The 576,716-nt window shown below is 40.7% G+C and overlaps 1 protein-coding gene across 2 annotated transcripts; it reads left to right on the forward strand.

The window, feature by feature from the left end:
* Positions 1-129,810: 129,810 nt before the first annotated feature.
* Positions 129,811-457,945, forward strand: NCAM2 (neural cell adhesion molecule 2). 2 transcript variants are annotated; one of them, XM_069946169.1, is made up of 18 exons: positions 129,811-129,891; positions 281,976-282,050; positions 283,401-283,607; positions 289,868-290,011; positions 293,963-294,100; positions 308,056-308,173; positions 312,890-313,050; positions 326,154-326,299; positions 336,087-336,237; positions 338,913-339,100; positions 345,289-345,385; positions 347,126-347,299; positions 349,966-350,085; positions 373,319-373,440; positions 408,203-408,383; positions 434,337-434,541; positions 441,504-441,620; positions 457,714-457,945. In XM_069946169.1, exons 1-18 carry the CDS (start codon positions 129,840-129,842, stop codon positions 457,823-457,825), a joined length of 2,508 nt encoding a protein of 835 aa, XP_069802270.1. In that variant the 5' UTR covers positions 129,811-129,839; the 3' UTR covers positions 457,826-457,945. The 2 variants fall into 2 exon arrangements, with proteins under 2 accessions (XP_069802270.1, XP_069802269.1); XM_069946168.1 differs by lacking the exon at positions 441,504-441,620.
* The last annotated feature ends 118,771 nt before the right edge of the window (positions 457,946-576,716 follow it).

The following is a 576,716-nucleotide window of genomic DNA, read 5'->3' on the forward strand; positions in this document are numbered from 1 at the left end:
TGAAAAACATGGATGCAGCCTATTTTATCCAACTTATTCAGATACCAAGAATCAAATGCCGAGCGTTCGGGTTCAGAGAAGTTGGCGACCCAGCACAGTTTTCTAAAATCCTCATTTCTTCTTTCACTCGCCTTCTATTGTGAAGCCGGGAATGCCCCCAAATGGTTGTCATGGGCACAAGAGTACATTTGGAAATTTCAAAACACTATAAACTTTTTTCCTTTTTTTTTTTTTTTTTTTGTACTAGAGGACTTTGTAAAGCAGATTGTGATTTGGGCAATTCAAATGTCAAATCAGTGAAGGATTAGTTGTGTTTTGTGATTCTAAAGTGCGGATAAGAGAGATTAGAAAGGTAAACTTTCCCTTTTTTTTCTTTTATCCTGGGCATATGATTTTCAACACAAACCTCTGATGAACACTTTATGTGCATTCACAACTAAAAACATATTTGGTTCTGAATGTAAAAGAAGTGTCAAAGAAGGCTTTAAGTTCCGACACCGGCATACAGTATATTGTATTTGTATTGTGAATGTTACAGTCTATTTTCTTAAAGGACAAGTGCCATGAAAAACTTTTTCCCGGTAATTGAAGCACATAACAAAGTTATATAACTCTGTAATGTGCTTCAATCATCTATCTGCCTCCCTTCCCTGTCTTTTCCCCCCTCCACCCCCCACCAGGAAGTGTCCTAACTCACACAGACCTGATTACTGTCGTCACCGTCACCAGGCAGCTCCTTCTTGTGAGGATGAGTGATCAGCAGGAGGGCTGCTCTAGGTCCTGTTACAGCAGCCTCCCCCTCCCCTCCTTGTCAGGTGACTCTGCTTGCTCAGCTTATCTTCTCTAGTGACATGACTCCTTCACTGAGTCCACGGCAGCAGGAGAGAGTGTATGAGGGGAGGGGGGAGCTGCCTATGTGCTGGAGTCAGTTAGAGGGAAGATAAGCAAGTGAAATGTGACAAGTGATGGCTTGCAGTTGTTCAGCCAATGGGAGCTGAGCAAGCCTGTCACCTGACAAGGCAGGGGAGGGGGGAGGCTAGTGTAACAGGAGAAGGAGCTGAGAGAAGAGCTTGGTGACGGTGACGACAGTAATCAGGTCTGTGTGAGTCAGGACACTTCCTGGTGGGGGGTGGAGGGGGGAAAATACAGGGAAGGGAGGCAGATAGGTGATTGAAGCATATTACAGAGTTATATAACTTTGTAATGTGCTTCAATTACTGGGAAAAAGTTTTTCATGGCACTTGTCCTTTAAGCCTTAAAAGAAATGTTGGGGCATGAAACACCCTCTTAAAGTGAACAAAATAGGAGCATGGACAAACTAAGATTTGGTGCCAATTTTGGTTCTCAAAATACCCTGTAGACCTGAGTATAATTAGAAAAAAATATATTAGTTTTGGAGCATCTTTAAGTGTACCAGTGGTTATAACTTTCAAAGTCTAAATCAACAGTAGATGTGACATAAAGCAAGTTTGCAATAGACATTAATTTTTTTTATTACTTTTTTACCATGCTTTAAAACAAAGCTATACTTACCAGAAATCCAGGTCCAGTCTCCTTAAGGCAGCTATATGACAGCTACACTTACCAGAAATCCAGGTCCAGTCTCCTGAACCTTTTTAGTCTTGTTCTGGTTAAAAAAAGAGACTAAAAACTTGAAGTCCAGGCAGTACAAAGAGTTAAGGCTCAATGTGTCCACCAATCACATGACTGCCTTCTCTGTGAGCACTCAGATGACCTGGGAAACACAGGACTTCATGTGTTAAGACTCTTTGGGAAAAAAAGACTCTAAACACAGGAAGTGCCATGTTTTCTATGGAATTAAATAAGTAAAATTAAATAAAGAAAAAAAAAATATAAATGTAAATTGCAAATCTACTGTTGATTTAAAGTTCAAAACTTATAATAACAGATACACTTTAAGGCTATGTTCACACTGCGTATCTTTCCGTCCGCAGTTCTTACGCCACCGTGCATGTGTGGCTGAAACTATGGCTGTGGGAAAAATCGGCATGCGGCCTGATGCGGACGAACCCCGAACATACGCCCGTAGTACAGTTATATATGTAGTGTGAACATAGCCTAAAGGGGTAGTTCACATAAAAAAAAATAATTCTTTCCAATCAACTGGTCCCAGCATGTGTCAGAGATTTGTAAATTACTTTTATTAAAAAATGTCAAGTCTTCCAGTACTTATCAACTGCTGTATGTCACGCATGAAGTCGTGTATTCTTTCCAGTCTGACACAGAGCTCTCTGCTGAAACCTATGACTGTGAAAGAAATTTCATAGAGCTGTAGCAAATTCCATCTCCTGCTCTCCAGACTGGAAAGAACACCCCTTCCTGCAGGACATACAGCAGCTGATAAGTACTGGAAGATTTTTAATAGAAGTTAATTACAAATCTCTGGCACTTTCTTACACCCGTTGTCTCTATTGATGACAGCATGTTAAGCCAAGAATGCACTGGTCTCTGTTATGGCAGGGTCCCAACTATGTGGCATGATCAGAGTCTAGCTTGAGCAAAATTGTAAATTGTAATTCTTAAATTTATTGGATGTAGAATGAACGAACAGGGCAAGAACCATTCCTAAAGCGTAGGAGCGGGAGGAAAAAAACAACCTTTATAAATAATTGCCAACCTTCCAATGTTGGAGCTGGCAGCAATATGGAAGCTCTGTTATGGCTGATGAAGACCTTAGTATGGAATCCCTAAATACATTTTCTGTTGGCTTTATTATTTATTATTAGATTCTTGATGGGTCCTGTTATACAGTTTCTATAATGTAAGGAACTGGGAAGAAGGCTTTTTTCCCTAGTTTCTTCCAGGAGCTTGCCATTTGGCCAAGGATACAATGCAACATTTTGTAGTACTAATAGATTGATTGAGCTACAGCTAAAGTCCTTAGTAACATACTTGGCTCTGCATAGCCTTGTGGACTCCAACTGCCACTCAATAGTGAAAATAAATTTAGGTACAATACAAAATTCACAGTGTAGCTGTGTCCGTGATTTGGTTGCAATGGATGAGCATTGAGTAAGAACATTAAAGGAGTAGTGCGGCGTTATACAACTTTGTAATGTGTGTTATTTAAGTAAATGCCCCCCTTTCCTGTGTTCCCCCCACCCCTGAAGTGTGGTCCATTATACTTAAGTATTCACTGTCGACCCCGGCCACCATCTTGGGTCAACAACGTCATCTTCGGGAGGTCGGCCTGGACCGCTCCAGCTTTCCCTCATGCTGCCCTCCCTCTGTTGCGTCATCAGCTGCTCAGCCGTGATTGGCTGAGCATAACTAAACTAAGTTGTATAACTTTGTAATGTGATTTATTTAGTGAATAAAAGTTAAATGGGACACCAGTGTGCTCTATGGATGGTAAACTACAAGACAGTATAGAGCAACAACAAAGTTTGAAAAAGTTGGGTCAAATATTATGGTCCTTGATTTGTCAAAAAAATTATCATATTTAATTTGTTTTTATTACGGAATGAGTGTTTTTTTTTTTTTTTTGACTCGGTAAAGGATAGGTATGCATGGCTAATTTTTTTGGCAAGCCCTTAATTGTTTGGGGAGAGTTAAAAAAAAATTGGTCCATAGTTCCCTAGATGAACTCCCAGATTCTGTGAAGAAAGTGGCAGGCGGCTGGCTATCAAGCAAGGGAGAAATATGTGAATCAATCATAGGAGAATTTGTGAGGGAAAAACCCCTTGTTACAGGAGAAAAGATGTCTTCCCAGGTGCAGCAGACTCCATTATTTTTCTAACAGTCATGCCCGTAAAGTTACAAGGTACTTGGCTTGGGTCAAGTGGTCTGTTGTGACTATAAAGAACCTCTGTGAGTCTTATTGAGTCCTGTTAGGAGCAGGAACTTGGCATAACTTGAACCTACAGGTCAGCAGCCAAGATCCCTTATCAAAAGGATTTTATGTTTATTCCTAGTGTATTTCATTGTAATATTTATTGTAAACATACAGTGTGGGAACATAGTCTTAAGGTGTATATAAAAAAAACAATATCCTTTATTTGCTATTCCGGTGTACAAAAACAATTTTAAACACTCCAAACAAAATTTTATTCTTCACAGAAACATTCTACCATAGCATGTAACACTGCAGAAGTTGTGGACATTGAGCCAAGCACAAAAGCAGATTCTAGGCACCCTCTAGATTTTTACCCTTCATCCAACTCCAGGATGTGAAGGCTGGACTCTTGCTGCTGGAGAGCAGAACTTGACACCCAAAGCCTTTGTCTAAAACTATAGTATTAAGGGGAAACAAGATAAGTTGGTAAACAAAAATAACTATTGATTTAGTTACAACCATCATGCTGTGACCTGGAAGAAAATAATACATTTCCCCTTTTTGTATATACGGATGAGATCCATGGTGAATCGGCAGCCAAATCGTTATGCAACATGTATCGATTTTGTTGCATGTTTATGGCAGATCTGCCAGAAAAAAATTAAGATGCATGTGAGATTACCAATATGGGGTACATCCAGGCTGAGTGCCTAGGGCAGCAATAGGTCCTGCTGGAGGGTACGAGGGGCCTTTTCAAGGGCAGTGGATGTGGGTAGCCACTGTCACAGTGGACCAGAAGACACTGGTGCAAGGCACTATAAAGTCAGACAAAGCAAGCCAGAGTCCACATGTTGATTGTGGGCAGGTGGCAACATAGTGCAGTTAGGAGTAGACTGATTGATCATGAGATGCGCTAAAGGTTAAAGGTCAATGGTTTGGGTCCAACACAGGAAAGGAAGAAATATTCCCAATATACTTTGAACCTTAAGAACCAATTTAATGCTCTGGCACAGGATGTCGGATTGACCTCCCTTATTGTATTTAAGCAATACCATATTTTCCAGTATATAAGCCGGCTGGGGGTATAAGACGACCCCTGACTTTTCCAGTTAAAATATAGAGTTTCGCATATACTTGCTGTTTAAGACTACCCTTCTTCCAATGCACACCAAATAATAATTAATAAAAACACATTAGACAGCAGCGAGATTTGAGAGGCAGAGAAGGAGGTACAGTAATACCGGTAGGATACAAGGTGGGTCCAGACAGGTGAAAGAGGTGTGTTTTTCTAGGAACAGCGCCACTTTACCGTATCTTTTTTTTTTCCATACCCCGGACTCCTGCAGCTTGCTCTGCCCTTCACACAGTTGCTGCATACGGCAGGGATGTGGCCGATTTTTAGTTCCCCCCACCGTTTGCGCGACTGCAGATTCTCCAGTCCGGTTCTGAAGTTTTTCAGCACCCAGCATATAAGATGACCCCTGACTTTTGAGAATATTTTCATTGGTTAAAAACTAGTCTTACACGCAGGAAAATACTGTACATAAAGTAGGCAGGTGTGCGTAGGATAAGTGATTTGTTGGTCCTTTAAATTACCAAGATTAAGTGCATGTACTGTGGTAGGGGTGGGGGTGGACAGCTACAGAGAATAAAGGGAATTCTTTGTGTATGTCTTTATTCCTAATCTGTGCTTTATTGTGTTGATTTTACAATTTTCCATTTATAAATTTTATCTATTGCAGTGATGTTACAATGGGCCATACTTTATTGGCTGGAATTTATTGCTATTCTATCACAATTGCATGTGTGCCCTTTTTTCCCCATATGATATGCTTTATTATTAGGTTATCAAACAAATGGCAGTCGTCCTCCTTTAGCTGCTTTTGATTTTATGCCATTTACACAGAAGCGATGGTTAGGTTTGGTGTTGACGGTGGAAAAAAAGCCAGTTTATTATTTCCAATGTTGTAATTTATTCAGATGATGTCACAACTTTTCTTTAATAAATTGTTTCCATTGTGATTATGTCACAATAAAGTTTATGTTTATTTCCAGCCTATGTTCTACTTTGATGATATCACAAAGTCCTATGTCTTTTCTAGGCTTCTGTTGTCTCTCACAATAGTGTTTGTCTATATTTGAAGTCTGATTTACAGTTGTTATGTTACAATAATGTTTTGTCTTTCTTGGCTAGGTTATATTGTCGTGATGTCTCAACAACATTTGTTACAATGGGCTCTGTGCTTTTTTAAAGCTGTTTTCTATTTGATTATATCACAATAGAGTCTCGGCTGTTCACCACTGAAATGATTTGATAATAATGTTTTTTTCTATTTCGCTAGGCAAAGACTGTGTTGGATTACAATGATCTTTCAATTTTTTTTTCTGCTCCATTGTGCTCATGTCACAATTGCCTGTGTCCAGTAGCACAATATGTTTTATTTTTATAATATCACAATAGACTACTTTTTATTGGCTGGATTTTATTGTGACTATGCTTATTGTGAAAATACAAGGTTATGCCAATATAACGTTTGAGGAGAGTTGAAAAATGAGTGTGTCGGTAGCACAGGTGGATGGGTCCCAACACCTCTTTTAAATATATGGGATAGGTGGGATAAATTGATGTCAAAGCAATTATACTTCTTAACAGCATCTTTCATACTATCACAGGAAGGACTTGTTCACAGAACTTGATGGGTGTGTGGTGGTTGCCTTGAACACATTTCCCCAAAAAAACAAGAATGCAAAATTGATGGGAAATCAAGGCTGGGGGTAGTTGCAATTAAAGATGAGTAAATCTACAGTACAAAGTGAAATGCTTTGCTTGTCAGCCGCCTACCTTTGAACTCAGCTTCAAGTGCCTGTAAAAGATGGATGCAAAGCCCAGAAAAGTGCTTTTCTAATAAGTATTTTAAGCATGAATGACGACTTTGGATATATGGGGGAAACAGGAAAGTAGTCTAATAGGTAAAGAAAGGTTCAAAGACTGTACATCAGTAAGTTGGAACCCTCAAAAAGGCCACTGTCAGTATTTGAGTAAATACTAGGGATGGTCCGAACAGAGTTCGTTTCGGGTTCGTACGAACCCGAACCCTCGGTAATGATTCCCGCTTTCTGCCCGCTCCGTGCAGCGGGCGGATCCAGCGGGAGGACCGCCTGGAAAACTGGGATACAACCATAGCCATAGGCTGTATCCCAGTTTTTCAGGCGTTCCTTCCGCTGTATCCGCCCGCTCCACGGATCGGGCAGACAGCGGGAATGTGATGCTGAGTGTTCAGGTTCTTACGAACCCGAACCTCGGCAGGTTCGGACCATCCCTAGTAAATACCTTTGCTTAAGGTGGTCTCACAAATTTATAAAAACACCACCACGCCTTATATTAGGTTATGGCAAAAGGAACCTGCCAAACTATTTTTACCAAGCAAGTTGAGGGTCATTCTACCTTTGATCTCAGGGTAGCTGGAAAAACTGGATACAGTCCTGGGAAACTTTTCCCAGAACAAGCCAACAACCAAGCGAAGCAAACTGCTTTTTTCCCCCTAATATCAAAGATTTGCTCTACAATAGTTGCAATATTTGTCTCCATTATATAACTCAGACATGGCTTTTCTTCTATAGTTTTCTGCTCTAAAGATATTTCAGATTTTTTGTTGTCTCTGTGCTTGTGGGTATAGACTAGCAGCTATGATATCTCAGATACACTGCATACACAAAGAACAGTTGATCCTACTTTCCTATCTTTCTATGACACACTGCCAAAAGCAGCAGCATGGTAGGTATTATAGAGTAGTATATAGCATGTGGCATGGTGGTGCTGTAAGAGGCAGTTCTATGCCTCTGGAGTGGGAATTGGAGTTCAGGTGAAGCTCCTGGTCCAGATACTCCACTCCAGCCCTAGAGCTAATGAGGCTCTGAAACCCACCTGGTGGAGCTCTATTAGAGACTCCAGAGCTTCCCAAGTGATGGCTCCCAGGTGAAGACTCCCAGGGTGGGAGAACACAGGCAGCGCTAGGCCTGTGGGAGCTGCAGACAAGTCTGGGTGAGACCAGTGCACCTGATTAAGTGGAGCAGTAGGCTCAGAAAGTCAGCTAGGGAAGCTGCAATGTGTAGTCAGTGGCTAGACAGCCCAGGTTTTATTTTATTGGCAGTGTTGCCTATGTCTTGTGTTATTTGAACGGATAAATAAAGCTGACTGTGGTCAGTATAAAGCATACAGCACTGACTGGACTGCAATTTGTGATGTGCCAACCGTCTCAGGCTCAGGAGATGGCGATCCCAGCAAGTGAGTAACCCCCAGATTGTCACATATGGTGGAGGACGCGGGCAAGAAAATGGCACATGAACTTTGTTGCTGGATTTGAAGGGCCAGAAGCCTTATAAGAGGTTGTGTCTCTGTGGAGCAAGAGATATACAGAGACTGTGTTTCTGCTGGATTTAAAGGGCCAGAAGCCTTGAGAGATTGAGTCTCTGTGGAGAGAGACATACAGAGACTGTGTTGCTGTGGAGAGAGACATACAGAGACTGTCTTGTCTGGATAAGGCCAGTTTTGCTTATGTTTGAAGCTGGTGTTTCTGCTGCTTAAAGAATATTGTTGCCATGGGTCTAGCAGAGGACTATGTCAGATGTATATGGGACATACAGCGCCGTGAAGACATGGCCAAACAGATGGGTGATAACCTTGCGCAGTTTGAAGCAGAGCGGGAGGCTGTTGAGGCCCAACTGCAAAGGACATTGGATAAGCAAGCTCCTGTACAAAGTGCTTGTACTGCTACACAGAGCTGGTGTCCAAATACCTGCACTGCACTGCAGGGGGCTGCTAACCAGAAAGCACAGGTGTCCAAGCCAAGTGGTTGCTGTACCAAGGTCCCAGGTGCATCCTGGTCTGTTTCTCCAGATATAAACCGTGATTTTGCCGTCTCTAAGGGCAACCAGCCAGAGCCAGGCTTGAGATGTATGAGAATGGACTGTTGTGTAATTGGATGTGCTTTTGCCAAGTGCCCAAGTGTTAAAAATTCACTTTTTCAGAGACGCCATGTTGTTGCTAGGAGCAACCAACCAAAACAGCAAGCGGCAGTCACTGAGCAGAGAGCGCCATGTTGGAGGTGCATGGGTGCGGGTGTCTGTGCATCTTATTGTCCTCTGGTCAGGAGATCAGAGAAACTCAAACCAAAAACCTGTGAATTGCTGGTGGGAGGAATCCCACTGCTGGTTCACCTGGATTGTCACCAGGAGGTGTCCAGGGTCCACCCGGATATTATACTGTTCGTGAAGAGTCGACCAGAACCATATGGTAAGACTATTCTAATTGACTTTAAAACATGTTATGGGACAGTAAATCATGTGCTGGAGGTCTGTGCAGAGCTTGAGGTGGAGTTCATACTGGGCAGAGACTTTCCTTATTTCTGGCAGTTGTGGGAGGGAGAATCCCCTGTAAATTGTGCTGTACCACTGCCTAAGGGGGGGGAGCCAGGAGAACCATATCCAAAAGTCCCAGAGTTACCAGTGGGTGGAGCCTCACTATCTGACTGTGTGAACTGTGACCAGAATGAGTCCAAATGTTCAGCGATGGTACCATGTGAGGAGAAGAAGCCTGTGGCTGACAAGACCATCCTGATACCTGATGAGATTATTGCACAGTCTGAACATAGACTTGAAAAGTCAGATGAACTTAAGGATAAAAATGTATTGCATGCAATGTCTGTTGAAAATGTCACCCAGCAGTTATGTGATAGTGGTAATGTCACCTCGCAGTTATGTGATAGTGGTAATGTCACCCAGAAGTTATGGGATAGCAGTAATGTAATGTTAGATTTGCTGCCTAACATGCATGTTGCCCATAACTATGTCACACAACCTGAGCAGGTAAATGATGGGTGTGCTACAGAGTTAGTTCCAGTGAATGCAGAATGTGAACTAACTTCTAAAGAAGACAGAGCAGTAGAGGGGATTAGCTCAAGTGTGCCCCTAGGAGTCATGGTGTGTAATGACCAGAAGATTGCATGTGATGAGGGTGCAGTGCTGCCCCTAGAGGTCATGGTGTATAAGGAACCAGAGTATTGCATGTGATGAATGTGCTGTGGGGGAAAGCAGTATGGAGAGTTTGGTGGCCTTTACAGACTCAAGTGAGGCCAATGTGGTTGCTAGTGGCAACCAGATATCTGCTGTAGATGGTAAGGAGGGTGAGAAGACTGTTCACAAGCGTATCGGTTTGCATAATACCAGGAGAGTCACCTACAAAGTCAAACAGCATGTGAGAAGTGACTGTGGCAGTAAGCGGTGTGTATGCTGGGTTTGTGGGGCACGGTTTTCCCAGCGTGGTGCAGTGAGAATGCATGTGATGCGGAAACATAGTGAAAATGTGTTGTGTATTCTCACACCTACACTGCGTCCTTACAGTGAGCGAGTCAAAAAGTTCTGATATAATAAGGTTTTCCCTCACCGCTGTGCTAGCCTGCTGTCCAGCAAGTATCACAGAAAGAAAAGGGTAAAAAGTGACCAGTGTGAACATGGTTGTAGACAGAAATATTGCATGAAGACAGCCAGGTGTGCTTGGCCTGGTAGGAAGCTGTATGCACATGGCTTGACTGAGAGCGCCCCCTATGTCTATGACAGTAAACCTGGTGTGGGTGACTGTGTTACACTGCAGAGCAGGATAGACCTGAGGGATGCATCCAGTGGGGTTAGTAGTGGTCACACAGAAGTAGCATCCAGTGAGGTTAGTAGTGGTCACACAGTAGTAGCATCCAGTGAGGTTAGAGGTGGTCACACAGTAGTAGAAGAGCCACCAGAAGCTGTTCCTGTGGCTAATGTGAACATGCCTCAAGTAGCAGGTGATGAGATGGTGGCCAGAGAAGGTCAGGTTGAAGAGCTAGTGCCTCTTACAGGGAGTCTTGAAGCTGCTGAGGTTCATATAAATGGTGAAAAGGTAACTTTGGAGGAACTGAGTCTTCAGTACCCAGATGTGCATGAAGGAGCTGATGGGAAGACTTTTCCTTTGGACACTGAAAGTGTCTGAAGTCTGTATGTTGCCCTGTCTGGAGTGAGAGGTAGTGAGGCCTATCAGGCAATGTCTGAGCCGAGTGTCACTTATACAGTCCCGTCCAATGTAGCTGGAAGTGAGAGGTTGCATGTTGCCAAGGGGAACAACCTGGATGTTACCAATAAGGGAAACCAAATTACATATGAGAACAAGGACTGTGTGCCTGCTGAGAGTGGTTCTCAGTACAGCCGTCCAATGCCTGTCTCCACTTATGGACATGTTCATGAAAGAAATGAACGTCAAAGGGAGAAAGAGGACCATGGTGTTCCTGTGTTATGGAAAATGTGGGGGAAACAAAAATCTCATGAAAAGTGTGATGTGTGTCCCCAGAAAAATAAAAAAAGTCATGAATGGTGTCACATCTTACCCCAATGTAGGACCTTTGACCCAGGAGGGGGTGTTAATAAAGTGACAAGTTCTACGGTCTTTGTCAGGGGGGGAGGATATGTGGCATGGTGGGGCTGTAAGAGGCAGTTCTATGCCTCTGGAGTGGGAATTGGAGTTCAGGTGGAGCTCCTGGTCCAGATACTCCACTCCAGCCCTAGAGCTAATGAGGCTCTGAAACCCACCTGGTGGATCTATTAGAGACTCCAGAGCTTCCCAGGTGAGGGCTCCCAGGTGAAGACTCCCAGGGTGGGAGAACACAGGCAGCGCTAGGCCTGTGGGAGCTGCAGACAAGTCTGGGTGAGACCAGTGCACCTGATCAAGTGGAGCAGTAGGCTCAGAAAGTCAGCTAGGGAAGCTGCAATGTGTAGTCAGTGGCTAGACAGCCCAGGTTTTATTTTATTGGCAGTGTTGCCTATGTCTTATGTTATTTGAACAGACAAATAAAGCTGACTGAGGTCAGTATAAAGCATACAGCACTGACTGGACTGCAATTTGTGATGTGCCAACCGTCTCAGGCCCAGGAGATGGCGATCCCAGCAAGTGAGTAACCCCCAGATTGTCACAAGCAGTACAGAGATGTAACATTTACTAGAAGCTGTGCATGTGTTTCATTTTGCCTGTGTTTCTCTCCCTTCCCCTTCTTCCTCCATAGACTTCTATGGGCAACTGTAAAGACTAGTTCAGTGGCCTATTCAGTCTCTAGGTGAATATGGGAAGTGTTTTAAGAGTGAATTACGACTTTGGATGTTTGGGGGGGGGGGGGGGAGACAGGAAAGTAGTCTGACAAGTGAAGAAAGGGACAAATACTGCACATCAGTAAGTTGAAACCCTCGCATAGACTGCTGCCATTGTTTGAGGAAATGGATGCTAGATCCATACCCTAATTAAGGTGTTCTCACAAATTTATAAGAAACTGAGTACTCCTTTTCCTAACACTGCCCCGCCCTATATTAGTATATTATAAAGAAATCCAAGACCACTAATCATTGCAGATGTGCTCATTTATGGAAAATGAAACGCAGCAGCTTTAGCAGGTAGTGAAGACACCAACACCCCCACTGAAAATTATGACAGCTGTTTCACATACTGTATCTAACAGGTTTCTTCTCTAGATACCTGCTAAAGCTGCAAGATGTACTGTATACTGCGTTTCATCTTCAATAAATTAGCACATTTGCAATGGTGAGTGCCCTTGGATTTCTTTACAATATACTTCTTGAAAAAGACTTTTGTTTCATTAAAGTGAGCACCACAATAACCAGATGGAATACACACTCATGTAGAGAAACTCCAGAGGCCTGTAGATACATTTTGCAGTTGTCCATGAGTATTAGTGCTTACTGCTGTGCTTTTAAAGCCACCCTATATCAGGTTATGGGAAAGGGACATCGCCAAACAAGTGAGCTAAAGGTCATTCTGGCCGCCCCACACGCCACTTCAAGATACGTCTACATACTGTACAAGAAAATAGTTACAAAATACTAAGTGGATGATACAGGACCCCTGACAAGTATGCATACTTCTATGCTAATTCCCCAAGTACATCCTGAAAATGCTCTCAAGATGAGGGTGTATATCCTTGCATTTCTGGTGAACCTGTCCCACAATTCAGTCTAGGTTGTTCTTGCTGCCCAACTTCTCATAACTTTTCACTGGCGGTCGCAAAAGATCCCTTTCATATCAGAACGGACTGCAAATGTAGACCACATATACAGGTTGGAGAAGTTATCTCACTGGGAGTCTTGTACTCACTTTAGGTTTATTAACATATGGTCCCCATGGATCTCACACAGAGGTTTTGAGGTCCACACTTGAATACCGCCCCCACCACCAATTCCTTCCAGTTTCTTCTATCAATCTTGTTAGCGTTGATTTGATTTTTAGAAAGAAGCAATGGAAACAGCACATTCAAGTGCATCTGGTTTTCGGCTATACCAAGCCCTTTTCAAGCAGTGATCCTAATAGTGGTACTGCTTGAAAAAAGCTTTGTATAGCCAAAACGTCGCACACTGGTGTGAAATTTAAATGGGATTCACTTGGATGTGATGTCTCCATTGTTTCTTTATGGATATTGATACCAACCCAGGGCTGGTTTGGTGAGATAGGAACCCACCTGTACCACTTTATTCATTTTTCTGTGCTGCTGATAGTCACTTGGACTGCTTCTTTAGTTTAGTTTTAGTTTAGTTTGTACTTACAAAATTTCTTTTTACTGCAGCCGACATGTATGAAAAAGTACAACTTTGCTGGATCTGTACTAAGCAGACCTTGTTTTGTCAGTTAATGTGTTTATTTGTTTTGTTCAATTCAATACAACTTTTTAGGAAAAAAACATTGACACTTTGTAATAGTGTCAATGCTCATGGGCTAAGAGAACAATTGGAATATATAAATAGATAGTACAGAGATCTTTCCACTGATCCTTTTATATCTATTTGTAATCATGACAAAAGGGCCTCCTCTACGCAAGACTATAGAACTCTGCCACACAATAATGTAATAGCTGACTAAAAAAAATAGATGAGTAAGTTCAAGGGAGGCCTGGATGCTTAAAAAAATTTAATACATAAATAATTAAATAAATAAATAAATAAATGGATTTGTTCTGATTGTCATTTTGGAGCTGATGGGCAATTGCCACCTGGAGAGATGGGCAATTTCTACCTGCCTCAAAATGTTTTTTTCTTCTTTCCTCTGGATCAACACAATAGGGGCATACTGTAGGTTAAATATAATAGACTTTTTTCAACCTATGTAGCTATATAATGGTCATATGACCAGAATATAACTAGAAAAGTGATGTTCTTATCAGAATATCCAAACATGTATTTTGGGCCTGAAGGCAATTTTTGATTACATACTGTATTCACCAAATGCTGTTATCTCACCTTTCCAATTTTAACTCAAAGAGGTGATCACCAACACTTCTGGAACATTATTGCCTGACAATGAACTATTGGAAATTAGAGTGTAAATTGTTAGTGATAATTTGAATTTTGTACTATCCAGTACAAAAAATAAGAAGAACCCCCATTCATAAGCTCATTCCTGAGCCTTTGTATAAATCACATCTAAGAGCATTAAGTCCAATAACTTTCTCTAAGAAACAAAAAGTTCACAATAGCGTAAGATTATTATTGAAAAGTACAATGTAGGCTTTCTATAGAGAAGTACAATCTGATTGTATTTTTCTTTGCTTAGCAATAATCCTGAAGACTTTGGCTTACTCTTACTGTGAAGTTGGTTTTATTTCTTTGTTTGACCTCAATCAATGTTAAAAAGTTGTCAGGACTCTATTAAATGAAGCAATCATTTTAGATGTTACCTGTTCTTTAGAATGATTCATTTAGCTTGCCTTTTACGACTACTGTTCCCTGAAATCTTTTTCTTTAAGACCTTCCCTGACTGTGCAATTATACAGCTCATATACTGTAGTGAAGACAAAGGGGCCTTTTTTTTAGGAATTATAGTATTTAATATGTCGATGAATATATTTTATGCCCTGTCAAGATATGTAACATTTTGTCTTTGGCAATATTAGAGATATACTGCTGTAGTTTAGCCTTTAAGATCCCTAATTCACTATGTAACGGGTGACTTGTTCCAACAATTTACTGTACTGTATGAAGCAAGCTCTACTAAAAACTTTCCCTCTTAAAGTATAATCTGCTTTTGGTACGTTAATAGATTTACGTCCCTTAAGAACGTTGCATTTTATTGCCAAATTTTACTTATTACATATGCAAAGTACTGCTCGATATAATTAACAGACAGTTAATGTTTACTTAGTTTCATATGGTTTTTGTATGCTGGTATCTTTGTGTGTCACATCAAGCCCACTTCTCTTTATTTTGTTGCTTGTCCACTTCAATATCAGCAGCCAATTTTACCTTAAAACTTTAAGGCAATGTAGCACACTCACACATTGCTTGGTGGATACATAAGATATACTTATACTTCTAAGCTTTCTGCACCCATCTCCCTTATTGCTGTATTGGGTAAAAGGGGTAATTTATCAGAGTTGCAAAAAAGGGTCACTATTGGTTTTCCAGCCAAGAGTGGAGGTATTTTTGAAACTGTGCACTTTGTGAAGTGTTTGTGTGCTGGTGTGATGAAAGTGTAATGTGAAAAGCACTGTTATGAATAGGCAATGTGAATACTGAGGAGTAGAGATGGGCGAGTAGTGAAATATTCGACTTCGGAAATCAAAATTCGACCACTTGGAGGTCACCAAGTCCTTCATAAAACCCTCCCTAAACGATGCAAACACCTCCGGAAAGACACTGGGACATTAGGAGGAGCATGCCTGGGTGCACCTTACACCCCAAAATTGCAATATAATGCCACTCTCTGCAGTTACGAAGGAAAACTATTTGCGAATGCTTTACAAACATTTATGGCAATGTTCACACATTTCATTCGTATTTCTTGCAGAGTGTTACATACATGATTCCAATGTCCACAGAGCGTCATGTTATTCACGCGTATCACGTGTAATGCTGTACGTACGTTACTGGAACAGAATGTATGACGTGCCTTTTACTGGGCTACTGGAACAATATGTATCACGTGCCTTTTACTGGGCTACTGAAACAGTATATTTCAGGTCCCCTTAGTGGGCTACTGGAACAATATGTATAACGTGCCCTTAGTGGTGTTAAACAGGGACACTATAAGTCACTTGTACACGCAGGGTACTGGAATGAATACACCTGCTGATGCTGATGCTGCTGTTATATCGTCTATTTCTTAGCACTGAGAAGTGCTTTTGATTCAGAGATGACTTTTTCGTTTGATCTTAGCCCTGAAAAGGACTTTTGGGTTCTGTAGTAAGCCTGCCTATCCAAAAAGTTACTAAAACCTATCTCTCCCTGCTGCCAGATCTTTCCCTGACTAGGTTGAAAGCTCATCTGCGGTCGAGAGGCGGGAGCCAAGTATTCAAGGTCATGTGATTCAGCTACCCAATGAGGGTAGACGCCGTTTTCGCACTGCGTGCGTACTCCCAGGGTCCCTCACGGCCTCCCTGCATGGTCTTTGGATTAAAAAAGCGGTAACTGCGATGGGAGGGCTTTCAAATGTTTCCCGCATATTCGCCTCACTATTCGATTGAATTTAAATCTTTTGAATACCGCAATATTCGATCGAATACCTACTCGATAGAATCATATTCGCTCATCTCTACTAAGGAACAACACATGTCATTGTGAGAAACTAACATTGGCTATAGAGGTACACAAGGGCAAGCTGACACCCTACAGTGGAACAGTTCACCCCCAAAAGGGGCTACTAGATAGGTGTCTAACACAACACTACAGGGGACCTTACTGTGTGGGGGGCTCTGAAGCAGATGGGTGGTCATTGCACCTAGGCTAGGGAAGTTCCAGCTGCAGAAAAGGGTTCTATTTTCCCTGCAGTATTAGAATTGGACCTACTGATTAGTAAAGGATTGTCTCCATTAATGAGTCATATTTTCTATGTTTTCTACTTTGTTAAGCAGATAAACATTGGAGTCTGGTGTTTGCAGCATTGTGGTTTGAATGATGTTCTTGTGGGATTTTCTGGCCATTCATCCATGTGGAAGGCACTCTCAATTGATGTGGGTATCATGTAAAATCATACATGCTGAATATCTTACCTGGGGCAGATGGGATATTCCACATGTCATATGACCAGAAATGTCTGACACTTGTGTGAAAAGCAATACTCTACCCACCTAATTCCCCAGACATGACCCAATATAGCATCTTGATCACCATGTTCACTCTATGGATCTTCCCCCACATACCTTCTAGTAGCTGTGGGATGCACTGCAATAAACTTTGCTCCAGATACCTGGGACAACCAACTAGGACCTTAAATGAGTCACTTCCGGCCCATCTAGCCACTGCCCATGCTGCACATAGTGCCTTTGTGTGCTGGATTTAGATTGTCTTCTGATTATTTAATTATCCCCTTGCCAATTGATTTGATTCATCGGTGCCCACTTGGTTTTAATTAACTTGTCTTTTTTTTTTTTTTTTTTGCAGATATCAATTTTACACCCTAATTCTGCCTCAACATTCTGCAGACACAAGCTGGATCCATTTCTGAGTTGCCTTTGTCTAAATTATTTTAATCTCTTATCTAGATAACAATGGACTGGTCAATGGTGGCTTCCCCCACATCTACTGTATACCTAAAGGTGGTCATACATTAACTGACAGCTGAAAGGTCTCTAAAATCAAGCCCTCAGCTAAATGATCTCTTCCGTCCTCTCCTCATTGTCCTCATGCCCAGGAACGTTTAACATCACTAAGCACTCCTGTGTTTTCTATGCGTAAGGTTAAGCCACAGCCAGAGCGATCTTACTGCAGCTTATCTCTGCCAGAACAAAAGGATCAGGCACAAATTTTGCATCGTGTAAAACTCCACTAACTTCATCTTTTGGTGGACTGTCCGGAGAGCTCCATACACCATATAATGCAAGCTAAATCCACCACTAGCAGTGGGTACAGCTGACAAAAGTGTAAAATGTATGAGGACATTTAAAATCCTAAGTGAAAATCAATCAAGGTCATCAGACAAAAAAATAACCTGCTAGGGACTGTGCAATGACTGTGCAATGGTTTCCAACCACAACCGTCTTTGTAATTATGATTCCTCTGAAACGCCTAGAGTGAATCGTATATCAATGTTTCAAACTATACATGATTTGGGTAGTATGAAACTAATGACAAGTTCTTTCAAAATCCTATGCTTAACATGTACAGACACAGAAACCTAATTTGCAAGGTAAGGCTGGGTTTACACTACGTTTTTGCAATAAATTATTTTCATCCGTTTTCTTTGGGGAAAAAATGATGCATTTGTGTGCATCTGTTTTGATTGCCTTCCATCATAAAAAACGGATCAAAAAGAGTCTGTTTTTTTTTTTACAAAAATGGATCCGCTTTGATCCGTTTTTTTTTTTTTTTTTTTTTTTATTCATGGAAGTCAATGGAAAAACAGATCAAAACGGATGTCTACAAATGCATCAGTTTTTTTCATCCATTTTTTTGCAAAAAAAAAAAAAGAAAACGGATTGCAAAAACGTAGTGTGAACCCAACCTATCTCTTTAGAGCTATATCATTTGTGTATAGTGTTTATTTCCTGGGTGCACTTAAATGGGGCTTAGCTTAGTAAAACTAGACATAGCCCATGGGCAAGAGTGGCAGTTTTTATAAAAACAAAATATTATCTAATTTTTGTTTTGAAATCTCACACAACCCCTTTAACATAATACACAATATAATATTTACCTGTATTCCTATGTTAAACCCCAGATTACTTACTGTAGTATCACACTAAATTATACCAAAGCTAAAGCTGTGCTGCATCTGTAACTCTTCATTGTCACACAACATAAATCTGCAAATTTATATGCCTCAAACTGCTAAGTTACATACCCTATTAGCACAGTTATAGTCGCCATTAGTGGTCTGTACCCAGCATCTATTACCCACAGAAGGAATTAGAATAACTCGGAAACAGATGAATAGAAACTTAAAAGTCTTCAAATAAGAGAACAACTCAGGGACTTATATTTCCAGTGATTTTATTGCACTTTAATGTGCCATCTGGTATTACTTTGCCCAGGGATTCTTATTTTCATCAACAATAAAAGCAGCATCTTACAAAGGTGGTATAGGAAATTAAGGATGCAAAACAGGTAACCTAATCAGCAGATACAACTAACAGATTGATAGAAAGGAATATAAAGGTATATCATTGGTTTAGGCTGGGTTCACACTGCGTTTTTGCAATCCATTTTTTTTATCTGTTTTTTGAAAAAAAAAAAAAAAAAAAGAAAAAACGGATGAAAAACGGATTGCAAAAACGGATACATTTGTGTGCATCCGTTTTAATCAGTTTTTCCATTGACTTCCATTATAAAAAAAAAAAAGAATCAAAACGGATCCGTTTTTTTTAATGGACACCTAAACGTTGATGACACTTTTTTTTGTCTGTTAAAAAAAATGGATCCGTTAAACGTATGCTAAAAACGCAGTGTGAACCCAGCCTTAACATATATATATTGTCTCTTTTGGGGAAGGTTGCATTGCACTCATGTCTAATGATAACGATTAGTGTTTATATGTTTAGTGGCATGTCACAATGCTCCAAAGCGCAAGATGCACACATATGTAGCCTTGGCTATCTTAAGTGCATTAACCTGTTTTGGCGTTGGGTTTTGGGTATATCCCATTTCACCAGGGTTAAAGATGAGACTGACTACATCTGTGTATACCTGTGTCTGAAAAGTCGAAGTCTACCTGGTGGGACCACCACTGATCTAGAGAAGTGGGAAACATTTTTTCAGAAATTAATGGTGTTTGTAAGTGGACAGCAATCTATTCATCAACTGTCAGAAGAGACTGGGCTTTTGGCCATGATTTTGCACTTTTGTGTTTATTTATGTCTGAACCTGGTATGAACACTGTCTTATTTCAGCCCTTGCTGGGTGATGATTAGCAGGGTTCCACCACACCCGTGTCCACCTGTTTAGTTCACTGGCAGGTTCAGAGTTAAAGGGGCTATCCAGCGCTACAAAAACATGGCCACTTTTCTCCCTCTCTTGTCTCCAGATTGGGTGGGGTTGTGAAACTCAGTTCCATTGAAGTAAATGGAGCTTAATTGCAAACCGCACCTGAACTGGAGACCAGAGTAGGGGGAAAGTGGCCATGTTTTTGTAGCACTGGATAACCCTTTTAAGCTTTGTTGCTTTGGTTTCTCTGTGACTGAGGGATCTTTCATCCAGTCAGTTTCTTTGTTGTCAGCTGCGTATGCTCTGCTGCAGTCAGAAGGCTGCTCCAATGAAATTCTGCAAAAGGACGCTGGTTGACAACCAAAAAAACGCAGAGACACCATCACATGTCTCGACGTCAGTGTATTCTAGAGCATTGCCCTCTGGGAAATCAAATATGCAAAAAGAACACTGCAGAGACACCATCATATGTCTCGACGTCAGTGAACTAGCCAGACCTTCCTCCGGGAAGGAACAACCAAGCCAAGGAATGTCTCCAATTAAGGAAACCACCCAAGCAAGGTATCCATCCACAGACAGCTGTTTCAGAGTATTTGCCCCTCATCAGTGTGGAGTAGGAATCTGGCTAGTGGGAGAAATGACTAGTAAGTGCATGCAAAAGGACGCTGGTTGACCTCAGGGAGATAAAATAAAACACAGTAGAGACACCATCACATGTCTCGACGTCAGTGTATTCTAGAGCATTGCCCCCTGGGAAATCAAATATGCAAAAAGAACACTGCAGAGACACTGGTGTTTTGGTTGATGTCCCTGAGGTCAACCAGCGTCCTTTTGCATGCACTTACTAGTCATTGCTCCCACTAGCCAGATTCTTACTCCACCTTGATGAGGGGCAAATACCCGGAAACATCTGTCTGTCGATGGATACCTTGCTTGGGTGGTTTCCATGATTGGAGACATTCCTTGGCTTGGTTGTTCCTTCCCAGAGGAAGGTCTGGCTTGTTCACTGACGTCATGACATGTAATAGTGTCTCTGCAGTGTTCTTTTTGCATATTTAATTTCCCAGGGGGCAATGCTCTAGAATACACTGACGTGGAGACATGTGATGGTGTCTTTGCGGTTTTTTGGTTGATCTTCCTGAGGTCAACCAGCGTCCTTTTGCGTGCACTTACTAGTCATTGCTCCCACTAGCCAGATTCCTACTCCACACTGATGAGGGGCAAATACCCTGAAACAGCTGTCTGTGGATGGATACCTTGCTTGGGTGGTTTCCTTGATTGGAGACATTCCTTGGCTTGGTTGTTCCTTCCCGGAGGAAGGTCTGGTTAGTTCAATGACGTTGAGACATGATGGTGTCTCTGCAGTTATCTTTTTGCACCAATGGAATTCTGGACAGGGCTCTGATGCACTATAAGTTGTTCTCAGTATCTCACTTCATTGCTGGTTATTCAGTATAGCTTCCCTGTCCTGCATTCCAGCTTCCCTGCATTTATCAGTGTGTTGCCTCTGGTTTTCTGTCCCTTGCTTTGAATTCTCCCTCCCTGGCTTGCCGCCTGCCCCTGACCTTATTGCATGTTATTTGACTATGCTTTTGGATTTGATTTTGTACTTTTGCTGCCCGACTGTTGTGACACGGATTTCTGACAATTTTTATTGTGTTAGTTTGTATTGTCTTGTCTTTTTTTTTCATGTATCCAGGCCAGGGACCGTTTTCCAGTTGCTCGCTGCAATTTTAGGGCAGATTGTGGCAAGTAGGGAGGTATAGTGGGTGGGGCTAAGCTTAGGGCTCACTGTCTCTGTGTGTTTGGTACGACTGGTCCTGACATTTAACTATAGAGATGTCATACATTGCTGAGCACTAAACTAGGTAATGTTTGGCAGCCTGTCAGTTATTGAGGGGGAATCGCCACCTTCACCGAGCACTTCAGCTGAGCTACCCAATGTTTGATCGAACACTATGCTCAACTGAGCATGCTCGCTCAACACTAATGGTAGTCATCAGGATGAATTGTTATCCATACAAGGATGACTCACATACTGTATGTGAGCTGAACAATTTTCTATTATGGATTATAGAGGTAGCTCCAGCAAAGAGGCCAAGCTGTCTAGGTTCCGCATGGTTTTCCAAACTCCCTAGGGCTGCACCCAACCTCTGCAGCTGTGGACAGTCAAATATGTTCAGCTTCGTAGAAGGTCACCGAATCCGAACAGTTCGGCATCTCTGTTCAACACTAGTCCTGACTGTTAGACAGCCCTCTATGACATGCATATATACCATTAAAGGTCATACAGACATGGGTTGTCTTCCTGAAACAACCCCACTTAAGCAATTTTTGTCAGAACCATTACAGTTACAGTATGACTGGTCTTCTTGATATGTCTGGACTTCTTGATATGTCTCAGATTTCTTTTTTCTAATAAATTCACATACATGTGATCATAGACCAAATATTTCTAAAAATATTGCCTGTGATAGACAACAAGAAGAATAAACAGCATCAGCATGTGCCGCTAGAAAGCACATGGAAATGCAGTTGTAGGATTTTATATGATGCTTGCCAAGTGGTTCATGTCAATGCTGTTTGGTTTTATGTTGTTACGGATGGCCAAGACCTTAGCTGTCATCTACTAAAATATAGCACAGCGCTGTGAGGTAATAATGTTCCTAATCCACAGACTGTTGCAGTCAGGAAAAGGACTGTGCAGCTTATGGTCATTTTTGGGAGAACTGGGGAGTCCCCTCTTGCAGTCTGAAAAGCACTGATATAGCAAACAATTGCAGTGACCCAGGGGGCCTAACTGTTGCTGAGCTGGTTTTTGTAGTACCAAAAGAGGGACTTGTTACGGTGGCCAGGAGGAGTATGTTTGCCCACCCCTGGATACACCAACACACAACTTTTTGTAATATAACTGGTGTAGTGCAGGTGTAGCAGTAAACACTGAGATCCAAGCATGTAAACAGTTTTTTACTGAATACACACATATATATATGCTTCCAATGAACCCTACTCCGTTATATATAAGGCTCTTTAGGAGGAGAATCTAATTAGACAAGGGAAACGGACATCCCCTGTGATAGGTCAACGTAGCAAGCTTAGTGATTGGTCAAGGCAAAGAAACAGCATACAGTCGTATGAGTCTTACAATTAATAAATATATTAGTTAACCCTTTAGTAGCTTACCTTCAGCAGTAAACATAAAGTAAAAATCACAGTGACACCCGGTGGTGGGAGCAACATTCTATGGGCTTAAACCCCCCAGCCTACTGCACATAGTACTAACCTATACTTGCTGCTACAACATCAGTGGATACCTGCTCTGGGACACTGCATAATCACTGGCAAAAAAGCTGACCCAAAGCAGAATTTTCCTTTTTTCCTTTTTTTCATTACTGGTGATGAGTGGATGTGCTTCAGCTTATCAAGAGCTTGGATCTGTCTTTAAAGAGGACAATGACTTTTGGCAGAAGAGGAGGTCAGGTGTTTTTAATATTGATCAGAGAACAATTAATTTTTTTAAAATACAGAGTTGTCTGTGCTTTGTAATTTTTTTCGATCTCAAGCATCTAGAAGAAAGATCCTGTAAAAGACTAGACAGAAAAAGACTTTTGTGTTCTATGAGTGCTTAACATTGGAAACCCAGGTCATGTTCTTGTTTGAGGCTATTTGGGAACAACACATGGCATTGAAATCATAAGATATGATGTTCATTCTTAGCTTCTACAAAAATAAATAATGTGCTACTGTATAAGAATAACCCAACTTCTTGTCACGCACTCTGGGATGTTGATTACAGTTCTCATAGTATGAGCACTATCAGATGCAATATAATAGATCAGGGGACCAGGTGTAAGGGTTACGTTAGTGCTATCATTCTCCCCCTGCCTTCCTGAAAATTTGTAAGGTGAAGAAGCAATAGTTAGGCTATGTTCACACAACATATGTTTTGCATAAATCACGTCCGTTGTTGCAGTTGTCAACAACAGCCGTGATTTATACAAATTATACATTGTGTTGGAATGAATGGAATCCCGACCGGAGCGTATACACACAGTATGAGCTCTGGTCAAGATTCCATCCGGCCGCATGAAAAACTAACATGTCAGTATACACAATGGTGCATGCGGCTCTGACCGCACGCTTCATTGTGTGCAGCGATGAATTGGGATGCGGGCGTAAAGGGGTGCACCCACATCCTAATTCACCACAAATGAAGATCATCCATCCGGTAGTACTGCAGCCTGGATGATCTTCAGTAACAATGGCCGCTCTGTAACCTGGCTTGGGGACAGAACGGACAGTGTTTTACGCAGGGTGAACCTGACCTTATACTGTATAACTAGTGACCCTTAATAAAGTGGTTAATTTCAAAAACTCTTGGACCAAATGGATTAGTGGCCCAGATTTATCAATCTGACTGAAGCCAAAACTGCCTGGTTTTGCATATAGCAAGCAAATACAAACTCTGAGTTATGCCCTATGTGCATACTGCCTCAAATGGGAATACCCATTTGAGATATGAATACAAAGCTGTAATTAGTTGCTGTATAAACTAATCACATGGTGCTCCACTGCTGGACCTCCAATGATAACCTTCTGTAATGAAAGAACCAAGATGCAAGCTCTCAGATACCTTGCAGTGCAGCTATCCGATATGTAGTCATTATGCATCCTACGTGGTTCGGAATGCTGTAATGTCTTATGCTGGTGACATCATCTCCCCAAAGTGGATAAGCGCACTGTCACAAGTTGCATCTATGATGTCACCTTTTTGCCTTGGACTGGCATGCTATCGCCTATCAGGACAGTTACACCATTGGCACAGTATGTGATGCTAATACTCGTTGGACTGATGACATCGGCAAAAATTGTTCCAATCTTCCCGGATGGCTGTCAGAGCAAAAGTCTCTAGTTGTTGCAAAAGAGAAGTTTCACTTATTGGCTTAGTCTATACAGGCATGATGGGAGCTTTACATTTGCAATTGCTCTTGCTCCCATTTAAGCGCTCAGCCTGTTCAGTATTTTGTGCACACGCAGTACGGGATCTCAGCAGAGACAGGCTGGGGAAAGAAAAAGACACTGGGCATTCGTGACCTAGCAAAAGAAGCAATGTCTGCGCTATTTTCAGTAGCATAACAAAACAACCAAAACAGCCACTGGGACATCAGGTATCTAAACATCTACACAAAAGAAAAAGAATTGCATTGGCTAAAATTATTACTACTGTTAGTATGCCCAACAGTTTGTGACACAACCCCTTTAAAATTTCTATTTCGGTGTCATATGTGGGTGAATCTATTCATATATATATATATATATATATATATATATATATATATATATATATTATATAATTTTTTTTTTCATGCTGCAAATAGTTATTAAATGTCATATATATCCGTCTCTTAACATTTCCACAGCTGTATCCACTGATCCATTGCTTGGACTTACTTCACTTAAAGTACACCGGGTACACAGCACGACAGCAATATAAATGTTTTCTATTCCTATTTATTTGCTTTTGCAGGTTGCAATCTGAATAACTTAAAAGGTCATAAATAGCCTTTCTTAAGTAATCTGGTCAATTGCATCCAGTATAAGCCCGAAATCCATTATCAGAAACGCAATGTAAAAATTAATGGAGAAATAAGAAGAGGCAAGTCAAGTGAATCAAACAATTTTGAAAAGGCTAAGTGACTTGTGAATCAGACAATAAGGCATGGCAGGGAGCACAATAAAAAGGAGTATTATGAATGCACCTGAGTGAGAATATTCATTCTTGTCATGCTGCGGTAATGTGTCAATGAACATGCCTCAAGTGAAATGCCTCAAAACACCTACCATGAGGTTGCCTTCATTGGCCACATGTTTTATCATAAATTTTTTTAATCATGTCAGTGGTTATGGCTATAAATAAATTCACTGAGTTTAATGAATCCATTTGAGATGAATACTCACATGACTGTGTTCGTAACCCTTTGCCCATTACCTCTTCTTTCTCGTGTAAGTCTATTTACGTTGACATGTGACATGGAAAGACGGTATAATGGAACGAGATAATGAAAGGCATTTGATTGTAGCTACCACATAATTATTTTCAGTTTTTCACATGGTTACATTTTCTGTTATTCATTAATTCAGCATAATCGGGTTAAGGTGAAGATCCTCTTCTGGATTAAAGAAGTATTTTTTCTCCTCATTTCTCTCCTTTGTAACTGAATGTAAAAACATGTTCTCTATCCATTAATAGCGTTAATCCTCAGACCTTCTGAAGTACAATTTTTTTTTTGAAGATGACGCATTTTGGTGGTGGCCTGGTACCTTCATCAGGTCATGGACATCAACTTAATATGTAAATAGGTACAAACAGGAAAACTTAGTTAAGGGGGTGACTATTATGTCTCTGAGGTTAGGGTATGTCCACACTAAAGATTCCTGGCAGACCATCTGCCACGGATTCCACAGCTGCCTCTGCTCATGGCCGTGTGCAAATCCACTTAATTCTATGGTTTAGGCTTCAGTCTAGGTTTCATTCTATGGTTTAGAAGATTTGACTGTCAACCTGAAGAATGAGCGGGTTCATTCTTCGGGCGGGCGGCGGAATCTGCCAAACCCTAAAATGAAGCCTATGAGACCAGTGGAGATGCAAACGGGGGGACTGGCATGCTATTGCCTATCAGGACAGTTAAACCATTGGCACAGTATATGATGCTAATGCTCGTTGGACTGATGACATCATCGGCAAAAGTTGTTCCAATCTTCCCGGATGGCTGCCAGAGCAAAAGTCTCTAGTTGTTGCAAAAGTGCAGTTTCACTTATTGGCTGAGTCTATACAGGCATGTTGGGAGCTTTACTTTTGCAACATCTCTCCCTCCCATTTAACCCTTTCCCGCACGAGGACGTAACTGTACGTCCTCGCGCGGGTGCGGGCATTTAGAGCAGGGCCGCACGGCGACCCCACTTTGAACCGCCACGGACGGGTGCCTCATGTAGCCCGGGGCCGCGGCTATTAGCGGGCACGGTCCGATCGCCGTGTCCGCTAATAAGGTAATCAGATGCAGCTGTCAAAGATGACAGCTGCATCCGATTACCAGATCCAACTTTTCCCTGGTGTCTAGTGGGTGAGATCGCTCCTTCGGGAAGTTGTCCCGGAGGAGCTATCTCCGTTACTGAAGCCGGCCGGGGACCGCTTCAAGATGGCGCCGCCCCCAGCTCGGCACTCGTTTGTTTTCGGCTGCAGCAGCTGAAAACAAAAGAGTGCCGATCTCATTGATCTTTGCTGTATAACTATACAGCAAAGATCTCAATGAGAGATCAAAGTGTATATACTATAAGTCCCCCAGGGGGAATAACCCTAACCCCAGGGGGGCTTCTAGTATATGTGTAAAAAAATAAATAAAGTGTTGTTGTCAATAAAAAGCCCCCTCCCCTAAAAGTCAGAATCACCCCCCCTTTCCCAGGTTATAAATAAAAATAAATAAATAAATAAACATGTTTGCTATCGCCGCGTGCGTAATCGCCCGAACTATTAATTAATCACATTCCTGATCTCGCACGGTAAACGGCGTTAGTGCAAAAATATCCCAAAGTGCAAAATTGTGCATTTTTGGTCGCATCAAATCAAGAAAATTGTAATAAAAAGCGATCAAAAAGTCGTATATGCGCAATCATGGTACCGATAGAAAGAACACATCATGGCGCAAAAAATGACACCACACACCCCAGCCCCATAGACCAAAGGATAAAAGCACTATAAGTATGGGAATGGAGCCATTTTAAGGAACATATATTTGTTAACAATGGTTTGAATTTTTTATAGGCCATCACATAAAAGAAAAGTTATACATGTTGTATATCGTTGTAATCGTAACAACGGCGTAAAAACGACACCCCCCAAAGAAAAAGAATTGTGTTTTTTTTTTTTTCAATTTCACTGCGCATATAATTTTTTTCTGGTTTCGCAGCATATTTTATGCAAAAGTTCAGCTTGTCATTGCAAAGTACAAATAGTGACAAAAAATAAGGGCTCATGTGGGTCTGTAGGTGTAAAAATGCAAGTGCTATGGCCTTTTAAGTACAAGGAGGAAAAAACGAAAACGCAAAAATGAAAATTAGCCTGGTCCTGAAGGGGTAAAGCGCTCAGACCGTCCAGTATTTTGTGCACACGCAGTACGGGATCTCTGCAGAGACAGGCTGAGGAAAGAAAAAAACACTGGGCATGCATGACCTAGCAAAAGAAGCAACGTGTGGGCTATTTCCAGTAGCAACAGCAGCGCATAACAAAACAACCACTGGGACATCAGGTATCTAAATATCTACAAAAAAGAAAGAGAATGTATTGGCTAAAATCATTACTATCAATCATTACCCACCCTTAGTGGGAGGAAACCCTATCCCCTCTATGACAGGGTTCCATTGAGTCTAATGGAGTCACGTCATGGAGGGGCTGGAGTTTCTTCCCACTAAGGGTGGGTTGGCCCGCCTCCAGTGCTTCAGCCTGGGTCTGTTGGTACAGTCACTTTAATATTTCTATTTTGGTGTAATGTGTGGGTGAACCTATTCACATTGATACGCAAAGCTACATCTCTTCTCAGGACACATCAAGGCATGATGGGAGCCATTGTTTTGCAACAGATGGAGAACCTCTGATGTGAGATTTCTTGAAGTCACAAAAAGAAGCAAAGTCCCTCAGTCATAGCAAAAAAAAAAAAAAAAAAGGAAAAACTTTTTTTATTTTGAGCAAGATGACAAAACAAATATTAATCAGCAGATCGGTGATATAGGGGGAGATTTATCAAACATGGTGTAAAGTGAAACTGGCTTAGTTGCCCCTAGCAACCAATCACATTCCTCAGACTCTTTGGAAACTGAAAGGTGGAATCTGATTGGTTGCTAGGGGCAACTGAGCCAGTTTCACTTTACACCATGTTTGATAAATCTCCCCCATGGTATCAAGCAGCACTCTGCTTTTACAGCTCACATACTGTGAGCCAGACTTTCTCCCAACCTATGGATTCCAGGTGTCTCTATATACACAATTTAACCAAAATGCAGCACTCTTAAAGCAATTTACACCTACACATTTAAAAATAAACTTGTTACAAACCTTTCTTTTTCTTACACAGCATACAATCATAAAACATATTGTCAAAATAAATAGCACAGAAATATACAAAATAAACAGGAACACAAAACACAATATAGATACAGCTCAGCCTCACCTGGCAGCAATCAGGGCAGTGCTCCATATAAACCCAGCACCCCCTCCCCTCTGGTTAACAAGTTGTGATGCTGGTGGGTGTGTGGGTGTGTGGGTGTGTGGGTGTGCGGGTGTGCTGGTGGGGAATGTTGCACTTGTCTGTCTGTAAAAATAACAGTGGATACAGAGAGGTTTTGCTGGCCAGCAGAGAAAGGCGCAAACTAATATTTCATTCAGCCCCCAACATGTTCACTTTATACATCCAAAAAAACCTCTTGAGTTTTTACCATCTCAAAGTGGTTAGAAACCCTATCTAGTATAATAATGGAACCAGTCATTGTTGTGCACTAGATGACAATGCACCTATGGCTGTTAAACCGATTATGTAGTGGCTGGATGTACAAGTGGTACTGTACCTTGGTTTAAGAGTAACTTGTTTTAAGAGTGTTTTTCAAAGTTGTAACTTGGATTATGAGCATTGCTTTGGTTTAAGAGCACCCTGTACTGGGTGGGAGGGCAAGTGGGAGAGGGACATGGTCTGCATAGCAAGATCTACAGCACTGTACTCTGACCTAGGATGTTTCCCTCACCTTCCAAATTATAGCAGATCCAATTCAGGCTGGGGCTTGTATCAGGGGACAGGGCTGTGGAGGTAATCTCTTCATAGCTGTAACCCCTCTCTCCCTGATCAGAAAATGCTGTTATACTGTGACCACATCTGCCCTACTCATTCCTTCATGCTCCCTGCAGGCTCTGTCAGCCCTTGTTTCCCATCCTCTTTATTCCGGCTATGTGTCTGCACTTACACTCAGCTATACACACTGCTGTATAGAAAAGTATCTGTCACTGTTTCTGGTCCATGCTGAACACACTCCCCTGCTGTCATATGACCACACAGACCTCTGACAGCAGCCCTGCTTCTCTATTCTAGCCTGTTGTACTACGCTCCTGCATTATGGTGATCTGCAGCTCCATCCTGTATCTACAAACTGCTGCTGTGTGTTCAGCTTTATGCAGTTACTATACATTATACTCCACATGCTGGATGCTATACTGTATAGTAACTTATAATATGACATATACAGCTGTTTCTCAATGTTTCATCTGTTTTACATTTTGTTTAAAAAAATATAATAATAATAATAATAATAATAATAATAATAATAATAATAATAATAATAATAATAATAATAATAATAATTAATAATAATATAAAATATATATATATATATAATTTTTTTTTTTTTTTGGGTGGAAAACCAATTGTCTGCATTTCAGTGAGATGAAGTGACTTTGTCAGGGGTAATGGTTCCACTGCAATAACTTCCTTTTATATCCATTTGCCTGGAAATTAAACCAATACATGAAAAATAAACTTTAAATAGGTGTCCATTTACCTGTCCGGCTCGGAGGAAAAGCCCGCCCCATACCATTATGACGCTGGCAGCGTTCCTGTCACTCACGGTGCATGACAGGAAGTGCATTCCACATTCAATTATGTTATTACCGGAAGCAGCGCTAGTATGTGCGTTCCAAACCTGATCACATGCTTGCGTCTCACCAACAGGCCTGCCTACTTGTTTATCTAGATCACATGATCGCAATTTATAACTATTAAAACACAGTAAAATAAAACAGACGGACCGTAAATACAATAGGTAAATCTCGTCCTACATAATAGACTTGTGTGGACTTATCTATATAGCATGATCGCATTAAGTAATTATTCCATAATCTACATAGCATGATCGCATTATATAGCTATTCCATAATGTAACCAAAATGAATCAGATAAAATAGTCAAACCCGGTCTTATATATTCAATTCATATGAACCTAAGGGTACTATTACATGGAACGATAATCGGCCAAATCGGCCCGATTTGGCCGATTATCGCTCCATGTAATAAATACAACGATCATCGGCTGATCGTTGACATAGGTTTGGACCTATTTTCGTCGGGCGCCAACCGTGGATATGCCGGCCGATTCTGGAGTATATGCAAATTGCAATTTTAAAAACTAAAGCAGTAGACGTTGTAAAAATTTATATTTGTATAATTCTCAAAACTTTTGGCCATGACTGTACACATAAAAATTAAAATAAACATAAATGTGTTCAGTAAATTCAAAAATCAATAGATTACATAACACTTCTTATTATTTTAACCCTATTATGTAGCTCCTCACAACTTGAGTCCCATATGAGTGAATCTCATAAATACAATCAGCCAAAGTTCATACTCCATATATATTTCACGGAAATACAGCTGTTTACAGTTCATATCCCGTGTCCACCTCATATTCAGATCAACATGTTTATCACATAAGCCTTATCACTCCAGCATTTTGTTACGATCCTTGATTCAATATTTGAACAATTTCTTCTCTGAGTAAGGTGTTATAGCCCAGACACCCATTCTGAGTTTCCATAGGAAGTCATCGACCACCATTTACATTCAAGGGCTCTCAAAGTGTGCATATGGGCATTGGTCATTATGATCCTGTTGTCATTCCTCTAGGTCCCAACTTCTCATTATTCAAAATCATAGCATATATATCAGATCTCACAAATTCCCCCTATAAGAAAAACACATATACATAAACAAAAATTAAGTGAAAAAAAAAATAAAAAAAATTTAAAAACAGAAAACTATATTGCATCTTCAATCCACTGCAAAAATAAAATCTTGGATGGTATATGCTATATTATTTAATGTGTTGTGATTTACAGGGCTTTTTCTATTTATCCGTAATTGGGACTACGGTGGGGAGGACATATATATACATTTTCTTTATGTCCAATGTTGGTTTACCCATATTGGGTTTTTAAGTGTTTTTAATTGTATGTCCATTTGATGTGTATGTATGTGTATGATATATGTACTTTAATAAAATTGAGATAGATTTTTGTTACCTTACATTTTGTGGGTGCGCCATTCATTGTTTCTCTGTCTCTTTAGTGATGATTTGGTTTACAAGCAAAGTCCTGGAACTAATTATGCTCGTACTCCAAGGCACCACTGCATTACCAATTTACTGTTGTAAACCAGTTCATTGTATCAAACATATAACATATTCTGATACACCAGTGAGGTGATAGTGTACTGAGAAAATGCCCCCTGGTGGGATGTCATTCAAGTTGCTACCTTCCCGATCAGTTGGGCTAGTGTTTTTAATCAAGCTGTTTTTGCTATCATTGTAATATGCTCTAACCTGATGAAGAGAATGTTTCGTTCTTAAAATAAATGTGTTGTTCAGTGCAATAAACATTTTTTTTTTTTTTTAATACTGGAACAGGGCCTGGTTCCATATCTTCACTTTCCTTTTGTAAACAGGTGAAGTTCACGAGCAGCAGTAATGTTTTGTTCCATACTTGTTGTACCCATGGTACAACCCCTTTCAGCTGAGCATGTTTCTTTTCTCTACTTCACCTTACCTATACCAGTCTTGGTGTCGGCAAATGAGCGCCTTTATATTCTCTCCTTCAAACGCAGGAAACTGCACAAGCCTAGAGACACAGAAATGGCTGCACATCACACCCATAGTTGATACTAAGGGTACAAATCCACACACCGTATACGCAGCAGATACGCAACAAATACGCAGCAGATTTAATGGTTTAGATTTGATGCTGTGTTCAGTTATTTAGATCTAATCTTCTGCGTATTTATTGCGTATTTGCTGCGTATGGCAGCAATGAATACGCTGCGTATGCGGTGTATGGGTTTATACCCTAAAGCTTGTTTAGCTACATTCAAAACCAACATCAGAAGTTAGTATATAATTTGATCAAACCATATTGCCTTGTACCACGCACAGGTCTTTTGATATAAATGAGTCCCTACTCTAGCCATGGTGCAGCTTGGCTGGCAACCACTACCACTGCAAAGCCAGTACCCCAGGGGGGAGCAGCCCAGCGGTCCAGTGACAGAACCAAGTCCCCAGGGCCAGAGCCACACCAGCCCACAGGCGTGGCAACCACAGGCAATGGCCGGCAGCCAAAATCTAGTGTGAACAGATCTAAAAACCCACTCCATGTGCTTCCAGCTAGACTGGGAAACAGCACCTGTCCCAGATTTGGTATAATGAACAACAGTCATCCAGTTACTTGGTATACTGGACAATGGCTTCACTGCTCCCACAGAAAACTACTAACAATTCACCCTTCTATTCTCTCCTCTTTGTCTCTGTCTCTCTGTATTTCTCTCCCTGCCCTAACTGCCTGCTGCAACCTGCTCTCCACTATACACAGCCGACTGGCCGCCTCCAGAAAGTCAATCACCTTATATAGAGGGGGGGGGGGGGGGTGCTGACGTTACAGTAGGATTTGCAGCTCATTAGATGGGTACAAGGGATTATGGATAATCCCATGCTCTTGCCAAAAGACAGTTCTGTAAGATAACATGTGCGGCTACCATGGCAGCCGCCATGTTTATCGGATTTGCGAAGTGAATCTGGCAAGTTCGCAAATCACTATAAAGCAAATTTAAAAGGGTTATCCAGTGCTACAAAAACATGGCCGCTTTTGCACCACTTTTGTCTCCAGATTAGGTGGGGTTTAAAACTCAGTTAAATTGAAGTAAATGGAGCTTAATTACAAACCGCACCTGAACTGGAGACAAGAGGGGGACAAAAGTGGCCATGTTTTTGTAGCACTGGATAACCCCTTTAGTTCCTGATTCACTGCGAATTTGTGAGATTTGCTTTGCTCATCTCTAATGAAAACTACTGAAGCATAATCATTCAACCTGTGGATTGAGACATGATTACTCAATCCTAGTAGTCTGTATGGGCACTATGGGGGACATTTATTAAAGAGTCTAATGTGTGCAACTATTCTAATAAGGATCGCCAAAAATTGCACAAGCGTATTTACCTGGTACTGACCAAATATAAGCCTATACCTGTTTGTGCGACTTTTTAAAAAGTCGCAAATCATAAATTGGTTTTTAAAAAAAGTTGTATCTAAATAGCATTTGCCTGTCGAATACTTCATAAATAGGACTTACACCAAAAATGGGCGAAAAATCCAATTATTCACTGAAAAATAGGTGCAAATTCCCCCCTATGTTGTCTTCACTTGAGAATTTACATTATTTTTAAGGTGCAGCTTTCTTTAAGAATAACTTTTGACAAGTTACTAATACAAGCTAAATGTTTCTCACTGCTGAGACCCCCACAATAGGATTAGCAGGTGAAGCGATTGGTAGCATTCTTTACTTTCCGACACCCATCAGCATAATGGGCTGTCCAGAGGAACGGGATGGAGAATACAGTATATAGTGTATCTGCAGCCACATAACAATGTTGCATGGTGTACCTGCAGCCATGTAACAGTATATACTGTATGTGCCACCATATAACAGCACATAGTGTCCCTATATAATGGTATACAGTGTACCTGCAGTCATATAATGATATAGTGTGCCTGCAACAATACAACTATATATAGTGTACTTGTTGCTACATAACTGTATATAGTGAACCACCTGCCTTATAACAGTATATAGTGTACCTATAGCCATATAACTGTATATTACAATACCTCCTGCCTCCTTTTAACTGTACTATACCTGCCACTATAGAACGGTATATACTATATGTATCCAGCCACCATACAACTATGTAACTGTATATGGTGTACCTGCAGTCATATACATGTAATACATCTCCATGTGATCCAAATTAGCATCTCCTGCCTCAACCGGCAGAGGGAATGTAACAATCACGCAGTGACTTATCTGCACCTAGGAAAGTTGGGTGCCTGCCTGTGTGAATGAAACTGAAGATCATAAGGGTATATGTTCCTGCACATGCTATCATCACAGCTGGATAATTGTGATCTTATAGCAACATGGAGACAAAAAGAGAGCGATATATACAGAGATAGCAGAAAAAGGAGAGACAGAGAAGGGGGAGGGTGAAGTGAGAGTGAGGTGAAACGAGATAGGTAGAGTATAGACACATGTCTTGATAACATCCACCCAACTTTCCCAGGTGCTGATAAACCAAGCTTAGAAAGTAGTCAGAACAACAGCCACTAGGAAAGCAGGGTGATATACAGTGTGCACTAACACCTCACTCTCTGTCTCTTTCTCTCACAACTCCCCCTTATCTATCTCTATTCCCTGCTGTCTCTGTATATCTCCCCCTTCTCTGTCTCCATTTCCTGCTGTCTCTGTACATCTCACCCTATATACCTCTGCCCCTCACACCCACTCAGAACACATGTTGTTATGAGATCAAATGAAAGCCTGTGCAGGAATAAAATATTAACTTCTGCCCTTCAGTCTGAGACACACAAACAAGCACCCTGCTTTCCCAGGTAGAGTTGTGCAAATAACAGTCAGTAATAGACTGATATATGTTAGGGAATTCAATATAGGAAAGTAGAGGACCTGCCTGTGTGAGACCCCCATATATGAGAGATTCCCTTAGTTCAGCATGAGCATGTGATCAGTATCCCAGACTGCTTGGTTATTGGCCAGCAAGCACCATGTGACTAACAGGCCAATCAGAAGTGACAGGACAACTGATGCAAATTAGCCATGAGGAAGGGGGATGGTTTACAAGCCAGGACAGAGAGTAGCAAGCCCAGAGCAGTGATGCTAAACACATATAAAAGTGGTGTCGGCTCACCTGGTTTGCAGTCTCGGAATTGAATTACATAGGGGGGTGCACGGATCCCGGGTAGCCAGCCCGCTAGTAACAGATTTGAGCAAAGAAGAGGTGGATCCAGCACAGCCAAGAAGTTTCAAAAGAAAAAAACTGTTAAAACATTAAACTTTAATCCATGTTGCGATTAAAACTTAGATCCATGTTGGAATGTAGTGGTGACTAGACGACGCGTTTGGCACATGCGCGCTTAATCATGTCTAAGGTCGTCACTGTGGGTTGTGTTTAACCCATAGCTGCACCAGGACGTTATTTAACGTCCTCGTGCCGCTATGGGAGTTCAGAGGGGGGTCGCGCGGCGACCACCCTCTGAACTGCCGCGATCCCGGGTGCCGCGTGTAGCCCGGGCTCGCGGCTATTAGCGGGCACGGTCCGATCGCCGTGCCCGCTAATTAAGTACTTAGAAGCAGCTGTCAAAGTTGACAGCTGCTTCTAAATACTTGCGGTTACACATCCCTGGTGGTCTAGTGGGGGGATCGCCCCCCTGCGGCGCGATTGCGGGGGGGCGATCCCTGCATCCATACCGGGCCGGGGTCTGCTCCGTAATGGCGCTGATCCCGGCTCGGCATTCTATTGCTTTTGGCTGCAGCAGCCAAAAGTAATAGAACACCGATCTCATGGATTCATGCAGTATAACTATACTGCATGGATCTCTATGAGAGATCAGAGTGCATATACTAGAAGCCCCCCAGGGGGGCTTCTAGTATATGTCTAAAGTAAAAGAAAAAAGTATTTTTAATAACACAAAACCCCCTCCCCTAATAAAAGTCTGAATCACCCCCCTTTCCCCATTTTATAAATAAAAATAAATAAATAAATTAATAAACAAACATGTTTGCTATCGCCGCGTGCGTAATCGCCCGAACTATTAATTAATCACATTCCTGATCTCACACGGTAAACGGCGTCAGCACAAAAAAATCCCAAAGTGCAAAATTGCGCATTTTTGGTCGCATCAAATCCAGAATAATTGTAATAAAAAGCGATCAAAAAGTCATATATGCGCAATCAAGGTACCGATAGAAAGATCACATCATGGCGCAAAAAATGACACCTCACACAGACCCATAGACCAAAGGATAAAAGCGCTATAAGCCCGGGAATGGAGCGATTTTAAGGAACGTATATTGGTTAACAACGGTTTGAATTTTATACAGGCCATCAGATACAATATAAGTTATACATGTTACATATCGTTTTAATCGTAACGACTTGAGGAACATGCATAACAAGTCAGTTTTACCCCAGGGCGAATGGCGTAAAAACACATTTCCCCCAAATAAAAGAAATGCGTTTTTTTTTTCAATTTCACCACACATATAATTTTTTTCTGGTTTCCCGGCACATTTTAGGCAAAAATTACATCTGCCTTAGCAAAGTACAATTAGTTGCGCAAAAAATAAGGGCTCATTTGGGTCTCTAGGTGGAAAAATGCAGGCGCTATGGCCTTATATACACGAGGAGGGAAAAACGAAAACGCAAAAATGAAAACTGGCTGTGTCCCCTAAGGGTTAAAAGACCAGTTTTGGCCAATGGAGAAACAGTAAGGCACGTCACATGATGCAAGGGGAACCTGCCTTGATTGAAACAACTGTGTTTAAGAAACGAACATTTATAACATGTATTGTTAGAATGAAGCTGTGTAACTTAAACGTATTTGCATCGTAAAGTGTCAATACCATTGCTTCCTAAATGGAGCATAATCAAATGCTGCTTAAAGTTCATTGTAGAAGCGCAGTGTGAAAACGCACTTGGTTAATCATCGGGACTAAACGCTATGTCCGAACGAAGTACTAAAAGAAAAGGGCAATACATGCAAGGCAAAACGTAAGTCTGAATATACTCCTATAAGATGGACTATGAAGCAGAAAATAAACGTAAAGTTAATGTTATTTATACATGAATTTTTTTGGTGTACAGATTATTTTCTACCATGCAAATTAGTTCATTGTATACTGTTAATGCCACACATACATCGAACATGTTTTGTGGTTACATTACTTAGACCCAGATATATGTGTGTTGCAAATAGAAAAAATACCCGAAAATTCAATAATCAAATAATAAATCATTTTTAAAATTCAGACCCTTATCCACATACCTGGAAAAACAAATGATACCTCGGGGCTTACGCATATATAAAACACCAGCCTCCACCTTACCGGATGAATACCAACAAGAATGGGACAAAGCACTCACTGAATGTTCCATGAAACTCATAAAAACAATTGTGAGATACGAGGAAAAGAAACTTGAGGAAATAAAAGTACAACTGGAAGAGGTCAAAAGATCTCTACAACCCCTGGCAAACACAAGGGAATACGAGGACTTAAACACAAAAACAACACAAAAAATTAAAGAACTGGAAAATGTCACAATATCCACAAAAAAAAGCAAATTTCAACGTGATAATGAGGATTACTCTTTAAACCAAATCTACACTTGGAAAACCCACAGACCAAATAAACCACGCTCTATATTAAAAGATAAGAACAATAAGCAAAATCAGAGGAAAAACAGTGAAAATCACGTGAGTTTCGATACTACTGACCAGGAAACAACTGAAGCCTCAGATGGAGAACTCACCTCGGACACTAATCAGGAAAACACGGCACAACAAACGTATAAACCCCCCAAAAATAAGTATTATAGGAAACAAGGGGGTGCACGAAGAACAAATAATGTAGATCCAGTATACAAACGACAAACGAGATCTAACACCACAAACAATGGAGATGGAAATCCGGGACCGTCAAAAAACAGGTCAGACGTGGAGGTAGGAAACATAAAAAATCCTCCAAAAAGAACCCAGTATCGGAAAAAATAGATACACAGGAAAATCATCCAACACACACGGAATTCCATCCCCGGGACGAACATGAGAGTGTGGTTAATTTATCCTCTTTTTGTCTAACACCTGATCATCTGAACATTCTTTCCAAAGGACTTAATTTTGTACCGTCTAATAAAAATTTAGATTTATTTGAAACTTTGATGGACGTTAACCGCTTTGCAAGATTGCTTACTTTGAAACGTCATTTTTTTCACACCACCAACATTAACACCACTCTTTTGGATACAGAGATAGAGAACACACTTCTTAATGAATTTAGTGGTCTCCTATTTGATGATCAGGTAAATTTATTACAACTTATGGATCTCTCCCAAGAGACTGCCCCTCTGAGCAGTGAAGCTATACACAGTGTGCCACAACAAAATAAAAATCCAACGTACTATCCAAAAAAATCAAGAGTGGATGCATTGGATCAATTCCAATATTCCATGGAACGCAAGTTATATGAAACAGGAAAAACGACACATAGTAGATCCAACATCTCTTTTAAGGAGAGACAGGCCATATGGGATATTCAACATAATCCAAATATTATTGTAAAAATGGGCGATAAAGGCGGAAAAATAGTCTTGTTGGACAGGAATATGTATTTGGATATGGCATACAATATCTTGAATGATACATCTACTTATAAGAAATTGCATCAGGATCCTACAATTATTATTTTTTTGGAACAGATGCAAAAAATCTTACAGGAGGGTATAGCCTTGGGAATCTTAACCGAAAAACAGGCCGGTCACTTAATGTCCACCTCCCCTATCACACCAACCTTTTATGGCTTGCCCAAAATTCACAAGGGGGTCAACCCCCCACCACTTTGCCCTTAATATCGGGTGTGGGATCATTAAATGAACGTTTGTGTGAATGGGTGGACACACTCTTGCAGCCACTAGTTAAAAGGGTACCGGGCTATCTTAAAGATAGCGGAACAGTCCTTTGGGCCTTTGAGAATTTCAGATGGTCACACAAAAGTATTTGGTTAAGTTGTGATGTTTGTGCTTTGTACTCCTCAATTCCACACGAACTGGCAATACAGGCTTTGGCATTCCACCTCTATAAATATAGTCAGTATAATGTGGAATTGAGAGAGTACATTATTGAAGTAACTAATTATCTTTTGAGACATAATTTTTTCACATTTAATGGTGACTTCTATCTACAGGTACAAGGAGCCCCTATGGGCGCTCGCTTCTCACCCACGTTAGCTGGACTATACATGGCATGGTGGGAGGAGAAGTACATATTCACGTCTAATAATCCTCATCGCCAGTCCATACGGTGGTACTGTCGCTTTATTGATGACATACTCATCGTGTGGACTGATAATGTTGCTGAAATCGGGGATTTTGTACAATACATTAATGATAACAATTTAAACTTAAGTTTCACTCATGACATGCAGAAGTTCCAGATTTCTTTTCTAGACATCCAACTTAGTGCCCCCACATCTCCAGGCTATGTATCTACATCCCTCTACCGTAAACCAACGGCCGGGAATACGATCTTAAACGCCTCCAGTGAACACCCAACCCATACTATACAAGCTATACTGGGGGGCGAGTTCACGAGAATCAAAAGAGCGTGTTCAGATACAGTAACCGAAACACAACATCTCAATGAAGCATTTACACGCCTCCAACAAAGAGGGTATAAGAGAAAAAACCTACAAAGGGCACGTAATATAGTCTCTAGTAAATCCAGATCAGATTTATTAGAGGAAAACCAGAATAATCATGTGGAAACCCAAACAACAAGCAACAATTCCACAAACAGTAAACCAATAACCTTCTCAACACGTTATTCCAGACATTATAACAATATTGTAAAAATTTTACACAAGAACATCAATTTTTTGAGACAGGATAACACATTGTGTCATATTTTGGATGAAGGTTATCGGTGTGTTTCCCGCAGAGGAACAACACTAGGAGACCTAATCTCACCAAGTATGTTAAAAACTGTACCAGCACAAAACACAACGATCAGACATACTGGCTCTCCTAAATGTGGACAAATACGTTGTAGTACTTGTAAATACACAAAATCAACGTACACATACATTAACAGTTCACATACGAACGAACATAGAATCAAGGAATTCATTAATTGTGAATCACATCATATAGTGTATGTTATTGAATGTACCCTTTGTGGGCTAAAGTATGTGGGGTGTACAATTCGCAAACTAAAAAACCGCATAAATGAACACCTAGCAGACATCAGAAAAGGTACTGGGTGTAAATCCTCGGGAGCAGCAAAACACTTCTCCCAAGTACATGCTGGCAATGTCTCTTCCTTCCTCTTTTATGGTATTAAAAAGGTACAGAAACCCATTAGGGGTGGCGATTGGCAGAAAAAACTTCTGCATGTAGAAGCTGAAAACATTTTTCGACTTGACATTAGAGCACCTAAGGGTCTGAATTTTAAAAATGATTTATTATTTGATTATTGAATTCTTGGGTATTTTTTCTATTTGCAACACACACATATCTGGGTCTAAGTAATGTAACCACAAAACATGTTCGATGTATGTGTGGCATTAACAGTATACAATGAACTAATTTGCATGGTAGAAAATAATCTGTACACCAAAAAAATATATGTATAAATAACATTAACTTTACGTTTATTTTCTGCTTCATAGTCCATCTTATAGGAGTATATTCAGACTTACGTTTTGCCTTGCATGTTTTGCCCTTTTCTTTTAGCACTTCGTTCGGACATAGCGTTTAGTCCCGATGATTAACCAAGTGCGTTTTCACACTGCGCTTCTACAATGAACTTTAAGCAGCGTTTGATTATGCTCCATTTAGGAAGCAATGATATTCACACTTTACGATGCAAATACGTTTAAGTTACACAGCTTCATTCTAACAATACATGTTATAAATGTTCGTTTCTTAACAGTGCCTTACTGTTTCTCCATTGGCCAAAACTGGTCTTTTAAACACAACCCACAGTGACGACCTTAGACATGATTAAGCGCGCATGCGCGAAACGCGTCGTCTAGTCACCACTACATTCCAACATGGATCTAAGTTTTAATCGCAACATGGATTAAAGTTTAATGTTTTAACAGTTTTTTTCTTTTGAAACTTCTTGGCCGTACTGGATCCACCTCTTCTTTGCTCAAATCAGTGATGCTAAACACTGACGTGGTGACACAAAATGGTGGCAGCAAGAGATAAAGGGCTAAACAGTAATAGAAAAATTATCAACAACAGAACTTCCTGGGCAGCAGCTGAGAGCATAAAAGTAGCTGAAAAAAGCAGAACAGATTAAACATCCCGATGTGAGTAATGTATATATTGGGGAAAAGAATAGAATTGTAGGTAAATATTTTTTAGTGGAGTACCCCTTTAACTAATGTAGTTATACTAATAGATCTCAACAAGGTACATATTTTTGCAGATAAATTCATCTAGCAAACTCGCCACCATCTCCTAATACACCTCTTTTTGCTCACCTATTGTTGACAGCTTGTTGTCTAGGTTACCAAGCATCACTCTGCTCTAAAAGCAGTGGTCTGGCTGGTATATATAGTTAGGCTATACGTGTACGTCTGAGCGAGTGGCTAAATTGCAGGTTAGCCGCCTAGTAGTAGAAGTTGATTTAGACCCGTCTGAAGCTCTCAATGATTTTTGACCGATGTGGAGGGCTCACCTATTAACGCAGTTGCGTTCAGCTAGGATTTCTCCAACTGTACACAAAACGGAGATCATGTTCCCTTCCTCACCAGAACGTAGAGTCAGGCAATTTCACTCCGGATCTGTGGGGGCTCACTACGGTCTTGTGCAAAGATGCTGCTTCCAGGGTCATCTGTAGCAATAATTCATAACTCAATTGCAGATCATGAAGGCAGAATATTAAACGCGGAGTGATCACTGTTTTCCCATCTCCACTGATCGCTTGATAACAATCTATGAATGAAAGAAAAACAAGTAAGTATATTCATGTTGTGTGAATTAGTGCTCTGGTGTTGCTCTTACACCTCGGTCTAAAGCACCCAGCAAAATGTTATAACTCAGAGAACAACTTATTTACAATATTTAGGCATTATTTTGAATTCAATATTCAAGCCATTCGGCTTCAGTGTATTCATTCGGAAAATCCATTCCAATTCTTTTATTTTGAGGCATGTATGTCTGTCGCCCCCTCTAGGCAATATTGGTACTTGGTCCAGTAAAATGAATTTTAAATCATTTTCATTGTGTCCTGATTCGGTGAAGTGTTTGGAAACGGTTAAATCTAAACGTTGTTTCCTTATAGTGTATCTGTGTTGGTTCAGGCGGGTTTGTTATATATTCAGCCAAGCACCAGCGGATCCTGGTACTTCAGCTGGCACCCAACTGCATGCAACCGAGTGCTGCGAACTATTTGTATACTTACTATATATATATATATATATATATATATATATATATATATATATATATATATAATATGTGTGTATATATATATATATATATATATATATATATATATATATATATATACACACTCACTGGCCAATTTATTAGGTACACCATGCTAGTAACGGGTTGGACCCCCTTTTGCCTTCAGAACTGCCTCAATTCTTCGTGGCATAGATACAACAAGGTGCTGGAAGCTTCCTCAGAGATTTTGGTCCATATTGACATGATGACATCACACAGTTGCCGCAGATTTGTCGGCTGCACATCCATGATGCGAATCTCCCGTTCCACCACATCCCAAAGATGCTCTATTGGATTGAGATCTGGTGACTGTGGAGGCCATTTGAGTACAGTGAACTCATTGTCATGTTCAAGAAACCAGTCTGAGATGATTCTAGCTTTATGACATGGCGCATTATCCTGCTGAAAGTAGCCATCAGATGTTGGGTACATTGTGGTCATAAAGGGATGGACATGGTCAGCAACAATACTCAGGTAGGCTGTGGCGTTGCAACGATGCTCAATTGGTACCAAGGGGCCCAAAGAGTGCCAAGAAAATATTCCCCACACCATGACACCACCACCACCAGCCTGAACCGTTGATACAAGGCAGGATGGATCCATGCTTTCATGTTGTTGACGCCAAATTCTGACCCTACCATCCGAATGTCGCAGCAGAAATCAAGACTCATCAGACCAGGCAACGTTTTTCCAATCTTCTACTGTCCAATTTCGATGAGCTTGTGCAAATTGTAGCCTCAGTTTCCTCTTCTTAGCTGAAAGGAGTGGCACCCGGTGTGGTCTTCTGCTGCTGTAGCCCAAAGTTTGACGTACTGTGCATTCAGAGATGCTCTTCTGCCTACCTTGGTTGTAACGGTTGGCTATTTGAGTCACTGTTGCCTTTCTATCAGCTGGAACAGTCTGCCCATTCTCCTCTGACCTCTGGCATCAACAAGGCATTTCCGCCCACAGAACTGCCGCTCACTGGATGTTTTTTCTTTTTCGGACCATTCTCTGTAAACCCTAGAGATGGTTGTGCGTGAAAATCCCAGTAGATCAGCAGTTTTTGAAATACTCAGACCAGCCCTTCTGGCACCAACAACCATGCCACGTTCAAAGGCACTCAGATCACCTTTCTTCCCCATACTGATGCTCGGTTTGAACTGCAGGAGATTGTCTTGACCATGTCTACATGCCTAAATGCACTAAGTTGCCACCATGTGATTGGCTGATAAGAAATTAAGTGGTAACGTGCAGTTGGACAGGTGTACCTAATAAAGTAGCTGGTGAGTGTATATATATATATATATATATATAAATAATAATAATACTGACCAAAATATTACTTGTAAACTCAGCTTCATAAACTATAAAATAGTGACAGCACTAACTACCATGACAATGAGCACTAATACGCTAATCATCACCTGGGACTAGTGATGAGTTAGCATGCTCGTCCAAGCTTGGTACTCGTTTGAGTATTAGGGTACTCGATGGTTCTCGGTACTCGAGCGAGCATCTCACGATACTCGAGACAATGGCATCTTCCTTTTCCTGCATGTTTGGCAGCTTATTTTCAGCTAATCATCATGCATGAGAGTCTTTATGAGCTTGTAGCATCACGTGGGAAACCTACATGTCGATAGCAGCAGTTACCTGGCAAGATCAGATGATCTGGGCATATAAGAATCAGGTCCTGCAATGCTCGCTGCAGATGCAGGCTGGACTAGCATAGGGAGAGAACAGGGAATTAGTGTGCGGTTAGGCAGGAATCCAACACAAAACAATTTGATTATCAGAACAATAATTGTCCCATGGAATAGGGCCCTTACACACATACTCTATACCCCAAATCTGCTGTCAGTATTTAATTTGTCTTGTTGCTGATGTTACCTTGGCTTGCTGGGATCTGTAGTGCAGCTATTGCATTTCCTAAGCGGGGGAGAGGAGGGGTGGAGCAGGCAACTTGTTAAGCACTGGAAGGGGAACACTCTCCAAGGCCTTTGACAGTTTTCTGTCACCCCAGCAAGACAATGTCTCCCGTCCCCAGTCTAGACAGAGTAGGGGTGAGGGTGTTCAGAAAGATGGTGAGGGATTACCTAGCTGACCATGCCAACTTCCTTTGTGATCACTCTTCTCCATAAAACTACCGGGTTGCAAAGCTGAACACGTGGCCCAAACTGGCGCTATACACCTTGGAGGTGCTGGCCTGCCCTGTCCCTAGCATGTTGTCACAGTGGGTCTTCAGTGCAGCTAATGGCATCATCACTGATAAGCGTACCCGACTGTCAACTGACAGCACTGACAGTCTCACGCTTATTAAAATGAATAAAGCCTGTATTTTACCAGAATTCAACTGTCCAACAGGAGAAAGTAGCTTCACATGAAATTTTTTCATGTATCCCCTCCTCCTCCGGTTTCTATTCTTAACCAAACACTGACCCAACATCCAATTTTTCTAAGGGCCAACGGTGTAAGGCTTAATTTTTGGCACATTTAACTGCTACCTAATCTACCTCGTTCACTGATTTTTTTAACGCTATGCTATGTCAGGCTTAATTTTTGGGAGGTTTAACACCTGCCCTATCTACCTTGTTTACTGAGTTCTCACTGCCAAGCTGTGTGAGACATAATTTTTGGGAGGATCAACTGCTGCCTTATCTACCTTGTTCACTGGGTTCTGACCGCCATACTATTTCAGACATAATTTTTGGGAAGCTCTACTGCTGCCTCATCTACATTGTTCACTGAGTTCTCACCACTAGAGATGAGCAAACTATTCAAAAATTAGTTTCAACCAGACTTCCGGATTTTTTCGGAAAGTCCGGTTCGACCGAATTTCGTATTTCTTCGGATTTCATAGTTTAAAGCATCTATATGATGCGGGGGTAGTGTATTTGGTTGAATTTAGGGCTCTACTCTCAGTAACATCATTATCTTTTCGATATCTCAAAGTCAATTTTTTTTTTAGACTTCAATATTCACCATTACAGGGTCTATGCAGGAAATTCACCATTACAGGGTCTATGCAGGAAAAAGGTCACAAATTCAGTGAAGGAGCAGCAGTAATTATCGGAGGCCAGTGGAGGTCCAGCAATAGTCATTCGAGTCCAGTACCGGAGCAGCAGTAGTCAACATGGAGGACAGGCATCAGCAACAGTAGCCAACATGGAGGCCAGGCAGGAGCAACAGTAGTAAACATGGAGGTCAGGCAGCAGTAGCCAACATGGAGGCCAGGCAGGAGCAGCAGTAGTCAACATGGAGGCCAGGCAGGAGCAGCAGTAGCCAACATAGAGGCCAGTACAGGAGCAGCAGTAGCCAACACGGAGGCCAGTACAGGAGCAGCAGTAGTCAACATGGAGGCAAGGGCAGGCACACCAGTAGTCAACATGGATGCCAGTTAAGGCCCAGCAGTAGCCAACATGGAGCCAAGGGCAGGAGCAACAGTAGTCAACATGGATGCCAGGCAGAAGCCAACAGTAGCCAACATATACACACTATCAGAACGGTCCAATTATAGAAATTGTCTATATGTATAGCACTTTTTTGATTACTTTTATGCTATACACCTGCACCAGGTATTTTTGTCTGTCAGGATAAGACGGATGTGATATACACACTATCAGAAGGGTCCAAGTATAGAAATTGTCTATAAGTATAGCACTTTTTTAAAGACTTTTATGCTATACACCTGCACCTGGTATTTTTGTCTCTCAGGAGAAGACGGATGTGATATACACACTATCAGAAGTATAGGACTTGTATATCTGTACATCTGTTCTGTGCACCCTTTGCTGTCCTATGCCTAATCTATCTATCTTTCGCCCTCTCTATATTTCAATCACTAGATGTTTCTCCTCTCCGCTTTCCTAATCTTTCCTTTCCTACAATATATTCTCAGTAGTCTGTAGTACACAACAGCAGCAGCAGCAGCACCAGCAGCGTTTTGATAGTCACGAGCTGTGTGCACTGCAGCCAGTAACAACCTCCTTCTTCTCTCTGTGCATACTGCGTTGTGCGGTCATGTGACCGATCCTCTTAAAGCAATACCGATGTCACACAGGGGGTGGACTAGTGCAAGATCCCTGCTGATTGGATGTGTTTAGGGCATCATGGGAAAGAACTTTTCCCGCCCGAAACACTTCCTGCTTTCTAGAATGGCGGCTGCCATTTTAAAAAGCAAAAAAAAAATTTCAAAAATCTGAATCTGAAAAATCCGAACCGGATTCCATACCGGCCAAACCAGTTCGCTCATCTCACCATGCTGTGTCAGGCCTAATTTTTGGGAAGTTCCATACCTGTCTCATCTACCTTGTTCACCAAGTTCTCACCGCCATGCTGTGTAAGGCATAATTTCTGGGAGGTTCAACTGCTGCCTCATCTACCTTATTAACTGAGTTCTTACCGCCATACTGTTTCAGGCCTAATTTTTAGGAGGTTGAATGCCTGCCTCATCTACCTTATTAACTGAGTTCTTACCGCCATGCTCTTTCAGGCATAATTTATTATTAGGATCCTTGTGTTGTCCAAATCATATAATTTGTGGATAAAAACGTGCTGTGGGTGTCCTCTACCTTCCTTTTATTTTGTAGCTGTTTCAAAGGCAGAAGCCAGCAGCTCAGTTAAGGCCACTTTATCGGCTGCTTTTTAAATCTTTGATTTCAAATCCAATCGAATTCAATTAAAACTTTTTATATACCTTTTTTTTTCTTTTTTTTTTATTAAATCAAATTAAATTAAATAGGAGTGTTGAAGGGCTCAAAGGCTACAAAATCAATTTTTGCTTTTAGGTGGTAAAAGTCACTGTTTAGCAGGCAGGATCAATCAGGTTGGTAGAGGCAGTAGTAGTGGGTGGTTTTTCCATCAAATTAAATTTAAAATTGCCTTCTCTTAGATACTCTTTAAAGGATTTAAAGGGGGGCGTGGTTTGCCGTTGGAGAGGAAGGACGCACGCAGCCGAGCTCCTACACAACGGCCAGGGAAATAGTGATTCCTACAGCGATTTTTTACTTTTTATTGCATCCTCTGGGTTCGTTAGCCCTCCGGTATCTCTACCCGACATGAAGGAGACATTGCAAAAGGCTTCTGCAGCGGTAAATCTAAAGATCCTGTCATCTCTTCCCACAGCCAGAACGGGGCAAGATGGCGCCAGCTCCACTTTGGGCTGCCAGAAAGACTGTATTTCCTCGGGTAACGGGGCGACATGGCAAACTAACTCACTAGCGGAGTCACATACTTGGTACCGACAGGACATTCAGGGTAAGCAAGTACCCTCTTCCCAACCCAAAAAAAGGAACAGAAAGAGGAGAGGTGCTGGCACTAAAGCGGGTCAACAGTGTTCAGGAGATGCGAGGCAGCAGCAGCAGCAACAGAGGCTGCAACATCATTTGTCCCCTTTTGCTGCTCCCTTCCCGATGCCCCCCTTTTCTCCACTAGCTGACTCTGATAAACAACGATCACTCTCTGACCTCTGCCTGCCAGCGCTATTTTCAGAGGACTCGGGCTCACCTTCTGGCCCTACTGTAAACTCTCCTACTGCCAATTTTTCTCAGAAGGCAAATCACTCTACTTTGACACCTACTGCCCCTCCGAATTTGCGATCCTACATGCCTACCACCCGTGACCCATTAGATGACATTCACTCTGATGATGACTCCTTAACCACGTTCTCATTGAAGAACTTATTACTGGCCCTATGGAATTCCATTAGAGCGGACCTAGATCGGGCTATATCAGCTATTAATGACTCAATGCGCTTAGCAATGTGCAGAATACAGGGCTTGGAAGATACTCTCTCAGCTGTCATAAATGAACATAACACACTGCTTGCCTCGCACCGTCAGCTGGAATTAGAGCTGTTGGCAGTTAAACGATCTGTGGCCGTGGTGGACAATCGCTCAAGGGAACATAATCTTAAACTGCGGGGATTCATCACAAGTTCTGTACCAGATCTTCATCAGAACGACTTATTTATTGATTGGGCACATTGTGTCCCTAAACCCAGACATGTCCCCCCAGATGCTCAACGGGATGTCATTGTACGGATTCGACCACATTCATACCAAGAGACTGTTTCTAGCGGCCACTAGACAGCAAACCAAGATACCACCTAGATATGCACATATTTCGGTTTATCCTGATCTCTCAGCCCACACGTTGGCTGCCCGGAGGCAATTCTCCCCAGTCACCTCTGCTTTGCGACAACATGGGATCCTGTATAGGTGGGGGAAATCGGACGGTCTCATAAGTAACCGTGATTCCAATTCTATCCTGATTTCGGATGTTGACGCAGGCCTCCAATTCTTGAAAGACTGCAAAATTGCTCAGCATAATGATGAATGCATGACCGTACCCTTAGCTGAAGACACAACGTTCTAAAGCCTTTTCAGGCATAAAACTATATACGACCCGGCATATTGTGCAGGACTTAAACCGGCATATTTCAGCTTTGTCAGCATTATACCCCTCCAACTTGAACTGGACTAATACCCCCTCCTTGGAGTAAGCTGCGATGAATACTCCATCGAACTTTCCGCAGCGTTTGACTTTAACACACACACACAATGACAGTTAGCGGTGGGTGCTGTTTGATTTCCCCCTTGATTCTTATCTTTGCTTTTGGACTAATCCACCACTCCTCTCACTCCTCCTGTATCTTCTCTCTGCGTATGCCTTCATTGGCTACAGATTGCCCAATCTTCAACCCCACAAGATCTTCATCTGTGTTCTCTATTTGTCTGCTCCCCACGCAACCATTTCTCTCAAGCTTCATACTCTGAAACTCATTACCCTCCACATCTGGTTTTTCCCAACCATCATAAACTTCAAGAACTTGAAAACCTCTTTAGACTAGGCTACAACCTACAATAAACTTGCTGCCACCTCACAGTGACCAGCTTCTCCCCTCACCTACTATCTTCCTCCCCTCCCCTTTTAGATTATAAGGGTCCTATTCCACTGGGCCCTTAACAAGTTTACTGGGCCTATTGCAAGGCCCGTTAATTGTGTCCAAGGCCAGAGGTAATGAGAGGCAGCTGCCTCTCATTAACCCCTTAAATGCACGATCTATAGTCATTGTGGCGTTCAAGGTACTCAGTGAGAGAACAAGCTTCTGTTACTGAGTGATCGGGACCCCTGCAGCCATGCTGCTGGGGTCCCGATTGCTTGTGCCGACGGGCAGGGGTAAGCCACTTACCTCTGTCCTGTCGGATCGGCAATCTATGAATAGACTGCTCTCAGGCAAGCTCTATGCATACATCGACAATAACACTGATTTATGCTGTGCTATGTCATAGCATAGATCAGTACATGCAACCTACTGATTGCATGTTTTACAGTAAAAAAAAGTGTAATTAAAAAAGTTTTTAAAAGTATTTAAAAAAAAACCTTATAAACCCAATAAAAGTTTAAAATACCTCCTTGACGATTATAAAAATATTAAATAATAATAAATAAACATATTTCATATTGTAGCGTGCAGAATTAAAATATAACTTTATTGTTCCCACCCGATGAACGGCATCAACGGAAAAGAAAAAAAAAAAGACAGACCAGAATTGCTGATTTTAATAAATTATATATCAGAAAAAAATTTATAAAAAGCGATCAAAATTTTTCTGTTACGCAAGTATGATATTTATAAAAACTAGAGATCATGGCACAAAAAAAGACTCCCCAAGCAGCCCTGTAGGTGGAAAAATAAAAGCGCTATGGCTCTTAGAAGGCGACAAGGAACCTTGCATTAATTTGACCCGGTCATCCGTGCATCAAAGGTCTGTCTTGAAGGGGTTAAAAAATATATAATAACCATTGAGTCTGTAATCCCCATTTCACCTCTCCTGAACAAAGTTTAGAATGCATCCCTCTGGCCATGCACTCATATAGATGTCCAATTTTTTATTTTTTTTACCCTATGTGCTAAAAAACTGAATTCTGTAAAGACCTTGATGTGAATACTTAATGTCAACAGAGCTTTCAAGTGAACTTTTTTAATGTATTTTTTCTACTTTGTTAATAGACACAGCCTCACCCTGTACATTTGTGAATATTCTATTGTCTCTAAAACAAAAATCCTCCAAACTTTAGAATTTACAACAGACACAAAGAGTATTAAACCTTTTCACTCAAGTTCCAATAAACAAACTATTATTATTATTTTTTTAATTCTCTAAAGCATAGAACCAAAATAGAATCCAAGGCTTTGCTCAATTAGTCAAAGAAGCTTTTTTTTGAAGGTTACAATGAATCCGTCTTTGGCAATTAGTGTTGTACCATATAATCCCCATGCAATAAAAAGTGTGTCATTGCTTAAAAATAAACATAAAAATAATTAGGTCTCTCTTTGGGTTCTGACTTGGTTACAATGCTGTCTCGCAAAATCAATCCGCTCTCAGCATGCTCATTAGCTTCGTATCCTTTAAGCTCCAAAAATCATATAAGATAATATATTTGATTTTACCTAGATGTTCAGGAATATTACAGTGCTGAGCTGGAGTCATTTCCTGAAATTAATTAAGATGAATTGTTCAAAAGATACATCTAATGTATTGTTAAAAGATTATAAATAATGTCAAGTCAAAATATTACTGTTAGATGGTTCTGCGATAAAGAAAGAAATTAAATCCTGCAAGTCTTGTATTAAAAATTTATGACTGCTAAGATGGTCTTCTGTTTGAGTTGAGACATTTTCGGCAGCGCCTTAGTAAAAGGGAATTTCAAAAGAGAGGTAGCAGGGTTGAATTTGTTAACTATTTATTATGTGCATTGTGATAATGCTCTGAAACACCTCAATAAGGACTTGACTCCAGATTAGCACATACATACAATGTCCATGAAATAACAGTTCTGCATCTTCTATTTTTACAACTCAAGGTTGTGCCGCGCCTCTGTTGGTCTTACTAGAAATGTGTAACTTAATAACCAACTGGGTGTTACCCATAGGGGTTGTGTCCTCACACTATATGAGACCAGTCCAGGGGCGTAACTAGAAATGGCTGGGCCACATAGCAAACTTTTTATTGCCCCCCCCCCCCTTTTCCAACTGACCACTAAGCCATAAAGTCTACCTGCAAGCGCTCATCAGGAGTGTTTGCAGTTAATAGAATATTTTAAATCTGGTTTTAAAGGATTAATCCAGCAAACAAACAAAAAATACAGTGTGGGCAGGGAGTTAGGGGACATTATTAAGTATGTATACTCACCAGTCCCCCCACCCACCCCTCGCACTGAGTCTGACAGTGTGAACACAGTGCTGCAGGGCACAGAAACAGGTAAGTTTACATTCTTTATTATGTTTCTCCTGCCTTTCTCTTTAAATTATAGCAACATCAACATATACAGATAAAATAAAATATCACAGATAGTATAGGCGGTATAACACAAGTGAACCAGCTTCCAACCATATTAAAGGGAACCCATCACCATGAAAATGTTATCTAATCTACTGATTGCTGTTAGTATCGGAAGAGATGAGTGGATTGATATATGTATTTGTGGGGCAAAATTCTGTATAACTTGTAAGTTATTGTTCTGAGTTGAAAAGTCCAGTGGGCAGTGTATGACGTTGAAGTTATACTAAATCGTTACCTACAAATCAATAAAAAAAAATAAAAAAATAAGTAAATATATATATATATATATATATATATTCATTCATATTCCATAAGGTACATCCCTTTTTTTTTTTACATTACCTAGTGAAATTGTTGGCACAGTGTCCTTTTTTTCAAATCGGGTTCCCGCACTCAGCGATGTTCTCTTCTCGTGCACTGACTGGGCTTTATGCACTGGAGGGAGGCCCCGCGCCCCACCATATAACAATATGCCCACCCCTCTGTGGCAAGGCCCTGTTGATGCTAAAAGAGGCACGTCACAAAGGAGAGGGGATACCGTAACACTGGGTGGTGCCAGGCCATCCTCCAGTGCATAGAGCTTGGCCAGTGCACAACCACAGCAGCTGGGCAACGTTTTGAAAAAAGGATTGCGCTACCAGGATCGCTGTGCCCGCTCTGACTGGGTACTGTAAAAAAAGAAAAAAAAGGGAAAAGTGTACAGAACTTGATGGTACATTTGTTTTAATATACTCAATCCTTCATTATATTGAAAGATTAGATGGCACTTTATTGGTGACAGGTTCCCTTTAAGACTGTCATATGCTGATAGAGATTGTGTAGCATATGTTAACTAAGTGGAACTTTTTTATTCTGTATTGCAATGTATAAAAATTTAGTATAGAATGTTTATACAATTGTAAGCCATGTTCTGCGAGGCTGCAATAACAAGCGTTTAACATCATAGAAACAAAGTATTTCAGGCTAAGGTACATTCTGTAGCAGGGGAAATAATAAGCTTTGAAAATGTTTTTGTTCTCTAATTCTGTAATTATCGAAAGACAATTTTCATTAATGAAAACACATCTGCTGCCTATGTTCTGAGATCTTTGATGGTGTTCTTTGTCTAGATGATATTTCATGTACATATTCTATTTGTTTTCATTTGACTTAATGTAAAGGGACATGCTCTTAATTACAGACCTGCACAGATGAAGACTATGAATACTCGCGTTCCAGCTACCAGTTTGGTAGAGGAAGACAATGGAACCCTGCATGCTATTGATCTTTAAATGAATGTCTCAGATTGACTTTGATAAAGGTCAAAACTCAAAAAGGTGATTGATTCATAGATTTAGCTTTTTTCATGATGCTGCCATAGTTTCGTAATTCAATAGGTATTCATAGAACATTTGAAAGGAAACTTAACATGGAGCATATTGCTTTTATCTACAGAAAGTCCTAGAAATAGATAAAGAAAATCAAATCATAAAAATGAGTCACACATACTTGGTTATTAAGCCTGCCTACTGCTCTTTCCCAGAACTCCGGCCAGTTCCCCATCGAAAGATGTTGCAGAACATTTCACTGCAGACTATTACACAATAAGGAAGGTTGCAGCACCTGCTGCCTAATTCACTTATATTATTCTATGTCTCCATGTTTCATCCCAAGGCAGCATCCCAAACTCTTATTTGCAGTGAATCAGGTGTTTAACCCTTTAAGGACATGGCCCATTTTCGTTTTTACGTTTTCGGTTTTTCCTCCTTGTGTTTAAAAGGTCATAGCACTTGCATTTTTCCACCTAGAAACCCACATGAGCCCTTATTTTTTGCGTCACTAATTGTACTCTGCAATTACAGGCTGAATTTTTGCATAAAGTACACTGCGAAACCAGAAAAAAATTCGAAGTGTGGTGAAATTGAAAAAAAAAACGCATTTCTTTTATTTGGGGGAAATGTGTTTTTACGCCATTCACCCTGGGGTAAAACTGACTTGTTATGCATGTTCCTCAAGTCGTTACGATTAAAACGATATATAACATGTATAACTTATATTGTATCTGATGGCCTGTAAAAAATTCAAACCGTTGTTAACCAATATACGTTCCTTAAAATCGCTCCATTCCCAGGCTTATAGCGCTTTTATCCTTTGGTCTATGGGGCTGTGCGAGGTGTCATTTTTTGCGCCATGATTTGATCTTTCTATCGGTACCTTGATTGCCCATATACGTCTTTTTGATCGCTTTTTATTACATTTTTTCTGGATTTGATGCGACCAAAAATGCGCAATTTTGCACTTTGGGATTTTTTTGCGCTGACGCCGTTTACCGTACGAGATCAGGAATGTGATTAATTAATAGTTCGGGCGATTACGCACGCGGCGATACCAAACATGTTTATTTATTTATTTGTTTACTTTTATTTAAAACCTGGGAAAAGGGGGGTGATTCAGACTTTTATTAGGGGAGGGGGCTTTTTACTATTAACAACACTTTTTTTTTTTTTTTTTACACATATACTAGAAGCCCCCCTGGGGGACTTCTAGTATATACACTGTGATCTCTCATTGAGATCTCTGCAGCATAGATATGCTGCAGAGATCCATGAGATCGGCACTCGTTTGCTTTCGGCTGCTGCAGCCGGAAGTAAACGAGTGCCGAGCCGAGGACGGCGCCATCTTGGACGCGTCCCCGGCCGGCATCAGTAACGGAGATCGCTCCTCCGGGACAAGGTCCCGGAGGAGCGATCTCCCCCACTAGACACCAGGGAAACGTTGCCTCCGGTAATCGGAGGCAGCTGTCAACTTTGACAGCTGCCTCCGATTAGCTAATTAGCGGGCACGGCGATCAGACCGTGCCCGCTAATAGCGGCGGTCCCGGGCTACACGCGGCACCCGGGATCGCGGCACTTCAAAGCGGGGCCGCCGCGCGGCCCCGCTTTGAAGTGCAAGTGAGGACATAGGACGTACCGGTACGTCCTATGTCCTTAAGAGGTTAATTCACCTCATTGCAATTTGCGAATTCACTAGATTCGCTTCGCAAATTTGCTAAACATGGCGGCCGCAATAGCGACCGCACATGTTAGCTTATACTTACGCAGTTGCGTCCATTATGCAGTTTCTAACATTACACAGTTGCGAATATTACGCAGTTCCGTCAATCACAAGATAAACGTTGCAAGTTCGAAAATGATTGTTATAACCGTTCCGATCATCGAACAAATTGTTTGAATCGGTGAACACAACAAATAGCGGCATTTTCATACAAACATGCCACTATTTTTAATACAATTCATGTGTATGCATGTATGGATTCGTGCGAATATTCGCAAACTGCGAAATAAATTATCGAGTGATTTGCTCATCTCTAGCTGTAACCACACCTTAGTGTGCCTAAATGCCCAATCCTCCCATGACATGAAAGGATAATACATTGTCTTTGGAGAGAGGAAGGAGCCAGGGAGGTGTAGACAATACACTTTTTGTAGTTTATCGGAATTCTGTTTACTGTCAGTGATAAAGAACGCAAAACCACGCAAGTCATTACTGTAAGTGATAACACCATATAAGAAAGTTATGGCTGGGGATGATGATTTATTTTAAGATGTAAGGTACTGTTTTCTTTGGACCAGAATTTTTTTTCCCCCAACGCATCCCTTAGATAATTGATGAGATTGAGATCTGGCGAAAATTGAAGGACATGTCAACCAGACTTGGAGATTTAGTGTGGTGGCTGAGATTAGGGAAGAATGAATTTACAGCACTAACGAAGCAAACCAGTTCACTAGGCTCAGTTGTCGTCTTAGCAGCCGGCTGCCTTTGAACTCTGTTCCACTTTGGGTGCCTGGAAAAGCTGCATCTAGTTCTAGAAAACTGAGAAAAGTTTCCCAGGACTGGTTTCAGGTTTTCTAGTCACAGAGTTTGAAGGCAGCCAACCACTAAGCCAACCACTGAGCCTAGTGAAGAGATTTGCTTCGCTAGTGCTGTAAATTCGTTCATCCCTGCGATCACTTGTTAAATGTTATAACACTTTAAAGTAAAAACTAAGCATTTATGGGAGCTTAGGAGTGACATATTTGTATGGTAAAGTAACTCAGTACAATTATTTATCAATTGTTTCCTATTGTTCATATAGCCCCAACTTGTTGCACAGTGCTGTACAAAGAACATAGGGGGAGATTTATCAAACACGGTGTAAAGTGAAACTGGATCAGTTGCCCCTAGCAACCAATCAGATTCCACCTTTCATTTTCCAAAGAGTCTGTAAGGAATGAAAAGTGAAATCTGACTGGTTGCTATGGGCAACATAGGCAGTTTCACTTTCCACCATGTTTGATAAATCTTCCCCATAGTCTCTCATATCAGCATATGTTCCCATTACATGACAGCTGACAGCTTTCTAGCTATGCACACTTTTACAGACAATTGTCAATCGCTAGTGTGGGAACCAGAGAAGCAGCTCATGAAAATCATGTACAATAGAGCTCATGCAGTTCCTGCAGATTCCAACGCTCGTTCCCGTTCACGGCGGCGCACCTCTCCGCCCGTGCCATAGACACCATTCTTGTCCGGGCCTTTTGGTGGATGGCTGAATCTGCCCAGCCATAGAATGGTGTCTACAGCACGGGTGGAGAGGTGCGCCGCCGCAAATGGGAACAAGCGATGGAATCCGACAGAACTTATCCGCATGGATTCCGTAGTGTGAACTCACCCTCATGCCTCCCCTCAGAATTAGGGCAGAATTCCACTTAACAGCCAAAAAATAATACTGTGTGAAGGAGCCCTAAAGCGAATCTTTGCAGTAAGTAGTAATTGTGGTAGTTAGTAGAATTGTGGGAAACTAATGACAGATTCGAAAAAATGGCAGTGTGTTTTATTAGGTAAAATATTATGCATTCCATCTAAAGCTGCAGTAAATATGATATGTAAAACCCACAAAAACAGAACATACAATGTAAAACAATTAAAACATGGCTTATTTACAAACTGCAATCTGCGTCGCAAGCAAAACCAACCCGATCACATATGTTCCTCATAAGCTGACAACCACATGATGAATAAACATCATTACATGCATCTGTCAGTCAATTCTATGAGATCGACTTGTAGTTATAGATCAATGCAACCTTTCAGGAGGGAAGAAAATGAAAATTTCAGTTTAGTAAACATTGCCTTCTGTAATTATTTATTTTCTTGCTGGAGGCAAAAGCTTGAAGGGGAAAAACAGAGAGTAAGGAATTCCATTATTTTTCATTTACATTACATACTATTCTCCTGTCATGTCAAGTAATTCATGTGAATAATGAATGGCACCCATTGCTTTGCGACAGCATAAAAAAACCTCTATGTTTGAGAACAATCTTTTCTTGCAAGGACATCATTAAAAAGTGTAGTGCGTTACTATCATACATGAAGTACAACACCAGGAACTGACCAGACATGTTTAAGGGTTCTCTTCAGCAATGGGATGAAACAAAATGGAATGAAGTTGTTATTTTCATATTCTACATGGAATGTAAAGCAAGAAAAACAAAAACCTTACCCACCCAGGGGTTAGATAAAATCGAAACAGCGCCAATCTTGCCCACAGTTAGTATGTGGCATTGCAGCTCAGATACATAGCTGCCTTCCATCCATGGTGCCAGGTCCTGCTGTGGGTTTCTATCTATCTGTATCCTTATGGATTAACCTCCTGATGAACTCCTTGAGATTTAATTGCTGAGGAGGGAAACGCGTAGAGGTATAAGATGGGGTCTGGATAGGATCACATCTGACTGCAATATGGTGATGTGATCCCTGTCTGTATAAGTCCCCATAGGATTTTTTCAATGGCCTTGTGTCTTGGGACAGGGACAGACTAGGGAGAGCCTGGTCTGTATTAAGGGCTGACGAGGGCATTTTCCCAGCTATCAAGGTTCTTTTAATTTTTGAGGTACAGTAATCAATGTGACTCACTTTGGGATTTTTTTGTTTCCCAGACCATCACTGAGTTTGGGGTCGGCTGACCTTGAAAACATCAGAACCGTAAGTGTTACTGTCTTTGTCTCCACTCTGCATTATCAATTAAGTGTGGCCATTGATTGTGATTTGGCAGAGTTTTCTAATTTATGTTTTGTTGTAAGTCCGTAAATTTTAAGAGTAGTATTAAACGTTATGTTTTAGACTGATACACACCACATAATTTTTGTAGCTAATCTTTTCTTGGAATAATAGGTGGTTGAATTTGATCATTTTTGTTTTGCTGTGACTTCAGATCCATTAACCCTTTAAGGATGGAGCCAGTTTTCGTTATTGCTCTCATCATTTTCTCCTCCTTGTGTTTAAAAAGCACCTCCTTGTTTTTTGTGATACTAATTGTACTTTGTAATGACAGACTTCATTTTTCCATAAAATATGCTGCACAACCTGAAAAAAAAATTGTTTGTGCAGTGAAATTGGAAAAAAGGGCATTTTTTTTTTTATTTGGGGGGTTTTGTGTAAAAGTTAAAGTAAAAGTTCTTTAAATTGCTCTATTCTAGTGATGAGCGAATACTGTTTTATCGAATAGATATTTGATCGAATAGTAAGGTATTCGATCGTATGAAATATTATCGAATAGTTCGCCGAAGCAATCTAAAACCGAGCCGGGATAAGCGTCATACAGAGGCTGAGGCCCGACCCGGTAAGCAGAGGGGATCTCCCCTCTGCGATCACATCAGGGGGGGGGGCTGATCTCCCCCCACTAGACACCAGTAATGGGCTGCCTCAGCTGGTTAGATGCAGCTGTTAGCTTTGACAGCTGCATCTAACTAGCTAATTAGCTGTCCACGGCAATCGGCTGGTCACACAATGTGTGACACAGTTTTTGAAAAGCTGCTATGTTTTTCTTTTTTTCTTAATTCTGGGAAACCCCTTTAATTTGGGGAAAACACCTTTCCTCCTGCCTTAACCCCTTAAAGACAGAGCCTGAAATGGCCTTAAGGACAGAGACAAATTTAAATTTGAATTTGAAAATTGAATTTAACCAGTGTCACTTTATTCATTAATAACTTCGGGATGCTTTAACCTATCCGGCCGATTCTGAGATTGTTTTCTCGTAACATATTGTACTTTACATTTCTGGTAAAATGGAGTCAATACTCATAACGAATCTTTATGAAAAACACCAAAATAACGTGAAAAAAATTTAAAAAATTCATTTTTCCAACTTTGAAACCTTTCTGCTTATAGAGAAAATGGTTATGCCACATAAATTATATATTACATAGCATTAGCAACATGTCTACTTTATGTTGGTGGCATTTATTAAACTATATTTCATTTTTTTTAGACAATAAAAAGCTTAAAACATTAGCAGCAATTTTCCAAATTTTCAGTAAAATTTCAAAATCAGATATTTTTAGGGACCTGTTCAGGTTTAAAGTGTATTTCAGGGGACTGTATGTTAGCCCCACAAAGCACCCCATTTTAGAAACTGCAGCCCCCAAACTCTGCAAAAGCACATCCAGAAAGTTTTTTAACCCTTTAGGGGAGTCACAGAAATAAAAGCTAAGTGTGTAAGAAAGTTGAAAATGTTGTTCTAGCCTTCATTTTTAATATTTACAAGGAAATAAAAGGAAAATAAAACACCAAACGTGTAGCACAGTTTCTCCCGAATACGGAAATACCCCACATGTGGACATAAAGTGCCAAGCGGGTGCAGGACGAGCCTCCAAAGGGAAGGAGCGCCAAAAATTTTCATTTTTTCACTTTCACAGCACAAATGTGGCCGTCATCAAGGGGTCCATATCATCACTGCACCCCTTGTTAGATTCCTTGAGGGGTGTAGTTTCCAGAATGGGGTCACTTGTGGGGGGTTTCCAGTGTTTTGGCAGCACAAGGGCTCTGTAAATGCGACATGGCGTTCATCATCCATTCTAGCCACATCCAGCCTCCAAAATCCAAATGACGCTCCTTCCCTTTGGAGGCTTGCTCTGCACCCACATGGCCCTTTATGTCCACATGTGGGGTATTTACGGACTCAGGGGAAATTGCTCTACACATTTTGTGTGTTTTTTTTTCTCTTTTAACCTCTTGTGAAAATGAAAAATTTAAGGTTAGACCAACATTATAGTGTAAAAAATTTAATATTTCATTTTCATGCCATATTGTTCCACATTTGTGCCCGTCACCAGTGGGGTCCATATGCTATGGGGTTTCAACTGTCTTGGCATAACAGGGGTCTTTGAAATGCAGCATGGCCCCTTGAAATCCATTCCAGCCAAATCCAGCCTCAAAAAATCAAATGGAGCTCCTTCCCTTTGCAGGCTTACCCTGCACTCACATGGCGTTTTATGTCCACATGTGGGGTATTTCCGTACTTAGGGGAAATTGCTCTACACATTTAGTGTTTTTTTTATCTTTTAACCCCTTTTGAAAATGAAAATATCAAGACAAGATCAATGATTTAGTGTAAAAATTAAACATTTTTTACACTAAATGTTGGTCTAGCCTTGATTTTTTTCCTTTTCCACAAGGGGTTAAAAAAGAAAGTGAACACAAAATGTGTAGGGTAATTTCCCCTAAGTACGGAAATACCCCACATGTGGACATGTGGACATAAATGTGGACATCCCCGCTGCCCCCCTTGTTAGATTCCTTATGGGGTGTAGTTTCCAGAATGGGGTAACTTGTGGGGGGTTTCTACTGTCCTGGCCGCACAGAGGCTTTGTAATTGCATCATGGCATCCTCTAATGGGAATGGCGGCCATACCTATTTAGCTGGGGAAAAGGGACAATTCTAATTTATTTGGGGGTATTAGGCCAATTATTAGTTTATAAGGTTGAAAATGACAGCTGTCCATCAAATTCAACCTGTGTTGATCCAGAGGAAGGCAAAAAACCCTCGTAAGGCAGATGACAGTAGCCTCATCACAGGGGAAAAATTCCTTCCAGAGTCCATAATGGCAATCAGAATAATCCCCAGAATAAGAATCAGAATAAGGGATAGAATTTAGAAAATATAGAACCCCAATGACGTGATCCAGTATGCAGAGGCCGGGGTGATCAGGACAGGCGTCACACTGGAAAATGGTGTCCTTCCGGATCCCCCTGTTACGCCACACTCTGCACTTCTTCTGGGGTCTCCTGTTTTCCAGTGTGGGGGACGTCACCTGGAAAATGTTTCCCTGGTGCGATACGGGGTCCTTCATATCCAGAAGCGCTGGGTCCGCTTCATGGCTGCTAAATATTAGGGCTTTATTACGGCTTCTGATATTTTCGGATCATGCCGCAAGCTACAGTAGCTCGGGCAGCGAGGGACCGGAAGAGGGGGTGCTGGTATAAGAGTTATCCCCGTACATCTGGTAACCTTTATCCAGCAGTGGGAAGATCAGTTCCCAAACAATCTTCTCACTAACTCGGAGGATGGGGGGGGGGGCATCTGGGGGCTGGAATCGGGTGTCCCTTCCATCATACACTCTAAGTGTATGTGCACACTACGAAATGGAGAAAGATAACCCTTTGTGCATTCCGCAGCTGGCACCCGCTGGAGGCGCGCGTCTCCGCTTGTGTCACACTCCATTCTATGCACGGGTGGATTCTGCCCTATGTCCAAAGAATGAACGTGTTCATTCTTTGGACGGACAACGGAATCCGCCCGTGCATAGAATGGAGTCTGTGACACGGGTGGAGACACACGCCTGCATCAGTCCGCCGGTGGGTGCCAGCTGCGGAATGCACAAAGGGTTATACTTCGCCATTCCGCAGTGTGCACGTACCCTAAATTTGTAAGTGCACCCTGAGGTACTCTCACAGAGTTTGTAGAATTTCACACTATACCGTGATTGGGACGGTACTGGCGGAAAAGACGTGTCTGGGGGGCAGCGTACGCTACGCTACCCCCAGACACGTCACTGGATGATGAGGATGATGAGGATGAATGGAGGAAAGAAGGACCCCCCCCATTCATCCTCACTGGCTGTTTCGGTGTCGGAGGCAATAATAACGTATGCGTCCGACGCCGAAAACACCCTGGGGGCCATCTTTATATGGGGACTAGTATATGGGATATGTAAATGTGTAGTGGTGTAGTGTAAAACTTTATTTCATGTAGTGTGGTGTAGTGTAGTGTTTTTTACGTGTTTTTTTGACAGTAAGAAAAAATATACCTACGCCAAGAAAGGATCTGCTGATAGATTTCCGAACCCGGAAGTGACCCGAAGAAGACGCGAGGACGGCGCGGACCGCAGATCGTTGCTCCGGACCCCCAGATCGGGAGGGGTTAATCACCCCCGTGCCGATGAGCAGAGATGGCCTGCTATACATTATAGCAGGCCAATTTCCCCGACCACTGTGTGTGAACACACAGTGATCGGGGAAACATCGGGCGTACGTATACGCCCGTTTGCGTTAAACCCACCCTGCGGGGGCGTATACTTACGCCCGATGTCGTTAAGGGGTTAATATAGCCTCAAAATGTTTGTAAAAAATATATTTATGCTGTATGGGGGTGGCATACACCAAGGAGAAGGCACGAATTTGCCCCTTCTCCCTGGCGTACGCCTGCTGTGCAACAAGGTATAGCAGTAAATAATTACAATATTTTCACATGATCCTGTACAGTCTCTCAGGAGTATAGTAGCCCATTTGCAGTGTCAATAAGATTCTCTACTGCAAGGTGCTATAATCCAGTTTTCACCACCTGTCTAAACATACAATGTCATGGTACAGTCACTATTGCACTTAAGTGAAACATTCACATTATAAAAAGGTAAACAGAATTTATACAAATGTGGATATGGCAATTATATCCCACATTATTGACTCTAGAGTAAATAGAGACCCCACAATATATAAAGATAAAAGGGAAAAAAACTGAAATGAGAAAAATAGACCCTAGACCACCACCCACACACACACACACATCTAAAATGGGTGTATATCCTTAAAATAACTATGGTCAGGCTCATAAATATAGACCGTGAGCTAATACAGACCTAAGACACCTAACCTAACAGTGTACACTTGCCGATAATTTCCTCTGTAGAGCTTTGCTGCTACTCTAATAGCATAGGACTATATGGACTAGGAAGTCAGTGACTTGTTCCCCTATGTTGACCTTTAAACTAATTTCCTGTTTATAACTCTCTGGGTGGCAAACCTAAGTGACGGTGTCATACCCGTACCTTTCAAGCTCGGCACAATCATAGGCTTGTGGTGTGAGGACAAGACTGCGCCAATAGTCAGTTTTTTTGTGTTTGTATCATGTTTTTGCATTTGTTTGAACACTTTCCTACTCCTTCTACCTCAGTTATTGATTTCCTTACTACACCCATCTGTTCTCTGCATAGTTCTCTCTGGCAACTTCACAGTTAACTTTGTTTTACTTTTGTCGTTTCTGTCATTGGCAGGTTTTGTCATCAGATACCAGTGGTTGTAAATCGGGGCATGGTCCAATCATGTTCTGGACCAGACCCCTGATTTTTTTTTCTAACATCTCCAGTGAATTCACCCATCCCTGACTTTCTGTACCTTACTTACCTTGTCTGGCTTCCCTGACCTTTTGGCTTTTGTGACCTGACCACTGGATTACGTTTTTGTACTTTTGCTGTCCAGTTGTTGTGAACACAGCTTCCTAATCATGCCTTTCTGTTTGTATTGTTTTGTCTGTTTTCCGTGTTCCACCTTTTGTTGCAGGTTAGGGACCTAGTGGGTGGGGAAGTAGGCAGGGACAGTGGGTGGAGAAGAGTTCAAGTGTAGCTCTCTTCCAAACTCCAAGTGAGCAACTGGGTCTGTAAATGATGTTTTAACACTAAGGGTACTTAGAGGGGGCTCAGTCAAACTTGATAGCAGCACTTATTTGGCCAAAGTGATTAACATTTTAGAAATTCAATAGGTAGTCACACTTTAAGAAAATTTTTAAAATAAAACATATGTTATCCAGCACTTCCACTACAGTATTGCTTCTGAGCTACGTTTTGACCAGAAAACACATAAACTATGCATATTTACTTATTATGTATTTCAAAATTTATAATTAGTTATACATTTTTATAAACATATTGCACATAACTTAGCTTATTTTTACCCCTCTATATTTTCATTTTTTCCCACTTAATTTGATCATCATTACTCCCACTAATGGAGCAATAGTATTTTCATGGATACTCAATTCCTGGTAAATTTCCTGATATTTTCTTTGATCCCACACAACTTCTTCCCCCACACCCCATATGTGACAGATGCACTTTAAAAATATACAGAGCTCACAATGAAGTATTTTGAAGGCCAGTACCAGCCACATTATTTTAGTCTTGCAGGCTTTCCTTTGCACAGAGCCAGGGAGCGGAATTGCATAAATTACACGATTGTAGAACCGCTTTGGGGATACAAATGGCAAGAATAGCTTCAATGCAAATGTACAAGAAATCTTAACACATTCAGTTTTTCTTTCTATCGCCTTCATGTTTCTATATATCCAGGAGTTTCATTCTATACAGAATCTAACCTTCTGTCTCTTTTCCACCCTCATTTGCTGATAGCATTGGTAAATTCCCCCATTACTTCCTTTTTTTGACAACAATGCGTTTTAAGATTTATTCCTGCATTTAAAGGTTGCTTTGTAGACTTAACTGCAGTTACCGATTTTAATAGTTATTACTTAGATACTGTAATACCGCTCATTAAATACATTCCACTTAAAATTTTAATGAGCTCATTACCATACTCATTTTTAACAATATGGATTTTTTACTAGGGAAGAATAGCTGCTCTTTTTTTTATTTACTTTTAGTTGAATTGTTGGATTTGATGGCTCGGAGAAAAGCTTTTAACATCAAAGATTCACAAATACTTTTTTCAACATAGTATATTATGTAGAACTTTTTGGGCAGAGCAAGGATTTGGATTTTGCAAGCAAAGCATTGCGTAAGGTTTGAGTGGTTTAAAGGGCAACTAATAGTGCATGTGGGACTGTGTGATACAGAAGAAGAAATGAAAAGAGAATAGGGTTTGACAGATGGAATAATGACATCATGAGAATAACGCAGTGTCTTCTAAGCTATATTTAGATATAAGGCAGGGCAATTTCAACAGAAACGCATAACAGGATTTTTGCCAATTATTTATGGTTTTACATAATAATGCACTTCCATATATACATATATGCAGGTACATTACTCAGTGTACTTACACAAATGTGTCCAGCATTACCTTTTCATAAGTTAAGTGACGGGATGTAAATTTTTATGACATCCTTTCATCAAAATATCCCGAAAGTTATCTAAAGTGTCAAAAGGTCTCACTTAATGAGAGAAGGTCATGAACTTAGGTTGCAGTGAAAGGCTGGTAATCTCATGAGATGCATCACTAAACAGGTGTTTATCAAGGCCGTCATTTTATGTGTCAGTCTGAGAGTGAAATTGTGTGCCTTCTGTCTTACCTGATTTATTAAAAGGTGCACACCACTTAATAAATAAGGAAGTGAAGCAGATATCCATGTGCCATGCTTCTGGAATCTATTCCAGCTCCAAGTTAGGCTCTGCTCACATGTCGGCGATATACCGTCCGTATGGTATGGTATTTATGTATATAGTAGCATTTTACTGTTCCAAAGCTCACTGTATCATAATAAAAAATGATTCGGGAGTCCCATAGAGTTTAGTTCATAATAATCAATGAACATGAGCATATGGACTGTGTTCCATCCATATATTACCGATGTGTGAATGCAGCCTATGGCCATGTTCACACAATGTAAGTTTCCTATAAATTAAATTAATAGGAAATTTATATTATGCTGCTGTCTATTACCAGAACGTGTTGTGTGAATATGTAATATTTGTATAATATATTAGGTGAATGTGGCATCTTTCTCATCTTGACGCAATCTGTAGTTTCTGTTTCCGTGCCTGCAGGCTCTATGTAGAAAAAAAGAAAAGGTTGATATTGAAGCAACATTTTTTTTTTAAACATCTGTGAGGAGTGATATGCTGTGATAGAGAATATGGCGACATCTAATTGGCCAGAGTTCACACTACAGCTTTTAAATTACATAAAGTAAAGATTGTGCTCCCTCACAGTCATAGAGAGAACAGTCAGAGACAGTCAGATATCTCAGGACACCCTTTTATTTCAGAAACAAAAGGGAAAATGTCATATCTGACTACCCTAGCAAATACCAGGCCATGGGAACAATCTTTCAGACTAGAGTTCTCTATCTCCAGTCCTCAAGGCCAAGAAACAGGTCATGTTTTCAGGATTTTTAGCACTTCACAGGTTATATTATTAGTAAGGGCATCATGTATTGCGACAGGTGTTCTTTACATCGAATATCATTAAAACATAAATTTGAGAACTGAAGTTATGGAACACTGTTTTAGGCTTTGTCCGGAACATGGATGGCCACTCTCTTGAAAACTGTCAAATTAGATTAGATATTACCGATGTGTGAAGGCAGCCTATGGCCATGTTCACACAATGTAAGTTTCCTATAAATTAAATTAATAGGAAATTTATATTGTGCTGCTGTCTATGTGGCTCTGGCCACCTACATACCAATTCAGCACAAATGCAGATCATCTGCAGCACAAGCCAGGATAATCTTCACTAACATTGGCCTTTCTGTGACCCTGCCAGGTCACAGAACGGCCGGTGTTTCATATAGTGTGAACCCGGACTAATTGTAGATTTCAGGTACACCATTGTTGTGTAAATTGTAAAAAAAAATAAAAATAAATATCCCGCGAACAATCGAACGTTCGATCGGATATTCGATCCCATTAAAGTCTATAGGAACAAGTATTTGATTAGTGAAAAACATCTATTTGACCATTTAGTGGGTGAAACCGGAAGCTGGGGGATTTGAATGCTTATCGAATGTTTATCGAATATTCTCTGGATATTCGTACGAATATCGAATATTCGAATATCTCACTATTCGATCGAATATCTATTCGATTGAATAGTATTCGCTGTTTGCTCATTGGCTCAGAAGGCTAATTGATGATTAGAAACCCCTTTGCAATCATGTTCACACATCTGAAAACAGTCTAGCTTGTTACAGAAGCTACAAAACTGACCTTCCTTTGCGCAGATTGTGTTTCTGGAGCATCACATTTGTGGGGTCAATTAAACGCTTAAAATGGCCAGAAAAAGAGAACTTTCATCTGAAACTCGACAGTCTATTCTTGTTCTTAGAAATGAAGGCTATTCCATGCGAGAAATTGCTAAGAAATTGAAGATTTCCTACAACGGTGTGTACTACTCCCTTCAGAGGACAGCACAAACAGGCTCTAACCAGAGTAGAAAAGAAGTGGGAGGCCGCGTTGCACAACTAAGCAAGAAGATAAGCACATTAGAGTCTCTAGTTTGAGAAACAGACGCCTCACAGGTCCCCAACTGGCATCTTCATTAAATAGTACCCGCAAAACACCAGTGTCAACATCTACAGTGAAGAGGCGGCTGCGGGATTTTGGGCTTCAGGGCAGAGTGGCAAAAAAAAAAGCCATATCTGAGACTGGCCAATAAAAGAAAAAGATTAAGATGAGCAAAAGAACACAGACATTGGACAGAGGATGACTGGAAAAAAGTGTTGTGGACGGATGAATCCAAGTTTGAGGTGTTTGGATCACAAGAACGTTTGTGAGACGCAGAACAAATGAAAAGATGCTGGAAGAATGCCTGACGCCATCTGTTAAGCATGGTGGAGGTAATGTGATGGTCTTGGGTTGCTTTGGTGCTGGTAAGGTGGGAGATTTGTACAGGGCAAAAGGGATTCTAAATAAGGAAGGCTATCACTCAATTTTGCAACGCCATGCGATACCCAGTGGACAGAGCTTGATTGGAGCCAATTTCATCCTACAACAGGACAATGACCCTAAACACACCCAAATTGTGCAAGAACTATTTACAGCAGAAGCAAGCAGCTGGTATTCTATCGGTAATGGAGTGGCTAGCGTAGTCACCAGATCTGAACCCCATTGAGCTGTTGTGGGAGCAGCTTGACCGTATGGTACGCCAGAAGTGCCCATCCAACCAATCCAACTTGTGGGAGCGGCTTCTAGAAGCGTGGGGTGCAATTTCTCCAGCTTACCTCAACAGATTAATAGCTAGAATGCCAAAGGTGTGCAATGCTGTAATTGCTGCAAAAGGAGGATTCTTTGACAATCGCAAAGTTTGATGTAAAAACAATGTTATTTCAAATACAAATCATTATTTCTAACCTTGTCAATGTCTTGACTCTATTTTCTATTCATTTCACAACTTATGGTGGTGAATAAGTGTGACTTTTCATGGAAAACACAAAATTGTTTGGGTGACCCCAAAGTTTTGAACAGTAGTGTACATCATGAGCAGGGTGTATATCCACAAACCAAAAATCTGCTACTTTTTGTGGATACCAGGAATGAGGTTAAATTTACCCCTTATGCCTTCTTTACACCAAGCTTTGATTATTTGGTGATCATCGTACAAAGTTGAAAAAGTCACAAAAATTTAGTTTTGCTCGTGCCCCCCCCCCTCATTAAGCTTACAAAGGTCAGGTAAACATGGACACATCTGTAATTACATAAGTTTTTGTTACATGTTGTTACATATGGGTATCGTTCATGTCACAAGATTTTTTGACTCCTGTCAGTGCTGTATTGTTGTCAAGTGATTAAATCACGCATACTGTATATATTTTTTATTTTGCTTAAATTACCAGAACGTGTTGTGTGTGAATATGTAATATTTGTATAATATATTAGGTGAATGTGGCATCTTTCTCATCTTGACGCAATCTGTAGTTTCTGTTTCCGTGCCTGCAGGCTCTATGTAGAAAAAAAGAAAAGGTTGATATTGAAGCAACATTTTTTTTTTAAACATCTGTGAGGAGTGATATGCTGTGATAGAGAATATGGCGACATCTAATTGGCCAGAGTTCACACTACAGCTTTTAAATTACATAAAGTAAAGATTGTGCTCCCTCACAGTCATAGAGAGGTCAGAGACAGTCAGATATCTCAGGACACCCTTTTATTTCAGAAACAAAAGGGAAAATGTCATATCTGACTACCCTAGCAAATACCAGGCCATGGGAACAATCTTTCAGACTAGAGTTCTCTATCTCCAGTCCTCAAGGCCAAGAAACAGGTCATGTTTTCAGGATTTTTAGCACTTCACAGGTTATATTATTAGTAAGGGCATCATGTATTGCGACAGGTGTTCTTTACATCGAATATCATTAAAACATAAATTTGAGGACTGAAGTTATGGAACACTGTTTTAGGCTTTGTCCGGAACATGGATGGCCACTCTCTTGAAAGCTATCAAATTAGATAAAGGGCAATTTTTTTCAATGGGAAAGGTGGTCATGTAGCATATCAAAAAGACCAGAATTATTTTTGAAATCTATTTCTGTGATCAGACTTGCATGATATCTCTGGTGCAAAAGTTATCATTACAGAAAGTTAACAATAACCAGGAACATTTCCTGTGATACACAACTATTGGATGTGTTCAATGTGTTGTCCTAAATGCTGAGCACAAAGATGAAGGCATAACAAAAAACAAAAGTTTAAAATTTTCTGTGTTATTTTTTTGAACCACAAGAGAAATTGCAAATTGTATTACTGCAATCGATTTCTGAGACACTTCTGGTCTTCTTTGATATGCTACATGCCCACTTTCCCATTGGAAAAACTTGCCCTTGATCCAATATGGCAGATTTTAAGATGGTGGACATAAATAAATAAATAACCTAAAAGATAGGGCCCCTCACCCATTACTTGTTGGGGAATTTAGATTTGTCATTCTCCATTTCGTCCTGAGACTTTTGACTCACAAAATAATAACTGCAGTAAGAGAAAAAAAATGTTTTCAGCAAACTCTGAGCCAGATACAGAAAGAGTTAAGTTTTCTTGAAAGCTTGCTTCTTTACATGATGTTTTTCTTTTGTTAGTGATTAAAAGGTATCTCATCTGACAGACTGTTATTTTGTTTCTCTTGCTGAGAGTAATAAAACTTGTTCTCATCACAGATCTGCAACATAATGTGGAATCTCACATGAAGCATCAAGGAAACAATAAGGAAATTCCTCTAAATGAAAAACATAAAAAAGGCATACATGCCTTGCACCATATGATGTATTTTATGTGTATTTTGTTATTTTGTGTTTGTACACTTTTATGCTAAATTTAACAAAGGGGTGTGGCTTGGATGAATAAGGGGTGGGGCCTAAACATAAATGGAAATAGCTTCATTGCCATAAGTTAGAACATTTGAATCCTGAATTTGAAGCCAGTTATCAAACTATAGGTTGTCTAAACATAAACTAACAAAACACAGTAATCACTGAACTCAAGGAGAACAGCGAAAAAAATTCCAATGAAGTACTCAATCAAGAGTCTCCACTGATGCCCCCAAAAATTTAAATATGCAAAACAAGAGTCCGTGGAGCCTCAGTTACGAGTCTCAAAACACGGGATAGCCAGATATCTCTAGCCTGTTGCCAACGGGGTGCCTCCATGATGGGGAGAGCACCACACCACCCTGATAAATAACCCCTTAAGTCCCACTCGGTTGCGAGTATTGGAACATAGACAGGGAAACAACAGGGTGGCCCCTTTTGTCAATGTCTAACTCAAGGTGCGAGTATTGCGATCATGACAAGGGCTTACAAAGGCAGGCTTCCACCCACAGACAGCCGTTTCGGGGTTTTTGCCCCTCGTCAGTGTGGGGTAGGATTCTGGCTAGTTGGGGCAATGAAAAATCAACCAACAAAACACAGTAATCACTGAACTCAAGGAGAACAGCGAAAAAAATTCCAATGAAGTACTCAATCAAGAGTCTCCACTGATGCCCCCAAAAATTTAAATATGCAAAACAAGAGTCCGTGGAGCCTCAGTTACGAGTCTCAAAACACGGGATAGCCAGATATCTCTAGCCTGTTGCCAACGGGGTGCCTCCATGATGGGGAGAGCACCACACCACCCTGATAAATAACCCCTTAAGTCCCACTCGGTTGCGAGTATTGGAACATAGACAGGGAAACAACAGGGTGGCCCCTTTTGTCAATGTCTAACTCAAGGTGCGAGTATTGCGATCATGACAAGGGCTTACAAAGGCAGGCTTCCACCCACAGACAGCCGTTTCGGGGTTTTTGCCCCTCGTCAGTGTGGGGTAGGATTCTGGCTAGTTGGGGCAATGAAAAATCAACCAACAAAACACAGTAATCACTGAACTCAAGGAGAACAGCGAAAAAAATTCCAATGAAGTACTCAATCAAGAGTCTCCACTGATGCCCCCAAAAATTTAAATATGCAAAACAAGAGTCCGTGGAGCCTCAGTTACGAGTCTCAAAACACGGGATAGCCAGATATCTCTAGCCTGTTGCCAACGGGGTGCCTCCATGATGGGGAGAGCACCACACCACCCTGATAAATAACCCCTTAAGTCCCACTCGGTTGCGAGTATTGGAACATAGACAGGGAAACAACAGGGTGGCCCCTTTTGTCAATGTCTAACTCAAGGTGCGAGTATTGCGATCATGACAAGGGCTTACAAAGGCAGGCTTCCACCCACAGACAGCCGTTTCGGGGTTTTTGCCCCTCGTCAGTGTGGGGTAGGATTCTGGCTAGTTGGGGCAATGAAAAATCAACCAACAAAACACAGTAATCACTGAACTCAAGGAGAACAGCGAAAAAAATTCCAATGAAGTACTCAATCAAGAGTCTCCACTGATGCCCCCAAAAATTTAAATATGCAAAACAAGAGTCCGTGGAGCCTCAGTTACGAGTCTCAAAACACGGGATAGCCAGATATCTCTAGCCTGTTGCCAACGGGGTGCCTCCATGATGGGGAGAGCACCACACCACCCTGATAAATAACCCCTTAAGTCCCACTCGGTTGCGAGTATTGGAACATAGACAGGGAAACAACAGGGTGGCCCCTTTTGTCAATGTCTAACTCAAGGTGCGAGTATTGCGATCATGACAAGGGCTTACAAAGGCAGGCTTCCACCCACAGACAGCCGTTTCGGGGTTTTTGCCCCTCGTCAGTGTGGGGTAGGATTCTGGCTAGTTGGGGCAATGAAAAATCAACCAACAAAACACAGTAATCACTGAACTCAAGGAGAACAGCGAAAAAAATTCCAATGAAGTACTCAATCAAGAGTCTCCACTGATGCCCCCAAAAATTTAAATATGCAAAACAAGAGTCCGTGGAGCCTCAGTTACGAGTCTCAAAACACGGGATAGCCAGATATCTCTAGCCTGTTGCCAACGGGGTGCCTCCATGATGGGGAGAGCATCTAGTTTAAACATAAACTAGACTGTGATAAATGTTAGATTGTCCAAGTAATAAAGGGAATTTGTCATGAGAAAATATATATATATATTTTTTTTTTCATATTGTCCACTTTATTATCTATATTATAACATAATCCTGAAATCTTGCATTTTTCAATTTAATTACTAAGTTTAAAACTAAGTTGTGCCTTCCTGTTCTATCAGAGCTGGTGAAAGGAGGCTGCTGTAAAGTGATCTGTTCAGCATTACACCAAGTGACACCAATGGATAAATAACACCAATATGAATGTGGCCATACACCTACAATAACAGACCAAAAATTGTGGCTGTGGCTTATCTCCCCCAGAACAAAGGTGTGGCGCAGTGCAGTGATTTTCCATTGGGAGAGCCCCATACACCTTAGGCTATGTTCACACTACGTATCAGACCGGCCGTTCCGGTCCCATAGCGCACAGTGAAGCAAGCGGCCGGAGCCGCTCGCTTCACTGTGTGAACTGACAGGTCTTTCTGCAGCCGGAATTCACTGAATTCCCGCTGCAAAAAACTGACATGTCAGTTGTTTGCGTCCACGTATGGGATCCTGGCCGGAGCGTATACAATGTGTATAGGCTCCGGCCGGGATCCCATAAAGAAAAAGGCATTGTTCCACCGCGCCAGAAGTACGTCCGTTGTTGCCCTCGGCAACAACGGTCGTACTTTTACGTAGTGTGAACATAGCCTTATACTGATGACTGAACCCTCTGAGTGCGAACGTTCCCTTTAACCCCTTAACGACATAGGGCGTATATTTACGCCCTGATGCCGTTAGGGACGTTCAAAGCGGGGCCGCGCTGCGTCCCCGCTCTGAACCGCGGCGGTCCCGGGTGCCGCTTGTAGCCCGGGACCGCAGGTATTAGCGGGCACGGTCCGATCGCCATACCCGCTAATACAGTAATCAGATGCAGCTGTCAAAGTTGACAGCTGCATCCGATTACCGGACGCAGCGTCATCACTGGTGTCTAGTGGGGAGATCGCTCCTCCAGGATGTTATCCCGGAGGAGCGATCTCCGTAACTGAAGCCGGCCGGGGACTGCTCCAAGATGGGGCCGTCCCCGACTCGGCACTCGTTTACTTCCGGCTGCTGCCTATCTCATGGATTTTTGCAGCATATCTATGCTGCAGAGATCTCTATGAGAGATCAGAGCACTTATACTAGAAGTCCCCCAGGGGGGCTTCTAGTATAAGTTTAAAAGTAAAAAAAAAAAAAGTGTTGTTAATAGTAAAAAGCCCCCTCCCCTAATAAAAGTCTGAATCACCCCCCTTTTCCCAGGTTATTAATAAAAGTAAATAAATAAATAAACAAACATGTTTGCTATCGCCACATGCGTAATCGCCTGAACTATTAATTTATCACATTCCTGATCTCGCACGGTAAAGGGCGTCAGCGCAAAAAAAAACAAAGTGCCAAATTGCGCATTTTTGGTCGCATCAAATCCAGAAAAATTGTAATAAAAAGTGATCAAAAAGTCGTATATGTGCAATCAAGGTACCGATAGAAAGAACACATCATGGCGCAAAAAATGACACCTCACACAGCCCCATAGACCAAAGGATAAAAGCGCTATAAGTATGGGAATGGAGCGATTTTAAGTGACGTATATTTGTTGACAATGGTTTGAATTTTTTACAGGCCATCAGATACAATAAAAGTTATACATGTTACATATCGTTGTAATTGTAACGACTTGAGGAACATGCATAACAAGTCAGTTTTACCCCAGGGCGAATGGTGTAAAAACACATTTCCCCCAAATAAACAAAATGCGTTTTTTTTTTTTTCAATTTCACCACACTTTGAATTTTTTTCTGGTTATGCAGGCAAAAATTCAGCCAGTCATTGCAAAGTACAATTAGTGACGCAAAAAATAAGGGCTCAAGTGGGTTTCTAGGTGGAAAAATGCAAGTGCTATGGCCTTTTAAGCACAAGGAGGAAAAAACAAAAACGCAAAAATCGAAATTGGCTCTGTCCTTAAGGGGTTAAAGTAGTAATAATAATATCATCATCCATCATCATCATTATTATTATATATATTTGTAGAGTGCCAACAGATTCTGCAGCATTTTTTATTTTCTTTTTTACACAGACAGTACAGATCTGATCTGAAACAATTGATCATCAATATCTGATTAGTGAGGTGCTAACACATGGCATGACTGCTGATCAGCTATTTGGGGGTGCTACAATGCCCTTAATAAAACTGTGGATTGTCTGAAATTCCCCTACACCACTCACTATTTAGTGGTAGTGCTGGGTAACTGCAGCTCAGCTCCCACTGATGTATTTACAGTTCACCACTTTACAGCGACACCACTTTACAATGAGCAGGATACTACTTCATACCGAACAGCTAAAATGGGGGGAGGGGGGCAGGTGTCGGCACTCTACTGATGAGTAATTGTTGGCCTCTCCTTATTATCTCCTACGTTTACACAAAGCGATAATTTGCCCAATAGATCGTTTAATGATATTGAAGCAACAATTTGTTTTTTATAATGATCAGCATTTAGACAAATAAATTGTTAGAAAAATCATTAGAAAAATTGTTATTGCAATAGTTTTTAAGATCATTTAACCCTTTGAGGACCAGGCCCAAAATGACCCAGTGGACCGCGCAAATTTTGATCTTAGTGTTTCTGTGTTTCCCTCCTCCCCTTCTAAGAGCTCCAGCGCTTTCAGTTTTTTATCTACAGGCCATGTAAGGGCTTATTTGTTACAGGAATAGTTGTACTTTGTAATGGCGTCATTCATTCTACCATAACATGTATGATGGAATTCCAAATATATTATTTATGAAGATATAAATTGGTGAAATGGCAAAAAAGAATGCAAGATGGTAACGTTTGGGGGGTTCCTGTGTCTACGTAATGCACTATATGGTAAAAGCGACATGACACCATTACTCTATAGGTCAGTCCGAACACAACCATATGCAGGTTACACAGATTCTGTAATGTTATATATTTTTTTTTAAATGAAATCCTTTTTTTTGGCAATTAATTATAAATAAAATGGGACTATTGTGACGCTTATAACGGTTTTATTTTTTCACCTACGGGGCTGTATGGGGTGTCATTTTTTCCGCCATGATCTCTAGTTTTTATTAATACCATATTTGTGAAGATCGGACGTTTTGATCACTTTTTATTAATTTTTTTTATATATATAATGTAACATAAAATCGGTAATCCTCGCACTTTTTTCCCTCTTTTCGTGTACGCCCTTTACCGTTCGCAATGACGCTTGTTATATTTTAATAGATCGGACAATTATGCACGCTACGGTATATTATATGTTTATCTATTTATTTATTTTTAGATGTTTTATTTATATAATGGGAAAGGGGGGTGATTTCAACTTTTATTGGGGGAGGGGTTTTGGGGTAGTGTGTTAGTGTTTTTAACTTTTTTTTTTTTACACATTTGAAGTCCCTTTGGGGGACTTTTACATAGATTAGTTTGATTTCTACACTGATGAATGCTATGCCATAGGCATAGCATTGATCAGTGGTATCGGCGATCTGCTCATTGAGCCTGCCTGTGCAGGCTTAGAGTAGCAGATCGCCGATCGGACCGCACAGAGGCAGGTGAGAGACCTCCGGCGGCCCGTTTTACCGATCGGGACCCCCGCAGTCACACTGCGGGGGTCCCGATCGGTAAGTTACAGGGGACTCCCCCTGTCACTTACACTTAAACGCGATCGCGGCGTTTAAGGAGTTAATGACACGCGGCAGCGCGATCGCTGCAGCGTGTCATTACCGGTGAGGTCCCGGCTGCTGATTGCAGCCGGCCCCCACCTGCTATGAAGCTCGCTCCGCTCCGGAGCACGCTTCATAGCGGGAGAAACACCCAGGGCGTACAGTTACGCCCTAGGTCGTCTGGGGACAGACTTCCATGGCGTAACTATACGCCCTGGGTCGTCTAGGGGGTTAAGCCCATCTCACACATAGGGTGAATCTTTGAAAGACTGTTTACTTGAAGCGATCTGCGATTTTTTAGCGAATGACCAATGACAATTTGAGAACATGTTGAAAGGTCACAATGAACGATTTCCCGCTCGTTGCTTAGTTGTTCGCTATGTTTACATGAGCTGATTATTGCTCAAATGCAATCGTTATTGCGAAAAAATTTGAACGATATTCGTTCCATGTAAATGCATCATGAATATATGCAATACCTTGTTTCCATTGAAAACACTTCATTATGGTATTTATTTACCTTTATTTGGCTGATCTATTGGTCTGTTTAGGTGCGTTTACACGGAACGATCATTGTTCGAATTTTCGCAATAATGATCACATTTGAGCGATAATCGGCCAGTGTAAACACAGCGAACGATCAAGCGACGAGCGAGAAATCGTTCATTGTGATCTTTCAACATATTCTCGAATCGTCATGGGTGGTTCTTAAAAATTTGCAGATCGCTTTGTGTAAACAGTCTTTCAAAGATTCACCCTATGTGTGAGATGGGCTTAAGCGATCTTAACCCCTTCGTGCTGCAGCTAGTTTGGGCCTTAATGACCAGGCTAATTTTTCAAAATCTGACCTGTCTCACTTTATGCTCTTATAGCTCAGTGATGCTTTAACGTATGCTAGCGATTCTGAGAATGTTTTTTCGTGACATATGGCACTTTATGTTAGTGGCAAAATTTGGTCACTACTTTGTGTGTTTTTTGTGAAAAACATCAAAATATCATGAAAAATTAAAAAATTTTGCATTTTATGAACTTTGAAATTCTCTGCTTCCAAAAAAAGAAAGTCGTAGCACATAAATTAGTTACTAAGTCACATTACCAATATGTCTTCTTTATTCTGGCATAATTTGGTAAACATATTTTACTTTTTTAGGGTGTTATGGGGCTTAGAAATTTATCAGCAAATTATCACATTTTCGTGAAACTGATTTTTTTAGGGACCAGTTCTTTTTTTAAATGGATTTAGAAGTCTGGTATCCTGAAAACCCCCATAAGTGACCCCATTTTGGAAACTACACACCTTAAAGAATTAATCTAGGGGTATAATGAGCATTTTAACCCTACAGGGGCTGGAGGAAAGTATTCACAATTAGGCAGTAAAAAAATGGAAAATTTTAATTTTCCAATAATATATACGTTTAGATTAAAGTTTCTCATTTTCAAAAGGAATATGAGACAAAAAGCACCCCAAAATTTGTAATGCAGGTTCTCTTGAGTACAACGGTACCCCATATGTGGGCGTAAACCACTGTATGGGCACACAGCAGGGCTCAGAAGGAAGGGAGCGCCAATTAGCTTTTCCAATGCAGATTTTGCTGAAGAAGTTTCTGAGCGCCAGGTGCGTTTGTAGTGCCCCTGTAGTGTTAGCAGAGAGAAAACCCCCCATAAGTCACCCCATTTTGGAAAGTACACCCCTCAAAGAATTCATCTTGGTGTGTGGTGACCATTTTGACCCCACAGGTATTACAGGAAAGTATTCAAAAGAAGACAGTAAAAATGAAAAACTCGAATTCTTCCAATAATATGTTCGTTTAGTTTGAAATTTCTCAATTTCACGAGGAACAAGAGGAAAAAAGTACCCCAAAATTTGTAACGCAGGTTCTCCTGAGTACAATGGTACCCCATATGTGGGCATAAACCACTGCATGGGCACACAGGAGGGCTCAGAAGGGAAGGAGCGCCAATTAGCTTTTTCAATGCAGATTTTGCTGCAGAAGTTTCCGAGCGACAGGTGCGTTTGCAGTGCCCCTGTAGTGCCAGCGGAGTAAAATCTCGCCATAAGTCACTCCATTTTGGAAAGTGCACCCCTCAAAGTATTCATCTTGGTGTGTGGTGACCATTTTGACCCCACAGGTGCTAGAGGAAAGTATTCAAAAGTAGACAGTAAAAATGAAAAACTCAAATTTTTCCAATATTATGTTCTTTTAGTTTGAAATTTCTCAATTTCACGAGGAAAAAGAGGAAAAAAGTACCCCAAAATTTGTAACGCAGGTTCTCCTGAGTACAATGGTACCCGATATGTGGGCGTAAACCACTGTATGGGCACACAGGAGGGCTCAAAAGGGAAGGAGCGCCAATTAGCTTTTTCAATGCAGATTTTGCTGAAGAAGTTTCCGAGTGCCAGGTGCGTTTGCAGAGCCCCTGTAGTGTCCGCAGAGTAAAATCTCCCAATAAATCACTCCATTTTGGAAAGTGCACCCCTCATAGAATTTATTTTGGGGTGTGGTGAGCATTTTGACCCCACAGGTATTTGAGGAAAGTATTCAAAAGTAGACAGTAAAAATGAAAAACTCGAATTTTTCCAATAATATGTTCCTTTAGTTTGAAATTTCTCAATTTCACGAGGAACAGGAGAGAAATGTCACCCCAATATATGTAAAGCAGGTTCTCCTGAGTAGAACGGTACCCCATATGTGGGCATAAACCACTGCATGGGCACACAGCCGGGCTCAGAAGGGAAGGAGCGCCAATTAGCATTTTCAGTGCAGATTTTTCTGAAGAAGTTTCTGAGCGCCAGGTGCGTTTGCTGAGCCCCTGTAGTGACAGCAGAATAGATTCCCCCCAAAAGTCACCACATTTTGGAAAGAGCACCCCTCAAAGAATTAATCTTGGTGTGTGGTGACCATTTTTACCCCACAGGTATTAGAGGAAAGTATTCAAAATTGGCCAGTAAAAATGAAAAACTCGAATTTTTCCAATAATATTTTGGTTTAGTTTGAAATTTCTCAATTTGACGAGGAACAGGAGAGAAAACGTACCCCAAAATCTGTAACGCAGGTTCTCCTGAGTAAAACGGTACCTCATATGTGGGCATAAACCACTGTACGGGCACACAGCAGTGCTCAGAAGGGAAGGAGCGCCAATTTACAGGAGCAAAACCGCAGCTAGTAATGGTTATTAGATTAGCGCAGTTACTAAAATAGAATAAAAAAAATTAGATTACAGGTAATGTGGGGTGGTTACGGGCAACCTGAGGTGGTTACAGGTAATCTGGGGTGGTTACGGACAACATGGGGTGGTCACGGGCAACCTGCTGTGGTTACAGGCAACGTGGGGTGGTTACAGGCAACGCGGGGTGATTACGGGCAACGTGTGGTGGTTATGGGCAACGTGTGGTGGTCACGGGCAACCTGCTGTGGTTACGGCAACGTGGGCTGGTTACAGGCAACGTGGGCTGGTTACAGGCAACGTGGGCTGGTTACAGACAACGTGGGCTGGTAACGGGCAACGTGGGCTGGTTACGGGCAACCTGCTGTGCTTACAGACAATCTGGGATGGTTACGGGAAACGTGGGGTGGTTACGGGCAACCTGCAGTGCTTACAGACAATCTGGGGTGGATACGGGCAACGTGGGGTGGTTACGGGCAACCTGCAATGCTTACAGACAATCTGGGGTGGTTACAGGCAACGTTGGCTGGTTACGGGCAACCTGCAGTGCTTACAGACAATCTGAGGTGGATACGGGCAACGTGGAGTGGTTACGCGCAACCTGCAGTGCTTACTGACAATCTGGGGTGGTTACGGGCAACGTGGGGTGGTTACGGGCAATGTGGGGTGGTTACGGATAAACTGAAGTTCTTATAGGCAATCTGGGGTGGGTACCTGTAATCTGACATGGGCACCGCAATCTGGAGGGGGTCATTGGCAATTTGGGGTGGTCAGAGGCGACGTGTGGTGGTCAGAGGCGACGTGCGGTGGTCAGAGGCGACGTGCGGTGGTCAGAGGCTACGTGCGGTGGTCAGAGGCATTGTGGCGTGGTCAGAGGCATTGTGGCGTGGTCAGAGGCATCGTGGCGTGGTCAGAGGCATCGTGGCGTGGTCAGAGGCATCGTGGCGTGGTCAGAGGCAACGCGCGGTGGTTACGTGCAATCTGGGGGGGTTACATGTAATCTGGCATGATTACGGGGAACCTGGGGGGGGTTATGTGCAACCTGGAAGGGTTACAGACAATCTGGGATTGTTACTGATAAACTGAAGTGCTTATAGGTAATCTGGGGTGGGTACATGTAATTTGGGGTGGTTACGGGCAATCTGGAGGGGGTCACTGGCAATTTGCGGTGGTTACGGGCAACGTGCGGTGGTTACGGGCAACGTGCGGTGGTTACGGACAACGTGCGGTGGTTACGGGCAACGTGCGGTGGTTACGGGCAACGTGCGGTGGTTACGGGTAATCTGGGGAGGGGTTAGGGGTAATTTGGGCGTAAACTGCAATTATTACTATAATAAAAAGTGTGTGTTTTATTTTTTTGTATGTTTGTCACTTTTTGTACTTTACATATTCATTTTCACTGTATTACTATGATTACTGTGATATTTTCTATCACAGTAATCATAGTTCAGTGACAGAGACCAAATTGGTCTCTGTCACTTTAAATTTTCAGAGCTTGGCTGGTTGTGAAGCGCATGCGCACTTCATAACCAGCCAGGACGTCGAGGAGGAAGGAGCTCCGTGGGTTCCGGTGAGTATATGGGGAAGGGGGGGTGACAGGGGGGGTGGGGGGCGACTTGGGGGGTGGGGGGACATCACTTTTTATCCCCTGTCACCAATCATTTATGGTGACAGGGGATAAAAAGTGCCGGGAGCACATGGTACAAGCGATCAGCGGTATATAGTATATACCGCTGATCGCTTGTACCGGGACCCCACAGGGGGGTCCCCGATGACTGCCCCATGCTCTCCGGTGGCGGAGAGCATGGGGCTTTCATTCATATTAACTTTTTAATCGCTGTGAACCGACGTTAGTCGGTTCACAGCGATGGCGGCGGCCATCTTGGAAATGATGGCCGCCGAGGGAGGGGGGTTAGTTATCGGGGCACTAGGGGGGTCTGATCTGGGGTCTGATATACACTTATTTCATCTCCCCCCGCCGTAGATTCACGGCGGGGGGAGATGAAAGGCGGCGGCGGCACCGGTAATCTCCTTTACCGACGGTCGCCGCTATAACGTTAATAGCGGCGATCGTCGGTAAGGGGGGGGGGGGGGCGGGACGGACCCCACACACTGCCCCAACCCCTCAGCTACCTCCGGTAGCCGGGGGGATGGGGTGGGCCCCGCAGCCTTATTCTCTGCCATCGCCGTAAAAAGCTGATGGCAGCAGAATAAGGCCCATTAGTGACCGCCGTAGAAAGCCGTATCGGCGGTCACTAAGGGGTTAAAAACGATCCCAACAAAAAAATTTCTAACGATTTTTCTAACAATTTATTTGTCTAAACGCTGGTCGTTATAAAAACCAAATTGTTGCTTCAAAATTGTTAAGCTATTAATTGGGCGAATTATCGTGTATCGTGTAAACGGACCATCAGAGTCAGGCTACGGGAAGACTCCATGCAAGTGAAAGGTTTTGTGCATATTTTGCGCTCTTTGGATGTATTAGTAATTCTAACCCCTTGGTGTTTGCAGATTCTGGTTTAATGTTCCATTTAGACCATCCTTTTTTTTTACTATTTATGTCTGTCCAATAATCCAGAGTACTATATGTGATAATCTGATACTTTCAGGTCCCATTGATTCCTGATTTATAACCGTGTCGGCCTTCATAGCCGTTACATTAAAAGACAGTGGATTTTGGATTATAATATAAGCAAATGAAAAACATGCTGGGTTTTTAATTAAAATCTGTCACTGCGAACCTCATATGTCTGTAATGATAGTTAGTGAACTGAACCTTCTGCTGTACTTTTTGACTTGTGATTAAAGTGTTACTCATGCATAAAAGACAGTCAACTAAGCCATGCGGTGTGATTACAAGTCAATGGAAAGTTTAACATATGCAGAATGGATCCTATCTAGCTCATTAGATGTACAGGATGTGATCGCTCATTATTTTTACGTTTTAATGCAGAGTTTTAGCAAATAAAGCTTAGGCTTAATGAAAGTGTAGAAAAATTTCCAATAAACATTCTACTATACATCATCACAGGTATCAAGACCTCTACTACAATCATTTAGTTGGAACCCTTATTATTGAGATGGTTGACTGTATGTAATTATTATTAGGATTATCAGTTTATGCATGAGAAAAAAACTAATGGGAAGATCCATCAATATATGTTTTGCAAAATGTTGGCCCTCTTGGCAGATTTTTATCTAAAAGTATTTTGTGTTTTAGATAATTTGTTGACACAATGTTTTTTCAGCTCCGTTTAAAATGAAGTCCATTATTTTGAATTTAAAATAACGGACGTCATTTAGCTGTCTGGCCTCCCCTTAATGCAATAATGGTGTTTGCACATTATTTTAGTTTGGGATTACTAATTGCCCTTTGGATGCAGCTTAATTGAAAAGTCCATTGAATTTAATAGTAAAAACTGAGAAAGAACGGTGCAAAAAAAACGTCCGAAAATAATGATCATGTTCATTATTTTGACGTCCGCGGCAAAAACGTCCGTTATTCAATGCATTGTGTGCATTGGACGTCCGTCTTCCCTTTGACTTCAATGCATTGCCATCGCAGTCAGTGAAATTGTGGCCAAAACGGACATTTTTTTAATGTGGAAATCGGCCGCCTTTTCTTTATTTTTGACGTTGTGTAAACATAGCCTTATGCAGCTCACATAAAAAAGGCTTAAAAAAAGAGAGCTTAAATAAAAAGCTTAAATGGCTTAAATAAAAAGAGGTGTTGTTTAAAAAGTACTTAAATTTATGTTTAAAATTTTTAAACCAACTTAAAGGGATTGTCCGGTGTTAGGCAACTTTTAATATCTTTCTGCTGTCATGTGGCAAGCAGTAAAGAGCCAATGCTTACCTGTCCAGCCTCCCCCCGTGTCCTTCTGTGGTGTTACTGGTGTCCCTGCTAAGAAAAACATGTCTCAGGACTGACAGCCTGCTCAGCCAATGACTAGAACTCTTCTGTCTCAGTCGGTGATTGGCTTAGCAGGCTGTTACTTCTAAGATGAGTTTGTCTAAGAAATGGAGGTGCTGCAGCCAGTGGGGGACACAAGAGACAACACAGGAGGACACTGGGGGAGCACGGACAGTTAAGCATAGGCTTTTTAATGTTTTCTACATAACTGAAGAACGCTGGATAACCCCTTTAAATTTGGCAATTCAGTTTAAAGGTTAGACAAGTGCAAACATGTGAATCATTCCATTAGTTTTTTTTTTTTAACTAATCACATCTAAAGTCAAAAGTCATACTAAAAAGCTTCAGGTATCTTTAAGCTTAAAAACTAGTGATGAGCGAGTACTAAAATGCTTGGGTGCTCGTTACTCGAGACGGGTATTTCCAGATACTCGAGTGCTCGTTTCGAGTAACCAACCCCATTGAAGTCAATGGGAGACTCGAGCATTTTTTGAGGGGACCCACGTTTGGTAGAGAGAAGGTCGTGTGAAAACCTGTCAACCTCAGAAATTGATGGAAACACAATGGAAATGGACAGGAAACAGCAGGGGCAGCATGTATGCATGCCTCTGAGGCTGCCTAATAGCACCATTGTGCCTAATTATGTGCAACAGCCTGGTTAAAACAGAGGTAGGCATAGGGACCACCCAAAAACTCAGCCTGACACAGCATGGCAGTGAGAACACAGGGAACCATTAAAACAGATGTAGCTTATCATGAACCACTAAAAAATTCAGCCTGACACAGCAAAGCGGTGAGGACAGAGTGAACAAGGTAGAAGCGGTAGCCAGTTAGCCTTCCAAAAATTATACCAGACCTAGCATGGCAGTGAGCTCACAGAGAACCATTAAAAGTGAGTGAGGAAGAAAGTGAGCTTCCCCAAAATTAGGCCAAACACTGCATGGCATTGAGCACACAGAGAACTGCCGGGATCAGCAGTAGCCAACATGGAGGCCAGGCAGGAGCAACAGTAACTAACATGGAGGCCAGGCAGGAGCAACAGTAACCAACATGGAGGCCAGGCAGGAGCAACATTAATTAACATGGAGGCCAGGCAGGATTAGCAGTAGCCAACATGGAGGCAAGGGCAGGAACACCAGTAGTCAGCAGTAGTCAACATGGATGCCAGTTAATGCCCAGCAGTAGCCAACATGGAGGCTAGGGCAGGCACCACAGTAGTCAGCAGTAGTCAACATGGATGCCAGTAAAGGCCCAGCAGTAGTCAACATGGATGCCAGTGAAGTCCAAGCAGTTGCCAACATGGAGGCAAGGGCAGGCACAGCAGTAGTCAGCAGTAGTCAACATGGATGCCAGTTAAGGCTCAGCAGTAGCCAAAAACCTCCAGACTTCGGAACATCTAGCCCTGGTCACGGGAGTTTGACTCCGTGCAACAAATGCTGATCTACTCACTCTGCCCCTGCCTCTCCCTCTGCCCACCCCTATTCCTCTTCCAACCGGTCCTGCGGCGGTCCAGCGTGGGCAGACTGCGTTGAAGACTGGGTGGTGGATAAGTTACTGGACACATTATCCACTATCCACGTGATCACCTGTTCACACTGCTGCAGTATCAATAACGGTCTACCTTAAGACCCCGTAAGTTGGTCAAAGAAGCTAGGGAGTGGACGTCTGCGGTGTGCCACTACTACCTCCTCAACAGGTGCTGCTCTGTCACCCTGCCCTGAAACACAGCCTCCAGCAACCACATCACTTGGAACCCCATGCCCTCGACCCTTACCCCTGGGGTTCACCATTTTATGGCCACTTCACAGTATGGAACTGAGGTAGGCCTTGCGTATGAAATACAGATATCTGTAAAAATAGTTGTAGTAACCAATGGTTTGGTGGGGCTGTACAGTGCAATCTGGTATGGGCACCAACTGTACACACTTTGGCAATGTCATATTTGTCCCTTATCCTGTCGATAGGAGACATGTATTTTGAAATCAGAATACCCCTTTAAGGAAAAGAATTTATCATGACTGCTTTCAACTACAATATCCTGATGTGTTTTTTTAGGGACTCGAGAGGACTCTTTTAGATAAAAATGTGTCTCCTATTATAGAAATTCACACCATTTTGTTTAGTGGGAGAACAACATGACATCAAGTTACTGTGAAAAGCTGATAATGACAAAACATACAGTAGATCATTAAATATGTTGAGTCTACAGATGAGAGTGAGAACATCTGTATGTCTTAGAACTCATTAAAAAGTCAGATGTTAGGAAGACTATAATAACCTAATACTAGCCTGTTGCAGAGAATACATTGTTCCCTTCATCTATGTGGTAATAAATTTGAATTTATTTGAATTGCACGATCCTACTTACTTCAAGGTCTAGGTTATTGCTTATTGTATCCTTATGGACTGCACAATGTCAAATAATGATAAACGTTGGAAACTTGTGGGTTTTTTTCCCTTTAATTTTTGTTTTGTAATTCTCTAGAATTTGTAATTCTTTTAGAAAAAGTACTGTGTCTTGGCACCATATATTGTATATTGGGAATTTATAATATGTACTTGTTATTGGTGCCCCTTTATTGTGTAGCCTTAATAAAAGTTACCTTAAAAAAGGTCAGGTGTATTATTAAAAGAATAGACTCACAGCAATGACTTGTCATAAGTACTATAAAAAAATGTATTTCTTTAGGGCACCATTCAGTAACAATGTTTGCTGGAACACTGAGACTGCTGTTTCTTAGCCATGGAGCAAATGTGCCTTTAATGTCAGTCCATTACATGTCACCTCCCCATAGTTAGAGGCTCAGCAGCTGGTAAGTGCTGAAATGAATGGGAATGTTGCATTGTTTAGAAATGGAAGTACATTGAAATTAATTGTAACCCTTCGGAGACACAGACGTTTTTAATTCTTGCTCTGCACGATCTAAGAGCCATAAGAGAGAGGGATTTTTTTTTTGTATTTTCCATATACTGTGTATATACTGTGTGTGTGTGTGTGTATATATATATATATATATATATATATATATATATATATATATATATTTTTTTTTTTTTTTTTTTTTTTTTTTTTTATTTTTTTTTACTTTTGCAGTAAAACATTTATGTTACCTTTATTCCATTGGTCAGTAGGACTTCATGAATAACAACGCTCCCGTTATTGTATCATTTTAATTGACTTCAGTAAAATGCTTTAAAGTCTGTGGAATAACGGATGTCATTTGCACACAGTTTATTAAACTACGGCGATCTTTGGAGGCAAACCATAAATAATGACTTATTTTCAGACGTCTTTTGCAAACAAAGAGAGTGCAAGCTCCCTCAGAAAATAGTAATCAAGAACACAAGAAAAACAAGCCTGAGGAAAAAATGCTCATCACATCCAATATTATATAAAAGAATGAATTTTTTTTGTAATACTACAAGCTAAAACACACAAAAAGGCTGTATACAGTGATAAAACACTAATTCAAGGAGGGAGATCAAAATAGATCAGCCCTCCAACCGGGATACTCCAAATGAATACAATATAAACATAATCCATGAAAAGTACACAAAAAACACAAAATATGCCATAAACATGTAAAAATTATATACAAACCACAATATCAGATTGAAAAGAGGGATGAGAGAGTGACCCTGGTATGGTACATACCGGGGTAACTCTCATTCCTCTTTTCAATCTGTTATTGTGGTTTGTATATAATTTTTACATGTATGTGGCATATTTTGTGTTTTTGTGTATTTTTCATGGACTTTTCATGCTGCGAGTGCACAGCAAGAGAAATTATTATGTGGGGGCACAGCAGTGGGCATTATTACTTTATGGAGGCAATTAGGGGGAATTATTACTATATGGTGGCATGGCAGGGGCATTGTTACTATATGGGGGTACAGCAGAGCAGGAGGCATTACTACTATATGTGGGGGAACAGCAGAGTACTTGCCTTTATTACTGTATAGGAGCACAGATCAAAGAACATGTCACCCGTGAGTTACTGAATTACTTTTTTTGCCTCAAGTTGAAAAAGGTAAGGTAACACTTCTTTATGTAATACTACACCCACTGCTTCTTCCTAGTACCCCCCTCCCCAGAAACTCCCCCTGGGGGGGAGGGGGGTGCAGGCACTTTTATTAAGAATCTACCTGTAATCAAAACTACCTAGAAACGGCCATGGTCATTAGCATAAAAATTCAGTAGTTTTATTTACTGTTGAGAAACAAAGAATATGGGCACATATTTTCTCACCATGCATACATGCTTCCTCCTGTTGGCCACATTTATGTGGTGGTGGTGATAATAATACTACATAGTACTAAACTAATTATAGCAGTAAGCCAGTCCCATCATGGTTCAGATCAACTAAACTTAGAATACTATAGGCAAGGAGTAAGGGTCTTGTGGACATAAAACCGACTCTACAATGTGGTGGTATTATATTGTCATTGATTTTTTGACTCTGTAAGGCTACTTATCATTATAAATACTTTTTCACATATCATCAGGAGTGTCAAAAGTTATTGATTGCAGCAGGTCAGGAAATATAGCTGGAGTTAGAACACTCCCCGGCCACTCCCTAATTCTGACACTTTAGCCCCACCTTATGCCCGATGACATGTCAAAAGCTATTTATACTAAGCTGTGTACAGGTTCTGGTCAATAACTGTCAGGGTACCAATGGTGACGTAATACTGAAGACTTTTTATGTCTTTTAAGTTTTAGGCTATGTTCACACAACATGAGAGACCGGCCGTTCCGTGACCCCAGCTGGGTCACGGAATGGCCAGTCTCTGTCCAGATCATCCCGGCCGGTACTTAAGTATTGGCCAAATGATCTTTTGGCCGCAGGGTTCTGATGTGGGCGCATTAGCGCGCGTCCGCTTCAGAACCTCCTACAGCACACAATGAAGCCACTCGCTTCATTGTGTGAACTGACAGGGTTTCCTACGGTCGCATTTCATTGAATTGCGGGCACAGAAAACTGACATGTCAGTTATTTGCGGCCCCATACGAGATCCCAGCCAGAGCGTATACAATGTGTATACGCTCCGGCCGGGATCCCACAGAAGATAAGGCTATGTCCACACCGCACAAAGTACTTGAACATAGCCTTAAATAGGATTAAAAATAATAATAATAATAATAATAATAATAATAATAATAATAATAATAATAATAATACTCTTCAATATTCTTCTTCAGGCAGAATTTATTCCAGACTGAATGATACAAATTAACATCTTTAAATGGTTTAGTGCTATGGGAAAATTATAAAAGTGACAAGTTCTCTGAAATCACTGCTAGGTAAAAGTAAGTAGAAGAAGAAAAAAAAAAAAAACATGTCCCTAGCAGGGCGTCCAGACAACATTTAACCTGATACCTCATTAATCTGCCAGTCTACCTCGCCTTCCGACTGAAAAAGGGGCAGGAAAGAAGCCTGAAATAATAATTTTCTCTAAAGACGCACACTACAAAAGTTATGTAACGTTTAATGCAGAGACAGTGACCATTTAAACAATACATAATGTTTTAATAATATTAAAAGCGTCCTTCACTTTGTCACAGATACTGTAGCTTCCCAGATAAATCCTTCTAACTAGGGAAACATAGACGCAGTGTTAATACAGTAAGCTCCTAAGCCCTCACTGCAGGCAGCTCAATGTATTAAGAATTTTGGACCTAAAAATTACTTGGTAAAAAAAAGTTGATTCACTGTAGTAATGATGCAGATTTCCATTTACAGTCACATATTATACACATGGATAATCTCTGCTCTTAACTTCTCCTGTGATAAAGCTGTCATCTCCGGACCACTGCACATTGCTGCCTTTGAATATTGTAACACTGTGTTAATTAACATGTGACTTTGTCACTTGTTAATTATCAAAGAACCTTCGTCATGACAATGCAATCTACCTTTACCAAATCATTCTGGATTATGACATCACATCTGTTTTGTTCTCCCTTTTCTTTCTTAATGTTATAATATAGCGCCTCTTATATTATATATGCCTCTCTAGTAATACATTAGACCTCCTTTAGCCCTTACGACTACAACAATATATCATGACATGGATTCCATTACGATGAAATTGTTCTTAAGGATTTTAGCCTATGCAGTCAGACTTGCTTGTTGTAATTGCTACAGATTAGATGGGGGTATTGAAATGTTCTGCACAGACCATTCTACCTTGTCACAGAGATGTGCTAAAAATGTAAGGGATATTCTGACATCAAGTAATAAAACAACACACTGCAGAAGTGTATAGCATTGCTTACCTGTCTGCCCAGTTTCTAAACCGCTAGACATTTATTTGTTTGGGGGGTCTTAGTTATGAGTGTTGTGTACTTGCAGGTTGAGCAGTTGCTCAGTATTACAAGTCTGCATTGCTTTCCCTGAACTGTTCATTACAGTCCTCCCACCCTGCCTACTGCCCTCCTTAACCCCTGTAAGACAGAGCCCTTTAATGCACAAAAGTCCGGGTCAATTTAAGGCAATGTTCCTCCCCGCCTCCTAAGAGCCATAGCGCTTTTATTTTTCCACCTACAGGGCTGGTTGGGGTGTAATTTTTTGCGCTATTATCTCTAGTTTTTATTAATATCATATTGGTGTAACAGAAAAATTTTGATAGCTTTTTATTATTTTTTTTCTGTAATTTTTTTCTCTTTTTATGTAATATGTTTATTTTTTAATATTTTATAATGGGCAAGGGTGTATTTCAAACTTTCTAAGGTTTATAAGGTTTTTTTTTTATACTTTTTAAAAGCTTTTTGTTTTTTACTTTTTTTATTACACTTTTTATCACTGTAAAACATGGACTCAATAGATTGCATGTACTGATCTATGCCTGATCTATGCCAGACTCTTTACATGGATCGTCGATCCGTCAGGGCGGAGAAAAGTGACTTACCCCCGCCTGTCGGCACAAACAATCATGACCCCTGTAGCATGGCTGCGGGGTCCCGATCACTCAGTGACAAAAGCTTGTTCTGTACCTTAAACACCGCAATGACTATAGATCACAACGTTTAAGGGGTTAATGAATCACAGCTGCTTCTCATTACCTCCGGCCACAGGCACACTGATGTGTGTGGGACCGCTCTCACTGCAGCGGTCCCGCACACATCAGAAGCCCCTGAAGTCAGAAACGTATATATACTGTATATATATACATTCCTACTGTACAGGGTATGTGCAGTAGGAACATATATCTATACATATTGCTGTTGGGAAGGGGTTAAGCACTTCTGCCAGTTCTCCATGCAGAGCTGTTTAGTCAGCACTTTCATTGCTGACTATTGCACAATTAGTGAGGTTACAGCACCTGCTGCTTCATTATTCAGCACAAGGCAGCATACTGTAATCACAACTCACTCTCCCTAAATGTCCCAATATTGATATACTGTAAATGTATAAATAACAGGGAAAAGGTGATATAGGTTGGAGGGGTTTGTCATATGGTTATACCACTTGAGGGTGAGGCTAGAGCTCAGAGACAAGCCCCCGCCAAGCCTCCTATGATATCAGTGTATGATGCACTGGAGAGCGGGGAGTGGGATGGGGGTGGAGCAGGGGAAGGGTGCATGATGAAGCCAGGACTATTAGTGTTAACACAATATGACTAGGTTATATGTTCAATTTCTAATATTAGAATACCCCTTTAAGATCTCAGTAGTTCAAAACTGAGGAAATCAAACTTGACATTTTCCTGGAACCAATCCATGGCTATATAACCCTTATGGCACATTGCATTGTCTTGCGGAAAGTCTCCTTCTGTTATAGGTTAAACAGCTGCCATCCAGAGAGGAATATGGTCAGCCACATTACTATAGAAAAAAAAAAAAAAAACCCTTTAGTATCCAAGTGTCTATACACAGGTATCTGAAGACCCAGTGTGTTCCTAGAAAACACTCTCTACACCATTACATCACTTCCAACAGCCAAAACTGTTGACACCTGACAAGTAAGGTTCACTGATTTACGCAACTAGCATGGTGGACAAGACATCTAGCTCGGCAACTGCTGCAATAGCCCATCTATGCTAAGGAATGGTGAAAATGCAAAGATGTCAGTTGTGGCCATTTATTGTGTATAATCCACAATCTTTTTGCACAGAATGTCACATACATTCAGATTTATATCCATTGTTTACTTAGAAATACCTTTTTTATATGGTTCCCTTCGATCCTAGACATTTGTATTTCTGCCCTAATCCATGCTGCAATGGTTAAAGCAATCATACAATAAGCCTACATTCCTCTACATTCACTGTACAAACTAGGGAGCTCAGTATGCTATGTATTGTATTGCAGTGACAGGTAAATCCTGCTGGCTGCTAAGCTTGGGCAGTATTAACTAGCTGGTGGCAGTTTTATTCAAAATCACAGTCTAGCGTCAGCCCCTCTGGCATTCCCATTAACATTTGAGTTGACTGACTGACTTAATGGCACCCTGTCACCTCAGTAGACCAATGTGACAGTCAAATTCAGGCCTAAGCTTGAATATGTAATCTCAAGTGATCTCTGTGCTTCTGTAGGTGACACACTTAAATGTCCTGCCATAACACTGCAACGCTAAACTGGGACTCGATTAGCATGTCTTGTTACAGTCCAGGGTATCACATGTGAAGACATCACAACAATACACCCATTGTAAGAAGGGGATGGGATTAAAAGAGAAGAATTCATCATATATGTATTCTTTTTTGATATAATCAAAAGAAAGGAAGTTTTAAAGGAACAACTTTATGGGATTTTTTTTCTGTGTGTATATATATATATATATATATATATATATATATATATATATATATATATACCCATTTGATGGTCTTCTAACTATAAATTTAAAATTTTTTGAGAAGTATTAGAAGGCACCGGTAAGAGGCTTACTGACTGGAATTCCAGCATTAAAGTGAAAACATAGAAGAGGTTGTACTTCTAAATGAGTGCTGTTGCTCCTCAAAGCGACACTGTACCCACAATCTGACCTCCCCAAACCTCTTTTAATCCAAGATCTGTCCTGGGGTCCATTCAGCAGGTGATGCAGTTATTGTCCTAAAAAACAACTTGGCGTGGCCTAAAGTGTCTGTGCCCTAGACCTGCACCCTCTGTCCCTCCTCCCCGCCCTCTTCATCATTAGGAATGCCCCTAGAACAATTTTTCCTATTCATCACCTCTCTGAACAGTGCACATGTTCTGGATTGTTAAGGGACATGTGCAGTAATCAGACAGGTGATGAATAGTAAAAAGCCTGCCCAGGGGCATTTTTGATGGTGAGGAGGGTGGGAATGACGGATGGAAAGACGACGCAAGCCTAGGACACAGACACTGAAGGCCACACCAATTTAACACAGGGCTGCAAGTTTAACCCCTTAACGACTGCGGGCATATATTTACGCCATGCGGCCGCCTCGGTGAGTTCAGAGCGGGGCCACGGTCCCTGGTGCCTCGTGTAGCCCGGGACCACGGCAATAAGCGGGCACAGTAAGATCGCTGTGCCCGCTAAATAAGGATTCAGATGCAGCTGTCAAAGTTGACAGCTGCATCTGAATCCTTTATGCATCCTCATCCCTGGTGTCTAGTGGGGTGGATCCCCCCCCCACCACCCGGGACATTGTCCCAGAGGAGCGACCCACAAATCCAGCTCGGGCCGTAATGGTACTGATCCCGGATCGGCACTCAATTGCTTCTGGCTGCAGCAGCCGGCAGCAATCCAGTGCCTGTCTCATTAATCTATGCTGTATAACTATACAGCATAGATCCCAATGAGAGATCAGTGTGCTTTTACTAGAGGTCCCCTAGGGGGGCTTCTAGTATATGTGTAAAATAAATAACTAAAGTGTTGTTATTAATTAAAAAAAAAAAACCTCCCCAATTAAAAGTTTAAATCACCCGCTTTCCCCATGTTGTAAATAAATAAATAAACATGTTTGGTATTGCCGCGTCTGTAATCGCCCAAAATATTAATTTATCATATTCTTGATCTCGCACAGCAAACGGCGTAAGCGTTAAAAAGTCCCAAAGTGGAAAATCGCGCATTTTTGGTCGCATCAAATCCAGAAAAATTGTAATAAGAAGAGATCAAAAAGTCACATATGCGCAAAGAAGGTATCGATAGAAAGAACACATCATGGTGCAAAAAATGACACCTCACACAGCCCCATAGATTAAAGAATAAAAGCGCTATAAGCCTGGGAATGGAGGGATTTTAAGGAACATACAGTATATTTGTTAACAATGGTTGGAATTTTTTACAAACCATCACATAATATAAAAGTTTTACATGTTACATATCGTAGTAATCATAAGGACTTGAGGAACATATATAACAAGTCAGTTTCACCCCAAATAAAGCAAATGCATTTTTTTTTTTTTATTAAATTTCACCACACATTTATTTTTTTTTCTGGTTTTGCAGTGTACTTTATGAAACAATTCAGCCTGTCATTGCAAAATACAATTAGTTGCGCAAAAAATAAGGGCTCATTTGGGCTTCTAGGTGAAAAAAATGCAACTGCTATGGCCTTTTAGGCACAAGGAGGAAAAAAACGGAAGTGCAAAAATCAAAGTCTTTAAGGGGTTAAAAGTAGTTTTTTTTTTTTTTTTTTTTTTTTTTTTTAGGACAATAACTGCATCACCTGCCAAATCGACCACAGGACAGATCTTGGATTAAAAGCACAAAAGGTACAAGCTTTTTTTTTTTTTTGTGGGGGTGGGGGGGCGTGCAGATTGTGTGTACAAAGTTGCTTTAAGGGCCCATTCACACTGCAGAAAACAGGAAATTCAGAAGGAAATTGACATGCTTATTCTTACAGTGGAGAGCCTTGGAGAGCAGAGCCACCCTATACTTAACATTAAGGCAGTGAGACAGGCAGAATTTTGAGCAAAGTCCGTAGCGGGGATTCCACTTGGAATTTACGCTTGTTTTCCACAGTGTGAACGGGCCCTTAATCTCACAAAAATTAAATGTACAATAAAAAATTGGAAACCACCCATCAACCGTGGAATTACCTCTTTAAAGTTCACGGAGTATGTCCATTGATGTTTCCTATTCATTTCAATGGGACAGCTTCTACAAAAGACAAATATACAAGCAGGTACAACAACAATATACTAAAGTACTGAAGTACTAAATCTTATGAATATAAAAAAAAAGATAAAACTAGCAAAAAAAAATAAAAAGAATTATCACAGATCATCCCCAATTCAGAAAAGTAGAAGATAAGACAGTATGAAACGATACAGTTGGTTCACCATATGTGGCAATAGTAGCGGGTCAGTAAAAGAGGGGGGGGGACACCCCACACATTCCCATAGCTTCCTCAGGAGTGTCAGTGGTGGTCATAAATATATAGTCATATATATAGGGACAACCAGCAAACATTAAATCAAATCATGTGTTCAGAAGGTGGAGTTACGTTCCTGTATCCATGGTTAAAAAAAAACAAAAAACAGAAACAGTCATTAGTCTTAGGGTAGGAGCCCTAACCCTTGTCCTGTCTGCTGTAGAACCCTTTGACCACCAGACCCAAGTAGAGAATAAATGAAGATCTGCATTTCTCTCCATTCATTTGTATAGAAGTAACATAAAGAGTTCACTGTGTTTTATTTAAACTGAATAAACAACAAATATATATGTTTTCAATAAATAAATAACCCATTTAGGGTCAGCACTAAACACAGTTCAATTTGCTGGGAGAGGTTGCCAAACGGAATCCTTTCCCTGGGTAAATAATCACTTATCTTCACCTCTGGATTTAGATGGGCGGAACAGTTCCACTGCAAATCTGTTGCACATGGGTTTTCCAGGGATTTTACTGTTCACGCTGTATTGGTTAAAACCCACATATATCCTATGAAAATAACACTGTGATTGTTTCCATAGAACTCTGCTCCCTACATACATCATAGGTCTTAAAAGTTCAGTCTCACAGAGAAGAGATTGGCGTTCCTTGGTTTTCAAATAAGTGTGTGGTTTCCTCTTCTAGGGCAGCCATGACAGGCTCCTCCACTCAGGACTAATGTCAAAGATATGTAAATTATTCATGAAACCCTACACTAATAGACAGTGAAGACCCTATTCTGAGCATATCACTGCATGAAAAGTGTAATAGTGTCCAATTAATGATTTATTGAATTGTTTTTTTTCTGATCGGAAAGAACATTGTCATTCTTAAACCAGGGCAAAGCATTCTTGCTCCATCAATGCAACAAGATTTGTCATACAGAGATGAGCAGAGCAGGATTAGTCTCTTAACCCTTTAAGATTGCATTGACTTCTGGTTTACAAAATGTATTTAAAATGCCCTATTAGGGGTTCAGAATTCAGAATTCAGAATTTTTGGAAAGTTTGATCCTATAGAGAACCAAGGTAAATTGGTGCCATACACAATCCAATTGATTTCAATGGCAACTGTGTAATTAAAGGTGTTATCCAGAAATAAATAATAATAATAACAACAACAACAACACACCTGTCCATATTGTGTGTGGTATTACAGTTTAGCTCCATTCACATCAATGGGACTGAGCTGCAAAACCACACCTGGCACCTCTTACAGTTAGCTGTTCCCTCAAGCTTAGGCTGCATTCAAACGTTCCGTGTTCCACATCATTTAAATGATCGTGTCGCAATACATGGTAATTTTTGGTAAAAAAAAAACATGACTTTTTGTATAGTGCATTATGTGAGAATGTTTTATTATATTTCTATTTTGTAAATGTGACAATTATGTTTTAACTTTATTATATTTACATGGGTGAGTTGTATATAAGGGGAAGTATACGTACTGATGTTAGGGCTGTGAGAAAGCACGCTGTGACGTGTGAAACAGCTGTTGCCTGTTCAGTCTTCACATTCATCTCTATTGCCTGACTGCTGAATAAAGACTAAGATTGCTGCGTTAAAGAAGTGCTCCGATTTTCCTTTTCTTCACTTGGAAGCATATTCTACTGTTGGTCCTTAGTATCGTTGAGCACCTTCGGCAGCGTGGATCCTAAGTGGCAGCGCAAGGGTGAAAAATTAGCAAGCGGAGAGTGAGTGGTGCGGGGGCCTTCATCCATATTGCTACATGCGGAACACAGAACATGTGAATGCAGCCTCAGGCTCCAGCACACACAGAGAAACAGAGCTGGAAGCAGATGGCTCCATTCTCTGTGTAGCTTACATTTACTTCAATTGAAGCTGAGCTCCAGTTACTCTGCAAGACCAGTTCATAAAGAACAGAGCTAACAGCTTCATTTACTGCATGTATCCTGAAGATACAACTCAAATAGCTGTTTGGCATGGGTGATCAGCAGGGCCATATTAACAGCTGCTTCTGAAGACACCCCATCTTGGGGAGCGTGGGGGAAAGTGGTTTCAGTCAAATGCTTTTTTCTTCATGAAGAAACATTGTCTGGCTAGTCTGAATGGGAGGTGGGAGACTAAATAAATAACTAAATAATAATAAAAAAAGTTGTTTCCTGTCCACTGCTCCCTGGTGCTTTCTCCCTGCAAGGTGCTGCCCTAGGCACTGGACCAGGAGTGCCTAGTGGTAAATACGGCCCGGGTGATCAGTGTAATCACTCCACCAATATTATATAGGTAGTCTGTTCTGATGATTGAGCATATTTATTTTGGGGACAAAAAACCCTTTTAACTCTAATGAACTCTTCTAACAACATGGGATTACCCAAAGTGACCATATAATGTAAAGCCAGGTTAGCATATGCCTGGCATATAGTTCCTTATAGTTGCACTTAGTTGCTTAGAGGTTACCCTTGGTCCCTTTGTGACCATAATACACCAATTTCCTCCATTTGTATACAACCTGTTTATAATAAGCAACTTATCTAGGGTCCGAAGAAATCTCTTTTCTTCATGCCATGATACACCTCAACAAAAGTGCTATGAAGGTCAGTCCTGATAGATCCATGTTCTTCAACTCCTTCACGTCAGCAATCTGTATATATACATTCCTGCTGCACATAACCAGTGCAGCAGGAACGTATTTACATGTTCCTGACTGTCAGGAGTTTGTTGTGTGCGGGACCGCTCTCATTGCACATCAGTGTCCCAGGAGCCCAGCATAATGACAGGCAGCTGCGATCCCACAGCTACCTGTAATTAACGCCTTAAATGCCACAATGCACAGCGATCGCTGACTGATCGGGACCCCCGCAGCACGGCCCAATCATTTGTAACGACAGGCGGGGGTAAGTGACTTACCTCCGTTCTTTTGGATTAGCGTTATGTGCATAGAGTCTGCTCTCAGGCAGGCTCTATGCACAAATTGCCGATAACACTGATCTATGCTATGCTATGGCATAGCATAGATCAGTATATGCAATCTATTGATTGTATGTTTTACAGTAAAATAAAAGTGTGTTAAACAAAAGTGTAATAAAAAGTATTTAAAAAAAAACGTATAACCCACCCCCAATAAAAGTTTAAAATACCCCCTTGCCCATTATAAAAATATGCAAAATAAATAAACATATTATATATCGTAGCGTTCAGAAATGTCCAATCTATTAAAATATATCATTATTGTTCCCACACACTGAACAACATCAATGGAAAAAAAACACAGCGATTGCTGATTTTTTTAAATTATATATTAGAAGAAAGTTATAAAAAGCAATAACAATTTGTCTCTTACACCAATATGATTCTAATAAAACTAGAGATAATGGTGCAAAAAATGACACTAGCCCTGTAGGTGGAAAAATAAAAGCGCTATGGCTCTTAGAAGGTGGGGAGGAACATTGTATTAATTTGACCCTGATATCCCTGGATTAATGGGCTCAGTCATAAAGCGGTTAAATAAAAAATAAAAAAATAAATAAATAAATTTCAAATTCTTTGCTAATCCTGAAGGTTCACATACTTTTGACATTCACAGTTAAATGATATTGGATATTTTTCCTCAATATATAAATGAACAAGTATAATATTTATAACTAGTGATGAGCGAGTGCTAAAATGCTTGGGTGCTCGTTACTCGAGACGAATATCTCCCGATACTCGAGTGCTTGTTTTGAGTAACGAACTCCATTGAAGTCAATAAGGAGACTCAAGCTTTTTTGCAGGTGACCAAAATTCGGTAGAGGGAAGGTCGTGTGAAAACCTGTCAACCTCAGAAAATGATGGAAACACCACGGAAATGGACAGGAAACAGCAGGGGCAGCATGTATGGATGCCTCTGAGGCTGCCTAATCGCACCATTATGCCTAATTCTGTGCAACAGCCTGGTTAAAATAGAGGGACAGCAATGCATTCTGGAACCTGTAGTACTGAGTACATCTGCTCAACTAGGAAATACAAAAACACAAAACAGAACAAAAAAACACAAAACAAATTAATTTTTGGTAGTTTCAAAACTGGGATAGATAGGTAATAAATAATGCTATATGCTTCTGCAGAAATTTCATTTTTTCTTGCCTCGATCCGGAGTTCCCCTTTAAGAAAAAATAAAATATTAAATTAAGAAAAAAGTATAATATATCTATACATGGTGTCTTAGTAAGGGGTGGTGTGGTTCATCATAGTGCAAATGTTTTTTTTGGGGAAAGCACACATCCTTCTAAACTATCAAAGTGGTAAAAGTGAACACAAACTGTGCAATCAAACAACAACCCGATTTGAGACTTCTTTCCAATCGCATTTAAGCACCAGTGAATATACTGCTTATATTTCTAGACATAAGGAGCACCTTAACCCCTTAAGGTCCAAGTCAATTTTCGTTTTTGCGCTTTTGCTTTTTCCATTTTATGTTTAAAAGTCCATAGCGCTTGCATTTTTTCACCTAGAGACTTATATGAGTGCTTATTTTTTGCGAAACCAATTGTACTTTGCAATTACAGGCATAATTTTTCCATAAAATATGTTGTGAAACCGGAAAAAAATCATTTGCGCTGTCAAATTGAAAAAAAAATGAATTTGTTTTGATTTCGGGGAGATTTGCATTTACGCCGTTCGCCCTATGGTAAAACTGACTTGTTATGCATGTTCCTCAAGTCGTTACGATTACTATGATACATAACATGTATAACTTATATTGTATCGGATGGCCTGTAAAAAATTCAAACCATTGTTAACAAATATATGTCACTTAAAATCGCTCCATTCCCAGGCTTATAGCGCTTTTATCCTTTGGTCTATGGGTCTGTGTGAGGTGTCAGTTTTTGCGCCATGATGCGTTCTTTCTACCGGTACCTTGATTGCGCATATACGACTTTTTGATCGCTTTTTATTACATTTTTTCTGGATTTGATGCGACCAAAAATGCACAATTTTGCACTTTGGAATTTTTTTGCGCTTACGCCGTTTACCGTGCGAGATCAGGAATGTGATTAATTAATAGTTCGGGCGATTACGCGCGCGGCGATACTAAATATGTTTATTTATTTATTTATTTATTTATATTTATAAAATGGGAAAAGGGTGGTGATTTGGACTTTTATTAGGGGAGGGGATTTTTTATTAATAAAAACACTTTTTTACTTTTTTTTTTACATGGACTAGAAGCCCCCCTGGGGGGCTTGTATATACATAGCACTGATCTCTTATAGAGATCAATGCTGTGTATATATACAGCAAAGATCGATTAGATCGGTCATAGATTACTATGGCCTGCTGCAGGCCATAGCAATCTACTGCCGAGCCGGGATCAGCGTCATTCCGACGCTGAGGCCCGGCACGGCCAGAAGAACGGATCTCCCCCCCGCGAACGCATCGTGGGGGGGAGATCCGACCCACTAGATACCAGGGATGTGATGTCTGAAGCCCTTCAATGCAGCTGTCAGGTTTGACAGCTGCATTGAAGTGCTTAATTAGCCGACGCGGCAACGGGACCCGCGCCGGCTAACAGAGGCACTGCCCGGCTGCACGTGTCAGCCGGGATCAGCGCCGTTCAGAGCGGGGTCCCGGCGGGACCCCGCTCTGAACACCCCCCGCGGCGCCATGACGTATTAGATACGTCATGGGTCGCTAAGGGGGAAGTATCGCAGTGACATCGAGGAGACAAAGAAAAGAAAGTGGATGATGAAAGGGACTATACTACAGGGAACCTTTATTCCTGGATGAAAACACTGATCAGCAATAAACGTAAGGACAGACTACAAAGTACAGCTACAGTGGATACACCTACAGGGCCTTTTTTAGATCAGCGCCCCCCAATAGAGGTAGACAGAAAAAACCTACCAGACGAGGGGGCTACAGGAGGAGAAGATACCCCAAGAGCAGGATCATCCAAGGCGTCTCGGACACGCACACAGAACAAGACGGCCTCCAAGCGATAGATCCGGTCTCGGAAAAGGACATAGACGGACTTGATAATGTGGTAAATATTTCCTCAATTTCTTTAACGGACATTCAATTATCTGTATTAAGTAAAGGGTTGTCATATTGTCCAGAAGCTAGCATAAATTGTTTCTATTTGGAATTGGATTTATTTACTTTCTTTAGACGCTTGAAACTAAGGGTGTGGAGTGATACCATTGCTGATAATACGATGCAGTTGAGTCAGGGATCAGAACTAACATTGAAACAGTTTGATTTGTTTGTCAAAAGTGATTTTGTCCCCTCTATTTCCAATCATGCTATAGAGTCTTATATTCATTTGGTTAAACAGGATATTAACAAACTGCATGCTGACACCCCTGATGGTTTCCTAAGACATCCCAATATGACCAGGGCTGAAATGAGGGCCATGAAGGAACTAGCAGAGAACACCAGTATAACTATTAAGCCCGCTGACAAAGGCGGGGCTATTGTTGTTATGGACACCAGGGAATAAATTGAGGAGATCAACCGACACTACTGTGTACCAAACACTGATGGGGGACCCCACACCAACATACAAACTTAGACTCAAGGACATACTAGACACGGCTATACATTCCAAACTAATTGACAAAAAATTGTATGAGTTTCTTTGGGTAGAGCATCCGGTAGTACCTAAACTGTACATTTTACAAAAAATTCTTAAAGATTTACATCACCCATACGGCAGGCCCATCGTGTCTGGAAGAAACTCATTAATGAGCCAGACAGCTATATTTTTGGACGGCATACTTCAACCCAGTGTTATACGAATGAAATCGTATATAAGAGACACTACTGATTTTTTAAACAAAATTGAACCCCTGTCTATCCCCGAAGGTGCCATACTAGCGTCACTTGACTATACAAGTCTATGTGCGATTCAAAGAGTGTTGGGTACACTACCTATGTCCAGCGATTGTCATAAATTTATTTTAGACTTGCTGGGCTTGGTCCTAACTTGTCATTTTTTTACGTTTGAAAAACGTTTTTTTTTCTTCAGTTAATGGGGACAGCGATGGGGTCCAATGTACCCCCATCTTACGCTAATCTGTTTGTACAAGACATTGAGAAGGACATTGTCTATAAATCCCACCATGCCCAGCACTTACTGGGCTGGTGGAGATTCACTGATGATGTCTTCCTGGTGTGGACAGGGACTGATGAAGCCCTTATGACGTTTCTTGACTATCTCAATTCAGCTGACCCTGACATCAAATTTTCTATGACTCACTCTTTCTCACAGGTCACAATTCTTGACACCTCAGTCTACATTAGAGAAAGAAAACTCCACACCAACATCTACACTAAACCAACAGATCGTAACACGCTTCTCAGATACAAATCCAGCTACCCACCTATGATGAAGAGAAATCTCCCCAAGAGCCAGCCATTGCGTGCTAAACGGATCATTGGTGATACTGATATGCTTCATACAGCCCTACACGACATGACAAACAAATTTCTTGACCGTGGTTATCCGAGAAGACTTATTCAATTACACTGTAACACTGTAGAGTCTATGGACAGAACCTCCTTTCTGACTTCGACCTCCAGACCAACAGCACCCAACATGATTCCCTTTGTAACCACATACTAGTCCCCAGATTTCACGCATTTTGAATAGACATTGGCCGGTCATTTCCAACAGTTTTCCAGACATTCAAGAGTTTAAACAGAAACCATTGATGTCATACAAACAGTCTAAAAACCTTAAAGATTATCTTGTTTATTCTGAGGTTAAGAGTACTGTACCTATGCAAATTACTTTTTTGGGACTGAGTAAGGTGGGCTCTTTTCTATGCCTCAACTGCATCAGTTGCAGATACATGGTAAAGGGCAACCAATTCAAACACCCTATTACTGGTAGGACCTATGAAATTAGGAAACATCTCACTTGCAACTCGGACTGGGAGATATACTTGCCTATTTGCCCTTGTCCTATGTTGTATGTGGGAGAGACAACTTATGAGGTGAAAACAAGGCTTGGACAGCACAGATATTCAGTACGTAAGTGTAAAATGAACTTGCCTGTCTCTAAACACTTTGTGGAGTGCAATAATGTAGAGAGTGATCTTAAATTCATGGTTCTTGACCAAGTAGCTCCTTTAACTGGAGGTGGGGATCGCCATTCCACTTTAAAAAGGAAAGAGTTAGAGTGGATACACAGACCAAATACACTCAAACCACATGGCTAAAATGTTGATTTTAAAATTGTTCCCAGATACTGTAAATATAGGTTGGTTTCGGGTGGGCGACATGACTGCCCTCCTGAACAGCCTGTTCTAATACTACATTCGTTGGATTCTATGTTTATACTTACGGTTGTTTTTTCGTTTTTCTTAGATTCAAGCTACCTTTGTGGATGGAGGACCAATCACCCCCTGCGATGCTGTATATGGCTTATACCAAAAGCTATTCATCGTATCCGGAACATATAATTTTATCTGTGCATGCATAATCTATAGTAATCTGAATATATGGCTACAATGCATTTTCTTTATCTTAACATTTTATTTTGTAACATTTTGTTTATTATTTTTCTTTGTTAATGAATGATTCTGTTGCTTAGCTTATGGCATTATTGCTTTACTTCGAACAGTCATTATGCTATATTTCTGTACTTTGGCTCCCATGGACCATTGCGGGGGTTCGCTCAGTGTTCACACGCTGCGGCTTTCCAGCGGCAGTGTGGGTAACTGGGCGAGCACTCTTAATGGGATAATTATGAGACAGCTGATGCCTCTAGTCCCAGGTCCGTGCTAATGGGTTGGCCTGTAGATCTAGTTTCACTTACGAGAGCTTGCTCTGTTGTTTGTATTTAATTCAATGCACTTTATCTGCTGATACATGGTTTCATGGCCATAGACCTATTGTAGATCTCTATGCATATGCAAATTCTAGTGGGCGTACCTGTATGTATCCGGATTGTTTCACAATGCGCGATTGTTATCGCACATGCGCAGCCCGCACATTACACGCAATACGTTGCGTTCCTTTCGGGCTTGCATTCCATTTGCCGACCCCGCTCTGATGGATCAGCTGTGTACATCGGGTGAGCAATCCAATGCCGTCCACATTAGTTAACTTATATTCTTGACAGTATGTGTGATTTTATTTTCACTATGTATCACTGTATATTTATGCGCATATATATGTGTACACCATTACTGGGAGTATCCTCACCCGACTCACCTGATTTCTTTTACACATTGACGTCACGATCAGATGTTATCACTTATTAGATGTGTATATATATATCCTGCATTTGCACGTGTGTTGGCAGAGCTTGAAAAAAGACTGCTGCTGCAGTCAGAAACGTCGCTTTCTTTGCTTGTTTTGGGATGTGAATACATTTTTTTACGCATTTTTCACTAACTACTGGAGTGCCGGCTTTTCTGAAGAAATAGGTAATAAATAATTCTATATGCTTCTGCAGAAGTTTCATTTTTTCTTGCCTCGATCCGGAGTTCCCCTTTATGAAAAAATAAGAAAAAAATAAATTAAGAAAAAAGTATAATATATCTATACATGGTGTCTTAGTAAGGGGTGGTGTGGTACATCATAGTGCAAATGTTTGGGGGGGTAAAGCACACATCCTTCTAAACTATCAAAATGGTAAAAGTGAACACAAACTGTGCAATCAAACAACCAATGAAAAGTGAGATAAGTGCAGAACCTTAAACTTTTACAATGTGAACTATGAACTGAAAACTATGAACCCAAGTGCTAACAAACAAGCATGAGCATAGCTAGATTTCTCTCTCATGCTGTGCAATCTTACAATATGTATATATCCCAACAAATTAAACTGAAGGGTGGAATTGTGGGTGGTGGATAAGTTACTGGACACATTATCCGCTATCCACGTGATCACCTGTTCACATTGCTGCGGTTTCAATATCGGTCTACATTGAGACCCCATAAGTTGGGAAAAGAAGCTAGGGAGTGGACATCTGCGGTGTGCCACTGCTACCTCCTTAACAGGTGCTGCTGTGTCACCCTGCCCTGAACCACGGCCTCCTGGGGTTCACCATTTTATGGACACTGCACAGTATGGAACTTAGATAGGCCTTGCGTATGAAATACAGAAATCAGGAAAAGTACTTGTGCTCCTACAAGTTTTTTTTTTTGTTTTTTTTGTGTGTGTGGGGGGGGGGGGGCTGTACGGTACAATCTGGTAGTGTCTGGACCTAGATACACGCTGTGATACCCCCTTACAATGAGCAGTGAAATTTTATAAAGGTGTACTACAAATCCCAGCAATACAGTGTAGTACCCACTAGTTCGGGGGGGGGGGGGGGAGGGCCGTACGGTACTATCTGATAGTGGCTGGACCTAGATACACGCTGTGATACCACCATCCAATGAGCAGTGAAGTTCTATGCAGGTGTACTACAAATCCCAGCAATCCAATGTAGTACAGCAGGACCACCAGCCCCAAAATAAAAAAAAGAGTACACTGAGCATTTCTTAGGGATCTGTATGCAACACCTAATGTTCCTTTTCTGCCAGCAGCCGATCACCACAGTGTGCTGGTTAAATCGTGGTAGCAGTACTGCAACTCCCAGCCAGCAGTCTGTAGTAATAGTATTAATAAAAGCTTTTAAGCCCTGAAAAGGGCTGTTTGTTTGTATTGCTAGTAGTATTCCCTGCCTACTGGAACGCTAAATCCTACACTGACACTCTCCCTGAGAAGCAGCAGCTCTGTCCCTAATCTCTCACAGCATGCGTCTGAAGCGAGTACTGTTGGCTGCGCGTTTTATATGGCAGGGTCATCTGATCTGGCCAACCAATCACTGCTCTCGACATGTATGGGCCCCACGTGATCGCAGGATGTACCAAAGAGTCTCCTGCATGTTTATTGGCTGAGAAATAGCGCCCAAACTTACAGGGAACGGATGAGGAGATTTTCTCGAGTATCGTGAGATGCTCGTCAGAGTAATGAGTACCATTGTGTACCCTAATACTCAATCGAGTACCAAGCTCGGATGAGCATGCTCCCCCATCCCTATTTATAACTCATTTGTTGTTTTCTCTTTTGATTTTCTTAATCTCTTTTAAGGACCTGATGTAGCTTTTGCTTAAATTAATGCAAAAATATTGAAACTTTTCACAAACTTTCAAGAACCACTATATCCACGGTTTTGTTGATACAATTTTCAATGCAGTCTTTAAAAATGTATAGTCTGTGAGTCTACTTAGAAAATGCACCATTGACCTGTCTTGATGATATTCCTATATGGATCAAATCTGAAAGACCATGAAAGTGTGGTATGGTAGGTTAAGCCACATACTCTATAAGTATATGAGATTCTCTTAACTATGAAACTCTGTATTGATGGAACTGGATAATGTCAAAACAATAAATGTAACTTTAAAGGTTGAAGCAACTACAGATGAAATATTTCTGTTCTGTTAGCACTTTATAGATACAGCAGAGCGGAATTTGTTGTGTACCTTTTGGTTACTTGTAAAGAATAAACTAAAAGGAGATTTTATTTGAACAAGCATTCTGAACCATAGATCAAAGACAAGATTTATCTCTAACCCTTACTGAGAATCAACACCTACTGTATACTACACCGTTGCATGTGGTGTCACTACAGGAGTCCTTACCTCTGTGTAATATTTATACATGTTCCCCCTTGATAACTGAATTTCCATAACACCTGAATTGGTTGTATATGCTTCTAAGATGGAGGTTAGAATTGCTCATCTAGCTTACCATACCCCAAAATATACAGTGGGGAACATAAGCATTTCATACTTTGCAGATTTTGCAAGTTTTCCTACCTACAGTACAAAGAATGGAGAGGTCTTTAATTTATATGGTAGGTACACTTCAACTGTGAGAGACAGAATCTAAAAAAAAATCAAGAAAATCACATTTTATGATTCTTAAAGTAACTCTGTACCCACAATCTGCGCCGCCCCCTCCCCAACCACTTATACCTTTGGATAGCTGCTTTAAATCCAAGATCTGTCCTGGGTTCCGTTTGGCAGGTGATGCAGTTATTGTCCTAAAAACAACTTTTAATTTTGCAGTCCTGTGTCAAATTGGCGTGGCCTTGAGTGAGAGTCTGTGCCCTAGGCCTGCGACGCCCCTCTGTCCTTCCGTCCGGAGATTGTCAGGGAAAATGCACAGGGCAGTATCAAGAAGCAAATTCCTAACTTAACTGTTTGAAGGCCCAAGAAAGCTTAGCAGGGGAAGGTTTTGTGGGGATTCAATTATCACAGCAGAGTAAATAGAAATGTGTTCAGACCAAAAAGCACAAGTTCACAAAAGAACACACTTCCTCTGCTGTACACCATGGCAAGGTGATGGCCCAGAAGTCTGAACTGGTGTTAATGTTACACATACATATCCTGATAACAGGTTTTTTCAAAATGCTGCATAACAACTTTGGTGATCCTGCTTTGTTCAGTAGAGACCTATATGTCTCCACGGTAACAGACTACAAACAAACTGTGTAGTCTGACACTGTAGTACTTCTCCTTCCTTTTTTACTATTGCCTTTTGCTAACCTACTAAATGCACGTTAACAAAATACAGATGCAATAAAATGGGACTGTAGAATAAAAGATGAAGTCACACAGGGTAGATTTGTCAATGACATTTTTGCAACTTTGCAATTGATTCGTTGAGTGAAGCTGATGTTTCATGGCAGAAATGTTTGCAACAAATGTGCCTCGTGCAAATTCCCCTTAGGGGGTTTTCCCAACAATCAAAATCACATAGAAACCAGTGTCTCCACCACCATGTAGGAATGATTTGAAGACAAATGGCATTTTTAATGAGAAAATACTTGCTTTTTACATTTCTCATTGTCCCCATGGAATCCACTGACTTCTGGGTTGTTTCTGTAAAACGTGGGCGGCCTGTGCGTTTCTCCTGATGTCTTGGGAATCTGGGACACTCTCACAGTTCACACTGCTGCAGGCTACAATGTGACAGCTACCGCACATGTACAGGGCTCAGGATCCCCTCTGGATCCAGCTTATTCTTATTGCTGGCTGTCTCCTTCTAACATAAAGCCCATATATAACAGAGACATTATTTACTCTAAGGATCAGGGCTATAATCCATTCTGAATGCATTAGGTTAGGAGAAGACATCCATCAGACAAATGTCACAAAGCAATGCTGACCTGCAAAACATCAATTCCTACCTCTACATCAAAATTCCTCTGTGGCATGATGTAAATCAGGGTCTGGATATATGCCAAATATAGGTAAAGTACTTTGTGACAGAGACGCTACTGTACTGCACATAGCTACTGCAAGGAACATTGCCCAGCCGGGTAATGTCATCAGGGTTTCACACTGCTTCTCTTCTATACATTGGAGATATTAGTTTACAGTATAAATATCACCAATATATGCCTCCCATATATATGCCATTGTATAGCCTATGGCAGATATTGACCACAATGGAAACAACATAATATTGTGCAGTATAAGGCTAGGTTCAGTTCAGCAGCAGAAGATGAAGCCAGCAGGTCCGCTGCAAACTGGACACTAACAGAGCCTGATGGACCCTTTTGACCCTGCTAATGGGGTCAGTTGGGTTTCCATTATGGTATCTATACATTTGACAGAATTTGACTAGACAAAAAGTACTGCATACTACTTTATTTTGTCCATTCTAGATTGGGTGAATTGTGTAACGGAGATCACAAATTGATGCTCCAAATTATTATTATTATTATTATTATTATTATTATTATTATTATTACACACAATGGGGAAGATTTATCAAACATGCTGTAAAGTGAAACTGGCTCAGTTGCCCCTAGAAACCAATCAGATTCCATCTTTCTCTTTCCAAAGTATCTGTGAGGAATAAAAAGTACACTCACCGGCCACTTTATTAGGTACACCATGCTAGTAACGGGTTGGACCCCCTTTTGCCTTCAGAACTGCCTCAATTCTTCGTGGCATAGATACAACAAGGTGCTGGAAGCATTCCTCAGAGATTTTGGTCCATATTGACATGATGGCATCACACAGTTGCCGCAGATTTGTCGGCTGCACATCCATGATGCGAATCTCCCGTTCCACCACATCCCAAAGATGCTCTATTGGATTGAGATCTGGTGACTGTGGAGGCCATTGGAGTACAGTGAACTCATTGTCATGTTCAAGAAACCAGTCTGAGATGATTCTAGCTTTATGACATGGCGCATAATCCTGCTGAAAGTAGTCATCAGATGTTGGGTACATTGTGGTCATAAAGGGATGGACATAGTCAGCAACAATACTCAGGAGGCTGTGGCGTTGCAACGATGCTCAATTGATACCAAGGGGCCCAAAGAGTGCCAAGAAAATATTCCCCACACCATGACACCACCACCACCAGCCTGAACCGTTGATACAAGGCAGGATGGATCCATGCTTTCGTGTTGTTGACGCCAAATTCTGACCCTACCATCCGAATGTCGCAGCAGAAATAGAGACTCATCAGACCAGGCAACGTTTTTCCAATCTTCTACTGTCCAATTTCGATGAGCTTGTGCAAATTGTAGCCTCAGTTTCCTGTTCTTAGCTGAAAGGAGTGGCACCCGGTGTGGTCTTCTGCTGCTGTAGCCCATCTGCCTCAAAGTTCGACGTACTGTGCTTTCAGAGATGCTCTTCTGCCTACCTTGGTTGTAACGGTTGGCTATTTGAGTCACTGTTGCCTTTCTATCAGCTGGAACCAGTCTGGCATCAACAAGGCATTTCCGCCCACAGAACTGCCGCTCACTGGATGTTTTTTCTTTTTCGGACCATTCTCTGTAAACCCTAGAGATGGTTGTGCGTGAAAATCCCAGTAGATCAGCAGTTTCTGAAGTACTCAGACCAGCCCTTCTGGCACCAACAACCATGCCACGTTCAAAGGCACTCAAATCACCTTTCTTCCCCATACTGATGCTCGGTTTGAACTGCAGGAGATTGTCTTGACCATGTCTACATGCCTAAATGCACTGAGTTGCCGCCATGTGATTGGCTGATTAGAAATTAAGTGGTAACGTGCAGTTGGACAGGTGTACCTAATAAAGTGGCCAGTGAGTGTAGAATCTGATTGGTTGCTCTTTATTTGCTCCAGAAGCTTTCCTAGAGTATATGCTAAACATGTGCATTCAAACAATGAGTTTGGGAGAGGAGCTGGCAGTCAAGGAGATACAAAACTGTGCATGTGTTACCAGTGGAAATGGCTCCAAACAAAATTCAGGCGTGGAAGTAATGCAATCATTTCAGAATAATGCATCTTCTAAAAGATTTTTTTTTATCGATCCTCTAGTGACCATCTAGTGATAGACCTAAATTCCTCAACATATACCGTATTGTGTAATCCCTGTCATCATAGCATACAGTATCAGGTACAGTACTTAGCAGAAGTTTCAAGCAGGTATAGAAAAATGCTGCAATATAGAAAAAAAAAAGTTTTGTAAAAAAGTCAAAATCAATATTTCGTGTGACCGCCCTTTACCATCAAAACAACATCAATTCTTCTTTACCTTTGTGAAAAGTCATTGATTTGGTAAAATTATAAGCTGATGTATGAATGACCAATTATTCCATACAGAACAGTGATAATAATCATTATTTTACATGTAAGTTTAAACACAGTCATTAATTGTGTAGTGTCGCAGGTGTGCCACTATGTCCGTATTCCACCTGTTGCAAGGTATTTCTCTTCGGTGTCACACTTTGGGATTAAGGATGACATTTTGCACTTTCACCACTTTGTGTCCCACTCCCCCCTACTTTTACTGCACAGCAGAGGGAATGTAAAGGTTTACTGTGTTCTTGATTCTGTATTTTATAGTCCAATTAGTGACTTGGATGTCTTACAATCCACCACCTGTCAGAAACTTGCACTTCAATTATTCTAGCATTTTTCCCACGAATAGGAGTTTAGTCCCAGACACCCCTATTTAAGTCCCTTAGTTCCTGGTGGGAGGGTTATTCTGTTAGTTGGAGGAAGAGGATTAGTGGATGTTGGAGTTCATATAACCAGTATGTAGTGCTAAACCCAGAGGTGAGGTAGCTCACCTGGGAATAACTTGCCTACGTCTGGGGTAATCATCCTATACCTAGTCAAAACAAGTAAGAAAAATGATTTGTTTGCAGTGGAGTAAAGTTCCTGTAAGCCGACAAACTCCATTGATTTTTGCTCAACCTACTCAGGGAACCTTGAGGGGTTTGTTACACCCTGTTGTTCAACCCTGGGACTCGCAATACCAGACCTTACACTTAGTGGACTCTGCTGGCAAAAGGTTCTTTTTATTATTATTCTTTCTTCTTCTTCTTCCTCCTCCTCCTCCTTACCCTGAGTATGAGATACCTCAACCAATTTACACACACACTACAAGTTACCTCAGCAGAGTTCTGTACTACTAGGCAAGGCCTCAACACAGCCCTTTAATCTTACTTCAACTAAGTAACCCCAACTATCAACACTACAAGCACCAGAGTTAAGCCATCTGTATTGTCCATCAAGGGAAATGACTTTTTTTTTTTTTTTTGGGGGGGGGGGGGTGATTATCTTTTCACAATTTAAACTGTATTGCACAAGTCAAGTGTTATCGTGGTCAAGTGCTGGACTCGGAACTAAGCACCTGCACCCACATCCATACCTGGTTCTACCTTTTCACATAGCCTTGTGTTAGTATACCCCGGGGTGGGCATACTACTCCTGGCCACTGTGACAAGTGCCTAGTCGGTACACCAACACCTAGCCCACTGCTAACAACACCTAGCAACCCCAGGTTACTGCATCGCTTTGCGTAGTGTGCACAAACTGGGTTTTGAACTCATTTTGCTATTGTGAAAACCCTACAACTGTCTCAAGGGATTTCCTGCAATTTTCTGTGTTTTTGCAAGATTTTTGTGAGGTGGATTTTTGGTGTGTTTTGTGGTGCAATACATTCCATTGATTGTGGGAACCCTGTCCCATAATTCATTTTTGCTCAAAAGTGTTTTGGAAGTACAAAACGCAGACCGCTTTACAGATAGCTTGACTCAATAGCAGATTTGAAGGTGGGGGACTGCCTTTATTGTGTGGAGCTGTGCTTTACTATTTCCTTTGTCTATTACAATTTGTCCATTCTGCTGGGGAGTTGTTTCATTGCGGCAGCACAGCTTGCCAAACAGGGTTTAAACAAGTGCGGTAACAGTGCAGAGGCTCCACCTCCCAGTAAAGAAACTGCATGATCGCCACCTGCAGGTGGAACCAAAAGTGCACACTTTGACACTTTAAGCTCAGACTGGGGTTTCAAGACGTGCTGCTCAAGATCTTTTGAAAAAGAATAAAGGGGTAACATCGAAGACCATTGTCACTGTGGTTGACAAAGTAAACTTGATGCGGCAGATGAAAGACACATCACACTTACTTCTGTTAAAATTTAGATGTCCAGCAGTGCCATCAGCTCAGAACTGGCAGAAACCAGTGGGACCTACACCCGGCCATCTAAGGAAGGAAGATAACAGACCATATAAAGTTGTTGGTATGAAAATCCTAGTTGAAAGATAAAGTAATGTATATATAAAATTTCTCTATAAAAAAATGACAGCGATGTTAGCTCTTCTCTCTCTCTCTCTCTACCTGCAAGTTCATACAAAGTGCATTACATACATTAGCGGGGGCATCAGTAAGACCAGGAGAAAGCTGCTTATATAATATAAATGAAGTCTGTGGTCCACCGTAAACCCTGTGGGAATAAGGTTCATAATTTACACTCTTATCCAGGTGAGATAAAAATACCCTTAAAGAGCATTTAAAGAAAAAAAAAATAATAATAATAATAATAATAATAAAGCCATACGTTAAGCCTATAAGTATAAATACAATGTATCATTCATATTAACATAATTGGCTATTGATATTGCCTCTCACAGCGGACTGTCTGTGTTATATTTCTTTTTCATATTCGGGGGACAGAAATTTGTCCCTCTATTAACTCAAGCTGACAGCCACATAAAGGTCTAGTGTTTACTCAATGACTTCATTGAGCAGAGTCATTGATTTCAGTGACTTCATTTTCTCTGCAGGACCAGATGAGCGTTCACATTTCCATTTCTCCAAGCTGACCTCAGACAATTATAGCGGCTGGAACAACCAGCAATGATCAGCGATACGCCAAGTCTCCTTCAATCAGGAAAGGAACTTGTATAGCTATAAAGACCCAGTTTCCTAAAAGCAACCTGTCATGTTTAAATGTAGTCTAATCTGTAAGCATCATGTTACAGAGCAGGAGGAGTTGAGGAGATTGATATACAATATGTAGGAAAAGAGTGAGTATAACTAGTATAAGCTAACCCACTGTAACGTTTTAACTTAGGCGTCCATTGGATGAGCTTAATCAGTGACTGACAACTATGGGTAAATATGTGTATATAAAGAAATCTGTCAATCACTCATTAGGACTGCCCAGTTGACTCATACACCAAGAATGAACAAAATTTGAATTAATAAATTACTAGTTTTACCAAATCTCCTAATCTCTTCATGTTTCTTATCTGTCAGGATTAAAAAAAGAGCAGAAGCTCTTGAAATGTTGTGCTTGCATCATGTACATACTGGGGCTTACCATCTCTCCTTTATGAATGGCGTCCGAAATGGCATCTGAAATCAAAGACATTGTCATCTTCTGCAGGAAACCAGGTATGCCATGGCCTGGTTGGTTAATTCATTGCCTTCTCAGCCAGTCAGTGACTGGGATGGTGTCCCATTTTGGTCACTGATTCACAGGACAGGCATGGAGGGCTGTGACGTTGCAGCTAGTGGAGCTGCAGGACCCGGGCTAATTCGAACAGAACCCGGGAACGGCACGGGGATGGGTGGATTTACTTGTTTGTTATTTTCTCACCCACCTCCTCCTGGCTGCCGTTTTGATAGTTCATGGAACTGCTCATTTAAAGAAGAACTCTGGGCCACAACTAAAAATCCCTTGCAGGCAGGCAGGGGGTGCGGGAACATAATAAAGAATGTATACTTACTCATCCTTGTGGACTCGTAGCTCTGCATCACCACCTTGGACCCCCACTGGCCTCCTTTAGCTCTGGTTACTGCAACTTCAGAACCTGGGCTCAGGAATGCCTGCTCAGCCAGTCAGTGAATGAGGCGGGACACCACATGCCTGCTCAGCCAGTCAGGGAATGAGGCGGGACACCACATGCCTGCTCAGCCAGTCAGGGAATAAGGCGGGACACCACCGCTAGAGGTTTCCTGGGTCGTGATGTACCAGGAAGCCGGGAAAAAATTAAGTCCATCGGTTGTCAGAGAGGTGGTGATGCAGCGCTTCGGGGGCATGGGGAATATACATTCTTTATTATGTTCGTACAATCTACTGCCTGATGTGTATTTTTATTTGCTGCCAAACTTCACCTTAAGACTGATATAAAAATTCAGTTATTTTGATAGTAGCAAATTCCTATAGAAAACCTTTCTGCTCTGCATGGTTCCAGTCACATGTCCTGTTCGTGACAGGAACTGTGCAGAGCAGGAAATTTTTTCTTTGGAGATGTCAGAGATAGAAATGGAGGTGTCAGCAGAGAGAATATCAACTGCTGCATGTCCTGCAGGAAGTGGTGTATTCTTTCTAGTCTTGAGAGAAGGAGAGGTTTTCTATGAGGATTTGCTACTACTCTGAACTGAGGGCAGCAGAGAGCACTGTGTCAAATTAGAAAGAAAACTTCCTGCAGGACATACAGCAGCAGATAAGTACTGGAACACTGGATATTTTTTTAACAGAAGTAAAATGCAAATCTATATAACTTTCTGACACTAGTTGATTTGAAAGATTTTATTTTTTTCTGCTAGAGTTCCCCCTCAATAATAAGTGCATATTGAAAGTTGTGCAATAACCAGATATTGCTGTGTAGACATAACTCTGGTCCTATGCCAATCGCTACAGTCACACTGCAGATTATTTACTGCAGTAAAACCAAGCTGCTTCTCCTCTTTTAAAAACCTTTAATCTGGATCTTTCGCAACAAAATCTATTTTTGGCCGCCATAAAATTCAGTTTACCCTTCAAATTCTAAATCTAAACAGCAAATTTTTTGTCAGTTACATAAAAAGCTTCATCGTCTTGCCTAAGTCTTCTGATATATTTTATTTTTTCCCCCTATTGTTTCTGCTCTTTATACCCTGACTTGCTGCTGTTTGCGATTGCAAGGTACAAAGACGGGAAAAAAAAGGAAAAAAAAAAAAAAAGAGAAGAGAAGCGAGAGGACTGTAAGAGAACGGCGCAGCAAAACTGTCTTCTTTAAATTCTTTCTGGATAATACACAGAAGTGTGAGCTGAATGTGAAGTAGGATGACTGTGACTAACGTGATAGCCTGACAGAAGGCACATTCATCAAAAACCTGCGATCCAAGTCAAAATATTACCTCTCCCTAATGCAATTTCTAAGCTCCAGCTCTCTAATAGGCAACAATCAGGCCATTAAGAAGAGGAAATAATTTGACATTATTTATATTGGTGCCTGGATGATCTTAAGAGCAATCCTATAGTCACAGCTTTGCCCTTGGCTTTGGGTCCTGAGGATTTAGAACTCACTCCAGAGACACCTTGTGATCCGAAGATTGCTCAAGCTACAAAGTACAGCGTGTATTTACTGGTAGGAAGAGGTGACTTTCATGAATAAAGACTGTGCCAGACAGTCCATGCCTTTTATATCAATCATATAAAACAGGATTTATCCAAAAATCTTCAAAGACTTGGCTACCTTTCAGAACCATGCACTGTATATACTTTAATAGTTGTGCCTCATGAATGTGTATATCCTTATTTCAGGTACGGCTGGTGTATGTGTGATAGAGATGTGGGAGAACTGGGACAGAGGCCAAAAGAGTTGTAGTAGCTTTCACTCATATATTACAGTGTATCCATATGCTAATCTTTACCCTACACTCCAGGGGGAAAAAAAATCTTTCAAACTGGTGTCAGAGAGTTGTAATTTATTTCTAATTAAAAATTTCAAGTCTTCCAGTACTTATCAGCTGCTGCATGTCCTACAGGAAGTGCTGTTTTCTTTCCAGTCTGACACAGTGCTCTCTGTTGCTCTCTGTCTGTCACAGGAACCATCGAGAGCAGTAGAAAATTATCATTGGTCTCCAGTATACACCAGTATACATCACTTCTTGCAGGACATATAGCAGCTGATAAGTACTTTAGATTTTTAAATACAAGTAAATTACATAATAAGGCAGCTAAACAGTAGCATCTATTTAGTTGTCCTGCACAGTAGTATTTTCATATATTTGGCCCCACACATAGACAGCAATACAGTAGTGCCCATATACTTCTCTGAATACAAAATGATAACTGCTCAGTGGTACCAGTATAGTTATGTAGGCTCAGTAGTGCCTATATTATGAAATGTATACTACTGTACAGTATATATCAAGAATCAGTCACTGACATCATCATTGTAGGGTAAAATCTGATTTCCAGAACATTCTACCATTTCTATGGGTCTGTTTTGAGGCAGCTGTTCCTAGCAACTAATTAGCAAAATAAGAGCCCGTGGAGCCTCATTGAAGAGTCTCAAAACACATGAATAGCCAGATATCCCCCTGGGTCCTTCCCGGGGAAAATCTGGCTAGTCCTGTGTTTTTGGCTGGTCTCCCTGAGATCAGTGATCTGTTTCTCTTATGGCTCTACTAGACATTGCTCCCACCTAGCCAGAATCCTGCTCCACACTGATAAGGGGCAACACCCCAAAACAGCTGTCTGTGGATGGGTACCTGGCCTTGCTATTTCCCTTGTCATTACACTATCTTATAGGGCCACTTAATATAGTGGTTTCCCTACAGGAGCCATCCCTCTGCTGGGTCCTTCCCGGAGAGATATTTGGCTAGTCCTGTGTTTTAAGACTTTTCAATGAGACTCCACAGGTTCTTCTTTTGCATAATTATGTTTCCCAGGGGGCAATGCACCTAGGATTTCACTGCATTAAATGCTTTCACTAGCAGCCAGCAGTGTTATCGTTTTGGCTGGTCTCCCTGATATCAGTGATCTGTTTCTCTTATGACAACCAATCATCTTTGTGAGGTAAAATTTGATCTTTTACAATTTATTTCTATGGGTCTGTTTTTCCCCCACTATCCCCTTGTGAGCTACCAACAGACCTGGCTGTCATATTTGTCATTGTAATTCTTTGGATCTGCGCATTCATGTCTCTATAGCTCTGGCTGAGGCTAATTCCCTCACCTGTGCATTGCTGGGGTGACACACAGCTCTAATGATGTCACCTGTGTATGCAGTGTGGAGATTCTCCCAGTCATTTCTATAGGGCCGTCTTCCCCATCCCCCTCCTTTACTGTACATCTAGCAAGGATGGGACTTTCGCTCTAACCTTCCTGTGTGCCAAATTTGGGTTCAAACGATTCAGGCATTCGGAATTCATTCAGGACATGGGCAGACCTGCAATTTTTTAAACAGCCACCAGTGGCAGCCCCTTGCTACTGCCACTCATAATATAAATGTATATGTGTATATGTACATTTTTCCCTATAAAGTACTATCATTTTTTCACCTATTTCTTTACATTTTAATACATTTTTTAAATGCAATACAATATAGAAACATGGAAACCCTTATCGGGCTGCAATCTGCACCGTTAGGTGGCCACACATATTAAGGCCAGTGGCGTAGCTACCATAGAGACAGGCCAGGTAGATGCTATGGGGCCCATGCAGCAAGGGGGGCTAGGGAAGATAAGAGCCATCCTATGTATTTCTGCTTAACCCCTTACGTACTGCAGTGTGTAAGTGACCCAAAGTTTACTTACATGTTGCAACACAAAAATGGGTTAAAAAATGAAGACAAGGAGATTCCTGCTTCACTGCTCTGATAACCCCTGACCTATGTCCTCTGGAGCTCCTGCAGAGGTCAGGGGATGTCAATGCACTCAGTAACCCTTTTTTTTTTTTTTTTTTTGCTGCAGCATGTAAGTGACCTTAGGGTCACCTATAATTTGCAGTACATTAGGGGTTAAGTAAAAGGTAGTCTGCTCCTACACCTATTTATTTAACCATAAGGGCTTCTAATGGGCCCTTATATTTAAATACAGTGGACTGACAGAGAAAGCAGCCATTGTCTCCCTGCTCTGTCTGTCATTCTTCTGGCTGCAGGTAAGATTCTTCCTTTGGCCACATATATATATATATATATATATATATATATATATATATATATATATATATATGTATATATATACTACCGTTCAAAAGTTTGGGGTCACCCAAACAATTTTGTGTTTTCCATGAAAAGTCACACTTATTCACCACCATACGTTGTGAAATGAATAGAAAATAGAGTCAAGACATTGACAAGAATAGAAATAATGATTTGTATTTGAAATAACATTGTTTTACATCAAACTTTGCTTTCGTCAAAGAATCCTCCTTTTCCAGCAATTCCAGCATTGCACACCTTTGGCATTCTAGCTGTTAATCTGTTGGGGTAAGCTGGAGAAATTGCACCCCACGCTTCTAGAAGCAGCTCCCACAAGTTGGATTGGTTGGATGGGCACTTCTGGCGTACCATACGGTCAAGCTGCTCCCACAACAGCTCAATGGGGTTCAGATCTGGTGACTGAGCTGGCGACTCCATTACCGATAGAATACCAGCTGCCTGCTTCTGCTGTAAATAGTTCTTGCACAATATGGAGGTGTGTTTAGGGTCATTGTCCTGTTGTAGGATGAAATTGGCTCCAATCAAGCGCTGTCCACTGGGTATGGCATGGCGATGCAAAATTGAGTGATAGCCTTCCCTATTCAGAATCCCTTTTACCCTGTACAAATCTCCCACCTTACCAGCACCAAAGCAACCCCAGACCATCACATTATCTCCACCATGCTTAACAGATGGCGTCAGGCATTCTTCCAGCATCTTTTCATTTGTTCTGCGTCTCACAAACGTTCTTCTTTGTGATCCAAATACCTCAAACTTGGATTCATCCGTCCACAACACTTTTTTCCCGTCGTCCTCTGTCCAATGTCTGTGTTCTTTTGCCCATCTTTATCTTTTTCTTTTATTGGCCAGTCTCAGATATGGCTTTTTCTTTGCCACTCTGCCCTGAAGCCCAAAATCCCGCAGCCGCCTCTTCACTGTAGATGTTGACACTGGTGTTTTGCGGGTACTATTTAATGAAGATGCCAGTTGGGGACCTGTGAGGCGTCTGTTTCTCAAACTAGAGACTCTAATGTGCTTATCTTCTTGCTTAGTTATGCAACGTGGCTTCCCACTTCTTTTTCTCCTCTGGTTAGAGCCTGTTTGTGGGAGTAGTACACACCGTTGTAGGGAATCTTCAATTTCTTAGCAATTTCTCGCATGGAATAGCCTTCATTTCTAAGAACAAGAATAGACTGTCGAGTTTCAGATAAAAGTTTTCTTTTTCTGGCCATTTGAGTGTTTAATTGACCCCACAAATGTGATGCTCCAGAAACACAATCTGCTTAAAGGAAGGTCAGTTTTGTAGCTTCTGTAACGAGCTAGACTGTTTTTAGATGTGTGAACATGATTGCACAAGGGTTTACTAATCATCAATTAGCCTTCTGAGCCAATGAGCAAACACATTGTACCATTAGAACACTGGAGTGATAGTTGCTGGAAATGGGCCTCTATACACCTATGCAGATATTGCACCAAAAACCAGACATTTGCAGCTAGAATAGTCATTTACCACATTAGCAATGTATAGAGTGTATTTGTTTAAAGTTAGGACTATTTTAAAGTTATCTTCATTGAAAAGTACAGTGCTTCTCCTTTAAAAATAAGGCCATTTCAATGTGACCCCAAACTTTTGAACGGTAGTCAAAAAATATTAAAGAGTGAGATTATAATAACCCCTCACTAGCGCTGCACTGTATTGCTGCTCACTGTCAGAAAGCAAACACCCGTGGGTTCACCGGGGGGTAATTTAAGTATAAAATAATTGTGTTGACATATAGCGCAATGTTTTTGCAATCCTATGTATGATGTTGTTAGTACAAAAAAAATGAATAGTGGTTTTTACAAGTAAATAAATGATTGTTTTTACCTTGTAGTTGATTGCTTTGCCGTAGTTCTCGATATGCAAATAGTAGATATTTTGCAGATGTTTAGTGCTTGGTAACGTATATTGGCAATAAGATGTTGGTTGTAACCTCCGCTGGAGGCACCCCGGCCCGCGGCACTACTCCGCGGTGGGTTACACTGACGTTAGCGGTTCAAAAAATTTTCCCGGGAAGGCTGAGTGACGTCACTACTAGTACGGGAGCTCGGAGAAGCCAAAAGAGTAATCAACACGTTTCAGCAACAATAGCGGTTGCCCTCATTAGGATTATGGCGCGGCCCCGTATTCCTTCCTTACTTATAGGTAGTTTGACCGCCCATCTGTCAGGTGTGAGTTGATTAGATGTTGTTATGTTGCCATGTTACCATGCTTGTTCCGAAGCTGTGCAAAGCCGTACACAGCCGTATGCTCTGTAAACATATAGTGTTACACTGTCTCCAAAATGGTTTACACTATATCGATCTCTTCATATTCAAATATAGCTGTAGGGTGTTTGGGGTAGTGTGTCCATTTTATTCGGGGCAGTGCACAGCATATTCGGAACAGTGTATCAGTTCCTGTGTTTTTGAACGGTAGTGTATATATATATATATATATATATATATATAGTGTTACTTTGGTTTAAGAGCGTTTTGGTTTAGGAGCTCACAGTTTTTCAGGACTGTGACTTGTTTTAAGAGCATCGTTTGCTACAAAAACACGGCCACTTTCTTTCAGAGACAACACGACTCTTGTCTCCTGTTCAGGTGTGGTTTGCAATTAAGCTCTATTCACTCTAATAGAACTGAGCAGTGGGGCTATCTCTGGGAAAAAGTGGCCATGTTTTTGTTGTGTTGGATAACCCCTTTAAGAGCTCCCTGTACTATGTGGGAGCACAAGTATAGGAGGGGCATGTTCTGCATAGCGGAGTCTACAGCCTTGTTCTCTGACCCAGGAAGTCTCCATCACCTTCCATATCACACCATATCTACTTCAGGCTGGGGCTTACATCAGGGGACAGGACTGTGGAGGTAATCTCACTCCTTCATGCTCCCTGCATTATGGAGATCTGCAGTTCCATTCTGTATCTACAAACTGATGTTGTGTTATCAGGGTTATGCAGTTACTATACATTATACTCCACATGCTGATTGTTATACTGTACAGTAACTTATAATATCACATATTCCGCTGTTAATAAATGTTTGTTTCATTTGTTTTACGTTATTCAGAATATAAAATCATTATTTTTGGGGTGTGGGACCAATTGTCTGCATTTCAATGATTTCTTATGGGAAAATTGGCCTTGGTTTAAGAGTGGATTTGGATTACAAGCACGGTGTGGGAACGAATTATGCTCGTAATCCAAGCCACCACTGTGTGTATAAATATATATATATATATATATATATATATATATATATATATATATATATATACACACACAGCACTTTGTGTTGTGCATTGGGGTAGGGGGCCCGTGTGCAGTTTTTTTGCTATGGAGCCCCATGAATCCTAGCTACGCCCCTATTAGGGCACAAATAGCGCATACATCTCCTGGAAGAGTATCATAATGATCTATTGACCCACGAGGATGGGAAACATTGGAATGAAGCAATTGAGTTTAACCCTTAGAGGACCGGGACAATTTCAATGTTTACGTTCTTCCCTCCTTGTGCTTAATAGGCCATAGCACTTGCATTTTTTCACCTAGAAACCCACATGAGCCCTTATTTTTTGCGCCACTCATTGTACTTTGCAATGATAGGCTGAATTTTTTCATAAAGTACACTGCGAAACAAAAAATAAAAAAAATTCAATGTGTGGTGAAATTTACGCCGTTCGCCCTGGGGTAAAACTGACTTGTTATAATACATGTATGTTCCTCAATTTGTTACAATTACAAAGATATATAAATTTCATTGTATCTGATCGCCTGTAAAAAATTCAAACCATTGTTTACAAATATATATTCCTTAACCCCTTAGTGACCGCCGTGCTGCCTCTTCACGGCGGCCACTAATGGGCTTTTTTCTGATGCGTACGCCTTTTAACGGCGGACGCATCGGAATAAACTGCCGCTCGACGGCGGCGGCAGTGCGGGGAATCAGTATGACAGCTGACCCCCTCCTGTAACTGCCCGGAGCGGAGGATTCTCCGCTCCAGGCAGTTTAACCTGTTAAATGCCGCAGAAGCAGTACAGTGTATTGTATAAGTGATCAAAGTGTTACACTAGTGTACAGTAATGTAAACTAGTGTAAAAAAGTAAAAAAAGTGCACCAAACACAATCCACCCAGCCCCCCCTCCCCCATAATAAAAATGCATTACATTCCCCATATACAATAAACCATTACATAAAAGTGATCAAAAACAGAAATCCTATACATATTTGGTATCACTACGTCTGTAACGACCCAATCTATAAAACAATATCAATAATTATATCGCACGACACACGCTGTAAAAAAAAAAAAAAAAAAACAGTACCAGAATAGCTGTATTTTATCAATCTGCTTTAGAAAATACGTCATAAAAGAGATGAAAAAGTCATATACATATAAAACTTGGTATCAATAGAAACTACAGATCTTCCCGCAAAAAATAAGCCCAAAACCAGCTCTGTTGCGCAAAAGATAAGAACGCTATGGATCTTGCAATGTGGCAGCAGTTTTTGTGGGTTTTGGCTAGGAAGATAGTATTTATTGAGCCAAAGTGGTAATAGTTAAAAAAAAACCTACACAAATGTGGTATCGCCATAATCGTAGTAACCCAGAGAATACATGTATTATGCTATTAGTGACCGCCGATACAGATTTTTACGGCGATCACTAATGGGCTCTATTCTGCTGCCATCAGCTCTTTATGGCGATGGCGCAGAATAGTGCAGCAGCGCCGGTAAGGCCCGCAGCCCCCTCCTCTCAGCTACCGGAGGTCACTGAGAAGTTGGGGCAGAGTGTGGGCTCAGCCCCGGCCGGTCCCCGCACCGACAATCGCCGTTATTACCAGTGTAACGGCGGCCACTGGTAACGGGCACTGCATGCTTTCATCTCCTCTCACAGTGAATCCACAGTGAGAGGAGATGAATACATGCCCCCCCCCCGTCCCCCCTTAGTGTTCACAGTGATTAATTCCTTAGGGTACAAACACATTTCCGTATCCGCAGCAAGTTTCTGGCTGCGTATTCACAGCGAGACTTGCTGAGGATCCCGGCCCTGTGTACTCAATGGCAGACAAACTCGCAGCAGGGATGTTCATTTTTTCTCCAAATGCTGACCCGTTAACCCCCCCCGGCCGCCAGAGACTATACATCACCTGGTCCCGACTCCGGCTTCCTTCGCTGATTCCCGGTACGTCCCGCTCGGCCAATCAGTGTGCTGCCCCACCCCAGCATTGATTGGCTGAACGGGCCATGAAGACTTCGGGAGCCCCGTAGCCGGGATCAGGTAACGTATAGTCTCCGGCGGCCGGGAAGGTAATGGGGCAAACTGCGGGATGTACATCCCTGCTGCGAGTTTGTCTGCCATTGAGTACACATAGCCGGGATCCTCAGCGAGTCTCGCTGTGGATACGGCGAGTGTGTTTGTACCCTTAAAAAAAAGATCAAACTCTCATTCTCTCCACCACCAGAGGTGGCGGAGAGCATGAGGCAATGATCAGGGACTAGCCGATGTGGTCCTGGTACAAGTGATCAGCGGTATATACCACTGATCACTTGTTCCAAATGCTGACGGCACAAAAATCATTAGTGACGGGATAAAAAGTTAAGTGCCCCGGATTACCTGTAACCACCTCGCATTACCTGTAACCACCCTAGATTACCTGTAACCACCCCAGATTACCTGTAACCACTCCACATTACCTGTAACCACCTTGCATTACCTGTAACCACCCCGCATTACCTGTAACCACCCTAGATTACCTGTAACCACCCTGCATTACCTGTAACCACCTCGCATTACCTGCAACAACCCCAGATTACCTGTAACCAACCCAGATTACCTGTAACCACTGTGCATTACCTGTAACCACCCCACATTACCTGTTACCACCCCAGATTACCTGTAACCACTCCGCATTAACTGTAACCACCCCAGATTACCTGTAACAACCCCAGATTATTCGTAACCACTCCAGTTTACCTTTATCCGCTCAGATTACCCGTAACCACCCCAGATAGCCAGTAAACACCCCCAGATTGCCTGTAACCACCCCAGATTGCCAGTCTACCCATAACCACTACAGATTGCCACAGATTGCCTGTAACCACCCCAGATTGCCCATACCCACCCCAGATTGCCTGTCACTCCTCCCCCAGATTGCCCATCACCACCCCAGTTTGCCTGTGACACCCCCCCAGAGTGCCCGTCACCACCCCATATAGCCAGTAAACACCCCCAGATTGTCCGTTACCACCACATATATCCAGTAAACACCCCCAGATAGCCAGTAAACACCCCTAGATTGCCATTAAACACCCCCAGATACCCAGTAAACACCTCCAGATTGCCAGTAACCACCCCAGATTGCTCGTAACCAACCCAGATAGCCAGTAAACACCCCCAGATTGCCCATAAACACCCCAGATTGCCACAGACTGCTCGTACCACCCCAGATTGCTCGTCACCATCACAGATAGCAAGTAAACACTCCCAGGTTGCCCGTCACCACCCCAGATTACCTGTAATCTCATTTTTTTGCAACTGCGCTATTCTAATAACCGATACTAGCTGTGGTTTTGCACCCCCTGGGGGACTTCTACTATAAGTACACTGATCTATCATTGAGATCTATGCTGCATAGATATGCAGCATAGATCGATGAGATAGGCCAGGGTCGCCTAAGGGTTAAATTTACTAGTTTTTTTTTTTTTTGTCCCAACTATAGGCTATGTTCACACATTGTATGACTCCGACTGTTCCGTGCCCTGGCCGGGTCACGGAACGGCCAGTGTCAGATAAGTTCATCCCGGCTGGTACTGCATTACCAGCTGGATGATCTTTGGCGCTGCTAAGTTCTGATGCAGGCGCATCATTGTGCACCCGCATCAAAACTCCCCACTGCACACAATGGAGCGTGCGGCCAGTGTCGCGCGCTTCATTGTGTGCACTGACAGGTTCTCTGCGGACACTATTCAATAAATAGCGGCTGCAAAAAACTGACAGATCTCAGACGGAGCGTATACTGTTTTTATATGCTCCGTCAGGGATTCCATAGACGGCAACGTTACGTGTATTTTCGTATTAATCCCGTCCGTTGTTGCAATCGGCCAGACTTTTATGAAAATATACGTTGTGTGAAAATAACCATATACTGTATATTAAGACAAAGCTCCCTTTACTGGCAGTAGCGTTTAATGCAATTAGCTGGTTTACCCATCCAACATGTCTAACATATATATTTATCTGGTAGCATCAATACATGAGGCTCCTCAGATCGAAGCAGCACACAGCTGCCAATAACAGAGTTAACTATCCAATATCACACCTATGGTGCCTTATTGGTGACCCTACCTTATTATACCACATCTACTAAAAACCTAGATCTAGATACGCTTCACAATGTCTTTACATCCCATATAACACTGTACACATGCTTCACTGTGGCATCACAAGACTCTTCTGTTCTTCTGCCTCTGGGCTGTTCCTAATGAAAGCTGCAGCTCATCCCGTCTCCCGACAGTCACCAGGTCTGCTCTAGAGCGGGAAAGCAGATAATGTTCACATTGTTGTCTCTTCAGAATATCTGTCAGAAAAAAAAAAATCTCCTTGTTGCATTCCAGCCTCTTGTCAGAGACACAATCTACTGAAATGTTAGGACATATCCTTGTCCTTTTCTGTATTCCAGCCTGGCATTTCTTCAACTAGCCTATTCCTGCTTTTCCCCCCTCCTATATAACCAATTTTATTTAATAATATATTTGGGGACATTTTATTCACTTTCCTGAACATTATGGATATAAAACACATATTTTCTTCTGTAAATGGCAGCAAAATGTCTTGTTCTTAAGTCTGTATTTAAGTTAATAACCAGTGAGATGGAAACTCTGAGTGTCTGAGGGGATTTTGTAGGTATTAGACGTGAAGCTCACATAAAGCTAAAATACAACATACCCAGCCCTAAGCTGTGAAGTGTAAGGACTGATCATTTGTGAGCAGAAGGGAACATTGTAGGGGAGAAGGGAAAATGATCAATATTTCATCATAGACAAACAAGCAGAGATTGACAAACAGGCTGTTAATAATTTATCCATTGCTTGCCTATCTATCTATCTATCTATCTATCTATCTATCCATCTATCTATCTATCTATCTATCTATCTATCTATCTCCTATCTATCTATCTATCTATCTATCTATCTATCTATCTATCTATCTATCTATCTATCTATCATCTATCTATTACCTTTCCAGCAAAACAACCAGTCCTGCAGCACTCCACTTGTCAATATAAATCAATACTCAAGAAGCGGTTGGCACTTGAAGGACCACAAGTGCAAAAATGTACAGTCAGCAAAAAACTGAAGTACTCCAGGAATAAATTCAAAAAGGTGTGGTGTTTATTTCACCCATACTCTGCGACATCTCACCCTCTCATTGAGAGCTTTTCCAAGCAGTGAATACATGTGCTCCTAACAAGGGTATATATGTGTTCACACAGCAATATGATGATTGACAACCAATCAATTAATAAAAAGGCACAAAAAAGTAATACAGTGAAAAGAAATACGTAATACTAAAATACAGTGCATCCATAGGCATACAGTGCTATATATAATAGTATCATGATACCTAGTGAACAAAGTGTAAAAAAAAAAAACATATAGGGGGGAGATTTATCAAACATGGTGTAAAGTGAAACTGTCTCAGTTGCCCCTAGCAACCAATCAGATTCCACCTTTCATTTTCCTGTGTCTGTGAGGGATGAAAGGTGGAATCTGATTGGTTGCTAGGGGCAACTGAGCCAGTTTCACTTTACACCATGTTTGATAAATCTCCCCCATAAAGTATTCATCATTAATAAGCTGTACATATGATTCAGCTAAGCGCACAGCGGGGGTCACTCACCTAAGAGACAATAATCTTGTGGCAGAACATTGTAACAGGGTATCCCAAGATTACAGTATAAGTCGGCTGACGTTTTAAGCAGTGGGCTGCACATGCTAAGAGAGGCGGCCAGTCAAACGCCACCCCGGACGCCAGAGAAATTGCTCACAAGGTGATGCGATGATAACAAGCAAAAGTAACTGGTACTCTGTGCAAACTGTAACTAAATATAAAGAAATAAAGAAATGTAGCAAGTAGAATGTGGAAAGAATCATTCTGTGATCAAATTCAAGTGCACACTCCCCTCTGGCTCTCCAATAATCATGGATTGGTGTGCTCAGCAGGTCCGTGCACCATCAACAGGGCCGATATCGCAATGTACCCGCATAAGCATAAAGACATGCCAGCAGGACAATGCGGCTGAACAGTCACCAGTCAACTGCGTTGCCCACCCACTACCCAATGAGGGCCACAACAGGGAGAAAAGACATTCACTCTGCTGAGTCCACTAGGAACTTGTAGACCCCATGTCACCCACAGAAAAATGCTTGAATATTCAGATCTTTAAATACAAAAAGAGAAAATGTAAATACATAAATGATAAGAGCTTACATGTACATCATATACATCAAACTAGTACTCTTTCATAGGTAGACCTCAGACATCCACACCAGGCATTTAGAAATGCACCTATCTTAGGTTCCTAGGGAGAATTTTAAAATCATCATTAAGTCCATTTGGTTTCAGAGTATTGAGCTCGTAGATCCAATGTAGCTTCTTTTTAACATAGCTACTCTATCTCCTCCTCTACTGGGAGGGGGAATTTGATCAATGATCATAGCTCTGAGGTCACTTTCCTGTTGGTTCATCTCCGTGAAGTTTTAAGGTACAGGTAGATCCATCCATTTCTCCCAGATGGTATACCTGTATTGTATTAACCTTGTTCTAGCATCACATGTTGTCTCCCCTGTGTATATCAAAATACATGGGCACCACAAGGCATAGATGATCCATGTGGATTCACATGTAAGATGGCCCCTAATTCTAAAGGATTTACCTGACATAGGGTGAATGAACATTTCTCCTCTACAAATATACTTACAGTTGACACTTTTTTTTTTGCAAGAGAAGCAGCCCTCTTTCAGGGGCTCTAGTAGTACTTGTGTGGGTTGTCTTTTACAATACACTGCTGCTCGTACCAACTTGGAGACCAAAAAGTCAATCCCCATCTCTGATCTCGATTTAAGAAAACAACAGTGTGATATACTGTACTTACCCGTTTATCGTCTACCATATAGAGTCTATGCTGAGTGGCCATTTCTGGTGGAATTGGGAGTTGTGGAAATGCCAACAGCAGCAGAGAGCGAGTGGCCTGAGAACTAAGAGCTGCAGCAGAGTGGGACAGATACGTATATTGTTATGTCCTCTGCAGTCCTGGCAGCATAGCAGATTATGTGTTTATCCCAGACAAACTTTGTAATACTGCAATATAAGATACCACTGATGGCCATTTTTTTTTTCTTATCCTGAAAAAACGTCAAATACAATGCAGATCACTTTGTAGATGAGGTCAGAGATGTCCGATGTGTATCCTGTATAGTGGCTTGCCATTTGCTTCAAAGAAAATTTACAATCGTTTCCTCTTCCTGAAATTATCCTGGTTGAATACATAGTCGCCCATGTCATGAACTACTCACTCAGATGTTCATTCAACCGGATACAGTTCTATTTTTTAACAGAGCTTTACTATAGTTCACTTGGATCACTCCCCTCACGGTATAGCAGGTGGACTGTATATAAATCTACCTTAGGTGAAACAATAGTAAAGTGAATGTTAAAAAACTATGCACTTGTTGAGCTTCACTGCTCACCATCCAGGAGCAGAGTTCAGCTTCTTAGAGGATTCTCTGCTCCTGTACCTACTGTACTTTGTATGACATACTACTCTGCCTTGCAAACAAAAAGGCATATTGGGAGTGGTTCCAGCTGAAGGCAGTGCAATATCTAGATAAGGAAAAAAATGGCTGTGTTTAAAACAATAATAATGAGCATTATCTATCTATCTATCTATCTATCTATCTATCTATCTATCTATCTATCTATCTTCCCTTACATATATTGCACAGATAGATAGATAGATAGATAGATAGATAGATAGATAGATAGATAGAATATATCTATGTGTGCAATATATGTAAGAAGAGATAGATACTGTGGATAGATAGATAGATAGATAGATAGATAGAATATATTATCTATCTATCTATCTATCTATCATGCATACATGTCATCTATCTATCTATATCACATACATACATATTGTCTGTCTATCTATCTATCTATCTATCTATCTATCTTCCATGCATATATGTTATCTATTTTGTATCTATCTATGTATCTTTCTATCTATCCATCGTCATTGCTTTGATCCCACTGGTCCAGTACTCCCACATGAATGATGTATTGATCTGAGGTGTATACTTGTAGTTTCCCTTGTTAGCTCTTCCCCCTGGGTGTAGCCATAGACCTAGCAGTAGCAGATCCCCCCTCTCCCCACCTTCCAGCCATAACTTTGAGTAACTTTGTCATGTAATAGAGGAGGGCTCATCAGTGGAGGGCGGGGGCAGACACACACACTCTCACACACTCTCACAGCCCTGTAGACAGTCTCCTGCCTGTGCAGTCCATCTACAGCTCTGCAGCCCTCACTGTTCCCTCTCAGCCTCTCCAGCAGTAATAGACAGAAGCTTATTCTCCGGGGGAGGAGGGGGAGACAGCTGCGGGGTCTCTCACCCTCCTGCACTCTCTGCTGCTGCTGCTGTCACAGAATCCATCACCCTCTTACAAGTTGAGCAGAGAAGACTCTTTGCATCTTTTTTTTTGCATTGCCCAAGGCTGCAGCGCGGACGAATCCCTGAGCCAGGAGAAGGTGACGTGTTTCTTGCGGATGAACACCTTAGCCGCCTTGTGGCTGATATAGAGCTGCAGTCGGATTGCTCCTCATCACTTTGCTAGGACTGGTGCTGCGGGCTGTGTGTATCAAGCTGTATCTGGGTTCTGCATTCCCCCCACTGACTCCATCTGTATGCAACAAGAGGAGCAGCTAGCAAGCCTCAGCCACTCCACAGACCCCTCTCATTACCTGTAACTAGCTGGAAACTAAGGAGCTGTCCAGCACTGGAACCTCCTGAACATGAAACTCCCTTATTTCTACCTGCTTGGATTACTTGTCACCAGCGGGCAAGGTAGGAAGCACTGACATTCATCAACTAATCCCAAATCATTCATCATTCTGGTTAACCCCTGCCTAGTATTTGCATTGCCTATTATTGTTTTATTGCATTCTTATTAATGTATACTCCTGGATGAGGAGCAGGTGTCCCCTATATGTCTTGTGCATGGATATTAATGTATATACAACTCCTGCTGTCTGCTATAGTAACCCCAAATAAAATGAATAGCTAACTTCAGTACCGCAGAGCTCTGTGCACTGCCCAGACATGCAATTTCATGCTAATATCAAGCTCTATTTCTTGCCAATATTGTTTTTTACTACTTTTCCCCCCAATATCAATGTGTTGATTTATTGGACTTTTGCGTATAGGGGTATAAATACTTTAAGATCTATCATGAAGGCAAATGCAAGTGATGATAATTCCTATAAAACCCATCTTAAGTTGTTTTCTCCTGTTAAGTGTTGGAAAGCTGAGGTTGTAATTATCAAGTCACCAAAACATCAAGTTCTGCATGTTAATAGGGGAGTACATCAAGGTTGAGGTGTTCTGGTTCAGTGACAGCAGGGGGAGCTAGTGCTCTATGTTTGGAGTTCAGATCCCAGTTTTCCTAGTTGTCTCAACTATGTGTTAGGATAAGCTTTGACACACTCCAGGACTGTCTTCTATCATTCCTTGAAGCACGTCTTGACATTTTGGACATAAATCCTTCATTTCCTCATACAAAAGAGGGCAAGCATTGAAGACTGTGTCATGATCCAGCACAGTATATAATCCCAATCCTAAAAGTCTCAGTCTATAATTGCTTACTATTCACTACTTTATCCTTCATAGGTCATGAATAATTCACAGATAGGTTGCAATGCTACTTTTAAATACACCAATGCAAGTATAAAATACAATAAACCGTTCATTATTAAGACAATAGGAAGCTCAGCTAAGTTTAATCATGTCCAATAATATATTTAGCCAAAGCAAGTCTGCCAAAGTGACCTGTCACCGCCTGCCTACTATGATAGGGGCTCGGGAACCAATTAGTGCTTTGAGGAAGCAGAACTTGCAAGTGTAATGAGATGTTAGAACCCGATACATGAATATTTCAGAGGCGATGTGATATTGAAAACAAACGCTGTGGCCATTTAATGGTCAGTTTTCGGACCTGCGGTCATATCTCAGCTCTTCGGAGATGCATGCCTCCACTACAGGGCTGCCTCTTTATTAGCAGAGCTGTTGATTTCCTGAGAATTAATGCAGGCTCTGGAACCATGAAACGCCTATGTTTACTCAGCCAGGTTGCTGCTCTATACTGTTCCTGCTTCATTAATGTGACAGTAGGGAGTCATGAGGAGCTGGCGTAATATCATCGATTGTGCATGGGGCGTAAAAAAAAGCTTAAGTTGGGGCGATCATGGAGAAAAGTGAGATCACAAAACAATCAGGAGACCTAGTCAGCCGTGGGGAGGTTTAGTTGTATTTGTTTATAAATAATCAATTTGAAAAATACAAATATTACTTTTAAATTACATAAATAAATAAGTAGACAAATAATTAATATTTGGTTGTGGTTTGTAAAGTATTTTTGTTTTTATGTTTTCAAATTGGAGTCAACTTTTTATGCAAATGTAATTAGGGGTTAGATTAATCAAATATTCAGTTTAGATTTTTCATCTTCATCATCATTATCATCACCATCACAATAATAATTACGATCATGATAATAATAATAACATATTAATGTGCTGCTACTTGCATGTTCCCACAATATGTAAATAAATAGCACCAACACATTCCGTAGCATTGCACAGAGATTTGCATCACTTACATTAGCCCATGTAAACACCGGGGCTCACTATCTAAATCTCACATTGACCTATCAGTATGTTTTTGGAGTAAGGGAGCCACCAGAGGAACCCATGCAGACACAATGAAAACATATAAACTACATGTGGATGTTGCCCTTGGGGTCCTAATACTCACCACTGAGCCACCATTATAATCATATAGCAGCCTCACATCATCATCAGTATCATCATCTGCATCATAACCTTCTCCCATTCCTCATCTTTTTAATTTCTTTTTCCCCACTTTTAACCAATATCACCATAAATTATCACTTTCCCATTAAGGGAAATGCATTAAGACCCCTGCCTATATTTTATATAGCGCCAACATGTTCCGTAGTGCAGCACTATCACTCCCATTAGAATCAGTGGGTCTCATAATCTTCATAACACACAAGAGCTGATTTCTTTGGAAGCTTTTCTCTTGGCTTCTCAGGCGTTGACTTTGAGTATGTTTGTAGAGTTTGGAAGGAAACCAGAATAAGCTCATAGAACCAACAATTCATGCAGATGTTGTCTTGTTTGGATTATCACCCATGACTCCAGCTGCAAGTAAATTGAGCCCCCACATTGACATACCTATCAAGTTAATTGCTATTTCATCTTAAATGTCACCCATCTATCATGTAGAATACACGGATCTGACCTGTGCTGTCTGTATTATATGTGTTGATTACTATATTGTTATACTGGAGATTGAAGCAGCTGGGAAATTGCATATTTTCATGAAATATTCCTTAAATACACCTAGTATTTTATTTCTGAATATGTATTCAATCACCTGCATCCTATATATCTTCCTGGTGACTCTGTATTGTTGATTGGTAAGGTTTATGTGAGTCTTGTACAGGTTCATAGCTCTGTGTTTGATCAGTATGTGCAGAACGTAACCATTCTGGTTCATTGCTTCTTACATAAATTTTTTAATTCTGACGGGATTCTAGCAGTGTACATAAATCATCATGAATTAAATCTGTATTATTGCAGCTAGTATCTCTAGAAAGAATCATCCATATCATGAATTCTCATGGAGCTGTATGTCGTGCAAGTTTAATAATATAATAAATGATATTTCTCCAAAGACTATGAAAGACGTCATAAATATCTAATAATAAAAAAGAACATCTGCTATGGACAGGTAAAAGGGTCTCCAGTAATGAACTGATCACAGTATTTCCCACTGCTGGAAAAAATATGCTGTGTTCTATTTACCTGCAGCACCACCACAGGTAAAAATAGGTATTACACAGTCTTACATGAACCATCTGTGTTATACGTGATATTGTTGGGTCCTCCAGGGCAAAAAAAAGATAACGGTCTGGTCTACCTAATAGATTAGAGTCTTAAGTAGTTTATTTATCAACAGGCTTCCAAAATCAGACATTCCCTTTAAGAGCATCCAATTAGAACCAGTGTTGTAGATAGGAGTTATCTACATAAAGGTTTATACATTAGTAAAACTCTTCTTTTGTGTAGCTGCTTTAGATGGAATGACAAGTAATATGCATAGAGAAGAGTGTTAGACAAGGGCTACGTAGTGGCATTCATCATGATATATTGCTTGTGGTTTGGCAATGTGGTGTAGTACATAGAAAGGAGGAATTCAGTGCACAGCAGTTATTGTAACAAGATATAATTGGCTATTATTGTCTGTCACAATGCAATTGGCATCAAATTTCCTTATAAACAATAGCAGTACATGCAATCAAGTGGAAGCATGACTGTCACCTACAAACTGATGTTATTTTCTGTTATAAAGGCAACAATACAACTAAATAGACCAAAAGAGAGAAGACTGAAAGTTGTCTGTGACTGATGAGTAATAAATGCGTTGGCCGTCAGAAGGAAAGTGACAACTAAATTGGCTACATTTCAGTCTCAGACCAACAAATCAATTACCAAAGCTATTTTAATACTAGTTAGTGGAATATCTTGCATATTATAATGAACAATAATGATAATAGTGCACTGTAAACTATAATACAAAACTGGAAATTTGGAGAACTTTTTGGCTGGGAGCGTCTTGTTAATGTATTTCCTTTGCTGTGCATAAAAGGCTCCTGTTCATTACTAAAAAAACATCCTTTGTGTTCCTTTAAATGTGGTAGCCTCTGTGATTCCTAACATTTTTGTAAATCCTATTTATCAGAAATTACTTCTTGCCCCAGAAACAAAGAAAAAAAACTTTGAAAGTATTGGCCACCATGTGTTGCTCTTTTTTGCTCTAACATCCACTGCATCTTGACAGGGGAACTCTGTCTTTAGTAACAGCCTGAGCAAGACAGATAACAGGAAATGAGGGGTGGTTATACAGGTGTCCAAGGCAGGAGAGATGGAGTAAGAAAAAGAGACAATGTATGAGAAAGCCTGGGCTATGTACTCGTAAGATGTGGGCTATGTACCTTATACAGTGTACTGTACAAATCGTCCCCAGCACAGAATGGCTTGTTCAGTGTTAGGGATTGAGTACCTGCTTTGATATTTTTTTTGTTTCATTTCTGGTCTCACAGCACCTTGGAAACCCAGTGCATCAGTAACCCCTTTATCTCCCACATGCCACCTATAGTAGTCTATTTTATACCTCACCAGCTCAGCACATCACAAGCTTGTTCACTGCACCAGCACTATGTCTATGCATAAAAGAGAGTATTATGTAATTTCTTTTGATGCACTTTGGGTAGAGGAGTCTGGAAAGGGAACCTGTGTGAGTACTACTGACAAACAGCCCAGCCCTGGTCTTGCCTCCTGAAATGTATTAAATGTAAAAGCTTTGCACCCTGGACAGGACTCAAGGGAACTCAATAGGGATACAGAGGCTCAATAGCACCAGTATGTGCGCTAAATTACTTTGTCACTATTTAAAGGGTTTATCTAATCAAATCAAACATTTTTTAAACAATAGGCATGTTTTTAACTAGTACTGTGCAATTGGAAGACTTTTAAAGCTGCATGATTGCACAGGTGTTAGCCCTGTCTACTGATATCATACACAGTCCATGGCAGGAGTGTCTATCCACATTTATAATAACACTTTAAGAGCCATGTTAATTGCAAATGTTAACATATTAAAGGAAAACTCCAGTCATGCAAGAAAATTTGGCCAACACTTAATGTTTGTATATGTTCAGAAGATGTTCTTTATAGTCATTATCACAGCATGGCGTCTGCACGCTAGTAATTTGAAGCCGCTATCTCTGTGACTCATAACACATTGAATTTCACGTGCACACTAAATGTGTCTTCTGTATGTAAATTACCCTAACCCCCATGGGACTGTGTTGGCAGGTACATGGTCATGTGATGACTAAGCTACACCCAGAAGAGAAACGGTTGAGCAAATGCAGTTGGAAACTATTCATATTTGAGATATATTTCCCATCTGCAATGCTAAAACTGGTTCATCTATAATATCATATGTGTATCTCAAGAATGAACAATGTGAATACATTGCGAGTCATTTTCTGTCATCATACTGTACATAATGTATTTGTAGCTTGAGGTATATTTAAAACATATAATTTTAGCTACTATATATAGTATTTTTTTACTTCCATATTACAGTAAGATATAAATTTGGGATCAGGAGGGTTAGGTATCTAATATAAATGTTGTTCTTAACTTGTTTTGATACTACTTATTGAGTTCTGTGTGTATAAAATAGATGTACAAGCTTAGAAACTATAAGATAATGGCTTCCTGCCTATAGGGCACAAATGGTATTGCAGCTTAGCTCCACTTAATTGATAATGTTGAGCTGTAATTCCAAATACAGTCCATAGATGGGTAAATTGCTGGTCATGAGAGAAATCAGCCATATCAGCAGATATATAATGTTAATGTCTGATTGCAATGCTCTACCAAACAGTAGTACAAGATACTCACATGTCACCTAGAACAGTAAAGAAGAACACACTATAGTCACTTAACTCAGATGTCTTCTTTTGACTGCAGACAACATTGTCATATCGTAGCAGAAGCAGTTCCATAGTGATAGAACTGTACAGATCTGAAACATAAAGCACATTAGTCTGTTTTTAAGTCATTGTTATTACTGAATCTAGACAAACCCTGTAATATAAACTATTCAGGGATTATAAAAATCTAATAGGTATATAACTGTTAATCATGGGTCACATCGGCTGTAGGAAGACTGCTCTGTTTATCAGAATGAACTTTAAAGAAATCTTTGGGGGAGATTTATGAAAGGGTGTAAAATTTAGGCTGGTGCTAACTGCCCACAGCAACCAATCACAGCTCAGCTTTCAGCTGTGGTGAAAGGAAAGTGGAGCTGTAATTGGTTGCTGTGGGCAGTTTGCACCAATCTAAATTTTACACCCTTTCATAAATATTCCCCTATGTGTTTCCAATTAAGACAACTGTTATTAGATATATGAAAATTATTTTCGGTTATTAGACCTTGACCCCCTGAAGACGCTTATAGGAGCAAAACATGTTGGGGCTAAGTGTTTTATATGTTTTAGTTTTATGGGGAGGGGGTATTAGTGGACCTGAAGTGAGCCATTTAATTTATTTACTTGCATCCAGCATGTATATATGGGTGAAAAAATATAGAAAGAAACCATTTTACCATTTTATGCTGTGTGGGTGTCTGTTTTTTTTATATTTCTGATGTGAGAGAATACAGTATTTTATTATAGGACTTGAAGATACAGTTGAGATTCCAATAGTAATCAGAGTTAAGGTCAAAATGTGAGGAAAACAGAATATCTTATTAGTACTTTTCCTGTCAGTTGTCATCTCTTCTCTGGTTTTACATTACAATGCTTTTCAGCTGTCAGTTTCCCTTTATTACATATCATGTTTACGTGTCATTCATATTATTCAGGCTAATGCAAGTAAATGATCATAATTCTGATCTGCAACTCATTTCACTAATGAATTATTATACTAGAGGTATTAAACGTTTATTACTTATTATAGCAGGATGAGTTTTCAGGTTACATTACTCTCATGATGTTAAAGGGGTATTCCAAGATAAAATAACTTATATCCTATCCACAGGAAAGGGAACAAGTAAGAGATCACGTTGGGTCTGACCTCCGTACCCCCGGTGATCTCTGTATCAGCCCGCTGCACCTTTGTTTTGAATAGACCCATGGGTACTGCACATGACCCGGCTCTATTCATTCCAGTGGAACCGTAGGAAAGAGCCGAGTGCTGTACTTGGCTTTATCCGGCAGCTCCATTCATTCTCTATGGAGGCACCAGAGAAAGCTGTGTACAGCACTCGGCTCTTTCTGACAGCTCTATAGGAATGACTAGAGCTGGGGGTCACAGCTCTATTCAAAACAAAGCAGCAGCGGGCTGATACAGAGATAGCTGGGTGGTACAGAGGCAATTTAAAGAAAACCCCTCGGCTCTTCTAACATTTATGTGTTACATAATAATGCATGAATAAAGTGACAACTAGTTATTATTCTTCCCTTTGTGAATATAATCTATGTCTACACACTCTAACACTGCCAGCAATGCTTGGAAATTGCAGAATATACATGCTTCTTTGATAAGGAAGATGCTCAGTTGTCTACATTTCCAAGGGGTTATCCAGCGCTATAAAAACATGGCCACTTTCTTTCAGAGTCAGCACCGCTCTTGTCTTCAGCTTATGTGGGGTTTGTCACTTAGTTCCATTGAAGTGAATGGAGCTTAATTGCAAACCACAGCTGACCTGGAGACAAGAGTCATGTTGCCTCTGGAAGCAAGTGGCCATGTTTTTGTAGTGCTGGATAAATCATATTTTAGTAGGGAATACAAGTATTCCATTTTCAACACAATCCACAACCAAATTTAAACTTCTTGTTCTGCATGTAATGATAAGGAGGAGCCTGCTGAAGAGTAATATGTACAGACAGACATACAGTGAAATGCCATACTAGTAGATAGAGAAGACATTATATCAAGCTCACAGCTCAGCCTTCCTTTCCCTGTCAAATGACCTCAGACTCATTTCCCTTTTATGCTAATGTCCTATCCATTGTCCTAGGTCCTATCGATTTAGTACATGGGGCTTGCTGTATATTTTAAAATGTTGTTAAAAACAGATCAGGTAATGTGATTTCCCCTATGGTAATGTACAAAACTTAAAAGAAAAAAAAAAATAGGAAAATAAAGTATATGGATTTAATTGGTGCAAATGAATAGCAAGTGTGAATTGTTCTATAGTGTACATGCAATTGATATGGTGATAAGCATGGAAGGCATTTAAGTAGTGGCTGGTGGCAAGATACACCAGGCTGCTGAATTCAGGATATATTACAGAGGTGAAAGTTTGGAGAAAGCAAAACTGATTGGCATAGAGTTACAGTAATCAGAAGAATGGATAGGAACAACAATAGGAGTTCTAGTTGTTTCAACAGTAATAAATCTGTGGATTCTACAAATATTTTGAGGTATCGGTAATATGATCATGCAAGTGACTGAACAGAAGAAAAGTGGGATATATCTGGTGCCAGACATAATGCTTGCAAAATGTTTGTGCTGCCTAGAAATGTTGGCGGTACTACACAGTAAAGTTGCAATATCTGGGGTGGTTAGAGAGGATTAGTAGATAGAAGAAAGAAGTTCAGTTTTATAAATATTCTGTTTCAGAGAGAGAAGAAGACATGAACAAAGGACAGACAATTACGGGTTATAGTTATAGAAAGTAGGGGATATGTCATGGGAGGGAATAAAAAATTGGGTACCATCAGTGTAAAGGGGCTACTGAAAGCACAACCTACTGGTAAATTGTTCAATAAGGACTATGTCGAGAGACGAGTGAGGAAAGGTTGATCCTTGAGGAATCTCAATGGCAGGAGGAAGTAGAAGTAAATGATACACAAAATGAACGAGCGAGAGAGTTGTGTGCTCGAGGCCAATAGAGTGGAACATGCTGAGTCAAAGTTGGTGACCTGCAGGGTCAAATGATGTAGAGAGATCCAGGAGAATCAATGGAGAGTAATTGCTATTATATTTTACTGTCAAGAGGTCTCTTCAGTACTTTAGTAAGGGCAGTTTGGGCTGAGTGTAGAAACTAAATTCTATTGGGTCAAAAAGAGAGTTAGTATAGATAGTGGATTAAGCAAGAGTAGACCTGGCTTTCCAGAGATAAAGGGCAGATTAGAGACCAGTGAGTAGTCAGCCACACAGGACAGATCATGTAATGGCTTTTCCAGTAATTGGCTTATGACAACATATTTAAAAGAAGAAGGTAAGATGATGGAAGGAGGAGAGAGGCTACATTTTTTATTTTGTTGAGTAATGACCGTCAGGGAAAGAGACTCGATAAGGTGTGAGGGAACAGGATAGTAGGGTGAAAAGAAGAGGGGATCCTGGAAACTTCTTCAGGTTTCTTGCTGGAAGTCGTCCATCTTAATTGGCCAGGTCTTTAAGCCCAATGAGGGAAAGTAAAGTATTAAGGGATCATTTTACAATATTAGATTCTTAAGATGGTAAAAGTGGTGTGTTCTGATGAGGAAAAGATTTATAGGCTTTGAGCATTGTGGGCTTTGAAAACCCCATTAGGAAAGGTAATAGAAGACATTGGGCACCACAAAGATTGTGAAGTCTTTATAAGTTGTTGATTGTTAATGGTGTGTAGATACTGTAAGTAGGTTTTTCCTTTTTGCCTTTAAGGGAAAAAGGGTTGTGATCAGAGAACAGGAGAGGGGAGAATTAATACAAACAGAGCCCGAGAATAATCTGAAGAATAACAGGTCAAGTCAACCTCCATTATTGTTTATAGTATAATTATTAAACTAAGAAAGGTCTAGGTTGTCCTCGGACTTATCCATATATAAAATGTGCTAAGGAAGAGATAAGAATATAAAGAAAAGGGAACTAAATTCCAAGGCAGCCCGATCCCGCTGCATGCCACTTCCTGTCTTAACACAAAGTTTCCACTCAGCCAGTCACTGGGGTACCACAACATGAGATCAATCCCATGAGTCTATGGGACTTGTCTTGAATAAGCATATCCCAAAAAATGTGTGTAACAAGATGACTAGTGATAGTCAAATGTGGTAAATAATAAAATATTAAAACAAATCTAGGACTGTTCTACATGTGGATTTTGAAGCCAGAAACCTCATGAATGAAGCCAATAAACAACTGGAGGCTACCAAGGTGTCATATTAGTTATAAATCTTGGTTTCTAACCTCCGGTTTCTATTTTCAGATTATTTATTGATTCAATTATAAATGAATTGGATTTGAGATGGATCACATCATTTTGTCTCCACAATAGAGAACCCGTATTTGTTATACAATATAACATCTATTCACCTAGATTAAGACTAGATAAATAATCCAGCAGGACAATGTACATAACAAAGTGTAAAATCAAATAAAAGAGTAACAAAGCAATCTCATAGTAGAAATGTATTACTGGGAGCATTTTACATAGTGTATTGGATGTGATATATTTCCTTCTACAAATTCAATAAAGGAGCTATTTTCAGCTTTTTAGCACAACATATTGTATAATGGGAAAATATCTGTGTAAGCAAAACCGTATTAATTACTATCAGGATGAATCACTGTGATCTGTCTATTTATAGTGATGAACATCCTGGAACATAGGATGAAGAGAGAAATGTGGGATAATGCATAAATGGCTGAACTCCAAGACTAATCTTTCTGGAAAAAAAAAATTAATAAGATGCAGATGGTTATGGCTTCAATAATCATATTATATTATAAGCTGTATAATGTGACTCAGTAGTTCATATTGTTGCCTTGTAATTCTAATGTTCTGGGTTTGTATCTGACCAAGGACAATAACATTTTGTAATATATGATGTAGGTTTCTTTCTGCATTCCAAAAACTTAATGAAAAGTTTATTTGAATTTTGAGCCCTAATAAGGTTAGGGACTTATAACAATCTCAGATGAGTGAGAAATATGTTGGCATTATACAAATAAATATACATTGTTTCCAAATGTTTCTGTGTAAACAGGGAATGTTCGGCGGATAACAATATATAATGTTTAATCATGCCTTATGAAGACACTGCAATTGAGTGCCGATCTCATTGATCCACGTTTGCTTGTGTTCTTGTACAGCCCCATATTAAGGCATATAAAAGGACCATAAGAGATTGAGGGGTCCAACCACTGGGGTAAGACTTGTACAGATGGGATCACCCCTATAATTGATGCAGCTGAATGCTTGACTTCAAATTTCAGAGACCTATGAAACAAAAAAAAAACACCTGGTCCATCTAGTCTGCCCTTATATTACTTTCTTTATTACTATCTCAGGATAGATATATGTTTATCCTAGGCAGTATCAAGTATCTACTACTCTTTCAATACTTGCTTCTGGTTGGTCTTTATCTCCCATTTGGAGTTGCATAGACATTTTTGTTTTTAGTGTGTATTTCAAGTTTTGTTACACAAAAGCTATAATAAATCATAGGTTGAGTAATGTATAAATAATGCCGTTGACTGCAGGAGCATCACATCCTGTCATAGCCAGGGCAGAAGGAGTCAGCCGCAAACAAGGTAAACTTCAATATGGCTGTCAATCAAAGGGATTTCAGTGTATTAAGCTACAGATGTAGCCATGGGTATATTCAGTGCATTAACTCGACATAGCATTGCATTGTGTTGGAATTAAATCAGTCTGTACCACAGAGCAAATTTGCAATACTTTTGGAAGAAAAATATGCTGATTATTACATGGTTGTTACATGGGCAGAAAATCGCCACCACATCTGCTGGAAGTTTTTTTCAAAACATCTACTACTCTTTCATTTACATAATATTTTACTACAACACTCCCCTTTCTGAACCTTATTTAATCATTTAATATATTTAAAGGTTTCAATTATGCTCTCCCCTTCCCTTCTTTTCTCCAGACTATACCATCCACCATTTTATATCTTTGGCCCATTCTGTTTTTCAATATCTTTATGTAGGTGAGGTCTCTAGAACTGCTCATAGTATTCCAGATGTGGTCTTACTCGAGCTATATACAGTACAGCGGGATCACAATCTCCCTCTTCCTACTGGTTATACCTCTAGGTATACAGCCCAGCATACAATTTGCTTTCCCTTTAGCCTGGTTGCACTAGTGACTCATTTTAAGGCTGTCAGATATCACTACCCCTAATTCCTTCTCTTCTTAAGTCTTTGCTAATGCAGGACTGCCAATATGATACTTAGAGGATTCTATACCCCAAGTGTATTATTTTACATTTGGAAACATTAAACTGCAGTTTCCGTTGTTTCAACCACTTCCATCTAGAAAAGCTAATTTATTTTTCATATTACTGACACCTCCAGGAATATCAACCCTATTGCACACTTTTATGTTATAAACAGACAAACCTTACCTACCAAACCTTCTCTTATGTCACTTAGCCCTGTGGCACACCACTCGTAACCAGTCTCTGCTTAGAATAAACACCATTATAAACCCTCTGATATCTATCCTTCAGCCAATCATAAAAAATCCACTGAATTATCCAGGGATTAAAGACCCTATTACATGAAGCGATTATCAAACATATTTGACCGATTATCAGCCATTAGGGTCGATAATCGCTTTGTTTTAATAGAAGGCCATGATCAGCTTCTATGCATGATATCAGCTGATTGTTGTCTTTTAATGTCTTTCAACATATTAAAAGATAAATGAGGAGCATAGCAGTGATCTGTTGCCATCTATCCATGCAATAGGAGTGGCAGCAGCAGACCATCGCTATCTCTTATGGGCTCCCCAGACTAACTGTACTCACTTGTTGTTAGCGCGTGTAATAGTGCCAGCAGTGAGCGGGGAAAGCATACCTGACAAGTCGTCGCTCCCTTGCTCCTGGCGCTCCCTTGACCCTGTGTAATAGAGGCTTAAGTCTAATTTTTTTCTAACTTCTCTTTCAGCTAATTTTGTGGAAGTGTATCAAAGGCTTTGCAGAAGTCCAGATAGGAAATATCCATAGCACCACCTTCATCAAGCACTATTGTGACTTAGTCAAAGGAATCTAAAGAGATTAATCTGACATAATCTACCGTCAGTAAAGCCATGCTGGTTTGAGTCCATTAAAATGTTCATTCTTATGTGATCCATTATCTTCTTTTTAGAAGCATTTTCATATTTTTTTACCACTACAGATGTTAAGCTAACTGGCCTGTAGTTACTGGTCTCTTCTCTACTACCCTTCTTGTGAATGAGTATAATGTTGTCTGTTCCCGGTCTTCAGGAACGTCTTCTTTTAGGAGGGATTGATTATACTGATTAAATAAAATTACATTGTACTTTATAAAGTTATATAACTTTCTGGTATGTAGACAACTAATTTTCTTTTGCTAAAATACCCATTTAACTGATTTCCTGTAACACAGCAGAGTCAGTTTATTTCCCTGCCTCAGATTAACATAGGAAGTGTTGGGTGCAGATGATGTCGAGCCAACATTATCTTTGTGAATGCAGCTCTGGTGTAAAGTACAGTACATACTGTTATTCACAATCAGCATAGCATATGTAATAAAATAGGTCTACACAAAGAATAAACATTGTATGTAGATAAGTTTCAGTGGATGTGTACACTTTCAGTGGTGACTGGTGAATATATTCTGAAGTTTTGACGTCAATGTGAATTATTCTTTCTCACTGGGAAACTGGTCCACCCATTCGCAATATATGCAATCCCAATTTTTTAAACACACATCCCTTTAATATTCTGCATTCTCTTCTGCCCTTTCTCCAGACTATGGGCTGTTGGCAGATAACAACATATATAAATATTAATAATGATCTTAGAATTTATATCCCTCGTACTCATAAATGCTGCAGTATGCAAATTAAATGGCTTATTCAATACTTTCTGTCAGAGCAATTACCTCTGATTTGCTGTTTCTTTCTATCGGATCAATATTACATTTTAATTTTTAATTGATAAGTATGTATATCTCTCACATTTGTGGCTACACATCACTTTAAAAGAGTGTTTTCTATTAGTCTATATGTGTTTGAATTTATAGGTGAATTGCATGGTACTCCTCCACTTCCATAGCACTATGGGGGGATGTACTAAGACCAGGGTTTCATTTTGCTGGTCTTATTTATAAGACTGCCCATGTCTGCTGTACTTAATTTAATTACAGGCTCATGCCTCTGAATAAATCCAGAGTGTCTGAGGTTACTCAGGTGTCAGCCATAAAAATATTTTCCAGCCTGTAGCATGCTTAGATTTTAGGCATCATTTATTGTATGCCTATTTTTTGGCATTTAATGTTAGAAGACCTATGATTTCTTATCCACTGGTCTTCTCATAGGGACGCAAAGTGTAAAACTGTACTCATATACAGTAAGTGTAAGTACCATTTAGAGTAAAAATAATAAAAGCTTTCCAATAAGATTCCAACATCCATGTCCTAATGTACACTGGACGAATGAAAATTGTAGTGTCCATGGTGACTGGGCATGAATGTTTTATGCCTCACACCCTCCACTATTTTTGTATTCTGTCTTTGGACCTTTACTGTTTTATCAATACTTTTATGTAGGTGAGCTCTCCAGACCTCATTCCAAGTTTGGTCTCACTAGAACTCTATAAAGTGGGATAACATTCTCCCTTTTCCTACTGGTTATACCTCCAGTTATACAGCCCAGCATGATTTGCTTTTCTTACCACCTGGTTGCACCTGTGACTCATTTAAAGCTGTCAGAAACTACTAACCCTAAATCTTTCTCTTCTGAAATCTTTGCTAACACAAAACTGCCAGTATCATACTGGAACAGAGGATGTCTCCTCCCTCAGTGTATTATTTTACATAGGTAAGTTGAGCTAGGTAAATTTTCCTTAATTGTATTTACCAGTTATGCCGGTTAGCTCCAGTTACTTTTACTGAACTGATATGTAAATATGCACACCAGTACAGTCATAGACTATAGGGACATTTTTTTCTTGGTTATGGGGATTCCCATACTGTATGTGATTTGATAAGATAAAGTGCAAAAAGAAAGAAGCGCCTTTTCAGGTGATAACTTCAGACATTAGAGACTTGTGTCAGCTAACAGGTCAAAGCTCACCTGGCCAAGTTGTCACAATGAACCTAAAGGTTGGTTGGTCACAGATTCAGGGTTGACACTGTTTGCCATTTTGTAGTGGGGGACCTGCAATAGTAGAGTTCAATAGAAACAAATTACCCTCTGCACAGACCATGTATGCAAAGAATATTCAATACAGTAGTCCAGTAAGATAACACTTTTTACGGTACAATGATATCTTCCTCAGATAACAAAGACATACAATCTGTACTTGTGATTTGAGGATGAGATCATAACATATCATAGCACCTTGTATTTTCCCATGTGTGGTTTGACTCTGAAGTAGAAGTTTCTTCAAGCAGTCAGCATTTTGGCATCTGTCAACCCTTACTGGAAGGATACTCACCAATTATATTACTCCTCCTCTGATGTGGTAATGTAAGCTCTGTCCTTCCAATATTTATCTTTATTAAAGGCCCTAAATCATATTACCCAGCAACATGATATGTACGTCGGATCAAAACTTCCTTGTCAATGTGCTGTTAAACTGAAACATACCTAAAATTACAAAAAGCTCATACCTAAAGCTCTGTTTTGTCCACAGCCGATCTTATTACTAACTTTATTTACACTGAACAATAAAACATCCAGGCAAGCATGCTAACCACTGAGCCACTGTAACGCCATGAAAAGTTTCCAAAAAAAAAATGTCTGTTTGATTCAGACCATGAAAACAGCAGTGCGGAGTTGGTGCATACATTGGTGATGCAAAAATAAATTAATAAAGACACAAAAAATAAATAAATAAAAGAACACAAGAACATTAACAAATGAACAGCACGGTTCATTTTTAATAACTCCAAGGTTCATTATTGAAAAAAAAAAAAAGAAATAAAAAAACCATCTGAATAAATTCTCTAGATCCTTATAAATATGCAGGATTTCAATTTCTAAAGAGATACATTCTATTCACCTGGATGATAATAAAAGTGAGGTGAGGAAGGTGAAGTAAGGATTAATTATTATACTGGGAAAAAACAATCCCAGAACATATTATTCTGCAGTATTCTGACCAGTTATTAATAGTGAGAGAATAATAACGTACGGAACAAACAGACGGCATTATGGATAATTTGTTTTCATATGCCATATTGCAAATGCTGAAATTCGCATTCATAAAATATGTTTTTTATTCTACATCTCTTTAATGAAATGTGTATTTCCTTTTCCCCTTTGAGCTTTAGTTACTAATTAAAAAAAGAGAATTTCTATAGTAAGCAACATAACAGGCATTCGATAACTAAGTATGATTATTAAAGTCTTTTTATGCCTATGTGCTCTGGTATAACGCTTTTGTATTTTTGTTGTTTACCAGTATTATCCTTATATTCTATTTCATGTACATAAAATTATAGGTATTTAGTTGTTCACTCTGAGTCAAATGTTTGATAAATTTATTCTCCTGTTATATTAGGTTCAATGGTTTAAAGAATTGTGTGGAATAATGTCTTTATCTTTAATATTTAGTTTTAGATATTATATAAACAGGGTATAAGATTTAAGCATGTAAGTGGACATGAAAGGAGCCAGGAGATATTTTAACTAGAGATGAGCAAGCACACTCTATTGAGAATAGTATTTGCTACTCCAAAGTATGCGATTCTCGAGCAACTTCTGCATTCTGCTCAGGTGGTCATTTACAAAGAGGAGACTTCACTCAACCAATCAGCAGCTGCAGTGGTGTCCAACCTCAGCCAGTGACTAAATGAAAGTCAATAGTAAAGATAGATGGAAAACCTGAACGATTAGAATAATTTCCCCGCTCCCTACTAACAAAGCACAGTTTGGCCCTCATGTGGTTACCTTAACACCCTGGGGGCCAGACTGTAACTTTCTGCCGAGTGGGTATTGGAAAATACTTGACTTGAGTAGTAAGCATTCATGTATTTTGGTGTTCTTTCATCTATAAACATAAACTATTACCAGTCTACCACTTTGGACTTTACCATTGGGAAAATGGATGTCATTGCAGACTATAGTTATTTGTGGCTGCCTGTAGACTTTCTGCTAAGACTACAATGGGTGCTGAGACCTTCAAAGTCACCATAAATAAAAACTACTAGCTAAATAAAAATTAGGGAAGTGGATGATGTAGAAGGACTTCTTCCTTAGGGCCCTATAACACCAACAGATTATCTGACAGATTTTTCTTTTTTTTTTTTTTTATCAAAGCCAGAAATGGATTTAATAAGAGGAGAAATCTTAGGGCCCTATTACACTATCTTACAGATTTTTTTTTTTTAGCCAAAGCCTGGAATGGACTATAAACAGGTAATAAAGGGAAGACTGCCCCGCCCACATATACCAATCCACAGGTGATAAAAACGACTTTTTACCAGAACAAGCACCATGAGGTATAATATAAAATAAGTAATGAAAGCTGTAACATTTACACTTTACACCTGTGGAGAGCACTCAAAATGCAAATAGGGGGTGACAGTGTCACTTTAAACCTGCCTGGGATAAACATATATCTATCCTAAGATAATAAGAAAGGAAATACTAAAAGGGCAGACTAGATGGACCCAGTGGTCTTCTTCTGCCGTCAATCTTCTATGTTATTATGAGTCTATGTCTTAATTGCCCCTAGTGACCAATCAGATTTCACCTTTCATTTTTCAAAGAATCTGTGAGGAATAAAAGGTGGAATCTGATTGGTTGCTAGGGGCAACTGAGACAATTCTTCTTTATACCAGCTTGATAAATTTCCCCAATATGCTTTAAGTCCCCATGCACATTAGAGAAAAATCCACTGAATCTGGCAAGTGTAGAAGAGAATGCTGAAAAGTAGTACTATGCATTTTCAGTTGCAAGACCCAATCCTCATGTTCTTTGTAACAATGCATCTCTACCACAGCTGTGTAGCCATGTCTTTTCTTCCATTCCTTATTGGAAATGAAGGCACATTTAGCCAAGTATGTAGGTGTATGGGGGTAATTTGTAAGAACAAATGTTGGCCAGATGCAGTTAAAGTTATATGGAGCTTTCTAGTTTGTATGTGAGATCGCATGGGGCAGACATCTGATTGTATAAAATACTGGTCTGAGATTTCAGCAGGGTCGCCCACTAAACTAACTTGGAAAGAGCAAAGGAACATTGACAGAAATAATCCAGTGAGAAAGAAAATACTCCTAATATGCAAATTAAGTGTAACATTTCTGGTTGCACTGCAGCGATTACTTTTCTACAGAAGTGACTGCTATTTTTGCCTTTTTGAGACTAAACAATTTTCACTATAACAATACACACCTACCTATCCTCTTCTCTCTGTGTGACTACAGGTGAAAGATTTAATCTACAGAACGTATAAACTTATGCTCTCCACCATTATAAATATACAGCCTTGTAAGATGAAGCAACTTGTTGGCTATACTGTACCAATAAATAACCATCAGGATGACGACAATAAAACACTAACAAAAATATAGTATTGCAAGATTGTTCTCTATAAGGGTATGTGCACACTACAGAATCCGGGCGAAACACCCGCCGCTGGCGGCCGCGCACATCTCTGCTGCTTCCATAGGCTTCATTTTATTGTTTGCCAAATTCTGCCGTCTGCCCGAAGAATGAGCGGGTTCATTCTTCGGGCGGACAGCGGAATCTGGCAAACCATAGAATGAAGCCTACGGGAGCAGAGGAGATGAGCGCAGATGCCAGCGCCAGCGAGCAAGGACAAGCTGCGGAATCCGGGGCGGGTGATCCTCCGGGATTCCATAGTGTGCACATACCCAAAGAGTCTTCCATTTAGTTGTCCTCATTCAGTCTTTTGTGCTGTTTATAGAAATTGTTGATGGTAAGCTGATGGAATAAAGGAGTACTCGGAGAGAGAAATAAAGTGCTTTTAAATCAATTGGATCACAGAGTTCCAGTACTTATCAGCTGTTGTATGTCCTTCAGAAAGTGGAGTTTTGTTTACAGTCTAACACAGAGCTCTCTGCTGCCACATCTGTCTATGGCAGGAACTGTCCAGAGCACTAGTAAATTCCCATAGAAAACCTTTCCTGCTCTAGACAGTTCCTGACATGGTCAGAGGTCCATTTGGAGTACCCCTTTGAAACCATTTTTACTAGTTGTTTTTTGTTGTAATCAGTAAAATCTTTCCATCCAGCATCTGTGGATGTGATGCTGCGGTTATGTAAAACAAGCAACTTCAGAAGTAACCAACTTTTTAAAATAACACATACAATACCTTACCGGGAACAGGTGCTGTGTTTGCTGTGAGAAAACAGATTACATATGTATATTGCACTTATCCCATTTCCCTGGAATATCAGCCTGTAAATTGTAGGTGGTATAAAGATGCTTAGTAACCCCACCGCAGCAATCAGTGAACATTTCCTTTTTCTCAGCTCTTACCACCTATCATTTACAAGGTACCATTTAAAAGCATTTACAAGAGTCTATCATTCCAATAAGAAGCCAACTGTGTTGTTACGCTGAGTTTATTTGCTTTCGTTACGGCAATGGCTGCAGGAATGTGTTCTACTTTCGACAAATAACATGAAATCCTGATGTATTTCCTGGGGAGTCTAGGAAGAGACATGAGAAGGTGAATGACTTCAACCTTTTAAGGGTGAATGACTAGTTGACTTACTATCCTTGTTCTCAGTGTGGCACTCAACGGAGACTGAATGGAGGAATAGAGATATTTGCTGGTGGTAGACTCAGAACTGTGAATGATAGGTATCTATTATAGCTCAGCCAGTTTGATATAAGGTCACAGTCTACGGTCCTAGGGACCAAGTTCATGGACCCAGAGTCTCTATGAAAAGCAAATTGATTCCAAACCAACTCAAATTGGCTGACACATATTTGTGGTGAAATTAAAGCCTTACTCAGTTATATTCCCTGGGGTGGGTTAGAATTACTAGACCAGAAAATGGTGCTGCCACTGGCTATGGCTGTATGCATCACTGCCTATTTACATATGCTGTGCCTAGCGAATATTAAATGGATTATCCAATTTTTAACACAAAGTGTTAAATTGGCTCCTAATGCAAACAACAACAAAAAAAATCAGTAACTCACCTCACCAACCCTGTCCAGATCCCCCAGTCAGGCCCCGGTGGGCACCCTCACTTTTCTTTCTGGAGGCAACATCACATGACCACTGTGGCCAATAAGTGGCATTAGAGATCACAGATTGTACTTGTTGCATTACTACTCATTGATGGGGGGCAGAAGTATGACCTGTGACCTCTGTGGCAGTCATGTGAAGTCCAGAAGAAATAAGACAGGGTGCTGATCACAGCCAAAATGGGGCACAGGATTTTTGACACCACTAATTAGGTGCAGTGGTCACATGTCCATTCCAGAAAAAAATGTGGCTGGTGACCAGAGCCTGAATGGGGGGGAGAGGGGAGGTTTCAACACAAGATCAGTGTGGTTGTTTGAGCACATTTTTTAAACACATGAGTAACCCTTTCATCTAAGCTATGAGGCAATGGGTTATCTGCTTTTGTTCTACTTCACAATTCATATTGGATATCGATTCCAAATTGAATCCACCCTGCTCGCCTGCCCCTCCTCATGAACATTGGGTCAGGACTCTGCAGTGAATCTACTCTGTTGTTCATCACTGCAGTGCACTGGATGAGTATTCATGATATGGGGTAGGCTGGCAGGACGGATCGGTGCACTGAGGTTGGTAGTTCTACCCCTAGTACACAACCTGCCTAATTTACATATAAATCAAAGTGAACATTTTGCCAAAATTGCTCTGAGGATGATGGTAAGAGAAATAACCTTCATTCTTAGTATCCTGTACACTATGGGAGCAAAACAGCTGGTTAAAGTTGTCTACACTTTTGTTACTTTCTCTTTAAACACTCATACATCTGAAAAATGTGGCACTTTTAATTGTTTTCCTCCTCATTGTGTCATGGTGTGCAGAAAAACCTCTGGGGGCATATGACTTGAATGTACAGTAATGTACAGGAGTATGGCACTCATAGAGAATTCTATGAATGCCCAATTAAAGATCCACAAAACCAAAAACTTTCATAGAATTAATAGTATTTGTGTGAGCACAAAACCTTATATTGTGTTTACTTATGTAGTGTTTATAGTATGTGGGAAAAAAATCTATTTGCTTTTTTATCTTGTTTTATTGAATTATTATTTGTAAGAAGCTACGAAAAATTATCAGGTGGTAAAGTGCATTTCTAAAGTGGCTGAAGGTTGGCATACGCTTTGTGATTTTAAAGGATAAAATAAATGGCAATATGTGCGCAACTCAAAGTAAAATCCAAAAATAAGAACATAAAAGACACTGCAAAATCAAAGAGAGCAGTCAACTTACAAAATGTTTTACCCAAGGCAGAAGATTTCATTAATGAAAAAAAAAAAGAAAAAGAAAAAACTGTCAGGAGCTGGAACTAGACAAAGGCAAAAAGCAGTAAAGCAAAATAAATAGTAAAAATACATAAAATCACAAAATGTTCTAATTGTACGTCTTTTATGAAGATAAACAGTTTTCGATTTGACCTGTCATCGCAGCCTTAAAGGGATGACTTGTTAGAACTAACTGAAGCTGACTTCTAAGCTTAACATCCATGAATAGTGTTTTCTTAACAGGAATAGCAGAAGTAAAAAACAGTTACATCTACTTACCATTGGGCACATTGCCATTGCTTTTTATTTTACTATACTATTATTTTGAAGTGTCAATACATTTTTCTAGAATTAATTATATTTAATGTTTAAACTAGATAGCATGAAACAAAGTGGTAGAGATGAGCACAACTCGCGCATGCCCGAGTCCACTTGTTGGGCATTTGAATACTGATACCAGTGGCTGAAAAAGTTGGATGCAGCCCTAGGGAGCCCTTGAAAGTATGGATAGTCTTTTTTCCCAGGACTCCCTAACCCGGCTGCATCCAATTTTGTCAGCCACCAGTATTCAAATGTGGAGCAAACAGACTTGAGTCACACTTATCTATCTAGGATAAGTGATAAGCATGTGATTTGCAAAGGATCTAATAGCCCCCAGTTAGGGGAATGGAAATTATTGTTACCTTGTGGGAATGCATGAATGGAGCAAGCATAAGTGCTCAATTTAAAGGGGTTTTTCGGTATCAGAAAATTGTTTTTGAATAAAACTATTTCTAGCCCTACACCCTCCACCGAGTGACGTTGCCTTGAAATGAATGATACTACAGAAAGAGCAGGCAGGAAATAAATGCAGCATGTGCTGTAACCTCACTGATTACTACTGATATTACACAACAGCCATTATGCAAGGAACTAGCAGGAGTGCATTGGGAGGGGAGCCAGGGCAAGAGGACTGTGAGGAAGAGCTCAGGGAAAGCAATGCATTTTGTAAATAGTAGTCACGAGCAGCTGTTCAACCAGGAAGTACAGAACTAAGACCCCCCCCACACACACACACACACAAAAAAAAAAAATACGATTTTGAAGATTTTGGGGGGTTTCAAAACTATAGCAATGCTATATGCCCCTGCAACATGTTTCTTTTTTTTTTTTCTTTTTTCTTTTTTTTACCTATGTCTTAGTAGCCCTTAAAAATAGTTTAGCACTCTACTCGACTTTCTTAGTCAGGTTTATAGACAATGAATGGAGTTTCAGTGAACATGCTCAACTGCCATTCATCTCACAGGTAATGACAAAAACCCTCATTCCCATTACTTGTGGTAGTCCCAGAAGTTTGACCTCAATAATCAGATATTCATAAGATATTATGTGGCTAAGTAATAAGTTTTAAACTTTGGATGAAGGTCCAGAAATACTTCATCCTCTAGGGGGCATGGTATGATTGATGTATGACTGTTATGGCCACTAGATGGCTTGGTATCAATAGCACAAAAAATTTACAGTCACTAGATGGCCTGGTATTTGTGATGCAGATTTCTTACCCAAATACAACCACACAATACTGATTATTAGTAGCAAATAAATCTTTATTATTTAGCATTAAAAATACAATTTATTAAAAAGAAGGAAAACCATGCATTAAAAAGATAGTGGCAATCCCAGAGGGTGTACATAAGTACAAAATACTATACTATTGCTATCTGCCCACCTCGCAAAAGCTGCATAAATTAGGGCATCATATCACACATATCATTACAGGGTCCATATCAAAATAGAATAAAGTGCAAAAAAATATATAGGCTACCTGGGAGTCCCAATGTATAAAGTGCTATATGCAAATAAATACATGCTTCACATCACTTTCCACTGATATAGCTGGACCACATTTTGCCCTTTAATCTACCCCGCAAAGGTTTGGGACAGAATAGACATATTACCTATTAGTCAATGACAATCGCACTCCTCTGGGATGCCATCACCCCGACGCGCGTTTCCTGTCTCGTGTCTTCGTGTGGGGGTCTTGCCCATTAGATGATAATGTATGCCTATATTCCCACAACATTGTTTTTATTTGTCTTCATCAAAAGACATGCGTTTCATGTAAAAAAAAAAAAAAAAAAAAAGTTGTAGTGGCAGCATAGCCGAACACTGACTTTGTCTGGGTTTGTATACTTTCTTCTTAAGGATATTTACAGATTAAGAGTTTGACATACAATAAGTGAAACTTCAAGATGAATGTATAGTGAATGCTACATTTATCGTATACTTTTCGGTACTAAAGAACAGTAAAAAAGAATGATAAAAAAGTGTAAGCAATAACGGAGGTGCTACTTCCTTCTGTCACATGTTAATGCAGTTTTACTGCCTGTTCTGTTTCTATAACATAAAATCAAGCAGTAAGTCATTTTTATTACCTTCTGCGCACCTGCAGATTTTTAAAGGCACCGTAAGGCCGTAAATGTTTTATAAGAAAGAAACAATCATACCCACAGAATGCTTAATTTAAAATGGGCAGCAGGAAAAGAGAGGAAGATTTTCCCGTTATTTAAAGAGTTTGTCAGAATCTAGATTATTTAGTCAACCTCCTATTCTCAAAGTCAATAATTTGCCTATACATGTAAGATTGCTCTTGGCTTAAAGTGACACTGTTGCCCCCTTTTTGCATTCTGACTTCTCTTCACAGGTGTAAAGGGCAAATTTACCAGTTTTCATACCTTATTTTACATCATACGTCATGCTGCTTCTTCAAGTAAACAGTGATCTTTTATCATCTGCAGATTGTGCTAAGTGGGCAGGGCTTCACTGCAACTGCACCACTTACCCCCGCTCACAGTGCCACTGTAGGCCCTGCCCCTCAGTGACACACAGGCCCCCTCGGCGTCCATTGGTATGGTCTGACCTAGAGGGGGTGGGGCCTATACCTTTAGGCCAGCCTTTTCCAATGGTCGGCGAGGGGGTGGGGTCTATGTGACAATGACGTCACAGAGTGGCGGGGCCTACAATGGTGCTGTGGGTGAGGCTAAGTGGCAGCCCTAAGGCTGCATCTTTTCACCAGTTTTGAATGTCTCTCTAGCGAGTCATTTTTTCCTTGTATAATGTGGCCCTATATAGCCACAAAATGCCGACATCAGCAGTTTAAACTACTTATTTGGTGTTCCTCCATTTAGTTATACCTACTGCATATTCAGTATATCTTATTGCACACTATTATTTTTTTTCACACTCAGCATTTCCAGATAATGTAACTATATATAATACTATGTTATAACTGCAAAAGTTTATTAGTAAATAACATTTTGTGGAAAAACTGGACATGACTGGAGGAAACGGATGTTATTTTTTAAATCAGTACTCCAAATATACAGATCACATGTTACCTTGTAGTTAGCAAAATTGATATATACCAGTGTATTGATTATGGCACTTAAAGGGGTACTCAAGCTAAAAGCTTTTTCCCAGTAATTTAAACACATTACAAAGTTATATAACTTTGTAATATTCTTTAATCACCTATCTTCCCCCCTTCCCTATATTTCCCCCCCCCCCTCATCCTCCAACCAGGAAGTGAAGTAAACTCATTCTTACCTAATGACTGTTGACCCCAGGCTGCTCTGTGGAAGCCATTTTGTGACAATGAAATCATCAAGAGGGAGGGGGGGGGGGTCTAAGCCCTGTTAAGCCAGCCTCCCTTTGTCAGATGACTCAGGTTGCTTTGTTCTGATTGGCTGAGCAAGCTGTAATCCTATTTCCACAGTCCACAGCCGCACTGTAGTGCTTAAAGACATCACTTGGAGCGGGTAGATGTGAATTAAAACTGATTTATTAAATATCACTGTATCATATGTGTATCACTTTCTTTTTATAGGTGATATGACCCTTTAAGAGACCATCCCTTTTCTGAAACAAAAATGTGTGTGTTTTTTCATCTGCCAGGTTGTACATTGTGCATTTACTGGGCAGTCACAAGGGGACAACACTAAAAGGTAGAAAAAAAATTGTTAGTCCAAAAGTGAAATAATTCTTGAGCTGTTTCGAGAATGGCATTCAGAAGGCGCAGTAAAAAAAAAAAAACACTTTTAGGTTCCTTTACTATTTGACTTTGAAGTATTTATCAAACTTTAGATGCAAATAGGAATTGTGACACCAACTGCTCTTTAAATATACAGATTTGAACATATTAAGTTCAATGAAAATATAACCTTATCATTTCTACTTGAAGCATCATGGAGTGAGATGTAGCGAAATGTTATTGTCAAAAGACAGTTAGCTGTGTGATATTTTAAGCTTCCTAAATGACATGCCTCTTGGTCAGAATTGGACACTATGTCACTTTTAGATGACAGCTGTCAACTCTTACATGACCTTGGATGTATGTATGAGTGGATCTCAATGCTGAGAAAAAGAGCATTTAAATTTTACTACATAGAACACAGTCAGGTTACCATTAACTTTTTTCTCGAGAATGAGCTGGGATATAAAAAAAAAAAAAACCTCAACTATCCTTAAATGAAAAAACTCACCAATAAATTCAGTCACTTTCGAACCCAGGATGCCTAGATTTTATAATGTAAAGCATAAGAATATTAGGCCAGATTTACTAACAATGTCTAATTCTAATTTTAAGTGCAAACCTGGGATAGACAGTCTTCCTGTGTGCCTGTGACTAGAGATGAGCAAAGCAGCTGTTAATTCATTTTTGCAAGCTTTTCAAATTTTTGGTCAAACTTGTTGAGATTTCTGAATCGGATCTTAACAAATTTTTATCAAAATAGCCAAAACTATAGTAGCTACTGTACTGTGACTATTACAGAAGGGCAAATTTGTTGTAAAAGTGTCAAAAATTGGAAAATCACAATTAAAAAAAATGTCAGCCAGTCAATCATCCAATTTCCGCCATTCCTCTCTATGTCCCTATATCACTCTGTTAGTCTCTCCCTGCTCTGCTCTAACTGCCTGCAGCAATCCTGTCCACACACAGCCGACTTGCCACTTACATTAAGGAACTGCCTGAAATAGAGGGTGAGGGAGAGGTGCTGAAATCGCCCACAATCAGCCCTCCTTTCTCCTCCTCCCTGTACCTAAATTGCTCTGTTAGTCTCTCCCTGCTCTGCTCTAACTGCCTACTGCCATCCTGCTCTCTTCTTTATACACAGCTGACTGGCCACCTCCTTAATGAACCTCCTTAACAAACTGTCTTTTTTTGAAGGTGGGGAGGAGGTGCTGACTAGAGATGAGCGAAGCGGCCGAGGTTCGGGTTCGTATGAATGTGAACTCTCGGCTTCTGATTCCCGCTGTCTGCCCGCTTCGTGGAGAGGGTGGATTCAACCTTGAGGACTGCCTCGAAAACTGGGATACAGCCATAGCCATAGGCTGTATCCCAGTTTTCTAGGCGGTATCCACCCTCTCCACGGAGCGGGCAGCCAGCGGGAATCAGAAGCCGAGAGTTCAGGTTCATACGAACCCGAACCTCGGCCGCTTCGCTCATCCATAGTGCTGACATCACAGAGGGGCCTGCAGCTGATTGGATGGGTGAATATGTAATTTAGGCAACACCCTTTTTTATCCTTGCCATTTTTCCAAAAAGTCCTACGCTCTTGTCAGAAGAAGTGCAGTTTCTATTCACTTTGAGTTCTATGCACCTCAATTCTGATTTATGTGAGGGATACTACAGCCACAATTATGGCCAAAATGTCTGAAAACTCTATGGCCCAGATTTGTTAATGTGTGTTTTAAAACTAAAACTGGTGTCGTTTTCCCAGTTTGGCTTTCAATTTAAAAAAGCTTGTTTAACCCCTTAGCGACCCAAAACGTACCTGGTACGTCATGGTGCCAGGGTCACGGAACAGCCTGTGGTTCTCGTTATTTTAACATAGCCTAAATTTGTGTGGGACCACTCCAAAGGGAACAGTCCCACACACATCAGTGTAGCTGGCTCTAGAGCTAATGACAGGCAGCCATGGTCCCACAGCTGCCTGTCATTAACCGCCTTAATTCTGCAATGCATAGCGATCGCAGTGTTTAATGAAGTCAGTGGCAGGACAAGGATCTGTCACTGACTGATCGGGACCTCCGCAGCAACTTTCCTCTGTCCAGTCGGATTGTCCATCTGTACAGATAGCCAATAACATTTCATAAATATCCCTATGAAAAATGCCCTAAAAAAGATTTTACCTCCTTTCCCATTATACAAATAAAAATATTAACAAAAAAATAAATATATATATATATATATATATATATATATATATATATATAAAACATAACATATTGTAGCATGCAGAATTGTCCTCCGGATCTCTGTCATAAAGGGACAGGCAACCATCATGCTATTAGGATACCTAACATTGTTAATACACTTTGATGAAATCCCACACTGCATGCAAATTTGCCTCGACTACACTTTTGGACATTTCCTGGATTTCAAGTAGTCACTGCCCTGGGGGTGGCCAGTGCTGTAATTACACTTGTGGGTGGGATTCACAGTGGTGTGTCATCCTTGTGTCATACAGAGGTGGGCCTGACATTGTGTTTCCGTCCTGCATTTACGTAAACAATGGCAGTACAGCGTCCTCTCCTAGCAAAACTGTATGTCCAAAATAGCCTAGAACTAATTCTTCTTATCAAAGCATCGCTAGAAGGATTGTTTCAAGCCTGCTGAAGCCACCATGACAGGACAAAACAATTTTCCTTCTTGTAAATATCTAGTTTTGTCCTGCGGTGGTGGCTGCAGCTGGCTTGAAATAATAATTCTAGCAATGCTCTGACAAGGAAAATGAGTTGTCGGGGTAGGTACACAATGCCAGGCCTGCCTCTGTATGATGCCAGGATGACAAGGCACTGTGAATCATGGCTAAAGAGGTGTTATTACAGCTTTGGCCATCCCCAGGAAAGTGACTACTTTGGATCCACAACATACCCAAATCACACTAATTTGCATATAGTGCAGTACTGTATCACAGTACATTTCTGTGACATAGTGATCAGGGACCCAGGCAATGAATGTAGGTTTGAGAAGGGTATGCTTAGGTATAATAGGAATGTTTGGTACCTTAATAGCAATTTGGGGTATGATTTGTTTCATTTAAGGCTAGGGTAACACACACAGTAAAAGCTAAATATGACCATAATTTTAAATGATAATAGCACAAGGTTTGAACAGATAAAAACTAAAATTCTGTGTTGTGCAAAAGCAGGATGTTAATAATGAGTAATGTAAATAGTGGGTACACTGGAAAATTTCACATTTACTTCAATAGAGTCCATTATTATATTGAAAATATGGCCATGTTTTCTCCTCAAAATTATGGCTCTATTTTACCTTTATTTTACAGTGTGTAAACATATCCTCAAGATATAAAATTACACATCTGTACCTGTACGTCCCCTCCCCCAGAAATAATAATAATTTATTCCACTGCCCACTGAGCAAGCACAGCAGATAGGCGTTTAGCATCATTTTCAGCTTGAGCTGTGCACCCTAGGTCTGAATTAGAAGTCATCCCAACAAAAGGTATTACTTCTATTTTAAATCTAGAAGAATATAATACAGGATCACACCATCAACAGCAGGCAACAAAAGAATTAATTGCGTATACTCGACCTATTGTTTGTATGCTCGATTGGTTGCAATTTCTGGTATCTTTTCATTCTGATTTGAAATATTTACCTGTAATCTTTGTACATTTTGTTTACACATCACTTAAAGAGATGAAATATACAAAAATTAGAACAAAAAAATGCATGTTAGGACTTTGGCGGTATGTCGGCTATTGCCGGCACACTGTCGTAGTTCTAATGTGTCTTGCAGAAACTTTTTATATTTTAGTGTTCTAATTTTTGTATATTTCATCCTTTTAATGAATGTGTAAACAAAATATACCAAAATTAGAAAGAAAAATTTTTATATAACTATGGTATAACTCATGGCCGAACAATTATTCAGTTATTAAAAATGTATGGCCTTCTTTAATTGAGCACCCCGATGTTCAATCAAGAGGGCATGCTCACTTTTGAGCCCTTTGTTATCTATGTTCAACTACAATGAGGAAGAGTTTGAAAGGGGTAGAGGGCTTACAAGCACCTTGATGCACCATATAATGTCTATAGGGATAAAAGAAACAGCAGAACATACCCAATTGACATTGAAATGAGTTATAAAAAGGGTACTAGATTCTTTATGTCTGTCATACTTCATTGTTTATGACATACTTCATCTTCATCAACTCTTGAACAGTTAAAATTCATGAGAAAAAAAAAAGGTGCTCTAGACTCCTCTTCTAGTACTCAGTAGGGGTTCCCTAGCTGTAAGGTTCACAGTAATCAGAATTTTCCAACTAAACTATAGATAAGTGAGACATATTTTTGTCTGATAATCCCTTTAAGAAGAAAGTTTAAAGGGATTTGTTGTCATTCAACAGTGACCATCGTTATGATTTATTTTACATAATCATCTAAATTTCTATTTATTAAATATTGAAAATAAAATCCTTTTCTTCAAGCCTTTAATGACACTGTATTTTGAAATTCTCAGCATGCCATCATCCATCCAGCAAGTAAGTCACAGACACAATCAAGCAAATAAGGGGCATTGCAATCACAGCTAATGATAAATACTTCAAAACAGGCTTAATCTGTAAAAAGCCACATTTAAATATTTAGCAGTTGCTGAAACAATTGCAGCTGGAGTGAAGAATAAATATTTTCTAGTGCCTTATCCATTATGTAATTCTTCATTAGCCCAAGCTAGTACAACATGAATCATTGTTATATGGAGTTCAGTGTTGTCTGCCGGATATAGACAGTCCTCGCTAGAAGATGAAGAATGCTTATAATGACTTGATAATGATGTGAGGCATCATGAATATTCTGTTTATTTGCTAGCAAATCTTTAAAAAATGCAAATACAAAACTGAATGAATATGTACGGGGGAAAAAGTGACAATACTAAATGGAAAACAAACAAAAATAATCAGAAGAAAAACCTTAAATTACATTGCAGGACGTTTTAATGAACATAATAAAAATAAAGTAGTGCGAACACATAATACCTTTATATTTAAATTAAATGCATTAAATTTTGCTTTATATATCTTGTTTGGGATATTTTGCAAGATACTTTGAGTGACCTCACCTCTTCCCCTCGGCAGTCTATATTACGAGCTTTACAGGATCAGTAACTCAAGTAAATGTCCAGATTGTATTATAACCGTGAGAAAATTATTGCAAACTTTCCATATTTCTGTCCTCTTAAATATTAAAGTTTGCCGCACTTCAGGAATTTAAAATACCTATACACTGTATAGCTGTACATACTTTTCCAGCTTCCTCCACATTCTGGCAGTTGACTGGACTGTAATGTAAACTTTTATTAATTTTGCAGTCCTGAAAATGTTTGTTAAAAGTCATCACCAAAGCTCCATCCTTTAGACTTAACTTGATATAGCTCAATGGGACATTCATTCTGGAGGTGTCTGTAATGTGAAGAATGATTTTGATTTACTAAATAAGTGGTCAAATGAGCCAAAAATGCAGCTCACTATTTCCAAATGTATCATAATGAACCTGGGGAGAAAAAAAAAAGAATTTATCCATTATCATTAGTATCAGTAATCAGTAATATCAGTAGTTCTGTGTTAGCAAAGACTTCAGAAGAGAAGGATTTAGGCATTGTGATTTCCGTTGCCTCACAATAAGTCAGCAGTTCAGCCAGGAAGTAGGGAACGCTTACTGGACTGCATAGCTTAAGGTATAACCAGTAGGGGGAGACTGTGATCCTGTTGTTTACAGCTCTAGTGAGACCACATCTGAAATATTGTGTCCAGTTTTAGAGACATCATCTACAAAAACATAAATGTATTTGGGGGAGTCCTTCTTTAGGAATCAAAATCTGAATAGTTTGGAGGAAAGAAGAGAAAAGGAGGACATGATTGAAACCTTTAAATATGTTGGTCATGGAGTTCTGCAGCTAATCTTTTATATTTCTAAACATATAAAATATACCAATAAATTGTTTCCTATTACAGGAGTATATTATTATTATTATTATTATTATTATTTATTATTATTACTATTTTTATACAGTTAATAACATCATTATTATCCCCATTGGTTAAGTTGTTAATAATTCACAATCATTTTACCATTATTGTATTGAAAATCAGACATCCACCTGGGTAGTTTGTAGTGTTTCTGACTCCTTGTTTGTATTTTTGCTGCTTCACTGAGTATTTTCCGTATGACAGCGGCTTCAGGAAAGATTTACCTTACCTCAAGTCTTTTCCGTTTAAAGATAGCAGATTTAATTGTAGTTTATATAGTCCCAGAGCCTACAGATGGCCTTGTGCCTCCAGTCTGATCTATTTCTTCAGTAATTTCTTTTGACAGTGGCTTACTATTTATAGTGACTATATCAATTGTGTTAAATGTTTTAAATACTGTATGTAATATGATTTAGAATAAATAATAAAAATAAGAACCACATGGAATTTTTTAAAGGATTTCTGGGTCTCTACCATTTAATAAAGCAACTTGGATGTTGAAATATATATATATATATATATATATATATATATATATATATATATATAGTCAATTAAAGGCAGTAATAGTCAAAGGGGTATTCAAATCATGCCCTCCCTAACCGGATTGTTTAAAAGTCCTCTGGTGTTGCCGTCCGATGATGTACTCTAGGTACAGCTTCTACACAGTGGCTCCATTGTCAGTATGCTGTGCTAGATTTGGGGAGGCTGCCCTGGGGGAAGAGGCTGTGTCTGCTAGAATCTAAGGGTCAGGGAAAGGGACTTCTTCCTCTGTACATCCCAAGATATGGGTTAGCTGTTTCACAACAGAGATGGTGGACACCTGATCCATGATGGGAGAGGGTACAAAGGAAGGAGGTTAATGGAGAGGACTCATCCTACAACTTTTCAGTTTTTTGAGGGGGTGCATTTGATTAAAAAGGTCAGGAATGGTGCAGAGGTTGTGATAATAACATATTTCATATATATATATATATATATATATATATATATATATATATATATATATATAGCTTCCCCTTTCCAATTTAAGGCTGTTAAAGTTTTGAGTGAAATATCCCTATAATGCATATAGATTTGTGTAGTTACTTAGGTTTCTTTGCCTTATATTACTCTTTGATTTACATAGACAACATACCCAAAACAGCAAATCTAGCACCAAACCTTTGTACCTCCGAATTGCAGTATATGTTTGTGCATGTGCTCCCCTACAGAACATTTCTGTTTGAGTATCCCCTATTTCCCTATCAGTAATACCTCTTAAGTATACCCAAAAATCTCTTTAGGATGATTGTTCTAATTATTTAGTCTCACTTTTGGCCCCCATGTTTGTTTTTATTTTTGAAGTGTTACAGCCTTAAAATGGGGTTATCCGGCATGGGAAAATGTTTTTTATATTGTTGCAGCTATATAGAAAATAATAAAGAGCCTATGCTTACTTTTCAGTGCTCCCCGATGTTCTCTTGCCACATCTCCAGATCCCTCCCTGACCACTGCTGCCCCCACTTCTGAGACAAACTCATCCCTGGAGTAACAGCCGACTGAGCGAATCACTGACTGAGACAGGACAGTGCTGTGGCCAGTGGTTGGCTGAGTAGGCTGTGACTGCCGAGATGAGATTATCACAGAAGTGGGACCAGCAGCAGTCATTGGAAACCTGGAGATGCCACAGGAGGATATGGTGGGAGCACGAAGAGGTAAGTGTATGCTCCTTATTAGAAATTTAAAGAATTTAAGAAAATTAAAAAAAAAAAAATACTTTCCACCATTTTATATTCATGCCTTATTGGGGATATACAGTACTTTAATGGCTGTTAATTCCAATATTGTCTGTATATATAATACGTAAAGATGGGTTTCCTTTATATCATCTGTAATAAACGAGAGTTAATTGACATAGAAATGTCATAGATGATTATAGTCTTTAGGAAGCAATGAAGTGCTGTCGCTTCCCCAAGGACAAAAATTATAAAATATACATACAAGATAATCAGTAATTTGACATTCATATTTAAGGTATTCTCTAATAACCCCTATTTAATATTCTTTTTCTGCTTCAAGGCATAGTATTTATTCAGTACAAGCCTCAGTATTAATAGTAATAACTGAAAATAAATATTTGATGCACTTTTCACATCACAAAATGTGCAAAATTCTTCAAAGATATATACATTTCACTACGGATGTTGATTTGATTCATTGTCATTTTGTTTCATAGAAATCTTTAATTTTCCATCTATAAAGATCATGAGTGCTTTCATATTTAATTCAATCGTAATCTTCATTGTTACCATTGCACACAGAGGATGTATTGTTAGTATGGTCTAATCGGATATCCGTAATTGAAATGTGACCAACAGACAATCTAACCTGGTCCTTTAGAATCATGGGATATTATGGGTTTTAAATCATCGTTCTCATGCCGCCTTACCCACAAGTCATCAGACAGTCTCTGGTGGCATCTTCCTGCCCTAAATCCAAAAAAATATTTATCAATCAAGGTTGTTAGTGCAGAGGCTAGCCACCAGTGATGGCCAGATGACGTGTGTCAAGCAGCATTAAAGTAATGATAGTTTCCCTTTAACATTGTCATAGTCTGTAAAAACTCAACTGCTGTTATTTTAAGAGGTTAAACAAAAGGGGTCATCCAGCATTTTGATTTATTTTATAAAAGCAGATAGGCTGGTACTAAGAAATACTCTCTCCCCAATCTTTCACTGCTGCCTTTATGATGGTTGCTGGCCCCCTTTGCTTACCATTTCCTGATCTCTATGAATAAAAAAATTCCCATTCAGTGAACCTCACGATAAAGGCCACCATGTGGTGAGGAAGGGGGGGGGGGGTGGAATTGTGCGAAGCACTTCAAATTTTTCTAGTGTGATCTTGAAATTCAAAGAGTGGACTTTTAAATTCTTTTCTTCTTGATTTTGAAATCATGCTACAATTTTAAGTGTCTTTTTAGGGTGGTTATTAGCATTGAACAAACACTAAAATGCTTAAATGCTTGTTACTCGAGTTGAACATTTTTCAATGCCGGAGTTCTAATGTGTCGAGCAGAAACTTATTATATTTCTTACTCTACTTTTGTATATAGTACCTTCAAGGAACAAAATACACAAACATTAAAACAAAATAATAGGTTACAGCAGCAGTTTGGAGATATAATTGATGGTCCAACAATCGTTCTGCCAATTTAGGTGTATAGCCACCTTTCCCCAAGCTGCCAAGCATGACGTGGTGCTTGGTCAAGCATTCAGCTTGATTGAGCACCCTGGTGCTTGCTCAAGTACCATGCTCGACCGAGCTCGCTCGCTCAACACTTAAGGTAATTCATATTTTTTACTACTAGATGGTCACCCATTGCACTTTTATTGCTGTTAGTAAGTTTTGAGATATTAGATACATATTTATTGCTTCAGGACATAATAAGGATTATGAAATTGTAGAGAGTCCATTTCTGTCTGGAACTGAAGGAGTCCTCAGTCCTTATAACCTGAGCTCTGCCAAGTATATTATTTTGAATTCTAGATTTCAAAGGAAGAGTAGAGTAGATGCCCATCAAGGCCATTATTGAGCCCACACTGATACAGTAAGTCATACACTATTGTTATAAAGGAGCCTGTCTATGTTTCATGCTGTCCATGGTCGAGAGTGCATAAATCCACTGATAAACACCCTGTAAACCTGTGCAATATAGAATGTAACCTTTGTCAGGTTAGCAGGTCCAAATGTAGTATCTGACTGAACTTGTCTTTCTTAATATAATCTTTTCTCACATAAATGCTTTACTTTCTTAATATAATCTTTTCTCACATAAATGCTTTACTTTATTAGATGCTCTTGAAAAAGAAAAGTAAGCAGAAAAAAAGTAAGCAAAAAATAGTAAGCAGTAAACCATGGTAAATACATATTAAATATGAGATACATATTAAAGCTTACTTTTACAAATAGGGTTACCCATTTGATCTCATCTGTGCACTTAACATTACTCACTTTGATCAAATTTTGTTCGGTATTTTAATAATTGTTATCAATGTAGTCTGCAGAAAAATTTACACCACTTTTCCTCACTATTGATTATTTTACTAATGCGTGCCATGTACCCATAGATCAAAGGTTTTAAGTAAAACACACCTGGTGAAAAGTCAGATTTAATACAAAATGAAGTCTATAAAATATATACAGTGGTGTCTTGGATTACGAGCATAATTCATTCCGGGACTGTGCTTGTAATCCAAATCCACTCTTAAACCAGAGCACATTTTCCCATAAGAAATCATAGAAATGCAGACAATTGGTTCCACACCCCAAAATAATGATTTATTATTCTGAATAACATGTAAAATTAATTAAACAAACATTCAGAAACAGCAGAATATGTGATATTAAGTTACTGTACAGTAATGGAGAGGATGGGAAACACAAAGACGGACAGAGACTACAGGGAGCTTGAACAAATGAGCAGGACAGATGTGGGCACCGTATAGCAGCACTCTCTGTCCGGGGAGAGAGCGGTTACAGCTATGGAGAAATTACCTCCACAGTCCTGTCCTCTGATGCAAGCCCCAGCCTGGAGTGGATCTGCTATGATTTGGAAGGTGATGGAGACTTCCTGGGTCAGAGTACAGTGCTGTAGACCCCGCTATGCAGACCATACCCCTCCCCAACTTGCGTCCCCACCCAGTACAGGGAGCTCTTTAACCAAAGCAATGCTCTTAAACCAAGTCACAATTTTGAAAAACTGTGAGCTCTTAAACCAAAACGCTCTAAAACCAAGTTACTCTGGTACCACTGTATTGTAGAAAATGTAAGTTACTGTGCTGATAATTGACACCTCTCCAAAATGTGGCACTACATAGCCTTGCATTACTTGATGGAACTTTAAAGGATACCTGTCATACTGTTTGCTAACTTGATCGATGTGCAGTCGCCCCTGAAGTTCTTGATATCTATGGATACAATCACGCTGGGTTATTTCCATGCACAAGCCCTATTAGATCTGAATGGGAATCTTGCACAGTACAGACCTGGTGTAGTTGTATCCATAGTTACCCGAACTTCCAGCAGCAGGAACAACTGCATGCAAATCAAGCATTGTGACAGGTACCCTTTAAATTATCTTGTACTCATAATGATACAATTCCTGATAAGCACAAGCCATGTGGTGGGAGTAGTATTACTAGTAAATTGTACTAATAATATTATTAAAATTTTATTGGATAACTAATTTTTTTATGTTCATTTCATTGTATGCAGTTTTTCCCTCTGAAATAGTCTGTTGCAATCCCTTTTCAGAATGTGAACTTAATCCATTTGATACAGGCTACATTGGGGTTTGAAATCTCAAGACTGCTCTGGTCTTCACTAGAGATGAGCGAACCTCAATCAAATGTAGCAATTGATTGCCAGTGGCTGGAGACGTTCGATGCAGCCTGAAAGCAGCCTGGAAAACATGGATATAGCCATGGGCTGTATCTATGTTTTCCAGGACTCCCTATGGCTTCATCCAACTTCTTCAACCACCGATAATCAAATGCTACATGTTCGAGCACTGACAAACGCAAGTGTGTTCTCATGGTTCGCTCATTTCTAGTATTTACTTTATGCCTCAACAGGGAGGTATGAACTTTCCTGCAGGAGGACCTCTCAGGTTGCAATCCCCTGAATAGTCACAGATTGTTGGGGGTAGTGCTGTTAAAGTGAGGTGTGTATGGGAAGAGGGTCGCTACCAGGAAAGCAAACAGTAAATAACCAGGCAAGGGATGAGACAGTAGCAGTGTCTTGAGTGGATATGATCTTGGAGTAGCACTACAAGGATGTTGCATTGTATCCAGAGGTCAAGGGAAGAGAATAGTCAGGAATCCACATTTGCATAATGCCTTCCTCTAGCTTTTCCAGCTTCGCAAAGCCATTGTGAGGAAAATGTATTTCACAATTCTTCTAATTTAAAGGAGACACTTTGTTTTATTAGGGCCTTTAAAGTGGAGGTGGTTCTTTTTAATGGCTTTCCTCTCGATTTATATAGGTGTGGGTAATAGGGCATATGAAAAGTGCTGTCCTAATGGAGTATAAATGTATACTTTTTCATTGTTGTTCATTAAAATGATAATATTTCTCCTTAAGGAGAGTGCCATAAAGACTTCCAAGCTATTCTTGCACTACTGGGAATTCTGGGAAGAAATAACGTGCCTAGAAGTTTTCTCACACCACCTTTCCAAGGTACAGTCATGTTGTAAGACTCCAAATTGGAGAAAAACACTAACTTAAAGGGAAAATGACTTTGGAATGGTAGTGTGAGCGCTACTTTGCATACCTATTGATGTAAATAACAAATTCTATAAACAACCTCCAGCAAAGGTGATACAATTATGACACTTAGTAACTGGTTACTAAGTTACTGGTTACTTATTTAAACAAAAGCTACAAATACAACACAGAGCAATGTTTTACAGCTTAATATTCTGACGTCATGAAGAATACCTCAACGTTTGAAAGAAATTTATTTTATTTAATGCCATTTTTTTCTGGACCAATTGGAGGAAAACACGATTGAGTTAAGTTGTGATTTACAGTTCTAAGTTAAGTGCCAATGTAATGCTAAAAATTCCAATTCATCTAAAGTATATTCAAAGAAGAACAAATACTGATTTCACGTAGCAAAATAATCTTTATTAAATACACTTTTTAAAATAATTCATATATATTTATAAAAAAGAGAGATAACCAAACATTAAAAAAGAGAACGGCGGCTGTCCTGGAGGTATTCCTATTGTAAACACATCACATATGCTGGGATCCCTTGACCTACAACTTGCATCACAAACCAGGGGGATATATACTGAAATTTCCTGCGATAGGGTATAATATCACTAGTATAACAGAATAAAGTGCTAGTGCATCCAATCCATATACAGACCTACAGCTAGTTAATTAGTCTCCTATCCGCCCTTCATCTAGATATTACCACCCCATCATAACCAGGGATCCAGCCAATCAATTACCTTTCACAGTGTGTTGTTGTATGTATCCTCCAGGACGCCACCACCCCGACGCGCGTTTCGTTGCCTTCGTCCGGGGGTGATGACGTCCCATCTAATCAGGGTATATATAGTATCATCCCACCAATCGCCCTCCATTATTACTTACTTAACACCTGTGGCTAATGTGGCGCATGTTCCGTCCTCCATCTCCTCACCACAAGTGCGACGCGGCCAAACCGGAAGCAGCGTCATGGCGCCGACCATGTGACCCGGCGTCGCCGGTCACATGATCATTTGGCGTCATGACGTCGCCGCCAGTCACATGGGCCGCCCCGCACTGCAGGAAGAGTAGTCCTTTGGACATGCGCACTTGCCACGGAACATATATTAGAGCAAACGTGCCGATAGGATGTACAATGCCCCTCATACAATATACATTTAATACAGAAAAACTCGGTGGTGATCCTAAAGTGCATTGAGTGTTGGTGTAAACAAAAAAATTTGTATATGACTTATTAAAAATGTGAAATAAATAGTGAATTACTTGCTAAATATCAAATTATGTGTATATATATAAAGATGTGAACATATAATACTGAGTTTATATCACTATATGAAAACGTTCTGTGCCTAAGTATGTGATAGAGATATATATCTTATGTGGCCAGTGTAAAAAGTGCATGTGTGCAATAGATAATAAATGGGATAAAGTGCAAAGTGTATGAATGTATATCATCAAATTATGTACAATGATAAAGTGCAAATCAAGCATTACGAAAAAAGTAAAAAACGCATAAAGTGCAAAGTGTATGAAAGTATTTCATCAAATTATGTACAATGATAAAGTGCAAATCAAACATTACAAGAAAGTAAAAAACGCATCAAGTGCCAAAAAAAACGCATAATGTGAATGAAAAAAAAAAAAAAAAAAAAAAAAGAGGGGGGGGAGAGGCGGAATTAAAATAATGAGAGGAGTTCTTCAATTCATCTTCAGCTCAAATATATGATCACGGCATCCATACTGCAAGTTTTTTGAGGGTGGGGGGGAAAACAGATTCAACACTAAAAAGAAAAAACAAGAAAAAGTAGTTAAGTTAAAAATAATCTCAGCATTAAGAAAAATTAAAAAACAGAATGGGACTTGGAGAAGAAAATCTTAGGATCTAGCACCTTAATTCAGAAATGAAGCGAAGCTCAGAACCTCATTCATACCCAGAGGATATACTGTTTTTAACTTCCAAATCCACTTGGCTTCGCATTGCATTGTGTTCCAATCACCCCCCCTAGTTCCTACGTTCATCTTGTCAATGCCTCTAACTTTTAAGAGGCGGGCATCACAATCGTGGTACTTCTTAAAATGGCGTGCCACCGGTTTCAAATTGGCATATATAGATTCACCACGTGCAGCTTCAATGTCTCTCATGTGCTCTCGGACACGTACCTTCAGAGCCCGGCTTGTGAGTCCAACATAAATTTTTTTGCAAGGACATGTAGCATAATAAATCACGTACCTTGTGTCACATGTAATTGTTTGTCGAATTTCATATGTCCGTTCTCCAGATGAATCAGTAAAGTCCGTTGCTCTTTCAATGTTTGGACATGCCACGCACTTCCCACATGGGGTGCAACCCCATTTAGGACCTTTAGTATTGAAAACGTTTTTTTGCTGTCCAGGGTAGTGACTTTTTGTCAGTATGTCTTTCAGGTTTGCAGATCTTCTAGCAGTTATTGATGGTGTTTTAGGTAAGTATTTCTGTAAGGTTTCATCCGAAAGTAACACATGCCAATATTTTTGCATTATATCCCTCATTTTTTGCCACTGGCCGTGGTAGTTGGTGATGTATCTCACCTGATTTTCTGCCTTCCTGGAGATGGATGTGTGGATTAATTGTTGTCTATCTGATCCTTTTGCCCTTCTATATGCTTTCTTCAATATTCGTTTACTGTACCCTCTGTCCAAAAAGCGTTGTCGCAATTCCTGTGCCTGTCTCTCGAAGTCCGAATCAGAGGAACAGATGCGACGGACTCTCAGGTATTGTCCAATTGGCACCGCTTTGATTGTAGAGGTTGGGTGAGATGATGTGGCATGCAGAATTGCATTCACCGATGTGGATTTTTTTTTTTCATTCACATTATGCGTTTTTTTGGCACTTGATGCGTTTTTTACTTTCTTGTAATGTTTGATTTGCACTTTATCATTGTACATAATTTGATGAAATACTTTCATACACTTTGCACTTTATGCGTTTTTTACTTTTTTCATAATGCTTGATTTGCACTTTATCATTGTACATAATTTGATGATATACATTCATACACTTTGCACTTTATCCCATTTATTATCTATTGCACACATGCACTTTTTACACTGGCCACATAAGATATATATCTCTATCACATACTTAGGCACAGAACGTTTTCATATAGTGATATAAACTCAGTATTATATGTTCACATCTTTATATATATACACATAATTTGATATTTAGCAAGTAATTCACTATTTATTTCACATTTTTAATAAGTCATATACAAATTTTTTTGTTTACACCAACACTCAATGCACTTTAGGATCACCACCGAGTTTTTCTGTATTAAATGTATATTGTATGAGGGGCATTGTACATCCTATCGGCACGTTTGCTCTAATATATGTTCCGTGGCAAGTGCGCATGTCCAAAGGACTACTCTTCCTGCAGTGCGGGGCGGCCCATGTGACTGGCGGCGACGTCATGACGCCAAATGATCATGTGACCGGCGACGCCGGGTCACATGGTCGGCGCCATGACGCTGCTTCCGGTTTGGCCGCGTCGCACTTGTGGTGAGGAGATGGAGGACGGAACATGCGCCACATTAGCCACAGGTGTTAAGTAAGTAATAATGGAGGGCGATTGGTGGGATGATACTATATATACCCTGATTAGATGGGACGTCATCACCCCCGGACGAAGGCAACGAAACGCGCGTCGGGGTGGTGGCGTCCTGGAGGATACATACAACAACACACTGTGATAGGTAATTGATTGGCTGGATCGCTGGTTATGATGGGGTGGTAATATCTAGATGAAGGGCGGATAGGAGACTAATTAACTAGCTGTAGGTCTGTATATGGATTGGATGCACTAGCACTTTATTCTGTTATACTAGTGATATTATACCCTATCGCAGGAAATTTCAGTATATATCCCCCTGGTTTGTGATGCAAGTTGTAGGTCAAGGGATCCCAGCATATGTGATGTGTTTACAATAGGAATACCTCCAGGACAGCCGCCGTTCTCTTTTTTAATGTTTGGTTATCTCTCTTTTTTATAAATATATATGAATTATTTTAAAAAGTGTATTTAATAAAGATTATTTTGCTACGTGAAATCAGTATTTGTTCTTCTTTGAATATAGTTTGCAATAACTGTAGTAGCAGTTCAACGACTTCCTGCATTAAACCCAGATTGACTGGCACAATCATTGTACTTCATTATAGGTATTGCAGATAGACAAAACCGCGAACTCAATTCATCTAAAGGTAAAAAAGGAAAAGGTAAAAAGTGCTTAAAAACTTTACTAAGCTGTGGATGTTGCTAACGGAAATAAAACATGGCTCCGGAGACAAAGCTGTCAATCAGAATAATCGAAAGGATAGTAAAACTCCTTTCAGTTGGCAAAAAATGTCGGTTGTTCCCAGTCAACTCTAAAAATAAATGGTAACTTTATAAAGGAACAACCTATGGGTAAGCCAAGGAAGTTGTCAAAGCTTTAAAATAGAAAATCTTCCATATTTGTTTTTCTTTTTTTTTCTATTTGATTCGGAAAATAATGACTGCAGTTAAAATCTTTTTCTTTCAAATCAACTGATGTCAAAAAGTTAGATAGATTTGTAATTTACTTCTTTTTAAAAATCTTAAGTCTTCCCATAGTTATCAGCTGCTGTATGTCCTACAGGAAGTCGTGTTTTCCTTTCAGTCTGACACAGTGTTCTCTGCTGCCACCTCTGTCCGAGACAGGAACTTTTTAGAGTAGGAGAGGTTTTCTATAAAGATTTGCTACTGCTCTGGAAGGAATCCACCACTTCTTGCAGGACATAAAGCAGCTGATAAGTACTGGAAGACTTGAGACTATAGATTTGAGAAATTACAAATCTATATAACTTTCTTAAAATAGTTGATTTGAAAGAAAAAGATTTTCGCCTGATTACCTCTTTAATTTAATTTCCTTTTTTTTTTTGTGAAGCCAGAATATTCATTGTTTTGTTTCATATCCGTGATTTACATATTTGTAATATATGAAACCATCCTAGAGATTCTAGTGGTTAGGTTCCCGATCTGATATTTCTTGCCTTTTCAAAGGACATTAAAGGACAAAATTATAAAACTCCTAAATGGCGATTGTATCCATAACAAGGTTGTGATGAACTATCATATTTTACAAGAGGATGGTTGTCACCATATAATAGAAGAACGGATGTTACATTACTACAACTTGTTCGAAACACAAAGACATTTTCCAATCAAAGCTAATTGACTGGAGAATAAGATCAATTTATGAGGCGAGCGGTGTAATGATCTCAGTAACATATTATCCATCTCCTTATTGTTCCCCGCCATTTTCTATATACTAATTCTGCCATGGCAGCGGATAGCTTTGGGTCACCAACACATTCTGCTAGAACACGTCTCTCCCTCTCTTTGACCTCTGCAAGATATTGGGACACTTTTAAGAGTAACAAAATAAATCAAGGTTAAAATAAAATGTAATAAATAACAGGATCATATTAAAATGGCAAGGAAGGAAAAAGAATGGCACAATCTTCACCAAGTCTAATTGTAATAAAATACTGTAAGTAAAAGAGTTTTGTAATCAGTTAAAAGAAACCTGTAGGCACCTTAAGGGTAACCAATCCAATTTTCCCCCTATAATGTTTTATCTTTGCAGCTTACATTACATTCTTTTTTGGAATGAAAGTGTTTTTTAAAGATTTAAAATCATTATTTTGTACCTACAGAGTGAAACTTTAAAGCGGCACTATCAGCAGGTTCTTCTCAGAGAACGTGCTGATATGCCGCTGTAGCTGCCTCCCTCGTTAGCAGATTGACGTTAGTTACAGCCCAGTACTCCCCCGCATTGTTTCTAAAAACTCTAAATGCTCTTATGCAAATTAGTAGCATAAGAGCATTCAGGGCGTTGCTCTAGGCCAGAGAGCATCACTGCAGCCCGTCTCCTGCCGTCCCGCCCACTATGCATATTCATAACTGCATAGTAGGCTCTGTACAGGACAGAGAGTCTTCTTCCTGCGCATGTGCGATCCCTCCCGGGTCGCCGCCGATCCTCTTGGTGGTCACTCCAGATGTGAGTATAAGACTTATACTTACGTCTTGAGAGACTTCCTAAGGATTGGCGGGGGCCCGGGGGAATCGTGCATGCGGAGGAAGCAGCCTGCCTCAGACGGGCCTCTTTACCTGCGCAGCCGTCCTGTACAGAGCCCACTATGCAGTTATGAATATGCCTAGTGGGCGGGATGGCAGGGGGCGGGCCGCGGCAATGCTCTCTGGCCCTAAATACTTATGCTACTAATTTGCATAGGAGCATTTAGCGTTTTCAGAAACAATGCTGGGGAGGACAAGGCTGTAACTAACTGCAATCTACTACTGAGGGAGGCATCTACAGCGGCATATCAGCAGGTTCTCTGCAAAGAACCTGCTGATAGTGCCGCTTTAAGGCCATTTTGGAGCTGAAAATGGAGCATGCGGCCAGAGCCGCACTCTCCATTATGTTACTTGTCAGGCTTGTTCAGCTGCTATTTAATGAATAGCGGCCGCACAAAATTCACATGTCAATTATTCGTGCGGTCGCTAGGGATCCTAGCTGGAGTGTTTACTATGGGGAACATTTATTAAGTCTGGCGTTTTCTGCGCTGGACTTAAAAATGTCCCCGCAGCTCCGGCACAAACGAGATTTATGTAGAAGTGGACTGCCTCTACATAAATCCTGTGCACGCCGATGAGCACAGCAGGAAACCTACGCCAGCCGAGAACAATGATGAATCGTGCGGACTCTTAAGTCCGCGCCCCCCCCCCCCGTTCTTCCCCCTTCACACACCCTCCCCGCCCCCCCCCCCCCCAGCATACCCGGCGGAAAGTGCCCATTTGCAAATATTTTATTCACAAATCGGCCATTTGCTAATAAAATCATTCACAAATGGGCACTTTCCGCCGAAAAAGAAACATTTCGCCGCTTGATACATGTCCCCTTATGTGTATACACTTCGGCCGGGATTCCCTCTAACTGCACTGCACGTAAGTTTCGAATAAATCACTGCCGTTGTTGCAATTCATCAACAACGGACGTAATTAAGTCAAAACTTTGTTGTGTGAACAAGGCCTAAGGCTGCATCTTTGAGTATGATCTCTATGGCTGGTGTGTGGCTTTCTTTGTTATTACTTCAGACACAAAGTTCAGTGGGCAACAGGGAATAGGTAAATTGGTGGTTCCATGGAGCACAGTATAAAGCTCGCAGCACTCATCGGCTGCAGCAGCTTTATACCCAAGAAAATGAAGTTTAATCCCCCTGTGTAAGGCAGAGAGAGGCATGACAGGTAGTCATCTGGGTGGCTCCCAGCCTGTGTCTAGACACCACTTTCTGCCTGTCAGCGTGCTCGGCAAGGATGATTGATAGGGAGAGGCACCAGTAATGGGGTCCTCTGCCTTTCATTCATCCCCGCCGAGAGCGCTGAGAGGCAGAGAGACATGGACTAGACATGGACTAGACATGGGCGTGGAGGCGCCCAGATGACTACCTGCTATGTCTCTCTCTGCCCCAAAGGGGGAAATTAAACCTCATTTTCTCAGGTATAAAGCTGCTGTTGCAGACGATACGTGCCATAAGCTGCATAGGGGGGGGATATATATATATATATATAAAAAACGTTGCACTAGCACAATTAAATCTTAGCACTTGTTTGAAGAAGATGCTATCCTCTACCTGTTTTTTTTTTTTTTTTCATGAATTTGGGGTGAAGAGCAAAACCTCTTGAGGACTGTGCATCTATCAGCGTGTTTCTGCAGACCCAACCCTGTTTAGCATATATATATATATATATATATATATATATATATATACACACATATATATATAGTGCCTTGGCAGGGCAGTTTCTAGGCTATTTTGCCAACAGGGCGAATCCTGATAAAAGCACCCCCCCCCCTTCCTGGACCTTACTCAGTTCAGCGCAGGGAAAGGAACGGGGGCTTTTATCAAGATTCAGGTCCCTAGGAAGAAGCAGTGTGTAAACACTGCACTGTCGGTTCTGTGTGACAGGAGCCGACAGTGCTCTAACTGCTCAGCCCTGGCTTGATTTTTTTAAATTAAGGTCCTCTCCTTTTGGTCCCTGATGCCTCCTGCCGTAACCCCTCAACCTGCGTGGCACAGATTGAGAAACCTTGCTGGTCTAGAGCAGGCCTGTATTTAGAGTTCATGTTAGGCTCCTTGCATGCTGAGACATCTGTATCTGTGACAAATCCCATGTGTTTTCAGTCGAACTAAAAGGTGACGTCTTCTCACTCACTCTTTGCTTTCCTCTCCATCTGGCGCAGCCATCATGAAGACTTCTCCGACCACAACTCATTTGCAGAGGGGCAGCTGAGGGTGACTGGGGGAGAAACTGGGGTGACAGGGGACAGGGGAGCAGCTGGGGGTGACAGCGGGAGGGGGAGAAGCTATGGATGCAGGGAAAGGGGGAGCAGCTGGGGGGCAGGGACAAGGGGAGAAGCTAGGGGAGCAGGGGAAACAGCTGGGGTGACTGGGGGAGGGGGAGCAGCTAGGGGGCAGGGACAGGGGGAGCAGCTAGGGTGACAAGGGGAGCAGATGGGGTGAAAGCAGGAGGGGGAGAAGCTATGGGTGCAGGGAAAGGGGGAGCAACTAGGGGGCAGGGACAAGGGGAGCGGCTAGGGGGCAGGGGAAGCAGCTGGGGTGACTGGGGGAGGGGGAGCAGCTAGGGGGCAGGGACAGGGGGAGCAGCTGGGGTTAGAAGTGGAGCAGATGGGGTGACAGCGGGAGGGGCAGAAGCTATGGGAGCAGCTAGGGGGGCAGTGGGAGCAGCTGGGGTGACAGGGGGAGGGCGAGAAGCTGGAGTGACAGGGACAGGGTGCGTAGCTGGGGTGACAGGGACAGGGTGCGCAGCTGGGGTGACAGGGACAGGGCGAGAAGCTGAGGTGACAGGGACAGGGTGTGCAGCTATGGTGAGAGGGGGAGAAGCTGGGGGGGGAGCAAGGGGAGCAGCCAGAGGGCAGGGAGAGGAGAGGGAGCGGCCGGGGGGCAGGGAGAGCAGATGGGCAGGGGGAGCAGATAGGTTGGTAGTGAGGGCCGCTGGGAAGGCAGGGGGGAAGATGGGGGCAGCTGGGGTGGCGGGGGGAAGATGGGCGCAGCTGGGGTGACAGGCAGGGGGGCAGCTAAGGTGGCAGGGGGAGAAGATGGGGGCAGCTGGGGTGACATGCAGAGGGGGGCAGCTGGGGTGACAGGTGGGGGGCAGCTAAGGTGGCAGGGGGAGCTCATCGGAAGCTCACCTCGGCTGACCCATCGCACCCCCGCACCAGCACCCCCCCCCCCGGGGGGCGCATGATATCGGCGGGCGATGCGGTGCAGCTGGGGTGACAGGCAAGGGGGCAGCTAAGGTGGCAGGGGGGCAGCTAAAGTGGCAGGGGGAGAAGATGGGGGCAGCTGGGGTGACATGCAGGGGGGGCAGCTGGGGTGACAGGTGGGGGGCAGCTAAGGTGGCAGGGGGAGTATAGGGAGCAGGAGGGGGCAGTCTGCGGGCAGGGGGAGGGGTCAGGCTGAGCAACAGGGGGGCAGGAGGAGCAGTGGGGGGGGCAGGGGGAGCAGCCCGGGGCGCCTTTCTGATGCTGTTACAAGGCGGGGGTGAGCTGCTTCCGGCACAGACAGCCTCTGTCAGACAACCTGGAAGCTCACAGCTGCAGCCCCGCGGTCCCAGCACAAATGACGTCATCAAGCAGGAGAGAGGTTTGAGGCTGCAGCTGTGAGCTTCCGGCTTGTCTGACAGAGGCTGTCTGTGCCGGAAGCTCACCTCGACGGACCCATCGCACCTCCGCACCAGCACCACCACCCCCGCCCCCCCCCTCCTGGGGGGCGCACGATATCGGCGGGCGATGCTGTGCAGGAGGCCCTGCTGATTTAGTGAGTGCGGGGGGCCGGGCGCTGTCGGAGGCCGCCGGGCGCCCCCTAGCTGTTGGCGCCCCGTGCAGTGGCCCGGCCCGTCCGGCCCTAGAAACGGCCCTGAGTTATTGTACAATATACCAATCAGCATTTGGAGTATAATGTATAGTAAGGGCATAAACCTGAACAAACAGCAGCAGTTTGTAGATACAGAATGGAACTGCAGATCCCCATACTGCAGTAGCGTAGTACAATAGGCTGGAATAGGGAAGCAGGGCTTCTGTCAGAGGTCTATATAGTAACATGACAGCAATGGGAAGGGAGGTGTGTTGAGCATGGACCAATCAGGAAGTAAAAATGACAGAGCTGTGCAGGGGGACAATGACAGCAGTGTGAAAGACTTAGTGTGAGTGCAGGCACATTATAGCATCAGTGTGTATAGCTGATTGTGAGTGCAGGCATATTATAGCAACAATGTGTATAGCTGAGCGTGAGTGCAGGCACATTATAGTAGCAGTGTGTGTTGCTGAGCGTGAGTGCAGGCACATTATAGCAGCAATGCGTATAGCTGAGTGTAAATGCAGGCACATTATAGCAGCAGTGTGTATTGCTGAGTGTAAGTGCAGGCACATTATAGCAGCAGTGTGTATTGCTGAGTGTAAGTGAAGGCACATTATAGCAGGAATAGAGAGGATGGGAAATATAAGAGCATATAGAGATAGCAAGGAGCATAAGGGAATGATCAGGGCATATGTCGGCACATAGACGGGTTACAGCTATAGAGAGATTACCTCCACAGTCGGTCCCCTGTTGTAGGTCCCAGCCTGGAGTGGGTCTGCTAGGACTTGGAAGGTGAGGGAGATTCAACCATGCTCTTTTGTATCCATACATTCTGTTACTTAATCTGGATCATTTGAGTTCTGATGCCATCATGACTTTCAGACCCCAAACTGTACCTTCTCCCTTACAAATCTTCTATCAACCTTTCGATTCATTAGCCCAGCATCACATAGGCAACAAACATCAGTACCATCTTTAGCAGCCGTAGGAAACCCTGTCAGTGCATAATACTTCATAGTGTGCTGTGAGGAGTTCTGATGCGGGCAAGCACGGATGCGCCCGCATCAGAACTCTGCGGCTGTAAAGTTCAGCGAGCTGGTACTACAGTACCGGCCGGGATGATCTTTCCAGAGACCGGACGCTCCGTGACCCGGCCAGGACATGGAACGGCCGTTCTCTTACGCCATGTGAACATGGCCTAATAGTGGGAGTGAGGTCTGCACAACAATCACCTGCAGATTTTTAGGCTGTAACATAGAACATCATTAAAAAAAAAAAAATGACAAGAGACAATAAACTTCTCAAAGTTAAGAATCAAGTTATACTGACATAAACTATTATTACAGGACCAAAGATTAAGTAAATTTTCAACTTCTAGACTTATTTTGCTGCCTTTTCTATGTCAGCCATCAGGTGTAATGTCTAAATTCATTTTTTTCCTGTCACCTCTAAAAGCTCAGAAGGGTCATCCTACGTAAGTGTTTGACCAATTTTCTTTCAACGTGTCAAAACAATGAGAAATGGCTTTTTACACCAAGCTCGGTAATATGACACAAATTGTTGAGTTTTCACCTAAGTTCTTATAAAAAGTTGACTCTTGGTGTCGGCTTTTTGCATGTTTATTTCAGCAGACAGAGAAGTGAGACTGTTAATTAAAGAAACTCTTATCCTGAAGCGGATGACAGTAGGCAGGATTCTCAGGAACCTGTCATACTTAGACTATAAGAAAGTTTCAGTGTATGACAGCAATGCCTATTGAGCATATCAAAGTAGACCATTCTCTAATAACCTATATGGAAAGAAGGATCAAAGTTATAGATAGTTATTTAAAGATATACTTATTCACTGATGTGAATAGAAGATGTACAGTATATGTTTTCAGTTCTGTTCTTATCAAGCATTGTATTGTTTTAAATATATAGATGTGTGCATCCTTCACCTTTCCTGAGTTAAGTTGTACAATCTGTCATCTCAATACAATTCAGTAAAAATGCATATGTTAAACCTTTTTTTTTTTTTTTTTAATGGAAGAGTATAGATGACATCTGTCCAAGACATCTGCCATAAGCATTCAGTAAAAAACTTATATCAATACGTTCCCTTTAATGTTGGAACTTTTGGGTGACAGACTGTAAACCAGGAGACAGAACATTTGCCTAACATAAAACAATACATTTAAAATGGTAATTGCAAGAAATATAGCAAACAGTCTACATCGGGGAGCAAGTTACATCTCAGCCACCAAAAAGAGCTTAGATTTATTGTTATCTTCTGATTGTCAGACCTACTCAATGCCATGTGCAAGGTGTATTCTTATACGTCAGCTGGGTTATATGGATAGCTTGTGAAAAGGCCGTCATTCCTTTCATTGGAATACTCATGCATTTTATGCTGAATTTTTCCATCTATTGGTGAGTGCTGCTGATTCTCTGGTGTGAATTGATACGTACTGGACTGTCTACCTAAAGCACAGCACTGCCCGTTTTGCTATTTCATGTCTACAACCAATTGTCTACCTAAACTAGTATTGCCAGTGTCTCCTAACCTGTGTTGGATGTGATACATTTTTAGGCCATGTTCACACAACGCATGGTTTGTAAAAATTACGTCCGTTATTTCAATTTGCAACAACGGCTTTAATTTATACAAACCAAACATTGTCTGTGAATTAATGGAATCCCGGCCGGAGCGTATACACATAGTACACGCTCCAGCCGGGATTTCATCTGGCGACAGGAAAAACTGACATGTAATTCATTTAACCTGGCAGTTCACACAATGCAGCGTGCGGCTTCGGTTGCACACTCTATTGTGTGCTGCAGTGAATTCAGATGCGAGCGCAAACAGGTGAGCCTGTATCCGAATTCAGAAGAAGTAAATATCATCCGCTGGTACTGCAGTAACGGCCGGGATTATCTCCAGTAACACTGGCCGTTCTGTGATCCAACTGAGTCACAGAAATGCCGGTGTTATACTATGTGGGAACATGGCCTCAATATGTTATTTACTATTAGGAAATTAGCCTTTTTTATTAGTTAGTACATTGTGGAAACATACATCCCTCTAACCACAACCCTTTTTAGAAAAAAAAAACTAAATATGAAGCAGTCAAATAGGTGTTGGGGAAAAAAAAAGAAATTCACAGTTCTTATGGTAAAGAAGGCTTGTCGCTTCCGGAGATTGAATCTTTTTTTTCTCAAGGCAGAGGCAGTGCCCCCTTGTCCTTTGTGGGGGTTTTACCTGGAACATCTTTTCCCCATATTTCTTGTAGGGGCCATTTATATATTTATATTAATTAATCATATCTCCCCTTAAATGTCTTTTCTCAAGACTAAACAAATTTAATTCTTTTAATCTCTCCTCATAACTAAGATGCTCCATTCCCCTTATTAGTTTAGCTGCCCGTCTTTGTATCCTCTCCCGCTCTAGGACGTCCTTTTTATGAATCGGGTTTAGAGATGAGCGAACCAGGTTCGGGTTCGAGTCGATCCGAATGTTCAGTATTTGATTAGCTGGGGCTGCTGAACTTGGATAAAGCTCTAAGGTTGTCTGGAAAACATGGATACAGCCAATGACTTATTCATGATTTCCACATAGCCTTAGGGCTTTATCCAAGTTCAGCAGCCACCACTAATCAAATGCCGAAAGTTCGGGTTCGGATGGACTCGAGCATGCTCCAGGTTTGCTCACCTCTAATCGGGTTCCAAAACTGGACGGCATACTCCAGATGAGGCCGCACCAAAGCTCTATAGAGCAGTAATATTATATCCCTGTCCCGATAGTCCCTGCCTGTTTTAATGTATGACAATATCCTGCTGGCCTTAGAAGCAGCTGACTGACATAGTGTACTGTTCTGTAGTCTATTATCTACAAGTACACCCAGATCCTTCTCCATCAATGACTCTCCCAGTGTAACCTCCCCCAGGACATATGATGCATGTGAGTTATTAGTACCCAGGTGTATAACTTTACATTTATCCACATTGAACCTCATTTGCCAAGTGGACGCCCAAACACTTAGTTTGTCTAAGTCATCCTGTAACATCTGCACATCCTCCATAGACTGTACTGTACTACAAAGCTTGGTGTCATCTGCAAAGATAGAAACATTGCTGTTAATTCCATTCTCAATATCATTAATAAACAAGTTAAATAGAAGGCGGCCCATTACTGACCCTTGGGGTACACCACTTATTACCAGGGACCATTCGGAGTAGGAGTCATTGACCACCGCTCTCTGGGTACGAATATTAAGCCAGTTTTTAATCCAGTTACACATTAAACTTTCCAAACTAATAGACTTTAACTTACCCATCAGACGTCCATGAGGAACTGTGTGGCAAACGCTTTTGCAAAATCCAGGTATATGATATCCTCATTGTGGTTTTTAGTCATATTCTGTCGTGCTGCAGTGCTCAAGTGCAAAGAAATACAGCGAGTTTGCGATAAATTCTCCACAGAGAATAAAATACCATTAGTAAATTCATCTTGTGTAAGTCCTAGTATAAGGCTTGGTTCACACTATGTATTACAGAGGCTGTTCTGTGTCATGGCTGTGTCACAGAACGTCCGGTGTCAGTGAAGTTTATGCCGGACGTATTGCAGTACCAGCATTATAAACTTAATCTCTTTTGAATTGGAATGCGGGCACATTTGGGTGCACCTGCATTATTATTAACCATAGACCACAATGTAAAGTGCGTCTGGAGCTGCACTTTACATTTTCTGCTCTGTCAGTCTTGTGCGGCCAGACATGTCAGTTTTTGGTGCGGTTGCACTCCGTCCATGATTCCATAGTGATGAAAGCCACTACGGCTGTTTAATGAATTTATGCGTAGTGTGAACTTAGCCTAATGTTGTAAGCACTTTTTGTGCAATGTCAATATGGACTCCCTAGGGCTGCATCCAACTTTTTCAGCCACTGGTATTCATATCCTGAATGCCCAAATTGCACTAATTTCTAATGCTACCACCCCCACCCGTGTACCCGGAAGTGTAGTGCATTATACATACCTGATCCGTGCCGACACGCGTCCGCCATCTTGTGCCAAACGTCATCTTCGGCCGGCCGGCCCGAACACCTTCGATCTTCATCATCCGCTGAGCCGCGATTGGCCGAGCACAGTTATGCTCAGTCAATCGCTGCTGAGCAGCTGATGACGCGGCCGGCACTCGGGAAGATCGAAGGTGTTCGGGACGGCCGGCCGAAGATGACGTTTGGCACAAGATGGCGGACACGTGTCGGCACGGATCAGGTATGTATAACGCACTACACTTCCGGGTACATGGGTGGGGGTGGTGGGACACGGGGAAGGGGGCCATTCACAGACATAACATACATTACAAAGTTGTATAACTTTGTAATGTGTGTTATTCTGTGAATAATTTTTTACCGCCGCACTACCCCTTTAAGTGTAATGTCCTCGGCAGCACCCTGTCATTCATTTTCATGTTCTCTCTGTTCTCGCACTGTACTAGTAATGCTTTTGCACACTACGTCTTTATTTCCCAAATCCACAAATCGTTCCCAGACTTGCAGCTCTTGGTTATAATGTTGTTACTGTGTGTTCCTGATCAGAATGCAAAGTAGCCTAAATCCATAAGTCTTTTTTTTTTCCTTCTCCTTCTTCTGGGACATGCGCCAATTCTATGTCACTATTTAACTTTTGAAATGGCAGATGCAGTTTAAGTTGATCATCGGCAATTAGAGGAAACAAAGAAATCTATTCACCAGAACTTTTTACAGTGCGTTTAGTTGAGTTATTCGGATTTTCTATATTGTAAAATTACAGCTATGTTCCCACAAACAAAACCGCCACTCGCTGTGCAGGGTGTGCAGTGTTTTCTGCATCCAAAAACTATAACCAGGACAATGTAACTTTATCTCGCTCGTGCCTAGATTTCCAAAGAGAACATTTTTTTCCTCTACATCTAAATGGCTTCCTCTTTAAATCCTCCATTGCTGTTATAATCACTGTTGATCAGTGAAGAACGAGCAGACAATTGTTGTGATAATAGAAATAGCAATTGTTGTATCTTTACATTATACTGTACTGTTACTCTGCTGTTTTTATTTTTTTGCTAGACTATAGCAAAGTGTAGTGTTAGTTTTTGATCTGTTCCATTATTTTATCATGAAATACAAACCATAGGTGTACTTATATTCCTTTTTGTGCACCCCAGAGAGTGTAAATAGACTGCCTCAGGCAATGCTTTCAGCATACAGAACTAAGGCACAGGAGGAGTCGGGAGAGGATAGTGTCAGATGCAAGATGTGAAGGAGGATGAAAAGAGAAAGAGACTTCAGTAGAGAAGAAGGAGATAAATGATGAGACCTTGACTAATAGTAAACTCAGTACAGATAATGAAGAGGATACAATGGAGAGGAATGGTGGAATAAGTGAGAACAGGAGAGAGAGGGGGAAGTAAGGAAGAAGAAAAAATGAAATAGATAGATATATAGATAGAGAGAGATATAGATAATGTCCACAATAGAGCGCACTCCCAGTTCCAGTGCTGGAGTGCCAAGCAACGGAGATTGGATAAAAATCTCCACTAAATAAATCCAAGAATTTTGCGGCACATCCGTATAGTGAAAAAAAGTTGTGGTATTTATTGGTACATCAAAAAGCAAGTGCAACGTTTCAGTCTCATCTCGAGACCGATAGATAGATAGATAGATAGATAGATAGATAGATAGATAGATAGATAGGAGGTATTTAAAAGATAGATGATTAATTGATTGATAGATGGGAGTTATTTAAAAGATAGATAGGTTACCTGTATCAAGCACTCAAGTATTAAAAAATGCTTATTTTAAGTGACAATGTTCAAGTGTTTTGGTGCTTGCTCATCTCTATCTCATGCCTCAGTCTTACGTCTGTGAATTCTGTCTGCAATTGTAGACAAACTATAGTCCCATTTAAATAGCCCTGTTTACACAGTTGTATGTGTTATAGCTTCATGATGGGGACATCATCGGAGTCACAAAAAAGGCTTTTTAGCACAAGTATGGACCACAGTTGTGGCATAGATCACCATTCTTGTATGAAAGGTTCCATGGCTACAGACAACACTATGGATGGGTAAGTTATAAGTAAATAAGTGGAGAATATATATAAATATATATATATATATATATATATATATATATATATATATAATTATATATATATAATTTTATATATATATATATATATATATATATATATATATATATATATATATTTTTTTATTTTTTTTTAACTAGTAAAATGAGAAACACCATAATGGAACCTGATGGATCCCAGTGTAATCAAGTAGGGGCTTTAGGGTCTTACCCAGTTATTTTTTCATTTCTGTTTCTAAACCATAAATCAAAATCCTGTACAAAAGCCAGAAATGGCAAGAAATGGAAACAATGTCTTCTTTCTAGCTGCTTACGCTTGATTTCCGCGACCACCCTGAAATTGTAAAATCTTCTTATTGTTGTTGTCCATTGGCTTTAATTCACTATAAATAGCCTTAAAACAGATGCATTCATAACTGGTTAAACATGAATAATTTAGGCATTTTGTTCTAGAGATTTGGGAGGCAGCAGGTGATTACAACATTGTAAACACTAACACGAGACTTCCTACAGAGATAAAACAAGACTTGAAACAATTCCAAAAAAGTATTTAAGTTCATCTAAATGAAAAAAAAAGGTCTGTCTTTATACTTTTTTTTTTTTTTTTTTTGAGAATAAAGAGATAAGGCCCAAATGTGAAAAACAAAACAAAACATGTTTTCTACCTTTTTTTTTTTTTTTTTTTTCCCTGATTCTCCACCGCTGTCATCAATGCATGGAGGGTCCACCACAAGTTTTTTTTTCCTGGTCTATTTTGACACAGGAAAGGTTCTGAATAGTGAATCACTTCTGTGGCCAATGATTGGTTGCAATAGTCACAGGTCTCTTATCATGAGGGACCAAAAAACATAGTTTAGCAGAGGACCTGAGAAAATTCACGTTATCTGTCTGGCAAAGGGATAATCCAGAAAAAAACGCATTGGTTTATAATGGGATAGGAAAGCTTTTTAATAATAATAATAATAATAATAATAATAATAATAATAATAATAATACTAATAAAAATCCATACTCACCTGCCCTTATTCCCTGTAGCTACATGTCTGACAATTCCTGATCACAATGGGTCATTGTTTTTACTGACATATCTGACATTCCTGCTGACAATTTCTACGCAGTCACTGGCCAAGGTGGGACCCTGCTGCGACCAGCCATTGGCTGAATGGGCATTTTTATGCAGGAACAAAACCTCAGAAGAAGCAGTGAGCATTGGTGAGCTGAATCTGCCAGAATAGAAGCTGTAGGTGATTGGGATAGGTGAGTATACATTGTTTTTATGAAACATATTTTATGCTTACGAAACCTACAATCTGTTGGCTAGTTTTATAATTTAGAAGAAATGACTAAATGCAAATCATGGTTATCCATGTATTTCCTATATTTAATCATAGCATCGAACATTACTGCTGTATCATATTATAATCTGAGTAATAACTGGGTGGTTGAATTTCGACAAACAGAGAGTGCACTGGGTAACAACCACTAATATTCTCAGTTCTAAATATTTACATGAGCCCAGTATACATGTGAGGCATGGTGGATGTGAGGGCAGCAGAGTGCTGGGACACTTTGCTACCATTATGTTATCACTCCAACACCAAGAGAGTTTTTAAAGACTATCTTCAATTTCAATTTGTCAAAAAGTTGCATGGTTTTAGGGGATAGTGCTTATTCATCTATCAACACTGCTAATATAGTTGTGACAACCACAGAATAGACAGTCACCGTGTCACCATAATCACTGTTTTGTGCACCCGCTTATGTAGAGAAGACAGCTGTATTCTAGATTATTCTTGCTCTTGTGTACCCCTCGCTTTCTCCTAGTTTGACAATCACTTTAATAATTGTATCTCTTGGAGGTTGTGATTGCATTTTATGTCCATTAAAACTGCAGAGAACATGATGTGAAACTCAAACTGCCCAAAGTCTCTACCAAGCAAACTGAGTTGCATACAGATCACATGAAGAAAAGGGATGGAGCAAAACAGTAGATATATAGTTTACTTTTAATAATAATATTTAATATTTCTATTTGTACAGATGTAGAACCCACCAAGTTGATCATGGTGTTGCTACAAAAGGTCCACCATAGTGTCCCTTCCTTATCCAGAAATGCTTCTGGCTCTCACATTATAGTATTGCAGTAAGAGTACATGTGCCCCATATTTAAAGGCCTGACTCTGCTATCCAGAGGCCTGTCAGCTACAATACTGAAGATACAGAAGGCTGCTTCATTCATCCCACCCAGTCAATACCCCCAGCTTTTTATTATCCCCGCGGGAAGAGACAGTGGTATGAAGGCAAAAACACCACTTACCTCCCACAGAATTGCACTGTACTTTTCCTCCATACCCTACTGTACAGCCTGGTATGTTACAGCAATAGCATTATACTCCATACAAACAGCATAGAGCACAACAAAGGTGCTGGCTACTACAACTGTACTGGAATTTGCATACTAAAGTCCTTTTAACATGGGGCAACAATCAGGGAAATGAGTGTTGTAAGGAATGCTTGTTTACTATAATTGGCTGAGATAAAAGAAACAGCGATCAGCTGATGAATGATCACATGTTTGTTTGTCAGCTAATTAGATCTTTTGTGGAACCAATAAAATCATTGTTATCAGCTGAATATCACACTTTGTAAAAAGGGGATGTGCAGCTGATGATGATAAAGACCCCCTTAAGTTCATCACTGTCAGGAGCATACCCTGTGTATAATGGGTGATGTGGGGATAATAATGATGATTTTATTGGTTGCACAAAAGATCTAATTAGCTGACAAGCAAATGTTTGATCATTAATCAGCTGATCGTTGGCTCATTTACCCAAGCCAATTATTGGGAATTAGCAGCTGAACAATTTACCAGGCCATATAAAGACATTGGCACTCACTATTCTTTCCACATAGACCAATGTTTAAGGGCCTTTAAGGGAAGTTATCTTCAGATTAGATGGATCTAACCTGCTGATATGTCCATGATATGTCTCTACTGCAAGGGAGACGTTGAGAAAAAAGGTGTATTTCTTACCTTTTCCTGCTGCATCATTGCGGTGAGCCCCAGTGGTCCTAATGGTCTTACTGGACCGTGCAGCAAACTTCTAACTGCACCGAAACAGCGCAGAGGAGGAAGATAAGAGACATACCTTCCTCTTTGGCGTCTCCTGTGCAGTAGGAACATATCAGCAGGTTAGATTAGTCTAACCTGCTTATAGTTTCACTTTAAAGGGGCATTCCCATTTCAGCTAATTATCCCCTATGTATAGGATAGATGGTATCAAGCTGATTGCTGGGGGACCTCAACAAACAAGAGAATGTGGATACAATCATCCCCACAATGAATGGAGAGGATTTACTGATTACTGTTTTAATCTAAGCATTGGAAAGTTATTGTAACATAAAGTAATAAATGTCTTTGGAGAACTACTTTAACATTTTACATATCAGATAGTAGTCCATTTAAAATCATAAAAACAGCGATTGTGGCTAGACCAGGGTTGTCTGTTTATATTTATGACAAGATGGACTTCCGAGGATTTCCAAATCTCAGGATCCCAGGGTTTCCTGGTCTAATCCCCGAAATAGTCCAAGGCGGATGGCAGTAATGCTGCAAATGTCATAGCCAGGAGATGAACCGGAGAGCATATACAGATTTGCCCACTCTCATCTTATCTCTAAGTTAAATATATTTAGTTATACATGTTGTAAGATTATCTTTGACCTTTACACGTGAACTTGAGGTCATGACCTGCCCCCATTCAGTGTGAAAACTACGAAAGTCTTTGTAAACCTAATATAAATGAGGCTTTCTTAGACTGCAATTAACTTTTTTTTTATTTTTTAATAACCTATCTAAGAGAAAGGTAAGGCTGGAAACATGTGTATAGTACCAATGGACAAGGGAGGCAATCTGCAGTACATAATATATAAGGACTATAGCAAGCAAAGTCAAAATTAGGCCGAGATCAAGGCCAAACTAGAAATGAGCAAGTACAGTAGAGTCAAGAACAGCTTAAACCTCAACCTTATGTGAAATCTGGTTGCAAGGTCTTAACTCATACTACCTGTCTTGGTCTTTTTGAATGTACAAGTTAATATTAAAAAACAGGATAATTTCTAATCTCAGATGTTCAAAAGTAAGAAGTAGCATACACTGAGTACAGTCAAGTGATTCACAGTAAGGAAGGTCAAGTGGAACCATGTGCGACTTGAATAAGACTTCCCGAAGAATAAAGAGGCAACAGAAATCAATCACTGTAAAGAACGGCAAGGATAAGGGCAGATAACATAAGAGCCACCGTTGAGAACAGGTGATAAAATGTCTTTTTCTCACCAATTCTTGCACAGATACCTCTGTACATTTTACAGGCCAGTTCAATACAAGGCAATTAGTCTATTATGACTTAGTTTACCTATAAGGTTTTTTTCTGAAAGGGCCCATTCACAGTAAAACAGGCAAAAATTCTAAGCAGTATCCCGCCGCTGACTCTGCTTGGAATCCCGCCTGCCTCAGTGTCTCAATGTAATTTGTTGCATGCCTCCACTCTCCACCGCTGTCTGCTCAAAGAATTGACATGTCTTTCTCATCCATGGGCAAAGTGGAAACATCCTGAGCCCCTTCTGGAAAACAGGGATACAGCCTATGACCTAGGTAGACAGGGGGATTCAAGAGGCATTGGTTTGGGTTCATACAAACCCGAACCTTGGCCAGCTCACTCATCTCTATTGAACAGAGATGATAAAATGTGCTACCTTATTCATCTCTTTTTGCATTCTCCTCAATGGTGAGAGTCTCAGTAGTGAGAGCCTAATTGATTAAAACTTTTGACAAGTCCCTGTATCATGGTTTTTCCTTAATGACAGGTACACTTTATGTATATAGATAATTTTGAATTGCATGACTAGCTTATGTACTATACTTAAAACGGTAGACTTCTGAGCACTCCTTTTGGTCAGGTTTTGTGGGTCCATACTTTTGCAGATGGATGCCAACTAGGATGCCAAACTTCGAGCATGCTCAAGTCCATCCGAACCAGAACGTTCGGCATTTGATTAGCGGTGGCTGCTGAACTTGGATAAAGCCCCAAGGCTATGTGGAAAACATGGATATAGTCATTGGCTGTATCCATGTTTTCCAGACAACCTTAGAGCTTTATCCAAGTTCAGCAGCCCCAGCTAATTCGGATGGACTTGAACTCGAACCCGGTCCACTCATCTCTAATGCCAACACTTAGTTCTAAAAAAAAAAAAGAGAAAAAAAAAAATTCCTAGTACAGAAATGCATCTAAATGGTACGAAAGTTAAAGTGTACCTCCTGTCATCACATTAGTGACCCCTGTAACCTGTTTGCAGACGCTTTGGAAGTTATGTAGCCTCCTATTTCCCTATGTGTGTGCCTATTAGGTTTCCTGTCATTATTATGTAAACAATGATAAACAAAATATTTACAAAACAATATCAAAGTGCAAAGGAAAAAAGTGCATAATTGGCAGAACATTAATTTACCCTTTATGGTGAATATGACTTAAAATAAACAACCCACAAGGAAAAAAAAATATATTTTAAAAAAATTTATCAGAAGGTTCTGCATAATATTACTAATGAATACAAAAAGGCTTCATTCAACTCTATCAAAAACAGAAAAATGATAGCTCTTACTTTTTTATATTAATACCTTAATTTTTCCCATTTCAAATTCTGTATCATACTTAAATTATCACAAATCACATCAGAAAGTTTCAAACAAACCATGTTACCCTTCCACCCCCTCCCCCTCTCTTCCCTTGTATTGTACTTATCTTGTGTTTATGACATTTATGGAATACAAAAATAAGTACAAGTCCATGAAAGGTAGCAGCAGGCAGGAACAACAAGACGTATACTTAGAAATCAGGCACTCATGCCACGCCAAGGAATAGGAATAGAAGCCACCATGGGCTTTTTCACAAACACTGTAGGAAATCAAACAGCAGATTAAACTTCATGGCCTCGGTAATAGTTCCTTGCAAAAAAAAAAAAAAAAAAAGGTAGTAAAAGTACCACTTAAAAAGCACTAACTGGTGAACTACATCCGGCTTTCATACTAGGGGCACACTTTTAAACATGCACCATGAAACTGCAGGGGACTGAAGTTTATTGATCATCAAAGTTTCGTGAGCGAGTATGTTATTAATGTTAGATCACTCAGAGACAAGAGAAGTAAACGGCGATGTGCATAGCTCTTCCCACTCACCTAATAGGTTTCTGGGTTCCCAGAAGATAAAAATTTGGCTTGCAGAGCACGTAAAGGGAACAGATTCTTTTTGGCATATGTTATTTGACTTACAGGTTAGAAGCAAGCAGTAGAAGTTTCTAGACTAATATATTTTTGTAAGTTAATCAGAGATGATACAAGGATCGTACTGACTATTGGACTATATTTGCTGAATTTTATTCCCACATGTTACTGAACCCCTTAAGAACCACGACAATTTTCATTTTTGCATGTTCATTTTTCCTCGTCATCTTCTTAGAGCCATGGCACTGTTATTTTTTAATCTACAGGGATGATTGTGTATATGTGGCGTTTTGATCGCTATTTTTTTATGCCATTTGATGTTACAAAAAATTATCAGTCCTGGCACTTTCTTGCTTTTTCAATTATGCAAGCTATGATATATAATATGTTTATTTATTTGTTTTATATATAAAAAGGTAATGGGGTATTTTAAAATTTTATTGGGGGAGGAGATATTTATTTTTTATTATTCATTTTTGACTTTTTAAGCCTCCTTAGGGAATGTTACATTCCATTGCATAGCAGTGACCAGTGTTATCTGCAATCTTTACATAGAGCGAGCAAACTGCATTTTTACGCCTTTATCAGTCAGGGGAAATGTTCCGGTCAAACTGCAAGGGTCCCAATTGGACTGAAGCTCAGCTCCTGTCAGGAGTTAATGATGGAGGCCCATCATTAAAGGTGGTCACCAACTTGAAAGCTGCCATGTTGGATCAATGACAAATATATACCAAATTGATTGCCTTGATTGTCACAATCAGATTTGCAATAACTTGCTTGTGGTTCAAATATTAACACAAAATTTGCAAAAATTCCCTGTGATGACATGTTCAATGTGTTGTCCATGGTGCTGAACACAGAGCCAAAGCTGAACACAAAACAACTGTCTATCTTTTAAACAACAGAAAATATTGCAAATCTTATTATGACAGTTCATGTCTGACACAATTCTGGTCATCTTTGATATGCTACATGATCACCTTCTCATTCCAAAAACTTGCCCTTAATCAAAGATGGCAGCCATGTTTTGAATATAGCCTAAAATATAGGCCCCTCACCCATTACTTTCTGGGGTATTCAGATAAGTCAATTTAATTACTGAATTAAAAAAAATTAAAAAAAAACTGCCTCACCCTGTACAGTGGTGCCTTGAATTATGACCATAATTCATTCCGGGACTGTGCTTGTAATCCAAATCACTCTTAAACCAAAGCTAATTTTCCCATAAAAAATATTGAAATGCAGACAATTGGTTCCACACCCCAAAAATAATGATTTACATGAATAAAACAATGATTACATGAATAACATGTAAAACAAATGGAACAAACATTTAGAAACAGCTGAATGTCATGTTATAAGTTACTGTACAGCATAACAGTCAGCATGTGGAGTATATTGTATGTGTTCAGCACCATGGACAACACATGGAACACATCAAACAGCTGTGCATTGCAGGGAATGTTCCTGTTTGTATTTTTTTTTTCCTTTTTTTTTTTTCCTTTTTTTTTTTTCCTTTTTTTTTGGGGGGGGGTTATTAATTATTCTTTGGTGCTTTAACGTTACCACCTTTTACTGTATTAAACCAATCTCCCTCAATTGTTTCTGTCATCATTGTTTGCACCTTTTTTGGGGTGAATATTCTTTCTTTGTACCTTTTTTATAGTGAGACATACTATTGATAAAAATTGCACAGAATAGACTCAACAATAAATCCCACCATTGTAAAAAAAAATTTCAGGTGTATAAATTATGAGGGATCTTTGTTTAAAACCTCCTATTCATCCCACTATCTTTGGGCAAGCTCATAGAGTCTTGCCATGACTGTTGTAACTGTTTACTGATTAATCTCTCTCTTAACTCTCCCCAATCCAGTCGGAATGCAGCAGCCAGGCTAATCTACCAGTTCAACCACTAAACCAATGTCTTCCCCTGTGCTAGTCACTACACTAATACATCCCCCCAGTGCCAGTCACTATACCAATGCATCCCCCGTTTGCCAGTTACTACAACAATGCCTCCTCCTGTACCAGTAACTGCAAAAATGCATCCTCCTGTGCCAGTCACTACTCTAATACATCCCCCCCAGTGCCAATAAGTATACCAATACATCCTCATGTGTCATTCACTGCACCAATGCCTTCCCCTGTGCCATATCTCTGCAAGTATGCCCCCCCCCTGTGCCAGTCACTACACAAATGCCTCCCCATGTGCAAGATCTCTGCAAGGATGTCTCTCCTTGTGCCAGTCACTACACCGATGCCTCCCCCTATGCCAGTAACTACTAGTAATGAGTGAACATGTTCGTGAACATGTTCGTAAATGTTTGTATGTTCGACCAAACATGATGCTAATTGTTCATGTTCGCCGGTCACAAACAATTTGTTTTAAGATCAAAATGGTTATAACCATCATTTTCGAACCTATTCGAACACGTGAACGAATGTCCGCAACTGCTCAATTTAAGCTTTGCACCTGATGACCTGTAGACATGTGCGTAACTATACACCGAAACATAAGCAACAGCGTAACTTATGATTTGCATTCAATAATCTGTACGTACGCAGACTGAAACATATGCTTCTACTTTATGCACAAGCCAAAAAGACAGAAATGGCTGCACATCGCACCCATGGCTGACACGAAAGCTTGTTCAGCTACATTTAAAACCAACATCAGAAGTTAGTATATAATTTGGCCAAACCATATTACCTCATGTACCAACGTGCAGGTCTTCTGATACACATGAGTCCCTAACCAAAAAACATCACTGTGCCGGTTAGTGGCCACAATCCCCACAAAACGTGTGCAAGCAGAGAAGGGGGGCCACGGAGTGGCCCCGCAACCCCATTGTCACAGAACCAGATCCTAAAGGGCCCTCCCGGACCCCGCAGGCACCACCGGCAGAAAAAGTGGCAACACAAGTGTGAACAAGCTCTTACCTCTCACCAATTTTCCTGCAGGTAGAATGGGAGAACACTAGGAGATCCTCCCCTTATGTACATTGGTGCTTCCTGTGTACTACTTCTACTTTACTTTCGTTATTTGTTCATGAATGTTCAGTGATGTCTTCCCTGTGTCAGTCACAGACAGTGACTAAACTGATGCATTCTCCTTTGTCAGTAACTGCACCAATGCCTCCCCCTGTGCCAGTAACTACACCAATGCCTTTTCCTGTGCCAGTCACTACACCGCTGCCTCACCCTGCGCCAGTCACTACACCGATGTCTCCTGCTGTGCCAGTGACGAAACTGATGCATCCTCCTGTGCCAGTAACTACACCAATGCCTTCCCCTGTGCCGATCACTACACTGATGCCTTCCCCTGTGCCAATCACTACACTGATGCCTTCCCCTGTGCCAGTCGCTACACTGGTTGCCCCCTTACTCTAAAATAAAATTTAATTTATCACTGTAACCCACAAAGCTCTTCATAGTGCTGCACTTCTCTGCACCTATTCCATGATTTCCATCTACCATCCTACCCGAACTGAATGTTCTGCCAATAATTTTAGATTAACACACATAAATTAAGATTAACACACTCTATAATTTACTTCTGTCTCATTTCTATTTCTATAGATTGTGAGCTCTTGGGAGCAGAGCCCTTACCCCTATAGCTTCAATAGGTAATTCCTTTGCTAACCTGTAATGTCTGATTTGGTCCCTGAATTGTAAAGTGACATGAAATATGTTACCACTATATAAATAAAGACTATTCTAACTTTTCAATTGAAAAATGATTGGATTTAAACCAAAAATAAATTGTAGATAGGTTGATACAAGTATGGCAAGATGTCAAGAGAGGCAATTACATCAGAGCTTTAGAAAGAGCAATTTTGGAACATTATACCCAGATCATAAAGAGTTTTTGACATCACTCTGGATAAGTGTTTAAAGGACTTTAAAGGAACATTGAAAAGTCACATTTAACTGCAGGGTTAACTCACTGTATATGAAAATGTCTTCACTAAACTTCCTATCATGATGGTGACTTATAGAAGTGAAGACGATTTACTGACAGTAAGGAAAGTGATTGTTATCCATTGCTAGAACCTTTTTGCGATCAGTAATTTATGTGAAAACTAGACATTTTCATCAGCTTTAATTGTTGGGGATGATTATTGCTGGGCTAACAGCAGAGTTACAAAGCACCAACTTAACGTGTACCTGCTAGAGCCCCCTCCATAGTGCACAGCTATTTTTCATTGTTTACTTGTCAGGGACAAGCCGAATACTGAGATTTTTTTAAGTATAAACAAATAGGGACTTCCTTCTTTAGTGGTGTCCTTATCGCTGTGCCATGATATAGTGCTGAAAAAATGGCTGACTCTACGTTGGGGGCTGATTTACACAGTACAGTACTAGATGGAATAAAAGAGGAAGAAGGGATACTGATGCACTGGATTTGCAAGGTGATGTACAAGCTTAAAGGAAATGTACTATTAGGTACATCACTTTAAGTTTTTTTCTATGAATAGACTGCCGCCAGTGCAGAGGTGCCATTGCTGCGGTCCTTTTTTTGAACCATGGCCCGCCTCTTGCGCAAGGTGCCGGTCTATTCCTGGCCCGGCCTGAAGCACTTGAGGTGGGTAAACATAGCCCCTCCCCTTTGTGACGCAGCTCCACTGATTTAACAGAGCAGCGTTACAGAGGGGAGGGGGCTTTGGGGCACCATGCACTGAAAAGGGACCACAGTTAAAAAAAAAAAGGACTGTGGCATTGTCATCCCCGTGCCAGCACTGGTTTATTCATATAAAAAACTTAAAGCTGTGTACCTGATGCAATGGAGGGTGTACACTAGCTGATGCTGCTAAGAAGCTAAAGGAAGAGTAGATTAAATTGCAATAGTAGTATGGGTATCTTAACAAGGGGCAGCTGCCAAGAGCTTTATGGGTGATCAAAAATAAGAGAGAAGTATTGGTTTACCTTTTAGGAACAGCAGACATACAGCCCAGGCAGACTCTTATTTTTACCCTCTCCGGCAAATAGCACAAACCAGAGACAGAAATCCCACAAAAACAGATAGTAAACAGCAAACTGCAGAAAAGTGAGACACCTAGTGGACAGGATAGTGTTGGTAAATTAAGCTATTTACAAATATTAGGAATGTTAGGAATCACATAGGAGGGAAGTTGTTTGAAATGACAGTGTCCATCTCAATTAATCTGCCTCATAGAAGTGAAACACATGATGTTTAGTGTTTGCAAAACATGCTGGCAGTTTTTTGTTTTTTTTTTAACTGTGCTTTTTTTGTTGTATAAGGAGGTTCAATATCAAGAATAATAAGATGTGGGCTCCAGGATCTGCATTATCAGGAGAGTCAGAGGAGCGGGTGCGTTGGCGGCCTGGAGCCAAGGATACCTCTGTAGCTGTGACAAGAATTGCATGACAAAATCTAGTCTAGAAATAACATGAATAGCACATCAGTGCTTCTTCCCTATGCCAGGTATAGTACTCCCCGACTATTCTTGCTAAAGTACCTTTCACTCACAACCAAAAGTACCCCATCAGCCACAGTACTCCTTCATCATGCCAACCAGAGTAGCCTCTCACTATGCCTGCCAGAGTACCCTATCACTCTAATTAACAGTGCCCCCTCCACAGTGCCACCTATCTTTAAAGGGAATCTGTGAGGGTTTTTTTTTTATTTCACCCCAAATGAGGGCAACAAACTAGTGATAGAAATGCTGAGCAGATCGGTATATTACTTACATCATTTTGTTCAGCCGTTCTCCTAATATGCAGGAGAATAGCATTCTCCACAACCCTCCCCCCGCCCTCCAGCTGATGATTGACAGTTAAATCACTATACAGAGCATGGATAGATAACTGCCAATTAGCAGCTGGTGGGTTTTTTGCTTCTCATGAATATCCAGGACAACTGGGCACCTAATGGAGAGGACTACTTAGTATCCATTTTATTCTGGAGGATATCAGTTGCACAGAACAATGTAAGTGATACACCTTCAGCCTCTCTGTCACTAGTTTATGCTATCCTGAGATAGGACAGCCTAAACCTCCTGACAGAGTCTCTTTAAACACAACCTGCAGCCCATTTACTGAGCTTACCAGATAGCAGCAGTGCAGGAGTTACTGGTAGTGGATCTGCTCATTCAGCATAGAAGACGGTGGGGTTCTGGCAGCTTCTGTGCGCAACACTGGGGGCTGTGATTAAAATGTTCAGACAAAACTCACATTGCACAAATTTACTGAGCTGTGTGTATAAATGTCTGTGTTATGTTCTCACTGAACAATAAGATTTTACAAATGTAACTATTCAGTGAGCAGATACCACTGAGATCCTATACACACTGCTATGCCGGCATCCAAGCTACACCCAGAGCTCAGATTCTTCCACCTCCCACTGTCTGCATGAAGGCTATTAGATGCTACAGCAGATTGCTACATTTTTTTATTTTTTTTAATAGTCAAAAAATGATGGTAATTTAATAGCAGATTGTGGAGTAATGTGCTGACAGTATAGGACTATGATAATATGTGGTGAATTATTGATTTGCAAGCAGTTTAGGTGATTAGACTCGGCTTCTGTCAGTAATGTGCATAATGTATATATCATGTCATGAATGGCATGCAGCATAACTATTTACTATGCTACAGGCAATCGTCCTCATGAAATGATCTTCTCATGAATATTTATCTTTAATTCATCATTTCAAGATTAGAAAATCTATTGGAATCAGTGATAAATACGGTCTCTGTTGTGGTTTCCATAAAATATTTATAGCTCATAAATAAGGAAATTAAGGCTAGCACATTATGTAAAATGCAATGCGCCAAATGTTTTAAAGCATTTCTACTAGAGACAGTTGTTTTTTTTTTTTTTTTTTTTACATAAGTGATATAAATATTATTTTGTGAAACAAATTATATTAAACGTGCCAAGAAATAAAGTATACGTCAACTCCCATTTCACTGCATGAATAGCATATCCTGACAAACAACACGGGTTCTGTTATCCAGAACAGAAAATAGATCTGGCATGGCAATATGGCTAGTGAAATGTATGCCTAAAGAGTCAGGTAAATGCTGTCTGACTGCTCAACCCTGGAGATGCGCTATAAAATACTCACCTGCTCCCTATTCCTGTTTGTGGACAGTCCCGGACTGACATCTTCCTTTTGGCCTCTAGTGACCATTTAGTAATCACTAAAATGCTGCAAGGAATTCCTCTGCAGATCTCTACGGATCACTAAGTGGTCACTAGAGATCGAAGAAGAATATGCTGGCCTGAGTCTGGTCATGCACTGAAGTGGGGAGCAGGTGAGTATTCTGAAATTACCCTGCAGTAGTGCATGGACTCCCAGCTCTTCTACAATAAGCAGTGGCTTAAAGGAATTAAAGGGATTATCCAAGGTTAGGAAAGCACAAGTACTTTCTTGAAAAAAAAAACAGCTCTGCCCCTGTCTCCAGGTTATGTGTGGTTTTATAATTCAGCTCCATTCAACTCAATAGATCTGAGCAGCAAACGCCCAAACTGAGGACAAGAGTGATACTGTTTCTGGTATGAAGCCATCATGTTTTCCTTACTTCTTTAAGTGGTCATGTTGCATATATAGTGTATGCCTTCTGCTAAAATATAGTTTCCATTGTGTCGTGTACCTTTCCCATGCAAACTATTGTATCTAAAGAGCAGGAACTCCTGCCATTTTGACACCAGTCCCTGCTTCTATAAAGTAAACATGTGTTATACATCACTATTAACTGTATGGTCCAAAGCCTAAAAATGCAGTCAAATGTAGTAAATATAGTATACTGCTTTTCATGCAATTTTTATCATCATTCTGGTGCATTTGCGATTGTAGAATTGCCCCATTCTCTCTGTTTTCAGATCTTATCCTTATTTACAGGTACTATGGGAGATTTGACAAGGGAATTGGAAGTAAAAGCAAGGCAGCCAACCATGAATAGAATATCCGGGGAAGACCTGTGGGACCAGTCTTGTTCATACATGAAAACTATTATTTAATATTGCACTAGTAGATCAATACCCTGTTGTATATTGTAGAGAGAGTGCAGAAATCTTATGTTTCAAGCAAACAATTAGAGATCACAGAGACCTTGAGTCTAAAACATTTTCAATCATCTTAGACACAATATAAGAAAATAGATGTCTTTAATATTAAATGCAGAAATGGTTTTTAAGAACAGCAGGTTTGTGCCTATAGGTGCCTGAAGGAATGGGGGTAGATAAAGGAGAAAAAGACAAATGAAAGCACTGACCATGTGACCTTATGTAAATGCTGTTAAAGGGGTACTTGGTGTGTGTGTGGGGGGGTGTTTTAAATCAACTGGTGTCAGAAAGTTATGCAGATGTGTAAATTACTTTTATAAAAAAAAAAAAAAGTTTTCCTGTAAGTATCAGCTATTGTATGTCATGCAGGAAGTGGCGTATTCTTTCCAGTCTGCACAGTGCTCTCTACTACCATCTCTGTCCATATCAGGAACTGTCTGGAGCCGTAACAAATCCCCGTAGAAAACCTCTTCTGCTCTGGGCAGTTCCTGACATGGACATAGTTGGCAGCAGAGAGCACTGGAAAGAATACACCACTTCCTGCAGGACATAAAGCAGCTCATAGGTACTGGAAGATTTTTTATTTTTTTTTTCACACCTAATTTTCAAATTGGTATAACTTTCCGACATCAGTTGATTCAAAGGCATTTTTTTTTCCTTTTGAATACCTCTTTTATTTTTATTAGCCATTGTAGGAATGAGTAGAGGATACCTTGAAAGAGATAAGCTTAAAAATGGAGGGAACGCTAAAAAAGGTTCTGAATCTTTATCTCTCAGAGCTATGCATGATTAGAGTATGCTCCATCTACAGCATGAGCTGACACATAATCTGTCGAAGTAGTTGATGTTATTTTTTGCTCAATATATGTCATGTTTTTTTTTTCCTATATATAATAATGATACAGGTCTTATATTGTCCAGCATAACTATGTTTTCTCCAACAATCTGTCACATAGTGAAGTGCCCTTTGGCTGTTAGTTATCTTGTAAGTATAAAGTCAATGAACAGGGCATATGTCAAGCTTAGAAAAGTCAATAAAAACTAAGAAGACATCCCTCACATTGATCAGCCCTATCCAATTTTCACTGTTCTTGGAATTATGTTATATTACATTTAATATAGGTTAACGTGTTGTAATAGTCTGACAATTACAATACCCGCTGTGAGCCATTTCAATGTTTGTTAGGTTCTATTAGGTTTTATTGATGGATTGATGGATGGATGGATGGATGGATGGATAGATAGACAGATTCATATGAAATATAAAGAAAAGTAGATATTTTGATCACATCTGTGGGTATTCTTTTTGTTTTGTTGTTTTGTTCAGGAAAGATTGCTTGGTTACTGCTTTTCATTTGTCACAATTACATAGACACAAGGTGCCATGTGTCTTTTTTTGTGTGGAAGCAGGTGGATGAATTATAGGATATTTTAGAATCTGACAAACAATGAAAGCTTCTGACGGCATAACAAGTCTTCCAACAGATATGGCTCGAAATAACTCCCAACTCCAGATGTCATCAAAACAGGAAACTAGAACAATGTACATGACTTGAGTCCGACTTAGAAAATGTCTACAAGAGAGCGAGTTAAGATGTAAGAGAATATTTATCTGGAAGTAATGAGCAACACCAGTACCCCAAGTGTCAACTAAATACAGTAAATATTAACTGTACATGAAATAGAGTAATATTATGCTATTTCTTGAGCGAAAGAAAAAAAAGAGCCAGACATACTAAAGCACCTGCACCATAATTTTGTCCAAAAAGCAACACTCAGAACTTCACATTTACTATGTGTTTGAGAAGCTTTAGAGATATTTTCCACCAGGTCCAAAAGGGGCGTGTCCTCCATATAAAAGGGGTGTGGCCTAAGGTGCAGCAATGTGCACTTAAAATTCTGAGGAACTTAGAGCAAGCTAATAGATTGTTAACAAACAGCCTGCACCACATTGATGAATCTGGTGCAGTTTAAGACTGCCTTTATTTGCATATAGAATGTTTTTGGAACTCTGGGCATGCCTTTAGAAATAGATATTCCTGAAGGGGGTTTGATCTACTATTCCTAGTGCTCCCAGGAGGTCACCTGAATCAGATGGAAACAATACACAAATGGAGTCAATACCCCCAACAAATATGTTGTGGCAACATATGATATGAGATCCATAGATAGGATATAGATAGAATAGATTTGTAGAATTAATAGAATTGATTTCCTCATTGCTTAGTTGGAAGGGTCTATGAGTCAATCTTACAAAACTGGAATAGTTGGAAGTTTTTATGTTCAATTGTAGGGTCAATTGAAATTTCTATTATAAGATTAATTGTTATTAAGAATACAAGCATTTAAAGCAGGGGTGGGGAACCTCCGGGCTGGGGGCTGCATCCGGCACCTGAGACATCCTGATGCGGCCCGCTGCTCTCATGTGATGTGCACTGCTCTGGTGAGGCAGGAGCTGGCATACAAAGCATCCTCCTGTGTCTGTGAATGCAACCACTGGCAGGCACAGGAGGATGCTTTGCGGGCCGACTCCTTCCCTACCAGAGAGGCGCACGTCTTCTTTCTCCCACGGGCTGCGCGCGATAACGACATTTCATCGCATGCCACTTGCAGGAGAAAACCAGCACAGACTAGAGGAGAGAGAAGAAGACCTGGGCAGCGTGGGAGCAGAAAAAAGGTGAGTGGCATGTTTATTTTTTAACCCTTTCTGGACCGGGCTAATTTTCATTTTTGCGTTTTTGTTTTTTCCTCCTTGTGCTTAAAAGGCCATAGCAGTTGCATTTTTACCCTACAGACCCACATGAGCCCTTATTTTTTGCGTCACTAATTGTACTTTGCAATGACAGGCTAAATTTTTGCATAAAATATGCTGCGAAAATAGAAAAAAAATTATATGTGTGTTGAAATTGAAAAAAAAAAATTCTTTGGGGGGGGATTCGTTTTTACGCCATGTGTCCTATGGAGAAACTGACATGTTATATATGTTCCTCAAGTCGGTACGATTATAATCGATATGTAACATGTATAACTTGTATAATTTTATTTGATGGCCTGTAAAAAATTCAAACCATTATTAACAAATATATGTTCCTTAAAATCGCTCCATTCCCAGGCTTATAGCCCTGTTACCTTTGGTCTATGGGGCTGTGTGAGGTTTTTTGCGCCATGATGTGTTCTTTCTATTGATACCTTGATTGTGCATATTCGACTTTTTGATCGCTTTTTGTTACCATTTCTCTCGATTTAATGCAACCAAAAATGCGCAGTTTTGCACTTTTGGATTTGTTTGCGCGTTTAACGTGCGAGATCAGGAATCTGATAAATTAATAATTTGGGTGATTATGCACGCGGCGATAGCAAACATGTTTACTTATTTTTATTTATAACATAGGAAAAAGGGGATGATTCAAACATTTATTAGGGGAGGGGGCTTTTTCTTAATAATAACACTTTTTTTTATACATATACTAGAAGCCCCCCTGGGGGGCTTTTAGTATATGCACACTGATCTCTCATAGAGATCTATGCTGTATAGGATAGATGGGATAGATCGATGAGATCAGTGTTCTATTGCTTTTGGCTGCTGCAGCCAAAAGCAATAGAATGCCAAGCCGGGATCAGCACAATTACGGTGCAGACCCCGGCCGGCACCAGACGCGGAGATCGCTCTTCCGTGATATCACGGGGGGGCGATCTCCCCACTAGACCACCAGGGAACAGCTGCAGTAACTCTTCAGATGCAGCTGTCAACTTTGAAGACTGCATCTGAAGACTTAATTAGCGGGCACGGCAATCAACTTTGAAGACTGCATCTGAAGACTGCATCTGAAGACTTAATTAGCGGGCACGCAGCCCCACTCTGAACTCCCCCACCTGTGCAAGGACGTACAGTTACATCCTCATGCGGGAAGGGGTTAACCTGGTACAGTCACTGGGGGTTATAATCAGCTACCAGGGCATCACTGTACATTTTGAAAATTTCCTTTAAATGGACAGAATAGCAATAAAGTTGTAATAATTTAAATAGGATTTGTTGATTTGTAGGATTTTAGCATATACACAATGTTCTGTGTTCTGTATTAAAGGGATTATGTTGGATTAACAAAATTAATAATCCTCATCCTAATAATTTTAATCATGATTTAACAGTTTTGTAAGGAAATCTTTGTATTGTAAAGTTTCTTAAAGGAAGGTGGGATCATATGATTAGTTTAAAATTTTGGACAAATGCTTAGAAATTATAGCATTTCAATGTGGATGTGCAGAGTGGAAGTAAATTTCTAGCCTGTGGGCCCCCCTCCATTTTTTCCGATAGGATGTCAGTTCCAGTTCCCACTGCATTAGACATTTCTTCTATTCTTGATATGTCAACCAGAAGTAACACTACAAGGCTCTTGTAGATTTTTTAGTATCTAGAAAGTTACCTCCATTCCACCCACAAATGTCAGTGCAAAATGGCTGGTCACAGCAGACACCAGAAGGGCTGCCCTACCTAAAAAAAAAAAAAAAGTAATACCGGGTAATGATGGGAATATGCAAAAGGAGAGCCTGTGGAACCTCACCTAGAGTCTCAAAACACAGGACTAGCTAGATATACCTCCGGGAAGAACCCAGCCAATAGGTGGCTCCTGTAGGGAAACCAACAAAATCACCATATTAATCCATATTTTGTGGCCCAATAAGTAAATGTAATGACAAGGGAAAAACTAAGACCAGGTATGCATATTCATGCACATTCATTTGCATATTCCTGTTTTCCAGGGAGCAATGCACCTAAGATTTCACTGCATTGAGCTGTTTAACTAGCAGCCGGCAGTGTTATCTTTGGCTGGTCTCCCTAAGACCTGTTTCTCTAATGGCTTTACTAGGCATTGTTCCCACCTAGCCAGAATCCTGCACCACACTGATGAGGGGAAACACCCCGAAACAGCTTTCTGTGGATGCATACCTGGCCTTGGTTTTTCCCTTGTCATCACATTGACTTATAGGGCCACTTAATATGGTGGTTTTGGTGGTTTCCTAACAGGAGCTACCCCCTGGCGGGGTCCTTCCCGGAGGGATATCTGGATAGTCCTGTGTTTTAGGACGAGACTTCATGGGCTCTTCTTTTGCATATTCATGTTTCCCAGGGAGCAATGCACCTAGGACTTCACTGCATTGAGCGCTTTAACTAGCAGCCAGTAGTGTTATCTTTGTCTGGTCACCTTAGGATCAGTGATCTGTTTCTCTTATGGTAATAATAGGGGCAGTTTATGCTTGTGCTGGTTAGGGAAAATAACTTTAGATATGATAAAACAGTGTGTGTTTGTGAAACCGCGGGCTCGGATAAACAGCACAATAAAGCTCCAACCTATTCCTTAGGGCTCTTCCCATTAGAGCTCTCAAAATAAACTCACCTATATGTTTGTGTGGGTTTCCTACAAAACATACAAAGGTTAAACTTATAAACTTCTTACATATATTGTTCTTGGAAGGATGTAAACCCAGGATCCCGATGCAGCTAGCCACTGATTCCCCCATGCTGCACGAGTACCAAACTATAATGAGTCCACCGCTCCAATGATAAAGAAGATAAAATGTGGATAAAAAACCTGCCCGTACTCCATTCAATATATATCTACTGGCGGCTAAGTGATTGTGAGTTTTCTATCTAAGGACAGATACCCTTTGATGGATAGGCAAACAGTAAGAACAGTCAGAAAAGAGGAAAGATGCACTTTTGCAGCATATTAATGTTCTTTTCTTCATTTGCAAATGACCTTTAGCGATATTCAATGCTCTGTGCAAAAGCCTTTCAATCAGATCTCATACTATAGCAGATTTCACACGAGGAAGAAAATGCTTGGTTAATATTAATATCAGTGTATGATGCCTCGGCTACCTGCAGTTACCAATAGAATTTCTTTAAACGAAAGGAGATCAGGGTTTGAGCCTTTCTATGAGTCACACATTGACTTTTTGGTACTTTGTAGCAACCAGATTTTGAAGTGGAAGATTCTAAAATGTCACACAGGAAAGATTTCCAATTAAAATCTCATACCGAACTTTTGTTCTAATGTGTAAAAGTCAATCATACTTTAAAATGCTTGGCATGCTGTATGCATCATGAATAGCAAGCAGGATACAAAAAGCTTCACTGGCAAGTGTTCAAAATAGCGTCAAAGAACCCTTCAAGGAACAAGCACAATTATCCTTTATTCATATGGACTGGTGGTGGTTAATGGTGAACTCAGTAATCAGCCCTTTGCATTAGACATCCACATACTGTATGTATAAATTATATATATATTAGAATTAAATTGTCCTAAATATAAGATCAGCTGTGTGAGGAACGTGACTTATTCTGCATGAAGTCTATAACTACATGGCTGATAGCCTAACAATAGTATTTAATAAGAAACTTTCCCAAATAATAATTCAAATTTCCAAAAACTTCAAAAATAATTAAAATTGGCACACATTTATCTTTGTTCTATCACAACCATTGGACCCCTGCCAATCAGGAATTGGTGGTATCCTAGCAATGCTGTAAACTGAGACAAACCCTTTAAGGAGAAAATATTAAATTACTATTGCTTCTCTATGGTGCTTTTGTTGACACACAAATATTGAGGACTCCATGCCAAATTCTAGTTTTGTAGCAAATCCGAGTAAAGATTTAATGAACATCCAAAGTTTTAGAAATATCTGATTTGGGCTTAAGAGGGGAGTGTTTTTAATTAGAAAAAAAAAAATGAACACAAAGACAAAGGGCCAAAATCTGAGGTTAGTTGGGGAAAAGGTTAAAAATATTACTTTACTCAAAAAGTAGTAGACGCTTGGAACAATCTTCCAGCAGATGTGGTTGGTATAAGTTGAATAGGTTATATTTGAATTGTAAAGTCTCTTAAGTAGTTTTAGGTGGAAGACTTGTATAGGAGATAGGGGGCTACAAGGGAGGACCTGTCTAGGTAGTGTATAACTTTGTCAGGGTGACCTTAAGACTTAAATTAAGGAAGACAGACCCTGGGCTTGAATAACGTATGGAGCTAATCCCTCAACATTACCCAAGGTGATTGAGTGAATATCAGTGGGGGGTATCGGCTTCAGTTGCTACTTTTCCAACTACTAGGGGTAGTTCTGGTCAGCTGAAGAACTTCCAGAGAATTGATATGTGGTCACCCCAAACCTAGACAGGTAGTTTACCCCCTAATAGTACTCCCTCTTTAGGGTTTTGGCAGGCCATAATCCTGTTGAAAATACTAGTGACGAAATACAGTCCTTTCCAGGAGCAGACACCTGGCCACAAGAGCCAGGCCATGAGGTAAACTCTGGTGCAGCAGACTTGCCAGGAACATACTTAGTTACTAACTAGACTAATCGATAACCCAAAACTAAGCACTTCTCTTTTTTATAATGGATACGACCAGGCAAATCTCCCATTGGAAAAGAATAAGTGAGGCATCTTGACGTCCTATTGGTGGCAACTTTTTAGAAAAGACCTATGATAGCCTGGAACAGTGGGATGTATCTGGCAATCATACTCTTGCATTACAACTAGGGATGGTCCGAACCGAGTTCGGTTTGGGTTCGTACGAACCCGAACCCTCGGCAATGATTCCCGCTGTCTGCCCTCTCTGTGGAGCGGGCGGATCCAGCGGGAGGACCGACTGGAAAACTGGGATACAGCCATATCCATAGGCTGTATCCCAGTTTTCCAGGCGTTCCTCCCGCTGTATCCGCCTACTCCACGGAGCGGGAAGACAGCGGGAATCATTGCCAAGGGTTCAGGTTCGTACGAACCCAAACCGAACTCGGTCCGGACTATCCCTAGTTGTAATGCATACGAACCCGAACCTCGTCAGGTTCGGACTATCCCTAATTACAACATAGCACACATATAAAATACAATAACCCCCAAAAGACTTTAGTGACAGTATACAGACATTTATCGGTGGCACATCTGTTCCTGCAGACTGCATTATACTTGTGGGCATTACCATTTTTGTAGTAGCTATATCATCTGGGGAAATACAAGGTGCTATAAAATTGATATCTTGTACTAAAACATGTTTAATGATGAACAATAACTATTTCTTGTCTTTTCACAAGCCCTAAAAAAAAAGGCAAAGGCCATAAGAGGGTTCACTTGGGCATTAATACCTAATATCTTTCATGGGATATCTAGAAGAATAAATATGCAGAAGAGGAAATTCTAGACATAAAATAAGTTTCTGTACGATTCAGAATCAGTATTCCATGAGTTGTGTCTGAAGAATCTCTCCAACAAACCAGCAGTCTGCTGTATAGTGACGAGGAGTGAGAAACCCCCAGGATGGCTGTATAGACTATTATAGAATACTTTTCTCCTTCCTGAGTGGAGCTTATTTGCATACTAACTTCCCATGAAGCATTGCCTTAAAGTCTCCTGGTCTTCTTATTAAGATTCAGTAAGGGGTCTATTCCATGGAACGATAATCGGGCAATTTTCACTCCGTGGAATAAAGCATTGGCTGATCGTTAATATAGGTTTGAACCTATAAATGTCTGGCGCCAACCACGCTTCGCAATGTGTAATATCGGTGCGCGGCTGGCGACTGACGATTTACATTACCTATCCATGCTGCAGGGCTCCTCTTGCGGTCTTCTCTCGCATGCTGCAGCTTCAGAGCGGCCTGTCTGGATAGGTAGGTATAAAGTTTAGGCAAGGGCTGCAAGGACATCGGTAACGATGTCCATGCAGCCCTTGTTAAACGATAATCGGGCCGTGTAATAGTCGCTCGTTTACAGTTATTATCGGGCCTTTAAATGGATACTCAAGAGGAAATAAAATGTTTTCAGATAAATTCCTGAAAATTATACAGATTTCTAAATTACTTCAATTAAAAAAGAAAATCTTTTTCCAGTACTTATCAGCTGCTGCAGAAAGTGGTGTATTTTTTTTTCCAGTCTGGCACAGTGCTCTTTGCTGCCATCTCTATCTGTGTCAGTGTCAGAAATTGTCTAGAGCAGTAGCAAATCCCTATAGCACATGTCTCTTGCTTTGGACAGTTCCTGACATACTTGTAAACAAGAGAGGCAACGGGGAGCACTATGTCAGACTGGAAAGAATACACCACTTTCTGCAGAACATAAAGCAGCTGATAAGTACTGGAAGACTTACGCTTTTTTTTTAGTAGAGAAAATTCACAAATCTGTATAACTTTCTGCCACCAGTAAATTAACTGGTGGCAGAAAGTTATACAGATTTGTGAATTTTCTGGAGTACCCCTTTAAAGTCTGACACACTAATGTTATAACATGGATTTACATTTCTCTTGTGACTTATACTAATCTGTTCTGCTTGTATATAAGCAGCCCCCTAATGTTACTGTTCTTCCTATCTGTGCACAAACATCAACGCTTCACCCCAGAATGGAAAAGATTAATGCAGCAAAATCCGCATTCAGCTTATCTTTTAAAGTATTTTAATCAGAATCCTTAAAACTGTCAGTTTAACGGGAATTAGGAATGAGTTTAACAAGAAGTGCGGAATAATTGGATTTTTTTATAATTGCTTTTTGCCTGTGCTTATATTACTGTATGTCAGGTCTGATGTTTAATTGTACTAATCATAAGCTATGGTCGCTCTATGTAAAATTAACTCCACCGATCTCTTTCAAATAATTATTTTTCCATCGGTTTCAGTGGAAAATTGCCTTGTATAAAAATATATGTGTTCTCCGTATCCCGCCGTATCAGTCATCTATCAATATACATCTGTTTCATCCCAGCGATTCCATTTCTACGCCTCTGTGAATTTTAGATTATTTTTAGAAATCGCTCTTTCATGGTTTGTTTTCTGTTCACAGATTACCTTGACTTGGTTCATTTTAAGATGTCTTTAATAGGAGTTTGTGTAAAAAAAAACAAAAAAAAACAACTTTAAGACTGGTTTGATGTTAAAGGCATAGTAGCCCACATAGTGTTCTGTGGTAAAATGTATACAGCCTGGTGAGAGGCAGAAAATCTATATGTATATACAGGGCCTGCCTTAGGGTAGATGGCGCCCTGTGCAAAACTTTCTTTTGCCCCCCCCGCCTCTGTTGATACTCCCTAATAGTGACATAGACTAAATCTTACAGCCTCCCACCCCTCCAGACACCCCCCCACAGAAAAAACAGAAACGAGATGGGAGGCTGTAGTATTTAGATATGATAGAGTAAATCCTACTACAAAGAGCGCCACCCCAATCCGCCCCGAATTCCTCACCCCCCACGCGACTGTTATATATGTGACCTTTTGATCACTTTTTGAATTTTTTTCTGAGATGTGATTTCACTAAAAATCAGCAAAATTGGACTTGGCCTTTTTTGAGATTACACCGTTTATCGTGCAAGATCAGCAATGATCATTTTATAGTTCGGACAATAACACTTGAGATATCAGGGTATGCTGGGGGCAGTAGTTATGCACTGTTTCAGCTATAAAGGATGCTGGTAGTAGTAGTAGTAGTTATGCACAGTTTCAGCTGTTAGGGTATGCTGGGGGCAGTAGTTATGCACTGTTTCAGCTGTTGGGGTATGCTGGGGTTAGGAGTTATGCACAGTTTCAGCTATGAAGGATGCTAGGGGTAGTAGTTATGCACTGTTTCAGCTATCGAGGTATGCTGGGGATAGTAGTTATGGACTGTTTCAGCTATGAGGGATGCTGGGGGTAGTAGTTATGCACTGTTTCAGCTGTTTGGGTATGATGGGGTAGTAGTTATGCACTGCTTCCGCTATGAGGGATGCTGAGGGTAGTAGTTTTGCACTGTTTCAGCTGTTGGATATGCTGAGAGTAGTAGTTAAGCCCTTTCAGCTATGAAGGATGCTGGTGGTAGTAGTTATGCATTGTTTCAGCTATTAATGGTATTCTGGGGCAGTAGTTATGCACTGTTTCAGCTATGATGGATGCTGGGGGTAGTAGTTATACACTGTTTCTGCTGTCAGAGTATGATGGAGTAGTAGTTATACTCAGTTTTTTTAAATAACATTATGGACAATTCTCTCCAGTTCAGCAGGCTGCATTGTGGCAAGGATAAAAGTATCCTGTCCGCCGTGGGTGCCGCAGGCGGGGCCTAGTCGGTGGGTGCGGAGCTTACTGGGACGTACCCGGAACGTTAATTTGCCAGGTCCCCAGCCCGTCTGGCTTCAGGAGCGCCTGAACCAACCCCTATGCAAGGAGAACAGGCGGCCAGCTAGGAGGGTGCTCTGGCAGACAGACAGAATGTGTCTTCCAGAGCAGTTAGATGTGCAGCTGTCTGCCAGAGCGCCCCCCAGCTGGCCAGGAGTTATGCACCCTGTGCCGCAAAGGCACAGGTCGAACACCCCAAAGGCCGTCCCTCTGTATATAAAGCCTCATTCACATTCGTAGAATGGCGGTTCATATTACCTGTATATTTTGCTTTCACCAGTGAAAATGTTTTTTTTTTTTTTTTTAATGGAGTGTTGAGGGAATGTTTGTAATCAGATGCAGGACACAGTCAGATAGCAGTAATGCAGCAGCATTTTAATGTCCTTATTACAGCGTCAAGACCCAGATTTCCCTCCACGTAATGAGTTAACATGATTTTCTATAGGGATCTAAGTTCCTTCAACTGAACCATGAAAAGCTTTTTTTGTGGATATAATATTGGTTCTTCAATATGGCTTCTTTACATGACTTTTAGAAAAAAAATAAAAATTCCTTGAAGGAGAAGTCCGACTTTTTCTAGAGCTGGAAGACTGCAGGAGGAGGGGGAAAATTGATTTTAACTAACAACTTTCCTGTCCCTGTGCCCTGGGTGAGCGGTTGGAGCTGCTGCAGGACCCCCGCCAGGTTTCGGGATCTTTGAGGTGTCCATGTCACTACCTGGTTGATGGACTGGCCACTCAGTGACTGGGGCATGACGCTGCTCCAATCACTGATTGGATGAGTGGCTAGTCCATTAGCCGGGACTTGCATTTTCCTGGGGGAGAAATTACTTCCGACGGGGGTCCTGTGGCTGCTCCAGCCACTAACTGCGGGCGCAGGGAGAGGTAAGTGAGTACTCAATTTCCCCCTCCATCTGCAGACTGCCAGCATTTAGAAATCGGTAAACTTCTCCTTTAATTCACTTTTGAAATTTAAGGGGTACCCTGACATTAGGTAAAAAAAATTAAGACGCTGACAAAGCTTATAGTATTGATGTCTGCCCCAGTTCTAGAACCACCAAAAATCTTAATTCTGTACTTCTTGAATGTAAATCCCAGAATACAGGCCTCCCGCCCTGCCTACCCCCCCCCCCCCCAGGAATTTAGCAGCCATAAATATAGATAGCATAGATTTTGCAGGGTGCTTCCACATACCTTCAGGTTAAGTAGATAAGTTAAGGAGCCCAAAGGAAAAATCAGTTAGAATAGAGATTCAAGCAGGGGGGGAAGAAATACCCTGTTTCTCTACAGTATAGGAGGCTTTTTTTTTTTTCCGATAAAAAATGTACCCAGAATATGAATTCCCACTCTTTTAGACTACAATTTTAGATCAGTAGAAGAAAACGATATTGTAAAATTAACCAACTGTAAAATTTGACCATTGCAATACTAATTTGGCACTTTTAGCAATTATTTTAGCAAAGGGTTACACCACTTTGGAAAAAAAAAAAAGAACCATGTTGAATTCCCACCCATAATCTAAGCTTGTTTGAAATAGGTTTCTATTACATGAATTGGGCCGTTTGTCTACAGCACATCCTTACTCTCCTGAGGATGTTCTCCCTGAAGTTGCAGAAAATCTTCAATTCCTGGTCCACTTCCTTATCTCTAATCCTCTGTCCTCCCCCTCCCTTCTAAAACTAAAATCTTTTGCCAGGCAAACTGTAACACCTCATATGTAACTCAGTCCACCACGGACATCACACCAGTCAGTGAGCACCTGGCCAAGAAGAGAAACAACAAAACATTGACAGCCTCCTGAGTAGTATAGAAGGAAGTAAACACTGTTGTTTCATTTATCGTAACAAACCAGATTCATTACTAAATTGCAAAAAGTTGGGTTCATCCCCGAACCGAACTTTGAGAAAGTTTGTAACGAATCTGTTTAAAATAACAATAACAAATAAAATCACAGAATAGACCAGGATACAAGGATTATTACTCCTATAATCCATTGTATCCTGGTTTTCTGTGAATATCAAGATGACCTTAAATTAGTCTCCTCAGATATACCTGGGTGCTGCCTAATCAAAAATGTAATGTGACAGCTGTCTGTATCAACCAAGACACATAAAAGCATCTTTAGTGTTCAAGCTGATCTACTTTATTAAGTCAAAATCTCAGTTCATATCTTTACAGTAAAGGCTCCAAAAAATAGGAGAACCCCGTTTAGCCGCAAAAAAAAAACACTGTCCAAAAAAAGTCCCATCACTGTCTCATACTCTGTCACTGCAGAGTTTTGTAGAAAAATGTTGACGACTCATTGGGATTCTTGGTGTCCAAGACCGTGCACCCCAGTGCTGATGTTTGTCCTTTAATTATGGGCAAGGGCAGTACGTGTCTGTTACTTCCCATTGGTTCAACATTTCCCCAGAAGACCATCAGAAAGTCAGCCCATTCTTGCCACTGTCACCTCCCCGGTGCTTTAGGGGACCAGTTCTGCAAATGTTCTACCTCCACCAGCTTGCAACCATCCACTGCTTTGACTGCAGTTCAACCTGCCCCAGTGTCTTACCAACGATGTCAGGCCCGACGCTCTCAGGCTGTCCTCCATTTTGTGAGCCTGGGTAGGAAGTGTTGTAGCCCAAAAAGGGAGGAACTTTTTTTCTGCAGTGCAGCAGGGTGGGCTGAGTCATACACCTTGTATGGCACATGTTCTAAACTTATAGTGCAGAAGTTTCTGCTAACATGTCCTGCCAATTGTTTTGAGGACGCAACTCTGTTTGTGAGCAGGCATGGCTATGGGATCAATTACATCATCCCACTCATCCGTATTCTGGAAAGTGCGCTGAACAACATCATCAGCGAGGATTCTGAGGCGACCACTCCAAGGCTGAACATCCTCCTCCTCTGTCAATTGTCTGTTCTCAACCATACTGGCCTGGGTACAATCAGGTACTGCCTCCTCCTCCTCCAATAGTCTGTTCTCAACCATACTGGGCTGGGTGCAATCAAGTGGTGCCTCCTCCTTCAACAGTCTCTTTTTAACCATACTGGGCTGGGTGTAATCAAGTGCTACTGCCTCCTCCTCCTCCATCAATTGTCTGTTCTCAACCATACTGGGTCCAATACAGTACTTTTACTGCTGCTGGTTCCACTGTCAAATGTCTGTTTTCCACCCTACTGGGTCCAAGGAACTTTGGGTCCTATGTCCTGTGTAATCATTTACAACTTGGCTAATTTTTTTTCACTATTTTTTGCACTTAGATTTTTTCCACTTTTTTCATTGTAATAGCAACAGCAACTAAACAAAACTTTACCCTATCAGACTCCGCTCATCCCTATTTCTAATCTATCTATGTGGATAGATAGACAGATAGAGTTTGCTTACAGTGTAAAGCAGAAGCAGACTGAGACTGAAGTAGTGGACAGATACTACAAGATGAGGCATATACTTGGCCATTGGCTCTGAGGTGCAATGCATGCTGATAGAAGTAGTTTCATGGCAGGCACCATCTTGGATATAGATTAGCTTGCTAAATAACAATTATTCATGTTTTCTGTTGCTTTTTTATGTCACATTTCTGATTTTATTTTTTCTCATTGTAACTTTTTGTGGGGACTTTTTTCTTATTGGTGGCTTAACAACACAAACTAGCAAATATTGCTCACGGGCACCTACACCTTTTGTATTATTTTTTTTCTAAAAAATTGGCATACTGCTCCTTATTTATGTCCTTATATATGAAGAATTACTGTACCTGCGGTCTTGTTTTTATTAATGATGAGTACACCTCATACAGATATCAGCTGATCTGTATGTATCTATAAATAAACATAGAAAGGGTTTAATTTTACTCCAAAGCTTTGCCTTGTTACATAAATGCTTGTGCACATATCACTTGTATAATGTATTGTAATGTAATACCTGGAGGGCTATGTTATAATTTGAATATACAGTATTGTGTTTGTAGGATATGTCATTAATGAGTGTTCGGTGGTAGTTAGTGATGAGCGAACATGCTCGTCCGAGCTTGGTACTCGTTCGAGTATTGGTCCACGTTCGAGTGAGCCTAGGCTCGGCTCACATGTATGCTGGAAGAGATTAGGGACAGAGCTGCTACTGGTCAGGGAGAGCATTAGGGAGGGAATTAGCGTTCCAGTAGGCAGGGTATACTAGCGAAACAACCAAACAGCCCTTGTATGGGTTTCAAATCATTTTTAAATTGTATTACTACAGACTGCTGGCTGGGACTTGCAGTGCAGCTAACACCATTTCAGCAGCACATTGTGGTGATCGGCCACTGGCAGAAAGGGGACATTAGGTGTTGCATACAGACCCCTAAGAAGTGCTCAGTACTATTTTATTAGGACAACTAGTATATTTTCTGATTTCTGTATTTCTTGCTCAAGGGATATCTAAGTTCATTACTGCTTGCACAGTGTTAAGGGGGTGTCACAGAGTGTGTAGATGCAGCAACCAACAGATTCTATTCCACACTCCCCAAAATACTAGTGGTCCCACTAGTATATTTTCGGATTTCTGCATTTCTTACTCAAGGAATATTTAGGTTTACTACAGCTTGCACAGAGTAAAGGGGGTGTCACAGAGTGTATAGGTGCATTCACCAACAGATTGTGGGGTGGTTCATATGCTACCTCTGTTTTAATTCTTCACTGTGTGATCACTGCCATACTGTTGCCCATAATTTGGCGTAATAGTGCAATTAGGCAGCCTCAGAGGCATCCATGCACAAAATATTTGTCTCGAGTAACGAGCACCCGAGCATTTTACTACTCGCTCATCACTAGTGGAAGTGCATATACTATATGTATAGAGCAAAGGGGGCTTTGACCTCATGTGGCCTATTGACACTACTGTCTTCTAAGAGTTCTGCTTTTTAATTTTGACAGCACAATTAAAGCCGTGTAACAGAGGGGAGGGGAGATTGTTAAAAAAAAAAATGTACTGGTGGTACATTTGCTTTAAGGGTTCCAACGTATCGCTGCAAATTTCTCTCTGTGAGTTTTGCAGCAAGATCCCTTGTGATCCAAGGTCCTATCACTTTCTATGTGAATACATACTTGCAGCTGTGAATATGTAAATCACCCGCCCCCTTAACCGCCGGCACATACATTGCCCATCCTTGCTCTTGCTTGCTGCACGGGCTTCCATCTACCTGCTGTCCCGCTCAGCCAATCAGTGCGTTGCTCAGCCGCTGCCACTGATTGGCTGAGCGGGAGAGCAGGAAGCCAGAAGCCCATGCAGCAAGCCAGCGCAAGGATGGGTTATATATGTGCAGGCAGCGTGTAGGATGGGGGCGGGTGATTTGCAAAGGAACTGACAAGGCCTTGGATCACAACTGATCTCTTTGCAAAACTCAAACACTGCAATTCGTCACACGTAAAGGAACCGTTAGGCCGGATCCTGTGATCCTGCCCCAGTGTAGAAAACCTTCAGATGTTCTCAGACTAGTACTGAGCAGTCTGACCTGTGAATAGAGTATTTTCTCTGAGCAGAAAGTAAGCAAACTCTGTGTATTTCTTAAGCACTTCCTGCTCACCATACCTCTTGGTTCATCCCCGCTCTATGGGCTTCCTTCTGCATGGCTTTACCCTGAGGAAGGAGTTCTGTGAGTACGAAAGGAAGGTCCTTGGTCTCATTAAAAGCTATTACTTTTTTTTACAGAGTTTGTTATAATTGATTGTACTGTTGATATTTGCAAAGTTGTTTGAAATAACAGCTACACTTTAAGCATAGTGGACACTATATTACCCATTTATTTGAATGGAACCATGGAAATAGATGGATACACATCCGAATCCTGTCTGCAACAATGGACATGACTACTGATGTGTTAATTGGCCCAAAATCATGTCCAATTATTTTTTTTTGCAGATTGCTGTAGAATCCTAGTATGTTTGCCAAGTTAACTGTGCCCCATTATCTTTTTTTTTTTCTTTTTTTTTTTATTACTGGCTAGAAATGGATCCAGCAAGGGTAAAAAGCGGTAGTGGCGATTTTTCCAAAAACGTTGCGTGAAATCACCCTAAGGCCACTTTCACACAGCAGGGTTTTGGTCAGTATTTTGCTTACATTTTTTTCAGCCAAAACTAGGAGCAGGTCCCACACAGAGAAAAACCATAATAGAAAAATGTATACCTCTTACATGTTTAGACCCATTTCTTCTTTTGGCTGACAAATACTGATAGAAAATATTTGCCTTAACACTACCTTCTGCTACCATCCTTCCTGTAGCTATAATATAAGAAATATAGTACAATTTTATTTATGTTTTTATTTATTTATTTATTTATTTATTTAATTCAATTTTAAAATATAAATATAGCAAATTTTGAAATATTGCTACTGAATTCCTATATTGTCTGGTTATCCTTATATGGCCTCTTGTAATCTTTTTACGGGTCCAAATTCCATTAGGTTCCATTAAGGTTAACAGTTGTAGGGCAGGAACAATGAGAGTTGATGTGTCAACTTTTCAGAATGTGCTGGCAAATAAACGACAGTGTTTGGTATCCAGCAGTTCCTCCGTGTCAGCTTTCATGGTATGTTATCATTGAATTAGATCTGCAATATTCCGGCAGCCATAAATCATAATTTAAAGATGGCTGAAATAATCAAACTTAATTACTGCCATCCATTGCCAGTTAATTAGGCGGAGATAAATGGATCGGTCTGCTTCTTGTGTTATACTGTCTGTCTCAGCACATTTGTTTGCTTTGCACATTGGTATCTGGTATTGATTGAACGTTTCCTGCTCATCTCTGTGCTCCGGGCGGCTATAGCCTTGTCTCTGTGCTGCAGAATAAAGACGGCGGAGGGAAAAAAAACAATAACAACAAAGGAACGAGAGAAAAGAGCCGTCACTCGGGGTACGTCTCTACATGAACAGTATCCTGATTATTGATATCTCACCCATACAGAGGTTTTAGATGGATTACCATCAGATAAAAAACTAATGAAAAGGCACTAAACACAATTACAATGCCCCTATCTAGGATTTATCCAGTTCTATGGTTATTTGGGTAATATAGAGGCATGAAAATACTTATCTTTATGTGAATGCATGAGTAAAAACTCCATATGGGATAAGGTTGTATGAAATATGAAGGCATGGAATAAATTTGCGTTAATATTCAACATACAATAAAATACCAATAATACAGCATTAAGCAGTCTTAAAATGTGGTTCTAGCATGTGGCACCAGTAGTCCTATGCTGGATTCAAAGTACACGTTTATCCGAAATTACCGCAGGTCTTGGATGGTAGGATGTGGATTTTGGACAGCGACTGTTTGAGAATCAAGCAGTGTTTTCCCATAGGAAATAATGTAAATGTGGTTAATTGGTCCCAGTACCAACCAATAGTTAACTATCTAGGTGGAGTGGTCACAATCCTAGGTGCACTGCCACCACCAATCTACACAATATCCCAACCCCCCTGTAGTTTCCCCATGTAACCTCCCTATATTCAATGTACAGTAGCTTACTGTGCATCTTCTTACCCCTCCTACCTCCCTTGCAGCTTGGTTTTGAGCAGGTGGGGGCGGAGCATAACAAGTCTGGCACTGATTGGCTGATGCTCAGGGATCTCTTCAGCTGATTTTAGGGCTTATTTTTGGGGTAGGGATTATATTTCAAGGCTGTCTGCAAAATAAAACTAGGTCCTATTTTTGGGGTAGGTCTAATGTCCAAAGAAACACAGTATATGCCTTACTGCAATCCTGCACTCCAGCAATGTTTTATGTACAGTGTATGGCCATGTTCACACAATGTATGACACTGGCCGCTCTGTAAACCGGCTAAGTCACAGAACGCCCGCTGTCAGTGAAGTTTATCCTAGCTGAGGCTATGTTCACACTATGTATGTGTGCGGCTGTATTTTTTATGCGGCTGGAAATGTGCGGCTGAAACTACGGCCGTGGAAAAAAATAGACATGCGGCTGAAAACATACGGTCATTTACTTGGAAATCTGGTTCAACTAAAAATAACAAATAAAATCTTAAGAAAATGATGCAAACACCTATGGAATGCATCTGGGAAAGCAGGGAAACAGTTTACATGAATTGCTATTAACGGGGTTTGCGATCCTCTGCAGTATGCCAATGTCTCTCATGGTTAATATATTGAATTAATAAAACACATTTTCGTTGTAATAAAGTCCCTTTCATTGTGCAATAATTAAATTTAAATGAATCCATCATTTTGCAATTAAATATACTGTTAAAATAAATATATATATAAATAAATGTATATTTATATATATATATTTATTTTTTGACAGTATATTTAATTGCACAATGATGGATTTGTTTAAATTAAATTATTGAACAATGAAACTGATTTTATTTCAACGAAAATGTGTTTTATTAATTAAATATTAATTAGTACAGGAAGCTCCATAAGCCGTTAATTCATATTGCCGGCAATAGAGCATTCTGTACTAATCATCACTTTACTTTAATTAAAACATCAAATGTTTCTTCTAATTATGTTATCACAATAGCATTATTAGAAGAAACATTTAGAATTATATGTGCGCTCAGCTGATTGGCTGTTCGGCTGAGCGTACATATAATTAGCGGGTCCGCAGTACAGTGACTTCATTGTGCTGCGGACCAGCGAAGAGGACACATAGGGGTGAGTATACAGCTCTCCCCACCCCCTCTCCTGCACTGCACCCCTCCCAGCAAGGAAGGGGGGTCACTTAACCCCTTCCTTGCTGGGATGGGTGCAGTCTGACATCAGTCTGGCCCCCAAGGGGTTAAGGGGGATGCAATACATCCTCCCTTAACCCCTTGGGGGCCAGACTGTAAGCAGCAATCTGTAAAGATGCTGCATACTGTAAGGAGCACAACACCGCTCACAATGATGGGTGTTGTGCTCCTGTTTGTGTGTTTTTTGTGTGTTTCTCCCTTTTTTGTTTTTTAGATATCGGTATCCTGGGGATTACGTCGGATTCCGTGGACTACGTCGATGACCAGCGGTTGTTTTTTTTGTTTTTTTTTTGTAAAATGGTCAATGAGGGGTGTGGGGGTGTTTTTATTTGAATAAAAAAAAATTTAACTTGTGTCTTGTGTTTATTTCTTTACTTTATAGACTTAGTAGTGGAAGCCATCTAATAGACGGAATCCATTACTAAGTCGGGGCCTAGTGTTAGCCGGTATAAAATGGCTAACACTAACCCCCCATTATTACCCCAGTACCCAATGCCACCAGGGGTACTGGGAAGAGCCGGGTGCCAGTGGTCCCGGAGGGTCAAAATTGGCGCTCCTGGACCGGGCGGCAGCAGGCTGGTAAGATTTAGGCTGGGGAATAAATAAATAATAAAAAAAAACGCATAGGGTCCCCCCTATTTTTATAACCAGTCGGGTTAAAAACCAAACGACAGCAGCCTGGTAACACCAGGGTGGGAAGAGCCATTGGTTTAGGCCCTCCCCAGCCTAAATCTTACCAGCCTGCTGTCGCCCGGTCCGGGAGCGCCAATTTTGACGCTCCGGGACCACTGGCACCCGGCTCTTCCCAGTACCCCTGGTGGCATTGGGTACTGGGGTAAAAATGGGGGGTTAGTGTTAGCCATTTTATACCGGCTAACACTAGGCCCCGACTTAGTAATGGATTCCGTCTATTAGACGGCTTCCACTACTAAGTCTATAAAGTAAAGAAATAAACACAAGACACAAGTTAATTTTTTTTTTATTCAAATAAAAACACCCCCACACCCCTCATTGACCATTTTATAAAAAAAAAAACAACAAACAACCGCTGGTCATCGACGTAGTCCACGGAATCCGACATAATCCCCAGGATACCGATATCTGAAAAACAAAAAGGGAGAAACACACAAAAAACACACAAACAGGAGCACAACACCCATCATTGTGAGCAGTGTTGTGCTCCTTACAGTATGCAGCATCTTTACAGATCGCTACTTATAGTCTGGCCCCCAAGGGGTTAAGGGAGGATGTATTGCATCCCCCTTAACCCCTTGGGGGCCAGACTGATGTCAGACTGCAACCATCCCAGCAAGGAAGGGGTTAAGTGACCCCCCTTCCTTGCTGGTATGGGTGCAGTGCAGGGGAGGGGGTGGGGAGAGCTCTATACTCACCCGATGTGTCCTCTTCGCTGGTCCGCAGCACAATGAAGGTACTGTGCTGCGGACCTCCTAATAATATGTGCGCTCAGCCGATCAGCCAATCAGCTGAGCGCACATATAATTCTAAATGTTTCTTCTAATAATGATATTGTGATAACATAATTAGAAGAAACATTTGATGTTTTAATTAAAGTAAAGTGATGATTAGTACAGAATGCTCTATTGCCGTCAATATGAATTAACGGCTTACTGGAGCTTCCTGTACTAATTAATATTTAATTAATAAAACACATTTTCGATGAAATAAAATCAGTTTCGTTGTTCAATAATTTAATTTAAACGAATCCATTATTGTGCAATTAAATATACTGTCAAAAAATAAATATATATATAAATATACATTTATTTATATATATATATATATATTTATTTTAACAGTATATTTAATTGCACAATGATGGATTCGTTAGAATTAAATTATTGAACAACGAAAGGGACTTTATTACAAAGAAAATGTGTTTTATTAATTTAATATATTAACTATTAGAGGCATCGGCATTCGGCATCATTGCCGGCTATTTTTGAAGTACTCCGTACGGACCGCCTGTCAATCCACGGCCGCATTTCCAGCCGCAAACAATGGTCTTGTTCATTTTTTACGGGTCCGTTTACGATCGGGCCGTAGATTCATACATAGTGTGCACTGTGCAGCCGTATATCGTATACTTTCCAGCCTACGCATGAATCGGAAAATCCGGCCAATGATTTACCGCCCGCAATATAGCCGCACAGATACAGAGTGTGAACCTAGCCCGATACTGCAGTACCAGCCAGAATAAACTCCATTTCTATTGAAATGGGATGTGGGCGCATCTGTGTGTGCCCGCATCCTAATTCACCATTGCACACGATGGAAAGTGCGGCCGGAGCCACACTCTCTATTGTATGCACTGTCATGGTTGTGCAGCTACTTGCAAATCCGTCTGGAACGTATATTATGTGTACACACTCCTCCCGGGATTCCATTAACTGTCAATACAAAATATTATTTGAATTAATCTCGACCGTTGTAGCAAATTGCAACAACAGCCATAATTAATTCAAAAATATGTTGTGTGAACGTGGTCTAGTACTGTACAGCAGTGATTGTAACAGTCTAGTCTGGGTTGGAGCCCAATAGCAAGAACAACACTGGATGTAGACAAAAGTACAAGAGACTAACCTTGGTTAGTAGTTAGATGGAGGTCGGTAGACAGGTTGCAGTGAAGTGGTGGATACAAGTGCGGTCAGCAGTCAGCCAGAAGTCCATACACAGGTAGCGGCAATGTGTTTGGAGGTTTATACAAAAGCGTAGTCAGATACTTAGCCAGAGTCCGGTGCACAGATAAGTAATAACAACAGCAGAGCAGAGGAAGGAGTAGCTTGATTAAGGGCAAAAGCACAATAATCTCACAAAGAGGAAGTGGAAAGGCTGGGTTTATATAGGATTCAAGACTGGAAACTAAAGAGACATGATCTTGACAAATATATTCAGAACTGGAGCTGTTCAGTGGCCAGTGAGTAGAGCTGCAGCCTGGAGTACACGGATGTGCTTGCATCAGAACTCAGTGGCGCTAAAGGCTGGGTCACGGAACGGCCGGTCTCATACAGCATGTGAACATAGCCTAAAGGGGTACTCCTCCGAAAATCTTTTCTTTCCAATCGACTGGTTTCAGACGGTTATATAGATTTGTAACTTAGGTCTATTTAAGAATCTCAAGTCTTCCAGTACCTGTCATCTGCTGTATGTCCTGCAGGAAGTGGTGTATTTTTTTTCAGTCTAGCACAGATCTCCCTGCTGCCACCTCTGTCCGAGACAGGAACTGTACAGAGCAGGAGAGAATTTCTATGTAGATTTGCTACTGCTCTGGACAGTTCCTGTCTTGGACAGAGATGTCAGCAGAGAGCACTGTGTCAGACTGAAAAGAAAACACCATTTCATTCAGGAGATACAGCTGCTAATAAGTATGGGAAGACTTGAGATTTTTAAATATAATTGAATTATACATATTTTCTGAAACCAGTTCATATAGGAGGGAAAAAAAAAGATTTTTTGCCAGAGTACCCCATTAATAAAATACAAAAAGTTCCTCTAAACAGATGTGTTATAATGTAAACATTTGGGAGATGTGGACTATTCTGAAGTTTACTGTTTGCTCCTACGATCTCTAGATTTGCCTAAAACTGCTTCTTTTTTGTCTTTGCAATAACCACCAAAGCCACCTGAATGTGAATATTTTTCATTATGTTGGGTGATTCATTGTTTAAAGAGGATAAGCTCTCATCCTAGTCATGTGATGGAAACACAGATTGTTTTCTTGTTACAGGTATAAGAGATCTCTTGCACACGTTGTGTCATCATCACATGACCAGAGAGAATTCTCATCCTCCGAAAGTAAAGTAGTACCTACCGTTTTCCTGACGGTTGGGTTGGTTACATTAACCCTCTGGAGTGATAAATGGGCTCACACTGATAAGAGTCGCAACCCCCATTTTAGGGGGTGAGACCAGAGCTGTCTGTTTTCTAATAGTACACACAGAGAACTTTCCTTTCTGTTACTTTTGAAAAATCTCAACACAGTACATACTCTGGCACTATTATACAGTATATGAACTGTATAATAAGGGGAATAAGGGGTTACTGATACATTTGCTTTGCAATGTACTGTGTACACAGTAATTAAATAAATACCAGCACAAAAATGTTTAAAATAACCTTAGAACTGATACTGGTGAGAAGCAAAACTGAGGGGAAATACACTGTAGCATTATGGACATACAGCAGTAAACTGGTACATATAGGGGGGGAAGGGGTTACTTATGCACTGGCTTTGCAAGATACTGTGTACACAGAACTTAAAGAAATAACAGCACAACAAGGAAAGGCTTACAATAAACTTTGAACTGATGTTGGTGAGAAGGAGAAGAAAAAAAAATGGGGATGTGGAATACAGTATTGTGGACATACAGCAATAAACTGATATTTACACAAGAGAAGGCTGCCCTGAGCTTTATGGATGGTCAGAGGTGACAAAGGAGCATTGGTTTACTTTTTAGGAACAGTAAAGATCATCATCAACACGAAGATAGGCTTATTTTTTTCACAGCCCCAAATTTCTCCAGCCTCCTCTCTTCTGTTCAGAGCATCTACTGTCCCTATTTTTTGTGTTCTGTCCTGATATGGCTGTAAGTAGAGACAGAATTACCTTAACAACAGTTAGTGGACTGCATATTGCAGGAAACTGAGCAAATAGCTGCCTAGGTTGAGAATTGTTTTGGGGAATAAGGAGTTATTAAGGAGATAAATTATATAATTTATAAATATGCTACAGCTCACATTGACTATCACATGAAAGGAAACTGTTTGAAACAACAGTGACCATTTAAGTATCTTGAACAATGATAGCAGAGATCTGGAAAACAAAGAAGAATTGAATATAACAAATGAAAACAAAAGTGATTAGTAAATAAATGATGATGACGGTAAAATAATAATAATAATAATAATAATAATAATAATAATAATAATAATAATAATAATAATTTGAATAATCTCATCCTAAGCCTTATTTAATGATCATAGTCATGTATAGTAAATGTAAATTGTGTATTATATAAAATTAAACAGGTGTATACAGTACATAGGTCAATTTATCTGCAGCTGGAATCTTGTCCCAGATATTCTAGGGTTTTGTCATGATAAACAATCTTCAGTCTCTGCTGTTTTTCATGCAGTAAATAGCTTGGCTCGATTTTTATAGCTCTCCTTTATAGCTTTCTTGTGCTTAGTTGGACTATCTGCACCTGGTAAAACAAGTTTCACAGGAGCTCATATTAGTAACAAGGTTCTGCACGCTCCACATGATGTATGAAAGACCCAGATCTGTTACACTATGGCACATAGGAATACAACATATGACATATGATGCAGTGTGTAAATCACATGAAAAGACTATACACACTGTATTGCTATGGCCCTATATAACAGACATCAATGAAACCATTATAATATTTATGTTTCTACTTTAATAAAGGGGTATTACAAGCTTTCCAGACCTTCCTTGGTCAGAAAAAGACCCCAGTGCACGCCTCATTCACTATTATTGGTCCCAGTGCCATAAATATAATAGTGTCTGTGCCCGGTACTGCAGATCGATCCAGGTTTACACATTTATTTATTAGCCAGAGCAGAGAGCAACTGCAAAGCACATTTCTCATTCTGGAAAACCCAGCATGTCTGATTTATGGGAATAGCTTTTGTTTTCAGTAGTTAGCATATAATTTATTTCTTCAGTGGAGCTACAGCAAAACTGAACATCTGCAAAGTAAAGATTTGTAATGTTACATAAGATAGTATGTAAACCTAGAACATTGTAGACACCTAGAGAGTTTTATCATTGTAAGAGTGACTTCCAAAAGGCAAATACACTAGTTCATTCCAGTTACAACTAGCATCGAACAGAACGTCACAGATGCTTATTTCTCCTTTATATCTATCTATAGATATCACTGATATGGATTGAACAACAGTTGTATTGTATTCCTGTATTGATCGTCACTTACCAGCGTGTCTTCTAGTCTGTTTCAGTCCAAATGTGCGTCATTAATTCTACAAGCTTTATCTGCAAATATTGGTCTTTTTAGCTCTGAATTTTATTGCAAGATCTATCTGCTGCTTGGTCATCCATGTTTATTTAGTGGATCTATGATTCTTACAGCTGGCAACACCTCTACACTACGTTGTGCTGCTTTCTTTATAAGAATATTTTAGGGGTTAAGCAGTTGTATACAATTAGTTTTCTGTATTCTAGTTTTGTATAGATGTGATCCCTATGTATGCTGATTGCTTTCTCCCCGCAGCTTCTTTTGTGTATATTTACTTATCACAGAATGTTTTCGTTTTAATGTTACTATTTCTCGTTTCCAACAGCAACAGTGGAATAAAAAAAATGCTGTGATAAATAAATATACAAAAAAGAAAACTAATTACAAACTTAGCAAAAAAAAAAAAATTCATTCTGTAACAAGCCAAACTTTTTGCAAAGTTCGTAACGTATCTCGGTTCCTGAAGTTCAGATGACACCCTATTGATAAATTGTTTGCCAGAGCCACAACACTGTGGGACAAAAACAGAAGAAGACATTATTGTGTAGTGGCCATGCTGCGTTACTGCATTTAGGCTCTTATTCAATTCTTTAGATAGATCATCAATAAATATAGCCTATAAAGCCCCTTTAACACAAACATTCACCTACTGTACATAGGTAGGCATAGAAAGCGCAGGGCTATAGGAGTAAAATACTTCGTGTAACTGTCAGAAATCAATAATGCAAGAAATTCTGTAATAGTAAAATGGTTTCCTTTTGTACCCAAACAGCTATTTTGCAGCTTCCCCCCTCATTTCAGAAGAAGCAGGATTTCTGTGTCTGTTATGGTCTATGGAGGGAGGAGGGGCTGAAGGGTATGAGTGAGCACAGAGAGGAGAAAAGGCAGGCCTGCACAACACAACATCCTGCAATCTTATCTCAGAGCAGCACTTAGCTTTCTGACCTCTGAATCCAGCATTTCATATGCCCAAACAGTCTCTAAACTACAGGTCTGCTTGTCTCCTCTTCTGCCTCACTCGTCCCCCCCCTGACTCCTGCCTCTATACTGTAGGTTATGATGGACTCAGCAAACCCATCTTCACTTTGCTCATCTGTAATGAAGACGTCTTTGCCTGATAATGAACAGGTAAGAAGTGAGAGGGGGAGGCTGCAAAACAGCTTTTTGAGTACAAAAAAAAGGCTTTTTTGCCTAATAAAATCTATTACTATTAGTTTCTTAAAATTGCTGTATTACTGTCTAATTGTGTCTAATTATCGATGTATTAATGACAAAGTGTCTAAGTAATTAAGATTATCAATGTATTAATGAAATAAAGTGTTTAACTAAGTAAACTATCAACACGTGTTAATGTCCATCTGTAATGGTGACAATAGTAATTCTCTGGACTGTAAAGAGATCAAGCTGTTATGTTGTTTTTGCAGTTTACATTTTGTGTGATATATACAATGGTCACTAATTCTATTTTTCTCCTTCCTTTTTTTCCCTCATGTATGGACATACTTTCTACTATTTTATGCTTCTTTCTATTTTAGGTAAGTAGTCTATTACATCATAAAACTATTCAAAGAGTACATAAATAAAATGTATTTTGTGTGATTTTGTATATTATTTTCTACATGTCTTAATCGATTTTGCATAACGTACATGTTTTATCTAAAGAAAGAAAAGTGATTTCTAATTGTGAGAACAAGGCCAATATATGGTCCTTAATTTAACTCTTAAATTCCTTAAAGGGATTGTCCAGGCTTGAACAAATATGGCTGTTTTTTTCCCCTCCGAACAGAATCACTCCTGTCGACAGTTTGAGTTAGGTTTAGCAGTTCAGTTCCATTTAATCGAGTAGAGCTGAATTGTAATACCACACACAGCCTGACAACAGGGGTGATGCTGTTGTTGTAGAAAAGTAGCTATCTTTTTTGTAGTCCTAGATAACTCCATTGTCTGGGCTGCTCCCTGACGCTCCACTTTGTCTCTGTGTGTGTCCCAAGCAACATTACCATAATTTAACTATGGCTCTTGACTGTTGCTCTTAAAGGGGTATTCCCATCTCAACTAACATAATTATACCTGTAGGACTTGTCAACTTAATTTATTTTTATTTTTTTCCAAATACATTAATTTAGCAAATTTGCTTCCTTTTCCTGATGGGATGTTTTTTTCTTCCCATTGTTGTATTGTTCATTGCACTTTGTCTAGGTTACTGAACACCACTCTGCTCGAAAAGCAATGGTCTGGTTGATATATAAAGCTTAGAGCTTAGTAGCGGTTGGTGACCTAGACAATGAGCTGTGAACAATAGAAGGGAAATAGCAGAATATGAGGAGAAGGCAATAGTAATGAGTGAACATCCCGATGTTTGGTTCGGATCGTAATTGGTTCATGTTTGCCAAACATTCACGAAAAAATAACGAACATACAGTAGAAGCGTACGTTTCGGTGTGTGCACATGCGTACAGATTGTCAGGTGCAAAGAGTAAGTTCGAATATGTTTGAAAATGATCGTTGTAACCATTCCGATTATCTAACAATTTTTTTGTGATCGGCGAACGTGAGCAATTAGCGTAATTTTTGTACGAACATACTGTACGAACATTTACAAACATGTTCGCTCATCACTAGAAGGCAACTCGGCTAAATGAATATACTGTATGTGCAAAAATATTTACCTTGAGGAGTCTTATAAGTATAGTTATATTAGTTAAGATAGGAATACTCCTTTATGAAGAAATAGCTCATCTTCCTGTAGGATCCAGAGCCGTCCTGACATTTTTTTCTTCCTCATAGGCACTGATGGTTTTACTGGATTACAATGTTCTTTAGTAAATAAATGCATAAATAATAAATAGTTCATTGTTATAACTTCTATCGGTTTTATATACAGTATAATATTCCATGCCCCATAGCTTTATAGGTGGTTAGGTAAAGGACCTTGAACAGTAATGGCTTTTGCCTTTGGAGCCAATGTAACAGACACAACAAAGCAATAATAAGTGCCCACCATTATCATGTATAAACATCTGACATTTCCCTGCTCCTAGAAGAAGCCCACCACATTACCTAATAGATAAAATTCTTGTGTGAATCCCAAATAGTCACACATAGCAAAATAATCTCAAGCCACCAGCCATTTGCATAGCTTCCTGCATGTAGAAATCCAGTTGAAAACAGGTTGTGAGCCGTAGACTATAGAAACAAGGTGATTACAGGAGCCTCTTTCCTTTCTTTTCGTTCCATGAAATCTGCAATTTCCCTTGCCCAAAGCTATGTCCCCGGTTATTATTTCCCTTATAAAATGCAATCTAGCAGGTTATTGAGTTGTTTTGGAATGCATAATATTGGGAGCATTACCACAATAAACTGCTACATTTACATCCTTGTGTATTCAAAGGCAAACAATACACACGAGTCGAGAAATTTGTTTTCTTTCACGCTCGGCTGCGCCTTCCCTATCTGTTTAATAATGAATTGTCTACTATCAGATGAGAACTACAAACCTGCTTTAGGACTATAGACTTTTTTATTTAATTTTTTTTTTTACCTTATATTACATTGCTACTTTCAGGCAAAGTCAATAAAAACGAAAACGGTTAAAACGTCTTATAATTTCGCTTAAGGTGTTTGCTGATACGGTATGCTGTCGATAAATTTCTAGAAACCGCTGTTATTTTATGTTTGATTTTTATCTTCGGCTGCTACTATAACCTACGCGAGAAACGGGCAAATGTCTTTACAGTGTAAGCAATTGACAATGAAATCCAATTCAAGTCAATCTCCCAGTCTGTATTTATTGCTTGGTGTACATGCACCAATAGACTGATAAAGTACTGCCTGCAGCCTATTGTGCTCAATGTTAAGGAGCTCCACCTTTTCGGAGGTTCGTGCTTTATTATTTCACATTGATCGGCTCTCTTTCTCGCCTAGGGTATATGTAAATTGCCTTCTCCTGATGATGAAACAGCTTTACAATTCAATACAATATTCAAAGAAAATGCAAAGTACATAATCAGCCAGTGTTTTATGTAGGTGATGAAAGTTTTGGGATGATTTCTATACACTGTATGCTTCGATAACCGTACAACAATAGCAATTTCTATAAAGTTATATATGTGCTGTATAACCATAATAGACTTTAAATGGTAAAGTGCCTCTCTACCTTAATAAAACTTACATGAGCTCATGAATCTTCCTCTTCTATTAGTTTTCACTGCATGTGGCTTATCTTAGATGTGAAGCTTATGCTGTAAAGCTAGTGCGAAAAAAAAAAAGAAACTTTTACAGGTTATGGGAAGTTGTGTTTTTAACCAGAAACTTATTTTACCTACCTTTTCCCTCCATTCCCCTATTTATATGGAAATTGTGTTTGCAACTCTAAAAGTCCCCTTAGTATTGCAAATGTAATAGCATTTTTGTGTGGTTTTAGGAAAATTCTAGCATAAGATTATGGCACAGTTTTAGCCAACTAACAGTTGGTCTAATCTTAAACTAGACAGTCTAATTTGACACTAAGGGGGGAATTTATTAAGAGTTTTGCTCCTATTTTAGGTGAATAATTTGATTTTTTGCCCATTTTTGGTCTAAGTTCTATTTATGAATCAGTGAGGGGGGGAGGGTGCACAGGGAAGATAAAAAACATCCTGTGTCCTTCTGCTTAACCTCTTATGTACTGCAATGTGACACAAACCTCACTTACATGCTGCAACACAAAAAGATCTCTGCTTCACTACTCTCATAACCCCTGACTTCTGCTCTCTGGAGAAGTCAGGGGTTATCAGTGCAAGAACAGTGAAGCAGGACATCCTTGTCTTTTGCTATTAACCCTTTTTTATGCTCCAGCTTGTAAGTGAGGTTTGTGTCACTTACACACTGCAATACATAAGGTTATGCATAAGGGAGGGGGGGGGGGTGTTAAATTTTTTTTTTTCCTTTGGGGCCCCATGAATACTAGAACTTTGGCAGCATACAGACCGCTACCCAGCTGTAGTCAGCCACTTAGGGTAATATGTCAAGTAGAAGTGAGCTGGGTATCCAGTTAGGGTTCACTGTACCCACCTTGATGAAAAAACAGTAGTATTAAACAGCAGTTCCATGATAAATGTGAGTTTCTGTCATAGGAAAAAGTGTTGGGTCTAGATAATATTCTTTGTTTGTTCTTTATAATACCAATAGTTACAGTATTAACAGGTCATTAAAAAAAAAGCCTAACATTTCCCATTTCCTTGATTACACTGCTCATCACTGCTTTATAGTTAAATAGTTAATAAGGTTGAAAAAAGGCAAGAGTCCATCAAGTTCAATCTACAGAAACTCTACTGTCTTGATCCAGAGGAAGGAAAAAACCTTCACAGGCAGATGCCAATTGCCCCATCACAGGGACAGAAATTCCCTATTAACTTTACAGTGACAGTCAGAATAATCCCTGGATCAGCGTCCTATCGCATGTAATCTAGTGTCCATAACTTGTAATATTATTGTCAGGACAGTGGAGGTAGGGACAAGACACGACAGTGAGCCCTACAACTAAGCCCAACCACTGTCCCTACCTACTTGCCTCAAACGGCCCTAGGTAGCTGCAGACAACCACAAAAGCGGTCCCTGCTCTGGTATAGGTGAACACAGAATGAGACAAATGAACAAACACAAAGGGAGAGTTAAATAAGTTAAAGTCCAAACCAATGGGCAACGCAGTATAAAATCAGTAAACAGTCGGATAGTCAAAGGTCAGGCTTGCGATCAGATAACAGGTAAATCGAGCAGAGGGATTAGGTACGGGGATCGCAGGAATAGACTGGGGGAGCTGGGATCAGGGTATGAACCTTAATAGCCAGTGCTGTGAGACTGGCTCAGCTTTCTTTTATGATGATTAAGAGCCTGGTCTGGATCGGGCCGGCGCTCTGATCCTCCAGGTTGCAGACAGGCAAAGAAAGACGTCAATCAAACAGACTTGCTCAGGTGCGGCAATCAAGGCTAGCAGAGTTCAGTGTAACTCTTGCATTTCCGGAAGCTGAAAAGCAAACGTGTGTGTTACACAAAAGCAAAAAAAACAGGCCCGGTTTATACCAGGCTACTGCACATTCCTGACAGTTAAATTTATCAAGAAAAGCATCCAGATCTACCTTGAACTGATTTTATGAATAATGTTCACTAAGCTGCTACAGTAATTCTGGGGCCTCTAAGGGTGTGCAGTAGTGATGAGCGAATACTGTTTGATCAAATAGATATTCGATCGAATAGTGAGATATTCGAATATTCGATATTCGTACGAATATCCTGTGAATATTCGACAAATATTCGATAAGTGTTCAAATCCCCCAGCTTCTGGTTTCACCCTCCAAATGATCAAATAGATGTTTTTCACTAATCGAATACTTGTTCCCATAGACTTTAATGAGATCAAATATTTGATCAAATATTCGAATATTTGCGGGATATTCGTACGAATATCGAATATTCGAATATCTCACTATTCGCTCATCACTAGTGTGCAGTGGAGATATAAGGAAAGAGGATTTCCATTACTGTGTATGTTTCTTGTACAGCAGTATTCACATTAAAAGCAGCAAGTACAAGTTTACCCAGTTTTCCCCTGTATTTTCTCTTGAACTCTAGACTCCAAACCTGCACGGATTCCCATTAAGCTATAAAGTCATCCAACCTACTCTATGAAACCTTGTGAAATGTGCAGAGAACATAGAAGTAATTTTATAGCAGAAGAAGGCAATTTGCGCAAAATTAAAAAGCTGTTGTATTAACTGTTATTTGTTACTTACAATGTTCAGCCTCAGGCGCATTTGCTGTTTAACAAGAAAAGTGAAATTTAAGACAACATTCTTAGGATACCAGTTAAATGACGTATGTAATAAATAAATGTGTAATTGTATTAGGTAATTTAAACAAAGTGTCAATCATTGTAGTTACTGGAGTGGCAACTGCAAGTCAACAACAGCTTCAGGGTTTTTTATTTATTTATTTTATTTATTATTCACTTTATATTATATACATTTTTTCACAAGGATAAATGATCCCCATTGAAATTTGAATCTTCAGTTGAGGTTTATAACTCTGCTGTAATCAGTGTATGGACTCATCTACTATGTACCCATTTGCCATAGAGATAGCAGTGACAGCAACAGCATACAGAAAGGGTTAAAGGGGAACTATATAACCTGCTGATAGCCCCCTATTGCACAGGAGATTCAGAGGAGGAACATATGTCTCTTACCTTCATCCTCGGCGCTGTTTTGGTGCATTTATAGTAAGACCGTTAGGAGCACTGGGGCACCTGTTAGGAGCACTGCCCGTCTCAATAGCGATGATCCAGTCTGGCTCGTCTGCTTTATAGATTATAATTAGAAAGGGGTGGACCAGTCAAGGCCATATTGGCGCTATGGGGGCAGACAGTGCTCCTAACAGGTGCCCCAGTTCTCCTTGCGGTCTTACAGGACAGTGTATCAAACCACTAACTGCACTGGAACGGCACTGAGGATGAAGGTAAGAGACATATCATCCACCGCTGTGTGTCCTGTGTAATAGGGACCTATCATCAAGTTAAATTTGTCTAACCTGCTGATAGTTCTCCTTTAAGAGGAGCAGTGAGAGCTTCAAGGATAGATTTTATGGGTGATGATTTCATCATATAGTTTATAGGGAATCAGCAATTTAAATTTTATCCCCCATGTAAAGCATTGAAGGAAAACTAACAGTAGGTCAGATGCATCTAGCACATAAGGGTAGTTTTCTTAGCTTGATCCCCGGCTCAGTTTTTATTAAATTTGACGTTTATTCCATTTTTAAATGCTCCCTAGCCAGCCTGTCCATAATGAATATTCATTTGGTGCTCTGCATAGATTAGAGCCGGAGGGACATCACAGCAGAACACTGCCCCAATAGTTACTAGGAGAGGAAGCCAGCTGGGGAAGATCAGTGCATTGAGGGTAATAGCATGGCCCCCAGTGCACCAAACTGCCGAATTTGCATAGGGAATAAACTACAAATTTAATGGAAACAGGACAGAGAATCAAGGCTAGAAAACTACCCTTTAAGTTACTTTTTAAGTGTGTGGTATAAATAGAATTTTAACGTAATATATATTGTTGGTTGGTCTGATTACAGTAATATGTCATTTTTATGCATGCCTTTAATATTTTAAAACGATTCTGTAGCTTTTTATAATACAATAAAAACACTTAGTATAATGACAATAAAACACGTATTTATCTGTTTGTATTTTTTTTTTCATAAAAATAAAATAGCAGTGTCTAATAGATGTACTAAGTTAGCAAACCTAGGGAGTCACTGTTTAGCCTCAAGTGGCCATAAGAGCCACGAGCCTGCTGTAACTGTGTCATGGAGAAGGAGTGAGAAGGTGAAGGAGGGAGTTCTTATTTTCTATAACCCACTTTGATGCCATGGTCCGCATTGTGTAAAACTTGAGACAAACAGAGGTGCATTATGGATCCACACAATTCTATAACTGACATAATACAGATCTATAACACACAGACCAATGATGCCTTGGGTCCAATTACAATGGAATCTTAAATTATACCTGAATTATACCTTGAATTGGATTGAAGTGTTGAACCCATTATTGTATGCCAATAATGTTGCTAAGAAAGGATATGCAAAATAGCTCTCACACCTCTTGAGCAAAGAGATGTCTCTTCAAGTCAAGTCTTGCTCAGTCAAAGAGTCTTAGAACATTGACTGGGGATTTTAGGCCAAGCCAAACAATCTCTCCAAAAGGAAAGATTTCCCATATGCAGATAGCTATTTCGGCTTTTTGCCCCTCATCAGTGCAGAGCACTGTTAATGTTACTAAACATTATCATTAACATTGAAAATTGCAAAGTTGGAGTAATAAAATTGTCACCAAGCATTTGCACTTTAATTATTATAGACTTGCATTACTGAAAAAAATTACACACAATGTCCATTTTTCAGCTCCTTTTTACAGACATACCCATGCCCAAATAGACACATACATTACTGGGTCAAAAAGGAATGTTGTAAAATGTCTAATGAAAACCTAGAAATACTTATGGCAGACCACCAATTATTTACAGAAAATCACAGTAATTTTAATACAAAGTAATAATTTCTATTTGTAAATCTATGAAATACCTGACTACAATTGCAATAAAAGTTTTCTGTAACTCATCAGGGAAGATGGGAAACATTTCATGATTAATAAGGAGGAATCTTCAATCCCATTATTAGAGTAAGTTAAGTGAAGAATTTTTTTCAGGAATACATTCACAGAATTTTTTAGGGGAATTACAGGTGCAATAATAATAATAATAATAATAATAATAATAATAATAATTTGCTAATTGCATTTAAAAGTGGTTTCTTTCCAGATGGTTGTTCAAATCATAGGTAATTATAGGGACACTCCTCAACGAAAAAAGGAGGAAGCTTTTACAGTGAAGCTATTGAAAAACTCTTTGAGATCACCCCTTTTTTATCACTGTTTTCCACCATAATATCCCCACATGTTATCAACCAAAATACCTCAATTAGATAACAATTAATGATGAGCGATGATGAGGAAAAGTCAATGAACCACAAGTTTTAGAACCGCATAATGAATATTTAAAAAAAATATCACATTTCAAATTCGGTCATTTTTGACCGAACAGAACAACAGGGTTAATAAAGTTTTTAAAATCAGCTACTAAGCAACCAACTAGCAGGCTGTGATTAGACAGGTGGGACATGTGACTACATGCAAAACAGTGGTGGTCATGGGTCCCGCTGCTATGGAACCTGTTTCTATATAGAAAAGTGAAAGGGTGCTGTTGGCAGACAGGTAGGAAAATTATTTTACTGACATTTTTAGGGCACAAAGTTGCTGTGGGCCAGTAGATCGGCGAGTTAGGAGATGTGGAGCCAGTATATCTGGGACTTAGGAACTGTTTGGCCAGGCGATTCATGAGTTAGGAACTGTGGGATCAGTGTATCAGTAACAGTTCAGAGCTGTGGGGTCAGTTAGTCTGTGAGTTAGGCACCAACTGCTATAGCTATTAACAAGTGTTGGCCCAGCTGGGTCATCAGGGTGTGGCCAAATAAAAAAAAGATTTCTGCAGTTAGACCATCAGTGCAGAGCTACAGTATTTATACAACAGTTAGGCTACATAGGCCATCAGCGCATATCTAGTATTTAATTGTTCTGCAGTTAGGCCATCATTGCTGCAGTTAAGCCATCAGTGCATTGTTAATATATACAGGTACAAATGCTGGGTCAGTATATACAAGTGTCAGGTAAGTTAGGCCATTAGTGATGAGCGAATAGTGAAATATTCGCTTATTCAATATTCGTACGAATATCTCCCAAATATTTGAACATTCGATTGTATATTCGATCCCATTAATGTCATTGGGAACAAGTATTCAATTATTGAAAAACATCTATTCGACCACTTGGAGGTAAAAATAGGAAGCTGGGGGATTTGAACACTTATCGAATATTTATTGAATATTCGGCGAACTATTCGATAATATTCGATAGATCGAATACCTTACTATTCGATCGAATATCTATTCGATCGAACAGTATTCGCTCATCACTATAGGCCATCTATGCATTGCTAAAAATAAAAAGGGATGCCACAGTTAGGCCATCAGTGCATGGTTGATATACAAGAGTTGTTTCTGATAGGCCATCAGTGCATGTTAAATATTAACAAGTTTTAGGTCAGTTAGGCCATCAATGTGCGGCTAAAAAAAATAACAAGGGTTGCCGCAGATAGGCCATCACTGCATGGCTAATATATAAAAGTGTTGGATTAGTTAAACCATCAGTATATGGCTGATACATACAAGTGTTGGGCCAGATAGGTCATTGCCTGGTAAGATGTTGCTTTGATCTTTTCATACGATGTGTCCACATTTACCTTATCGCCAATTTGCTTAAGGATTCCAGTTTCCCATGAAACCCTTTCAACACAATATCAGGACATACTATCAGTACACATAAAAAAGCTTATTTTGCATGATAATAACTAGTTATACGCATAAAAAAATAATAATATACATCTTGCATGAGTCACCAAATTATGTTATTGTGAAAACCTGCCAATCGCACACCATAGACACATAGGGGGACATGTATTAAGTGGTGAAATCGTATTTTTCGGCCGAAAGTGCCCATTTGCGAATAATTTTATTCGCAAATGGCCGTTTTGTGAATAAAATATTCGCAAATGGGCACTTTTCACCCGGTACACTCACAGCTGGCGTAGGTTTCCTGCCGTGTGCACCGGCGCGCACAGGATTTATGTAGAGGCAGTCCGCCTCTACATAAATCTCCATAGTGCCGGAGCTGCTGGGAGAGAAAACGCTGGACTTAATAAATGTCTCCCATAGAGTTAAGTGCTCATTACTCGAGTAGAGCATTTGTCAATTCTCATGTGCCCAACTCAAGTAATTATATACAAAAGTTAGAATGAAGAAGTGCAAAATATTGCTGCATAACACTTTAAAAGACTCCCCAGCTCAATTATACTAGCCTATTACCGTCCAGTCCAGGAACGCCATTTTTGGATGCTCTGTGCCTGCTAGTACCTGGCTCTTCCCAGTATCCCTGTAGAGGTAGGTACTGAGGTAATAATGTGGGGGTTAGTGTTAGCCATTTTACTTGCTAATACTAAGCCCTGGCTTAGAAATGGATGCAGTCTATCAGACAGCTTTCCCTACTAAGTCTGTAAAGTAAAATTTATAAATACAATACATAATAGATTGTTTTTTTTTTAATAAAAAATAAAAAAAAACACTATCCTCGTTGACCATAAAGAGAAAAATCTGTTGGTCATCAACATACTATGTGACTTCTAAGTCCTTAGTCTGGCCCCAAAGAGGTTTAGTGGCGTCACACAGCTGGTGACCAAATTGTTGTCAGGGTTAAGTTAACCCCCTGGAGGCCAGACTGGGCTCTGTGATGGGGGAGTGAGGAGATACCGCTCCAGTGTTCTACCTAGCTTCAAACGTAACTATTACCACTCAGCTAATGAGCAGCTTAGGTAGGACAACACTGCAGCCACTGATTGGCTGAGCAGTGATAGGGAAGATAGAAGCAGGATAGGGATCAGACTGTCTCTTTAGGTTAACCAGGTACCCTCCGTTCTGCTGAGCATGGGCACCTGGTTAAATATCATTGCTTTCAATAAGGCCCGCTACTCAAGTGGAGCGCTCAAGCAATGAAAAACAATTGACCCGAATAATGAGCATTTGAGTATTTTAGTACTTGCTTAAGTGTAAAGTGATTATATATTTGTGTTACATGTCACATTCATTATATAACTTATCATAGCATGAGATGTGAGTATGAAGGGGAGAGAAGTGTGAACATGTATGTGTTCTCATTTATGATGTGTTTTCATTACACCTCGTAACACTTTCTCAATTTCCTTGAGGCTATTGTCATTTATAACCTTGTTGCCAACCACATATCCTACAATATCAATCTAGTTGAAAAGGAAATTAGATTGGTAATTATTTAACTATCACTCAGAGATCCCTCTTGCCTCTAAGATCACACATTCTGATGATTATAATTTTCTATTGTCAATCACTTTAAGACATTGTCTTAACACATGCAATCTCTTTTATTACTATAAACTACAGAGTTTACAGGTCACTACCTCCCACAGGACCAGCACACTCCTCTCCCAATGCTGCTATTATTCACATGATCCCACTGATCACAGTATGTTCTATCTCCACCATCCTATGCTTTTCTCTGTCTCTTGTATAATCGGTTCCCTCTTCTCCTACTGCTCTGATCATGTATTGATCTTGTAAGTTATCAACCGCTCTGTTCTACTTCACTTCTTCTATTGTCACACGCAGCCTTGTGTTCAGTAACATAACACAACTGTGCAGGTCACAGCCCTGAACAAGATCAGTACATTCATCCTCTTCTGTAAGGATTGCATATGATCAGACTTCATAAAACTATCTCAATGAAAAGAAGAATGCTTTAGATGGCCTTTTATAACTTTTTTTTCTTATTTTTACATCTACAGAGATGTTTGGAGGCTTTTGCAGCTTTGTAGTTTTAATAAACCTTAAAAGGGGTATTTATAAATTATTTCTATTTTAAAGTCTCTAGTATTCCAGTACTTATCAGCTGCTGTATGTTTCATAGGAAGTGGTGTATTCTTTCAAGTCTGACACAGTGCTCTCTGTTGCCACCTCTGTCCATGTCAGGAACTGTCCAGAGCAGTAGCAAAGCTCCGTAGAAAATGTCTCCTGCTTTGGACAATTTCTGACTCAGACAGAGGTGGCAGCAGAGAACACTGTGTCACATAGGGCATATAGCAGCTGATAAATACTGGAATACTAGAGAATTTTAAATAGAAGTAATTTACAAATCTTTTTAACTTTCTAATTCAAATTGTTTGGGGGGGGGGGGGGGGATTTGAACTACCCCATAATACTTATTTTTCCAAAATGCGATATGAGCACAAAATTTAGCAAAAATTCAATTAGTTAACAAAGCAAATTTTAGCAAAAAAGATTTGCAAAAAAAAAAAAAAAGTTTATTTACCTGTCCACACTCCCACTGTGTCCTCTTCCGTGCACACTCAGGCAATCACTGACTGAGAAATTGAACCACGGCCAGTGATTAGCTTAGTGGGCTGTCTCTCGAGAGACATAAAATTGACAGCTGCTTGGTCAGTCACTGGCCACGGTGCTTTCCACTCTCAGTCACTGATTGGCTAAGCGTGCGGCTGAAGACACAGAGGATGTTTTAATTCGTTCAAGTCCGGCTATCAAAGTTTGTGAATTTTACAGTAAAAGCAAGGCAAACTGAATTTTTTTAAGGCTTTGCTCATCTCCAGAAAAAAAAAAAAAAAAAAAAAAACACAATTCTAAGGTACCTAAGGTACAAATTGTAAGTGATGTCTGACATCTCCAAATTTAAAATGGTAGAATCCTGTCCCCCATCCTGAAAAATCTTAAAACATGAATGCAGCATATAAGGCTGAATCCAACTTCTTTAGCCTCCGGCTATTAAATACTGCACTCTCTGGTTTGGATGAAACAAAACTTGCTTGAGGTTCGCTCCTCTCTAGTGAATAGTCTGCTCCTACTAGATACAGTACCATAGTCTACTCTGTCTGCGTAGAGTCCTTTTATCACTGGATACTCTCAGCTTTCAGGTCCATTTGCTAATCAGTTACCGTTCTCTGGAATAAATGTGAATTATTTTACTTTAGGACGTAGTATGACGACTAATTGAAAGCTTCCTCACGTTGAATGTTCAGAATTATATTATTCAGGCCTCTTTACAGATAAGGATGTATAGGTTTTCTTTGATGTAGAATGAAAGTTAAATACAACGCCAGTTCTTTTGTTAAGTATCAGGGAGCTGGGCGCCTGTTGTGATTTCACCCTACCCTAGTACTTCTGTTCTTATTCTGTTCTGTTTTTATAATATATATATATATATATATATATATATATATATATATATATATAATTTTTTTTATTTTTTTTACTTATCTCTTCTTCTGTAAAAAAAGACTAATCGTGTCTGACGCTCCCCTATGTGAACAATGCATGGCTTCTGGAGTTCTGTAACTCCTTCCCATTGAAAGGTACCGTAAGGTTAAAAGACTGGAAATGGAACAATGGTATGATCGTGTCATACTACATATTCAACTTCTGCACTTTTATACTTATATTACTCCTGGCTGAAGAATGCAAGTTTAATGTAAGGGCTGGAAATGTCAAATAAATAGTTAAAAAAATGTAAAATTACCTAAAATGTAATACTATTATTCCTACCAAAGCCTGTTTTATTGCTGACTGATGTATACTGAATTTTACTCACATTTTGAAGCTCAAAGTCAACTTTTTTTTGGTTCCTCTATTAGGCTGTTTCTTCTATGATGGTATAGGAATAGAAAAAAAAAAAACTATAGTCCAAAAAGGGCTGATTTATTTTGACACATGTTTTAAACCAAAAATACAGATGAAAACAATTTAAAGTGAATGTACCATTAGTACATTGCTTTTTTGTTTTTTACATGAATAGACAGCCGTGCCGTGGTCCTTTTCTTGAACTGTTACCCGGTTCCCATGTGCTGTGTCAGTCTTTTACAGAGCACCGGCTGGGCATGAAGCCCTGGAGGTTGTCCCGCCAGCCCCCAGTGTGACAATCTCCCCTCCCCTCTGTGACGTGGCTCCATTGATTGGAGCTGTGTCACAGAGGGGAGGGGGTTTCATCACACTTGGGGCCGGTGGGCTTGGGAATAGACTGGTGCCATATGTCGGAACCAGAAGGCAGTTAAAAAAAAAAGCCACAACACCTGGATCCCCGCGCAGGCATTGGTTCATTCATGCAAAAACTAAAAAACAATGTACTAGTGATACATTTGCTTTAAATTAATGCAGTAACCCAGGGCAGCCAAGTGGTGTTAGCTAGGGCAGGTGGTGTACCTTTTTTGCTCTCATCACAGGGATTGAGTGTTATGTGCCCCCTCCAGGTCCCAGACACACACCTGTTAATGTTGTGTAGGTGCAGAGGAACTACAGAACCCACAATAGACTTAAACAGGCAAACATTTACCATAAAAACTTCTTAAAGGGGTTATCCAGTGCTACAAAAACATGGCCACTTTCTTCTAGAGACAGCATGACTCTTGTCTCCAAATCAGTTGTGGTTTGTAATTAAGATCTATTCATTTCAATGGAACCGAGCTGCAAACCCCACCCAAACTGGAGACAAGAGCAGTGTTGTGTCTGGAAAAAAGTGGCCATGTTTTTGTAGCACTGGATAACCCCTCTAAAGACGAGGTACGTGGAAAATCACAGTTCTTTCAATAAAGGTGCAGTAATACAATGGTTTAAGAGTTGCTGACTGAGATCTCCTTTGTTATATGTTGGGTCCTTGAAAGACTTTAGACTTTTAGAGCTATGAATCACTGACACCGGAAGGTATACTTTATAGCATACTTTTAGGAAGCTTATGTAAAGTTTTTGGAGACTTTAAAGATAAGCCTTGGCTTGAGAGACAGTGGGCTACTTTAAGGAAAGGAAATCCTTTTAGAAAATTATCTTGAGAAACATAGAATCTCGCAGGTCGGTCCTAGCCTTTACGCTATGTTCACACAACGTAAAAGGCTCCGGCCGGGATCCCGTGCGGCGCCGCAAATAAATGACGTTACTTTTCAGTGGCCGCAATTCAATGAATTGCAGCCGTAGGAATCCCTGTCAGATCACACAATAAAGCGAGCTGCTCCAGCTGCTTGCTTCATTGTGTGCTGTGGGAGGTTCTGATGTGGGTGCACGCTGATGCGTCCGCATCAGAACACTGCGGCCGTAAAGATCATCCCCGGCCGGGATGATCCGGGCAGAGACCAGCTGTTCTGTGACATCACATGATACTGTATCAACTCAAACCTATGATAGACTGGAGACATAGGAGATAGATTACTTTAAGGTATTCAGATCAAGGATTGGTTCTCAGTCAGCTTAGAGGTAGTTGCAAAACCACAAGAAAACACATTCAATCAGAGACAATCAATTCAATCAGTTAATCCGTTGTAGCCTTTTCCCTCAGCTTTGCCATACAATATATAGAATACAGAGTGACATCTAGTGGTGGGAACGCAAAATGACACCTACAGCCCAGAACATATAATACCTTCCACCAGTACATATCAACCTGCAAAACACAATACAGCAGTGGAACATCTGCTCCGTGACACTACATTAATATGTGTGTTTTAATATTGATTTAAATAGAACTCTATCAAAAATATTAAAATAATATATGTCCATTTTTGATCAATTTTGACCTGTTATATAGCCATTTCATGCACACAAACACACACACAATCAAAATAATGTTTGTGTGTTGTTGATTGCATCTAAAATCATTCTTGATCATTCGAAAATCGTTCGTTGTAATTCCACATTTGTTCACTTATTGTTCAGTTTAATCCCACATCATTTGTTAATTTGCTGAGACGAGATGGAGTAAACGATTGTAGTAACTAATGACTCGTCTCAGCGAACGAATATCATTCTGTGTAATATGGTAATCGATATAAGGAAGCCCTCGTTTACGATAGTTTATCGTTAATTGTTAAAAGTTGCCTTATCTAATTGGACCCCTAGATTATGTTTGCACATAGTATTTTAGGCAATATTTTTAGCTCAAATCAGTAATGGTAACCAACAGAGATAAATTATAATGGAAAAATGTGCACTTTTTCTGTGTTTTTGACCCACTCCACGTTTTATTTCGAGATACTGACTGGAATACCATAGGTGAACATAGCCTCAAGGTGATCCTGTAAGGTAATTGTTGCTGCTTTATCTGAAAGCAGGATATGATAGAGGCTACATTCCTGCAATGTCTTTTTAGTGGTAAAAACAAACATTTTTTTGACAATGATGGACATTTTTAATGATCATGATCATTAATAACAGCCATCGTTATTAAAAAATTACTTTTTTCCACCTAAAAAAAAATGTTGTGGGAATATAGCTAGAGGCAGAGAAGCTGAGCTGAACTCTATCATGTATGTTTTCTGTAATTTGAAACAGGATTGTTGAGTTATATCAGATTGACTGACTGATCATTCCTCCCACACACACAGTGATTGACAATGTTTCCTATATCAGTTTGTGTAGACAGAAGGTTGTCAATCATCCTGGGTATGGGTGGTACAAGCAGAGTCCGGTTAGTAAAGTAGCATAAATTACATATCAGGTTTATTTTAATGTGACTACAATACATCCATGAACAAAATAGTCTACTGATTCCATTAGGGACAACATTATATAATTTATGTCTCCTGTGTTTGCACTAAAAAGTAACTAGATACTTGCCGCCTGGTTCCATCACAGAAGATTTCCAAGGGTATAAGATGCATACCCCCAAAATTATCCCAAACTAACAACTGTTTTAATTTCAGTAAGACTAACACCAGTTCGATTAACTGGATCTGGATAACATTTGATTGACCCCTATAGACCATTTCTTAAAATATATCTCCCAGGAATTACAGAGTGGTGCCAAATAATGGCATATGGTGGAGGGGGGGTGTCACCAGATTGACTGTAATGTTAATACTTTCGCTTTGTTTCCTTTTTTGTTCCTATGGTAATGAATGTTAAATCACATGAAAGTCTTATGTGTTTAATATATGTTTTCAAATTTTTGTGTATGTAGTTTATAACAACAGTAATCTAGGCATGAAAACAAAATGACAGAGTCTAAAACAATATTCACAGCAATTGAGAGCAGAGAATTGGTAAAATTCTTGTTTCTGCAAGGAAATTAAGCAAAGGATATTCATGGTGATATGTTGCAGACATTGGGGGATCAATGCCCTTCTTATTCTACAGTTAAGAGCTGGACTGCAAAATTTAAAATGGGCTGTTTTAGCACCAATAATGAGGGATGTCCTGGACGTCTGAGAGTGGTTGTTGTTCTGGAGATCATCAATGGTGTGCACAACCTTTTATTGGAGATTCAGCAAATTTAAGCTAAAGGAATAGCAAAAATCATGGAGATTTCTTGTGAACATGTTTGTGTCATTATCCATGAACATTTGAACATGAAGTTATCTGCAAAGTGGATCCCCAAATGTTTAACAACAGATCAGAACAGTGTGTGAGCGAAAACTTCCTGTTCCATTTTTCAGCATTTCTGGACTGATTAGAACATCCTGGATTGACTTGTCTCTATGGATGAGACCTGGATTTATTTGTATGACCCCAAAACCTAGGAGCAGTGAAAAAAGAGGAGGCACAGTGGTTTTCCTGGTCCAAAAATTAGCCACTAAGGTGATCGCATCTGTGTTCTGGGATAAGGAGGGTGTGCTGCTAGTGGACTATCTTCAAAACGGTTTCACCATCAATGCAAGGTATTACATTGCACTTTTGGACCAATTAAAGACAGCTTTGAAGGCCAAAAGGAGCAGAAAGCTGTCTAAAGTTATCTTGTTCCCGGAAGACAACGTCTCTGCTCACACTGCACAAGCAACCATGGCAAAACTGGTGGAGCTAGGCTTCCAGCTTGTTGGCCACCAATCTTATTCACCAGATCTAGCTCCCGACTATCATCTGTTTCCAAACCTGAAGAAACAACTCAAGGGAAACAAATTTCACACCATTTCTGATGCCATGCCTGCTATGGATGACTGGATTAGGGCACAATCAAAATAATTATTTTTGCAAGGCTTACAGAACTTGGAATACTGATGTAAGAACCTATGATTTGTCAAATCTGCCATCCATCAATTCCTATTAAGCTATATTACCCAAATTGTGCATACAACATGTAATGTAGCATCAGTTATCTTGTATATACAACTGTCTTTTTTTTCTTTTTCCTGCTATATAACATTAATACATTCACTGAATTGCTTGTCATAATATACTTGTCATTGTCTAGTTGACAGATTTGTCAGTCAATAATACATTATACATCTCCTTATACCTGGGTGAATAACATCTCACATCTGTGTTTGTATTATTTTATGTTACATTGAAAGATGACAACTTAAATATGAAAGATACCCCATTTAACTCATAATAGAGGGAAAAGGAGTGTAGAAATGTTATTCCTATAGTTAAGGCCATTTTACACAAAGCAATTATCGTCCATATTCAGCTGATATGGATGATAATCGTTTTGTGGAATAGAAGACAACGATCAGCCGTCATGCAGGATGAAGCAGACCACCGTTGTCTCCTATAGGCTGTCTGCTGGCAGCAGAACGAGGAGCAAGCAAGCACTGACCTGACTGGTTGGTGCTTGCTTGCTTTCCACATCGCCCTGTGTAATAGGGGCTTTAGGAATAGGAAATAGTGATGAGCGAGTACTAAAATGCTCGGGTGCTCGTTACTCAAGACAAATATTTCCCGATACTCGGGTGCTCGTTTCGAATAACGAACCCCATTGAAGTCGATAGGAATCTCAAGCATTTTTGCAGGGGACCCAAGCTCGGTAGAGGGAAGGTCGTGTGAAAACCTGTCAACCTCAGAAAATGATAGAAACACCACGGAAATGGACAGAAAACAGCAAGGGCAGCATGCATCGATGCCTCTGAGGCTGCCTAATCACATTATTATGCCAAATTATGGGCAACAGTATGGCAATGATCACACAGTGAAGGTTTAAAACAGAGGTAGCATATGAATCACCCCAAAATTTAACCTGACACAGCATGGCAGTGAGAACACAGGGAACCATTAAAACAGAGGTAACATATGATGAACCACCCAAAAACTTTGCCTGACACAACATAGCAACATCCAAAGAAGGTAGAAGGTACTGGTGAAAGGACAGCAGAGGACACCCGTAAGATGACATCCACAGATAATATAGTTTGAAATGGACAAGACAAGAAGGCTAAATTGGATTTGACTTTGAATTTGACTGTAGCAGTTGGGGTAACATTCCCTGCATCATGTGACTCACCACCTCTCCCCCACAGCTGTTTTGAGTTTGAATTTGACTTTTAATTTGACTGTAGCAGTTGGGGTAACATTCCCTGCATCATGTGACTCACCACTTCTCCCCTAACCGCTGTTTTGAGTTTTAATTTGACTTTGAATTTGAGAGTAGCAGTTGGGGTAACATTCCCTGCATCATATGACTGACCACCTTAGCAGGCACTTTATGCTCTCGGTGTCGGGCTGCAGGATGCGGGTGGGGATAGGGGATGCGGGCTGCTGGATGCGGCGGGGGATGGGGGGATGCGGCCAGAGATGGGGGATGCGGCCAAGGATGGGCTAATGCGCATCGGGGCTGCGAACAGCGAGGGGTTAAAGCACATATTCACAGAATTTTCAGCACATATTTTGTAATAAATTTGCTCGTACTCAGGGAAGGGTCCAGAAAGGAGTTCCTGGGAGCATGGTGGTGGTGGTGGATCTGATTCCCTTCTTTCCCTGACATAGGCAAGGCTGTGGGGAAGGAGGCTGATCTGATGGAGCAAGGGTTCAACTACCTTGGGTAGCGTGGGTGGACTGCATGGAAGACTGGGTGGTGGTTAAGTTACTGGACACATTATCCGCTATCCACGTGATCACCTGTTCACACTGCTGTGGTTTTTAATATCGGTCTACCATGAGACCCCGTAAGTTGTGCGAAGAAGCTAGGGAGTGAACATCTGCGGTGTGCCACTGCTTCTTCCTCAATGGGTGCTGCTGTATCACCCTGCCCTGAACCACGGCCTCTGCCAACTGCATCACTTGGAACCCCATGCCGACGCCCTCGTCCTCGACCCTTACCCCTGGGGTTCACCATTTTATGGACACTGCACAGTATGGAGCTTAGATATGCCTTGAGTAAGAAATACAGAAATCAGAAAATATACTAGTAGTCCCACTAGTTTTTGGGGGGTGGTGGGATACAATCTGTAGGTGGCTGCACCTATACAATCTGTGACACCCCCTTTACACTGTGCAAGCAGTAGTGAACTTGGATATGTCGCCCTTGAGTAAGAAATACAGAAATCAGAAAATATACTAGTGGTCCCACTAGTTTTTTGGGGGCGGTGGGATACAATCTGTAGGTGGCTGCACCTATACACTCTGTGACACCCCCTTTACACTGTGCAAGCAGTAGTGAACTTAGATATCACTTGAGCAAGAAATACAGAAATCAGAAAATATACTAGGGGTCCCAATACAAAAAGTACTGAGCACTTCTTAGGGGTCTGTATGCAACACCTAATGTCCCCTTTCTGCCAGCAGCCGATCACCACAGTGTGCTGCTGAAATTGTGGTAGCTGCACTAGAAGTCCCAGCGAGCAGTCTGTAGTAATACAATTTAAAAACGATTTGAAGCCCTTACATAGGCTGTTTGGTTGTTTTGCTAGTATTCACTGCCTACTGGAACACTAATTCCCTCCCTAATGTCTCCCTGACCAGCAGCAGCTCTGTCCCTAATCTCTTTCAGCATGCATGTGAGCCGAGCTTCGGTGGCCGCAATTTTTATAAGGCAGGGTCATCTGATCTGGCCAACCAATCGCTGCTATCGACATGTATGGGTCCCATGTAATCACAGGATGTACAAAAAAGTCTACTGCATGTTTATTGGCTGAGAAATAGCGCCCAAACTTACAGAAAAACAAATAATGACATTTTCTAGAGTAATGCTCGAATGAGTATCAAGCTCGGACGAGCATGCTCGCTCATCACTTATAGGAAACTTTTGGCTCTTGAGCTGTTGGAGAACTATAATTCTGTAGCTTTAGCTGTTCGGGCATGATGAAATTTGTAATTTTGCAGAAGCTGGAGAGGCAAAGGTTACCCATGTTTTTGTCCATGTTAAGGCTACGTTCCCACTAAGTTCCTATGCCATAGGCTGTATCCATGTCTTCCAGGACTCCCTAAGGCTGCATCCAACTTCTTCAGACTATGATAATCAAATGCTGCACACTCAGGTTTGCACAAACCCAATTCTGGGTCTTCTAGGTTTTATAGGTCCACTCATTTCTACTCCTCTGTAATGTCCATATGACCAAATAGTGTATATAGAAATTGTAACACTTGGGGGGACACTTTTCAGTCAAAGTTAACCCCTTTCAGGGCCGTGCAAATTTTCGTTTTTGCGCTTTTATTTTTTCCTCCTCGCGTTTTACCTCTTAGGGCTATATGACGTACCCGTACGCAGGGCCGGACTGGGACTTAAAATCAGCCCTGGCACTCAAACCTCAGCAGCCCACATAATATATCCTCCCCAATATATGATAGATAGCAGTGTACATGCTGTAGCAAATTCTGCTCCTTACTCACTTACTTACTCACTACTTCATTAAATATATGAACCCTACCATCAACACATAAAAAACAACATAATCTGCTGTGGATTTGTTGTTGCATATTTATGTATTTCAGCTGCACCAAATCCACAATGTATCTGTGTGGTCCATACCAGGTACAAAGGTGTAGATCCCAGAATACAAATGCGGGGACAGGACCTTTAGTCTAGTATATACTTTTATAATCATCCTTTTCATTACCAGCTAAAGTGTCACAGAGGCGGAGACAAGCCACAGCTGTACCTCCCCCCGTGCCTTCCTGCTCTGACTGATTTACATACACGGCGATGCTGCGGATGTCGCTGTGACACTTGAGCTGGTAATAAAAAGGATGATTATGAAAGGAGTGCTTATAGTGCAATTACGTCCAGTGACTTACAGGAGGCGTCTTCTCTGCATGAATTGCAAGTGACGTTTTTGCTGGATTTGTTCTCTTTTTCTTGCTCGGCCATCATGAAGACTTCTGCGGCCGTGACTCCTCTCTGCAAGATCTACCAGACAAACAATTTAAGATCCGTGCTCCAGCATCATCCCCAAGTGTATTTCTTCACACAGTAACCTTGCTCCCTTTTGACCCCCTTATAAGCAGTTAGGCCCAGTCTGTGTCTCTAAATAGTAGTCCCGCCCTTCTGCACCCCTATATAGTATTATAGTATTAGGTCCCCTCTGTACCCCATATAGTAATAGGAGTCTTCTGTGCTGTGTCTCCATATAGTAATAAAACATTTTCCCCTATAGTAGTAAGGCCCCTTCTGTGCCCCATATGCCCTCTCTGTGCTCCAATAGATTACAGGCCTCCTCTCTATCCCCACAAAGTATTGGACCACTCTCTGCATGAAGCATAGGCCCCACTGTATTGGACCTCTCTGGGCCTCCGTATAGTATAGCCAAGGCTTTTAATGATATATTAAAAGCTGCATAGCCCTTCAACTAATTTAATTTTGCAAAGAGCGTCATCAGGAAGAAGGCTTATTTCATTTGCTCCCCTGCTTCTGATGACACTTATTTCATTTCCCCCCCTGCTCCTGATGACACTTATTTCATTTCCCCCCTGCTCCTGATTACAGTTATTTCATTTCCCCCCTGCTCCTGATTACACTTATTTCATTTCCCCCCTGCTCCTGATGACACTTATTTAATTTGCCCCCCTGCTCCTGATGACACTTATTTATTTTGCCCCCCTGCTCCTGATGACACTTATTTCATTTTCCCCCTGCTCCTGATTACACTTATTTCATTTGCCCCCCTTCCTCCTGATGACGCTTATCTCATTCGCCCCCCTTCCTCCTGATGACGCTTATCTCATTCGCCCCCCTTCCTCCTGATGACGCTTATCTCATTCGCCCCCCTTCCTCCTGATGACGCTTATGCCATTTGCCCCCCCTCCTCCCGATGATGCTTATGTAATTTGATGACGCTCCTTGAGGAGAGGTTATCCAGAATTAGATAAACATGTCCGCTTTCTCCCAAAAACAGCACCACATTTGTCCTCAGTTTGGGTGCGGTACTGCAGCTTAGATCCAGGGAAGTGAATGGAGCTGAATTGTAATACCACACACAACCTGAGGACAGGGGTGGTGATGTTTTTCTAATCCTGGATAATCCTTTTAATTTTACAGTAATGGTTATAATTAGAGATGAGTAAGCCTGTCCGACGTTCGGCTTCATACAAACCTGAGCCATCGGCCTTTGAATCCCGCTGTCTTCTCGTTCCTTGCGGCAGGTGGAGATGGCACAAGTCCCGTCTGGAAAACAGAGATACAGACTATGATCTAGGCTGTATTCCGGCTTAAAAATGCAACTTGTGCTATCTCTATGGAGCGGGAAGACAGCGGGATTCAAGGGCCAATGGTTCAGGTTTGTATGAAGCGAAACCTCGGCCAGGCTCACTCATCTCTAATTATCACCTTAAAGTCACTACATGTCTGCATAGGCAGCCATTTTAATATCAAGTTTAATTGAATGCAATAAACTGTAAAGGACCATTTAGGACTTTTTGAGCAGCTACTGTATGGCTTAAAAAAGTGTGTGTGAACATAGCCTGACAGACAAAAGTCCAGCACCTCGTTCTGGTCTATTAGAATTCACAGCTTTACAAGAGATCCATAAAGACACCATTGTTACCAACAAATGCAGTATGTGATGGTGATGGCGTCTTGTATCAGGGATTTACTATAAAGTTGTGAATATTAATTCACTGGAAGAAAGTGCTGGACTTTTGTCTATGGAATAATTAAGTCACATTTGAATACAGATTATTGCAGTGGTGTAAGTGCTGTAGGATATGCTGGTCACCTGCATCCACACATCACGCATTCTATACATACATCATAAACACACAACACACACTGTGCATGCATACATATAAATATACACACACACACACACACACACACTGTGCATACATACATAAATACATACATACAGACATGCACACACATTGTGCATACATACATATATCATATATACACACACAAACACACTGTGCATACATACATACATACATACATGAACACACATTGTGCCTACATACATATATCATATATACACACACACACACACACACACACACACTAGAGATGTGCGGAGCGTCTGACTTTTGGTCTGACAGGATCTGCGCTCGATCGTGATGCCTGTGATCCCGGGTGCATAGTTGCGCTCCCTGGAATATGCGGCCAGGATATTCCAGGGAATTCCAGATCCATTTCCTGGAATATCCTGGCTGCATATTCCCAGGATCGCAACTATGCACCCGGGATCACAGGCATCACGATCGAGCGAACTGCTATTGGACCAAAAGTCCGCACATCTCTAACACACACACTGTGCATACATGCATACATTTACACATACAGACAGACATACACACACCGTGCATATATATATATATATATATATATATATATATATATATATATATATATATACAGACACACTGGGGGAGATTTATCAAACATAATTCCTCACAGACTCTTTGGAAAATGAAAGGTGGAATCTGATTGGTTGCCGGGGGCGACTGAGCCAGTTTCACTGTACACTATGTTTGAGAAATCTCCCCCACTGTGCATACATGCATACATTTACACATACAGACAGACATACACACACCGTGCATATATATATATATATATATATATATATATATATATATATATATATATACAGACACACTGGGGGAGATTTATCAAACATGGTGTAAAGTGAAACTGGCTCAGTTGCCCCTAGCAACCAATCAGATTTCACCTTTAATTCCTCACAGACTCTTTGGAAAATGAAAGGTGGAATCTGATTGGTTGCCGGGGGCGACTGAGCCAGTTTCACTGTACACTATGTTTGAGAAATCTCCCCCATTATGCATACATACATACATACATACATACACACACACACTGTGCATACATACATACATACATACATACAGACACATTGTGCATGTATATACATATATATATATATATATATACACACACACACACTGTGCATACATATATACATACATACAGACACACACACACTGTACATACATGAATCCTATATACACACATATATACTGTACATACATGTATCATATATACACACACACACTATACATACATACAGAAATCCTTTCCTCACACAATACATATACAGGGCACATTACATACTAAGACACACTATATACACACTATCACTTTGGACACACACACCAAACAAGAAGAAACAATCACTTACTGTCCATAAATCTGAGCTGCTGACAGGCCCTCTCTTCCTCACAGCCAGCATGGTGCTCCCCTGCCCCTCCGACTGCAGGAAGGAGATGATGACGTCACTGTGTGGGCTCAGGAGACTTGGTTGCCTGGTTACACAGCAGGGGGAGAGGGCAGGCTCCGGATGTAGCTTGGTGGGAAGGACAGGTTTCTCCTCACCAAGCAGTGCTCTTTAATAGCAGCAAGGGCCCCCTCTGTGTCAGCAGCAGCCACTCTGTGCTGTAGGGGGCAGCAGCTGCTTCTCCTCTCTCCTCCAGGAAGCGGATCCTCTGCGGCAGGAAATGACGTCATCTGGCAGGTTGAAGAGTAGGTTGAAGCTGACGGTGCTTGTGCGGCACCTCCACTACACATGGGAGGGGGAGGGGGAATGTGCCGGCCCTGACCAATCCGGCAGAGGCTGAGGGAACAGCGCAGAGGCCAGCAGCGCTGCTCTCTCAGCCACTGCAGGGGCCGATGTAAGTGTGCAGGGGGACCAGCGGCCCCTCTGATTGGTAATCAGGCAGCCCAGCGGGCATTTGCCCGGCCTGCCAGATTACCAATCCGGGCCTGCCCGTACGTCATATGTCCCCAAGAGGTGTTTAAAACGGGGTTGCTCGGTGACACCGCTCTGAACCACTGCGGTCCCAGGTGCTGCGTGTAGCCCGGGGCGGCGGGTTTTAGCAGGCACGGTCCTATCGCCGTGCCCGCTAATACAGTAATCAGATGCAGCTGTGAAAGATGACAGCTGCATCTGATTACCGGATCCAGCACTTCCCAGGGGGGCTTCTAGTATAAGCATTTTTGGTCGCATCAAATCCAGAAAAAAATTTAATAAAAAGCGATCAAAGTCATATATGCGCAATCAAGGTATCGATAGAAAGAACACATCATGGCGCAAAAAAATGACACGTGACACAGCCCCATAGACCAAAGGATAAAAGCGTCATAAGCCTGGGAATGGAGCAATTTTAAGGAACGTATATTTGTTAACAATGGTTTGAATTTTTTACAGGCCATCAGATACAAGAAAAGTTATACATGTTACATGTCGTTGTAATTGTAACAATTTGAGAAACATGCATAACAAGTCAGTTTTACCCCAGGGCGAATGGCGTAAAAACACAATCCCCCCAAATAAAAGAAATGCGTTTTTTTTTTTTTTTTTTCAATTTCACCACACTTTGAATTTTTTTCTGGTTTTGCAGTGTACTTTATGCAAAAATTCAGCCTGTCATTGCAAATTACAATTAGTAACGCAAAAAATAAGGGCTCATGTGGGTTTCTAGGTGGAAAAATGCAAGTGCTATGGCCTTTTAAACACAAGGAGGAAAAAACTAAAACGCAAAAACGAAAAGTGGCCCCGTCCTTAAAGGGTTAAATAAAAGTAAATAAATAAATAAACATGTTTGGTATCGCCGCGTACGTAATTGCCCAAACTATTAATTAATCACATTCCTGATCTCGCACGGTAAACAGCATAAGCGCAAAAAAATCCCAAATTGCAAAATTGCGCATTTTTGGTCGCATCAAAGCCATAAAAAATGTAATAAAAAGTGATTGAAAAGTCGTATATGCGCAATCAAGTTACCGATAGAAAGAACACATTATGGTGCAAAAAATTACACCTCACACAGCCCCTTAGACCAAAGGATAAAAGCGTTAAAAGTATGGGAATGGAGCAAATTTAAGGAACATATATTTGTTAACAATGGTTTGAATTTTTTACAGGCCATCAGAAAAAAGAAAAGTTATACATGGTATATATCGTTGTAATTGTAATGACTTGAGGAACATGTATAACAAATCAGTTTTACCCTAGGACGAATGGCGTAAAAACAAAAAAACCCTAAATAAAAAAAATGTGTTTTTTTGTTCAATTTCACCCCAGTTTGAATTTTTTCCTGGTTTCGCAGGGTACTTTATGCAAAAATTCAGCCTGTCATTGCAAAGTACAATTAGTGATGCAAAAAATAAGGGCTCATGTGGGTCTCTAGGTGGAAAAATGCAAGTGCTACGGCCTTTTAAACACAAGGAGGAAAACCCTTAAAGGGTTAAAAGGCTGTAGCACTTACTTTTTTTTGCGTCACTAATTGTACCTTGCAATGACAGACTTTTATTTTCCATAAAATATGGTGGTTGTGTGTTTGTGTGTGTGTGTGTGTGTGCGGTGTTTACACCATTTGTCCTATGGTAAAACTGATATGTTATCTATGTTCCTCAAGTCAGTACGATTCCAACAATATCTTGTGTAACTTTTATTTTATTTGATGGCTTTTCAAATATTAAACCAATTAAAATTTAAAATCCTTTTAAAATTCTAAATGCTCCTTAAAATTGCTCTATGACCATGCTTATAACGCTTTTATCCTTTGGTCTATGGACTGGTTGAGGTGTCATTTTTTGTGCCATGATCTGTACTTTTTATCGGTACCTTGATTGCCTATATGCGGCCCCGCTCTAAGCACCCCTACCTGACCATGGACGTACAGTCCTTGGTCGGGAAGGGGTTAAAGTTACAATTTATTTATTTGCTTCTTTATTTGTTTATTTTTCACACTCACTTTAAGTATTGGTATTTTAATATGAAACTCTATGTATACTATACAATCTGCGTTCAGCCATTCTTCTACAGCTGCTTCCTTTTGGTGTTCAACATTTGATGTTTACCAACTAACGTCCTTGACGCTTTGCTTGACAGAAATAGTAAGTTTAGTTATGTATGAAGCCCTCTTATTAAATCAATTGGATGTAGCAGTCTTCCACTACTGAGACTCCCCAGCTGTCATTCTACTACAATGTTTAGTTTATGAATGTTACATGCTATTCTGCCTATTCAGCCAGTCAGACTTACCACCAGTGATTTGCAGATGGTTTCATGGAAATAAAGAGAATATTGAGTTAAAATGAACAGTCTAAAAAGTAAAGAGAAAAATAAATGTATTCACATATGTCAAAATATACATAAAAGCCTCACTGGACTGCTTGGGTCCACATAGGTGGAGAATGCAGGAGCTCCCCCATGGTTTCTCTATATTGTAGCTTTATTATTTCTAATCTAATAATCAAATATACCAGTTACCAAGTTAGGATAATGAATGTAGAACTGCCCCATACTGTACAACTCCCCTGAATATAATACTGCTACACACTGTGCCCCTACATATAATACTGCCACACACTGTGACCATGAATGTAATACTGCCACCCATTGTACCCCTGAATAAAAGTCTGCCACACACTGCTCCCATGAATGTAATACAGTTACACACTGTGCCCGTGAATTTAATACTGTCACGCACTGCATCCCTGAATATAATACTGCTACATGATGTGCCCCTAAAAATAATACTGCTACATAATGTGCCCCTAAAAATAATACTGCTACATAATGTGCCCCTAAAAATAATACTGCTACATAATACACCCCTGAATGTAATACTGCCACACACTGCACCCCTTAATATAATAATGCAACACACTGCACCCCTGAATAAAATTCTGCCACGCACTGTGACCATGAATGTAATACTGCTACACACTACATCCCTGAATATTATACTGCCACACACTGCACCCCAGAATATAATTGTCATGCATTGTCATGTCATGCAGAATATACATTGTCATGCATTAAAACAGGCATGGACTCTCAGGACAGGGATATAATATTACTGCTTTATAAAGCTTTGGTGCGGCCTCATCTGGAGTATGCCGTCCAGTTTTGGAATTGATTTATAAAAAGGACGTTCTAGAGCTGGAGAGGGTACAAAGACGGGCAACTAAACTAATAAGGGGAATGGAGCATCTTAGTTATGAGGTGAGATTAAAAAAATTACATTTGTTTAGTCTTCAGAAGAGACGTTTAGTATAAGGGGAGATATGATTTTTTTTTTTTTTTTTTTTAATATATAAATGGTGAAAAAGAAGAAATGGAAGAAATATGGGGAAAAGATGATCCAGGTAAAACCCCCTCAAAAGACAAGGGGCACTGCCTGCGTCTGGAGTAAAAAAAGGTTCAATCTCCGGAGGCGACAAGCCTTCTTTACCATGAGAACTGTGAATCTGTGGAACAGTCTACCCCAGGATCTGGTCACAACAATGGAGGCTTCACTTCAGGCCTAGACAAGTTCTTAGACCAAAATAATATAAATGCATATGTATAGAACCTATCATCATCCATCCGCCTTCCCTCCATCGATCCCCTCCTTGGTTAAATGCGATGGTCATGAGACTTTTTTTAGCTATACTAGCTATGTAACTGGGTTTAGACCGCAGAACTATGGCCGTAGTTTTGCGGGGTAGGACATAGCTATATTTTTAATGGGATCCCGGCCGGAGCGTACACACATCGTATGTGCTCCGGCCGGGATCCCGCACAGCGCCAGAAAAAACTGACATGTCAGTTTTCTGCGGCCGGAATTCAGTGAGTTCCGGCCGCAGAAAGACCTGTCGGTTCACACAGTGAAGCAGTGAAGCTTTACTGTGTGCTATGGGAAGCTTTGATGCGGGCGCGTGCTGTTGTACCCGCATCAGAGCTCCGCGGCCGGAAAGATCACCCGGCCGGTACTTGATCTGGGCTAAGCCGTTTGTTCACGTAGTGTGAACATAGCCTAAACCTGTAAACCAACAACTACATAGATATCTTCTAGATGATAAGAATAAGCCAAGTGCCGTATACTGTATACAGTGCAGACTGTGCTGTGATATGTTGGATGAATGCCCCATATCCCATTAAATTAGTTCATTTATAAAAGTGTTATATGGAGCACTGTATAATTTTTACTGATCATTTAATAACTTCCAATTCATTTGGCAATAATCCCGAAAGAAGATTCTGCTTTTATGTTCTAGTTTAAGTACCTGTAAAATAAAGTAACAGGTGAAAGCATAGGCCCAGAGAAACTATATAGCATTTGCAGTCGCATATAGAATATATATTAGATAGATAGCGTCAAACAGTCCCAGCACTCGTGGTGTGAACAGGGTGCTAGACGGCCACACCAGGAAGCAAGGTGTGTAGCTAATATATACTTTAAAAGAAGCTGTAGCACCCACAAAAGAGAATTTCAAAAGCGGTGGTTTATTATCCCATGTGGAGGTGGATACAGCTCTACATGGGATAATAAACAACCAACTTTGAATTTCTATCTTTTGTGAGTGCTACGGCTTCTTTTGAAGTATAGATAGATAGATAGATAGATAGGAAGGATAATAGATAGATAGATAGATAGATACTGTACATACATACATACTGTAAATAGATAGCTAGATAGCTAGATAGATAGATAGATATACATACATTTTCAAGCATGTGGTTCTATGAGAGAACTGAAACGTTGCATCCTGTGTTTTTGCACATTTTTGTAATAAACCACCACCTTTTTCCACCTTATGCTGGAGTGCTTTGGATTTTCGTGTGATACTTGGGGATCCCCCTTGCCAAGGGATTTGCATCCAACTGCACCCGCTACACCTGTGAAGAAGTGTGGCTCCTCTCTTCCTAGATAGATAGATAGATAGATAGATAATACATAGATAAGAAAGCTAATAGATAGATAGAATATATATACTGTAAATAGATAGATAGATAATACATAAATAAGAAAGATAATAGAAGATAGATACTGTAAATAGATAGATAGGAGAGATAAAAGATAGGAGATAGATGATAGTTAAATAGATAGGTAGAGAATAATGCTAATGCAGCCCTCAAGAAGTAATGAAGCAGCGGTGCCAAGCCATACACACCTGTGACAAGCGGTGTACAACAATATTCAAATGAAAAATTACCGCAGTACTCCAAGGACGTCAATTCAAATGTGTTTATTTTACCCAAAGGAAACCACAATGTTTCGCTTTGTACACTTGAGAAAGTTCTGAGTGTAGAAAGCGAAATGAAATGTACTAAAAAAAGCTGTTTCCGAGCCCCCCCCCACACACACACACACACACACACTCACTTCTTATCGGTTTATTATTATGCAAAGTTGTTTTCATTACAGAGAAGCAAAGTGAAGACAGGTTTTCTAGGTCCATTATAACCTATGGAGGGGGAGGGGCCGAGGGGGATGAGTGAGCAGGAAGAGGAGAGAAACAGCCCTGCCATTTGGGCACATAAAACGCTGGATTCATGGGTCAGAAAGGTCACTGCTAGTCTGAAATCTTGATGAGAGAAGATTTCAGGGTGTAGTCCTTTGCAGAGCTGTATTTTCTCCTCTCCATGTTCATCTATCCCCCTTGGCCGATTCCCCCCTCCATAGAGCACATTAGACACAGAAAGCTTGCTTCTTATGAAGTGAGGGGGAGGCTGTAAAACAGCTTTTTGAGTACAGAAAGAGGCTCTTTTGCTTAATGAAACCTATTTCAGAGTTTCTTAAAAATCCCTTTTAGTATTCATGCCTTTTGATTTCTGAAAAATGACATTTAAATGATAGCTACGCTTTAAGGGATAATAATTTTTGACTTGTTGCACTTGGAAATGGCAGTGACAGTCTGCAGAAATGTGGTATAACCACATTGTGTTGCATTTCACTGTTTGCTGTGATGGATTGTTATTCGCTACTTTGGAGTGCCGTGGATTATCAACCTACTAGCTGCAACTAGGCTCTTGTCAGAGTTGCTTCTGCTTGCACCCACCCTCTGAATTAAAGGGGTTATGCAGTGCTACAAAAACACGGCCACTTTTGCTCCACTCTTGTCTCCAGTTTGGGTGGGGTTTCAAACTCAGTTCCATTAAAGTAAATGGAGCTTAATCGCAAACCACATCTGAACTGGAGACAACAGAGGGGGGAAAGTGACCATGTTTTTGTAGCGCTGGATAACCCCTTTAACCCATTGAAGCCATGCTGCTTACATAAACTGTATCTAGATATGAAGAAAGATAGATATGCAGTGGATGCAAAGATAATTTAATTTATTTAGGGTTTACTAAAATTCCAGGTTGTCTGTCATGTGATGACTAGCTTAGAGCAAAAAAAAAATTGCAACACTCATTAGATATATTTGCTACATGAATCCGTAGGGAGTACATGTCGGGATAACACTGATGGGGGGTGGCGGATAAAAAAAATTGACTCAATATAAGGGCAGTGGGAATTGTAAGACACACATTTCGATAGTGGCTCGCAGAACTTGAAACTTTAACAGCATATTTAGGCAACAGTTCAGAAAAAGAAACAATTTGATATGATTGTGCCTGATAACATATCAGTGCCGCCCTCTAAGGTGAAGTTTTGACCTCTGCGGTAAAGATTATACTTTTGGCCTTAAATTCATTCCTTGTTTTTCTGTGTCCTTTGCATCTTTCCTTGCTTCAGTTTTCTGTTCCAGGCAGTAGTGGATTACAATAGGTCTGTTTCGGGCAGTAGCTCGAGACCCTTAGCTCCTGGGGGGCCCATGGCCACCAAAACAGACTTTTACTGAGGGTGTGTATTGTCTTCTGGCTACAATTCTGCCATTATTTGCAAAAAAAATTGCTGCTTTTTACTGTGATTTTGCACAAATTAGAGTATTATGACATTATTTATCCTGTACTATGAAAACCACAATTGTGCTGCCATAGTTACAGTAGGGTGGGGGGCCCAGGCTTAGTGAACAGCCCGGGACCTATAGTAAAATTAATCCACCCATGGTTTCAGGTTTTTGTAGTTCGCCCTGCACTTACCATTGCTCTTGCTTTGTTGCTAATTGTGTCCACTGTGTTTTGATGGACAAGTCTCTTCACCTCTGGCTTTCTGTGTGTCCCTGCCTGAACACATGAGCTTTGTGTCTGGTACTTGGTTTCCCTTATAGGAATCTCTCTTCCTTCAGGCTGAGCTCTTGACAGCTTTGTCCAGCTTTTCTGTCCAGCTTTATCCAGCTTGCATTCTGTGTTTCTGGTTTCCTGACCCCTTTTGCCTGTTTTGTAACCATTCTTTGCCTTTTTATTTTTGTACCTTGCTTTGTCCAGAGCTTTTAGTGCTACTCTCTCTGGCCTTCACTCTCCATTTACTTTGTTGCTATCTCTGGCTTTCATATGTTGCTCATCTGGTATTTACCTCGGCCCGTTTGACCTATGTATTCTGTGTCCAGTCTTTTGCCTGTGTTTGGTCTGTTAAGCACTTATTTTAGAGCAGGGACTGTCGCCCAGTTGTGGACGGTCCTTTAGGACTTCATCTGCAAGTAGGTAGCATGGGGGTGCGAGCAATAGGCCCCATTTATATTGTGTCTTTCTCTCCACCAGGGCCCTGACACAATTCTAATGGTTCTTATCCATAAGGGAGGTACAATACTTGAACAGGTACAAAAATACTTAAATTCATAGATTCTTTGGCTGCCATCCCTTTAACTCCAGGCCACTCAGCTTGAGTTGGTTTGCTTTTTACAGGGAAATGCCTTTTTTTCTGTAAGACCAGGCATTATACAAGCTCATCCACCTTAAATTTTTTCAGAAGATGGAGAGATAGCATAGGACCCTCCCTTGGGAATATCTCAACAAAGAAGCACCTTGGCCCAGATTTATCAAAAGGTGCAAAATAGAAACTGGTGTAAGCTGCTTATAGCAACCAATCCCAGCTCAGCTATCACATCTGGTAAAATGGAAGCTGAGCTATGATTGATTGTTATGGGCAGTTTACACCAGTTTCTATTTCCCAGTCTTTGATAAATCTGGACCTTTGGTTGTTTATTTAAAGCAGCATTGTTCAACAGCAACCAACTTCGACCAACTTATTTATCTCTATTTAAAAAATATCAAGTTTTCCAGCACTTATCAGCTGCTGTGTGTCCTGCAGACAGTGGTGTTTTCTTTACAGTCTAATGTGGTGCTCTCTGCTTCCACCTCTGTCCATGACAGGAACTGTCCAGAACAATAGAGGTTTCCTATGGGGATTTACTACTCCTGTGGACAGTTCCTGTCAAGGACAGAGGTGGTAGCAGGAAGCACATTGGAAAGAATACATCACTTCCTGTAGGACATACAGCAGCTGATAAGGCACTGGAAGGGCTGAGATTTTTAAATAGAATTAAATTACAAATCTATATAATGTTTTGAAACCAGTTGATTTGAAATAAATTAAATAAATAAATTGTGCCGAGGTACCCCTTTAGGTTCCTACATTTCACAGATTGCTATATACAATGCACTATGTACATAAGGCAACAGATCTCATCAAGATATTACATCCATCAAGGGTTCTGTCCCAGTTTAACAGGACAACGTCTGGAAAAATGATCTTATACTTAAAGTTAAAGTTTTCATTTTTGAGGTTGTACAGATAAAAAAAATAATAATAGAAGAGAAGAAAGTATTATGAAGAGAAACTTCAGATTTTGAAAGCTATGGTACATAGTATTAACCTGCTGCATTTACATAATTGACTGCATTTATCTCCAAAAAGTAACATTTATCTTTTCAGTAAAATGCATGCATTGAAATTCCTTAATTTTCCCCGATTGGTTTTATTATGTAAATGTTGTCATATTTGGCTGCACTTAGCGGCAGTCACTCAGTAATTTATTTATTTCCCCCAGTAGTTAATGTTTGCAGAACTGAACTGTTTTGAGTGAGGGCTTAGCAGCGCTTTAGAAATAGGAGCAATGGCTGATATTCAGCAGTAATGGCTGTATATCATTCACATGCTAATATCTCTCCTCACAAAGCCTAACATTAAGCTGCCTTTCTGGGCGTCTATGATACAAGGCTTGTCAGATTTTATGGCAGCTAAAATATAGATTCAGCAACGTTTTTCCGTCAAAGTAGATTGACGTTCAGGTGCAATTAATTTTGCCTTTTATGTCTAATATTTTTCCTTTTATTTATTAATTTTTTTAACATGATGGCAGAATATAAGAAGATATCACAGAATATAGAAGATATCACAGGAAAAAAATGTTCATTTTGCCACCCAAGAGTTATAAAGACTAACAGAAAATTGCATTAGACTAATCTCTGAGGGCCAACATCGGCGCCAACATTCCCCCGTGCTTGGACTCGGCACCGAATACTGTCTGCTATCTATTTGAAAGGGGGACTTGCGCGCTTCCGCTCACTGCACCTCTCCCCTCAAAGAGTTGACATGAGTGGAGAGGAGCAGGGATGCACAAGCCCTGCCATGTCAATTCTTTGAGCGGAGAGGAACGGAGAGCAGAGGCCGCACAAGCCCACCCATCCAAACAGACAGCAGACAGGATTTGGCGCCAAATACGAGCACAGGAGGTTCCGCAAAGAATTTTTGTGCTGATTCCGCAGTGTGAATGGGCCTTTATGGTCAGTGATGCCTTCTATAGAAGCAGAAAGGGTTAGCACTGCTTACCCTGCCACCCATCACATAGTCCTAGGACAGTTTCAGATGAGCATAATATCAATATTATGGCTACAGTCTTGGTCCAACCAGTGGTCTAATGACTATCGTCGATCCAGGATATCCAGCTATAATATGGCTTTTTACACGATGTATTTTCTGATGTGTATTCACGTGTACTCTGCATCAGACTATCCATGAAGACTGTGTAATATGTGCTGGATTATTTTCAGAGAATATGCACCGTAACTAGGGCTTTTGTGGAATTCAAACTCATGTAGCAGAAAATTGTGATGGGTAATGTCTGCATAGGTTTATTGAGACAGAAAAAAACATTTAGGAAGCAAATGAAGACTCCAAAGACAGGGAAATGTGGAACATCTGAATAACTAGGAGGGGGCTGGATGCAGCAGGGATGACGCTTGAGGTGACACAGCTAGAAGGGTTTAAAGAGAAAGGAACTTTGTCATGAAACAAGATGCAATGGCTTAGCAGGAACATGGAGTAATTTGGGTGGGACAACCAGAGACACCTGAGATGGTAGATCAGGGCACTGGACTTGACACAGTGGAACACTCTAGACTTGGCACTAGGGATGGTCCGAACCCTCCGAGGTTCGGGTTCGTATGAACCCGAACGCTTGGCATCAGATTCCTGCTGTCTGCCCGCTCCGTGGAGCGGGTGGATACAGCGGGAGGACTGCCTGGAAAACTGGGATACAGCCTATGGCTATGGCTGTATCCCAATTTTCCAGGCTGCATCCGTCCTCTCCATGGAGCGGGCAGACAGTGGGAATCATTACCGAGAGTTCGGGTTCTTACGAACCCGAACCGAACTCGGTTCGGACCATCCCTACTTGGCACAATAAGAGATACTAGACTTGTCAAAGTACATACCTAAAATTCAGAGGACAAGCAAAATGTAGAATCCAGGAACAGGTCAGAACCAGAAGGCAACATGATTTGTAATCAGGTTATAGAAGCAGAATCAAGTCTCAGCTACAAGTTTAAAGATGACTGAAAGGAGGCAGCAGAGACTGGAAGGAGTCTGGATGGGGACAGAACTGATCGGACACTTCGCGGGAGATGTATTATCTGCACAATCTTTTGTGCTTACATGTTTGTGCTCTGCGAGAACTCCTAGCTCTTGCACAAAAATGTATCAGTCGGCGCACTGTTCTTGATGAATCTTGTGCAATTTTTGTGTGCAATTTTTTGCCTTAAACAGCTTAGCTAAAAAAAAAACTGTGCCAGGGTAGGATTGAAGTAACTAACATTTTATTTTTGTGCAAAAACTGAAAAATCTTCTATGATAAATCTGACTAATAAAGTAGCTGATATGAAACTGCACCCCTCTGAGCGTAAAATATGAAAAAATGGAGCAGCTGGTGTAAACTGCTCAGAAGTAATACAAATGCCTTTATAAATCTTGCACAATTTTGTTTTTACACCTTTTGCAAAAACTCTTTATTAACCAAAATAGACAGGCTACTTAAATGGGGGAGGGAGGCATAAAACATATCAAGAAACATGTAAAGATTTGAATATGTGTAGCCTGGATGAAAGAAGGGAAAGGGGGGGGGGGGGGGCATGATCAAAACCTTTAAATATGTTAAAGGACTAAATATGGTTCAAGAGGCAAGTGTTTTTAGAGGGGGTGGGGGGTGGGACTTAACTCAAGAACAAGGGGAAGAAGCCAGAGGTTATTGGGGGAACGATCAGAAGAAACATAAGAAAATATTACTTTTCTGAAGGAGTAGTAGATGCTTAGAACAAATTTCCAGCATCATGCACGCCTAGGGCATGATCCTTCAGAGACTGTGAATGCTTATTAGACAGTTACTGTGTAGGAATATACTGATTGACAAGGTAAACTGTAAACAAACAGTTGGAGCCATTGTCAATATATTTGTTGATTTTCAGGAAGAATAACAGAGGAACTGCACAATTCATTTCTACAATTGGCATTTTATGGCAAATATGAGCTATTAACTAAAACAGGTAAGTCAGGAAAGCTGCCAGTTCCTCTTTAAATCCCACTCATTGCTGCTGCCATACCCTGCAGCACTGTCTGTACATGCAATGCCAGAAAGGAATCAGCATGGTCGCCCCCATAGAAGTTTAAACAAAGCAAAGCTTTTTAAAAAAAAAAACACATAAAAAAATATATTTTTTTCTTTTACATGTTTACATCTAATGAATACAGAATTAAATTCCTGCTACATCTCCCCTTCCCAGGAATTGCAGACACTGTCCCTTCAATTGCAATAATTATAAGTAAAAAAAACTTGGAACTGGATCAGATTTTCAGTGTAGAACAAGAATTAATGTATCTTATTAGCCGGTGGTGAAAACATGTTGTAGGGAAATTGTCAGAGTGGGAAACCAGCATGGGCCACAGATTATATTTTTAATTGTGGAGAATCTTGAAATCATAAGCTGTGTGCCCACTTTGCTTTTGGGCGCTGGCGTTTGCCCAGACTTCTTCACCAACCTTTGCTTTCGCATTAATTCCTCTGTGCCACAGAGATTCTACACTTTTGCACCCGTTAAAATGGCAACCTGCAGCTCAGGAATGAGACAGCCATTATTCCTAGCAGATTTAATTACAATAAATAAGAACATTTAATTCATGCGTTATAGGCAGCTCGGTAAAAGTGCCAGGTTTGATGTAGAAATCTACGGCTTGATGGCTTGTCTGTATGGAATTTGTCTGTATGGAATGTGTTGTGCGTCATTTTTTATTTATTTTTTATTATAGCTTTCAAAGTGAACAATAAAACAATTCTATGAAATATGAAAAAAGTATAACTGACATCAATTGCACAGTAATAAATGGTACATTTAGTTATTACAATTATATTTAGAAAGTAGAGATTTTAGCATTACTTACATTGTCAGCACATGTCAAGTTTAGTATATTTAGCAGTAAGGGTGGCTTATTATTGAATTAAATCTGTCAACAAGAAAGACCTTGATTTAAAGAATAACTGTCAAAAAATTTTGATAAGTGACAAAAAAATGTCAAATGTTTTGATTGGTCTCAGTCTTAGTTCTGAGACCCCCAATGATCTATAGATATAGCTGGGAGAAGAACACGGCTATGCACTTTACTCCCTTGCTCACTGAGCAATCTCATTACTAGGAGACGGATTCCATAGACTTACATTGAAGGCTGTCTCCATTAAATGTGTTCTCAGGAGGAATAAAAAGTGTTTTTAAAACAAATGGTGTCATAAAGTTATACAGATTTGTAAATTATTTCTATTAAAAAGAAATGCAAACCATCCAGTTTGTATTAATTGCTGTATGCCCTGCAGGAAGTGATGAATTTTTTATAGTCTGGCTCAAAGCTCTTTGCTGCCTTCTTTGTCTGTAACAGAAATTTTGCTATTGCCCTGGACTATTTCTGACACAGACAGAGGAGGCAGCAGTGTGCACTTTCTTGTAGGGCATACAGTAGATGATAAGCACTGGGAGACAATTTTTTTTTATAAATTAAAGTAATTTGCAATTACTTATTATTATTTGTATACCTTTCTGACAGTTGATAAAAAAGCAACCAAAAAAACACAACATTTTATCCCCTCCCCTTTAAAAAGCCAAGGAGTCTAACCTAGCCATATCTGTGGAGGTCAATCAGACCCAACTGATCAAACTCTTGACAAGTCAATTCTTTTTTTTGAGTAACACTTTAAAGCTTCAACTATGAACTGAATGACTACTTTAGTAAAGATACCTGTACAATGATGATTGGTCTGGTTATCGATTCAAGACTAGCTGGGGGCCAACTAGTGAGGTTTTCTTGTTTTGATGGGTAAAAATATTCAGCAAAAGAGATCCTGTGGACATGAAGAAATCATTAGCTAAAGAGGAAATGTGAGTGTTCAAACAACTGTGTCCAAAGCTGCATCTCATCGTTCCTAAGCACAGATAGGCTATAACAGCAGTTTACTACTCAAGTGCCATTGTCTGTCTAAGGAAAATAGGAAGGCAAGACTGCAGTGGGGAAGGATTGGATCACACGTGGGAAAATATTGCATGTCCTGGGATGTGAGATTCCTGTTTCATCATATAGTAGTTTCAGAATTAGTGATGAGTGAACATCCCGATGTTTGGTTCGGATCCTGAACACGGACGTAAAAAAAAAAAAAAAAAAAAAAAAAAAAAAGATTATGATTGATTTGTGTTCGCCGAACATTCATGAACAAATAACGATTGTACAGTAGAAATGTTCATTTTGGTTTACGCACATGCGTACAGATTATCAGGTGTAAAGTGTAAATTACGCAGTTAAGTACGCATTTGTGTATGCAGTTGCGTACAAATTGTGTAAGTTTCGGTCTAGAGTCACGCACATACATACAGATTATCATGCACAAAGCATAAATTATGCAGTTGCATACATTCGCAAGTTCGAATATGTCCGAAAATGATTGTTAGAATCATTCCGATCGGCGAACGTGAACAATTAGCGTCATGTTTTTAGGAACATACGAACATTCACGAACATGTTTGCTCATCACACTCATCAAGTCAGAAAGATGTAAAGTGCTACAAAATAAATTTGTACCATGGAAAGGAACTATTATCATTATAAAGCATTGATGAACTCTTCCTGCCAGGTGTTTAGTTTTGTTTGTACAAAAAACTGGTGGTGCAATGGTGTTAGAAATGTTTTTCTGAAACACCCTCTGCATCTTTTGGATAGACATTTGGATTGTAGGGCTTATCTTAACATTGTAGCTGACCAAGTTAACCTCTATGTGACAACTTCTATCTTTAGGTAGAAGAAGACTATTATCAGAATAATGCAGAATGCCACAATGGTTGTAAAGAAAGATGAAAGAACCTGATGAAAGTTTGGGTTAACATGAGCCCGAACGATTGACATTTGAATCCCTCCATCTGGAGAAGGCAGATACAGCCCAATGACTACCTGAAGAACATGGATAGAGCCTATGGCTCGTGCAAAACCAAACTTTCGTCAGGTTCACTCATCTCTAGTTGTAAAGTCATAGATAAATTCTGAGAATGTGACATATTGAGGAGCAATTTCTAAATAAAGATGCCACATAATTATAAGAAGAAGACCATTTAGAAACTAAATCAGTAATCCTGAGACAGAGGAGGAGGCTTTTCATGTCACTCGTATTCAAAATATATTTGTACAATATAATTTTAACACATTTTACTTAACGATTTAACAATGATTCACACATCTATTCATACAATTAACAGCTAATATTTTGGTGACTAGATTCTCTTAAATACATCTGGTTACTCGCACTTATTATTCCTTTAGCTTACATCTATCTCAGAATAAGTTCCGATGTCTTCGTCACTAATTTAGGTAATTAAATAGTCCATATTTAAATATATATATATATATATATATATATATATATATATATAAAATTTTTTTCCTGAAAATCATCAAGAAAACATCTCTTTGCTTTAAAGTCAGCCCAGTGATCAGCTGATTGCTCGACATCTAATGTCCAAAAATTCTGAAATCCTCATTGATCAGCCATATTTTCCTTGTGCAATTGCCTCCACAGGAGAATGCTTAAAGGGGTACTCCAGCATGGGGGCACTTTTGCGCTTGGACCGGGGACGAGGTGGCCGAGGGAAAAGACGTCCACTCACCTCCCTGGTTCCAGCGGCGGGTCTCGCATCACGGTGCTCCGATGCCCGGTTCCCGGGCGCTTCCGGGTGTCTGACGCAGGCCCGAGACGTGACGTTTAAGGTCCGCTCAGCTACTCAGTGAAGGAGGCGGGACCCGCGATGCGGGTCCCAACACTGGAGCAGGGGAGGTGAGTGGACGTCTTTTCCCTCGGCCGCCTCGTCCCCGGTCCCAGCGCAAAAGTGCCCCCATGCTGGAGTACCCCTTTAACATTAGAGCTAAGAAAATTTTAAGCACAGTTGGGTTAGTCAGCACTATTCAGTTGGGTTAGTCAGCACTTGATTACCGTTGGCTGTAGAAGATTTGCATAAGATTTGTAGTTCATCTCTACTGAATAAAACACAATCTCACAATACTCATTCAAAAGTTGTTTATGCTAGATGTGTCCGAGCTTACTTTTTCCTTAGATAAGTTACAGCATATCTGTAAAAAAACAAAAACAAAAAAACATGTCAAAAGTTTTGATTGCTCGGGGTCAGTGTGTTCAGATTGCAAATGGTCAGAATAAAGAGCCAGGAAAAGTCCACAATGCCATGCATTCCTTTTCCTGCACTGTATCTGTTTGACCTGTAAACATAATGTAAGCATCTAGGTTGGATAGACACAGAGCGGAAGAAAGGATCATATGGCAATATGGACTTCCTTGACTCTCCTGAACACTCAGACCCCAACTTATCAATACTGTGTACATGTTTTTTAATAGCCACTAAATATGTATAAAGAATGGTGGCGGGTTCATAACATAACATATTCTGCAAAAAAACACACAACTGATGTTTATGAGGGATTATAACTACCCTTTGAATGCATGTGTTGGAAACTGTGGTGTGAACCCAATTTACCTTTCCTCTTGGCTCATCATGTGACATGAATAGTGATGACTTGTTGACAACCTTAAAAAAATAAATAAATCATCATTTTGAAATACTCTGTCAAGAGATGTATATGCTATATGTGTCAATTTAGTTTTTAAATAGTTGCCTGTTAAGAGTGCTTCTAGAATTCTGTGCTACTGTATAGAATTTATGCGAAGATAAATTAGAAGCCGTAACTAAATACAAAGAAAGGTAAGGGTGGTCACATCTATGTATGAGGAAGTTGACTAAGTCTGACATTCAATATATCTATGCAGCTTTATCCCCTCCTCCCACTATTCTTTTTAAATCTGTATATCCCAATTCTACCACAATGAAATAAAAAAAATTTATGTTTGAATATGATAAACCTACCATATGGAACAATAAATGACACTAATTACTTAAAGAAAAAAAAAAAACTAGCACTCTGGGGGGGATCTCCTGAACATACAGAGATAAAAAAATAAAATTAAATGCTGTAAAATGCTATTTTTATTCTCTATAGTTTGCCTTTAGAGAGTAGTTGACATAGTTTGAAAAATGTTGATGTTTAAAGCCTAATTATAGCACTTTAAACAGTACGGACGCTGATCATGTATTTACCCCGTATTGTAGTTTACCTGTTTTGTAAAGTAGGTCAAGACTGTGTTTATTTATCCTTTTAAATTATTACAGCCTTAAGCAAAAATGCCTTAGCAACCACTTAAAATTAACATTAAGCTTCTTTTAAAGGGAAACTGCTAGAATGGATATGCATATATATGAGCTGCCGGTTTCCAGTTGCCCATAAAGTGGGCTTCATGTAGGTTCCTTTCTCTTTGTTGTGTGATTCAGCATCTTTATTTTGGGCTGACTTTGTCACAGAGGCGGATCTGTGACACTGTCTGCGCCCCTCCGGCCACCATTCTGTGCTTAGGCCGGCCCCTTCTCCTCAGGCTTTCAATCACTCTCAGAGGAGGGGGGTAAGCCTGAAGACACAGTAGTGGCTGAAGAGTGGTACGAGGGCAGACAGTATCACAGACCCCCCTCTGTGACATTGTCTTCCCAAAACAAAGATACTTTTTTCCTAAAATATAGAATCACTCAATGAAGAGGAAGGTACCCATGGGATGCCTACTCATTTGGCCACTGGAAACTGCATATATGGATATATGCATATCTGTGCTATCAGCTTTCCTTTAAATGGAAAATTAAGTACTTTTGCAGTGAAATATGAAAAGTCATTAAGATTAGGGAATAAAAGCAAGAATGAAGCCAGCATACACAATTAATAACCACCTACCACTCATATTTTGGGAGAACGCTTGCCAAAGAGTCACTTTTCTTTTTCTAAAAATGGATTAATTTATTCTTAAAATAAAGAATAAAACTAATTTTATCCAACATTGACGCTTTCTGCTGCCATCTTCCACCAACTTCCAAAAATATATACATTTAAATGCATTTTATTTTCCATTTTTTCCATTTTCCATTTGATTGTTTGTGCTATTCTTTTTTCGTGCAATGACAAATATTGTTTAACCTATAGAGGGCTCTATACCATGGGGATCCTTTGGGATTTAGGAACATTCCCTAAGCCCTCATGTAAAAGGTCACAGCCCATAGAGCCTTCTGCTTCTCTATCATATGGATCCTCAGAGAAGGATTGAGCTCCATGCAGCACTGTATACAAAGCTCCTAGTGAAGAATAGCTCCATTATACCACTTGTAGTGGGGCGTTTTTTTTAATTTATATGGGATGTGACAGAAACAACACCTCCATATGCTTAAAGTGTGAAATTGGAAGCATACAAAGATACACTGGGGTACCATAGTTGCCTTATTATGGCTTCCTACAACTCGAAGGTTGTACAGAGTGATAATATGGCCATGTGCACGAGGTCCTTGGGGAGCTGAGATCTTATTATAATCTCCATTCTACTGCATTAAATATAGTAATCAGGTTTCCAAATTACTGTTTATTTAATACTCCAGCAATTAACTAAAGAAGAAGCAGCAGGAGCTGAAATCTACTAGGCGCAAGAATGTCTAGCAGCTTGCAATAAATGAAATGAGAATCTTACTATTTACACTTATAGCCCACTCGAATAATAAGAAGAGATACTTAAAGTTTTCCATCTAACAATTTATGCATTTTTTCCTGAAAGCAAATCAGTGAGTCATACAATTTATGTCCACAAAGAACATTCTATACAGAAGTCACATGACCATGTCACAGGACCACCATGGCTACTTGATCTTTGAGAACAGAAAGCATCACACCAAACAATATGAAAAGCATGTAAAACACTGAGATATAGGTTGGCGCTATATAAAATAAATATGCAAAAAAAGAGTCCATGGAGCCTCATTTAAGAGTCTCGAAACACAGGACTAGCCAGATATCCCTCCGGGAAGGACCCAGCCAAGGGGTAGCTCCTGTAGGGAAACCACCAAAACCACCATATTAAGTGGCCCTATAAGTCAATGTAATGACAAGGGAAAAACCAAGGCCAGGTATCCATCCACAAACAGCTGTTTTGGGGTGTTCCCCTCATTAGTGTGGAGCAGGATATCTGGCTAGTCCTGTGTTTTTAGACTCTTAGGGCTCTTTTCTTGCATATTCATGTTTTGCAGGGGGCAATGCACGTAAGTTTTCACTGCATAGAGAGTTTTAACTAACAGCCGGCAGTGTTATCTTTGGCAGTTCTCCCTGAGATCAGTGATCTGTTTCTCTTATGGCTTTTCTAGGCATTGCTCCCACCTAGCCAGAATCCTGCTCCATTTTTCCCTTGTCATTACATTAACACTTAATATAGCAGAAGCAGAAGCATAGAGTATAACTTCTGCTGTAGAGCAGAAGCATAGCACGTTTGGCCTCTCTGTGCAGAATAGTTTTAGTGTTCTTGCTGATATTGATAGAGATGCTGTTGCTGTTGGAGACATGGCTGCTCAGGTGATTTCCAATGGGGATGTTGTTTTGGATGGGCCACTGAGGGCAGAAGTAAAGGTTAGTAAGAAGAGAAGGCATCTTCTAGTTGGTGACTCGATTGTTAGAGGTGTTGTGGTAGGACAGGAGGAGGATGTGTTTAGAGAGGTGAGATGTCTCCCAGGTGCTACTGTCAGGAGGGATAGGAGACGGATTGTGAACATTGTGAAGGCTGCTAGTATAGATAGCAAGATTGATCTGGTGGTTCATCTTGGAACCAATGACTTGTCCCAAGGAGATGTGGATTTGGTTAAAAAGGAATTTCAAACTTTTAGTCTGGAGCTGGGCAAGATAACAGATTCTGTGACATTTTCAGAGGTTTTGCCGGTCTGTAATCAGAACAACAAGGCATGTCGTATCTCAAAGTTTAATGCATGGTTAAGGCAGTGGTGTAAGGCAGAAGGTTTTGGGTTTGTTAGTCATAGCTTTTGCAAGTGGTGCAAAAAGGACATGTTCAAGAGGGATGGTTTGCACCCATCACACATAGGTACACAGGTACTTAGCGAGGAATTCAGATTGTTTTTGGACAGACATTTAAACTAGATGAAGGGGACAGAAGTATAATAGAGGAGGAGGATTTCTGTCCCCGACCAGTAAAGACAAATAAGTGTATCCGGATTGGTGAAAGTGCAGTGGTTGGTGCTGTAGACACAGTGGTTGGTGCTGTTGATGTAGTTGTTGGTGCTGTTGACGCAGTTTTTGGTGCGGTTATTGGTGCTGTAGAGGCAATGGTTGGTGCGGTTATTGGTGGTAAGGAAGGTGCTGTTGGTGCGGTAGATGAATTTGGGAATAAAGGTATTATGAAGTTTAGTAATCTTCGGGCAATGTGTACGAATGCTCGCAGCTTAGGAAACAAGATTTGTGAGCTGACGGCCATTATGTCTAGAGATGATTTGGACCTTGTTGCTGTAACAGAGACCTGGTTCAAAGAGTCTAATGATTGGGAAATAGCTATACCGGGATATATTCTGTACAGGAAAGACAGAGAAGAGAGAAGGGGAGGCGGGGTAGCCATTTATGTCAGGGATAGTCTTAAATCGACACTCATCCAAAATACATATAAAGAGCTGGAGACTCTCTGGGTTTGTATGCAGTCCAAAGAGGGATCTGTTATTAGGATAGGTGTTATCTATAGGCCTCCAGGGCAAAGCGAGGACTATGATAACATGCTGATGGATGAAATTACTAAAATGTCATTAAAGGGGGACATTGTAGTTATGGGCGACTTTAACATGCCGGATGTGGATTGGAATATCCCTTCTGCACTTACATGTAAAAGCAAGAATGTAATGGAGGCCCTTACAGGGGCATCTCTGAAACAGCTTGTGAAGTCACCTACCAGAGGAGAGAACATTCTAGATTTAGTATTTACTAATGTGGATCGGGTGTCTGAAGTTAGAGTGGAAGAAAATCTAGGTTCCAGTGACCACCAGTGTCTATGGTTTGACGTACAAACCGACTACGTCCAATCCCATACTACAACAAGAGTATTGGATTTTAGGAAGACAGATTTTAATAAAATGGGGGAGTATTTAAATAAAGAATTAAGAGGGTGGGATAAAACATTGGGAGCGAGCACTCAGTGGGCAGAATTAAAAAATGTCATATTAAAGGCAACTAGACTATATGTACGAGAAGTTAGCAAAAGTAAAAGGAAGAAGAATCCATTATGGTTTACTAGAGAGGTTAAGGCCATTGTAAAAGGAAAAAAGGCAGCGTATAGGAAGTATAAGGAGACTGGGAATGAAGCTGACAGAGAGACGTACAAAAGTATACAGAAGGAGGCAAAGCAGATTATAAATGCTGCTAAAGCCTCAAAAGAAGAGGACATGGCAAAATCTGTTACTGCGGGGAATAAAACCTTCTTCAGATATATAAGTGACAGGAAGAAGAAGAAGAATGGCTGCAGCATTACTAAAATAAGTAATGGGGAGAATACGTTTATTGATGGAGATAAGGCGGTCGCTGACTATTTGAATAGTTACTTCTGCTCAGTGTTTTCAGAAGGCAGCCTTCACAATCACAGGATGGTTGGACACAACATTGCCTCCAGCTATATGGGTTCGGCTCCAGTATTTTCAGAGGCTGAAGTTGCAGAGGAACTTGCCCGTTTAAAGCTGAATAAGGCGATGGGTCCAGATGGGATCCATCCCAGGGTTCTTAAAGAACTCAGATCTGTGATTGCTGCCCCCCTGACAGATCTGTATAACCAATCCCTGCTAACAGGAGAAGTCCCCGATGATTGGAGAACAGCCAATGTTATACCAATCCACAAGAAGGGGAATAGAGAAGAGCCCAGTAACTACAGGCCAGTGAGCCTGACATCTGTAGTAGTGAAAATGATGGAAACTCTTCTAAAAAAGAAGATAATGGATCACCTAAGAATCAACAATTTGATGGATCCAAACCAGCATGGCTTTACTGAGGGCCGATCATGTCAGACTAATCTCATTGATTTCTTTGATTATGCCACAAAAGTGCTGGATGAAGGTGGTGCTGTGGATATCGCCTATCTGGACTTCAGCAAAGCTTTTGATACAGTTCCTCATAAAGAGCTGATAGAGAAGTTGGAGAAAATTGGACTAAATCCCTGGATAGTTCAGTGGATTTGTGGTTGGCTGAAGGAGAGATATCAGAGGGTTGTTGTTAATGGTGAATATTCCGAGCAGAGACTGGTTACAAGTGGTGTGCCACAAGGGTCTGTTCTGGGTCCTATTCTTTTTAATATGTTTGTAAGTGACATAGGAGAAGGGTTGATAGGTAAAGTTTGTCTGTTTGCTGACGACACAAAAGTGTGCAATAGGGTGGATATTCCTGGAGGTGTCAGTAATATGGAAAATGATTTAGCTTTGCTAGATACGTGGTCCAAACAGTGGAAATTGAAGTTCAACGTTTCCAAATGTAAAATAATGCACTTGGGGAGGAGGAATCCTCTATCCGAGTATCACATCGGCAGTACTGTGTTGGAAAAGACTTCAGAAGAGAAGGATTTAGGGGTAATGATTTCTGAAAGCCTTAAAATGAGTCACCAGTGCAACCAGGCAGTGGGGAAAGCAAATCGTATGCTGGGGTGTATAGCTAGAGGTATAACCAGTAGGAAGAGGGAGATTGTGATCCCGCTGTATAGAGCTCTGGTGAGGCCACATCTGGAATACTGTGTCCAGTTCTGGAGACCTCACCTAAAAAAGGACATTGATAAAATAGAACGGGTCCAAAGACGAGCTACAAAAATGGTGGAGGGTGTGAGGCATAAACCATATCAGGAAAGACTTAAGGATTTGAATCTGTATAGTCTGGAGGAAAGACGGGAAAGGGGGGACATGATTGAAACCTTTAAGTATGTTAAGGGACTAAATAAGGTTCAAGAGGGGAGTGTTTTTAGTAAAAACTGACCTCAAGAACAAGAGGACACAGTGAGAGGTTAGTTGGGGGAAAGATCAGAAGCAATGTAAGAAAATATTATTTTACTGAAAGAGTAGTAGATACCTGGAACAAACTTCCAGCAGAGGTGGTTGGTAAATCTACAATAACAGAATTTAAACACGCCTGGGATAGACATATATCTATCCTAAGATAATAAGGAAGAAAATACTAAAAGGGCGGACTAGATGGACCCAGTGGTCTTTTTCTGCCGACAATCTTCTATGTTTAATATGATGGTTTTGTTGGTTTCCCTACAGGAGCCCAACCCTGGCTGGGTCCTTCCCAGAGGGATATCTTGCTAGCCTGTGTTTCGAGACTCTTAAATGAGGCTCCACTGGCTCTTTTTTTTGCATCTTCATCTTGCTGCATGAATGAAGATCCATTATAGATCTATAGAGCTCATATCATGTGGGTAGATGGAGATTAGTGTTGAGCGAACTTCCTGAAATTACGGGTTCACCAACGTCTGTCCAAACCTTACCGCTCAGCATTTAAATGCTGTCCTAGAGAGTCCTGGATCCTGAAAGACAACCCCCTTAGGAAGAATTTTTAAGAAAGTTGTACATTTGAGGATAGGATGCAAGGTTAGATTAAGAGCGTTCAAGCCCTACATAAAGGAGAAGCTTGACAACCACTAAGGAAACTTTCAAGGCATGGACACTAAGCAGTTATCACAATGTAGGGTTTAAAAAAAATCCTCTTCCAGTGCTGAGGACAAGTAACTATCCACAAAGTATAGGAGCTGAGGTTGGGATGGCACACTATTTACGAGTATTTGTGCACTGTTATAGATCACCACCGTTTTTCACATACACTTGTAGATGCCCTTAAGTGCTGCACAAGCAGGTGGTACTATAGTCCATTACAACAAGCAGTTCTGTGTTTTTTGTTTGTTTGTCTTTAATTCAGAGTTTGAAGAATGAAGAAAACATTCTCAACCAGAGAAGAGTAATATATGTTCACACCAAGCAATGTATTTATTATACTTGTTGACTGACATTTTAAGAGTGGTTCAGTAAATGTCATTTTGTGGGCACATAGGGTAACCAGAATGTCAAAAAAGCTTCCTGTAATAAGTCTTTGAGGACACCAATATATGACCTTAAATGCTGCAGCAAAACTACCTTACTTTATGGTTTTAGTGCTAAGCCTTTTTGTCCTTCGAGTTGCGCGTTCTTTAACCGACGGCTAGAAGAAAAATGCTGATTTGTGTAGAGAGAAGTGATTTTAGTACTAAGTAAGGAATGAAGGAAGAACTTGCCAAAGCTACAAGGTTAAGCAAGTGCCATGAAAATCAATTTGGAAAATGCATCATCACTTTGAGAGCACTTTCTCAGACACTATTATCTTTGTGAGTACTTTTTTGTTGATCGACTTCTGACACCTGTTATTGATTATTTTGGGAGTTACTTTTCATCTTCATAAAGGGCTTACAAAAAAATTACTTGGTTTCACTTCACGGCTGCGCAGCATGTTTCCTGACCTCACCACTTTGTATTAACTTTGTGTCTTACAGTTTACAGAGTTCAGCTTTTTTTTTTTTTTTTTTTAATAGTAAACTGAACAAGGTTGGACTGAAAGGACTTCACTGAGACTATATCAAGATGTCGTCTACAAAGAATATTGGATACCTTTTTACTTTAGGGATCAGTTCTTAAAGGCTATGCTCACATTTTTTCAGCTCTGTTTAAAATGACGTCCGTCATTTTGAGTCTAAAATAATGGACATCATTTAGCTGTCTTGCCTCTCCTTAGTGCAATGACTGGTGTTGGTACATTATTCTAGTATGGGATTACTAATTGTCCTCTGGGTGCGGCTTAATTGAAAAGTCCATTGAATTTAATAGTAAAAACGGAGGAAGAACGGTGACAAAAGAAAAACTATGTGTGAACAACTAATAAAAAACGTCCGCTGTTTGCAAAAAATGTCCGAAAATAATGATACATTGTGTGCATTGGACATCTGTCTTTTCATTGACTTCAATGCATTGCCATTGCAGTCAGTTAAATCATCTCAATAAAGGACGTTTTTTTTTTTTTATATCAGAATTGTCCGCTTTTTCTCTATTTTTGACGTTGTGTAAACATAGCCAAAATTTGAAGAGTAGTAGGTAACTCATAATTGTTGCCGAATGCTCAATCCACCAATTGCCAGACTGGCTTCCATTTTAAAAAGAGCTGACCTAATAAGACAGCTCTTTAAAGGGGTATTATCATATAGGCATGTTATCCTACGAATAGGTGATAGAAAGCTGATCGCTTGAGGTCCAGATCTCAAGAACAAGAACGCAATTACTGTGCAGTGAATGAAAAGTTCAGCACAACTGCATGGCCACCATAGCCAGAGTTTCACTCTCTACAGGGCAACCAAATGCTTTCAAGTACTAAACTGGGTGGTTAGAGGATAACAAGCCCGGATGAGAATAACCCTTTAAAACAACAACAGAATAACTAGAGGACATATTTCTACTATAGAATGGAGGAATGAAGTTCTGATCCCTGTAACAGAATATTATTAATTTTAATAATTGCAAAGTTATGTATCAGTTTACAAACAGATAAGTACTTGGTACACTTTAAGGCCATGTTCACACACAGTGAGAACATCAGCCTTTATTTGACACGGCTGCTGTTTGCTGTGTCAAACAATGGCCAATGTCTCAGATGTTCACCCGGCCGATACTGCAGTGTCAGTCGAGTGAACATCATTTCATTTTAATTGTAATGTGGGCACATTTAGACTCCAATTAGTCATAGAGCACAATGTAAAGTACGGCTGTACTAAATAGACCTAAATAGAACTAAATAGAACCCCAGCCGTAATGTTTATAGTGTGTATACCCTAAGGCTGTGGTTCCATAGGCTGCAATGTAATTGGCCGCTGTCATTAAACAACAGCCGGTTTTGCAACCTGCAACAGCAGGCGTTGTTTTATGATAAAATACGTAGTGTGAATGTGGCCTGAATTTTAACTCTGAATTTCTATAATACCATTCATAAAGTGCTAAAAAAAAATTAAGTGGTCAAATACATGTGCAAATTAATACCCAAATAAAACCACAGTGTACATCATAATGTAAGATCAAAACAACCCAACAAGTCAAAATGTAAAGAAACCCCCACCACTGACCAGTTTCCCAAATTTCTGGTGCCTGCAGAAGTCCTCTTTTTACTGTTTCCGGTAACAGAAACTACCTGCCCAGCTATTCACTGTGCTGAGTGGACAGCTTGTTACCAGGACCAGTAAGAAGAGGACTTTAGAAGAGACCATAATTTCATAATAATGGGCTTTTGGCAGGGCATTCGGCAGGATTAATATTTATCTTATTTTTTACTGCTTTCCAGGCCATCTATATTAAAATTCTCCCTGCCTGGACAAACCCTTTAAGAGTATAAGTCACCATTCTTATTAGTTCTTACCTTAATGGGATTCAATCACTGCTAACATGCCCAGTAAGCTATATGTACAATGTAATAAAGCCCCCTGCATTTTTTCCAAATGTGTAACTGACACCTTTGAGCTTTGCATATATTCCCCAAAATTCTGTAAATGTCCAGTGCAAATTACTAGGGATGAGCCAACCGGTCAAGCTTCGGGTTAGTATGAACCTGAACTCTCGGCTTCTGATTCCAGATGTCTGCCCGCTCGGTGAAGAGGGTGGATACAACCTTGAGGACCGCCTGGAAACCTGGGATACAGCCATAGCCATAGGTTGTATCCCAGATTTCTAGGTGGTCCTCAGGCTGTATCCACCCTCTCCATGGAGCGGGCAGACAGCGGGAATCAGAAGCCGATAGTTCAGGTTCATGAGAACCCGAACCTCGGCGAGTTCGCTCAACCCTACGGAAATTACCCTCAACTAGTCATGTAGGTGTATCTCAGCGCCAAACTAGTGATGCATGTCATGCTTGATTTGGCTGTAATTCCACCTCTCAAGTATTGTCAGTGCTGGCAGTGTTTGGTTCCCTTTAAAGGATGGAAACACATTTTAGTTGTGGGCTATAGCTGCTTTTATGTCTCTTATATCCTGCCTATATCTTATATATCTGTAGCATAATCTTAGAAACTGCAATGAGGACATTATAGAGCAGTATTGAGCATTGATGAGTTGTGAATGAAAAACTGAGATATAACACTAGAGCTTTCACTAGAGCTTTCTCTCCACACATCTCCAGCTATACCTTCTCCACCATCTCCTCTCTTCTTTATAGGCTTCTTTATAGACTTCTATGAGTAGCCATAACCTTACAGTTCAGTGAGATGATCCACTTCAATACAATCTTTTAGCAGTATTTTAATAGTTAATAGTGAGTTTATGAAGGGGAGGAGGAAACGAAGGGGGCATTTTCCATGATATGATGTATTAAAAGTTTGCTGTATTTACTTGTAGTGTTGATTTAATTTAAAGTTTGCTGAACAGTTAGTGACCACCAAGGTAATTTAAAGGTCATTAATGCAGTCAAAAGGTATCTCTACATAAGCTTGTAATATATTTTTTCAGGTTAATTATACATACAAACAGTAAATCACATATGCAAATGAGCAGTTACATTTATATTTTTTAATTAAAAGGATTAAGAAGCACTTTTAGCCTTTCTTTGGTGACAATATGCAAATATGGAATTTATTTAAAGAGAATAAATGCCTCAGAATTTCTATTTAATAAAGATAACATTTTTTAATTTTATTAAAGTGGATAAAACTCATCCATTAATCCAATGGTAAGATATAAGCTTTAGTTTAATGCAAATTACATAAAGCTCATGGGGTCTTCCCCTGGACTGCAAAAGTACAGCAAAGTTCTTCCTGGGTGTTTAATTGTAGACATAGGGTTGTTGGGAGGAAAGGTTGTGAACATTGCTGAGCTTTTGCAGCTTAGGGAAATTCTTTGCAGACTTCATATCCTAATTTGAATTATGACATGGAGAGAAAGGAATGGCTGCACATCCCATCTATGGCTGATACTAATGCCGCTAGGCCTATTTTAAAATTCAACACCAGGGTGTCTGTATATAATTTGATCAAACCATAATAGCCCCGTGTACCACGTGCAGGTCCCCTGCTTCACACGGGCCCCTACGCTAACTCCACACTGTGTCGGTCAGTGACTGCCAACCCCGCAAAGCGTGCACATGCAGGGAAGGGAGGCTATGGAATGTCACAGGACCAAACCCAAAATGCCCCACCAGAACCCGGCCAGCACCACCAGCGGGGAGGGCTGCCCCCAAACAACACAAGTATGAATATGGTATTACACTCACCACTGCTGATCACACAGAATAGGGAAGACGTAACGTACTCACATGTGAGCACAGGCCTATCCTGCTAATTTTAATCATGTGGGTCTTATAAAGGAGTGCGAGCTGTTCAGAAAAGGGAGAACTGTGAAACACGACACAGAGAGAAAGGAACGGCTGCACATCCCATCCCCCTAATTTGAATTATACTTCTAAAGTTTATATCTCAGCATTGGCTTAAGGGATTCAGTTACTCATTTTTAGCAATAACTAACCCATGGCTTCTTAGTGCTTTTACATTGTTGCCTTTCCATGATGCCTGGGCTTTACCATTCATGATAAAATTGTTATAAAAAACAAACAAAAAGGCCAGAAGAAAGTATTTGCACTTCTTTATAACATTAAAGGGAAACTAATATAACCTACTGATACATTATGTCCCCTTTTTGCACAGGGCATGGAGGATGAAGGTAAGTCTCTTACCTTCACCCTTAGTGCTGTTTCTGTGGCTGGTAATGAAGTGAATACATTAGGTGTCTAAACTCTTTGATGCCTTCAATTAAATGATCCTCAACGTGTCAGGAATTGGACCCTCATTTATTTGTCAAAAGCTAACTGCACTGATATCACTCCTACTAATGCTGTCAATCAAATTAAAGTGGGTTTGGAAGGCTAGGATGGAATTGGAGAAGGAGGTTATGGGCATTGGTTTAATGGAAAACTATAAGCAGGTTAGAAAAATCTAACCTGCTGATAAAGTGTGGGGCGCTGAGGATGAAGGTCTCCATTTTTGTGTTTTTAGTAGTTATATCCACAGGCTAATTGGGCACTTTGTAGCATTGGGGGCAGGACTACCATCCCCAGAGCACCTATCTGCTCCCAGCCAGCCTGCTCCTCCGAATGAATACCAAAAGAGTGGGACACTCGGGGGCTGGCCAGATCGGTGCTCTGGGATGGTAGTCCCACCCTTTGTGCTCCAAAACACCCAATTAGCCTGTGGATATAACTACTAAATACACAGAAATATCGACTTACCTTTACCCTCACGCCCCGTGTACAAAAAGGGACACACTTTATCAGCAGGTTACATTTTTCTAACCTGATAATAGTTTCCCTTTAAATTAATGCAGAGAACCTCCTTCTTTAGTCCCATCCTAGCCTTCCACACCTCCTTTAAATCGATTGATAGCATTATTAGGAGTGATATCAGTGCTGTTAGTTTTTGACAGATAAGTTAGGGCCATATTCCTGACACCCCAAGGATCAGTTAATTGAAGGCACCAAAGGGTTTAGCCCCCTAATGTACTCACTTCATTACCAGCCACATTTCCTTACATTTAGTAGCAGCTGTACCTTGTCCTGCAAGTATCTCAGTCCCATATACTGTTCTTTAATGGGACTGAGCTACATTAACCGTCAGTACCATGCACAGTCACCACAAAGCACATAAAAGTGTCTGCTAAAACATGATAAATTTGCACATGAATGTCATGGAACTTGTAATCAGATCATAATAGAAGTACCTGTAGTCAAACCTCTACCAATATTATGTTGATGGCCTATCCTAAGAATAAGCTATCAACAACGTGTCATATAACCCCTTAAAAAGGGTTTGTCTAATTACAAAAACAGTATTCCATATGCAACATTAGAGCAAACTGATGCTAGAAAAGGAGCCCCTAGTTTTAGATCCCCCTACTATGACCCAGAGGAATATATCATTACAAACAGTGGCTTTTGCACTTCTAGACCCCTCTGGCTGGCATATGGTCCTATATGTGTTTGCCCTTAATACTATAGGGAAAATGTATGCCAGCTTCCATCAGTAATAACAGCTGATCACCTGGTCAGCTTTGGCATACAAAGGGATTGTTTCAATAAGACAACCTGTTTAAAAGAGTACTCTCATCTGACAAAGTTTTTTTCTATGTAAAATATAGCGTATTTTTAGTGAATAACTAGTATGGGGCCATGGATCGCACATTCACATTGCCATTCCTTTTATTATTTGTGAGAGCCATAAAAACAAGCTGCTTTTTCTAGCATCTCCCATAAAGAATTAATAAAGTATACACACATACGAAGAACCCGCCAATCCATTCGAACAGGTGATTGGTATCCCCATTCTCAAAATCACAGGGGCCAATAGAGGTCAGATCCCCACTCATTCAGCTAGTTAACGTTGTCTGATAGGAATACCCCTTAAACACAGTTGCATTACTTATAGCCACACTCTTATGAATAATAAGCTCAGCACTACATCATCGTTAACCTCTTTGCTAGATTTGTGCGATAACATTTACATTGTGTTCTAGGCAACTTTATTAACTATAAATAATCGCATTGTCTTTTCTATTATGCAGCTCTATTACAAGTGTCGATATCCCTGAGCAAAGTTGAAATTAGCGTGGGGCAGTCCAAGTATTTCACATGTACAGGTATGTCGCTTATTCTCGTATTAATCTTCATTATCTACATCATTACAAATGATACTTTATTATATTACCGAACACGCAGAGCTGGCAAGGACTAGAACATAATAGAAATCCAGCGCTGATGCTGAGAGACAAAGAGAATACATAATTTACAGTAGGCAAGGTTATAGGAGGATGAAGCGGAGGTGAAATCCAGAACTTACAGTGGATTGACTGCTTTAAGGACGTTATTAAAAGTCAATTGCTGTAGTCAAATATAATAGTTAAATATGTTTCAGGTAAATTCAGATTTTTGCCATGATGTATGAACTAACGAAATGTGTGCCAGGGGCAAAAGTATTTTTTTCACTATTTGACCTAGAAGTCAATGATTTGTCAGAAAAAAAACATGATACCCATGTTATCTCCAAATCACATGCAACTTAACATTTTTTTTTATTTATTTAATTAAAGGGAACCCAAAAGCCTAATTCGGCTGATATGGTTCCCAGAAGTGCTGTATAAAGCTCCTGCAGCAGCCGCGGCCCGGACCACTCATGGCTGCTGCAGAATTTTTATACAGGAGGAAAACAAGTTTTATTCCCCGGGCGCGTGATAGGCAGAGGCGGGGAGGTAGTCATCTAAGAGGCTCCTCGCCCGTATCCAGTCACCGATCTCTGCCTGTCAGCACACTCGGAGGGATGATTGACAGACAGAGAGGCCCTTCCAAGCACGCTGACAGGCAGAGAACGGTGACTAGACACGGGCAGGGAGCCGCCCAGATGACTACCTCCCCTGCCTGTAACACACCTGGGGAATAAAACTGGTTTTCCTCTGGTATAAAGCTTCTGCAGTAACCGTGGCCGGTATGTGCAGCGGCTACTGCAGGAGCTCTATACAGCACTCCTAGGAACCATTGCGGGACACAGTGGTGTTGAGCTGAATCAACTTAGCATTGTAAACTGGGAGAAGTATCCCAGGACTGTATCCAGCTTTTCAAGGCACCCAGAGTGGAGCAGCATGGAATAACACAGAGTTCAAAGGCAGCCAGCCGACAAGCTGACCGCTGAGCATAGTTGAAGGACTTTGCTAGTACTGTAAATTCGCTCATCCCTATACCTAATGATCTTGTGTATTGCATTGATGGTGGATAACAAGTTGAGATTATAACACTTCATTTATCAGTACTATAAAAACTCATTGGCCTAGAAAAATGATCCCACAAGGTTAAATAAATCAAGGGTTAAAATAATAATAATAATAATAATAATAATAAATTGCCTTTTTAAACTGTGTATTATTTCTTGTATTGTTTCCATTGATTAACAAAAAAAAACGTTGATAAAAAAATCTAATTGAATTTATTTTTTCTAGCTTTGGGAGATGTTGAAACAATAGATTGGTATAATCCACAAGGAGAGAAGATAACATCCAATCAGAGAGTTGTGGCACAAAGAGAAGGCATGAGGTCATGGCTCACTATATACAATGCCAACATAGATGATGCCGGTATATATCGCTGTCAAGCTACTGATTCAAAGGGGCATACTCAAGAGTCTACAGTTGTGCTGGAGATTTACCGTGAGTATTTTTAAAGCAACCATATTGTTGGGTTTTATGCCGCAACTGAAAATTGCAACTTTTCTATTAGTTTTTGCATCAAATTGCACTTCCTAATGACAAAAACTTAACAATGTACTCACTTTGGCATTTTACCTTGACAACTGTGACTATTACTCACGTCCCAAAGACAGACATATTGTCACACATAGCATTCTTTTTATTTTATCATACAATCATAGAACATAAAATTTTTTAGCCAAATCAAGAGTAGGTTAAAAACACAGAAAAAGGTGCAAACTTTTTTATTACAGTTGTGACTAAAGAAAATTGTATCCAGCCATAGAGAAATAATGTTACAAACTTAAATATATTTCATATACCGTGTATTTTTAAATTATTAATATTGTTCATAGTTTGATTTATATAGACACTTTTGTTTCAACAAACTTTGTATAGATCAATAGTACAAGAGAATATGGCTATGTTCAGACTACAATTTTTCTTGTCCGTTTATATTTTTTTTAAATGATGTCCGTTATTTTGTGGATTGACCACCCTTTGGGTGTGTGTTTAATAAAAAAAAAAAAAAAAAAAATCCATTGAATTTAATAGTAAGGATGGTGAAAAAAAGAAAAACTGTGTGTTAACAACTGAAAAAAATTACATCCATTGTTTGCAAAAGACATCTGAAAATAATTGCCATGATCATTGTTTGATGTCCGTCTCAAAAGACTTTCGCCATTCAATACACTGTGTGTAAATGAAGTCTGTTATTCAATATAATTCAATGCCATCCATTGCTGTAAATTAAAATGCTGTTAAAACGGATGTTAAAAAAAAAATGACACCTTATTTTCAGGGTTTTTTTTGTGTGTGAACATATTGTGATATATCTTATAATACAAAAATGTTTTTTTCTTCTTTAATCAAACACCCACCACCACCCAGATAAACTGTCATCCACTTTCAGAATCAGCTTTGCAACAACTTTGTTTACGGACTATGACTTCCGGAATTATAAGGGTTAGGAGAAAGATTGGGGGGGGGGGGGGAGTTAAAGGACAAAAAAGCTAAAGAACAACTTTCAGAGCAGAAATCTGCTGGAAAATGCCATACAAAAGATTAATAATAATAACCAGATAGGGTGCTGCACCTTATGTACACACATAGGACACCTGATCCCGAAGAGTAGTAGTGGTGTGTTGTCATAATGCCTTACTATAGCTACAGTACACATTAATATATTAATACAAAAGATACAAAAGAATACATTTACAGTATGATTGGTCAAATCTAAATCTCAAGCACTTGCGGTCAAGAAAAAAAAAAACATAAAACACAAAACAATTTGCGTTGACAGTTCACATCTCCCTAAGATTCATATCAAACTTTTAACCAAAGCTTCCATCATAAAGAGACCTTCCCTGTCAGATCCAACCACTGTTTTTCAGAAAACACATTTCTTAAAGTATATCTACAATAGCAATTAAATGTTTTTTTTTTCTAAATTTCTTTTTTATTTATTTATTTATTTATCTCCAGTGGTGCCACCATAACACCCAGAGGGTTAAATGAACAGTTACATTTTGCCTGTCTTTTTAAAGCTACCCTTTTACCTCCCTCTACTCTATGTAAATATATACCTTAAAGGGGTAGTGCACCCAAAAAAAATTTCTTTCAAATCAACTGCTGCCATGAAGTGCCAGAGATTTGTAATTTACTTCTATTAAAAAATCTCAAGCCTTCCAGTACTTATCAGCTGCTGTATGCCCAGCAGGAAGTGGTATTATTTCCAGCCTGGAGAGCAGGAGAGGTTTTCTATGGGGATTTGCTCCTTCTCTGGACAGTTCCTGACATGGACAGAGGAGGCAACAGAGAGCACTGTGTCAGACAGGAAAGAAAACACCACTTCCTGCTGGACACACAGCAGCTGATAAGTACTGGAAGGCTTGAGATTTTTTAATAGAAGTAAATTACAAATCTCTGACACTTCATGGCAGCAGTTGATTTGAAAGAAAAATTTTTTTGGTGCACTACCCCTTTAAGTGCACATCTGTGCTGGCAGGGTTGCCTTAGTATATAAAATCACTTCTCACATACAGATGTAGCCTTTGTTAACTTGATAACAATGATGCATTTTAACTCAACTTTCTCTTTGAATTAACATAGTTAATTGTAGTTAAAAATACATCTGCAGTACCTGTGATGCCCGTGCCCCATAGTGTGGTTTGCCCTCATGGCAGGAAGTGCGTTTTTTAGCAAGTGTTTTTGGTGCCTTTTTTCTATTTTTTAAGTTTGGGGATTTTTAAATCCTATTGGGAAAAGTAGGCAATAAAGGCACTAAAACATTGCACCATAGGGTGATAATGTATCAGTAAAAACATTAATGTAAAAGACAATTCACTGTTCACCTTCCAGGGTTGTGTTAAATTAGGCACGACTCTAATAAAGGCTTCCAAGGTAGACAAAGTCTGATCTCATGTCTGCTGCTTCCATGATGTATGCACATCAAACAGGCAATCTCAATGCATTCCCAGAATAGAGAAACCGTAGAGAGGGCACGCTGCCAGCAGGGTGGAGAATCCACGGGAGAGATGTTTCCAAATGAATCCAACTTTTATTAAGAAAATCATCACGTTTCAAAATGGGAATGTTTTCTTCATCGGGTCATAGAGAAACGAAAGAATGATGAAGAATAAAAGATGAAAAATAAAACAGCAAAGCTCTGACCCAAATAAATGTTTACATAAAAGTCACCCAAAAATTGTGCAACCAAGCACCCAAACAGGCAAAAATGCCACAAAAAGCTAGTATTTTAAATCCCCCTTAACAAGGAGCAGTAGAGGCGGAAGACACCATCTCAGGAGGAGCAGACAAGTATTCAACACTTATGTGTATTGGAATGTTTTTGTATTTTGGTCTTGTTTGAGCCCCTTAGCTACACATTATATGACACAATTTATTTTCTTCACAGTGGTATCTATAGTGGTTTGCAATAAATTAGAATATCAACAAAAAGTTATTTTTTTTTCCCAGTAATTCAATTCAAAAAGTGACCTCATATATTCTATTACAGAGTGAACTTTTTCAAGTGTTTGCTTCTGTTAAAGTTAATGATTATGGCTTACAGCTAACAAAAACCCAAAAGTCAGTATTTCAGAAAATTAGAATATTATGTAAAACCAACTAAAAAAATGTTTTTAACACAGAAATGTCAACCAAATGAAATGTCTGTACAGTAAATGCCCTCAGTACTTGGTCGGGCACCTTTTGCATGAATGACGGCATAAATGTGGCAATGTGGCATTGAGGCGATCAGCTGATGGTACTGCAGATGTGTTATTGAAGCCCAGGTTGCTTTGATAGCTTCTTTAAGCTCGTCTGCATTGTTGGGTCTAGTGTCTTTCATCTTCCTCTTGACAATCCTCCATAAATTCTCTATGAGGTTAAGGTCTGGCGAGTTTGCTGGCCAATCAAGCACAATGATGCTGTGGATAGTAATCCAGGTATTGGTACTTTTGGCAGTGTGGACAGGTGCCAAATCCTGCTGGAAGATGAAAATTCCATCTCCAAAACTCTTTTCAGCACAGGGAAGTGTGAAGTGCTCTAAAATTTCCTGGTTGACGGCAACGTTGACTTTGGTGTTGATGAAATACAGTGAAACTACACCAGCAGACGACATGGCTCCCCAAACCATCACTGATTGTGGAAACTTCACACTAGACCTCAAGCGGCTTGGATTGTGCCTCTCCACTCTTCCTCCAAACTCTGGGACCTTGATTTCCAAATAAAATGCAAAATTTACTTTCATCTGAAATCAGCACCTTGGACCACTGATCAACAGTCCAGTTCTTCTTTTCCTTGGCCCAGATAAGACGCTTCTGGCATTGTTTCTTGGTCAGGAGTGGCTTGACACATGGAATGCAACACTTGTAGCCCATGTCCTGCAGACGTCTGTATGTGGTGGCTTTAGAAGCACTGACTCCAGCAGCAGTCCACTCTTGTGAATCTCTCCCAAATTTTTGAATGGCATTTTCTTTACAATCCTGTTAAGACTGTGGTTCTCCCTGTAGCTTGTGCACCTTTTTCTACCACACTTTTTCCTTCCACTTAACTTTCCATTAATATGCTTTGATACAGCACTCTGAGAACAGCCAGCATCTTTAGCAATGAACTTTTGTAGCTTACCCTCCTTGTGGAGTGTGTGAATGACTGCCTTCTGGACATTTGTCAAGTCAACAGTCTTCCCCGAGATTGTGTTGCATACTGAACCAGACAATGGACCTTTTATAACACTTATGAAGCCACTGCAGGTGTTTTAAGTTAATTATTTTAATTTTATGAAACACTGACTTTTGGGTTTTTGTTGGCTGAAATCCATAATCATCAACTTTAACAGAAATAAATGCTTGAAAAGTTCACTCTGTATGTAATGACTCTATAGAATATATGAGGTCACTTTTTGAATTTAATTACTGAAAAAAATAACTTTTTGTTGATATTCTAATTTATTGCAAACCACTGTATCATATTGTGTAATTTCGGTACATAGTTTTATAATTTATAAAGGAACCTCTCATATTGCCTGAACCATAAGTCATCAGGTCAGTTCCCTGTGGCTTGTCGCCACTCCACCAGCCTTAAATAATAGATCCCTTTACAGTTTACAGCTATATTCACACATCGTGAGAGACCGGCAGTTCCGTGACCCCGGCCCGGGTCACGGAATGGCCAGTCTCTGCATGGATCATTCCAGCCGGTACTTAAGTACCGGCCGGATAATCTTTCGGTCGCAGCGTTCTGATGCAGGCGCATCAGCGAGCCACTCGCTTCACTATGTGAACTGACAGGGTTTCCTACGGCCGCAGTTCATTGAATTGCAGCCGCAGAAAACTGACATGTCAGTTATTTGCTGCCCTGTGCGGGATCCCGGCTGGAGCGCATACGATGTGTATACGCTTCGGCCGGGATCCCATAGAAAAATAGGCATTGTTCACCCGTACAAAGTACGGCCGATGGCAACAATGGCCGTACTTTTACTTAGTGTGAACATAGCCTAAATATGGAGAGTAGTGATGAGCGAATACTGTTCGATTGAATAGATATTCTATCGAATAGTGAGATATTTGAATATTCGATATTCGTACGAATATCCCGCAAAAATTTGATAAATATTCGATAAGCGTTCAGATCCCCCAGCTTCCGGTTTCATCCTCCAAATGGTCAAATAGATGTTTTTCACTAATCAAATACTTGTTCCCATAGACTTGAATGGGATCGAATATTCGATCGAATATTCGAATATTCGCGGGATATTCTTACGAATATCGAATATTCGAATATCTCACTATTCGCTCATCACTAATGGAGAGAAATCTATCAATCAAGGTAGGCGGGAAACCACTAGAAACTGCCCCAATGACTCTAGGCTTAGGTAACCAAATAATGATAGATTCTCATTAAAATATAAATTTTAAAATTTTTAAAGTAATTTAAAAATTATATATTTTTCTAGCTTCTTGTTGTTCCATATCATTGGTTATAAATAAACAAAAATCTGAAAAAGTTGAATGGGGTATCAAGACTGGCATACGAGTATGCCTGTCTAACATTGAGCCCTGCCCCATGCACTCTGCTTGTTTTACTAAGAAGTGCATGCTTCTGTGGCTGCAGACCAGGTTTAGGTGCAAAAATCTACACCTTCTCAGGTGAGCAGGACATATGTTGGGGAAAATGTGCAACATTATGCCAGGTGCAATGGTGATAAATTCTTCCTATTGAATCCACACTATGGTGATTTGCAACAATGGGTGTGATTTATGCAAAACTTACATTGTACTGCAGTCAATGGGATCGCGGATGGAGTGTATACACAAAGTATACGCTCCAACCGGGATCCTTAGCGGTTACAGCGAAAACTATCATGTCAGTTTTGTGTGGCCACTTTTCATTGAATAGCGGGCGCACATCCCTGACAGGTCACACAGTGGAGAGTGCGGATCAATGTTGTTCAATGGTAAATTGGGATGCGGGTGCACACGAATGTGTTCTCATCCCAATTCAATAGAATTGAAGTTTATCCCAGCTGGTCCTGCAGGATCGGCTGGGGTGAACTTCACTGACACCGGCCGTTCTGTGACATGGCAGGGTCACAGAACTGCCGGTGTCTTACATAGTGTGAACCCGGCCTATTACTGCATATTTTAAGTTGTTTCAAATATGAATTTCCTAACACATCAATGTCAAGTGAAATAATATTTCTTTCCTCTTTACCTTAGAGAAACTGTCATTTGAAGAGGTCAGATCACCACAAGAATTCCGGAAAGGGGAAGATGCGGAAGTTATTTGCCATGTCAGCAGTTCACCCGCTCCAATGGTCAGATGGTTGAGTAACGGTGAAGATGTAACAGACATTGATGACAGTTAGTATTTTGGTAACGTTTTAAGTTATGTTTTTCACAAGAGGTTTTCACTAACTACTGAATGTTACTTATTTTTCATATTTCTTCAGAATATCAATCATGTATTTTCTTTAACTTTTATTATGCACAATATTAACTTAACTTTTCTTTTGGGTTCAAGATACTGTATCCTGAGATGAGTGGTGCCAGATGAAAAATGCTTCCATGTTAAAAAACATATATCCGCTGCTGCTGCTACTACTACTACTACTACTACTACTACTACTACTACTACTACTACTACACAGCCGCACATCTCCTACCTTATCCATCATCATCCAGTCTGTACTACTGCTATCTCTACACAGCCACACATCACCTGTCCTGTCCATTATGTTTCATACTGTACCACTACTACAACCCCTACACAACTGCACATCTTCTGCACATTTTCCATACTGTACTACTAATACTACTACCCTACACAGCTGCACATCTTCTGCCTTATCCATGATGTTCCATACTGTACTACTATGTACTACTGCTACCACTATTACAACTACCCCTACACAGCTGAACATCTCCTGCCTTGGTTATCATGTTCCATACTGTACTACTACTACTACTACTACTACTACTACTACTACTACTACTACTGCTGCTACTACTACTAGTGGGGCTTGTGGCTGGAGGAAGCAAATGGCTTCTTGCTCTACTACTACTACTACTACTACTACTACTACTACTACTACTATTAGTGGGGCTTGTGGCTGGAGGAAGCAAATGGCTTCTTGCTCTTTCAGTCAGTGTGCCGCAGCATTTTACTGTAAGAATTCATCAAAAACGCTTACAGTTCAAGGGCCAGGGTCCTGTGGGCCCCATTAGTGGATGGACGCTGTAGCAATGGCATGGTGTCCCTTTATGGTAGCTATGTCACTGGTAGACTGCACCTTTAAGTTTAACTTGTGCAGCAATTCAGGGGTTCATACTGCTCAAAGATCTTACCCTTATAGACTACTAATTGAAAATTTGTTAAACACATTGTGTGCCTATAAATGTTGGTCTATAGGCTCACTGTATGGACGTGCATGTGTAAGCGAAAAGTCAAATGTACACATATGTAATGCAACGAAAATTAAAGTAGAATGTGTCAGCAATTTCACAGCTAAAACAAATGGAAGCAATTTGTGGAGTTCTGAGGAACCCATTTTAATGCTTCATTATTTCAACCTTTGGGCTTGGAATGTAATTGATGACCTTTACCAATAATTTGGCGGAGTCCTGAGTTGCCATTTTTAGAATCAAATTCACTAAATCACAATCTTTTGCTCGATGTTTTGTGCAGGCAGACCTGCAGGGAAATGTCAGCCACATTATCAGTCCTGCATTTTAATGCCTCCAGCCACTGTATAAATGCGAAGACATTTTTTATGGTCCTGTATGTGGTATAATAAAAAAGAAGGAGAGTCACAACAACAGAATTCAGTCCTATTTGTCAAACTGCTTGAATAAAAGCTTGCTCATGTCCACTGTAGTTAAAGTGATGTATAGTATAGTTGAGAAAAGACACAAAGTTCAACCAAGGGGAGAAGAAGATGTGGACGAAAGGAGGGGTTTGGGCAATCGAAAAAACTGACTTCTACTTTCTTCTTCCAGTGTCTTCTAATGCAAAAGTGTAACTAGCTCCTGGACTCAATGTGAAATCTTTACAGGGGTCCCAGGATTATAAAAAGCCCAGCTACTCTTTCGAAGAAACAGCACCTTTTAATCAGGTTTTCTGTGTATTACAATTCAGCTCCATTCACTCCATTAAGGACAAGTGTGGTGCTATTTCTGGAAGAAAGCAGCCATGTTCATCTAAGACTGGGCAATCCTTTAGGGTACATTCACACGAACGGGCTCGCAGCGAGATTCTCGCTGCGAGCCCGGCAGGTCCTGGCAGTTCCCATACACTACATACTTGCTGCGGTCTAAACGACCACAGCGAGTATGTAATTCTGCCGCCCTTAACCCCTTCTGCTCCCGGCCGGCTCCCCCGCTGTAAGCATACTTTACCTGTCCTTGCTGCACGGGTCCGGCATCCTGCTCTCCCGTCCGGCCAATTAGTGTGTTGCCCAGCCGCAGCCACTGATTGGCCGGACGGGAGAGCAGGACGCCGGACCCGTGCAGCGAGGAGAGGTAATGTATGCTTACAGCGGGGGAGCCGGCCGGGAGCAGAAGGGGTTAAGGGCGGCAGAATTACATACTCGCTGTGGTCGTTTAGACCGCAGCAAGTATGTAGTGTATGGGAACTGCCAGGACCTGCCGGGCTCGCAGCGAGAATCTCCCTGCGAGCCTGTTCGTGTGAATATACCCTTAAAGATGTTCTACCTCTTCTGCTCTCCACTCCTCACTCTGCCTGTCTCTGCCAATACCTTCTATAAATTAGATGGGTGCGGGAGCATGTTGCTGTCAATATCCAATAGCTGCCCAATGTTACCACTGTCAAAGCGACATTGGTTAGCTATTAGACAATGCATGCCAGGGTTATTTTCACCTGCACACAATGCCTGCACTGCCCACATCATGCTCCCATCCCCCTTCTCGTCTGTGGAAATTATCAGATCACAGATGCACAGAGGGAGGAAGTAAAGCACCAGAGAACAGAAAAAGTAGGACCTTTTTACCCTACTCTTAAAGATACTATTTGCCATTTAAAGGGGTTATCCAGTGCTACAAAAACATGGCCACTTTCTTTCAGAAATAACAGGACTCTTGTCTTCAGTTCAGGTTGTGGTTTGCAATTAAGCTCTATGCTCTTCAATGGAACTGAGTAGCAAAAACCCGGCCAAGTTGGAGACAAGAGTGGGGCCATATTTTTGTAGCGCTGGATAACCCCTTTAAAATACTGGAGTCTTTCTTTGAGCTAGCCAAGATACAGTAACCGTTCTCTAAATGATTCCTACCACTGCATGCCTTATAGGTAGCCAATGATAATTTGGATGGATTAGGATGGGATGAAGGCAGATAATAGTGTATAATCTAATTATCTGCCTTGAAAGACAATAAATCCAAGTTAGGAGCCCATTGAGCGGCAGTGTTCACTGGATTTTTAATCATGGAAAGATAGGGAATTTCAAATAATAAGTTTAATGTTACGATGAATAAGATAATGCTAATAGGTTAGATAACATTTTTCAAGATGACGGGTATCATTTAAGTCATCTCTTTAAGTCACCTAATAAATCAGTGTCGCATGTACTAGTTCCAAAGAGTATGTTGTGGATATTTGGTGTGGGGGGGTGTAGGTGGTTGGCACTATGGAAATGAGAATTTTCGATCATAGAGAAGGTTGTAACTTTAAGGTTAGCTGAGGTAGCAGTTGTAATTATGCCCTAATGCCTGTGGTTCAGATGGCATAATAGTCTCTCTACCACATAAGAATTCTATGTATTGCATTGGTCCACTCTGTTAAAAACAATAGCTAAAATATACCGGGTGTGTGTGTGTGTGTTGTTTACGTTTATTAAAAAAAAAATAATAATTGTCACATTTTCATTGCCTTCAGAATATAATGCCATTATTTTGCCTAGATAGTAAATCACCTTGTGTTCTCTTTATTGGGTACATTCATCCTATCGGTGACAGCATTAATACATGTGAAGAAATATAATAACGTCTCTTAATCACAACTTTATAACGATTGTTGTGCAAAACCTGATTCTTTCTTCATGAGTTGAACAATCTATGGGGTAATAATGGAGGTAAAATATTGCTTTTTTTCCCCCGGCATACACTGTAGTCTTTCTACGCGCACACACGAAAAATATTAAACTTTGAAAATTACATTTTACTTTCAAATTGGGCAATGCATTTTTCATGAAATGTCTGATAGTGTTAAAGCAAAACTATTTAGGAATCGGAATCAGCAGCCCCACATCTTCCTTCAGTTAATTTCTTCCTGACCCTTGTTTACTTCTTCCTCTTTTTCAGGTCGATTTGTGATGTTAGCCAACAATAATCTACAGATTATGAACATCAGTAAAAAAGATGAAGGCATCTACAGATGTGAGGGGCGAGTGGAAGTTAGAGGAGAAATTGATTTCCGAGATATCTTTGTCATCGTGAATGGTGAGAAATAATTACTATATAATATTCTTATAATTGTGTTCTTGCTATATACTGGATATAATGTCAACAGGTTGAATATACTGTGAACTTTAAATAGGACCTGTCACCACTCCTGACCTGTCTATAACAGTTCTGGGTCACCTATTTCTACAGCTCTGTTACCCTGTTACTGTTTTTAGAAATGTATGATTTAATAATTAAGTGTGTGTTACCTACACAGTCCAGCACTGTCATCTCTGATTGGCTAGTATCAGACAGCATAGGGACATGCCCCCACTTGGTAACACCAAGTTTGTTTTCAAGTCATAGAGTGGGTTCACATTGAGGAATCTGCACAGAGAGGTTCTGGCGGATTACGATGCTTGTCCCTAATCGTGGGTGCATGCATCTCAGCCTTTGCCATAGACTCGATTCTATGGGCGGACGGATTCCGCTATCCGCCAAAAGAATTTACATGTCAATCCTTTAGTCGAATGGCGGAATTCGCTCGGCCACGAGCAATGGAATCCACCGGACTTTCTCTGTGGGGATTCCCCAATGTGAACCCACCCATATATAAGAGTAACAGAGAAATGGCACAGCACAGAGCTGTAAAAATAGATGTTCCGGAGTTGCTATTTCATGGGCTTTGCGTAGGTTTGCTAAAACAGACAAATAAGGTCCTCTTCAACTAGTTCTGGTTTTATTGACTAAAAAAACTAAAATGTTTTTGCAGCGCTAAGCTGAAATATATTGTGAACAGACAACATGCAAAACAGACTGATGAGTAACCCAAAAAGTGGGTCATCAGTCACTGGCCAGCAGGGTAATAACACCCAGTACCCCTGACAATCGTCTGTTCAGTGCATGCAATACATAGTGAATGGGACTGGAATTAGTTGGCTCTGTTCCCTGTAGGGGTGATGACAAGTAACAACAGCAGGGCTGCAGTAACCTCTTCCAGCCACTACACAGTCACACATCTCACACAGATGGGAGATGTGTGGCTGTTGGCCGATGCTTTTTCAGTAGAAAAGAATGCCCCAATAAGCCAACAAACAAGTGCTTTTTTGTTTGTTGGCTTAATGCTAGGGCTATTCTATGGAGCGACACCGGCCTTGGACACTATTGTCTACATTTAGTCTAAAGTCTACAATTACTTATCAGTATTTATGTACGGCAGGAAGTGGTGTATTCTTTTCAATCAGGAGAGCTGGAGAGGTTTTTATGGGGCTTTGCTGCTGCTCTCGACAGTTCCTGTCATGGACAGAAGGGGCAGCAGGGAACTTTTTTTTACATGGGTTATTGGAATGAGAAATTATAATAACACCTTAAAATGGAGGAGAAAGTTCTAGAAGGATCAATAGATGGTGGAAGCTGTGAGATTTAGCCATCAGACGATCATATGACACTTAGTAGGAGCAATCTATGCAGGAATTAGAGAGCGGAGTTAAGAACTAGCTGGATGATTGGGCAAAAGTAAACCAAGCGTTCCAGAAGTGTAAGAATGAGGAGGAGATTAGTAACAGGTCGATAGTTAACTGTACAAGGCAATTTTTTTTCTTCAGTAGGATTATACCAGCCTGGTAAAAAATAAGGAAAAACAGCAGCAGAAAGAGACAGATTAGATATCTTTCATAGGTTTGTTATGACAGCAACCGATGGCCGGTACATGGACTTCCGCAATGAAGTTAGGGACTCGAGCACACAGGTTCAGGGACAGGACCTAACATTGCAGTTTATGTCCGCTCATCTCTAGATGGATCAATGCTTTTTGGGGATTGGAAGATAGTTTCTTGCTGTTGGTGTTTATTGTAAAATAAGCAGCCATATCCTCAGCACCGAGATCTGTAATAGGCACCTATTCTTTATAAAGTGTAAAGTATCAAGAGATATTTTAGGTTATTAGAATGAGTAGGGGATCAGGGAGGTAGAATAGGTTTCTTTGGTGTCGTTCAGAGCCGTAGAGTAAGTTTTTAGAATGATTCTGAATTCTGCTAAATGTATTGGATTTTCTCCACAAATTTTGCAAATCTAAAGAAAAGCTAATAAATGAGCATGAGACTTAAAGGGGTACTCCGGCGGGGGGGGGGCACTTTTTTGATGGGACCGGAGGAGGTGGCTGAGGAAAAAGACGTCCACTCACCTCCCCGGTTCCAGCAGCGGGTCCCGCATCGTGGCGCCCCGGTGCTTGGTTCCTGGACTGTTCCTGGTGTCTGACGCCGCCCGAGACGCTACGTCTCAGGTCCGCTCAGCCATTCAGTGACGGAGGCGGGATCTGATCGGACTTTACACGGATCCCGCCTCCTTCACTAAGTGGCTGAGCGGACCTGAGATGTAGCGTCTCGGGTGGCGTCAGACACCAGGAAGCGGCAGGAAACTGGGGACCGGAGTGCCGCGATGCGGGACCCGCCGCTGGAACCGGGGAGGTGAGTGGAAGTCTTTAATCAAAAAAGTGCCCCCCCGCCGGAGTACCCCTTTAAGCCGGGGTTCAAAAAGGGGCATTGCATATTCACAATAGTTTAACCCCTCAATGACAGGTTTAACTGTCATGAGCGGGTAAACGTTCCTGCAACATGGCCGGTATATCTGTCATAAGCTATATCTGTCACTGCTTCTAAACTAAGGATGATGGTATAGTAATGATCACTGTCCAAGACAGGGGCCCTGTCATCAATCCCCGGTCATTACTATGCTGTCACCACTACTGAGCTCGCCCGACTAACGTGTTTCTGGGTACCTCTTCCCCCTCATCAGTGGGCACTGTGCAGTTACTGCACTGTCCAAAACCCTAACTGTGCCCTGGTGTCTTAACAGTTACTATAGCTAGCATTGCTGCATGTAGCACTAGCAATACTGAGCATCCCCTGATGACTATACAATGCATATTACCTTTAAAATTGACATCATCCTTGGGGAAGCTGTCTGTGTCAGTAGCGCTGCAGCCACAGCACTCAGCAGTGCATAGCAAATAGTGACTGACAGTTATCCTCACTTGCTCTGCTAGTGGGTGCCGTGGCTGCAGCGCAGATTTCCCAAGTGTCAGTTCTAATGCTAACATGCATGCAAGAAGACATCCTAGAGGATCAGTATTGTTATGCACCAGCACTAGTGACATTTAAAGTGTAACTGTCATTTCAAACAACTGGAAATTAATAATACAAGTGATAAGGAAGTTTATTATATATTTATTGCACAAAAAGCTTCCTTCTGTACTCATGAGGCTGTAGGATTGCAGAATCTATTTTTTAGTGTGTATATAGCATATACAGTAGGAGCCAGCACAAAGGCTAATCTGCATTCACACTGTAGTGGGGCATTGGAAAAACACACACAGAGTTGAAGCTTGCACTGGCAAACTAGAGGTTAACTAGTGATAGAATAGCCAGAAGAAGTGCTTTTCCACATGTATACACAGAGGACAGTGCATCTTGAAAAGCTACCTGAAGTGAGAGTTACAGTTTTAGGCTAAGTTCACACCACGTATCTTTTGTATATATCACGTCCATTGTTGCAAATTGCAACAACGGCCATGATTAATACAAAAAATACATTGCATAGAAGTCAGAATATCGGCCAAAGTTTATACACATAGTATACACTCCGTTCGGGATTCCAATTGGCCGCACGGAAAACTGAGGTCATTTTTGTGCGACACAGAACTGTCAGTTCACACAATAGAAGGTGCGGCTCTGGCTATGTGTGCTATGGTGAATTGGGATGCAGACATACAGGGGTACGCTCACATCCCAAATGAACATAAATGAAGTTCATCCGGCCGGTACTGCAGTACCGTCCGGGATGATCTTCACTTACACTGGCCTTTCTGTGACCTGGCCGGGTCACAGAACAGCCGGTGTCATGGACTGTGTGAACCCATTCTAATTATGCTTTAATGGCGGTAGGGGGACACTTAGGGGGACATTTATGAAACATCTGACCAAGGCGTATGCCATGGAGAAGGTGCAGATTTGCCCCTTCTCCCTGGTGTACGCCTGCTGTACGCCCCGCTCGGCCGGAGGGCAGGCTTGGGGAACTTGGGGGGGGGGGGGGGTCGTGACAAGGCGGGGAGCATGCTTGAAAGCAGGTGTAGATTTAATACGCCGGGCGCAGGTTCGGGCGCCCGGGCCGGCCGGATTCACTAAGAGGTGTGCTCCCCTTAATTATTCCGTCCGGAGAGAAGAGGGTGGAGCCTAATATAAGACCAGCATACTTGTATGCCAGTCTTTATAAATCCTCTCCTTACTGTTGACACTGTTGACTGTTGTTTAAAAAGAAAAAAAAAACTTAAATAGTTTGTTGTTATGTTTAGTTTTTTTCCCCTCTCAATATTGGTTTGAAAATGATATAGCATATTTAAAATGGGTCACTATAATATAGGTTGTTGTTGGGTAACTGATGCTAAGTTTACGCAGAGCGATTATTGGGCGAATTTTCGCGATAACGATCGAATTCGACGCAGCGAACGATCGAAAAATCGTTCATTTTGATCTTTTAACATGTTCATAAATCGTCGTTCATAGATCGCAAAAAATTCGACGATCGTTCTGTGTAAACAGTCGTCGCGTGATAGTCCGGTTGCCCGCAGCCCCGTCCGCCGCCCGGCCCCCCGCTAGCAGCCCGGCCCCCCACTCGCAGCCTGGCCCCCCGCTCATCCGCAGCCCCCTGCGCCGGATCAATCGCCACCCCCGCCGCTCCGATCGCCACCCCCGCCGCTCCGATCGCCACCCCCGCCGCTCCGATCGCCACCCCCACCCGCCGCTGCTCTGATCGCCCCCTCTCCGGCGCGCGATCGCAAGACGATCGCGAAACAATTTTTCCGTACAATATATCGTACCGTCTAAACGCTGATCGTTATAAAAAAAAATTGTTCGAAATCGTTAATCTTACATTCGGGCCAATAATCGCCTCGTGTAAACTTAGCATTATGGTCCATTTACACAGAAAGATTATCTGACAGATTATCTGCCAAAGATTTGAAACCAAAACTATGAGTGGATTTAAAAGGGGAGAAATCTTAGGCTTTCCATTATGACCTGTTCTCTGTTTATAGTCTGTTCCTGGTTTTGGCTTCAAATCTTTGGCAGATAATCTGTCAGATAATCTTTCTATGTAAATGGACCCTTATGCTAAGTTTACACGAGGCGATTATTGGCCCGATCGTACGATTAAAGATTTCGAAGTAACGATTTTTTAAAATAACGATCAGCGTTTAGACGGTATGATATATCGTACGGAAAAATCGATTTGCGATCATACGCCCACAGCCCACCCCCCCCCCCCGCTCAACCGCAGCCCCCTGCGCCGCCCTGATCACCACCCCCGCCGCTCCGATCGCCCTGCCGCCGCTCCGTTAGCCCCCTGCGCCGCCCTGATCGCCACCCCTGCCGCTCCGATCGCCCCGCCGCCACTCCGATCGCCCCCCCCCCCCCGCCGCCGCCCTGATCATCACCCCCGCCGATCCGATCACCCCCTGCCGCCGCTCCGATCGCCCCCCACGCCGCCGATCCGATCGCCCCCCACCGCCGAGGCGAAGAACATACGTTACCTGCGCCGCGCAGCAGGTCTTCGAACATCCCCGGCTCCCCTCTTCAGCGCACTGATTGGCTGAAGAGATGAGCCAAGAATTGTAAGGAATTGGTAAATAGAAAGAACGCCCTCATTCTCTGCTGAACCATGCAAATGACGGATAAATCAATAATGAAGTGATGCAGTATCCTTCCCGATGCTAGAAATAGGTTAAGAAGGACAATGCTTGACGGATTCATAACTGTGAGAATCCCTAAAACCTGTAAAATTGCGCTATTGATCCTCATTTTTCAGAATGAGCAAATCTGTAAGTAATCACAGTGGGCAGAAGCGGTAAATAATTTACTATTTTGGCTGAATAAAATATTTCCTAATTTAATTATATTTATTATAATATTAATAATATATTAGCAGCGTGCCGAGCTGTGGTTTGCAAGTCAAGTACTGGCCTGTACTTGACTGCTTTTGACTTCATGCCGTGCATACAGTACATAGATATAACCTTTTTTATTTATTTTTTTATTCTGTCTTAAAACTTTTTTGTGCCTTTTTATGTGTTAATAGAACTTGTGACTTAAAGTGATATCATAAGCCCTCTGTAAAAAAAAAGTGTCTGTGTCTTCCTTCTGCTCTAAAATTTTTTAATTTCATTGGTGGACAGTGTCAACTAGGCGGGGCTTCACAGTAGTTGGGCCCCATCTCTCATGGGAGAGGGCTCGATGCCATGAACACCCGTCTAGGTGACACTGTCCACAGATGAAATAAAGAAATTTTTTGTTTGTTTGTTTTTCAGAAAAAAAAGAAGACACAGAGAAATTTTATACAGGTATAGGCTATTCACACAACAAACATTTTATGAAGAGAATGCCTGTTGTTTTCAATTAAAACAATGGCCGTTCTTGTCATAGAGAAATGTGCTGCATTGAAGTCATTAAAAGCAATGGCCGTTGTTCACACAGTGTATTGAACATCGGCAATTATTTTCTACGGCTGTGGAAATAATGGACACGTCAATTATTTCTTTCCGTTGTGCATTGGTTTCAATGTGATTTGCAATGCAACAGCTATTGTTTAAAGCACCAATCAATGGCCGTTGTTTGTACCATGTGTGAACATATCCATATATTGTATGTGCAGCATCTAAACTTGTGAACGGTACAAAGAACTGCATATAGAGTAAGGGGGGAGGGAAAGAGACACAATATTACTTTAAAGTAAAAGCTATAGCCCAAAAAGACTCTGAAAATTCAATGTTTTTTGAGTTGCTGTTCCAAGGGGAAAAGGCTGTTTTCTGGGATACTTTGCGAGATGTAAAATGTTTTTGATTTGTTTAACATGTCAAAACATGACCCAAAAATTGATAAGGCAGCCTAAGTATTCGCAGGGGATTTACTATATCAAGCAAAAATCCATCCCTAGTGCCTGATGGAACCAAAATTCACTTTGCCATTTACAGCATAAGACACCAGTATTAGAAATAGCACATGTTGGTTGGTAAACCTTAAGGTATACTTTTGAATACTTACAGTGGTATGGTATACAACCACCAGACTGCTGCTACTACTACCTACATGTCAGTGACGTTTATGGGCATCCTAGTTGATTTTCTGGTGGATGAGTACTAGACTCTCTGAACAAAGTCAGTCAGTGTCTGCAGAGGTGTCCTGCCCCAGTCACAGTAGGTGCCATGTCTGCAGAGGATATGCTGTGGGTCACGTGCCCTGGCCCTATTAAAAACAGAGCCGTCAGGGCCCGATACTGAGATGGGTGGGGGGTGCAGAGATCAGACCCCCGACTTTACCCCATCCTTTGGAAAGGGAAAAAGTGATTTTTTTTTTCCTGGAATACCTCTTTAACTTTGTATATTAGCAAACTCAATGTTTCAACTAGGCATGTGCTACTACTTTATAATTAGTAATTCTAACAATATATGACATCATATACTAGACTGCCTTGTATAATGTGCCAAATCCTATTAAATTCAATCCCCAATGAACTTCCTTCTTCCCTAGTGAGTAATTACCAGGTATCAAATATTTTCCAGAACTGTTGAGCCTACAGTAGGTGCCATGTCTGCAGAGGATATTCTGTGGGTCACGTGCCGTACTTGCGGCCCTATTCATAACAGAGCCGGTGGGGCCCTGTACAATTATCAGTGAGGGGTACAGAGGTCAGACCCCCCCACAATCTCCTACTTTACCTCATCCTGTGGATAGGGGAAAAGTGAATTTTTCCTGGAATACCTCTTTAACTTTGTATATTAGTAAACTTAATGTTTCAACTAGGCATTTATAATATAATTTGTAATTCTAACCATATATGACATCATATACTAGACTGCCTTGTATAATGTGCCAAATCCTATTAAATTCAATCCCCAATGAGCTTCCTTCTTCCCCTAGTGAGTAATTACCAGGGATCCAATATTTTCCAGAACTGTTGAGCCTACAGTAGGTCTGCAGAGGATATTCTACTTGGCATGGCTACAACAGCTTGTTGCTTCTCCTGGTCTGTAGGATATCTGCAGAGGGTAATGAATGAGGCATGGCTACAGCTGCAGTAGCCAGCTTAACTGTTTTAAGGCCAACTGGTGTTGAAAAGCCATACAAATTTGTGAACTAATTAAGTTAAAGGAAAAAAAAAAAGTTTTCCTGTTCTTATCAGCTGCTGTATGCCCTGCAGAAAGTAGTGTTTTCTTTCCAGTCTGGCATGGTGCTTCCTGCTGCCACCTCTATCTGTGAAAGGGACTGTCCAGAGCAGTAGCAAATCCCCATAGAAAACTTCATAGAAAAAGTGGTCTGGATATTTCCTGTCATGGACAGAGGTGGCAGCAGAGAGCAACATTTTGTGCTGGAAAAAATACACCACTTCCTGCAAAGCATATAGCAGCTCATAACTACTGAAAGGCTTGATATTTTTTAAATAGAAGTAATTTACAAATCTTTATAACTTTCTGATACCAGTTGATTTAAAAACTTTTTCGTTCCCGTCCGGAGTACCCCCTTTAAATCACTACATCTTGCAGCGCTGCACTACAGGTCAATATCACACACCATATCTTGAAGATAGAATTCCAGAGGGGAATTAGCTGTCTCTAGGGGTGGGTGGCAAGATGGTCAAGTCAGCAGCCAAAATGTAGTTTTCCGGGCTGCTGTATAGCCACAGTACCATATTACTGCAACTAAAAAAGATACGTGGCTAGTTTTTCTTTCTAATAATTTTCTAGGATAAAACAAAGTTTCAAAGCACTATCCTTGGCATGTGAATAAATGTGCCTTTTTTTCTATATCATTTGTGAGTTTGATGTAGACCACATCATGTAGATCTCAGCTTGCTGTTTATTTTTCTTTTTATCTCATCATTAGATGTCTTTTATGTTCCTTTGATCTTACATTTAAGGACAAAAGTACATGACTTTTCTTCTTAATATATTGATGAATGTGCTTCGCAGGCGTATTTTACCTTAACAAATCAATATTGCAGAGAAGCTGATGTGCCATCAATGTATAATAAGAGACATAACATATTCTGGTGACATATTCACTGCTCTCGGTATTGTTTCCATGGAAACTGCTAAATAACAAGTACATAAAAGATTTTAGTATTGAGAGTTCCTAATATTATGCCACCAGTGACTGTAATACATATAAATAGACAGGTGTAATAGGAATGCCAGGCAACAAGCCCATAGAGGTCATACTGCAATTCCCAGAGAGGCGACAATTAGCAGTATTGGATTCTAAACTTGTAATATCTTCTGCTAACTTCTGAAACTAACAGCCGTAACTGATTAACCATGAGAATATTGTAAGGCATGATAAGAAAAATATAAATAATAATAATAATAATAATAATAATAATTATTATTATTATTATTATTATTATTATTATTATTATTATTTTTCAAGCTATTTAAATTTGAAATGCTCATTGAACCTCTCCCTTCAGGAGAGGGGGCACAATAACGATTGGCTCCATTACCCCCCTACAAAGGCAATGCATTGTAAGCAAACAAAAGAGTGTAAAATTGGTCCAAGATTATGGAACTTGCAAATTGGGATAAAACCAACACTTGCGTAATGGGTGAAAAATGCTAGGGTCATAGTGTGTGACTTTTAGATGGATTTACATTGTCTTTAGTACTCTAAAACGGAGTGGGAGGGGCAGATTTATTCAAAAGTCAATGGGCCACATGTATCATCCGGCGAACGGATGATTTTCGGCGGAAAGTGCCGATTTGCGTATTTTTTTATACGCAAATGGCCGATCTGCGAATAAAATATTCACAAATCGGCACTTTCCGCCGAGTACGCCAGGGGGGCGGAAAGGGGGCGTGTAGTGGGCGGAACGGAGGGCGCAGACTCAGAGTCCGCACGATTTACCATCCGTTCCGCCCAAATGTACGCCGAAAACCTACTCCAGTCCTCAGCTGGCGTAGGTTTTCGGCGGTGTGCACGGGATTTATGTAGAGGCAGTCCGCTTCTACATAAATCTCCGTAGTGCCGGAGCTGCGGGGGCATTTATAAGTCCGGCGTAAAAAACGCCGGACTTAATAAATGCCCCCCAATGCCTTTTAGTACGTCTATTGAATCCAATGAGACAATGGCCTTAGAAAATACCCCCCCCCCCCCCCCCCCCCCCACACACACACACACACACACACACACACACACCTCATATGCCTTACTTCAGAAGAATTCTCTTTAAAGGGTTTTTTTGTGATTGGAAAAAAATAGCTAATTTCTTCCAAACTGTGCCACTCTTTTCCTCAGTTTTTGGGTGGTATTGCAGCTCAGTATTTAAGTAAATGGTGGAGAATTGTAATACCAGGACCAGCAGCTATGTTTTGTTCTTTCTGGATAACTCCTTTAAGCTCATCCCAACATAAAGTTCCATAAGTTCTTTCATCCCTCTTACCATGTAATTTCTTGGCCTCAAATTAATTTTCATACATTAATTTAAGACGTTATGGGAACATAGCCTTAGGCCGCATTCACATGTTCCGTGGAAGGCCTGTAACAGAGTCCCCTCCCCCGTCCGGACAGCACTGTGTCATATTCATACAGTTCCCCCACTCCCAGCGTCTTATGACAGATGCTGCCTGGACGGGGTCTAGGGTTTAAATCACACAGAACGTGTGAATACGGCCTTACCCTTTTATAGTACATATCTAGAAACCAGCCTTGTATCCACTTGCATTAAACCCAGACCTTTTTGTTTGTTTTGTTTGTTTGTTTTGGATTCCAATTTGGATACAAATTCTCCAAGTAGAAGTACGTTCCATTACATGCCATATTATGATCGGCACACTTTAGTAGGCGTAATAAAATAACATTTCGGAGAGTGTCTGTATAGATGCTGAAGGCAGGGAGGTAGTTGAGGTTCTTAGCTCTACTTTATGGGAGCAGGAGTCAAATCCAAACAACCAAAGATTAAACAGAACACACTACCTGAATGAAGACAGATTGTCATCTCCACAATTTACTGCATAATGCTTTATTGTTAAGAAGTGTGACTGAGAAAAAAAGAGAGAGGCAGACAGGAGGAGAAATTCTCTAGTTAGTGAATACGTGACATTGAGTAAATTTGCTAGATTTGCATTTCCACATGAATGCTCATAACATGCCTCAATGCTTTGCAAGATCATGACTAGGGGATTATATATGGTATAGAGTTATATCTAGATATCTGTACATTGTTTCCAAATATTTATGTGCTGTTACCTTACCGAATTATGAGATGTTACTAAAGGAATTCTACTGTGAAAACATTTATGCTGCGAATAATAGCATCTTTTTCTAGCTAATTCTCTAGTGGTATATTCTATATTCAACTGGATTATTGAACCAATCAGAGTCCCCTAAATTGCACACAGCTACATGTACTTCTTATTCTTTCTATTTTAAGAGTGGTGCTGGAGCTGGGCTGTTTGCCCGTATTAGGGTAGGTTCACACTGCGGAATGAGCCTGGATAAGTTCCGGCGGATTCCGTGGCTCGTACCTATTCACGGTGGCGCGTATATCTGCCGGCTCCATAGACACCATTCTATGGCCGGGCCAATTCTGCATTCTGATGAAAGAATAAACATTCAGTTCTTTCGGCGGAATGCAGAATGCACTTAGCCATAGAATGGTGTCTGTAGGATGGGCGGAGAGTCGCATGGCCGTGAGCCCGTACTAGCACTGAGACCCGCCGGAATTTATCTTCACGAATTCCGTAGTGTGAACCTACCCTAATACACATAAGGCTTCCTTTCCCTCCTCCTGTGTCCAATCACAGCTAGGTATGAGCGAACCAAACAGCCCAAACTCGACCATAAAGTTTGGGTCAAGCAAAAGTTCGGGCAGCAGTTTGGTCATTTCAACAAAATGGCACTGGCTACATTGCAGAGCAGAAAATCAGGAAGAAGGAGAGAACACATGACCAGGACATCTGGTGACGGCAAGAACTCCCCATAGCCAATCAGGAGACATATAGGGGGGGTATGTCACAGGCTGTATATAAGGTGGGAGCCATCTGGGCAGTGGCTATTTCCAGCTTGGGAGAATACAATGTGCACAGCAGCAGGCACCTGAGCCTCATCTCCTCATTCAGCATCTTTTCAGTTGACAGCAATGGACAGAGATGAACAGGCAGAGAGAGATAAGGAAGAAAATATCTTAGGAATCACATTGGCATTAATTGGAGCGAAGTTGTTTGAAACCTATTATTGTATCAGAGCCTGGAGTCTAATATTATGTTGGGAGATTTATCAAGCCTATAGGCTTGATTCATGGTTCCCTGGCAGCCCTAGGGCTGCATCCAACTTCGCCAGGCAGCGGGAGTTAAATGCCAAGAAACATTTGAAAAGTTCACACATTCCTACAACTGATGTTTTGGACTATTTGTCCACAAATTGACAAATTACGACTGTATGATTCTGCTTTATGCGCAGCCAAGGCCACCCAATGTGTTTCATAAACTTCCAGTTGCTACAAATAGCCAGAAAAAACCTCCACTCCACCACGAGGTATTGTAGGGTGCAGGTCCAATGTAACCATATATCAGTATGTATGATAAAATGATTTATTTTAAAACAATTGTTAAAATGCGACACGCGTTTCCAAACTGCTCTGGTTTCTTTTTTCTAAGTGTCATCTGCCATCTGTTTTTCCCACCATTGTCTAACTTACCTGTGTTTGCAGCCCAACTGCTGCCATCACTGCTATGATTTAAAGGGGTTATCTACATAAGAGCAAAAAAATTAATTGCTAGCTGCTCTTACTCACCAAGTCCCCCTGAGTATTTTAAGCTATCTACTGTCTTTCTAGCTGCAGCCATTCCTGAGTTATACGTTTTTGTAAAAGCTGATCTGATAACTACATTTCCCATCATGCATCTCCCGTATTGGCACATTTGCATACTCGCCCCCTTAGCTTTCTTTCCTGCCCACTGCTGTCATTACTATTGCATAGTAAACTCAGGTCTGTTTTTTCCCTGATTTTGCATCACACCACCCTAATATGTACTCCATACTAGCTGCTGATGTAACAGAGCTGATGCGCGCATTGTGTACATGTAGATATGTGGGGCAAAACAGGCATCTGTTTATCGGGGTAGGGGGTGTGGTGTAGGTTTAGATCTCTGCTTGCTGACTGTGAATGAAAACATTCTAGCTCCATCATGATTCTAACAATATCCATAACACTTTCAATATGCAGAGCTGTGGCACAAAGACAGGTACATACTGTATGCCTTTATTCACTGACAGCAAGCGGAGATAGAACTATAACTTTTCGTATTACAGAAACCTAGGTTTAGAGACACATGTAAGTACATGGAAGCAGCACAGGTGCATGGAGATGATGCAGATAATGTCTCCTGGGGGTCGGGTTATCAAGTGAACAGATAGCTGGCCCCTCCCCCAGAGAAAAGATCACATGTCCTGTGACTACAAAGGTAGGGGGGAGAGGGAGCTGAGCGTGGTCAGAGTGGACCCAGAGTAGAGGATTTTAGATATCTAGAGCGGATAAGAATGAGAAACAAACTGGAAAATGGTGCAAGATAGGTTATACACGTATATTAGACATAGGTAGGTAGGTAGACATAGGTATTGGGAAGGGGGATTGTTTAGAATATTGTTTTAGTTACCTGGATAACCCTTTTAAGTTAACGGGACTAGTGGAAAGTAACACGGATCATTGCTCTGTAGGAAAAACAGTAAGGCATATGCTATACTACTGCTGCACCACTAAAGCGAAGTGACAAACTAATCAGAAAGTGATGGTGTATTTTATTGATTACTTTATGAGATGTTAACAGCCTTTTAAAAATTATTATTTATGAATGATTATTATGTGATGTTGCTCTTATGTCTTAAAAAAAAAAGTAATAGCACTACTTTTCTTTAACAGAATATTGAAGGAGAATATTTTTGTCATTTTTGTATAATTTTTTTTTTTTTCAGTTCCTCCAGCTATCCTATTCCAGCAAAGATCCTTTAATGCAACCGCAGATAGGCAAGAGGATATTACTATATTTTGCAGGGCCACCGGATCTCCCAAACCTCACATCAGCTGGCACAGGTAAATCCCATTTCCGAATATGCTGAACAATCAAATGGACATTTTCTCTTATTTACTGCCTCCATGTCTACTGCCAATCAAAACTGTGTGTATGTGTCTGTGGGGAGGGTTACGGCATAGAAGGCATATACAAGTGAGCAAGGAGGCGTTGAATAACATGATATAGGCAGGCTTACTCTGGACTCTTGCTGTACTAGGGAAACCCCCTGGGCATTTGATGTTCATTTACAGATTAAGGCTATGTTCACACAACGTATGAGACCAGCCGTTCCGTGACCCCGGCCAGGTAATCTTTCCGGCTGCAGAGCTCTGATGCGGGCGCATCAGCACGCGCCCGCCCTCATCAGAGCTTACCATAGCCCACAGTGAAGCGAGCGTCCGGAGCCGCTCGCCTCACTGTGTGAACTGACAGGGCTTTCTAACCTGTCAGTTTTTTCCAGCACCGTGCGGGATCCCGGCCGGATCCCATTGCACATAAGGCTTTGTAACGCACCGCAAAACTACGGCCGTAGTTCTGTAGCGAGAACAACGGCCATAGTTTTACGTAGTGTGAACATATGTTCACACTACGTAAAAGTACGGCCGTTGTTGCCATCGGCAATAACGCCCATAGTTTGTGCGATGTGTAACATAGCCTATCTTCTATGGGATCCCGGCCGGAGTGCATACACATTGTACACGCTCCGGCCGGGATCCCATACGGGGCCGCAAATAACTGACAAAACTGACATGAATTGACCTGTCAGTTCACACAATGAACCCTGCTGCCAAAAGATCATCCGGCTGGTACTGCAGCCGGATGATCTTTACTGCCACTGTATTCCCTGCTGCTCACATGGAGCGTGTCAGTTTCTGGCGGCCCTGCTAGGGATCACGGTCGGAGCGTATACTATGGGCGACATGTATCGTACGGATGATTTTCGGTGGAAAGTGCCGATTTGCGTATTTTTTTATTCGCAAATGGCCGATTTGCGAATAAAATATTTGCATATCGGCACTTTCCGCCGAGTACGCCGGGGGGCGGGGAGGGGGTGTGGAGGGGGTATTACTGGGGGCCAGACTCAGAGTCCGTGCGATTTATCATTTTTTCCGCACAAAGATACGCCGAAAACCTACTCCGCTTTTCAGGTTTTTGGCTGTGCGTACCGACGCGCACAGGATTTATGTAGAGGCAGTCCACCTCTACATAAATCTCCGTAGCGCCGGAGATGCGGGGACAATTATAAGTCCGGCGTAAAAAACGCCGGACTTACTAAATGTCCCCCTATGTGTATACACTCCATCTGGGATTCCATAGAAGGCAGCACTACGTAAGCTACATAGCAATCACAGCCATTGTTGCAAATATGCAACAACGGCCATGATTACTAGGTAGCTTACGTAGTGTAAACATAGCCTAAAGGCGTGTTCTGGCCATCCCATAAAGAGATAAAATGTTCAAAAAACCCATCCATGCACTCACTGATCCCCCACTGATCGTTTGACACCTTTCTCAACTTTTTACATTGCTCCTAGCCCTGGATCAAAACTTTTTAAAAATGATCCCAATTTTACATCATAGCACCTGGCCAGGAAACTCCATTTCCCAGCATGCATTGCAACTCACGACTGTTGTCACGACTTGGCTGATTTACAGCCCACTCAGTCAGCCAGTGACTGGGGTGGGACACCTCTGCAGTCACTGATTGGCTGAGCAGCCTATCCTTCAGCCGGTGACATAGTGACATCATCACAACTCCGTGGAAAATGTCTTCGGCCAGGGGTCCTGAGGTCGGTCAGGCGGCACATGGGAAAGAGGGAAGAAATAAATAATGGTCATTTTCTCCCCTGTCGCCTCACAAAAGTTTTGTATGGCCAGACTTCTCCTTTAAATAAGTTATATATAAATGATATTCATGTGTCGGGGTCCCGCTGGTCAGCACACACACAATAAATACTTTCTCTAAGACATTTTCTAAGATGAAGGAGTTAAACTGATCCCATATTTTTTGTTGTTTTCATAAACAACTTAGTAAGCCAGACAAGCTTCTTCCAAGCCACATTGAAGCATCTCCTTTTTCTTTCGTCTGCTTAGAAAACATGATATAAATTGAACGTCTCCTTGTCATTTTGTCTCCTCTAGCCCCAGTGGTATTGTAATTTGTGTACTGAGCTCTTGGTCTCCATATCTCCTCTGGATCTGCTGCAATATCCAAATATAACTAGGAGCCTCCAGGCCTCTCTAGTCTGTGAGAGGCCATGACAGCTATCTTCTATGTGTGGTGTGATTTACTGAGATTGACAGTGTCTATTCCAGGGAGAACTAAACACCGCAAGCCCGTTCTTAATATTAGCAGGGAAGAGGTGCATATCAATGATTAGAGTGGAGACGCAGGTAGCTATGTCTTGTCCAAAGCTGCTCCTCTGAAAAATTCATCTTGACACTACATTGATGAAGTGGATGCTGCATTTCATTAAGGACAGCGTGATAAACATTGGACTGTCACCCATTAGAAAGTGATTTGTCAATGACACTTAACCTAAGTTCTATTTAATATGAGAACAATGGGACCAACTAACCCAGAAGAATACAACTACATAATGATAGCGTGATGAGACAAAACACAGTAATGAGGAGGTTCAATTCTGTCTCCTAATGTTGGAATGTATGCTAAAGTCCTTGTAGGTTGTCAGAGCTTCCCGAGGAACTAAGAGACACCATTTATTTTAATATTTCAATTTGTTCTTATTCGTTTTTTTTTTTTTTTTACTTTACTTTAGTTTAAGTCTTTGTTGCCCTCTTATTTTTTTGTCTTTCAATTTCTAGAAAAAAAAGCCCATTTTTTCCATAACATATTAATTGTATATGGACTGGAAGCTACAATATGTAATATCATACCTAGGTGCAACATTATATCAGTGTTTTTTCAAATCAACTGGTGTTAGAAAGTTATATAGATTTTTAATTTACTTCTATTAAAAAATTAAAAATACTTATTAGCTACTGTATGTTCTGCAGGAAGCAGAAGTACATTAAAACTTATATACATGTGTCTATACAATGTATTACCATATCTGTACAGTTCTGCCACCCTGGAAGCTGATAGAAATCCAGGAAGGGAAAAGAAAAAGGCCCCTGTGCAAATCCACATTGTCTCCTGCTCCTTCTGCCATCCCCCCCTAGGAGACAAATCTTCCATGCCTCTGTCTCACATTGTGTGTGTTTCCTGATGATACAGACAGGGGGCAGGGCGTGATGTCACAGGAGGCTTGGCTGGATAACCCAATCCCCTGAGCGATTCACCATCTCTAACCGGCCAGAAGCAGCTGCTACACTAATTTTACTGATTGTGATGGGGGGGGGGGGACTGTGATGATCACATGAGGGAAAGCATTGCATTTTGGAAAATGCCAAACCAGGAAGAACAGAAACACAGAAAAGAGACCCCCCCCCACCCACACACACACACACACACACACACACACACACACACACAAACAAATTGAATTTTGGTAGTTTCAAAACTGGGATAGACAGGTAAGTAATGCCTTATGCTTCTGCAGAAGTTTTATTTTTTTTAACCTCTACTTTGAGTTCCCCTTTAAGTCTGACATAGTGCTCTCTGCTGAGACAGGAACTGTCCAGAGCAGGAGAGATTTTCTATGGGGGTTTGCAGCTGCTTTGGACAGTTCCTGTCTCAGCCAGAGATGGCAGAAGAGAGCACTGTGTCAGACTGAATATAAAACAACATTTCCTGCATGACATACAGCAGCTAATAAGTATTGGAAGACTTGAGATTTTTTTTAATAGAAGTAAATTACAACACTATATAACTTTCTGACACCAGTTGATTTGAAAGAGAAATGTTTTAGCTGGACAACCCCTTTAATACATAGTATTTTGGCCCGTCTTTTTTCAACCAAACACAGCAGTGGATTGAAAACACAAAACTATGCAAATCTTTCCATTATAATGTTGCCCTGTCAGTTCCAATCCTGATTTTAGTTGAAAAAATACTGACCAAAAGACTGACAGAAATACTGTATTTGATCATAGACAAACTGTACAAATGTTTTTCATTATAATTGGTCATTTTATTGGTCGGTTCCAATTCTGATTTTGGCTAGAAATACTGACCACAAATCTATGTCAGAGCGTGGAGAGGTCATGAGAAAAAGTTACAAGGAAATCAGTGAAAGTTTCGGTGACCTTAGCCTTTTTTTTTTTTGGCTATAGATCCAATGATTATTTGTTACATCCAAGAGGGAGAGATAGAGAGATAGATAGCACATAGGATGCAGCAGTACATTGGCAAGCTTATTGTCACTGGGTGCCAGAGAACTTCACCTTGATACAGGGTCTTATTAGATATAAATTGCAGAAATCGCCATTGTAGAAGTGCAACATTTCAGCCGTGTCACAGGGTTGTGACTGCACTGAAACATTACATTGATACGGGTGAATAAATCATTTATGTTCAATGGAATCTGTGAAGCTCTGGGAAAGAAAAGAAAAGAAAGAAAATAGATAGATATGAGATAGAGGATAGATAGATAGAGTTAAACTGGCTCAGTTGCCCCTAGCAACCCCTGGAATCTGATTGGTTGCTAGGGGCAACTGAGACAGTTTCACTTTACACCATGTTAGATAAATCTCCCCCATGGTCTTCACCTTCTCTCTATGCTTTATACTGCTATCTTTATATTATGACTTTTTATTGATGGTTTTCTTTTTAGAAATGGGAGAATGCTCGAAGAAAATGAGAAGTATTCCTTGCGAGAAGACAATACGGAATTAACAATAAAAAATATTATTAACAGTGATGCCGGATCTTATACCTGCAGAGCGACCAACAAAGCGGGATTTACTGAGAAGCTGTCCTTTCTACAAGTGTTTGGTAAGTCTGTTATGTACTACCGCCATCTTTCAGCATGGTTGCTCACTTTAGGAATATTTTTAAAATTACATGGTTATTGTGGGATCAAGAGATATATAACTTACTATTCGAGTACATTCAACAGTACCTTTTTGCAGCAAATTTGTAAGTTACTTCTATTTAAAAATCTATTCCCATCTTCAAGTACTTATCAGCTGTTGTATGTCCTGCAGGACGTGGTGTATTATTTCCAGTCTGACACAGTGCTCTCTGTTGCCACCTCTGTCCATGTCAGGAACTGTCCAGAGCAGTAGCAAATCCCCATAGAAAACCTCTCCTGCTCTGAGCAGTTCCTGACATTGACAGAGGTGGCAGCAGAGAGCACTGTATACCTGGACAAAATACACGACTTCCTGCAGATAATTAGTTTTCTTCCTCCAGAGTACATTTTTAAAGGGGTTGTGCAGGGAGCAGTAGATGGCTCAAGCCTTCTGCTCCCCCAGTCAGTGTAATAGCTACCATAGAGGCAGGATAGGCAGTTGCTATGGGGCCCATGCAGGACAAAAAGGGTTAAGCAGAAGGTAGTCTGCTCCTGCACCTATGTATTTAAACATAAGGGCTTCTAATGGGCCCTTATAGGTAAAGACAGTGGACTGTCATAGGAAGCAGCCATTAGCTCTCCGCTCTGCCAGTCACTCTTGTGGCTGCAGCCAGGATTCTGCCTTTGGCCACAAGAGAGTTTATTTTTGGCCACATCACAGAGCATATATATACACACTCACCGGCCACTTTATTAGGTACACCATGCTAGTAACGGGTTGGACCCCCTTTTGCCTTCAGAACTGCCTCAATTCTTCGTGGCATAGATACAACAAGGTGCTGGAAGCATTCCTCAGAGATTTTGGTCCATATTGACATGATGGCATCACACAGTTGCCGCAGATTTGTCGGCTGCACATGATGCGAATCTCCCGTTCCACCACATCCCAAAGATGCTTTATTAGATTGAGATCTGGTGACTGTGGAGGCCATTGGAGTACAGTGAACTCATTGTCATGTTCAAGAAACCAGTCTGAGATGATTCTAGCTTTATGACATGGCGCATTATCCTGCTGAAAGTAGCCATCAGATGTTGGGTACATTGTGGTCATAAAGGGATGGACATGGTCAGCAACAATACTCAGGTAGGCTGTGGCGTTGCAACGATGCTCAATTGGTACCAAGGGGCCCAAAGAGTGCCAAGAAAATATTCCCCACACCATGACACCACCACCACCAGCCTGAACCGTTGATACAAGGCAGGATGGATCCATGCTTTCATGTTGTTGACGCCAAATTCTGACCCTACCATCCGAATGTCACAGCAGAAATCGAGACTCATCAGACCAGGCAATGTTTTTCCCATCTTTTACTGTCCAATTTCGATGAGCTTGTGCAAATTGTAGCCTCAGTTTCCTGTTCTTAGCTGAAAGGAGTGGCACCCGTTGTGGTCTTCTGCTGCTGTAGCCCATCTGCCTCAAAGTTCGACGTACTGTGCGTTCAGAGATGCTCTTCTGCCTACCTTGGTTGTAACGGTTGGCTATTTGAGTCACTGTTGCCTTTCTATCAGCTCGAACCAGTCTGCCCATTCTCCTCTGACCTCTGGCATCAACAAGGCATTTCCACACACAAAACTGCCGCTCACTGGATGTTTTTTCTTTTTCGGACCATTCTCTATAAACCCTAGAGGTGGTTGTGCGTGAAAATCCCAGTAGATCAGCAGTTTCTGAAATACTCAGACCAGCCCTTCTGGCACCAACAACCATGCCAGGTTCAAAGGCACTCAAATCACCTTTCTTCCCCATACTGATGCTCGGTTTGAACTGGAGGATATTGTCTTGACCATGTTTACATGCCTAAATGCACTGAGTTGCCATCATGTGATTGGCTAATTAGAAATTAAGTGGTAACGTGCAGTTGGACAGGTGTACCTAATAAAGTGGCCGGTGAGTGTATATATATATATATATATATATATATATATATATATATATATAGTACTTTGTGTTGTGCGTAGGGGAGGGTAGCCCCTTAAAATTTTTTGCTATGGGGCCCCGTGAATTCTAGCTACGCCCCTGCCCCCAGTGCTAACGTCCTTTATTTCCACATCTCAGAAGTATACCTTCCAAGGTGGGTTGGGGTATATTCCACACACAATGATCAGACTACACATTCACCACCTCCTGTCTGGGAAGATATACTTTCATGGAAATATTGAAAATTGGCACCAAACAGCTGTCTTTTGCTTCCTGCACAAGATTCTATTGCCGCTGGGAAAATCTGACAGGCATACAACAGGCATAGGCTATATTTGTTATACTCATTTGTTATATCTGGCTGTGCTTTGTGTTGAGTCACACTCTGAACAACTCTGGGTCTGCGCTAACTTTTCGAACACATTTGTATGTGTGACAGAAAGTGGTGCAGAGGGTTTATGATTCATGACTGTGACAATCGGGATAATGGTGTAAATACATTGATAAATCTTTCCCACAATGCCATGCCAAGTACAGAGCCTGAGGAGGCAGTGCACCACACATTCATAAAACATCAAGAGAATATTCCAGCTTCCTGCTCTATAACTTTAAGGCCCTATACCAGTAATAACACAGCATGTAATTTTTGCCCATCTGTAGGTTCTATTCTGAACTCCAACATTGCTAGCTACCATGCTGAGCACTCCCGCATCTGACTGTAAAGCATCAGCAGCAAACATGGCCCTTTGCTGTGTCCCATAGGCATACTATTTAGCAGGGGGCATCACTTTGCTGCTACTGGCATAGTAGAAGCTTTGCAGCAGAAACTTCCTGTTGGATACAGATACCCAGGAGACAGAGCACAGAACTCTTGAGATTTAAATACAGAAGTACTGTTAGAAGATCTTAATAAATCTCATTGAAAAGTTAAAGAATAAAGTAAGCAAGCTGCCATCTCTTTTTTATGTGTTCCTAACACAGTATTTGGTTGTTATAAAGGGGTAAAACATTTTTATGCACAGTCTGTAGGTAGTGTATATAAAAGATAAATTAACAATACCTACCTACCCCTGCTGCACTGACGCTCCCGGTCCCCGCTGTTAGGGATACTTCCTTGTTCCAGGTGATGCTCATCGCTGCAGGAATTGCCCAACTCAGCTAGTCTCTGGGCACATCAGTCACTGGTTAGCAGAGTAGGAAATTTTTGTGGGAACAAATTCTTATCATAAAATAGCTGTGATAAAACCAGGAGCAGCAGGGGATTTGAGGAAGTAAATGTTGCTATGTTGGCATTTTATTTACTACCCCCTGGCATAAAACTCCAGAAAGCCTCTTTGAAACTTGTTGCTGCCCTTTAATGTGTACATGAGCTTGTATTTGCATTGTTTTACTTTAAGTAGTGACAGTTTAGAGCGGCTCTGTACCCACAATCTGTCTCCCCCAAACCTCTTGTACCTTCTAAAAGCTGCTTTTAATCCAAAATCTGTTCTGCGATCCATTCGACAGGTGATGCAGTTATTGTGCTAGAAAACAACTTTTAAACTTGCAGCCCTGTGTCACATTGGTGTGGCCTAGAGTGTGTATGCCATAGGCTTTTAACGTCTCTCCATCCCACCTCATCATTAGGAAAGCCCCCGGGCAGGATTATTCCTATTCATCACCTGAACACTGCACAGATGCCTTAAGGATCCAGCTCATGTGCAGATTTCACACAATAGTAGAAATTGTTCTAGGGGCATTCCTAATGATGAAGAGGGCAGGGAAGAGGGACGGAGGGGTGTCACAATCCTAGGGAATGGGTACTCTAGGCCACGCCAATTTGACACAGCGTTGCAATTTTAAAAGTTGTTTTTTTAGCACAATAACTGCATCACCTGCCGATCAGACACCAGGAAAGATCTTGGATTTAAAGCAGCTATACGAAAGTAAAAGAGGTTTGGGGAGACAGATTGTGGGTACAGAGTTGCTTTAAGGTTCTGTATTGTTTCTTATTTGACATGAATGAGACAGAGTTGTAGTACCTTGCAATGCTGCTACTAATAGTGCAATGGTTCGGGTACAAGTGCTGCTAAACATTGAAGAGGCTGAAGTGCCCCACAAGCACCATAGACCCTATAAACAGCTGATCATGAAGGTACTGGAAACGGGGCTCTGGCTGATCTAAAATAATCTCCTTTCCTTACCATATGATCATTCCTGGAGAAGCCCTTTAAAGCCTGTGACTGTGGGCTTGGCTTGACAGTTTAATTGAAAGAGTGTGGTTAGTAAAGCTATATATTTAAGTGAACAAAGTTTTGTTTACAAGATGTAGGTACTGTATTATGTGATCTCTCCTTAACTTAGGAACCCCACTAAGATTTGATAAAAAAAAAAAAAAAAAAAGCAGACAGATAGATAGGAGATAGATAGATAGAAATAAATAAATAAATAAATAATTGTTTGGCCTCTCATAGTGCTGTCTTACTGTAACTGAATTTACTAATACCCATATTTTTTTTTTTATAAAAATGCAAGAATTTTGAACTTTCAGTACATAAAACCATATAGGTGTTCGCTCCTGATCTCTGAAACAGCTGCTTGTATTGGCCACAGTGCCAATGAAAAATAAAGGGGTTATTTAATTCAGGAAAATCTGAACACAAAATAAATATTGTTGGCTTCCCCATCTTGTGATTATACCTAAGATAAAGTGTTTCATTTAGTGGTGCATTAAAAAAAAAAAAAAACTTCCACTATAGATACCAGCTGATCACCAAAGATTTCTTGTGATCTGCTCATTGTTTGGGTTCCTTTTAAGAATAAAACAGACAACTCCTTTAAAAAATATAATTATTTGTAATTCTATGGCCCTTCACCATTATCACTCCTTCTATTTTACTAAAACAATTAGATCAAGGCAGCAGCTAGGGGCCATCGAGTCAGATGAAAGCCTATGACATTAGTTTTCTAGAACAAGTCATGTACAATTTAGTTTGCTATGACATTTTATGGTCCAATAGAGGGCACTGTTTGCTGCCAGTATCTTAACAATATATTCATTGTTCAGTGTAATATATAGAATATTTGGGTTTTGGAGGCTACATTATAAGGCTATCATGCCATATACCACTAAACATAGTCATACACACACTTAGGGTATAGTATATACTGTTACATACAGTACATTAAAACTGTAAGAGTAAGTTTTTGTAACTGTAAAGCCGCTACCTGTGCTGGGATTGAGACAGTTGTGCTGAGATTTATAAATGTATAATATATTGAAATTATTGTAAGATACTTTATAAAAAATAAATAAACAAATAAAATGTTCCATGTTACAAAATGTTACAAAAGTGACATGTGTGATCACTGCCTAAACTTATAAAAGGATTGCGCTTTTATGAAGAAAAGTAAAGCAGTTATCGTGAAACCTTTTTGAGACCTTTTTAGAATTGCATTGAAAATTCTTGAATTTATGCTTGATTTGTTTTCAGGGTTGTTAAAGAGACCTCTATCAAATGTTTTTAAAAAAGCTGTATTAGATTTGAAAAAAAGGATCATTCCCCAAGTGCAGTGCCATTCTTTCTATGGACTGTGTTTGGTACTGCTGAAGAAATTTTTTTTTAGTGTGTAGTCAATAAGAGTTACCTTTAATTAAAAAAAGAAGTCATAAATTAACTCAAAAGTTTTAATCAGTTGGGGTACTGAAACCCTCACTAATCACCAAAACCAGAAAGAAGAAGTGCTCAGTTGGTCATTTATTATCCTTTCTGTCTCCTCATTGTAAGATGAACCCAAGAATATCATACAATAAGAATATGATTTCTATGGAATCCATCTCCTTCACCAAAGAGACAGCGAGGAGAATTGGTGCCCAGCTAACATTTCTCCACACTTGTTCTAGCGATCATTGGTGAGCTCAGTACCCAGCCCCTGACCAATGCAAACTTTTAGGCCGGGTTCACACAGTGTATGACACCAACCATTCTGTGACACAACCAGTGTCAGTGAGGTTCATCCAGACCGTTACTGCATTACTGGCCGGATGAACTTTATTTTTTAAAATTTGGAATGCAGGCATGTTTCGGTGTGCCCGCATTCCAAATGACCTTAGCTAACAATGTAAAGTGTTGCTAGAGTACTTTACATGTCTGCTCTGTCAGTTTTGTGCAGTCGCTATTCAATGAATAGCTGCTGCACAAAACTGATATGTCAGTTTTTCATGCGGCCTCAAGGAATCCTATGGGATTCCATAAACTTCACTGTTTTGTGAACTTAGCCTTAAAGTGCATTTCATTTTTTTTTTTACCTTCTGTTACTAAAGGCTCCTACTCATAGTAGGTACACAGAAATGTACATTGACAAAGTTCCTACTGCCCATAGCCACCATAGTTTGGTGTTTTTTGTGTCATATTCCTCTGTAGAACCAATGGTTTTAACTAAAAAGCACATATTACAACACACCACATGCTTTAACACAAACTGGAGAAAATATTACAATACTTGTATACAGTAATATAACTAATCTATCTAACTTCTGCCCAACAAGGAAAGCTTTAATATCAGAGCCTACATCTCTGCACTACAATTTTGAATGATTTTTAGTGATATTATCAGGAAGGATTTGGAGCATTCAGATTTAAAATGATATTTTTGGCAGGTGCAGTCAGGTCTAGCTTGTTAGAAAGGTTACCGGACCTGTCAAGGGTGCAGCCATGCAGACTGCAGTTTCCTTATCTAAGCACAGTCCTTTCATTTTACATCATTTTATTCATATTATTACAGTAGGCTAAATTCACCACTTATCTTTTATAAAGTTATATAACTTTGTAATATAAGTTTATTAAAGGATTTATTTTTTTTAACATTTATTCCTTAACTGGTAACACGGCTCATCTGCTGCCACCAGTGGCTGTACTGGAAACTGCAGAGCTGCAGAAGCCCTGGTTCTGGTAAAGTTACATGTTTAGGCCACGTTCACAAAACACAAATTTTCTATTAATCACATTAATTTACATTGTGTTGCAGTCTATGGAATCACAGCCGGAGTGTATACATATAGTATACACTCCAGCTGGGATCCCTACCGGCCGCACCGAAAACTGACATGTCAGCTTTGTGCAGCCACTTTTCATTGAATAGCGGCCAGACAACCCTGACGGCTCTGGCCGCACTTTCCATTGTGTGCAATGGTGAATTGGGATGTGGACGCATCTGTGTCCAAATTCAATAGAATTAAGTTTATCCCGGTCAGTACTGCAGTGCAGTGTTGGAGAGCATTGGAGAAACTGAGCGTTAGAATTAGAATAAAGTAGCCTATGTTAGTAGCACTGCAGTGTATTGTGTACTGTGTAGCAGAGCAAGTACAGATAACTGTATCTTTAGCAGTATGTAGCTGTCCTGGAACCAGGGTATGAGTAGCCCCCCAACACAGCCATTAAAAGCAGCAAAGGGGTCGTGTCACCCATTACTTCTGGCAGTCATTAGTAGGCTATGTTCACACAGCGTCAAAAATATTAAAAAGCGCCTGATTTTCATACTTAAGAAATTGACAGTTTTTGACGCGATTTAAATGACTGCAGAGGCAAAGCATTGAAGCCAATGGGAAGACGGACATCCAGAGCAGAGCGCGCTTAATAGGAGGTAGGGGCCGGCTGCAGTGAGCAGCCTGGCCCTCACTGTTAATAACCCTTTAAATGCCGCGATCGCGGCACGACCACAGCGTTTAAGTGTAAGTGACAGTGGGAGTGCCCTGTCACTTAACTATCGGGACCCCCGCAGTGTGACTGCTCCAAAGCCCCTCCCCCAATAAAAGTTTAAATCACCCCCATTTCCCATTATATAAATAAAACATATAAAAATAAATAAATAAACATATAATATACTGTAGCGTGCGTAGTTGTCCGATCTATTAAAATATAAAAAGTGTCCTTGCGAAAGATTTTTTGTTACAAAGTTAATAAAAAGTGATCACAATGTCCGATCTTCACAAATATGGTATAAATAAAAACTAAAGATCATGGCGGAAAAAATTACACCACATACAGCCCCGTAGATGAAAATATAAAACGTTATAAGCGTCACAATAGGCCCATTTTATTAATAATTAATTGCAATAAAAAGGATTTCATAAATATATATATATATATATATATATATATATATATATATATATATATATAACATTAGAAAATATGTGTAAACCTGCATATGGTTGTGTTCGGACTGACCTATAGAATAATGATATCATGTCACTTTTCCCATATAGTGTATTACGTAGACACAGGAACCCCCCAAATGTTACCATATTGCATCCTTTTTCATGATTTCACCAATTAATATCTTCATAAATAATAATTTTGGGGTTCCATCATACATATTATGGTAGAATCAAAAATGCCATTACAAAGTACAACTATTCCTGTAAAAAACAAGCCCCCACATGGCCCTGTAGATAGAAAACTGAAAGTGCTAGAGCTCTTAGAAGGGGAGGAGGGAAAAAACAAAAAACACAAAAATTATTTTTTGCACGGTCCACTGGGTCATTTTGGGCCTGGTCCTCAAAGGGTTAAACGGAGCTCAAAAGACATTGTGTGAACATAACCTATAAATGTAAAAAAAAAAAAAAAAAATGTAAAAATAAATAAATGTATAATTTCTTTTTGCTGGAATACCCCTTATATTTTGAAATTTTGGGGTATGTTATGATATATCAAAAAGTTGTGCCACATGACAAATTAACCTCTTTTGTATTTAAACCTACGCAACCCCACTGCAGCCACTTAAAATAAATAAATATATATATATATATATATATATATATATTTTTTTTTTTTTTTTTTTAGTTCTTTTAGTTCTTTAAAAGTCCTGAAGGTCCATCTTTTCTTTCATCATGATACGAGTTGATACTTACGGGCTTAGCTTGGAACAGAGATTATATATATCTTATATTGGTAGGAAGCGGCAACAGAATATTTCTAAACAATGCATCATATCCTGAAAGTTAAATATATACACTGAGGTATTGGAAGAAAATAACATTTTGACAGTGATTCTTTTTTTTTCACAAGTGCTTCTTGGAGAAATGTACTATTGCTTCCAGCACTTTTGGCACATAAAATGTCATTTTAGATAATACAAAAAAAAATCACTGAGGACTTATGAGTTTATAACCTTAGCGGGAGAATTGGAGGATTATGCTGTGTTACGGCTATACAATGTGAAATGATCTGCTGTAAGGGAAGAATTACAGAAGACATCGCTTTTATACCAGAAGCTCATAAATATTCATAGTTTGATGCTGACTTGGATGTATATTTGGAGTTTGGCATGGGTTGGTTCATCATCTCTGCAAAGTTATATGCAGAAGGAATTGTTTGACAACTCATGGCATGGTAACATTGGTGAACGGTATTTTACACACAGTGGGGGAGATTTATCGAACTGCTGTAAAGTAGAACTGCCCCAGGCTTTAAGGGGTTCTCTGGTTGGGCATACATTTTTTAACATCAGTTGGTGTCAGAAAATTATAGGGATTTGAAATTACTTCAATTTCTTCAAAGGGGGTAGTTCACCAAAAATGTTTTCTTTCAAACCAACTGGTTCCAGAAAGTGCCATAGATTTGTAATTTACTTCTATTAAAAAATTTCAAGTCCTCCCATATTTATCAGCTGCTGTATGTCCTGCAGGAAGTGATGTATTCTTTCCAGTGTGACACAGTGCTCTCTGCTGCCACCTCTGTCCATGATAGGAACTGTCCAGAGCAGGAGAGGTTTTCTATATGGATTTGCTATCGCTTTGGACATGGTCAGTGGCAGCAGAGATCACTGTGTCAGACTGTAAAGAACACATTACTTCCTGCAGGACGTACAGCAGCTGATAAGTACTGGAAGATTTGAGATTTTTAAATAAAAACTGTTTACAAATCTGTATAACTTTCAGATGCCAGTTGATATGAAAATTCTTTTTATTTATGAAGTACCCTTTTAAAGAGGTAGTTCACAAAAAATCTTTCAAATCAACTGGTTACAGAATGTAGCAAAGTTTTTTTTTTTATTTACTTCTATTAAAAAAAATATCTAGTCCCCCAGTACTTATCAGCTGTCATATGTCCTGCAGACAGCGGTATTCTTTCCAGTCTGGAGAGCAAGAGAGTTCCTGTCACAGAGTTGTCAGTAGGGAACACTATGTCAGACTGGAAAGAATACACCACTTCCTGTAGGACATACAGCAGCTGATAAGTACTGGAAGACTTTAATTTTTTTAATAGAAGCAAAATACAAATCACTGGCACTTTCTGAAACCAGTGGATTTTAGAGATTTTTTTTCTGAACTACTCCTTTAAAGATCCAGTCCAACAATGCAGTCCCACGTGCCCTTCACAGTTTAGTGTACAAATCACGCCAAGTGGTCAACTTGTTAAAGGTAACAATGCAATGCACAAGCCATATTCTAATTAATAGGACTCATCCACAAAACTTGCTGGCAGTCACATGGTTAACTTGGCAACTCTTGCCTGGAATGATGAGTTTCTCCATGCTAAACTGGAAAGAACATGTGAGACCGCATGACTGGACTGACCCTTTAAGTACTCTTACAGTTCCTAATGACACACAGCTTTGAATCCCTTGCATTCAATGAAATTCTGGTTTCCCGTATTAAACACTACAGGTAGTTTAGGTGCTAAGCGACATATGATTTCCACATTTACCTCAATACAGTGCATTATAAATTACTTTATTCCTCAGATGCAGGCAGACAGACTTTTATAATCCCTATTTATGGGATTTGAATCTCAATAGGGTATTACAATGTTCAATAGATGTTACCAGTGTTGTGGTGGTAATGAGGAAGCTATTGGACATTGTAAGCAGTCATGATTTTACCCGCACTCAATGCCTACACTATGCACCTGCCTCCTTCTCATTTCGATAGCTATACTTTCAAGATGGCCAAAGGGAGGAAGTAATTTATTATTTTCAGGACTCTCTTCACATCTGTCACAACTACAGTCTACTCGGGGATAAAAGTATATGCCGACGTTCGTTTTGTCTTTCCAACCTTCTATCTTTCTCTTAACAAACTCATCCCAAAGTTCTTTTTAGACCTAATAATCTTTTTGCGGGCCGCACGAACAATCACTGTATTCTTCATGCAGATATTTAAATGCATTTCTATTTGCTTCACATTCCCTGTTTACACAGGGAGATGTATGGCCGATAGGGATATAGTTTACTGCGGTACAAAAAATGCCATCAATTTGACATGGGTCAGTTATCGGCCAAAACAGAATTTCTAGCACCGCTCCCGGCTGGTAATTGCCCAATGTAGGCCCTTTAGTCAGTAAGGTGATTGTTGCATCATGAATCTTCCTTTGGTCTATATAATATTAATATAAAATAAGGTTTTGTCTATGTATATAGGGCTCTACCCTACATCCTTATACAAAAAGGTCTCCCCTGGATTTTTTGAAAATTGGGGTAAGAACTGGATTTGGTATAAAATGGAAAAATAAGCCTTGCTCAACCATAAATGCCTTACTGCCACAATGGTTCCCACCGCTCCTAACACAATGAAATCACACTCACCGTACACCTTATTCCTAAGGATTCCAACAACCAATACTCACACAGATCAGCTGTTTGGCAGCCACACAGCAGGGGGCCGAAAGCAGTGGTCTCCGTTCACTGTGTATTGGCTGCACCTGCTTACTGCCCCACTCACTGTGTTATGCATGTGCATAACAGCTAATCGGCAGGGGTGCCGGGTGTCTGCACTCATCAGTGACTAGTGAGATGACCTATAGATATTTTGCCCAGAAACCCCTTTTTGGAAGTTGTAAAAAAAAATTTACAAATCAAAATAAAAAATCACAGCTATGAAATTATAGTCAATCCTTCTATCGTTAGGAACTAAAATCAATGCTGATTAATTCCATTATAGTTTTTTCTGTATATGAATTTTTACAGCTAGTATTGCATTAAACTGGAGGTGTATAAATATGCATTCAGTAATTTTTATCTAGTGCTCCCCCCTACTCCATCCTCCCAAAGGCTGCAACAGATAACAGTGTTAATTGACTCTGTACCCACAACCTACCCTTCCCACTTCCCCCAAACCACTTGTAGCTCCAGACAGCTGCTTTTACTCCAAGATCTGTCCTGGGGTCTGTTCGGCAGGTGATACAGTTATTGTCCTAAAAAACAACTTTTAAACTTGCAGCCCTGTGTCAAATTGGCGTGGCCTAGAGTGTCTTTGCCCTAGGATTGCAACTCCTCTCCGTCCCTCCCCCCTGCCCACTTTATTATTAGGAATGCCCCTGGGCAAGATTTTTCATATTCATCACCTGTCTGAAAATTGCACAGGTACCTTAACCATCCAGCACATGTGCAGTGTTCAGATAGGTGATGAATAGGAGAAATTGTTCTAGGGGCATTCCTAATGATGAAGAGGGTGGGAAGGAGGGACAGAGGGGTGGTGCAATTCTAGAGCATGGGTACTTTAGGCCACGCCAATTTGACACAGGGCTGCAGTTTTAAGGGTAGCTTTACACAAACCATATCGCAGCTGATCCACAGCAGATTTGATCTAAATAACTGAACACAGAATCAAATCTGCTGGGGATCCCGTACGTGTGAATGCACCCTAAAAGTTGTTTTTTTAGCACAATACCTAGCGGTTGTTGGGGGGGGGGGTCAGATTGTGGATACGGAGCAGTGTTATTGCAAGGCATTTTAGAGCAGGGGCCCCCTCCCACCATGGGCTCCATTGCAGTCATTTGTGCTATGCATTTACTTACATACAAGTCTCGTCTCTGCCACATCAGTGCGGAATTCAGGGTTATTAACAGCGCTGTTGAATATATAAAATATAAGTGTATCTCCAGGCAGCTAATTTCATTGCTTGATTTCTAAGCTGCAGTATAAAACACTGTTGAAGAAAAATAAATGTCCAGACAGTAACCTTGATTAAGCAATATAACACAGCAAAGCAATTTACAGTTATTGCCGCCTGTAGATTAAACAAACATTGGCAATTGGAATACAGGCTTGTCTCCCAGCCCATCAGTCTGGTTGCTAAGTTACACAATTAAATAATTTAAGCAGTAATTTAATTAATTTTCTTAACAGTGCAGCCTCATATTATACAGTTGCAAAATGAGACTACGGTTGAAAACGGTCACGTGACCCTGACATGCGAAGCAGAAGGCGAACCCATACCAGAGATTACATGGAAGAGAGCCAGTGATGGGAAGACTTTCACGGATGGAGACAAGGTGAGAGATATTTTTAAATGTCATTGATTTATTCTTATTTGTTTACACATATGAACACAAACATCCAAACCACCCAATCAATTGTAATATCCATCAATGAACCAATCAACCAACTGACCAAGCACAATCAATCAGCCAACCAACCAACCAACCAACCATTTATCAATAAACTTAACAAACTGCAAGATAACTAATGGAATCTACCACAGATGAGCAACAAATTGTGGAATATAATTGTCGACGTCCCTGCTTCTGTACCCTGTATGTTTTGTTGTTGAGGTAATATTCACTGGGGCAGACACAATACCCTAGCCAATGGATGTATTGGGCCATCTGGAGTTAAGCAGCATTGCTGTATGTGGGGTCTTTTTTATTTTTTCTAAGACCGGCAGCACTCATTGTCAGGTATGTGTAAAGCAAAACCTCTCTGCTTGTCAGGTTAAAGGGGTTATCCAGCACTACAAAAACATGGCCACTTTCCCCCTACTGTTGTCTCCAGTTTGGGTGGGGTTTGGAAACTTAGTTCCATGGAAGTAAATGGAGCCTAATTGCAAACCGCACCTGAACTGGAGACAACAGTAGGGGGAAAAGTGGCCATGTTTTTGTAGCGCTGGTTAACCCCTTTAAAGGGGTTGTCCAAAGATAAATACCGGATGAGTGATAAGGGTCTGATCACCTAAGGTTGCAAAGAGCAGAGGTCATGTGCTTCTCATTTGAATCAATTGATGGGCAAGCATGGACACTGTAGCTCTATTAAATCTCTATGGGGGGCATTTATTAAGTCCGGCGTTTTTTACGCCGGACTTATAAATGCCCCCGCAGCTCCGGCGCTACGGAGATTTATGTGGAGGCGGACTGCCTCTACATAAATCCCGTGCGCGCCGGTGCGCACCGCCGAAAACCTACGCCAGCTGAGGACTGAAGTAGGTTTTCGGCGTACATTTGGGCGGAACGGATGGTAAATCGTGCGGACTCTGAGTCCGCGCCCTCCGTTCCGCCCACTACACGCCCCCTTTCCGCCCCCCTGGTGTACTCGGCGGAAAGTGGCGATATGCGAATATTTTATCCGCGAATCGGCCATTTGCGAATAAAAAATACGCAAATCGGCACTTTCCGCCAAAAATCATCCGTTCGCCGGATGATACATGTGGCCCTATGAGTTTGTTGGAAAAAGGTGAAGGCTGTACATGATCATTCACTGCTCCATTCTAATAGGGAGCAATATTTGTCCTCAAATTTGAAGGGGCTTCCTAAAAGTTAACCCACAGAAATTAAATACTAATCAGGAAGGAATTCTCTATCCCAGTTTGATATCAGCATTTCTGTGTTAGTCAAATACTTCAGAAGTAAAGGATTTAGGGGTAGTGATTTAAAATAAGTCACCAGTGCAACCAGGCAGTAGGGAAAGCTAATTCTGGTCTGTATAGCTAGAGATATAACCCGTAGGAAGAGGGAGTTCTCGTTGTATAGAGCTCTAATGACATCACATCCGGAATACTGTGTCTAGGTCTGGAGATCTTACCTACAATAGGATTCTCATAAAATAGAACAGGTCCAAAGATGGGGTACAAAAATGGTGTATAGTCTAAAGCAAAAAAAGACTTAATGGGGTTATCCAGCACTACAACAACATGGCCATATTTCCCCCCTCTCTTGTCTCCAGTTCAGGTGTGGTTTGCAATTAAGCTCTATTTACTTCAATGGAACTGATTTTGAAACCCCACCCAAACTGGAGACTCACTGCGGATCCTAGTATAATGAAGGCCTATGGGGTCACATAATATTCATTCCGCCACAGATATGTGACGCGGCCCCTTTAACCCCCATCCGCCCGTCACCCGCAGGCCGCAGCCCCGGCCCGAAGCATACATTGACTGCTTGGCGCCGCGGCTGTGTGAGGCTCCCAGCTCTCCTAGCTTCCCATCAGCCAATCAGTGCATGGCAGCACTGACTGCTGGCGGATGGGGGTTAAAGGGGCCGGGTCACATATCTGCAGCAGAATGAATATTTCGCTGTGAGTATTGGACCTAATAGGCCTTCATTATACCAGGATCCGCAGCGAATTTCGCTGCAAACTCGCAGTGTGAAATTTGCTGCAGATCCGGTACGTGTGAAGGCACCCTAAGTGTGGATTCACATTTACCAGAACCATGGCGGATCTCATGCTGTGAGTCCCACAGCGAGAACCACTGCAATTTGAAGCACTGTCAGTTTAAATAGGTTTACATACTCACAGCAAAATTTTTATTCTGCTGGGAGTGTGTAAAGCACCATCTCCCTTAACCCGCTTCGGTCCATAAAATGGTATACTCATCCAAGCTCTAACCTGCTTCTGTGGTTCTGGCTCCCTGATGTCCAGCTTAGCCAATCAGTGGAGGGAGCCACAGAAGCAGGCTGGAGAGCAGACAGCAAAAATATTCACCGGGTCGCGGCGGGTTAAGGGGGACAGGTTGCAAGTATGTAATCCTATTCAAACCGACAGTGTCGGGAGTCGCAGTGCTGAGATACACAGTGATTCCAGTACACGTGAACCCACCCTTAAGGTCTAAATCTGTATAGTATGAAAGATAGAAGGGAAATAAAGGACCTGACCAAGATCTTTAAATGTGTTAAAATCTTAAATAAGGTGATGAAAGGGAAAAAAAGTGAACACAAGAACAAGGAGCCACAATATGAGGTTATTAAGGAAAGATCAGAACCAACATGAGATATTACTTCACTGAAAGAGTAGTGGATGGATGGAATAAACTTCCAGCAGATGTGGTAGGCACGCCTACAGTAGGTGAATGTAAATCTGATATATATATATATATATATATATATATATATATATATATATATATAGTATATAAATAAATATATATATATATATATATATATTTTTTTTTTTTACTATTATTATTTTTTATTCATTTATCATAAGATAATAAGAAAGGAAATAATATAAGAGCAGACTAGTGGGAACAGGTGGTTTTTCTGCCAACGTTTTTATTTTTATGTTTCTAATCACCTATCCTGTAGGTAGGTATATAAATGTCAATCTCGGAACACGATGTCACATATGGCCACCAACATCTGTTACAGAGAAAAGGGTCACATGTATTCAGGCAACAACTCCACAGTTCTGCTGCAAACTGCTAAAAATCTCATAGATGACATGATGACATGCACTAAATTTAGAAAGTGTTAAAGAAAATGTATATATCTGAGTTGGAAAATGGATTTATAAATTATGCGGTCTGACTTTTTTTTTTAAATAGAAAAGAAAAAGTGCCCTAAATGTGGGGAGAATTGCATCAAAGTTATGCTTTATTGACCAGTATGGGAGCCCACCACCATGAAAATTCTACCTAAGCTGTCAACATCATGTTATAGAGCAGGAAGAACTCGGCAGATTGAGAGATAGATAGATAGATAGATAGATAGATAGATAGATAGATAGATAGATAGATAGATAGATATAGAATATTTAGTATAACTTTTAAATTATTTATTGAAATCTCCGATGTTTCCATGCTAAAGATTCCAGTCCATATAGTGAAACCGCCCACTGGACTCCGTATCACAGAATGAGCAGGTATTTCAATCAAACAATTTCAGTTATATTAAATATTTTCCCACAAAGTCATCTCAATCTGTTTTGTACTTCTTGTTCTATAACATGATGGCAATAGATTAGACAGCATCGTCTTGGTGATAGATTCCCTTTAAATAACCAGGTTCTATTCAACACATATTTTGCCTTCCATCAGAGGTAAACAAAGCAATCCCACAATATACTCCAGAAACAAGGCTGCATAAAATCCCACTGTATAGTTATGTTCCCACTAGGTAAAAATAAGAGCAAATATCAGCCCTTGATGCAAAACTATGGGCTTTGTTAATAAGACTCTGTGTCGGCAGGTTTATGGTGTCCTATCTATGAGTAGCATACACTACACTAGAAAAGCACTAGAAAAGCGGAACAGAATTATGTATCACTTACAGTGTTCTGTGCAGCAGATTCAGAGCTTTCCTTCTCAATAACAAAGACAATAAGTAGTCCTCTTCATTATGTGCATGAGCCCAGTAGTCCTGGATATTTATGAGAAGCACAAAACTCCGCCCACTAGCTGCCAATTGGCAGTTATCTGTCCATGCTGTATATAGGCAGTCAGCTGTCAATCAGCAGCTGGAGGGCGGGGGGTGAGTTGTGGCAAGACTCCTATTCTCCTGCATATTAGGAGAATGGCTGAACAGGATGATGGAGGTAATATAACAATCTGTTCAGAATTTCTGTCACTAGTTCATTCTATTCTCCCTCAAAACAGTATAAACCAAGTAACAGATTCTATTTAATAATCAATAATAGTGGTTTGTTTATAACAGGAGTAAACTAAGAACAATAATGAAAAATAGCCGTTTAGTATTCTATGTTCATTATTAGTCTAGGCAGTGAATCATAAACCTCTTAACATTCACTTTTCATGGTGGTGCTGCTGTCCCTGATCTTAAGGCATGAGTCATGCCATAGCCATACATCTTCTCACTGTTATAATACTGTTATATATATATATATATATATATATATATATATATATATATATATATATATATATATATATTTGTGATTGCTACATCTTATCCCTGCAATCTTCTGTATGTATGTATTGTAATTTTCCAAAGGTTCCATCTGACCCTTATTATTTTTCCCTGATGAATGTGGTCCCCTTTGGCATAGTCAGAGTGAAACACGTAGGAAACTTGGTTTGGTCATTTTTCTGTTTGTGCAAGGCTGATTTTGTGAGTGAGACAATGGGAACATGAGTTGGATATTTAGTTTAATATACAGAAAATTCTACTTGCATTATAGCAACCTACACTTCCTGGTTATCTGTTTATTACATAGTACCTACTTTTACAATAGTGTCAGTGTCTCACTACTATATATAGGTCATGCTTTTGCCCTATACTCTTTAAGGCCCTATTACACAAAGCAATTTATCAGCCATATTTGGCCACTACCGACCGATATTTGTTTTGTGTAATAGAACGATCAGCAGACATGCACAATGTCGGCTGATCCTTGTCTTTCAACAGGCTGAAACAGCAATAATCAGTCTGTTAAAGATATGTTGCCGTCGCCCCGTGGAATAGGAGCAGCGGCAGCAGACTTCCATTGTCTTCTATGGGCTGCCGGGGCGATCTGACGATTGCCCGGAGAGCCCCCTACATCATCCCGCCGCCCCCCCCCCCCCCACTTACCTGCTCGCTGTCAGTGCGTGTAATAGCGCCAGCAGCGGGCAGGCGAGTGAAGAGCGAGTGCTGACCTGACAGGTCAGCGCTTGCTTGCTCTCTTCATCGTCCCTTGTAATAGGGGCTTAAGTGAGAACTTAAAGAGTCACTGTGGTGAATTTTTTATTTTTTTTCCAGAAATCAATAGGCAATTTTTAAAAACTTTGTAATTGGGTTTTTCAGACAAATGTGCCATTATCTGCATTTAAAAAGCCTTTTCCCAGGTCGCCCCTCCTTTCCTGTCTGTCATCCACTGCTCACAATCAGGAGACCTAAATCAGACGCATCCTGTTTGTTCTATGAAGAGGGGAGGGGGAACAGAGACAGAGCAGAAATGTCAACAGCAGAAAACAGAAAACAAAGGATTTCTCAGCGGGGGATCTATTCAGAGGCTATTCAGAGGTCAGATAGCTCAGTGGTGACTGTCAGAGGAGAGAGCCTGTGTTGTAGCTTTTAACTCTTTGTTGTCCTGTTTTGGTCTTTTATTTAGCCCTCTCCATAGGAGAACAAGGAAGACAGGGGGAGAACTTCAAACTGCTTTTTCATGATAAAAATATTTTTGGGCAAATAAACCCAATTACAAAGTTTCTTAAAATCGCCTGTACTATTGATTTCTGCAAAAAAAAAAATTCACTACAGTGACACTTTACAGTGACTTTTGAGATTGTATTCTTGAGATTTTAGGCAGGACCTAGCAACATACAAGGTGAAAATAAAAAATGAAAGCTGAGCTGTGATTGATTGCTATAGCCATAAAAAAAGAATCAATCTATAAGATTAATCCCTAGTAGACTCCGGAGCGGAGCACGCTTCATAGCAGGTGGGGGCCGGCTGCAATTAGCAGATGGCACCTCACCGTTAATGACACGCTGCAGCGAGATCGGTGCCGTTAACTCCTTAAACACAATGATCGCAGCGCGGCCGCGGCGTTTAAGTGTAAGTGACAGGGGGAGTCCCCTGTCACTTACCGATCAGGACCCCCGCAGCGTGACAAAATGGTGCGCCGGAGGTCTCTCACCTGCCTCCGTGCGGTTGGATCGGCTCTCTGGTCACTGAGCCTGCTCAGGCAGGCTCAATGAGCAGAGCGCCGATAACACTGATCAATGCTATGCCTAAGTACAAGTCCCCCAAAGAAACTTCAAATGTGTAAAAAAAAAGTTAAAAACACCAATACACTACCCCAAAGCCCCTCCCCAATAAAAGTTGAAATCAACCCCCTTTCCCACTATATAAATAAAAGATATAAAAATAAATAAACATATAATATACCGTAGCGTGCAAAATTGTCCGTTCTATTAAAATATAACAAGCGTCATTGCGAACGGCTTTGATGTTACATTATATAAAAAAGAAATAATAATAAAAAGTGATTGAAACGTCCAAACTTCACAAATATGGTATTAATAAAAACTAGAGATCATGGCGGAAAAAATTACATCCCATACAGCCCCGTAGGTAAAAAAAAAAAATATAAAACTTTTATAAGTGTCACAATAGGCCCATTTTATTAATAACTAATTGCCAAAAAAAAGGACTTAATAAAAAAAAGAATATATAACATTAGAGAATCTGCGTAAACCTGCATATAGTTGTGTTCGGACTGACCTATAGAATAATGGTATCATGTCGCTTTTACCATATAGTGCATTACGTAGACACAGGAACCCCCCAAACGTTACCATATTGCATTCTTTTTTACGATTTCCCCTATTTATATCTTCATAAATAATATATTTGGGATTCCGTCAAACATGTTATGGTAAAATGAAAGATGCCATTACACAGTACAACTATTCCTGTAACAAACAAGCACTTACATGGCTTGTAGATAGAAAACTGAAAGTGCTAGAGCTCTTAGAAAGGGAGGAGGGAAAAACGAAAACACTAAGATCAAAATTTGCGCGGACCACTGGGTCATTTTGGGACTGGTCCTCAAAGACGTGATGTCTCAGGTCCCCTCAGCCAGTAGGTGAAGGAGGTGGGATCCATTTCAAGTCCGCTCAGATCCCGCCTCCTTCACTGACTGGGTGAGCGGACCTGAGACGTAACGTCTGCGGGACCCGCCGCTGGAATCGGGGAGGTGAGTGGACGTCTTTTCCCTCAACCACCTCCTCCCCTATCCCAGCAAAAAAGTGCCCCCCCGCTGGAGTACCCCATTAACCTTTTTTGTATGTTCTGACTTTAGGAGTAACAACTAGTTGCAGAGTTCATCTGTAAAATTGAGACTATAGACACTTGCTGGAAGAGATGTAAATTATGGATGGTCCTGTTTATATTCATGAATGTACTTGAAATATTTCTTGCCTGGAAAAATGAGATTTTTTTTTAAACTTTCCTTATCTCTGAGCCGTTATTTTATTCTAAATAGCCTTGGAAAAAAAGGCAAACGTGTAAAGATAGATGGATATATTATACCACACTTGGAAAACCTCATTTCTCAACAATTATTATATATTATAGTCAAGGGCCATGCCAATATACATGCCCTTCTAGCTATTTCATTTCACATTAGCTGTGATTGTTGATTCACTTAGAATGAGGTTGTCAATTCTGGGCAAGGAGAACAACCATCAGTCAGGCTGCATTTTTATCAAAGGTATTTAATAAACCACTGTGCCTCCATCCCCAAAACAGATTTACAGAATTCATTTTCTCGCTTGATAAAGAACATTTTTCATGAACTATTGTTCTCAAGAAACTCTTTAAAAAAATGACATGGTATGAAAGGAGTTCTGGACAACTCTTCCTTTAAATGGGAACTAGCTGGAAAACAGCCCCAGGTTCAGCAGCTGACACCATCACAGCTAATACTCTGGGTTACCCTATTGCTTACAGTGGCCTCTACTGGCAAAAAGCGGCATTACATGGAGTTCATTCAAATGGTTGCCATGAGTCCTCCAGAGTTAGGGTCCTGCAGGTGACCTTCATGATTTATTTATGCCCATGATTTATTTATGCCCTATAGTGTATGAATTAAAATTGTCTTGAGAGGAAAATAATATCTATTTGTCTGTCTATCTAGTTATTAAAATAGATAGATAGATAGATAGATAGATAGATAGATAAATAGATAGATAATATGTAGAAGATAGATAGATAGATAGATAGATAGATAGATAGATAGATAGATAGATAGATAGATAGATAGATAGATGGATGGATGGATGTTAGGTGCTCTTAAATTTTAGACATCTTCTATTAAAAATGGTTTCATCTTTTAATTGGTTACCATTACATTTCTTACATACCATTACATTTATTTGAACTTTTCACTTACTGTAATAATAAAACGTAACATAAAGTTAGGGGCAAAAATAATAAAAAAAAGACAGAAAATCAACCATAAGCATAATAGAGAGTAAGTAAGTACCCCCTTTTTATGTGATAGTTCAGTTGTTGGTGTCCATCTGCTGGAATCCCCACTGATCTCTAGAATGAAGAATATCTGTCCTCTTCAGTGGTGGTTGAGCATGTGTTATGCTGATCCATACAAAATTTCCTTAGGGGACATAAAATGTGAAAAAAAAAAAGTTTTAAAAAACATGACATAGCCCCTCCCCCAATAAAAGTTTAAATCACACCCCTTTCCCATTGTATAAAAAACACATAAAAATAAATAAACAAACATATAATGTGCTGTAGCATGCAAAACCGTCCGATCTAATAAAATAAATCAATATTGTTCTAGCACTGTGAACAACGTAAACAAAAAGTGGTAAAAAAAAACTGCCAGAATTGATTATTTTTATTACATTTTGTTTAAAATAAAACAAATAAAAATTGATCAATTATGTCTTATCTACAAATATGGTATTAATAAAAACTAGAGATCGTGGCACAAAAAAATGACACCCCATACAGCCCTGCATGTGAAAATATCAAAACACTATAAGAGTCAAAAAAGGGCCATTGTAATCACACCTATAGAAAACATGAACTAGATCTCATCAGACTGCTTCCCCATGGGTTGTGTCTTACATTACAGCTCAGCTCCTTTTACCTTGAAAGAAGTAATGTTATCCTAAACTTGCTGGACTCAAAAGACTTTTCTTATTAATATATTTAGTTTTTAATGTATCTATAAGTTAGGTTTAGGGATGGTCCGAACCTGCCGAAGTTCGGGTTCGTACGAACCCGAACTCTCGGCAATGATTCCCACTGTCTGCCCACTCCGTGGAGAGGGTGGATACAGCGGGAGGACCGCCTGGAAAACTGGGATATAGCCATAGGCTATATCCCAGTTTTCCAGGCGGTCCTCCCGCTGTATCCACCCGCTGCATGGAGCAGCCAGACAGCGGGAATCTGATGCCCAGCGTTCGGGTTCATACGAACCCGAACCTCTGCAGTTTCAGACCATCCTTAGTTAGGTTGTATGTAGGTTGTGGTGCTGTCCTGGATTTTATATATATATATATATATATATATATATATATATATATATATATATATATATTGGTAAATATTGTAAATTACCATAGTATTTTTTTTTTCTTAACTCTGTTTTTGTTAACAGAGCCAAGATGATCGTATAGAAAGTATAGGACACCATGGGAAGTCATCCTTGCGCATTAGAAATGTGATGTTATCAGATGCGGGAAGATATGACTGTGAAGCTGCAAGCAGGATTGGTGGCCACCAGAAGAGCCTCTATCTCAATGTTGAATGTATGTTTAAAAGTCAAATCTAAGGTTTAAGATTGGAAAAGTCATATTATAGCCTTATCTAATTTGAAGTTTTTTTCTCTGACAAAAAAAGTTATTTTTAACTAGCTAGTAATAGAACATATAGATGTAGCATGGGTAACATGATCCTGGACATAACAATTGTGTCAGGGAGGAATGTTAAAGTTGCTGTCACTGTCGTTATAACTTTTAAAATCTAAATTAACAGTAGATGTGATATAAAGCAAGTTTGCAATTTACTCTTCTTCTTCTTCCTTTTTTTTTTTTTTTTTTTTTTTTTTTTTTTTTGGTTATCATGCCGGTAAACAAAGCTATACTTACCAGAAATCAGGGTCCAGTCCCCTGAAGCTTTTTCATCTTGCGCTGGTTGAAAAAAAGAGACTAAACTCATAGACTACAGTACAGACTGTCACTCCTCAATGTGTCCATCAATCACATGACTGCCTTCTTTGTGATTGCAGATGACTTGGGAAACACAGAACTTCCTGTGTATATACTTTTTTTAGAAGAAAAAAAGTCTAAACACAGGAGGTGTCGTGTTTTCCATGATAACTGATAACTTAAAAGAAAAAAAAAAAAGTCTAAACACAGGAGGTGTCGTGTTTTCCATGATAACTGATAACTTAAAAGAAAAAAAAAAAGTAAATTGCAAAGATGCTGTATATCACATCTACTGTTTATTTAAATTTCGAAAGTTATAACTACAGGTAGTCTTGAGGTGAAATAAATGCGTTATTGTGATCAAGTTAAGGCCATGGTCACACATAGTATGAGACCGTCTGGTCTCAGAAAAGATCATCCCGGCCGGTACTACAGTACCGGCAGGATGCTCTTTACTGCCTCTGCCGATCTTTATATCACTGTGCTCCCACATCAGAACTCCCCACAGCACAAAATGGACGGCCGGGGCCACTCACTCCATTGTGTCAACTGACAGGGTTTTCTGTGGCCGCTATCCACTGAATAGCGGCCACAGAAAACTGACAAGTTTTCTATAGCGCCGCTAAGGATCTCGGCCAGAGTGTATACTATGTGTATACACTCCGGCCGGGATTCCATAGACAGCAACGTAATGTATATTTTCGTATTAATTGCAATCGGCAACAATGGCTGTACTTTTACAAAAATATACGTTGTGTGAACATAGCCTAACCCTGGATACATTTACAGTATATTTGTTAATAGTTACATTTTACTACTTTTCTGTAATCTCTCAAGCTTTCCTTCTGCTTCTGATTCAAACTATTTGCTCTGTTGTTGCCCCACTTCCTGTCTAGTGTATATTCTGTAAGTGTACAGCATTGACAGGAAGTCTGTTAAAGGATATACATTAGACAGAAAATGGGGCAGTGAAGACAACAGAACAAACAAAAGCATGGAAGACCACAGAAAGGTAACAAGATAATACATACCGGTATATGTTTATTCATTAGATAGTTTACAATAAGTTTCATCATTGGAAAACTACTTTACTGCGCTTAACATCATTTATTTGAAAACTCTGGTAAGGGTAAACATGAAACTATAAAGCTGAGCTGTAGAGTTGGATGATTGATTACTTATGGTCAGGATAGTGCTTCTACAGTATATGAGGGTAAGGCTAAATACTGTAAATAAATTTAGATTTCAGTATACTGTAACTTTCTAATGCATAAAATGTAATTAAATCACATTACATTTGTAACTTAAGGCAACTGGAAAATTGGAAATATCTGTGATAACTGCAAATAGTTTTAAATGTTGTCCCTGAAAGGAAACCGCTAGGGTATTGATTTAAGATCTGCAGCTCTAGTAAAAGAAAACTTTAAAACAATCTTTCCATGAATATTAGTGCAAAATAGCTCTCATGCAGAGAAAAGAAGAAAAAAGTCCCTACTGTCCAGTGCGGCTTCCATTAAGGAATATCTCTGATTTGACTGATAACTAGTGTTGGGTTCGATGCTCGGGTGTTTGCTGCTCAGGAGCGCTCCAACAAGCTTTAAGGCTGTGGAAATACATAATACCCTAATTGGGTAAATTTATACTTATTGCTCCGGTGTTCTATCTTCATTACTGCTGTACAGTCAATTAGCAGCTGCAACGGTGTCCCGCTTCAGCCGCTGATTGGCTGAGATGCGATATGGAAGATAGTAGAGGACCAGAGCGGTAAGTATAATCCCCCCTTCCATCCCAGCAAAGCAGAGTCTGGATCCCAGGGGAGGGATATCTGAACCCCATGGGGCTAGACTGTGACTCTTTAAGATTTCTGATTAAACAGGTGCCCTCTGCTCTGCCAACCAGGGGGCACCTGGTATAATGCTCGAGTTTCCAATTGTTTTCAATAGGGCTCATTATTTAAGTTGACCATACAAGCACTGAAAAATACTGGACTCAAGTAATGAACACGAGTACTTTAGTGCTTGCCAAACTCTACTGATAAACCAACCCATTTGTTGACTCAGAGCAGTGTTTGAGGTGGCTTTGTTTTCCTTTATATTCTTTATAATTTTCTATTTTACCGTTCATAGTTTATCATGATTTTTTTTCTCTACTTTTCACCAGAGCCTGATCCAATCAAATATTGAAGTTACGTCTGCAATTGTGACAAATCAATTTAAATGTTCCAAAGCAAAAGTAATTCATTTGTAATATTCGTTGCAAACTTTGTCTTCCAACAGATGCACCGAAATTTATTTCAAATCAAACCATCTATTATTCCTGGGAAAACAATCCAATTAATATCAGTTGTGATGTTATCTCCAACCCACCATCATCAATTTTCTGGAGCAGAGAAAAAATTCAGTTACCTGCACGGAATATAACAAACATAAAAACCTACAGGGATGGAAAAAAGATTCTGTTAGAGGTGAGAGCCATTCTAGCAGCTCGCTAAACTTGCAATGTGTCTTTGCAGTGAAAACAACACTTATAAGGCAGTATAAATGTTCCTAAAATTCTTATACAAATGTGTCAGAGTAAATTTGTAATTTAAAAGTGATGATAATAATAATAATGTTGTTGCTGTTGTTAATAATAATAATAATAATAATAATAATAATAATATTTCCCCAAATAAAGTCTTCTTATCAACTACCAATGATTCTGACCACCATGGAATAAAAGTTTGTATGCCTACCATGGATATTAAGTGGGCTTGTCAAAGATGGCCGCCCTCTACCAGAAACACCAAGGTTTTAAACGATATTGCAACTCAAATGGAGTGTTGCTGCAGAACCAGGCACAACCTGTAGACACTGTTTTTACAAGAAGGTGACCATGTTTTTCAAATCCTTGATGACTCCTCTAATTGTTATATTACAATATATCAATACATTAACTTTTATCCCCAAGGTAAAAGTTAAGAGTTGTCCAGTCCTAAAAATACATGATCGCTGTCTTCCAGAAACAACATCTGTTTCCAGTTTGGGGGTGGGTTTTTCAGTTCTGTTCTACTGAAGTGCATGGAGCTGAATTGTAACCTGAGGACAGGTGTGCTGCTGTTTTTGCAAGAAAGTAGCTGTGTTTTTTTTTCTAATCCTGCATAACCTTTTAATTTTACTTTAAAGTTTGACCAATTAATTAGTAAATAGTGTTGAGCGGAGAGGCCAACCAATGTGTCGCCATATTTGGCCTCCCGTTCAACCTAACAGCATTATGGGCCCCTGGGCAGAGCTGTGAACTGCTTATGTTTATGATGATGTTATAGTGTGGAGCGTTGCTTTGTTGGCCTCTCGCTTCAGATGCAGTCTGCGAATGCATTCTAACAAGAGAGAGAAACATTGACAGAAAGAGGAGCGAAATGCTTATTGCTCCTTTATCTGTCAGTAAAGGCTCTCCACGGCTGTCCGCTCAAAGAATTGACACGTCAATTCTTTGAGCTGACAGCTATGGAGAGCGGAGGTGCACAAGCCCTCCTGTACAGAAACAGTGTCACACTGAAACAGCCGGGTTTCCACAACGTAGAGTTCCACCGTGGAATTCCACCGAATTTACTTTATGTGAACTGGCCCTAAGTGTATTACAGTCAGTTCAGAGCAAAGAGGATCCCCCTATGAGTCATGGGCCCCAGAACAGCCACCTACCCTGCCCAATGGCTTTGCTCAACCCCATTAGTAACACAATAATAAGCAGATTTTGAACCCTTTTTTTGTATATTGTAATGGCACAGGGCATCATTGTGAAGTCATAAGAAAGGGCCTAATGCTTACAGTGATGTCACAGCAGTGTCATAAAAAGATAACAACACAGTGATGTCACATAGATAATGAACACTAAACTGGTAGAAAATAATTATTGCACACAGAGATGTCCCAGAAAAGAAAATGACAGAACGGGGATAATAACCAATATTATGTCATAATACAACAGTAGTAGTACAGTGATGTCACAGCTATGCACATTAATAAAGTCAAAAAATAATAATAACTGATGTCACAGAGCAGGAATAGTAAACAACACACAGTTATGTCATCATAAAGGGATAGGCTATGTTCACACAACGTTGAAAATAGAGAAAAGGTGGCAGATTTTGATATTTAAAAAATTATCTGTTTTTGCTGCAATTTAACTGACTGCAATGGCAATGTATTGAAGTCAATGGGAAGACGGACATGTAATGCACACAATGCATTGGATAACGGATGTTTTTACAGCGGACGGCAAAATAATGATCATTATTTTTGGACGTCTTTTGCAAACAGCGGACGTTTTTTGTTAACACACAGATTTTCTTTGGTCACCGTTCTTTCTCTGTTTTTACTATTAAATTTTCAATTTAGCCACACCTAAAGGGCAATTAATAACCCCAAACTAGAATAATGTGCAAAAACCAGTCATTGCACTAAGGGGAGGCCAGACACTAAATAATGTCCGTTATTTTAGACTTAAAATTACGGACGTCATTTTAATTGGAGCTGAAAAAAACGTTATGTGAACATAGCCATAAGGAGTAAAAAGATGTCACAGGACATACTGATAAAGTAAAAAAAAAAAAAAAAAAAAAAAAAAAAAAAACAATGTACACAGTAATGTCCCAGAACAGGGTGAATAAACAGATCAATATCTTGGCTAAATGTTATAATATGAACTTTTTTTTTTCCTTATTTTTTTTTCTTGTTCAATATTTTCATTTACCAGTTAATATATTGATCCTCTTTCTTTCTTTCTTTCTTTCTTTCTTTCTTTCTTTCTTTCTTTCTTTCTTTCTTTCTTTCTTTCTTTCTTTCTTTCTTTCTTTCTTTCTTTCTTTATTTTTATTTTTCTTTAGAACATGCTGTTTCACAATTATTCACAAAATTGGGCTACATTCAGCTTCTTGTACAGTCTATGTTCTCAATTTTGTTAGCACCAGAAAGAATTATAGAGAGTTTTTGCACCATTAATCATCAAAGGTCTTTGGACCTAGCAGACTAAACAAACATTTATCAAGCTGTAAGTCATAAAGATATTTGCAGATACACTGTATAATCACTGCTGTATTCATTATTCATGCCACTGGTTTATCTTCTTTGAGTAAAACAATATCTCAAATGACAAAAATGATGTATTTATTGAAATTAACACACTACTACTATGTTCTTTACTTAGCTCAAATCAATGTTATTACTTTTCAGGGACCTGATTAATATTGAAAGTCAAGTGTTTTAGTTTTTTACTTAAATTTGTTTTTATTAGATTTATGGTTAATCTGGTTTTATTAGAACTTAGCTAAGCAGAAAATGATGAGCGCAGTTACAAATAAGAAATGACTAAAAAAATGCACAGAGTAATCAATTTAAGAGATGGTAGAGGCAAAGTTGCTATATAAAATTACAAGGCGATGATATAGAGGCACATGGGATGATATACAGGCAAAAATCTGATAGCTAAAATGAGAATTGGAGGGGAAAATAAAAATACACCTACTGTCATGTGTGCTGGCTTAAAGGGGTATCCAGACCTAAAAAAACATCTATCTATCTATCTATCTATCTATCTATCTATCTATCTATCTATCTATCTCATGTGTATCTGTCTGTCTGTCTATCTATCTTGACTAGAGACGAGCTAAGTGAATCTGGTGAATAAAAATTCCCTGTAAACCGCCCTGGGCATTTGCTTTGTTCTGTGAAGCGAATTCCCACCCATTCGTTAAGGAAATTCACAAAAAAAAAGAAAATAAAATTGGTGGCAGCACATGCTGTCTGGAGAGTCACTGGGTGGGAGAAAAGCATTAACCATAATCTCTAGCACCCTGATGTCCATGGATGAAACTGGATGATTGGCTGATTGATATATATATATTTTTTTTTAATTGTGATTTTTTGATTTTTGACACTTTAACAACAATATGCTATAACAAATTCTTCCTTCTGCAATAGTCCCAGTACTGTAGCTACTATAATTTTGGCTGTTTTAATGAAATTTTTGAATATTTGATTCGCAAATCTTAACGAGTTTGACCCAGAGCTTGCAAAAAAAATTTCCGGCTGCTTCGCTCATCTCTAATCTTGACCAATAACAATGAAATGAAATGCCAAGTAGATGTCACCAATATAAATATACAGTATAAAGTGTGGAGGGGTCCACATATTTCCATTCTCATACTCACTGTGCAGTACATGTCTGTGCAGTATATGGCCAAGATGGGTTGTTGTGTCCCTAGAAAGTTTACTTATTTCACATGTTGAAGAACTCTCTTTTAGGAAAAGTTTTTATTTTGAGGCATAGGTTATTAGTGGAGATAAAAACGACAAGGTGAGGGACAGTGGCCAAACAATTGTTTTGCTGTTCTGGTTCCATTTTCATGGTGTTTCCATTACTTTCTGAGGTTATCAAGTGAACTAGACACCCTCCCCTCTGCCAAGCAGGGAGGCACTTGGCTAAATGCTCAATAGAGATGAGCGAACCGGGTTTGGGTTCGAGTCGATCCGAACCCGAACATTCGGCATTTGATTAGCTGGGGCTGCTGAACTTGGATAAAGCTCTAAGGTTGTCTGGAAAACATGGATACAGCGAATGACTATATCCATGATTTCCACATACCCTTAGGGCTTTATCCAAGTTCAGCAGCCACCACTAGTCAAATGCCGAAAGTTCGAGTTCGGATCAACTCGAGCATGCTCAAGGTTCGCTCATCTTTAATGCTCAAGTCTTCCACTTAAATAGGATTTAGCACTCAAGTATTTTAGTGCTCTCTCAACACTAGTCACTAGTGTTTACTTCAAGAGTGTCATTATGTCTGCACTACTAATCTAGGGTTGAGGAGACAGGACAATTATCTTCTAGTAGAATGAAGGATCTAGAAGAGGGATTCATTAATATTTAGGAAGGATAACATTGATACAATACTACATAATAGATATCAATCTACATACAACCTCCAGCACTCCAAGCAAAAAATATAAAAAAAAGTGATTATTTCACCCAAAATCTGTGACGTTTTGCCCTCACATAGAGAGCTTTTTCAAGATTACAGGTGGTGACTGTATGTCTCACTAGGGCTATGACAGACATAAAGCAAAGAACTATCAATGCATTAGTAGATGGCACCTATGTAACTGAACCATTTAAAAAAAAAAAGATTAATAATTATAAATATAAATAGCTTTTCAGGTGTAAACAAAAAACTTTAAGTAGAAGGCTTTTGTTAACAGATACGAGTGAACTTTGAAATTCATTTTGACATCTTTTCTCTCTGTTTTTCTGTTTTTGTATATGGGGGAGTGTTTGCCTCCATCTTGTATCCTGCACTCCACCGATCCCCCCATGGTTGAGTTAAGCAGGGAAAGGTTGTATCCAACATCCTACAAGAATGAGTAAGCTTATTGTGAGCCCAGAAGAGACAGGTCTATAGTGTAGCGCCAATTTCCTTTGAGGACATCTTTATGGTGATGAGATGGTACATATTTCATCAATTGTTATGCTTAGAAGCCCATTTTTCTATAGCAGTATTGCAATTTAAAAACTATATTATGCATATTAAGCATTTCCCATGTGCTGCTGTACTTTTTCAGGGAGGATTTATCAAGACCCGCCCTCTTTTCCCTGGCCAAATTCACTAAGAGGCGGACGCCTCTTAGTGAATCCAGCCAGCTGCGCACCCTACCCTGCAGCCAATGCAACAAATCTACACCTGCTTCCAGGTGGGTCATACTCGCAGGTGTACATCATCATAAATGCCGTGCGGGGGGGGGGGGCAATTCCTCCCCACTTCCTGAGCCCACCCTGTCCAACCATTGGGCGAATGGGGGACACGGCAGGAATACGCAAGGGAGAAGGGGCAAATCTGCATCTTCTCCCTGGCGTATGCCCCTGCCATAAGTGGACATAAAAACAACCACAGGGAAACTACTGTTGCACCTTTTGCTTGCTGCCAAGTTCTGACTGCCAAGGGTTTTTTGGGCAGAAGAAGAAACTTTGGTTGCACTGCTGCACCATTCATTCTCTTTAGTGCCAGAAATGGACAAATGCAGCATTCGGATAACTTCAGTTGTCCTGGAAAGAACAAATGGAATGATGGTAGGCATGTGTGGCCTATTGGTTTTATTTTAGGGACCCTTTTGCAAGGTTGTGTGGGGAGAGGCCATGTATCGGATCTCCTGTGTCAGCAGTCCTTGTTAACCTATAGTCTTTGTTAACCAGCTCTACCAATGAATTGATCATGTGATCACAGTGGTTAACCAACACCTTCTGTTATGATGTCAGAGATGTCTCAGTTGTTTGATATAATCATATGACATGATGTCACATGGTTGTCAGATTATTGGAGGTAGATAAGAAGGACCAAGGTTATTTGGCACACATTGAAAAAAATAAATTATATATATATATATATATATATATATATATATATATTTATTATTATTTTATTTTTATTTTTTTTCAATGTGTGCCAAATAACCTTGGTCCTTCTTATTTACCTCCAATAATCTGACAACCGTGTGACACACACACACACACACATATATATATATATATATATATATATATATATATATATATATAATTTTTTTTTCTTTCATATTTGACATTTCAGATCTTCTTTCTATATAACTTTCCTGTGTTTTATTGTAGATAACTCCAATATCAGACAATGACTTTGGACGATACAACTGTACAGCGATTAATTCAATAGGATCCAGGGTCCAGGAGTATGTGCTCACATTGGCTGGTATGTGCAGTGTGAATCTTGTGTAATATACTTTTACAAATGGTTATTTAAGTTCTTTGCCTGTAAGAGAAATAACTTTGCCAGTCACTCAGAAAGGGCCTAAGGACTTATATTTGTCTTTTGCTCCTTCAAGATGTTGGTATTTCGTTTTTACACTTGATTACAAATGTAGTATCTTGACAGTCCGGGATATGGGTTAAATCGAGTGAATGATTTCCCTAAAGTATAAATTCTATGGTATTTATAGTGTAAAGCTGTACGCACAAAACATTAGCACATGACTGGGCATGAGGTTTAGCTGACCAGACGGCTGATGCTCCCATACTACCATGGAAGATTGTTCTTAACATTAGCAGCCCTATGTCAACCAGCTTTACCAATGAATTCATCCACATAACATCATGTGATTACAGTAGAACTTCTATGGTATTTATTGTGTAAAGATCTACTCAGAAAACAGAAGCACATGAGTGCATGAGGTACAGCTGACCAGACAGCTGATGCCCCCATACAGCCATGGAATATTGTTCTAAACATTAGCAGCCCTATTTTAGCCAGCTCTACCAATGAAATGAAGTAAACATTGGCAGCCCTATGTCAAGCACAATATACAGATTGTCTGTAGAACTAGGCCACCATATGATTACTTTTGTATCATTATTCTACTAACATATAAAATACTTTTTGTTACAATAAAAGATCCAGCCTTACCTGACAACCCAGTGAAAAAGAAAGTGTAAGGTTGGGGGGGGGGGGGGGTACTTCCGCCGACTGCCCAGCTGCAAGGGATTATGGATAGCCCCTTGCTTTGCACTTAGGCTTTTGATGTAATGTACAATATGCAGCCGCCAGTTTGGATTGGGATTGTACAAACTTTTCCAAAAATGTGGCTCATCTGTGAATTTAACTTTTTGCCAAGTTCGTGAGGAACCTTGATTCAGGAAGTTCGGTTCACTCATCTCTAATAAAGATCTATATTTTTTAAAAAGTGAACACCTAAAATTAAAATAAAAAAAAATCATAAACATGGAGGATTTCATATCCAGTGGGGCCATGCATAAGTGCCTTTGTTTGTACAAATTGGAGAACTGTTAAAAATTGTTGCTTTGGTGGTTCATCTGTGTATTATAAAACTTCAATCAAACTATCACAAAATCTCCCTTCAGGAAAGTGATTAAAAGTGGTCTAACATTTTGTTGGTAGAATACAAAATAAAACCTATATTTTATCACATTTTTCTTACCTTTGGATTTTGGCACAGAAGACTGCAATCATTTCTGAGAGACAGGTCTTAAGGGAGCACTGAGACTCTTCGTGATGCTTTGCCATTCATTCTAAAGCAGGTCATTTTATTGCTGTGATCTTTAAAGAGCACCTATCAGTACCAAAAGTGTATTAGATGTAGTGCTGCCTGACATATTGTTTCGAAACTGCGTATTTTGAGCATTTTTTATTCTCTTTTTTTTATGTACTTTTTTCTTTCTTTGCCTGCTGAGTCAGGATCTGTGATGTCAAAGTTGAGCGGGCTGCTTTGAGTTACTTATATGCCCTTATTTTCCTATCACAGCATAAATCTGACACATAGACACTCAAAAGGATAAACCGCCAATATACCCCATCCTCACCTGTCTATTTTGTTTTTCATAACATTTATAAAGTCTGCAGATGCAAACTCAAGAAACTTAATTAAATAACCTTTGTATTTGTATTTATATACCTAGATGTTTTTGTATCCCATAGATGTGCCTTCCAGTCCCCACGGCTTGCGGGTTATAGAACTGTCACAGACGTATGCCAAAATCTTCTTCAATAAACCTGATTCCCATGGTGGTGTCCCAATTCATCATTATCAAATGGATTTTAAAGAAGTGTCTTCAGATATTTGGAAAGTTGTCCATTCACATGGAACACAAAGTGAGTTATCATGTTGCCTGAGCTTTGTAAGGCAAGGAATTAAATTTCCATATCTAATTTACTTTATAATAAGGTTGATCTAGCTATAAGGGGAATTCTAAGTAAAACAAATTGTTTATAGAATTAGTCTATGGTTAAGGAGTACATGTCATTAATAATAACTTTAAACATGCCATTAGACATGTCAAAAGTTGTCACTGCTGAGACCTGCTGTGACCTGGAGATATAGCCGGAGGGATCTCGCAGCAACCGTGTCATCCACTCCTCCATAACGGCTTATTCTCCCCATCTAAGTCTATAAGACTACATGGTCGGAATCAGTGGCTGGTCGGGGAATGGATTTTTTGGGAGATTGATACCAAATTTGACTGGATAACACTGCCATGCCAGAACTAACCAATTCCACCATACAACCCTCAAAAAGACACCAGATTTACTAGCAGGTCTGAACGGGAGGTGGGAGACTAAAAAAAATAAAAACAAAAAAGTTGTTTTCTTTCTCCTGCTCCCCAGTGCTGTCCCCCTACAAGGTGCTGCCCTAGGTACCAGACCACAGGTGCCTAGTGGTAAATACGGCCCTGAACACATTAACAAGCCATTCTGCCATGGCAAATCTACTTAAAGTCTTAAAATCTGTCATACTGGACAATAAGCATGATTTTTTCCTGTCATGTTATAGAACAGATGAAGCTAAGCAGTCTGTTATATAGTGTTGTCTTAAATCCAATTTAAAGGCGTTATCTCAAGAAAAGTTGTCCTCTAACCAATGGACTAACTGATTGGTGGCGGTTTATTTGCTGGGGCCTCTAATGGATCATCACTCCATTCACGCTTTATAGGAGTTTCAAACATTGTTGAGCACTTAAAGAGGTTTTCCTGGAAGCAGAACAACTGGAGCCTTCTGCTCCCTGGCACACACAGCTTTTTCATGTCTCAAAAGTAAGTCTTTTATGGCATGGAGGGAGGGGCAAGTGTGTGCCGGCAAAACCAAGCCTGCACATGATGTCCAATAATGTGGAAAAGATGGAAATGAGCATCAGGGAGCAGAAGGCTGGCTTCTGCTCCCCAGACAAACCCCTTTAATTAGGCTGTGTTTTGGAAATTTCAAAGAAAATAAATGGAGCAATGGGCAACCTTGTACATGGCCTCTTCATTCACTTGAGGACAATTGACCTCCGCCAATCTGCTAGTTTTCACATGTCCTGTGGATAGGGGATACAAAAAAAAAAAAAAGAAAATAGATCTAGAAAAACAAGGTCTGCATCTCCACAATATAGTAAGTATTCTTTATTTAACCCGGGGGTTAATCTGCCTGATCCATCCGTGAGACAGCAATTGTGATTATATATATTATCTGTTTATTTACTTTTTGATTTGTGTTTTTTCATCTTTTTGTATATTTATTTCCTTTTTTTCAGGATATTGCTTTGTTTCACTTTTCTATATGCACTTGCACTTTGTGGCGCTTAATAATAGGGTCAGATAGTTTACATACAATTCTCTTGCACTACACTATAATTATATTTGTTCATTATTTTTGCTGTCTCTTTATTATCATGTGGGGTGGACCAGTTTCTCACTGTGCCTTATTGGGGCCAGTGTTAGGATCATGTGTGTGTTTTTAAAGGTTTTTAATCTTGTGTCTTTTTTGGATTGGATTTAAAAAATACTTACTATATTGTGGAGGTGCAGACCTTCTATTTTCATTTTTTTTGTATACCATGGTAGTCTTTGGGTCTGGATAGGACTAGCACTCCAGTACTACTGTATGTGGTGCCCGCCTTATATGTGTACTGTGGATAAGGGATACATTTCAACTTAGGATTCATTTTTTTTCACTTGTCTTCGATCTTTACCTCTTTGTTTTTAGGATTATAGTGGGTGGAGGTTCAACTGAATGACAGAAAGCTGTCTCTGATTGCATGCTTATGCAGAAATGGCTTGTCAGTCAGTTCAGTAGATTGCAGTAGAGTTACCACCTACTGAACTCCTAGATGTAGAAGAAGTTAAATGTGTATTATCCCAAACTGCATATCAACCTGCTTAGCTCATTCTGCTTTATCATATTGTACCAGTCGATTGGATTGGATTTCTATAATGACAGATTCCCTTTAAATATATTAAGGGGAGCCTGTCACCCCCAGTGCCGGGGCAGAGCCGACCAATCCCCGGTGCAGACCCATATACTAACCACTTCCACAAAGTCCCGCTCCTGGAGCCAGTTCAGCCGTTGAGATACCCCCACTGTAGCCGCACGCTCTCACCAGAGATGAGTCCGATGCCCATAGAGTATGACAGCTCAGTCATTCTCTATGGACATCGGACTCATCTCTGGTGAGCGTGCAGGGCTTCGGACGGGGATATCTCTGCGGCGGCACTGGCTCCAGGAGCGGGACTTCATTTAAGCGGTAAGTATATGGGTCTGCACCAGGGGGTCGGCCGAGCTCTGTCCCGGCGGGGGGTGGGGGGGTGGTGGGGGGTAGGTATCAAGGTCGTGTCAGTAATTTTCTATAAGAGTACAATATTACGATTCTTTCTATGCTATGAAAATGTAGTACAAGCAGACTTGACACCATTTAAATGTGATAATTATGAGATATTTTGTAAGGTACTGTTCTGCTTTCAATTGCTATTACTAAAATATATATTTTTTTTTTCCCCTGAAGCAATTGTTGTTCTGGCCAATTTGGAAGCCAACACAACATATGAAGTCAAGGTCGCTGCTGTTAATGGCAAAGGACAAGGAGAATACAGTAAAATAGAAATATTTCAAACACTTCCTGTTCGTAAGTATAAAACATACAAATTATTTCTATGGAATCTTATTTAAAGAGGATAATAATAATAATAATAATAATAATAATAATAATAATAATAATAATTATTATTATTATTATTATTATTATTATTATTATTATTATTATTATTATTATTATTATATGCCTCTTTTCATCCAGACAACCTGAAGACAGGTTTTGTTAATCCTATGGGAAAACAGTATCTCTCTTTCTTTATCTACCCAAAATAGGACATCCCCCAAAGACCTAGTGCAAAATTCAATCTTAGAAATATAAGGCCTCCCCTGAAAATAAGACCTAGCGGCAGTTATTTCTAAGGTTCCCCCCAAGCCATACATTAGTGTTAACACTGTCCCACTACTCTAAGGACCTTTTATGGTAGCACACGTGAGCTTAAGAGGCCCACCACCGCTGTCCCTGCACTGCAGAGAACCGTTGTGTGCACGTGAGCTGGAGAGGGCCACCGCCGCAACACCTGTTGTTCTGTAAACACAGCTGAGCTGGAGAGGCCTGCTGCCACTGCTATCCCTGGGCTGCAGCCACTTGAAGGTCATTGTGTGTATATGAGCTGGAGAGACCTGCTGTAACACCCATTGTTCATGGAAAAATATGACATCCACTGAAAATAAGACCTAGTACATCTTTAGGAGTAAAAATTAATATAAGACACCGTCTTCTGGAGGCAGAAGAGAGCTTCTCTATCATCCCTCCTTATCCATAAAGCTTAGGGAATATGTGCTTTTTCTGAATTACAGTGTACCTACTGCTTTTGTCCACCTCCTCCTTTTAGCTTCTCAGCAGCAGCAGCAATACTAACCCAATGTAACCCTTTCATTGTTGTTGCTATTTCTTGCACATATGCTCACAGATCACAAAACCTAGTGCATCAGTAACCCCTTGTCAGCATTCACATGCTTTCTGTAGTGCTGTACAATGTATTCCATGCCCCAGCACAGAATTGGCCTGTTTAGTGCACTTTTACCAGCCTTTTGTTATGGCGTAGCCGTAAGGACTCACTGCTGTGCTGTGATTGGCTTAGAATTTAATCAAAAGGAAGTAAATGTATGTGTACCACTGGCATATAGCCTAGCTGTGGTCCTGCCATCTGACATGGAGAGAATGAGAATTAGCTGTGCAACACTGACATCACCATTGATCATCTACTTTCAGCTGCAGTGCGGCCTCACACTGACAGACAGAATGATATCATGGTATCATCTTAGCCAGCATGTGGTAGCACTGAGTGGCTGGTGTTAGCACTGTCTGGTAAATGCTGACAGGTAGAATGGAGGCATTCACTCTTTGCTTTGCCATTCACTCTGCAGAAAGTAAAAGGCTCCAGCACTAAGGAGATAAAATTTAAATGTATCCTGACAAAAGTGTAAAGCCAAATTTCTGAATGACAACTGACAAAACAGGTGAAAAAATTCCCTAGTCTCTAGTATTGAATATAATATAGATGCATCGTTACTCTCTCTCCCATGGTATTTAGTGTTTTCACTCATCATTATTTTTTCAGTGACAGCATTGATTTTTTGATTATTGGTGATTTTCTGGATGTTGGGCACGTTGCTTTACACCTGTTACAACATTCAACTTCAATAAATATCAGTTTTAGTACATACCTTCAGTCTATTTTCAAATAGAAAACAGGTTTTAGAGAACTTTTTGGAGAAATCAGCACCAATGTTATTCCACCTAGAAATGTATAAAGGATCTCATGTATACACCTGTTGTTATCATTACTGTGACAATAGACTTTTCCTGACAATTTGTGATACTGATAGCACTAAATAAAGAATATTAAAGTGTAAGGATTCAAAAAATTGACAAGGTAATGGCTCAAGGACAATTTCTTTTACCCAATTTTCTGGGAAAAAAGACGACTGGTCGTATAAGACGACTCCCAACTTTTCCAGTTAAAATACAGAGTTTGGGATATACAGTACTTGGCATATAAGACTATCCCTCTTCCAAAGCAAACCAAATGAAAATGAATAAAAAACATCAGACAGTAGCGAGATCTGAGAGGCAAAGAAGGAGGTACAGTAATACCGGTAGGATACAAGGGCAGGACAGAAAGGTGAAAGAGGGGTGTTTTTCTGGGCACAGAGCCACTCTACCGTATTTTTTCCCATACCCCGGACTCCTGCAGCTTGCTCTGCCCTTCATATTGTCACCACATATGGCGGGGATAAGGCTGTTTCTTGAGCTCCCCCCACCGAATGCGGCAACTACAGATTATCCAGTCCGATTCCGAAGTTTTTCGCCCTATAAGGCGACACCTGGCGTATGAGACTACACCTGGCTTTTTAGATTTTCCGGGGTTAAAAAGTAGGTCTTATTCGCAGGAAAATACTGTATATCTTTTCTTTTTTTTTCATTTTATTCATTTTAGGGTTCGAGTCAATAAATAAGCTATATATATAAATAAATATCAATAAACTAGCATTCTAATTACTTCTGTGGGTGTTGTACATTCTACAAACACTTCTATTTTCTATTTAGAGTACTTAGAGTTCTTAGGCACATGACCACTCTGCCTGTGTGTTTCTTTCCTGCAATGTCATGTTCCCTTTCTGTTTCCTGTTCCTGCCTTTGAGGGAACTTGGAGTGATCAGGTGGGTGGGGTTATTCATCCACATTTCCTTAGCTCCACCCCTGTAGGAGTAGCTAACATCTGAGCGCAGTAGAAACTGTAGCAGTAATGGCAGCATGACATAAGGGAGATAAGGGAGCTGATAACTATGTTGTGGGTGGCAGCACAGAGGTTAGGCGTGTTGGGGGGGCACCAAGGTTAGCCCTAGAGATGAGCGAATCTCAAGCATGCTCGAGTCGATCCGAACCCGAACTTTCGGCATTTGATTAGCGGTGGCTGCTGTACTTTGATAAAGCCCTAAGGCTATGTGGAAAACATGGATATAGTCATCGGCTGTATCCATGTTTTCCAGACAACCTTAGAGCTTTATCCAAGTTCAGCAGCCCCAGCTAATCAAATACCGAACGTTCGGGTTCGGATCGACTCGAACCCGAACCCGGTTCGCTCATCTCTAGTTAGCCATGTTGCTTTGTAGTGTTGAATAAAAGAAAAGGAAAAAAGGCCCGGCGCCTCGTGTAATACTGACAAATATATAGGATGATAGAGAGATAGAAGGTTGCTCACCTTGTTGCCCCTTGGGCTTTGTGCGTATCACCCCTCACTGTCCGTGGGGGTACTGGGGGTCCTGTGAAAGGTCCGAGGTATGTGGTGGCTAGGATAATGGCTGCTGAAGCTGATGATACCCAAAAACGGGTTACTCCCAAGTAGAGGGGCCCGTGAGGACAAGTATAGGTAAGAGATAAAAATAAAAACGCAGGGGTATATATTACCAGCGCTGCCAAAATTATCCAAAGATAGCCGGATGTGGTAAGACAATAGGTTTATTCTTAAAAGCACAACTATGACGCGTTTCGGAGACTATCAGGTCTCCTTTCTCAAAAATAAAGTGCATAACAGTAAAGGTACAGGAATCGTTTTAAATGCACGAAAAAGGGCGCCAATCCCGCCCCTAATTAGCATATATATTTTTTTTTTGTCCATCTTTATGGACATAACAATGCAAACAATAGAATAAATATAAATAGCATGAGCTTTATAGGTGTAGTAGTACATATGAATTGGAATAATGTGAATATATATATATTTCTCTAAGAGTCCATAAAATATATAAATAATATATATCATGTGATATAAAAATATATGACAGTATAAAAAATTGTATAAAAATTAGTATAAAAATATATGTATATAAAAAAACAGTGGAATGATTTAGTAGATGAATAAAATTAATTGTGTACGTTCTCGATGTATTCATTCAATCCTTGTGGGACCAACGTTTTTAGTTTATAAATCCAAAAATTTTCTCTTTTGCGCAAGCTTTGAAATCTTTGACCGCCTGTTGGAATCTGTTCTATAGGGAGAACGGTAAATGAAGAAAATTTACTATGGTTGCAGATACGGGCATGCCTAGAGACACTGTGCAATTCGAAACCTTTTTCTACGTTGCAACGGTGATTGTTGATTCTGCAACGTAACGGCTGTGTGGTGCGGCCTATGTACTGGATGCCGCATGAACACTGTAGAAGGTAGATAATGAAGGAAGAGCTACAGTTGAGATAGGATTTAATTTGGAACTCTTCACCCGTTATCGTTGATTTGAAAGAGCGAGTTTTGTTGAGAATATTGATACAACATTTACATCTGTTTTTACCACATTTGAAGCTTCCGAGGATTTTTGGTAGGGGGGTGATATAGCTGGAATGGGTGACCGGTTTTAGTTTACTGGGGGCTAAAATGTTCTTTAGAGCACGAGCCCTTCTGAAGGTTATCTGTGGTTTCTTGGGGATGATATCTTTGAGAAACGGGTCATGGCCAAGGATGTCCCAATGCTTGTTTAGGATGGATCTGATGGTCTTGTGGTCTGCTGTATACGTAGTGATGAAATTACAAGCGAAGTCAGGGTTCTCCTTCAACTTTTCATGATGGGTCTTGGGAAGTAGGTATTGCTCCTGACTGGATGATCCAGCTTTTTTGTATGAATTTTTTATAAGAGAAGCGGGGTAGCCTTTGGAAGTGAATCTTTTAGCTATTACACTGCTTTGGGATTTAAAGTCACTATTCTTTGTGCAGTTCCTACGGATCCGGCGGAATTGGCCGTAAGGAATGTTGGTCAACCATTTTTTATAGTGGGCACTGTCAAAGTGAAGGTAGCTGTTGCTGTCTACAGATTTAAAGTATGTTTTGGTCATAATTTTACCTTCTTCATGAAAAACTAGGATATCTAGAAATTCAGCATTGTTCTTATAGATGTTGTAAGTAAACTCGAGCCCCCAGTGGTTCATATTGAGGTCTGTGATGAAATTTTTGAGCTGCTCCTCTGTATCATCCCATATGATGAAGATGTCATCGATATACCGACAGTAAAGGGTGCAGTGTGAAAAGAGTGGGTGTCTATAGATCACCTCATCTTCAAAGTTACCAACGAAGAGATTAGCAAAGCTCGGTGCGAAAGTACTGCCCATCGCGGTACCCCGTTCTTGACGGTAAATTTTCCCATCAAAATGGAAGATGTTGTGTTTTAATATGAACGTTATGGCATCAAGGATGAATGTGGCCTGTTCGGGAGGCATAGTGTTGTCCTGAGTGATGAAGGTGGATACTGCTTTCGTTCCTAGATCATGATCAATGACTGTATATAAGGATGAGATGTCCATGGTAAGGAATAAACAGTTTTCATTCCAACTGGCCTTAGTGATACGGTCAATAAAATGGGTGGAATCTCGTGTGTAAGATGGTAAATTGGTGACATGTTTTTGTAAAAAGGAGTCCACATATTTGGATAATTTGGATGTTAGGGAGTTAATACCTGATATAATTGGTCTACCTGGTGGATGAAGAGGGTCCTTATGAACTTTTGGGAGATAGTAAAAAAGAGATAGAGTAGGTTCAGAGATGGAGAGATAATCTGCTTCTCGTTTAAGTAAAACTCCCTCTTGCAGTCCCTTCTGAATGAACGCATTGTATTTGGTAGTGTAAGAGGTGAGGGGGTTAGATGTTAGGGGGCTGTAAAATTCTGTGTCCGACAGTAGACGTAGGGATTCCTGAATATAGTCTTCTCTGTTTAACAGAACTATTCCCCCTCCTTTATCTGCATTTTTAATAATGATGGAGGTATCCTGTGCTAGGTTTTTAATAGCTAATCTCTCTGTTTTGGCGAGGTTGTTAGCGTATCTGGTAGGTCTAGAAGAGAGGACTTCGAAGTCATTTAGAACCATGGTAGAAAATGTTTCAAGGAAATTACCCCTACTGTGGGTGGGGTAAAAGATGGATTTTGGTTTAAGACCACTATCTAGTGGGGGAGGGTGGAGTGAAGATTCTATGGTTTTGTCTGGAATGGGAGGACCATTCAGATTTTTTAAATTAAAATGTCTTTTTAGGGTCAACTTTCTGATATAGGCATTCAGATCTAAAAACAGTTGAAAGTCATTGCTCCTTGTGGTTGGACAGAAATTGAGTCCTTTTTCTAAGACATTGATTTCAGTTGGATTGAGGGTGTATCTGGATAAGTTGAAGATTTTGATATTGTCAGTGGAGGAGGGATGATGGAAGTCTATAGTGGTTGGCTTCTTTTGTTTTTTCTTTCTAGCCTTCTTGTGGTTGGAGATACCTCCTCTGGATCCTCTCTTTCTTTTCTTTTTCCACCTATTGTTGGGGCAATGTGTACTACCTCCTGAATTTGTTGCAGAGGTGCAACTGGTAGTGGAGCTAACGGAGGTGTGAGGTTGACTTGAGTGGGAAGGCCTAAAAAAGACGTATGATCAGGAGATGTGGTAGTGTTAATGTCCGGATCAGTAGATTCGGGAGCAAGAGTGATGATAGTGGAAACTAATGGAGTAAAAAATTCCGATCTGGGAGATGTATTGGTGGGTGTTTGTGTGTCTGGATGTAGTGTAATGAGAGAGTCATCGAAGATGGGGTCTTCTTCGAAGCGTCCGGATGGTAATGGTGGTGGTAAGAGGGTGCCTCCTGGTAAAGCTTCCAGTAGTTCAGTGGGAATGGTGGAAACCGAGACTACTGGAGCGGAGAGGGGAACTGAAGGTTGGGGGGGGGTGTGATGTGTGAAACAGTGGAAGAATGAACCTGTGTGGGTGGATTGGGAGTGGTGACCGTAAAATTAACAGATGAGGATTTGTTGGATATGGACCATTTGGTACGGGGCTGGGGAACAGGTGGTCTGGGATGGAATGAGCGAGGAGTGTGGGTTCTGTTGGTGTGACGAGGTATGGAGCCCACAGGGGGGTTATTGGGTGTCCTGGAGGGGGGAGGAAAGTGTCTAGGTGGGTCGCCATTGGAGGGCCTGGAATGTGTTGCAGGTCTGCGTCGAGCAATTTTGGTGGATTTGAGCCAGAATTTTACATTGTTAGATGTATAATCTGTACGGTCCCTAGAGAGTTTAGATAATTTTTTATGGGATATTTCTTTTTCAAAGGTTTTGATTCTATTGTGGATATAGGTGTTATATTTGGAATACTCAGGTAGAAGTGTATACTTGGAGAGATTTGTGATACAGTGGTCAATTTTATCAGCAACTGTGCATAGTAGATTGTTCCTTTTGTTTATGAGAATGTTCATCAAAATAGTGGAACATTTGGCTAGAGCCAAGTCCCATTCATTGCATAGTGACGTGTCATCGGGGAAAGTAGGAGACACCCTTAGTCTTAGACCCCTAGGTATGATATTTTCAGAAATATATGCATTCAAAAAAGTACTGTCCAATTGGTGTAAAATTTCTGCTTTACTTAGCTTTTCGAGTTCATAGAAGGAGTCCTTCATTATCCTGAGTTGGTGTTCTAGGTCCGATGCTGAGATGGCGTTGGTCGATGGCGAATTTTGAAGTGTTGGGGAGTCTTTTTTGGAAATCAAATTCTGGAATAGTCGATTTCTTTGTCCCAAAGGTTCTTCTTTTAGATCCATATTTGAAGTAGCACGTGTCGCCAGAGAGCCGGTGGGTTAAGTGGGAAACCCAGCTGGATGCTCCAATGATCCAGAAATATATGGAATAAAAGAAAAGGAAAAAAGGCCCGGCGCCTCGTGTAATACTGACAAATATATAGGATGATAGAGAGATAGAAGGTTGCTCACCTTGTTGCCCCTTGGGCTTTGTGCGTATCACCCCTCACTGTCCGTGGGGGTACTGGGGGTCCTGTGAAAGGTCCGAGGTATGTGGTGGCTAGGATAATGGCTGCTGAAGCTGATGATACCCAAAAACGGGTTACTCCCAAGTAGAGGGGCCCGTGAGGACAAGTATAGGTAAGAGATAAAAATAAAAACGCAGGGGTATATATTACCAGCGCTGCCAAAATTATCCAAAGATAGCCGGATGTGGTAAGACAATAGGTTTATTCTTAAAAGCACAACTATGACGCGTTTCGGAGACTATCAGGTCTCCTTTCTCAAAAATAAAGTGCATAACAGTAAAGGTACAGGAATCGTTTTAAATGCACGAAAAAGGGCGCCAATCCCGCCCCTAATTAGCATATATTTTTTTTTTTTGTCCATCTTTATGGACATAACAATGCAAACAATAGAATAAATATAAATAGCATGAGCTTTATAGGTGTAGTAGTACATATGAATTGGAATAATGTGAATATATATATATTTCTCTAAGAGTCCATAAAATATATAAATAATATATATCATGTGATATAAAAATATATGACAGTATAAAAAATTGTATAAAAATTAGTATAAAAATATATGTATATAAAAAAACAGTGGAATGATTTAGTAGATGAATAAAATTAATTGTGTACGTTCTCGATGTATTCATTCAATCCTTGTGGGACCAACGTTTTTAGTTTATAAATCCAAAAATTTTCTCTTTTGCGCAAGCTTTGAAATCTTTGACCGCCTGTTGGAATCTGTTCTATAGGGAGAACGGTAAATGAAGAAAATTTACTATGGTTGCAGATACGGGCATGCCTAGAGACACTGTGCAATTCGAAACCTTTTTCTACGTTGCAACGGTGATTGTTGATTCTGCAACGTAACGGCTGTGTGGTGCGGCCTATGTACTGGATGCCGCATGAACACTGTAGAAGGTAGATAATGAAGGAAGAGCTACAGTTGAGATAGGATTTAATTTGGAACTCTTCACCCGTTATCGTTGATTTGAAAGAGCGAGTTTTGTTGAGAATATTGATACAACATTTACATCTGTTTTTACCACATTTGAAGCTTCCGAGGATTTTTGGTAGGGGGGTGATATAGCTGGAATGGGTGACCGGTTTTAGTTTACTGGGGGCTAAAATGTTCTTTAGAGCACGAGCCCTTCTGAAGGTTATCTGTGGTTTCTTGGGGATGATATCTTTGAGAAACGGGTCATGGCCAAGGATGTCCCAATGCTTGTTTAGGATGGATCTGATGGTCTTGTGGTCTGCTGTATACGTAGTGATGAAATTACAAGCGAAGTCAGGGTTCTCCTTCAACTTTTCATGATGGGTCTTGGGAAGTAGGTATTGCTCCTGACTGGATGATCCAGCTTTTTTGTATGAATTTTTTATAAGAGAAGCGGGGTAGCCTTTGGAAGTGAATCTTTTAGCTATTACACTGCTTTGGGATTTAAAGTCACTATTCTTTGTGCAGTTCCTACGGATCCGGCGGAATTGGCCGTAAGGAATGTTGGTCAACCATTTTTTATAGTGGGCACTGTCAAAGTGAAGGTAGCTGTTGCTGTCTACAGATTTAAAGTATGTTTTGGTCATAATTTTACCTTCTTCATGAAAAACTAGGATATCTAGAAATTCAGCATTGTTCTTATAGATGTTGTAAGTAAACTCGAGCCCCCAGTGGTTCATATTGAGGTCTGTGATGAAATTTTTGAGCTGCTCCTCTGTATCATCCCATATGATGAAGATGTCATCGATATACCGACAGTAAAGGGTGCAGTGTGAAAAGAGTGGGTGTCTATAGATCACCTCATCTTCAAAGTTACCAACGAAGAGATTAGCAAAGCTCGGTGCGAAAGTACTGCCCATCGCGGTACCCCGTTCTTGACGGTAAATTTTCCCATCAAAATGGAAGATGTTGTGTTTTAATATGAACGTTATGGCATCAAGGATGAATGTGGCCTGTTCGGGAGGCATAGTGTTGTCCTGAGTGATGAAGGTGGATACTGCTTTCGTTCCTAGATCATGATCAATGACTGTATATAAGGATGAGATGTCCATGGTAAGGAATAAACAGTTTTCATTCCAACTGGCCTTAGTGATACGGTCAATAAAATGGGTGGAATCTCGTGTGTAAGATGGTAAATTGGTGACATGTTTTTGTAAAAAGGAGTCCACATATTTGGATAATTTGGATGTTAGGGAGTTAATACCTGATATAATTGGTCTACCTGGTGGATGAAGAGGGTCCTTATGAACTTTTGGGAGATAGTAAAAAAGAGATAGAGTAGGTTCAGAGATGGAGAGATAATCTGCTTCTCGTTTAAGTAAAACTCCCTCTTGCAGTCCCTTCTGAATGAACGCATTGTATTTGGTAGTGTAAGAGGTGAGGGGGTTAGATGTTAGGGGGCTGTAAAATTCTGTGTCCGACAGTAGACGTAGGGATTCCTGAATATAGTCTTCTCTGTTTAACAGAACTATTCCCCCTCCTTTATCTGCATTTTTAATAATGATGGAGGTATCCTGTGCTAGGTTTTTAATAGCTAATCTCCCCAAGAAACCACAGATAACCTTCAGAAGGGCTCGTGCTCTAAAGAACATTTTAGCCCCCAGTAAACTAAAACCGGTCACCCATTCCAGCTATATCACCCCCCTACCAAAAATCCTCGGAAGCTTCAAATGTGGTAAAAACAGATGTAAATGTTGTATCAATATTCTCAACAAAACTCGCTCTTTCAAATCAACGATAACGGGTGAAGAGTTCCAAATTAAATCCTATCTCAACTGTAGCTCTTCCTTCATTATCTACCTTCTACAGTGTTCATGCGGCATCCAGTACATAGGCCGCACCACACAGCCGTTACGTTGCAGAATCAACAATCACCGTTGCAACGTAGAAAAAGGTTTCGAATTGCACAGTGTCTCTAGGCATGCCCGTATCTGCAACCATAGTAAATTTTCTTCATTTACCGTTCTCCCTATAGAACAGATTCCAACAGGCGGTCAAAGATTTCAAAGCTTGCGCAAAAGAGAAAATTTTTGGATTTATAAACTAAAAACGTTGGTCCCACAAGGATTGAATGAATACATCGAGAACGTACACAATTAATTTTATTCATCTACTAAATCATTCCACTGTTTTTTTATATACATATATTTTTATACTAATTTTTATACAATTTTTTATACTGTCATATATTTTTATATCACATGATATATATTATTTATATATTTTATGGACTCTTAGAGAAATATATATATATTCACATTATTCCAATTCATATGTACTACTACACCTATAAAGCTCATGCTATTTATATTTATTCTATTGTTTGCATTGTTATGTCCATAAAGATGGACAAAAAAAAAAAAAAAAAAAATGCTAATTAGGGGCGGGATTGGCGCCCTTTTTCGTGCATTTAAAACGATTCCTGTACCTTTACTGTTATGCACTTTATTTTTGAGAAAGGAGACCTGATAGTCTCCGAAACGCGTCATAGTTGTGCTTTTAAGAATAAACCTATTGTCTTACCACATCCGGCTATCTTTGGATAATTTTGGCAGCGCTGGTAATATATACCCCTGCGTTTTTATTTTTATCTCTTACCTATACTTGTCCTCACGGGCCCCTCTACTTGGGAGTAACCCGTTTTTGGGTATCATCAGCTTCAGCAGCCATTATCCTAGCCACCACATACCTCGGACCTTTCACAGGACCCCCAGTACCCCCACGGACAGTGAGGGGTGATACGCACAAAGCCCAAGGGGCAACAAGGTGAGCAACCTTCTATCTCTCTATCATCCTATATATTTGTCAGTATTACACGAGGCGCCGGGCCTTTTTTCCTTTTCTTTTATTCCATATATTTCTGGATCATTGGAGCATCCAGCTGGGTTTCCCACTTAACCCACCGGCTCTCTGGCGACATGTGCTACTTCAAATATGGATCTAAAAGAAGAACGTTTGGGACAAAGAAATCGACTATTCCAGAATTTGATTTCCAAAAAAGACTCCCCAACACTTCAAAATTCGCCATCGACCAACGCCATCTCAGCATCGGACCTAGAACACCAACTCAGGATAATGAAGGACTCCTTCTATGAACTCGAAAAGCTAAGTAAAGCAGAAATTTTACACCAATTGGACAGTACTTTTTTGAATGCATATATTTCTGAAAATATCATACCTAGGGGTCTAAGACTAAGGGTGTCTCCTACTTTCCCCGATGACACGTCACTATGCAATGAATGGGACTTGGCTCTAGCCAAATGTTCCACTATTTTGATGAACATTCTCATAAACAAAAGGAACAATCTACTATGCACAGTTGCTGATAAAATTGACCACTGTATCACAAATCTCTCCAAGTATACACTTCTACCTGAGTATTCCAAATATAACACCTATATCCACAATAGAATCAAAACCTTTGAAAAAGAAATATCCCATAAAAAATTATCTAAACTCTCTAGGGACCGTACAGATTATACATCTAACAATGTAAAATTCTGGCTCAAATCCACCAAAATTGCTCGACGCAGACCTGCAACACATTCCAGGCCCTCCAATGGCGACCCACCTAGACACTTTCCTCCCCCCTCCAGGACACCCAATAACCCCCCTGTGGGCTCCATACCTCGTCACACCAACAGAACCCACACTCCTCGCTCATTCCATCCCAGACCACCTGTTCCCCAGCCCCGTACCAAATGGTCCATATCCAACAAATCCTCATCTGTTAATTTTACGGTCACCACTCCCAATCCACCCACACAGGTTCATTCTTCCACTGTTTCACACATCACACCCCCCCAACCTTCAGTTCCCCTCTCCGCTCCAGTAGTCTCGGTTTCCACCATTCCCACTGAACTACTGGAAGCTTTACCAGGAGGCACCCTCTTACCACCACCATTACCATCCGGACGCTTCGAAGAAGACCCCATCTTCGATGACTCTCTCATTACACTACATCCAGACACACAAACACCCACCAATACATCTCCCAGATCGGAATTTTTTACTCCATTAGTTTCCACTATCATCACTCTTGCTCCCGAATCTACTGATCCGGACATTAACACTACCACATCTCCTGATCATACGTCTTTTTTAGGCCTTCCCACTCAAGTCAACCACACACCTCCGTTAGCTCCACTACCAGTTGCACCTCTGCAACAAATTCAGGAGGTAGTACACATTGCCCCAACAATAGGTGGAAAAAGAAAAGAAAGAGAGGATCCAGAGGAGGTATCTCCAACCACAAGAAGGCTAGAAAGAAAAAACAAAAGAAGCCAACCACTATAGACTTCCATCATCCCTCCTCCACTGACAATATCAAAATCTTCAACTTATCCAGATACACCCTCAATCCAACTGAAATCAATGTCTTAGAAAAAGGACTCAATTTCTGTCCCACCACAAGGAGCAATGACTTTCAACTGTTTTTAGATCTGAATGCCTATATCAGAAAGTTGACCCTAAAAAGACATTTTAATTTAAAAAATCTGAATGGTCCTCCCATTCCAGACAAAACCATAGAATCTTCACTCCACCCTCCCCCACTAGATAGTGGTCTTAAACCAAAATCCATCTTTTACCCCACCCACAGTAGGGGTAATTTCCTTGAAACATTTTCTACCATGGTTCTAAATGACTTCGAAGTCCTCTCTTCTAGACCTACCAGATACGCTAACAACCTCGCCAAAACAGAGAGATTAGCTATTAAAAACCTAGCACAGGATACCTCCATCATTATTAAAAATGCAGATAAAGGAGGGGGAATAGTTCTGTTAAACAGAGAAGACTATATTCAGGAATCCCTACGTCTACTGTCGGACACAGAATTTTACAGCCCCCTAACATCTAACCCCCTCACCTCTTACACTACCAAATACAATGCGTTCATTCAGAAGGGACTGCAAGAGGGAGTTTTACTTAAACGAGAAGCAGATTATCTCTCCATCTCTGAACCTACTCTATCTCTTTTTTACTATCTCCCAAAAGTTCATAAGGACCCTCTTCATCCACCAGGTAGACCAATTATATCAGGTATTAACTCCCTAACATCCAAATTATCCAAATATGTGGACTCCTTTTTACAAAAACATGTCACCAATTTACCATCTTACACACGAGATTCCACCCATTTTATTGACCGTATCACTAAGGCCAGTTGGAATGAAAACTGTTTATTCCTTACCATGGACATCTCATCCTTATATACAGTCATTGATCATGATCTAGGAACGAAAGCAGTATCCACCTTCATCACTCAGGACAACACTATGCCTCCCGAACAGGCCACATTCATCCTTGATGCCATAACGTTCATATTAAAACACAACATCTTCCATTTTGATGGGAAAATTTACCGTCAAGAACGGGGTACCGCGATGGGCAGTACTTTCGCACCGAGCTTTGCTAATCTCTTCGTTGGTAACTTTGAAGATGAGGTGATCTATAGACACCCACTCTTTTCACACTGCACCCTTTACTGTCGGTATATCGATGACATCTTCATCATATGGGATGATACAGAGGAGCAGCTCAAAAATTTCATCACAGACCTCAATATGAACCACTGGGGGCTCGAGTTTACTTACAACATCTATAAGAACAATGCTGAATTTCTAGATATCCTAGTTTTTCATGAAGAAGGTAAAATTATGACCAAAACATACTTTAAATCTGTAGACAGCAACAGCTACCTTCACTTTGACAGTGCCCACTATAAAAAATGGTTGACCAACATTCCTTACGGCCAATTCCGCCGGATCCGTAGGAACTGCACAAAGAATAGTGACTTTAAATCCCAAAGCAGTGTAATAGCTAAAAGATTCACTTCCAAAGGCTACCCCGCTTCTCTTATAAAAAATTCATACAAAAAAGCTGGATCATCCAGTCAGGAGCAATACCTACTTCCCAAGACCCATCATGAAAAGTTGAAGGAGAACCCTGACTTCGCTTGTAATTTCATCACTACGTATACAGCAGACCACAAGACCATCAGATCCATCCTAAACAAGCATTGGGACATCCTTGGCCATGACCCGTTTCTCAAAGATATCATCCCCAAGAAACCACAGATAACCTTCAGAAGGGCTCGTGCTCTAAAGAACATTTTAGCCCCCAGTAAACTAAAACCGGTCACCCATTCCAGCTATATCACCCCCCTACCAAAAATCCTCGGAAGCTTCAAATGTGGTAAAAACAGATGTAAATGTTGTATCAATATTCTCAACAAAACTCGCTCTTTCAAATCAACGATAACGGGTGAAGAGTTCCAAATTAAATCCTATCTCAACTGTAGCTCTTCCTTCATTATCTACCTTCTACAGTGTTCATGCGGCATCCAGTACATAGGCCGCACCACACAGCCGTTACGTTGCAGAATCAACAATCACCGTTGCAACGTAGAAAAAGGTTTCGAATTGCACAGTGTCTCTAGGCATGCCCGTATCTGCAACCATAGTAAATTTTCTTCATTTACCGTTCTCCCTATAGAACAGATTCCAACAGGCGGTCAAAGATTTCAAAGCTTGCGCAAAAGAGAAAATTTTTGGATTTATAAACTAAAAACGTTGGTCCCACAAGGATTGAATGAATACATCGAGAACGTACACAATTAATTTTATTCATCTACTAAATCATTCCACTGTTTTTTTATATACATATATTTTTATACAAATTTTTATACAATTTTTTATACTGTCATATATTTTTATATCACATGATATATATTATTTATATATTTTATGGACTCTTAGAGAAATATATATATATATTCACATTATTCCAATTCATATGTACTACTACACCTATAAAGCTCATGCTATTTATATTTATTCTATTGTTTGCATTGTTATGTCCATAAAGATGGACAAAAAAAAAAAAAAAAAACGATTAAAACGATTAAAACGATTCCTGTACCTTTACTGTTATGCACTTTATTTTTGAGAAAGGAGACCTGATAGTCTCCGAAACGCGTCATAGTTGTGCTTTTAAGAATAAACCTATTGTCTTACCACATCCGGCTATCTTTGGATAATTTTGGCAGCGCTGGTAATATATACCCCTGCGTTTTTATTTTTATCTCTTACCTATGCTTTGTAGTGTTGGAGTCCTGGGATAACACCTACACGTATGTCCCCCAATGTTTTCATGGATTTTATCTCACTCTCCAAAACATAGCGAGCCTCATTGGGGACAGGGACCAATATGAGGGACTAAAATCTCTGTACAGCATTGCAGAATAGGTTGTAGCCATTCAAATAAAGGAACAATATTGTTATTTTTGTACTGTCAGGATCTAAAGTGTTAAGGCAGTGCTTCTACTGTCTTTATTATAGAGAGGAGAGATGCTATTTCACCTCATGTCAGTCTATTCTATTACTTTCTGAAGTAAACTTGCAACAGAATCCTGGCTCATTGAAATCCCACCTGTAATATGGTTTCTGGAGTGTAAATGTAATCCAGGACTACAACTCCTATCAAATACATGGTGGGTTTATACATCCTACGGCTTGCAGAGCCGTTATGTCACCGCTGACCCCTGTGACCTTGAAGTTCTTGTAAACAAACACAAATCAAAAAAGCAGCAACAGAGGAGGATGCCCGGGGCACAGAGGAGAAAAATGTTAGACAAAACAAGGGAAAGGGACAGAATTTAAATTATTCCCTTTTCCAATAAGAAAAAATGTTAGACTACCTCTTTAATTCACCTTTAGCCTATATTCCCACTTGGAAACATGGCTGGGAAAGTGACCGCCTCGTAATAATGATAACAAATAGTTATCACAGTCATTATTTATGGCGGTCAATATTACAAGACAGCCACAAATGTTCTTTTAATTTCAGTAGGAAATAAGTTAACTTTATTAATACAATTTAAGAAAATAAGTGTTTATTCTTCATGTACATACAATATAAGGTGTAGTGTCACAGCTTAACCCCTAGACGACCCAGGGCATATAGTTACGCCATGGAAGTCTGTCCCCAGACGACCTAGGGCGTAACTGTACGCCCTGGGTGTTTCTCCCGCTATGAAGCGTGCTCCGGAGCGGAGCGCGCTTCATAGCAGGTGGGGGCCGGCTGCAATCAGCAGCCGGGACCTCACCGGCAATGACACGCTGCAGCGATCGCGCTGCCGCGTGTCATTAACTCCTTAAATGCCGCGACCGCGACCGCGGCGTTTAAGTGTAAGTGACAGGGGGAGTCCCCTGTCACTTACCGATCGGGACCCCCGCAGTGTGACTGCGGGGATCCCGATCGGTAAAACGGGCCGACGGAGGTCTCTCACCTGCCTCCGTGCGGTCCGATCGGCGATCTGCTACACTGAGCCTGCACAGGCAGGCTCAATGAGCAGATCACCGATAACACTGATCAATGCTATGCCTATGGCATAGCATTCATCAGTGTAGAAATCAAACTAATCTATGTAAAAGTCCCCTAAAGGGACTTCAAATGTGTAAAAAAAAAAAGTTAAAAACACTAACACACTACCCCAAAACCCCTCCCCCAATAAAAGTTTAAATCACCCCCCTTTCCCATTATATAAATAAAACATATAAAAATAAATAAACAAATAAACATATAATATACCGTAGCGTGCGTAATTGTCTGATCTATTAAAATATAACAAGCGTCATTGCGAACGGTAAACGGCGTAGACGAAAAGAGGGAAAAAATTGCGCAGATTACCGATTTTATGTTACATTATATATAAAAAAAAAATTTAAAAAGTGATCAAAACGTCCGATCTTCACAAATATGGTATTAATAAAAACTAGAGATCATGGCGGAAAAAATGACACCCCATACAGCCCCATAGGTGAAAAACTAAAACTGTTATAAGCGTCACAATAGGGCTATTTTATTTATAATTAATTGCCAAAAAAAAGGATTTCATTTTAAAAAATATATAACATTAGAGAATCTGTGTAACCTGCATATGGTTGTGTTCGGACTGACCTATAGAATAATAGCATCATGTCACTGTTACCATATAGTGCATTACGTAGACACAGGAACCCCCCAAACGTTACCATATTGCATTCTTTTTTGCGATTTCACCAATTTATATCTTCATAAATAATATATTTGGAATTCCATCGTACATGTTATGGTAAAATGAATGACGCCATTACAAAGTACAACTATTCCTGTAAAAAACAAGACCTTACATGGCCTGTAGATAGAAAGCTGAAAGTGCTAGAGCTCTTAGAAGGGGAGGAGGGAAAAACGGAAACACTAAGATCAAAATTTGCGCGGTCCACTGGGTCATTTTGGGCCTGGTCCTCAAAGGGTTAAAGTGTCACTGTCGTGAAATTTTTTTTTGCAGAAATCAATAGTCCAGGCGATTTTAAGAAACTTTGTAATTGGGTTTATTATCCGAAAAATGCATTTTTATCATGAAAAAGCAGTTTGAAGCTCTCCCCCCTGTCTTCATTGTTCTCCTATGGAAAGAGCTAAAGAAAAGACCAAAACAGGACAACAAAGAGTTAATCTACTAATCCCTCACCCGTTATCTCCTGTGACAGTCACCAGTGACCTGTCTGAGCTCGGATTACAGCTGTCACCCAGCTCCGTGCCTGTAATCCTCTGTTATCTGCTTTCTGCTGCCGGCTAACTCCCTCCTTCCTCCTCCCCCCTCCCCTCTCCCTAGAGCAGACAGGGTACGACTCCTGCAACAAGTCACAATTTTCAGATTTTTTGGAGTGGATGAAGAAGAGGAAGGAGGGGGGGGACCTGGGAAAAGGCTTTTCACATGCAGATAATGGCAGATTTGGCTAATAAACCCAATTACAAAGTTTCTTAAAATCGCCTGGACTATTGATTTCTGCAAAAAAAAAAAAAATACGACAGTGACTCTTTAAGAACTTCTTTTTAATGCTCACTCCCTTGCAGCTCACTTCTGGGGCATAAGGTGATACAGACTTTTACTTTTCTCCCAGATTTGGAGCAGGGAGCAGGCAAAGTGTACTGCAATTGCTTCATGTGGGTGAAACCATATCCGCATGTGGGGCCATTGGTTGCACAATGTAGCCAATGTTACATTAACCTGAATGCAATACAGTTGCAGCCTCAGCAATACAGCCTGTGCTCCCCAAGCAGGGAGAGATATAAAAGGCTGTGTTGCCTTCTCTTTGGAAGTAAGCCATCAGGAAGAAAGCATTAAAATAACTTTTTGAGCCAAGGGGCTAGTCTTTTAAGTGCATATTATGCCCCTAGTGCTTTTTTTGTAAAACTAATTTTCTTTAATTTAGTGAAACTAAATATGCTGCTAATATATATGAAGACACATCAAATATGCCCTCACAAATAGTGATTCATTTGATGATCAGAATGGTTATAACGATCATTTTCGAACATATTCTTACTTGCAAATGTACGCAACTGTGTAATTAACGCTTTACACCTGATAATCTGTACATATGTGGGTAAACCAAAACGTACACAACTGTGTACTTTATGCTTCTATTGTACATTCGTAATTTGTTCGGAATGTTCAGCGAATACAAACACAAACCGATCACTATGATTCTTTTTAATGTTCGTGTTTGGGATCCAAACCGAACATTGGGATCTTCGCTCATCACTAATCACAAAAAATACCCCCCAAGTGTCCCGAAAATAAGCTTAAAAAAACTTGCAAATGAAAGCTTTCAAAATACATGTAACATTCTGCTTTCATTTTATATTATGTAAATCTAAGCCTTAGAAGATGTTCCAGATGCGTGTTAATATATTTGCTTAAACTAAAATTAAACTTGAACTTACATCTTTAGGCTGGGTTCACACTACGTAAGTCTCCGGCCGTAGTGCGCTCTGTGAATAAGCGGCCGGAGATTTACGTAGTTTGCGTACAATGGAAAGTATAGGATCTACGGCTGCACAGTTCACACTACGTAAGAACTTACGCCCGGATCATATGCGGCGCCGTAAAAAATGAACCAGACCATTGTTTTGGGACAGAAATGCTGTAACTTACGCCCGTAGCGTAACATGCGGTCCCGTACGGAGTGGTGATTTCTTAATTTTTACACTTTGATTTGCCGATCCAGGTTCTGTGGGGTGTCGGGGCTAGCCGAAGATATCCAAGTAAAAGACTGCTGTCAGATCGCTACGTTCGCCACTCAGGAAGCGTACGTAGATTACGGGCGTAAGTTCGCGGACCGTACGTAGCCGGCCGCAACTTGCGTAAATCCCACACGGAATTTTACACGTATATGTCTGGCCGGACATATACGTAGTGTGAACATAGCCTTAAGGGAGAGTTTGCTGCCAGTTCTTTCTAGTTTCTTATTTTCTACATTTAACCTAAAAGTAATAAAAAATATGCAATTATCATATAAAAAATTGGACACATATCAAATCACCTAAGGTGCAATGTTCCTGGCTTAATATCAATCTGTCCCAAAGCCTGAAGGCATTCAACGGAAGCCACAAAAGTTGAACCCTGGTTCAAAACCATCGATGACAACCGACGTTACAGGGCCCAAAGCTATCAGACACCAGTGGGTGACCTTGAGTGGTGAACTACCAGGGCACAGGGATGGGTCAGTATGACTTCTTTATTATGTTCCTGCCACTCTATGCGTACCTGAGTTGTCGCTTAATGAAGTAGCAGCAAACATGGGTGGCCAGTGCCTAATTAATTTATTGGGCTACCGTACATTGCAAAGCTCAGCATAGGGTTTATTGTTAATTATTGGGAATACCCCTATAAATAATGGTTTTAGTCAGACATTGAAGCACCCTTTTAACATGAAATTGACATAGAGAATAGGCAGAAGATGCCGTTTTGTGATGAGGCCAAGCAGGAAGTGTAAGCTATAGATCCTGGGATCGGCTCTAAGATGAGGAGAGCGCTGCTAAAACATTCATAATTACAATATTTTAGTAAAGCCCCTATTACACAGGGTGAGGTTGAAAGCAAGCATTGTCAGGTCAGTGCTCGCTTGCTCATAATCAACCCCCCCCTCCCCACCCCCCCCCCCCCACACACACACTGCCGGAGCGTGTAATAGCAAGCAAGGAGGAGCAGATAAGAGCCAGGGGGAGAGAGAGCTGCGAGGGGGCTTGTGAGATCGTCCGGGCAGCCCGTAGAAGACAGAGGCTGTCTGCTGCCACCGCTCCTGTTACACGGAATGACGGCAGCAGATCGTTAACAGGCTGATTGTTGCCATTTCAGCCTGTCGAAATACAACGATCAGCTGACATTGTGCATGTCAGGTGATCGTTCTGCTCTACAAGACAAAACAATTATTGGACGTAATGGTCAGTATCGTCCGAATAAGGCCGACGATTGCTTAGTGAAATAGGACCTTAAGTCTCAATAAATCGTATTTCTAATCTATGTAAATAGCTTGCTTCCCCTTAGACAACCCCTTTGAAGAAAGTTTTGTATAATTAACTGTACTTAGAAACCTATCTGTGTTGAAATGATTCAGGAAACTGCTGATAAAAAGAAAAATAAAGAGCCGCGTCTTGTAGGTTTTAGTCCTAGCTGACCACTTTGTAATTTCAGCAGTACAGAGACAGTGTGGCTAATTACAGTCCGTCTGCCGCTACACACAGCACGCTCACACACAGGCCATTGCTTAACATAAAGCTTTTTGGACTCAGATAATGGAGGCAATATTTCAGACATATTGAACACAAAACTAAACACCTTTTTGCAATAATTGGATCAATTAAATGACAGTATTTAGAAGTGGAACATAACCTTGGATTTCCTTGACTTTTGCAGCTTTACTGGTAGGAATTTTATTTTATTATTATTAAGAGTCAGTTGAGAATTTGCATAAATATAACATTTACAGTTTAACCTTGTAAGTCAATGGCATATTCATTAGGTTTATTCATATATGTAAGCTTGTTATATCCTGAAGAGCAACCATTACTTCTAGTTTAAATAGATATGAGAAAAGAAAAAGGACTTTGCTTTTATTCTGTAAACAGAATCACCCTGGTAAATTTGATGTGTTTAGTATTTTAGGTCATTTCCAGTCAAGAAAATAGGGCTGAACTTTAACAACAGATACAACTAAAGGACCAGGTCACTGCTGTTTTTTCAATTGAAAATAAAGAAAAATGAAAAAAAAAAAAATAAATTAAAATCTATTTTTTTTACCTTCTATTAGAGATGAGCGAATCACTCAGCAATTCATTTTGCAAAGTTCCTAAATATTTGCACGAGTTCGCGAATATTCGCGAATTGCAAACAAACAAATTTCATAAAAAATAGTGGCGCGTGAACATGTTTGTAAATGTTTGTATGTTCATACGAGCATGCCGCTAATTGTCCGTGTTCGCCGATACAAACAATTTGCTCAATGATCGGAATGGTTATAACAATAATGTTCGAACATGCGAACATTTATCTCATAATGTACCAACTGCGTAATATTTGCAACTGTGTAATGTTTGTAACTGCGTACTGTTCGCAACTGTGTAAGTGTAAACTAACATGTGCGTTCACTATGCGACTGCCATGTTCAGTGAATTTACGAAGCAAATCTGGAAAATTCCTGAATCGCAGTGAGGCGATTTAAACGCTTGATTCTCTGAGAATCGGAATTTGTCATATTCGCTTCGCTCATCTCTAACAGCAATCTTATTGCATACCCTGTCTATCTCTAGGATAGGTTAAAGGTATCCATGCACATTAGAGAAAAGTAGTTTGATAGTTGAAAGACAACCATCTACAAAGAAGCCAATATACCTTCAAGAGCTGTCAGCCATATGTTTATTCCCGATTAGAGATGAGCGAACCGGGTTCAAGTCTATCCGAACTTGAACATTCGGTATTTGATTAGCGGGGGCTGCTGAACTTGGATAAAGCTCTAAGGTTGTCTGGAAAACAGGGATACAGCCAATGACTATGTCCATGATTTCCACATAGCCTTAGGGCTTTATCCAAGTTCAGCAGCCACCGCTAATCAAATGCCTAAGGTTTGGGTTCGGATCGACTCGAGCATGCTCCAGGTTCGCTCATCTCTATTCCCGATCCCTCCATACACTTGGCTGGACTAATCTTTCATGTTCGCAAGAGAGAGAAAGGGAGTTAGCAGCAGCCAGTAGCTTATTTTTCTAAGAACAAGAAGGTCAGGTAGTTTACATCTAACATACCCAACCTCTCTCTCCCCAACAATTGGGAAAGCCCCACTTAAGTCGACGGTTCTGTCCACTTTTACTAATGTGCATGTACACGTTTACAGTTATTCAGATTGGCCATATGGGATCAATAGGTGAAGAACAAATAGTTTTTTTGGTAACATCCTGAAAATAGTCTTTCTTCAAAGCTTAACCTTTCTTGAAAATAAATCCTAAATGTGACCCTTGATCTTTCTATTGCAAAAACAAAATGGCTGTGCAACAATGGCTGTACGATCTTATGGCGCATAAACATAGGAAATATAAAAAGTTTCTACTAAATTATATTATTTATGAGAAAACATCATCACTAACATACATTTACACAACTGGATGCATTTGTTTATTTTTCAGGTGAGCCGAGTCCTCCATCGATTCATGGACAGCCAGGTGCAGGCAAGACCTTTAAGCTAAGCATCACAAAGCAAGATGATGGGGGTGCCCCAATTTTAAATTATGTTGTCAAATACAGAAGTGTGAGTATTAATTGTGGTTATTTTTATTTTTTTTATTGACTCAATGTTACAAAAGAAAAATGCATTTGATTCTATTTATTGAGTCTCTATTTTGAGGATACATAGCTCTAAATTCCCTGTATAGAAATAGATTCAAAACATAATATATTGATTACCTAAAGTTGCCACTAGGGGAGCTTAGGAGCTTACTGCATACTGTGTGTACATTAAACTCAATAATTAAAAAGTATGCAATGATCTCTTCAGCTCCCTCTTATGGTGGCTGTGGATATCTAGTATGGTACCTTATAAACATCTTATAGCATGGTACACTATCTGTAAAATATATATTTGTATAAGGGATTAGGAGCTCTGTATATTAGGAAACAAATACAGATGGAGTTTAAGATCTGAAAATGACATGATAATACAAGGTGGAGATAAAAGCTAATTTTTTGTATTGTCATCCATCAACTCTGTATGTTAGTTTGCCTAAAAAATACCTAAAATCCAGTTCTAAAATCCACTGCAGTTAACTTAGTTGAGAATTGTAATGAGACTGGAGTAACAGTTGCCCTTGTTTCATGGTAAGTGAATTAGATGAGATTATAATGATACACTAGATGAACATGAATTCATTTTCCGTCTGCAAAGTGAAACAAATAACATTAATTCTGAAATGTTCTACTTTACAATTCATTCATTTGTCAAAATGTTATATTTATCCCATTGTGTTCACACAATCTACATGTCAAATGAATTTGCATCTACTCGAAAATGGAAATGTTACCTGTGTGCATAGGGCCGTGACTGTGTTGTGTGCACCGAGAGGTGAAATAACACAATTCATTTAATTTGGTAACTCATGTTTGTGTATAGCTGAACGTGAAAATGGAGTTGTTTGGAGTTTGCTTTTTTTTTTTTTTTCTCGTTTTAACTCTTTAAATTCCCATTTAAAGCTACAGTATATGAGGACTTGTTTTTTAAAGGACCAATTGTACTTTTTACTTGTCTATTTACCATAAAATCTCATCTGAAACACTGAAACAAAATATAGTAACTTTAGAGGTAATGTTTAACCCCTTCACGTCAGTAACATGTATATATACGTTCCTATTGCACATACCCCGTGCAGTAGGAATATATATATACGTTCCTGTTACTGAAGGAGTTAATGATAAGAGCGGGATCGCTGCAGAGATAGTGATCCCGCTCTCATCTGACTGCAGCCCCGGAGGTAATGAGAATCAGCTGCGATCCCGCAGCTGACCCCCATTAACCTCTTAGTGACCGCCAAAACGGCGGTCACTAACGGGCCGGTGCTGCCGCTGTATTTCATCTCCCCCCACCGTGAATCCACGGTGGGGGGAGATGAAATAAGTAAAATCAGACCCCAGATCAGCCCCCCTAGTGCCTCAGTCACTAACCCCCCCTCCCGGCGGCGGCCATCAGATCCAAGATGGCCGCCGCCATCACTGTGAACAGACACGCACGTTGCCCGTAATCACCGCATGTTGCCAGTGACCCCCTCCAGATTGTCCATAATCACCCCAGATTGCCTGTAACCACCCCAAATTACATGTATTCACCCCAGATTACCTATAAGTACTTCAGTCTATCCGTAACAAATCTAGATTGCCTGTAACCACTCCAGTTTGCCCGTAACCACCGCAGGTTGCACATAACCCCCCCAGGTTGCCCGTAATCATGCCAGATTACATGTAACCCCCCAGATTGCCTCTGACCACCGCAGGTTGCCTCTGACCACCGCAGGTTGCCTCTGACCACAGCACGTCGCCTCTGACCACCGCACGTTGCCACTGACCACCGCACATTGCCACTGACCACCGCACCTTGCCTCTGACCACCGCACGCTGCCACTGACCACCGCACCTTGCCACTGACCACCGCACCTTGCCACTGACCACCGCACCTTGCCTCTGACCACCGCATCTTGCCAATGACCACCCCAAATTGCCAATAACCCCCTCCAGATTGCCCATAACCATGCCAGATTACAGGTACCCACCTCAGATTACCTATAAGCACTTCAGTTTATCCGTAACCACCCCAGATTGTCTGTAACCACCCCAGATTGTCCGTAACCACAGCAGGTTGGCTGTAACCACCTAGATTGTCTGGAACCACAGCAGGTTGTCCGTATCCACCCCAAATTTTTCATTTTTACTGGCCAATTTTGAATACTTTCCTCTAATACATGTGGGGCCAAAATGCTCATCCTTCCCCAAGATGAATTCTTTGAGGGGTGCACTTTCCAAAATGGGGTGACTTTTGGGGAGTTCTATTCTGTAGACATTACAGGGGCGCTGCAAACGCACCTGGCGCTCAGAAATTTCTTCAGAAAAATCTGCACGGAAAATGCTAATTGGCGCTCCTTCCTTTCTGAGCCCCACTGTGTGCCCATACAGGGGTTTATGCCTACATATGGGGTAACGTTCTACTCAGGAGAACCTGCGTTACAGATTTTGGGGTTCTTTTTTCTCTTGTTCCTCGTGAAATTGAGAAATTTCTAACCAAACTAACATATTATTGGAAAAATTGAGTTTTTCATTTTTACTGCCTACTTTTGAATACTTTCCTCTAATACCTGTGGGATCAAAATGCTCACCACACCCCAAAATGAATTCTTTGAGGGGTGCACTTTCCAAAATGGGGTTACTTATGGTGAGATTTTACTCCGCTGGCACTACAGGGGTACTGCAAACGCACCTGGCGCTCAGAAACTTCTTCAGCAAAATCTGCATTGAAAAAGCTAATTGGCGCTCCTTTCCTTCGGAGCCCCGCTGTGTGCCCATGCAGTGGTTTATGCCCACATATGAGGTACCTTTTTACTCAGGAGAACCTGCGTTACAAATTTTGGGGTACTTTTTTTCCCTTGTTCCTCGTTCAATTGAGAAATTTGAAACTAAACGAACATATTATTGGAAAAATTCGAGTTTTTCATTTTTACTGTCTAATTTTGAATACTTTCCTCTAACACCTGTGGGGTCAAAATGCTCATCTTACCCCAAAATGAATTCTTTGAGGGGACGCACTTTCCAAAACGGGGTGACTTATGTGTTTTTTTCTCTCTGCTGACACTACAGGGGCTCTGCAAATGCACCTGGTGCTCGGAAACTTCTTCAGCAAAATCTGCAATGGAAAAGCTAATTGGTGCTCCTTTCCTTCTGAGCCCTGCTGTGTGCCCATGTAGTGGTTTACCATAGTACTCAAAAGAACCTGCCTTACAAATTTTGGGGTGCTTTTTCTCTCATGTTCCTTTTGAAAATGAGAAACTTTAATCTAAACGCATATATTATTGGAAAATTTTAATTTTTCATTTTTTATGGCCTAATGGTGAATACTTTCCTCCAGCCCCTGTTGGGTTAAAATGCTCATTATACCCCTAGATTAATTCTTTAAGGTGTGTAGTTTCCAAAATGGGGTCACTTATGGGGGTTTCCAGTATACAAACCTCCTAAATCAACTTAAAAAAAGAACTGGTCCCTAAAAAAAATCAGTTTTGGAAACTTTCACGAAAATGTGGTAATTTGCTGATAAATTTCTAAGCCCCGTAACAACCTAAAAAAGTAAAATATGTTTATGAAATGAAGCCAGAATAAAGAGGACATATTGGTAATGTGACTTAATAACTAATTTATGTGATACGACTTTCTTTTTTTAGAAGCAGAGAATTTCAAAGTTCATAAAATGCTAGATTTTTAAATTTTTCATGATATTTTGATGTTTTTCACAAAAAACACACAAAGTAGTGACCAAATTTTGCCACTAATATAAAGTGCCATATGTGACGAAAGAACAATCTCGGAATTGCTAGCATACGTTAAAGCATCACTGAGCTATAAGCGCATAAAGTGAGACAGGTCAGATTTTGAAAAATGAGCCTTGTCTTTTAAATGCAAATAGGCTTGGTCTTGAAGGGGTTAATGTTTGCATCAATTTATTCTGACCCCGTAACTTTTTTGTTTTCTCTGTTTAGCTGTTTTTGCTATGATATGTAATTTTTATAGGTATTATTTTGGAGTAGATTTAACCTCTTGATAACTTTTTTTTCCCATTTTTTCTGTGATGTGATCACAGCGTCAATCAGTGTCACAAATTAAATTTGTTTGGGCATTTTCATTTACAGCAATCAATACCAAATATTTTCATTAATTTATTTGGGAGTTAAGATTTTTGTATTGCAAAGTGAAACAAAGAGTTTTTCAAATTTTTATTTATTTATTTATTAAATTTAATTTTCAATGTTTAAATTTTTTTTTTCTTCACTTTTTAGTACCCCTAGTGATCCTGTGCAAGCAATCTTTGGAATTGTTAAAGACTACACTGCATTAATTTAGTATTGCAGTGTAGTATCAAATTAGTGATCTAATAGACTGACTGTATTAGTAATTTTTATGTCAAAGCCTTTAAGGTAAACAAAAGAGCTCTGACTTCCATGGCAGTCAGACCTTTGATTGACACAGATGTCTGATAACCACTTAAAGAGGTTATCCAGTGCTACAAAAACATGGCCACTTTTTCCTTTCTCTTGTCTCCAATTTGGGGGGAAGCTTAATTGCAAATCACAGCTTAACTGGAGAAAAAAGTGGAGCAAAAGTGACCATGTTTTTGTAGTGCTGGATAATCCTTTTAAATGCCACAGTTGCTTTCAAGTGCAGCTCTAGGTTAGGGGTGGAGAACATGCAATCCCTCTGGGGGATTACTTTTTGGTAGTTACTTACAGGGGATGCCTATTTATGACTATATCCACCATATTTAATTTGCTACGTTATGTTAGCTTTTAGGCTGAAGTACCGATGTTCCTGTGTTAAGTTTTTGGTTTGCCCAACTTGCATGCAACCCCCATAACGATAATAATAATAATAATAATAATAATAATAATAATAATAATAATAATAATAATATTTATTTGTATAGTGTCAACAGATTCCGCAGCACTTTTTTTAAAAATACACAATAAAGAAGTTTTTGTTTACACATTATAGAATAAAATAAAATAAATACAGATATAAACAGAGTGAAAGACCTGCTTTCAAGAGTTTACAGACTAGAAGGACTGGGGGTTAAACAACAGGATAGAAGTGCTTTATTTGCTGATGGTCCATTCATTGTACATAGACTCGCAAAGTGCCTATAGGTGATTAGGTGAACCAGTCACACACCATTGTCTGAGTACAGGTAAAAAGTATATGGCACAGAATGAGAAATAGAGTAGAAGGTGAAGAGATAGCTGAGGGGGAGATAGGTTTAGGGAATAGAAGCATGCCTGAAGAGATGAGTCTCCAGGGCACGCTTGAAACTGTGAGTTTTGGAAATGAGTCTAAGATCTTTGGGTAATGAGTTCCACAGAACTGGTGCAGCACGACAGAAGTCTTGGAGGGGAAAGTGAGAGGTTCTGATTATGGAAGATGTTAGTGTAAGATAATTAGCAGAACGTAGAGCACGGGTGGTATGGTAGTTGGAGATGAGGGAGGAGATGTATGAAGGGGCAGAGTTGTGGAGTGCTTTATGGGTGAGTATACAGTATGTCGGCAATGTATGAGCAAAAAAACAAAACGAGAGTGGGCATTAAAGGGGTTGTCCAGCAAAATTGTTTTCTTCCAAATCAACTGATATCTAAAAGTTATATAGATTTGTAATTTACTTTTAATAAAGAAAATCAAGTCTTACAGTACTTGTCAGTGTCATGCAGGAAATGTTTTGTTTTTTTTTTAGTCTTACACTGCTCTCTGCTGACATCTCTGTAGAAAACATCTCCTGCTCTGGACAGTTCCTGTCTCGGCCAGAGATGTCAGCAAGGAGAACTGTGTCAGACTGAAAATAAAACATTTCCTGCAGGTTATATAGCGGCTAATAAGTATGGGAAGACTTGAGATTTTTTAATAAAAGTAAATAAAAAATCTATATGACTTTCTGACACCAGTTGATTTGAAAGAAAAAAGATTTTCACTGGATAACCCCCCTTAACAGTGAGCAGCTAGCTGAAAGACAAAACTTGAGGCCTCTGGGGCTCAATACAGAATTTATATTTAGGCTTCATGCTTACTGTGTGCTACTTATATTACTGATGTTGTCTAATAAGTCAGAGGGAGCTCTGGGTCCCCTCAAGAATTAGGGCCTTTGTGTGACTGCTTCCTTCACATTATCTGTAGAAAATACATTCAGAAACAAGACACAAAACTATGGCACAATAACCAAAAACTGAACAACAAAATAGATAATTAATAAATAAATAAATAAAGGAGTCAGAAAGGGTTAAGGAAGCAGGATTGTATTAGATTATGATTTATTTATGGTTCATGACACAATTTAAAACTAATATAAATACATGAATATATTCAGGAGCCTCAGATGGAGAAAAGCTATAATGAAATCTGCTTGTTCTTGCTTTTAATCTATAACTAGACTGTAAATCATTAAACCTATCATCAGTTGACTGCTGTCACCTACAGCCTACTTCACTCTTTAAAACTCTTGTTGGGCTAAAGATCGAGATAAAAAAAATTGTTGTGACAATGGCTGCTGCCAAGGGGCGGGATGTATTCGGCAGCAAGGATATGTTAGAAGCAGGAAAAGTTGACAAGCATAAGAGTCAGCATCTTATGGAGTATTTATGGCATACCGAGGTTGGTACCTTGCAGAAGTGGTACATGAAAGGAAAATGGTTAACCAGCACAGGGTGATAGGTGCCCAAGGCTAACTGATGCTGTGTGTATGGGTAGATTAGGCTAGCTTGTCTCCCAGAAGAGCTTATGTAGCACAAATTGTAAATAAAATAAAATGTAAAGGTTTTGGAACATAAAATGCATCATAGCTTCCTGTTTAAGGGTCTGTGTAGATGCAGGCAGTGCCTGTTTTGACCCCTCTTTACAATGGGCATATAAGCATGTGAGCATGTTGTTCTAGGCTGGTTCCTATACTTAAACTCCTCCATAGACCATAATGGACACAGCAAACCCACCTTAAAGGTGTTATCCAGTGTTAAAAAGAACATGGCTCTTCCAGAGACAACTTGATAAGTTGCAAAACCCTACCCAAAATGGACACGAGTGGTGCTGTCTCTGGAAGAAAGTAGCAATGTTTTTATTTTTTTTTAAATGCAGGATAACCCCTTTAACTTTGCTTCTCTGAAACATATAGTACGTGTGTGTCTGGGGGGGGGGGGGGGTCTGGAAAACAACCTTGTGAGTACTGAATTTATTGCCTAATAAAATCTGTTGCATAGTATTTTAAAGATCACTTTAGTGATTTCTGCAAAGTGGTTTTAAATAACACTCACATTTTAAAGGATCTGCTGCCACCTTGTGCCATATACCACAGAACACCTTCAGATATCTGGTGGAGGACATGGCTCAACATGTCAAAGCTGTACTGACTGCAGAGGGGGACCCACAGAATACCACAGAATGGCTATTTGGCCTTCTTCTGTTTCCTAAGCACTAAGGCAGTTGTTAAGCAGAATAATAGATCTGGTATCATGATGTAACGGTCTAGTCGTCTAGTCTGGGTTGGAGCCCAATAGCAATAACAACACTGGATGTAGACAAAAGTACAAGAGACTAACCTTGGTTAGTTGGAGGTCGCTACACAGGTTGCAGTGAAGTGGTGGAGACAAGCGTGGTCAGCAGTCAGCCAGAAGTCCATACACAGGTAGCAGCAATGTGTTTGGAGGTTTATACAAAGCGTAGTCAGATACTTAGCCAGAGTCCGGTGCACAGAGAGCAGCAATATAGTTGGAGGATAAGGCAGAATCGGAGTCAGATAACTAGCCAGAGTTCGGTACACAGGTAAGTAACAACAGCAGAGCAGAGTAAGGAGTAGCTTGATTAAGGGCAAAAGCACAATAATCTCACAAGGAGGAACTGGAAAGGCTGGGTTTATATAGGAAGTCCAGGGGTGGAGCCAATTAAGGATTCAAGACTGGGAACTAAAGAAACATGATCTTGACCAATATATTCAGAACTGGAGCTGTCCAGCAAGGTTCAGTGGCTCAGTGAGTAGAGCTGCAGCCTGGAGTGCAGGAGTCACTAGGTTCAAATCCTGACAGTAGTCCCCTCCTTCCAAGATGGCCTCTGGACATCCTAGGAGCTGGTTTTTCAGGATGCTGTTGGTGAAATGCTTTTGTTAACCTAGGAGCATGGACATTTTCCTCTGGCTCCCAGGAATTTTCTTCTGGCTCATATCCCTTCCATTGAATGAGATATTGCAATTTGTTTCTAAAAATTCTAGAGTCCAGAATCTTGTCAACAATAAATTCTTCTTCCCCTTGAACATTTACAGGTGGAGGAGGTGGCTGGTTTCTTCCTGGAAAAGGATTTTCATTAAATGGTTTAAGCAGAGATACATGAAATACAGGATGAATTTTCAGTTTGTTTGGAAGTTCTAAACGAAAAGCAACTTCATTGATTTTTGCAGAAATCTTAAAAGGACCAATGAATTTTTGCCCCAATTTAGGAGATGGTACATGAGCCTTCAAATTCTTTGTGGACAACCAGACCTGATCACCAACCTGAAATGTAGGTGGAGCTTTGCGATGTTTATCCGCTGCTTTCTTGTAGTTCTTTTGGGCTTCTTGTAACATCTCTACTAGTTTTTTGTGAGATTTTTGCAACATTGATAATCTTTCAGTAACAGCAGGAATTGGAGTATTGAGTGGGAGGTTAGGAATGAACACAGGATGCAAGCCATAATTAGCATAGAATGGACTTTGAGAGGTAGAACTATGTTCAGAGTTGTTGTATGCAAATTCTGCTGTTGGTAGATAATCTACCCAATCATCTTGAAGATATGAAATAAAGCAGCGAAGGTACTGTTCAAGAGTCTGGTTGGTCCTTTCAGTCTGACCATTAGATTGTGGATGAAAGGCCGAAGACAAATTAACAGTTACTCCTAAGGCTGTACAGAAACTTTTCCAAAATCTTGAAGTAAATTGTACCCCTCTGTCTGAAACCACATTATCAGGAATTCCATGTAGTCTAAATATTTCTTTGATTATTAATTCTGCAGTTTGCTCAGCAGTTGGAATCCCTTTAGTTGGAATAAAATGAGCCATTTTTGTAAGTCGGTCCACCACCACGAGGACAGCAGTCATTTCTTTAGAAGAGGGAAGATCAACAATAAAATCCATGGAAATTGAGCCCCAAGGCCTGGATGGAATTGGAAGTGGTTGAAGAAGTCCTAAAGAGGGGTATCGTGGGGTCTTGTTTCGTGCACATGTTAAACAAGAGGATACATATTTTTTAACATCTTTCTTGCAGTTAGGCCACCAAAATGAACGGAGTAGTAATTCATTAGTTTTATTGATTCCAAGATGTCCAGCAAGTTTGGAATCATGGACCAACTTGAGGATTTCAAGTCGAACAGATTCGGGGACATATAGCCTATGTTCTTGCATCCAAAACCCCTCCTTAAAAAAGAGATCCACATCATTAGGAGGATGATTAAGGAAAGAATCATCTTGGTAGCCATCTTTAAGCATTGTCAAAAATTCTTTAAAGTCAAGTATTCCTAGAAAGTTTTTAGGAGACAAAATGGTACCCTCTGACTTGTATCTCTCTTGAGACTCAGTAAAAGTCCTGGACAAGGCGTCGGCTTTGCCGTTTCTTGAACCTGGCCGATAAGAGATGATGAAGTTAAATCTAGAGAAGAATAAGGCCCATCGTGCTTGTCTTGCAGAGAGCCTTTTTGCAGTACGTATGAATTCTAAATTTTTGTGGTCTGTAAGGACTGTTACTGGATGATTAGCTCCCTCCAAGAGATGTCTCCATTCTGAGAAGGCAACCTTTATGGCTAAAAGTTCTTTATTTCCAATGTCATAGTTTCTTTCTGCAGATGACATTTTATGAGAAAGAAATGCACACGGATGAAGCTGCATCTTGTCACCGATTCGTTGGGATAATACTGCTCCCACTGCAGATTCTGAGGCATCAACCTCAACAATAAAAGGTAATTCCGGATTTGGATGAACTAGTAAGGGTGCCGAAGTGAAAAGAGTCTTTAGTTTCTCAAATGCAACCTGTGCTTCTGGAGAACAATTAAATGTTTTTGCTTTCTTTGTGAGATGAGTGATTGGCAAAATGATTTTTGAAAAATTTTTTACAAATTTTCTGTAAAAATTAGCAAATCCAATAAAACGCTGAACTTCTTTTAAATTGCTTGGAGTAGGCCAATCAACGACAGCCTTGACTTTACTGGGATCCATAGTCAGACCTTCTGGGGAAATTATATATCCAAGAAACTGAATCTGAGTTTGTTCAAATTCACATTTTTCCAGTTTGATATAAAGGTGATTTTTCTGTAGACGTTCCAAGACTAAATTTACATGTCTACGATGCTCATCCAAGCTATCAGAAAATATGAGGATGTCGTCAAGATAAGCAATAACAAATTGATCCAAGAAATCTCGAAACACATCATTGATAAAATGCTGAAAAGTGGCAGGAGCATTACAGAGGCCAAATGGCATTACCAGATATTCATAATGTCCATATCTAGTTCTAAATGCAGTTTTCCACTCATCCCCTGGGCGAACGCGTATAAGATTATAGGCCCCTCTTAGATCTAGTTTGGTAAAGATCTTTGCAGAGCGGAGTCTTTCCAACAGCTCAGGAATTAGGGGAGAGTGTAGCGATTTTTCACAGTTATCTTATTTAGCTCCCTGTAGTCAATGCATGGTCGTAGGGTTGAGTCTTTCTTTTCTACAAAGAATATAGGTGCCCCAGCTGGAGATGTAGAAGGTCGAATGAAGCCTTTGTTAAGATTTTCATCTAAGTATTCTCTGAGTGCTTTTAATTCAGGTTCAGAGAGGTTATAAATTCTCCCAAAAGGAATGGCTGCTCCAGGTAGTAACTCAATAGGACAATCATAAGGGCGATGAGGTGGTAGTTGGTCAGCATTCTTCTTGCTGCAGACATCGTTAAACTGCTGGTATTGAGGTGGCAGCTTAGTACAATCCTGTTGAGAAATCTCAGCCACCTTGATGAATTCAGAAACATTTTTCTGACAGCTGTTCTTACAGTACTCAGAGGGAAAAGAAATTGTCCTTGATTCCCAGTTGATAGATGGGTTGTGGATAGAAAACCATGGAATTCCTAGAATAACCGGAAATTTAGGAGAAGAAATCAGATGGAAACTAATGGTTTCTTGATGGTCTGGTTCAATATAGATCTGAAGTTCAACAGTCTCATGGGTTACAGGCCCAGATGATAAGGCTGATCCATCTACGGTTTCCATATCAATAGGCATGGCTTTATTTCTCCTCTCAATGCTGTGGTTAAGTGCAAATTCCAAGTCCATGAAATTTCCTCCTGCCCCAGAATCCAACATGGCTGAAGACTGCACCTTATAATTTCCAATGGTGATTTGTATCGGAATGATAAAGTGAGAAGATGGTGAACATGCCTTCACATTATCTATAGTTATAGAGGAAATAGGATATGCAACATAGTCCAGATGTTCAAGATCAGGGTTACTTACAGACTTGGCACCAGTAAAGGCTATGGTCCTTTGGACTTTGTTAGGACAGTTGATTGCATAATGACCTTTACTCCCACAATAGAGGCACAAGTTTTCGGTACGACGCCTCTCTTTTTCTGCTGTAGAAAGGGGTCTCCGGATGGCATCAATTTGCATGGGTTCAGGTGCACTTTCTGAATCTTTCTGGGTGTTTAATGGTAGTTGATTAAAAGAAAAAGTAGGATTGTTTCCAAATACCTGCAGTTTTTCCTTTCTTCTTTCAGTAAGTCTCTGGTCAATTCGAATACACAGTTGAATAAAGGCTTCCAAATCATCTGGGGTCTCTACTCTGGCAAGCTCATCCTTCACTTGCTCTGATAGTCCTCGGCGAAACTGGCTTCTTTGTGCTGCTGGATTCCATGTAGTATCAGTAACCCAGCGTCTAAATTCGGCTGTATATTCAGCAACAGAGCGTCTACCCTGACGTAGATTGTGCAATTTAGTTTCAGCAGTGGCACAACGATTTGGATCATCAAAAACTTGATTCATAGCAATAATAAAGATTTTTAGGTCATTGAGAATATCACAGTCCTTTTCCACATATGGAGAAGCCCATGCAAGAGCTTCATCTGTCAAGAGATTAATGATAAACAGAACTTTTTTCTTGTCACAAGAAAATGAGGCAGGTTGCATTTGAAAATATATACGGCATTGATTAAGGAATCCACGGTAACGTTGACGGTCACCATTGAATTTTGATGGCAGCGGCATGCGTGGATTTGAGTCAGAGCCACGTACGTCCAGAAGTTGTCTTTGTAGCTCAATAATGTCCTTTTGTTGATCCAGTACTACAGTTTGTAATTTAGAAAACTTTTCTTGATAGGTAGCACCAAATGCTTGTAATTCAGCAACTTGTTCCCTCAAAGTTGTCAGAGCAGACTCCATATTTTAGGTGAGATTATTCTGTAACGGTCTAGTCGTCTAGTCTGGGTTGGAGCCCAATAGCAATAACAACACTGGATGTAGACAAAAGTACAAGAGACTAACCTTGGTTAGTTGGAGGTCGCTACACAGGTTGCAGTGAAGTGGTGGAGACAAGCGTGGTCAGCAGTCAGCCAGAAGTCCATACACAGGTAGCAGCAATGTGTTTGGAGGTTTATACAAAGCGTAGTCAGATACTTAGCCAGAGTCCGGTGCACAGAGAGCAGCAATATAGTTGGAGGATAAGGCAGAATCGGAGTCAGATAACTAGCCAGAGTTCGGTACACAGGTAAGTAACAACAGCAGAGCAGAGTAAGGAGTAGCTTGATTAAGGGCAAAAGCACAATAATCTCACAAGGAGGAACTGGAAAGGCTGGGTTTATATAGGAAGTCCAGGGGTGGAGCCAATTAAGGATTCAAGACTGGGAACTAAAGAAACATGATCTTGACCAATATATTCAGAACTGGAGCTGTCCAGCAAGGTTCAGTGGCTCAGTGAGTAGAGCTGCAGCCTGGAGTGCAGGAGTCACTAGGTTCAAATCCTGACACATGATCACCCAAGTCTGGATGTTTGTGTGGAGTAGTTTACCTAGATCTATTAGTTTCTGTTTATTTCAGGTTCTCATATTGAGTTCCACTTTGTTTCCTGTTTGTGTTATCCCCGTGTCAGCATTTAGAGGTCTTTGAGTCTTTTACCTACTTTTAGTTTTGTCACACTTGCATTTTTTTAGTGTCATAGTGTCTTCTGCTACCCTATATTTTGTGTAGTGTAGTTTAGTCTAGGACAAGTTCAGAGATATTACTTGGGCAATTTAGGGGAAAATAGAGGGAAAAGTTCAATTTGTTCTATGGGTATCTGAGTACTAGGAACCTTCCTTAGGACACAGGAAAGGCAACTATTACACTCTGTAGTTGAAGCCATGTTATACAGTTATGCCACCAGCCAGTTATGTTACAGTAGCTATTTGGTAGTTAATAGGTTCATAGCAGTCATGTAGTTATTAATATTGTTAAAGGTAATCTGTCACTAGGTTTATACTGCTTTAGATGAGGGCAGCATTAACTAGTGACATAAATGCTAAACAGAATTATGTCTAACTTAAACCAGTCAGTACAGCCGTTCTCCTAATAAGCAGGAAAATGGGCTTCATGCCGCACCCCTCCCTCAGCCTTCTGGCTGGAAATTGAAAGCCATCTGCCTATACACAGTATAAACATCTGTCAATAAGCATCCACTAAGCAGAGGTAGCTGGTGCTCGTGAACATTGAGGACTTCTGAGAACACAAACATAATGGAGAGGACTAGCGTGCAGTGCTTTTGAAATTCAGTAGGATATCTCCAAATCAAGTGATATGTCATTCTGTTCATCTTTTTTTACCAGTAGTTCATGCTACCCTAAGATAGATCTGTAATGAATATTGTAATCTCCCATGAGATTACCAATAAACTGAAGCATTAGGCCATGTGCACACTATGTATAAAACCAGCCGTTCTGTGACCCGGACGGATCACGGAACGCCAGGTGTTACTGAAGATCATCCCGGCTGGTACTGCAGTACCGGCCAGATGATCTTCATTTCTTCTGAATTTGAATGTGGGTGCACTCGCATGTGAATTTACTGCTGCACACAATGGAGCATGCGGGCCGGAGCCACACGCTCCATAGTGTGCACTGACATGGTTATCTGCAGCCGCTATTCAATGAATAGTTGCCACAGAAAACTGACATATCAGTTTTTTGCGTGGCCGCTAGCGATCCCAGCCAGAGTGTATAGTATGTGTATACACTCTGGCCGGGATTCCACAGATGGCAGCACAATGTAAATTTCATATAATTTATGGCTGTTGTTGCAAATCGGCAACGACAACCGTGATTAATATGAAACTTACATAGTGTGAACATGGCCTAACTCTGAAAAGTCCACTTGCAAATGGCCATTGAATTGTTTATTCTATTGTTAATTCTACTTTCCAAAGGTTAATATAAGGGGTTTATACCAGCAGAAGTTGCTTTAGAGAAATAGCTGGCCAGATAGAACAACCCCTCTGAATTAAATGACAGCTCAGAATCAGGCAATGTATTCCATGTTTTATTTCTGTAGATCTCATAGTGACAATAACATGAAGAGGGTGGATTAAGTTCCTCTGTTGTCAGACGCTGCTGTTTGTCACTGTTTGTTGAGACTGAGCTATAAATCACCGGAAGCTTCCAAGCCGCACGATTCTGGAGAACTAACACAATATTGTCTTCTCTCACAGAAATTAATATACTGTTATGCTGCGGGTGGGAAAACAATTTCCCTCAGAAATCTCGGCAGTTATAGGATTTTGGCTTCTGTTGGATACACAGGGCATTTTAATTGAATAGTCTAACATCACAAAAGCTAGAAAAGACTCATGAAGCCCTGCCCTGTGAAATAGAGTGGTCAGCTATATCCTCTTACAAAGCCGCAAAATAGAGGATCAACACTACACGAAAATGGATTCTGATTAGCGTGTTTTTTTTCAGATTATAAGACCCACTTGATGAATTTAGTTGAAAGAATTAAAGCGGATTGCTTGCTGTCTCGTTCAGTCTGTTAGCAGAAGCTGAATTTTTAGACACAGCTGGAATACGTTTTTATTTTTTGTTAAAATTTTAGTCTTTGAAGAGGAATAAAGAGACTGTGACTTTATGCTGTGAAGCCCAGGCTATAATGTACTTCAATCTAAGGCAGTAGAATGGGAAAAGGTATGGCCCTACAGGGCCAGGAAGCAGTGGGTGTCACAATCTTGTTCTGATCAGGTGACATCTCCACTAGTTTCCCAAGCCCTAGGTTGCCAGGAGAATGGATGTGCGGCAACATACTACCAGTCTTTCTCACAGCATGGGGGTTAATTATCCTATAAGGAGAAGGGGGCGTTAACAAATTAGGACCATCACTGGACTTTCCTGTGTCCTGAATGCAGAGTAAAATTATGCCACCCGCCAGCCACAGGTACCGGTGATTTGTCTTTCTGAGCATCTTATGTAGTGTTGAGCAGAGAGCACAAACTGTTCAGCCTCTCCACTACTCCTAAGCATTTCTGTTGCCTTGGACTTACTTTCTTGGTATCCTAATTTTGAACTTGTGTTTAAATTTGCCTTTTAGTATTGACCTAACTTTCTTGACCCACTATCGTATTTGGAGTGTCTGCTTTTGCCTGGGTGTCTGACCTTCATTCTTCTTCTGTGTACTTATCCCAGATGGAAGGGGTGAGGGGTACGGGCTAGGGACAGGCAAGAACAGGACTACGCTGTGTTTAAAAAAAAAAAACTGAAAAGCAGGTTATAAGTGATGTGCACGCTCATTATTTGGAAAGTCATAATCAATTATGGCCGTTATCCTATACTGTGCGTGCACTGCTATGCAATTTCCCATTGACTTCAATGGAGTGCAGCATTATACTTAAAGGGTCACTGTCGTTAAAATTTTTATTGCAGAAATCAATAGTACAAGCGATTTTAAGAAACTTTGTAATTGCGTTTAGTAGCCGAAAAATGCATTTTGAGGCTAGGTTCACACTACGTATATTTCAGTCAGTATTGTGGTCCTCATATTGCAACCAAAACCAGGATTGGATTAAAAACACAGAAAGGATCTGTTCACACAATGTTGAAATTGAGTGGATGGCCGCCATATAACAGTAAATAGCGGCCATTATTTCAATATAACAACCGTTGTTTTAAAATAACAGCAAATATTTGCCATTAAATGACGACCATCCACTCAATTTCAACATTGTGTGAACAGAGCCTTTATGTGTTTTCAATCCACTCCTGGTTTTGGTTGCAATATTAGGACCACAATACTGCAATAGGTATATGCTAGGAAACACGGCACTACCCCCCCACCGAGAAAGTAACAGCCAAATCTGGCTCACCTGGACACAGTTCTCGGATCCACGGTGCTCTGCAACCAGCAAAGTGTAGTCCTTTAATAATAGCACTGTAAAGGTGGAAGTAGTGCGGCACTCGTGTTCGATCCAAAATATTATTTATTTAGCCATACAAGACAGAGATGGTGCACAGAAAGGCGATGATCGTTTCACGCACAAACGCGCTTGTGCGTGAAACGATCGTCGCCTTTCTGTGCACCATCTCTGTCTTGTATGGCTAAATAAATAATATTTTGGATCGAACACGAGTGCAGCACTACTTCCACCTTTACAGTGCTGTTATTTAAGGACCAGAATACTGACTGAAATATACGTAGTGTAAACCCAGCCTTATCACGAAAAAGCAGTTTGAAGCTCTCCCCCCTGTCTTCATGGTTTTCCTATGGAGAGAGAAAGTAAAGGCAGCAAAAACAGGACAACAAAGAGTTAATTTACATTCACATCGGGCTCTCTCTTCTGACAGGCACCATGGAGCTATCTGACCACTAATTAGGGCTCTGAATAGCTCCCCTGCTGAGTAATCCTTTGTTCTCAGATCTCAGCTGCCTGCTGATCTTGCTCCTTCCCCCTCCCCCTCCCCTCTTCATAGACCAGACAGATCTGACTGATGAAAGAGATGAAAAAACAGTCGAGATTTCCTGATTCTGAGGAGTGGACAGCAGAAAGGAGAGGAGGGGGGGGGGACCTGGGAAAAGGCTTTTTACATGCAGATAATGGCATCTTTGGCTAATAAACCCAATTACAAAGTTTCTTAAAATCGCCTGGACTATTGATTTCTGCAAAAAAAAAAAAAAATTAACCACAGTGACACTTTAATGTAAGTATCAATAATGATTTTTTACCTCAAACTTATAGCCGTATTATCCTTTTATTCTATGGTTTGTGAACCTCATAGTAAAACTAGCCCTTTGTTTAAGCTGTTAAAGAGGTTTTCTACATTCTTGGCTGATCGAACTTCATACTTTTACAGCCAGTACACTCCTTAAAGTGACACTGTCACTCCCTTTTTGCATTATGACTTACTGTATGTACTGTACATACTGTATGTGTAAATGGTAAATTTTTCAGTTTTCATACCTTATTTTATATCATACCTCATGGTTCTTGTTCCAGTAAAAAGTGATATTTTATTACCTTCGGATTGTGACACCTGGGTGGGGCTTGTCGACCAAAGCGCCACACAACAACACAGTAGACCACACCGCTTTGTGATGTCATAGCCGTCTACGCCCCCCACCCCCCGACGACCATTAGAGAGGCCTAGCTTAAAGATCTAGGGTGCACCCCCTGAAGGTTGGCCCATCCCAATGGCGACAGAGGGGGCGGAGGCCTATATACCGATGACGTCACCGAGGACAAGGCCTACATGACGATGTAGGCTGGGCACTGCGGCGCCGAAGCTCCGCCCAGGTAGCACAATCCACAGATGATAAAAGATCACTTTTAACTAGAACAAGCACCATGATCTATGATATAAAATAAGATTTAAAAAAAATGCAAAATGTACCCTTTACACCTGTGTAGAAAAAACAGAATGCAAAAAGGGGGTAACAGTAACTGTTAATGCCGTATAGACATTGAGTGCATAGACCTCCATCAATCAATAGCACCAGTGGGGTGAGAAGAAATGTTACTCCTCCGATGTCTCAGGCTTACCGAGAGAATTTAAACTTTATACCACTTTTTTGCATAAAAGGCCACTTTTGAGATCCAGCCCAAGGATTAAAAAATAAAGTATTGACAGTAAATTTTAGTTGAGGTGCTGGTTTTACAAAAGCGCTGAAAACGAAATTAACAATCTTTCTAACAATTAGTAATGAGCGAGTACTAAAATGCTCGGGTGCTCGTTACTCGAGACGAATATCTCCCGATACTCTAGTCCTCGTTTCAAGTAATGAACCCCATTGAAGTCAATGGGAAATTCGAGCATTTTTACAGGGGACACAAGTTCGGTAGAGGGAAGGTCATGTGAAAACCTGTCAACCTCAAAAAATGATGGAAACACCATGGAAATGGACAAGAAAAAGCAGGGGCAGCATGTATGGATGTTTCTGAGGCTGTGTAATCGCACCATTATGCCAAATTCTGGGCAACAGCCTGGTTAAAACAGAGGTAGGCATATGAACCACCCAAAAACTCAGCCTGACACAGCATGGCAGTGAGAACACAGGGAACCATTAAAACAGAGGTAGCATATGATGAACCACCCAAAAATATTGCCTGACACAGCATGGCGGTGAGGACACAGAGAGCCATTAAAACAGAGGTAGCATATGAACCACCCCAAAATTTAGCCTGACACAGCATTGCGGTGAAGAAACAGAGAACCATTAAAAACAGAGATAGCATATGAACCACCCCAAAATTTAGCCTAACACAGCATGGCGGTGAGGACACAGGGAACCATTCAAACACAGGTAGCATATGAACCAACCAAAAACTTTGCCTGACACCACAGACCCAGACTAAGTTGGACAATACAATCATCCAATAAAAATAGCCAGATTATGGCTAGATTTAGCCTCACACCCTCATGCAGTTGTGCATGAGAGGCATATCTTTGGAGATAGGGATGAAGAATAACAGAACAGTCTTCCTAAGAGGCCTCGGAATTTGATTAGATCGAATGAACACACTTTCAATCCCTTAAAGAGTCTCTAAGAGAGGGCAAGTGCAGTAGCCTGTCTATTAAAAAGACCTGGTCAATCCTGCCTTCAAAAAGGCTACAACATCCAAGTAAGACAGACGGTACTGGTGAAAGTCCTGGTCAATCCGGCCTTCAAAAAGGCTACTACAACATCTAAGGAAGGATAGAAGCTACTGGTGAAAGGCCTGGTCAATCCTGCCTTCAAAATAGCTAATAAAACATCCGAGGAAGGATAGAAGCTACTGATGAAAGGCCTGGTCAATCCTGCCTTCAAAACTGCTAATAAAACATCCAAGGAAGGATAGAAGCTACTGTTAAAAGACCTGATCAATCCTGCCTTCAAAAAGGCTAATACAATATCCAAGGGCAAGTGCAGTAGCCTGTCTATTAAAAAGACCTGGTCAATCCTGCCTTCAAAAAGGCTACAACATCCAAGTAAGACAGACGGTACTGGTGAAAGTCCTGGTCAATCCGGCCTTCAAAAAGGCTACTACAACATCTAAGGAAGGATAGAAGCTACTGGTGAAAGGCCTGGTCAATCCTGCCTTCAAAATAGCTAATAAAACATCCGAGGAAGGATAGAAGCTACTGATGAAAGGCCTGGTCAATCCTGCCTTCAAAACTGCTAATAAAACATCCAAGGAAGGATAGAAGCTACTGTTAAAAGACCTGATCAATCCTGCCTTCAAAAAGGCTAATACAATATCCAAGGAAGGATAGAAGCTAATGTTCAAAGGCTTGGTCAATCCTGCCTTCAAAAAGGCTAATACAACATCCAAGGAAGGATAGAAGCTACTGTTGAAAGGCCTGGTCAATACTGCCTTCAAAATGGCTAAAACATCCAAGGAAGGATAGAAGCTACTGTTAAAAGACCTGGTCAATCCTGCCTTCAAAAAGGCTAATACAATATCCAAGGAAGGATAGAAGCTAATGTTAAAAGGCCTGGTCAATCCTGCCTTCAAAAAGGCTAATACAACATCCAAGGAAGGATAGAAGCTACTGTTGAAAAAGCCTGGTCAATCCTGCCTTCAAAAAGGCTAATACAACATCCAAGGAAGGATAGAATCTTCTGGTGAAAGGCCTGGTCAATCCTGCCTTCAAAAAGGCTACAACAACATCCAAGGAAGGATAGAAGCTACTGGTGAAAGGTCTGGTCAATCTTCCTTCAAAAAGGCTACAACAACATCCAAGGATGGATAGAAGCTACTGGTGAAATGCCTGGTCAATCCTGCCTTCAAAACTGCTAATAAAACATCCAAGGAAGGATAGAAGCTACTGTTAAAAGACCTGGTCAATCCTGCCTTCAAAACTGCTAATAAAACATCCAAGGAAGGATAGAAGCTAATGTTAAAAGGCTTGGTCAATCCTGCCTTCAAAAAGGCTAATACAATATCCAAGGAAGGATAGAAGCTACTGTTAACAGGCCTGGTCAATCCTGCCTTCAAAAAGGCTACTACAACATCCAAGGAAGGATAGAAGCTACTGGTGAAAGGCCTGGTCAAACCTGCCTTCAAAACGGCTAAAACATTGAAAAAAGGTAGAAGGCACTGGTGAAAGGACGTCAGAGGACACCCGTAATATGACATTCACAGATAATATGGTTCGAAATGGACAAGACAAGGATGCTAAATTGAATTTGACTTTGAATTTGACTGTAGCAATTGGGGTAACATTCTGTGCATAATGTGACTCCCCACTTCTCCCCCCACCGCTGTTTCGAATTTGAATTTGACTATAACAGTTATAATATGGTTCGAAATGGACAAGACAAGGATGCTAAATTGAATTTGACTTTGAATTTGACTGTAGCAATTGGGGTAACAGTCCATGCATAATGTGACTCCCCACTCATGCCTGGGGCCTGGGCGGGGGGACTGACAGAGCCAGCATGTGACACAGGGGAAGGAGCCTTGGTTCCACTGTGTGGGGTGTTTAGAACTCATATACTTAAGCATGCTGGTATTGGTTAGCCTGGTAGTGGTGGCCCCCCTGATGATCCTGACGTAGCACAGGTTGCACACTACAGTCCGTCGGTCATCCTCAGTTTCTTTAAAGAACCTCCAGACTTGCGAATATTTAGGCCTGCCCATGGGAGTTTGAGTCCGTGAAAAGGTTGCTGATCTACTTGCTCTGGCCCTGCTTCTCCCTCTGCCCACCCCTATTCCTCTTCCAACCTGTCCTGTTGCTGAACTTGACTCCCCCTCGGAAGCACTGTCACTATGCTTATCCACCCAGCTAGGGTCAGTCACCTCGTTCTCATCCACCACCAGCCCTTCCTCCAATTCTTAATCAGTCATTTTTCTGGAGGGGCCAGGCTGTGGGGAAGGAGGCTGAGCTTCTAGAGCAACGGTTCCACACCCATGGCTAGCGTGGGTGGACTGCATGGAAGACTGGGTGGTGGATAAGTTACTGGACACATTATCCGCTATCCATGTCAGCACCTGTTCATGCTGCTGCAGTTTCAATAGTGGTCTACCCTGAGACCCCGTTAGTTGCGAGAAGAAGCTAGGGATTGAATGTCTGCGGTGTACCACAGCTCCCTCCTTAATGGGTGCTGCTGTGTCACCCTGCCCAGAATCGTGGCTTCTGCCCACTACATCGCTTGGAGCCCCACGCCCTCAACCCTTACCCCTGGGCTTCACCATTTTATGGACACTGCAGAGTCAAGACTGAGAAAGCTGCACTACAGATCACAGCAAGCCAAGAAAATATATTACTCAGATTACTTTTGGAGGTAGATGTATTGAGTCTGTGTGTAAGTGCTACTATATGGTGTATAGCAGCACTTACACAGGGCAATTAGCAGTGAGCTTGAATATGCCCACAGTAAGAAATACAGAAATAAAAAAATTTACTGGTGGTCAGGTTCAACTAGTTTTTGGTAGGCTGTGGTATACAATCTGTTGGTGGCTGCACCTATACACACTCTGTGACACCCCCTTTACACTGTGCAAGCAGTAGTGAACTTAGATATGCCTTGCGTAAGAAATACAGAAATCAGAAAATATAGTAGAAGGCCCACTATTTTTAGGGGGCTGTGTGATACAATCTGTCGGTGGCTGCAACTATACACTGTGTGACACCCCCTTTACACTGTGCAAGCAGTAGTGAACTTAGATATGCCTTGTTTAAGAAATACAGAAATCAGAAAATATAGTAGAAGTCCCAATAAAATAGTACTGAGCACTTCTTAGGGGTCTTTATGCAACACTTAATGTCCCCTTTCTGCCAGAAGCCGATCACCACAGTGTGCTGCTGAAATCGTGGTAGCTGCACTGCAAGTCCCAGCCAGCAGTCTGTAGTAATGCAATTTAAAAACGATTTGAAGCCCTTACAAGGGCTATTTGGTTGTTTCTCTAGTATTCCCTGCCTACTGGAACGCTAATTCCCTCCCTAACGCTCTCCCTGACCAGCAGAAGTTCTGTCCCTAATCTCTTTCAGCATGCATGTGAGCCGAGCCTCGCGGCCGAGATTTTTATATGGCAGGATCATCTGATCTGGCCAACCAATCACTGCTAGCGACATACAGTATATGGGTCCCACATGATCGCAGGATGTACCAAAGAGTGCCCTGCATGTTTATTGGCTGAGAAAAAGCACCAAAACTTACAGGAAACGGATGATGAGATTTTCTCGAGTATCGTGAGATGTTCGTCCGAGTAACGAGTACCATTGAGCACCCTAATACTTGAACGAGTACCAAGCTCGGATAAGCATGTTCGCTCATTACTACTATCAATTAGTGATGAGCGAATAGTGAGATATTCGAATATTCGATATTCGTACTAATATCCCGCGAATATTCGAATATTCGATCGAATATTCGATCCCATTAAAGTCTATGGGAACAAGTATTCGATAAGTGAAACACATCTATTTGACCATTTGGAGGGTGAAACCGGAAGCTGGGGGATTTGAACGCTTTTACGAGATATTCGTACGAATATCGAATATTCGAATATCTCACTATTCCATTGAATATCTATTCGATCGAACAGTATTTGCTCATCACTACTAATGATCTTTCTAACCTACTTCTTTATTATGAGGCCTACATTTTCACTTCACAAAAACATCACTATAGATTGGGGTAACTCTAGAAGCAATTGTGTATACCTAAATCACAATAATAATAATTTTATAATAATAATTTTTATTTATATAGCGCCAACAGATTCCGCAGCACATAGTTATCCATACAAGAGGAGTGAGGTCCCTGCTCGCATGCATGAGCTTACACACTATCGATGAGCTTACACACTATCGATAAGCTTACACACTATCGAATGCCCTATAGGAAAACTAAAAGAAAAAGATCCCACTAGAGGTAAAAATCCTCCTGACCCTCATGGCTTCAGTGGGACTGGTTGTCAAATTTGTTCCAGATTGGTTGGCTGATTTTGATTCTGCAAAACTCTAGCTCAGCTAGGAGTCCTGCACTATGCTCTGTAAGGAGCTTTAGTGGTAAACTGTAGCATTGCTGCTTGCTGAAGAGGAGCAGAGACTCAACTGAATAAGTCCAAGGCAATATAAAACTTAGCAAAAATGTAAATGCTTAATGTATATTTGTACTGACCCAATTGTCTATTCTTACAACAACTGCTGTTTTTTTTTTTGTTGTTGTTTTTTTACCTAGGTATTGTATTTTCAGACAAAGTAGTTTATTTTGACAGTTAGTGAATGTGACAATGTTCTGTATATTGGGGAAAACTGTAACCAGAGAGCAGTTTCATGTCATATCTAATAGCAGCAAAATAAACATTGCTATCCTCTTCTCTGACTATCTGGCTGATAGGGGCAGAATATTGTCAGAAAAATAAGGTGATCAGTAAGACCTACAGATAGGATGGCCACTATTACTGTGATTTTTCTTGGTAGTAGTGATATAATTAGTATTGCCAGTAGTAGTAGTAGTAGTAGCAGCAGCAGCAGCAGCAGCAATAGTAGTATTATTTTCATTCATTTCAATTACATTTAGCTCATTTGGCTTTGGCTTAAAAAAAGTGGCACAAAAAGATTAAGAAAAAAAAGTGTTATTCCAATGTAAAGAGTACATGTGAAGGACATGTGAAGGAATAACTTTCGACATGTCATCAGACTTGTTAAAACTTATTGATCCCTCCAGTCTCACTGCTGAGACTTGCTGTGATCAGGAGATATAGCTGGGGAAAGAGTGCTGCAGCCATGCCATCCACTCCCGACTGTATCTCCATTATAGTTGAATCTGTTTATGGCAGTCTATGAGACTACCTAGATGGACAGAAGAGTTCTCTTTATATCTATTGATCCTAAGAGGTCTCAGCAGAGTCCCAGTGGAATCGATAACTTTTGACCTGTCTAATCACTAGAGATGAGCGTACCTGCTGAGGTTCTAGTTCGTATGAACCTGGACTCTCGGCGCCTGATTCCCGCTGTCTGCAGCCTCCGTGAAGAGGGTGAATACAGCCGGAGGACCGCCTGAAAAAATGGGTTACAGCCATAGCCATAGGCTGTATCCCAGTTTTCCAGGCGGTCCTCCGGCTGTATCCACCCTCTTCAGGAGCAGGCAGACAGCTCATCTCTACTAATCACATGTTAAAAGTTACTTTTTTATGATAGGTACTTAATTTTTACCCTCTTTTCGAATCCTAAATGACCAGAAGCAAATAAAGGAATAATAATAATAATAATAATAATAATAATAATAATAATAATAATAATAATAATAATAATATTTTTCTTTATCTTAACACAATTTTTAACTGTTTACAGCTGAAAGATAGGTTCAGATATGATGTGTGAATGTAGCCTAGGGGGGTTTCACAAACAGTGCTGTTTGTAAAAAATGTCACAGCAGTTTTTGATACTGTTGAGCCAAAAATAATTGGTACACATAAATAAAGGACTTTTTCCTACTTCGGACTGGTTTTATTCTCACAATAAATGGGGGTCCCAGAGGTTGGACCCCCACAAATCACAGAGTAATGGCATGCCCTAATACCTCTTTAAATGTAAGCTCCTCCACATGACTAGCATAAGTGAAATATTCTTAGATTATTTTTTTTGCTCTTTTTAACGCAGTAGAGTTTTGATGTGTTTATTTTAGCCAAAGGGGATTAGATTTAAAGAATAAATCCTTCTTTTCTTCCTTTTCTCTCTTTGGGATCCATCATGGCTTTGCCCATTCTTGTGCAGATTGTGTTGTATTGTGAAGTAGAAAATCCCATTCAATTACTCTTTAACTTCTAGAGCAGCCGACAAATGAGGAATCTTAATGAATGGAAATGTATGAACTTCAGAATCCCCATCTCTAACACGGAAGCTTTGGGTTTTATATTTTAAGGCATTTTATTTATTGACTTCAAATAAGGGAAAAAAAACTGTATTAAAAAACATAAAAGGCAAAACAGGCAGATGTGACAGGAGGGTATGTCAAGCTTCACAGTAAAGCCAAAAGGAAATATATGTGTGAGGCCACATGAGCTGAAATAGTAATAATTCTGATAACAATTGGTGAAACTGTTTTGGCTTAAACTGTAACTGTCATAATTTATTTTTTTTTTTTTTGCAGAAATCAACAGTACAGGCGATTTTAAGAAACTTTGTAATTGGGTTTATTAGCCGAAGTTTGAAGCTCTCCCCCGTCCCACCGCCCCCTTCCCCCCTTTTTAATTGTCCTCTATGGAAAAGGGAAAGATGAGGCACAAAAACAGGACAAGAGTTACAAGAGAGTTAATTTACAGCTACATCCCCGGGCTATCTCCTCTGACATCAGCACTGACCTCTCTGACCTCTGAATACGGGCTTTCAGCGGCTCCCTGTTGTGTAATCCTTTGTTCTCTGCTGCTGAATAATCTCCTTCCTTCCTCCTCTCCCCTCCCCTCTCCATAGCACAGACAGGACCCGACTAATGTAAAACAGTCCAGATTTCCTGATTCTGAGCAGTGCATGAGAGAAAGGAGAGGAGGGGGGGACCTGGGAAAAGTCTTTTTAAATGCAGATAATGGCATATTTGCCTAATAAACCCAATTACAAAGTTTCTTAAAATTGCCTGGACTATTGATTTCTGCAAAAAAAATAAAAATAAAATTATGACAGTGACTCTTTAAAGGGAACCTGTCACCACCCTTGATCAACCTGTTTTAGCAATTCCCTGTATTCTCATTGAAATAACAGTTCTGAAAAATACTATATATCTATATATATATATATCGTAACTTTTAAGATGCCTCTAGGACATGTCAAAGGCTTTTTTCGTAACAGATTCTAGTGTGAATGAGCATTAAAATGCTTCTGTGCTAAACTCTGTGCACAGAACAAGCATTGCGCAGTGTTAAGCACCCCAATGTTTAATTGAGCACTATACTTGATAGAGGAAGTACGCTCAACACTAACAGGTACTCTTTTAAGAAAAAAAAAAATGCTCACCTTTCTCTGTTCCCCCTCCCCACAGTTCTGACATCTTCTGGTGGTTTTGTTGGTTTCCCTACAGGAGCCACACCTTGGCTCAGCCCTTCCTGGAGGGATATCTGGCTAGTCCTGTGTTTTGAGACTTTTTAGTGAGGTTGCACAGGATCTGGTTTGCATTTTTGTATTTCCCAGGGAGCAATGCACCTAAGATTTCATTGTGTTTAACCAGCAGCCAACAGTGTCTGCTTTAGCTGATCTTCCTGAGATCAGTTATCTGATTCCCGTCTGACAACTTCTGGGCCTGCTTCTCTTCACTGCTTTCTAATTCCTGCAGTAAATTGCTACTCTAATTTCCTGCAGTAAATTCATGGCTAAGTTTCGTAACTCGTGAACTGAGCGGAAACGAATTGACTTCTTATTTGCCCGTCTTCCAAACTCCTATTGATATCAGTGGGAGTGACGTTTTGGGCAGGGATTTTTTTTTTTTTTTTTTTTACTTGAAATGAGAGGATTTTCCAGATCAAAACAAGTGCATGTTTTACCAATGTGAACATAGCTTTAAGGGTCAGATAGGTGGAATAGACCCTGGCCACTGCAGTGCAAACACATACAGTATGTCAACCCCCTACTCTCTATTGATCATATAGGAACAGTTATAAAACCCATTAATTCCATGGTGCCTTACAGGCATAAAAACATGATCTATAGTGTTGCCGTGATGTACCAAGGGTAAAAAAGAAGCCCTAAATCATAGAGGAAAAAATGAAATTGTTTTCTTTTCCTATTTTTCGAACATGTTCTTATATTACAGTTTATTATTTTTACGGTCTGTGACAGTTTTTTCCCTCTGCTTTATCATGTTCCAAATTTTCTCTATTTTACACTTCCCTCCATGGCTACCACCAGTCCTTTAAAGCTATAATTTTGTCTAAAGAAACATAGATAACACATAAAACACCCCTTTCCTTCTTTCTTAAACAACACTTTTACCCATACTACTTTTCACCAGGTGTAAGTCAGGCTATTTACGGCTTACGACAATTAATTGCAAAAAATCTCCTATTTTCAATTTAACTATGGCCAAAGGGAGCTCTTGTAGATAATTGGTTTTATAATACAAGCTCTAATATACTTTGTCTCACTATCTAGATGGAAGATTCTTTAATGTTTTAAGTAGTTTTAATTGTCTCATTTGCATTGTTTCATGAGTTCGGCTCGCTCCCTGGTGGGATAAGCACCAGTATTTCATACTTCTCCTTGTTCAAGCTTACATGTCCTTTTTTTACAATTCTATATAGGATATTAAAAAAATATGTGACTTGAAATATTATATTGTAGCCAAAATATGGGAGAAGTATGTTTTGTCCTTCCTTTTTTAAGAACATTCATGACTGAGATCAACTTAAAGGGGTTCTGCCACGAAGTGGTTAAAAAAAAATAACGCTTGTAGAGATACCTACCACAATTTTAATACTATCCATGTGAAAACAGCTGCTCCCCAGTGTTATTTGGGCACTTTTTAGCCTATTTCTTGTCTCTGCGCTGCCCTGGTATCCTCACTGTATGTGGAAGGGGCCCAGTGTGAAGCATGTGACCAAGAGGCTACTGTATTTCCCAGTAGTGCTTTGCAGTGTGGGCCTTGTTATCATAGATACCAGATCACAGTTGTCCTGTTTCCTTCCACTGACCTAACCTGCATAAAAAATAGTCCCTTACACACAGCTGCAGCAATCTCACTACTAGTGCAATGGTTTATAATTACAATGTATTGATAGACAGCTAGATACATAGATGTGAGATAGTTTTGTGACATAGATAGATAGGAGATAGATAGATAGATAGATAGATAGATAGATAGATAGATAGGAGATAGATAGTAGATAGATAGATAGGAGATAGATGATAGATAGATAGATAGATAGATAGATAGATAGATAGATAGATAGATAGATACAGTGCAAAAACAAAAAGATGCACTTAATGCAATAAACCTCCCTATTGTTTTCACTGGTGTGCTGTGGATTATCGTTTTGTAGGTAGATAGAGTATACAAAATTTGAGTATAGAATAGCATGTAAGGGTAGCTTCACAGCTACCGACTCAGAGTTTAAATTACGCTGCAAGTCTGTCAGGTCCTGGCAGATCACTTTCACTACATACACGCAGCGGTCTGAACGACTGCTGCGTGTATGTAATTCTGCCGGCCCCTAAACCCCTTCAGCTGCCGCCTGGCTCCTGCTCCGCTGCCGCTCTGTATACATTACCTCTCCTCGCTGCACTGGTCCCGGCGTACTGCTCTCCCGCCCAGCCAATCAGTGGCTGCGGCAGGGCAACACACTGATTGGCCAAGCAGGAAAGCAGGATGCCGGGACCCCGTGTAGCGAGGACAGGTAATGTATACAGAGCGGGGGAGCTGTGTGACAGCTGAAGGGGTCAAGGGGCCGGCAGAATTACATACTTGCAGCGGTCGTTCATCTGCGGTCGTGACCTGCTAGGACCTGACAGTCGATACCTGTGAAGCTACCCTAAATGTGCAAAAAAAAAAGCATAGGTAGGGAGAAGTGGTCTATGGTCCCCACCTGCAGAGCCTTCCTTTATTGAGGCGGTCTTGCTAATTGCCAATAATTTCCACCTTTTGTCTATTCCATTTGCACAACAGCATGTGACATTGATTGTCAATCAACTTTCTTTGTGGACAGTGTTCCCTTTATTTTTTTGAGCAGTATAGAAACCAGCCCTCCAAATATTGCTCCATATACTATCCAGTAGTAACCATCCCTTTCAATAGTGTCCCATATAGTAGTCAGTCACTAGACATACATACAGTGTCCCCAGCAGCAGAATAATACATCATATCCCTATACAGGGTCCTACAGCAGCATAATAGAAAATGCCACTTCACAGCCCCCCAGCTGAGAGGGAATCCCTGGTTGCTGAGAGGGAATCCCTGGTTGCTGACTGTAAGGGTACTATTACACGGAACGATAATCGGCCGAATCAACCCGATTCGTCCGATTATCGTTCCGTGTATTAAATACAACGATCAGCCGATGACAACTATCATTGGCTGATCGTTAATATAGGTTTGGACCTATAATTCTCAGACGCCGACCGCACATCGCTACGTGTAATAGCAGTGCACGGCCGGCGACTGATGATATACATTACCTATCCATGCTCTAGGGTTGCTCCTGCGGTCCGCTTCTCCCCGGGTCCTGCTCTAGCTTCAGAGTGGCCTGTTAGCTGACAGGCTGTCCGGCCAATCACAGGCCGCGGCGGTCCCGGCCTGTGACTGGCTGAGCGGCCTGTCAGCTGACAGGCCGCTCTGAAGCTAGAGAGTGCGGGACCCAGGGAGAAGCGGACCACAGGAGCAGCCCTGGGGCGTGGATAGGTAATGTATGCCAGTTTAGCAAGGGCTGCATCAGTAACGATGTCTTTGCAGCCCTTGTTAAACGATAATTGGGCCGTGTAATAGGTCCAGTAAACGAGCGCCGATCTAGCAGATCGCTGCTCGTTTACAAGTATTATCGGGCCCCCATTGGCCCGTGTAATACCACCCTAAGCTCAGGCATTTTGTATGAGGTAGGAGGGGATTGCCTCTCAGCTGGGGGTGCTTTCTGTTATGGTGGTAAGGGATTTCTCTCAGGTATAGGGTTAGAGGATTGTGGTTTTTGTATTTGGTCAGGCATCAGTGTGACATCTGATGGCTCCCTGCAGGAATCCTTCAATTGTCACAACGATCTACTGTCCCTGACATAGAAACTTAGTCTACTGTCCTGCAAACTAGTTTTACCACACAAGACCACAGAAGACTGCAAAACTACAACTCCCATTATGAGCTGCCAGTAGGACATGATGGAGGTTAAATTGCTGCAATCTGGAGAGACAGTGACTGCAAAATTACAACTCCCATCATGAGCTGCCAGCATGCCATGATGAGGTTGTAGTGCTGCAACCTGGAGAGCAACAAGCTGCAAAATTAGAACTCCCACCATGAACTGTCAACAGGGAATGATGGAGGTTGTAGTTCTTGGGATACCCAACCTGTCCAGGTTTTTTTCTCTTCTCTAGGGCTCACATCTTCACACATACTGTACATACATGCACATACATACATACATACATAGACATATACTGTGCATGCATACACCATATAGACACATACGTACATCATATACACCCATACTGAACATGCATACACCATATACATACATCGTATACACATAGTGATGTCAAAATACCAGAATTTTGAGTTCGATACCAATACCAACTTTTTTTTTGTTGCTAGATACCAATTAGATACTTAATAAATTATATTTAAAATCCGTCCGTACAAACCAATTTATGTTCCTTTCACTTTATTACTTTAAAAATAAAGCTTCCATTATTTAAATTGTAGTCATGTAACGCACATCAGGTATCAGAGGGATGATGGGGGTTGTAGTCATGTAACACTTCCGCTATCAATGGGGTGATGATGGCTGTAGTCATGTAACACACACCAGCTATCAGGGGCATGGTGGGAATTGTAGTCATGTAACACACACTTCAGCTACCAGGGGGATGATGGTGGTGTTTTTTGTAGTCATGTAACACACACTTCAGCTGCCAGGGGGATGATGGTGGTTGTAGTAGTCATGTAACATCCACAATTCTCATATACACACAGACAGGCACACACACACAGCAAGCACACACGGCACACAGCAAGCACACACACACACACACACACACACACACCAAGCACACACACACACACACACACACACACACAGCAAGCACACACAGAGCAAGCACACAGACACACAGCAAGCACACACACACAGCTCACAGCAAGCACACACACACACACATACCCCACAGCAAGCACACAGACACACAGCCCACAGCAAGCACACACACAGCCCACAGCAAGCACACAGACACACAGCCCACAGCAAGCCCACACACAGCCCACAGCAAGCACACACACAGCCCACAGCAAGCACACACAGCCCACACACAGCCCACAGCAAGCACACACACAGCCCACAGCAAGCACACACAGCCCACACACAGCCCACAGCAAGCACACACACAGCCCACAGCAAGCACACACAGCCCACACACAGCCCACAGCAAGCACACACACAGCCCACAGCAAGCACACACACAGCCCACAGCAAGCACACACAGCCCACAGCAAGCACACACACAGCCAACAGCAAGCACACACACAGCCCACAGCAAGCACACACACAGCCCACAGCAAGCACACACACAGCCCACAGCCCACAGCAAGCACACACAGCCCACACACAGCCCACAGCAAGCACACACAGCCCACACACAGCCCACAGCAAGCACACACACAGCCCACAGCAATCACACACAGCCCACAGCAATCACACACAGCCCACAGCAAGCACACACAGCCCCCAGCAAGCACACACAGCCCACAGCAAGCACACACAGCCCCCAGCAAGCACACACAGCCCACAGCAAGCACACACAGCCCCCAGCAAGCACACACAGCCCACAGCAAGCACACACAGCCCACAGCAAGCACAGACACTCCAAGCACACAGCACACACTTATCATGAAGAAAGTTTTCTGCACAGAGTTAAATAAGAGCATTCTGCAACCACTAGGGGCAGTTTAGGGGAATTCTGCTTAATGCTTTATAAGAGAGTTCAGTGTATAACCAATACAGTGATCCCTCAACTTACAATGGCCTTAGGATACAATATTTTCAACATACAATGGTCCTTTCTGAGACCAGACTCAACATACAACATACAATGCTATGGGCAATCAGCATCTGCGGCACGTGTAAATAACTAGAAGATCAACCAATGAAACTGGCAATTTTACTGATAAAACTCCAATATTAGTAAAGTGCATGCAATGGTTGGCTGTCTAGTAGTGATTCTATGAGTATAGTGTGATACTGCATGTCCTGTGCTGCATAGAATTTTGGTCTTAACATTCAGTATTTTCAACATACAATGGTTGTCCGGGAACCAATTAATATTGTATGTTGAGGAACCACAGTATACATTAGGCCTTTCAGCTCCCCTTAATGATGGTGTAAATCAGAGGGTGTTTTATTATTAAATAATTAATATTAAAATTTATTTTTGGACAACTTTGGACTGTACTTTTTTATATTATAGTATTTTTTTTTGTTTGCTTAACTCCAAGGCAACCCTGGACGTACCTGTACGTCCAGGGCCACCTACATGTGCTCAGAGCGGGGCCGCGCTCTGAACCGCGGCGGTCCCGGGTGCCGCGGCTATTAGCGGGCACAGTCCGATCGCCGTGCCCACTAATAAAGTAATCTGATGCAGCTGTCAAAGTTGACAGCTGCATCCGATTACTTGAACGCAGCCATCCCTGGTGTTTAGTGGGGTTGATCGTTACTCCGGGACGTTGTCCCGAAGGAGCGATCAACACATCCTGCTGCCGCCGGACTCAGCAGCTGGAAGCAATCAAAGTGCCTATCTCATCGATCTATGCTGCATATCTATGCAGCATAGATCTCAATGAGAGATCAGTGTGCTTATACTAGAAGTCCCCCAGGGGGGCTTTTAGTATAAGTGTAAAAGTAAAAAAAAAAAAAGTGTTGTTATTAATAAAAAGCCCCCTCCCCTAATAAAAGTTTGAATCACCCCCGTTTTCCCGTGTTATAAAAAATATATATATATATCGCCGCGTGCGTAATCGCCCTAACTATTAATTAATCACATTCCTGATCTTGCCCAGTAAATGGCGTAAGCGTAAAAAAATCCAAAAGTGCTAAATTGTGCTTTTTTGGTCGCATCAAATCCAGAACAATTGTAATAAAAAGTGATAAAAAAGTTGCATATGAGCAATCAAGGTACCGATAGAAAGAACACATCATGGCGCAAAAAATTACACCTAACACAGCCCCATAAACCAAAGGATAAAAGCGCTATAAGCATGGGAATAAAGCGATTTTAAGGTACATATATTTGTTAACAATGGTTTGAATTTTTTACAGGCCATCAGATACAATAAAAGTTATACATTTTACATATCGTTGTAATCGTAATGACTTAAGGAACATATTTAACAAGTCAGTTTTACCCCAGGGCGAACGGCGTAAAAATGAAAAAAAAAAAACAAATAAAAGAAATGCGTTTTTCTTTTCAATTTAACCACACATTGAATTTTTTTCTGGGCAGTGTACTTTATGAAAAATTTCAGCCTGTCATTGCAAATTACAATTAGTGGCGCAAAAAATAAGGGCTCATGTGGGTTTCGAGGTGAAAAAATGCAAGTGCTATGGTCTTTTAAGCACAAGCAGGGAAAAACGAAAACGCAAAAATTATAATTGGCCCAGTCCTCTAAGGGTTAAAAGGAACCTGTCACCCCCTGTGCCGGGGTGAAGGCCACTCGACCCCCCGCTAGAGCCCTTGATACTTACCCCATCTCACCATGTCCCGCTCCTGGATCTGTTCCCTGGACAGAGGTATCCTTGTTAGAAGCCCGACGCACGTGCTGCAGAGATGAGTCCGACGCCCATAGAGAATGACGGCTTAATTTATTCTCTATGGGGATCGGACTCATCTATGCTGCGCGCGCCAGGCTTCAGACTGTGATATCTCCGTCCTGGGATCGGCTCCAGGAGCGGAACTTGGTGAGATGGGGTAAGTATCCGGGGCTCTAGCAGGGGGTTGGGCTGCCTTCACCCCGACACGGGGGTGACAGGTTCCCTTTAATGAATCCTTATGCAACCTTCCAAAAAATAAATAGATAGATAATGTGTTTACTATGCAAAGTAGAAGATTATTTAGCCAGGGGTGGGTACCTGGCAGTTGACTCTTAAATCCAATGCATGCTAGGAGATGTAGTTTTCCAGGCAGGTACCATAATGTAAAACTAGAACCATTTTGTAAAAGTTTGAATCTAGGGCTAGAAGCAACGTAGACAAGCAGGAAAGCTGTCAATCTATGAGAATCAGTGAGGGCACCTATATGCTTTTTATGCTTTTTTTATGGGAATCCCCTTTAAATACTATTTCTTGAAAATCCCTTTTTTAACTCAAGGTAAAATAAAATCATGTTTTGTTATTTTCAAATGTGCCTATACCTTTTAAGAGAATTGGAGCTTTGTAATGGAAAAACAAAGCTCCGGCTGCTAGAAATATATTCAAAACCAAACACTGGACCTAAGAATGGCACAATGTTTATAGGTGGACACTTTAAAGTCTATATCCAGCAATGATTTGTTTCCTCTTAAGATCTCCACCAACTCTATTCAGACATAAAACTGTTTGTATTATTTTCGCATACTACATTTAACCTCACAGTTTCATTGAAATCACTTTTACTAAAAATAATAATGCTTGCACTTCGTTTCACAGAAAGACAAAGAAGATCAATGGTTGGAGAAAAAATTCCTTGGAAATAAAGACCATATTGTTCTAGAACATCTACAGTGGAATATGGGATATGAAGTTCAGATTATAGCAACAAATAGACTGGGTCATTCTGAGCCGACAATGTATGAATTTATCATGCCGCCAAAACCGAATATTATTGCAGGTGAGATCATTTACTACTTAATGTTTTCTCAGACCAATGTATGTCCAGTCTAAAGGAGAAGTCTCGCAAAAAAAACAACTCATAATAACGAAAGTATACTTACCCGTGCCCATTCCCACATAGTGCTGCTCTAACTACACTTGAACAACAGCAAGATACAATTACCTCCCAGCTTTCTCGGTGCGGCTTCTGTTGCTCCAATATTACTGCTCCACTTATTAATTGCCCACTAAGCAAGACAGGTATCCTGCCCCAGTCGCTGATTGTCTGAGTGGGAAATCTATCAGATAGAAATGTGATGTTAAAGCAAAACTACATGAGGCCGGGGGCTGTCAGAGATTGATAGGGCAGCACTTTAGGGGCATGGGGATGGGTAAGTATACTTTCTTCATTATATTTCCACACACCCCTGCCTGCAGGTGATTTTTTTTATTTTTGCAGGAATTTTTGGGAATTTATTGGCCAGCCATGTCCTTAGGTTGTATGTGATATTGTAGCATTTATTTACCTGACATTTGAAAAGATAGCTGAAATAGTTTTTTTTTTTTTTTTTTTGACTAAAATTTTTATTATAAATTTTCAAAATATTACAAAGGAAGACACACAGACCGAGGACATCATCGGCCTTTTACAATAAAAAAACATACAAATCGCCAGAGTAGACATGAGAAACATATCCAGAATAAAACAAATAAAACAACTAAAACAAATTAAGACAAAACACAATACACAATACAGTCCCAACTCGGTACATGCTGACAACAGGGAAAAAGGGGGGAGGGGGAGGAGGGGAGTAAGGGTGGGTAAGGGGGGGGGGGAGGGAGAGAGGGAAGGAAGGGGGGGAACCTACCATGTACAGACGTGAGTGTCCAAGCTAGTACCTAATCACACCTCACGGAGACACCTCACCACCGTTGCCTCTTATTAAATAAGCGTATGAGCGTATGACCCTTAATCTATATTGGTTGAAGTGACCGCCACTTTTCCCATTGTTTGTCAAAACGACTTAGGTTGTTCGTTCTCATGGCTATAGCAAGCTCCATACTATAGTTAAATTGTACTGCCGCCTTTATTTCAGCAATAGTAGGCACTTCTTTCGATTTCCACCTTTTGGCTATACAAGTTGTAGTGGACATAAGTATATGTAAAAGGACTGTTATGTCCAAAGTGGGGAGATTATCTAGATCCATTGACAGTAACGCTAGACCTGGGCCCCACACCACAGGGTATCCCAGTGTTTGTTGTATGAACTTACGGATTTCAGTCCAGAATCCTGCGAGAGGCGGGCACTTCCACCAAACATGCAAGAGATTGCCTACTTCTGATTCACACCTCCAACACTGGGGGGAAGCATCCTGAAATATCTTTGCTAATCTGTAAGGGGTCATATACCATCTGTACATCAGTTTGCGAGATGACTCTAAATGACCTACACAATGCGAGACCTTCGTCGCCAATGCAAACGCCGAGGACCATTGTTCATATGTAAAGTGTCTCTTTAAATCTTGTTCCCACTTGGCAATAAAATTAAGCTCTTCCGGGCTAGAAGATAATAATCTATAAGCCACCGCTAATCCTGATCCCCTTTGTCTTTTGGCGAGAAAGGTCTCATACTGCGCAGCTGCCCCTGTTCCTGGAATTAGGAGATTTTGGAGGCAATGTCTTAGTTGAAGATATTTGTAAAAGTCCCTATTGGGGATGCCATAAGCAGAGGTCAGCTCATCAAATGGTTTTAACTGATGGCCATCATATAAGTCACCCAGATGCTTGACCCCCTTAGTCACCCAACTGGAGAAGTCCGAATCTATTATCAGGCTGTGCAGGGCCGTGAGGGGGATAGAGGCAGATTTTGTCGGCAGCAAAACCTGCTTTATCAGTGGTTTATTGAATACTTTGAGACCTGCCAACACGGTGGGGGGCAGGGCGTGCGGTGACTTCCCCGCCAGCCTAGACCCCCACAGCAAAGCTAGAGGATCTCGTCTTGGTACCAGATCTTTTTCTAGAGTCACCCATGGTCTCTCATCTACACCTGCTCCTCCCCACCACTGTCCTAACTGGTCCATGATAGCGGAGTAGTAATACAATGTCACATTGGGGCAGCCTAGGCCGCCCTGTCTTACTGGCAGACACAGAACCTTGCTGGCCACTCTAGCTCTTTGACCAGCCCACACAAAGCGGTTTATAAGGGACTGAATCCGTTGTAATAAGGATTGTGGGAGGTAGACCGGTAAATTTCTGAAATAGTATAGCACCTTAGGGAGGAGCATCATTTTAGCAGTGGAGATACGACCCACCCAGGATATGGGGAATTTGGAAAATTTGTTCACATCACCAGTAAGGGTGGAAAGTAATGTTTTGGAGTTGGCGGATACTAATTGGGAAGTGGGGTAGGTAAGGGTTATACCCAGGTATTGGATCATTCCTGAGGCCCACTGGAACGGAAAGTCCGCTTTCAGTTGGGCAACAACTGCGGCTGGGATGCCCATGTCCAGAATCACTGATTTAGCTGAGTTAACTTTATAGTAGCTCACCTTACTAAACCTGGCTAGGTCGTCTGTTACAGCCCTCAGGGAGTTTACAGGGCTGGAGATGGACAGAATTATGTCATCCGCAAAAAGACCAATGCGGTGCTCGCATGTTCCTATTCTTATGCCAGATATGCGCGCGTCGGATCTAACTAGTTGTGCTAATGGTTCTATTGCCATGACGAATATCGTCGGGGACAGGGGGCACCCCTGTCGTGTCCCATTCGTGATGGCAAACGCGCGCGATAGAGTACCCGCTGAATAGATCTGGGCCCCCGGCACTGTGTATAAAGCCATAATAGCCGTAAGAATTGGACCCTGTAGGCCAAACTTACCCAATGTGGCCCGCAAATACCCCCAATGGACCCGATCGAACGCCTTCTCCGCATCCAATGTAAGGAGCAGAGAAGGCGTTCGCCGGGACTCAACCGCGTAAATCAGATTAATGAACCTGCGCGTCCCATCAATCGTTTGCCGCCCAGGTACAAACCCCACCTGATCACCCCCTATCAGAGAGGGTAGTGCTACTGACATTCGGTTAGCGATTAACTTGGCGTATAACTTCAGGTCCCCATTTAATAGGGAAATGGGACGGAAATTAGCAGCCACGTCAGGGCACTTCCCCGGTTTAGGCAGTGTTATAACCAAGGCCTTTAGCATCTCAGCTGGAAATTGGATGCCATTAAAGATGCCGTTAAATAATCTAGTTAGATATGGGGCTAAAGTAGTTTTATGTTGTTTGTAATACTCATTAGAAAACCCATCGGGTCCAGGTGCTTTATTATTTTTAAGTGATTTAATCACACTTAGTACCTCCTCCTCTGTTACTGGTTTGGATAATTGGGAGAGTTGGGTGGGGGATACTGTAGGAAGCACTATATTATTTAGAAACTCAGCTATCAGCGATTCTGTTGGTTGGGGCGTATTGGGGTCGTTTCCTAAATTGTAAAGTGCATCATAGAAATCGGCAAGGACATCCGCTATACCCTGGGGGTCCATTATTTTTTCTTTTTCTGTATTGTACAGGAAGGGGATGCGTGCTTTAGCTGCCCTATTATTGAGCTGTTTAGCCAGCAGCGCCGAGGGTCTATTTCCCTGCCAGTAAAATTGCATTTTCAATCTCCGCATAGCTAAATCAAATTTATGGGCATTTAGGTCGTGGAGTTGTTTAGTAAGTTTTGAGATCCTAAGTGCTCTGTCTGCTTGGAACGCTAATTTATTCAGTCTGTGAAGTTCGGTCAATTGTGATTGGAGAGATTGTATTTGTTGTGTTCGTAATCTTTTATCAGTGGAGGCTTGTTTCATAAAATGTCCTCTCATGGCGGCCTTATGAGCGCACCATAGGACAGTGTCTGGCACTTCTCCATTATCATTAATAGTAAAGTATTCTTTTAGGGCTATATTCGTGAGTGGGGAGTATTGGGGATGCTGCAGGATAAAGTTGTTGAGTCTCCATACGGGGTTACGACATGGAGGGAATAGTTCATTTACCACTAACAGGATTGGGGCGTGATCCGACCATTCTATGGTTCCAATGGATGCTTCTTCAATTTTAGGGATAGTGCTATGATCCACCAGAAAAAAATCTATCCTAGTATAGGACCTGTGTGTATGTGAGAAGAATGTGAAATCTACTTCGGAGGGGTTGCGGAGCCTCCATATGTCATATAAACGGTTTTGGTGTAGGAGGTTTGCAAGCGGTGTGGGTTCAGCACATACCTGTTTTGTAGAAGCATCCATGGACGGCCATATGTTTTTATTGAAGTCGCCCCCCATGATCAATGTGCCTTTTTGCACTTTGCTCACTTCAGCTATTAGTCGTGAAATGAAACTGTATTGGCGCTTATTGGGTGCGTACACTGAGACAAGGGTAAATAGAACATTATTAATAAGACATACCAAAATAACATAGCGACCATTTTCATCCATAATTGTACTCTGCACCTGGAGTGCCACCGTATCTCTAACCGCGATACAGACACCACACCGCTTATGGGAGGCTGGTGCTGAGAGGATATATGGAAAATTTTTGAGTTTAAACCTATATTGGTCCTCGGCATTTAAATGGGATTCTTGTATAAAAATCACATCAGCTTTTTGCTGTTTTGCCTCTCGCCATGTCCGGGATCTTTTATACGGTGAGTTGAGGCCTTTGACATTAAGAGATAATATTTTAATACCCATTCACATCCAGTGTAATGTGGTTTGTGAATGCCTCCCATACATGTGGTGTCTGCACCGCGGAGGTCCCCATAAAGGACAAGTATGAGTTAGAGTGATCGTACCATAGGACTGTAAGGACACATAACATAAAACTACATAACATAAAACAACCAACAGAGAACTGAATAGTGAAAAAAAAAAACATCAAATTGGCCACTGGGGGGATTAAGGCACCAAGTACCGTAATCACATATAAGAATGCCCTGAACAGCCATAGGGTCATGTTGTATCCAGCGGTCTCATACTGTAAAGCAAACCTGTGAAACTATTATGACATAGTCACCCATTTCCCTCCTGGGAGTTGTCTTCTCGGACAAAATGGGGAGGAAGAACAAGAATAGGAAAGAAAAAAAGGAATCAGCTATTAGCTGTGGTCTCAGTCACGTGACCTCTTCTTGTGCCGTTGCACCGTGCTCCAATCCTGTTGCACAGTGAAGCGGTTCGATTTATTTTCTCGTGACGGTGCAGGTGCCTTCCTGGCAAGGTTCCACTTGTTGCAGAGCAGCAAAGCGTCCTCCGGAGTCAGTGCCAGGGTTTTGGCTCCATTATAAGTGATGAGCAATTTCACCGGGAACCCCCATCTGTATTGCACATTATTTTCCCTGAGGATTTGTGTGCTGTCTGCAAAGGCACGCCGTCTCATCATAGTAGCTGCAGATAAATCTGCGTACACTGAAATGTCCTGGAATCTAGAGGGCAAGTCAGGTTCTTGTCTGACAGCATTCATGAGCTTTTCCTTGATATGGAAAAAGTGCACACGTAGAATAACGTCTCGTGGGACCGAGTCAGAGAGGTGTCTGGGCTTGGGGAGGCGATGTACTCTGTCCACCAGCAGGTCTGACGCCGAGGCTGTAGGCAGCAGACACGTGAAATAATCCGTCACATATTCCAGCAGGTCATCGTTAGTAACTGATTCAGGAACCCCGCGTAAGCGTAGATTATTTCTACGGGACCTGTCTTCGATGTCTGCTAACTTCAATTCCAGAGCCTCCACTTTTTCCTCTAGCACATTAACTATGTCGACCACCTCATTATGCGCTGTGGTTAAGGTGCCCATTTTATCCTCTATATGAGCGGTTCTCTCTCCCACACCGTCCAGATCTTTGCGCAGACTTGAGCACATGTTTCTCATGTCTGCCTGCCATGAGCTTTTCAGATCGTTCATAAAGCCCCTCATAATTGCCACAGTAATCGGTGCATCGTCACTCATATTATCAGCAGTACCTCTCTTAGTGCCGGGGGTGACTGACCTGGACTGTGTGGGATAAGACGCCTTCCACGAGAGGGGGGTCGGAGGCAGAGATGGGGGGTCGTCAGTCGCCATATCGCCCTGAACGTTGAGCTGCTGCTCATCATCCTCTCTTGCAAACGCCATGGTGGACATGGCCCCGTCTCTGTCTGATTCCGGGCTTGCCGTGCTGGAGGGCGGTAAGGACAGCAATGTGCCCGGTGTGTCGCATGCATTGGCCTCTTCCGTGAGAGTCGACAGGGGTGAGAAACGTCCCGAGGAGGTACGTGGAGCAGTCCTCTGCGCCGCAGCTCCTACCTCAGACCTTCCATGCTGCGCGGCGGCGCCATTTTGAGACAGCGCGCCGGCCGGCCGAAACGACTCCAGATGCATCTGTCGTCTCTTCTTGTTCTTGCCGCCTCTCATCCTGCCCCGGTGGTGTTCAGACACGGTGTGGGGTCAACGGGGACCGTGGGTAATCTGCAGGAGACCGCTTTTAGAGCCGAGTTAGGCTGCTGTGGACGGGAGCTCAAGTGCTACACGTCCTACTCCATCGGCTTCCGGGCACGCCCCCCCTGAAATAGTTTTTTTGGTGGGTGTGACCACCTACATAATTTTAATCATGATTATAATATGGTACATACATGTATTTTACTTTTCAAGTGCCACATCATGTTAAACGATGAAGCCCCTTCCCAAAGGGACCTCAAGGGACCTGTCACATTTGTAAGGGGACCATGCCACTTAAAATGTACCCAGTCCACTTTCCCTAACTACTTGGACATAGTGGCCTAGATAGCAGATCCCAAAAGGGCTATGGCACACTAAACTGGCTACGTACAGGGCCATCAGGCAGAATAGCCAGCAGTCTGCTTCCAAACATGGAGCGTACAACAAAGGCAAAATCAGATAGCTGGGGAAAAGTCAAGTCAGGCTGAGGGTCAAAACCAGGATACAACAGCAAGAAGCAAATCAGAACCAGAAGATTAAAAAAAAAAACTGAAAAACACTGAGAGTCATGCACAGATAGAAGCAGGAGACATAAGCAAAGTCAGGAAAACTAGCCAGGGGAAATATTTAGGAATATCTCGTAAAAAAACTAAAGAAATGCAATGTTTCAAAGGCCTTGTGCCATCATTATCAAGCATCTTGATAATGACCATGCCAGGCTGTTGAAACGCTGTTTACTTTTTTTTTTGTTTTACTGTGCTGCACAGAAAGTTTTTCATAGAATAAATCTACGCTACATTTGAAAACTACTCAATGTACTGTAGTTATTGAGGTTGGTGGTCATGGCTTACCTACTGGTGCCCATTCATTTGTCCTGAGGAGTGCTGCTTGTTGATTGAATATACTGGTTCAAACACTATTGATGCAGATCAAGACAAACAATCATGACTAGCTATAGGACATAGCTGCCCATTTTAGTTTACACCGCCCTGTCACTCGGGAGAACTGGGCTGCCTGTGATTGGCCTTACACTGCAGCTATCCTAAGAGGCTGACGGCCACACCATTACTTGGCCTGGGCAGTCTATCATGCCCCTGAAAACAGATTGGATGCCATGTGGCCACTTGTAATAGACTGCAATGGTGTGGTGTCCTGCCTCCCACACCATATCGTAGGTAAAGTGTCTGATATGGGTCCATGGACAGGTAAGTCTGTGACAGAATCATTATAGTGTTAAAGTTGGGGCCCACCAAAAAGATCTCTAGTAGACAGGGCCGTATTAACAACTGCTGCCCTAGGCACTAAACCTGAAGATGCCCCATGTTCACGCACCGATTGGCCACACCAGACCTGGACAATACCACCATACCCCCCACCACCCCTGGAAAAGACACCAGATTTACTGGCAAGTCTGAACAGGAGGTGGGAGACTAAAAATAAATAAAAGCAAAAAAAAAAAAAAAAAAACATTTTTATTTCCCCTGCTTCCTGGTGCTGCCCCCCTGCAAGGTGCTGCTCTAGGCACCGGACCACGGGTGCCTAGTGGTAAATACGGCCCTGCTAATAGGTTTCATATTAATAGCTATACAGTATTATAAAAATAAACAGTATATAATAGTAAGTCTGTATCTTGCCAATAAGGAAAGATACTATAACTACAGAATGGAAGATTTCTCAAGCACTGATGGATCTGTATATCTTGATGTAGACACATATAAAGCACAACATTTCAGATATCGCTTGAGATGACATAGACTACACCCTATTGTTTGCACAATTTTTGCTTCGATAACTTAGATTTTAGTTTCTTTACGATGAAAAGTAAAGCACAAAAATGAAGACTATTTTCTCATCACTTCCTAAGATTCTGCTGTGACAAATACCTTTTGGGAAATGCAGGTGTAAGTATTAAATCGATACAGTGGAGTTCAGTATTTATGGGGATTAACTCTGATAGGAGTTTATTAATTCTTCAGATGTCACCAGAAATAGTCTCTTGAGCACTTTGACATACATTAGGCAAAATCTCCCTTAGCAAAGATCTTTGCAAATTGGTAATAATAATAATAATAATAATAATAATAATAATAATAATAATAAATTATATATTATGCTATGTGAACAAAAAAAGTAATCCAGAAATTAACTTTCAGATAAAATGAATATTAAACCTGATATACTGACAAAATGCCCCAAAGAATTTAATTAAACTGTCAGTGATTTATAAAGCAGGAGGTTGGTGAATCTCTCCTCTGTTTTCCAAGTTTGTGAATCACGTTCGATCAGTTTGACATATTTGTGTTTCACTTTTGGCCAACGGATTGGTAAATAATTGGCACGTCCAACTATTGGATTCTGTTAGCCGGGAAATCAAATAACGAGAAAAATTTGGATTAATTACACTGGTCAACAGCCAAAAAGATTCTGACATAAAAACAGTTGAACTTAACAAATTTTGGGGTGCTGAGATTGAAAATGATGTTCAAATTATGTAATTGGCTCTAATTTTCAAGATATAGACATACTTTCTATACTTCTCACAGCCTGTGATACAATACTAGGAAAAGTTTGCATCATCAGTATTGCATCATCAACTGGTATATTGCATCGTCTTAGAATAACCAATAGTTATGGTATAACCCCTTGCCTCTAAAGTCTGTTTTGGCCTTAATGACCAGGCTCATTTTTCAAAATCTGACCTGTCTCACTTTATGCGCTTATAGCTCAGTGATGCTTTAACGTATGCTAGCGATTCTGAGATTGTTTTTTCGTCACATATGACACTTATAAGTAGCAAAATTTGGTCACAATTTTGTGTATTTTTTGTGAAAAACATCAAAATATCATGAAAAATTTGAAAATTTAGCATTTTATGAACTTCTGAAATTCTCTGCTTCTAAAAAAGGAAGTCATAGCACATAAATTAGTTGCTAAATCACATTACCAATATGTCCTCTTTATTCTGGCATAATTTGGGAAACATATTTTACCTTTTTAGGGTGTTATGGGGCTTAGAAATTTATTAGCAAATTATCACATTTTGTGAAAATTTCCAAAACTGATTTTTTTTTAGGGACCAGTTCTTTTTTTAAATGGATTTAGAAGGCTTGTATACTAGAAACCCCCATAAGTGACCCCATTTCGGAAACTAGACACCTTAAAGAATTAATCTAGGGGTATAATGAGCATTTTAACCCTACAGGGGCTGGAGGAAAGTATTCACAATTAGGCCGTAAAAAAAATCGAAAATTTTAATTTTCAAATAATATATACGTTTAGATTAAAGTTTCTCATTTTCAAAAAGAACATGAGAAAAAAGCATAGCAAAATTTGTAAATCAGGTTCTCCTGAATACAATGGTACCCCATATGTGGGCGTAAACCACTGTATGGGCACACAGCGGGGCTCAGAAGGGAAGGAGCGCCAATCAGCTTTTTCAATGTAGATTTTGCTGAAGAAGTTTCTGAGCGCCAGGTGCGTTTGCAGAGCCCCTGTAGTGTCCGCAGAATAGAATCCCCCCCCAAAAGTCACCCCATTTTGGAAAGTACACCTCTCAAAGAATTCATCTTTTGGTAGGATGAGCATTTTGACTTCACATGCATTAGAGGAAAGTATTCAAAATTAGACAGTAAAAATTAAAAACACGAATTTTTCCAATAATATGTTTGTTTAGTTTGAAATTTCTCAATTTCACGAGGAACAAGAGAAAAAACGTACCCAAAATTTGTAACGCAGGTTCTCCTGCATACAACGGTACCCCATATGTGGGCATAAACCACTGTATGGGCACACAGCCGGGCTCAGAAAGAAAGGAGCGCCAATTAGCTTCTTTAATGCAGATTTTTCTGAAGAAGTTTCTAAGCGCCAGGTGCATTTGCAGCGCCCCTGTAGTGTCCGCAGAAGAGAACCCCCCCAAAAGTCACCCCATTTTGGAAAGTACACCCCTCAAAGAATTCATTTTGGGGTGTGGTGACCATTTTGACCCCACAGGTATTAGAGGAAAGTATTTAAAATTAGACAGTAAAAATGAAAAACTTGAATTTTTCCAATAATATGTTTGTTTAGTTTTAAATTTCTCAATTTCACAAGAAACATGAGAGAATCCACACCTCAAAATTTGTAACACACGTTCTCCTGAGTACAATGGTACCCCATATGTGGGCATAAACCACTGTATGGGCACACAGGAGGGCTCAGAAGGAAGGGAGTGCCAATTAGCATTTTCAGTTTAGATTTTGCTGAAGTAGTTTCTGAGCGCCAGGTGCGTTGTAGTGCCCCTGTAGTGTCCGCAGAAAAGAACCCCCCCAAAAACACCCTATTTTGGAAAGTACACCCCTCAAAGAATTCATCTTGGGGTGTGGTGACCATTTTGACCCCATAGGTATTAGAGGAAAGTATTTAAAAGTAGAGAGTAAAAAAGAAAAAAAATCGAATTTTTCCAATAATATGTTTGTTTAGTTTTAAATTTCTCAATTTCACAAGAAACATGAGAGAATCCACACCTCAAAATTTGTAACACACGTTCTCCTGAGTACAATGGTACCCCATATGTGGGCATAAACCACTGTATGGGCACACAGGAGGGCTCAGAAGGAAGGGAGTGCCAATTAGCATTTTCAGTTTAGATTTTGCTGAAGTAGTTTCTGAGCGCCAGGTGCGTTGTAGTGCCCCTGTAGTGTCCGCAGAAAAGAACCCCCCCAAAAACACCCTATTTTGGAAAGTACACCCCTCAAAGAATTCATCTTGGGGTGTGGTGACCATTTTGACCCCATAGGTATTAGAGGAAAGTATTTAAAAGTAGAGAGTAAAAAAGAAAAAAAATCGAATTTTTCCAATAATATGTTTGTTTAGTTTGAAATTTCTCAATTTCACAAGGAACAGGAGAAAAAATCTACCCAAAAATTTATAAAGCAGGTTCTCATGAGTAGAACGGTACCCCATATGTGGGCATAAACCACTGTATGGACACACAGCAGGGATCAGAAGGAAGGGAGCGCCAATTAGCATTTTCAGTGCAGATTTTGCTGAAGAAGTTTCTGGTGCGTTTGCAGAGCCCCTGTAGTGGCAGTGGAGTAAAATCCCGCCATAAGTCACCCCATTTTGGAAAGTACACCCCTCAAAGAATTCATCTTGGGGTGTGGTGACCATTTTGACCCCACAGGTATTAGAGGAAAGTAGACAGTAAAAATGAAAAACTCGAATTTTTCCAATAATATGTTCCTTTAGTTGGAAATTTCTAAATTTCACGAGGAACAGGAGAGAAAATGTACCCCAAAAGCTGTAACGCAGGTTCTCCTGAGTAGAACGGTACCCAATTTGTGGGCATAAACCCCTGTATGGGCACACAGCGGGGCTCAGAAGGAAGGGAGCGCCAATTTGCTGGAGCAAAACCGCAGCTAGAAACAGTTATTAGAATAGCGCAGTTACTAAAATACAATAAAAAAAATTAGATTACAGGTAATGTGGGGTGGTTACGGGTAATCTGGAGGTGGTTACGGGTAATCTGCGGTGGTTACAGACAATCTGGGGTGGTTACCGGTAACCTGCTGTGGTTACGGCCAACTTGGGGTGGTTACGGACAATCTAGGTTGGTTACGGATAAACTGAAGTGCTTATATGTAATTTGGGTTGGTTACGGCAATCTGGAGGGGGTCTTTGGCAATTTGGGGTGGTTAGAGGCAGTGTGCGGTGGTTAGAGGCAACGTGCTGTGGTCAGTGGCAATGTGTGGCGGTCAGTGGCCACGTGCGGCTGTCAGTGGCAACGTGCGGTGGTCAGTGGCAACGTGCGGTGGTTACGTGTAACCTGGCATGATTACGGGCAACCTGTGGCGGTTAGGGGCAACAAGCGGTGGTTACGGGTAATCTGGTGTGATTACAGGCAACCTGGGGCGGTTAGGGGCAACGTGCGGTGATTACGTGCAATCTTGCGTGATTACGTGCAATCTGGCGTGATTACGGGCAACATGCGGTGGTTACGCGCAATGGGCGGTGGTTACGGGCAACGTGCGGTGGTTACGGGTAACGTGCGGTGGTTACGGGCAATGTGCGGTTGTTACGGGCAATGTGCGGTTGTTACGGGCAACGTGCGGTGATTACGTGCAATCTGGCGTGATTACGGACAACCTGGGGCGGTTATGGGCAACGTGCGGTGGTTACGGGTAATCTGGGGGGGGGGTAGGGGTAATTTGGGAGTAAACTGCAATTATTACTATAATAAAAAGTGTGCATTTTATTTTTTTGTGTGTTTTTCACTTTTGGTACTTTATACATTCATTTTCACTGTAGTACTATGATTACTGTGATATTTTCTATCACAGTAATCATAGTTCAGTGACAGAGACCAAATTGGTCTCTGTCACTTTAAATTTTCAGAGCTGGCTGCTTCTGGCACGCATGCGCACATCAGAAGCAGTCAGGACGTCAAGGAGGAAGGAGCTCCGTGGATCCGTTGAGTATATGGTGAAGGGCGGGTGACTGGGGGACGGGAATGACTGGGGGGGTGGGGGGCGACACTGTAACACTTTTTATCCCCTGTCACCAATGATTTATGGTGACAGGGGATAAAAAGTGTCGGCAGCACTGGGAACAGGCGATAAGTGGTATATAGTATACACTGCCAATCGCCTGTTCCGGGACCCCACAGGGGGGTCCCCGATCACTGCCCCATGCTCTCCGCTACCTCCGGTGGCGGAGAGCATGGGGCTTTGATCATTTTTTCATTTCCATCACTGCGAACAAACATCGATTGTTCGCAGGGATGGGAGTGTCCATCTTGGATTTGATGGCCGCCCGGGGAGGGAGCGAGTTAGTGATCGGGGCACTAGGGGGCTGATCTGGGGTCTGATTATTACGGATTCACGGTGGGGGGAGATGAAAGCTGTCGGCGCCGCCGGTACTGGAGATTGCCGTTATAACGTTGATAGCGGCGATCTCCGGTACCTGCGGCAGGGGAAGGGGGGCCGGGGGACACAGTGACAGTGGTGGCGGGAGGAGGCAATGTCCTGCAGCCTCCTCCCGCCGGCAAACATCACATCTCCCCCATAGACGCTGCGGTCGCATCGACCGCGGCGTTTATGGGGTTAACTGCCCGGGGGGAGCGCGGCTCCCCTCCGGGCAGAGGCAGCGGGAGGATGTGGTGTGATACTGCCTCCTCCCGCTGCCCGATCTCACTTACCGACAGCGGGGGGAGGCAGGGACAACATGACATTTGGGGAACGTCATGTTGCATTAACTACCTACTTTACATGACGTTCCCCAAACGTCATTTTGCGGCAAGGGGATAAGGGTAGGTTCACACTGCATCTTTGCTACCCGTGTTTTTCTTCTGGAAAAATGGATGAAAAAAACAGATGCATTTGTGTGCTTCTGTTTTGATCTGCTTTTCCAATGACTTCCATTATAAAAAAAAAAAAAAAAAAAAACGGATCCGTTTTGATCCGTTTTTCTTTATAATGGAAGTCAATGAAAAAACGGATCAAAACGGATGCACACAAAAAAAAAACGGATGAAAAAAACGGATTGCAAAAACGCAGTGTGAACCTAGCCTAAGGTATCAGAGTAAATGGAACCCATCAATGCTTGCAGATTACTGTTGGACAGTTATCAGAGACAATGTATGAGAACAAAAGACATGAGTAAATGCACCGAGAAGCCATTGAATAAGGACCTACATTCCAGAGTTCAATAAAGATAATTAATTTGTAAAAATTCTTGGATCTGCCTGTAAATTGTAGTTGATTTCACTTAGAACTAAGTTTCCTATGAATATATTTCAAACGTTTATGAACAGTAAACTTGCTTCCTTATGATTGCAGAAGTAAGAAATATGTAGGCTAATATACTGTATTCTATACAATTCACAAAACAGTAAAATGAGAACTCTTCAATATCATAGAAACTATAGCCAATTAACATTTTTCCTTGTGATATTTGAATTCAGCACATTAAAATCATTAAGAAATGGGGCACTTTTACATACATTAGTTTGATTTCTACAGTGATCATTGCTATGCCATAGGCATAGCATTGACCGGTGTAATAGGCGATCTGCTCATTGAGCCTGTGCAGGCTCAGTGAGCAGATCGCCTATCGGACCGCACGGAGGAAGGAGAGACCTCTGGGAGGAGAGACCTCCGGAAGCCAGTTTCAACTATCGGGACCCCCGCAGTCACACTGTGGGGGTCCCGTTCGGTAAGTGACAGGGGACTCCCCCTGTCACTTACACTTAAATGCCGCAGCCGCGCCATGATCAGAGTTAAGGAGTTAATGACACACTGCAGTGCAATCGCTGCAGCCTGTCATTAACAGTGAGGTGCCGGCTGCTCACTGCAGCCGGCCTCCACCTCCTATGAAGCACGCTCCGCTCCTGAACGCGCTTCATAGCAGGAGAAACACCCTGGACGTACAGTTACGCCCAGGGTTGTCCGGTGACAGACTTCCATGGCGTAACTGTACGTCCAGGGTTGTCTAGGGGTTAATATAAAACTTACGTTGTGTGAACATAGCCTATGCATAGAGCACTGTTGCTTACTGTACAGGAGCAGGGACTCCTGTCTTTAATATGTCTTCTTTTCTGTATGTAGATTTTGCTGTCACTCTGGGGCTTGGAGATATCATGCCAACACCATGTTTTTCAGGGGCTACATCTGTATGTGCAAATACTTTCTATGTGTTGAGATTGATAGAGATATACTGTATGTATCTACTCCTCCACCACAGTAAGCTTTTTTCTGTTGTGTTGGACTTGTCAGCATGCTCCTTCTGATTCTGTGAATTAATGCATCTTAATGAGTTAATTAGAAGATTTCACAGAGAAGTTGGCACACAAAGCCAGCTTTTCTAGCGTCATTAATTTCCATTTAGTCTTTTTTTTTTCTCTCTCCCCCCCCCCCTTTATCGGATTATACATTTGAGGGTTAATAAAATAAATTATTGATTTCAAGAAAAAGAGCTTTCAGCCTCTCTTTGTCATTGTTGAAGGTCAAACAGTGCAAAATTAAGCCTAAGCTGTTATTCTGCATTGTTATGGACTGGAGTGAATATATTTCTCGCCTGTCTTCTGGCATCCACCAGAAATGTAAAGTAATTTCGCTTTTCCCCACTTGTCACTAGCTGATCCCAGCGGAGAGTTTAGAATAATAGCAACAGGAAAACAAAATACAATATTAAGTAGCGCTTTAGGACCGAACACCGTATTTGAAGCTTACCTGCGGTAATCTTTGTGCCCAGCATATTACATGTAAGATTTTTTTTTTAATAGAGTGCAGTAATTGTATGTTCTGTTCTTTGTGTGAAACCATACAGCAGTTCTGGGTCAGTGTGTGTCCATTCTTTTAATGGTTTAGTGAATAAAAAATATCTGTACAATGTATATTTTGTATTTAAAAGGAGCATTATGCGTCTTTTTGAGACATGGTTTCCGAGGGAAAGGTTGAACCTTTAAATATCTTATCTCACCATGACCACCCCCGCTTCAAACAGACTTAGGCATGCCTATAGTTCATTAATAGAGATATAGTAGCTCTTTTCTCCCCAAGCCATCAGCTTAACACCAAAGTTGAATTTTTCCCCTACATCAGCCACTCCTGTGAAGGTGTAACCTTCTATGAGGGTGCTTTAAATGAATAACTAGCAATGTAATGTTTAAGCTGATGATACTCATTGTCTTTATATGGTGGCTCCTTAAAGGAGCTCTGAGACATAGATATCGTTTCTTCACATTAGACATATGGGGGAGATTTATCAAAGGGTGTAAAATTTAGACTGGTGCAAACTGCCCACAGCAACCAATCACAGCTCCTCTTTCCTTTCACCAGAACTGGAAGCTGAGCTGTGATTGGTTGCTGTGGGCAGTTTGCACCAGTATAAATTTTACACCCTTTGATAAATCTCCCCCATGAACTTTCTTTTCTTTAGTTCACAACAGCTTTTTTGGCCATGATCTACTTCTTTTTGCCTCCTAAAATAGTTACTATTTAATAGTGTACATGCAACACACATATTGGAAGGTTTTAAGAGGTCTCTCCACCAACAACACTCATCACCTACATGAAAGATGGAAGATGCAGATGTGTCAATGCATACATTTGTTCAAAATTAGTAAAATGTCTGTATCAGGCATTATACATGGCTGACCTGCCCATCACCACCTGAACCTTCAACGATCAGCTGTTCAATCAAGCTGAGTCTCCAGCACATTCACAAAGAAAGGGATAAGAAGCCATGCACCATTGATTGTGTAATGGTGGCAGTGGCTTAGTGCAGCTCCCAATGCCTCTGGTTTCTAGCCCTATTCTGTGTATGTTGGAACTTACCTAAACAGCTGATCAGCACGAGTTCCAGGTGTTCACACTCCACCGAACAGACATTGATGGCCTTTTCTAATGCTGCATTTACACGAAACGATAATTGGCCCGATCGTACGATTAACGATGTCGGAGTAACGTCATCTTTTTCATCGTTTTAAGATTGCTCGCCCGCAGCCCGGCCCCCCGCTCATCCGCAGCCTGGCCCCCCGCTCATCCACAGCCCCCTGCGCCGGCTTAATCGCCACCCCCGCCGCCCCGATCACCACCCCCGACGCTCCGATCGCCACCCCCGCCGTTGCCCCCGCGGCCCCGGATACGAGCATACCTTACCTGCTCGGTGTAGCAGGTGTTCGAAATTCCTGGCTCCCCTCTTCAGTGCATTGATTGGCTGAAGAGGGGAGCCGGGTGGCGATCAGGGCGGCAGGGATGGCGATTGAGACGGCGCAGGGGGCTGCGAAAGAGCGGGGGGCCGGGCTGCGGACAGGGGGCAGGCTGCGGATGAGTGGGGGGCCGGGCTGCGGGCGGGGGGCCGGGCTGTAGGTGGCCGGACTTTCGCGACGACAGTTTACACGGAACGATCTGCGAATTTTTAGCGAACAACGATCTTAGAACATGTTGCAAGATCAAATACAATGATTTCTCGTTCGGCGCAGGATCGTTCGATGTGTTTAAACACAACAATTATCGCTCCAATTTGATAGTTATCGTGTGAATTCACACGATAATCGTTCCGTGTAAACGCAGCAGAAAGATAGGTCATCAATGTGTTATGTCAGCATAAACCCTTTAAAGTAAATCTGTATTGGCATGTAGCTGCCCCCAAACTACTGGTACCAGTCCTCGTGCCATATCCGTGGGTCAGCCTTTCTCCAGGTGCCAGTATTATGGAGAGAAATAATTTTATTGCTGCGGGGTGGGGAGTCAATCTAGTGTGGCATAGGCCATGCATGCATTTCTCCCCTCCTTCCTTCACTTTTAGCACGCCTCTGGGCTGGATGGAGGTGGGGAGACAGATGTTGCAGGCCTAGGCCATGCCAAACTGACTTCCACTAGCAATAAAATTATTATTTCTACAAAATACTGGCACCGGAAGAAAGGTGGCTTGAAAACCTCTACAAAGGTGTACTGGCATTTTAGGGGTGGCTACAAGCCGATACAGATTCACTTTAAGATTCCAATTTCAAATTACACATAATACAATATTGCAACATGCTCTTAACAGGCTGCAGTTCACATCCAAACCAGTGGTTGACCACACATATACACAAATAGCCTATACATGTCCTGACAAAGTATCACAAAACTTTTTTTTTTGTTTTTTTCGAAGTAAGTCTAAAAAAACATATTTTGGAATATATTGAGCTACAACAAAAGGTAAGGAAATAGGTGAGGAGTTTTTGATCAATTGGAGTTCAACTGCTCAGACACTCAACAGTCACTTCAGTGGGCACTCAATGTCCCCCTGTTTAAACAGGCTTGTTGCTACTTTGTTCAGTAAAATGGCTATCTTTGTTGAGATAATAAAGTTTAATGCATTCAACCAGGAGGACAATGAACCCCAATTCTCATTATCAGTGGGGCTCACATGAAACCACAAATATTTAAACACATTACTGGAAAAATATTACCTTAATAAAAAAAAAAAAAAAAAAAAAAAAAAAAATAATAATAATAATAATAATAAAGGACACAATGCTCAATCAATAGCAACCCATGTCTATATGCTCTATTAAGAATTCTGTATGGACATCAGAGCAGTTAATTGTGTCAGCCTTATAATACTGATTCCTATGGCCATATGGCTGCTGTAAAATGTTGTTCATGCTGTAAAGCAGTTCAGGAAATATGGTAGCCCAATAATCATGTACAGAAAATAGAACAAAAAAAAATATCTACAGTTAGAGGGTTCCTTGACAGGTGAATTAGAGAGGCACAAAGACCAGACTAGATTGAATAAAAAGCCTATTTCTGGTAATACATTGATGCATGCTGAGAGCTGTCACTCCTGTCTTGCCTATAGGAGAGTATGTGAAAGCATAGAGGGTGTGTTTGACTGAACACATTTATGAACGAGAATATGGAAAGATTGACAGGAGGCTCTTACAATAAGGTTACATGAGAAATTTGCTCAGAAGGGCAAAGAACATTGCTAATTCTGATAGAAGACAATATTTTTATAGAAAGAAAATAGGAAAAAGTCTTATTCACATGCCAACCAGAAAAGAAAAAGGATTGAAAAAGAATGGACTGCACCTCACAAATAACTCAAATCAGATACAATTTATTTCACATAAATGCAAGGGATAAAAAGACCATTAAAAACAATTAAAATACATACATTCCACTGGCCATAAAATGGCCCAGTGGATCCAAATGCACTCAATATCTTAAGTAGCCACCATGATCAGTATAAGAAAAATAAATAAATAAATAACCCAGATATAAGGAGATGTATAAATGTGATGATCAAGAAATACGAGCGCAGAATATAAATGAATATAGCTCAGAAAATACCTAATAAATATTAATGTAATACCAATGCAAAAGTTAAAGTGCAAGTGCAAAAAAGAAAGTGTATACAGAGTATAATATTACAATACAACCAGTATGGCCGTCACATGGTGGGTTGAGACAGAACATCTCCCACATTCCATCACTCAGACTTCCTTCTGGTTGACTAAAAGTTCTGTGCAATGAAATTGGTTCTGAGAGGGTGGAAACAGTAGGGGCAACAAGGAAGGATAATTTTGTTTTGTTTTGCACCAACCTCCATTTCTATGGGACTGCTGAAGGTAGCCAAATACAGCATTTACGTATCCCAAAGACTTGACCACCATTTATTTCAAACATGGTTATTTAGAAACCTATTCTTGTGGGGGTTGTTTTTTATTAGTTCACACAGTTTTTTTTTTATTTTGTCATCGTTCTTTCTCTGTTTTTACTATTAAATTTAAAGGGGTAGTGCGGTGTAAAGCATTATTTCACTAAATAACACACATTACAAAGTTATACAACATTGTAATGTGTGTTATTTAAGTGAATTCCCTTTCCCATGCCCCCCCCCCCCCACACACACGCTAGACTCGGAAGTGTGATGCTGTACATTTAAGGAACTACTGTTGACCCCTGCCGCCATCTTAGGATGATCATGTCATCTTCAGGAGGTCCGGCCAGACCGCTCCAGCCCACCCCAAGGCCAGCCCCCCTCCAGCGCATCATCGGCTGCTCAGCCGTGAGCCTATCCTAAGATGGCGGCCGGGGTCAACAGTGATTCCGTAAGTATACAGCATCAAACTTCTTGGTCTAGTGTGGGGGGGGGGCACATATTACAATGTTTTATAACTTTGTAATTTGTGTTATTTAGTGAAATAATGCTTTACACCGCACTACCCCTTCGACGGACTTTTCAATTAAGCCACACCCAAAGGCCAATTAGTAAACTCAAACTAAAATAATGTACCAACAGCTGTCATTGCAAGGGGAGGCCAGACAGCTAAATGACATCCATTATTTTAGAATTAAAATAACGGACGTCATTTTAAACTGAGCTGAGAAAACATTTTGTAAACATAGCCATAAGTAAACATTAAATAAAAGTTACATTTTAAAATATCTACCATAATCTTTGCGATCAGCTAGCCATTCAGCTGCCTTACTGTGCCAGGTGGCGAAGTTCTCATTGCCAGCCACTTAATCAGTTCTGTTCACACCTGCCTTCATGTTTTAACCTCTTAAGGACCCATGACGTACCGGCACGTCATGGATCACTGTCACTTAAGGACCCATGACGTACCGGTACGTCATCCCTTTAAACGGGCGCCGCGGCCGGCCGGGTCCCGATCGGGGGAGATAGCCTGCTATAATACATAGCAGGCCATCTCTCCCTGTCGGCATGGAGGGTTGTTAACCCCCCCCATGCCGACGATCGCCGCTATTGGCTGATAAGCCCATAGCGGCGATCGGAACCTTTCCGGGCCATCGGTGGCCCGATGACCCGGAAAAAAATGGCGGTCGGTGCTGTCCGAGGACGGCACCGACCGCCATTACTGTAAAAAGTAATGGTGGTCACGGTACCACCGTCCCGATCGCCGTGAACGGCCGGCCAGCCGGCCGGCCGTTCACGGCGATCAAAGTCCCCACAAGTAATAAATACCTGCTCCGGACCCCTCAGCTAGGTAGCTGAGGGGTCCGGAGCAGGTATTTGTACATTACTCACCTGTCCCGGGGTCCTGATCGGCGTCTTCCGGGTTCCCGGCGTCCTCTTCATCTTCGGCTTCTTCCGTGAGTCCCGATCGTCTCTTTCCGGCTCCAGCGTCGTCTATTTTCGTATTTTTCCGGCTCCAGCGTCGTCTATTTTCGGATCTTGCGCTCTGCTGCCCCCTAGCGGCTGATAAGTGTAATACACGTATCAGCCACTACAGGGATGTTCAGAATGTAGTAAAAAAAAAAATTTTTTTCCCAATTTTTTTTTCTTCTATTTTCCGCACCCTATCGCCGCTGAGTGTTGATCAGCATCGCACGAAAGTGCGCTGCTAATCAGCAACTCCTCCTTTTTGGCGTAGGGTGGTTTTTTTTATATCCTACTGCCACGGTCTGCTGATAAGTGCCGAACATAAGTGCGGCATTCATCAGCAACACCATTTTTGGCGTAGTTTTTTTTTGTATACTTACTGTAAAAAACACGTAAAAAAACACTACATTACACCACACTACATTGAATAAAGTTTTACACTACACCACTACATACCCCATATACTAGTCCCCATATAAAGATGGCCCCCCAGGGTGTTTTCGGTATCGGACGCATACATTATTATTGCCTCCGACACCGAAACAGCCAGTGAGGATGAATGGGGGGATCCTTCTTTCCTCCATTCATCCTCATCCTCCTCATCATCCAGTGACGTGTCTGGGAGTAGCGTAGCGTACGCTGCCCCCCAGACACGTCTTTTCCGCCAGTACCGTCCCAATAAGAGATGACGGTATGGCGTGAAATTCTACAAACTCTGTGAGAGTACCTCAGGGTACACTTACAGATTTAGGGTACGTGCACACTGCGAAATGGCGAAGGATAACCCTTCGTGCATTCCGCAGCTGGCACCCGCCGGCGGACTGATGCAGGGGCGCGTCTCCGCCCGTGTCATAGACTCTATCCTATGCATGGGCGGATTCCATCATCAGTCATTCCATCAACATGTTGGACGCAGAGCGGAATCCGCCCGTGCATAGAATGGAGTCTATGACACGGACGGAGACGCGCGCCCGCATCAGTCCGCCGGTGGGTGCCAACTGCGGAATGCACAAAGGGTTATCCTTCGCGATTCCGCAGTGTGCACGTACCCTTAGAGTGTATGAAGGAAGGGACACCCGAATCCAGCCCCCAGATGCCCCCTCCCCCCCATCCTCGGAGTTAGTGGGAAGATCGTCCGGGAACTGATCTTCCCACTGCTGGATAAAGGTCACCACCTGTACGGGGATAACCTTTATACCAGCACCCCCTCTTCCGGTCCCTCGCTGCCCGAGCTACTGTAGCTTGCGGCACGATCCGAACATATCAGAAGTAGTAATAGCGCCCTAATATTTAGCAGCCATGGAGCGGACCCAGCGCTTCTGGATATGAAGGACCCCGTATCGCACCAGGACAACATTTTCCAGGTGATGTCCCCCACACTGGAGAACAGAAGACCCCAGAAGAAGTGCAGAGTGTGGGGTAACAGGGGGATCAGGAAGGACGCCATTTACCAGTGTGACACCTGTCCTGATCACCCCGGCCTCTGCATACTGGATCGCTCCAAGGCGCACCACACGTCATTGGGGTTCTACATTATCTAAATTCTGTCCCTTATTCCTATTTCAGGGGTCACGTTGATCCAGGGATTATTCTGATCGCCATTATGGAGTCAGGAAAGAATTTTTCCCAGTGATGAAGCTATTGTCGTCTGCCTTATGAGGGTTTTTTTTGCCTTCCTCTGGATCAACACAGGTTGAATTTGATGGACACCTGTCATTTCCAACCTTATAAACTAATAATTGCCCTAATACCCCCAAATAAATTAGAATTGTCCCTTTTCCCCAGCTAAATAGGTATGGCCGCCATTCCCATTAGAAAATGCCATGATGCAATTACAAAGCCTCTGTGCGGCCAGGACAGTAGAAACCCCCCACAAGTGACCCCATTCTGGAAACTACACCCCATATGGAATCTAACAAGTGGGGCAGCGGGTATATGGCCCCCTGGTGACGGCCACATTTGGGACGTGAAAATGAAAAAAATGGTATTTTTTATTTTCACGGCACATGTTCTACACATGTGCCCATCACTAGTGGGGTCCATATGCTCACTGCACCCCTTGTTAGATTCCTTATGGGGTGTAGTTTCCAGAATTGGGTCACTTGTTGGGGGTTTCTACTGTTCTGGCAGCACAGGAGCTTTGTAATTGCGACATGGCCTCCATCCCCCATTCCAGCCTCTAAATGGCGCTCTGTCCTTTTGGTGACTTGCCCTGTGCCCATATGGCAAATTATGCCCACATGTGGGGTATTTTCGTACTCAGGGGAAACTACCCTACACGTTTTGTGTTCATTTTCTTTTTTAACCCCTTGTGGAAATGGAAAAAAATCAAGGCTAGACCAACATTTAGTGTAATTTTTTTTTAATTTTTACTCTAAATCATTGATCTTGTCTTGATTTTTTCATTTTCACAAGGGGTTAAAAGATAAAAAAAAACACAATGTGTAGAGCAATTTCCCCTGAGTACGGAAATACCCCACATGTGGACATAAAGCGCCATGCGGGTGCAGGGTAAGCCTCCAAAGGGAAGGTGCGCCATTTGAAGGCTGGATTTGGATGGAATGGATTTCGAGGGGCCATGTTGCATTCAAAAGGCCCCTGTGTTGCCAAGACAGTTAAACCCCCCACAAGTGACCCTATTATGGAAACTACACCCCTCAAGGAATGTAACAAGGGGTGTAGTCAGCATATGGACCCCACTGGTGACGGGCACAAATGTGGAACAATGTGGCGTGAAAATGAAATATTAAATTTTTTACACTATAATGTTGGTCTAGCCTTGAATTTATCATTTTCACAAGGGGTTAAAAGAGAAAAAAAAAACAAAATGTGTAGAGCAATTTCCCCCGAGTCCGTAAATACCCCACATGTGGACATAAAGCGCCATGTGGGCGCAGGGCAAGCCTCCGAAGGGAAGGAGCGCCATTTGGATTTTAGAGGTTGGATTTGGCTAGAATGGATGATGAACGCCATGTCGCATTTACAGAGCCCTCGTGCTGCCAAAACACTGGAAACCCCCCACAAGTGACCCCATTCTGGAAACTACACCCCTCAAGGAATCTAACAAGGGGTGCAGTGAGGATATGGACCCCTGGATGACGGGCACATTTGTGCCATGAAAGTGAAAAAATGAAAATTTTCACTTTCACGTCACATTTTTCCACATTTGTGCCCGTCACCAGTGGGGTCCATATGCTCACTGCACCCCTTGTTAGATTCCTTGAGGGGTGTAGTTTCCAGAATGGGGTCACTTGTGGGGGGTTTCCAGTGTCTTGGCAGCACGAGGGCTCTGTAAATGCGACATGGCCCTTGAAATCCATTCCAGTGAAATTCAGCTTCCAAAAGCCAATTGGCGCTCCTTCCCTTTGGAGGCTCGTCCTGCGCCCGCTTGGCACTTTATGTCCACATGTGGGGTATTTCCGTACTCGGGAGAAACTGTGCTACATGTTTTGTGTTTTTTTTTTTCCTTTTATCCCTTTGTGAAAATGAAAAATTGAAGGCTAGAACAACATTTTAGTGTAAAAAATACTTTAGTCTTTTTTCAAGCCATATTGTTTGGAAAATCTGTGAAGCACCTGTGGGGTCCAGATGCTCACCGCACCCCTTGTTACATTCCTTGAGGGGTGTAGTTTTCTAAATGGTGTCCCTTTAGGGGTGTTTTTTAGGTTTTGGCACCCCAGAGCCTCTGCCAACCTGAAGTGGTACAGTCAGAAATGACCAAAAATAACGGAGCCATTGAAATTCACTAGGCGCTCCCTTATATCTGAGGCTTGTGGTTGCGTCAAATAGCGCAATAGGGCCACATATGGGGTATTTCTATAAACTGCAGAAATGGGGCAATCAATATTGGGGTGCATTTCTCTGGTAATAGGTTTATAATTATGAAAAATATTGGATTACAATAAAATCTCTGCACAGAAAATTAAAATTTTCAAATTTCTTACACACTTAGCTTTTATTTCTGTGACTCCCCTAAAGGGTTAAAAAACTTTCTGGATGTGCTTTTGCAGAGTTTTGGGGGTGCAGTTTCTGAAATGGGGTGCTTCGTGAGGCTTTCTAACACACAGTCCCCTCAAATACACTTTAAACCTGAACAGTTCCCTAAAAATATCTGATTTTGAAATTTTACTGAAAATTTGGAAATTTGCTGCTAATGTTTTAAGCTTCCTATCGTCTAAAAAAAATGAAATATAGTTTAATAAATGCCGCCATCATAAAGTAGACATGTTGCTAATGCTATTTAATATATAATTTATGTGGTATAACCATTTTCTGTATAAGCAGAAAAGTTTTAAAGTTGGAAAAATGCATTTTTTCACAATTTTTCACGCTATTTTGGGTTTTTTCATAAAGATTCGTTATAAGTATCGACTCCAATTTACAAGAAATGTGAAGTACAATATGTCACGAGAAAACAATCTCAGAATCAGCCGGATAGGTAAAAGCATCCCGAAGTAATTAATGAATAAAGTGACACTGGTCAAATTCATAAAATTTGCTCCGGTCCTTAAGGCCATTTCAGGCCCGGTCCTTAAGGGGTTAAATCTCGATTTCCATCAGGTTTTCCAGTGATTTAAACAGCAGGCATAATGCAGCTTACCACTCTTTCCTTGACATGAAAAATACTGTATACCTCAGGGAACCTATTAATGTCAATAGGGTCCATAAGTTTTTGGCTGGATCTGAAAACCATTTGATCCGGTATAGCAGTCAAGACTCCAAAATGAACTGAAGTCGTAAAGTTTGTTAAAACTGAGGCTAACCAATAATTATGAACATGAATTTCTTACCTTGAAATATTAATTTATATATTTTGAGAGCATTATAATTTTTATTATATCTATAAATATCAATGTTTATATTTCATAAAAATGACAACTTGCCTACAAAGCAATAGAATCTAATCTGTAAAATGATCTTCCTCTTCAGACACACTCTTCAGTGGCCTTGGAATTGGAGCAGTCATCGGCTTGGCTGTAGCAGCTCTCCTTCTAATTCTGGTGGTGACGGATGTCAGTTGCTTCTTCATGAGACAGTGCGGATTGCTTATGTGCATAACCAGACGGATCTGCGGGAAGAAAAGTGGCTCCAGTGGAAAAAGTAAAGAATTAGAAGAAGGAAAAGCTGCATACTTGTGAGAAAAAAATACTTGTCTCTTTTAAATCCCTTTAAAGGTCCGCAAAAAGAAAGAAAAATTCTAAAATTCTGGTTAAAAACTTAGATAATATAAATATGAAATAAATGGAGCGATGACAGAAAGGAAGTACAGCGAGATGTGCTGCCTGTAACGTGACATAATCTGTACCGAAAATTGTATGCTCCAAATTTACTGTATGAGCGGTCAATATGCAGTCGGTGAAGCCTAAATGTTTAAGATTAATTTGTTCAATTGAAAGAACATGGTGCTTTTTTGGGTAAAAGTCTAACCTCGTAGTTTTAAAGAATCTCTTTTCTTCTGTAGCCCATTACCCACATTCAATATGCACATGGATGCATGTCAGCTCTGTTCCAGTCCTTATATATACTTCCTTGCCGTGCTCCTTAAAGCTTATCTCATACCTTGCAGTATACTAACAAACTTTCCTCAGTTCAAAAATCCAATTATTTTTTATTGCTAGAGACTGCACCACCAACCTGTAAACATGAGTGGTGTCCTATATGCACAGTCCATTCGTACAGAAGAAAAACTTGATTCATAGTGGAAACTTTTCTTAAAACATATCTCTTTGTGAGGAGCACACCCCACGGGTACTCCCTCACTAGTGTAATGCTTTTAAAGAGCCTTCAACACGATTGGAGAAGAGCATACTCCTTTGTATTTTCTAGACCACATGACCAGAACTTGTCATTGAAACTTGCAGCAGGTTCTGGTCATTCCAATGCAAGCATCAGTTTGATTCTAATTGGATTGAATGAAGAAAGTATCTTCCATTGCACACATAACTTCCTTTAGGTTTAAGCAAGCTAATCTACCAATCAAATGGTCTAGGGTAGGACCAGAATTGACCTGGTAGCCAGCTAATTAAGACACCAGTAAGTACGTAAGTAATGTGCACAACAACATGTATAGTGAGGTGAGTAATGGGTCACAGAAGAAAACTTTTGTTGGAAGTGCATCTTAAAGGAGACTATAACTTTTGTCAGGTCTATTCCTTAGGACCCATACCCCTTTTCACCCAAAATTTACAATACCCATTTATTCATGGCTAAAATACATATATAAGCACCAGTCATGCTTTAAAGGGTTAGTGCATTTTTCAATATCTTAAATTGCCCGTGTTAAGATGCATTAGAAATGGGTCAATTTACAGTGACAAAAAAAGAAGAAAATATTTTAATATCCTTTTCTTCAAAATGCTACTCTATCTGACACGCCATCTACCAAACTTCAGTCAGGACCACCAACATTCACCATAGTGTTAACAATGTCGACTTTTTCAAGTTGACTATATATAATCGATAAGATTGAAATTTTCCGTAAGATTTTCTCCTGGAAGAGGAGTAAACATCAGCAAGCCATAGGGAGAAAATAGGATTATGCAACCCCTTCACAGTGATTTGTTGGGGTCTTAGTTTATTGACCCCCCCCCACACAATGTTTTAATGATATTTAACTAGATATGCAAAGCTGCACATACATTTTAACTAACACATCATCTTGGTTGCTTTTACATTTAACAACTTTGAGTTTTTGTTATGTTATTCCATACATCTTAGATCTTTTCGATTCCAATGTTCATTGTTGGCAACATTATTATAAAGTTCATGTCCATATATAATGTTGAACAAGGTTTGAAATAAATATATATATATATATATATATATATATATATATATATATATATATACTGTACAGTATATGTGTACAATATATACTGTATTATTGTGGTGCATCGTCAATTTTGTTGATATATTATTATTAGTAGCAGTAGTAGTAGTAGTAGTAGTAGTAGTAGTAGTAGTAGTATATTTATAACCAATATGAATCGTTTGTGATACTCCATACATTTTAAAGGCCTTTGGGTTTACTAGGTTGTGGATATTGATTAAGTTTGGAGTTTGAGAATTTCATCTTGTAAGAAGTCTTTGCCTGGTAACTTCTTGGTGGGTCTCCGCTGTAAAACTTTTTGACCTTATTAGCAAACTTCTGTCAATGCAGTGTTGTATCAAATAGCTGGACAAGTGCATGAAGTGCTGCTCTTTACTTACTGTTTATCATTATGAACATGAAGGTTATTTGCCCCTTAACAATGGAACCCAAGCAAGTTTTCTCACTTACCCATCCTACTTTGGGACTTAATCTTTTTGACTTACGGTTCTCTTCGTTTTTGATTATTTTTGTCAGCTCATCATTTCTTGTATAAGGAGGTCAGATTTGGATTTGGGTCTTGGGCCTCAACGGGAAACAGGGTGCAAGACCCTTTTTTATTTTTGTGAGAAACGTAAATGATTGATAGTGGAATAATCGTATAGCAATAGTGCTATATAATATACAAGTAATAGTACTCAGATCCCAGGTCCTCATCTCATGGAACTGTCGCTGTTTTAAGATGGGGCAATTGTTCATTATTTAGAAACCATGTAATGCTACATTTACACGGAGCGATAATTTGCCCAATCGATCGTTTAATGATTTTGGAGCAACAATTTGGTTTTTATAACGATCAGCGTTTAGACGAATAAATCGTTAGAAAAATCGTAAGAAAATTTGTAAGAAAAATCGTTAATGCGATAGTTTTTAAGATCGCTTAAGCCCATCTTTTACATAGGGTGAATCTTTGAAAGACTGTTTGCACGAAACGATCTGTGAGCATGTTGAGAACATGTTGAAAGATCAAAATGAACGATTTTCCGCTCATCGCTTGATCGTTTACTGTGTTTACACGGAACGATTATCGCTCAAATGCGATTGTTATTGCGAAAATTCGAACGATAATTGTTCCGTGTAAACACAGCATTACTCACCTTTATCAGCCTTAATAATGTGCATTTCTTTGGTAAATATGTAGTTAGCCTCTGTTTGTATATGCCCACCTATATCCAAATGTAATCTAGGGCTATATTAGTTGAGACCTAAGAACTACTTTAGGAAATCAGCAATGTTAGGTTTTGCAACTGAACACTATGATGCTTCATCCATGGTCACTCCATTCCTGACTTTAATGGAAGTCATGCATGCAATGTCATTCATTGAGCCATATGATATATCTAGTAAATATGTCAGTAAAGAGAGTTGTATGAGGTAATAAAAATGTGATTGCATTCTTCCCAAAACACTGCCACTCTTTCTATAGGTTGTGTTTGGTATTGCAGCTTACTCCCTGTTGAGGGCTCCCTGAGAGGGTAGGAGCCAAAACACCCTTTAAAAAAAAAAAAATACTGTATTTTTTTTTTTGCTATGCAATTCATAGCCTGTTTTCATCAAGCGGCTTTATTGCGTTATTTGGTCGGTTGCGCATTCACCACGAGAGGAAGATCTCTTTTGCGAGCCTGGTCCTGGCTGGCATTTCTTTAGCATCTTTTCTTAGTGTCATCTTTACATAGAAATTTCAGAGTTTTGATAAGTTGAATGAAGCTTTGGTCATTTTACTTTAGTCCTTTTAAGTATTGGTGTTTATTTTCCAGGAGATATAGGTTTGAGGGAGTGGGGAGTCTACTTTAAGACAACCAAGCTGGCATAGCGAGTCTTAAAGGCCATGCAATGGTCCATAGAAAAAAAAGTATGCAAAGCAGCTTGAAAAAGCTTGCTCCTCACTACCACCTGTTGGAGGTAACATCCCTGCAAACCAATGTTTCAACCATACAGAGCCTTGAAAGCAAAGGAAAAATACAGTCACCGCACATGCTAAGCCATGATCTCATGTTTTTAACACTTACAATAATTAGCATCTTTTTTCATTTATAAAGTATTCATTCTATTTTTACGTGGCCATGTCAGCCATTCCCATATCATCAATAAGAAAGTATGGATTGCACAGACCTTAATAAAATGTTCTCTGAAGATCAGAAAATGGGCCATTTGAGTGAAATGTACAATTGAAAGCACTTGATGCACTGAAAACCTCTTTCAATGTTGACACTTTGATATAGATTTTTTTTTTTCTATTTATTGGATGATTTTGTGGGATATTGAAAATAAGCTGGAGAACACTCATCCCGGAGAGTACTTATTACTCATTACTGTGCTCCTCTTGTGTCATAGTCCAATCTTGAAAGGGAATGTGTCATAAGAAAATTACGTATTGTTTAAATCAAGTTGTTTTTTATGCTTTTCCTTTTATTTTCAATGTCACTGTCTATTGAAAAAAAAAAAATATATATATATATATACATATATATATATATATATATATATATATATATATATATATACATATGGCAATTTTCCCTTTGGACACTGACCTTAATATCAGTCTGACACTTTCAGGCTCATTCTTTAACAGTCTTTTCATTATCACAGGTTATTGATATCCAAAGCATCATACCTCCTTCTTTTTGATCAGTGTAAGAGAGAAGTGTTATGTATTATCATTCTTCGTAGCCTAGAAAGTCTAATAACAGATCATTGAAGGTTATCTACAGTATATCACCGATGATCCAATTCTGACAATGTAAATAAATAATTGCACTAAAAAGGATACTATATAGTTATTTTAGAAGCAAGCAATCTTTTCTTGAGATTTGTTCTTTAGACCGTTCCACAGTTTACTTTCCCACAACTTTTTCTAGCCACTTTCACAGAGGATATGGGGTGTGAAAAAAATGGGATAACCTATTTATATGCCATGAAATGTCTTTGGTGATGCTATGCTATTTAAACAGTCTAATGGTTGAAGGACCACATACAGTGGAGCCAAGAGCAACATATGCTTCACTGGCTGTGAAACATTGTCCTATCTACATCAGTCTTAAAGAGGTTGTTGGTAGCAAAGTTGGTAAAATCATTTTTGTACCACATACCAGATACTTTATATGTGAAGGGGTCCATCACTGTACTGTTCCTAATGGATCTGATCCCTGATTACCTTCTTTTGACCCTCCTGTTTCCCTACTGTACAACCGTGCACACATTTTCTCACAATCCCTCTTGCTTGCACACACAGTAGAGACTAACGTCCAAGTGAACAGTGCATGCTCGACGATCCCAGTGGATACCTTGGCTTGGCCATAAACAAGGGCAATAGTGGACAAAAAGGCACAAGGAGCATATTCTTAAAAAAGTACAATTCAAATTCACTTAACACATGCCTTAAGGCATATTTATCGTCATGAAAAACCCCTTTACATTTTTACGGAGGTCACATTAGATGTGAATACATCAAAAGAGGCTACTATATGGCTGGTATATCCCCAGGAGAGGCTGTTAATAGTACACTCCTGTACACTCAGATGATTGTTGCGGCCTCTTTTCATAAAGGCCCTATTACACTGAATGATTACCGGACGTTTTTGGCAGATAATCGTCCCATGTAATAGAAATCAACAATCAATCGACATGAACGATGTTGGCTGACCGTTGCTGTCATTTGTCTTTCAATATGTCAAAAGACAAATGACTTTAATAGCAGCGATCTGCTGCTGTCGCTCCATGGAATAGGAGCAGTGGCAGAAGACCACCGCTATCCTCTATGGGCTGCCTGAACGATCTAGCGATCACCCGGGCATCCCCCTGCAGCTCCCTGTGGCCTCGCCTGCACTTACCAGAGTAAACGGGCTAACGAATGATGACAGCTCGCCCCGTGTAACAGGTGCTTAAGCCTTCATTGTTTACTTCAAGTTTTACACTCGTTTCTGCAACCTATGCCATATCCCCCCTCCTCCCCTGCCCGGAAAAAATGTCTTTGGTGAAACTGGACATAATAAGAAATGAATGAGAAGAAATAAAGACAAAGATTATTACAGGAATTAGAGGTGTACAGCACATGGCCCCTGTTAAATAATACTACCCCACACACACACACACACACTCCTTTTCAACTGCTGATTTTAAGTGTATAGTACACTAGTTGTGAAAGCCTCCTGCATTTTTAGAAAGCCCTTGCTGTTCTGCCAAGCCAGTAGTTATTAGCTATTCATGGACATAAAAATCATTACTGTAGTCCCTAATTCTATGTAAGATAAAATAGACAATACTATTATGTTTGTCACATAAATTGGTAGTAATTTATTATTATTATTTAAATTGAATATTTATTTTTAAATTTGTTTGTTATTGCTTGAAGCAGTTGCACAAGTTGAACAATTAATAAAATTGCCCCTGCTTGTACAAAAGTATTTAGGTTATATTATCAAAAACATATCCACAGGATAAGGGATAACAAGCTGGTTGATGGAGGTCTGACTGGTTGACCCTCACCCATCCTTAGAAAGGAGGTCAAATTTCCTCCATAAATAATGGAAATAATAAAGCTCAGCCCTTGGCAGTGTTTAGGAGTTCAATAAAGAATTAATTAATTGAGCGCACAGTTGACCTCTTTTATTGGGATTCGTGGGGGTCATAGCAGTTGGGCCCCCACTTAACAGCTAGTAATCCCATAACCTCTATAAAGGGGATGGATTTTTATAAGAATACTCCTTTAAGATAATTTATTCACTAAGAAAATTTATCACCTAAGGGATAAATTAGTAAACTTTAGGGTTCCACTACTGGAAAATAAGCCCCCACTTATCATGTGGCGTCCAAATTCTTCATCATTATGACCACAATCGGGGGTGAGTTTTTATAAAGTAATGGTGCTCTAATTAAACTCTATGTCAATGAAATGGTCAAATGTATATTCAACCGCCACTCCATTTCCATTGACGAGACAATGGAAATTAAGAACCTCCATTCCAACAATATTGATCTTAATAGTGGGGCCCCCAGCAATAATACATGTATTACCTATTCAGTGAATAAGTGATAAATTGTTGGCAACCCCCCATCTACATCCATTTCACATGGGTCTAGGTGTTCATATTTAAAAGCCTGATACCACATGCACTCAGATATTTCTGAAAGTTGTGCATTACTGCATCATAGCAAATTATAATCTTTAGCCTGCTGCATATCTATGTAGTATATGCATAATTTCAGGAATGCTTAATATCTTGTAGGAAGGATGGATCAAAAGAACCCATAGTAGAGATGAGAACTGAGGAGGAAAGAGTTACTAATCATGATGGGAGCCCAGTTAATGAACCAAATGAAACAACACCTCTTACAGAACCTGAGTATGTATTCTCGCTTTGTTGTTTCCTATTAAGCTCAGCATCAAAACCAACAGATAAGACATCTTTGCAATGCTTTTTTGCAGTCCAGAATGTCCATCAATATGTTTCCTTTCCCCTCCTTTCATATGCTTCTCTGTATTGTAATTTGTATAGTCCTGTGTATTTGTAAATAGTCATAAATATGGCGGAATACTTGGAGAAAGCATCTTACGGAATGAAATTCACATAGGTAATAGTGACCTATAAAGGTGAGCCAGACTGTGCTGTGAGAAAAGCTTCACACACAGACAAAGGCTGCAATAAGTGACTTATAAATTATGCATTTTTGAGGGTTGCTGAGTATAGATGCTCTATGCAACTGAAACTTATCCGAGAAAGGGATTTACATTAGAAGATGAAAGGAAAACAGTACAAGTAGATTTCAATCATTAAATTAAAAGTATGTCCATGGTACAGCCTTGTGTAGGGGAGCACATGTAGCCCCCCCAGCTCACCACTGCAGAAATATTCTCTGTATGAATTCCTCCATGTAATTTTATTGTTGCTGTATTTAGCTCCATACAACATGAAGTTTGCGAACAGGTTAGAATATGTACATTACCCCCTGATGTCTGATGCCTAAAAATCAGAATAATAGTTGATAAAACATTCTCTCTGCTTGCGTCAACCCCTACACATGTATTTTCTATTATCTTCTTCATTATTAGAACAACATCAAACAAAAATAGCAGTATTGCAATCCCTGCTTATGTGTGGGTCTAAGCCTAGGTTTTTATTTTTCATCAGCTGCTAATTTGTGATTATTGTGGTGGTCTCATACCCCCTATTCCTTTTTTCCAGTTATGCTTTACTATTCTTACAAGCTAAGACGTCTCCTCAGCTACATCACGTTGTATGTTACTTGTATGTTACTTGTATGTTATGTTACTTCTTAGACTTTTATTGCTATTTTGTTGACAAATTGGCAAAAAACTGAACTGCCAGATTCTAAGTTTGACTCAACCTTTTGGGTTGAACATGAGTTCGGGCAGAATCAAAACTTTTTCCAATAAAGTGTAAGAATGCAAAGCATCTACACTTAACCAGCTAAGGACCAGAATGTGTTCCTCTTTTGGGAGGGGAAATACTTATAATTACCCTCCTGGGCTCATGTCTTCTGGTCTCATGTCTTCACCAGCACCAGACCTGGTACACAGCATTGCTATGTTTGGGGTATGCTCCTGCAGTCTCTCCACCCAGCCAATCAGCAGCTGTGATGGGACACAACTGAAGCTGATAATTTGCTGAGTGGAGGATGCAGGAGCTGACCCCAAACAAAGCAGGCACTTTATACCTGGTTTGGTGCCAGAGATTATGAGAGCACCGGAGATGTAAGGCCAGGAGGGTAAGTATTAGTATCCCCTTCCAACAGAGGTGAACATCCTGTCCCTCAGGGGCTAAGTGGGGATGCCATGCATCCTAACTTAACCCTCTGAGGGCCAGAATGTACTGTACTGTACTGAGTGCACTGCACCATCCGCTATAAGGAAGGGATTAGGTTACTTAACCCCTTCCATAATGGGTCAGGCGCATTGCGCTCAGCACAGTTAATGGGAAGAACTATAATCAAGGAAAGGAAAGGGTCTAAGGTCTAGGGAAAGGGTCCAAGGTCTTAACAAGGTCTTATCTCCTTCCTTGCTGAGGACAGAACAGCTCTGATCACTGTAACATCCTTTTAGTTAGAGTTATCAGTTAGGCCGTCACTTTAACAAAATTTTGCGTAAGAGCAGAACCGAACTTTTCAAAGTTTGCTAATCTCTAGAAGAGATTTGGCCATGAAAGATGTGACAGAACATGCATGTCCACCAGAACTCAGCTTAGTAGGTGGACATAGCAGATGATGTCATACTAAGTACATAAATAGAATACTTTTTCTGTAATAAACATACCTGTGTGTGCTCCTGCAGCATCCTCAACTGTGAAAGCATGGTTTGCAATAAAAAGCATGGTTGCAATACCCTGGTGATAATCCCTGATGATAATCCCTGATGTTAGCAAGGCTGGTTGATCTAATAATGAGGGATGCTGTTCCAGTGAGGCGTCCCACTTTAACTGATGGCACCAAATTCATACTGGCAACTGCTGCTCATGACTGCCTGTAATTGGAGTTCCTGCCATCACTATCATTGTCATTGTAACTGTTTGCATCCTGGATTTTTTACCTCTGCCTGACTACTTCACTTCAGCTTTTGGATTCTGTATTAGACCTGACAGTACAATCTATGCTGACTCCGCCTGATCTTTGGTACTGATTTAATTTTCACACTGTCCTCTGGTTCTTACCCTCTGAATAGTTTTTTTTATTTCCCTTTGGATATTTATTTTGACATTAACATGCTAGTTATGTTCTGAGCTGCCCTATCGGACTCTTCTGTATATTGTATGCCCAGTGCACTTTGTGAGTGTAGGGACCACCATCTTTTTGGGGACCACCACTTGAGGTAGATTTTCTAGATAGGTGGATGGGGTGAGCGCAGTGGTTGGAGAGAGTTTAAATGCATACTATTTTTTGTGTTATTTAAATAAATATAACATTATTTTTTTACTATTTTATTATTATATTATCCTTTAATCTAAACTGTATTATTTTTGCACAGTATCTTAAACCAATTGCTAGTAAGTCATCTGTCATTGTAGCTTAAGCAGGGCTTTGATGATAGTATCAGTATTTTATAAAATGTCAAAACACTCTGAGTTTTGAAGAGCATATATATCCTAACGCTACATGTCTCAAGGCAATTGTAATTTATTAGTTTGCTATCTTTCTGAGAAGTGTTTATAGGAGTCTAGTCAATGGAAAACAAGTTCATCTAGAATAGCAAATCAGTAATAAAAACTTGATGTTAAACATATTCTTCCAAATACCCTAGGTGAGTATAAATAGGCAAAGTGCTGTGAAAACAGTAGTAATCCAACAATCCTAGTAATAACATACAATAAATATATTAATTTTACCATCAAAAGGATGTGTTCATATTTCATTGAAATTTTATTTGTAAAGGGATTGTTTAATCATGAGAACCTCATTCTTTAGGAGAAACTTTGGGGGCTCAGGCCAGGCATTTTAATAATGAATTCATGCCCTGCCCTGATCCCCCACCATTTTCATTCCAATGGAGCCCAGTGCCCAGTGCCCTTTGCTTCTTCTCGATTTCTATAATTACTCATTCAAGCAGGAACTACATACTCAACCAGTCATTGGCCATAACAGTGACTTTATTTAAGGTCCCAAGGTCACCTTATACTTGCGTTGGCTGTACCCACTGCTCGATTCTGGCTGTCAGTATAAGGTATATGGGGCTCTTCCAAATGACCACTGAAAGATGATGTCAGTGGAGATAGGGGGTCAGGCACAGTGGAAAATCACTGCCCAACCCTTTGGTTCTCAGAGAGATAAATCACAGTCAGAGCTCTCTGGCTGCAACTTAACCCTCCCCATAGAGACCACAGCAATGTGCAAAGCACTCTTGTGTATGGGGAGGATGATTGGCATTTAGGAGAGATAATTGACAGCTGAAGGATTGCTCAGCCATCAGTTACTGAAGGTGCATGGCTACCTTTAGTCTGCCTTATCGATTGCTTAACAACCATTTCTTTTCTTTTTTTTTTTTTTTTTATCTACGAAGAGATATTGTTTTCAGCAATAATACCAGAGACCAAACAATATTGGTGTTTGTTTTGCTAACTTTATAGTTATTGTAAAGTGGATTTTTTTTTACTATAATTGGCAACTGCGACGGAAAATGAGTTGTTGTTTTTTTTTTTGTGTGACGCACAATATTTTCAAAAATACCGGATTCTGTTGTTTGCTTAACAAGAGAAAAGAACACACTAAAATAGCAAAACTATATATATATATATATATATATATATATATATATATATATATATTTAAAGGAAAACTATATTTTTCGATGAAGGATCAACATAACAATTGTAATCCTAGCAGAAACAGAAGAGACTAAGGGGGAGATTTATCAAACTGGTGTAAAGTAGAATTGCCCCTAGCAACCAATCAGATTCCACCTTTCATTCCTCACAGATTCTTTGAAAAATGATAGGTGGAATCTGATTGGTTGCTAGGGGCACCCAAGACAATTCTACTTTACACCAGTTTAATAAATCTCTCCCCAAAACTTCAAATGTTCTCTGTTAGTCATAATAAGAATACATTTTACAATCTTTACTATAAAAGCAATACCCAGACCCCCATGATTCTACCGAGATTAGACAATAAGTGATGATTGTATTATTCTACACAAGAACAATATAACCAAAATTTCAATAGAGATGCTAAAAATACACCTATTGTCATTTCTTAAAGCAGCAGATATGCAATTACTGTACAACAGACAGTATATGTGAAAAGCAAATTCACAGTCAAACTGATGATGTGACATAACCTGATACAACACAATCATTTAGAGTCTCTGATTTTTAACTTGGCATCAGCAATACTGTCTCTCTCAAAACCTCTCCAGCTTTGGGCTGTGTTTATTAGACCTTTTTTTCTCCATCATTTTGAGTACTATATTACAGCTGTCAATCAGCATTTTGGGCCCCCGTCATTACAATGACGGTAGTTGGTAAATTAGAATATTCTATTTCAGGCTGCTTTGGGTGTGGTTCATTTTTGAAGGTCCATTGAATTTAGTAGTAAATACGGTGAAGGTATGGTGAAAAAAATGTGTGAACAACTAAAAACAACGTCCTTTGTTTTCAAAATAACGTCCGCAAAATAATTGTCATTAACATTAATTTGACGACTACGCAAAAATATCCGTACACTCCTGTACACTATGGGGGAGATTTATCAAACTGGTAAAAACTAGAATTGTCTTAGTTGCCCCTAGCAACCATTCAGATTCCACATTTAATTCTTCACAGATTCTTTGAAAATGAAAAATGGAATCTGATTGGTTGCTAGGGGCAACTAAGACAATTCTACTTTACACCAGTTTGAAAAATCTCCCCCTATGTGTATTGGACAGCCGTCATTTCAATGTCTTCAATGCATTCTCTTGACTTGGACATAGACCTGGACAGTTCTTGCTATAGACACAGGGGGCAGTAGAGAGCACTGTGCCAGACTTAAAGTATCCACCATTTCTTGCAGGACATGCAACAGTTGATAAGTACTTTAAGATTAAGTACTTAAGATTTTTAAATAGAAGTAATTTCTGACACAGGTAATTTGAAAACACCCCCTGTTAGACCACCAATATATTTTTTTTATAAATTACCCAGAAAAAAATGATGGCAGTCTGTTTCAAGAGGAGAGAGTGTTGTAACCATAATATGAACCCTAAAATACAGCCATATTAAGGCTTTGAAGTTAGACGCCTTGCTTTTAATAAGATGCTTTTAATAAGGTGCTGACCTAAACTAGTAATGGAAAACCAGACTGGGAAAAGTGCTATTAAAATGCTTTTAGTGGAATGAAAAATTTAAAGTTAAAACGGGAAAGCAAAAGAAAATTCCCTTTTATTCAGATAACCTTTTCAGATGATCAAAATATTGCAATAATTCCAATAAGCAGTTCACCGTGTCGGATTAGTGCTGCATTTAGCATTTATTTGGCACATACATTACCACCTACACTGACAGTCTTTACAAATAGTTTTTTTTTTTTTTCAGAAGGGACTCTTCAAATGCATCAAAGGAGCTTTTTATAAATGGGTATAAAGGACATGGGAATTTTAATTTGTAAGTTTAGCCTTCAATTAAAAATTTTACTTGGGCCAAAATGTAAAAAAAAAATAAAAAAATCAGCGTTTGACAAAAGAAATAAGATTTATGTGTCTCAGAATTTAATTTACCTAAACAGTACGATTCCAAAGATCATCTGCTATCTCCTACTGGACAACAGCTAAAAAGTGTGCTGCCAAAACAACAGAACAGTCAGCTTAGAAAATATACTCAAACCGGAACACCAAATGTCATGATGATGACTACTGCCCTGCAGAATACTAGCAGGACACCAGTGGTGATGGCAACTGAAAAGTGCTGAAGGGGTATTGTAGAGATTTATTTGTTTTCTATCAAACTGCTCTCAGGGTGCAGTTAAAACAGACAGAAAAGTTCTGTTCTTTTGATGGATCTACTGGAAAATTGCAACCCTGGCCATGATTAATAGAAAATGTATGTTGCATTGAAGTCAAGGAAATCCCGGCTGGAATGTATTCACATAATATTCACTCCAGCCGGGATGTCATGCCAGTTTTGTGTGCCGGCTATTCATTGAATAGTGGCCACCCAGAACTGTCTGTTCACACAATGGAAAATGCTGATTCGGCCACACTTTTCATTGTGTGCTATGGCGAATTGGGATGTGGGCATACCCGAATGTGCCCGCATTCCAATTCAACAGAAATTAAGTTCATCAGAGACGGCAGGGATGAACTTAACTGACACAGGTCATTCTGTGACATGGCAGGATCACAGAACAGCCGGTGTCTTACTTTGTGTGAACCTGGCCTTACAATTACTGATGGTCTGAACCTGCCGAGGTTCGAGTTCGTATGAACCCGAACGCTCGGCAACAGATTCCCGCTGTCTGCCCGCTCTGTGGAGCGAGTGGATACAGCGGGAGGAACGGCTGGAAAACTGGGATACAACCTATGGCTATGGCTGTATCCCAGTTTTCCAGGCGGTCCTCCCGCTGGATCCGCCCGCTCCGCGGAGCGGGCAGACAGCGGAAGTCAGTTCGGACCATCCCTACTTACAATGATTCTGTAATGCAGCAGAGCAGCAGCCTATGATATATTGGTGGTCAAAAACGCAACAGAAACTGTTGTTGAACTGTTCCTTATACTTAAGCATATGGCAGTGCCACATGTTCTAGACTTACACATGTCCACCTAACACTAACAGAGAAAAATGTATGTAGTAGGCATTGGCACACCAAAGAAAATGTACAGTAAGCTTTATTTACATTGAAAATATGTCACCATACAAGGAAATAACAACTCAAATTGAGGTTAAAAACAATTAAAAACTGCTCAACATGGACCTAAGAAAGATATCAATGGCCACAGGGCCTGCACTGATGCAATACACTTTAAAAATACCAAACTGCCCTTAGATGTACAGAGAAATATACAGTTCATAAGTTTACATACACGGTAGAATTTTTGCTTTCTTGTCCTTTTTTCAGAGAATATGAATAATAACACAAAAACTTTTTCCCACTCATGGTTATTGGTTGGGTGAGGCCATTTATTGTCGAACTACTGTGTTTTCTCTTTTTAAATCATAATTACAACCAAAAACATCAAAATGACCAAAAAGTTTATTTACCCCAGTTCTTCATACCGTGTATTGCCCCCTCTAACATCAATTACAGCTTGAAGTCTTTTGTGGTAGTTGTAGATGAGTTGTGGATGGATGCCCAATTTTTCATGGCAAAAAGCCTCCAGTCCAATATAAAAATATATGAAAAAAAATATGAAAAATAGCTGTGTTGCTGTGTCTAGATGCACAATAAGGAGGCACTTAAGGAAAACTTGGCTGCATTGTCGAATCACCAGAATAAAGCCATTACTGCACAAATACCACAAAGTATCTCACCTACAATACGCCAAAGATCACAGAGACCAGCCTCAAAACTTGTGGAAAAAGGTCCCTGGAACAAAATTGAACTTTTTGGCCACAATCATGAACGTTACATTTTGAGAGGTGTCAACAAGGCTTATGATGAATTGAACACCATTCCTTCTGTAAAGCATAGAGGTGGATCGTTGATGTTTTAGGGATGTCTAAGCTACAAAGGCCCATAAAACTTGGTGAAAATTGAAGGAAAGATGAATGTAGCACGTTATCAGCAAATACGGTAGACAAATTTGTGCTCATCAGCCCGGAAGCTGCACATGGGACATACTTGGATGTTCTAAAATGACAACGATCCAAAACACAAGGCCAAGTCATCCTGGCATTGGCAGAACAAAGTGAAGGTTCTGGAGTGGCCATCTCAGTCTTCTGACCTCAATATCATTTAGCCTCATCCACAACTACCACAAAAAGTTTTGGTTGTAATTATGATTTAAAAGAGAAAACACAATAGTTTGACAATAAATGGCTTCACCCAACCACTAACCATGAGTGGGAAAAAGGGTTTTGTGTTATCATTTTATATTCTTGGAAAAATAGGACAAGGAAGTAAAAATTCTGCTGGGATATTTAAACTTTTGAGCACAACTGTATATACAGTATACCAAGTGCAGTAGTATCCCATGTGAAAATATATTGCACACAGTGCAAAGACAAAGTTACATAGCACAGTGCAAGTGCATTTGTAAACCAAAGCTTTTACATATGCAGTGTGCAAATTAACAAGAGTACAACAAAACTGATAGACAATCAATTAGAACATGAAGGAGAGAAAAAAAGGCAAACAAAAGATAAAGTGCAAAAGTGCAGCCCAAGCATGTCCCATGTTTTCTGTCCCATGCCCAGCACTTACTAAGTGTCTTGTCCACCTGAAAACCTAAGAAAGGGATGGAAACACTGTGGAAATGGAACAGGAACAACAGGAGTATTGAGTTCTTTCTAGTACCACAATATTTTAGCATATAGTATTCTCAAACCAGTATACGCACATTATGCTAGAATAAAGCAACAAGATCTTACAACAAACTCTTTGTTAAATAGCTCACACCAAGAATTAAATTGAGGTAGCTTCTGTTTCAAGGGGGTAGTTTTGAGGGGTGGAACATAACCTTATTTTCAATGGAATCCTGGCCGGAGTGTACACACATCGTATACGCTCAGGCCGGGATCCCATGATGCGGCGCCGGAAAAAAACTGACATGTCAGTTTTCTGCGGCCGGAATTCAGTGAATTCTGGCCACAGAAAGACCTGTCAGTTCACACAGTGAAGCAAGCGGCTTCGGCCGCTTGCTTCACTGTGGGCTATGGGAAGCTCTGATGCGAGCTCCACAGCCGAAAGATCACCCGTCCGGGGTCACGGAACGGCCGGTCTCTTACGTTGTGTGAACATAGCCTTATAGTACTTTTTCATTGTTTCACAGGTTTGTCCAGAATGACCTTTATTGAGTTTTTAAACCCCTGAGGTTAGGTTGTTAAATTGACTAAAAATACAATGCTTATTTGGCTAAGAAAAATCACATAACTACATTTTCTAGGTAAGCATGAGAGCTAAATATAGCTACTATATCAATCTAGTTGTGCATTATGATGCTTTTGCCTTCTTTTATGTAGAAGAAAATCCCGGCACTTCACCAATTTCAATTCTTGCTTATTTTATTATGCGCAAAACATCAAACAGTACAGGAGGACGCGTTTCGGCATATTGCCTTCATCAGCATATTTGCCTTCTTTTAAACCTTATTAAACTGCAGTAGCTCAACAGCTGTTTTGGGATTGTTACTTTTAGTTGGTACAGAGCAGGATGCCCGCAGACAAGCAGAGAGGAATTTGTTTTCAGACTGTTGAGGTTAAGTTTGTCTTTGATGGGAACACTAATGTCGAATGTGGAGTCATGCATAATCCCCTCAGTCCCATGAAAAAAATAATAATAATCATAATAATAATGATTTTTATACAATGCCAACCTATTCCACAGCACTTCACAATTCTTAGGGCACTATATAATTCTTGGAAGAATGACTGGCTAATAATTTTCGCTTGTAATTCTAATGCTCATAAAAAAGTTAAAGTCCTATAGGTTGCAGCAGAGAGGAAGCTCTCTTTCTTTAGGAGGTTAGAAGGGTTTCAGCATTAGAAAAACATGGCTGCTTTTTTTTGCAGAAAGAGCTCCACTCTTGTTTGCAGTGCACATGTAATTTACAATTAAGCTCCTTTCACTTTAATGAAACTTGTTTGCAAATTTACACCCAAACTAGAGACAAAAGTGGCACTGTTTCTGGATGAAAGCGGACATGTTTTTTCATAGCCTGGAGAACCCCTTAAACAATTTTTAACGTTTTTAAGCACAGAATTGTTGCAATATTTATAAAACAGATACCCTAAAAAATGAAATTATAAAAAGAGTAAAATCTGAATTTGGGAAATTAAAGCAAAACGATCAGCAGATTAAAAGACCCGTACTTATAGTACACAGGGGGCTGAGGATGAAGATAAGTTTTTTACCTTCATTGTCAGGGCTGTTTTTGTGATATTAGTGGTTAATTCCTTATGCTAAAGCTAAGACCCCCCCCCTGTAATAAATATCAGCAGAACAAGCCAGCCCGGATGGATCAGTGCATTGAAGGCAGTATTCTCACCCATGGGGTACCAAAACACCCCATAAGCATAGTGAATAAACTGCTTATATCACAAAAATGGCGCTAGGGATGAAGGTAACAAACTTAAGGCTCTATTACAAGAAGCAATTATTGACCGTCTGCGGCCGATGCTGACTATTACGACCGTTAATCACTTTGTGTAATAGAAGACAACGATAAGCTGACATGCATGATTTTGGCTGATCGTTGTCTTTCAACACATAAAAAAGTCAACAATCATGATAGCAGCGATCTGCTGCCATTGCTCTGCGTAATAGGAGCAGCGGCAGCAGACCACAGCTATCTTCTAGACAATCTTCCCAGACAATCAAGCGATCACTGAGGCAGCCTGCCTGCAGCTCCCCCCCCCCCTTCCGGCTTCTACCCCCTTACTGCCGACACATTTAATAGTGCCGGCAGCAAGCGGGGAACAAGGAGCAAGTCAGTGCTAACCTGACTGGTCGACGCTCGCTTGCTCCCTCTCGTTGACCCATGTAATAGGGGCTTTACATTCATCCTCAGTGCCCCATGACATTTTAGCATTGTAGATTCTTCTATGCTGCTAAAGTTTGCCTTTAAGATTATAATGTTACCCAGAATCGTTTGAACTTGTTCAGAAAATTAAATAAATGGATGAAATGAATACAGAGCTGAGCTGAATTAGTAGTTTATTTCTTCCTCACTATGCTACCTCTCACAAGGAGTCAGGATATAAATCAGAAGGCGTACCCATAGTCCTGGGGAAAAAAAAACAGATCAAACTGTATCACAGTGATGCCAAATGACAAACTCAGCTACATGAATACATTAAGTTTTTCTACATCTGTAAATAAATTATCAGTCTGTTTAAAAGGTATATGAGATAAAGCATTTTAGCTGATTAAAAACTGCCCTCAGCTGTCTGAGTGTTCCGGGAATTGCTGTCATATGTAGAACTGGTGCTTCATTAAATCCCATTTGCAGAAAAGCCTGTTACTGAAGTGTAAATGATGAAAAGTGGTGACAGCATAAAATTTGTTCTGCAACCCACAATTAACACTACATGTTTGTTTGTTTCCCTTTCCCCTTTGCTCAGTAGGTGCTAGCATGCAGCAGATGTTGTGACGGATAATTATGAGGCATTATTATAGGTGTGGCTAAGGGCTATCATTTACAAGTAATATTTAACCTTTGGTGTCACATTCAGTAATATAATGGTTAAATACCTCACCTGGGGGAATGAAAAAACTAATAAATAAATGTAACAACACATATATACATATATCGAGCTAGGCTATAATCACACAACTTCAAAAATAGAGAAAGGGTGGCAGCTTTTGCGATTTAAAATAACGTCCGTTTTTGCCCCGATTTATCTGACTGCAATGCAATGCATTTAAGTCAATGGAAAGATGGACGTCCAATGCACACAATGTATTGAACAACGGACGTTATCATTGTGGATGTCAAAATAACAATCATGACAAATATTTTCAGACGTCTTTTGCAAACAGCGGATGTTTTTTAATAGTTGTTCACATACCCCAGGGCCAACGGCGTAAAAACAAAAACCCTCCAAAAGAAAAAATGTTTTTGTTTTTTTTCCAATTTCACCACACATTTAAATTTTTTTCTGGTTTCGCAGTGTACTTAATGAAAAAAATCAGCTCATCACTGCAAAGTACAATTAGTGGTGCAAAAAATAAGGGCTCATGTGGGTGTTTTTAGGTGAAAAATGCAAGTGCTATGGCCTTTTAAGCACACGGAAGAAAAAATTAAAACCCAAAAATTGAAATTGGCCCGGTCCAATAAGGGTTAAGCTACACCCAAAGGGCAATTAGTAACCCCAAACTAGAATAATGTACCAACAGCCATCATTGCAATAAGGATGCATTTACAGAAAGATTTATCTGACAGGTCCTTCATGACCTGTTCTCTGATTATAGTCTCCTGGCTTTGGCTTCAAATATCTGTCAGATAAATCTCTCTGTGTAAAAGCCCCCTAAGGGGAGGCCAAACAGATAAATGACGTCCGTTATTTTTGTCCGAAAATGAAGGAAATAATTTTAAACAGAGCTGAAAAAATGTTATGTGAACAAAGCCTTAGACTTTTTTTCAACATTGCCTAAAATCTGTTACAATATTTAGCAAGCAGTCAACATTAGTTTATAGGATGGTCATCTAAAGACAATCATATAAATTATATATTTTAATTTTTAGTGTTTGTTCTATTTTCTGTGTCAGTTTTTACTTGATTTAACTTTTAAGTGGATTCTATGGTGGAGTGTAAAGCTGGATTGTTAGTGTGGCAAAAAATTCAAAAATATTTCTTAAAGTTAAGGCTAGACCACTAATATAGGTAAATACTACATAGAACCCCTAATCTCAGTTTCTGACAACATCTTGTGTCTTAGGCCAATCTAAAGCCTAAATCTTCAGTAGGGGCTTTGACCAATCAGGTTCAAAAAGTATGTGAGGTGACATGATTATCCAATCAGCAGCTTAAAAATAAGGGTTAACAATGCTAAAACCATTCAAAATATAGTTATGCCCAACTGATGACCAATGTGCCTGAACTTTGAGTCCAAGGAAAGATAATAGTAAGATAATAGTCTACCATGAATGTTACTGTATCAAAAGGTGTGTGTGTGTGTGTGTGTGTCTGGGTCTCCTGCTTGATTCAGACCTAGATTAATTCAATCTAAGGTCCTCGTGAGATGCTTTTCTGCTTGACTTTCAAGTTCTTAGTGTAAACTAACAGGCAGGGGCGTAGCTAACGTCTCCTGGGCCCTGGTGCAAAAGGTCAACTTGCCCCCCCCCCCCCTTTCACGACCAAGTGATGCTACTGGTAGGTGTATGTGTGTGTATGTAAATATATATATATATATATATATATATATATATATATATATATATATATATATATATATATATATACACTCCAAGACAGATATTACCAATACCACCAGCATATAGGAAGTGAAAATATTATCACCATATATATTACCGCCATACTGTTACTGTATACTGAGACCAATATTGCCAATAATACAAGTATACAAGGGGCAAATATTAACGCCACACCACAACCATCACCACCATATTGTTACTGACCAAAACCAGTATACTGAGACCAATAAAACACAGTACCAGATAACAAGTAACAAATATTACCACCACATACTGACTAACACCACTGCTGCTACTGAATAAGATCCACTGTACACAGATCACTATCACCTCATACACTCATATAGAGGTGGAAGCAGCTCCACACAGGTTGTATACACCATATACAATACAGCGCAGATATATCAGGTGACTCACAGGGGACGTCTTCTCTGATCGGAGTTCTTTCCTTTTCATCTTCTTCTCCATCTGCCCTGGGCCGTTATGAGAATTTCTCCGAGCTACAAATCCACAGAATCTGCCAGACAGACATATTAGTCTTCTCACACTGACACCACCCTCATCTCTCTACACACTGCACATCTGTACTGTCCCCTTTACACCCTCATTTAGTAGGTATAGTATATATAGAGGCCCCCACTGCATGTTGCACCCCCCTTCCCTTATAGATGGCCCCCTCTCCCCCTCCCCTTATAGATGACCCCCTCCCCTTATAGATGACCCCCTCTACCCCCATTATAGATGCCCCCCCTGCCATTATAGATGCCCCCTCTCCCCCCCATTATAGATGCCCCCCTCCCCTTATAGATGACCCCTCTACCCCCATTATAGATGCCCCCCTCCCCTTATAGATGGCCCCCACTCCCCCCCCCCCTTGAAGATGGCCCCCTCTTCTCCCCCCCTTATAGATACCCCCTCCCCTTATAGATGGACACTTCTCCCCCCCTTATAGATGCCCCCCTCTCCCCCCATTATAGATGCCCCCCCCTTTCCTCTATGCTAAGCAGTATTAAAAAAAAAAAACACACAAACTCACCTGACAACCCGCTCCCCCGATGCGCGGCTGCCGGGGGTGTCCCGTCCTATCCTCAGCAGCGCGGCGCATCAGTGAGCTCCCTATACGCCGGGGCTGGCGTACAGGGACGTCTCTGACGTGCGCTTCCTGTGCCGGAAGTCAGGGCCCCAAGCAGCTCACTGATGCGCCGCGCTGCCGGGGATAGGACGGGACACCCCCAGCAGCCGCGCATCAGCTGGGGGCCCGGACGAGCACGCTCTTGTGACCGCAAGCAAATCAATGCTTGCGGTCACAAGAGTAATTTAAGGGGTGAGCAGTGCAGTGGCAAGGGCCCCCCCTCGTAGTGGGCCGGGTCGCAGTGGCGACCGCTGCGACCCTGGTAGCTACGCCACTGCTGTTTTATTCTCTAGAACCTCTATGATATATGATATTTAGTTTTCTGGATCCGAGTGTTCCAGTCCCTGTTTGTAGCATACATGAATTTCTAATCCTGGATGTATTTCAAAAGTTTTTCCTAGTTCCTCATGTCCATTGTTTGTTCAAGTTCTTGGGTTCTATTAACTTGGTTTCCATGCCTCTGTTGTACAAATGTTTGCACCAATGATGCCTGATATTCCAATGTTTAGTTCTTCAGTTATTGGCGTTCAATAATTTTGGGCTTTAATCCTGATGTTGAATGTTTTGATTTCCCAAATGTGTTCTGTTTCTGAGCAGGAGTCAGTAGTACATGAGACCACTCTTTTGAGCATTGACTAGAAACAGTAAAATGTAGGAAATGGACTGTAATAAACACAGCGGCTGTCCTTTATTTATAGATAAGTTGTGATCTGATAAAATTGTGTCTCTGGTACCCTGTACCACAAGATTAACTAAAGATTTCTACACAGTCGGATTGTCAACGACACACAGATTCTAGAGGTGACTTCTATTCCTTATACCGCCACCTGGTTCCAGAGATCTCTTCGATTTCGTAAACATGCAAATGTCCTAATTGGTGCACTGGAGGTGGGGCCAGTGCAACAACATCTCCTTAGGGACGCATCAGGAAAGGGACAGACATCATTCTGAAGGTGGCATAGTAGCACATTGCATATTAACACAACAGAGGAGACCTTGGGATCCCGGGAAGCAGTATGAGAAAGAGATGACATAATTAGAATTTGCGCAGTGGTGCAGTTCAAATGATATAGATATATTTTTTTAAGTTAATCATGTGGTACATTTGCTATAACTTAGGATATCTTAAGATGCAGGAGACAAATCTAGGGCTAACAAATGGCTGGTGGTAAGGGTTGGCATCTAATACGTTTTAGTAGAAAAAAAAAACATTTACTAGGAAGTGATATTTATGGTATTGGTGGTTTATGACAGCAAATATTTGCCATTAAATGACAGCCATCCACTCAATTTCAACATTGTGTGAACAGAGTTTTTCTGTGTTTTCAATCCACTCCTGGTTATGGTTGCATCATGAGGAACACAATACTGACTGAAATATACTGTGTGTGAACCCAGCAATAGGCTGTATCCATGTTTTCCCGGTCTCCCTAGGGCTGCATACTACTTCTTCAGCAACTGATATTCAAATGCAAAAGGATCGGACTCAAGCATCCTCAAGTTTCCATCATCTCTAAAGATAACCACTGAGCCACCATGCTGCACAGTAACCTAAAACCCTAATTTGCATGGAGTTGAAGAGCAGCTATGCTAATATGTTGGTTAGTCTTGTGTCACAGAGACACAGGCACAAGCAATTTTTCTAAAATTTTCCAGTTTTAGCCTAGCCTTCCATGATAGATGGATTATAGTCAAACATGTTTTGTATTTTTTTATATTTTGTTGTTATGCATTAGTACACTGTTTCCTTAAAATGTGCTAATCAAGTTATTTGTATCCTTCCGTTTAGGAAATTACTACTAAAGGAGGAAAATGGCAAAGAAGCTCTGAGCGCTGAAACGATTGAAATCAAAATATCGAATGACATCATCCAAACAAAAGAAACTGACAGTAAAGCGTAGCATGACCCAGCCCATTATCATGTAAAGAGGGAGATTAGTGATGCACACCCAATGTCAGCACTCTGCTGCAGACAATTATTGGCTAATATTAGCTTTCGATTGTCAGTACGTGTCCATACCTGAACAACTCACATCTACTGTACTTTAAGGTTTTGTTGATTACTTTAGTATGTTTGTCTGACTGATAACAGTATAAATGTATAAAGTTGAAAATGACTGCAAAAATTCATTTAATTTATTATAAAATAAAGTGTACTATTTATAAAATATTTCCTTTTTCCTTGTTAAAAAGGCGTCCTGTGGTTGGCAGATCCACTATGCTAATATATAATGCATACTTTTTTCTTATGTACCGCTCATTTACATAAGGCTTAATGCACAAACTGTTCATTAGGTAAAAGCCAAAGTAGAAAAAATATATATACGTGATGGAACACGCTTGGCCCATCTTATCTGTAGGGATTGGTGATCGTGATCATTAACAATGTGGAGAATAACGTAGCCCTTTTTGTATTTCATGTAAGATGAGTAATATACAAGTGATAGAGCTGCATTTATTTTTTTATGAATTTTTTCCTCTCAGTTCTGATTTGAGTAGATTTTTTTTCTTTTCTATATGATCTATATAAATCGTGTAATATGTTACTGTTAACTGTTGGCCCTAGATATTTTAAAGTTGGTGTCTGATAAAGAGGTGTCCCCATCTTGTAAAGATAAGTTACAGGCCCCCTCCCATCGGTTTGTGGCTGCCAGTTGTGGTTAGGAAACTGAAAACAGACAGAGTACGGGAGTTATGCAATTTGCTGAACTCATTTATTTTATTGTGAATTATGCAAATTGTGTAGTCTCATGAGCTATGGTGTTTATGTTACTTTAGAAGTTACATATACATCATAGCTCATAGGGCTACTCCATATACACAACTGCTATTTAAGTCAGTAGGAATTACGCAAGTTAAGTAACTCTCGTACTTTGGTCGTTTCACTTCCAGACTACCTCGTCAGCCGCAAACAGGCCACAGGGGGCAAATAATTATATCCCTTTAAGCCTATAACCTAGGTTTAAAGTTACAATCTGACAAGAAATAGACAAGAATAGGTTGGGGTAGAGATAAGAGACATTGCAAGTGTTTGGTAGCCCTTTTAACCTATAAGTTCCGGAAAGCCAAATTGACAAAGTATACCAAATATGTAACTGGATTGGAAGTATAGTTCTTTTTTTTTTTTTTTCTATTGCCAGTTTGATCAATGGTCTCTTGGACAATCATTTGAGTATCTATGAGTACAGTCACTTCACTGTTCAAAAATACTGTTAGAAACATATTCTTATGGTCAAATGTTATGTTCTATCCACCTTTATAAGTGGACCCCCCTGATCCTGAGTATGGAGGGCAAATGGTCCCAAGTGAGTGGAGCAGCAGTGTGCATGCAAAACTAAGACTCTATTAAACATGAGGTTTCCTGTAGAGTAAAGGGAACCTGTAATCACGTTCATGCTGCCGATCCCTGTCAGATTCTTCCTACTCCACTAGCTTTGATTGATAGATGTCTCCTTGTTCAGGTAGCGAGACAGTAGATGGTGAGGCAGGTAGAAGCCAACAGTGTCTGCTTAAATGACTTGTGGTTCAGGTAGCATAAGTGATGACAGATTCCCTTTGATAAATTGTATATCATTCACTTGATGAGTGCAACTCAAGCATGTGGTTATAGTCTATGGCTGTATCTTTTTTCCAGGACACCCCAGGGCTGAATCCAACGTTTTTATCCACCAGTATTTAAATGCCGAACAATCGGACTTAATCAAGCTTGAGTTGCGCTCATCTTTACTATTTACTGTCTATATGGAAACCCCAATCTGATCTGTTATTAATATTTACATAGATAAAGCAACTACACACGTAAGAGTATGTCAATATGGCTGCTTTTTTTACATAATTCTGCTTTAATAGTTTTTTTTTTTTTTTTGTAGACTTTGGGCAGTACTTTAGCTTCACTTGACTGTCAGACATACATTGTAACAGGTCAGCTTTACTGATGTAACTATTATCTGGATACCCAAGAAACACTGCAGTGATAGCAGGGAAATTACAGAGTCCGGATTTAGCTTTTTTCATATCATTGGAGAAGAAAACATCATGTAGCTGAAAATGGTAAAAAGAAAGCGCTACAAAGTAACTTTACATTTTATGTAGGTTTTAAATCGGTCATTTTGTAAAAAAAAAAAAAAAAAGTTTAAAAACAGTTTTCCATTATACAGTAACTAACACTGTACAAATGACACAGTAGAACCTCTTGAGGTTGTACAGTCACCAAGTTCTGCCATGTAGGCTCCAGGATGTCATATGTGCAAAGATAATCTCCCATTGAAACCCTTTTTAAGAGGAGACATATAGGGGGAATGTATTACTGTAAATGTGCCAAAATGTTGTTATCATTTGCATTTATTATGAGTTATCATTTGCATTTATTATGAGTTATAAACACTTACAACACTGTACAATAGAGTCGGACAAATTAGCGTGGCCTATGCAAAAAGGATTTACCTTGGTAGAAGGTGACCTGGCTTAAGATGCTGCACAATATAAAAACAATGGTGGAGATTTGTCAAACATGGTGTAAAGTGAAACCTAGCAACCAATCAGATTACACTTTTCATTCCTCACAGACTCTTTGGAAAGTGAAAGGTGGAATCTGATTGGTTGCTAGGGGCACCTAAGCCAGTTTCACTTTACTCCATGTTTGATAAATCTACTCCAATGTACCATAATTCTGGGGCAAAATACTAGTGCAGTTCAAGCCAAAAAATAGACTACAAAAGATTTGTCAAACAACCTGAGCAAAAGTGATAAGTCTGCTGTATTTTCAGGCTATAATTATGGAGGTGTTTTACCCTAGACGTAGAGGCATATGAATGTATTTTAAGAGGGTTCCTCTAGATAGTTACATGGCAGCTCTATAATGGCTCTGAGCAAAACAGTCTAGTAGTGTGACTAGGTACATGAGCCTGCACATGGAATAGAGTCATCATGCTTAAAATAATACTTAAAGGAATAAATATATTATATAGACTTAGATATTCCAGCCCCCTGCTATTAAACTCACAGCTCCCATTCTTTTTTTGGCTCACCTTTTTTTCTTCCTGCTTTTGAAACAAACTTTGGGTACAGGACCTGCCAATCACTGACCAAGATGGTGTCTTGTGTTTGGCAGTGATTGGCTCAGTGAGAAGGTCCTACTCTGAGGAGTCATCTCAGAAGCAGGAAGAAGAAAGAATATTGAGGGAGAAGAAGGGAAGGAGGGGGAGCAATGAGGGAGCAACATGCAACTGCCATCTGTAAGTATAGGTAGAATACCACTTTAACATGCCCCGGTTTTGGTCTGGATGTTCATTCGGACCCACAACAGTTGCTAGAAAGAGTCAAGAGAGGGACAGAGCTAAACACTTCTTTTCCTGCCTCCCTTATTTTATGTTACGTCTTTAGAACCCGTTTTCTGCAGCGAGGTGGAAAAGGCGGTGATCCAAATATTTTTAAAATCATTGACACTTTAACATTTTCAAGCATTTACTCATGTGTCCAGTCTACCATGTTAATAATGTGTGTTAAATTAATTAGATAGTAAATTAGATCCCCTCCTTATTCGTTTACCTCTCTATTTTTGCTTGGGGCCCCAATGCAGCAGCTCTGACCTTGACTGTATCGGTGAAACCCAAACTCGGAACACAGGTTTTGCTCCTATATCTGAGTTGTGAATAAATGCATATTCATGAAATGTAGATAAGATATTGTATAATGCATTCAAATTTCATTAGAACACAAATGTGAGCATGCAAGCAAAAATGACTCCAGAAATTAAATCTCCAAGTTAATTCTTGCAAAATTAATGCAATTATGACACACCACAGATACACTGATATTTTGTTCATATTGATTTGTATTATTTAGACAGAATGTAATCAAGCTTTCCCCTTAGTAATTCAGACGTTGTGGAAATAGCTGCACATTTGTATGTTACAATCAGCCTACTTGCATTTGTTTAACTACATTATGATATAAGTATGCACACTTATTTTAACCCTTAAAGGGGGTATTCATCTATTTATTTAAAAAAAAAATGAAATAAGAGTCCCCCCAAAAAATAACAAAATTGTATACTCCTCTTTCCAATTCTATGGATATCCCGAATATAAACTTTGAGTGGGCGGACAAGCAGTTAATAAATGATCAACACAGCCAATCAGTGGTCTTACTACTGGCCTTGTGGTTCTCACTGTTGGATGTTTGTGCCACTAGTACTACATGTTACTACTAGTGCCTCAAGGTCTACTCATGACCACTGCAAGCCTCTGCATAGCCTCCCATTACATAGATAGCCCTTTGTATTTTTTTAAATCTCCATGTAATGCTTCCCTTCTCCCATTAGGGTTCTGTAAGGGACCTAAACACTTGCTAGTTTGTAACTGTTCACTGGAGAGCCCAATTAAAAAAAGGGTGAATCCTTTTACAGAAACTTGAAGTGTCATTGTCATATGGAAATCTTTTGACATGCCATAGAGACATCCAGAAAAGAAGTGATCCGGCAGCATCCAGTATTCAGAAAATGATAGTTTCTTCAAGCAACATACACAGCCTCAACGTTTCGACCCCTGGGGGGCCTTTCTTAAGGCTTTCCTGTTGATGATGTGTCATAGAGACATGTCAAAAGGTTTGATCGGTCCAGATCTGAGTGTTCAGTACAGATCATGAAAAGAAGCCGGGAAAAGCAGGCAGCGCACAGCACGATCTTCTCCCCGCTCGCTCTCACAACAATGACAGTGACACTTTAAAGAGGTTTTCTAGGCAATTCAGAGGCCTATCCACAGGACAGGTCATCATTCACTGATCAAAGGGGTACTGACACCCGACAACCCCAGTGATCAGATGTTTAGGGCCCATACCTCACATTGAAAAGGGCCATAAGCAGCTGACTTTGTTCCCTTTGTAGTGGTGGTCATCAGGATTTTACCATGTAGTATTGCTATATTGCTTTATAGAGGCAACAGAAAACTCATGTCAGTGTAAACAGAGCCCAAGACTCCTCTTCACTTTGATGGGACATACTGTATATGGTCAGTTTCAACTTTCAGTGTTGGAAAATATTGTGTAATGTTATTCTAACAGATACATTTATGCAGCGCAAAAAGGTTTTATTGAGTTTAGTGTTTATATATGGTAAATATGTGAAAGCAACAATTAATATGTGTGAAGCTGTTTCTGTTAATTTATGTATCACATACTAGATTTTTTTTTTCTAGTGAGATATTATATTAGATATTATGCATAATTTCTTCTGCTACCATTTTTTTCAATATTTGTCATTCATTACAGCAAGTGGGATTTGAGATATAAAAACTGCAAAAAAAAAAATCCAGAAGACTTGAATTGGAACATTTGCCTTCAATCTTCTATTTAAATTCACAGATTTAAACATCCCCACCACACCCATAATTTTCACGATTCTCAACAGGAAATAGACATTTAAAAACCAAGAAAGCTTCACTTTTTATAGCACAGTGTGGCATAACCTGTGTTCGCCCTAGCTTAAAAGAGTTATCTAGGATCAAAGAAAACTTTGATCCTAGATCAAACTTTTTTTTCTTCAAAAAACAGCACCACCCCCTATTCTCAGGTTTTATGTGGTATTACAATTCAGCTCCATTGACTTCAATGGAACTGAGCTGCAAAACTGCCTCCAAACTGAAAACAAAAGTGATGCTGGTTCTGAAAGAAAGTGGCCATATTTTGTAAGCCTGGATAATTCCTTTAAAGGAAAGCTTTATATACAGGACGGGCAGGGGATGGAGGAACATAACAAAGGTGTACTCTTACCAATCCCTGTACCCCAACATCGTTAAGTCAACAGGCTCCCAAACCCTCACAGGATTTAATTTTCCCCCAGATTCCCTGTACATGACCTGGGGGAAAGTCCCTGCTCAGCCAATCAGTGACTGCAGTGGTGTCCCACCCCAGTCACTGACTGGCTGAGTGGGGTATACATCAGCTGGATTGCGATGTTGCAGGAGGTAGAGCAGGAGAATGGTGACAGAGGTCGGTAGGGAGAGATGTGGCACTGATAGAGCACTGGGAATGGTAAGTATACATTCTTTATTATGTTTCCCCGCCACCTCCTTGCCCCACTGTATATATTTATTTAATCAGAAGCTCCTTTAAGACTAAAGGGGACATAGGAAACTTAAATCTTTTTTTGTCTTAGCTCATAAACAGTCGCTTGTCATCATCTGCTCTGTAGGAGTAATAAGACAGACAAGTAGCACCATTATATCCTGGTAACATCTAAATTTCTCATGCTGTGAATCCTGTGATCATTAAAATGAAAAGACTCCAGGAATGAATAAAACAACTGCACCATCTCTTCTTGGCTTCAATTGGATTTTTCCAAAGACTTCATGATCAGCCGATAATAAAGGTTTTATTACCTAAAACATGGTAAAAGATCATGTGACATTCAAGACTTGTGGAGGAAGGTAAACTTTTACCAAACATTGATATGCAATACACAACCTACTTAAAGGAAATGTGATAAGAAAAAAAAAAGATGTTTAAAATAAAAATGTAATATAAACAATTAGTCACTTTCTGATAATGCTCTTAGGCCACATGAGCATATGGTAAATCATTACTACAACTTATAATCTACAGAACAAAAATAGCTCAAAGTAAACTGTGACATGGTATCAGAGAAATAGTATAAAAAAAAGAATGTTTTTGAAACTGTCAATTTTAGTATCAATAAAGTTATAAAGGTTGCTGTCTCCTCGATATCATAACTAACCCTTTTTTGTACAGTAGGTTATTGACTGTACATCATACTTTGTACAATTGTTCATTGTTGCTACATTGAGGACTTTTGATTGGTTAATCTTATCAGTTTTAGGTGGTGTCTAATTTAATTCTTTTCCTTTTTTTTTTTTTACAATCTATGAACGTATGCATTATATATTAGAAATAGCCTTTATAGATTCAAAATATATATTAGAAGATACAATGTAAGCAAGACTTTAGTGCTTTTACTGCTACTGAATGTGACCATTTGTGTAATGGAATTATAAACTAGATACAGTAACTAGCCTATGTAAAACTTCTGGCCCGGAAAGCTATGTTTCTGTATGCAGTAGGGGCATGCTGAAAAAAAAAAAAGAAAAAAAAACTATGGAAGCATTTTATGGAAAGAGAAAGAAATGTTACAATCTATTCATGTATATTTTTAATGTCTTCAGGAGGGAGACAGTTTATAGTAACTTGTAAGATATGTCAAAACTGAAAAAAAATATTCTTACATTTTTATATGATATTTACAGAGATCTGTATAACTATCGCTTATGTTGTCAAAATGTGATTCCAAATTGTATTATATGTTTGAACTGGTTTATTTTATTTGACACATGTTGCGATTATTAGAATTCTGATTATTATAGAAAATTATATTAAAGGGGTTTTCTACCTTCAAATGACTTAAAGCTATTTTTTTTCTTGTTTGTTATTAAATTTCCACTTATTATATTTATATCATCGGGAAGATTTTTCTTATTTATATTACTTTGACTTTAATACAGATGTAGCCTGTGTTTAACTTGACGTTCTAATTGAGTTAACATAGCTCCCTGACACAATTGTTGTGTCAGGGAACATGTTAACCCTGGCTACATCTGTATATCACTAGGTGTTTTTGCACTTACTGACTAGCATTTACAATTATAATATACCCAGATGTGTCCTTCCTTACATATTCATTTGGTTTAACATATCCCAAGATGTATGACGCAAGAAAAGGGGGGTGGGGAATACTCTTTCAGTAAGGTCTTATTTACACGTCCATAGGACCAATGTTACTCAATGGCCCCATTAACGTGTCTGTACGTGCTATACATGGTTCTAATGTAAGATTTAGCCCTTTGAGGATTATGCTGTTATGACATAATGATCTATTCAAATCCTTAACAAATCCTTAACAAAATTTATGGAAAAGTAAGGGTGGACACATTTTTATGGCCACAGCACTTTAATGGCAAAAGAGTCACAGATAAGACCACATAGAGGCTTTTTTCAAGGGAAAAGGTAATCCCATCTTAGTAAGGGCTAAAATGATGTGCTATCAATGCCTGGTAGATGGGGATCCTTTTTTTGGGATTCCAATAGGTGTGCCTTGACTTCCTTTTCAAAGCCAAAGTGGATATTAACAGCCACATACTGGAAAGGGGACAACACACCTCTATTCAAATCTAAAGATGGATTTGGCCAAAATCTAAAGGAGCCTATGCACTTTTTTAAACTATTGTCCGAACAACACACAAACGTTTGGCTCTACCTTACATGAAAGGGTAAGCTACTACCAGACTTATCACTCCTAGAACAAAAGGGTTGGACATCAAAAATTCAGCATACTCATACCTTCTCTCCGACATGGAGATGTGGGAGGCTCCACAATACATCTTAGACTGTTGGCTGAACTAGCTAGTGATAGCGAGTTCAGATGAACTTATTATAAGGCATATTGGCCCGTTTACAGCTCACCTACAGCAAAGGCTTCAATTTCTAGAGATCCTTGTAAGGATCATTATGGTGACAGGCTCCCTATAAAGTAACTCTTTTTATAGGGCATGCATTGCATTTACATTGGGCATGTTTCTAAACCTAGAATTAACTCATGAAAGTGATAAAGCCTAAGAACTTGTGTTTGAAGAGTTTCTAGGGTGTTTAAGTCTCTTGAATCGCTAACAGACTTGCAGAGGTGAAGGGCATATGTAACAAAATATATTCCCGCCTCTTGATCAGCAGGGACGGGCAACAAATTGGTTTACTCCCTAAATTATTTTTATTTCGCACTAAAATGCTGCATCAGGATGCGGTGACATCTAGGCAAGAAGCCAAAATCTTTCTCTTGATATAAATATTTAACATTCGAAGCTCCCAAATATGTTAATATAAATTTCAAAATATGATGATGATGATAATAATAATACCATTTACAATATATACAAAAGTCATATGAAGGTGAAAAGCCTTTTTAAATGGTCATAGCTGACATCACAAAGCAAAGACAATCTTAGTTATGTTCAGTTTTAGATGCACAAAAAAAAGAGTGATCCTAACATAGGGTATTTACTGATGAACACAGACAGTCATATTTTGTTCATATGTGCATAGGAATTTCATTTTCATGCTTTTTTATTACTTTTTTTTTTTTTGTAAAGTATATACTATGCTATGGGAAAATACAAGTCTGTTGTCATCCAGCTGTGCAGTTCTCTTTGTTCCACAGGTTGTTCACTTGGAAATGTGGTTGGATAAAAGATTCTTTTTATAAATATTTTGTGGCTATTGATTTAAGCACAGCTTCACATGGTACACAGAAACGAATGCAACACTTCACGTCGGTGAATCACTCTAGAAGAAAAAATAGCAAAATGAATCTTGTATAGTGAGTACTTGATGTGGACATACAGTAGGCAGATATTTCATACTTTATTTTATTTGGCTAGCTTTATACTACTTTTTGTATTAAAAAAAAAAATTCCATGGGGGACATTTATCAAGGGCTTTGTGACTATTTTTAGGTCAATATTTGGATTTTTCGCCAAATTTTATGACCCAATATTTGATAGGCAAATATTTTTTTGATGTAATAATTTTTAACCTGCCTGTTTTGAGTATTCAACCAAAAATTTGCGTAATTTGGGATTTGCAACAAATTTATAATTTGCAACTTTTAAAAAAGTCTCGCAGACTGCTGCACCCCTACATCTGTTCAGTAAAGATGATTGAAGATCGGAAAATCTTAGGTTCTATAGAACTCGAACCTTGTTGAACCTTCTGTATTTGATTCCCGATGCTTTCCTCGTTTCATCGGGAAGGAGAAGAAAGCCTGGGTACCGCCTGGAATTCCGGGATTTAGCCTATTACCTAGGCTGTATCCTGGAATTCCAGGCTGTACCCGGGCCGTCTTCTCCTTCCCCATGGAGCGGGAATCAAATGTGGAAGGTTCAACAAGGTTCCCCTTCTATAGATTTTCCGATGTTCGATCATCTCTACTTTTCAGTACCTGGTGAACATTCTTGCACATTTTTTGTGTCAAAATTCTATGAATATAATCTGAGAGAGAGAGAGAGAGAGAGAGAGAGAGAGAGAGAGAGAGTCAAATCAGAAATACCATCATGGCATCCACTACTAAGACCTCTGGAATTTACTGCATACTGTTTTATGATGAGTAAGCACATACAGTATCTAGTATGCAGTAAATTCCAGAGCTCCCCCCTATCTGTACGCTTAATATACAGGATTTTTTTTTTTTTTAAATTCTGTTTAGTGACATCAGTAGGGAACGACACGGCCCCTTTGATGCCACCAACATTTGTGTCTGGAACTGCATGGTTCTAACCCTCTGATCCTCAGTGCTGTTCAGCAGCACTAGAATAGAGCAATCACTATACAGAGCAGAGGGTTTGTTCCATCTGTGTACTGTATATTCCTATTGTTGTCCGACACTGTCACAGTTTCCGTCAGCCTCTGCAGAGGAAGTGTGGTGATAGCAAAAGAAGTATCATTATTTTTTATAAATAAAAACTTCTTTTTAACTTCTTTATTTACTTACTGTGACAGTGTAATAATTAATAGAGAGTGTATAGTATAATCCATTATTTGAAAATTAGAGAAAGGCCTCTAGCTATAATGTAAATTCTATCAGTATGCCACTACTATACTATTTGGATTGCACACCCGAGTTCTTCTACCATCCTTCCTGCCAACAAAAGAAGTCCCCACAGGTGTCAATGACATTAAGTTATCCTTCAAAGAGACACTAACATTTACACAAGGAACTAGCCAAACATAGGTATGCGGCTCTGCAAAGTTCTTTCCTGTGCATCTAAAATGGTTAAAGGGGATATTTTGCTAAAATAAAGAAAGTTTTTTTTTGTTTTTTTTTAAAGTGAAAAATCAGAAGTTCCCAAAACTCTACTTTTTGGCTACTTTAACACATAGAGGCAAAAAAAGTCTGTTTAATACGTCAAAAAAAAAATATAAATAAATATATATATATATATATTGGAGAGTAGGGGTTCCATTCATTTTGCCTCTGGCATGAAAATGCAGGGAGAAAAAGAACATCATTTTCTGTAAATAAAGAGGTTGGGGGCTGTGATGTAATGAAATAAGCCTCATCTCTTTTTGTCCTTGGGAAAAAAAATTCTACAGTATATTAGAAGACACATTTCTATCTCTGATATTGAGTATCTTTTATTCTATATAAAGCATTGGAGAACAACTATCCTCATCACATACAAAATATTTCTACTGCTGCTACGCACTCCACACAGTACGCTTTAGGATGGTATATTAAGGATGGCAGGCACAGGATGCTTTAAGAATGCCTTAGCAATTTGTTTTCGGTTGACCATATCATGATTGTTAAGGGTCCATTTACTCAGAAAGATTATCTGACAGATTATCTGCCAAACCTTTGAAGCCAAAGCCAGGAACGGACTATAAACAGAGATCAGGTCATAAAGGAAAGCCTGAGATTTCTCCTAGTTTCAAATCCATTCCTGGCTTTGGCTTCAAATCTTTGGCAGATAATCTGTCAGATAATCTTTCTGAGTAAATGGACCCTTACGCTGGGTTTACACGGGACGATAATTGGCCCGATCACACGATTAACGATGTTAGAGTAACGTTTTTTTTAATCTAACTATCAGCGTTTAGACAGTACGATATATTGTACGGAAAAATCGTTTTGCGATCGTTTTAAGATCACCTGCCCGCAGCCCGGCCCCCCGCTCATCCGCAGCCCCCTGCGCCCCCCTTCCCCCGCCGCCCCGATCGCCACCCCCGCTGATCGCACTTATTGGCTGAAGAGGAGCTGTTTAAAATTCCCGGCTCCCCTCTTCAGCCAATCAATGCACGGCAGCACTGATTGGCTGAAAAGGAGAGTCGGGAATTTCAAAATGGCTCCTCTTCAGCCAATCAGTGCTGCTGTGCATTGATTGGCTGAACAGGGGAGCCAGGAAATTCAAACGGCTCCTCTTCAGCCAATCAGTGCTGAAGAGGAGCACTGATTGGCTGAAGAGGAGCTGTTTGAAATTCCCGGCACCCCTCTTCAGCCAATCAATGCACTGAAGAGGGGAGCCGGGAATTTCAAACACCCGCTACGCCGAGCAGGTAAGGTATACTCGCCGCCGGGGCAGCGGGGGCGATCGGAGCGGCAGCAGCGGCGGGGGGGGGGGGGGCGATCGGAGTGTCGGGGGTGGAGATCGGGGCAGCGAGGGAGGCGATTGAGCCGGGGGCCGGGCTGCGGATGAGCGGGGGGCCGAGCTGCGGATGAGCGGAGGGCCGGGCTGTGGGCGGCAGGACTTTCGCAACGACTGTTTACACGGAACGATCAGCAAAATTTTTACGAACAACAATTTAAGAACAAGTTAAAAGATCAATATGAACGATTTTTCGCTCGTCGTTCAATCATTCGATGCGTTTACACGTACAATTATCGTTCAAATTTGATCATTATCGCGCAAATTCGCACGATAATCGTTCCGTGTAAACGCAGCATTAGTCTCTCAGACACTTGAGAAGTCCATCAAATTTTAATTGTTCTTTCACAACTCTTGAAAACATTTGACTAGTGAAAAAGAAAAACAACAATTCTAAGTACACTGTTGTGACGATCAATAGAAACTTATCAAACAAAAGCTGCTGGTGTTCTAAGTGCAATAGAGTGAAGCCTCCCCCCAGAGTCAAAGGCTTCAACACCGCTGCATATATGTGGAAGTGAGAAGCAGGAAATAATCCTAACTAGGATGACAAAAAATTGGAAGTATTTATAAAAAGGATTTATTTATTTTTTTATTTTATTAAAATTTTTATTTAGAATTTTTTTTCCAAATTTTTACACAATACACCAGCCGAAGATCCTTCGGCTGACATAAACATAAAGAACATAACAAACAGGAATAAAAATAAACAAAAGTAAGAATAAGAGTATGCAGTCCTATAAACAATGCACATGTATGATAAGTAACTTGTTCTGGGGTTATGTACACGTTTAATCATTGGAACAGTGGGTGAATGAGTAAATAATATGTCGTCCTATGGGCCTTGGACATAAACCTAGGTCAAGATTAGTACTTACATATGTATAGTGAGCTCCCCCTCCCATTCTATCATGGCTGTAGTGTCCGCCACTTGTCCCATTGCTTAGTAAATCGGGGCAGGTTATTCATCCTAATTGCAATAGCCGATTTCATGTTGTAGTTAAATTGGACTGCTGCCTTGACTTCCGCAACAGACGGAGTCTCTTTTGACTTCCATTTTTTGGCTATGCAATTTATGGTGGCCATAAGTGCATGTACTATTATCGCAATATCCTGTGAGGGTACATCCTCTAGGTCCATAGACAACAGTGCCAAACTTGGACCCCAGTTTATTGGATAACCTAATATCCTTTGTATAAATTTGCGGACATTCATCCAAATCAATGTGAGGGGCGGACACTCCCACCAAACATGCATAAGTTTGCCCACTGCAGACTCACACCTCCAGCAGGAGGAGGATGCATCTAGGAAGATTTTTGCATATACCATCTGTATAGTAGTTTTCGCGATAATTCCAGGTGGCCGATGCAGTGTGACACTTTAGATGCTAGGGTGAACAGAGAGGCCCATTGCTGTTGTGAGAACGAACGTGTTAGATCTTTTTCCCACTTAGTGATAAAGGTTAGGTCAACCGGTTGGGAAGATAGTTTATAGGCGAGGGCCAAGCCCGATCCACATCGGTTCTTTGCCAAAAAGGTCTCAAATTGTGTAGTTTCCTTTGAATCTGGAATTCGGAGGTGTTGGAGGCAATGCCTCGCCTGTAAGTATTTATAGAAATCTCTATTTAAAAGGTCGTAAGCAGAGACCAGTTCGGCAAAAGATTTTAGATGCTGACCGGAGTATAGATCCCTCAATGTAGAGATGCCTTTGGCTGCCCACCCGCTGTAATCTGAATCCTCTATAAGACTATGTAGGGCTTTAATGGGGATAGCTTGCAGTCTGGATGGCGTTAAAAGCTGAGTCACTACCCCTTTATTGAACACTCTAATACCTGCTGCGATTGTAGGTGGGAGGGCCCTTACCGGTTCCTTAGTTAGCCTAGCTTTCCAAAGGAGGGCAACAAGGTCACATTTGTGTAGCAATTCCCTCTCTAGTGTCACCCATGGGCGATTGTCCTTGTCCTCCCACCATTTCTTAAGTTGGTCCATAATGGCCAAATAGTAATATAGCGTTACATTAGGACATCCTAGGCCTCCCTGTCGCACCGGCAAGCACAAAATTTTACTAGCCACCCTCGCCTTTTGGCCAGCCCATACAAAACTGTTAAGAAGGGATTGGATGCGTTGTAGCATGGTTTAAGGAAAATAAACAGGTAAATTCCTAAAACAGTACAGCACCTTGGGTAGGAGCATCATTTTAGAGGTGGAGATGCGCCCCACCCACGATACTGGGATTTTTGAGAATTTATTAATATCACTAGTAAGGGTTGATAGTATCGCTTTGAAATTAGTGGGTACCAGCTTGGCACTGGGATATGTTAGGATTATGCCCAAATATTGTATCTCTCCCGAGGCCCATTGGAAAGGGAACTCATCTTTTATTTTGGCCCCCACTGCAGCAGGGAGGCCCATATCCAGGATTACTGACTTAGATGAGTTTATTTTATAATAGCTCACCACTCCAAATGCGTTCAGGTTAGACATTACTGACTGCAGAGAGGTGTTGGGACTGGTAATGGCCAAGATGATATCGTCCGCAAAAAGGCCAATGCGGTGTTCATTTTTCCCTACTTTAATACCCGATATGCTCTTATCGGTATAATTTGTTGGGCTAATGGCTCTATTGCCATGACAAATATTGTGGGGGACAGGGGGCACCATGTGCGCGACAGAGTGCCTGCTGAGTAGATTTGGGCTGCTGGTACTGTGTACAAGGCCATAATGGCCTTCAAGATTGGGCCCTGTAATCCAAATTTTTCTAGGGAGGCACGCAGGTACCCCCAATGGACCCGGTCGAAGGCCTTCTCCGCATCTAAGGTAAGGAGCAGAGAAGGCGTTCTCCGGGCCTCAGCAGCATGTATTAAGTTGATGAATCTACGTGTCCCATCCACCATTTGTCGCCCAGGAACGAATCCCACTTGGTCTCCCCCTATTAATGATGGTAAGACTTCCGCCATCCTGCCTGCCAACAGCTTGGCATACAGCTTCAAATCCCCATTAAGTAAGGAAATGGGGCCGAAGTGGGCAGCCATGTCCAGGGATTTCACTGGCTTGGGTAGTGTTATAACTAGGGCTTTGAGCATTTCTGCTGGGAATTGTCCCTTGGTGAAGATACTATTAAATAATCTAGTTAAATATGGGGCTAGGGTAACCATGTGAAATTTATAATATTTGTTGGTCAGCCCATCGGGCCCTGGTGCTTTGCCAGATTTAAGGGATTTAATTACATTTAGTATTTCTTTTTCTGACACTGGTTTAGATAAGTGGGCTAGTTGGTCGGAGGACACAAAGGGGAGGTCTATGTTGTCCAAGAAATTTTTAATCAGTGATTCCGTTGGTTGGGGTGTGGTAGGGTCATTGTGTAAAGGCCCTATTCCACCAACAGATCTGACGACAGATTATCTGCCAAAGATTTGAAGCCTAACCCAGGAGTGGATTTGAAAAAGAAGAAATCCAGTCTTTCCTTTATGACCTGTTCTCTGATTATAGTCTGTTCCTGGGTTTGGCTTCAAATCTTTGGCAGATAATCGTGTTTGTAGGTGAACCTGTTGCGCCATTCTTTGCTTTTTGTCCACAGAGGCCTGTTCCATGAAGTGTCCTCTCATGACTGCCTTATGGATACACCATGGCACCGTATCCGGCACCTCTCTGTTGTCATTAAAGGAGAAGTACTCCTTTAATGTCTTATCCATATCTGGAGCATATTTAGGGTGTTGTAATATAAAGTTATTAAGTCTCCAAACGGAACTATAACATAAAAGAAACTGTTCATCCACCTCAATGAGAATCAGGGCGTGGTCCGACCACTCAATGGTGCCTATGGATGCCACTGCAATTTTGGGTATGGTATTGTGATCCACTAGGAAATAATCTATCCTAGTGTAGGACCTATGTGTTTATGAAAAAAAAGTGTAGTCGTGTGTGGAAGGGTTATGTAGCCGCCATACATCGTATAGGCGGTTCTTATGCAGTAAATTGGCAAGAGGAGTAGGTTCTACACATACCTGTTTTGCAATAGCATCCATAGACTGCCATATGGTTTTGTTAAAGTCGCCACCGATAACGAGCGTGCCTTTCTGTATTTTAACCACTTCAGCTATCAGTCGTAGAATAAAGCTGTATTGGCGCTTGTTAGGCGCATAGACCGAGACTAGAGTAAATAAAACATTGGTAATAAGGCAAACCACAATGGTGTACCGTCCATTTTCGTCTAGAACTCTACTCTGTACTTGGAATGCCACTGTATCCCTTACCACTATGCAGACGCCACATTTTTTATGGGAGGCCGGGTCTGGGAACACATGGGGAAAATTTTTGTGCTTAAGTCTATGCAGATCGTCATTATTAAGGTGTGATTCTTGTATAAAAAATCACATCAGCTTTTTGCTGTTTTGCCTCACGCCAAATCAATGACCTCTTGTATGGGGAATTAAGACCTTTGACGTTCATGGATAAGATTTTAACCATTATTATGGATATACATAAATTGCTGTGATGGGGCTACCCATAAATGTGACGTCTGCAACGGTACTTCTCCCCAGAACATATTTATATAAGCAGGCACATATGCGCTGAAGGACTGCCAACAAGAAAAAAGAACATATAACAATAACATAACACAAACAAACTTATCAGTAATAAGAGCCGTATACATGGCCAAGGGAGGGATTAAGGCTAAACACACCATAACCTCAATCGAGCATGTCTCTAGCAGCCATAGAATCAAGGTGAATTAAGCGGTCTGACAGTAAGAAAAAGGAAACCGAGTATGTAACAGGTCTTAAACACCCATGTCCCTATGATAAACATCCCAGAGACTGAGGATGCTAGGTTAGCTTTCAATCACGAGATCTCCTCTTTTGTGGTAGAACCGTGCTCCACTCCTGCTGCACATGGGATCGGCCGGCTCTATTCTCTGTAGCAGCCTCTGGAGCCGTTTGTGTCAAGTTCCATTTCTTGCTGAGCTGCATAGCGTCCTCAGGTGAATGTGCCAGGCTTTTGGCTCCATTGTAGTTAATGAGCAATTTCACCAGGAAGCCCCATCTATATTGCACATTGTTATCTCTTAGGATCTTCGTACTTGTTGCAAAGCTCTTCTCCTTTCCATAGTTGCTGCGGATAGGTCCGCAAATACGCGTTCTTGAAATCTTGGGGGTAAGGTGAGTTTTTGTTTGATTGCACTCATAATCTTCTCTTTTATGTGGAAGAAATGCACCCGTAATATCACGTCTCGGGGAAAAGAGTCAGGGAGATGCTGCGGTTTGGGCAGACAGTGCACCCTATCAATGAGGAGGTCTGCATTGGAAGCTGAGGGAATCACACATGTAAAAAAATCAGTCACATATTCCATCAGGTCTTCATTTTTGACTTATTCATGCACACCACACAGCCGCAGGTTGTTCCTTTGTGTTTTATGTTAGTAGGAATATGCAAAAGCAGGAAGACATGCATTGGATGGGTTTACACAGCACTTTTGCAGTCTCTTTAATGTATCTGTTTTAACCCCTTACGTACCTGCACGCCCTGGAAGCCTGTCACCAAATTACCCTAGGTGTACAATTATGTCAAGGGTGCATATCCCACTATGAAACATGCTCAGGAGTAGAGTGCGCTTCATAGCTGGTGGGGGCCGGCTGTAATCAGCAGTCGGGCCCTCACCATTAATGACAGGCTGCACCAATCATGCTGTAGCCTGTCATTAACCCATTTAACGATTGCAGCATTTAAGTGACAGGAGCAGCTCTTGTCACTTACCAATCGGGACATCCACAATCACACAGTAGAGGTCCCGATCACTTTCCGAGTCCACCAAAGGTCTCTTACCTTTCTCTGTGTGGTCAGCCAGCGTTCTGCACAGAGTCTGCTACAGGCAGACTCTATGGGCAGAGTGCCGATAACCCTGATCAATAGCATTGAACAGTATATTCAATCTACTGATTAAATGGAGGACCTAAATTTGTAAAAAAAAATTATAAAAAAGTATTTTTTTTTAAATACTGCAAAGACCCTCCCCCAATAAAAATTAAATCACTCCTCCCATTATACAAATAAAACATATAAAAATAAACATATTATGTACCATCGCGTGCATGATTGCCCAATCTATTAGAATATAACAATTATCATCCCGTACGTCAACGAATGTTGTAAACAAAAAGTAGGGGAAAAAATCACCATAATTGCAGATTTTTTCTTACGTTATATATGTAAAAAAATCATAATAAGTGATAAAACATCCAATTTTCACAAATATGGTATTGATAAAAACTAGAAATAATTGATACCCCATATAGCCCCGTAACACTAAATTTGTTATAGGAGTCACAACAGGGCCATTTTACAAATAATTAATTGCAAAAAAAAAAAAAACTCTAGACAACAAGACAGAAAAAACAGCACTTAGGGAGCGGAGAGGCTCGTGCCAAAAAATATATAATTTTAAAATTACATATGTATATTGATAGAACTTAATCACTTACACTTGGTGAGTGGCGACACTCCACCACTCACTGCAGAAAAAATGCCCAACATTTACTCGCAGATGATTCAGCCGGGATCGCTATACCCTCCGGACAACGCCAACAGTCTTATGCAGAAAGAAGCAGAAAAAAAGCAGAAAAAAAATGAGGAGCAATCTCTTTTCCTTACAGACTAGATAGCACACAATATCACATAAAGTATCTACTCACTTCTCGGACGGGGTATGGACCTGTCCCCCCCACACACACACACACCGTTACTGGGAACACTCGTCGCTCAACCGTGGCCGAACCCCACTGGAAAACTCTGGTGTTCAAACTGAAACTTCCCATTGCAAGACTCGTGCACACCTGAAGTTCCGTGGGATCAGCCTCCAGTGTATACCCCACAGGATCCGTCCGCTCTCATGGATACACTCTTAGCAGATTATCATCAGCATTATGAAATTGTGCAAAATGACGAGACACACTATGGGGGAAATTTATCAAGGTTTTAGCGCCTATTTTCAGGTGAATAATTGGATTTTTAACCCATTTTTGGTCTAAGTCCTATTTATGAATTAGAATTCGACAGGCGAATATTTTTTAGATGCAACTTTTTTATAATCTGCCTGTTTTGAGTATTCACCCAAAAGTTTGCATAATCCGGGATTAGCGCCCAATTTATCATTTGTGATTTTTTTTTTAAATGCACAAACAGGTGCAGGCCTACCTGCACAATATATATTAATATTTGCGCAATATTTGCAACTTTTTACTTAGATGCATTCACTATGGCAGTGCTACATTTTAATGAATCAGTCACAAGCTATTGGAGCAAAATACACACCAATCATTAGACTCCTTAATAAATATTAAATCTATGCATATTAAATCTCCTGCGTAAGGTCTGACTAGTCCTTCCCATATACTGGAGGCCACAAGGGCACTCCAGTACTTAAATGACATAATCTGATCCACAATCTGAGATCTCTATTTTCTTCTGTGATTATGTACTTATTATGCTCTTATTATATTCTCTAGATAGGGGCAGGTTTTGCACATTTTCTTACTACATTTAAAAATACCATTATTTCCTTTTTGTCTTTTTTATTTTAATTTTGGATATGAGGGGGCTATTTGTTGCTCTACTGTTTGGGGTCTCCTATAAATCCTATTCGGGCCTTCCCCTATGCAATCACTTTAAAATGGATCTCTTTGTAAAATAGTTAAATTTTTCTTGAAAATTTTTTTTTATTTTATCCCGATTAGTCGAATATCTGGTAATAAAATTGGTATCATTCTTCTTCATCTCTTGTATTTTTTCCTTTTTACTTCTTCTTTTCTTCCCCAGATGTTCCTTTCTATTAAGCTCTCTTGTCTCCCTTCATGCACATTCTACAATTTTTCAAGGGAGTTTTTCTGTAGGAATCTTCTTTTCAGTATATTTGTCTGTTCCTCAATTTTTTTTTTCTTCAGTGCAATTTCTTTTCATTCTTATCATTTGCCCAAATGGGATGTTTTCTTTCCAACTTTTTTGATGTTTACTCATAAAATGCAAATAACTATTATCGTTAATAGGGTTAAAATAGGTTTTTGTGTTGATAGTTCTTTCTTTTATACAAATACATAAATCTAAAAATGTTTTCTCCTGCTGACTAAAAATCTTACAAAATTTAAGACCCCATGAATTGTTATTATTATGTTATGTGTAAGACACCTAAAATCTTTCAGATTTGAAAGATTTTGGCCTGGGTCATGAAGGGATTAAATGGTTACTTTTAACGTACACAAAAACATGGTCAACCATGTTTTTGTGTACACTAAAAAAAATGCACCTGTTTTGATCCTTTTTTTAAAATAATAGAAGTCAATTGAAAAACTGATCCAAATGAACTGCACAAAATTCTTTCCATTTTTGCATCTGTTTTTAATTGATGTTTTTTTTTTTCTTCCATAAAACATATATGTTAATATTGTTAAACGCAAGTATGGGAAGCCGTCGGCCCTCCAGCAATATAAACCCAGCCTAAATCACAATAGGATAAGTTAGAAACATATAAGTAGAGGATTGAGGGCTGATCTTGTGAACAGCTGCCAGAGGAGATAGGTGAAGCTAGAGATGAAAAAAAAAACCTTTTCAAAAGTTGTGTTTGGCAGGTTAGCGGAACTTTGAAGTTAATCCCCTAAAATGATATAATTTATATTATTTTAGGGAATTAAGTAGTTGCACACAGTTAGTTTTCTGTATGCTAGCTGTGCATGGATCCAATCCCCGTGTATATCACTTGCTTTTTACCCTGCCAGCTTGTTCTGTGTATACTTACTTATCATAGCATGTTTTCATTCCAATGTTGCTTTTTTTTCGTTTCCAACAGCAACATTGGAACAAAAAAAAATATACACAAAACAAGTTGCCGAAGGGCAAAAGAGTCATATAGGACGACATCGGGAGAGTTTGGACAAGTAAGCATAGGCTCTTTTTCGTTTTTGTGTGTATTAAATTGTGCAGTTGGCATCTTTACAAACTGGTTACGAACTTTGCAAAAAATGTGGTTCTTTACTGAACTGAATGTTTTGTAATGTTCAAAATGAGTCTCAGTTGGTGAAGTTCTGTACGCTCACCTCTAGTGAGAGCCACACGATGCGTTCAAAGTTTTTAACCTAAATGTTGCTTACATTTTTGTTTATTTAAAAAACAAATTCTTCTGTGTTACTAAGTAAAGGGAATCTGTCAGCACCTGGAGCCAACCCAAGGTGCTGAAAGTGACGGTGACAGTTTACTAGTTACTTACAAGAAGGGTTCCTTTGCCTTAGCTCTTGGGAAAGAGGATGCTGCACAATTTTATATCTGCCACTGCAATCAAGTGTCAAAGATGAATTGTGGGGAGGCGCTCATGTGGCACTCTGGCATACTTTACCACTCCTTCCTCTTTCTCCATGAACATTCAGCACCAGACGGCCTCCTGTACACTTGTACTAGCCTTATGGTTCGCACGTGCACAGATACTGTCAAGGGCCATGTGCGCCATCCTGACAGATTGTCAACTATATCATAGGCTGTGTGCCTCTTCTTTTTTTTGTTCACACAGAGGGAGACTGGGGGAGCAGCACATGTGCGATAAGTGTCCTGACTGTGAGCATTGGCTTCAGCCCCTCAGCATGCATTATCTATAAACAGAAAACATTATCTACTGTAAAACATTATCTACTGTGTATTGTTGCACGTGTATAAAAAACAATAAAGAGGCTTTACTTTCCTCTTCAAACTCCCCAGGAATCTCATACGGGTTTCTGCTGTCTGGTCGAAAAAGATCCCGCCTACACTTCCAAGATGGCCTTGTCTCAGGTGTAAAAGCCCTCTCAACCAATCACTGGCCGATAGAGAGATAGTACAGTACACAAAAACGTTTAAACACAATTCTATTATAACTGTATGATCAAGGCTGTTCTGTGATTTTTTATTTGGGTATAGTCATTATTTTATTTGCGTGGACCCTTCCTGCTTAGTGGAGTGAAATTGACCATTATAAGGAATATGTGCTAAATAGTGGATAATCAGAGAAGAGGCAATGGGTGCTAATCACACCATTTGATCCATTTGTTACATTGTGGTAAGGGGAAATTCAAGAATATCTAAATCAGCTGAAGGGTAAGCTGCATACCACAAACCTTGTGGGTGAGGGAAATTATAGAACCCCAAATACAACCCTGTTGTACAGGAGGGCTGGATCTCAAGATGTGCAGATAAGTGCCAGGAGCTCAATGGCACCTCCAACAATCTGTTGGGATTTTAGGGATCTAGAAGTGTGTTTTATCTGAAGTCACGTACCACCTAGTCACAATCTTGAAAGCAGTCTCCTCAATTTTGACATATTTAGAGGAGCTCCATAAACAAATTCCTAGCTAATTACTCTACTACTACTACAAAATATATTAGCTCATTTTACAATGTTATTTATCCTTAACCCCTTAAGGACAGAGCCAATTTCAATTTTTGCATTTTTGTTTTTTTCCTCCTTGTGCTTAAAAGGCCATAGCACTTGCATTTTTCCACCTAGAAACCCACATGAGCCCTTATTTTTTGTGCCACTAATTGAACTTTGCAATGACAGGCTTCATAAAGTACACTGTAAAAACAGAAAAAAAAAAACGTATGGTGAAATTGAAAAAAAAGGACAAAAAACAAACAAACACATTTTGTTTATTTGGGGGGTATTTGTTTTTACGCCATTAGCCCTGGGGTAAAACTGATTTGTTATATATATTCCTCAAATCGTTACGATTAAATTAAATATGTAACATGTATAACTTTCATTGTATCTGATGGCCTGTAAAAAATTCAAACCATTGTTAACAAATATATGTTCCTTAAAATCGATCCATTCCCAGGCTTATAGCGCTTTTATCCTTTGGTCTATGGGGCTGTGTCAGGTGTCATTTTTTGTGCCATGATGTGTTTTTTCTATCGGTACCTTAATTGTACATATGGGATATTTTGATGGCTTTTTATCACAATTTTTCTGGATTTGATCCGACCAAAAATGAGCAATTTTGCACTTTGGGATTTTATTGCTCTTACGCCGTTTACCGTATGAGAACAGGAAATGTGATAAATTAATAGTTTGGGTGATTACGCACGCAGTGATAGCAAACATGTTTATTTATTTCTTTATGTTTATTTATTACAAGGGAAAAGGGGGGTGATTCAGACTTTTATTAGGGGAGGGGGCTTTTGATTGAAAACATCACTTTTTTTTTTACTTTTACACTTATACTAGAAGCCCCCCTGGCACTAATATAAGTGCACTGATTTCTCATTAGGATCTATGCTGCATAGATTTGCAGCATAGATTAATGAGATCAGCACTCATTTGCTTTCGGCTGCTGCAGCCGAAAACAAATGAGTGCTGAGCCGGGATCAGTGCCATTTTGGCGGAGACCCCGGCCGACATCAGTCACGTAGATCACTTCTCCAGGACAATGTCCCGTGGGGGCAATCTCCGCCACTAGACACCAGGGAAGGGTAGCATACGGTAATCGGATGCAGTTGTCAACTTTGACAGCTGCATCCAATTACCCTATTAGCGGGCACGGCGATCGGACCGTGCCCGCTAATAGCCGCGGTCCCGGGCTAGACGTGGCACCCGGGATCGCGGCGGTTCAGAGCGCGGTCGCCGCGCGGTCCTGTTCTTAGCGCCCTTACTGACAACAGGGCGTAAATATACGCCCTTTGTCGTTTTAGGGGTTAATACAAAAAAAAATTGTTCTGTTACGTCATATAGCCTATTTTTATGCTAAACAGATGATTGCTGGGAATTTGATTAATTTTTAATTTAGTCCGTTATACTTTATCAAACATAAATACATTCAGCAGTTAGTGGTTAAAAATTACTTTACACAGGGTGAGGCAAAGGTCTCAGAACACACTTTTATTTCAGAAATGAAAAGGAAAAGGACATGTCTGAATAGCCCAGCAAGTAATGGGTGAGGGGGTCTTATCTTTAAGGCTATCTGCGGAACACTGAAAGTTGTAGAAATATCTGGAAATGTTTCCTGTGATGCACAGCTATTTGATGTGTTCAGTGTGTTGTCCATGGTGCTGAACAGAACTGAAGACGTCGAATCTAATTGCTATGAGCCCTATATATTGCAAATCTGATTGTTGCAATTGATTTCTAAAGAAATTCTGCATTTCCTTGATATGCTATATGATTATCCTCCCATCGGAAAGACTTTCCCTTGATCCAGTATTGTGGCTTTTAAGATTTCGGCCATATTCTGCTCACAGGCTTTAGGAAATAGCATTATATAGTACATATGGATTGTAACTGGTTGGTCATAAATATAAATACTTTTGACTATTTTCCCAATTTAAATTAATCTGTGGAAATATCATTTGTTTCTCTGTCATTCATTAACAAAGACAATGTTGCCTTCAAACAAAGACATTATTGTTGTAGCCATTTGTGTTAGGAGAATGGGAAGGTCCGTTGGGGATTAGTAATGTCTCCTGAGACACTTGCTGCTTTACCTGTGATAAGACTCATATACAAAAGCAATGTTTACTAGCCACATACAACACTACTAAATATTCTCTAACTGATGATGTCATTATCATTGTACAATGTTTTATCAGTCCCCAATTACTGAAATGAAGTAAAGGATTTTAGACCTAAAAGAAAAGTAGAATTCACTTGTTACAAATCTTATGAGATATTAGAGCACCAAGAAAATATAACTGTGTAACAGTAAGACAACTGTATAACATGATTATGTTAAATAGTGCTTGTAGTTTGGTATGTACGCATATTGGGGGGGATTTATCAAACATGGTGTAAAGTGAGACTGGCTCAGTTGCCCCTAGCAACCAATCAGATTCCACCTTTCATTTTCTAAAGAATCTGTGAATGAAATATGGAATCTTGATTGGTTGCTAGGGGCAACGGAGCCAGCATCACTTTACACCATGTTTGATAAATCTCCCCCATTGTGTCTCTGACTTTACATGGAAGCATAAAAAAATCCATGAAAAGAGCAATGGCATGTATTATGATGGTGTTTCCTCTAGATCACAGCTGCCATCAGGAATTTCAAGGCCCCTATACAGCTGTAGTGTCTGCCCTTCCCTCTATTAACAAAAAAATATGACACATATTTTTGAATGATGTCTCGGATGCGGAGTGGAGACAAAGATGCCTCTGGAAGTTTGGGTTGCTTCGGATACTTCCCACCCCAGTCAAGTTCCTGCATGAACCATATTAGTTAGAATAAAAACACGATAACCCAATCTCCTAGCAGCATATGCTTCTGCACACCACTCAGGAGATTTGACATATACCTTTAAACCACTTGCTACAAAATGACTTTTAGGGAACGTTATGAAGATCAGGGAGTTCACGAATAACGGCTGTTATTGTCGTTAAATTGTGACCAGCCAATAAAAAAAAACATCTTTCATTTTCACAGTGTGAATATAGCCTTAATGTTAACAGCAAAAACAGTAAGGTCAGGTTCACACTATGTAATACACCGGCCATTCTGTGACTTCAATTATATATGCGGGCACATCCCACCATTGAACACAATTCTTCATTGTGTGACCTGTCAGGCTTGTGCGGCGCTATTCAATTAATAGATGTCAGATTTCGCTGCGGCCGCTAGGGATCCTGGACAGAGTGTATACTGTGTGTATATACACTCCGGCAGGGATCCCATTCATTTTCCATTGAAGGAATTTTGAGAATTAATCACAGCCGTTGTTGCAAATTGAACATAGCCTGAAATAGAGTAAAAAAAAATCTAGAACTACACTCAATGTTGTTAAACAATAAAACATAAAGAAGAGATCATGGGGGCAAATACGTATTATCATGTTCTAATATTTCTTCAGTGACACAGTCGCTCTCATTTATACAATAATTTGCAGAAGACAACATTGATTTAAGGCTTAACCTAGTTTAGGTTATAAATATACATAATACAACTGTAACAAGTAGAAATCAGTTCAGCTCCCATGAAATTTAAATACCCAAATTCCATCAGACAAATCTCCCAGGAGGACTTGCTGCATACAGTAGATTTGTTTCTCCGAGCTCCGTAATTATTGAAGTAAAATCCTACGGATCATCCGTGCTGCAACTCAGGTCTCATGACTCATCTCTTTTTCCTCCTGAAGTACATTTTATTACCATAACAACATAATCTAATAAGATCTTCTCTTCATCATGCAAGGCTCTGAAAGCAACACAAATGCATAGATGCTTGCATCATATTGCAACACAGCCGCCGTACATATCTAAGAGTCTAATATCCTGCAGTGTTCTAATATCCTGTCCCCATCCACCATAATAGTGACGGCTTGTTTTTACAGTACAGTATATCACATGTCTCTATTGTCCATGTTGCTGCTTGCTTTTCTATTATTATTATTATTATTATATAATTTCATTGCCACTACAAAATACCCGTTTCAGCTGTTGTTTGCATGTGGCCATGTTGAAATGCAGTTGTTTGCCCATTTTTTTTCGGTTTTATAGCTTAAACTACTGTGTGAGAAAATAACCAAAGCCTAAGACTATGTTCATGCACAGTAAAAAAAATTATAATAATACAAAAATGGGGCTGTATTTTTATGTTTAGGCATCTGTTTTTATTATAAAGCCATTATTTGAAGGGGTTATCCAGTGCTGCAAAAACATTTACTTCAATGGAACTGAGCAGCAAAACCCCACCCAATCTGGAGACAACGGTAGGGGGAAGGTGGCCATGTTTTTGTAGCGCTGGATAACCCCTTTAATACCACATATCTGCCACTAGGTGATCGGCACACGCTTACGGGACCCATACGTGAGCCACACTCCACTTGGTTAAGTATGTCATTATGTGTTATTTTTTTGTGTTTTGCACATGCCTTGATTTGTGTGCAGCCTGTACTCATATGTTTACATTTTTGTACATCTCTCTCCATGAGGATCTTCCTGTGGCAATAGCATTAGGGATTAGTGCAATTGACTTTATACTGTTTTGGCAACTGTGGGTATTTGTGCAATTCACAGGCATTTTGACATTCTAAGTGGTTTTATGTATGGCTGCTAGTTAATCATTATATTGTCTGTCTTTGCACTTTCTCAGCCCAAATAGTATTATTCTTTTGGTGTATATAGTGTTCAGCACTATACAATATACTTATCTGCCTATCCAGTAACGTTTGTTGACTTTTTTCCACTGTACTTGTGTCTTCCTCTTCTCCTCACATTATATACATGATTTTATATATTTGTAATGTATTAATTTAATAAAATTATTTATATATATATATATATATATATATATATATATATATATATATAATGAAGTTAATGTTTTTTTTTTTTCTTTTGTCTGTTTGTTTTGGGGGGAGGGGGGGTATTCTTTTTTGTGTGTATATTGATTGATTTGGTACCTCTCAATTTTTTTTCCCTAGTGGGATCCAATTTTTTATTTTTTACAGTTATCAGCTGTCAGGCTGCGCATCGATCAGACAAGTAGCAATGTATGGTCATTGGCCAATGCCTTTAAGGCAGGAACAAAAGACATGATCATCCGAAGCTTGTTTTAATCGACTGATCGATGTCATTATTACACAGAGTGATAGTCTTCCAAATCTATCTCTCTGTGTAATATGGCCCTAATTGGAATATAGGGAGAGGGACAGAAGGGTGTTCCAGATAGTGGACAAAATCAAGCCATATTTTCAATATAAGGCCATGTTCACACATGGAAAAACAGCAGCCATTTTGTGGCATGGCCGTGTCACAGAACGGCCGCTGCCTGAGATGTTCAACCCGGCCAATACTGCAGAATTGGTCAGGTGAACATTGCTTCAACTTAATTGGAATATAGGCACATTCAGGTGTGCCTGCACTCCAATTAGCCATAGACCACAATGTAAAGTACGGCCGGGAGCCGTACTTTACATTATGTGCACAGCCTATTTCATGAGGCCGCTGTTCACTGAATAGCAGACGCACAAAATAGACATGGCAGTTTTCTGTGCGTTCGAATGGTATCCCAGCCGTAGTGTTTACAGTGTGTATACACAACAGCCTGGATTCCATAGGGGTTAAAGCAGTCAGCCGATGTGAATAAACCACGACCGTTGTTGCAAACCTGCAATAATACATTGTGTAAATACATTGTGTAAACTTGGCGAAATAATGCGATCCATTGAACAAAGTATAGAATAATGGCTTTGATTGATTATGACTAGGAGACAATATATGTAATCGAAAACATGCCGGAAAAGCACCAGCTCTTACTGGGGTCAGATGTAAAAACTCAAACTGTCCAGGAAGAGGCCCCATGGCAGGCACCATGACAGACCCCACAACCAACCTGCCTGTCATTCTATAGCAATCCACGTCCATAAACAGGCTTTACCAAAGACCATTAGTTTTGTAGTTTGCTACGGGTTCTAAAGGGTTCTCCAGGCTTGTAAAAACATGGTCGATTTCTTCTAGAAAAAATGCCACTCTTGTTTTCAGTTTGGCTGTAATTTTACAGCTCAGTTCCACTGAAGTAAATAAGATTAAGTTTAACAGGGTTGATATATTTATTTATTTTATTTTTTTAACCCCTTCAAGACCAAGCCTATTTGCACCTAAAAGACCAGGCTCATTTGTCAAAATCTGACCTGTCTCACTTTATGCTCTTATAGCTCAGTGATGCTTTAACGTATGCTAGCGATTCTGAGAATGTTTTTTTGTCACATATGGCACTATATATTAGTGGCAAAATTTGGTCACTACTTTGTGTGTTTTTTGTGAAAAACATCAAAATATCATGAAAAATTGAAAAACAAATTGCATTTTATGAACTTTGAAATTCTCTGCTTCTAAAAAAAGAAAGTCGTGTGACATAAATTAGTTACTAAGTCACATTACCAATATGTCCTCTTTATTCTGGCTTCATTTCATAAACATATTTTACTTTTTTAGGGTGTTACTGGGCTTAGAAATTTATCAGCAACTTACCACATTTTCGTGAAAGTTTCCAAAACTGATTTTTTTTTAGGGGCCAGTTCTTTTTTTTAAGTTGATCTAGGAGGTTTGTATACTGGAAACCACCATAAGTGACCCCATTTTGGAAAATACACACCTTAAAGAATTAATCTATGGGTATAATGAGCATTTTAACCCTACAGGGGCTGGAGGAAAGTATTCACCATTAGGCCGTAAAAAAAAAGGAAAAATTAAAATTTTCCAATAATATATACGTTTAGATTAAAGTTTCTCATTTTCAAAAGGAACATGAGAGAAAAAGCACCCCTAAATTTGTAACGCAGGTTCTCTTGAGTATTACGGTACCCCATATGTGGGCGTAAAACACTGTAGGGGCACACAGCAGGGCTCAGAAGGAAGGGAGCGCCAATTAGCTTTTCCATTGCAGATTTTGCTGAAGAAGTTTCCGAGCGCCAGGGGCATTTGCAGAGCCCCTGTAGTGTCAGCAGAGAGGAAAACCCCCATAAGTCACCCCATTTTGGAAAGTGCACCCTTAAATAGTTCATCTTGGGGTAGGATGAGCATTTTGACCCCACAGGTGTTAGAGGAAAGTATTCGAAAGTAGACAGTAAAAATGAAAAACTCGAATTTTTCCAATAATATGTTCCTTTAGTTTGAAAATTCTAAAATTCACGAGGAACAAGAGAAAAAAGTACCCCAAAATTTATAACGCAGGTTCTCCTGAGTAAAACAGTACCTCATATGTTGGTATAAACCACTGCATGGGCACACAGCGGGGCTCAGAAGGAAAGGAGCGCCAATTAGCTTTTTCAATGCAGATTTTGCTAAAGAAGTTTCTGAGCGCCAGGTGCATTTGCAGTGCCCCTGTAGTGCCAGCTGAGTAAAATCTCGCCATAAGTCACCCCATTTTGGAAAGTGCACCCCTCAAAGAATTCATCTTGGTGTGTGGTGAGCATTTTGGCCCCACAGGTATTAGAGGAAAGTATTCAAAATTGGCCAGTAAAAATGAAAAACTTGAATTTTTTCAATAATATGTTGGTTTAGTTTGAAATTTCTAAATTTCACAAGGAACAGGAGAAAAAATGTACCCCTAAATCTGAAATGCACATTCTCCTGAGTACAATGGTACCCCATATGTGGGCATAAACCACTGTATGGGCACACAGCAGGGCTCAGAAGGGAAGGAGTGCCAATTTGCTGGAGCAAAACCGCAGCTAGTAATAGCTATTAGAATAGCGCAGTTACTAAAATAAAATAAAAAAAATTAGATTACAGGTAATGTGGGGTGGATACGGACAGTCTGGGGTGATTCCGGGTAATCTGGAGGTGGTTACGGGCAGTCTGAGGTGGTTACGGATAATAAGGGGTGGATACGGTCAACATGGGGTGGTCACACGCAACCTGCTGTGGTTACGGCAACTTGGGCTGGTTACAGGCAACCTGGGGTGGTTAGAGGCAACCTGGGGTGGTAACGGGCAATGTGGGGTAGATACGGACAACCTGCTGTGGTTACAGACAATCTGGGGTGGTTAGAGGCAACCTGCTGTGGTTAGAGGCAACGTGGGGTGGTTACAGACAATCTGGGGTGGTTACGGACAATCTGGGGTGGTTACGAACAATCTGGGGTGGTTACAGACAATCTGGGGTGGTTACGGATAATCTGGGGTGGTTACAGGCAACCTGCTGTGGTTACAGGACACCTGGGGTGGTTAGAGGCAACCTGAGGTGGTTACGGGCAACGTGGGGTGAATACATACAACCTGCTGTGGTTACAGACAATCTAGGGTGGTTACAGACAATCTAGGGTGGTTACAGGCAACCTGCTGTGGTTACGGGCAACGTGGGGTGGTTACGGACAATCTGGGGTGGTTACGGACAATCTGGGGTGGTTACGGACAATCTGGGGTGGTTACAGGAAAACTGCTGTGGTTACGGATAAACTGAAGTGCTAATAGGTAATCTGAGGTAGGTACCTGTAATCTGGTGTGGTTACGGGCAATCTGGAGGGGGTCACTGGCAATTTGGGGTGGTTAGAGGCAAGGTGCAGTGGTCAGAGGCAAGGTGCGGTGGTCAGAGGAAAGGTGTGGAGGTCAGAGGCAAGGTGCGGTGGTCAGAGGCAAGGTGCGGTGTTCAGTGGCGACGTGCGGTGGTCAGTGTGGTCAGAGGCAACGTGCGGTGGTCAGAGGCAAGGTGCAGTGGTCAGAGGCAAGGTGCGGTGGTCAGGGGCAAGGTGCGGTGGTCAGGGGCAACCTGCGGTGGTTGCGTGCAATCTGGGGGGTTACATGTAATCTGGCATGATTACGGGCAACCTTGGGTGGTTATGCGCAACCTGCAGTGGCTACGGGCAACCTGGAGGGATTACAGACAATTTAGAATTGATACGGATAGACTGAAGTGCTTATAGGTAATCTGGGGTGGGTACATGTAATTTGGGGTGGTTACAGGCAATCTGGGGTGATTACGGACAATCTGGAGGGGGTAACTGGCAACGTGCGGTGGTTACAGGCAACATGCGGTGGTTACGGGCAACGTGCGGTGGTTATGGGCAACGTGCGGTGGTTACGGGCAACGTGCGGTGGTTACGGGCAACGTACAGTGGTTACGGGTAATCTGGGGGGTTACGTGCAATCTGATGTGATTAAGGACAACCTGGGGTGGTTACGGGCAACGTGTGGTGTTACGGGCAACCTACGGTGGTTACGGGTAATTTGGGGGGGTTAGGGGTATTTTGGGAGTAAACTGCAATTATTACTATAATAAAAAGTGTGTGTTTTATTTTTTGTATGTTTGTCACTTTTTGTACTTTATACATTTTCACTATATTACTATGATTACTGTGATATTTTCTATCACAGTAATCATAGTTTAGTGACAGAGACCAAATTGGTCTCTGTCACTTCAAATTTTCAGAGCTGGCTGGTTGTGGAACGCATGCGCACTTCATAACCAGCCAGGACGTCGAGGAGGAAGGAGCTCCAGGAGCAGGTGAGTATGTGGGGTAGGGGAGGGTGACTGGGGGACGGGGGTGACAGGGGGGGTGGAGGGCGACTTGGGGGGTGGGGGCACATCACTTTTTATCCCCTGTCACCAATCATTCATGGTGACGGGATAAAAAGTGCCGGGGAGCACATGGCACAAGCCATCAGCGGTATATAGTATATACCGCTGATCGCTTGTACCGGGACCCCACAGGGGGGGTCCCCGATCACTGCCCCATGCTCTCCGCTACCTCCGGTGGCAGAGAGCATGGAGCTTTCATTCATTTTTACTTTAGATCACTGTGAACAGACATTAGTCTGTTCACAGTGATGGCGGAGCGGGGAGGGGGGGTTAGTGATCGGGGCACTAGGGGGGCTTATCTGGGGTCTGATTTTACTTATTTCATCTCCCCCCACCGTGGGTTCACGGTGGGGGGAGATGAAATACAGCGGCGGCACCGGCCCATTAGTGACCGCCGTTTCGGCGGTCACTAAGGGGTTTATGGGGGTCAGCTGCGGGATTGCAGCTGATTCTCATTACCTCCGATGCTGTACACAGATGAGAGCGGGATCGCTGTCCCTGCAGCGATCCCACTCTCATCAGAAAGCCCCGTCAAAGCAGGAACGTATATATACATTCCTACTGCACGGGGAATGTGCAATAGGAACGTATATATACAGATTGCTGACGTGAAGGGGTTCATTACAAGAAAATAGCTGTGATAACTTTTTTTTTTTAGATTTTTCATATCTCACCCAGCTTTCCCTGGATGCATTATGCACTTCCTGATACCTGGTGCAGACTAGTGTTGAGCAGAAAGGCCGAAATGTTCAGGCCATAGGCAGCATCATAGCTTTCCAAGTCTCCATAGAACAACATCCAACTTCATTCCCGAACATTTAAGCCTTGACACTCACCACAGACATATGACAAATGACATACGTGCAGACATATGACAAGATATCTGGTAAAATGTAGCAATCTCCAACCACCACCATAAATTATTGATACCTTCCTACATGTCAGAGGAGTTAAATGGGGGTGGGGTGTTATCAATGTGTTTCCTGTAAAAAATAAATAAGTATTCAATTTTTGCGCATAGCTCATAAACTTTTGTCAAAACAGAAAAATCAAAACATTTTTAGGCCAGAAAAATGGCATACAAGCCATGTTATTGTTGCTTCTGCACCCCTATAGTTGCACTTGGTTTAAAAAAGTGTCCATCTCACCATTCATGGCATATCCTATTTGTTAATTTCTTTTTACAAAATCCAGTTAAAGAGGTAGTCCTATCTTAATTAACATAGTTAATATAAATACATTCATCCTGAAGCAGAGGAAAAGAGCAGCTTATCAGGAGAAAGAGAAGTTTACTTAAGAATTGTATTTGCATAAATATTCAACTAAATGAGATGTGAATAAACCTTTGAGTAATCTAAATGATCTTGTGTTTTTCTCAGAAGAGTGTAATATTTTACCAGTATGCTTCCTGAACAATGTTTGATTCAATACATACAGAAAAAAAAGGGAAAATGATCCTAATATATAATGTTGATCTCCCAAAAAAGAACACAGCTGATCCTTCTTAAAAACAAAAAATAGAGTAAAAATCCATGTAATCCAAATGTTTCAAAAATTGCAATTGAAAAACAGCTGCAATTTTTGGCTTTCGGTGAAGGTTGACTCAGACTTTCATTTCATTGGGTGATTTTTTTTTTTTTACATGTTTTCATTAGTAGACCTTGAAATCTGCAGCTGCGGATGTCTAATAGAACGTCTTGAAGACAAAAGCAGAAAGAATAGAAATAGCAGTAAGTAGACTTCTAACAGAAATGTGTTATGACTCCAAATATTCATTTGGTAATATGATGAACAAACAATTATTCAAACAGCGGAACATTCAGTCAAGCATATTTATTGTAAATGAACAAAATAAAGTCAAATTAATTGAATGGAAAATATAAATACGTCTTTGGTATCAGGTGGGGAAATTTCAATGGGGTTTGTGAGCATAGGGTAAAAATTTATGTGACTTTCTGAAATTAAACAAAAAGGATTGGTAGTATGGTTGAGCAAGGGTGCTTGATCAAGCTTGATGCTCGACCGAGCCCCTCTGGGTGCTTGAGGTGCGTTGTAAATATTTGTGCTATTGTACTGCCACAGTGTGAATATTTAAACTGTTTTGGAGCTCCTGGCATCATTATTCATTATGATGCTGGGAGTACAAAAAAAACTAAACAAAAAACAACAACCATACTTACCTATTTGTACTCCTCCCAATGCTCTCTGGCTTCAGTCCCCCGCTCAGAGACAGCCCACTCACCCAATCACTGGCTGCGGTACATCAGCATAGAATGGTACACAGCCCAAATAGAAGACTGAGGAGCAATGACATCAGTGGAACTGTCAGGAGGCGGCCATGCAGGTGCAGGAACAACCTTTCTAACATGTGGGTGAATCTCTGCAAAACCCATCCAGTTGGATAGAAACATCACAGATATATTTGCACCAAATCGACCTTCTGTGAATAAATTAGACTCTACTTACTTGACCACAGAATAAATAACTGATTAAATAAACAACTGTAAATGTCACTCATTGAACTTCTGTTTATTATAAAAGGAAAAGTGTTTTGCCATAAGGACTCAGTATGTCCTGGCTTTCTCTGCCCCAGTCGAGAATGTCATAGTAAATCAAGGGTATATCCTTTTTAGTGCCCACTTGGCAGGATATTTTTGTCAGGGATATGTTGAAGGGGTTAATGGCTTTCATAAGGTCAGTTCAGGTAGGTGTCAGGACCGGAAGGTACAAACACGACAAGACAGTGGGCCCTAGATCTGTACCCACCCACTGTCCCTACCTGCTTGCCTTGATCGGCCCTAGGCGGCAGTGGACAACCAAGTAGACGTTCCCTACGCTGATTACGTGCACACAGAACGAGTCGGATGAACATACATAAGAATAGTCTACAAGCCAGGTCAAAACCAAAACAGGAGGCAAAGTACAAAATCAGCAGACAAAGGGATCGTCAAATACTCAAGCAGAAAGTCAGATAACAAGTCGAAACAAGTCGAAACAAGTCAAACAGAGGGATTAGAAAAGGGGTTCGCAGGAATAGACAGGGAAGCTGGAGCCAGAAGTTAACCTAATTAACCAGCACTGGAACTCTGCCTTAGCTTTGCTTTATACTGAGCAAGAGCCCGGTCCGGATCCTCATTGGACCGGCGCTCTGATCCTCCAGGCTGCAGACAGGCAGAGAAACCAGTCAATCACAGAGACCAGACAGGTGTAAAATCAAGTCCAGAAGCTTCTCTGCTTAACTCCTGCAAAGCCAGAAGCAATCGGGTGTGGCACACAAAAGCAAAACACCAGGCCCAGTTCAGACCAGGCTACTGCAGATTCCTGACAGTAGGCTTATTTATTGTAACCTCAGCTTTTGTCAAGGCCTTGCTGGTACAGGGTGTTGTAACAAGGTTTGCAAATTTTGTGTTAAACTTGTTAAGATTTGTGAATCGAATCTTAATGAATTTAATTAAAACAGCCAAAACTATAGTAGCTACAGTACTGGGACTACTACAGAAGGGCAAATTTGTTAAAACATGTCTTTGCAAAAGTTTCAGAAATCATAAAATCACAATAATAAAAAAAAAGCCAATCAGCCTGTCAATCATACAATTTCCTCATGGACAACAGTGGACCTTGGTGGATCATTTCTTTCCCCCAGGACAGGAGTGGAGTGCAAATCTATAATTATGTAAGGGGCAAACTCAGTTTACCAATGAAACCCAACTTTAATAAATAGGAGTGGAGTGCGAGCACTGATTATGTAAAACAAACAAAAATTATGTGCCAGGAGAAGCAGAACCAGGTGGATACAACCACTAAACCAAAAAACTAAGGGCCAAAAGCCCAAAACACACACAGATCTGCTCTCTATCTAAAACGTAACTTTACTGACTTATAAATAAAAAAATGAATAGGTGCTCATAAAATCACTCAGTCACCACAGTCTGTTCAGATACACATATGGCCCATGTGGGTCAAGGAAGTCACATGTAACTGTAGCTGTAGACTACTGACTATGCGTATACTATCTAATATAGAGACTACTGGTGATGTAATATCTTAAAATCACAAACACACAGTCCCTCAACTAGATTCGTCCAAACATGGACGTCATCAGGAAGTGAGCAACGGTAGGGGCGGTGACCCAAAATGCTCATATTTATAGTCCTTACTGATGACCTCACAGGGTCATTATACCAGAGGGCCAATCACCATTGTTCATACTAACATATAGGAGGTACATAGTCCTCCAAACCAACATTCAAGGGCCACATCAGACGCCACATGTACTTCCCCCAATCAAATAAAGAGGTAATAAAGAGATGTTCGGAACTCCCTAGAGGTGTGGTGATCACTCTGACTCACCAATCCTGTTGTGTTATCCATTTGGATCTTCATGACGCCGCAGATCACCGGAGCGCTTCCAGGTCCTTGCAGTCACATGATCGGAATGCAGTCACATGATGCCGCAGCTTACGAAAAACTTTGGGGTCCCGGCAGTCGTGTGATCCGGAATCAGGTCACATGATGTGCCGGATCGTTATGTGGAGTATGAGGGAACTGCATCTGCTGTGCTTATGGCAATGCTGGAGGGATTCAGTGATGCATAGTAATAGTCAATATTATTAGACTCCTTGTTGACGTAAAACACTGATTTGAAGGGTGTTGAAAGAGCTATTTTGCATACCCTTACATCCCAGCAGAGCAGGAACGGCCTTTAAGTTTTCATATGTGAAATTATGCTCTCAATGAGAATTAGCATCCCTCTGGTCCCACTAGATAGAGGCTCCCCAAGTATCCACAGTAAGCACTAAAACAAGACACTGGGCACCAAAAATGCCCCTAGTGCTTACCCTGAAGGCATCAATGAACTTTATAGAGGTCAATGGGTTGGATCATGAGTGATAAGAAGGTAATGCACTTTTGTTTCACGCATGTTTCAGTGTGGCCCACATTCAGTACTGTATCACAGAAGTTCATTACCCATGCATCTTCTCTATCCAAAATGTAAGCCATACACCACTTGTTCCTTTTGTTGATTGAATTTCTTAAAACATTGTCACAATATATTCCACTGCTGATACTCTAAGCAATGAGCTGAAATCTGCAGGTAATCTTGTAAGTAGGCATGCAATCCCTCTTTAAATACTTTACTGTGTAAGTCTATTTTATAAGTTCATTTTTCTTTAGTTCTAGTTAATCTGATTTAGCATTTTAAAGAAAGATTTCTTCTGCTTTACACTACATTATCTAGCCTTTTTATGAAGTATACAAATCAGGTATTGGGATTTGTACTTAAGCAGTAAATTAGAGAAATAACAATTGATTTTATGCTAATAATAATTCCTTCTCAATATCTTATTTTCCCACACAGTAATAAAATACTCCCTGTGGATGTTAGCTTATTCAATTATAATAATGGAACAATATTGTCCTGCAAAGTTATCTTCAATGCATTGTTCTATCATTAGCCTCAATGCCTCCATTTTCAGTTGGGATTCTCTTACCTTATGGGATTTAAAATCAGATCTGTTTTTTTTTTTTTTTGCAATCTTACGAAGCTCAGGGGGAAGAATGGTTCTCACCAGGGAGAGGTTATCTTATGAGACATTATGAAGTGAGAAAAAAAACTTTGTTTTCCAATTTATAAGCCAAGGCTGCTTAAAAAAAGTAAAAGAAAAATAAAAAAAAGACACTCTGTGGAATATATAGTATAACGAAAATAGACTGCAGCTTTACAGTCTATGCTTGTCACCTCATTCAACATATTCTTGTCATAACTTGTCAGCATTGAGACGTTATGTGATTGATAGATTGATAGACTGAAAAGCTAAGCAAAAAAAGTGAGTTTTTTTTTTTTATTCTGTAAAACACAAAGCATGGGGTGGAGTCCATATTCAATCTCTTTCGAAATGATTAATAGCATAACTGCAGCATGGAGAGCTATATAATACTAATAATTGTACAATTAATTTTATATTCATGTTATATTATTGTGTATATTATATTATATTGTATTACACATTAGATTTTTGGCAACATTATGGATAATTATTGTTGTCAAGCAAAGGTGTCAAATTATTCCTGTTATCCTGTATAGATAAGGCACATCACATGATGGTGAAGGATCTGGGTGTACTTGTAGATAATAGACTACAGAACAGCACACAATGTCAGTCAGCTGCTTCTAAGGCCAGCAGGATATTGTCATGCATTAAAACAGGCATGGACTCTCGGGACAGGGATATAATATTACCGCTTTATAAAGCTTTGGTGCGGCCCCATCTGGAGTATGCCGTCCAGTTTTGGAACCCGATTCATAAAAAGGACGTTCTAGAGCTGGAGAGGGTACAAAGACAGGCAACTAAACTAATAAGGGGAATGTAGCATCTTAGTTATGAGGAGAGATTAAAAGAATTACATTTGTTTAGTCTGGAGAAGAGACGTTTAAGGGGAGATATGATTAACTTATTTAAATATATAAATGGCCCCTACAAGAGATATGGGGAAAAGATGTTCCAGGTAAAACCCCCTCAAAGGACAAGGGGGCACTGCCTCCGCCTGGAGAAAAAAAGGTTCAATCTCCGGAGGCGACAAGCCTTCTTTACCATGAGAACTGTGAATCTGTGGAACAGTCTACCACAGGATCTGGTCACAGCAAAAACAGTAGAGGGCTTCAAAACCGGCCTAGACAAGTTCTTAGAGCAAAATAATATAAATGCATATGTATAGAACCTATCGCCCCTCCCCCTTCCCTGTATCCATCCCCTCCTTGGTTGAACTTGATGGACATGTGTCTTTTTTCAACCGTATTAACTATGTAACTATGTAACATCACATCAACATGACATCTCATAAAGGGTAAGTTCACATCACCTTTTGCCAGCATGTCACACTTATAAATCAGTATCATGTTAACATGTTAAAATGTTATGGGTAATTTTCTGTGTTTATGTGCCGGGCCCAAAAGCATTGCCAACCATGCATTTGAGTCCAAGCCAAATATGCATATATTGGGAAACTGACTTAAATGAAGTCATTGAATTGAATGGCTAAGTTCAGGCCAAGTCAAGAGGAACAGGGATTGTCCAGCCGAGACCCCACCCTCGAGGAGAGGGTGGGTTAGAAAAAAATGACACCCACTTATCTCCATGGCTCTAGTGCTGCTGCTCCAGTCCCCAGTGTGCAGCCGGCTTTGGGGTTCTGAGATGTGACATGGCAGGCCTACTCAGCCAGTCAACCGCTACAGTCATGTCACGTCTCTGCCACTGAATGGCCGTGCAGATGAGAGTGGTCACATCTGTTAGTGACATGTTGGCAAATCGGGATGAGAACAAAGCCCACCACAGCCCACAAAGCCTAAAATAGCTTTAGTACTCAACCCCAACAATGTAAAAAATGTACTGAAGTGAGAGGCTCTGTACAGTACAGTAGCAGGAAGTCAATCAATTGTAGGCGTCCCTGCTTCTGTACTATTATGTGGCACCCAAAGCTAATAGCATAGTGCACTACAATAACAGAGTATAGCAACATCTTTTTTACGAAGCTACTTCATATACAGATTAGACTGCTACATGATATTGCTCTGATACTGTAGTGCACTATGCAATGGGTTTAGTGTGCCACAAAATGAAAGTACAGGCGCAAATGACTGGAAGAAATAATCTGAGACTGGTATATGTAACTATGTAGGTTAAAATGATTTAACACACGATTTCTAAGTAAAAGGCTTTCATTATAGAAAAAAAATTGCAAAGGGAGTGTCATACCAGAACCGATCTTATTGATGTCATTGGGGCCACTCCTGCCATTTGGTGTGGTAGTTGAGAGGTTGGTCTCGTTCAAAAACCATTAAGGAGAAGACATCTTTTTAACTGACTTTAAACTTAAAAGGATGAAAAGACTGAAGCCAATTGATGGACATTTTGGATCAGTTGTGATCAGTTTATCCAAAGCCTGACCCTTATGCACTAGATATATGTAGACCAAGTCTCAAATAGAGCAGTATAAATATCTTGACAGGTTCACTTTAACAATTTAAGACATATTCCCCTGTCTTAATGAACTATACACTCATAAGGTCATCACAGAGAGGGGAAACTCTTTGGACTCTGATCAATAAATGAAAGAGGCCGAGAAGGAGTGCCCCATGATCCCACAGACTGGTCATCCTGTATTACACATCATTTTACTTTTCCCTCTTTACCGCAAAGCTGATAACAAGAGGATGTATATTGAGTTATGGAAGTCATTTTTAACTTTAGTTAGCTGTAATGCTTTTAAGGATACTCCTACTACTACTACTACTACTATTACTGCTGCTACTACTACTACTACTACCCCCTTTATGTATTTAGTGCCAATATATTTGCGGCAGTGTACAGAGATTTCCTGAACTTATATTGGCCTCTGTCCCCATCAGGTTTCGCAATCTAAATTCCAAATTCAGCTATCAGCCATGTTTTTAGAGTGTAGGAAAAAAAACTCATTGTAGACCCCAAGACCTTAGTATCCCAGCGCTGAAAGGTAATTGTACTAAACACTGACTAACTGTACTGCCCCTTTTAACAATGCTGTACATGTACATGTAGACCACATCAACTTTTGTTATGGTAGGTACAGTATGTAATAAATTTAGGGGGAAGGGGATTCTCAACATTTTTAATATAGTATATTTAATCCCCACCCCATTATCACAGAAGCCCTTCCCCTTTTTCGAGCAAGCTGAAAAGGTATCTTAAATTGTCTAAAGCCCCTTTTACACACTGCGATGTGAGGGAGCAAGCGATCAAAGACTGTAAGATCAGCACTTGCTTGCTCCTCGGCAAGTCAGCGCTCGCTGCTGGCGCTATTACATGTCGACATCGAGCAAGTAAGAGCCAGGGAAATTCAGGGAGCTGCAGGGGGGGGGGGGGGGGGGCCTTGGTGATCGGCTTAAGAGTGATTGCCGGCAGACTCCGCATGATAATGCATGTGTGTATGGCAGCAAAACTCCCTTCATCTGCAATGCTATCTGACTGGCTTTCAATTCTTGGTGGTTTCTTTATTGTGTGGTGAGGAGGAGAAGGGGTTTGGTGACAGCTTGCAGACTACAACTGGTTTCATTTTGAAGACTTTAATTCAAAGTGTGAGGTTTTGGCTTCTCAGTGCAGCCTTTCCAAACCAATGAGCAGAAAAAAAAAATATTGCATGTTGAATTAAGCTAGGGCTATGTGGGTATTTATGGTTGCACAATCCCTGACTACACAACTCCACCACTTATACAAATGACTTAGTCTGTGTTTTAACCCACAGGAGGTAGATCCAGAATGGATTTTGGCCAACTGTGTGGTTAAGGTCGCAGTCACTTGTGGGTCACAATGCGACCCCATAGAGTTAAATTAGTGGCAAATTCTTACAATCATGCAGCATGATAGGTAGTACTCCATGGTGGTTTCTAACCACACAACTAGATTTGAAAGGTTTTTCCAGGGAGCAGAGATGCCCCTACAAGTTCTGCTCCCCAGATCTCCTTTTTATCCCCCACCTGTATCGAAAGTAAACCTTACAAGATGAGAGGGACTTTGGAGCACGTCAAGGTGTCTAAACCCGACCTTTACACAATATTTAATAGCATAAACATCAATTAGCTGTTGGAAATTGCTTGTGGGCATAGTTCCACATTCATGCATTGTTCCTGACATGCTCCCACCCTCTAAACTGTGCATGGGCAGTAACAGAGTTGCACTGTGTGCTCACTTGTCCCAGCTTTCTCTCTTTCTCTGAATAGCCTTCACCCAATACTAGATATAGAGAGCATCAGGTACAGCATTGAATAAACCTATTAAGTAATAGAAAGAGAGAACGTGAAACAGTCAATAGCACATTGTAGATGCTTCTTTGTCACAGCTGAGTACGAGCAGTAGCAGACTGTTCCTAGTGCTTTTTTTCTCTAGATTTACCCAATGTTGTAACCAATGTTTTCTGTCTACAAGTTAGTACTGCATTGGGTAAAGTTATTTAGAGAGAGAGAGAGAGGGCACCAAGACCGGCAAGCGCACAGTGCATCTCTGCTGTTTACTGTATATGAGCACAGCATAAAAATTTCACTTTGGAGATTGGGAATGCAGGTTTATATACAGTGATTGATGTTTTCTCTGCTAAATCTTATAATCTTTATGCTGCCTCAACATATCTGTAGTTCTTTACAATGCAGAAGGTACTGAATATATACAAAGCCGGACAATATATGGTAAGAGGCATAAGGGAGCTGTTCAACCTTACAATCTATAAGGATCTTGATGTTATTTTAGCCAATCTTATTTCATCAGGCATCTCCCAGTTACACTGTATTCAGCCTATTGCTTGAATAACTACAGTTAGACTATGACTTTGCCAATAATAAATAATTCTATTTTCCGGAGATCATTCTATCTATAAATATATATAGACAAGATGGTTCAAGGTATTGCTGCAGTCAATAGAGCACATAGTTATTTTCTTCTTGCCTCCCTCATCTTTTTCAATTATCTAATACAAATCAGCAATAATACCTTTTAATCCTAAGTCTTTTCTAAATCAAACCAATCCACTTCATTGACAGATTCACTACAATGAGTAAATTGATGACAGATTATTGCTGAAAGTGAACCATAAACATGTCAAATCAATTCCATGTATCCTAATGGTAGATGAACTGTAAATCAATTCACAAATCAGCAAAACTTAAATCATGCAAATAAATTTGCTCATCTCCGCTGGCGTGTCAGCCTAAGTGTCAAGTCTATCGCAAGTCATTCATACCATTAAATAGCTTTTTAACCCCTTAAGGACCGGGCCTGAAATGGCCTTAAGGACCGGAGCAAATTTTATGAATTTGACCAGTGTCGCTTTAATAACTTCGGGATGCTTTTAACTATCCGGCTAATTCTGAGATTGTTTTCTCGTGACATATTGTACTTCACATTTCTTGTAAATTGGAGTCGATACTTATAACGAATCTTTATGAAAAAACCCAAAATAGCGTGAAAAATTGTGAAAAAATGCATTTTTCCAACTTTAAAACTTTTCTGCTTATACAGAAAATGGTTATACCACATAAATTATATATTAAATAGCATTAGCAACATGTCTACTTTATGTTGGCGGCATTTATTAAACTATATTTCATTTTTTTTTAGACAATAGGAAGCTTAAAACATTAGCAGCAAATTTCCAAATTTTCAGTAAAATTTCAAAATCAGATATTTTTAGGGAACTGTTCAGGTTTAAAGTGTATTTGAGGGGACTGTGTGTTAGAAAGCCCCACGAAGCACCCCATTTCAGAAACTGCACCCCCTAAACTCTGCAAAAGCACATCCAGAAAGTTTTTTAACCCTTTAGGGGAGTCACAGAAATAAAAGCTAAGTGTGTAAGAAATTTGAAAATTTTAATTTTCTGTGCAGAGATTTTATTGTAATCCAATATTTTTCATAATTATAAACCTATTACCAGAGAAATGCACCCCAATATTGATTGCCCCGTTTCTGCAGTTTATAGAAATACCCCATATGTGGCCCTATTGCGCTATTTGACGCAACCACAAGCCTCAGATATAAGGGAGCGCCTAGTGAATTTCAATGGCTCCGTTATTTTTGGTCATTTTTGGTCATTTTTGACTGTACCACTTCAGGTTGGCAGAGGCTCTGGGGTGCCAAAACCTAAAAAACACCCCTAAAGGGACACCATTTAGAAAACTACACCCCTCAAGGAATGTAACAAGGGGTGTGGTGAGCATCTGGACCCCACAGGTGCTTCACAGATTTTCCAAACAATATGGCTTGAAAAAAGACTAAAGTATTTTTTACACTAAAATGTTGTTCTAGCCTTCAATTTTACATTTTCACAAAGGGATAAAAGGAAAAAAAAAACACAAAACATGTAGCGAAGTTTCTCCCGAGTACGGAAATACCCCACATGTGGACATAAAGTGCCAAGCGGGCGCAGGACGAGCCTCCAAAGGGAAGGAGCGCCAATTGGCTTTTGGAAGCTGGATTTCACTGGAATGGATTTCAAGGGCCATGTCGCATTTACAGAGCCCTCGTGCTGCCAAGACACTGGAAACACCCCACAAGTGACCCCATTCTGGAAACTACACCCCTCAAGGAATCTAACAAGGGGGGCAGTGAGCATATGGACCCCACTGGTGACGGGCACAAATGTGGAAAAATGTGACGTGAAAGTGAAAATTTTCATTTTTTCACTTTCATGGCACAAATGTGCCCGTCATCCAGGGGTCCATATCCTCAATGCACCCCTTGTTAGATTCCTTGAGGGGTGTAGTTTCCAGAATGGGGTCACTTGTGGGGGGTTTACAGTGTTTTGGCAGCACAAGGGCTCTGTAAATGCGACATGGCGTTCATCATCCATTCTAGCCAAATCCAACCTCTAAAATCCAAATGGCGCTCCTTCCCTTCAGAGGCTTGCCCTGCACCCACATGGCGCTTTATGTCCACATGTGGGGTATTAACAGACTCGGGGGGAAATTGCTCTACACATTTTGTGTTTTTTTTTCTCTTTTAACCCCTTGTGAAAATGATAAATTCAAGGCTAGACCAACATTATAGTGTAAAAAATTTAATATTTCATTTTCACGCCACATTGTTCCACATTTGTGCCCGTCACCAGTGGGGTCCATATGCTGACTACACCCCTTGTTACATTCCTTGAGGGGTGTAGTTTCCATAATAGGGTCACTTGTGGGGGGTTTAACTGTCTTGGCAACACAGGGGCCTTTTGAATGCAACATGGCCCCTCGAAATCCATTCCATCCAAATCCAGCCTTCAAAAACCAAACGGCGCACCTTCCCTTTGGAGGCTTACCCTGCACCCGCATGGCGCTTTATGTCCACATGTGGGGTATTTCCGTACTCAGGGGAAATTGCTCTACACATTGTGTTTTTTTTATCTTTTAACCCCTTGTGAAAATGAAAAAATCAAGACAAGATCAGTGATTTAGAGTAAAAATTAAAAAAAAAATTACACTAAATGTTGGTCTAGCCTTGATTTTTTTCCATTTCCACAAGGGGTTAAAAAAGAAAATGAACACAAAACGTGTAGGGTAGTTTCCCCTGAGTACGAAAATACCCCACATGTGGACATAATTTGCCATATGGGCACAGGGCAAGTCACCAAAAGGACAGAGCGCCATTTAGAGGCTGGAATGGGGGATGGAGGCCATGTCGCAATTACAAAGCTCCTGTGCTGCCAGAACAGTAGAAACCCCCCACAAGTGACCCAATTCTGGAAACTACACCCCATAAGGAATCTAACAAGGGGTGCAGTGAGCATATGGACCCCACTAGTGATGGGCACATGTGTAGAACATGTGCCGTGAAAATAAAAAATACAATTTTTTTCATTTTCACGTCCCAAATGTGGCCGTCACCAGGGGGCCATATACTCGCTGCCCCACTTGTTAGATTCCTTATGGGGTGTAGTTTCCAGAATGGGGTCACTTGTGGGGGGTTTCTACTGTCCTGGCCGCACAGAGGCTTTGTAATTGCATCATGGCATCCTCTAATGGGAATGGCGGCCATACCTATTTAGCTGGGGAAAAGGGACAATTCTAATTTATTTGGGGGTATTAGGCCAATTATTGGTTTATAAGGTTGAAAATGACAGGTGTCCATCAAATTCAACCTGTGTTGATCCAGAGGAAGGCAAAAACCCCTCGTGAGGCAGACGACAGTAGCCTCATCACAGGGGAAAAATTCCTTCCCGACTCCATAATGGCGATCAGAATAATCCCTGGATCAACGTGACCCCTGAAATAGGAATAAGGGACAGAATTTAGATAATGTAGAACCCCAGTGACGTGTGGTACGCCTTGGAGCGATCCAGTATGCAGAGGCCGGGGGGATCAGGACAGGTGTCACACTGGAAAATGTTGTCCTTCCTGATCCCCCTGTTACGCCACACTCTGCACTTCTTCTGGGGTCTCCCTTTCTCCAGTGTGGGGGACGTCACCTGGAAAATGTTGTCCTGGTGCGATACGGGGTCCTTCATATCCAGAAGCGCTGGGTCCGCTCCATGGCTGCTAAATATTAGGGCTCTATTACTACTTCTGATATGTTCGGATCGTGCCGCAAGCTACAGTAGCTCGGGCAGCGAGGGACCGGAAGAGGGGGTGGTGGTATAAATGTTATCCCCGTACAGGTGGTAACCTTTATCCAGCAGTGGGAAGATCAGTTCCCGGACGATGTCCCCACTAACTCCGAGGATGGGGGGGGAGTGGGCATCTGGGGGCTGGATTCGGGTGTCCCTTCCTTCATACACTCTAAGGGTACGTGCACACTGCGGAATCGCGAAGGATAACCCTTTGTGCATTCCGCAGTTGGCACCCGCCGGCGGACTGATGCAGGCGCACGTCTCCATCCGTGTCGTAGACTCCATTCTATGCATGGGCGGATTCCGCTCTGCGTCCAACGTGTTGATGGAATGACGGATGATGGAATCCGCCCATGCATAGGATAGAGTCTATGACACGGGCGGAGACGCGCCCCTGCATCAGTCCGCCGGCGGGTGCCAGCTGCGGAATGCACGAAGGGTTATCCTTCGCCATTCCGCAGTGTGCACGTACCCTAAATCTGTAAGTGTACCCTGAGGTACTCTCACAGAGTTTGTAGAATTTCACTCCATACCGTCATCTCTTATTGGGACGGTACTGGCAGAAAAGACGTGTCTGGGGGGCAGCGTACGCTACGCTAGCCCCCAGACATGTCACTGGATGATGAGGAGGATGAGGATGAATGGAGGAAAGAAGGATCCCCCCATTCATCCTCACTGGCTGTTTCGGTGTTGGAGGCAATAATAACGTATGCGTCCGATACCGAAAACACCCTGGGGGCCATCTTTATATGGGGATTGGTATATGGGGTATGTAGTGGTGTAGTGTAAAACTTTATTCAATGTAGTGTGGTGTAATGTAGTGTTTTTTTACGTGTTTTTTACAGTAAGTATACAAAAAAAACCTACGCCAAAAATGGTGTTGCTGATAAATGCCGCACTTATGTTCGGCACTTATCAGCAGACCGTGGCAGTAGGATATAAAAAAAAACCACCCTACGCCAAAAAGGAGGAGTTGCTGATTAGCTGATTTTTTTTTTTACTACATTCTGAACATCCCTGTAGTGGCTGATACGTGTATTACACTTATCAGCCGCTAGGGGGCAGCAGAGCGCAAGATCCGAAAATAGACGACGCTGGAGCCGGAAAAATACGAAAAAAGACGACGCTGGAGCCGGAAAAAGCCGATCGGGACTCACGGAAGAAGCCGAAGTCCCGACAAGATGAAGAGGACGCCGGGAACCCGGAAGACGCCGATCAGGACCCCGGGACAGGTGAGTAATGTACAAATACCTGCTCTGGACCCCTCAGCTACCTAGCTGAGGGGTCCGGAGCAGGTATTTATTACTTGTGGGGACTTTGATCGCGATCGGGACGGTGGTACCGTGACCACCATTACTTTTTACAGTAATGGCGGTCGGTGCCGTCCTCGGACAGCACCGACCGCCATTTTTTTCCGGGTCATCGGGCCACCGATGGCCCGGAAAGGTTCCGATCGCCGCTATGGGCTTATCAGCCAATAGCGGCGATCGTCGGCATGGGGGGGGGTTAACAACCCTCCATGCCGACAGGGAGAGATGGCCTGCTATGTATTATAGCAGGCTATCTCCCCCGATCGGGACCCGGCCGGCCGCGGCGCCCGTTTAAAGGGCCGACGTACCGGTACGTCATGGGTCCTTAAGTGACAGTGATCCATGACGTGCCGGTACGTCATGGGTCCTTAAGAGGTTAATAGAATTGCTATTTACAAGTGTATAAAATACAGGTCACATTCAGACACATACAATATTAGGGGCTGCTATGAAATCAGATAAATTAGATAATATAAACCAAATATATAGTTATACAGTTGAAACACTGGCAGATATGAATGGCCGGTACAAATGTTACTAAAGATGAGCAGGTGCGTTCTCAAATAGCTCATAAATAAAGAATGTGGATTATTCAGAGAAGAGACCATAGCTATAGGGAACCTGTATATACTTAGTAAATTCAATGGCACTCCAAAAGATGAATTGCAAAATTTGGTGTTTATTCCAGTGTCCAAAAAGTTGTAACAGCACAGCAATCAAGGAGAGGCAACGTTTCTGTGGCCTCACGCCACCATTTTCAAGCCAGTACTAGTGAGCACATCACACATTTAAATACAGGTGGGTAGCACCCCATAGGTGCAGCCCAGTGTCAATCACAGTGATTGAAAAAATAGAATCAGGTGTCAAAAGTGAAACAGATACTACAGTGGTATAAAGAAACAACAAATGCATAAGTGACTGTGTTATGCATTTGTATATAAAGATAAATACTGGAGTGACTACATTGTGCATTTGCTTACATAAGGAAGTGCATAATACAAATCAATTCAACATACAAGTGAAAAAGTGTTATCCAAAGTGTCCTTATAAACTTCTTTCAGTGTCCATATTTTTCAACAAAGTCCATTTCCTATATGGCATATAGTCCATAAAATTTGCCTGAAAAAACAATATGTTGCATAGTTTTATAGGATCCACTTCGGAACTGCACTGGCCGCTAGAGCTTTACGTGGTTACCAAAGGAAGCGGCCCGGTCTCCAGGAAACAGCTGACGTCAGAGGTTAACCCCCTCCATCCAGACATGTATGTAGATTGCGTCCACAATGATTAGCTACCGTAGCAGATAGCATAATTTCCAGAGTTTAGTCGCCTTGCAACCGCTCAACAGCGGAATGGATCCCATCCCACCGGAGCATGCTGGTCAGCAACAGGGGCTGCTACATTTCAACAAAGAACCTTCTGTCCCTTGCATCAAGCTTAGACTTTTGACCACAGCTTCTTTTGTTTGCTGATGTTTTGCCTGTCTTAACAAACAGAGATGTGATAAAGAGAATAGACCTTGGCGCACCCATCTAATTAAAGAACAGTAGAAGCAGTAAACTTTATCAAAAGGGATGCGATAAGATTTACAATTTTTTAATTTGGAAGAGATGTGATAAGCTTAAGTAAGCAAATGTCAGCAAGATAATATAGCTATCATGTATAATTTACAATAAACCAAGAGCACAAATAATATTCCTTAAAAAAAAGGGGGTGAATGGGTCCAGCACTTCCAAAAAATAACGGTGTATGCTGTTAAAACTTTGTACTTTATTTCATCTTGATTTAAAAGCTGTAAGGCACTCCTAGGGGTGCAGTGGCTGGACCACGCGTTTCGCGCATGCACGCTTAGTCATGTCTGCAAGCCACAACCAGATACGTGGAGTAAAAGACCAAAGTTGGCCAATTGGAATAATTACAACATGTCACGTGTTTGTGAGTATTTCGTGAGACTACAGCTGTAGTGAACTCCATGATTGCAAGCAAGTATGCTCTGTATTTAAGAATATGTGACATTTATGTTTATGCTTGTACTTACACTATCGTTTCATTGCCTTGGATGTCAGAGAGCCTATTAACCCTTTACAAATAATATTGCTAAATATAGCAATTTATCATCCTTTCGTGAACTATTGATAATAATAGTTCACGAAAGGATGATAAATCAGAAGAAGAAAGGGACCAGACAAACATTACACCGATCACCTTCTCTACTTGTTACTCCCAAGAATACCATAAAATTGTTAAAATATTGCATAAAACATTCATATTTTAAGACAAGATGAGACACTTGGCAACATAGTAGAAAAGGGATACTGTTGTGTATCCTGTAGAGGAAAAACACTGGCGGATATGATATCACCCAGCATGTTAAAAATCAATCCTCCACAAATAACATGAGTGAGATGTATGGGCTCCCACAAATGTGGACAAACACGTTGCAGTACATGTAAGTACACTAAAAGTATGTACACATATACCAACAGTTCATACACAAACGAACGTCAAATTCGGGATTACATAGATTGTTAATCACATCACATAGTGTATGTCATAGAAAGCATTACATGTAAACTCAAATACGTTGGCTGCACAAGCCGCAAACTAAAAAACCGCCTTAACGAACACTTAGTGGATATCAGGAAGGGCACAACCTGTAAATCTTCAGGAGCTGCCAAACATTTTTCCCAAATCCATGCAGGCAATGTTTCTTCTTTCTTGTTCTTTGGTATTACAAAAGTGAATAAACCCATTAGAGGTGGTGACTGGCAAAAAAAATTGCTTCATATTGATGTTGAATATATATTTAGTTTGGATACAAGGATCCCAAAGGACTTACATTTCAAGAATGATCTTCTATTTCATTATTAAAAGATCTCTTATTTCATTATCAGTATAAATATCGGAACTCATCATGTATTTCCATTCATCTCACTATTGTAATCCAATGGTTCACATGTAGATATCCATCAGAAATTAGAAACATATTCAGATTGCACGCGCTTTTTCTACATTACACCATGCATTAGTGCCTCCTGTTATGTCTGGGTTAGGGCGATGGAGAAGGGTGTATATACATATTTATGAACTTGTCCACAGGAGCCTCCAAAGAATGTGTGGGTATTCAATGTATTGTTTATCCACTTACTCTTTAAATTGCAAATCTTGGTGCTTTTTTATTTATTTATAAGAACATAAACGTATATAATATTTAGTCTTTATGCAATTTACAATACGGTACCTATTTATATTCATAAAATGCGTTTTTTGTATATAGAAGAGCATGTGTTTGAAACACCTGTTCACACTTACATAAGTGATCATTGTTACTATTGCGGTTTTTGTATATACACGTCATGCTTCCCTTCAAGGCTATATTTAGCAATATTGTTTGTAAAGGGTTAATAGGCTCTCTGACATCCAAGGCAATGAAATGGAAGTGTAAGTACAAGCATAAACATAAATGTCACATATTCTTAAATACAGAGCATACTTGCTTGCAATCATGGAGTTCACTACAGCTGTAGTCTCATTAAATACTTATGGTGTTTACACGAAGCGATAATTGGGCCGATAGTACGATAAATGATGTCGGAGTAATGATTTTTTTTTCATAATGATCAGCGTTTAGACGATACGATATATCGTACGGAAAAATCGTTTTGGGATCACGCGCCCGCAGCCCGGCCCGCCCGCTGCCCGGCCCCCCACCCGCTGCCCAAGCCCCCGCTCGCAGCCCGGCCTCCCGCTCATCCGCAGCCCCCTGCGCCAGCTCGATCCAGCGAAGACGGGGATGGCTGAAGACCTGCTGCGCGGAGCAGGTAACGTATGACCGTGGGCCGGCGGGGGCGATCGGGGCGGCGACGGCGGGGGGGTGGCGACCGGAGCGGCGGCGGCGGGTGGGATCAGAGCGGCGGGGGTAGCGATCGGAGCGGTGGGGGTAGCGATCGGAGCGGCGGTGGGGTCGACCGGAGCGGTGGGTGGTGATCAGAGCGGCGGCGCCGATGAGAGCGGTGGGGGTGGTGATCGAGCCGGCGCAGGGGGCTGTGGATGAGCGGGGGGCCGGGCTGCGGGCGGCCGGACTATCGCGCGACGACTGTTTACACGGAACGATCGGCGAATTTTTTGCGAATGACGAACGACCATTTGATCGTTGAAAGATCAAAACGGACGATTGCTCGTTCGTCGTTTGATCGTTCGCTGCGTTTACACGTACGATTGTCGTTCGATTTCGATTTGTTATCGCGCAAATTCGCCCGATAAATGTTACGTGTAAACGCAGCATAATGATTATCAGTTGAGTGGGGTAGGGCTGGATCAGTGCTCTAGGAGCTGTAGCCTTGCCCCCAGTGCCCTAAATTGCCTTTAGTGACAGAATACTACATTAAAACTGCACAGGAACAGCACAGAGGAAGAAAGTAAGAGACATAACTTCCTCCTTAGCGGCCTATGCGCACTTGGGAGATATCAGCAGGTTAGAATGAACTAACGTGCTGATAGTTTCTGTTTAACTAGAAAAAAGAACAAATCACATGTTGTAGAGCCCAGCACATTTACTTCTTAAGGGTTCCTACAAGCTGGCATCCTCCAGCTATCAGGGAATACAGAATGCTTTGATTTATTTATCATGCAGAGACCTCCTATCAAAGAGAATATTATTATTATTATTATTATTATTATTATTATTATTATTATTATTATTATTTCAGTAAATTTACAGTAATAACTGAGAGAATTTCTTTATAAGCTCAGCAGTTGTCTCATCATCTGGCTGTCTTTCAACTCAGTGCTGCTCTGCTCTGGGTGTAGGGAAAAGCCGTTTCCAGTCCTTAGAAAAAGGAAGAAGTTTTAGGGGAAATTAGGTAGGAAGGGACCCCCAAAAGTCCTTGTTAGGGCTAAAAGTATAAAAAACTGAGATTTAGAAGCTGTTGTGAGACAGACAGTGTGAGACAGACAGACATTTACTGATAGTGTATATGGCTGTATATTATGATGATGGGATAATAGCTGTTATCTTGCTACTACTGATTTACACAGTCTGCATCCTGTAACGGAGTTGACCAGCCCTTTAATTTTATTGTTGTAAAAACAATTCTATATCCAGTATACGGCTGTATACTGTGAGTGTGGGATAATACCTGTTATTTCGCTACTACTGATTTGTAGTTCATTTTTGTTATTACATATTCTACACTGCACCTGACCTAACAAGTACACAAGTGCGTACTGCTAGACTGAAACGTACGCATCTACTTTACGCCCATAATTGGTTTGTGAATCTTTGTCGTACACTTGGGGATTAGAGAAGAAATCGGACGATACCTTTTGGAGGCTAAATTAGTATATTTCATTGTAAGCTTTCCAGAGTCTAGCTCCCTTCATCAGACATGATGTTATAAAAACTGAAAAAAATCACAGACTTATATACACACTAGGCAGAGCTCATCAAAGGATTTTAGAAACTTTAAAAATAACAAAATGCAATATACACAGGGTCTGCTATTCACGACAGGTCAATAAACTAAAGCTAGTGAGGTGTGACAAGAGGATGGTAAGCTCTTGTTGCTGTCAGATTAATGGCCTACCAGCAATTAATGGCCTCCATAGTCAGAACAGGTCACACTTAGGCCGACATGAAGCTGGCATCTCATAGCCAGAACAGGTCACACATAGGCCGACATGAAGCTGGCATCTCATAGCCAGAACAGGTCACACATAGGCCGACATGAAGCTGGCATGGATATTGAGACCATGTTGCAAAGTTTTAAATTTGTGAATTAGTTTATATTCACATTCCCTTCTTTCTCTTTGTGTCTTAAAATGTCCCATTAGGACCGTAACCCGCAGGTCTCCTACTGTGTGTCCCTCTCCAGAGAAATGTGCAGCCACAGGGAGATCTGTCCGGCCGTTGTTAATAGTAAAGCGGTGTGAATTCATACGTTGACTAAGTCTCTGCCTGTTTCCCCCACATAGAGGCCTGTAGTGGGGCATCGCACACACATGATCAGATACACCACATTGGAAGATCTGCAAGAAAATGTTCCCTTGATTCTGTGTACCTCCTGTGACTGTGGGACTGGTACACTGTCAGAGATATGGATGTGTGTGCAGGTTTTGCACCGGTTTTGCTTCCCCAGCTGTCCCATATGCATCCAGAGGTGTTGACATCATTTCCTGAGGTTTCATTGGGCACTTGGTGACTTGCTAGTGGTCGAATATTGATTTCCAGGTCCCAAGTATTTTTTTCCCAACTATAATGGGATTCTATATTCATTTGAATATACAAATATTTTAATCGAATTTCACATTTTCGACTATTTCACTATTCGCTCATCTCTATTAATAATGGTTAACTTATCAACGCTTTCACCAAAAAAAAGTTTTTGAGTGAAACTGTTGCTTTTCCATGCACATTTTTCAGCAAGTAAGCAATTGTACAAATATTTTTGACAATTTTTTTTAACCCAAAAAACCTACATGAAACTACTGATTCCAATCCCCCACCAGTGTGGTGATATTTTTTTCCGATTATATATTTTCTTTCAAAAAAAGAAAAGGGTGGTTCCAAAAATAGCATGATACCAGTATGGAAATTTCCTATTAATATCCTATTTATCCAACCTAACATGGAAGGGAGGCTGTATTGCTAAATTAAAAATCCGTCAAACTTTATTGTCTTTAAAATGTCAAATTCAGGTCAGATAAAAGAGGCTGCTCTCTACCAAAATAATCTAGTTTTTAGAGTTTTGGTTATATCTAAAGGCCAATATTTTATTTCTTTAGCCGTATTATCACCTCCTGGATGTCAGGTTGGGGGGAATATTTATGAGCCAATAGGTGCTGTTTTATAGTTTTACTACTACAATCTCAATTCAATATACATGAATGTAAGAGCCGTTTGCCATTGTATGTTTTCTAATGATATTTTATATAACCTACAAATACTCAATATAAGGGGGACAGGAGGGTGAACATAAAATCTCATAAAGTCACTGCTTTATTGAATATAAATAGTATACTTTTTACATTGCAAAATGTAGGAGAATCAATGGCTGCCCCTAACTTGACCTTTTTTTTTTCTTTAGAGGTCCAATATTTTTCTCCTTCTGCATATTTTATTAGACAGATAAAACAAATGATAATAAGCAGTGAAAGAATATTATAGAGAAATGACAAAAGAATACTGAGAGAAAATGAAAAATTTATGACAAATCTATAAAGTGCAGAAGCTTAGGAAAATCTCCAACAAAGAAGCCCAATGAGAATTTAATAACACGTCCGCGCTGAGAAAAATGTAAACATATTGTCAATAACATATAAGAGAAGAACTTCTATTTATAAGGCATCGCTGAATTCTAGGATCAATGGAAAATTAAATAAAACTCAGACATTCTGGAAAAGAAAGATAAAGGAATTGAAAGCAATCACTGTCACAACAACAGAAGAGCACAGTCAGTACATTGTAGAAATACAATGCTTCATCATACCTACCAGCATCTCCTGTCCCACTTCTCTCCTTTGTATTTGATATATGAATAAATCTGGATGGAACCTAGAAATTTTATTATCTGGCAGTTTAAGGAAACCATTCAATGCATTTCATAAAAATATATATATATATTTTTTTTTCATTTTACAGTCAAAGTGTTTGAGTTTAAAAAACATTACTACCAAGGTCAGTTTAGATGGCTGTAATATCTGCCCAAGACCCTGACTGAGCAGCATTATAGTGGACTTGTATGCATCGCTTAGATGTTGTTGTTTTTTTGTATTGTACCCATAAGAGAAAATAAATTATGTTCTTTTTTTTCTAAACTGTTCTTTTTTATTCCCTGGAGAAAAAAAAAAACAGAATGGACATGGTAGATTATCCATAAACTTCTCATAGTGCTTCTCAGCACTATACACTACTAACATCAAGAGTTAGTTACACTTTGATCAATGTACTTAAGCCGAGCCACCCTGTCAAGGTTCCTGATATGCACCTGTTCCCTAAATGAGAAATGACACAGCCCCACGTGGCAACCACCACCACAAAATGAGCACCAGAGGGGGGAGCGACTCAGTCACCCAGTAGCACTTATGCTGCTGGACATAGCCCCCCTGGGCTCTGAAGGCAACTGGGCCGCCAGAGCAATGGCAGTCAATAGAACCATGCCACACAGGGCGAAAGCAGAGTGGAAAAAACCTTACCCTGTGTTATCAGCCAAGGACTGAATGAAGGCAGGCATAGACTCAAAATATATAAAGTATACTAATTAAAACCACCTAGGTGGGAGAGGAATACTAGGCCATGGGTCTCCAAACTGCGGCCCTCCAGCTGTTGCAAAACTACAACTCCCATCATGCCTGGACAGCTAAAGCTTTGGATTTGGCTGTCCAGGTATGATGGGAAATGTAGTTTAGCAACAGCTGGAGGGCCGCAGTTTGGAGACCCATGTACTAGACCAAGGAAAAAAAAGAAGGGATAGAATATATCAAATAATTTTCTAATCTTTTTGTTTTATCTTTAAGGGAAGTCATCTTGTTTTTTTTACTTTTAACAAATTTTTATTAAGTGACCAACAAAATAAAATAAACATGAATCTAAATGAAGGATATTAATGCATAATTTTATCCCTGAGCTGATTTTAAGAGCATTTAGAGAAACGCTTTACAGCAATCCCCATAGGCATGGACAACAATGGAGAAGAACTTTCCTTTGGCATGAAGAGCAGACATAACTGGGCACACTCTGTGACATTTGAAGAAGTTATACACAAGGTAAAGATAAGCTTTGAGATTTATTGGCTATCTACTGGTACCACTTTTCACTGCAATGCTGTACAGATCCCTTTTCCGTGGCCTCTTGCTTATCATATACAAAACAAGAAGTCTCAGTTTAAGGCCTTAAAATTATACTTACTACTCCCGTCTTCTATCTTCACTATCGGTGCTCAGCCAATAAGCAGCCTTAGCAATGTCCCGCCTCTGAATGGTGAACCAGCGATAACTAAGATAGAAGACAGGAGTGGTTAGTATAATTTAAGCCCCCACCCCCTTCCCATGGGTTTAAGGCTGTGGAAATGTCCAGTTTCCGATATATCTAGATATCTAGTTATCACCTCTCCTCTCACACTGCAGCCTGATAGACTTGATTCAGGAGACAGTGCTCTGGGGATGCAGGACTGGAACGCAACACTGTCCCATCTCAGTCAGTCATTAATTGGCTGGGTAAGCTGTTACTCAAGAGATCAGAGTGACAGCCTGCTCACCCAATCAGTGACTGAGATGGGACAATGCTGTTGCCAGTCATTGGCTGAACAGGCTGTCACTCTTGTCTACAGATTGACTGCTTGCTCAGCCAATCACAGGACAAATGTCCTGGAGGTGGCTAAAGACACCAGAGACACAGTGGAGAACACAGAGCACAAACAGGTACAGTGGGGAAAAAAAGTATTTAGTCAGTCACCAATAGTGCAAGTTCTCCCACTTAAAAAGATGAGAGGCGTCTGTAATTTACATCATAGGTAGACCTCATCTATGAGAGATAAAATGAGAAAACAAATCCCGAAAATCACATTGTCTGATTTTGTAAGAATTTATTTGCAAATTATGGTGGAAAATAAGTATTTGGTCACCTACAAACAATCAAGATTTCTGGCTCTCACAGACCTGTAACTTTTTCTTTGAGTGTCTTCTCTTTCCTCCACGCATTACCTGTAGTAATGGCACCTGTTTAAACTTGTTATCAGTATAAAAAGACACCTGTGCACACCCTCAAACAGTCAGACTCCAAACTCCACTATGGTGAAGACTAAAGAGCTGTCAAAGGACACCAAAAACAAAATTGTTGCCCTGCACCAGGCTGGGAAGACTGAATCTGCAATAGGCAACCAGCTTGGAGTGAAGAAATCAACTGTGGGAGCAATAATTAGAAAATGGAAGACATACAAGACCACTGATAATCTCCCTCGATCTGGGGCTCCACACAAAATCTCACCCCGTGGGGTCAAAATGATCACGAGTGAGCAAAAATCCCAGAACCATGCGGGGGGACCTAGTGAATGAACTGCAGAGAACTTGGACCAATGTAACAAAGCCTACTATTAGTAACACACTACGCCGCCAGGGACTCAGATCCTGCAGTGCCACACGTGTCCCACTGCTTAAGCCAGTACATGTCCGGGCCCGTCTGAAGTTTGCTAGACAACATTTGGATGATCCAGAAGAGTATTGGGAGAATGTCCTATGGTCTGATGAAACCAAAGTGGAACTGTTTGGTAGAAACACAACTTGTCGTGTTTGGAGGAAAAAGAATACTGAGTTGCATCCATCAAACACCATACCTACTGTAAAGCATGGGGGTGGAAACATCATGCTTTGGGGCTGTTTCTCTGCAAAGGGGCCAGGACGACTTATCCGAGTACATGAAAGAATGAATGGGGCCATGTATCGTAAGATTTTGAGTGCAAACCTCCTTCCTTCAGCAAGGGCATTGAAGATGAAACGTGGCTGGGTCTTTCAACATGACAATGATCCAAAGCACACCGCCAGGGCAACGATGGAGTGGCTTCGTAAGAAGCATTTCAAGGTCCTGGAGTGGCCTAGCCAGGCTCCAGATCTCAACCCTATAGAAAACCTTTGGAGGGAGTTGAAAATCTGTGTTGCCAAGTGACAGCCCCAAAACATCACTGCTCTAGAGGAGATCTGCATGGAGGAATGGGCCAACATACCAACAACAGTGTGTGCCAACCTTGTGAAAACTTACAGAAAATGTTTGACCTCTGTCATTGCCAACAAAGGATATATAACAAAGTATTGAGATTAAATTTTGTTACTCACAAAATACTTATTTTCCACCATAATTTGCAAATAAATTCTTACAAAATCAGACAATGTGATTTTCTGGATTTGTTTTCTCATTTTGTCTCCCATAGTTGATGTCTACATATAGTGTCAATTACAGACGCCTCTCATCTTTTTAAGTGGTGGAACTTGCACTATTGGTGACTGACTAAATACTTTTTTTTTCCCCACTGTATGTATTGATGAGCAAAAAGCTCAACTGCACCAAAACAGACAAAACAAACAATTACACAGGTCAACAGATATTTCAACGAATTTAGGGTAACTTTGGGGTGCTGATTCTGAATATGTCATCAGTTTTGCCAGATTGGCTCAAGTTTTTGAGAATTTTCGTGAAATGTGTAAAAAAAAAAGACGTAATTTGCTACACGCGCATTAACTTTATTGCTATTGTCATGAATACAATAAATTTTACAAAGTAAATGTTGATTTTAGTTTATTTTAACTAGTTTTAGAAAGTAATCTTCAAAAATGAACAAGACATGAAAAAAAACTTGAGCCAATCTGGCAAAACTGATAGCATATTCAGAATCAGCACCCCAAAAATACCCCAAAATCATTAAAATATTTTGGACACCAGTAATTTTTTTTTTTTTTGTTGACCTGTGTTATTGAAAACTTTTCCCATCTCTAATCATGATTATTGTTTACCGCTGTCCTTATTTTTAAAAAAATAATAATTTTTTGTTTTACTTTGTGAACATAGACTAAGTGATGAGAAACTGAATTATTGACAATTAAGAAATTGAAAAATGGTTAAATATATCTATTTTTGCAAAGTGTCAGTGTTTCATAACACTAATGCAGTGTATAGAGTTTGCAGCTTTATTCCTCTAAAATATTTAAATTAAGACAAAAAAATAGTATATGACACAAGTGAAGAACATTTCCAACAGAGTGAATGAAAAGTGTCCATTACAAGAAAGGTGTGAAAAATTGGAGAATGACAGGTGTGAATCTTACCTGGTGATGATTCACTGCTGACATTTTATAGCAAGAGGAAAAGTTTATATCTGTCCTATATTTTCACTGCCAGATTTAAAGTTAAATATAACAAGTTTTTTTTTTTCCCAAAGAAATTTGAAAAAACACAAATGTACAAATATCAAAGGATTTCAGAATGTTGGATTTTTTCATGGAAGACTTCAATGTCTTTAAATTGGAGAATATAATAGGAGTTTGCTAATCTGTCTCACAGCTTTTTATTCTTTCCTTCAAATAAAATTATGAAGCAGACCAGATGTAGTAAAAAATAGACTAATTTTGGTCTACTAAAGGCTATTGGAATGCTGTGGGTACACCATGGTGTGTATTTATATAACTTTTCCCTAGTGCTCAAATATATACGTGCAGTGTAATAGGGTTTTCAGTTGTAAAAATGGAATCTCTTGCAATTCTGGGTAGAGGCTGGCTACCTTTGAACTCCACTCTGCTCTGCATAAAAGGATTAGGCCCTCCTCTCAACCTCAGTGTGTATTCCAGAGACCGAAGAGAGCCATTATTAGTATCAGGATTTGTTTAACTCTTTTTAAGAACCGTCACCAATATCAAATCAACAAACTTTTTTTTTTTTCTGCACACCCAAGTGAAACAAACAGTGAAGATAACCAATAGGGTGGGATGTAATGGTGCTGTCATGTACTCGAGGAAACATCATTACCCGGTGAGTAACTTCTGTTTTCCCCTTCGACATGACAGCACCACGGAGAGAATACCAGAGATGAGAAAAGAATTTAGGGAGGGACTATAGCCTGTAAGACCTTACGCCCAAAGGCCACACCAGAGGAATCAGAAAGATCCAACCTATAGTGTCGGAAAAAAGTGTGCGGTGAGGACCAAACAGCCGCCCTGCAGATCTGAGAGATGGAAGCATCACTTCTTTCAGCCCAAGAGGTCGCAACCGCACGGGTGGAATGAGCTCTGAGCCTAAGGGGAGGAGAAAGACCAGCAGAAGAGTAAGATGAGCAAATAGCCTGCCTTATCCATCTGGCTATGGAACTACTACTAGCCTTACAACCCTTATTGGCTCCTGAAAACTGAATAAACAGAGATCTAGATCGTCTAAATTGCTTAGTGACTTCCAGGTATTGTATAACTGAGCGTCTTACATCTAAACAATGAAATTCCTGTTCTCTCTTGTTAGCAGGATTATCACAGAAAGAGGGTAATATTATTTCCTTTGAGAGATGAAAATCTGAAATAATTTTGGGCAAGAAAGTAGGGTCTGGCTTGATTATGATTCTGTCTGACAAAATCTTAGTATAGGGCTCACAGCATGACAGGCTAGCTAACTCCCCTACTCGCCTGGCTGATGTTACTGCCACTAGAAGGGCCGTTTTAAGAGTAAGATTTTTTAGAGAGATTTCTGACAAAGGGAGCATCTGTTAAACTCTTAAGGACTATACTCAATTCCCAAGAAGGAACTGAGGGAGACAGTCTTGGAGAGAGCCTGGAAGCTGCTCTGAAAAATCTAACTACCCAAAGATGAGTAGCTATCTGATGGTTGTATAATGCTCCTAAAGCAGATGCCTGAACCTTTAAAGTGGCTGGCTTAAGGCCCTTCTCTAGGCCCTTTTGGAGGAAATCCAAGATTTGAGCAATATTAGGTTTATGAAGGTCTTCTGCCCCCAAAAAAGAAAAAAAGGTCCTCCAAATTCTGAAGTAGATCTTAGAGGTTACTGGCTTCCTACTCTTCTGTAAGATTGAAATTACAGCATCAGAGAGGCCATGACTTCTAAGGATTAGCCTTTCAAAAGCCAGGCCGTCAGGTGCAGCTGCTTCGCTTCTTGATGAAAGATAGGACCCTGAAAAAGTAAATCCGGTTGTTCCGGTAGAACCCAGGGATCCGTCACCGACATGGATCTCAGACCTGAGAACCAAGCTCTGCGTGGCCAAAATGGGGCTATAAGAATCACTCTTGCTGAGTCCTAACGTATCTTCCTTAGTACTCAAGGGATCAAGGCCAGCGGAGGAAAAGCGTACATTAGACTCCAAGACCACGTCTGACTTAGGGCATCTACGCCTAGGGGCCGGTCCGCTGGGGACAAGGAAAGAAACTGTCTCACCTGTCTGTTTGCTCTGGTTGCGAACAGATCTATGACCGGCCTCCCCCAAAGGTGAGTTATCATCTGAAAGATTGAGGGATTCAGGCGCCATTCCCCTTGTAGTAGCTGATGTCTGCTGAGGTAGTCTGCTCTTGTATTCAGTTATCCCTTGAGATGGACAGCTGATAGATTCAAAAGATTTTTCTCTGCAAAAGAAAAAATAAGATAAGACATGTCCAATAACTGGGGGCTCCTGGTGGTACCCTGCCTATTGATAACGGAAACTGCTGTTGAATTATCTGAGATCTTAACATTACAATTTATGTGAGACTCCGACTTACACCGTGCAAAATAAATAGCTGCTAATTCTTTGAAGTTAGAAGACCTATTGCTGTATTCCTCATCCCAGGTACCCTGAAAGTTAAGATGTCTGATGTGAGCGCCCCAGCCCGAAGGGCTTGCATCTGTGGTTATTATTTCAGGTGAGGAAAAAGTCCAGCTAAGACCTTTAGAGAGATTATGGATAACCACCAGGCAAAACTCTGCAATGTAACCTGGGATAAGGTGACTTTTTTGTCCAAACCTGTGAGAGAACCATCCCATGCCTTGAGAAGCTGGGCCTGTAAGGGCCTTGAATGAATTTGGGCCCAAGGAACCGCTGGAATAGCTGCTGTAAACAGACCAAGAAGCGACATACCCCTCCTTATGGATGTTACTGGATTCTGAAGAAGATAGTTTGTTAAGTCTTGCAGCTTCTCTATCTTCTCCAAGGGCAGGAATGATTTTTGAGTCACTGAGTCCAGTGAAATTCCCAGAAACACCTTTCTGGAGTTAATGATGATTTTTTTTGTAATTTATTATCCAGCCGAGATTTTCTAGAATGGACAGGGTTCTCTTTAACATTTTTTTAAGTTTTTCTTCTGATTCTGCTATCAACAGAAAATCGTCCAAGTATGGAATGAAACCGCCTTCCTGCTCCCTTATATGAGCTGCCATTTCCGCCACTATCTTGGTGAAGATCCGTGGGGCACTGGAGATGCCGAAGGGCAGAGCTTGAAACTGTAGGTGAATCAGGGAGTTGTTGATCCAAATTGCTATCCTGAGATACTGTACTTTTGAAAATCCTTGTGGATTGGAACGTGTAAGTATGCGTCCTTTAGGTCTACTGACGCCATAAAAATATCTGGAAAGAGCAAGTTTACTGTACTTCTGATGGTTTCCATCTTGAATCTTTGGTAGCGAAGATGTTGATTCAGAGGTTTGAGGTTTATTATGACTCTGTAACTTTCGTCTGTTTTTTTTTTTTACCAGAAACAATGTGGAATAGAACCCCTGACCTTTTTCTGACTCCGGAACTGGAACCAGGAGTTCCTTCTCCCGAAATGCTAGAACTTCCAATTTTAGGGACTCTAGCTCCATTGAGTCCTGATGGCCCTTGTTATAACAAACCGAGTGGGAGGAAGGGATGCAAAATCTAAGCGTATTCCATCTTGAATAGACTGAAGTACCCATCTGCTGCCGCAGATCTTTTCCCATTCCTGTGCGAAGTGTTTTAATCTTCCCCCCACTCGAAATTTGGCGTCATTGCGATGAGGACTTCTTTGTTGAGTCAGATTTTTGGGAGAACATATAGCCTCTTGACTTGTTGTAGGCTCTTCCTCTACTGGACTTGTCCGTATTCTTTCTGTGAAACTTTTCCTTTCCTTGACCTCGAAAGGACTAGAATCGTTTCCCTTGAAAGGCTGCTGGAAAATTTCTCTTTTTGTTTGCGGCCTTATCCAGTAGATCATCTAACACAGTCCCAAATATATATTCTCCTTCGCAGGGTTTTGTGCACAATTTTGCCTTTGCTGCCACATCCCCTGACCAGTTCTTTAACCACAGGGCTCGACGGGCCGAGTTGGACTGTGCAGCAGAAAACCTGAGTGCATCAGTGGATGAATCAGCTAGAAAGGAGGCAGATTTTTTAAGCAGAGGTAAAGCTGTAGTGAATTTTTCCTTAAAGTCATCAGCCTGAAGATCTATCTCTAGCTGGGAAAGCCAAACCATCATTGACCTAGCCACACAAGTGCCTGCAATGTTTGGTTTAAAATGTTAAAATGTTTGGCGGCTTCCCAAGTTTTCTGTAGAAATCCCTCCGCCTTTTTATCCATGGGGTCCTTGAGCACCCCTAGATCATCAAAAGGTAAGGACCCCTTGCGTAACATTTTAGAGATCTATCTATACACATCTATTTTTGGGGCTCTATCCCATGATGGATTATCCGATTCCTCAAAAGGGTATTTCCTCTTTACTGCCCTAGGAATGAAGCCTGCTTTCCCTGGCTTACTCCATTCTTTATTAATAAGAGTTGATATGCTCCTGTGCACTGGAAAAACCTTCTTTTTCTTTTCCTCTAAACTTCCAAACATGATGTCTTGAATGGACTTAGGTTCTTTGGGATCTTCAATCTCCATTGTGGAGCGAACCTCTTTAACTAAGGTACACACATCTTCTAATGAAAATAAGGCCTTAACTCCTGTCTCAGTGTCAGAATCTTCTGATCCTGTTGCGTCTGCCCCTTCTTCTCTAGTTTCCCCTTCCTCATGGTCAGGTATAGATACCGTAGTAATTCTCTGGGAAGGTCCCAGAACACTACAGCAGGTACACTTTTAAGGGAATTCTGAATTTCATCTCTTATAAAATTTTTTACAGAGGAGAAAATGGATTCCATGGATGGAACCTCCACAGCTACCAATCTTCCAATACATTGTTCACAAGTTGGTTTATCATAGCTGGAGCCAAGTCTGACTTTGCACACTCTGAATTCTTTGTGTCTGGAGGATTTAGATTTCCTAGACGAATCCTAATTTATGATTTGTAGAAAAATAAGAAAAAGAAGAATATACTATTAGGAAAAATAAAAGTTGATCATCTTACCACCCCAACCAGGGGAGAAGTGAATTAGTACCCGGGAAGAGGCTTGAGCCCCAGAGGAATCCTTCCTAGCCTCGCTGCTGGAACTCAATGTAGCTTGTGAGTATGCCGGCCGAGCTCACAACTGCGCACTCCACGCTGTTTTCTGGATTATCCGGCGTCTGACGTCACTTCCTGTGCGCCGCGTGACTCCCACACCACGTCACCGTGCAGCGTCAAACCGGAAGTCACCGCTCGCCGGAACGGAAGTAGGCCACACTGTGGAACGCACGCTCCGTACGGACGTGACTTACTTTCTCAGCCCACAACTGCCTCTGAATACCCCGCGGCTGCGACCAGGAGATCTCGGGGCTTCCGATGCGGCTCCTTTGCTGTTCTGGAAATACGTCTGGTGGTGGTGAGTCGGGCTTACAGCGCTACACCGGCGCTGTGCAGAGCCATCCCCCCGGCCATTCCACTAGAATAGGTGCCAGCAAATGGGGAATCTCCGCCTTCTTTTTTAATCCTTTAAGAGACTCACAGAGCCTCCATACTCCAGGCTTCCCGCAGGGACAGGTAACCACACTGAGGTTGAGAGGAGGGCCTAATCCTTTTATGCTTCAGGTTTCCTGTCCCTGGGGGCGGGGTCCCTCTCTCCGTGGTGCTGTCATGTCGAAGGGGAAAAGCTGGATGTTGTCCTGGGAGAAGCTTCCTAAGACTGCATCAAGATTTTCCAGGCACCTGAAAGGGAGAGGAGTAGAGATCCGAACCCGAACCCGAGTCCATCCGAACCCGAACTTTTGGCATTTGATTACCGGTGGCTGCTGAACTTGGATAAAGCCCAAAGGCTATGTGGAAAACATGGATATAGTCATTAGCTGTATCCATGTTTTCCAGACATCCTTAGAGTTTTGTCCAAGTTCAGCAGCCCCCACTAATCAAATGCAGAAAGTTCGGGTTCGGAGTGACTCGAACCCGAACCCGGTTCGCTCATCTCTAGAGAGGAGTTCAAAGGCTGCTGCTGTAACACAAATCATTCATCACAAGACAGCATGCTGTTAGAGGCAAGATCCATCGAAGCCTCCTGTGACATCAGATGATGATATGTTGTGTACAGAGAGAGGGAGGAGCCAAAAGACAATGCACATTTTGTAGTCCTATTTGCTACTTTATTTTAAGAGTGAATCACCTAAAAGCACGCTGAGGCCAATACTATTAGAGATTACTATACTATATAACTAGCATTTATATCTCATACCGGAATGCCCCTTTAATCTTTTGATCCTCTGATTGTTTCATTAATATGTTGCAGTAAAATGATAGAATTCAGGTATTTGATTAAATTACGTGAAATGATGAAATGGCCAAGCCTTTCCTCATTTCCCTGAAGAAAGTCAGAAGAAAATCACTTTCAGGGAAATGATGGAATGAACCAGTCAGGAGTCGTCCGGCTCTATATTTATTAAGTAACATGACAACCGGAGGCGGACAGGGGAGCAGAGCACGGAGCAGATGGCAGCATCACACAGCACACGGGACAGAGGCGGACAGGGGAGCAGAGCGGGGAGCAGGAGGCAGCATCACACAGCACACGGGTCTGGAGGTGGACAGGGGAGCAGAGCTGGGAGCAGGAGGCAGGATCACACAATACACGGGACCGGAGGCAGACAGGGGAGATAAGCCGGGAGCAGGAGGCAGCATCACACAAAACACAGGACCGGAGGCGGACAAGGCAGCAGATTGGGGAGCAGGAGGCAGCATCACACAACACACAGGTCAGGAGGCGGACAGGGGAGCAGAGCGGGGAGCAGGAGGCAGCATCACACAAAACACAGGACCGGAGGCGGACAAGGCAGCAGATTGGGGAGCAGGAGGCAGCATCACACAGCACACAGGTCAGGAGGCGGACAGGGGAGCAGAGCGGGGAGCAGGGGGCAGCATCACACAGCACACAGGACCAGAGGCGGACAGGGGAGCAGAGCCAGGAGCAGGAGGCAGCATCACACAGCACACGGGACCGGAGGAGGATAGAGGAGCAGAGCCGGGAGCAGGAGGCATCATCACACAGAACACGGGACTGGATGGGACGGGACAGAAAGGGAGAGCAGAGCGTGGAGCAGGAGGTAGCATCCCACAGCACACAGGACCGGATGGGACAAGGCGGACAGGGAGATCAGAGCGGGGAGAGCAGGAGGTATGTTGTAGGGGAAATTATAGAATTCCATTCCATCATTTTCCTGAAAGGGGTCAGGGATTTGATCTAATCACCGACTTTCTTCAGGGAAATGATGGAAGGGCTTGTCCATTTCATAAATTCATGGGATTTGATCAAATCCCTGATTCCATCATTTCACTGCAACAAATACACTACAAGACTGGGGCCATTATTAGGATCCGGGCTCCTGTGAAGACCCCACAGTCATATTAATGGGGTGCAGCAAGGTGACAGAAAAATCCTCAGTCAGTATTTTTGTCCTCATATTGCAACCAGAACCCGGAGTGGATTAAAAACACACAAAGGCTATGTTCACACACTGCTAAAATTTAGTTGATGGCTGTCATTTTATGACAAATAGTTGCCGTTATTTTATAACAACGGCCAATGTTTTAAAAGAACGCCAATTATTTGCCATTAAATGACGGCCATTCACTAAATTTCAACAGTATGTGAACATAGCCCTTCTGTGTTTTTAATCCACTCCTGGTTTTGGTTGTAATATAAGGACTAAAATACTGAGTAAAAATACAGTGTGTGAACCCAGCCTAATACTGTACAGTGAATTATTTTACTATAAAGTTATTAGCCCCTTTTACATGATCTGATACCCGCTACAGAAAAAAGCACAAGCAAAGCTCCCGAACCCATGCCATGGTATAATATTGTGTGCTACTAGAGATGAGCAAAAACTGAACAGTAAGGTATTCGATAGTATCGAAAATTATCGAATAGTACTCGGAATATTCAATAAATATTCGATAAGAGTTCAAATCCCCCTTCCCTTTTCCTGAGGTCTCATTGTGGACTTGGTGACCTCCAAGTGGTCGAATAGATGTTTTTCAATAATCGAATACTTGTTCCCATAGACTTTAATGGGATCGAATATTCGATTGAACGTTCAAATATCTGGGAGATATTCGTACGAATATTCGAATATTTTATTATTCGCTCATCACTATTTGCTACTTGCTCATCATGGCATATTATTATAGAACAGAGCATGATAGGGGGTTAAATTGCATATGAAATAGTTCTAACGTTTCATACAGATGAAGAATTTGGCTTCGACCCCACTGCTAGAATTGTATAACATCCTCCTGATTCCTTCAGGCCATTTTGACAGATGAGCAGAAAGCAGCAGTTTTCTGTTGAGCCCTTGAATTTGTCCTTTGAATTCATTTCTCATTTAAGTTCACTTCTCAGAAACCGATGCTAAAACTTTCTTGCAAAATGGCAACGGAACATCGGTTTTAGCTAATCTGAAAGTGACAACCAATATGTCTGCCCGTTCTGCCGTCACTGTCAAAAAACAAGGGCAATTGTTGTTGCCATAATATGTGATTGGATAATATGTCAGATTTTACAGTCCTCTTATTGGGTTAGATGTGAATCCATTAATTATTCTATCTCTGTGTTAGGCTCAAGTGTTATCTGTAAAGCCACAAAAAAATCTATAATACACAGATAAGAAGTAGTTTATCTCAGCATATTAAAATAAATTAACCCCTTAGTGACCGCCGATACGGCTTTTTACGGCGGTCACTAAGGGTCCTTATTCTGCTGCCATCAGCTTTTTACGGCGATGGCAGAGAATAAGGCTGCGGGGCCGGGACGGCCCCCACCCCATCCCCCTGGCTACCGGAGGTAGCTGAGGGGTTGAAGCAGTGTGTGGGGTCCATCCCGGCCCCCCCCTAACCGACGATCGCCGTTATTAACGTTATAGCGGCGGCCGTCGGTAAAGGGGATTATCGGTGCTGCCGCCGCCTTTCATCTCCCCCCGCCGTGAATCTACGGTGGGGGGAGATGAAATAAGTGTCCCCCAGACCTCAGATCAGCCCCCCCTTATAGGGCGATCACTAACCCCCCTCCCCCGGCGGCCATCATTTCCAAGATGGCCGCCGCCATCGCTGTGAACCGACTAATGTCAGTTCACAGCGATGGAAAAGTTAAAATGAATGAAAGCCCCATGCTCTCCGCCACCGGAGGTAGCGGAGAGCATGGGGCAGTCATCGGGGACCCCCCTGTTGGGTCCCGGTACAAGCGATCAGCGGTATATACTATATACCGCTGATCGCTTGTACCATGTGCTCCTGGCACTTTTTATCCCCTGTCACCATGAATGATTGGTGACAAGGGATAAAAAGTGATGTCCCCCCACCCCCCAAGTCGCCCCACACCCCCCCTGTCACCCCCGCTGTCACCCCCGTCCCCCAGTCACCCCCCCTTCCCCATATAATCACCTGATCCTGGAGCTCCTTCCTCCTCGACGTCCTGGCTGGTTATGAAGTGCGCATGCGCTTCACAACCAGCCAAGCTCTGAAAATTTAAAGTGACAGAGACCAATTTGGTCTCTGTCACTGAACTATGTAACTGAGATAGAAAATATCACAGTAATCATAGTAATACAGTGAAAATGAATATGTAAAGTACAAAAAGTGACAAACATACAAAAAAATAAAACACACACTTTTTATTATAGTAATAATTGCAGTTTACTCCCAAATTACCCCTAACCCCTCCCCAGATTACCCGTAACCACCGCACGTTGCCCGTAACCACCGCACGTTGCCAGTAACCACCGCACGTTGCCCGTAACCACCGCACGTTGCCCGTAACCACCGCACGTTGCCCGTAACCACCGCACGTTGCCCGTAACCACCGCAAATTGCCAGTGACCCCCTCCCGATTGCCCGTAACCACCCCAAATTACATGTACCCACCCCAGATTAACTATAAGCACTTCAGTTTATCAGTAACAATCCCAGATTGTCTGTAACCCTTCCAGGTTGCACATAACCCCCCCAGGTTCCCCGTAATCATGCCAGATTACATGTAACCCCCCCAGATTGCACGTAACCACCGCGCGTTGCCTCTGACCACGCCACAATGCCTCTGACCACGCCACGATGCCTCTGACCACCGCACGTCACCTCTGACCACCCCACGTCGCCTCTGACCACCACACGTCGCCTCTGACCACCACACGTCGCCTCTGACCACCCCAAATTGCCATTGACCCCCTCCAGATTGAGGTGCCCATGCCAGATTACAGGTATCCACCCCAGATTGCCTATAAGAACTTCAGTTTATCCGTAACCACCCCACATTGCCCGTAACCACCCCACGTTGCCCGTAACCACCCCAGATTGTCAGTAAGCACTGCAGGTTGCCCGTAACCACCCCACGTTGCCCGTATCCACCCCAGATTGTCTGTAAGCACTGCAGGTTGCCCGTAACCACCCCATGTTGCCCGTAACCACCCCAGATTGTCTGTAAGCACTGCAGGTTGCCCTTAACCACCCTACGTTGCCCGTATCCACCCCAGATTGTCTGTAAGCACTGCAGGTTGCCCGTAACCACCCCACGTTTCCCGTAACCATCCCAGATTGTCTGTAAGCACAGAAGGTTGCCCGTAACCAGCCCACGTTGCCTGTAACCAGCCCACGTTGCCTGTAACCACCCCACGTTGCCGTAACCACAGCAGGTTGCCCGTGACCACCACACGTTGCCCATAACCACCCCACATTGCCCGTAACCACCCCACGTTGCCTGTAACCACCCCACGTTGCCGTAACCACAGCAGGTTGCCCGTGACCACCCCATGTTGTCCGTAACCACCCCAGATTACCTGTAACTACCTCAGGTTGCCCATAACCACCCCTGGTTGCCCGTAACCACCCCACATTACCTGTAATATAATTTTTTTTATTTTATTTTAGTAACTGCGCTATTCTAATAACTATTACTAGCTGCTGTTTTGCTCCTGTAAATTGGCGCTCCTTCCCTTCTGAGCCCTGCTGTGTGCCCATACAGTGGTTTATGCCCACATATGGGGTAGCGTTGTACTCAGGAGAACCTGCGTTACAGATTTTGGGGTACATTTTCTCTCCTGTTCCTCGTCAAATTGAGAAATTTCAAACTAAACCAACATATTATTGGAAAAATTCAAGTTTTTCATTTTTACTGGCCAATTTTTAATACTTTCCTCTAATACCTGTGGGGTCAAAATGGTCACCACACCCCAAGATGAATTCTTTGAGGGGTGCACTTTCCAAAATGGTGTGATTTTTGGGGGGAATCTATTCTGCTGACACTACAGGGGCTCTGCAAACGCACCTGGCGCTCAGAAACTTCTTCAGAAAAATCTGCACTGAAAATGCTAATTGGCGCTCCTTCCCTTCTGAGCCCGGCTGTGTGCCCATGCAGTGGTTTATGCCCACATATGGGGTACCGTTCTACTCAGGAGAACCTGCTTTACATATATTGGGGTGACATTTCTCTCCTGTTCCTCGTGAAATTGAGAAATTTCAAACTAAAGGAACATATTATTGGAAAAAAAATCGAGTTTTTCATTTTTACTGTCTACTTTTGAATACTTTCCTCAAAGACCTGTGGGGTCAAAATGCTCACCACACCCCAAAATAAATTCTTTGAGGGGTGCACTTTCCAAAATGGGGTGACATATTGGGAGATTTTACTCTGCGGACACTACAGGGGCTCTGCAAACGCACCTGGCGCTCGGAAACTTCTTCAGCAAAATCTGCATTGAAAAATCTAATTGGCGCTCATTTCCTTCTGATCCCTCCTGTGTGCCCATGCAGTGGTTTATGCCCACATATGAGGTACCTTTTCACTTAGGAGAACCTGCTTTACAAATTTTGGGGCACTTTTTTCCTCTTATTCCTCATAAAATTGAGAAATTTCAAACTAAAAGAACATAATATTGGAAAAATTTGAGTTTTTCATTTTTACTGTCTACTTTTGAATACTTTCCTCTAATACATGTGGGGTCAAAATGGTCACCACACACCAAGATGAATACGTTGAGGGGTGCACTTTCCAAAATGGAGTGACTTATGGCGAGATTTTACTCCGCTGGCACTACAGGGGCTCTGCAAACGCACCTGTCGCTCGGAAACTTCTGCAGCAAAATCTGCATTGAAAAAGCTAATTGGCGCTCCTTCCCTTCTGAGCCCTCCTGTGTGCCCATGCAGTGGTTTATGCCCACATATTGGGTACCATTGTACTCAGGAGAACCTGCGTTACAAATTTTGTGGTACTTTTTTCCTCTTGTTCCTCGTGAAATTGAGAAATTTCAAACTAAACGAACATATTATTGGAAGAATTCGAGTTTTTCATTTTTACTGTCTTCTTTTGAATACTTTCCTGTAATACCTGTGGGGTCAAAATGGTCACCACACACCAAGATGAATTCTTTGAGGGGTGCACTTTCCAAAATGCGGTGACTTATGGGGTTTTTTCTCTCTGCTGACACTACAGGGGCACTGCAAACGCACCTGGCGCTCAGAAACTTCTTCAGCAAAATTTGCATTGGAAAAGCTAATTGGCGCTCCCTTCCTTCTGAGCACTGCTGTGTGCCCATACAGTGGTTTACGCCCACATATGGGGTACCGTTGTACTCAAGAGAATCTGCATTACAAATTTTGGGGTGCTTTTTGTCTCATATTCCTTTTGAAAATGAGAAACTTTAATCTAAACTTATATATTATTGGAAAATTTAAATTTTCATGATATTTTGATGTTTTTCATAAAAAACACACAAAGTAGTGACCAAATTTAGTGAAAAAACAATCTCAGAATCGCTAGCATACGTTAAAGCATCACTGAGCTATGAGAGCATAAAGTGAGACAAGTCAGATTTTGAAAAATTAGCCTGGTCATTAAGGCCCAAACTAGCTGCAGCACGAAGGGGTTAATGGAGCAGTAAAATCAGGGGTTTGGAAATTCTTTTCTTACAACTCTTAAGGCCCTAATACACAAAACAATTATCGTCCTTAACGTCTCGTGTAATAAAAGACAACAATAAGCCAACTTGAAGATGTCGGCTGAACGTTGTCTGCCGTTGTCTTTCAACATGTTGAAAGACGAACGATTATGATAGCAGCAATCTGCTGCCGTCGCCCCGTGGGAAATGAGTGGTAGCAGCAGACCGCCACTATCTTCTATTGATCTAGCAACCGCCAGCCCCCCCCCCCAGCTCTTACTTGCTTGCAGCCGATGCGTGTAACAGAATTTTGCATCTGTGGAGGTCCAGGTGCTGTGACCTCTGCTGATCCCTAGAATGAAGGGGTATACACACTAAACAGCATGTGTCCCTTCAACTCTGCTTTTAACTGCTATAATGAGCAGTCTACAGAATTTTGATGAAAGTCTATGGAACTTCCCGCAAATCATACCGGAAGGGGCTAGAATGTCCCTTCAGTCTATAAATCTGCTGGGGTCTCAGGACCTGAACCCTCACCTATACAAACTTATGACATGACTTACTGTATGATATGACATGCCAAATATTTATTAAAATGAGCAGTGGATGCAATGGATCTTTTGTATTCTTCAGGCGTCTATAGAGGAAGAACAGAAGATTTAAAACACGTAAAAAACCTTTGAAATTATTATCTTATCCTAGGAATGCTTCAGAGATTTTTTTCCAAATCGACTGGTGTCAGAAAGTTATAAAGATTTCTAAATAATTTCCACTTAAAAAACTCTTTTTGGTGGTGGTGTATTCTTTCGAGTCTGACACAGTGCTCTCTGCTGCCAGCTCTGTCCATGTCAGGAACTGTCCAAAATAGTAGAGGTTTCCCAAGGGTGATTTGCTATGGCACTGGACGGTTCCTGACATGGGCAAAGGTGGCAGCAGATAGCACTGTGTCAGACTGGAAAGAATACACCACTTCCAGCAGGACATACAGCAGCTGATAAGTACTGAAAGACTTGAGATCTGTAAAATAGAAGTAATTGACAAATCTGTATACCTTTCTGACACCAGTTGATAAAATAAATACTCTAGAGTACCCCTTTTCGTTTTGTCACAACATGGAACCCACTTTTTCATTTGTGAGCTGTTTTGTGATTTATATTGGACCAAGCTGCTTTTGTCTACTATCCCATGATATTTAATATGATCATTTTGAATGAATACATTTAGCTGTCAACTAATACAAACGGACTCTGCTTCTATTTTTTTTTTTTGCTCTGACTAAAACGTCTAGCATTCATAAGTTAAAATGTTTCTACTTTCTGTAGGCTTCAAAGTGCTATGAGAATAATAGAAATTGAGACTCCCTACAGTCAGAAATCATAAAATGGCAGCAAACACTTCACAAAACAACAGGTTGTACTTTGTGGGCATTGATCCCAAGCGAAACACATTTGAAATAAACATGAAATGATTAAAAGTCATTTTGTATATAACAGATTTACTCCTTTGATGTGAAGCAGCATTGCGTAACGTGAATTGACTCATTTATTATTGAATACCCTCTAATTGGTTTTCTTCATCATCAGTACCCTTAAACAATGCTTTGGGTTACCTGCAAAGTTTCAGTGTTAGCAGGGGTACACTAGTTTTTGTTCAAAATTCGGTAATTGTGCCACAAGTTTCTTTGAAATGACATACGGGGGGTAGGAAAAGTAACTAAAGGAAAAATAGTCGGCATTGAAAAGTGACTAATAATTGCAATTAACAGCTATTCTTTGCCGATCCATTGAAATACCGGGAATACTATTAACTAGATCGGAAAGATGGCACCCAAATGTTTTCCACCTTTTTGGCTTTGTCTCAATTCAGGTAAAAAATATTGAAAAGATGCACAAATCTTACAAATTACTAGCTAATAATGTGCCTAAAACCTTTTTTTTTTATGGATTGTATTAAAGAAAACATATTTGTGATTCATTTTGATAAAAGTTTTTCTTTTCTGTAGCTTGCATTTTTGTTCATTCTTTCGGACGAGCTCCCATTTGGATCAGTCTGTGGCTCTTTCTGCTTTCCTGAATGCTATTGTAAGATCATAAATATGTTATATGTAATTAAATGCTATAATTAGTGATGAGTAAATAGTATTCGATCGAATAGCTATTAGATCGAATACTACGCTATTCGAGCTATTCATTTTCGTTTGAATATTCCAATTAAAACACAGTAAAATTTAGATTTGCAGATTTTTCCTAGCCAATAAACATGCGGGGCGGGGGGGCGGGGGGGAGGAAAAGGCACTAAGAATAGTCAGGAATTTAAAAAAAAAAAGAAAAAAAAGCTTTAACTGTGATTGGCTGGCTAAACTAAACTATGTCACCTCCTGAGTATACGAATAGGGGTTTTAAGATATGTGTCACTTTCTGGTTGGAGCTACAGAGGGAGAGACTGTATACCAGGGAGAATTAGCTTTAAGATGAAGTTAGGTAGGAAGGGACCCCTAAAAGCCCTTGTTAGGGCTAAAAGTATAGAAAGCAGAGATTTAGAAGGTGTTTTGAGACAGCGTGTTCAGGGTCATATTAGACAAAGCAATTTTTAACGTTTACCAACAAATGATAAAGTATTGCAAATAAGATTGTTTATTGTTAACCTGAAATCGTTCACCATATTACACAGAACTATAGTCGTAAGTTCCAATTGTTATTGCGAATGTTACTACGATCGTTTACTCCTTCTGATCCCAGCAAAACAATGAACAATGTGCAATTACACTGAACGAGTAGTGTACAAATGCGGAACTTGAGCGAACAAATGTGGAATTACAGCAAACAATTAGCGAACACAATAGTTAGCAAACAATAATTTTCCCGTGTAATAGGGCCCTTGGGTAGGAAGGGACCCCCAAAAGTAAGATGCACTCAGGAATGCTTCCCCTTGTGTCCCAGATGCATTCCAGAGGTTTTGGCATAATTTCCTGAGGTGTCATTGTGGACTTGGTGACCTCAAAGTGGTTGAATATTGATTTTAAAGTCCGAGTACTTTTCACCCATAGACTATAATGGGATTCGATATTTGATCGCATATACGAATATTGGGGGCTATTCTAACCGAATTTTGAATTTTCGAATATTTCACTATTCGCTCAGCTCTAGCTATAATGTTTAAGCAAATATCCTGGTACAGATATGTTCAACCTTGCCTTTCTTTAGTTAAGGTGATTGGCCAGTTTATTTTTGTGTTCCTTTAATAAATTTACACTGCCTAGCCCTTCTAAACTCTAATTGTCATTTACTGTCAATTCTATGTAGTTTAGAGTTTTCCCAGGTTGGCCAGGTAATACAGTGATCTCACCAACCCAGCACCTGGCTCGTATACTATTTTAACCCCTTCGTGCTGCAGCTAGTTTGGGCCTTAATGACCAGGCTAATTTTTCAAAATCTGACCTGTCTCACTTTATGCTCTTATAGCTCAGTGATACTTTAACGTATGCAAGCGATTCTGAGATTGTTTTTTTGTCACATATGGCACTTTTTGTTAGTGGCAAAATTTGGTCACTACTTTGTGTGTTTTTTGTGAAAAACATCAAAATATCATGAAAAATTAAAAAAATTAGCATTTTATGAACTTTGAAATTCTCTGCTTCTAAAAAAAGAAAGTCGTAGCACATAAATTAGTTACTAAGTCACATTACCAATATGTCTTCATTATTATGGCATAATTTGGTAAACATATTTTACTTTTTTAGGGTGTTATGGGGCTTAGAAATTTATCAGCAAATTATGACATTTTCGTGAAAGTTTCCAAAACTGATTTTTTTAGGGACCAGTTCTTTTTTTAACTGGATTTAGAAGTCTGGTATCCTGAAAACCCCAATAAGTGACCCCATTTTGGAAACTAAACACCTTAAAAAATTAATCTAGGGGTATAATGAGCATTTTAACCCTACAGGGGCTGGAGGAAAGTATTCACAATTAGGCAGTGAACAAATGGAAAATTAAAATTTTCCAATAATATATACGTTTAGATTAAAGTTTCTCATTTTCAAAAGTAACATGAGAGAAAAAGCACCCCGAAATTTGTAACTCAGGTTTTCTTGAGTACAACGTTACCCCATATGTGGGCGTGAACCACTGTATGGGCACACAGCGGGGCTCAGAAAGAAGGGAGCGCCAATTAGCTTTTCCAATGCAGATTTTGCTGAAGAAATTTCTTAGCGCCAGGTGCGTTTGCAGAGCCCCTGTAGTGTCAGCAGAGAGAAGAAACCCCATAAGTCACCCCATTTTGGAAAGTGCACCCCTCAAAGAATTCATCTTGGTGTGTGGTGACCATTTTGACCCCACAGGTATTACAGGAAAGTATTCAAAAGAAGAAAGTAAAAATGAAAAACTCGAATTCTTCCAATAATATGTTTGTTTAGTTTGAAATTTCTCAATTTCACGAGGAACAAGAGAAAAAAAAATTACCCCAAAATTTGTAACGCAGGTTCTCTTGAGTACAAAGGTACCCCATATATGGGCGTAAACAACTGTATGGGCACACAGCAGGGCTCAGAAGGAAGGGAGCGCCAATTAGCTTTTCCAATGCAGATTTTGCTGAAGAAGTTTCTGAGCGCCACGTGCATTTGCAGTGCCCCTGTAGTGTCATCAGAGAGAAAAAAAAACATAAGTCACCGCATTTTGGAAAGTGCACCCCTCAAAGAATTCATCTTGGTGTGAGGTGAGCATTTTGACCCCACAGGTATTACAGGAAAGTATTCAAAAGAAGATAGTAAAAATGAAAAACTCGAATTCTTCCAATAATATGTTCGTTTAGTTTGAAATTTCTCAATTTCACGAGGAACAAGAGAAAAAAAGTACCCAAAAATTTGTAACGCAGGTTCTCTTGAGTACAACTGTACCCTATATGTGGGCGTAAACCACTGTATGGGCACACAGAGGGGCTCAGAAGGAAGGGAGCGCCAATTAGCTTTTCCAATGCAGATTTTGCTGAAGAAGTTTCTGAGCGCCAGGTGCGTTTGCAGAGCCCCTGTAGTGCCAGCAGAGTAAAATCTCCCAATAAGTCACTCCATTTTGGAAAGTGCACCCCTCAAAGAATTCATTTTGGGGTGTGGTGAGCATTTTGACCCCACAGATATTACAGGAAAGTATTCAAAATTAGACAGTAAAAATGAAAAACTCGAATTTTTCCAATAATATGTTGGTTTAGTTTGAAATTTCTCAATTTCACGAGGAACAGGAGAGAAATGTCACCCCAATATATGTAACTCAGGTTCTCAGGTTTTCTTGAGTACAACGGTACCCCTTATGTGGGCATAAACCACTGTATGGGCACACAGCCAGGCTCAGAAGGGAAGGAGCGCCAATTAGCATTTTCAGTGCAGATTTTTCTGAAGAAGTTTCTGAGCGCCAGGTGCGTTTGCAGAGCCCCTGTAGTGTCAGCAGAATAGATTCCCCCCAAAAGTCACACCATTTTGGAAAGTGCACCCCTCAAAGAATTCATCTTGGGGTGTGGTGACCATTTTGACCCCCACAGGTATTAGAGGAAAGTATTCAAAATTGACCAGTAAAAATGAAAAACTCGAATTTTTCCAATAATATGTTGGTTTAGTTTGAAATTTCTCAATTTCACGAGGAACAGGAGAGAAATGTCACCCCAATATATGTAACTCAGGTTCTCAGGTTTTCTTGAGTACAACGGTACCCCATATGTGGGCATAAACCACTGTATGGGCACACAGCCAGGCTCAGAAGGGAAGGAGCGCCAATTAGCATTTTCAGTGCAGATTTTTCTGAAGAAGTTTCTGAGCGCCAGGTGCGTTTGCAGAGCCCCTGTAGTGTCAGCAGAATAGATTCCCCCCAAAAGTCACACCATTTTGGAAAGTGCACCCCTCAAAGAATTCATCTTGGAGTGTGGTGACCATTTTGACCCCACAGGTATTAGAGGAAAGTATTCAAAATTGGCCAGTAAAAATGAAAAACTCGAATTTTTCCAATAATATGTTGGTTTAGTTTGAAATTTCTCAATATGACGAGGAACAGGAGAGAAAACGTACCCCAAAATCTGTAACGCAGGTTCTCCTGAGTACAACGGTACCTCATATGTGGGCATAAACCACTGTATGAGCACCCAGCAGGGCTCAGAAGGGAAGGAGTGCCAATTTACTGGAGGAAAACCAAAGCTAGTAATGGTTATTAGAATAGCGCAGTTACTAAAATAAAATAAAAAACAACAACCTGGGGTGGTTACAGGCAACGTGGGGTGGTTACGGCAACCTGCAGTGCTTACAGACAATCTGGGGTGGTTAAGGGCAACGTGGGGTGGTTACGGGCAATGTGGGGTGGTTACGGATAAACTGAAGTGCTTATAGGTAATCTCGGGTGGGTACCTGTAATCTGGCATGGTTACCGCAATCTGGAGGGGGTCATTGGCAATTTGGGGTGGTCAGAGGCAACCTGCGGTGGTCAGAGGCAACCTGCGGTGGTCGGAGGAAACCTGCGGTAGTCAGAGGCAACCTGCAGTGGTCAGAGGCGACGTGGCGTGGTCAGAGGCAACGTGGCATGGTCAGAGGCGACGTGAGGTGGTCAGAGGCAACGTGCAGTGGTTACAGGCAATGTGGGGTGGTTACGGGCAACGTGGGCTGGTTACGGGCAACCTGCTGTGCTTACAGACAATCTGGGGTGGTTACGGGCAACGTGGGGTGGTTACGGGCAACCTGCAGTGTTTACAGACAATCTGGGGTGGATACGGGCAACGTGGGGTGGTTACGGGCAACCTGTAGTGCTTACAGACAATCTGGGGTGGTTACGGGAAACGTGGGGTGGTTACGGGCAACCTGCAGTGCTTACAGACAATCTGAAGTGGATATGGGCAACGTGGGGTGGTTACAGGCAACCTGAAGTTCTTACAGACAATCTGGGGTAGATACGGGCAACCTGCAGTGCTTACAGACAATCTGGGGTGGTTACGGGAAACGTGGGGTGGTTACGGGCAATGTGGGGTGGTTACGGATAAACTGAAGTTCTTATAGGCAATCTGGGGTGGATACCTGTAATCTGGCATGGGCACCGCAATCTGGAGGGAGTCATTGGCAATTTGGGGTGGTCAGAGGCAACGTGGCGTGGTCAGAGGCAACGTGCGGTTTTCAGAGGACACGTGCGGTGGTCAGAGGCAACGTGCGGTGGTCAGAGGCAAGGTGCTGTGGTCAGAGGCATTGTGGCATGGTCAGAGGCAACTTGCGGTGGTTACGTGCAATCTGGGGGGTTACATGTAATCTGGCATGATTACCGGAAACCTGGGGGGGTTATGTGCAACCTGGAAGGGTTACAGACAATCTGGGATTGTTACTGATAAACAGAAGTGCTTATAGGTAATCTGGGGTGGGTACATGTAATTTGGGGTGGTTACGGGCAATCTGGAGGGGGTCACTGGCAATTTGGGGTGGTTACGGGCAATGTGCAGTGGTTACGGGCAACGTGCGGTGGTTACGGGCAACGTGCGGTGTTACGGGCAATGTGCGGTGGTTACGAGCAACATGCGGTGGTTACGGGCAACGTGCGGTGGTTACGGGCAACGTGCGGTGGGTATGGGCAACGTGTGGTGGTTACGGGTAATCTGGGAGGGGGTTAGGGGTAATTTGGGAGTAAACTGTAATTATTACTATAATAAAAAGTGTGTGTTTTATTTTTTTGCATGTTTGTTACTTTTTGTACTTTATACATTCATTTTCACTGTATCACTATGATTACTGTGATATTTTCTATCACAGTAATCATAGTTCAGTGACAGAGACCAAATTGGTCTCTACCACTTCAAATTTTCCAGAGTTGGCTGGTTGTGAAGCGCATGCGCACTTCACAACCAGCCAGGACGCCGAGGAGGAAGGAGCTCCAGTATCAGGTAACGTATATGGGAAAGGGGGGGGGGGGTGACGGGGGGTGGGGGTGACTTGGGGGGTGGGGGACATCACTTTTTATCCCCTGTCACCAATCATTCATGGTGACAGGGGATAAAAAGTGCCGGCGGCACATGGTACAATCGATCAGCGGTATATAGTATATACCGCTGATCGCTTGTATCGGGACCCCACAGAGGGGTCCCCGATGACTGCCTCATGCTCTCCGCTACCTCCGGTGGCGGAGAGCATGGGGCTTTCATTCATTTAAACTTTTTCATCCCTGCGAACAAACATCGTTTGTTCGCAGGGATGGCGGCGGCCATCTTGGAAATGATGGCCGCCAGGGGAGGGGGGTTAGTGATCGCCCTACTAGGGGGGCTGATCTGAGGTCTGGGGGACACTTATTTCATCTCCCCCCACCGTGGATTCACGACGGGGAGAGATGAAAGGCGGCGGCGGCACCGGTAATCCCCTTTACTGATGGCCGCCGCTATAACGTTAATAGCGGCGATCATCGGTAAGGGGGGGGGGGCAGAACGGACCCCACACACTGCCCCAACCCCTTAGCTACCTCCGGTAGCTGGGAGGATGGGGTGGGGGCCGTCCCGGCCCCGCAGCCTTATTCTCTGCCATCGTGGTAAAAAGCTGATGGCAGCAGAATAAGGACCCTTAGTGACCGCCGTAAAAAGCCGTATCGGCGGTCACTAAGGGGTTAAAAGCTCAGCCCTGTCCACAGAGCATAACACCAATGTACTTCCATGTACAGGGCATGTCCCAGTGTACCAGGGAAGTAATCCCTGCTGCTCTTTGAATACCTAGGAGCAGCCCCGGGCAGTGATAGCTTCTGGAGTGGGATGGGACAGATGACAGCAGGCTCAATAAGAATATGTACCTTCTGCCATTTGCCCAGCCGTCCAGCCTCTGCAGCTATAGACCACTGTCACCGCTTTCCAGAGCTGCTGCAATATCTTCACAGCATATAGGAGTGGCCCTGGGCACTAATGACAGCATGTTCTATGGCTGTAGAAACAGAACAGCTGGGTACATTTCAGCAAGTATGGAGCATAGATTACATATTGAAAGCAGGTATAGATGACAGCAGGTTCAGAATCATATTGTGTCCCGCTCCTGAAGCTTTCACTGCCTGGGGCCACTGCCTGGGGCCACTTCTAGGTATTCTCTTCTGACACATGTCCCATACACAGAATTTCATTGGTCCCCGAGGTCAGAAAAAGCCAGATAACAGTACAGAAATAGTACAGGAGGACGCTGAGCATGGTTTATAGGAGGTCATGAACTCAGTCCAGGATTTGATTGGAACGCACACACACAGAAACAGACACAGAAAAGGGTGAGTTGAAAGAAGAGATACCAATCACCTAAGCAAAACAGAGGTTACCTGTTAAGTGGCTAGAGGGAACTGACAGCAAAGAGATGGGTGTGGTAAGAATTCAATCAGCAGAGCATAAAGAGTGGAGCTGTGTTAACACAGTGTTCATAGAAGTGCAAATAAAACATAGAATACAAATACAAAATCACGACAAAGAGCAGAGTCTCAGTCATATGCCACGAGCCGAGGACATAGAGTTTATCGGCATAACAGCTATCATACCAAACAGTATTAGGTCCAAAAGGAAAAGCACATGCCATAAACGGAACTGGAACACCATGTAGCATCACAAGATATTTTATTATTCAGAACATTGGATATATAGACACAGTATTTAGGCTAGTTGTAAGTTCTGGGACTTAGTATACTGATATAGTCCCTTTGTTGGGCTAGTTGATTTCAGGTATTTTATTTTTGTGAAAAGGATGTTACTGTGTGTGTACATATACAATGTTTTGAATAAAAAAAGTGTATTACACAGTTTGGTGTGCCAGTTTTATTTATGACATAGGTTCTAAAGGAAAAAAAACTCTCTCTCACAATTATGAGTTTATATAAGTGGGATAGTTCCCATAGACTTACATTGTGAACATCTTACATCTTGAGGCTGGGTTCACACAGTGTATATTTCAGGCAGTATTTGGTCCTCATGTCAGGTCCTCATAGCAACCAAAACCAGTAGTGGATTAAAAACACAGAAAGGCTATGTTCACACAATGTTGTAATTAAGTGGATGGCCGCCATATAACGGTAAATAACTGCCATTATTTCAATATAACAGCCGTTGTTTTAAAATAACAGCAAATATTTGCCATTAAATGGCAGCCATCCACTCAATTACAACATTATGTGAACAGATCCTTTCTGTGCATACAATCCACTCCTGGTTTTGGTTGCTATGAGGACCTGACATGAGGACCAAATACTGCCTGAAATATACTGTGTGTGGGAACCCAGCCTTATAATGTGACACAGAAATAGGAAAGAAAGAGCCATTTTTAGACTTCTCCTGATTGGTCACAGTCTGAACACTCAGATGATGAAAGCTTCTATTTCTTTTGGTGACTATGCCCATTTAAAATAAACAGTTCAATTAATACAAAAATTATTAATTGTGCCCCCCAAAACTTTTGGCTTATATAGGCCATGCCTCTTTTTAATTTTACCAAGGCCATATCTCAAATTTTACCAAGGCCAAATGGAAAACAAGTATGTAAAGATCATGTAGTGCATGTCATGTCAAGTTTTTGGTGCAATGTGCAGCATTAGCAATAGTACAATGTGAGCACGTCTGTAACTTACAAATTGACTCTGACTCTAAAGTTGCCTTCCGAACATTTGAATGGTGACATTAAATTCTCATAACATTTTTTGACCTCCCATCAACATCAACAGTTATTTTCCTCCTTGTATTTGAGCATGCATGTTTTATTTATTGGTGCATTTTAAGCTTTATTCTGCACAACATCATTTTACAATAATTTCCTGCTGGGACAATTTGATTGTGTTAAACTGAGAAAAATACCCACATTTTTATAATGATCAGAGATTGGACATGTAATATAAAATGCCTGACAGGAAAGATAAGATATTCTACAGTATGTCACAACTCAACTGCTCATACAGTGAAACCCCAATGTCAAAGTTACGTAGACTAAAATGGTCAGGAAAACATGATAACGAATAAGATATAGTATTCCTTCCATTTAAGATGAGAATCTTTCTAATACATCTGTCATTGAAATATACTGGTTATATATGTCATGTCATAAAAGAAAAATCATCATTATATTATAGAAAGGTTTCTTTAACGTCTGCTTAAAGCCATAGACAGCTACTGTAAATGCCTCTCTGGGATTTGGGGAGAAATTTTGTATTCATAGTCTTATTGCTGCCCACGTGTTCTATATCTGTATGTCTGATTTTCCATTTGCTTCCTCTTGTTCAGGTCTGAAGTTACTTTTAGTATACCTAAAAAGTCTTTGTCATGTAATTGTGAGTTGCTATCTTGTATTTTTGCTACTGACATTAAAGTGTGCTTGTTTTATTTCCGAAGTAGTTGTTGTATTTCCCTGACACAAAGCACATGCTGTTAGGTTTAATATGCAACAGTATGCATTAGGCTCCCTCTTGTAGCTGCTGCATGTCACAGCCAGCGCACGAGTTCCCGTCTCTTAGGGTGTGCGTGTGCCAAATGTTACAGATTGAAAGGGGCAGTGTGCTCCTAATTAGTTGTTTTCACCAATGACTTGCCCCTATAAATATGCACCTGTCCTGACAATCCCTGTTGGATCCTCTACATGCTTCCCTTGGTGTGTGGTTCCAGCTCTCCATTGTACCTGCCCCGAGCTTCAAGCCTGTGTTTCTGCTTTCTGAGCTTCCAGACATGAGCCCTGCTGCTACCCTGTCTATCCGTGTGTCTCCAGCTACACCTCGCCTGCCGCTGTTGGCAAGCCTAGTCAGGGTTAGCCACCTGGGGGTCGCCTGCCGCAGCAAGTCCATCCTGCCTTGCGGCGGGCATTGATGAAGACCACGATCCCTTAGACTTCGCACCCTGGTGTTGCTACATCATTGCTAGCGGTGGTACAGCGGATCCACCAGTCGTTACACTGCAGGCATGTATGTACATTTTGTAGAATTTGTCTATCAAGGGTATCTGAAACAAATGCTCTGACTATTGTATAGATATAGTAAATAAATAACATTGACTTTTTTTTTTTTTTTGGTAACCTATTGTAATGACTCCAGGAAGCACCCAGTAGTGCTCCGATACTGCTGACACCATCCTGCCCCCAGTCCTGTTTACACTGCTTACTGCCTCAGACTCAGTCCTGTCTGATCCTGTGCCACACTCATCCCAGTCTGCTGGCGTTCTCCGCTGTCCTCACTTTTCTCTGCCTTTATTGAGTCCTTCTGGCTGAAGCCATGCCACTTCAGTCCGCTAGTGTGCGTAAGTTGGGATTTAAAGGACCAGTGTGTCTTCACCTATTTCTGCATCCGCCAATTCTGTTCTGCCTACATCTGTGCAAAGTTGCTCTGCCCGTTCTTCACTGTGTCATCCAGTGTTGTTGGATTCTTGTGTTCTTAAGGGAAGGTGTGTTTCTACGTTTGTTATTTCGATGTATCCTGGCTTGTTCCTTGGATTGTGTTTGCTTTTCTGTACTTTCTGTACTATTTGTCTCTCCAATTGCTGACTTGGACTGTCTGACCTGCATGTGAAGCCCCCTCCCCTGATCCGCCGTTTAAATGACCATTCTTCATCTTTCTATAGATTAAAATATCAAACATTGATGGATTGTAAGGAGGATAGGAAATCAATTTAATACTCCTGAAACCTGCCTTTAACCCTTTAAGGACAGAGCAAATTTCGATTTTTGCGTTTTCGGTTTTTCCTCCTTGTGCATAAAAGGCCATAGCACTTGCATTTTTCCACCTAGAGACCCACATGAGCCCTTATTTTTTGCGTCACTAATTGTACTTTGCAATGACAGGCTGAATTTTTGCATAAAGTACACTGCGAAACCAGAAAAAAATTCAAAGTGTGGTGAAATTGAAAAAAAAAAAAACATTTTGTTTATTTGGGGGAAATTTGTTTTTACGCCATTCGCCCTGGAGTAAAAGTGACTTATTATATATGTTCCTCAAGTCGTTCCGATTAAAACGATATGTAACATGTATAGCTTATATTGTATCTGATGGCCTGTAAAAAATTTAAACCATTGTCAACAAATATACAACACTTAAAACCGCTCCATTCCCAGGCTTATAGCGCTTTTATCCTTTGGTCTATGGAGCTGTTTCATGTGTAATTTTTTGCGCCATGATGTGTTCTTTCTATCGGTACCTTGATTGCGCATATACGACTTTTTGATCGCTTTTTATTACAATTTTTCTGGATTTGATGCGACCAAAAATGCGCAATTTTGCACTTTGGGATTTTTTTGCGCTGACGCCATTTACCGTGCGAGATCAGGAATGTGATTAATTAATAGTTCGGGCGATTAAACACGCGGCAATAGCAAACATGTTTATTTATTTATTTACTTTTATTTATAACCTGGGAAAAGGGGGGTGATTCAGACTTTTATTAGGGGAGGGGGCTTTTTACTAATAATGACATTTCTTTTTTAACTTTTACACTTATACTAGAAGCCCCCCTGGGGGACTTCTAGTATAAGTGCTGTGATCTCTCATTGAGATCTCTGCAGCATAGATATGCTGCAGAGATCCATGAGATAGGCACTGCTGCAGCCGGAAGTAAACGAGTGCCGAGCCGGGGACGGCGCCATCTTGGAGCGGTCCCCGGCCGGCTTCATTTACGGAGATCGCTCCTCCGGGATAACCAGGGATGATGCTGCGTCCGGTAATCGGATGCAGCTGTCATGTTTGACAGCTGCATCTGATTACTGTATTAGCGGGCACGGCGATCGGACCGTGCCCGCTAATACCTATGGTCCTGGGCTACCTACGGTCCCGGGACCGGCGCGGTTCAGAACTCCCTTACCGGCATCAGGGCGTAAATTTACGCCCGATGTCGTTAAGGGGTTAAACTATGATAACCCAGTTTTGGATTAGGCACAGTGTAGAAAGTTGTTTTGTCCCAACTGACTATATATTGCATGGACATTCTCTGCCTATAGGTACAGATGTAGCCTGTGTTCACTTGATCACAATGACGTGTTTAACTCAACGTTTTAATTGACTCAACATAGCTCCCTGAAACAATTGTTGCGTCAGGTTAACCCTGGCTACAACTGTATCTATAAATTATAAAATATTATTGACCGTCTTTATGATTATTTTAATGTTACACTAAGCTCAGATGAAAATTCAAAGATTTAGCAGCACAATTCACTAAAATCCAACCATATAGTCTCATAGACTTACTGTAAATAGTCAGAATAAGCCATTACAGAGATTTGGCCTTGGAGTGGATGGAACAGCTGCTGTATTCTGTCTCCGGCTATTTCCTCTAATCACAGTGGGTCTCAGCAGTATATTATATATATATATATATATATATGTATATATATATATATATATATATATATATATATATATAAATAAATATATATATATACACACTGTATATATATATATATATATATATATATATATTGCCCATCACTCCAACACCTCAGTTCACACTATGTAGTTTAAATGCTGCAGTGACTAAAATACAGACAAAGACAGGAGAGCGCAACAGCAACCTGCAAGTAACAGGAATTACCGCATATACCCCCACCAGCTTACACATGATGAAAACCTGTTCTAAAGAATTTAAAAAAATGAGGTTCTTAGCAAACTATTTGATCAAACATTGTGCCATCTCACCATGCCAAGGAGAACCTTGGAGGGATGGTCCTACTTTAGCTATTGCCTCTCTTGGGCTCACATTAAGCCTTCATGCCCAGTTTGTAGGCTTAATGTGAGCCCAAGAGAGGCAATTGCAAGAGTGGGACTATATCTCTTGGGTTAACCTTGGCATGGTGAGATGGCACGATCTGTTTGATCAAATAGTTTGCTAAGAACCTCATTTGAAAATAAATAAAAAATCTTTAGAATGGGTTTTCATTGTGTGTAGCACTTTCAGTTTTCTATCTACAGGGCCATCTAAGGGCTTGCTTTTTTCAGGAACAAGTGTACTTTGTAATGGCGCCTAACATGTATGATGGAACCCTAAAAATATCATTTATGAAAATAAAAAAGTGGTGAAATTGGAAAAAAGAATGCAATATTGTAACTTTTGGGGTGTTCCTGTGTCTACGCAATGCACTTTATGGTAAAAGCAACTTGATACCATTATTCTATAGGTCAGTCCAAATACAACCATATGCAGGTTTATACAGATTCTCATATATATATATTTTTTTAATGAAAACACTTTTTTTTTTTTTTACAATTAATTATTAATAAAATGGCCCATACCATAATTAGATGAGATATTTTGATCACTTTTTATTATTTTTTAAATACAAAATGTAAAAAAAAATTATAATCTGCAATTCTGGTGCTTTCCCCCATCTTTTCGTCTACACTGTTAAATGTATGGCATGACGATTGTTATTTTTTAATAGATCGGACAATTACACATGCTGCAGTATATAATATCTTCATTAATTTATTTATTTTTGTATGTTTTATTTATATAATGGTATAGGGTAATTTTTTTGGGGGAGGGGCTTTGGGGTATTTTTAAAAACATTACTTTTTTTTCCTTTTACACATTTTAAGTCCCCTTGGAGGACTTTTTCCATATAATTATTAGATTCAATGCTATGCCATAGGCCTGCGGCAGACTCAATGAGCAGAGCGCCAATTGTACCGCATGGAGGAAGGTAAGAGACCTCCAGCGGTCTAGCACAGCGATCGGGACCCCCACAGTCACACTCTATTGCGGCATTAGCGGTGAGGGCCCGGCTGCTGGCCGCTATGTAGTGGTGACAGGTGGCCAGGGCGTACAGGTATGTTCAGGGTTGTCTAGGGGTTAAAATTAAACATACAAGCAACACTTTTTTTTATTGTTTTACCTATTTTCACAAATATTTACCTATTTTTATCTGAGATTGACGGTTTCATCTATTAGGATATTTTTAAGCATTATGCAGTGCACCGTCATTTTAGTTATTTCTTACAAGGAGAATTTCGATTGTGGTAACTAAAAGAAAATAACCAACATTTTATAATGATGAGAGATTGGACATGTAATATAAAATGCCTGACAGAAAAGATAAGATATTCTATGTCACAACTGAACTGCTCATACATTGAAACCCCAATGTCAAAGTTACGTCGACTGAAATGGTCAGGAAAACATGATAATGAATAAGATATAGTATTCTATCCATTTAAGATGAGAATCTTTCTAATACATCTGTCATTGAAATATACTGGTTATGTCATGTCATTTACGAAAAATGATTATAATATTCCAAGAAAAGTTTCTTGGAAATCTGTCTGAAACTGACTATAGGCAATGACAATTTTTCGGCAGTTTTTTTTTTTAACTCTAAATAAGCCACAAAAAATGTGGATTCAAAAGGAATGTATTTCAAATATTAAGAAAAGACGTTTCCTTCCTGCTGGATTCCCTTTAGGTTTTTATTGGCCAAATGAGCCAATTAGTGACTTGTGCAAAGGGGTCAGTGATCAGACAACAAAGAAGAAAAAGTTCATTGGCTGAATGGATCATATATGCATTGTTAGCCACACATAGTCCAATTTATGGTGGGAGGTTTGATAAAAATGATGAACTTTAAGGGTTGTTTCTTGTTCTGGGCAACCAATGAGATTGACCCTTATGGGACCTACTGTATGTGGCTCATTTCCTTTTTCCATGTTGTAATCCCAAAAATTAATAGTGATCAATTGATATTCTCCAGGTGCATGATAAATTTTTAATCATGGCAATACTTGAAAAAAACAATTCATTACTGGTTAAAATAAACTATATCCTATCAAAACTGGAGGATGAGCACTGCTTGTAACACATACAGTACATGTCACACTGCACGTCACACTTGTATAGGAGGGTGTTAATTAGAGGAAATTAGGCTTCTCTTTTACTACCGGGCATATAACACTGAAAATGACAAAAGCAATGTGTGGATTAATTTGGCAACAATTATACAAATTGGCTGGTAAGTCAAGTGCAAATGCTAGTGTAACATATTAAAATATTTATATTTGGCATTTGATTAGCGGGGGCTGCTTAACTTGGATAAAGCTCTAAGGTTGTCTGGAAAACATGGATACAGCCAATGACTATATCCATGATTTCCACATAGCCTTAGGGCTTTATCCAATTTCAGCAGCCACCGCTAATCAAATGCCGAACGTTCGGGTTCGGATGGACTCGAGCATACTCGAGGTTCGCTCATCTCTAATTATTAACTTTCTTATTATTAATGGTCAGAGCCCGATGGTAAACCTGCCTATATTTTATGGTGAGGGCCTGGTGGTGAACCTCTTTATAATTCACGGTCAGAGCCTGGTGATGAACCTCCTTATAATTCATGGTAAGGACCTGGCAATGAACCTCTTTATAATTCACAGTCAGAGCCCGGTGGTGAACCTCCTTATAATTCAATTGATTTAATGTACCTGCCTGATGTGTCTCTCTTCTGCTGAGTTCCCTCTGGTCACTTCATGGTTAACCAAGGTTTAGGTGATTGACATCTGGTTTCTCTACTCACTCTTGCTGGATTCTTGACCTCTGTTCCTATTACGTTCTGGACCGGACCCCTGACCTCCCATATCCAATTCCTGAGACTTGCGAAACAGCTGCAGCCTGGTAATTTGTCCACTCCACACCAGTTGTCTGTTATCGGAATAGGAACTGTTTTTGCTATATTTGATGAGTGCTGATGTATTCTCTTTTTTTTATGTATAGAATTCTTCCTCAGTATGTTAACCCTTTGCCAGCTATTAGTCTTCCTTGGAAACGTGCCAGCATATTCCCCCCTCCCCCTCTTTGTCTGCTATTCTTGACTTTAGCCTATTGTACTTCGACCTTGTCAGGATCAGCGGACGTGAGCCCACTGTGTCACATGCCTGTCTATCCCTAGGGGCGTTGTATAAGTGTATCCTCTGTTCTTCACAAGATTCTCCTGATGGTGGAGCTAGACCTGAAGGACTAACGGCGGTGAATGAACGCATGGCGGCTGGAATGTCCAATCCCTGTTACAGACCTTAACACTTGTATTCTGATTTTGTACCTTTCTGCCCATTTGATTAAGACTCTGGCCTGTTGACTATCCCTTATATTGAAGTTTGTCTTGTCTGTGTATCATGTTACTGCAGGTTAGGGACTATTGCCCAGTTGCCCACAGTCACCTAGGGCTGTTCAAGGCCAGTAGGTCGAGACAGTGGGCAGGGACAAAATCAAGGTTCACCATCTGTGTCCACCCCGTCCTTAACCCTGGTGGAACTCTACCTGAGGTTTGAGACAATAAGAATATTGCAGAATTATATAACTTTGCAAATGGGATACAAGCACATACAATTTTCTTGCACCCCTACAATTTCGATTTTCGAGTACCCCTTTAACTTTTAATGATCTACCGTTTTAGATATACACTAGTTGTGATGAAAATACCCCTTTAGGGTTTAGGGTCACACGTACAGATCTCGCTGCGAGTCTGTCAGGTCCTGGCAGTTCACTGTCACTACATACTCGCAGCTGTCTGAACGATCGCTGCGTGTATGTAATTCTGCCGGCCCCTTAACCCCTTCTGCTGCCGCCCGGCTCCCGCTCTGTATACATAACCTCTTCTCGCTGCACGGGGTCCCGGCGTACTGCTTTCCCACACGGCCAATCAGTGGCTGCGGCTGGGCAATACACCGATTGGCCAGGCAGTAGAGCAGTACGTCGTGACCCTGTGCAGCGAGGAGAGGTAATGAATACAGAGCGGGAGCAGGGCGGGAGCCGGGCGGCAGAAGAAGGGGTTAAGGGGCCGGCAGAATTACATACACGCAGTCGTCGTTCAGACAGCTGCGAGTATGTAGTGACAGTGAACTGCCAGGACCTGACAGACTCACAGCGAGATTTACGCTGCAAGTCTGTACGTGTGAACTGACCCTTAAACAGCACAGAAATCTTATTACCTTTTTAGATTTATAAAAAAAAAAAGTGTTCATTGGTAGATATTGACTTTAAGGCATTCACATATATGAATATAAACCAGGCAATAATTTTTTTTCAGGGGCTATTTGGAGCAAATGTATGCACAGTAGGATATAAGAGGGAAAGGAAAACTAAGTTTTAGTGCTCATTTACATGGTTGTATTTGCTTTTTATGTTCTCTCCATATGTTTTTTTTTTTTGCCAAAATGGGAATAGGACCTATCAGAGGAATATAGGAATACCTTTGGGAACAGTTTTCCTCCTCCTCTCAGCTGGGATCCAGTTTAATGCCTATTTAATTAAATCTCTCTTGTCATTCTGAACTCATGTCTCATTAGCATAGTCATATTGTGCTTTAGTTAATTAAGTCAGTCTTCTTTATTTACTAGACATTTTTACTGCTCATTGTTTTGTTTTCATTATCAACATTCTATTCAATTGCTACTTAATAAGAGTGATTTAATCAGACTGAATCTGTTGTCGATTCCAATTCCTTAGAGCCACCCATGTTCTGAATGCGCAATTTTTTCCTTTTTTTTAGGATAAAAATTCTAAATGTGTATCTGAATGATAACAGCTCTTCAAAAAGTTATTCTAGGCACAAATGGTCATGTTTATGGCAGGCGCAGTTTTCAGTAAAAGCCACCATACAATTCCCATAATGTGGATGTTAGTTTATGTAATAAACTCCTTTTTTGCTTACTTTTAATACATGGATCATACAACTGTGTAATCCATATTAGCTTTGTCACCAGAAAGTAAAACAGGTTTGCAAATGATCTTTAATAAAAAAAAAAAAAAATTACGTCTTCCAGTTCTTATCAGCTGCTGTATGTCCTGCATGAAGTGGTGTTTTCTATTTTGTATTTTTTTTTCACCTCTGTCCATCTTAGGAACTCTTCTGGACAGTTCCTGAAATGGAAAGAGTTGGCAACACTGAGCACATTTCCTTACTTAAAACGAATGAACATGTTTCTTTGGGACACACAGGAGGTTCTAAGTAAAGAAACGGAAGCCTCGATTTTTTTTTTTTTAATTTTAATAAAGTTATTTTTTTCTCCCTCTCCCTCCGTCATGTTGATCTTCTTCATTAAATTCACTGACATCTTTTTTCAGACAAGAAATGCCAGCTCAGTACAGACAGCAAAGACATTCTCTATGCCATTGTTTCCCAACTCCAGTACTGAAGGACAACAGGTCATGTTTTGAGGATTTCCTTAATATTTCACAGGTAATATAATTATAGTCAGTACATCAGGTATCACCACAGGTGTTCTTTATATGGGATATCCTCAAATCCTTGCCTGTTGGTTGTCCTTGAGGTCTGGAGTTGGGGAACACTGCTCTATGCTTTCTATCTTGAATGGCCATTTCCTGTGAAAACAGCAGAAGCTGGGGAATGGGACAGGTAAGCAAACAGCTTCATGTTGCCTGCAGTTTACACCAGATATTAAAAAAATTGGGGGACATTTATCAAGACTGGTGTACTGGAATTTGATACATCCCTGCCCCTTTTTCCTCACCAAATTTAGTAAGAGTTGCATGCTTCTTAATAAAGCCAGCTGGCCTTGTGTCCGGCACAGGCATCGTGCAAAAGTCTACACCTGCTTTGGAGCAGGTGTAGATTTGTGCCTGGTTTGTACCTGTTTCTAGGCGCACACCTTGATAAATTAGGCCCAGGAAGAGGCCACACCTCCTCCCTACCTTATCATGCTCCCCTGCCTGCCCATTAAGTGGGGGTTAAAGTAGAAATCCATTGGCCATCTAAGTAGAGAGAAGCGAGCAATACTCGATTGAAAGATTCATTTTTGATCAGGTAGATCAAACATTTGAATCTAAGCGAGCTTTACAAAGACAGCTAAACAATTGTTAAGCTGTTTTAGTAAAGTATACTATAGTTATACTGTAGTAAAGTATACTGTAGTTAACTGTCCTCTTAACTAAATTTAGGCTATAGGGAGCGGAATTTAGCGGTATTAGCTAATAACGTTTCCTGTAACAGTTAATATTTAAATAAAATAGCAAATTTTTGTGTTCATATTGCTATTAAAATGCTGTTTCAATTATATATATATATATATATATATATATACACACACACACAAGCAAGTCCTGCAGCACTCCTCAACGGAAAAAATAAGTGGGTGCCGTGCGGTCTGCACAAGAAGGACCACAATTGCAAGGTATACAAGAAGAAATCTGACCGCAGCACTCCAGGATAAGTTCAAGCAAAGGTGGTGTTTATTTCACCCAAAAAAACTTGAGAGCTTTCTCAAGCAGTGTATCAACATGTGCTCATAACAAGATTTATATGTGCTCACACAGGAATAGAATAATTGATATGCAATCAATTAATAAAGTGATATATAACATACATACAGTTAATATAAACAAGTGTAAAAGACATGGGAGGGGTTAATAAAGATCGGCGTACAAGTATGCCGGTCTTAAATTAAGCTCTGCCCCCTTTTTCGCGGCAGGATTAAGCCTCTTAGTGAATCCGCCGCTGCAATCTGCACCAGGCAAACCAAATCTACATCTGCTTCCAAGCAGGCGTAAATCATAATAAATGAGGCGCAAGAGGAGGCCACGCATCCTCCCCGCCTCATCACGCCCTAGCAAGCTCCACCAACCTACCCATTGGGCTAGCAGGGTGCACGGGAGGCGTACGCCAGGGAGAAGGGGCAAATCTGCACCTTCTCCCTGGTGTATGCCTCTGGAGTACTGTTCGTAAATCCCCCTATAGTGCATACACTTAGTGTCAGTCTAGTCATAGCACACTAACAGGGCCGGCCTTTGGGGTGTGCGACCTGTGCGGTTGCACAGGGCGCATCACTCCTGGCCAGCTGGGGGGCGCTCTGGCAGACAACTGCACATCTAACTGCTCTGGCAGACAGACGTTCTATCTGTCTGCCAGAGCGCCCCCCCCCCCCTCTAGCTGTCCACTCACCCTCCGAGCACAGTGGTTGTTTTGGGGCGCTCCTAAAGACAGTTCCGGGTAAGTCCCGGTAAGCCCCGCCCCCGGCGCGTACCGCGAATACGGACTCTCTCCTTGCAGAGTGCACTCTCCTTGAAGTGTGGCCATGACATTATCTGGGTCCCCCTCACCATGTCATCCTCTGTGCCTCCTCCTGTCTCCTTCCAGACCCCCATCAGTATCTCCACATTACCGACCTCCATAGTGTTATGTGGACACTGATGTGGTTGGGGATCTCAGACATTAGGATTGTACAGCATTAGAGAAACATGGCTGCTTTTCTCCAGCACACAGCTCCACTCCTGTGCACAGGTGACACCAGATATTGCAGCTCCCTCCAGTCTCTTCTCTGGGGCTGAGCTGCAATACCACTAATGACCTGGAGCGGTGCTGTTTTATTTTTAAGCAAATTTAACGAAATCCTTTGATGTTTCTCACAGCTGAGGGTTTGCTACGAGTACGTGTACTCTATTCCCTGACAGACAGCAGAGATACTGGAAAGAACTGCAACTGTTAGAGAGTTCCAGAACTTTTCATACAATAATCCCTTTAATTACACTCTGACCTCGGGAGTCTTTGCCGCAGTCACTCGTGACCCCTTGGATGAATCTCCATTTAAATCAAAAATCCCTTTCAGTGTGGAGTCATCTTCCTGTACGTCGGTGGCGGCTCCCAGGAGCTGAGGTATTGAGTAGCCAGGACGGTTCCCCGAGGAGCCAGGAGGGGGCGATACTGAGAGCTCACTGATTGGTCACCAGGAGCGGCGAAGGAGCGGCGATCTCCAAGGCCTGATGATAGACATGGAGGTCACACAGCTCCGTTTCTAGGTTACGGGCTCTCTGTGTTATGGCGGGAGTCTGTACGCCATGTTATCCTGTATGTGCTGAAGCTGCAACGTGTCTGCTGTTGTGCTGATACAGTATCTTATACTCAGTATGATGGAGGTCACCCAGCTTTCCCAGTATCTTATACTCAGTATGATGGAGGTCACACAGCTTTCACAGCATCTTATACTCAGTATAATGGAGGTCACCAGCTTTCCCAGTATCTTATACTCAGTATGATGGAGGTCACACAGCTTTCCCAGCATCTTTTACTCAGTATGATGGAGGTCACCAGCTTTCCCACCATCTTATACTCAGTATGATGGAGGTCACCCAGCTTTCCCACCATCTTATACTCAGTATGATGGAGGTTACCCATCTTTCCTAGTATCTTACACTCAGTATGATGGAGGTCACCCAGCTTTCCAGCATCTTGTAGTCAGTATGATAGAGGTCACACAGCTTTCCAGCATCTTGTAGTCAGTATGATAGAGGTCAAACAGCTTTCCTAGCATCTTGTATAGTAGGCAGTATAATGGAGGTTACCCAGCTTTCCTAGCATCTTGTATAGTAGGCAGTATAATGGAGGTCACCCAGCTTTCCTAGCATCTTGTATAGTAGGCAGTATAATGGAGGTCACCCAGCTTTCCCAGCATCTTGTATAGTACTCATTATGATAGAGGTCACCCAGCTAGATAGATACTGTAGATTGATGGGTAGATACCTAGATAGATAGATAGATAGATAGATATAGAGATACAAAGGCCAGCCCTGCACACTAATATCACGTCTCCTTGGAGAGTGATCCCCTTCTGTATACCCATTTGTTTGTAATTATTAATTATGACTGCTTTATATTTTTAGCTGCTTTCACACTACGTATATTTCAGTCAGTATATGTATATTTCAGTCAGTATTGCAACCAAAACCAGGAGTGGATTAAAAACACAGAAAGGATCTATTCACACAATGTTGAAATTGAGTGGATGGCCGCCATTTAATGGCAAATATTTGCTGTTATTTTAAAACAACGGCTGTTATATTGAAATAATGGCAGTTATTTACTGTTATATGGCGGCCATCCACTCAATTTCACCATTGTGTGAACAGATCCTTTCTGTGCTTTTAATCCACTCCTGGTTTTGGTGGCAATACTGACTGAAATATACTGACTGAAATATACGTAGTGTGAACATAGCCTTAAGCTGCGTTCACACTACGTATATTTCAGTCAGTATATTTCAGTCTGTATTGCAACCAAAACCAGGAGTAGATTAAAAACACAGAAAGGATCTGTTCACACAATGGTGAAATTGAGTGGATGGCCGCCATATAACAGTAAATAACGGCCTTTATTTCAATATAACAGCCGTTGTTTTAAAATAACAGCAAATATTTGCCATTAAATGGCGGCCATCCACTCAATTTCACCATTGTGAACAGATCCTTTCTGTGTTTTTAATCCACTCCTGGTTTTGGTTGCAATACTGACTGAAATATACTGACTGAAATATACATATACTGACTGAAATATACGTAGTGTGAACGCAGCCTTAAACTGTATTTCCACACTGTTGGTGTCACTATATTTTGATATTAGTGTGCTGTGACTACACTGACACTAAGTGTATACACTATGTATTTTACACTTGTTTATATTTACTGTATATATGTTATATATCACTTTATTAGATGATTGCATATCAATTAGGGATGGTCCAAAACTGCCAAGGTTTAGGTTCGTATGAACCCGAACGCTCGGCATCAGATTCCCGATGTCTGCCCACTCCGCGCAGCGGGTGGATACAGCGAGAGGATCGCCTGGAAAACTGGGATACAGCCTATGGCTATGGCTGTATCCCAGTTTTCCAGGCGGTCCTCCCGCTGTGTCCACCCTCTCCACGGAGAGGGCAGACAGCGGGAATCATTGCCGAGCGTTCGGGTTCGTACGAACCCGAACCGAACTCTGTTCGGACCACCCCTAATATCAATTATCCTATTCCTGTGTGAGCACATATATATCTTGTTATGAGCACATGTTTATACACTGCTTGAGAAAGCTCTCATTGAGGGAGCAAAAAGTCGCAAGTTTTTGTATTATCACAGGAACCGCTAATACTGCTCCCTGTAATTGTGGTTTAATACTGCTCCCTGTAATTGTGGTTTAATACTGCTTCCCTGTTTTTCCAGTTGCATTCCAGAGGTGTTTCCATAATTTTCTAAGATGTCATTATGTACTTGGTGACCTCCAAGTGGTCAAATTTCTTTTTCCCCAATTGAATTTTATAAGGGTTCGATATTTAATCGAATAGTTAAATATCCTGGTCTATTCAAATTGAATTTAGAACGTTTGAATATTTCACTACTTGCTTATCTCTAATAGTAAGGAAGTACTACAAAGATCCTGAATAGCACTGCAATGAAAGTACAGTAGGAGGTATATGGAGCCCTAATCTGTTCCTGAACACCTGACCTTGCCTCTTGGAGCAACCAACCTGAAAAGCATGACCAAACTTCAGAACTTGGGGGTAATATACTTTCAGAATCAGTAGGCACTTGGTAAAAAGAGTCCAGCTCAAAGTCCAAACCAGGATGTCACGCAGTATCAGAAACAGAGAAGGGATGTCTAAAAGCCAAGCAAAGGGACAATGATCAGGATGTCAAAAACTAAAACAATCACAGGCACCTGCCAAAGGCTGAAGACTGATTTCAAAAGTAAGCCTTACTAATGAATGTGCCGCCCAACCAGGTATAAGTTTGGCTTGGCTCCTCAAAGCACTGTTTTCCTGGCCAGACCTCCTAACAGTGAGGTTAGTTGCAAAAGCTGCACTACAGGAACCTGGACCAGTAAATATTACATATATGACAGGTAGTCAGATTTCACTTTATCTTGGGCAAATATTCACTTCAGTGCCTTAGCCATGTATCTAAATCTACTGGCCAAGGCAGTATGGCTAATTGTCCCCCTGGCACTTATCAGAGTCATGTCTGACAATGTTCTTGCCAGGGACATAGTACATTGGATAAAAACCACAGTCGTCTTTTCAGTAAACAGCATATGTCTAGTAATCAGCCTGTCTCTGATTACTCAGCTCAAAGCATGATTGCCAAAGGAAAGGTACAGAAGCTGAAGCAGTATGAAGGATTCTTTAGATTTGCAGGAATATAGAAGCATACACTACCATTTTCCTTTGTAGTCAACTTTTATGGGGGTTGAATACTTTCACAGGGCACACTATGAACAATAAAAATCTGAAAAAGCCTATTTAGTTATAAAAGTAAATAAGATAGCAGTATATCAAAATAGTTAACATTTCAATAGACTTTTGTAACTAAATTACACTGAAGAAAATGTGTTAATTATTGAAGGTTTGCTAAATACAAAATAAAAAAAAGAATAGAAATATATTATTTCAAAAGAAAAAGTAAAATGCAGCACTTACTGTACACAAACCGTTGTAGAAATCAGTTGATTAAAAATTGGACCGAAGTGTTGACAGCTGTTTCAGAACAGATGGTAGAAATTAGTTGTTCAAAGAGAAACAAAGTACAAGCCAAATTTTATTTATGCAGCAAATAATACACAGCAAATATGTTATGCATTAAGCAAATAAACTATTATGGTCTTTATTGACTGCCTTGAGATAGTATGTGTATATATATATATATATATACACCATCACAGAAAAAAATTACATGATCATCAATCATCTTACGTCTGAAAATGAGTTCCATCTGCACTCTTTATTTTTAAAGAATCCATTGATAAATGTTTTAGTTCCCAGCCATCTTGAAGAGATTTTTTTTTTTTTTTTACAGTAAATATAGTTTAGTTATTCATTTCCAGGTTAATTTCATTGATGCATTAAATTGTAGATGAATAGTGGTACTTATAATATGGTACTGTATTTATTATTTTAGGGTTTGCAGCTGCCATGGACTCACTTAGCCATACTCCAGCAGTGGCTGTCTCCTCTGTTGCGGCAATGGAGATGGGAGATGGTTGTCACAGCTGCCCGATCTCCAGTTGTGGCTGGGCAGCCAGTGATCGGCCAAGGGTGTGTCTTAGTTAAGCTATAATAGATTGGATAGATGATAGATAGACATATAGGAGATAGATAGATAGATAGATAGATAGATAGATAGATAGATAGATAGATAGATAGCAGAAGCTCAGACACACAAGATTTTAAATAACAAGTCAAAACAGATGTTTGTTTAAAAAATAATGGGATGCCAAAGCAAAGAATGATTGGTTCGGCATCCCTTAAATGATTAACCAGCCACTCCACAACTATTATTATTATTATTATTTATTTGTAAAGCAACCTTGATTCCAGAGCACTATACAAGCGATAGGCGTGACAAACAGGAACGTTACAAGAGCAAAACACATTACATGAAGGTAAATGGCAGACTGGTACATGGGAAAAGAGGACCCTGCCGGTAAGAGTTTACAATCTATAAGGTAAGGGGGGGAGGGGGAGGGAGAAGGTAACGGTAGTAGGACACCAGCTCAGAGATATGTAGGCTGTTGACTTTTATGTCACGGTCAACAATTTAAAATGAATACGGTGGGCAAAGGGGAGCCAGTGGAGGGATTGACAGAGGGGAGAGACAGAGACAGAGCGAGGGGAGAGGTGGAATAGTCAGGAGGCAGAGTTAATGATAGACGGGAGGGGAGCAAGGGTGTTAGAGTAGTCCAAGTGAGAGATAACGAGAGCATGTACCAGCAGTTTTGTGTAGTCAGGGGAGATAAAAAGGCAGATTCATGAAATGTTTTTGAGGTGAAGGTGGCAGGAGGTGGTCAGGGCCTGAATGTGTGGTTTAAAAGAAAGGGAAAGTCGAAGGTGACCCCCAAGGCACCCAACTTGGGGGCAGAGGACGGAGTGCAGCCATTACTTGTGATTGAGAGATTAGATGGAGGGGTGGAGCAAAATGTGGTAAAGATTATAAGTACTGTTTTGAACATGTCAATTCGGTCATGTGCGCAGGTGGTGAGGTATGATGTAGATTGTAGTTTGGAGAGGAGTTCTTTAGTGATTAGCGAACATGTTCGTCCGAGCTTGGTACTCGTTCGAGTATTGGGGTACTCAATGGTACTCGTTACTCAGACGAGCATCTCGCGTTTCCTGTAAGTTTAGGCACTATTTTTCAGCCAATAAACATGCAGGAGACTCTTTGGTACATCCTGCGATCACGTGGGACCCATACATGTCGATAGCAGCGAATGGTTGGCCAAATCAGATGACCCTGCCATATAAAAATTGCGGCCGGTAGTGTCCGCTTCAGACATATGCTGGAAGAGATTAGGGACAGAGCTGCTGCTAGTCAGGGAGAGCTTTAGTGAGGGAATTAGCATTCCAGTAGGCAGGGAATACTAGCGAAACAACCAAACAGCCCTTGTAAGGGCTTCAAATAGTTTTTAAATTGTATCACTACCGACTGCTTGCAGTGCAGCTACCACGATTTCAGCAGCACACTGTGGTGATCGGCTGCTGGCAGAAAGGGGACATTAGGTGTTGCATACAGACCTCTAAGAAGTGCTCAGTACTCTTTTATAATTTTGTGGCTGGTGGAGCTGCTGTAGTACATTGTATTGCCGTGATTTGTAGTACACCTGCATAGAACTTCACTACTCATTGTAAGGGGGTGTCACAGAGTGTATTGGTGCAGCCACCGCAAGATTGTATCTCACAGCCCCCTAAAAACTATTGGGACCACAAGTATATTTCCAGATTTCTGTCTGTCTTACTCAAGCCATATTTAAGTTCACTCCTGCTTGCAGAGTGTAAAGGGGGTGTCAGAGTGTATTGGTGCAGACACCACATGATTGTATCTCACAGCCCCCTTAAAACTAGTGGGCCCTCGACTATATTTTCTGATTTCTCTATTTCTTACGCAAGGCATATCTAAGTTCACTACTGCTTGCAGAGTGTAAAGGGGCTATTACATAGTGTATTGGTGCAGCCACCACCAGATTGTATCTCACAGCCCCCCAAAAACTAGTGGGACCACTAGTATATTTCCAGATGTCTGTCTCTTACTTTCTGACTTGGAGGTGCTGGGCTGCCCTGCCCCTAGTGTGTTGTCAGAGCAGGTCTTCAGTGCAGCTGGTGGCATCATCAGTCACTAATAAGCGCACCCGCCTGTCAACTGACAGCGCTGACAGGCTGACATTTATTATTATTTTTAGTTATTTATGTCTTATTGAAGCTATATCCAAGCTCACTGCTAATTACCCTGTGTAATTAGCAGTGAGCTTGGTTGCGTGTGACAAGGGCCAGAACCTGGTGGTGGCTCTGCAACTCGGCAGCCTCACACATGTACCATGCCTGGCCCTCTTCTTCATCCTAGTGTTGCTGCCGTTCCTTAAAACCTACCCCAATTTGGCAGAATTGCTCACTAAGGTGCACCGCATCTGTGCGCATTGCCGCAAGTCAACCAGGGAAAGTTACGCCAACTGCTACAGTCAAATTCAAAGTTGAAACAGCGCTGGAGGGAGAAGTGGGGAGTCACATTATGCAGAGAATGTTGCCTCAACTGCTACAGTCAAATTCATAGTCAAATTCAATTTAGCATCCTTGTCTTGTCCATTTCAAACCATATTATCTGTGGATGTCATCTTACGGGGGTCCTCTGCCGTCCTTTCACCAGTACCTTTTACCTTTTTTCGATGTTGTAGCCGTTTTGAGGGCAGGATTGACCAGGTCTTTTTAATAGACAGGCTACTGCACTTGCCCTCTCTTAGAGACTCTTAAAAGGATTGAAAGTGTATTCATTCGATCAAATCAAATTCCAAGGCCTCTTAAGAAGACTGTATTGTTATTCATTGTCCCTACCTCCAAAGATATGCCTCTCACGCACAACTGCATGGGGGGTGAGGTTAAATCTAGCCATAATCCAGCTATTTTTATTGGATGATTGTATTGTCCATCTTGGTATGGGTCTGTGGTGTCAGGCTAAGTTTTTGGGTGGTTCATATGCTACCTCTGTTTTTAATGGTTCTCTGTGTCCTCACCGCCATGCTGTGTCTGGCCTAATTTTTGGGAGGCTCACTTGCTACCTCACTCACTTTTAATGGTTCTCTGTGTCCTGACTGCCATGCTCTAACGTCTCTACATCTGCGGAGGAGCGGAACTGGATGCTGGGGGCCCGCCGATCGCATCCCTGGCAACCAGCCAGCTGTGTTATCTCTTTTTTTTGTGTAGCCGTCGCCAGGGCCTCACCAGCCCTGATCGAACGGCATCAGATGTACCCTTGATGGTGACTGACAGCTAGCCTAGCCAGTTAGCTGACAGCACCTAGGTTCGTGTCCAATATAAATCACAGCCCCTGGCTTCACTCCAATTTTTTCGGAGGCTCATTTGCTTCCTCACTCACTTTTAATGGTTCTTTGTGTGCTCACTGCCATGCTGTGTCTGGCCTAATTTTTGGAAGTGTCACTGGCTACCGCTTCTACATTGGTCACTCTGTCCTCACCCTCATGCTGTGTCAGGCTAAATTTTGGGGTGGTTCATATGCTTCCTCAGTTTTTTATGGTTCTCTGTGTCCTCACCGCCATGATGTGTCAGGCAAAGTTTTTGGATGGTTCATCATATGCTACCTCTGTTTTATTGTTTTTTTTTAATTGGTTTTATTGTGTTCCCATTGCCATGCTGTGTCAGGCTGAGTTTTGGGGTGGTTCATATGCCTACCTCTGTTTTAACCAGGCTGTTGTCCTGCTTTTTCCTGTCCATTTCCATTGTGTTTACATCATTTTCTGAGGTTGACAGGTTTTCACATGAACTTCCCTCTACCGAACTTGGGTTCCCTGCAAAAATGCTTGAGTTTCCCGTTGACTTCAATGGGGTTCGTTACTTGAAACGAGCTCTCGAGTATCGGGAGATATTTGTCTCGAGTAACGAGCACCCGAGCATTTTAGTACTCGCTGATCACTAGTAGTTTTCCCTACATGGGGTGCGTCAATTGTAAATTGATGGCAAAAGGTTCAGAATTTGTCCATCCTTTAACCAAAAAAGAGATTCCCAATCAAACAGTATTTAACATGTGTGTCAAAATTCATCATCTATATTTTATGGTGCCCCTTTGGCTACATCTATATTGGTGAGACAACTTGGGACCTCAGTACAAGAATGAACCAACACAGATATAGCATAAGGAAAAAGAGAACTCAACTGCCAGTGGCAAAGCACTTTACTGAGATGGTGCATACTAAATGACAGAGCTGGTTTAGTCCTTTGTAAAAGTGAACAATGCAACATTTACTAACTAAAATTGTATATGCATTATATATATATATATATATATATATATATATATATATATATATATATACAGTATATATATATATATATATATATATATATATATATATATATATATATAGTATACATGATATAATAACACTTGTTTCTATGTTTCTGTAGATCTGATTACTTAGTGGATGGAGCACAAAGGGAACACCTCACATGAGGAAGCATTTGGAGCAAAGGGACAGAATAAAGTAATGTTTTTTTGGATTGGTGTTTTCACATTGAGCATTTCTGTCAGGATGCAGCATTGTATGGTAACTCCTGTTCGCACGGGGCCTGGAGAGGTCCAGATCCTGAACATTGTGGTCATTTGATTCGTTTGGGCAAAAACCTGAGCGATCTTGACACCACTAGTATGAAGGCTCATGTACAGTAACTTCATTGAATAGCGGCCGCAGAAAAGCCTGTCAGTGCACACTATTGAGTGAGCGGCTCCGGCCGCATGCTCCATGGTGTGCAGTGGGGAGTTAAAGTGGCAATAAAGATAATCAAGATGATCTTTTCAGAGACCGGACGTTCCGTGACCCGGCCGGGTCACAGAACGGCCAGTCTCTTACATAGTCTAAACATAGCCTGAGACTGCAAACACACCAAGCCGAGGAGGGAGGGGAGCAATCCTCTCCTGCTGACCTTCGAGTAAGCATAGCTACAATAAACAACTTCTCCTGGAGCTCTGCTGTCATGAATGGTGGATTAACCCCTGTGTGCCCTGACCTGTACCTGCTACGTTGAATCATCTTCATGTATTTTTCTGTGTATAAGCGATTTTGAACATGATCCTTATATAAAGGAATGGACTTGTCTCACAAAAAAAAAAACTTTTGTTATGGACACAATGAGGAAAAATGACACTATTTGCTGTCTGAACAGAGCCCTAACTAACACTTGGACTCACCTGTAGTATAATAGATTCAAGTCTTTAAAAATGTTGCCCATACCCACACTTACTGTGCTGTTTTTTTTTTTCCTTGGAATAAATCACCAAGTTTTTTTTCTTTCAAATTTCCGGAGTGCTGTTGGAATTCTGTAATATATTATTGGAATCCTAGTCGGGGTTTTCCAGCGGGCACCCTAAGCTGCTTTGTCTGTTGCTACATCTGCTTTAAGTAGATAGATAGATAGATAGATAGATAATCCACTTGTATTTCTAGCGGCACCACCATTCAGGTTCAGAGTCCGAGTGCCAGCTGGATTGTATCTGACCCACGATACCAATAGCTAAACAAAAAACAATGTCCAGCAGCACTTCAAGTGAAAAAGTCTTCAGTGGTTTATTCCATAAAAATCATGTGCAGCACAGCAAATAAACAGGGATATGATGCGACGTTTCGGTGGCCTCCGCCACCTTTTTCAAGCATACCCATTCAGTGAACAACTTCCTTTTTATACATGTGTGTGAAATTAACACGCCTACTAATTAGTTCATGCAAATGTTGTGCAAACTCTTTACTAGTGATCCACCCCCAGTGGCTAAGGTACGCCTCCTCTAGTCTGGCGTACTACATTTAAACATAAAAATCATTATATGTAATCCATATCGTGAAAAAATCATTTAAATAGTAAAATATAGTGCTCTCCAATAAGTGTTAGCAATCTGTTAAAAAAAGCTTGAATATAGGTTGCAGAGTATTTCATGCTTAGTTACAAAGATAGCTTCAAATGCCGCAGCGTCTGAACTCACCACCTCAACTGAATCGGACTTCGGGAATAAATCGCAGGGTGAAAGTCCATATAATTATATAGCGATAATCATTCTCAGTATTACTACGGACCATCCAGGGGACATACTCATACATGCAAATAGTTACACTATCGTTTGGCACAGGTGGCATGTTCAGGACGAATAACCTCGGAAATCTTCCCTGCAGCAGACCGCTACTAAGGTTGACATCCATCTGGTTCTCGACGTCCACATCTATCCCGGCCGAATAAGCCTCTCCAGGCTGTTGCATACGATTAATACAAGCAAAAACGCACGTCCCTCCGGTCCATGTGAACACTGCTTAAGAGGCTGTTACACTTATTTTCCCGTCCTAGTGGTGGTGAGTTCATCTGCCAGGGTTAACAAGTAAAAATTCTTATCTATGAGAAAATAAGAAAGAAAAAATTAATAATAAATACTCAGAAGTTGTTACAGATATAAATACTACTGGAGAAGACATTCAATTTGGGATCATATGGGGAATTGTTCACCTTCTTACATATTTACTAGTTTTATATTCTACATTAAGGCCCCAAGGTCCCAATGCTTCAGTGTCAAAAATCCATTTTAATTCTCTCTTCTTCAATATTAGAATTCTATCACCACCTTTTTCCAATGGTGGAATACGGTCCACAATCATGCACTTCAGATCCCTTTCATTGTGTCCTGCATCAGAGAAATGTTTGGAAACTGGTAAGTCTTGTTTTTTAGATCTTATTGTGTATCGATGCTGGTTCATCCTAGTTTTAAAATCATAACTAGTTTCGCCAACATAGATTTTGTTGCACGGGCACCACAATATGTACACTACCCAATCCGAGTTACACGTCAAGTAATGATTGATGTTATATTCCAAGCCAGTCTGGGGATGTATAAATTTTGGTCCCTTTACCATGTATTTACAATTAATACAATTTAAGCAAGGGTATGAACCTGTTTTTTTCTTTTGTGTCAACGAAGTTTGTGTTACACTTTTTTTACTCACGTCAGTTCTTACTATCCTGTCTCTCAGATTTGGCACTCGTCTATAGGAATTCAGCGGGGGTGTCTGGAACTCAGGAACCTGTGGGTAAGTATCCCTAATAATATACCAATATTTATTGACAATTCTTGTGATTTTAGGAGAAAAATGTGTATAAGTTGTGATGAACGGAATTCTTTGTACCTTTTGTTGTTTAGGTTGTTCTTCTAATAATTTCCTTCTATCTAACTGTGTCACCTCTTCTCTACTTTGTTGTATGACCCTATTCGGGTAACCCCTGTCCTGAAATTGTTTAGACATTACATTAAGGGATTTCTGTAAATCCTCAGCTTGTTCTGTTATTCTAAATGCCCTAAGCATCTGACTTTTTGGGAGTGAATCCTTCATTTTTGGTGGATGACAACTTTGGTATTGTAAAATATTATTACAGTCTGTGTCTTTCACATACAGTTTTGTTGTCAGTTTGTCATTTTGTTTGGTCACAGTCACATCCAAATAATGGATAGATGTCATGTCACATGTCATAGTGAATTTGATCGTGTTGTCTATTGTGTTTAGATACTTCATGAATTCCTGCAGTGCACTCATCTCACCCGTCCATATCATAAACACGTCATCGATAAAGCGTTTCCAGGTAAGTACTTGATGGAAGTGTGTTGTATTGTATATACAGTGTTCTTCTAATTGAGTGACAACTATATTTGCATACGTAGGTGCTGCGTTCGCACCCATAGCCACTCCCCTTGTCTGCATGTACCATTTACCATCAAAAATGAAATAATTATACGATAAAACAATTTCCAATAATTGCATAATAAAATCTTTCTCTTTACTCTTCAAAGACAATTCTTCTATGGCTTTGTCTATTGCTCTTAGACCCATCGTTTGTTCAATAGAGGTATATAGGCTTGTTATATCCATGGTCACCAGTATTGCTGTGTCTGGAACCTTGAGATCTTTTATTTCTCTCAAAAAATGTGTAGTATCTTTTACATATGATTTAGCCTTCATAACTAATGGTCTTGGACAAATACAAAAAAGAACTGCAAGAGAAAAAAAGACAGAAGTGGCACAGGGACGCACAAGACTATATGGATGGAAAGATCTACACATGGGGAGGCACAGGAGACTACAATCAATTCCAACGTAAGAAGAAAAGAGAAAGTAACAAACAAGGAGAAGTGGATAATGATGTTTTTTTAGAAAAGACAAAGAGCGATACATCAAGACGAGACGAGGAGGAAAGAAAAGAAATAGAAACCGGAAAAAGACCACAGAGGGGCAGTCGTACACAGACACCGAGACCAACAACAAGGAAGAAGTGAAGCCCAATGTGGTAAATATTTCTTCAATTATTCTAACACCAGAACAAATTAGACTGTTAAATAAGGGGTTGAATTTCTGCCCTAGTCAATCCATAGACTGGTTCAATCTTGATTTAGACTTGGCTGACTTTATTAGACGTTTGAATTTAAAGGTCTGGTTTGATTGTAATAAACCATCTACTATGCAGAATACCACTATACAGTTGTCTAACAAAAAATTCTCCTTACAGGCTCTTGAATTGAGATTGGAAAGTACGTTTAACCCTACCAATGTATCCCCAGCAATTGAAACATATAACAAGTTAATAAAAATGGAAATAAAAAAATTGCAAAATTTGTATGACAAAGGGGAAGTAATTTTTCCCAATATGTCTATAAATGATTTCAAGGCCCTCAACTCCCTGATCCATGACCACAGAATCGTGATTAAACCAGCTGACAAAGGTGGTGCGATAGTGGTCATGGACAGGGAGTTATACATGGAAGAAGCCCATAGACAACTACAAGACACAACAGTATACAAACCTCTAAGTAGTGACCCAAAATTTAAAATAGCCAAAATGATTGAAAATATTGTGAATGAAGGTGTGAATAATGATGTCATTGATGAGAAAATGAGTGAATACTTAATTGTTAAGTTTCCTAAGACACCACAACTTTATTTCTTACCTAAGATACATAAACACCTCACTAGACCACCAGGGCGACCAATTGTATCGGGACGCGACTCGATTTTCAGTCGTGTCTCAATATTCTTGGATAAGGTCCTTAGACCATTAGTTATGAAGGCTAAATCATATGTAAAAGATACTACACATTTTTTGAGAGAAATAAAAGATCTCAAGGTTCCAGACACAGCAATACTGGTGACCATGGATATAACAAGCCTATATACCTCTATTGAACAAACGATGGGTCTAAGAGCAATAGACAAAGCCATAGAAGAATTGTCTTTGAAGAGTAAAGAGAAAGATTTTATTATGCAATTATTGGAAATTGTTTTATCGTATAATTATTTCATTTTTGATGGTAAATGGTACATGCAGACAAGGGGAGTGGCTATGGGTGCGAACGCAGCACCTACGTATGCAAATATAGTTGTCACTCAATTAGAAGAACACTGTATATACAATACAACACACTTCCATCAAGTACTTACCTGGAAACGCTTTATCGATGACGTGTTTATGATATGGACGGGTGAGATGAGTGCACTGCAGGAATTCATGAAGTATCTAAACACAATAGACAACACGATCAAATTCACTATGACATGTGACATGACATCTATCCATTATTTGGATGTGACTGTGACCAAACAAAATGACAAACTGACAACAAAACTGTATGTGAAAGACACAGACTGTAATAATATTTTACAATACCAAAGTTGTCATCCACCAAAAATGAAGGATTCACTCCCAAAAAGTCAGATGCTTAGGGCATTTAGAATAACAGAACAAGCTGAGGATTTACAGAAATCCCTTAATGTAATGTCTAAACAATTTCAGGACAGGGGTTACCCGAATAGGGTCATACAACAAAGTAGAGAAGAGGTGACACAGTTAGATAGAAGGAAATTATTAGAAGAACAACCTAAACAACAAAAGGTACAAAGAATTCCGTTCATCACAACTTATACACATTTTTCTCCTAAAATCACAAGAATTGTCAATAAATATTGGTATATTATTAGGGATACTTACCCACAGGTTCCTGAGTTCCAGACACCCCCGCTGAATTCCTATAGACGAGTGCCAAATCTGAGACACAGGATAGTAAGAACTGACGTGAGTAAAAAAAGTGTAACACAAACTTCGTTGACACAAAAGAAAAAAACAGGTTCATACCCTTGCTTAAATTGTATTAATTGTAAATACATGGTAAAGGGACCAAAATTTATACATCCCCAGACTGGCTTGGAATATAACATCAATCATTACTTGACGTGTAACTCGGATTGGGTAGTGTACATATTGTGGTGCCCGTGCAACAAAATCTATGTTGGCGAAACTAGTTATGATTTTAAAACTAGGATGAACCAGCATCGATACACAATAAGATCTAAAAAACAAGACTTACCAGTTTCCAAACATTTCTCTGATGCAGGACACAATGAAAGGGATCTGAAGTGCATGATTGTGGACCGTATTCCACCATTGGAAAAAGGTGGTGATAGAATTCTAATATTGAAGAAGAGAGAATTAAAATGGATTTTTGACACTGAAGCATTGGGACCTTGGGGCCTTAATGTAGAATATAAAACTAGTAAATATGTAAGAAGGTGAACAATTCCCCATATGATCCCAAATTGAATGTCTTCTCCAGTAGTATTTATATCTGTAACAACTTCTGAGTATTTATTATTAATTTTTTCTTTCTTATTTTCTCATAGATAAGAATTTTTACTTGTTAACCCTGGCAGATGAACTCACCACCACTAGGACGGGAAAATAAGTGTAACAGCCTCTTAAGCAGTGTTCACATGGACCGGAGGGACGTGCGTTTTTGCTTGTATTAATCGTATGCAACAGCCTGGAGAGGCTTATTCGGCCGGGATAGATGTGGACGTCGAGAACCAGATGGATGTCAACCTTAGTAGCGGTCTGCTGCAGGGAAGATTTCCGAGGTTATTCGTCCTGAACATGCCACCTGTGCCAAACGATAGTGTAACTATTTGCATGTATGAGTATGTCCCCTGGATGGTCCGTAGTAATACTGAGAATGATTATCGCTATATAATTATATGGACTTTCACCCTGCGATTTATTCCCGAAGTCCGATTCAGTTGAGGTGGTGAGTTCAGACGCTGCGGCATTTGAAGCTATCTTTGTAACTAAGCATGAAATACTCTGCAACCTATATTCAAGCTTTTTTTAACAGATTGCTAACACTTATTGGAGAGCACTATATTTTACTATTTAAATGATTTTTTCACGATATGGATTACATATAATGATTTTTATGTTTAAATGTAGTACGCCAGACTAGAGGAGGCGTACCTTAGCCACTGGGGGTGGATCACTAGTAAAGAGTTTGCACAACATTTGCATGAACTAATTAGTAGGCGTGTTAATTTCACACACATGTATAAAAAGGAAGTTGTTCACTGAATGGGTATGCTTGAAAAAGGTGGCGGAGGCCACCGAAACGTCGCATCATATCCCTGTTTATTTGCTGTGCTGCACATGATTTTTATGGAATAAACCACTGAAGACTTTTTCACTTGAAGTGCTGCTGGACATTGTTTTTTGTTTAGATAGATAGATAGATAGATAGATCAAAATATTTCTTACAGAAGAAAAATTTGGGTGACAGCAGTCACACCTGGTCCCCAGCGGTGTTTAGTATTTATAAACGAGTGAAGCATTCCAAGATACGAAAATAAAAAATAAAATAAAAAAAAAAATAAAAAAATAAAACAAATATGAATATATTAAACCCAAAGATACAACATGATTTCTTTATTCATCCACCTTGGAGTGCTGCGCTTGTTAACTAGATACTGTAGATAGATAGATAGATAGATAGATAGATAGATAGATAGATAGATAGGAGATAGATAGATAGATAGATAGATAGATAGATAGATAGATAGATAGATAGATAGATGCATGTAGATATGAGATAGATCAGGTTCTTACGTTTACCTCCACTGCTTTCATCACAGCAGTGACAGTTGCCAAGGGTTAAAAGCTTGTTAATGAGAAATCAAGGAAAGGTTACAAAAGACCTATTTATCTGTGACATTCATCAGATGACAAGGTTGTGACACATGTTATTACATTGTCATTACAGGAAGATGCTGATTATTCCAAATATTTAATTAGAATAATTTAGCAGGTGTGTGGAGCCAACATCGAGGGTTCAACATTAACCCTCCGGAAACAAAGTATATATATATATATATATATATATATATATATATATATATATATATATTTTTATATATATATATACACACACACACACACACACATTACTTTAATGTGTATGTAATTCCGGTCATTTGTAAACAGGGAATTCCTACTGCTCCCTGTGAGGGGGGCCAGAAGTCACTTTCCTGTATAAAGGTATGTTCACACTGAGTAAATCAGGCAGAATTCCACAGCGGAGCTTTCCACTGTGGAATCTCGCCTGTCTCAGTGTGTCATAGCCTGTCTATTGGAGAGTGCGCGCCCATCCGCTGCTGCCGCTCTCCGCTGCGGAGGAGGGCACGCTCTCCCATAGAGAAGCAGTGTAACACTGCGACAGGCAGGATTCCGCGGTGGAAAGCTCCGCTGTGGAATTCTGCCTGATTTACTCAGTGAATTCGCCCTGGGGGCAGATGCCCCCTTGGCCCAACCCACCCCTGCTGGGAGGAGTGGCATGGAGCGGAGCAGTGTGGAAAGCCCAGCGGCGTGATCAGCAGAGCGCCGATCAAATGAAGCGATTTGCTTCGCTTAGATGAGCGCTTCGGCTCATCTCTAACTGTAGCTATGCATTCCCCATCCTGTAGCTTCCCAGCATGGGGCATGAAGGAAATGAAGTTTTTCAACAGCTTATGAGTCACAGGTAGGACAATACTTTTGTAGCCCATAGTATACATTTCATGGTTATATGTTTGTTAGGGGATTACAATCATCATCAATAGTAATTTTTGTTATTTCACTGTATAATTGTATGTTATTTCACTATATTATCATTAATGAGCAAACCCTAGCATGTGGCATTCAATTAGCGGTTGCTGCTGAAGTTGGATAAAGCCTATGGGGGAGATTTATTAAACATGGTGTAAAGTGAAACTGGCTCAGTTTCCCCTAGCAACCAATCAGATTCCACCTTTCATTTTTCAAAGAATCTGTGAGGAATGAAAAGTGGAATCTGATTGGTTGCTAGGGGCAACCCTGTTTGATAAATCTCCCTATGGCTGTATCCATGTTTTTCAAACAGCCTTAGAGCTGCATCCAACTTCAGCAGCCACAGCTAATCAAATGCTACACGCTCAGTTTCGAACAAACTGGAGCATGCTTAACCCCTAGGTGACCGTCCAGGGCCGCCTCAATGTGTTCAGAGCAGGGCCGCGGTCCCAGGTGCTGCTCGTAGCCCTGGACCGCGGCTATTAGCGCGCGCCGTCCGATCGCCGTGCCCGCTAATAAAGTAATCAGATGCAGCTGTCAAAGTCTCCCACTACCACCACCGATCATCTGCAGCCGGTAATCGGAGGCAGCTGTCATCTTTGACAGCTGCCTCTGATTACCTGATTAGTGGGCACGGCGATCACACCGTGCCCGCTAATATCCGCGAACCCGGGCTACATGCGGCACCCGGGATCGCGGCGGTTCAGAACACGGCCACCGCGCGGGGAGGCGGCCCTGGACGTACGGGTTAATCACAAATATTTGCTGTTATTTTAAAACAACGGCTGTTGTATTGAAATAATGGCAGTTATTTACTGTTATATAGCGGCCATCCACTCAATTTCAACATTGTGTGAACAGATCCTTTCTGTGTTTTTAATCCACTCCTGGTTTTGGTTGCAATATGAGGACCACAATACTGACTGAAATATACGTAGTGTGAACCCAGCCACACACTGTTAGGAAAGGGACAAGAAGACACAAGGACAGGTGAACCCTGACACTGGAACCTGCTCCTCTGTCCCTACCTACTTGCCTCAGAAGCTCTAAACGGCAACAGACAACTGGATGGAAGTCCCTGATCTTACGAAAGTGCAACACAGAACAAAACAAGACAGACACAACACAATAAGAGCGAAGCCAGAAGTCTGAGTCAAGAACAGCTGAGCGGTGCAATACAAAATGTGTCCAAGGGGGTAGTCAAATAATTAGAAGCCAGAAGTCAGATAACCAGAAATACAATGCAGGAGAAACGCTAAGTCAAGATACTCTAGTAAACTAGGCACTATCACAGGCAAGGAATAATTGAATGGGGAGGATGCTTATGGGGCTTGGAGTCCAAGCCCCAGACATGATTGGAGCTGAGACTCCAGCCCCAGGACACAGCACAGATGCACTGTTGGAGACGGCCACCAATCACTTAAGCAAGACAACAACAACCAGGTCGGCTGCTAGGGATGCTGTCAGCCCTCCTGTCACGCCGGCCGCACACTCCGGCAGAGCCGAAAGCTGACACATACATTACTTGCTCTGCTACCTGCTCCAGGTTCAGCAGCTTCAGTCTCTCATGCAGCAGGCTTCCAAGTTTGGTCATGTGGTGTCACATGCCCACTCAACCAATCAGTGCTTCAGCATTGTCCCAACTCAACCATTGATTATGTGAGCGTGCCTGTGATGGCACATCCTTGAATCTGTAAGCCTGCTGCATGAGAGAGTGAATCTACATGAATCTGGTGCCTGTGGTGGATCAAGTGAGGTAAGTATGTGTATCTTTTTTTCTTCCTACCTGTCAGGAATGTGCAGTAGCCTGGTGTGAACTGGGCCTGGTGTTTGCTTTTGTGTGCCACACACGATTGCTTCTCAGCTTCCGGCAATGCAGGAGTTAAGCGGACAAGCTTCTGGACCTGATTTTACACCTGTGTTGTTTCTGTGATTGACGGGTTTCTCTGCCTGTCTGTACCTGGAATATCAGTACACCGGTCCAATGGGGATCCAGATCGGGCTCTTGGTCAGCATAAAACAACGCTGAGGCAGAGTCCCAGTGCTGGCTATTTCGGTTCATACCCTGATCCCAGCTCCCCCCTGTCTACTCCTGCGATCCCCATATCTAATCCCTCTGCTTGCTCGACTCTGTTAACTGACCTCTTTCTTGACTTTTTGACTATACGATTGTTACCTGATTTTGTACTGCGCTGCAAGTTTGGTTCTGACCTTGCTAGTTTGATTATCCTCTATTGTGTTTGTTTTGCCTGTCGTGTTCTGGGTGTACGTTTCTAGTACAGGGAATGTCTTTGTGGTTGTCCATGGCCACCTAGGCCCGTTTGAGTCAAGTAAGTAGGGAGAGTTGGTGGGTGCAGCATCAGGGCTCACTGTCGTGTCTTGTCCCTGCCTCCCCTGTCCTGACACTACCTCCCTGGTCACTATACAAAAAAAAAAACTCTGAACAACCCCTTAAAGCTATAAAATAAAGATTTGTAACTATTAGAGTCTCATGCATTTATTCTCTGGGTGGCAGCTGACGGGTTAGTATGGCCCCTTCCTCCCTGGGCCCTTGCACTACCTTTATGTTGGCAGGGATTATAAACTGTGTTATCGTTTGTATTGTTTCTCTACTTCAGATGACAGTTCGATGTAGCGTGATACAGCAGGTACTACCAGCACAGAACAGCTAGACATATACTTGAAGAAGTAATTTCCATCCAAGTGATAAGACCCTGAAGAGCTGTCTAGAGTCACAAGTAAAATGCCAATGAGCTTCAGGTGAAGACAAGTGTGCAAATAAACATTATACAAGCATTTCTGTGATGAATCGGTATATAACATGTATAGTGCAGAAAGCATACTCTTTCTAACTACATATGCTACATCTAACATATAATTTTTATTTCCATATTATAATAGTTGGAGTAACAACACTTAGATGCCGCAGAGATCAATTTGTTAAATGTAGCAAGGTTGTAAATTTTAGTTGCTGTTGCTTATTGCTATGTAAATAGGTCTATGAATAATCCTACTGTATTCTCTTATGTAAAAAACAAAAGCCTTGTGCATTGACCAGGGCTGCCAAATGTGTGTAGATCCTGGACGATTTGTAGAACTAAGGACTTTTCGGAATTTTAAAGTTCAAAATAAATGTATGTAGCACAATCATCTTAGTATTGTAAGCTGTAGCTATAATAAAATCTACAACATTTTTAAAAGATTCCCTTGAATTGGTCATCTAATTTAACAGCCAATTCAGATTCATAAAAGAACAGGGACTCCTATCTCATCTCCTGTAGGTACTGCTTGGCCCAGCATACACTTTACTACTTATCTCCTTTGCCTCTGTGTATATTTGCCACACAGCTCTCCATGTGTTAGACAGAGGTACCCTGACCGCCATTAGGTCCTGGGATGAGATCCTCAGACCCATTGTGAGACCGTATGCAGGTTCAGTGGGCCCTGGTCTCCTTCTGATGACAACGTTATTGTAGGCCTCATCTGGCTGAAGTACGTTAGAGGTTAATGCATTATGAAGGCATTGATACTATAGCCTGGCCTGTCTGTTCCCCGGAACTGAATCCAATCGAGCACATCTGGGACAACATCTCGTTACATCCACCGACATCACGTTGTACCACAGACTGTCCAGGACTTATGATTTAATCCAGGTTTGAAAGTAGATCCCTCGGGAGGCTCAGCAAGCAATGTAAGGAGGTCTTACAGGAACGTGGAGGCCAAACACACTACTGCTATCTATCCATCCATCCAGTGGTACCTCGATTCTCAAACTTACTTGGTTCAGAAAGGCAGTTTGAGAACAGAGCAGTTTAAGAACTAAGCAGGGTTCAGTTTCCCCTAGCAACCAATCAGATTCCACCTTTCATTTTTCAAAGAATCTGTGAGGAATGAAAAGTGGAATCTGATTGGTTGCTAGGGGCAACCCTGTTTGATAAATCTCCCTATGGCTGTATCCATGTTTTTCAAACAGCCTTAGAGCTGCATCCAACTTCAGCAGCCACAGCTAATCAAATGCTACACGCTCAGTTTCGAACAAACTGGAGCATGCTTAACCCCTAGGTGACCGTCCAGGGCCGCCTCAATGTGTTCAGAGCAGGGCCGCGGTCCCAGGTGCTGCTCGTAGCCCTGGACCGCGGCTATTAGCGCGCGCCGTCCGATCGCCGTGCCCGCTAATAAAGTAATCAGATGCAGCTGTCAAAGTCTCCCACTACCACCACCGATCATCTGCAGCCGGTAATCGGAGGCAGCTGTCATCTTTGACAGCTGCCTCTGATTACCTGATTAGTGGGCACGGCGATCACACCGTGCCCGCTAATATCCGCGAACCCGGGCTACATGCGGCACCCGGGATCGCGGCGGTTCAGAACACGGCCACCGCGCGGGGAGGCGGCCCTGGACGTACGGGTTAATCACAAATATTTGCTGTTATTTTAAAACAACGGCTGTTGTATTGAAATAATGGCAGTTATTTACTGTTATATAGCGGCCATCCACTCAATTTCAACATTGTGTGAACAGATCCTTTCTGTGTTTTTAATCCACTCCTGGTTTTGGTTGCAATATGAGGACCACAATACTGACTGAAATATACGTAGTGTGAACCCAGCCACACACTGTTAGGAAAGGGACAAGAAGACACAAGGACAGGTGAACCCTGACACTGGAACCTGCTCCTCTGTCCCTACCTACTTGCCTCAGAAGCTCTAAACGGCAACAGACAACTGGATGGAAGTCCCTGATCTTACGAAAGTGCAACACAGAACAAAACAAGACAGACACAACACAATAAGAGCGAAGCCAGAAGTCTGAGTCAAGAACAGCTGAGCGGTGCAATACAAAATGTGTCCAAGGGGGTAGTCAAATAATTAGAAGCCAGAAGTCAGATAACCAGAAATACAATGCAGGAGAAACGCTAAGTCAAGATACTCTAGTAAACTAGGCACTATCACAGGCAAGGAATAATTGAATGGGGAGGATGCTTATGGGGCTTGGAGTCCAAGCCCCAGACATGATTGGAGCTGAGACTCCAGCCCCAGGACACAGCACAGATGCACTGTTGGAGACGGCCACCAATCACTTAAGCAAGACAACAACAACCAGGTCGGCTGCTAGGGATGCTGTCAGCCCTCCTGTCACGCCGGCCGCACACTCCGGCAGAGCCGAAAGCTGACACATACATTACTTGCTCTGCTACCTGCTCCAGGTTCAGCAGCTTCAGTCTCTCATGCAGCAGGCTTCCAAGTTTGGTCATGTGGTGTCACATGCCCACTCAACCAATCAGTGCTTCAGCATTGTCCCAACTCAACCATTGATTATGTGAGCGTGCCTGTGATGGCACATCCTTGAATCTGTAAGCCTGCTGCATGAGAGAGTGAATCTACATGAATCTGGTGCCTGTGGTGGATCAAGTGAGGTAAGTATGTGTATCTTTTTTTCTTCCTACCTGTCAGGAATGTGCAGTAGCCTGGTGTGAACTGGGCCTGGTGTTTGCTTTTGTGTGCCACACACGATTGCTTCTCAGCTTCCGGCAATGCAGGAGTTAAGCGGACAAGCTTCTGGACCTGATTTTACACCTGTGTTGTTTCTGTGATTGACGGGTTTCTCTGCCTGTCTGTACCTGGAATATCAGTACACCGGTCCAATGGGGATCCAGATCGGGCTCTTGGTCAGCATAAAACAACGCTGAGGCAGAGTCCCAGTGCTGGCTATTTCGGTTCATACCCTGATCCCAGCTCCCCCCTGTCTACTCCTGCGATCCCCATATCTAATCCCTCTGCTTGCTCGACTCTGTTAACTGACCTCTTTCTTGACTTTTTGACTATACGATTGTTACCTGATTTTGTACTGCGCTGCAAGTTTGGTTCTGACCTTGCTAGTTTGATTATCCTCTATTGTGTTTGTTTTGCCTGTCGTGTTCTGGGTGTACGTTTCTAGTACAGGGAATGTCTTTGTGGTTGTCCATGGCCACCTAGGCCCGTTTGAGTCAAGTAAGTAGGGAGAGTTGGTGGGTGCAGCATCAGGGCTCACTGTCGTGTCTTGTCCCTGCCTCCCCTGTCCTGACACTACCTCCCTGGTCACTATACAAAAAAAAAAACTCTGAACAACCCCTTAAAGCTATAAAATAAAGATTTGTAACTATTAGAGTCTCATGCATTTATTCTCTGGGTGGCAGCTGACGGGTTAGTATGGCCCCTTCCTCCCTGGGCCCTTGCACTACCTTTATGTTGGCAGGGATTATAAACTGTGTTATCGTTTGTATTGTTTCTCTACTTCAGATGACAGTTCGATGTAGCGTGATACAGCAGGTACTACCAGCACAGAACAGCTAGACATATACTTGAAGAAGTAATTTCCATCCAAGTGATAAGACCCTGAAGAGCTGTCTAGAGTCACAAGTAAAATGCCAATGAGCTTCAGGTGAAGACAAGTGTGCAAATAAACATTATACAAGCATTTCTGTGATGAATCGGTATATAACATGTATAGTGCAGAAAGCATACTCTTTCTAACTACATATGCTACATCTAACATATAATTTTTATTTCCATATTATAATAGTTGGAGTAACAACACTTAGATGCCGCAGAGATCAATTTGTTAAATGTAGCAAGGTTGTAAATTTTAGTTGCTGTTGCTTATTGCTATGTAAATAGGTCTATGAATAATCCTACTGTATTCTCTTATGTAAAAAACAAAAGCCTTGTGCATTGACCAGGGCTGCCAAATGTGTGTAGATCCTGGACGATTTGTAGAACTAAGGACTTTTCGGA

This window comes from Dendropsophus ebraccatus, chromosome 11, assembly GCF_027789765.1.
Source record: "Dendropsophus ebraccatus isolate aDenEbr1 chromosome 11, aDenEbr1.pat, whole genome shotgun sequence".
Classification (NCBI taxonomy): Eukaryota; Metazoa; Chordata; class Amphibia; order Anura; family Hylidae; genus Dendropsophus; species Dendropsophus ebraccatus.

Excerpts from the sequence above, each read along its gene's own strand:
- NCAM2 (XM_069946169.1), top strand. The coding sequence starts at position 129,840 with ATGAAACTCCCTTATTTCTACCTGCTTGGATTACTTGTCACCAGCGGG. Across the intron at positions 282,051-283,400 it reads CAAGTATTTCACATGTACAG|CTTTGGGAGATGTTGAAACA; the intron begins GTATGTCGCTTA and ends TATTTTTTCTAG. Across the intron at positions 294,101-308,055 it reads TATCTTTGTCATCGTGAATG|TTCCTCCAGCTATCCTATTC; the intron begins GTGAGAAATAAT and ends TTTTTTTTTCAG.